The sequence below is a fragment of the Calliphora vicina genome, chromosome 2 (genome assembly GCF_958450345.1).
Source record: "Calliphora vicina chromosome 2, idCalVici1.1, whole genome shotgun sequence".
NCBI lineage: Eukaryota > Metazoa > Arthropoda > Insecta > Diptera > Calliphoridae > Calliphora > Calliphora vicina.
The window spans coordinates 112,911,071-113,487,786 of NC_088781.1; the positions used below are offsets into that span (position 1 = coordinate 112,911,071).

General features: G+C 31.1%; 4 protein-coding genes, 15 non-coding genes and 1 pseudogene across 24 annotated transcripts; 5 read left to right on the forward strand and 15 right to left on the reverse strand.

Annotated features, from left to right (window-relative positions):
• Positions 1-13,587: 13,587 nt before the first annotated feature.
• TRNAP-AGG (transfer RNA proline (anticodon AGG)) lies at positions 13,588-13,659 on the forward strand. The gene has a single exon. It is a non-coding gene; the product is annotated as a tRNA-Pro (tRNA).
• A 524-nt stretch (positions 13,660-14,183) lies between these two features.
• TRNAP-AGG (transfer RNA proline (anticodon AGG)) lies at positions 14,184-14,255 on the forward strand. The gene has a single exon. It is a non-coding gene; the product is annotated as a tRNA-Pro (tRNA).
• Positions 14,256-14,420: 165 nt separating this feature from the next.
• TRNAP-AGG (transfer RNA proline (anticodon AGG)) lies at positions 14,421-14,492 on the forward strand. Its single transcript has one exon. It is a non-coding gene; the product is annotated as a tRNA-Pro (tRNA).
• A 2,795-nt stretch (positions 14,493-17,287) lies between these two features.
• On the reverse strand, positions 17,288-17,359 carry TRNAP-AGG (transfer RNA proline (anticodon AGG)). The gene has a single exon. It is a non-coding gene; the product is annotated as a tRNA-Pro (tRNA).
• Positions 17,360-17,596: 237 nt separating this feature from the next.
• On the reverse strand, positions 17,597-17,668 carry TRNAP-AGG (transfer RNA proline (anticodon AGG)). Its single transcript has one exon. It is a non-coding gene; the product is annotated as a tRNA-Pro (tRNA).
• A 180-nt stretch (positions 17,669-17,848) lies between these two features.
• TRNAP-AGG (transfer RNA proline (anticodon AGG)) lies at positions 17,849-17,920 on the reverse strand. The gene has a single exon. It is a non-coding gene; the product is annotated as a tRNA-Pro (tRNA).
• A 197-nt stretch (positions 17,921-18,117) lies between these two features.
• Positions 18,118-18,189, reverse strand: TRNAP-AGG (transfer RNA proline (anticodon AGG)). The gene has a single exon. It is a non-coding gene; the product is annotated as a tRNA-Pro (tRNA).
• A 188-nt stretch (positions 18,190-18,377) lies between these two features.
• Positions 18,378-18,449, reverse strand: TRNAP-AGG (transfer RNA proline (anticodon AGG)). The gene has a single exon. It is a non-coding gene; the product is annotated as a tRNA-Pro (tRNA).
• Positions 18,450-19,039: 590 nt separating this feature from the next.
• On the reverse strand, positions 19,040-19,111 carry TRNAP-AGG (transfer RNA proline (anticodon AGG)). Its single transcript has one exon. It is a non-coding gene; the product is annotated as a tRNA-Pro (tRNA).
• A 497-nt stretch (positions 19,112-19,608) lies between these two features.
• Positions 19,609-19,680, reverse strand: TRNAP-AGG (transfer RNA proline (anticodon AGG)). Its single transcript has one exon. It is a non-coding gene; the product is annotated as a tRNA-Pro (tRNA).
• A 393-nt stretch (positions 19,681-20,073) lies between these two features.
• TRNAP-AGG (transfer RNA proline (anticodon AGG)) lies at positions 20,074-20,145 on the reverse strand. Its single transcript has one exon. It is a non-coding gene; the product is annotated as a tRNA-Pro (tRNA).
• A 311-nt stretch (positions 20,146-20,456) lies between these two features.
• Positions 20,457-20,528, reverse strand: TRNAP-AGG (transfer RNA proline (anticodon AGG)). Its single transcript has one exon. It is a non-coding gene; the product is annotated as a tRNA-Pro (tRNA).
• Positions 20,529-21,829: 1,301 nt separating this feature from the next.
• TRNAP-AGG (transfer RNA proline (anticodon AGG)) lies at positions 21,830-21,901 on the reverse strand. Its single transcript has one exon. It is a non-coding gene; the product is annotated as a tRNA-Pro (tRNA).
• Positions 21,902-23,828: 1,927 nt separating this feature from the next.
• On the reverse strand, positions 23,829-23,900 carry TRNAP-AGG (transfer RNA proline (anticodon AGG)). Its single transcript has one exon. It is a non-coding gene; the product is annotated as a tRNA-Pro (tRNA).
• An 8,048-nt stretch (positions 23,901-31,948) lies between these two features.
• On the reverse strand, positions 31,949-32,020 carry TRNAP-AGG (transfer RNA proline (anticodon AGG)). Its single transcript has one exon. It is a non-coding gene; the product is annotated as a tRNA-Pro (tRNA).
• A 23,216-nt stretch (positions 32,021-55,236) lies between these two features.
• On the reverse strand, positions 55,237-357,333 carry osp (outspread). Of its 6 annotated transcripts, none has more exons than XM_065499376.1 (12): positions 357,125-357,333; positions 350,514-351,735; positions 220,455-220,535; positions 130,541-130,606; positions 114,928-115,741; positions 72,862-77,918; positions 72,556-72,690; positions 72,090-72,229; positions 70,452-70,601; positions 64,624-64,741; positions 63,453-64,260; positions 55,237-57,678 (listed from the first exon to the last, which is right to left on the reverse strand). In XM_065499376.1, the coding sequence occupies exons 2-12, from the start codon at positions 350,679-350,681 to the stop codon at positions 56,627-56,629; spliced, it is 8,589 nt and encodes a 2,862-aa protein (XP_065355448.1). In that variant the 5' UTR covers positions 350,682-351,735; positions 357,125-357,333; the 3' UTR covers positions 55,237-56,626. The 6 variants fall into 6 exon arrangements, with proteins under 6 accessions (XP_065355448.1, XP_065355445.1, XP_065355447.1 ...); XM_065499373.1 differs by having other exon boundaries at positions 356,891-357,333; XM_065499375.1 differs by having other exon boundaries at positions 356,993-357,332.
• Positions 139,328-141,306, forward strand: LOC135951262 (alcohol dehydrogenase-related 31 kDa protein-like). Its single transcript, XM_065500880.1, has 3 exons — positions 139,328-139,468; positions 139,529-139,936; positions 140,988-141,306. The coding sequence occupies exons 1-3, from the start codon at positions 139,376-139,378 to the stop codon at positions 141,282-141,284; spliced, it is 798 nt and encodes a 265-aa protein (XP_065356952.1). The 5' UTR covers positions 139,328-139,375; the 3' UTR covers positions 141,285-141,306.
• A 52,364-nt stretch (positions 357,334-409,697) lies between the features above and the next one.
• Positions 409,698-409,798, forward strand: LOC135952773 (U6 spliceosomal RNA; annotated as a pseudogene).
• Positions 409,799-489,369: 79,571 nt separating this feature from the next.
• On the reverse strand, positions 489,370-494,706 carry LOC135950792 (uncharacterized). Its single transcript, XM_065500319.1, has one exon. It carries the CDS (start codon positions 494,704-494,706, stop codon positions 489,370-489,372), a length of 5,337 nt encoding a protein of 1,778 aa, XP_065356391.1.
• Positions 494,707-507,822: 13,116 nt separating this feature from the next.
• Positions 507,823-511,479, reverse strand: CPT2 (Carnitine palmitoyltransferase 2). Its single transcript, XM_065500676.1, has 5 exons — positions 511,348-511,479; positions 510,897-511,287; positions 510,080-510,808; positions 508,445-509,242; positions 507,823-508,336 (listed from the first exon to the last, which is right to left on the reverse strand). The coding sequence occupies exons 2-5, from the start codon at positions 511,268-511,270 to the stop codon at positions 508,204-508,206; spliced, it is 2,034 nt and encodes a 677-aa protein (XP_065356748.1). The 5' UTR covers positions 511,271-511,287; positions 511,348-511,479; the 3' UTR covers positions 507,823-508,203.
• Positions 511,480-576,716: the final 65,237 nt, after the last annotated feature.

Genomic DNA, 576,716 nt, shown 5'->3' on the forward strand with positions numbered 1-576,716 from the left:
CTCGTTTTTCGTTTCAGCTGTTATTTGAAGGTTTCATTAAAATCTCTTAAATGTCACATAAAATCAGTGAACAAACAAGACAATGGTAACAATGGCATGCGTGGTAAATACCCTTGGCGACATATTTAAGTTTATTAAGAGAAAAACTTTGGCAATTTTTTCTTTGTTTGGTTTTTTTCTTTTAGAGAAAACCAAAAAAATAATAAAAGACTAAGGTATAGGTATGAAATAAAATGTTGAAGAGGTATGAAAACAAATGTTTTAACATTTTCATAATTTGACTTACAGAAAAATCTGTATTTACAATATAAATTTGAAAAGTGTGCCCTAATTAGTGGAATATTAGAGTATTTCTTATATAAAGAGAATAAAATTGTTGAAAGTCGAATGTGAAATTATAAAATTTAACCCGCTAATCTTTAAATTGCCTAAATTTAGCGTATTTCAATAAGCCAAAAGTCGATAGATTCAGACGTTCCACTTTGAAGCAGTAGTCGGCAATTATAGCCTCCAGAGTTAGAATATGACCTGTTATTTACCAGTAATTTATTATTGATATATATTTAAAGTTTCTCCAAAAAATAGTTTTTTTCCTACAAAATGTTACATTTAGAAAACTGGAAGTTATTTAAGGTTATTAACAAATGAACATTGTTCAATTAAAACGAACCAATTCATTTAACGTTTGAAATTCACTGGAGGTTGCTGATGAGTTATCGAAAGTTTAAAATATATCCAACATCTCTAAAAAATATTTATTTTATATTTTATTAATTTTCATCTACAAATAATTAAGTAGTTTTCAAAATTTTAAATTTTATGGAAACTACATTTCATTACCTTTCCATTGATATATAAAACATTATATCTAATTCTTCATTATACTTTAAAATAATGCATGCAAATATCACACCTTGGGAAAAATCTGTATTATGTTATTCAAGTCAAAGACAGCTTACTATGCGCTTCTCATTTTTTCATGTACCATATATACATTGGTTTTTCTCACTTGCTCGTGATTTTTCGTTGCTTCTAGCATTTGCGAATGTTTAAAGTGAGCTTAAGTAAACTTTTATTAACCAAACATTACTAATTTGAATGACTTTGTGCGCGTTCACAAATTAGAAACTATTGCGTATTCAGAGTCCATGATAAAGATTTTTCATGACAAAAATTTATTTTGCAAAAAAAAATTAATAAAAAATAGGTTTTTAACAAGAAAATAGATTTTTTACCAAAAAATAGATTTTTTACTAAAAAAATAGATTTTTTACTAAAAAAATATATTGTTTACTAAAAAAATAGATTGTTTACTAAAAAATAGATTGTTAACTAAAAAATATATTTTTTACCAAATAGAAAAATAGATTTTTTACTAAAAAAAATTTTTTTTTTGTAAAAAATCTATTTTCTAAAGTCATTCAAATTAGTAATGTTTGGTTAATAACTTGAATAACATAATAGAGATTTTTTTACAAGATGTGTGATTTGCATGCATTATTTTAAAGTATAATAAATAATTATATATAATGTTTTATATATCAATAGAAAGGTATTGGATATATTTTAAACTTTCGATAAGTCATCAGCAACCTCCAGTGACTTTCAAACGTTAAATGAATTAGTTCGTTTTAATTGAACAATGTTCATTAGTGAATAACCTTAAATAACTTCCAGTTTTCTAAATGTAACAGTTTGTAGGAAAAAATATTAGCGATATACAATATCGGACAAAACATTTGCAACTAACATTGAAAATACTAGTTTTGTTTCGTAAAATTCAAATCTTTCCAGTATTTAAACTTGATTTTGTGATTTCAAGTTTCTTATTATGTCAGTAATAACTTAATACATTTTTTAGGTTCAGTATATAAGATATTTATGAGTATTTGAGTGATTTTCGGAAGAGAACTTAATATCGGGGCTATGGTCAAATAGTGCCCGATCCAAAAAAAAAAAATGGTCTAGCGAATTTTTCTTTGCACAAAACTTAGTTCTGCTGAATTAAGTATGGATATTGCAATTCTATGGGAATTTATATACCATAGCACGATATTTCGGGAGAAATTGTGGGCCGATTTCAACCTTTTTCAACAGAATTTGATCTTTTATCATATAACTAGTGAGTGAAAAATTTCATGTTATTATCTGCAATGAATTTACCCAAAGTCACATAAAACACGTGAAAATTATCAACATTTTTGGAGGTTGTCTTACATTTGGATCCATAACAATGGTTCTACCAATTAGATTTTGATGATTTTCAATAGCAAGCTGGGAAAAGAAAATTATAAACCTTTTGGTGTACCTTTTGTTAATTTCGCTTATGTATTTTGGACGTTAGAGTGTTTTATACAGACATAAAAAAATTGATTTTTTACTAAAAAATTTTATCAAAAAATAAAAATTTTCATTTCATGGTTAGTAAAGTGACCACTAAACCACAAAGATTTAAAGAATCATCGAAGCATTCAGACAATTAATTCTGATTATTTAAAAAAAAAGGAATTGAATTAAAATTTGATTTTGTTACTGACATTCACTGTAATTCACTTATCAGTTCATATACAAATGTCAAAATATAAACTCCGTTTCTCAAATAAAATGGTCCTTATCGCGATTCTAAGCTTATTCGAAATCAAGCTATTCAATTAATTTAAAGCTCTTTTTGGCAACTTTTTAAATCTTCCAAGAGTTTTACGATACAAAAAAGAAAGGTTTTTTTGACATCTTAATTCTGATTAAAAAATTTAATAGTCAAATTAATTATAACTAGGATCGCACGGTGGCCGAAATTCGACCACTTCTAAACGATTTTTACCACTTTTATGGAATGAATTTAAAAAAAAAAACTTTTAACCTTTTAAACCATATATATTTCATCAATATTGGTGGACAATAACATACTTAAAAGTGTACCACAAAAAAACGTGTGACCTATTTATATATAAGATTCCTTTCCTTTTAACGTCGATGAACACATTAAAATTTTAAGTCAATTCTTTTGGATTGAGCGAATGCATTCAATACTTTTAATTCATGATGAATTCATTAGAGGGATTAGTGTTATTTTTGATTTGAAATTAATAGGAAAGACTTCAGCAGGTAGCATATTCCACTTTGCGACGATGTTCCAGTGAGTCAATAGCTGGATATCCAACTGTGATCTTCGCCCTCTTCTGTTCGCTGTCCAGTAACTGCAAAATAGACTTCGAAGCGCCGCGGCCTATACATGAGAGTTGCATTGTCACAAGTACTTGGTTAAGTGTAACATTCATGTTTTGCCTCATTGCCCCAAACTCCGACAGGCTTGGTCTATCTATATATATAAAAATAAAATGGTCCATGTATGTAATGCCATCCGTGAGAACGGCTGGAGCGATTTGACTGATTTTTTTTTATTCGATTCGAAATTTTCAGGAGATGGTTTGTAAAGAAAAAAAATTAAACAATTACGGCTAAAGCCGGCTTTTTGAGTCCAGTCAACTGTAATAAAAAAGCCCCTAAAGTATGCGGTACAAATTTAGATATTTTATTTGAAAATAAATTAGAACAGGCATGGTTGGAGAAACTTGACGAACTAACATTTACCTACCGGGTCAACTAGTATTTAAATAAATATGAATGACAAATATTACTGTCATCTGCAAAAGAAGAGTTAGAGTTCAAAGTTTGACGTATAAGGTCGTTTAGAAAGATAAGAAATAGAGTAGGAGAATGGACGGATCCTTGATGTACCCCTGAATTGATCTTGAGCTCGTTTGATGATATTCCATCTACAACAACTCGTATAGTGCGAACTCTGACAAAGCTCGATATAAATCGGGGGAAGCTATTACCGATACCAAAAGCAATAAGTTTTCATAAAAGCGCACCATTCAACACCCTATTGAACGCTTTAGAAAAATCTAGAGCCACCATTTTACTTTCAGCAAAACGGTGAATGGAACGATAAAAACTTTTTCATAGGAATGCTAGCAAGTCTCCAGTAGAGCGTCCCCTACGAAAGTCATACTGCCAGTCGCTAAGCAAATTGTTGTACTCTAAATATTTAACAAGATTATATTTAACCATACTCCCCATAACTTTGGGTAGTGCAGAACAAATTGCTATCAGGGTTTTTAGCATCTCGCTTTTTAGGAATTGTCGTTACATTAGAAACCGTCCAACATGCAGGAAATTTTACGGCACGGTATAAAGTGCTGAAAAGTTTAGCTAATGGAAGAGATAGCGTCGAGGAACACTGTTTCAAGACCAGTACTTGTATACCATCAGACCCAGGAGATTTAAATTTTTAAACTCGATAACTCATCATTAGATTATATTAAAATCTAAATCTCTACAGCGTCGCTCCTGAGGAAGCTCTCAATTGGATCATCCGTTTTGAAATAGCAGACTAGAATTCTGCCCCATTATGAATTGGGACGTTCGAGATTAATTGCCTTACCACAGTGCAATAAACTATTTGACTTTGTTAGAAATTGTGGCACAAATGAACGTTCACTTATCATAGAACCCATCGTATATGAAATAAATCAAAATTATTTTCATCAAACTTAAAAAAAAAAAAAAAATTCTGCTTCAAATTATCATTGAACACAAAAATTCTCTATCGAAATCTCCATGGTATTAGTTCAAACTAACAACAAAGAAAAAAAACATATTTTAAAACAAAAACGTCCATCTTCATTATTTCCAATCAGGATTTCTAATTAAAAAAACAAACTCATTTTCATTTCATTCTTTCTATTTAAAAAAAAAATATTTTGTTGTTTCTCTGTTCAGCATTGCTGTCAGTCAGCCAGTCTCGTACCCATCCATTTCGTATAGAGTTGTTGCCATAATTGTTACAAATCTTTAGACGTTTAATTAGTCAAGGGTTTTTCTTGCAGATTTAATTATTGTCGTTGGTGTTTGTTTGCTGTTTTTTTTTTCTTATTCCTCAACATTTTTGAAGTTTCTGTTCATACATGGTGATAGGCTTACACATTTCCTTGTTCATTTTACAAGAAATATACGGACTCAAAAATACTAGATAAGTTGCTGGGTATATGAAAAAGCTAAACAATAACAGAAAAAACTTTCCCTAGCTGATATACAATCTTGCAGAAAAACTACTTCCCATCATTAAACGTCATTTAAACATGAAATTAATGTTAAACATTTTGGTTACGCATAACTTTTGCTACAGATGTCCGACTGACTGCTCGTACCATTTCAGTATGACAAACATTTCTACTTGTTGAAGACCATATATAAAATGTTCGTTCTTCTGTTCTGTTTGGCAAAAATGTGTGGTTTGGTGAAAAAGTAGGTACTAATACGTTTGAAAGATGTAAGATCGTAATAAAGGTAAAAGAGGGTGACCGTACTTTTTTGAAAACGTATAATTTTTACAATGAGGTTTAATATATCAGGCATACATAATTAATACATACATGTGTATTCTATTATTACATTTAGTTAAGTCTAGATCAGAGCTACTCTTCGAAAGAGGGGCGTTAGAACAATGTTTTCATACGACGAGGATCTGTTGTCGCTTTCTGTTTTCTTTAATTACAATGTTCCTTTTAGATCCATACAACAAATTAAGATTGTATGTGATACAATTAATTTAAAAATCCCGAATTAAAATATCTAATATTTCTTTTGAGAAAAACCTGGTCCCTCTTTTTTTACCATCTACTACATTATGAGTATGTGCCTTCAAACTCAACGCTTGACTTTATGGTATCAAACGCATTAAGCATACATAATGTTTTAACAAAATTAAATTGATATTATAGCGAAATATATAAAGTAAATAATAGAAAAAAATCTCTTTAACTGAAAACATGTTGTTTTTGTATTTGCCATTCTTGGAAAGACTATATCAATATATGCACTCGTACTTCATTTAACAATGACCAAGAGACAATAAATCGCTTGATGTTGATGTTATTGTCGTTCTTGTTGCCACAAAAAAAGAATTTAGAATATATGTAGTAGAAATTATTGTTATGACTACTGTGTTCGAGTGGTGGAGCGATTGTCTTTCATTTAAACCATAAAAATCATGACAGACATTATGGCGACTTGTAACAGATGATCAGATGAGCACACAGTGGTGACGGTCACAAACACAAAATGTCAATATTCCAAATTTCGGGACACAATTTTTTGAAGATTGCGAGCTTTGAAATATATAGGATATCAAGTGAACCAACCAACTTTAGTTCTATTGGATAGTAATTCAGACACAATTTTTCAAGAAGATCGGTAGAGAATTCTCTGAGTTAGAGGGGGTCAAAATTTTACAGTTTTGCCAAGCAGCTGTTTTTTCTCATCCATGTAACTTATTATTCTTAGCAAAATGTCTTCCAAATATTTTAAATAGCTATTTCTTCAATCTTTCGAAAAAAAAATAAAAAAATTTGACATTTTTTTCCGAAATTAAAACTTTTTTGACTTTTTTTTCAAAATGGGCCTTTTTTTCTCAAAAGAAAGCTTAGATATTTAGCTTGAAGACCTTTGTGGTTGCTTAGTGGGATGCGAGTTGGATATCTATCAAAATAAATGTTTTGTAACTCAAAACATTTTTATTTTTTTTTGCTAAAAGGAAAGCTTATTTGATTTCCTTTAAGTCCTATTTGGTGGCTTAGTGGGATACGAGTATATCAAAAATGTTTTGTAACTCAAGATATACAATTTTTGATTGTTTTTGGCAAAATCAAAAACTTATTTATTTTTTAAATGTGCCCTTTTTAAATTATGTTTTGCTCTAAAGAAAGCTTAGGTCGATTACTTTAAGATGTTTTTTGTCGCTTAGTGGGATGCGAGTGGGATATACAGTGGTTGACAAAACAATGGAAACTTTTCCAAACATTCCATATGTAGCCCAAAATTTAAAATATTTTTTTTTATTATTTTATTTGTATAGTTTTATTTATATAAATTAACTGAAAAACAAACAACATAACTAATTATATTCTGAAAAAAAAAAACGAACAAAATTAAAAATATTCACTATTTCGCTACTGACAAAACAATGGAAACTTTTAAACTTCTGCAAGAAAGAAGTGTAAATCGAAAATAATATTTAAAAGAACGATGTAAAAAGCATCCTGTTTACAGTTATTTTATTTTTAAATTCTGGCAATTTTTCACAATTTCTTTTTCTAAGTTTTTCGCATAATTGCTTTTTTTCAAAGTTAACGAAAATGGCTAAAGTTAAGATTTGTGAAGATTTAAAAAATAAAATAATTAACGATTTTAAAGCTGGTTTAAAACAAAAAAGTATCTGTGACAAATATTCAATAAATAAATCAGCAGTTTCAAAAATTATAAAGAAAGTTCGTGAGACCGGTTCTGTAAAAACTCAACATTTAGGTGGAAGACCTCGTAAGACTACTCCTAGACAAGATAATTTAATAGCGAGAGAGTTCAAGAAATTCCCAAAAATAACTCCTCGAGAGGTTAAAATTAGAAATAAGTACCCGAACAGTTAATCGCAGGTCAAATGAGGCTGGTCTTGGTTGCTATCGTCCTGTGAAAAAACCACCCATTTCTTAAAAGAACCGTTCTGCTCGTCTACAATTTGCTAGGGATCATTTAAACTGGTCGATACAGAAATGGAATACTGTCCTCTTTTCCGACGAATCCAAATACAATTTAAGAGGCAGTGATGGGAGAACATTTGTAAGACGACCAAAGGGAAAAAGATTAGATCCAAAGTACACAAATAAGACTGTAAAGTTTGGCGGAGGCAATATTATGGTATGTGGATGTTTTCCAGGGCAAGGTATAGGATACAGAACCATATTAAACAATGTTATATCCATGCGCTGAGGAAAATATGCCCCTAGCTTGGAGATTCCAACACGACAACGACCCGAAACACACCTCTAGGGTTGTAACCGAGTAGTTACAATCCAACGAGGTACGTGTTTTGAAGTGGCCTGCCCAATCGCCAGATCTCAATTCCATAGAAAATCTATGGGAAATTGTAGATCGTAAAATAAGGGATACCCAACAAAATATTGAGTTATTGCAAAGTTTACACCATATTTGTTAAAATAATACCTAAGTTTCCATTATTTTGTCAATGCCGTAATAAAGAAATCATTTAATTTTGTTTTCACATTTTTAGAATTTAATTAATTATGTCCTTTGTTTTTTGTTAAATTAAGTTAATAAAAGTATACAAATAAAATACTACAAAAATTTTAAAAATTTTTAAAAAATTATATTAGATTTTAGGCCACTAATGAAATATTTGGAAAAGTTTCCATTCTTTTGTCAACCACTGTATATCAAAATAAATGTTTTGTAACTCAAGACATACAAATTTAAAAAAATTCTTTTATTTTTTTAAATTAATTTAATACCAAAACAATTTTTGTTGCTGAAAAAAAAAATCCGGTTAAAAAATATTTTTTCCGATATTGATATATTTTAGGTCCAACTTACATGGCTTTATATTTACCCAGATATAGATAAAAAATATGCCGAAAATCGAGGTTGTCTTGGTTTTTTCGTGCCATTTGAAAGTCGATGTTCTCTATTTTAAATATTAAGCGAACCGGGTCTATGGGGGATATATTGATGTAGGAATCATGTATATTATTTATTTGGGAGCTACGAAAAGTTGATTTCAACATAAAGACGGGCGTGGCTATAACGATCCAGAATATATATACTTTGTGGGGTCACAAATGAAAAATGTAGAAATTACAAACGGAATGATAGGGTATATATAAGTTTGTCATTCCGTTTGTAATTTCTCATACTCATGGTGAAGGGTATACAAAATATAGAATAACCAAACAAATTATAACAGCGATATTTTACGACCAATATCTACTAAAAATAAACTTAATTGTCTAAGTGTATCATATATGTTTTATCAATTACATTTTTCGCTGCACCAAACCCAAATGTAAATTTTGTACCTGAGTGTTATTTAAATGATTCAAAGTGATAAAATAGCTTCTTGTAATTGAATGGAATTTTTTTCTTTATTAAAAATAATTCATGAATGTTTTACAAATTTTTAATTTCACCGAAGCTTTTAAAAAAGCACTAAAAAATCACCGAGGACTGACTCGATTTATGGGTTGACGTTTTCCGATTTTAGTAAAACTTTCAGACTATATTTAGAATTGCCTGGACTATAATATTCTGAATAGATTTAACTTAAAATTCATAACACTAAGGAAACTCGGCTCATTCGCCAAAATATTACCAATAAATTAGTTTTTCTCGAAAATCGCAAAATTTAAATCGCATTGTTATTCCCTATTATATTGTCAATAAATCCCAATGTGATGATCAATAAATTCAGAAATTTGTTCAACAAAATTTTTAAAAATTTTAAATTGGAGTTTTGAAACTGCCGTAAAAAAAAATTATTTTTTTTTTGTTATACCTGTGAATATGTTAACGGTATCCCACGAAGCTAAAAACTCATATACAAGTAAATATGGATATATTTTAAGTAAAAATATGTTAATTTTGTTCCTACATTTCATATTCTTGTGGTCTGAGACACGTTAATAGCCTTAGGTAATTTTAACAACTTTAAAATTTTTTAACCAATTTTTGTCTTTTATAGGGTGATCGGCCCGATTTTTAAATACCGATTAAAACCGGTTTTCAAGGTCACATTTCGAATGTGGAAGAAACCGGTTTTTTATTCCTCGAATAGCCGGTTTTTTTAAAAGTGTGTTTTTATAAGTTTAAGGCCGGGTAACTTACCAAAATTTTAAAAATAGTTAAGGCTAATCAATGTTTAAATATATTTTTTGTATGAAACAAAGTGTATTAAAAACTTTAACTTTATAAAATCGATATACTCAAAGCATTTAAACTGTTTTATTCCTAAGATATTATTCTAGCCTTCATAAGGGGTTCAAATTTTCTCACGTTAACGATCTTCGGTTCAAATTTGACCCAAATAGAAAATATATATTTTTTTTTGGAACTTTGACCCGAACAAATTTGACCCGAAGAACTTGTGAAGGTTAAAAAAGTAATCAAAATTTGAATTAAAGGCTTATTTTTAGTTATTAGAATAAATTCTTTATTATAATTATATGATCTATTTTTCTTTTATGTTTTTCCATGAACTGTTTTTGTTTTAATAAATACCACTTTTTTTCATTTATTTATATGCGTTTTAATAATTTGCCAAAAAAAACCGGTTAACCGGTTATTATTAAAAAATCGAAACCGAACCCAGTTTATATTAGATTTCAATTTTTCGAAGAAACCGAAAACCGGTTTCTAAAAAATGTCGAAGAATCGATTACCCTAGTACTAACTAATAGTTATACTGTCGTTTAAAATTATTTTTGTATGAAAACTGTCAGTATAACTATTAGTTAACACGTAACCAGACTTCGTGTTAATGGGGGTTAGAACGACAATTACGCAACATATTTCCATTCTTTTAAATTAAATGGCAAAAGAATTATTTAATGGAAAAATTTTTACAAAAACTGTAAATGTACCTCAAAACTCCGGCGTCGTTGCTGCACCAGTTAACGTTAGCCTATCATCCTAATATTTTACACAACGTCTTGCTACAATACATAGAAGAATTCTATAGGGTGGGATGGTAAAAATTCGCAATTTTATTTTGTCGGAGCACTCTACTGACCATAAACACCAGATTTTAGAATATTTATTTGTAAGTTCAATTCAAAAATTGAAGATATAAACTAGCTTAATCCGGTGCGCTTCGCTACCCCTATCATGGTAAAGTAATAAATATGACCGGATTTTATAAAAAAAAAAATAATATAACACGGCGCTACGGTGATATACAAAAATTGGAAAACGTCCTAGGGTGGGTTATAGGTTTTTTCAAAATAACTAAACATTTTGAGGGTGTTTCATAATCTTTGAGATCGGTTTTAGTATGTCCTCACAAATCAACGATTTGTGATTAAAAAATTAAGGTGAAGATAAAAAAATTTAAACTCGGGTGTCGTTTTATGCGATAGATGCGTTCCAAAAAAAATCGCATAAAACGATACTCTAGCTTCATATAAAAACTAATGATTCGTTCCAAAATTCTGAAAAACCGCATAAATTCAGATTTTAATTAAAAAATCAGAACAAAATCGCATAAAAAAAATCAACAAAAATATATTTATTTAATTTACTTAAACAATAAAAACAAAATACGTTAAATAAAATAAACAAAAATATGTATAATTACAGAAAAAGTGAAAATGATAAAAAAATGAGCTAACACATTTTTTAAGGAAATGAATAATTGTCTGCATCGATTTGGAATTGGTTCAACGTCACTTTCATCAGTAGATGATATAATCATATTGTCATCATATGGTAAAATATCATTTTCATCACTAGAATTAATCTAGGAGGAAGAATTTTTAGGAGCTTTAATTGCTTCTTTTCTTGCATAATAATTTGTCATTAACTTTTCGATTTTGAATTTTTAAGTGGCTTATGCAACTCTTGATATCCGGAAAACAGACCAGTCAGTCCGCGACGAATCTTTAATTTTCTTTCCGTATCCGAATCTATATTAAGAATTTGATTTTATAAAAAATAAACTATAACCATTATATCAGTGATGCAAAATTGCTTTAATTTATAAATGGTAAAAAGGGCTCGGTTATGTAAATGAAGAATTAAAAAAAAGCTTTAAAAACCATCTAAAATTTCAAAATCTTTTAAAATTCTAAAAAAAATATTTTAAAAAATCCCATAAATATGAATCAGCATAAAACGAGACCTGAGTATATTTCGATTACCTATAATGGAACAAACAAACATCACTTTAGTACAAAAACTTCCCATGCGCTTCGGTTTAAAGTTTTAGTATAAATAGCTGATGCACATATTTGGATTTGTTTTCAATAATAGAATTTTAGGTATTACTGCGCATGTCTGAAAATTTTGTTTAGTACAAAAATTCCCATACGCTTCGGTTTATAGTTTTAGTATAAATATCTGATGCACAAGCGTAAAATTTCTGCAAACAGATACACAAACTTGTGTTTCTTTTACATAATCGAATTTTGGTCATTACTGCGCATGCCTGAGCAAAAAAGAATTTAAATCAACATCAATTGTTTTGTATGTGCTTAAATACTGCTTTGTCAACGAAAAGTCGACTATTTTTTAGACATGCGCATTAATTTGTTAGGTTTATTGAAAATTTCGTTTATAGCTTTAATATAAATACAAGCTGTACGCAAACAGCAATATTTATATTGGTTTGGTGCACCAAACTGTCAACAGTACAAATGGAATTTGTTATTTAAAACAAAAAATTTACTGAAAACATAAAATATATGTTAAATGTAAAATTCTAGGTAGTATGCATGAAATTATATTTATGGAAAAATTAAATAATTGGATTTTTATAAAATGTCCAACTTCTTAACGATTTGTAAAAGTAGGGTCACACCATTGCCGCAATGCACCAATTTAATACAATTTTTATTGTGCTGAATTGTGGCCCAATAAAGAAATTGTCCCAATCAAATTCTCTGCGTCTGAAATGTTAAAAGATGTATGTGATCAGAGAGTGGCTCACAAAAAGAATATTTCATTTACAAAAATGAGTATTGGCGCTAATTGTCTTCTTTAATTGTTCCACTAGAAGACAATCAATATTGGTGTATTTTTACATTTTTTATTGGTGCATGTTGCCTATCAAGCATTCACATGAATGCTTGATAGGCAACATTGCAACCAAAGGCAACAATGCAACCCTGGTGCATTTGATTAGGCCAAATAAGCACAATATTGTTGTGGTTTAACATATGAGCTAATATGTTGTGAAATCACACGATTGACGTATAAAATAGACCAATAATAGGTGCATTGCGGCAATCGTGTGATCCTACCTTAAGTTGGCTCAAATTTTCAGCATTTGGTTTTTAGTTGACGGAGAACAATTAGAGAACAATTAGAAAATCCAAAAAAGTGCAAAATAATGAATACAAATGCCTAGTGTAGCTAACCTCCAAACCCCTAAAAACGATGAATTTCAAATAAAATGTTACGCAAATAAATATTGAATACATTGTATTTATTTTAACAAATTTATTAAACCAAATTTACCACATTTAGCAGTATAAATTTTGCGGAAAATTTATCAAAATTATCATTATTTTTCTTTAATGTGTTAAAAGTCTATTGTATAGTTTTTTCGAATTTCAATGACGATTTTGAAAATTTTATTTCCCATTTTTTTTTAATAAAACATAACACACCCACCAGTTGCTTTCCATTATTTAAAAATATTCTATATTCGAAATATAGCTTTATGTACGTTACGTACTATTACACAAAATTTCAATTTCATTATATGGTATCTATGCTGTATTTATCAAGTTCGTATTAATTTAATTTATTAGTTTTAACTAGTTTATTTTAATTTTAAAACCATATCAACATTGTTGATGGTCTTATCAACACTACAGCAACATGTTTAATAAGAGCAATATAAAAGCTTTAAGAAATGTTTATAAGCATCACACGTTGCAACATGACTAATATATTGGTATGTATATACACGGCAAAAGCTTTTGTATAAATATCGTGTTTGTCAACAATATTCCAACTGGCTCGTTGGTCTAGGGGTATGATTTCCGCTTAGGGTGCGGGAGGTCCCGGGTTCAAATCCCGGACGAGCCCAAGTGAAACAAATTTTTTTAAAATTTTTTTTCTAATAAATATTTTATTGATTGAAATAAATTATGAAAACATAATTTAATAAAAATAAATTGATTTAAATAACATAAATTCTTGAAAATATTAAGTAAAATATTGAAATACATGGTATTATTTTATAATGTTATATGTTTGTAATTCACCACTTTATTTGTTCATAATGAAGCTACAAACATAAAATTCAACGATACGATTTGAGATTGATTCAAAGTGGGCGACTTATCAAGCTTTTATGCCATTTCGAAGAAGTTGCTTTCACAGTTTTTGATTATAAAATTAGTGAGTGTCTTGATTATAAAATACAATTTCATTTAGAAGACTATTAGTTATGCTGCAGTCTTAGTTTTTGTTTAAACATTAGGTTATAAAATTAACTTTATTTGTTTTATATTTAACTTTTATTTTATTTTAAATATTTAATAAGTTTATTTTTAATGAAATTATTTATTACAAGGTGAAAAACCAAAATTGTCCAAAGTTTTCCAACTGGCTCGTTGGTCTAGGGGTATGATTTCCGCTTAGGGTGCGGGAGGTCCCGTGTTCAAATCCCGGACGAGCCCAAGTGCAGAAATATTTTTTGTTATTTTTTAATTATAATATTTAAATTAAAAAATATTCGGAATAAAACATTGGTAAAACCTACAATACAAATTTTTTATATCTCGAAAACTAATATGGATAAATATAGATTTTTTCAAAAAAAATATAGTTCGAAACCGCTACACGGCTCGTTGGTCTAGGGGTATGATTTCCGCTTAGGGTGCGGGAGGTCCCGGGTTCAAATCCCGGACGAGCCCAAGTTTAGAATATTTTTTGAGATTTTCCAATTAATGAATATTGAAAGTAAAATACACTCAGGCCTCTTTTATGCGGTAGATGCGTTCCTATAAAAACTAACGATTCGTTCCAAAATTCTGGAAAACCGCATAAATTAAAATATTAATTAAAAAATCAAAACAAAATCGCATAAAAAAATCAACAAAAATATGTTTATTTCATTTATATAAAAAATAACAAGTAAGAGTGCTATATTCGGCTGTGCCGAATCTTATATACCCTTCACCAAATTATACTTCAAAATTTTTAGGTAAACAAAATTTAATTTTTTTTCCAGTTGTTTTTTGAATTTTTTGGAAAAAAAATTTTTTCGATTGTTATTTTAAATTTAAAATTTTTTTTTTTTAAATTTAAAAATTTTTTTTTTTTAAATTTAAAAATTTTTTTTTTTAAATTTAAAAATTTTTTTTTGTTTTTTAATTTTTTTTTAAAAAAAAAAAAATTCGGGTTCAAAATTTTTTTCCCGATTTTGACCCATTGTAGGTCCAACTTACTATGGTCTTATATACGTCGTTGCAAATGTCTTTGAAATATCTATCATTAGATATCCATATTGTCTATATTAATGTCTTAGTAATCCAGATATAGGTAAAAAAATAGGTCAAAAATCGAGGTTGTCTTGGTTTTTTCCTCATATCTCAGCCATTTGTGGACCGATTTTGCTGATTTTAAATAGCAAAATTCTCGAAAGCATGTCTGACAGAATTATTGAAGATTTGGATCCCGAAGATATCTGGGGTCTTCAGAAAACTGATTTCAACAGACAGACAGACAGACAGACGGACAGACAGACAGACAGACAGACAGACAGACAGACAGACAGACAGACAGACAGACAGACAGACAGACAGACAGACAGACAGACAGACAGACAGACAGACAGACAGACAGACAGACAGACAGACAGACAGACAGACAGACAGACAGACAGACAGACAGACAGACAGACAGACAGACAGACAGACAGACAGACAGACAGACAGACAGACAGACAGACAGACAGACAGACAGACAGACAGACAGACAGACAGACAGACAGACAGACAGACAGACAGACAGACAGACAGACAGACAGACAGACAGACAGACAGACAGACAGACAGACAGACAGACAGACAGACAGACAGACAGACAGACAGACAGACAGACAGACAGACAGACAGACAGACAGACAGACAGACAGACAGACAGACAGACAGACAGACAGACAGACAGACAGACAGACAGACAGACAGACAGACAGACAGACAGACAGACAGACAGACAGACAGACAGACAGACAGACAGACAGACAGACAGACAGACAGACAGACAGACAGACAGACAGACAGACAGACAGACAGACAGACAGACAGACAGACAGACAGACAGACAGACAGACAGACAGACAGACAGACAGACAGACAGACAGACAGACAGACAGACAGACAGACAGACAGACAGACAGACAGACGGACATGGCTTAATCGACTCCGCTATCTATAAGGATCCAGAATATATATACTTTATAGGGTCGGAAATGAAAAATGTAGAAATTACAAACGGAATGACAAACTTATATATACCCTTCTCACGAAGGTGAAGGGTATAAAAACAAAAAATGTTTAAAAAAATAAACAAAAATATAATATTAATTCATTAATTTCAGAGAAAACTGAAAATTATCCAAAAAATAAACAAAAAAATAAGGAAATTTTGAAAATATATATGATTAATCTGAATCACTGAATAATTGTCTGCATAGTTTTGGAATTGGTTCAACGTCACTTTCATCACTAGATGATAAAATCATATTGTCATCATATGGTAAAATATAATTTTCATCACTAGAATTTAGCTAGTGAATAGGGAACGAGATCAAAGAATTTTTTTGACTTCAATTGTTACTTTTCTTGTAAAATAATTTGTCATCCAACTTTGCGATTTTGAATTTTTTAAGTTGCAGTCGGCGATGAATCTGTAATGCTCTTTCCGTATCTGGATCCAAATTAAGAATTGTGTAAAAAACAAATTATAATTATTTATATCAGTGATGCATGCTTGGTTTAATTTAAAAACGCCAATTAAGCTAAAAACATCTAAAATTTCAAAATCTTTTAAAATTCTAAAAAAAATCATTTAAAAATCGCATAAATATGAATCCGCATAAAACGAGACCTGAGTGTACCTTAATTTGTATTTTCGCTTTTTGATACTCCAAAAATCGATAATTGTTCTACATCATTTAAAAACCAATGATGAAAATTTAAGCGGATAACGTTTATAGTTTGCACATTTTATTTGTAGTTTGAGTAATTCCTAAATTTTTTTCGAACGAGATTTTTAAAAATTATTTTTTTTATTTTAAAAAAATTAATATTTAACAAATGGACCCATATCAGAGTTAAAATGAACAGATCGTAGTATGATTTGTGCGCATTAGGAAGGTACTTTTTTTTATTGAATCTTATTTAAATAAGATTACTAATAATTAGAAATCAGAACTTGTAAAAGATTTTTGCCTTTTAAAGTATTTTTCGTATTTATGACTTATCATTGCAAAAGCTTGAATGTAAGCAACGTATTTGTGTTGTATTTTATGTGGATACTAGCATCTAACGGAGTTCATTCAGAATTAAGTTCAAAGGGTTTTAGTAACTATCATAACAATTTTGAGCTTAATGAATAAACTAAACTCCGCTGATGATTTCGTTGTTAATGCCTGAAAAAACGTACAATTGTTCGATCAAGGTTCCAAAAAAAACTGCTTTCACTTGGGCTCGTCCGGGATTTGAACCCGGGACCTCCCGCACCCTAAGCGGAAATCATACCCCTAGACCAACGAGCCAGATATCGACATTGAAACAATAGTAGATCACATTTTTATGCAAACTAAAATTTAGTAAAATTTACGATGTACATATCTCGAAAACTATAAATTTTATTATTAGATGACAAGTTTATAAATTTCAAATACTTATATTGTTTAACTAATTAAACAGTATCAATTTAGAAAATTATAAACTATTCATTTCAGATTTGGAAATATAAATTGTAATAATTTTCAAAAAACTATTATTAACTTGGGCTCGTCCGGGATTTGAACCCGGGACCTCCCGCACCCTAAGCGGAAATCATACCCCTAGACCAACGAGCCGGATAACGGTTTGGAATTATTTTATTTTGAAAAATGTTTATTTAACCCAATATATTTAGTTTTCGAGATATCTTCATACAGAATTTCTTTTTAAACAATATTTTTATAAAAAAAATATTTATATGTTAAATAAATAAACATTTCAGTCATTAAAAAAATAACAAAAATTTAATCACACTTGGGCTCGTCCGGGATTTGAACCCGGGACCTCCCGCACCCTAAGCGGAAATCATACCCCTAGACCAACGAGCCATATAACGGTTTTAGTATTTTATAATTTGATTTTTTGCATTGTGGTTTCTATTCTAGTCTAGGTCTAGTTTTCGAGATATCAGCTCATTTCCAGATTTTTTGCCAAAAATATTTTAATATTCCTCAAAGTAACTTTTTTATTTTTAAAGTACAAATAAAAAAATAAAGAAAGATAAAATCAAAATATAAATTCACTTGGGCTCGTCCGGGATTTGAACCCGGGACCTCCCGCACCCTAAGCGGAAATCATACCCCTAGACCAACGAGCCGGTAACAGGATTTGCAACAATTCAAAATTATTTTTTTGACACAATAGTTTTCGAGATATCAGAGCAGAAAAACTGGTACTTTTTCCTTTAAGATGCTTATTTTGGAAGTTATACATAAATTACTAAATATGTAATTGAAAATTAGTTTGTTTTCATGTGTAAAAAATAACAAAAATATAATTTCACTTGGGCTCGTCCGGGATTTGAACCCGGGACCTCCCGCACCCTAAGCGGAAATCATACCCCTAGACCAACGAGCCAGTTATTTTTAGAAATTGCACTAGGGTCTCAAAAATAGTCCTCACAAGCTGCTTCTAAATTGTAATGCAGTTTAATATCGTAAAATATCGTCATTTGAGTTTGTTTTTGATGAAATATTCAGTAAATATATGTGCATTTAAAGGAAAAATTATCTGTTTTCAGTTAAAAAATATAAATTTGTTGGTTACTGCTATTAAATTTATTCGAAAGATTCACACATAGTCGTGATCTTCTAGATATTATTAACTGAATTTATCATCTATAGCAACGAACTTTTGCTTATATGATCATATCGAATTCGCAAAATTTGAACAAGGACCTTGTTTTTAAAAGTATTTAGTTCTTTGGTAGATTGACTTGAGATTAAAATATTTAAATAGTATTATTTCTATTATCCATCAATTGAAGTATGAAATGTTGACTAAATTTCGTCAGTAATTCTGACAGGCCAGTAAACCCCATTTCAGAAGATATTGTACTGCATTAAACTGCATCAGTGGGTGGATGTTTATAGGGTTTTTGTGTCCACCTTAGTATTAAATATCAATTTTCTTATGTGTATGCTCACAAAAAAACTCATTTCATACTTGGGCTCGTCCGGGATTTGAACCCGGGACCTCCCGCACCCTAAGCGGAAATCATACCCCTAGACCAACGAGCCAGATGGAGTCGAAGTTCCTAAAATGCTGTGAAATATCAATGATCAAACAAAAATAAAAAAATCTGAAATGCTAGCAAATGTATTGCAATTTAAAATAAAACTAATTTTCTGGTTGTATTTTTGATGCACAATAGAGATTTGTTTAACCTTTTTATCATTGTGTTTATCTGAACAGTGGATCGCAATTAGCTCTTGGTGGTATGAGTACTGAACTCTGCTCTATAATGCCATTTTCTAAGTGATGATTTCAAATTATCAATAATGAACTGAAGAATATGATGTTTTTCATGTCATTAGAAGTGCCCAAGTCCACCATTCTCTAGCAGCAAAATAAATTATGTTACACTTGGGCTCGTCCGGGATTTGAACCCGGGAGACCAACAAGCCAGTTAAATATAGATAAATTGAATCCATAAATTTTACTAACAACTATTAAAAACATAAATAAATATGCAGAAAAATGGCTGTATATAATAAAAAAAAATTGGAATGCACTTGGGCTCGTCCGGGATTTGAACCCGGGACCTCCCGCACCCTAAGCGGAAATCATACCCCTAGACCAACGAGCCAGTTAACGGTTTAAAACTTATTTAGTTCAAATTAAAATCTCCACACATTTTATACAAAAATATGTGGGTCAATCTAGTTTTAATTCAACCTCATAAAGCCACTATTTATAATCATGCATTTTCGCATTCCAAGTTTTAAACAAAAGCTGCGTGAGTGCGATCAACTAGTTTGAACTTATTTGCATATCTTTTATGACACAAACTACACTTGTGTACATTATAGGTATTATGTTTTTGTTAATGGGCGCAGTTTACAAGTTAAACATGTGTATGACTACGTGTTATGTTTTCAAATATGTGTTAACATATGTTAAGACATTAGTTTTGGCTTAAAACTGTACTCGTGTTAAAATTACAGTTTTTTTTTTTGCTAATAAAATATTACTATTACTTGGGCTCGTCCGGGATTTGAACCCGGGACCTCCCGCACCCTAAGCGGAAATCATACCCCTAGACCAACGAGCCGGGCGTTGTATGTGGTATTTTATTAATTTATTAGTTGTAGATTCAAAACTATTAATTCAAAACTATTAATTTTGAAATAACCTTGTTTTAAAAATAAAGTTTTGAAATTGATGTTTTGTTTTTAAACAAAATGTTTTTGATTAACATAAATATAAAGACAGATTAATGTTGTTTATTTAAATTTGGTGATCTGGATTTTAAAAACAAGTGGAGCTTTTGTTTTCATTTTAAATTTTTTGATCATTTGTAATTTTTGTATACATAGATATTTATTTTTATATTTTGTGATTTCCAAAATAATTAGTTCACTTGGGCTCGTCCGGGATTTGAACCCGGGACCTCCCGCACCCTAAGCGGAAATCATACCCCTAGACCAACGAGCCGATAATCCATATGCCAAATTATAATTATCGTTAATATTTCCATATTAAAAAGTATGTATTCAAAATAATTGTTGTGATCGAGTGATATGTATAATGTCAGGCCCACTCGGAAAATTCGTAAAACCGAATACAACTAGAGTACATATTTGCAATTTAATCCGTAAAACAATGCTTAGTAGGTGTGGGGTCTGATTTTCAAGCACACACAAAAATTGTGACCTTGCCTTTGAGTTTTTAATGCAGAATTAAACATTTAATCAATTATGTATGAGAACAATTTCGTATAATAACGAGACTCACACTTAAATAAAAATTGTAAAGGGTGTTTATATAAGCCCGATATAAAATAACACAAAAAGTAAATTTATACTGCCACGCCTTATTTTTAGCCAATTTTTCGAGTATTACTGGCTTTATATCACGAATAATATGAACAATGTTGGCCTCCAAAATGAAATACAAAAACTATTTTTTATTAGAATTTTTTCAACATTTATTTTTTTTTTTTTAATATATTGCTACCATAGAGAAGTACACATAGAGCGGAAACTAGAAAAAAAAACTCCAACAAAAAATTACTCAAAATAATCACACATACGAATGTTGTTTTTGTTTTCACAAAATTTTGTTTACTGACTTCTTTGGGCACTAAACGTTCACTATATATTGACCGCGATCCAGTATCGCGATATTTATTGAACGTATAGCATTCAGTATTGATGGATCGTGATCCAAATCGCAGAATAACATAATTTTTCGTGATCCATTACAATGGATCGCGATCCAAATATCACAATATATATTGAACGTGTAGCAGTACCCTTTTTAGTATTTTTTGTCAATTTAAGAATTGAGGTATATTAAATATTTTTTTTTATTAAAACAAATTGTTTGCTCGATATGTTTTCTGACTTCTATCTGTTAAAGTTTGCTAAGATTGGTTTGTTAATTTAAATATAACATTCTTGTATTAAAATTTGTTTAAAATTAAAAAATGGAATAGATAATTATTAAAAGTTATCGCATATAATCTTAAAATAAATTTTAAAAAATATTCGATTTTGTCGAATAATTCGATACAAAAAAACCGGTTTGTCGAATAACTCGAAAACCGTTCTTTTGTAAAAACCGGTTTAAAAAACCGGAAAATTGGAAATAAACCGGTTTTTTGAATAATTCGAAAACCGGTTTGACAGCTCAAATTTTGAAATAACTAAATTGTATTAGGGACCGACATTTTATCAATTGTGCAATTAATATGTACTTATTTTTTGAATGTCTTAAAAAAATGTTTATCACTTGGGCTCGTCCGGGATTTGAACCCGGGACCTCCCGCACCCTAAGCGGAAATCATACCCCTAGACCAACGAGCCGGTGCAAACTTCATTTTCAATTAATGGTTTTAACTCCAGTTTAAAAATTAAAATCCTTTTAATAATAATACAGTGAAGTTTGCTTATAACAAACACTTGTTATATAAAGTATATATTCGGTCCTAACAATTTAGTCAGTTCCGAGGTTTAAACATTTGACCATGAAACTACATAATAGATATTGAAAAAAATATTCATATTGTCTTATATAGAAATGAAAAATTGCAATTCAAAGAATTAAATTATATTAAGAAAACAAAATAATGCAAAAAAAAAAAAGAAAATATGCAACAAAAATATACAGTTATGATTTAAATATGCAAAAATATGCTATTAATAACAATATATGCTGTAAAGAGCAAAATATGTAAAATTTTGCACTTACAAATGGATGCCAAAATTCTTATAATTGTCTGAAACGGATAAATACCAGAATAAATAAATTGTTCAGAGAACAATTTATATTTTTGCAATTAAGAGTATGTTAAAAAAGTTATCTTTAAATATTCAACATCGAATATCTATGCTGTCTTGATGAAGTGTATCCATAACTTTTATTTGTTTAATATTGAAAATCGAATATACTTAAAAATAAAAAAAATTTTTGCCACAAACATATACTTAATTACTACAATGATATAGTATATGATTACCGCAATCATATATATAATTACAGTAACCATAATATTGTTAAAAAATTGGTAAAAATTATGAAATGGTTATGGTAAATATGTAAAACTATATTGTTTGTCTGAGTATAGTATTAGATGAATTTAATTGAGTTTTGTAATATAGGTAGCGGAAAAAATTATGCAAAACTAATTTTTCAGGGTCCTACTCAATGAAAACCAAAAATACCACTTTTCTTTATTGACTATGTTGTAGCTGGCGTTGAGCTTAACAACTTTACTGGACATAGCTTTGCGATATTCGGACATTTAGATGGCTAAAATGCATGAAAAAGGCAAAAAAAAATAAAATTTTTCATATGCGATACATACTAATTTCAAGTCGATATATCTCGATTCCTAGATCTGACCCAGCGAAACGCCGGGACACGTACAACATTTTTTACCGATCTAACATTTCACGGCGGTCAGAGCCGCCACCAATCACTGACCCTACTATTTGTCGCATAGTGTAATTAAATATATTTGAATATGAAACAAAAGTATAATTTTAAATGTTTTTTTTTATGAAATTCATCATCTATTTTTTTCGAAAGATTGCATAAATAGCTATCTAAACTATTTGGGACACATTTTGCTAAGAACAATAGGTAATAAGTTATATGGATAAAAAAAACTCCTGTTTGGCCAAAATGTCAAATTTTGACCTCCTATAACTCAGAGAGTTCTTGACCGATCTTGTTGGAAAATGGTGTCCGAATTACTATCCAATAGAACTAACATTGATGCAAATTTCGCGATCGGAAGACATCGATTTCAAAAGTTGGTTCACTTGACGTGAAATGCCCCATATATAAAAATGAAATGGTCCATGTATGTAATGTCATCACGTGAGAACGGCTAGATTGATTTGGCTGATTTTTTTTTTATTTAATTCGAAATTTTCAGGAGATGGTTTGAAGAAAAAATCAAAAATTTCGGATAAAACTCGGAATTTTTAATAGCGTCCAGTCAACTGTAATAAAAAGCTCCCTAAAGTATGCAGTACAAATTTAGATGTATGTATGTTCGTTGGAGAAACTTGAAGAACTAACATTAGTAAATAGCTACCGTGCGAAGCCGGGGCGGTCAACTAGCAATAGCATTTTTCAATTTTAATTGTGATGAATATTTATGTTTGAAATAATTGGTTTAGTTTTTTGAACAAATGAAAAAACATTAAGATATTTTTATATGAAAAGTTTTCCGGTGTCTGGTTTATTCTGTATTGAAGTTTTTTTTAAAAAAATCACTAACTTGGGCTCGTCCGGGATTTGAACCCGGGACCTCCCGCACCCTAAGCGGAAATCATACCCCTAGACCAACGAGCCGTTAATTTATCGTTGTTTAAGAAATTTTTACAAATTTTTTTAAAAAAATGTGAGAAAGAAATTTAAAATTAAGTTTGAGTTTTTTTGTTTCCTCTTCAAGAAGAAGAAATTATTTATATATTTTGAGCGATAGCTGTTTGACAACATCATTTTGAACACTGCTTATTATGGTTTGAGAATTCATCATGGAAAGACTAATACCGCAACAAAGTGTCCAAATTATTTAGCCGTATTACTAAAATCAGCTTTCGTTGAGAAATGCTTTTCGTGCACTTGCAGCAAATGACACAAAACTATGTTGGAGGTGTTTGTCAAATTTCAAAAAAGGATTATTGTTGTACTCGACAACACATACCAGAAAATAGTAACATTTTTCAGGATATTTTTGTTGCAGAGTGTTATCATTTTTACGCTGTTCTGATAAGCAGCAGAAACATATTTTAAATAATCCAGTGTAACTTTCAATAATATAGTTAGCAATTAAAGCATTTGCTGCATTGTATATCGTATAGACTTGCTAAAATTCTCAACCGATTGTATTAAGAAAATTGTCATGGATACTTGTGTGATTGTAATTGCAGTTAATACTTTACGAAAATATCTCATATCTCAGATAGCACCTGTTACTAAAGTTGCCTTTCGAACAGGCCTTTAAAAATTATATTTCTAGAGAAATTTCATTACAAACTTACCTATATAATGTTTCATAAAAATTGCAAAAGAGCATAACATGTTATTATAATCACTATTCCATATAATATTTATGGCGGCCACTGCACAGTGGTCGGTGCAGTATGGAGTCGGCGGCCAAAAATACTTCCAGTGTAGGTATCAACTTGTAATTTCGGTCACGGCTTTATAAATATGTCAGAACTATTTAATGATAAAATGGAAGTGGTTGATGACTCATACCCTCCCCCTACCATACCTTAGCATCCAAATTCACCCCAACGCGCAGTGCGAGGTTATGACATTCTAGTTAATCAAAATTCCATATCTCGGTAATAAATAATAGTACATTTATAATTTTTGGTACAATATATAATAAGGATATTACACAATTTTTTTTTTTCAAAAATGGGCGTAATTGGACAACTGCCACACCCACTCCCCATATAAGTGAAACTATAAACTTTTTAAAATTGATAAAAAATTAAAAATCAATAAGAAATCTTACTAAAAAAATTGCAAACTAAATCTAGGCGTGGTCCGCTCGCTCATGTGAGTTTAATAAAATCGACTCCTTTTAGGCAAGCCAATCAGAATATGTATTTTTGCCAAAATTTTGAAATTTTTTTGCAATTATAATTTAAGCGTGTTTCTAAATGAATGTATAGCCCTCATTTTTAATATAGTTTTTCACGACATCCTTCACTTTTCGAGCTTTTTCAGCATTCTAAGCACCAAATATCAAAAATATGTGAGCGCGAAAGTTTGCAATTATAAGATGTGACTATTGCAAATACAATTTATAATAAGGACCAAATTCATAAAGTAAAAATACTAAAAGTCCGTGGAAAAGAAAAAAAAACAGACACAATTCTTTACATGCATAACAATAACAAAGCAACGCGAACATAAACTAACAAAACACCTCACAAAAATTCAAAGTTGGACATCAAAAACAACGAGGCCGCTTTGGTGTATGGGAGATAAATCAAAGAGATGCAAAAGGATGCAGCTGAAATTTGCAATTTTAGAATCTTGGAATATTAACTAATAAACCAGAAAAAATCCCATTGGTGACATCAGGGGGAAACACAACTAAAACTCTAGTTGAAATTGAAATATATGGACTAACGAACACTAAAAATGACACTGGGCAAATATTAATTTTATAAAAAATACACAAGAAGCTAAACACATTAAGCTAATTCACTAATTTCAGAAGTACCAAAATAATAACATGAAAAAATACGACTGTTGTGAACAACCCCTCATAACTAAGTGTGCTATTTCAAATCTAAATCAGCTGATATAAAAGACCGATACAAAATAAAACAATTACAAAAATTTTCTGTTACAATGTCAAGTGAGAAAACTAAAATAATAATTATTTTCTATACTATATATAGAATCTATAGCGTCCATTAAATATTATTCTGCAATCACTTTTACGAAAACAAATAAAAATTTTGTTCAAAAAATAATTGTAAACAAAAACAGCTGATTATCAGAGACCTGTGTCGAACACTTTTATCGGCGGCGGAGGCTTGTGAAAAATGGTATGGAGGTTTTGCTTAATTTTTCGAGACTAGAACTTTTTGACTGCGATTCTTGGTGTCGGCTCCCGAATATTATCAGCGACTCGACGGCTCGGCGTATGCGACTAGTAGGGGTTCGGCGCAGGTCTCTGCTGGTTGGATACGACAGCACAATAAACATAGCTTACAGAGTAGTAATAGTTTAGGACATTTTTTGCTTGAATAGCAACAATAACAATTTTAAACCATTGTGAAATATTAGAACATTATGACAATATGACATGATAAGAGACCTTGTGAATTGACCAATTGTAATTATATTAAAATTAAGTTAATACCTTCCAAATCAATATTCATTTTGATTTTTTCAAAAAAACGTTTTTATATTAATTTAAAGTTGCGCTTAATTTTCCACTTTTTCACTCTGCAAAAACCAACTGTCAACATGCTCTCACTTTTGAAGCTATTCTTGAAGAGTATAGTTGGAATAAAACAAAAACAACTATAAATATTAAAACCTTGTTTTTATAAGAAATAGTGATGACACATTTGGTGACAAACTTTTCACTTTGTTTTATCGACCAGTGTGCACTGGTTTAAATAATTATTGCGACATTTTGCTAGAAGAGGCGGTAAATTATTAAAATTTAATTTTAAATAAAACCATTTTTATCTTATATATTTTTCTGTTTTATATTATTTATTTTTTTTTTAATATTAGCGATCAATTAAAAATAATTGATGTGTATATTTTAAATTCTATGCATTATCAACCAACCAGTAGCAAGCTTGATTCGTCATATTATGCTCAGCACTTAGTAGTGCTAATTTTTGTTCGATTTCGCATAATAGATTTTTGGAAACTTTATTTTGAAACATTGTGACATTACGAACCTCTCGTTTAAATATGTTCTGTTTCCAAATTACCTTCCACTGATATGATTTTAAACCCGAGCTATTCCAAAAAATTTCAGTTTGGTTTACTTTAATAGTTACTAAGTATTTAATATTCGAATGATTACTAGATTTAGCAAGTAACACTAAATCGTTCGATTGGACTTTCAGATATTAATATTTTGCCACTTCTGGAGAGGATTCATTTCCAGTGCGAAAAGATATTTCTCTTTGTAAAAAGAAGTAATATGATATGTCAACAATGGTAATAGAGTTTCAATTTTCGATGTATCCAGTAAACAGTTATTTAGAAGATTTTGAAAAGCAATAATTGGTAGTTTTTCCATTTTGAGCAAATTAATATCTTCAGAAGGCAACAGTTGATACACTTTATCTATTACTATCTTCCACATTTCATTATACATATTTTTGTCAATATTTTCTAATTCTCTTGCATGATCTTCCAGATCTTCCAGTTCTTCATTTGAGAATAGAATTTTCAATTTAAAAGCCTGTACCAGTTGTATGGATATAATATGTATTAACGTTTTTCGAACATGATACTTCAACACTAGAGTAAATTGATCTTCCTCTTCATCCATTAACTTCTTGTACACTTCCATAAGTTTTATTATTTCCATTTAATAATCCGCACTGACATCGTGCCAAAATGTCTGTATATTATTTATAATTATATGATTTTGCGTGTTATATATTAAATTATTTCCAGTCAGAAAATATTGTTGATAAGACAGTTGGAAAAACCCACCAATTATTAGAAGCGCGTAAATGCTGATGATATGTTTATGACCGAGCAACATCTTTGTTGCCTTAAGTCCCGGTCCACACTGTGAAACATTTGCTGCAAAACATTTGAGTTTGTTGATGAAAGCGGAAAGAGGAATGAAAAAGGGAACTTTGTTTCATGTATATGAAGTTTTTGTTGAGTATGTCATCCACATTTATTCGTTCGTATTCGTACTGTACAGAAATGTCAAAAACTGAAAAGCAAAAATTTCACTGTGTGGACACGAATGCAGTTTCAAAAGAGAATTTAAAATTGTTTTGCAGCAAATGTTTCACAGTGTGGACCGGGACTAAAGAATCGTGACTGATGTTATTTTATTAGAATACGAAGCATTTTAAATTGAAACTGGAAATTTTGGTGATTGTTTGAAGCAAATAATAAGCATGACTGATAAATTATATTCTCTTTGAGGTGAATTAAAAAGAAAGAAAACAGATTCATCGAGGCAACCGAATTGTTTGCCAATCGAATGATTAGAGTGTATACTATTACTGTGAATAGCTATCCCTGCAAAATCTGGGTAAGGACTTGCAATTACTGAACAAATTACTTATCAATGATTGCTTCATACCATCTTCATTACTTAGAAATAGTTTAGTAATGGCTGGCATATAGCTCATTTGCTGCAACATCGTCCTAACTCAACAAATTTAATTTTTCAGGAACTTTTTTTACCAAATTTTATTTTCTTGTTAAATAAATAACTTTGAAGTCTCATAACTTTTTAATGGTTAGTGATAGAAAGGAAATATTGGTGCCGTTTTCTAAGCTTAAAATGCCTTTGCATTGTGCATGTTTAAATTATTTTTTTATTTTTTATGAGATTTGCGCCCCCTGTTGTGGGTTTGTGGAACTATTTATAAGGATTCAAAAAACATCAATTCTATTAATTTTTTATGCAGAATCCATTGGTGAAATCAGATTTGCAATATATTCAACAGTTTTTGCTCTACAGAAAAATGTGCTCAAAATCCGCATCTTTAGGTGCGTTGAACCATCACAAGGAGTGAATATTTTCCAAATAAAAGGACGCCATTATTTTTTTTTACGCAAAAACCTTCATAAAAATGGTGATACCCGAAAAACAAATGAAGTGACCTGGTCACAAACGAACTCTAATGTATATGTATCAGATTATATGCCAGCCAATACTAAACTACTTATATGTAATGCAGGTGGTATGTAGTAGTGATTGAAAAGTAAGCTGTTCAGTAATTGCAAGTTTTTGCTGGGTATATTGCACATAATACCACACAATTTTACACCCATTATTTTTATGAATCGGTCCATGATTTTTCCTATCCACCATAGAAATATCTTCCCGAAATATGAAGCTATGGTTTATAAATGTCTATAAAATTCAGCAAAAATAGGTTTCGTGCTAAAAGATATCACAAGACTAAATTTTTCATGGATCAGCCCATATTTTACCATAGCCCAGATGCCCGTCCGTCTAGCTGGATGACTGGCCATACCAACTTTGTGCGCAAAGTACAGTTCGCAATTTTGAAGATATTTCTATCAAATTTAGTACATACATTTGTTTAAGTCCAAGCTCAATGCCTGTTGAAACTGGCTGAAATCGGTCTATTATTTCACCTAGCCCCCATACAAATGTCATCCCGAAATTGGACTTTATCGGTCATAATTGTTTAATTTATATAGGTATCTACACAAATTTCGTTCCAAATAAGTCTTATACATATATATCCATAATCGATCCATCGATCCATAATTACTCATAGCTCCCATATAAGGCCAACTTACGAAAATCATTCAGGAATATAAATGATTGAAATTAAAAAAATAAGTTTTTGCTTATTTACTCAGTGTAAGGTATTATATTGTCGAGCTGGACCGATTATACTTTCTTACTTTTTTGTTATTTTCCTTAGACAATTAAAAACAAAAATTGTTTAGACATTTTTTTTATTAGTTTGCCTTAGCAAAACATTTTTAAAGCCACATAACTTTTTAACGCGTTGTCATAGAAAGGAAATATTGGTACCGTTTTGATAAGCTTAAAATGTATTTTCATCATACCATTTTTTCATTTTTCATATGATATCAGCTATTATTTAAGAAAAAAAAGTCCAGACAATGCCCGGCCATTTTTTTTATTTTCATTTTTGTGTAAAAACTCTGGTTGTCATTTATTTCACAAGACCAGTAATTGATAACAACAATGAAGATAGTGATGATGATAATGATGAAGAAGATTATAATAATGATAATGCAGATCAAGATAATGATTTTAATGAAGCTTATGATAATTGGGATATTTGTGGTGAATTTGAGGATGCAGAATAATACAAATATTTTAATATATTTTTTATTAAGAAGGTAAAAGGAAACCAAAGAAAGATTCCCCCAAAACTTTTAATTTTTTTTATATTTTCAGATTAAATTTTACATATATTTGGATACAAATTTATACTAATAGGAATTTATTTTGTTTTTAGAGTTACAGCGAAAATTACATTTTTCCAAAAAACAAAAAACGCCTAACAGGTTAAAATTTTTTTTTCCATTTTTTTTAAAGCTGTGTTTTTATGTATTTATGATTATTCATTACAAAAATTTATAATATTGTCTTTTGTGACTTTTTTGAAAAAAAATTTACATTTATAAAATTTTGTGAAAAACAAAAATTAAAATTTTAATTAAATTGATACTAATATAAATACATATAATAAATTTATTATTTAATTTTTTAATAGCATATTAATTAAGCTTTAATTTCCAATTTTATTCATTAAATTATCGTTTTCGATTCCAAAGTTACAGCATATATTGTAAACTAAGGTTTTTTTTCAAAAAAAATAATATTGGACTTAACGGGTTAAACAATTTTTTTTCTAAAATGCTGTGTTTTTATGGATTTATAATTATTTATTACTAAAAAATTATAATATTCTGTTTTATGACTTTTTTGAAAAAATGTTATTTTTATAAAATTTTGTGTAAAACAAAATTTGGATTTTAAATTAAATTTATACTAATATAAATACATACAATAAATTTATAATTTGTATTTTTTAATAGCACATTAAGCATACTTAAATTTCCAATTCTATTCAATAATTTATCGCTTTCCAATCCAAAGTTACAGCAGAAATTGTGAACAAAGGTATTTTTTTCCAAAAAAACAATAATACGTTTTTTTTTTTTGTTTAACCTTTTTTTTCTAAAATGTTCTGTTTTTAAGTGCTTATAATAACTCATCAATAAAAAATATTATATTTTAATACTTCTATGAATTAATCGCCACTTTGGGTACCATCGAACCCACTGTGCGGCATAGGCAATTGGGACACTGTTTTACTTATTGCTTTAAGATTTTCCTCTTTATTATTTTTTAATAGTGCTATAATATATATAATATATATTTTCCGTTTTTTTAATGAAACTTCTTAAAACGACAGATTTACCTTATTTTTTCTTACGGGAATCTGGAACCATTGCTTATTTGTTTAATATTAAAAATCGATTACACATTCCTTTAAATAACACTCTGCTACAAAATGACACTTTTTATCAGAACTTGAAAAGCCATCTAATGGAGTTTGTAGGCCTAGGTGAGGATATACTAAAACCGTTTTCGAAGATTTTGAAACACGCTCAGAATATATATTGTTTTATTATAAGAGAAAATCTGTCACGTACGGTATGTCACGTACGGTATGTCACGTACGATATTCAATTTTATTTATTATAAAATCATCCACATATTGTTTTTATTTAAATATAACGGATTGTAAAGGAAAAATATTTCGTTTAGTGTAAGAAATTAAAAGAAAACATAACGCCTCTCACGATTCGAAAATTTTCGCATATTTCTACATGTACCTCAAAATGACTTCCGTTTTATGTCACGTACGATATACGATATTTGGACAAAAATGTTTCGAAGGAACTTTTTATTATTTTCAAATATAGTACCCTCTGAATGGAACATAAAGACCAAATTATTTTTCAGATACTCTTATTTTTGCAAAATCTATTCCACTCTATAGGCGTACAAATGTAACGCACGATAATATGGAATTGCCCATATGTATGAATTGAAAACAAAAAATAAAAAGTTTTCCGGTGTCTGCTTTATTCTGTATTGAAGTTTCTAAAAAAAATGTGACTAACTTGGGCTCGTCCGGGATTTGAACCCGGGACCTCCCGCACCCTAAGCGGAAATCATACCCCTAGACCAACGAGCCATTATTTTATAGATGTTTAAGAAATTTTTACAATTTTTTTAAAAAAAAAGGAAATTTTAATTCAGTATTAAATTGTGAGTTTTTTATTTGTTTCCTCCTAAAGAAGAAAAAAATATTTTTGATAAGAAATTATGTATATATTTTCAGTGATAGCTGTTTGACAACATCATTTTGAACACTGCTGTGATAAGCAGCAGATACATAGTTTAATTGTTTTTTTTACAGATCACGTGTGTCTGGTGCCATGATATCATCTTATTGCTATTAATTTTGGCAATTCAATTCAAGTCTCCAAATTATTTAGCCGTATTACGAAAATCAGCTTTCGTTGAGAAATGCATTTCGTGGACTTGCAGCAAGTGACACAAAACTATTAATGTGCGATTTGACTATAAATGGTCGAAAAACCAGTTTTTTCCCCGTAACTCAATATATTAAAGGTGTTTGGCAAATTTCAAAAAATATTCTCGTACTCGACAATACCTATCAGAAAAATAGTAACATTTCCCAGAATTTTTTTTGTCGCATAGTGTTATTATTTTTACGCTGTTCTGATAAGCAGCAGAAACATATTTTAAACAATTCAGTGTAACTTGAAATAATATGGTTTGCATTTAAATCATTTGCTGCATCATATACCGCATAGACTTGCTAAAATTTTCAACCGATTGCATTAAGTAGGTTATCATGGATAATTTTAATTAGAATGTCATGGATACTTGTATGATTGTAACTGAAGTTGATACTTTACGAAAATATCTCAGGTAGCACCTGTTACTAAAGTAGCCTCTCGAAACGCCTTTAAAAATTATATATCTAGAGAAATTTTATTACAAACTTACCTTTATAATGGTTCATAAAAATTTCGAAAGAGCATAACATCTTATTATAATCAATATTCCATATACTATTTATGGCGGCCACTGATTTAAATGCTTATTGCGACATTTAGCTAGAAGAGGTGGTAAATCATTAAATATTTAATTTTAAATAAAACAATTTTTTTCTTATATGTTTTTCTGTTTTATATTCTTTATTTTTTTTAAATATTAGCGATCAATTATGAAGAGTTGATGTGTATATTTTAAATTCTACGCATTATCAACTAACCAGTAACAAGCTTGATTCATCATATTATGCACAGCACTTAGTAGTGCTAATTTTTGTTCGATTTCGCATAATAGATTTTTGGAAACTTTATTTTGAAACATTGTGACATTACGAACCACTCGTTTAAATATGTTCTGTTTCCAAATAACCTGCCACTGATATGATTTTAAACGCGAGGCATCGAGAATAATACCAGTTTGGTTTTCTTGAACAGTTAAGTAAATATTAGTATAATAAGGATTATATAAACCAATTTCCACTAAACCTTTATCGTTCGATTGGACTTGCAGATTTTGAAATAGATAGGATTCATATTCAGTGCGAAAAGATAATGGTATTTCGGTGAAATCATACAACAAACGCAGCTCTCTGGGTAAACGGAAATACAAACAATCCAAGGGCGTATCATTCGAAGTCTTAGGTATTTCCTTTTTATAAAAGGAAGTAATATGATATGCCAACAATGGTAATAGTGTTTCAATTTTCGATGTATCCAGTAAACAGTTATTTAGAAGATTTTCAAAAGCAATAATTTGTATTTTTTCCACTTTGAGCGACTTAATTTGATTAATAATATCTTCAGGAGGCAACAATTGATACACCTTATCTATTACTATCTTCCAAATTGCATTAGACATATTTTTGCTCATCTTTTCTATTTCTCTTGCATGATCTTCTAGATCTTCCAGTTTTTCATTTGAGAATAGAATTTTCAATTTAAAAGCCTCTAATATTTGTGTGGACATAACATGTGTTAATGTTTTTCGAACATGATACTTTAGCAATGCAGAAAATTCATCTTCCTCTTCATCCATTAACTTCTTGTACACTTCTGTAAGTTGTTCTATTTCCATTTCACAATCCGCACTGACATCGTGCCAAAATGTCTGTATATTATTTCCAATTATATGATTTTGTGAATTATATATTAAATTATTACCAATAAGTACATATTGTTGATAAGACAGTTGGAAAAACCCACCAATTATTAGAAGCGCGTAAATGCTGATGATAAGTTTATGACCGAGCAACATCTTTGTTGTCTTAAAGAATCGTGACTGAGGTTATTTTTTTAGAATACGAAGCATTTTAAATTGAAACTGAAAATTTAGTTGAGAATATATTTAAATTCAGACTAAAAGAAGCATTTGGTGATTGTTTGAAGCAAATAATAAGCATAAATTATATTCTCTTTTAGGTGAATTAAAAAAAAGAAAACATATTCATCGAGGCAACCGAATTGTTTGCCAATCGAATGATTAGAGTGTATACTATTACTGTGAATAGCTATCCCTGCAAAATCTGGGTAAGGACTTGCAATTACTGAACAACTTACTTATAAATGATTGCTTCATACCATCTTCATTACTTAGAAATAGTTTAGTAATGAAATTCATGCCAGTTAAAGTGATTTACGGAATCGGGCCTTATATGGAATGATTATGTACCAATCATCATAAAATTACGTGACATGACTTCCGTATAAATAATACTTATTTGGAGTGAAATTTTTGTGTAGATACCTATATAATGTAAACAGTTATGACCGATAAAGTCCAATTTCGGAATGACATTTGTATGGGGGATAGGTGAAATAATGGACCGATTTCAGCCAGTTTCAATAGGTATTTTCCTTGGCCTCAAATGAATGTTTGTACCAAATTTTATCGAAATAGCTTCAAAACTGCGACCTGTACTCTGCGCAAAATGTTTGCATGACCAGCAAGCCATCCAGCCAGACGGACGGAAATCGTTTAATAGATCGGTAGAGTAACTTCGGGTATTGTGGACTATGCTTCTAATGTGGACCAGTGTCTTTTTTCAGAAACTATTGAAGGTACGATAAAACTGATTTGTCGTACATTTTACAATTTGTTTGAAACGACAATTGCACATTTGCTTTCATGAGTAATTGATATGTTGGCTTTTTATTCTTGTATTGAAATTGATGCTCGTGCTCAACATTTTTTTGGGCTCAAGTAAGAAACAAAATTTGGTACAGTTACTTGGTAGAATTTAATGTTTGGTTGTTTTATACAGTTAAAGTGGACACGTAGTTTTGCATATATTTGGTTAGAATTTAAGCATATTTACATTATTAGGTAAAAATAATTTTTTACCACTGTAACCTAAGTTCGTGTAATGTGGACCACTTAAATTACTTGATTATGTACTACTGGTCAATATTACCCGACAATAACTATGTACTTTGTAAGCAATCTATCTAAGCCAAGGACGCGAATTTTTAGTTTGTATTAATAAAAATATATTGAAATTAAATTTTTTAATCATTCATGATTAGCTGATTCATGAATTTTATGTATTAAATACTAGTCCACATTACCCTCATATAGTGGTCCATATTACCCTCCAATTTTTTTAATACTGGTTTTTGGAGGCCCGATATTTACAATATTTTCACATACATTTTTTATCCTTTGACGTAAAACATTTTCAACTGCAAAAACAATTAGAGAATACATTAGCTAATTTAATGCTTCACATCTTTTTTAATATCCATATATATATTGTGGCCAAAATTTAGAATAAACAAAACGGTAGTCCACATTACCCGAAGTTACTCTATTATGGTATTCCATTAATCGGGTTTCTTGTCGGCTTATCGAGCAAATAATTAATCGGGGTTTAGATTTAATCGGTTAATTTAAAATTATTCGATTAACGGTATAATTTCTATTCTAATTTTAGATTGAAAAGAAAAACATGAATTTTGTGTAGTTATATAAGCATTTTGTTAATAAAAAGAACAAAAACAAACAAAACAACAATTCAACGAAACAATAAATATATTTTTTAGATTTTGAATAATTTAACCCGCCAATGGTGACCTATATGTAGGGTTGCCAGCCGGGCTGGACTTGGCTGGATTATCCAGATTTGTTGATGCCTGTCCAGTTTCAAGCTAAAATTTAATTTGTCCAACTAAATAGAAATTTTCGACAATATCCATAAATGAAAATTTACTTACTACTAATTAGTACACAGTAATAACTTATGCAAAAAAGTGTATGTATTTTTTATTTATTTATTATTTTTTCAACAACCTGCTTATTGGCCATAATCGGTTATAAATTTCTACTTAATACTTTTTTGAAGAAATTAGCAAAATAAATGCCAAAAAGTTTTATGGGAATACTTGTCATATGAAATTTCTGATACTGATGCCAATTTATCAATCGACATTATGCCATCGATTTTTCGATAGCTTTTGGCATGAGGAAAAAAAATTCCAAGTAGGGGTTGTAGGCCTAGGTGAGGACGTACAAATACCGTTTTCAAAAATTTTGAAACAACTTCAAAATTTTTAGTTATTTTGAAACAACTGTTTTACGGTAGGTCGTAGTACCTCTAACTCACACATTTTTGGACCGATTTAAAAATTTTAACAGTTACGGAAAAGCAAATAATTATAATTATAAAATAATAAAATGTAAGCATATAATTTATAACTTACAAATGTATCAAACAATGCACGTCATTTTAAAGCGTAATCAGCTTTTTCTTTCTTAATCCGTTAAATAATTAAAATCAGACAAAAACTGTCAGAGTTACTGGTCGTTAAGTTGACGAACATCACTGAAAGCTGTTTTTTAGAATAACTTCTGAATTTGAGGGGGTTTCTGAAATTTGTTTTCACTGTAGAACCGTGTAATACATATACATTAGAGTTCGTTTGTGACCAGGTCACTTCATTTGTTTTTCGGGTATCACCATTTTTTTAAAGGTTTTTGCGTAAATAAAAATAATTATTTGGAAAATGTTCGCTCCTTGTGGTGGTTAACGCACCTAAAGACGCGGATTTTGAGCACATTTTTCTGTAGAGCAAAAGTGGTTGAATATATTACAAATCTGATATCACCAAAATCCGCGTCTTTAGGTGCGTTGGACCACCACAAGGAGATATACATTAGAGTGAAAATCAGTTGTATGGAAAAAAAATTTTGTTAAAATTTTGAAGAGTGCCGGGTGGAATATTGTGACACTAGGCCTAAATGTTAAGTGCTGAAAATTTGAGCCAAATCGGACAACGATTTCTGGACGCGCATCGAGGTCAAAGTTCAGATATATGCAAAATTTTACTGTTAATATGGAATAAATAGGTGAAACTCGTTAACTTTCTGCATTGTTTTCTAGAAATGTGTAGATTTATTTATATTAATGAATATTACATTAAAAAAATTTTTTTGGAAATTAACCCTGTATCTCCTTTGGTTCAAAATGACCCAAAAACTGTATTATCGCCAAAATTAGAGAAAAATGCAAATTTTTCAGTTTTTGAAAAAAATTTGCTACTAAATAAATACTTTTGCAATTGAATGCAAAAGAATCGAAATATGTACGTAATTATCGTTGTAATGAGATATAAATGACAAAATTTGACTAAAAAATTTTAAAGTTATTACAAATTCGCCAGACCATTAACGTGTTTCAGGCCACTTGAACAAAAAATTTAGGAACAAAATTAAGATATTTCGAGAAAAATTAAAATAAAAGCTCATTTTTACTTAAAATATGTCCATATTTACTTGTATATGAGTTTTTGTCTTCGTAGGATACCGTTAACCTATTCGCAGGTATGGCCAAAAAAAATAATTTTTTTTAACGGCTGTTTCAAAACTCCATTTTCAAATTTTTAAAAATTTTGTTAAACAAATTTCAGAATTTTTTGACCATCTCAGTGGGATTTATTGAGATCGAAATAGGGAATAAAAATATGAAAAAATTATGTCAATACCTCTTACAGTTTTTCCGTACCTGCGATTTAAATTTTGCGATTTTCAAGAAAAACTAATTTTTTGTCCATATTTAGGCGAATGAGCCCAATTTCCTTAATGTTATAAATTTTAAGTAAAACCTATTCATAATATTATAGTCCTTGCAATTTTAAATATGTTCTGAAAGTTTTACTAAAATCGGAAAACGATAACCTTTAAATCGTGAAGGTCAAAAGTCAAATTTTTCAATATTTGGAATTTCTAATGAAAAAGTAGCGAAATGTTATATATTTTTGCCCCGATTTTAATGCAACTTAAGGAAAATATAACATAAAGTCCAGAATTTAAAACAACAGCACAAAAATGGAAATTAACCCTTAGCAGCACTTGGGGTCCAAATTACCCTCAACTTTTAAAATCACGAAAAACACAACCATTTTGACCCCAAGTCCTCTTAAAAATTAAAATCCATTTTTGCACTGTTGTTGTAAATGCTAGACACCAATATATATTTTCCTCAAGTTTCATGAAAATCGGCCCAAAAATATATAACATTTCGCTATCTTTTCATTAGAAATTCGAAATATTGAAAAATTTGACTTTTGACCTTCACGATTTAAAGGTTATCGTTTTCCGATTTTAGTAAAACTTTCAGAACATATTTAAAGTTACAAGGACTATAATATTATGGATAGGTTTTACTTAAAATTTATAACAGTATGGAAATTGGACTCATTCGCCTAAATATGGACAAAAAATTAGTTTTTCTTGAAAAACGCAAAATTTAAATCGCAGGTACGGAAAAACTGTAAGAGGTATTGACATAATTTTTTCATATTTTTATTCCCTATTTTGATCTCAATAAACCCCAATGTGATGATCGAAAAAATCTGAAATTTGTTTAACAAAATTTTTAAAAATTTGAAAATGGAGTTTTGAAACAGCCGTTAAAAAAAATTATTTTTTTTGGCCATACCTGCGAATAGGTTAACGGTATCCTACGAAGACAAAAACTCATATACAAGTAAATATGGACATATTTTAAGTAAAAATGAGCTTTTATTTTAATTTTTCTCGAAATATCTTAATTTTGTTCCTAAATTTTTTGTTCAAGTGGCCTGAAACACGTTAATGGTCTGGCGAATTTGTAATAACTTTAAAATTTTTTAGTCAAATTTTGTCATTTATATCTCATTACAACGATAATTACGTACATATTTCGATTCTTTTGCATTCAATTGCAAAAGTATTTATTTAGTAGCAAATTTTTTTCAAAAACTGAAAAATTTGCATTTTTCTCTAATTTTGGCGATAATACAGTTTTTGGGTCATTTTGAACCAAAGGAGATACAGGGTTAATTTCCAAAAATTTTTTTAAATGTAATATTCATTAATATAAATAAATCTACACATTTCTAGAAAACAATGCAGAAAGTTAACGAGTTTCACCTATTTATTCCATATTAACAGTAAAATTTTGCATATATCTGAACTTTGACCTCGATGCGCGTCCAGAAATCGTTGCCCGATTTGACTCAAATTTTCAGCACTTAACATTTAGGCCTAGTGTCACAATATTCCACCCGGCACTCTTTGAAATCTAAAAAAAAAATCGGCTGTCACTCTAATATACATACATATATGTTGAATACAATGGATAAAAATTATAATTAAAAAAAATTATTTACACAAAACCAAAATTAACATTTTCTCAGTAATTTTTTTAATGTCCAGTTTGTTTTTGATTTGTCCAGCTTTTTAAAGCCTAATGTCCAGCTTTTTGCGTATCTGAATCTGGCATCCCCCCTACCTGTATGTCTGTGAGTCCGGGTGTGTTAAAAAATCGAATAAATTTATTCTCCGTTATTGCTTTTAAAAAATTTTATGAATTTTAAAATTGATGGAAACTATCTTAAATTGATTAAATATTTTTGTTTTATTGTCAAAAACGTAAATTTAAAAAAATTTAAGTATTAGTGCATTAGACCGGGGTCACCATTTATGAAATTAAAATTTGCGTCACCACTGGCGGGTTAATAGTTTCGTTAAGTTCTGATAAAAGACTAATTTTAGTAATGTCTTCAATTTCGTCTATTATCATGTCGTTCTCCGACTCATAAGGACAAAGTTTATGATAGAAAATTCTAGAAAAAAGGTCATTTCCAAGTTCCTTAGCTTCAGTTTTTGTACTATACTTTAAAAAACTATAGCTAGAAGGGAATATTAACGAGTTAAGTAATAAAATTTGTGTGTGTAAAACTATATTTCTATATAAAGTTAAAAAAAAGAAATTTCTGTTAATCGGTTAATTGACACAAATTAGTCGGTTTATTTGTTATTTAAACCGTTAACCGACCAAAATTAATCGGTTAACCGATTAAAGATTAATCGATTGAATATATTATATTTCAGAATTTTCAGAAGTTTCTATTTGTATTTCAGAATTTTTAATTTATACTTACAAATTTTCTAATTGTATTTCAGAATTTTCCAATTGTTATTCAGAAATTTCTATTTGTATTTCAGAATTTCCATTTTGTATTTCAGAAAATTCCCATTAGTATTGCTATTAGAGTTTTCTGAAATACAAATGGAAATTTCTGAAATTCAATTGGAAATTTCTGAAATACAAATAAAAACATCTAAAATACAATTTGGAAATTGTGTAGAATTATACCAGTTGAAAAAACTGTCAAGCGGGGCACCCGATGGGTTAAACTAATTCGGGTACGCTGAATTCCTTGATATACCGTTATATCGAAAATGGAGGAGGTTGCATAACATATATTCGCGTAACTCAAAAACGGTTTAGTTTATTGGATAAACTACAAAAACCGAAATTCCGCAATAGAATTGCCTTCAAGTAAGTCTAAAGCCTTTTTTAATCTGCGCAGTTGTTTTAGAAATATAAATTGTTTTTTTTGGCAAACAAAAATAATTTTTTAGGAAAATTACGAATTTTTTGTTTTCTAAAACGGCATAAAAAATTGGAAAATGCAGCCAAAAACAATTTATATTTCTAAAACGATTGCAAAGAATAAAAACTTGTTAAGCAGTTAATTAAAGGTTATTTTATTAAAGTTAATTAAAGGTAATTTTATTGCGGAATTTCGGTTTTTGCAGTTTATTCAATAAACTAAACCGTTTTTGAGTTACGCGAATATACAGTGAGCCTCAAAAGTTAGTAAACACCAAAAATTATTTGATTATTTTTAAGATAATTAGAATCCTAAAATCTATTTATCGATTCAAATTTAAAAGTTTGAGATTGAGTTGAATAATAGATTCGGTTCTCAAAAAAAAATTATTTAAGTCGGAATATAATGATTTTTATGATCTTGAAAAAATAAAAGAAGCACTGGTGTTACCCACTTCAGAGGCTGTGTGTATGTATGTTATGCAATCTCCTCCATTTTCGAAATAACGGTATATCTCGAAAATACGAGCTAACATAAAAAACGGTTGGCACCACTGACAGAAAAAAAGTGTCAATTTCATGCACAGTGTTATTAACCAGATTTTGAAAGGTATCAATTTGCAGTTCCTCATCTTTAAGCTGCTCCATTTCATAAATAATTCCTTCAGGCTCTTCGTTAATGTTTGATTTAAAATATTTCTTTTAAATGAATTTTTAATTTGTTTAGGCTGTATACGATCTGTCAGAAACTTTTTGTACAGTTCCATATGTACACTCTTGTTTATTTCGCAATCGTCATTGGCGTCATGCCAAAATTTATTTATAGTTGACAATGTGTTGTTTTGCGAATAATATCTTAAATCTTTACCAATAAATGCATATTGTTGATAAGATTTAGAAATAAATGTGCAAGTTATTAAAAACACGTAAATTGAGATGAAAAACTTTTGCTTGTGCATTATGATCGTTGAACAGAAGAACCGTGACTGAGATTGATATTTGTCTGAATTAAAAGAAATATTCTTATTCTCTTTATTTTTTCTGAAAAAAGTATTTTTTTAGTAATTTAAGGCAGATATTTTAATGCTCACTGGGAACTTAAAGAGTATGTTCAGGTCTAAGACCGGTTTCACATTAGGCATTTGCAACAAAACAACTTGCAAAATTTTGTTCTCCTTAACCCGACCTTATCGCTGACATATACAAAACACCAGAGATTTGCGCAACTGAATTGCTTAATATGAAACGGGTGTAAGAAGCAGTGCAGAATGGGGGAAATAAATGAAAAAAGTGGAAATAAATCTGTAGCTTCTAAATGAATGGTCCGATTTTAATAAAATTTTATAAAATCGGAAAGTTGAGGATGTGCTTTACAATTATCTTGCCGAAAGTATACAAAATTTCGGAACATTTCTAAAAAGTTGAAATCCTTTTGTATCCCTTATTAAAAAAAAATCAAACAAAATAAACATGTTTTTAAATAAATACTAAATATGTATATTATTTGTTTACTGTTACAAAATGGTCAACAAAACATTTGCAAACCTTGGGGTTTTGCTTACTTCGATATTTATTTCAACATTCCTGCATTCGTTCATCTTCAGTTGCATATGAAACCAACCAGTAGCAAGCTGGATTCAGCATATTCTCCACAGCACTTAGTTGTATCATTTTTTGTTCCTCAAGGCATAACAGTTTTCTGGTATTTTCATTTTGAAACAATATATAGCCAGGTGCATCCCGTCCATACGAATTATCAGGCCAAATAACCTGCCATAATTGATTTGATGTAATATCTGAAACATTCTCAAAAGATATTCGATTATTTTCACCAGCATATATATACATAACGGAACCGCCCAGTTGAATGCCAAACGCCACTAAGCCTTTATCATGAACAGCGACTAATGTGCATATAACTTGTTTGCCTTTCGGAAGACTGACAAGATTTGTTAAAATATATGGTTGTTTGAGGCCTTCATATAACAAACGCAGCTGCTGAGGTAAACGACAATATAAACGATCTAAACTAGTTTCAGGCGATATGCAAGTGGTTTTATTTTTAAACAAGGTAGTAATATGAAATGTCAAGATTGGTATTATGGTGTCAGTTTTAGCTTTATCTAGTAGACTATTATTTATCAGATTTTTAAAAGCATCTATTTGAAGTTCCTCATCTTTAAGCCTCACAATTTCATTGATAACCTCTTCAGGATCAACTTGCTTTATTGCCATGGACCATATTGATTTAACCGCTCTTTTATCGATTTCTTGCAGTTCTTGTAGATATTGTTGAAATATTTTGTTCGATTTAAAAGACTTTTGTTTAAGTGAGTTCTTCAGCTGAATAACCATACTTTGTATTAATTGTTTTCTCACATGATGTGTCAACAAGACTTCAAATTGATCTTCCTCTGCACACGATCTGTCCAGTAACTTTTTGTACTGTTCTATAAGAACTCTGCTGTTCATTTCACAGTTGACATTGCCATCATGCCAAAATGTTTGTATAGTAGACAATGTATTGTGTTTAATATATTTTGAACCATAATCAACAAGTTGATTTTGTTGATAAGACAGCCGCGCAAAAGCACAAATTATTAAAAGCGTAACAAAATTGTAGATAGATACTTGAGGCTTGAATTGACAAATCATGACTGAGGTTGATGTTTTTATTTTCAAAAAATTAGACTGTGAGATTATGAAATATTTTGAATTAAAGATAGAGAAGTTAAAGATACCAGTGAGAGTTAAAGAGTTTGCTAGAGAATACTCTCCGAAAACAATATGAATTGAACTGTTTTGATTTTCATATTCAAGAGGGTATTAAATATAGAGCCGACTTTGACGATTATTTGCATGCGATAATTAGTCTGAATAGATTAGACATGGACTTTTACATGTTAAAACAATTATGACAGTCAAGCCGGACCACATAATACCCTACAATGAGTATATGTTGGTCATAAGGCCACATTAATAGATGAAACTTACTTATTTTTTTCGAAAGATTGAAGAAATAAGTACCTAAACTAGTTGGGACACCTTTTGCTAAAAACAATTGCGCATATTCATAAACGATCACCATGTGTTGACTTTTTTAAGTACCTACCCAGGAAAAATTTTGTGAATTTTTGTGATGACCACTAGTTATTTCATGCATTCTTTTGTAAGGAGTGGTGGTTACCCAGCACATTATTTTATTTACTAGAATAAGTACTTATTTTTATGCAGGCTGGTAATGAACTTTTGCATTTAGCACAGCTATCTAGTGTGTTTGACTGGAAAACGGGAGGTTAGTGGTTCGCCACCTGTCAAAGCCATCAATTTTTTTGTTCATATCATATTCATTTATATGTTGATGTTAAAACTATTGTTAACTTACAATAAAATAACTCGTACATGGAGCAGTGAGTTAGCAGCTTGACTATCAAACACAAGCAAATAATGTGACTGTTCGATTCCCACACAAGGCAATATTTTTTGTGTTTTTTTTTTTAGCTACATATTCTTGTTGTGAATTTACTACTTATTTCTCAACTGATTGTAAGTACATTTGTAAGCTTGACCCCTGAATTTTTTAAAAATCTCGAACAACGGTAAGTAGTGTTTCAGTCAAATAATAAGTAGTTATCGCTTTGCTCCAATTATACTTGCTGGCTTACTAGGTAAGCAAAGTTTTTGCTGGGTATTTAAGTTATTCACAATTGGTTACTTTCAGCTCAATTAGTTAGCACTTAATCATGGGTAAAGTTGTAACTAAATGCCAACTACTAATACATTCAAAAAAACAGCTGATTGATTTCATTTTAATACATGTATACAAAAAGAAAATAATCTAATGATGTGTTTTTTTTTGTCAACAACATTCTATTCAAAAATTTCATTCTACATACCCTTATTTTAATTGATTTACATACAAACTATAACTATAAATTTCTTATGTACTTTTAGAGAACAAAAATAGTCTCCTAATAGCTTTATAAGCCTTTTAATTAATTATAGTATATATCGATCAAAATATTATCGATATTTTGTTTTCTCTATATGTCAAAGCAGTAACTAAGCTAGTTATGAATTGTGAATAAGATCTACAACTATCTATGAACTATTTTTTAGTTTCTGTTTTACTAGTTCCGACTTTAGTTACGATTTCTGAATATGCGCCAATAGGTAATAAGTTACATGGATGAGAAGAAAAACCTGTTTAGCCAATATGTCAAATTTTGACCTCCTCTAACTTAGAAAGTTCTTTACCAATCTTGTTGAAAATTGTGTCTTAATTACTATCCAATAGAACTAGGATACAAGTGAGAGTTGAAGAGTTTGCTAGAGAATAATCTCCGGAAACAATATGAATGGAACTGTTTTGATTTTGATATTCAAAATGATATTAAATATATAGCCGACTTTGACGATTATTTGTGTGCGATAATTAGCCTGAATCATACTTCAAATCTTCTATATAAATAAAAATCAATTGTCGTTTGTTGGTAATTGCATCAGTGGAGAACGGCCGGACCGATTTAGACAATTTTTTTTTTAAATGTTGGTCATGGTCCGACTTAGTTTAGTTTCATTAATTGACCACGCCCACTTTTACGCCCACTTTTTTCGATTTATCTAAAATCGGAAAACGGCTATTTGGCTAATTTGTTTTTAAATGTTCGTAGTAAAATTCTTAAGAAAAATTTACCACCCCCACTTTTTTGCGATATATCTGAAATCGCAGAACGCCTGGACCGATTTGATTATTTTTTTTTAAATGTTCACAATAGTCCACAAAAGTTTTTTATGCCCAATAATACGCCCACCTATCAAATGCTGTAAATATGTGACCACAGGTAGTGAGATGGCATCTATAAAATGGTTGATCGACCGCAATCTACAACATAGACCAGATTTTTATACCCTACACCACCATAGTGGGGAGGGTATAATGTGTTTGTGCAGATGTTTGTAACGCCCAAAAATATTAGTCTAGCACCCACCTTAAAATATACCGATCGACTTCGAATCACTTTCTGAGTCGATTAAACGATGTCCGTCTGTCTGTCTGGTCGGCTGTCCATGTAAACCTTGTGCGCAGAGTACAGTTCACAATTTTGAAGATATTTCGATGAAATTTGGTATATATTATTTTTTCGGCTCAAGGACTAAGCCTATTGAAACTGGCTGAAATCGGTCCATTATTTCACCTAGCCCCCATACAAATGTCCTCCCGAAATTGGACTTTATCGGTCATAAATGTTTAATTTATACATGTATCTCCACAAATTCCGGTCCAAATAAGTTTTATATACACAAAATTCATGTCACCAAATTTTGTTACGATCGGTCCATAATTAGTCATAGCTCCCATATAGACCCGCTTCCGAAAATCACTTTAACGTGCATAAATCGCTTAAAAATGTTGGTATACACACAAAATTCAACGTAGTTAACTTTAATATAGACATAAATCACACGACCTAATTTCATGGTGATCGGTCCATAATTTGTCATAGACCCCATATAAGGCCCACTTCCGAAAATCACTCAAAAATTTAAATTATTGAAATTTTAAAAGAAAAATGTTTTTGCTCTTTTACTTAGTATATGGTCGGGCTTGACCGACCATACTTCTTTACTTGTTTGATATGCGCCGGAATGATAAATTTGGGCGAACACTACTATACTCCGAAATGCCAAGATACTTGGAATCAATCGTCAAAGAAATTTCAACGGCGGAAACACGGCATTTAAATTTGCTAATAACTTGGCCAATAAGCGTTTAATCAAGAAAAGGAGCTCGATCTGTGATCACTCATATTTCTGGCCAAAAATCGATATTTTATATAAAAACACACAATATCTGAAACCGCTAATAACTTCGCCAATAAGCGTATAATCAAGAAAATGAGCTCGATCTGTGATCACTCATATTTCGGACCACAATTCGATTACTTACGTGTATAAAAACTTAAAATATGTACATTGATTTACATGTATTCTGTTGTTGCAAGACTTAGGTTTTTGACAACAGACTTATGTTCTTTGTCTCTCAGTAACGCTTTTATGTATATTTTATTCAATGTCCATAAGATTCATTGTACATCAAACATAACCCAAACCTATATGAATAAAAATTATCATTCAACAATACGTTTTTTTTTAACTACTTAAGGTATTTATAGACGGCAATACTGAGTATTAACACTTTTCAAATTTAAAATATTATTGAAATCATTCGGTATTTCAAAAAATCGTTTCGAAAAAACATTTATTGTTTACACGAGAGTATTACAAATATTTTATTTCTTTGTTGATTGATATTTTTCTAAAAATCTTATTTTTATTTTTTATTTTCTTGACATTTTTATTTGCCTTATTTGTATTTAAAAATACATACCCGATACATATGAAAATAAAAAGTTTTTCAATTGTTTTAAATAAATTTTGAATACCGACCGTAAATCAAAAAAATCATTCGTATTTTTGAAAATCTAATACAAATTTTGTTTAGACGATGAAATTGTATTATTATACTTGAATTTTTGACAAATATTAATATTCAGTATTGCCGTCTATAAATATCTTTATTTATACCCATTTCAAACCGCTTCACAGTGGTTTCCCCCTAGGCCAAAATCAAAAACAATAATGTTTATACCCTACACCACCATAGTGGGGAGGGTATAATGCGTTTGTGCAGATGTTTGTAACGTCCAAAAATATTAGTCTAGCACCCAGCTTATAGTATACCGATCGACTTAGAATCACTTTCTGAGTCGATTAAACGATGTCCGTCCGTCCGTCCGTCCGTCTGGTTGGCTGGCTGGCTGTCCATGTAAACCTTGTGCGCAAAGTACAGGTCGCAATTTTGAATATATTTCGATAAAATTTGGTACATATAATTTTTTCGGCCCAAGGACGAACCCTATTGAAACTGGCTGAAATCGGTCCATTATTTCATATAGCCCCCATACAAATGTCCTCCCGAAATTGGACTTTATCGGTCATAAATGTTTATTTATATATGTATCTACACAAATTTCGCTCCAAATAACTTTTATACATACGAAATTCATGTCACCAAATTTTATTACGATCGGTGCATAATTAGTCATAGCTCCCATATAAGACCCGCTTCCGAAAATCACTTTAACGTGCATAAATCGCTTAAAAATGTTGGTATATACACAAAATTCAACATAGTTAACTTTAATATAGACATAAATAACACGACCTAATTTTATGGTGATCGGTCCATAATTGGTCATAGCTCCCATATAAGGCCCACTTCCGAAAATCACTCAAAAATATAAATTATTGATATTTTAAAAGAAAAATATTTTTACTCATTTACTTGGTGTAGGGTATTATATGGTCGGGCTTGACCGACCATACTTTCTTACTTGTTTTTTTCTAAGCTTTATTGCACTAAATTTATTGACAACACTCTAAATTTTATGAATCTAACAAATTATGTTGTTTTTTCTGCGAGATTTAATTTTTGTGTCCGTAGAAAGTGGAGTTATGTTTATATTTTATATATTGTGCTTACATAGTTATAAAAGAAAACTTAAATTTATCTAAAAAGTTATTCGCGATATTGGGGCAGAAGTATCCAAAAACTCTACAAACATTAAATTTTAACTTATTTTCTACCAAATTAAATAATAAAAGCTGAGAAAATATAAGCCCATTAAAAAATCCATGAAGAATACTTTTTTGACATTTTCAAAACACACATTTTTTAGAAACTACTTTTTCACATAGACTTTTAGTTGTTTGGCTCTCATCTGCCCACAACATCTTTTACATCAAATTGTAGGTTTTTTACCCCTCTTTAATTAAAAAAATATTGTGGCCGCAGGTTTTTGCATATTTTCTCATATGGATGTGATTTACATAGACATCCGACGAAAAATAATGAAAAATCGCATTTTGCCAACATACCATTTTTTGAATACTTTGTTCACTTATCGTACAAATTAGAGCTAAAAAAATGGAACAAGAGTAAGAACGAAAAGTCAAGTGTTTTGAAGAGAAAACAGTATATTCAGCAACGATTTCGGGTCTAAATGGTACTTTTGGTAGATAGGCCAATAAATTCTGTATTTGAAACTGATGCTGTAAAGTTTGAGGAATATCCCTCCGTATCCCTCCCTCCGTCGGTACACAAAATTCAGATCCACGGAGCTGAGGTGAACAAGCATGCATTAGTGTCAATAGGTGAATTATTGGATAGAAAACAGTTTAGATTGCAACATACATGAAAAATATCGTGCCTTGCTACAAATATAGATCTTTTAAATATGATCTTTTTAACTTCAGATCCATTTATTTCTGGAGCTCGAAACTTACCAACACAGAATACAAGTAGTTAAAGTCAACGAGTTTTAAATTTGCTTAATACTTGATATATATTTATATGATATTTTACCTTATTTATTACCTTATATTACTTAATAACACAGTATGTAATCTTTTAAGTCATGGAAATATGTATAACCATATACGGACACCACTACGTGATAAAAGACCAAAAAAAAAACACTTTTGCCAAAATTCATGCACTTTTTTATGGAATTTGGATTTATTCTATGATGCATAAAGAACTCTTATCATAAAGAACAAAAATTGTGAACATATAAAATCAAAAATTATATAATACCTCATATTGCATTATATAACTTTGTATAACTTTTTAATTTAGTTTTTTTTTCAGTGTATATTTCAAATGAATTAAAATGGAATAAAAATTTACAAAAATTGTTTAAAAATAACCTTGGGCTGACAAATTTTGAATACCCTAGCTTTTTTTAGTTTTGGAGATATTGATTTTTGACCGCTGCTCCATATAAGGGAAACCACTGTGCGCTTCTCTCAAATTCACAAATCGAACACAAGCTGTTTTCTTAATTTGGACAGGACAACCAACGTCTGTCGGGTCAGCTAGACGACAACGATTCCGTTGAAGGAGTTACGAAATCAGTAGCACTGACAACAAAAAATACACAGTGCAACAGTGAAAAAAACACACGATCATGACTATATAGGTTCGACTCTACTACCAAGGGGTAGTAAAACCCTATACTCAGTTTGTCCATTTTGGTGACCGATTTTTTTTTATGGGCCCACAAAATTTCTGAAAATCAGTTGGGCCTCTAAAAATGGTGTCATCAGTTTTTGGTTAACAGCTAATTCAGACTTTGTGATACGGCTTAACTTTATATGGCAATAATATAACTAAGATTCCGCCAAATAAATTTTGTTACAATTTTCTTCCAAAAAATAGCTTTTTCGTGCACTTTTGTTGAAAAAATATAGGAAAAAAAATTTGTTTTTTTACTTTTTTTAGAATAACTTCCAGGGTCTCCTAATTTTTCACTAACAATATTTAGGAAAGTTGTAGCTACGGTAAAGTTGAACAACACTTGAGAACATATCAATGCATTCTGAACGTGTCTAGTCACTCTAAATAGCATATAAAGATCACTTTGTACCTTAACAATTTTCGTTTTTACTATTTTTTTACGCTAAAACAAAGATTATTTATTAAAATAGTATGATCAAGTCCACACTTCTATGTTGTGCTGTATTATTTTCTCGGCTGAGGTGTTCGGAATGGGGATCAGTGAGATCAATGTCACACATTTAAAAAAAAATCGCCAAAAAGCCATTTATGAACTGAATGAGCTGAAATTTAAAATGTAGATAGTCCTTGAGAAGATCTACAAAAATATGCATTTATCTGTAGGTATCTCTTTTAGTTCAAGAGATATTTAAGTTTAATTTTTTTTTAAATTTTGCTCGATCTTTTTTTTGTATTTTATATATGATGGGCCTACGAAAGGTCGAAATTTGTTTTTTATATACGACGTATATTTGCGATAAAATTCTAAAGAAAATAAAATCAACCTGATAACAATTATTTCGTCCCTATAAAAAGTTACACGCATCCAAAGTTGAAGCATCTTTTTATATATTTCAACTTTGTATGCGTGTGTTTTTTAAGTTTTTTCCCAAAAAAGTCCCCATATTTTTTCTTTTATAAAAAACTAATTTTCTTCGTGGCTATACAGATTTTTTTATGATGTGGAAAGAGAACTTAATGCAAAAACGTATAAAGTAAAATTTGACTAACTTAAGCGGACATTGTACAAAAAAACTCAGTTTTTGGAACACATTTCCCCGTTTTGGGAATTTCGATGTTTGAAAACAAAGAATGGCAACAGTAGTGATGCCATTGACTTAAGATCATTTAGATCTACATTACTTCCAAATTTTATTGTGATGTCTGTAACTGTTCAAATTTTACATTAATTCAAAGTTTTTATTTTTCTTGATGGAAAATCACCATTTTATAATATAGTTAGTTTTTAAGGTAAAATACGTCCGAAAAAACACAAACTTAATTCATTTTACTAAAATGTCAATCTCCAAGTCACAAGGTTTCCACCGATATCAAAAACTTATATAAAAAGCATACAATTACTCTTCAGAAGCTCCACAAACCTTGCCCACTTCAAGATTGGATAAAGTGATGCGCCCGAATCATACCGATAATGATTTGCCCATTCTTCGTTATTCCAGCACAATAGAGAAGTATACACTCTAACATACATTTTTAACAAAAAATTTTAGTTTTAGAGTCGAAAAATAGTAAAAAACTAAAATTTTTAAGCTACAAAGTGATTTTTGACAGCTATTTAGAATGCCTAGATATGTTCGGATTGCATTGATATGTTCACAAGAGTTATTCAGATTTACCAGAGCTACAACTTTGCAAAATATTGTTATTGAAAAATTAATAGTCCCTGGAAGTTATTCTAAAAAAAGTAAAAAAAAAATTTTTCTTCCTATATTTTTTCAACAAAAGTGCACGAAAAAGCTATTTTTTGGAAACAGATTTTAACAAAATTTATTTGGCGGACTCTTAGCTATATTATTGGCATATAAAGTTAAGCCGTAACACAAAGTCTGAATTAGCTGTTAACCCAAAACTGATGACACCTTTTTTAGAGGGCCCACTGATTTTCAGAAACTTTGGGGGCCCATAAAAAAAAATCGGTCACCAAAATGGACAAACTGAGTATAGGGTTTTACTACCCTTTGGTAGTAGAGTCGAACCTATACTATAATGATCTTGCGTTTTTCCAAAAGTCTTCATTTGTTGCATAGTGATATTAGTGAAGGGCTTGAATTAAGCTGAAAATTGGGAAACCGTTTTTTAAAGATAACCCAAATATTGAAAGAAACCTCGCATTCCAGTGATACAAATTATATTTCCAAATCTCTACGAACTGATGTTATCTCTAATTTATCAACTATCGAACCAGAAATCCTAGAAAAATTATCTAGTAAGGAAAGTGATATGTCGCCTTCTAAAAGATACGATCAGTTGTGGAAGACAGTGATAATAAATTGGCTAGAAGTTATGACTGATACATATTATAAATAATAGAAATATATTTTTAATTGCTTTTTTAATAAACTGACATGTTTTTATGAGTTCTATTAACTATTGTGTATACTTTACTTTAATATAAATGAATTTTCTAAACAAAATTTTTAATTTATTCGTATTTAGGTATTTTTCGATTTACACGAATTCTCATACAAAAATTTTTAATTTCGATTTACACGATTTTTTCAGGAACGCATCTATCGTGCAAATCGAGGGATAGGTGTACTTGGATGGGTATTAGACTAATATTTTTGGGCATTACAAACATCAGCACAAACGCATAATACCCTCTCCACTATGGTGGTGTAGGGTATACTATTATTTTAAAATCTTTAATTTAACTGTGTAATACTTACGTTTAGCATAAAATTAAAACCCCTTTTAACACTTTTTTTGTTTAACAATAACTTTATTTGAATCTTAATAAAAACTATTATTATATAATTAATAAAAATGTTTTAAATAATTTTATATTGTTTATTAATGTTTTTGTTTTAATATATAAATAATGCATTCATATGTATAGGGATTAATTCAATGGTTAACAAAACAAATATATTTTTAATTATTTAATAAAATACAATAAAAATAATAGAAGAAATAGAAGAAAAAAACATACAAATTGTTTATAAAAGTAAATAAAGATTAAAATATATGATATTTATATAAATAAAGCAACTAAATTTTTAATATATTTTTATTTCTTTTTTGCAAATATTAAGAAAAAACATAAAACGTTTTTATTTCATTTTTATTTTTTTTTTAGTTTTTGAATAACCAATTAATTAATTATATTTGTTTATAATTTTTGACCAATTTTTTTTATGTTTAAAACACAATTTTATGGGCACATTAAGAATTTCTAAATGTGTAATATAATTTTTGGTTTTGGTATAAATATAACACAAAATTTAAATTTAGAATTAGAATTTTTTTTCTTTATCAACTAACTTTAACAAAACTATAACAACAAATAATAATAATATTAAAAAAAATATATATTTATTTATAGAATAATTATTGCTTGTTTAACAACCTAAAGCAAAAAAAAAATAAAAAATAAGTGTGTATTTTTTATTAAATAAAAACAAAGAAAAACAATGATGACATGTTGGGAGATAAAAAGAATCTACACTCACAAAAATTATTAAATGAATTTAACATGATAATAATAAAAATTATATTTCTGCAATGAATTAATGATTAGAATTGTTATTTTGAATGATTAGTATAGTGCAAAATTAATATTGTTAAATTCACTAACAAATAAAGTCGACGTACATAGGTAAAACAAAGATGTTTGAGGGAGTGTTTTTTTAATTTTCTTGGGTTCAACTTTGTTAATAACAAATGATAACATTTTAAGAACTAAATGTAAAATTTTATTTTAAATCTCGGATATTTATATTGGAGCTTAAACAGAATTATATTTGTTCAAAGATTTTATAAATCTAATCTAATTTTGCCATAGAATTTACTACTAATTGAATATTTAATTAAAAGCCTTGCCATTTTCATTTGAGTTTAACTAACCTTGGAATTTTGTTAAGTTTAGCGATGTAAATAAAGATTCACTCGAATAATTTTTCCAGTCGATTCAAATGTAGAAAAGGTCTTATGAAAACTTAGCACTTCTTTAAACAATATTATAAAACCCTAAAATTTCGTTTAAATTTAACTAACCATGAGCTTTAGTAAAGTTTATCAGGTTATGTTGAAATTAGCTTCAAATACCTTTTTTATAGTTTTCCTCTAAAATTTTTAATTTGTTTCAACTTAATTGATATAAATTTGTTATACCTTTTCAATTTCCTTTGAGGTTTAGTGATTTTTCCAGTCGATTGAAATGTATAAAATGTCTTTATAATTGCATTGCAAAAAATTAGCAGTTCTTTAAACAATATTATTAAATCCAAAAATTTCGTTTAAATTTAACTAATCATGAGTAAAGTTTAGCAAAGTACAGTTATGTTGAAGTTAACTTCAAAGACTTTTTTGTAATTTTCCTCTAAAATTTAGCAATTTCTTTGATATTAATTGAATTTGTTAAACCTATCCAATATTCTTTGAGTTTAACTAACCTTCTGGTAATATAAGGTTTAGTGAACTAAACATTTTCTTGAAACATAACCCGATTTTTTTAAACCCATTAAATTTCTTTTGAGTTTAACTAAGCTTGAGTGTTTTTTAATGTTTAGTTAAGCAAACATTTCCTCGAAAACATGTTTTAGATGAATTAAAAACAAATACGTTTTTTTAAATTGTTAATTCTTAAACTTTTCCATAAAACCATTAGGTTAAACCGTTAAAAAATTCCTATGAGGTTTGCAGTTTGGTAAAGTTTAACTAAGTCTAAGCTAATTTCAATGATTTTTTCCAATTTTTTCCTATATTGTAGCTTTGGGACCAATTAAATGTCTTGATAGTTTAACTAACCATATCTTTTAAGTTAGTAAACATATAGTTAAACCAAAAATGTTTGTAAAGCAGATTTAATAGTATTTATTTATAGTTATATTAATCTAAAAGAAAGTTAAAAAAGTATAACATTTCGAAAAATCATTATTATTTGTTAAATCCTAGTTAAACTTAAGTTAAACTACCGTTAAAGCTAAGTTTAAAGAGGTCAAAATATGCCTACATGTGTTTAATAAAGTTTTCTCCTTTAAAAAGCCATACAAATAATAATTACAAAAAAATCAATTGTTAAGAGGTTAAGTTCAATTAAATTTGATACAAGTTTAGCTAAACTTTAGTTTTAATTTTTAAAGTATACATATAATGTTTAATTTCTTTCAAGTTTAACTCAATTGTTGTTAAAAAGTCTAACACAGATTTACAGTTTAATAAATCACTAGTTAAATAAAGTTTAGCTAACTAAAATTAATTTTATAGTTTTTTCTTCAAGTATTTTAAACCATCACAAATGAAAATAAAACTTTTCCGAGTTTAATTTAGCTAAACCTTTCGTTAAGCCAAATACAAATAAAAAAATTACAGTTTTTTTTTATATAAACTATCACAAACATGGTGGTTTGAAAGGAAGAAAAACTTGTTCGAATGTTCGAATTTAATGCAAAATTTCTAGTTTAATAAAACCTAGTTAAGGAGAGTTTAGCTAAACGTTTCGCCAAAACAAAAATAAGTAAAAATTTACTTTGACAACTATTACAATTTTGTATTGCTAAACTTTAGTTGTGTTTGTTAAAATGTTTGCTGAACTGTTCGTTAAACCAAGTATAAGTGAAAATTTACAGTTTTCCCAAGTATTTTAAATCATCAAAAACATGGTTTAAAAGAAAGTGATATTTTTTCGAGTTTAACTGAATAGCTTCTTTACAACGTAATGTGGACATCCAATTGAGTTTAATAAAACCAGTTAAGGAGTGTTTAGTTTCGCTGTAATATGTAAGTAGAAGTAAAAACTTAGTTTAATTTTAAAAGCAAATTGTAATTGTAGCATCAAAAGTAATCGTCTTTCAGTTAAACCAAGTTTAACTTAATCTCTGACTGTTATTGGTAATAGGTCAGTTAAATATTGTTTTACTTAAAATTTAAGTTTCCCAATAAATTTGACAACAAAAGTGATCGAACAATATTATTGGATAAACCACATATGTAAAGGTATACTGTATTTAACTGCAATTTGAATTTCTTTAGAGATTAACTATACAGTTGTTAAACATTTCAAGTTTGATTTAACATTTCAAGCTGTTTTACGTTTTTTTTATGAAATTTTAACATCAAAAGTTAAACCAAGTTTAATTTAATCTCTAGCTACTACTGATAAAAGTCCAGTTAATTATATTGAGTTTAGGTTAAAATAAAGTTCAATAAATATTTAAAAATTTAGGTCTAAGTTTTCCCAAGAAGTTTGTCATCAAAAGTCATCGATCAGTATAATATTATAAGTTTAAATAAGCTGCTATAAAACCGTAGTTAAATTTCAGTAAATCTAGACCTAAGTTTTCCCAGGAAGTTTTTAAAAACAATTTGTGAATCGATTTTGATTTATTAGTTATTGATTCAAACCTTAACTAAGCATAAAATTAAGCTGAGTTTAACAAACTAATAGACAGTAAATTGTTTGTTATTTGAAGGCTTTTTATGTAAATTTAGTTTCAAAGAGTTTGTAACTGCAAAACTTTATTTTTCACAACATTTAAAATAATGTAGTTTTGACTGAAGTTTTCCTTAATTTATTTCCAAATAATTCCAAAATTTTAGCAAAATACTTGTGTCTGTAACTCCCAAAAACACCTTTGTTTTAAGCTTACATTTTTTTTTCCAAAATATGTATTAATTTAAACTACGTATAAATATTTTGTTTTCATAATGATGTTGCTTCTACTGCGACTGCGACTGCTTCTGCTGCTGATGTTGTTTGATTATATTTCCAACTCAAAACGTTTTGAATGTGATGAATTTCGTAAAGATTTCGTGCTGTTTAGTGTTGGATTAATATTGTTGTTGCTGATGTTGTTGTTGTTAATGTTAGTGCTTGAAGTGCATGATGATGGAGTTGTAGTGTTTAATGTCAGCTCAACGTCCCTTCCATCTAAGGGAGGGGGTGAGCTAATGCGGGATCTTTTCGTTTTTAATGTCGTGTTGTCCATATCTTGATATAAAATATGGTGTTGTTGTTGCTGTTGCTGATGTGTTTGTTGTTGTTGCTGTTGCTGAGTTAATAAATTGTAACTGCTGCAAGTTGGTTTTGCTGTTGTCTCTACAAACATGGTGCTATCATTGTTGTTCTTGTGCTGGTTTAAATATTGAAATTTCTGTTGCTTGCTGTTATCATAGTCTTTAATATCATCATCACCAACATGTTTTACTGCTGTTGTTGTTGCTGTTGTGGTGGCTTTTTGTATGATGTCTGTAAAACTATTTAAATTAATTGCACTGCATCTTTCGGCAATGGGTAAAATATTTTTCTTATCATTGGCTGTTAAAGTAGTGTTTCTGTTGTTGTTGTTGCTGTTTGTATTAAATGTATAAGTTTTAGGGTTAATATTATCTAGTTGTTGTTGTTTTTTTTGATTTTTATTAATTAGTTGCTTTTCCATATTATAAAAACTATTTAAATTTATATTAATTGTATTATTAGCACTAAAATTCTTTGGTAAATCCACTGGGTTTAGTATAGATTTTATTGTTGTTTTTTCAGTTTGTGGTAAATTTTCACTATTCAATTGAAATGTGGATGTTGTTGTTGGGGTTTGATCATTATCTGGTATTTGAAATGTTTTAATTGATTTATAAATTTGTGGTTTTTGTTGATGTTGTTCGTTTTTGCTTATTTTGGTTGTTGCTGTTGTTGATGATGATGATGTTGTTTCATTTTTTATTGGTGTGGTATTTTTAGTATTGTTTAATTTATATTGATTTTTAAAGGTTTTCAAATTTTTACCAAATGTGGTTCTGGTTGACGTTTTCAAACCTGTTATTGGAAAAGGGTTGGAAAATAATTAAGTGAAAGATTAAATCATTAGTTAGAGGAAATATGTTTTTAATATTTTACATACAGTGTGGTTTTTTTAATGAGAAACATTTATAATAGTGTAAGTGTAAGTTTGTGTAAAAATAGTATTAAACATTAAAGTGTAATTAGTGTGTTATTATTAATAAATATGTAGTATAAATATATTAGAGTTAAATTTGTTGTATGTTGTAACTTCAACACTTGTGCTGACACCATATAGTATACATTAAGAATAAAACTTGTATAGATGTTGACATGTTGAAGACAAATACCTTTATTTAAGCAAATACGATGAAATTTTAAACCAACATCTTCATTTCTGTATGAAATGAATACAATCGTTTTGATTGTCACAACTACATACTTAATTTCATTAAGGAATTGTTCAAAAATTAGAGTTATGGTTAGAGATGCTAATCGGGACTGATTTTTAAAAATCCCGGGGTTCGGGATTTGGTAAAAAATCCCGAAATCCCGACACGGGGTTTCGGGATTTTCGGGAAATCTAAAATCCCGAAAATTATAAGAAAGAAACGTACATAATTATGCCTTTACAATTGAAAGTACATTTTTTATTTAGCAATTAATTTTTATTAGACACTAAAAAGCATAAAATACTTGCATGAGTACATTATATAAGAAGAAATAACAATAAAGTATGTACATTAGGCCAAAAAAAATATATATACTGAAATATCATTGGACGAAATGCGATAGGATTTGATTTTAGACTTCTGGTTTCTTCTTAGAATTTTCCGTAGAATGCGTTTCTGCATACGATTTTTCGTGAAAAAAATCGACATACTGGTGAAAAACCGTACTTTAGTATAAAAAAGTGTTTATTTTAAATAGCTTCTTAAGAATACTATTGCATCTATGGTTTCATCTGCCATTCTGGAACGAAGTTTGTTTTCGACATATGCTGCTGCCGAAAAACATCTTTCACATTGGCAAACCCGTTTGCAAATACTTATAACAAATCTGCAAGTATTTTCCTCTTGTTCCTTCAGAAATAAAATGATGTATTTATTTTGCAAGTTGAAAATCTACATTATAATTTGGTTTCGTTATTGTTATTTGGGGTTTTTACATTTATTAATAATATCTTTTAGCCTTTTAGCCATCGAAATATTTTCATTTTGTTCGAGCTCCTCAACTGAGATAAAATCAATTTCATTTGAAGAGGATTTAATTTGAGTTTTGTTAGATAACTTAAAAAAAAATGGTGAAAAATGGATTTTCTAGAGACCCACTCAAGGAAAACCAAAAATACCGTTTTCCTTTATTAACTATATTGTAGCAGGAGTTGAGCTTAACAACTTTGCTGAACATCACTTTGCGATATTCGGCCATGTCGAATGTCAAAATGAATGAAAAAGTCATACAAAAATGACAATTTCCCCTATTTATTTATGAAAAACGGGATTTGGAAAATCCCGAAAACCCCGGGATTTAAAATTAAAAAATCCCGGGCTTCGGGATTTAGAAAATCCCGAAAACCCCGGGATTTTCGGGAACGGGATTCCCCGTTTAGCATCTCTAGTTATGGTCGTGAAAGGGTAAACTATTAGTTTATTTATTTAATTTTTGCCAAAAGACCTAAATATTCCAAGAAAATTTGCAGAACTTATTCCTAAATCACCAGTTCTAGAACGACTATAACAAGAACTACTTCAGTCTTTTTTATTACAACCATAGAACTAGTGATTTCGAAACTAGTTCATTAAACAGTATTATAAAGACTTGAACATTGAAAGAAAATCTCGATCAGGATGAAAAAAAGGTCTAACAGATATTGTTAAGGCAAAATATGTCAAAGAGCTCTTTTGAAGAGCATAGAACACTTCTATCCGAAAAGCAGCTCGTATAGTTAAATGCTATGATTCTTTTGTGCGCAGAGCCAAAGCTATTGCTGGATTGAAGTCGTATAAAGTTCAGAAAGTTCCAAATCGCAATACGGCAAAGATCTTAAAAGCAAAAGAACGAGTGAAAAATTGAGGACAAATTTTATAAAAGAAATACACCTGTGGTGTGATGGATGATGAAACTTATATACTGCAGACCTTTTTCAACTTCCGGGTCAAGATTTGGATGTGGCTGATGGATGAACTAATGTTCAAGAACAAAACGAAAAAAAAAACAAATTAAATTCCTCAAAAACTTTCATGTGGGGAAAGCAATTTCAGTTGTGGCAAAAGAAGCCAATAATTTGTAACATCAGGCACGATAAACACAGAAATATACATATATTATGGTCCACCTGTGGAAAAGTATACACAGGAAAGTATCGTCCAAAAAATAACGAAAGCAACTATAAAATCTTTAATGAAAAGCTTTCCGGGAAATGTGGATAAAATTATAAATACCGAGTAATATACCAATCTATCTTATATATGAGGAGCCGCAGAACAAAAGGTACTTTTTCGCATTTTTTGAAAAATTGTTATTTTTATATTTTTACAATATTTGGGTTGAAATCTTCCAGAAATAATCAAGTTAGCAAAATTTTTTTTACTAAGGAAATGGGTTTTAAAAAAATTGGTGCTTAACAAAACGTAAAACACTAGTATAAAACGTACTTTTTTATCTTAATTTTTAATAAAAGGTTCTTTTTCAAAATAAAAATGGTTTTATTTCAAACATCCTTAACATTCAATGTGGTGACTTATGGCAGTTAGATGTACCTATTGATAAGTAAGAAACTTGTTACCATTCATGCATTTTTTTAAGGGGGCGAAATAAACAAAACTCAATTTCCCAAAAATTTTAAATGGCCAAAAAAGTACCTCTTATTCTGCGGCTCCTCATATATAAATGAGAGTGATGTTAGTTACTACGCTTATAGCGCCTGGACGGATTTCGATGATTCGCACCAATCTCAAACAAGAAGAATACCCAAGAAAATTCCCGAAATATTCCAGAAAAGATTTTTAATTCACAGTTTCACATTCATAAGCGAATGATTTGGTGTAAGCGAAAGGAATACATTCCAGCACATGTCCGCTACATACCAAATTTTCATATCGTTCGATAATACAAGTGGGCAGCCGTTAATAAGGTGCAATTTTAGATATTTTGCAATTTTCGTTATAAAAATAAAATTTTGGTGGGAAATATTTTCGCTCTAGGTCCTATATTTTACGAATTATTCGATATTTTAGATATTTTTGAATTTTTGTTATAAAAATCAAATTTTGGTGGGAAATACGAGTGATCACAGATTTACTTTCTTTTCGCTCTAGGTCGTTATAAAAATCAAATTTTTGTGGGAAATATGAGTGGCTACAGATTTTCATTTAGTTTTCGAATTATAAGCAATTTTGGATATATTGGAATTTTCGTTATAAAAATCAAATTTTGGTGGGAAATACGAGTGATCAGAGATTTTCTTTATTTTATAAAAAACAAATGTTGGTGGGAAATATGACAGATTTCCATTACTTTTGCTCTAGGCCCTTCAGTTTACGAATTACGTATAAACAATTTTAGATATTTTGGAATTGGTGGGAAATATTAGTTATCACAGACTATATTCATAAAATCTTTTCACATTTTTTTTATATCACAACAACTGGGTAGCGAAGAGCTCGGGTGAAGCTAGTATTTTAATATTTAATGAATTTGTACAATATTTGAATAAATTTACGTAGTTTTGAGAATTTTTATATGGAACAGTTTAAGTTTTATTTAACTTATAATACAAGTATAAGTTTTTGGTGGGAAATACGAGGCGAACAGTCAATCAGAGTCTAAAGGTCCGCGTTTTGACAAGACCGCACCACTTGTCAGATGTAGTGTGATTTACATCGAAATGTATGTTAAAATGTCAAAGTTATTAGACTCAATCTGTAGCCGTGAGAGCTGCCTGACCAAGGAATTTATGCCTTTTGACACTCAGTGCAGGGCATTCACAGACAAGGTGGAAAATCTTGTCTTCTTTTTCCATATCCTTATAGCTACGACAATGGTCATTAGAAGTTATGATACTAATCCAATTTTTCCTGATATCAGATATTTGTTAGGGATATCTTGGGAAATTTTCAAATTTATGCTGCATTGCCTTTTGAGAGCAGCATTACTGTCAACAATAAAGAACAAATGTTATGGAAATACTAAACATGTAGTTTTATTAAAAAATTCAAATTTCAGAAATATTTAAAACAAATTATTTTATAACGTTTTCTGTATCTCCTATAAAATTTATGAAAAGGGACTTATCATGTTTACACACTAAGTTATCGATATACATATATTCTAACATATTATGGTTGCCGCAATCATATATATGATTCCAGTGGTCATAATATTGTTGGATAACATGTAATCCTGTTAAAATAATTTCTCATCTGCTTTCGGGGATATGCAAAATTGTAAAGTATTATAAGCAATCATAAATAACAATTCCAATAATTCCAATTTTTTAGATTTTTTGAATGAATCCAATTCTACATATCGTTATCTTAATAAAGACAGGCCCAAACTCGTGTTTTTTTTTAATTCGAATTTTTTTTTGGCAGAATATTATTATGAGCGGACAGTGTATCAAAATAAACGAAACACAAGTTAGGGTCTTTCTATATTAAGGTAACGATATACATAAAAATCTATTGAACTATTGTTAAAAACACAATAAAAATGTTTTGGTTGTTCCGAACTGAAATCGAAGTATAATTCCCTTTGATATAAATATTTGTCCTGGGTCCGGTATTTGGTGGACTGGACCAAAGGATCTAAAGGTCGTTATTTATGGTTTTTATGAATTTTTTTCATATTTTTCGCAAAGGAAACATATGAAATGTTGCTCTCATGTGAAGGGTCTTTGAAAGGGACTTGAAATGCCATAACTAAAATTATCGTATAAGTACGAGGTTTTGTATGTTTTTTTTTTTAATTTTACCTGTAAATATTTAAATTAATACGTTATAAAACCCATATAATTTCAACGAAATGGTTTTATCCTTTTCTTAACAAAAAATAATAGACGAATTTCTCACAGTCGAATAATGCTCTGTAACTTGAAGTCAATTTAGTTTCATGCTGTACGCACATTAATTGGAATACGAGTGGTATGAGTAATATTAATAAGTTTTTTTGGGGTAATTCGTATACGATTAGAATAGTTCAGAATCGAAATATTTTGGAAATAAATCTGTAATTTTTAACCCGTCGTTAAAATTGACATGAAATTTCAAGTAGGCATAGCAAGGCATATGAGTTATGTTTGACGGCCTATCCCTTCAAACCCCTCTGTAGCGGCGTTTTGAGTCTGTTGAACAGTCAGTTAGAAATTGTAGATTTATTTCAAAACTATATTGATTCTGCTCCATTGTGCACTGTAGTGGACAAGAAATGTGTGAATGATAATGATTACAAATAAAATAAGCATTTGCAAAATAACAGTAGACAAAGTGTAGTGATGTAGTGAAGAGAATATTTTTTAGAGAAGAGACAAGTGACTTTACAAAAAGTACAAAGTGTATGAAATTATAATGAAAAAAAAAAAAAAAAAAACAGAAAACATACACAAACACCCATGTAAATATATTCCATAAGTAGAAAGAGTTGCATGTGAAAAGTGATCAATAACAGTGAGTGGTGGTGCATCATCAACAAAGACAAAGGATCAGAGAGTTATAAAGTAAGAGAGTGAGAAAACTTTATTTTCTTTTAATTTTGTATGTGTATGTTGTTGATTGTTTATTTCGATATTGTTGTGATTCAATTAGTTTTACCTTCAAAGTTTAACATCCTATTCTGATAGTTAAACAAATTGGTTTGTTTATAACATGGCTCATACGAATATCGAGAATTGGTTAAATAATCATTATCATCAAGACCTCCTCCTCCTCTACTGCCACTACCATACCTACAACTATTACTACTACTACTACTGATAGTATTTTTACAATGACTACTATTGCTAGTACTATTTAGTAAAGTTACATTGGTGTCATTATCATTATTATCGGCAGCAGCAGCAACAACCATAATATTGTTATTGTTGTTGGCTAAATTGATAATATCTTTGTTGTTGTTGTTTTTGTTGCTACGAATGGTAGTAGTGGTGGTAGTGTTGCAAGTGTTGTTGCTGTTAGTATTAATCTTCTGCTTAGTATCATGCATCTGAGTAGAAATTGCAGTATTGCTATTGCTACTAGTAGATGTTGCTGTTTGACTATCACTTGTTGATTTTGTATCAAACGAAGTAGGAGGTTGAGTTAAATTTGCTATCAATGTGGTTGCTGTTGTTGTTGTGCTTGTAATTTTACTACCATTATCGTCATCATTGTGAGAATTTAGATCATTAACTGAGCGTGTTTTTATTTGAGTAGTGGTACATAAGGGTTTAATCAACTTGGATTTGTTTTGTTTTGACTCTTGCTTCTGCTGCTGCTGATGTTGATGACGATCTTCTTCATTATCATTACTATGTCTTTGTTGTGGTTGTTGGTGTTGTTGTTGTTGTTGTTTTAATAGTTGTTCTTGTTTATATATTTTCGCATCATTATCATTGTGATTAGATTTTTTAGCATGCACATGCTGTTTATTTTTTTAATTTTGTTGTAGTTGTTATTATTATTTAATAATGTTTTTTTTTTATGTATGTTTGTAGTTGTTGTTTTGTAAAAATTAAAAAAAATCATGTATTTAAGTGTTTGTTAAGTGTATATATAAAGGTTATGTTGGTTATATGCAGTTGTGTAAGTAAATATGATGATAAAATTAGTTTTAGAATTTAATTTTTTGTTTTGTTTCAACGTAATCAAAAAAAAGTAATTTTTGTAATAACTGATTAGTTACAAATTTTTCTGTTTTCTTAGTTGTAATATTATTTCTATAATTGTGTAAATTTAGCTAGTGTTTTTAGAGAACTTGCATGCAAGTTATGTTATGTTAACTAACCTCACTATCTTGACAAACAGCATCGCCATTTGCGTCTTCGCCATCCTTGGGCCTGGTTACAAATTGTATATCTTTAGAGGGATCTTCGGATGCCAAATGAGCGCGGAACTGTTTGTTTCTGTCAAATGAGAGTGAAAAAAAATAAATGATTGAGTGGAAAATTGTTGTGGTGTGTTAATGAAGTAAGAAATATGAAGGTTTTTTTGTAGAAACAAGTTAGAAGGATGAGTTGTAGAGCTTTCAGCTGCAAAAATTATGTGTGAAGACGAATGTAAATAGTTCTAAACAAAACAAGATTTCATAATTTTAAGATTAATTTTGTCCCAATATTCTTGTTCTACGATTAACCTTTTGTTAAATGGATTAACCCATTTCGCTACGCTGTTTTTCGAACAGTAAAAATAAAATTTTTCCAAAAAATGTTTATATATGAAAAAGGTATCATTTACAAAATCTATTTTGTATAGAAAATATTGTGATACATAAAATTTTCAATAGAAAATTAAATATTCTATATAGAAAATACTGTTATACAGAAACTTTTCTATAGAAAACACTGTTATGCAAACATTCTCTATAGAAAATATTGTTATACACAAAATTTCCTATAGTAAATGTTAACTGTTAAATGTTATAGAAAGTACTGTTATATACAAAATTTTCTATGGAAAATACTGTTATACAGAATTTTCTCTATAGAAAATACTGTTATACACAAACTTACCTATAGAATATACTTTCATACATAAAAATTTCTATAGAAAATACTGTTATACAAAAATTTTTCTATAAAAAATATTGTTATACACAAAATTGTATAAGAAAAGAAATGATGTTCAATAAAATAAACAGCATTTTTATATTGGGTGTATGACTTAAAAATGTGGGATTTACAATAGGATTTTGGTTTTAATAATTTAGATGTCATTTTAAAGGGTTCATAATAGGGTGGCCCTTAATAAATCAAAGTTTGATTTTGGCCAGTCTCACCCCCAGTTTGTTGAACATTGGTAAAAAAAATAATCCTGAAAAATTCTAGGTAAATCGGTTGGAGTTAAGATGTGCCCTCTACATTTACAAGGGGAAAAATGCAATTTTTTCGTTTTTTGTAAAAATTTTGCCATTAAAAAAATAATTTTTCAATTTAATTTAAAAGAATAGAAATGTGTACGTAATTGTCGTTCCAATGAGATATAAAAACAAAAATTGGTTAAAAAATGTTAAAGTTATTAAAAATTTTCCAGGCCATTAACGTGTCTCAGGCCACTAGAATAAGAAATTTAGGAACAAAATTAACATATATGAGAAATATTAAAATAAAAGCTCATTTTTACTTAAAATATGTCCACATTTACTTGTATATGAGTTTTTGGCTTCGTAGGATACCGACACACAGTGCTTTGTTTTCATATAGGCAATGGACAAATATAGAAGGAGTTATTGCAGACGAATAAAAATTAGTGGAATATTACCTTTTGGTAAGATTAAGAAAAAATATAATTCTTGAAAAAATCCGTGAAAGGACACGGGTACCTCCCATATATCCTGAACATATAATTTTGAATAAAATTCACAGTTATACTCCTAACATTTTAAATTTTGGTTATAATCATTTTAATAAAGTTATTGTTGTTTGTGAAAATTTTTATTACAATCGCAGCACGGATTCGGGTGGCTGCCATACATCCTTTTCCTTAAAAAACCTTTAAACCTGTATAAAATTATTAATTTTCAGAAATTATTGTTCTCTTATAATATTAGATGCAAAGTTATGAAAATTTTATCGGAAGGATATTCATAATTCCAAGACATCATGATTTCAATATCCTGTATAACATCTAAATTTTTTTTAAAAAATTCGTAAAAATCGTATCTTATTTTGGAACCAATTTGGTTATAATCATTTTAATAAAGTTATTATTGTTTTTGAAAATCGCAGCAAGGATTCGGGTGGCTGCCATATATCCTTTTTCTTAAAAAACCTATAAACCTGAATAAAATTATATTTTCAGAAATTATTGTTCTCTTATAATATCAGATTAATTTAGTTATTAACATTTAAATTCTAGCAAGGATTTACATAACTGCCATATATCCTTTTTTTAAAAAAATACTGAAATATTGTATATATTTTCTAAATTCGGAAGGACGGATGGACGGACATTTTCAAATGTTGATAGCCTTATGGTTCAGCTGTAATATTAGAATCTGGATAATGGATTATACTTTAAGTGTTCCTAATATCAGCAGAAGCTCATATTAATATCTCAATCTGAGGATATGTAGGTTATATTCAATTATTGAGTTACTTACATTTACGGTAAAAATGTATTATTTATGGGTGCCATCAAAAACAATTTTTTTTTAAAGTTCTGGTCAAAACGGACAAATAATGATTTCACATTATAATAAATAAGAGATAAGCATTAGATAAAATTAAAGACAAATTAAAATTAATTAACATGTTTTTTTTCAAAATTAAATCAAACTTTGGATTTTTTTTTTGATTTCAGCAAAAAACATACAATATCAAGAACCAAATAAAGAAATATTAATACACTTTATGCCATTAAACTACTTTTATTAAATAACGCAATATTTCTTAGTTATTTAAAAGAAAAAACGGTATTATTTTATAAAAAACCGAAAATCTGGAGCTCTTTCCCCAAACCATCAAATTGAAAATTTACGAAATGGTAATTTATATATTTAAACAAAAACAAAATTTTAATAGTTTTCATACGAAAGGACAACTAATGATTACATTTTCTTATAGATAATACTTATGGCTATTCTATAGTAAAACATAATCAAAATAGATTAACACGTATTTTACTAATATTCCAACAAAGTTTTAGAATTTCAGGCTTACAATAAAAAAAATGTTGATTATTAAAAATTGCGCAGATTAAACTGTTAAACCTTTTTTTGACAAAGACAGTAATTTTCCATAATTCCACATTCATATTCTTTCATTTGCAGCCAATCGCGAGTTTATATCTTTTAAAACGAACTTTTAACAATAATTTTAGTTAAACTTAAAACAAATATATTTTTCTCTATAAAATTTATGTTGAAAATGTACTAACTTTAGCGACCTCTAGTGGCGACAATAAGAGATATTTATAAATAAGTCTTTTTTATACGAATGAGTTATTTAGTTGTCTATTGAAAAATATAAGTTTCATTAACATCAAAGACATGATCTTGTTTTTGATTTTTGTCCATTGAACAAAGCACTGTGCGACATCCCATTCGCAGGTATGACCAAAAAAAATATTTTTTTTAAACGGCAGTTTCAAAACCCCATTTAAAATTTTTAAAAATTTTGTTAAACAAATTTGAGAATTTTTGATCATCTCATTTCGGATTTATGGACAATATAATAGGGAATAAAAATATGAAAAAATTATGAAAATATCTAAATAGTTTTCCCTACCTGCGATTTAAATTTTGCAATTTTCGAGAAAAACTAATTATTTGGCCATATTTTGGCGAATGAGCTCAATTTCCTTACTTTTATGAATATTAAGTAGATCCTCTTCAGAATATTATAATCCAGATAATTCTAAATATACACTGAAAGTTTTTTTTCTAAAATTAGAAAATACTAAACATTAAATCGTGAGGTCAAAGTAAAATTTTTCAATATTTGAAATTTCTGATGGAATGATTGCGAAATATATATTTTTGGGCCGATTTTGATGAAACTTAAGAAAAATATAACATGAAGTCTAGTTTTAATAATAATAACACAAAAATGGAAATTAACCCTTAATGGCACTTGGGGTTAAAATGACATTAAACTTTTATTGTTGCTTCGAAAATGTCGAATTTTTGCCAACGAATCGTCATAAGCGGGAAGTTTTGCTTTTAATTTAAAAAATAGTCCACCGTAGAACATCGATTGCTCACCAAAGCTTATGATGAATGTGATTCAACTTGTGAGAGACAGTTTGTGCTCAACAAGAGTTATTTTTGGGAACTACTCAAGCAGCAATTTCAAAACATTTGAGAGCAGCAGGATTCATCCAAAAACTGGGATATTGGGTACCATACGAATTGAAGTCGACAGAGCTTCCCAGCAAAAAATGATGCTTCCTCGGAAGCAGGTTTGTAAGGCAGAGAGCACTTGTATACTGCTACCACTTCGCATGAAAATTTACATGATTTTTATATGGGATTCCTCGCGTAGAGGCTCTGCATAAGGAATCCAAAATAAGCATATTTCACAGCTTTAAAATTAACCTGATTTCATCGAATTAAATATGTGCAAACAATTGTGCACATAGATTTTAGAGCTGCTGAGAAGCAATAAAATCTTACAGACCCAGTGATTGCCTAACAAGAAGCGCTGATTTTTTCTAAGTACTTCACCACCTATACGAATAGCTTAATGTATGCCTTCCAAAATCATTTTTGTAAGGCAATAATTTTAGGAAGCAATTAATGTAGCAGTAGAAGATGCAGTAATCATATTTATTGCTTCCAAATCCGAAATATTTTTTGCTGGGTTGAAATCCGATTTTGCACTTCCAATGTGAATGAAAATCATTTTTGTACTGAGTCATTATTTGCGATGAAAAATGGATCCATTACGATAACCCGAAGCTTAAGAAAATGTGTGTGAAGCCCAGCTAACCAGCCGAATCGATACTAATACCAAATATCCACAGCGCTAAGGTAATGCTCTGTAGAGCAAAAGGCTCCTATTATGAGTTGCTGAAATCAGACCAGACCATCACAGGAAACCATTACCTTTGAAGCGAGCATTGACAAAAAAACATCCAGAATATGCAGGATGACACGAAACCGTAATATCGCATCATGACAACACTTGGCCATATGTTACAATACCTGTTAAAAAGTATTCAGAATGAAATAATTGGTAATTACTTCACCTGTGTTTGTTTCGAATGCTCTCTCTGGGATACGCTTCACTTTGGAACAGATTATCTGATTTTGGCTTGATTCGTTCTTTATCTCAGAAGATCAGCAGTTCTATTGGCACGGAATCCAAATCATGTCAGAAAGATGGGAAAAGGTCATAGCTAACAATGGCCAATATTTTGAATAAATTTATATTGTACAAATGTTTCAAAATAAAAGCTATCAAATTGAAAAATTCTCGCATAGACAAAACAGTTATACACATTACTTTAAATTCAACTCCAGAATTAACACAATTGGGTTCATTAACCATACTATGCGTCCTTGCGATAGGGCATCGTTACAAAACTCAAAATTACAAATAAGGGCGTATTGATAAACTGACACATTTTGTTTAAGAATATCTTTGCCATTATCCTTGAAATCATGCCCATAAGGAATATTTAACAAACATAGCGGGAACACAGCTTTTTTTATAACTTTACTCCACATTAAAAACGCCAATCTTAAGCCATTAAAATGTATCTTTACATTGCAGTTTTATAGCTTATTTAAGGCAAACTATGCTTACATTTATTTATGTTTTCTCAAACAATCCCTCAGTTATTATTAACACACAAGAATGAAAAAAAATTAAACAAGAATAGGATTGGTCTCATCTTAATGTTAAGAAAAAAAACTTAGTATGTAATTTATTACTGATTCTATATTGTCATATTCTCTGATGTAGCTTTCATAAACCATGATGAAAACGAAAGAAAAAAAAATATTTAAGCACGATTTCTGAATAAATTTCCCATTTCAACTGAATTCATTTTCAAATTGGTAATGTAAATAAGAGCAAACCAAAAACAAAAAAAAGATACGAAAGAAATATTTATGTATGAGCTGTAACAAATAAAAATATATGTATGGTTTTACACAAAACTGATGATTACCTTAATTCCAATTGTTGCATTTGTTGAAAATGTTTCAGTTTTTGATTGGCAACACGTAATTTCTCTTCTAAAGCAGCGTTTTCAACACATTTGATGGAATATTTTTCGGAGAATGATAGAATTTCTTGACGCAATTCTTCCAATTCTTCTCTGTAATTATATGGAGTACACAGAGCAAGACATAAAGAAAAGAAAAATTCAGTATTATTTAATGTATGACTTATAAATCATCTTTAGTTTTTTTGATTTTTTTTTTTTTAAATTTTACACATAATAAAGGGAATATAATAGTAGTATAAGAAATGCATACAGCTACAAGTACTAGAAGGTTTTATGTAAGTAATATTTCTTTACAAGCCTATAAACGGGGGTAGTGAGGTAAGTTTGGTTAAGTTTTTGTTTAAAGAAGTTTCCATTATATCCTAAAGTTTTTCAAATTACTAAAAATTAATTAAGATTTCTGCTAAAAGTTGCAGTTTAAATCCATCATTCGTTCCCGAATCCTCTAAAAATTTTCATTTAAGGTTCTGTTAGTTCTGAGGTCTATCTGCAGTTGTCCACTAACTTGAGACTTCAGAGTCTTTGGCACGCATTTGACTGTCAAGATATTTTGTCAAATCCCTTCTCTTTTATTACTGTACCTTTTATCAAATCTGTCGGAATCTCAGCACAAAAGACACTACATTTGTCGTCAAGTCTACATGACATTCGAATGTATATCTTCGCTATCAGCTCCCGAATCTGTACTCTCTTCTGTAGTAGGTGTAATTCATGTAAATTTAAGATCACTGATGTTAACATATGTTCAATCATCTTAAACGTATCTAAAGTTAAACAAATTTTAGTCCAGAACAATCTAATCTAATCATTAAATTACAACCCGGGTTTGGGGTATACCTGCTTTAAGTTTTGTATATCAATTTAAAGCAGTGACCTGCAAATACAATAATCCAACATTCGCGGTTTAAATACTCAAGCAAGCTTAATCCCCAGTTCAAGGGAAAGTCCTTCGATAAATCTATGTTTCCATATGCATTGACGGAGAGTATAGTTGACGAAAGAACCCGACATCTACTTCAACGTTTGACTGCAGCCCTGGTTTGGGGTATACCTAGTTTAGGTTTTGTATATCGATTTAAATTAGTGACCTGTAAACACAATATTCCAACACTCGCGGTATAAATACTCAAGCAATCCTAATCCCCTGTTCAAGGGGATAAATCTATGCTTCCATATGCTTGACGGAGAGTATAGCCGATGCATTGATGGAAAGAACCTGAGATCTACTCCGACGTGTTCATAGTGAGACGCAACAAATTCGCTGGCTGGGTGATGTTGAAAGAATGAGCGAGCATAATGAGAGAGAGGAAAGATTGTTAGCTCCAAGTTGAAGACCAAGACTCCATTGGAAATATAAAGTGGAAGAGGTCCTCAAAATCTATGGATAATCCTATTGGAAGCAATTCTCACAAGTTCGAAGAAAATGGAAAATGTTTCTTTATCATTCAAAGTACCATTAAGTTTTCCCATTTACCACACTTACCAAACAAACCTCGCTTACTCGTCTTAACAATATTGTAAAATGATAAGTAAAATTAAGAAAAACGCTAAACAAAAAATTGTTCACAAAATACATACTCCTTCGCCTTGGTTGAATCTAAAGTACGTTCGCCTCTTTGTTGAAATTGTTTAAGAAATTCTTGTTTAAAGCGTGCAACTTCACGTTGTACTTCACTTTGGTGTGCTTTACGCATGGCATCAAGAGCAGCTAATGTAGCCTAAAGGTGATGGTTAAACAAAAAAAAATATAAAATTAAAAAAAAGTACAAAATGTTAAAGAAAAATGTAAAAGTATCAAGGAAAAATCAAGGTTTAAATTTTGCTGTTGCAAGTTTAGCAGCAGCAGCAGCACCAGCAGAAAAAAGGAGTTACCAAATGAAAACAACAGTGTCTGAGTAGATGATTTCTGCCTCATAATTATATATGACATGGTTGTTATACTTATGTATGTTAGTCTTATACCAATGTATATAACTACAAGTACATACATAAATTCATATGTACATTGTACAGATACACAGAAAGTAGCCTTAAGTCAATTTACCTGGGTTTCTTCAGCCAAGGCTGTTTCCTTTTCGATTAGCAAACCTTCAATTTCTTGCTTATGCTTTTCCTCTAAATCATTTAGAGTGCGTCTATGCGACGATTCCATAGCTGACAAACCCTTTTCACAAAGTGTCTGAAAAAAAAACAAACCAGAGCAGAACAGAACAGAGACGAATGTTAATAAAAATATGATAAATGATCTTTAAGGAAAATTTGCATTTTGTTAAACAAAAAAATACCTAATCAAAACTAAAAATCAAGTTTTTTTTCAAGGACAATATTATAAAAACTAACAAAAACTCACCCTCAATTGTTCAATTTCCGACTGGTAACGTTGACGGAACGACTCCTCATCCACAACATTTGGCAATTCGGAACAGTGTGCCATCATTTGATCGCCATATGCCTGCTGCAGGCATTCCATTTGTTTGCCATGCTCCATTTCCAGCAGCTCTAAACGTTTCTCAAAACGTCTACTTCTCTCCTGTTCTTTGGCTAGCTGTGACTGTATGTAGTCGCGTTCCTGCAACAGCATTACATACTCATCATCTTGGCGTGCACATTTCATTGTTAATGCATCACTTTCCTCCTGATACGAACGCACTTTTTCCTCTTCCGCCTCGAGGCGTTTCAATAACTCACGCTGTTCACCTTGGGTGGCTTGCACTGTTAGCTCTTTTGCATTGAGCCTCTGTGTTGCTGCTTGCAGTTCACGTTCACGCTCCTCCATTAGCTCTTCGCTTTTGTTCAAGTCTTGGTTGATGGCATTCTTTTCGGCCTCCAGGCAACGTATGGCTGTACGTTGGTGTTCGACTTGTTGCATTAGAGCTGTTAAATCTTTGGCATGTGACTGTTGTAAACGTAAAATTTCACTTTCATGCTGTTCCTGGAGACTGTGCAACTTTTCGCGCACCTGCAAACAATGCTGACATGAGGCATTCAATTTGCGATGTACTTCTTGCAGAAGTTGATCGGCTCGTTTGCGTAATTCACAGCATTTGTGACAAACATCTTGTAGACTTTCAATGGATATTTCGGTACGTGGTATGTGTTCATTGGATGATGTGGTGGCCTCACATTGCAATGCGATTAGAGAGTCTTCCAATTGACTGAGGAAGGTCGAAATGTCACACAACACCTGGCGATCGCTAAGAAAATCAACCGCATGTTGCTTATACATAAATTCAAAATCTGCTTCCAGGAGTATATCATCTGAATTATTAATTTGCAGATCATTTGAAAGTTCCTCAAACAGATTTTCATATTTCTGTAATGCCGTAATACCCAATCGTTTTACCTCCTTCTCTTCATCCATCTTCGAGGCAGGATGTGAGGCATAATCTCCTCTCAAAACATCAATGCGCGCATCTACCAAGGCTTTGTGAGCTATGATATCGGCAAACTCTGATAGCAATTGTCGTCCCTCAGATGCCTTATGTTCGTGCTGCAAATGCATGCGCCATTGACCGCGTTTCATGTGCTGCATAGTCTCCTCATAGCACTGTGTCAGTTGTGTGACAGCCAATTCCATTTCTCTTCTTAAGGCATCGTGTACCGCATCAGCGAATTTCTCGAAAGACAAACGCTCCTCGGAAGTAAGAGTGTATCCAAAGGATGGAGCAATAGATGATTCTAGTCTTTCGGCGTTGCGCATCATAATATGAGCAATTTCAGATTGCACTAATTCAGCATTAACGGTTTCTTGAGCTTGACGCCAAGCTTCCTGAACAGCACCCTGCACTAAGTCATTGGTAGACATGTAGCTTAAAGTTTCAGCCGCCAAGCTGGTGGCCAAGTTTTCCATGGCATTGTTTTTATAGCGTTTGGCAATAACATTGATTTCATTCTGCTGACGCAAAAGATCATCTAACATATTTTGGTCTACTGGTTCCATAGCAATTTTGACATCTTGTTGAGCTTGAGTACCATGGCTCTTTTGATAAGAAGACAGTAAGAGACGACGCGCCAAAACTCCTGCCAATATATCTAGACTTCCGCTAGTTTTCACTGTGCATTTTCCTTGCAGCTTAGCCTTCAGCATAGACATAAGATGTGAAGTTTCCGCCACTTCAGCCCTAGTTTGCCGTTCGCAAAATAGTTCAGGATTTTCAGCTCTCTCTACAGAGTCTCTTAGCTTTCCAAAGCATACACTTTCAAATGCTATTCTTTCGGCTAATAGCTCCAGATCTTTACGTTTGGTCAACTCATTACGTTCTCTCAGCATACGTCTTTGCTTTAGCAGTTCTGCCAATTTACACCTCAGCTGAGATTCTAATTGGGTTAAAGCTTTCTTAACAGGACTAGAATCGGGTAACATATAGACACTGGGTTGTGGTAGTTCATGATGGGTGCTTTGCAAAACACAGGTCTCAGTGGATTCTCTTATTAACTTGACCACTTCGTGCAGACAACGCTCCACAAAACGATACGAATCCTTGCGTTCAGTTATGGGTGATACGGAACGTCTAGTGCGGGAAGATCTTAAATTTTGTAATTGACTTAGACTTTGCTCTAACCGATCTTTGCTGGTAACCAAAACACTTTCCAGGCATCTTAAACGTTCAATTAAATGCTCTGATAGTCTCATATTGCCAGCAGGTGAAGCCCTTGAAGGAGAATCTAAATTTGGTGTAGCCGAATTTGGTGTGGGTGTACATGAAGAACTTCTAGAGCTAGTTACTCCATCACAACGTTTCTCCAAATCATTAACTCTTACCAAAAACTGCAGGGAGTCAGAGCATCCCACAGCCGAGAGACTTGCATCCAATGATCGTCTTCTGGAGGATTTTTTAATGGAGCTTCTAGGTGCTTGTGGATTTTCCATAATTGGCTGCTTTATATCCAAGTGATGAGTTTTCTCCAGCTCATCTATTTTATTTTCCAATTCTCCCAGTTTGACTTCCAGTTCTTTGGATACGGTTAACTGTTCTTTGCCTTTAAGTGATAAGGATCTTCTACGTTCGGACTTTGCTAATTTCTGTTTCAAAGTTCTAACTTGCCTCTCTGACGAACTATATTTGAGGGTAAGATCCTGTATTCTGGCAGCCATCATTTGTGATTGAGATTGATCTTGTATCTCCTTGCGTTCCAGATCTTGTTTCAGGGAAGCGTAGGAAATTTCCAAAGAATCATATTGATTTTGTGACTCCTTCAGTTCCCGCTTCATGGCTCTTATTTCATTGACAGCCTTTTCAAAACGACCCTTTAGCTCACTATATTCCTCAGCCAAGGAATCACGCTCTAATCCATAGGGATCAATGTCATTGATTTGAGTTAGATCGCTTAGAGAATCCATGCGTTTCATTTTACTTTTCTGAAGATTTATAAAACTGGCTGGACTGTAGCTTTCCATTTCCCTTAAACGTTTATAGAGATTTTCATTCTCTTCAATGCCACGCGCCAGGCGATCTTCTAAATCTTTTATTTTTCTTTGGCCTTCCTCCAGTTCATCCGTTAGTCTCTCTATGATTTCAGAGGCATTTCTCTTGGCATCTTCTAGTTGTGTGCTAAGACTCTCTCTGACTTCTTCCATTTCATGTATGCGACTGTTAAGCTCTTGCTCAGTACGCTCTAGGGTATTGAGTAGTTCAGACATGCGGGTTTCTCGTTCTTTGGCTTCATCTCTTAACATATCGCGTTCCTTTTCCACTACACTCAAACGAAATTGCAGTTCCTTATCCACATTCAGATTGATTTCTTCGTGGACGGTGTGAATAATAGGCAGTTCATCGGAACCCACGCTATCCACCGTGCTACGTCTCGAAGAGGGTGGGGATGATCTTGAACGTTTGTGCATTCTGGGGCAGGGTGTGGTGGTACGTGGACGCATTCTATCTTTGGCTCTCATGACATTAAGGGGTGCAGGTGGTGAGGGTGACAAAGGAGAACCCCAATCTCCTATACTATCGCGACGGCCACCTTCAGAGGCCGTACGATACTCTTCATCCGAAGAGAAATGCATGGCAGTCTTTGGTGTTATGGGAGTCTGGGGACTTATTAACGAAGATTTGGGTGAAGTTGAACTACTGACATTGGTGATTATCACCTGGGGACTAGTTTCTGTGGTTAATTTTTTCACACTCTTGTTACTGCTGCTGTTGTTGTTGTTGATCCTTTGTGCCTTTATGAAATCCTTTTCAATTTCACTTTTCATATCATCACTTGTATTATCTTTGATTATAAGCTCTGTTGTAGTCATAGATTTATTGCTAACATTATGATTTTCATTCGTACCCACCAAGGTAGAAGAATGCTTCATCATGCTACAATTGCTTTGGCTGCTATTATTATTATTATTGCTATTGTTGCCGGTGCTGCTATTGCTGCTGCTGTTGTTGCTGGTTTGTATGACTACAGCAGGATTTTGTTGCAGACCTGCAGCGTTTCGTAGAATTGCTATCCAACTATTACGTGAGTTGGGCGATAGACTAGCCAGTATTAGGCGCCGCTTATCCCATGTTGTTAGTTGGAAAGCATAATTTCTATTCGCATTCACTTCGGCCACATTTGTAAGACTATTAACATCCAATACACCATCCAAGACACCACGTTCCTCTGAAACAGGATCACGATAATAGAACAGAGCAGCACCACTTAAAGTGAACCAATGCTTCGTCCAATCACCAGTACGATTATCTTGCTTCATTAGCCAACCTTTTTTGGCATTGAGTGATTCAACAACTGAGGCCGGAATGGTGTTGTTGGTTGCGGTTGTGCTGGTGGTGGGTGGTGTTGCAATATTTGCTGTCGGTGGTGGTGGATTCACACGCAATTCTACTGTTTTGGCCAAATAGTTAGAGGAGAGATCATCTAAATTACAACCACCATCGGGATCGCCACGCTCGAGAGCTTGTTGTTTTTGTTGGCGTCGGTTTAAATTTTGATTGCTTTGTAGTTGATGTTGTTGCATTTGATAACGTGGACTAGATTTGCTTCTGCTGTTAATGTTATTTGTGGCATTCGCCTGGTTGGAAGATGACACCATAACTGGTGGAATTTTCTTAACAATGGCGGATACTATGGCGGGTGTTGAATTTGAGGCCAATGGCAATGACTTTGGTCTTAAATGACTTTGTGTTTCTAATGCTGACGACGACGACGACGACGATGTATGTTTTGTGTTTGGCCTATAGAAATCGGTTTCATCTCTAGAATTTTTATCATCTTGTTGATGTTGCGTTTTGTTATTGTTGTTGTTGTTGCTGCTGTGCTGATGCAAATGTGTGTTGAGCACATTGTTAACAGCCGTTGTTGTCCAACGATTCTTTTGTTGTTGACTTAGATTGGTAATGGTATTGGCCAGATCCTTAATGGTCTTTTCATCTCGCCGTATATCTTCGATTAGCAGACAGGGTGGTGAAACTGCAATTAGAACAAGAAAGTACAAAAAAAAAAATAATTAATTTATATTTGTGAGATTTGATCTTAGAATAAAGGCGTTCCCTTTAAACTGAAAATGATTGCTAACTGGTAATTACTTTGTATATAAAAGTGTTTTTATACAAAAAAAAAAAAAATATATAAATTTAACAAAATGTTTTGAAGTAAAATTATTAAGTATTTTTAGTTGGTGTTCACTTAATAATTTATAGTTCATTTTATGCGCATAAAAATCATGATTAAAAGTCTGATATTTTTTTTGTTGTTGTTGTTGTGTTTTTTCTTGAGTGCCAAAGAAAGACAGCAGTGAATGAGTTTGAGTTTAAAAATAACGATTTTTTTTTGCTGCTGCTTCATTGTCTTTAGTTATATTAAAAGCATTCAAAACTTATGTTATGTATATTTATTATCGAGTTTATTATGAATATGAATCAGTTTTAGCCAAAATCAAAATCGATTTATAAGAAAACAAAAAAAAAAAAATCCCATCACTGTCTAAACAACATACTCATGTAGTGCGAACAAGTATTTAACTGAAGTGTTAAGGGGACCAGTTTATTTTCATAGTTCTAAGAGAAAATTTAAATATTATTAGTAATTCTAATTATGTTTTCACACTTTTTAGTTGGATGGGGGTCATTTGATGGTAAATTGTTAAAAAATAAAAGAAACAACCTAATAAACCTTTGTCTGTTAGTGTAAAACATGCTACTGTCCAATATGCCACATTAAATTTAAGGAGATCATGCTGTAATCTTTAATATATTCCTTGGCAGTGTGCTATCAAAAATAAGCAAAATCGGTTTTGGTGGAGAAAAAGTTATGAAGCAAAATGTGAGACAACCTTGTAAAACATTCTAATGCTGATATTCAAATTGGAGCTTACAAGTGAAAAAAGTTAAATACTGAAGAACTTTACTCTAGTTTTAAATACAGTGTATTCCTTATCGTTGAAATAAAAGAAAATAAAACAATCTAATAAACATCTGTTAGTGTAAAACACGGTGCTGTCCAATGTGCCGTACAATATTTAAAGAGATCGTGCCGTAATCTTCAGTATTGTTCTAGTGTGAAAAATCTGTTTGGTAGAAAATAAAATATGAAGCAAGATATGAGGCAACATTGTTCAACTTTGTAATCCAGATAAAAATAAAACTAAAGTCTTTTTTTCTAATTTTAAATACAATGTCTTTCAAGCGAAGAAGATATAACCAGGGCTTATATTCAAAAACGTCTAACTGCAGTATAAATAAGACTGCATATAGACCTTTTTGAATATTAGCACTCAATGTATTTATTCAGTATATTCATTATAAAAGATTATCCTGGAATCTGAATATTAAAAACAGGATTAACAAGACCTATGTGGTCAGCTACTCCTGCAATTGGTACTAACTAGAGAACTGGGCCGAAGGGTATCAATTGGATCTTGAAAGCAGTTGTTAAAACAATTTTGTTCAAGGCCACTGAACGGGTTCTAAGGACTATTGCAATACTGATAACAGGCGCTGTAAGGTCTACTTCTTCCAAGGAACTTTTTACTATTTTAAACTGGCTACTGGTGATACAAATGGCTCTCAACTCTTCTTTGAGACTGAGTGCTGGCTGCTCTTGTTCTGGTAAGGACCTTGAGCACACTCAGATACTGCACTACTGTGGAAACATCCATAGAAATGTCAATTATTGCATCGCAAACAATTTTTTTTTCCATGCAATTCCATAAAATTGATACCGAATAGGGATATATGGCTACCCGGACTCTAACTCCCTGATGATGTCATAAAGCTAAATGGAGTAATAGGTTGGGTGGTCATTTCTTTATCGAGAACTATGGAATAAAATTCTATTTCAGGCTTCCTAACTTCTGCACTTCTCTTTAGGCGGAAATTAAGTACTGCCACAAAACGTGCATTCAAACGGCTGAGGTACTATCGAATATCTGAAGATATACACTGAGAAAAAAGATTCGTAGTAGCAACCGAATTTGTTGCCAATCGAATGATTCTGCCTAGTGATCGAATTTTGCGGTTGTGGCTACGAAATCAAAGAAATGGTAGCAAAACTTAGGTTGCTTCAATCGAAATTCTTCTTTATCAACTGACTTTCAGTTACTAGAACCCAAAAACTCGATGAGTGCAACCGAATCATTCGATTGGCAACACATTCGGTTTCTACTACGAATCAGTTTTCTCTGTGTATGTATGTATGTATATTTACTGATAGCAAGGCTGCCGTTAACGAAAACATGGATGTCTTCACGACAGGCTAACCAAAGTATGCCTGGTATTCCTAAATGTGATTGCAAGACATTCTAGGATAACGTGTACATGGCTCCCTGGGCACGATGGAAATCAGGGCCAAAAAGGGATCGATGATTGCTGAGGAGGAGATTATCCCTTTGCAGGTATTTTCCTTGCAAAATTTTAGATGGTTGTACAGCAGAAACTATATGAAAATACACAGAACAGGTGTAGTAATGAAACCACATGTGTTATAGAGAGGCCGCCCTGGCCAGTATACGATGTCGGTAGGATGAATCGACATATAGAATTCCGTCGTGAGCAAATAAGGCTAACTGTTTATTTTATTAGAGGACACTGCATAATTGAAACATATTGTAGAAGAATAGGCCTACGGTTTAACCATTACTGTAGAAACTTCGAAACGAAAAGGAAGAAACTGTATCCAACATATACTGCCAATGCCCGGTTCTGACAAACTTGAGGAAACGTATTCTTGGAACACAATTCCTCTCCCGTTTAAATCAGTTATCAAAATGAATCTGAGACGAATCCATTTCTTCATCAGATAATCAGATTGGTTCACCTTGAAAACAACGGATGTAGTATAAATATCCTACTGTCTTCTTGGGTATCACAATGGGATCAGTTTTGAATCAACCCAAGTGAGCTACTTAATGAGTGGCTGCCGGTTTCAGATTTTCCGAAACTAAAACAGCAACTAAATATCCTAACATCGTCTGCAGAAAATCTGGTCCCTCTAACCACTTCACTGTTCCTTATGCATAACCATTGTGGGCATCATATTAGCCATTCACCGGACAAGAGAGCACGAAAAAAGAACAACGCAAAAACAAAACAAAAAAAAAACTTATAATCACAAGTGTATCATAACAATAAATAAAATGCAGCTAAATGATCCTTTTTTATGTGAATTAAAACCCAAAACACAAGCAAAAACCAAAACCAAAACTAAAAAAAATCCAACAACTACCTTAAACAACTAAGTATGTCTGACACTAGCTGCTCTTTCGGAGGATACTACTTATTCCATATGAAAAACAAAGCCAAATCAAAAACAACAATAAATACTTAAAACATTCAAGTATATAGTTAACCATTCATACTGTCAGTTAACCATCCAACCAAACAATTTCATCCATTCAAAACAAGGTTGAAACATCGACGACGTCGTCTTCGTCTTCGTCATCATCATCAGCAGCATTGTTGTCGTAACAGGAGCGCGAATACTATGTTTATCTTGATTGGGCTTCTTTTTGTTTTGTTTTTATTTTTTTTTTTGGCTGGTGTTCCTGTTAAAGTTATTATTGGACTGTTTTTTTTTTAGTTTTTGGGTTTTTTTCTTTTCTTGTATCACTTGTAAATGTGAAACAACACTTACGAAGAATTCAGTACTAGAAGATATACATGCAAACACTCTCAAGGAAAAGGAACAGGATTCCGTTGCAGCATATGTTTATATGATTATTATAGAGATTTTCGTGGTTGGGTTTTTTTTTTCATAACTATCCTTGGTATTGCTGGGTACCCTACCCAGATTGAGGGAGAAGTTATGTTGACAGCAGTTTTGAGAAAATGACATCTTAGTTTCAGTAGAAAAGTGAATTGTTTGTATTTAAATATTTGCCATTGTCTTATACGAAGCTGAGAGAAATTTTAAACAATCTGGGAGACTCTGTTTGAGATATCAGGAAATCTGAAAACCTTAAAATTTGACGACCACTCCCAGTAATTCATAGTTAACTATCTGTTTGATAACATCAGCAGTTTTAGTACAAAAGCCGGAATTATTATAAAGACTTGTGAATCTGTTATACTTTGTCTTATATTTATTTATAACTTCTGATGAATTAGTCCGAATCAATTCCAGACAAAGTGCTAGAATGTCATGAAGCCATATTGATTAAAATCTTTTATCTTAAATTATTTCTTTAATGTAGTAACTTCTATAGTCGTCCTTTACTTTATCTTTTATTTTATATGTGAATTTTTTCTTGTGATTTTTTTTTGTCTTCATATTTACTCTGGTATGCAATCTCAGTTGTTTTAACGATTAATTTAGTAAATATGCTGGACGTAATATAAGAAAAAAAATTAAATAATTCAAGGTCAAAATATTTTATTAAATAAAGACAAACAAAAAAAACATAATAATAACACAAAAATGGTTTTAAAAACAGTGCAAAATTGAGAAAATTATATAGTTTTGGAAAAGTTGAAGTATTTTCAAAATCCGAAAAAAGTATCTAGAATTATTAGTTTTATAAAATTCAATTATGACAGATCTTTATTAAATCAATCTTAATTTGAATTAATTTCCCTTCCCTTTTTTGCTGCTAGCCAAGCTTCAATATCTTTAAATAATTGTAAAGGAACTAATTTGTAATGGAACTTTTTAATTAAAAAATCTTTCTAAAACATCTAAATTAATTTCTGCACTATGTTCTAATTGAATTATTAGCAAACAATCTATAGTTAGATATATAAAAAAACCCCTTCTAACTGTTATTTGTATTCTTTTATAAACATTTTTTCCAATATCTCTTTGTAATCATAAAAAATACACTTATGATCTAAGCATACAACGGAAAACCCAACGTAGTAAATTCGCCACCCTACTAAAACTTGGCATTTTCTTTGGCAAATGCTAATAAAAAGAAGCAATAGATAAAGAAAACAGTTCCGCAATGTATAAAACGTGACAATGAATGTTAACATAATATAATACATACATTTAGCTACAAGACACAATCTTCAGAGCAAAAAAAAAAAAAAAAAACAGAAAAGCAGATAAAGTACCAATAGGTAAGTACAACAAGTACTTGTACTGGTACTTTATAGACAGACAAATGCAGACAAACAACCAACCATTGAATGCCGGACCTGACACTGACTAATTACATTTCATCAATAAGCACAAGTAGGGTGAAACATTTTAAATACAACATGTTCCCGGGCATTGCAAATTTGAAGAAAAGGCGACGACAACAACGGCAGCAGTAGATACAACTTGCTGAAAAAAACGTTGTCCATAGTCAGACGACAAAAGTTTATACTTGCCGTCCTCATAGTTTATACTTGCAAAAAGATGAAAAGAAAAAAATTAAAATTAAAAGCAAAACTGAAATTGAAGTGAACGAAAAAAAATACTCCTTGAAAATATTTCCGCCTAATAGCTTTAAGGCATATTAAAAACAGACTAAATGAATAGTGTATATAAAAGAGCAGGATGAAAAGTTCTTAGAAAAAAGAATAGAAAAATATAGCAATTGAATCACAATATTACATACAATTGAAAATATTGCTGCTGTGGCTGAAAATGTCCAAGAACATCCATGAACATCAACTCTTCATCGTTCTCAGGAACTGAACATTTCTTGAACTTCTTTGAGAAGAATTTTCCACAAAGTCCTCGATATGAAGGCTTCAATTGGTCTAACCACTGAAGTCTAATGACCATCCGATGCGTTTTTGCATTGCCCAATGGTCTGAAGATTGTTTGGCAGAAGATGAAGAATTTTACCGAAAAATCGTGATTTCGGATGAAGCTCATTTTCATCTCGGTGTCTATGTCAATAAGCAAAATTACCGCATATGGGGTTCAGCGAACCCATACGTGACTATTTAGAAGCCAATGCATCCACAATGATTCACTGTTTGGTGTGAATTTTGGGCTATTTTTCTTCAAAAATGAGCAAGGAGCCTCCGTTACCAAATTTTTGTTTTCAAACATTCAAGAGAATGTCATGGAGGACGGGCCACAGCCAACTCTACCATCGACATTTAACGCTCTGAGCTTCGGAGCTGTGATTTGTATTATTTTCTGTGGGGAGCCATTAAGGATAAATGCTACACAAACCGACATGAAATCGAAGTTGCCATTGAAAAATTGGGATGAGGTACTGCCGAGCCAGTCGTGGTAGTCTTATGAATGACTAACTGAACCCGGTCCGCGTTGCTGGCCTTTAAAAAACATCTGTTTTATATTGCATCTCGATCTCGATTTTAATATACAGTTTCGGACAAAGTCGTTGATCCAACCTTTAATGTTAATACATGTAGTGGCATTTCGGCTGGTTCCAATGAATTCATAAATTTAGTATGGGAATTTCTTATTCATGCACCTAATAAACAAGAGTAAACTAAATTGTTTATTACAGACCGAAAATCAAAAATCTGACTTTACACTGTTACCCGAAAGGCTTTTCTGAAGATTCTGTGAAAATTTCATCAAAATCGGTCCAGCCATTTTTGAGTCCATACGGAACATACATATACACATTTTTATGAAATATAGGACATTAGCGGTATAATGTAAAAATTGGATTTTGCCACACCCCTCCGCCCACAGACCGAAAATCAAAAATCTGACCATACAGTGTTACTCGCTAGACTATTCTGAAGATTGACGTCAAAATCGACAGACGTTTTTGAGTTCATTCGGAACATACATACGAACATCCATTTTTATATTTATAGATATTGTGCTCCATTCAACCTTTTCAATATAACAAGAAATTTTAAAAAATAATCAGTATGTTTTATAGCTTATTCAAATTTTAAATGGCCCTTCCTGTATTAAGTGCTCTTTGGACATCGTCCAATATTTTATTGGATTGCTGCTTCCAAATAAAATAATTTATTCGTAGTAGAACCGATCTTGTTGCCAATCGATTGATTCTACCTTACTGACTATATTTTAAAGTTATAAAAAATTTTAGAAGGGGTAGCAAAAATTCGGTTGCCCAAGTCTTTTTCGTTTCATATTAATTTAAAATCCCATTGTTATTCCTAAAAACTTTTCAAATCACCATCGCATATGCATGAATTTATATTAAAAGAGGTGTATGGTAGACATTTACCTCAGGTATTTTGGTTTTTTGTAATTTTTTTTGTTCGCTTATGCAGTTTTTGTCCCCTCTCCATCAACGTATAGAGGTTTGGGGTCTATTGGTTGGTACGTGTGTGCAAAGTGTAGGCTACAAAATAATTCAAATTCAACAGCACCACATTTTCTAAATGGTTTTGTAGTCACAAATAAGAGAGAGAAGAAAAAAAATTGTGTATAAATACAAAAGTGTCTCATGTTTATGGCTGCAAGTACACTCAGTGTACTCCTTAATAATAATAATACCAACAACTAACTATAGCAACAAATTTAGTTTAAGATAGTTAACGACATTTGGTGCCATGGAAGGTGGGTAACTTCATAAACATACCACAAGCTCATACATATGGCTAAATTGTTGAGATTTAAAGGAATTAATTGGAAAAGAACTGGAGAATTTTGAGAAACAGTACAGTAAAGGTGTAATTTTAGGATATTTTTATGAAATACTTTTGCTACAAGACCTTTTGCATTGGATGTCCAGTGATTCCTATTTCAAGTTTGTCTAACCATCAGTAGCGTCTCTTCTCTATGTTATGAGCTGTTACTGAGGTACTACGGCTCTACGTGTTTGCATATTCCTACTACTACTGATCTTACAACTATCCATTGTTTATTCCTTTGAGCGCCACTTCCATATTCGGCGTAGTTCTGTCTGGTTCCAAAATAGTGGTTAATCTAAATAAGGAATCCTAGTCTACCATTTAACAATGTCTGATTTCTTATCAATGATAGAGACACAAACCACCAATAAATGTTTCAAGACCGTTTTTCCTTCATATTTGTCCTTGTCAATCAAAATATATAAGGGTAATCGAAATGAACTCCGTATATACCGGATTAGCTTTGTCTGGCTAGACTTATATGTTTTTCATATGTGGGATCGGAGTTGACATGGATGATGACTCTAAACACCTCTCTGCCTACTGGTATTACATTTATCTTTCTCTCGGCTTTCTAAGAACGTTGGGCGCAGGAGATCCACTCTCCAGCACAGAACAATATCTATGTCTCATGCTACTTATGGACCGAAAATGATCAAATGTTCTACTATCGAATTCTTATACTGGTTACACAATCCTCTAGCCAAGTTTCTGCAATAATTGCAAAGGGCTCTGCACACAGACCGAGTAATACATGCTACCTAGACTCCTGAGCTAAGTAGAAGCAATTGATATTAGCCAACCTGAGGGGGAATAGCAAACAAGAGATGCCTCACAGAGCGGCCTGAAATGTCAATGCGGATATTTAAATTATTCACGTGCCCGTAATCCAAAGAGCATGTTTAATGGCCAGTAAAGTTTAATGGATCCAATCACGAATTATCGTATGTATTTATATACCATACTCAAAAAGTTAAAGTTAGATGCTGTGTTTTGGTCAGAAAAATGCCATCAATTCTTTTCATTTATCTAATTATAGTACATAAGGCTTAAAGATTGCCACCTGCCATACAAGAACCCATGATGTCGACCTGGAATCTCATGCCATCACACTCCTAGCATGCGATGATATCATCATGCCAATGAAATGTCGAATTTGGGTAGAAACTACTCACTGGAATATATTGGGAGAAACTAAACACCAAATGTACTTGACTACATGATCTTAAGAAGGATGTAAGCATCCATTCGATATCCAGATAATAAGTAGAAGCATCGTGCTTCAGCAAAAGTGATGTCCTAATCATCTATACAGGGAATACCTGAAGTAGTGCTGAGGCCTTAAAAGTGATTGTGGAAACTTGCTTTCCGGTGTGTAGGGATGTTAAAAATAAAAACTACGATGGAAAAGTGACAGGATTTATTAGAAGTAATTTGTCGGAAAAAAAGAGCAGGTTGTCTCTAAAGAGTACTAAGGAATCTAATAATCCAACTTAGTGAAGCATTTGAACCAAGTCTCTTTGTTAACGACGGTACCAGTATGTTTTCTCACTCTTGTCCTAGATAATAAGACTGTGTGGTTTAACTTAAATATAACTATGAGAAATAAAGGAAAGTACAATGATCACTTGAAAATAATTTGTTTAAATTCCCTCTATCTTCTAAGACCATCATAAATATTTGAATATTATCGCAGAGACTTATACCTTATGACAGCAATTCCAGATTTATTTTAACTGTATCGCAGAGACTTTAAAACTTTTGGAATATCCCTTTCCAGGGTATAACGACGATGAAATGAATATTTTCTTTCCAGATTTTAGTGGATGGAAAAATGGGTAGTTGTTATATTTTATCCTAGGCCGAACAATATAACCTAACAACAAAAGGCAATACCCAGTAAAAACTCTACTTACCTAAAAAAATATTATTATGGTGTTTTAAACCAGGGTAAACATTTTCCGAATATAATGAGTCTTTCTAGTTTATGCTTCACCATAATATGCCTGCTAATATTATTGTGACATGGGATTTTATGACACTCAACCAATTTAATAATTTCTTTTCATGAGACTTGACTTCATTTCTATAGAATTGCACGAAGCTTGACATCATATCTATAGAATAACATGAAGTTTGACCTCATGTCTTACAATATAACGAAATTTGTCATTGCATAGGAATAGCATGCAGTTTGAGTTAATTTGTTTACAATATCTTGAGATAATTTCTTTGGAATAGTTACATAAAGTCTGATTTCATATCTTTAGAATAAAATGCAGTTTTACTTCATTTCCGTAAAGGAACATGAAGTCTAATGTCATTTCTTTAGAATAACATAAAGTCAGACATCATTTCTTTAGAATGACATAAAGTCAGACTTAATGCTGAATGTGTACCAACGGTTTCGAGTGGTGAGTTTGACACGAAAAACAAAGATCGAGCAGGCCAGCCAAATAAGTTTTAAGACCATGAATTGGCGTCATTACCCCATGAAGATTGTTGTAAAACTTAACAAGAGCTTGCAAAATCATTGGTAGCTACTCAAGCAGAAATTTAAAAATGTTTTCGAGCAGCAGTATTTATCCTAAAGCAGGAAATTGAAGTCAAGATACCTTGAAACACGATTTCGCATGTCCGAAATGATGCTTGAACGTTATAAAAGAAAATCAATTTTTTACCGAATCATTACTTGCGATGAAAAATTAATCTATTACAATAACCCAACGCTTAAGAGACCGTATTTGGTGCCCAGCCAACTAGCTGAATCGACACCAAAGCCAAATGTTCATGGCGCTAATGCAATTATCTGCATTTTGTGGGAGAAAAAGGGTCTTATCTATTATGAGCTGCGGAAATCTGACCAAATCATCACAGGGAACCCGTACCGAATGCAACTGATTAGTCTAAAGCCAGCATTGGTCAAAAATGCACAGAATATACGCAGACATGAAACCGTAATATACCTGCAATACCTGTTGAAAAGTATTGAGAATAAAGTGGTGGACATGTTTAGCCTCACCCACTTTATAGTCCACACCGTGACCCGTCCGACTATTATTTTTTCGATCGATGCGGAACGCTCTCTCGTATTCGATATTGGCTTGATTCTTTGCCTCAAAATATGAGCAGTTCTTTTGGTTCGGAATTCTGTAGCCGGAAAGATGGGAAAAGGTCATAGCTAACAATGGTCAATACTTTGAATAAATTTATATTGTACAAATGTTTCAAAATAAATGTTAAAATTTTTAAAAGTTCAAGCATTGTTAATTCATACACTCAATAAATAAAATAATGTGCTGGGTAACGATCACTCATTACAAAATAAGGTATTTGGACTAGTTGCCATTGCCAAAATTCAAAAATTTTTTGCTGTAGAATAGTTAAGCCCGTTTTCTCAATGTATCGACAAACTGCCTGTTACTAAATGTCGACATAAATTTATTAGGCCGATAAACTGTCCATTAACAATTTTGGTTTTCTCAATATACCGACAAAAAACATTATTTTCAGATGGATATACCTCTCAAAATAGATGTGAAATTTGGGAACTCTGCCTTCAAGTAACAACATGCTGTTTAATGTGGCCATCGACAGCCGGATTCTATGGAAAAATTCATTATCCTGCATGTCTGCCAGGTAGTTAGGACTGGCATGATAAAGTCTTTCAGCATTCACTTGGAACTCATGTTATTCGAGTTCATCCTCCATCAAATTAATGTTAATTCCTCTATTAAACTTTTTGTTTTTTAAATTTATTTAATCTATATATATAAAAGAGTAACGTTACTGACTGACTGACTGACTGACTGATTCATCATCGCACAGCCCAAACGGCTGAAGCTAGAATCACGAAATTTTAACTGTGGGTTCCTCCCTCCCCAAAACGATCCGATAAGAAGGGATTTTTGGAAATTCGAACGTTTAGGGGGTAAAAAAGGGTAAAAACGGGTAAATTCGGTAACCTTATATCTTCAAAACTAATAAAGATATAAAAAAACTTAAAATAGCATGTTACTCCATTTAATAAATAAGCTGACAGGTGTTTCGTACTTTTTGGAAATTCGAAACTTTTACGGGAGAAAACGGGTAAAAACTGTATTTTGGTACTTTTTTGCACCCTACGTATCTTTTAAACCAATAAACATAGAAACAAATTTTAAATCGTATTCTTTAATTAACAAAAAATAAAAAATATAAGTTTGGTACTTTTTGGAAATTCGAACCTTTAAGGGATAAAAATTGTGTTAATTTTTGGTACTTTTTCATAAAATATGTTTTTCTATAATTTGACATAGACATACGAATATTTTATTATGAGCTCCCACCACGTTACAGAAATTTATTTCAATGAAATTGTACCACCTCAATGGGGATAAAAAAGGTACCAGAAAGGGGATAAAATCGGGAAAATACATTATATTTGAAATTATTAAGCCAATTTTGATAATTTTTTTTAACGTTGGTTCCTGGATTCATACAAAAATTAACTAACGGGGTGTTATTTGGAACTCGAGTACCAAGGTGTATATTGGGCCAAATCCGGGTAAACAGTTTGGTACTTTTTTTAAAACATATTTATTCTTGGGCACATTAACACAGATTTTAATATTTTGATACATGCCTGTAGCATAAACAATCTTGGCAAAATGGAATATTTTTAAATTTCAAACTTGAGGGGTGTTCAAGTAAGAAAAGGGAAATTGGTACTTTTCTCCTAATGGTACCTTTTTAAAATTTAAATTATTTCAGTTATCGACATTAAAGTTAGCTGATATGTATTTGAGTGAAGTTAGTGTTAGGAATAGGGGATAATATTTAGGTACCAAAATGTGTGAACTGTACTATAGGTACTTTTTTGTTCATCTAATGGTACTTTTTAAAATTTCTATAATAATGGACTTAGAAACATGAAATTAAACACATATGGTCCTAAGTGAGTGAGAATTCTAGGGGGAGACTTTTTGGTACTTTTTCTTTATTGGAATGGTACTTTTTGTAATTTCTTCACCAATGAACCTAGAAACATGAAATAAAGCTTATATATAAACCGAGTGAGTGGGAAACCACAAGTGTGGGTTTTTTGGTCCTTTTTCTATATTCTAATGGTACTTTTTTGAATTTTCTTTAACAATGGACTTAGAGACATGAAATTAAGCATATATGGTCCTAAGTGAGTGAGAATTCTAGGGGGAGACTTTTTGGTACTTTTTCTTTATTCGAATGGTACTTTTTGTAATTTCTTCACCAATGAACCTAAAAACATGAAATTAAGACCGGAGTGAGTGGGAATCTACAAGTGACTGCTTTTTGGTACTTTTTCTATATTCGAATGGTACTTTTTGAATTTTCTGTAATAATGGACATAGAAATATGAAGTTAAGCATATATGGTCCTAAGTGAGTGAGAATTCTAGGGGGAGACTTTTTGGTACTTTTTGTTTATTCTAATAGTACTTTTTTGAATTTTCTATAACAATGAACTTAGAAACATGAAATTAAGCATATATGGTCCTAAGTAAGTGAGAATTCTATGGGGAGACTTTGTGGTACTTTTTCTTTATTCGATTGGTACTTTTTGTAATTTCTTCACCAATGAACCTAGAAACATGAAATAAAGCTTATATGGAACCGAGTGAGTGGGAAACTACAAGTGGGTGCTTTTTGGTACTTTTTCTATATTCTAATGGTACTTTTTGAATTTTCTATAATATAATGGACCTAGAAATATGAAATTAAGCGTATATGGTCCTAAGTGATTGAAAATTCAAGCGGATACTTCATGGTACTTTTTGTTTATTCTAATGATACTTTTTTTAATTTTCTATAGCAATGGACTTAAAAACATGAAATTAAGCATACATGGTCCTAAGTGAGTTAGAATTCTAGGAGGCCACTTTTTGGTACTTTTTCTTTATTCGAATGGTAATTTCTTCACCAATGAACCTAGAATCATGAAATAAAGCTTATATGAACCCGAGTGACTGGAAAACCACAAGTGTATACTTTTTAGTACTTTTTCTATATTCTAATGGTACTTTTTGAATTTTCTATAATATAATGGACCTAGAAATATGAAATTAAGCGTATATGGTCCTAAGTGATTGAAAATTCAAGCGGATACCTCATGGTACCTTTTGTTTATTCTAATGGTACTTTTTTTTAATTTTCTATAGCAATGGACTTAAAAACATGAAATTAAGCATACATGGTCCTAAGTGAGTTAGAATTCTAGGGGGAGACTTTTTGGTACTTTTTCTTTATTCGAATGGTACTTTTTGTAATTTCTTCACCAATGAACCTTGAAATATGAAATAAAGGTTATATGGACCAGAGTGAGTGGGAATCCGCAAGTGGCTGCTTTTTGGTACTTTTTCTATATTCTAATGGTACTTTTTTGAATTTTCTATAACAATGGACTTAGAAACACGAAATTAAACATATATGGTCCTAAGTGAGTGAGAAGTCTAGGGGGAGACTTTTTGGTACTTATTCTTTATTCAAATGGTACTTTTTGTAATTTCTTCACCAATGAACCTAGAAACATTAAATAAAGGTTATACGGACCCGAGTGGGTGAGCAACTACAAGTGGGTGCTTTTTGGTACTTTTTCTATATTCTAATGTTACTTTTTGAATTTTCTATAACATAATGGACCTAGAAATATGAAATTGAGCGTATATGGTCCTAAGTGATTGAAAATTCAAGCGGATACCTCATGGTACCTTTTGTTTATTCTAATGGTACTTTTTTTAATTTTCTATAGCAATGGACTTAAAACATGAAATTAAGCATACAACATACTACCGGAGTGAGTGGGAAACCACAAGTGGGGGATTTTTGGTACTTTTTATATATTCTAATGGTACTTTTTTGAATTTCCTATAATAATGGACCTAGAGTTTCCAAAAAATCGAAGAATTTCAAAACCGCGGTTTCGGTTTTAAAAAATTAAAAACCGATCGGTTTCGGTTTTGTGATAATTTATTAAATCTTAAGTATTATAGAAACAAAATTAGTTGATAATATAGGAAATGATATACAAATCTAAAATTCAAACTTGACGGGTTATGGTTTAGTGAATGCGAATTTAAAAGTGATAATCAATGGTACTATTTCCTTATTGTAATGGTACTTTTTGAATATTTTATAATAATAAACATAAAAATTTTAAATTAGGAACACATTTTGCATTTTCTATAATAATGGACCCAGAAATATGAAATTAGACATTTACAATTAGATTCACAAACGGAGACTTAATAGTACTATTTCTTTCTTCTAATTGGGGTGGCGAAGCGCACCGGGTCTGCTAGTTTCGTTTATAAAAACACAAACACAAAAAAACTACGAACAGCAGTCAGCTGATTGAATTTATCTGTACGATAAATAAGTAATTGGCAGATGAGGTCGGGTTAGCTTTGCGACAGAATAAAAGCAAATGAGACATTGAGAAAACCAAATTTCTTTAATCTGCAGTTTTTCGTTGGGAAAAAAGATACTCAACTAATGAGGAAACGGCTCTTATTCTAGCTACCCAAACTTAATAATTTATGATTATTTCTAGAACTAACTCTTTTCAAACACTGACAAATACAAATGAACTTATTTAGCTGCATGTGTATGTATGTTTGAATGAAAATTACTGCAAAAATATGGAGAGAGAACACAACCTAAAGAAACGTCAGAAGAAAAAAAAAGAACCTTCAAAGACTGCCCACTGCACTTAAGAATAATTGCACACAAAATAAATCTTTTGTACAACATTGTGAATTTTTATAATCTTAGAGAATGAGAGCAACAAACAACAAAAAGTCTAATATACATTATGCAAGCGTTTAATGTTATAGTTTTTGTTTTTTTTTTATTCCATTAAGCAGGGTTGTCAAGAACTGGGAACTAATTACAGACATAATAATTCTGAAATTAAAAAATTATTTTCAGTTTTGTAAATTTTTAAAACTCAGCAGGTTAGATATGATCTAACTTAGTACTTGGACTTTTTTGATTCACAATTCCTTCCCTTGGCAACCCTGTTTTGTATCTACATTTTTCCCAACAAAGTTGCCCATGCTTAATCAACAAAATAAACCCAACGACATCAATGGCCATGATACAATCATTTACAAGTTTTCCTTAAGTCTTCTTCTGCTTGGGCCATACGAGTGAAATAATTTTGTACCAACCACTTAGTAAGTACTTTTTTTGTTGTTGTTAATATGTTCGGTACTCTAGCTAGGCTAGCATTCAAGGAAAACAACGAAATTTTCCAAAAAATCGTCTGACAATTTCGATTGGGGCAAATCATATTTCATAGAATTACCGGCAAACAAAAGAAAGAAAGAGTAAAAAAGCAAGAGCAACAAAATGATTTCGTAATAGCAATTGCTTTGGTTGTTAACAAACAAAAAAAAAGAAAAAAAACTTTTAAAAATAATGCCAGCAACGACGACCCTGACTACGTTTGTCGGTCGATTGTTAGTTGTTTGGTTTGGTTTCGCGGTAAGTACACAGTCAGTCAGTCGTATGTATGCATTTGTTGCATTGTAATGATTAAATAAGAATAATAGTTTACCAGCAAATGCCAGGTTAAATTATTTAAACCAACTTGGTGTTAATAGCAAATATTGCTCTTCCCCATGGTCTTCACCAACCAACAAACACTTCACATATGTTTGCCTATATGCAGATGTTTATGTTAAGACAGAAGCGGCGGCGGCGGCTTGGCTTTTGTAACACTTTTAATTTCAATGAAATAATGAAATGGAAATTATGCCTACATTGTTGCTTAAAAGGAAAACGTAAGCTATGAAAAGATTTTGTTTTGTTTTTGGACAAAAATATTTTGGAATTTTAAATGTTGCCATTTGTAGGGAGCTACATATTTTTGAACATGATATCTGCGAGTGTAAGTGTTATCTTTGATTATTTTAAATGTGATAGGGAATTTCTGATGAAGGTGTTTAGAATTTTAATTTAGTTAAGATTGAAAATAACTAACATGTTTTAAAATAGTCTATTATTGGGTATTTGTATTTACAATAGGTATGTATGATTAATGTAAAAGTTCACAATTAAAATAATTAATCTGCATGTTCTTAAGGTTTTTTTCACCATCCTCTCCTTAAACTATAAAACAAGCAGGACAGCATCATATTGAATATTTTTTTCAACAAATGTTTCAACAATGAAATTTTAGTATGGAGAAAAATAAATTGTATTTCAACAATAAGCTTCTTGAACAAATTAAAAATTCGTTTTTTAAAAGTTTCTTCAAGTTGTTTGTTCCTTCCAAATAATATGATATGTCGAGTTAATCAAAATATGTGATATGATTTCATCGTTGGAATCAAATCTCTTTCCGCTGAGACATTTCTTCAGGTTCGGAAACACGAGCTAAATCCGGAGAATAGGGTGGAATAGGGAGCATTTCGTAGCCTAATTCATGGATTTTAGCACCCTATTTTCAGAAAACCCGGCAGCCATGTCGAAAGCTTTCTCATACCCAAAATTGGAAGCACTGAGCAATGAGAGATGCCTATGGCTTCCACAATTTCTTGCACTTTCAATCTCCAATCGGCCAACACCATATCGCGATTTCTTGTAATTGTTTCTGGTTTAGAGACCTCAACTGGGCTTCCAGAACCGTCGAAATCTTCAGTGCTTGTACGGCCACAACGAAATTCAGTAAACCCCTTTTTACAATTGAAATTGATGGTGCAGAGTTTCCATAGAATTTATCAAGCTTAGACAGTATTTCCGTTTAAATTTAGAACCGGAAAATTCAAAAAGTCGCGGACTTGATCCACCCATGTACCATTCTCTCAGCCAAATAACTTCTGTAATATTGAGTGCAAAATCCTAATTCTTTTTCGAATTATCCACATACGATCGAGCATCTATGGCATACAAAAGTGTGTTTAATATTTCAAAAATTGATGGGTCTAAAATTTCACCATTCTAAAAAAAACTTACTCTCTAAAGTATTGGGTATATGACTTAAAAATGTGGGATTTGAAATAGATGGCGTATCTTTTGAACGTGGATTTGTTGTTAATATCTTATATGTCATTTTAAAGGGTATATATCTGTCATTTATTCTCAATTAGTTATTGAACATTATAGCGTAAAAAACGAAGTTTTTCTTTGCTTCAAAAATTTCGAATTTTGTGTCAATAAAGCGTCATATGCGGGAAGTTTAGCTTTACTTTTTTAATTTTAGAAATTGTGCCACTGAAGCTCAATCGGTGTGCTCACCAAAGCTTACAGTGAATGTGATCCATCAGTTTCAACGTGTGAGAGATGTTTTGTGCTGTTCAGAAATAGAGATTTTGACACGGAATACAAAGATCGTCCAGGACAGCCAATAAAGTTTGAATACCAAGAATTGAAGGCATTACTCCATGAATATTGTTGTAAAACTCAAGAAGAGCTTGCAAAATCATTGGGAGCTACTCAATCAGTAATTTCAAAATGTTTGCAAGTAGCAGGATTCATCCAAAAGCAGGGAAATTGGTTACCATCCGAATTGAAGACGAGAGACCTTGAAAGACTATTGTGCATGTCCAAAATTATGCTTGAACGCTACAAAAGAAAATCGTTTTTACACTGAATCATTACTTGCGCGAATAGTGGATCCATAATAACCCGAAGCGTAATAGATTGTATTTGAAGTCCAGTTAACCAGTCGAATAGACACCAAAGCCAGATATCCATGGAATATGTATGATATCTGTATTAGCTGGGACCAAAAGAGTCCTATCTATTATGAGCAACTGGATCTGGCCAGACCATCACAGAGAACCTATAGTGAATGCAACAGGTTCGTTTTAATCGATCATTGGCAGAAACCGTAATATTCCATCATGACAACGCTCGGCCAACTGTTAAAATGTACTGAGAATGAAGTGGTTGGGAAATTTTTCTTTACCCGCATTATAGTCCAAACCGTGCCACGTTTGACTACTATTTGTTTCGATGGATGCAATGCGCTCTCTCTGGGATACGCTTCACTTCAGAAAAGAGTATCCGAAATTGGCTTAATTTATTGTTGGCTTCAAGACTGAGCAGTTCTTTTGACTCGGAATCCATATGTTGCCAGAAAGATGGTTAAAGGTTATGGCTAACAATGGCAAATGTTTCAAAATAAAAGTAACAATTTTAAAAAATTCCACATTTTTAATTAAATAATAGACCTTTCGATATAGTGTTCCAATTTTGGCTACGATATCTTAATCCGTTTACTAATTCTAAATAAATCATGAAATTTCAGGTTTTTATTTGTGGTAAACGTTATTCTGAAAATGTATAGGAAAAGTGTCTCATTCTCTAAAATGACAAATGACTCTATGCTGTATTATCAGAGATATCCAATATACTTCTATTATATTAATAGTCAAATGATCTACAAATAAGCAAATTAAAATCAACTTGGCATTGTCACTATCAATATATAGGAGTATTTATATTGTTACGTTTTTACCTTTTAAAAACGGTGATTTATTTCCTTTAAATAAACCGTACTTTTTTAATTACAAATAAAAGCGATCAGTAGTTTAAAATTTACACAACAATTTAAACATTCACTCTCTTTTAATACATACTTATATTACAGACTTTAAAAACACATTGGTAATACGGTTGACGTTAACTCTAACAGCACTTACACTAAATGCTTAGCAACTCGCTGTTGTTATTTATATACACACTGCCATCTTCTAGTAGTTTCATGAATTATCTAACGGAAAAAACTAGGATTTTTATATTCACAATGATCACCTATAGCTTTTAGCAGCTTTAATGTTAATGTTAGCAGCTTTAACAGTTAATCTTGCCATACTTATAAACAATGTTAATAACAGATAGAAATGTTTGTAAACATGATGAATGTTGCAAGCAGCCGTTACATTCCTATAAATTCAAATTGAAATCGTAACAATATCAGCAATTTTTTTTTTTTTTCATTAACGAGAATCCAAATGGGAACTTTACACGTCACAGGTAATTTAGAGTAGAGTCACTACCCTAAGCATTTTGTAGTTAGCTGGGAAACATTTTGAAATATATTCTGTTAGATTTTTCCGATCTTAAAATTTTTCTATTCCAATTGTACAAATGTTATGCCTGCTGTAAGGTGTCATTTATTTTATTGCTTAAAACTACATAATCTTAAAAACAACATTTCATTTTATAACACTCTAGTTTCTAGCTGAATTAATTCATGTTTATTGATTAAGATTGATTACTGAAATGCATGTTCAGCTCTACATAAAACCAACTGCAAGCAAGTGCACGAAAGATACTTGTTTTTCAATTGCAAAAAATAAAAATAATAAAAAAACACAAATTAAAAGGAAATGCATCATTAAATTGTCATTTTGTTTGATCTTCAGTAAATTGTGGCAACGATTAAGTAATAGTGAATCATATAATCATACAATTGCACAAAACATTTGTAAGCAAAAAATAGTTAAGTTGATGCTTAATACAAGTTTCATTAACAACTAGAAATAGTAACAAAGTATTTATAAATTTTAAACTAGTTTTGAAAGTGTTTTCGTTTTTTTGCTATAAAAAATTTATAGCTAAAATTAAAATAACCCCTTATCAATAAATATTATGAGTGTAATAAAATTCTTTTAAACATGGCCATGTATTTAGTTTAGTCCTTGTAAGAATTGTTTATTATTACCAGGAAAATCTATATAAAAATGGATTGTTTTTATTTAAAAATAAAATCAATAAAAATCTATAAAAATTGCTAATAAAAACTCAATTAAACTAAAATATAAATTCATGTTTAATATTAAATTTTTTTTTGCATTTCAATGGTGCAACATTGTAAAATCATTAACTGAGTGTGGCATATATAAATATTTGTTGAATTCAGTTTAAAGAATGCTAAAATGAATTGACCAAACAAACTTTTAAGTCATGATAACTAGAAGGTATTAACGTTTTTTTTTATACTTCGTGGAAGTAAGGAAAATTCAAGAGAAATTTCAGCATCAATTTAAGTAGACTTTGTGATACCTTTCAACACTTAAGAAACAGAAATGTATATTGAAATCAATGCTGCATCTAATGAACAAGAAATTTACATTTATATATCGGGTATGGTCCCACTTAGTTGAAATTTTAAATCATAATTTCATTGTAGAATATGTCCAAAAAAAGTGTTTCATAAATGGCCAAGATATAAACAAAATCCTTAAAAATTAATTTTTTCAAAAAAAAAAACATATTTTCTACTAAAAAAACAGTTTTGTAACTTCTCCCCTGCCAAGTGTAGGGTAAAGAGTCCAAACTTCTTTTCAACTTAGTATCCAGCAGCTCTTGTTTGTTGTGTTTTGTAACTTCTCTCTTGCCAAGTGTAGGGTAAAAAGTCCAAACTTCTTTTCAACTTAGTATCCAGCAGCTCTTGTTTGTTGTGTTTTTAGTAGTAGTTGTGGAAATTTACGTTTGTTAGTGATTATGGCAAAGATCACACCTCTTTTGAACGCAATGTCTGGCCCTGACATTCATGTAATAAATTAACATTTTATTTACTTTTACACTCGCATCATCGTCATCATCACCATCATCCTCTGCGTCATACACACCACATATTTATGCTCAAATCGTGTATGTATGTTTATTGTTATCAAAGGTTCATAGTCAAAGGGTTTGCGATTTTTTTAACGTTTATACATATTATTACATTTTGTGGGTTCATGTGCCGCTGGGTCCATCAGACAGACCTAAAAACAGCTTAGTTCAGATGTTTTTTTTTTTTGTTGATCGGTTGTTGTAATAATTTCAAAATGCTCGATCAGTTTTTACATATTTTATTTGTTAATTTTTTTGCTCTTGTATTTATTTGCCATGTCCAAATGGTTCTTGGTTTTAATTCTTTTCGCTTTTCTTGCAAATGGGTGTTCTTTTTGTGCCCTAGTATGTTTAAGCATTTTCGTTCAAAGCTTATCGTCGACGCTGCTTTACCAATTTACTTGCAACATTGTATGGTGAACCTAATTTTTAAATTTAACATACATATCTATCCGTACATTCAATTCATTTATACATTTGTATTGAGGAGGTACCTATATATGTTTAAATACGAAAATATGCATATTCTCGTATGAGATTCATTTTATGACAGTTGGCGACAAAATTATTGGAATACAAATGCAGGATTTACAAAAGATGGCGTATCTTTTGAACTCGGTTTTGGTTTTTAATAACTCATATGTCATTTTGAATGCTTTTGTTTACCAAGAACTAGAGGCATTACACCATGAAGATTGTTGTCAAAATCCACAGAAAATTGTTTTGTCAAGAGATAGATTTTCTATAGAAAATTGTTCTCTTGTCAAGAGATAGATTTTCTATAGAAAATTGTTCTCTTGTCAAGAGATAGATTTTCTATAGAAAATTGTTCTCTTGTCAAGAGATAGATTTTCTATAGAAAATTGTTCTCTTGTCAAGAGATATATTTTCTATAGAAAATTGTTCTCTTGTCCAGAGATATATTTTCTATAGAAAATTGTTCTCTTGTCCAGAGATATATTTTCTATAGAAAATTGTTCTCTTGTCCAGAGATATATTTTCTATAGAAAATTGTTCTCTTTGTCAAGAGATATATTTTCTATAGAAAATTGTTCTCTTGTCAAGAGATATATTTTCTATAGAAAATTGTTCTCTTGTCCAGAGATATATTTTCTATAGAAAATTGTTCTCTTGTCCAGAGATATATTTTCTATAGAAAATTGTTCTGTTGTCAAGAGATATATTTTCTATAGAAAATTGTTCTGTTGTCAAGAGATAGATTTTCTATAGAAAATTGTTCTCTTTGTCAAGAGATATATTTTCTATAGAAAATTGTTCTCTTTGTCAAGTGATATATTTTCTATAGAAAATTGTTCTCTTTGTCAAGAGATATATTTTCTATAGAAAATTGTTCTCTTTGTCAAGAGATATATTTTCTATAGAAAATTGTTCTCTTTGTCAAGAGATATATTTTCTATAGAAAATTGTTCTCTTTGTCAAGAGATATATTTTCTATAGAAAATTGTTCTCTTTGTCAAGAGATATATTTTCTATAGAAAATTGTTCTCTTTGTCAAGAGATATATTTTCTATAGAAAATTGTTCTCTTTGTCAAGAGATATATTTTCTATAGAAAATTGTTCTCTTTGTCAAGAGATATATTTTCTATAGAAAATTGTTCTCTTTGTCAAGAGATATATTTTCTATAGAAAATTGTTCTCTTTGTCAAGAGATATATTTTCTATAGAAAATTGTTCTCTTTGTCAAGAGATATATTTTCTATAGAAAATTGTTCTCTTTGTCAAGAGATATATTTTCTATAGAAAATTGTTCTCTTTGTCAAGAGATATATTTTCTATAGAAAATTGTTCTCTTTGTCAAGAGATATATTTTCTATAGAAAATTGTTCTCTTTGTCAAGAGATATATTTTCTATAGAAAATTGTTCTCTTTGTCAAGAGATATATTTTCTATAGAAAATTGTTCTCTTTGTCAAGAGATATATTTTCTATAGAAAATTGTTCTCTTTGTCAAGAGATATATTTTCTATAGAAAATTGTTCTCTTTTCAAGAGATATATTTTCTATAGAAAATTGTTCTCTTTTCAAGAGTTATATTTTCTATAGAAAATTGTTCTCTTGTCAAGAGTTGTATTTTCTATAGAAAATTGTTCTCTTGTCAAGAGTTGTATTTTCTATAGAAAATTGTTCTCTTGTCAAGAGTTCTATTTTCTATAGAAAATTGTTCTCTTGTCAAGAGTTCTATTTTCTATAGAAAATTGTTCTCTTGTCAAGAGTTCTATTTTCTATAGAAAATTGTTCTCTTGTCAAGAGTTCTATTTTCTATAGAAAATTGTTCTCTTGTCAAGAGTTCTATTTTCTTGAGACCAATACGCATTGAAGCCGAGAGACTTAGAAATATGATTTTGCATGTCCGAAATGATGTTTGAACACTATGAAAGAAAATAATTTTTGCACCGAATCACTACATGCTATAAAATATGGAACTAAGTGTTAAGAGAGCATACGTAAAGCACGGCTAACCAGCTCAATTAACACCAGAGACAAATACCATTGCGATACGGTAATGCTCTGTATTTGGTGGTAGCAAAAGGTTCCTTGAATTATGTTTATAAAACGAACCGATTTTATTTATTTAAAGATGTCAGCACACTTTTGTCATCAACTGTTTTGAGTTATGTCCCATTAAATTATGTCTATGTATTTGACACTGAACTTAATGGACATTTTGAGTTTAACATTTGCTTTCATGTTGTCTTCCCAAAAGAAGAAAAACAACAAAAAAAGAAGCAGGCAACACGAGAAGTAAACAAAAAATCTACAAAATCATAATTTAAGTAAACAAAACACAAAAAATGTGGTTTATAAGGAAATACTTAATGCGAATTGAAAGGTAAATTAAAGGTAATAAAGTTAACAATAAATTAAAAAACGGGTCAAATTGTTTGAACAAAAACTGATGTTTTTTTTTTCAATTAAATAAACAATGTTATGGGTGGTCTAATAAAGAAAATATCAAAACAAATTAAATAAAAAACTAAATGTAATAAATCTTTTTTAAGAAAACTTAATAATAATAAAGAACTACCTACGTATTTTGAACATAGAAAAATACCAAAAAAATTTACCTTGAAAGTTCAAAGTTCTAATTGGCAAAAAATTGTTTTCATATAAAACTATAGAAAAAAACAATTAAATGTAATTGTTTTTTTTCAGATTTTTGTTTATTTTTATGTATAAAAATAATAAATAGCAATAAATTATTAAAATGCCATTAGCTAAATACCAGTAGCTTTCATAATACAAACATATATTAACTAACGACTTGTACAAATACTCTACTGAAAAAAGTATTATTTTTCCGTTTTTATCAATAATTTTATTAAATTTTTAGCAAATAATAATTTCTATTGTCTTTGCAATAAATGCAATTATTTTGTATTAAAAAATTATACCTTATACGTTGTTATAATTGAATTTCACAAGTGAATTTTATTGATAACTTAATGTTAATTTAATGCTCTATTAAATCATCTTATACCTTCCTAGAATCTATTGCAACTGTAGCCATGTGTTTGTATTGAAAAACAATTGTCAAAACTAATTGTAACTTGTCGTACGGATTTCGATAGTAGAAATGCAAGGCATGAGCCTCAAAAATAGTTGTTCGTTTGAATGACAGTTTAATGTTGCCGTTTGCTGCTTAAGCAGTTTAATGTTGCCACAGTAAAACCCAAAAAAAAAACTACTTACTATTTTGCACGACGATTTGTCAAAAAACAAGCTTTAGAAAAAATCGTTATTTAAATTGCTTTTTGTATTCGTGTACCCTACACTCTGGTATTAGAGTTAGGAATTGAAACACTTTATAATGAAAACATGCATTACCTGGTAATGGGTTACAATTCTAAGGTAATGATGTAGGTCTTTATGTAGGCTTGGTTTAGCTACAAGCGAATGTCTTTATATGAATCATAGGTCTTTATTTAGTCTTAGTAGAGTATTCCATTTGCCGTTATTAACACTCCTAAATTGAAATTAATTTCAGCTAATGATTTTTTTTCGATTTGGCTCAAATTGTGTTAGTTATTTTTTTTGCTGATTTGTGTGTTTTTTTTTTGTTTAAATCGCTATTTTGTTTTGTGACTTTAAATGCTCATGTTATTAGTGTGACAGTCTTTTTAACAGCCAACAATTTGATTTTCAATTCACGCCAACTAACCATAGCAAAAGCCAAAACAACATTTTGTTTGTTGATTATTTTATTTTTTTTTGTTGTCTACATGTTGTGGTTGTCTAATAACTACTATGAGTCTAATACAAAAAAAAAGAGCTAAAGGTATTTTTGAAAAAATTTTAGCTTTAAGCAAAATAAAGTAAAGTGCATTTTGTTGGCAGTTTGTTTAAAGAAATAGCCAACAAATATTTAAACATTTAAAGTAACAAATATTGCAGTTAAAGACATGTTCGAGATATAATTATTTTTCAATATGACTTTAAACAGGAGGTTGTTTTTTTTGGTGACAAAATATATTTGAACATTTAGCTCAGCCATAAATTTGTCAAATGTGTTTTCAAAAAAAAAAAAAAAATTATAAGTCTTTGAACTCTATATGAAATCTATATTGAGCAAGGTTATATAAATAAAAAGTAGCAAAAAATTTTGAAAAATTTTAAAAAATTTTAACATTTAATTTATCTTTATTATTATTATTTTTTTTACAAAAATTTCTTTAGAATTTATAATGAGTTTAGTTCATTTGAATCGCTTGTTTTTCTTATATTTATTTGAAAGTTATACAAAAAATAAATATTTATGTATGCGTTTCTTTAGTTTTCAGTTTTTTGCTTTTAGGTTTGTAACGATTTTGCTTATGAATTGCAATGATTCGTTAAATGTGTATTTGATAATGTCAAAAGATTATCTAATTCCTAATAATTATGGAATGTATGTGTTATTGCTTGGTAATGGGTTAGAGAAAATTCACTCTCATGAATAAATATATGGGATGGTCCACGATTGAAAGTAAAAAGAGTTTAAACACATTAGCATATGAACAGATATTTGTGAAGCTTCTTATATTTCTTTTTGAGAAAAACCTACGATTGAAACCAAACTAAGACCATATAAAATCTACGGTAGTAGCTAGAAATGAACCTAATCTAGGATTTCACAAAGATCTACGATTGAAGATAAACTAAGACTATACAAAAACCTCCAATTGAAACTAAACTTATACTTTATAAAGACCTACGATTGTAGCCCAACTAAGACTATATAAAGACCTCCGATAGAAGGTAAACTAAGACAACATAATGACATACGTCTGAAACTAAACTGAGACTTCATAGAGGCCTAAGATTGAAGCTAAACTAAGTCTTCATAATGATCTACGATTGAAGCCAAACTAGGACTATAACAATACCTACTAGTGAAGCTAAAATAAGATTTCACAAAGATCTACGATTAATGCTAAACTAGGACTATATAAAGACCTCCGTTAGAAGGTAAACTAAGACAACTAAGACGTAAGTCTGAAGCCAAACTCAGACTTCATAGAGGCCTAGGATTGAGGCTAAACTAAGTCTTCATAATGATCTACTAGTGAGCTAAACTAAGACTAAATAAAGAGCTACGATTGAAGCTAAACTAGGACTACACAAAGACCTACTAGAGAAGCTAAACATAGACTACACAAAGACCTACGAGTGAAGCTAAATTAAGTCTTCATAAAGACCAACGATTGAAGCCAAGTTAAGTCTTCATAATGATCTACGGTTGAAGCTAAATGAAGTCTTTATAATGATCTATGGTTGAAGCTAAACTAAGTCTTAATAATGAGCTATGATTGAAGCTAAACAAAGACTACACAAAGACCTACGAATGAAGCTAAATTAAGTCTTCATAAAGACCTACGATTGAAGCCAAGTTAAGTCTTCATAATGATCTACGGTTGAAGCTAAATTAAGTCTGCATAAAGACATATGATTGAAGCTAAACTAAGACTACCCGAAGACCTACGATTGAAGCTAAACTAATACAATATATAGACCTACGATTGAAGCTTCTCTATGTCTTCATAAAGATCTACGATTGAAGCTAAATGAAGTCTTTATAATGATCTATGGTTGAAGCTAAACTAAGTATTCATAATGAGCTATGATTGAAGCTAAACAAAGACCTACGAGTGAAGCTAAATTAAGCCTTCATATAGACCTACGATTGAAGCTAAGCTAAGTCTTTCTAATGATCTACGGTTGAAGCTAAACTCAGTCTACACAAATACCTATAATTGAAGCTAAACTAAGACTACATAAACCCCTACGATCGAAGCTAAACTAAGACTACACAAAGACCTACGACTGAAGCTAATCTCAGACTTCAAAAAGACCTACGATTAAGACTAAACAAAGACTTCGTGATGACTTACGATTAAATCTAAACTAAGATTTCATAAAGACATACAAGCTAAACTAACATATTTTAAAGACCTATGATTGAAGCTAAGCTGAGAATTCATAAATTCGTATGATTGAAGCTAAACTAAGCCTTCTTAAAGACCTAGGATTGAAGCTAAACTGAGACCACATAAAAACCTTGGATTAAAACTAAACTAAGACTTCATAAGGACCTAGCACTGAAGCTAAGCTAAGACTTCATAAAGACCTATTATTTAAGCTAAACTAGGACTTCACAAAGACCTAAGATTGAAGCTAAAATAAGATATCATTGAGACCTACGGATAAAGCTTAACTATGTCTTCATAAAGACCTTCGATTGAAGCTAATCTAAGTCTTCATAATGCTCTGCGTTTGAAGCTAAACTAAGACTACATATAACCTTGGAATAAAACTGAACTAAGACTTCATAAGGACCTTGCACTGAAGCTAAACTAAAACTTCCTAAAGACCTTCTATTTAAGCTAAACTAGAATTTCATAAAGCTATAAGATTGAAGCTAAACCGAGCTTAACCAAGACTTCATAAATTCCTACGATACCTAAGATTAAAGCTAAACTAAAACTTCATAAACCCCTTATTCTCAAATGTATTTCAAATGTGTCTTACAAACGAAATATAAGGGGTCTCCAATAACCGAACAAGTTCATTATCGTTCTGTATTTTTCGATTCCTCTTAACATTTCCAACACAATTGAATCCGTTTCTATTATTAGAACTGTAGGGTACGTAAATTATACATTTGACTACACATTATTTTTGTTTACCAATTTAAAATTTTCAAATTCATCCTTGACAGTCTCATCAGCATCTGTACAAAGAAAAAAACAAAATGTGTGCTCAAATTTTACGTTTCACAAAACAACAAACCAATAATCAGCTGAAAATAAAAGCTTTTTGGTGTCTGATTAAAAGGAATTTTAATAAGATGAATCAATCAATATGATGTATGTTTTTTAAAATCAAATTTAATTTCGCTGACCAACGAAAAACATTAAAAACGAAAATCAAACAAAGCGAACAAATTGAAGAATTTGTGTTATTTTTATTAAAAAAAAACAACATGAACAAATTGCAAATATAAGACACTTCAAAAATGTTTGAGTGAAAGAAACAGAATAAAGTATTGATGAACAAAATTCAGTATAGACCAGTGGTCGGCAAAAAGAGAACATGGATATTGAATTGAAGGAGTTTTTTGATGAACTTCGTTGGTATTCTTGTTGCTTAAAGGCTATTACGATTGCCGACCAGAGAACAAAACATGAAGCGAAGGTCGATCGTATGGTTTAGTTGTTTCAAGTGAATTTTTTGGCTGTCTCGAAAATAAATAATCTTTTTAACGAAAACCAAAAATGTTGGCCATGGAAATTATATCATTCTATTGGCTTCATAATCAGTTGTCAAAATTTTGTTGGTAAATTTTGTTTCTGAAGACATGAGGATATTAAACCGAATTTCTGTTCCCCTCTTCCTCATACTTAACAGTCAGAATATAAACTACATCTTTATCGTGCATAGAATGGTTCTAAAAAGGTAAGGTAACAAAATATAAGTACAAAACTGAATCACTTTTTTTTTTGTTTGTTAAATTGTAATACCATATTTGATATTATTACCACAATTTGTGGCCTAAAGGCAATCAATATTATCAACAATATAATGTGCGTGCAGCTAGTTTATGAATATCATCATCATAACAATCAACAACAGAAACGTCTACGGCAACAGTAACAGCAACAGTACCAGTACTAACAACATCACCATCCATACAGCTTAGTTGGCCAGTTAATATCAGTGCTCCAGTGGAGTGTTGCTCCAGTGTGTGGTACAGGTATGTACTTAAAATTAACCTTGAAAATATTTATATCAGCAACAATGTTTTAAAGGTAGAAAGGTGATTCTTTTCGTGAATCAACGTCGTCGTCGTCATCATCATCATTTTATTTTAAGCTGCCTTAATGGCATTTTCAATGATACATTGTAACAATTATTTATTACGAAAAAATTATAGCAAAAAACTAGATCTTTAAAGTAATAAAGAAAATTACTGTAGAAAATGTAAATAAATTCATAAGAATTTTGTACATATTTTAAGAATTTAGCTACATTTCTCACGAAATTTGAAATTGACGCAGATGTTGAGCTGGAGGAATATAATTTCATAGAAAATAAGTAAGAGAACTATATTCGGATGTGCCCACCACCATTATAATACTTACACCTATTGTTGTGCGTTTTGTATAAAAACATTTATCTCTTTACCGATTTGGTAAGTTTTATATTTTCTATAACTAGGGAATATCTGTGTTAATGTATTTTCCAGATGTGGGCCTTATATAGGAGCTACATATAATTAGGGGTCCATATTCACATCTGTATTTAAGTGTTTTTGGAAAGTGGTACTTATATAGGAGCTATGACCAATTATGGAGCTATAAATATAGCTCCGGCGATTTCTTTATATAATATAATTGTTTTTGTTGAATTTCAAAATGATATCGATATTTGTAAGAGATTTATGCGTATTTAAGTGATTTTAACGAGTGAGATATGTATATATGGAGGCTATGGTCAAATATGGACCGATCCGAAAAAAATTTCGTTTTGCAATTTGCTTTTACATGGAATTTATTTTTGATGAATTTTGTATGGCTACTGTATATGCATTTATGTACAATGGAGCCATATTCCGGGAACCATATGCGGAAGGGGTATGAGAGAATTCATGGACCTATTCTTATCGTTTTCAACAGATCATGTCTTTTAATCAAAACGAAAAAAGTGTGAAAAATTTCCTTATATTATTTGTAATATATTTAAGGAAAATAGCTAAGTATTTTCGAAAAATATCAACTATTTTGGAAGTTGTCTCAAATGTTGGTAAATAACTCTGGTTATACTTAACCGATTTTGCCATTTTTCAATACCAAATATATTTGGGAAAAATTGTATCCTCCTAGGTCCTTCCATCGAAGCCCTATCGTACCGTAAACAGACGGACGGACATAGCGAGGTCGCCTTAGAAATTTACCAGGACCCAGCATATATATACGTCATAGGTCTTTCTATAATCTCGGTTTATCTTCAATGGGAGGCCTTTATATAATCTAAGCTGAGCTTCAATCTTAGGCCTTAACGAAGTCTGTGTTTAGCTTTAACAGTGACTCTTTATGAAGCCTAATTTTATCTTCGATCATATCCATTTATAAGGTCTACGTTTAGCTTCAGTCGTAGGACTTTATAAGGTCTAAGTTTAGCTTCAATCATAGGTCTTTATAAGGTCTATATGTAGCTTCAATTGTAGGTCTTCATAAGGTCTAAGTTTAGCTTCAATCGTAGGTCTTTATAAAAATTCAAAAAAAAAAACAAGTAAGAAAGTATGGTCGGTCAAGCCCGACCATATAATACCCTACACTAAGTAAAAGAGCAAAAACATTTTTCTTTTAAAATTAAAATAATTTATATTTTTGAGTGATTTTCGGAAGTGAACCTTATATGGGGGCTATGGCCAATTAAGGACCGATCACCATGAAATTAGGTCGTGTGATTTCTGTCTATATGAAAGTTTACTATGTTGAATTTTGTGAGTATACCAACATTTTTAAGCGATTTATGCACGTTAAAGTGATTTTCGGAAGCGGGTCTATATGGGAGATATGACTAATTATGGACCGATCGTAACAAAATTTGGTGACATGAATTTTGTATATATAAAACTTATTTGGAATGCAATTTGTGGAGATATCTATGTGATTTAAATATTTATGACCGATAAAGTCCAATTTCGGAAGGACATTTGTATGGGGGCTAAGTGAAATAATAGACCGATTTCAGCCAGTTTCAATAGACTTGGTCCTTGGGCCGAAAAAATAATATGTACCAAATTTGATCGAAATATCTTTAAAATTGCGACCTGTACTCTGCGCACAAGGTTTATATGGACAGCCAGCCAGCCGACCAGACGGACGGACGGACATCGTTTAATCGACTCAGAAAGTGATTCTAAGTCGATCGGTATACTTTAAGGTGGGTGTTAGACTAATATTTTTGGGCGTTACAAACATCTGCACAAACGCATTATACCCTCCCCACTATGGTGGTGTAGGGTATAAAAATATACTTTTTGGTGCTATGACCAATATTTTGATATGTTCAAACGGAATGACAAACTCAATATACCCTCCATCTTTTTGGTGGTGGTTCAAAACATGAAAATATTCCTCCGATCAAACAGAATAACAAGTGCGGTGCTTTGATTCATTAGGTTCAAATTGTGTTAAATAATGTTTGAATATACACACAAATGTGAGCAAACTCCAGTTTTTGATTTTTTTAAGATAATGAAAATCACAAAATCAAATACATCGATTCAAATTTTAAAGTTTTGTTTTGTTGCAGATAATGTTAAATATTATGTTCGGTTCTAAAAAAACTTTAGGTCCGACCTAAATTTTTAATGATATTCATTGTCTTAAAAAAGGCAGATAATTCACAGGTGTGTAATCACTTTTGAGGCTGTGTGTCTGCAAATACATACTTGTGAATTTTTTACAAAATTAAAAAAAAATCTATTGTTGATAAACCATTTATTGAACCCGCTTTAAATTGATGTACATATTTTAATTAGCATAATCATCATCTTTATAAACTTTACTCTTATTTTTTGTTTGCCTAACAAAAAAGATCCCATATAATAAATTTTAGCCATTTACGAGTATCAATGTAAGTGCTTTTATTCAATATTTTTTTTTCTTCATATTTCAGTACTAAATGTTAATAAACTCATAATGATGATTTTGTGCCAATTAAACACATACCCTTAGCTGTCATCTTTGATCAATGTCAATTATTTTCAATGGGTTTGTCTCGCCATTCATGAGAAATTTGTTTTTTTTTCTTCTTCTTTTTTGCTACATTTAGTTCTATGAACGAAACAATCAACAATTTGCTTTTATAAAATTAAATTGACATTTAAAAAAAAATTAAATGAAGAATACCACCACCGTTCGTTCGTCCGTCCGTCTGTCCGTATTCATACAATTGATGACATTTTTAGTTCATTTTAATTTTTGCAAACATAGCAGTATATGAAGAGTACAATGGAATTGATAAATGATCACGAAATGTAGTCATGGTGTGGGTAAACAAACATATTTTATGATGGGAAGTGACAACTTGGGGTCGAAAAATAAATATGAGAACGATTTTCTTTCTGAATCAAATTGTGGAATAAACTCCCAGAATCTACTCAGCGAAATTCTAATGGGATATCATTTTGTCCAGCAGGTATGAGGTTTTACAAAACTATTAATCATAAACACGTTTAACCTCAACATAAAATACAAGCTTGATGGATTTTAAAATCTTGTCTTGATGTTTACGGTATCTTCATTGCTTCAACTCTCGAATCGATTTAATGAAGTAATGAACTAGTAGAAGACATAAACCAAGCTTATACTACTAATTTGAGAAATCTTGAAATTATGAATAGACTTATTGATGTTCTAAACTTAAACTGATAAAACAAGCTAATCTGTGGTATTTAAGCATACTGAATATTGAATCGACTTAATGATGCTGGAGGAAGTTGAAACTAAATATTAAATTTCAGCACATAGTCATGATAATTGGAGATATAATTATATTTTCAATTTAGGGACTTCTGAAACTCCTGAATCGACTTCGTGATGTATTTAAGATAAAATTACAAAACAAGCCGTTTTGTGGTGTGATGATACTCCTGAAACGACTATACTCTAAGGATGTTGAAAATATCGATTATATTCAATGATACCCTATAGATCTGAGGGTTTCTGTTCGATTCCCACCAGCAAAGCGCTGCGCAGTTTGTGTTTGTTTTTCTTAAAAAAAACATGATTTTTAATATTTATGAATTTTATCTTACTTAGATTCTTATGACTTGAATTCCTGCAGAAAATCTAAATAATTTTGAGGAGTGCTTAAACGACTGTTTAGTTTGAGTCTAATAAACCAAGCTAATTTGCGTGATTTTTATACCTTCACTATCCAAAAACACAACGTCCAAATCAAGTTTATTAGTGGTATGTATATTGAAACTACTCTAGGAATATTGAAATTCCGAAGCCAAAATAAAATTAAAATTTATTTGAGGTTTGCTGTAGCAATTAATAATCAAACTCCTGAATGACCTCTACTCTGAGGCTATTGAAAATTCCAAATCTACTCGTTAACATTCTAAAGTCAAATAGAAAAGTAAAACTGATTTAAGGGATGCTGCAGTAATTTAATCTATTAAACTAAACCTTGAAGTCCAGCAAATAATGAACTTTCGGATCCATTCAGTTAATATAAGTTCATTGGCTCATTGATGGCCTTGAGCCCAACTGACAAATCTAGCTAATGAAATTCTCTACTTTTGTGTAAATCGCAAATCGACGCATTGTTATCTCGAAGACATAATTTGAGGATAAATTGAATCTTTAAAGCAGAAGAACCATGTTGATTTGAGACATTGCGGAATACCTCAATTTACTATAAGATGTCTTGAAGCTTACATGATAAGACAACTTGTGCAATTCGATTCGAATAAAAAAAGTCTTCGAATTTCAATATATATAGCATACAAATTCGAATGATTTTCCTTTTGAATCGAATTACACCTGTGCAAAATTTTGGTTATTTTCGGATCAAAAATCTGTAACTTTTGAATGGATGAGTATTTCTTTAATATTTTTTCTCTGTTAAATAGGTGGGACCTTAGGCTTTAATTTGTATTTTCGAACATAAAAATCATTATCATTATAAAAAACGTTATAAACGCTTAAAAATATATTTTTTATTTTTTGTAGATGTAAAAGAAATGTTTTTATGTGTTTTCTCATTAAGTTTATAGGTCTTGCTGAGTACATTAGAAATTGTGTCAAAAAATTTCAGAAACACCCTCAAATTCAAAAGTTATTCTAAAAAACCGTTTTAAGTGATGTTCGTAAACTCAGTCAGTTTTTGTTTATTTTGATATGAAAGCTTATACAGATTTATATCAATGTATATAGAAAATTTAGTTTTTAACAAATCACGTTTTTAATTTCTGAAATCGGATGAAAATTGTAAAAGTTATTCAACTTTTCATTAACACCTCTTTTAGTATTTTCTTCCCCATTGCATATGAATACAACAACAAAAAACTATAAAAAAAGTAATAAAAATAAAATTGCCTTTAACACACTGTGCAAAAAAAATATCTTGTCCTAAACTCCAAATAGATTTAAAGATTTCCAGAACTTATGAAGCTTTATCCCTTTAATGCATATTGTTGCCAATTGTCTACATTCCAATTCCACTTCATTTTAGACGAATATAAGCTTGATACTAATTCAGATTCTAATTCCGAAAAGGGTTATAAAACACAACTGATTACAGAAATCCTAAGGATTCTCGAATCAGTTCAATGATGTCATGAAGTACGTGGAATGCCAAAGTATGCTGTAACTCCCAACTCGATTTTTTTAGAAAAGCCAAATTTATTTGATTAATTCTTAAACGTATGAGTCTGCTTTGACATATAATTAGAAAATAAATACCAAGACACATAAATCGACATAAATATCCACTAGGAAATCCAGCCGATCTGAAAGATGCTAAGACTTACTACTAGTTTCACTGAAGTCAAAATGGCAAACCAAAGTAATTTGTAAGATATTAAACCTCTCAAATGTTCTTCATAAGCCCTAAAGAAAGGCTAACAGATTCATGGGGTCATCATAGGTCTTAAATGTCAATTTATTTGAGAGATGCTGCAACTCCTAACACGACTATATGATGTCCTGAAGCATAATAGAGAAATCAATCTAATTTAGGTGAATACTAAAGCTCTTGAATTGGTTCTACGATGTAATGAAACCTAACAAAACGACTTCCGTAGTAAAGGATCTCTCGAATCAGTACTAAGACATCCTGAACATATAACTAAATAAGGGCTAATATGATAAACACGGTCATGATTTTATAAGTTTGTAGATAAGAGGAATGGAGTAAAAACTAATTCAAAAGAGAATTGCGAAAAAATCATAACTGAAAAGTCATATTGCGAATCCCGTGAAATATTGTAATTTCCGAAAGTGTTCAATATCCAAAAGCCCAACAGAATAACTAAACTTCATTAAGATGAAATGGGAAAAGCCAACTGAGTTCAGAAAGACTATTTGATTTGATTATTTGATTAAATACAGAAATGCCAATCTCAATAAAATCCAGGATGTCTTGTAAAGGATAATAAGTGAATGTAAATAAAATGAATGAACACAATTACCATGACTCTGCCAATAAATGTTATGTGTTGGCTTTGAGGACCAATAAAAAGTACCATGGGGTTAAATTTCACGATATCAGTGGCCTGTTCACATTATCTCCATGTGAGAGAAGCAATCGTCATGAGCTGTGCGTCACGTAGCGTCGTCTTGTTGAAACCAAATGTCGTTGGTATCCATATTATCCAATTCTGGCCAAAAGAAGTTTGACGCTCTTGGATCTCATGTGCCAAATTTAACAATTTTGTTTGTTGACGTAGCCATTCATCCAGAAATGGTCGTCACCGTTAAATGTTTTTTTCAGAATACTCATTTTGATAAATCAGTTTTATAACTGCAATGTTCGGAAGTCCCTATTGAAAGACCCTATATTACTGTTCCTTCAAATATTGATTTTTTTCTCATAGTTAAGTATTTTTTTTTGTATAAAACCCACCCAAAAAATCTTAACATTACCCTAAAACAACAGTTGTATATAAAACAAGATAAAAGTATTTATATGTCATGTCTTGTAAGATTTGTCAGATATTTTTTTATGTATTTTCTTTCATTTCGAACGTTTTAATGTCATGGCCAATATGTGGCATATACAAGTACATTCACACTCGTTTCTACAGTCGATGAAATAAAAAGTAAACGTTCACTATTGTAAGAAAAAAGGTGATTGATCTCTTAATAAATTTTATGCTTGTTATTTGGTTCTTTATACAATGGACGTGTGTTATGATTTTTTTCAGGTTTTTTTCACAAATATTAAAATATGTGCTTAAAAGATATTAAAAATTTGTGTTTTTTTTCATTTAAAATAAAAAAAAAAACTGTAATGTACGCGTCATAACAAATTAAAAGCAATATAATGATTGAATTTAATTGAGTTCATAAAATTCATATATAAATTGAATGAGAGCGCGTATAGATATATTTCATAGCACAGATTTAATTAAATTTAAAGTGTTTCTTTACATAATAAATCTTTGCAAAATGAATTGAAAGAACTCAGACAGAAACCATGACAAATTTATGATAAATTAAGTAATGTATTTTGAATAGATATACATTAAACACGCAGTTTTAATCTATCAGATAGAACAATAAATATTTGTATACAATTTTAAGCAGGGATAATATTGTTTAAGCGTTTAATAACTATACGATTTTAACTTACCTCTAGTTTTAATTTCATTAACAGCATTGCGATTATTTTCATCATGAACACTTGTTCCAGCCATTGAACTTTTCTTTTTGGTATTGCATTCCTCACCCGTTGAGTTACCACTTTCTTCCTCTTCATCACACTCATCCTCCTCGTCATCTTCACCAGTTTCCACACCATCATCTTCCTCGTCATCCTCTTCATCGTTTTCGTCATCATCATCATCTACGTCATTATTGACAGCAGCATTTCGTATGCCGGCATTATGATTATTTTTAATGCCTGCAGCATTTTTACTAGTCGCCGTTTTTGTTGTTACGACAACATCATTATGCGACCATAATTTTGAACTACCGTTGATGTTGTTGTTGTTGTTGCTGCTCTTCATGGCCGTTGACTTTTTCTCTTGTTTTGACGCCATGGCCGCTGTGTTGGCTGTCGCAGAAGATGATGTTGTTGATGAAACGGTAGTTGATGCTAAAACACCAGTTGATTGGGTGGACGTTAAAATATCCTTATGATAGGAATTATGACGATTACGTGCTGTTGCACTAACGGCAGCTGCATCTGAATTGGTTGATTGCAAAATCGTGGTAGCTTGGGCACCCGGAAATGTGGCATTACGCTTGTGACGTCCCTTCGATTTAGGAAACGCCACCAATATATTCAGCCACCATTTCGATTCTTCGGGACAGGTACCTTTAACGAATGTAACACGATCTGGTGCCGTTATGGCAATCGAATTTGTATGACCGGTTACATCTTCGGCGGTGGCAACCTCCAAAACTTTGGTCATATCAATACAGGCTTGGGGTACAGTCTCGGGCTAAAATAGATAAGAGAAAAGAAAGGATATTTAGTAAGTAAGTAGGTAGGTAACAGAAAATAATTATCAGATAAATAGATGTTTTATAACCAACAAATTTATTTACAATTCCTTTTTCGAAAACGAAATAAATTGTATCTCTAAACCATTCCGTTAATGAATTAGAGATTTGCGAATTCATTCTTTACAGAATTAATTCCTTATTGAATCATTCAAATTTTATTGAATTCAAATCCATTACAAAATAGCTTTAAGGATTTATTGAATGATTAAATTTTTCTTCAATTCAAATGAATCCTTGAATTAATTTAACATTAATTCTGTTATAAATTTTGAATTCAACGATGATTGAATTCTATTTAAATAAGAGCACTTGAATGAAGCTAAGGAATTAGATGTTAGAAATGAATTTATGAAATGAATGGATGACATTTTTTAATTCCGAATTAAGATTTTAGTGAATTAAGATCAATTTAAATTAATTAAGTCGAGACTCTGTATGAACTCAGTCCAGCTCACATGAGTCCATGAATTGGTCCCTTTATAAAGGATCATGTTCAGGTCCTTAAGAGCTCGTTTACACGAATAAACGAATCCAACTTCGTAACATCCACTCTCGATAGATGCATAAAAGGACTACCCATTTTCGTAGTCCGGTTCCTCGATAGAGCAGGGCAAAGACTAATGAGATGTTCAACCGTTTCCCCTAGTCTTCATCATCACAACTTCTACAGAAGTTATTGTAAAAAATGTTCAGTCTCCTAGCATGAGCACCAATTAAGCAGTGCCCTGCAAGCCGGCTATCAAAATTCGTAGCCGAGCTGGGAGTATCACGGGCCCGGACTATGAGGGACATTGACCTATCATCGTCTTAGATGGGCCATTTAAACCTCTATTAGTCAAACTAGACCATCTGAGCTGACCAGACTCAAAAAATTAGGGTTCATGAGTGATTTACAACAGTAGGGCGATAAACCGACAAAAATATCGATCTCGTCGACTTGCAGACTTGCAGTGCTTGTTTTGGCCAGTTCATCCGCGATAGTATTTTCGAGTACACCAGAGTGACCCGGTACCCAGAATAACTCCAGGTTAGAATGTCTCGCCATCTCGTTAAGAGACACCCGGCATTCATGTACCAATCTGGACGTCGAATAGACACCGGAGAGGGATTTGATAGCAGGTTTGCTGTCAGTACAAATTCAGATATTCATACCAAATAACTTATAGTGCTTCATCCAATAAAATCTCAGCTTAAATTAAACTACCTTGATCACGTGGATATGATTTTCCATAGCAAATCTTGTGTAAAACTGATTTTCTATAGAAAATGTTGTGTCTAACTCGATTTTCTATAGAAAAATTTGTGTCTAACATGATTTTCTATAGAAAATTTTGTGTCTAACATGATTTTCTATAGAAAATTTTGTGTCTAACATGATTTTCTATAGAAAATTTTGTGTCTAACATGATTTTCTATAGAAAATTTTGTGTCTAACATGATTTTCTATAGAAAATTTTGTGTCTAACATGATTTTCTATAGAAAATTTTGTGTCTAACATGATTTTCTATAGAAAATTTTGTGTCTAACATGATTTTCTATAGGAAATTTTGTGTCTAACATGATTTTCTATAGAAAATTTTGTGTCTAACATGATTTTCTATAGAAAATTTTATGTCTAACATGATTTTCTATAGAAAATTTTGTGTCTAACATGATTTTCTATAGAAAATTTTGTGTCTAACATGATTTTCTATAGAAAATTTTGTGTCTAACATGATTTTCTATAGAAAATTTTGTGTCTAACATGATTTTCTATAGAAAATTTTGTGTGTAACATGATTTTCTATAGAAAATTTTGTGTCTAACATGATTTTCTATAGAAAATTTTGTGTCTAACATTATTTTCTATAGAAAATTTTGTGTCTAACATGATTTTCTATAGAAAATTTTGTGTCTAACATGATTTTCTATAGAAAATTTTGTGTCTAACATGATTTTCTATAGAAAATTTTGTGTCTAACATGATTTTCTATAGAAAATTTTGTGTCTAACATGATTTTCTATAGAAAATTTTGTGTCTAACATGATTTTCTATAGAAAATTTTGTGTCTAACATGATTTTCTATAGAAAATTTTGTGTCTAACATGATTTTCTATAGAAAATTTTGTGTCTAACATGATTTTCTATAGAAAATTTTGTGTCTAACATGATTTTCTATAGAAAATTTTGTGTCTAACATGATTTTCTATAGAAAATTTTGTGTCTAACATGATTTTCTATAGAAAATTTTGTGTCTAACATGATTTTCTATAGAAAATTTTGTGTCTAACATGATTTTCTATAGAAAATTTTGTGTCTAACATGATTTTCTATAGAAAATTTTGTGTCTAACATGATTTTCTATAGAAAATTTTGTGTCTAACATGATTTTCTATAGAAAATTTTGTGTCTAACATGATTTTCTATAGAAAATTTTGTGTCTAACATGATTTTCTATAGAAAATTTTGTGTCTAACATGATTTTCTATAGAAAATTTTGTGTCTAACATGATTTTCTATAGAAAATTTTGTGTCTAACATGATTTTCTACAGAAAGTTTTGTGTCTAACATGATTTTCTACAGAAAGTTTTGTGTCTAACATGATTTTCTACAGAAAGTTTTGTGTCTAACATGATTTTCTACAGAAAGTTTTGTGTCTAACATGATTTTCTACAGAAAGTTTTGTGTCTAACATGATTTTCTACAGAAAGTTTTGTGTCTAACATGATTTTCTACAGAAAGTTTTGTGTCTAACATGATTTTCTACAGAAAGTTTTGTGTCTAACATGATTTTCTACAGAAAGTTTTGTGTCTAACAAGATTTTCTACAGAAAGTTTTGTGTCTAACATGATTTTCTATTTAAAGTTTTGTGTCTAACATGATTTTCTATTTAAAGTTTTGTGTCTAACATGATTTTCTATTGAACGTTTTGTGTCTAACATGATTTTCTATTGAAAGTTTTGTGTGTAACATGATTTTCTATTGAAAGTTTTGTGTGTAACATGATTTTCTACAGAAAGTTTTGTGTAAAAGATTTTTTTTAGAGAAATTATTTTGCATAACCTCATTTTTATAGAAAATGTTGTTGACAATCAACTATTAGGCTGGCTTAAGCCACATTTAACATTCAATTTATTTAGATTCTGTAAAATTTGTTTGAATTTAGTTTCACTTTAGTCAAATCCTAATTATTTTTATCATTTGACATTCCAGTGTATTACGAACCCAAAACCTTAAATTTTAGCAGCTTATTTTCTTATATTCAAACAAGTTATGACAGTTACAGTAGGGTGCCAATTAGTATTCAATTTCCTACTATTTTCGCTCAATGCTGCTGTGGCTATGCTGTGATTTAATGTTTATGATTTTGTCTAATCGTTTCACTGTCATACCTGCCACCAAAAGCAGTACATATTTACTTGAACAAGTATGCATGACCAAAAAAACTAAAGGAAAAATCCCATAATAAGTGTTACTTTCACAGAAGGGAGCACGTACCAATAGTTTATGTTTCCTCATTGTCTTTAAATCATGACTACGATCTTAAGGAAATGTTCTCGTAGTTATATACAAGTATTTTTCTCTTTCTCCCTGTCTCACCCCAACCAGGAAAGGAACCACAAACAAACGTTGAAATATTCCTAACAAGCTGTATAAGAAAAAACCTGCTGTTCACACGAATTATTTCATGGTCATATCATCATTGTAAGCTATATAGTATAGTTACTTTACCTAGGCCTTTACAACACCTATTACTTTATCATAATTTATATTTTGACCATATTCTTGCTTTTCTAACTACAGCTAAAGAATAAAAAATTAAAAAAAAAAATCTAAAACAAATCTTGATTTAACATTATTTTTCTACTTTTATCGTTGGTTGATTCTTTGAGTTTTTTGTTTTTAATTTACAAAAGAAACCTGTTCTAAGCTTAATCTTTAAGGAATAAAAATCATAATTTGAAACTGGAAACAAAAGTCCACTTTCATTTATTAGCCCAAAATGTCCCCCTCCATGAAGGTGAAAAGTAAGAAAGAAAGATGGGCAGGTACAAGAACATGATTGTTTAATGTTGTCTTGAAAATTAATTTCACTACAGCTAGATAGTACCTACTTTATTTAGGATGGTTTAGAGACATTAGTTAGAATTTATGGTCAGTTTTGTAATCATTATTTAGATTTTTAAAATATAGTACTTAAAATTGATATAAATACTTCCTGGAGTGGATTCATACAGGAGAAAATAATAAAACCCAATTAATAAGTTAACCATATCAAACGCTTAGCCATCAAATCTATATAAAGTGTCTTTCAATAGGCACTTCCGAACATGGCAGTGCACTTCAACAAACAAAATTGTCGAATTTGGGATGATAACATCCACACGAGATTCAAGGGCGTGCAATGCATCCCGAAAAAGTCAATGTTAGGTGTGGATTTTGAGCGGTCTGCATATTTTTGAGAACGACGTTGGCGATATAGGTCGATTATTACAACTTCTTTTGATCTGAATAAGATGATATGGACACCAACAAAATGTTGTTTCAACAAGACGGCGCTATGTCCACATATTGGACATTCTGCACGAGGGATTTGGGGGCATGGCCATCGTACGTGTAGGTGATGTGTACTAGCCACCGAGATCGAGCGATTTGACTCCGTTAGACTTTTTCTTGTAGGGGTGTTCATAAGTCGCAGATCTATGTCAGTAAGTTACACACCACATCGTACCTCAAATCCAACATAACCCATTTCATCGATCAAATTCAGCCTGATGTAAGGGCCAGAGTCATGGAAAAGTGTTCGGTCCGGATGCGCGACATTCAGCGATTGCCGACACGATGTTATATTCCATATAAACTTTCAAACTGATAAAAAATGTCTCACACCTACTTTGCGATTAATGAAAGACCCTTGATTAATCTAACTCAGAAATAGTCATTACTTTATCATCGAAAATGTAATATAAGAAGTAGCAACTTCTAATTACTAACAAATGTTTGTGTTCATCAAACAGAAATGTTCAACGAATGAAGGCAATTTGATTTTTGGTTTCTCTGTGTTTGAAGAGGAAGTTCCAACTTTTTATGTCTGTGCAGTTAGGGCCTACTAATTTTGCCTCAAGCACTACTTTACATCACTTAACAAACTCGGTCTGTCAACATAATTGGTTCAGATAGCTCTGGCGTCAATTACAAGAACCCCGCAAGTTTTCATTGGACGAGAACCTTTCTTTGGCATCTCCTGAGTTTATGCTGGAAAGAGGATTTATTCTGCGGTTGCATTGAAATTCGCTCGCAAATGGGGAGATTTATCTTGGCTTAGACAGCCGGAACGATTTATAACTCTGTCTGTGGTTAAATTCCAGAAGCTGTCATCGATTCAAAATAGCGATGCAGGACGTTGTGTTCAATTTGCTTTCGACAGTGTCAAAACAGTGAAGATTTTGCAAGATAACCGATCAGGCCATTGAACACGTACTTTGTGATTGTCCTATATTTGAGCCGTGTACAGAAGTGGATCTTCACGACTGTGATGGTCAATAACTCTCGTGTTTTGATGAGTTGTCAAGGATGAATCTGAGATAAGTCCATTCCTGAGTTGAATATAATGGGGACATGTTGGCGAAAATTAGAGGAACCTCGCAAGTTTTCATTTAATAGGAACCTTTCTTTGGCTTCTCCCGAGGTTATGCTAAAAAGCGGACTTATTCTTCGCTTGCATCGAAATTCACTTGGAAATGGGGAGATTTATCTTGGCTCAGACAGCCTGAACGATTTATAACTCCTTCTATGGGTAAATCTCAGAAGCTGTCATCGCTCCAAGATACCGATGTCGGAGTACTTCTGGAACTATTTACTTTCGGCAGAGTCAAAATAGTGACAATTTTTCAAGATACACGATGAGACGATGAGCACGTACTTTGTGATTGCCTATATTAGAGTAGTGTAGACTCCTGTTTTGATGAGTTATCAAGGATAAATCTGAGATAAACCCATTCCTTCATCAGATAATCTGGTTGGTTCAACTATCCTGCTGTTTACTTCTTGGGTATCACAGTGGGATTTGTTTTGGATGGATCCTAATGGTCCCCTTCGATATTTTTTATCTATGGCTCCATAAGAAGCCTGGACCTGTTGTGGTGAATCTAATAGCTTCACAAGGTTGCCAAGTTATTTAAAATCAGATTGAAAACTACCACATTTGAATCAGCTGATTACTGAATATATTATCTGAACGTAATCAAAACACCTGAACTAATGAAAATATCTGATCAAATGCTTAAGATTTTAAGAGCAAAAAGTTGCTTATTTGATGAATAATGCTAAAAATAAGGCATTTTAAAGTCTGTCTCAACCCTTTTCATTTTGATTTCAATTTAATTCTTATTACTTTCTATGATTTTCAAATAAATTCTTATCATGCAATTCATTTGTTACTCCTTTTTTACGATTTAATTTTTTTCTTTTAATATTGACAATATTATTTATGTTTTTTTCTTACGATCTTGTCTTGTTTTATAGCTCATGTGGTGTTTTAGGTTGGCTTTTTTTCTCTCTAACTCTCCACATTTTTATTCATTTAATGAATTGTGGCCAATAAGGAAAAGAAAGACAAATACGAGTATTTATGGGAAAACATGATTCAAATTAGCGATAACAAGATAATTTTTTTCATTAGAGAGGATAGAGGGATGAGCTGTATGATTTTTTTTATTAGCAATTTGTCGGTTTCTAGATAAATTCGTTAAAAAAAATCATTTAAATGTCACATAAAACACAAATTTTTGATTTGCAACACATAACAAAAAGTAGATAAAAAAAAAAAATAAGTTGGGAAGGGACATTTTTCAAACAGCAACTGTTTGAAGTAGTTATGTAGTAAAATTTAAACAATTTATGATTTATTTTGATTGTATGGACATTTCTATTTTGACATTCTTTCTGTTGGTGATACATTGCCAAACATTTTCTTTACACTTGTTGCAAAGTGATTTAGCCAAATTAGCTATGATACTTATTTGTGAAATTGACATGTATTTTCTTTTAAAACAAATTAAGTTTGGCTTTGCCTAAAGTTTGGAAATTTAAGGTTTTCAGACAATTGGTGAAAATGACAAAATATTTGGTTAAGCTTAATTAAAATCTAATTTGAAATAACTAACTATAGATAGTTTTGTTTAAGTAAAAGTATAAAAGTTAAAAAAAAAGTTTTGTAGAAAAAAAACTTGCAGGAATTTAAAGTCATGCAAAGGGTCTACAGCAAAGGTCATCACTCATAGCCACCACGGGCCGAAGGCGAACGACTATACAAATTTACACTATACGAATGATAGCGAAGCTTCTTAAAATTAACAAAAAGGAAACAATTTATTTATAAACATTCAAAATCTGCTTAATATAACAGAAATTCTCTCATAGTTTAGTGTAATTTGATTAATACGAGTCATATAGGTTGAAACCATAGAGAAATACACATAGAGTGGAAACCAGAAAAAAGCTTAACCCTTTAACCGGCAAGGCTGTCTTTAGGCGGGTATGTTAAATGTATGTAATGCTGCTTTATTTGGTTATTTTTCCCGTTATAACGGTAAATATGAGTAAAGAGACAAACACTTTTCTTATTGTGATAAACAAGAACGTGCACTTGTCTTTTGTTTGTTTTTATTCCAACGTATTTCTTTTTTTTTCAAACAATAACCAGGTATATTATTTTACCTCGAAATAAAATTGGCCGGTTAGAGGGTTAAACAGAAAAAATGCTCTAAATCATGGTAGGCGTTCATATTGTTCAGGTTACGATGATTTTCGTCAAACAACCCGAATGTGAACAAAAGGGCGTAATAGAGCGTAAAAATACACACATTTCATTCAGTTTCTTGATGTTGTTGTGGATATTTTATTTTTTACCCAAAAGAGCACACAAATTAAATGCCTCTTTTTGCCTACCAATGCACTATAGTTCAAAGTATCACTTTTTCCGTGCGAAATTAATAACTATTAAAGTATTCTACTGTTTGATACCAAAATTGGACCATAGGTAGAAATACTTATATTTTCAACAAATTTAAGAAAAAATTAACCCTTTGTCGACCATTAACCCATCAGGAGAAAAAGAAAGTAAATTCATTGCTTTTGATTAGAAAAAAATTATTTCATATTAGTTTTCAGTCAAATTAGTTGAATCAGTAATTCATTTTGTAAACACATTTGATTCAAAATATTAATTGAAGTATCAGATAAAACTTCGCACAGTGGTATAGAAAAAAAAGAGGGAAATAAATCTGTAATTTCTAAATCCTTAGTCCTTAGTTAGATTTGAATAAAATTTGACATGCGCAAAGAAGAAGTGTTGACAAGTTTAAATTTTTAATGCATGGGCTCAGCAGGGGTGGATGTCATTGGTAACCAAAGATACAAATCTGAAAGCATATATCACCATTAAGCCATATAGTATTTTCTTTTAGAAAATAATCTTCCTTTCTTCTGCATTTTTGACATTTTACTTTTAAGTAATTGTAGACAAAATGGCGGACTTTTTCATCCAATAATTTCTTACAGCCCTTAGGAATAAAAGGAGCACTAATTTTCTTCACAATATATTTAATAATAGCTTAATACTTTGTGTGGTTTGGGCGTTCTTTTAGCCAAATTTCAAAAAGTTCATTTTTTTTATAGCACAGTAACCTAGAAAAAATTAAATTACTCAAAAAGCGCAAAAATGCGCAGTATGAGATAAAGTGAAGTAAATTCACAGCATTTCAATATATTTATTTCCTTTTATTTCAAGTTTAACAAACATTAACATTTTTTTAAAAGCTTCTATAAAGTTGAAGTTTTGTAATCAAAAGAAATTACTTTAAGGTTATGTTTAAAAATTGTAATTTTTAATATAAGGGGAAATAGTTTCCAAATAATTAGGAGAGATAAATTAAGTACTTAGACGTCTCGTTGTTTTCCATTTTAAACGTTATTTAAATTATTCACACACTTTCCACAATTAACGGTTAAAAGTTACAATATAATATTGATACTATTCAAAAATTTTTAAAAATGTATCGAAACTTTGACTTTGAAGGCGTGCTGTCAGGCAGTATTTTGTATTTTACAAAAACCAATTGCGAATTTGATTGCATTGGAGTTTTAGTAACAGGTTGACAGCAAAAAATGAATAATAACAGCTTCGAAATTTGAATTTCGCACGAAAAAAGTGATACTATGAACTATAGTATTTTATTTTATTTTATTTATTTTATTTTTTTTTATTTTATTTATAGCATTGCAATGCTCTAAATAATCACTTCTGTGAGAGTTGTTTTTGTATTCACATAGTTTTTTTTACAATTGCATTATCACCACTTGGGTTTTCGACAACTGAGTTAGGTTTTTGGCAGGATCTATATGTATTTATGGGCAATGCCATGTACTCAGTTCTTTGACAACTGAGATAGGTCTTTGACCGGAGAGTTTCCGATCTATGTGTATTTTTCTCTGGTTGGAACATTCGAATATTGTACATTTTTAAAATATCACTTAAATGTATTAAATAGTAACTATTAACAAATAAATGCTATTTCACTTCTTCGCACCACTTTAAGTAATTTCTCAACCCATTTAAACTCAAATTTATTTTGACATTTTAATTAACTTCATTTCAGCCATATCAATTTGGGTCACATTTTAAGTATTGCCACATGTTGCCGACACGACGACATTCATTCATGTTTTCTTACGCCCAATTTTATCAGCAGCTATTTTCATTTTTCAACCACATTTTTCTTTTACTTTTAAAACTTATTTATTTATGTACATACATATTTCGTATTGCATTTGTCTACTTATTTTAAAAAACACATTTTTCTGTGTTTCTCACGCTGCGATTTTTAGCGATTTAAAGATTAAATTAATAAGCAGTTATTTACCTCCTTTTTGTACCAATTTTTGGTCATTTTAAAATACACCTTGCCAATATTTTTTTCTCAAGTTTTTTATTTTTTAACAAGTTTCACAGTAGTGATCTGTTGTTGCATGTAGTTATATATTTTAGTTTTTGGTACGTGTTTAAGTGTTAAGAGGGAATTGTATTTATTGGCTTGAATTATTTTTACAAATACTCGTTTGTAGTTTTAACGTTTTGAATGACATTATAAATTGATCGTTACAGGTTTAGTTAAAGTTAGTTAAAGTTAGTTGCTGTTTAAGGTGTTTTAATTGAGAGCTTGAGGTATAAATGAAATGAAATTCGAATAGGCTGAAAGGTGATTTAGCAGTGGTTTTAATTACTGTTAATTTGGTCGTAACTTTTTGGTTAGATTTATGTTTATTACTCATATTTTGAGATATCGCAATGTCGGCGTAAGTACATGATAACTGACTCAACATCGCCACTCGAGGTCTAACCATGATCGTTGATAGCTTCAGGACAGATTCAATAACGATCGTAAAATATTGCGTCAATTAACATCGATGATGTTGATGTCGATGATGGGATTGATATTTGATGATCGGTCAAAACAAATGTTGATAAAATTCTATCAAGAAATTTCTGGGAAGTCACCATGAATCTATCATTTATTAAATAGCACTGATCTCTGCTGGCCTTTCTAAAAGAACAATGAATAAAGCAATGAAAAACAAAATTTTGTCGGCTTCTTTAGAAAAACTAGACTCTGTCTACAACAGCCGTCTAACGATAAATTCGGAATATTATTCCTTTAGTTTTACCGAAATATTAAAAATAATAAAAGCCCTAGGGAATACCTAGGGCTTTGAAAACACCCGAAACATCTGAGGATCGTCTGCTATATAGCCCTGCGTTTTGAACTCAATGAATCAGCAATACAATCAGCCTTATCATGTAAGGCGTAGTCGCTTTACGACAACGACAGTTTCGTACTAGATTAATGAAACAGGTTGAATAATTTCATTAATCTAGTACGAAACTGTCGTTGTCGTAAAACGACTACGACTTACATGATGAATATCAATATTTTTTGACAACTAATCAACTAACCAGCATAACATTAACCATGTTGATAGTGAAAGACCAAATTCTAAACGTATGTCCTTATATTAAGGGCGGATATATGAAACTTGATCGTCATGTGGATTCTCTTGCATAGTCTAATGTCTGCCGGAGATTGAGCCCATATCATGCAGAGCGCATCAAAAAATTCAAATTGTATTATTGCCAGGGAAAGATGCTGTAGTTGATACGATATTTAAATCTAAGATAATTCTTACTTTTATTTTGTAGCAACGTGGTATGAATCTGGAAATTTATATTATATTTTCAAACATCAATTATTAAATAAGATTGTCCTATGTCATAGTTAACAGATTAATCATTAATCGAATGTCTATGAATATTAATGAGACTCCTGTTTGCTTTCAAATCGGTCATGGTCTAAGAACAAATAATCAAACAAATAATGCTGAGTGAGAGCTGATGGAATGGAAGAACTCTCTTATATCGTTAGATGCATGAGATCTAGCTTTCTTAACATCATGAGAAGATATGATAATACCTTTTCGGAATTAATAACTTTTTCTTAATACTGGTTTAGATGATGACAAATAAGACTTGTTCTAGCTATGCACCAATCTATCATGTACTAGGGCGAATTCTGCGATACTCAATAACCACTATCGACTTCTGAAGTGTAAAAGTAGACCTAAAAAAGGACATATCATTGGCGAATGATAGATGAAAACCAGGGTATAGTAGTACCTCTAAGAGTTATTAATGTCGTGGAATGTAGGTGAGCTAAATTTCTTATCGTCAAGAGAGGATTAATCTATTCTTAATACTGAACCAGAAAGATCAAGCTAACAGGACTAAAAATTTAATTGTTCCACTTTTGCGCAATCTATCATGTACTATGACGAATTTCCCAATCTTGTATCGACTTCTCAAATGTTCTCACTAGAACAAACTAAGACTAATCAAAAGGGTGAACTACTGTTGAGATCTCAACTCCATAAGTTAAAAAATAATGGACGAAACTTGAGATATCAATGACAGGAAAGGATAATCCAGTAATCTGAGGTATGAAGCAGTTTCGAAATCATTCAGATATTCATAGTACTGAACCAGATCTACCATGGGAACCTTACTAAAACCGTGGTTTATTCCAGTTTTGCAACAATCGATGGTTGGTTGGTTAACGTGGTAGTTAGTTACACGCAAACTGTCAAGTATAGTCTAAAGGACATCGGGTGAAACCAAACTACCCAGTCAGATTTAGGAAGGTACTTAGTCCAAGCTGTAGCTGTTATATATAAAGAGTCTTACAATAGGAACTGCCGAACTTTGACAGTTGATAGAGCCTATATTGCTGAAGCTTCACTTGCGGAATTTTCTTAATTCATAGGTCTATGCGAATAAGCCACAAACTACAGTGGCTCTCAATGCAAACATATCTGGCTCGTAAATCGGTGAAATTCAGTTAGATTTATGCGCCAAAGTAATGGAAAATTGGAAATTTCGGATATGAGCCATCAGCGAAGCCTCGGCAGATATATGCACTACGTTATATTCCATAGTGACATCGATTAACCTTTCAAACGAATAAACAATTTCAATGTAACACTTTGTTTTATTTAAATTTAAAGGTAGGAAGCGCCTAATGAAAGATCCTTTATATCACAGTGGGTCATTGAATCTATACTTAACTCTAGAAACTAACTCACCATCGTTAGTTATTATATAATTGCCTAGGAATCTATTTCTCTTGATATTAAGGGCCCGGTACTATGCGGTACTATTACGAATTCTGAAAATCGACTTATTAGGACAAGAAAGATTATGCCCGTAGCCACAAAATATTGCACAAAACAAATGCACAAATATATTCTTAACGCTCCTGAAGGAGTTCTTAAGCGAATCCAAATATGGGTAAAATTGTTCCATATTCCAGTTTTGGATCTATTACTGACACACTCAAGATTTCGCCGATACTTAATGATGGAATCAAATAGTAATAAAAGCTTTGAAGGAAATCCTGTTGGCAAAACATAGAAAAATGTGTAATAATCACTTTTCAGACAATCCGAGCCATAAACGCCTTAGATCATGTGCTATTATCCTCGATCTCGAATGTAAGTCAGTCACTCGTCTTCGATTGAAATTGGATACCCCTATGTTTTTATACCCTTCACCATCGTGAGAAGGGTTTATATAAGTTTGTCATTCCGTTTGTAATTTCTACATTTTTCATTTCCGACCCTATAAAGGATATATATTCTGGATCCTTATAGATAGCGGAGTCGATTAAGCCATGTCTGTCTGTCTGTCTGACATGCTTTTGAGAAGTTTGCTATTTAAAATCAGCAAAATCGGTCCATAAATAACGGAGATATGAGCAAAAAACCGGGACAACCGGAGATATGGATATCTAATGATAGATATTTCAAAGTCCATTGCAACGATGTAGATAAGGCTATATTAAGACCTACAATGGGTCAAAATCGGGAAAAATATTTTTTAACCCGAATTTTTTTTTCATCAAAAAATTTTTTTTGTCATATATTTTTTTTCCAAAAAAAAAAATTTTTAAAAAAAATTAAAAAACAATTAAAAAGAAAAAAAATTTAAAAAAAATTAAATTTTGTTTACCTAAAAATATTTAAAAAACTTTATTTTAAAGTATAATTTGCTGAAGGGTATATATATAGCTCTCTTACTTGTTAGTGTTTTAGTTTATCTGCGTTCGAAGAGTCGAAAATAGTTATTGTTCGCTTAGAACTAGAGGTACTGAAATCCAAATGAAATTTATTGAGCTTAGAAAGCAAATAAAAGCATTCGTTTGATATCGAAATTTTTTTTTGTTCTGGGACGATCGAAGTCGTAATCAAAGAGAGGAAAATATTTTCAAGTGAATCATGTTGGCAATACAACGAATAATGCGTAATTAGATACGCAGATATTTGAAACAAAAGAAATTATTGGTTTGATGTCAAACGAAAAGCAGAGTGAACGAAAGTTAGTCGCTCAAAAACGATTGATTTTGATTGTTAGCATAAAATTGGAGTTAATGAAATTTATTTTGCTTAGAAATGCTAGTGTTTTGTCATGTTGATATTTGATCACATTTATATGGCCTGACTTTCTTATAGATTTTAGCAGGTTGTCAATACTAACTACTTACAGATAAACATGTCGATACCATTTACAGCATTTCAATTTTTTCATGCTGACATTTAACTAAATGTATAATTAAAGTTAGAGTTGAATGCTAAAAATCAACGGAGACGACAAATATGAAATTTTCCATTGAAAAAAAGATTGTAAAGAAAGTGAAATAAGTATTTAATTAAATATAAGCAAATTATGTTAAGAATCGCTCAGGACTCATTTGTCATACGCTATTTAAGATTTGCCCAAAAATAACCACACAATAGTATTGCTATATAATATTTACAATATCTCCGACATTAATTTAATTTTTTCTTATTTTCCTCAAATAAATTGATCTCAACTATCACAATTTAATATGTCTAGACTTATAATATAATAAAATTTACGAATAAATGGAATCACAAATGGCGTAAAAGTATCAATTTATTTTCTAAAACTCAAGGCAGAAGTTCTTAAACTTTACAAAATTTCTGCAGCTTACCACACTTACATTTATAGAGCAATTTTAGTACTTTTTTTAAACATTAACAACCACTGCTTTATAATAAAAATACAAAAATTTATGGCTGCCTATATTATTATTCATCTATAATATAATAAAAAGAAACTTACATGCTCATCGACTGAATATGTGAGTTCACCATCATCATATAAAACGAACCATCTTCTTTGCCATCTCTGAAACGATATAAAAAATAAAACCATAAAATTGCATTAAAAATGGAAAATTAAAAATTAATAAAAATAATTATGATTATTTTACAAAAAAAAAAAAAATAAAAAAAAACGAAGAAAAGTTTTTAAGTATGTAAAAATAAATTTATAATTTATGGTGTTTGCATAAGAAACACCACACAAATTTACAACCCAAAATCCGCACATAAACTGGGTCAGTTTTAAGCAAATTTGTCTGCATTATTCATTAAATCAACAACGACGAAGAGCACTTTAGCAAAAAGTTTTTGTCATTAAAATAATGACAATAACAGCTGTAGTTTATAGGCCAAAATTAAAAAAAAACGAAATATGTTTGTAAACATATGCAAATGCATTTAAATCTTCTTAAATGCACTAAAAGTGTTTTTTTTATAAATTTTCATAAAATTTATTTTAAATTCTTTATAAACTATACAAAAAAAATATTTAGCATATAAATGACACTTTGAGTCATAAAGTTTTTGTATTTTAAAAAGATTAACACTAAAACTTGGTTGCTGTTTTGTTGACTTGCAGCACGTTGCATTCACTTCACTCTTGTCTGCTGGCCTTATTCTTTTTTGAGATAATAATTTTAACATACATTACACTATCTGCTGCATACATGCTAATATGTAGTTGATATTTATGTGGTAGAAAGCATTGTGGTTAATAAAAAGGAAATCATAATTTTAGTTTTTAATACATAAACGATTACTTAAGGCTTGAAGCATTCAGATAATTTGCATTTGCATACTCATAAATAGTCGTAATTGAAGTTATGAAGCCGGATATTTATATGCGGTTATTATGAATTATGCTAAATACTTGGGTGGCTTAGTTTTTTTCGTTGCAAATTGGGCTCAATTTTTATGATTTTATTAAGATATTCAAATGGAGTTTATTTGGAAGCATTTGGGTTAATTTGGTCAAGTTTCGAAGCTTTTACTAAAAATTGTGGTTTAGTATTGGAAATTGAGAGCCAATACTAAATTACAGTTCTAGCTCTCCATCATAGATATTTTATTCTATAAGAGTTCTACAATTCCCAAAGAATATTAATTATTAAGGATCGTTCAAACAATTCAATATCTTTCGCTCCATATCGCATCGTGTCTTCAGGTATCGAAAGCTATTTCGAAGTCGATAAAGACCATATACAAAGCTGACTGCCAATCGTTTGACTGTTCCAACAATCATCCGCAAGGTATTGATGTGATCATTGTAAATATTCTGTGGACGACATGCTCATATTGAAATTCAGGCAAAATAGCTTGGGATATTCCGTTATATGTGCGCTATTATCTTATTTACTGCGGTGAGAATAGTTATACCTCTCTAATTTTGACATTCCGTAAGGTCTCCTTTTATGGGAATGTTTACGACAATACCTTCTTTGAGTTGGGTTAGTAGACCAGAAGATTTGGGTCAGTGGTTGTAGGAAGGACGATGATGTTTGGCTGTTCGCTTTGAGCATTTCAGGTGTAATGCTATCTGACTTTCCGTAAGGTCTCCTTTTATGGGAATGTTTACCTTCTTTGAGCTGGGGATCCAATTCGTTAGTAGACCAGAAGGTTTGGATCAGTGGTTGTAGAAAAGACGCTATATGTCCGCTTTGAGCATTTCAGGTGTAATGTTATTTGCTTCAGGCAGACGCAGATTCAGGCCAACCATTTGGTGGGGGAAAAAATTAAAATTTGTTCAAATTTTTTTTTTTTTTACTTTTTTATATGAAAACATTTAGCTCTGGATCCGCGTCTGACTCCAGGGGCCTTATTTGCTTTTAAGGCTGAGGTACCGCTAACTATTTCCTTAAATTCAAGAACATCAATTGGAATATCTTGTCTAACGTAATGGCTAGTGCAAGAATGGCGTTGTCTCCATATTTCAAGATGTTCCGACCGGGATATTGTTCTTTAACATAAAGATGTGATAGCATAAAGATCTCTAGGTTTGTGCTCTTCTGCAGCTTTTTGGGCATCACATTCGAGTTTTGTGTAAAAGCGTCTTTTGTAGCTTCTATCACTTCGCTTTGGTTGTTTGTCTTGTCGGCTGTAGTCTTCCCTCAGCGCAAATTTCTTCGATTGAGTTCTGGCTGCATTATGTTTAAATTTAGCATCAGTTCTTGATTGTTTCAGATGGTAAGTGTCATCAGATTATTTACTACTTTTTCCGTGGTGTTCTGCAACCAATGTGCTTTCTGGTAGCGTCCTCAAAATGAGCTTGGATGCTTGGCATTCGATGTTAAGCTTTCCTTATGCTCTGTGATGTAGTTATGCTTCCTAGCAGGATTATATATCGTATTTCTTCACTGATGTTTCGGGTTCAAAGGACTGAATTTCCTTATATCGTATTTCTTCACAGATGTTTCGGGTTCAAAGGAAAGACGAAACGGGAACTAGAGCCGATTGAATTCAAATGTTCGAAGTCGATGGAAATCATTGGTACTCATGGAATCAGTACGTCTTCACCTTTATATCTGGCACCGATGATTGTTTCCTCAATTTAAGTTGCGGAGAAGCATTTCGGTGATCCAACCTTCAATGTTAATACATCTGGAGGCATTACGGCTGGTTCCAATGAATTCAAAAATTCAGTAGGACAAAAAATTCAGTAGGACTTATTCTTCGATCATTACTGTGTTCATCGATTTGTATTTCATTGTTTCGCCAGTCAGTTTCAATTGAATTTGCTAATTGAGCTTGTTAACGGGAGCAATTAAAAGAAGAGCTTGGAAAAAGTATGTTCATTCAATCAGTACATCCTTGTGATTACTGTAGTCATCATCCTTATTGTAATGAAATGCCGCCAACTTTAAATTAATTCTTTCTCTTGATCGAGCAATTCGCGAGCGATTGGTTTCTAGTCTTTCGAGATGCTTTTGGGGTTTTCGGATTGCAGCGACATTAAGACGGATCCTATTAAAAGGTGGTGATTGGAAAAGTAGTCCGCCTCTCATTTAGCTCGTACATCGTGAAGGATTCTGTGCCAAGTTTTGCTGATGGTCGATCTGTTTCGCCGTCGTGACATCTGAAGATATCCAAGTAACCTTGTGCTCTGCTCTGTGGGGGAATATAGTACTTCCGACCACAAGGTTGGCATTGCTGCACATTTCGACAAACAGCCGCCCATTCTCCGTCATTTTTTTTTCCAGTTGCGCATATACATTGCCCGTTCGTAGCACTATATTGCCTCGTGATATTATGGATAGAACTTGGTTCAGATGACTGTAAAAGTTGTCCTTTTCAGTAGTATCAGATGTCTCTGTAGGTGCACAGCACTGCACGCTTGTAAGGTTTCTTGCTTTTGTAGGGAAATTCGCAAGAATTATTCTATCTCCGCATGGTTTCCAGTTAAGGCAAGTCGGCCTTTTTTGGACAAATTTTGGTTGGGAAATAAGTTATATAATACATTTTTACTAGTGCCTGATTCTATAATATCTGAATTGTGATATACACTATCGCCCCTACTGGAGAACAACCAGTTTTTTGTATAGAATCCCTCGCACAGAATAATCAGCTTAAAGAACAATGAATATAGAAATAGAAGTTAGATGTGCCTACAGTCATATCCTTTTTGTGAAAAAAACTTGTTCAAACATTGTAATCCACCTGTTTCCAAAAAACCCTCAATGTCTATGGAACAGTTCAATAGAGAAGGCTTCCAAAATTATTAAAATTGACTAATGTGCTTTCTGATTGACCAACATCATGGACTATGCTGCATGTTAACTGTACTGTCAAACCTTGCTAATGTAGATAATATTTAGCTACGGTAGAATGTATATGAGATTGTGATTAACTAAGAAATTAGCAAGACTAAAACTCTGCTTACTAAATTGCAAGAACAAAACATCAGAATTATGCTGATATTTTAAAGCTAAATCTTCTACTGTCACTTTACTTACGACCTCTACTGTAGCATCAATTTTCCCGCCATTAACTTCACTTTTTCTTTTCACTCCAATATTTAGTTCAAAAAAATAAAGGCGTTGGTTGGCTTTCAACAAATCCATAGCCGTAGATGTTAAAATAGTTTTTATCTTTTGTAGTAATTTTATTAAATTACATCTACTCTAAATTCATAAATATGCATATTTTTTTATTATCATGTTTTTTTGTTGCTCTCATAAAAACTATACCTAAACATTAGACTTTCATATGATGGTGGCGTTGGTGATGATGGCAGTCAAATAAGAGATTTCCATGCATTATTTGCATGAAAATACTTGAACAATCAAAAAGGAATTTGCATAATTTACGTTACAGCCTTATGTTTTCAGAAAATTAAGTTGAAATTACTATACATAGTGCTAGAGTGCACTGCATTTATGAGTGGGAGCTTGGTATAAGGAAAATAATAATGAAAACAATTTTGCTCGATTTAAGAAAAAAAGAAAAACAATAATTTTCGAAGGAAAATGTAAGTTGTATGTTAATGTACATATGTATGTTTTGTAGGCCTGCGAAAGAAAATTTTATAGGAAAGCGAATAAAAAATTAGGGAAAACTAAACATAAATATTTTCCAGCAATTTAGAAGAAAAAGTATCTTAAAAAACCCAAGTTTGTAAGAAAACAAGCTTAGGGAAATTGGAGCACTATTTTTTTTTATTTTAAATTGTTGATAAAGTCTTAAATTAAATGTTTGTTGCCTTTACTGTGAAACCTTTTTAATATTATTTTGTTTCATGTATCATAAAATCAAACTAATTACTGTTAATTTAATTAAATTACATATTTTCTGTATAAAATCAATACAAATCACCTTTAAAACTTGCTTGTATTTACACTAGTTTTGTTTTCTGCTATTGTTTTTGCATTGTTTTTGTTTTTAATAATTGTCACTGAAATGTCAAATGTCAATGGCAAATAACAATCAATCAATCTGTCGGCTGTTTGTTTTAATGTTTAAGACAGTATATAAATTGTATATGTTATATAAATATTAGAAAAGTGTTTTTTTTAATTAATAACCACCATATAATAATTGATTGATACTTAAAAACATTGTATAATTACTCAAGTTACTAGGCATTTGATTGAGACTTAAATAAAATATGTTTCAGGCGCTTTCACACTAGAGCAGTAAACAAAGCTGCTTTAATTTACAATACGTCACTGAATAACAAAATCGAAAAATTAAACAGATGATTTAGAGAAATACTACATTCTATACTATACACCATGGAGTGAGAAAACATATGAAGTAATTTCTAGATCCTTATAGACATGCAATTTGATTTAGGGCAGGCAAATTAAATTCCACAAAACCGAAAAGTTTTAATATAAAAAAATAAAAATGTCAAATATTTTTTTTTTATTTATTTACACCCCTCGCCCAAAATGGTTGGATCAGCGCCTGATGAAGTGTTATACGTTGATTTTCCGACGTTTTTTGATATATCAACTTTTTCTCTTAGAATAGATTGGCCGAGATATTAGCTCAATTTGTTTGTGCAAAAAACTTTGATAAGTTTAAAACAAAAAATAAAGTTGTTTTGTTAAAATTATTTTTTCTAAGGTCCTTTAAATAAAACAATAAAAGCTTATTAAACAAGAGTGTTTCTTATTGCTAGAATGTTTTCTTCTCATTACTTTTTCATGAAATAAACTTATTTTTTAGATAAAGCTTCTTTAAGAAGAAAAGTTGATCACAACATTAATGCTATTTAAAAAAAAGGATCCTTGTTAATACGAAGCCCTGATTTATTCATAAAATAGAGCATTTTTATAATATAAAGCTTTTTTGGTGTTTCACAAATATAAAAAAATATGAAAAAATAATATATAATAAAAGCAAGCTTTTTCAGAAAGAAAAGCATTAAGAAAATGTTTTACTAAAAGTCAGAAGTTTCCATAAAATAAATAGTTTTTATTAAATAAAGCTTTTTCGAACCCATAATTTTTTATAAAATAAATCGTTTTCATTAAATAAAGCTTTTTTGATAATAGAGATCTTTTTTTGATAAAAGAAAGCCCCTATGGGAAATCCCCTATGTAATCAAACACCAAATCTGACAGATTTTAGTTTAACGTATTATGACTCTAACCGAAATTATAACGACGCTAAACGAACTAACTAAAATTAAAAAAAGCTACGTAAAACGGATGTAATCTATGCAATGATTTTTTCATAAACGAAAGCTTTCTTTATAACCGAAAGTTCACAAAAAAAAAGCTTTTTATTGACAAAACTATTGGGTTTATGACCTAAAAATGAAGTGATGAATTTTTTGAACGCGGGTTTTGTTTTTAATAACTTATATGTCATTTCGAAGGGTATATATTTTTCATTTATTCTTATATTGAACATTATTCTGTAAACAACAAAGTTTTTTTTGTTTCGAAAATGTCGAAAGTTTTGGCTTACATTTTTAACTTGAAAACAAATGCCTCTGAAGCACACCGATTGCTCACCGAAGCATATGGTGAATGTGTTCCATCGGTTTCAAAGTGCGAGAGATAGTTCGTTTGGTTCAGAAGTGGTAATCTTGACACGGAAGACAAAGATCGCATAGGTCAGCCAAAAAAGTTTGAAGACCAATTCATTCAATTCATGAATAATGTTGTCAAACTCAACAATGACTTGCAAAATTATTAGGAGCTACTCAAGCAGCAATTTAAAAATGTTTGTTTGGGTACAATATGAATTGAAACCTTGAAAGATGAAGAAAATCATTTTTGCACCGAATCATTACTTGCTATGAAAAATCTATTACGATAACCCGAAGCATAACAGATTGTACGTGAAGCCCGGCTAACCAGCCAAATCGACACCAAAACCAAATATCCATGCCGCTATGGCAATACTCTGTATTCGATGCGACCAAATGGTCCTATCTATTGGGCTGCTAAAATGTGGCCAGACATCACAGGGATCTTTTACCGAACACAACTGACTCGTTTGAAGGGTGTGTTGGTCGAAAAAAGCCCAGAAAATGTGGCCAGAGATTAAACTGTAATATTCCATCATGACAGCACTCGGCCAGATGTTCAAGTACCTATTAAAAATTATTTAGAATGGAGTGGTTGCGAAGTTTTGCCTCACCCGGCTTATAGTCCAGGCCTTGCCCCGTCCGTCTATTATTTGTTTCGATCGATGCAGAACTCTCTCTCTCTCTGGGATACGCTTCACTATCAGCAGTTCTTTTGGCTCGGAATCCGTATGTTGTCAGAAAAATGGAAAAAGGTCATAACTAACAATGGCCAATAATTTGAATAAATTTATATTGTAGAAATGGTTCAAAATAATAGCTAAAAATTAATTTTGCACAAATATAAATCGATTGGCAAAAATACCTATATTTTTTCTCCAAAAAACTTTGAGGTCATAACTATACTGTTTCAACAATTAATCAGGACCCCTGATCATAAGGACGAAACAAGCTGGCAGTATAGCAAATCTGATCACCAGACTTGGTAACCATAGACCAGGGATATACAATTCTTAAGAACATTATAAATTTATGTATGTAAAACTTCTAAGATTTAATTTATCAATTTTAAACAGAATCAAAATCCAATTCTTTGCTAGTGTGCATTAGTTATTAAGGAATTATTTATTTAATTTCAAATATAAATAATTTTAAAACTAAATAAAGTAAAAATGTATAGGGTCCGTTTGTATTGTTACCCACTACATGTAATAATGACAGCGTCTTAAATTACCAAAAGATACTAGAGCGCGTACAAGTGAGTGAGTGATGAAAAACAAACATTTGAAATTGTTATTAAAAGCAAAAAATAATAATAATAATGAAATAAATATAAAACCACAATTGCATTTCATAATATAGTATTAAGTAAAGCGGGAATTATATATTTTCTTTATAAATTTTATTTATAGAAAGTTTTTTTTTTCATGTATTTCAATGTACGTATTATTTATTAAAAGTATTTAGTTTGTGGTGTGATATGAGTACAAAAGTGTAGTAGAAATACTATAAAAATAAGTTGGGTAATAATAACTCAAATTGCATTTCCTTAAATGGTTTTGCTTTGTGTTCAAATATTAAGAAATGTGTGCAAGTTTTATAAAAAAAAACTCAGATATAATGGAGCAACGAAAAGTGTTAACGAAACTGAGATGAAACCTTTATGAAATAATTTAGAATGAAAGAATCAAGTTAGTAATTTCCGATAGTTTTAACAAAACAAACACAAACTGCGAAGCGTTTTGCTTGTCTGCAGAAACACCCACAGTCTCTGGCAGGAAGCGAACCCGCAACTTTTGATAGATTGATATTCCAGCACACTATCGTCTAGTCTATCAGGGCACACTTAAATAAATATCTCAAGCAATTGGTCAAATATCGGCAGATTGTCAATACAACTGAGAATCTAGAATAATTAGTTTAATACTACTAACATGCTGTCCATTTTATACTGCTGATATGTAACTAAATGTCTAAATAAGTAACAATATGTAATTTGCATTTGTGATTAGTTAGACAGATCGCCAGGGACTTAAACTGTCCAACTGTTTAAATAAAAATTTTAATGATTATTTGCATTTCAAAATAAATATATTCTATTTTTACAACCCTTCGTCACAGCTATCTAAATATATGCTTAAGATAAACACCATAATACGGCTTATCTTTTAGTAACTAATTTTTAATAAGATAATTAATTAAAATAAAATACTTTCAAGTTCATTTTAAAAAATAAATTGATTACAAAATTAGTTGAAATTGAGGCACAAAAGCGAACACAGCTAAAAAAAACTGAACTTTGCTAGAAATCAAAAAATGGATTTAGAGGGCAAAAATGTGGTTTACGTAGCCGATTGTGGAGGCTTGGCCTTTGAGACCTGTAAAGTATTAGTGACCCGCAATATAGCGGTAAGATAAAGCAAACATTTTCAAATAAAATTTTAGAAAATTCTCTACTTTTGTTCAAAGAAATTGGCCATTTTACACAGTGTGGATAATCCCCAGGCCATAGCCAAACTTCAAGCTTTAAATCCTCGCACTCGCATTTATTTTTGGAAATTCTCTTTTACCATGAGCCGTTCCGAAATGAAACGTTATTTTGAGGAGGTCATTGTACAAATGGACTGCATTGATGTTTTGATTAATGGTTCCACTTTGTGCAAGGAGCAAGATGTTGATGCTACCATTAATGTTAATCTAATTACGCCCATCAATATAGTCAGCATTGTTATGCCATTTATGGATAAGAGCAAGGATGGTGGTCGAGGTGGTATGATTGTCAATATTAATTCAGTAACGGGTTTGGATCCCTCGGCAGTGTTTTGTGTTTATAGTGCAGCCAAGTTTGGTTTGTTGGGTTTTACGAGGAGTTTGGCGGTGAGTATTAGAAATTGGAATGATTCTATTAGAAATCAATGTTATAGGACTTCAAAGGAATATTTACAAGCTAAAATAATATATGGACATCACTACGTGATAAAATACAAAAAAAAATACCCGTGTCTTCCAGTTTTCGCCAAAATCATGCACTTTTTATGGGCCCCCAAATATTTGGGGTCTAGTGATAATTTTCTCAGGCTCATATCTTGCAAACCAATCGGAATTTTGATTTACTCTCTGAGGCAAAGTTGTAGCTCTTGTCATGAAGAACTTATAAAATCAAATAAAACTTCATCTTCAAGATCAAAATCGCAAAAAAAAACTTTAAAAAATTTTAAATAAATTTAGAAATCAATTTTTTAAAGCTGCCTAAAAGTATGCTTTAGATTATAATAATTTAGTTCTTTCTTATTAACTTATATTGACCTATCTAAACTGTGTTAAGAATCATTCCTAGGAAGTTAATATGTTCCAGGAAGTCGTATATTGCGATCTTAAGTACATTTTTGTGGTTATTTGTTTCCTTGAATTTTGATAGGTAGCAATATGGACCTAAACAGTGGAAAAAAAGGTAAAAAAATCGAATTATTTAAAATTTTTTTCGATTTTTATCGTGAAGATGAAGATTTTCTGATTTTATATGTTCACAATGGCAAGGGCTACAACATTGTCTTAGAGAGTAAATCAAAATTTCGAACTGTTTGCAAGATATGAGGCTGAGAAAATGACTCCGAGGCCCCAAATCTTTGGCGGCCCATTAAAAAGTTCATGACTGGGCAAAACTGGGAGACACGGGTCTTTTTGTTTGGTCTTTTATCATGTAGTAGTGTCCGTATATGGTTATTTTTTTCGTATTGCACTGTGTTATTTTAATGTTTTTATTTATATTTTCAATAAGTTTTTTTTTTAATATATACAGTTTTTACACCATTTTTCTTATCACCTTTATTTCTTTCCTTTTATCTATTTTATTCTTAACTTATAAAAATATTTTTCTATTTGTTTTCTTTATTTTTTTATCTATAAAACTGTATCACCAACATTTTAGCACCCAATTTATTACGATAAAACTGGTGTTGCGGTAGTGGGCATTTGTTGTGGTCCCACAAAAACGTTTGTACGTCATACAATGAAAGCATTTCTTGAATATGGACAAGAGTATGTGGATAAATTAAAAGGGGCACCATGTCAAGAAACCGCAGTGTGTGCACGCAATATAGTACGAGCCATCGAAATGGGTTCAAATGGACAAATATGGATAGCTGACAATGAACGTTTGGACATTGTTAAACCACAACTCTATTGGAAAATGTCAAACGAACTGCAGGAGTATATGGAACATTAAAGAAATATATGAAAAATATAAGCAAGAGAAAAAAAAAATAAACTTCATTATGAGGATTTCCAAGAAAAGGGTCAATAAACTTTTTGTGTAAGAAAAATTTTATATTTTTCTTTAAAGTTGTATTGTTTTTTTTTCTAGTTTGTGGCCATTATGGTTTACAAGCATATTTGCTGTTTTTTATTAAATGTCTTACACACTATGTGTTTGAAAATATTACGGAATTCCCCTGAAAAAAAAAATATTGCCAGAACCACAAAAATAAGCAAATCACTTAAAATAAACTTTTGGCATACATTCAAGAAATGTTTTTTTTATTTGCGAATTTTTTCTTTAAGATTTTTTCTTTATGAATAGTTAGATATTTTGCCGGTATTTTTGTTTGTGTTGTGCCACACTCATATATTAGAAAATGCAATTAAGCTATTGTAAATTTTAGAAAATGCCACAAGAAAAATATTGTATAGTTTTCGTAAGTGTGGCGCAGCGCATAGAGAAAATATTTAACACTAGAGAAACCAGGCTGTCAATGGAGAGGAAAATTAAAGAAATTTTTAAATATAATAAAAAGTAATTGGACATGAAGAAAATGATTCAATGATTTTATCGTTCCATTTTTATTAATGTTTAAGATGTTTTGGCTTTATGTGTGTGTAAAACACGCTCACTTCGTGAGCAATTAAGGGAAATAATTAAGTTTTTGCCAGTAGGTTGGACAAACCTCTAGGCAGTTTGGTATTGAAATCTAACCAAATCGTTTGAATAGAAAAAAAGTTATACCCCAATATCGGAGACAATTTCGAAGGAAATTTTTTGTCTTATACATTTCATTATTAAAATCGTTTATATTCTGGATTGCTGTTGTTGAAAATTTTATGTCCTACACATTTCAACATTAGAATCGTTTATTTTCTGGCTTATTGTTGTAATGTGTATACAAATTTAATGTGTGTAAGTAACCATTTTGTTGAACAATGTGTTTATGTAAAACATAGTCACGTCATGAGACGTTAAGGAAAATACTCAATTTTTTCCCAGTATGTTTGCAATTCGTCTAGGCAGTTTGCTTTTGAAAATCTGCCAAATTGGTTGAATATGCAAAAAGTTATGCTCCAAAATCGGAGACAATTTTGAAGAATATTTTATGTCTTACACATTTCAATATTAAAATCGTTTATTTTCTGGCTTGTATAACAATTTAATGTGTGTAAGTAACCATTTTGTTGAAAATGTTTAAGATGTTTCAGCTATATATGTTTTTTGTAAAACACAGTCACTTCGTGAGACGATAAGGAATATAATTTCTTTTTTGCCAGTATGTTTGTCATTCGTCTAGGCAGTTTGGTATTGAACATCAATTTAATCGGTTAAATAGAAAAAAAGTTGTACCTCAATATCGGAGACAATTCCGACGGAACTTTTATGTTCTACACATTTCTACATTAAAATCGTTTATATTGTTGTTGTAGTGTGTAAGTAACCATTTCGTTTAATATGTGAATATTGTTGTATTTTTATAAATCATTAGGTATGTGTGAATAGGCATCAATGTTTGTCTATTTTTGTAATTATACCCTACACCAACATAGCGATGTCCGTCCGTCCGTCTGGCTGGCTGGTTGACCGGCTGTCCATGTAAATTTTGTTCGCAAAGTACATGTCGCAATTTTAGAGATATTTCGATCAAATTTAGTACATATAATTTTCACGGACCATCGAAGAATCCTGTTGAAACTGGATGAAATCGGTCCATTGTTTCACCTAGCCCCCATACAAATGTCCTTCCGAAATTGAACTTTATTGGTCATAAATGTTTAATTTATTTATGTATCTACAAAAAATTCGCTCCAAATAATTTTTATATATACAAAATTCATGTTACCAAATTTTGTTACGATTGGTCCATAATTACTCATAGCTCCCATATATACACGCTTCCGAAAATCACTTTAACGTGCATAAATCTCTTAAAAATGTTGTATACACAGAAAATTCAACATATAGACGTAAATCACATGACCTAATTTCATGGTGATCAGTCCATAATTGGTCATAGCTCCCATATAAGGCCCACTTCCGAAAATCACTCACGAATAAAAATTATTGATTGTGTAAAAGAAAAATATATCGGGCTTGACCGACCACAATTTCTTACTTGTTTTATTTGCATCGGCAGAGACGATGTCCAACTTGTATTACACTGTGTCTGATAGAATTGGCTTTAGGGGACCTATTTAACCCATTATCGGCCACTACCAGAATCCGACGGAGCTTATTAAATTCCTTCTAAAGGCATGGTTTAAAAGCTCCAATTAAGAAAAAAAAAAAAAATTTTTTGCCCCAGGGTTGCCATTTTCCTAGTATGGCTTGGTCGAAAAATCGACCATTGGCCGAAAACGATATAATTTAAGAAATATAAATATTTGCAATTAATAAAAGAAAATCTTTAGTTTGAAGGAAAATATTAAAGTAATGCGGTTTAATTTAAAATAATTATTATTTCTGAATACGTGACATTTAAAAAAATGTATGGTATTCATCAAAACATTTGATGTGTAGATAAATATTGCACTTCTTACATGTAAATAAAGTGTGCTTCTTAGCTTACACCGACTATGTTTATTCTATGCGCTTTTTGATACGGCGTGTACTTTCTCATTGATTCGAGGATTGTTCGTGGGATATTTCAGGTTCTCATTTTCAGACTCATTATCCTTTTCGTATGTCAATAGTTTACTTGTGACTTCAGAATGAAAATCAAGTTGCGATAATGGTTTGTTGTTTTGAAGTTTTTCTATTCATTTATCACTTTTGGCTATGGAATTGTTATGGTTTTCTTCTGCTTGCGACACTATCTTTTTGCATTGACCAGTGGTTCAACTGTGTAGTTATTGTTATAACATTACTGTTGACTATCAACTAAAGGAACAAATTCTCCTCGCAACCTTTCTTTAGATTTTGCAACGGAACATTTTCCATTCTGTTTTCACGTATAGTTCCAATTGCATAAAATTTTGGCTCAAAAAGACACATAAGCTGATAAGAAGAACACAAAATTGTCAAAGGAAACAGTATGAAACTCCGGATCAGGTACGTTAGCAAGCAAATTTAAAACTTTTTGGGCACCAGGACATATGCTCTTACTATAAGATGTGGCTGAACCACTGTATAAAATACTATAAAATAAATAGCCCTTTTCTGAACATAAGCAGCACGACTTAAAGCCGAATCGAATTGGCTTTTATTTTATAAACATCTTACATGAGTGCAACAAAACGATCTGATATATCCAAATTAGTATTATCGGCAAGATACAAATACATGTTTCAACATTGATAATGCCATGTCGGAGAAGACCAATAATGATCGATATGTGGTAAAGTATGATAACCAGACAAATATAAAATTCCAATGAACCGACGCAATTCTATTGGTAAAGGTTAGCAGTAGCATTATTTTCACTCTCATAGACATTTGTAAAAGCGACCATTTCCGCAATAATGGAATTATCCAAATATAGTGCATAAATATCAAAAGGAGATTTAGGTCTCACAAAACAAAATGATATGCATTTATCACATAAAAATTACCCAAGGGTAAAAGTAAAACATATGTTATGATTTTGAAGCATTTTAATATAATAAGAAAAGAAAATAATTAAATTAGTATGCATGACGCTATATGATGGGTTTCGGCCATTGGTCGAATTTTCGACCACTAAAAATTACGGCCTCTCAAAAATAAGAGTTTTATCATTTTGAATTTGATTTCTTTTTTTTCTTATAATTTGGTATCTTGTCTTCACGGAAAAGTAATAAAAATTAATTACTTTTTTATTTTTTTAATTTTTTTAACATTTTAGAAAAGTGACTAAAAATTGCATTTTTTGCTCCATCAAGAAAAAATTCTGGTTTTACTTAAAGACAAAAAATAAATATATCAAAGATGATAAAAAAATATAAAACTTAATTTCTGTTAAAACATATTTAAAAAAATATGGTCAGCTTCTTCGATATTCACTTACAAAGTTGCTGGTCGAAAATTCGACCACCAGCCGAAAATGGGTTAAAGGCCCAGGAAGTTTACCTTGTTTGAATTAAACTTTAGAACACATTGTATTCCTAATGACTGCATACGTTTCATTACATCATTCTCCCCCACATGTGACCCCCTTTAGGTAGTTAATTGTGTTAAAAATAAAAATGATTTAATTTCGCTTGCATTCTCTAACTAAATTTTTTTGTACACTTTTCGTGCCAGGTACTAATATTTATGGCTTCTTTGGTTTTCATTTCAAAACATTATACAAACTCACGTGCCACAAAACTCATTTACTCATACCGACAAACACATGAGTTGAAATAATAAAGTGTTTACTAGTGTGTAGTAAAAATACTAAAAAAAAACTGACTAAAAATCGATTAGTCACTGTTACCGAACCGTGCAATTGTCAAAGATTATTTTTCATTTAGAACGTTGTTTGTTTCATCCGTAAGAAAACGAAAACCAAAACCGAATGAAAATTTAACAAATTACTATCGTTTTAAAGCCGCTGCTGCTGTAGAAATAAAATCGTAGAAAAATATTTATGAATTTGATGCATTGCCAATACACAAATATTGCGAAAAGTAATAGAGAGAATTTATAGCGGATGAGGCATAATTTTTATTGCAAACACACAAACACATTTGGCTGGTTGCTGCATAAATAGTCAAACGTTGAATCATGTATGTGTAAGCAAATACTGCAGGCAACCACTGTTGGTTCTATTGCCAAGTCATTATTATTGTGTACCCTACACCATTTTAATGGGCAGGCAGGGCTTAAAGCGTTTGCGCTAATGTTTCTAGGGTCCAAAAATATTGGTTCAGTTTGATAATTTAATGGAAGTCCGTCCATAGTGTTCCCATGTAAACAGGCTGCAGTTTTAAAGATAATACAAAGAACTGATCTCGTATTAGGTCAAGGAGAAGACCTATTGCAACTAGTTGAATTTGGTCCCTTATTTCACCTAGCCTCCATAAAAGTGTCCTCCCGAAAGAGTACTTTTTAACCATAAATATATCGAATAACTTTTATGGTCACAATTTTATACTTTTGTAGTGACCAGTAACTGGATATACGAGCCCTGCTACCTGCTTACCTTATAATTATTGCTATCATTACAAAATTTACCCTAAATATTATCGTATATACGGAAATCATAAGGCCGGATTTTTCAGCGATCGGCCAATAATTAGCCAGAGCTGCCATATAAGTCCTAATGCTTCCATATAAGGCATACTCGTGGTAGGGTAACATATGTTCATCCTTAACCGACTCTACTTTCTTACTTCATTTTATGCTCATTTCTACATTCGCCTGAACTTTTGATTAATTAAACTTACGTCTAATTTTATTGAATGTTTATCTTTTTTTTTGTTACTTTTTTCGTCTGCATTCATAACAAGAAATACAATTTCATGGTTTAGGCAAATTTTAGTCAAATCAAGCGTAAAAATGCATGATTTCTTTTTGAGTTCAGCATGTGGCAATCGTTGAAAAATTGATGGCGTAGTTCCTCTACAACTTCCTTAAACTACATGCATGCAATTCAACATTTGCTTAAACTAATAAATAGCTTAAAAGATCTATGTTTAAATATAATTGGATTTAATCTTTTTGAGCAAGATTAATATCATGCTTTAGTTAATGCTTAATATTAATTACTCTCTTTAGTTTAGATGTAATGAGGAGATTTTCAATAATACTAAAGTTAGATAGATGCGAAGTACATCTTTGAATGATCATTAAAAAAGGTGTGTTTCATTAGATTATAATTTGTTTAAATTTAGGAGTTAATTTGTTTCATATTATGTGTGTATCCGTAGGTATGAATGTCATCGTCACAAATGAATTAATCTTGAATTTCTCACTAGAGAAAGCTTTCTTCAAGATGGGTGCCGCGTTTGCTCACAATCGAAAACAAACGCAATCGTATGACAACTTCCCTTCAACTGCAATATGGACGAGGTTTTTGGCCGTTTCTTAATCGTAGACGAAACGTGGAGCCACAACAACATACCAGAGACCAAACAGCAGTCAAAGCAGTGTTTTTTTCGGGATTATTAGGCGCCAAAAAAGGCCAAGTTGGGTATATCAGTAATTAAAATCCGATTTTTGGGACGCACGAGGTATAACCAACATTGCCTACCTTCGAAAACGTAAAACAATCAATGGCGAATATAAAGGCAACATATTGGTTAGATTTAATGAGGTTTTGAAACCCTCATTTGGCAAAGCAAAAAGTTCTTTTTAACCAGGTTAATGCAACGGAGAACAAACGTGCAGTTTCCATAGTACTTTTCAAAATTAAAATATTATTATAACCATTCGGTATGTTCGAAGAATACATTTCTTTCTATTTTATATTTTCTTCACATTTTTGTTTTCCGTATTTGTATTTATAAATACATACCCGATAAATATGAAAATAAAAAAATTGTTAAACAATTTTGTTTTAAACAATTTTGAATACTGTACTTAAATCGAAAAAAAATAATTTTTATTGTATTATTATATGTATTTAGTTTCTGAGAAATATTAATACTCAATATTGTCATATGAGAATACCTTAAATAATATTAATCATGCATAATTAAATAGGCATAGTAAATTAAGATATTTACAAATTCAATATTAATCATACGCATAGATGGTAAACAAATTAATGATATGGCTCCTAGCAATTGCTCAGATTTAATATGAAATTCACAGTGATTTCTTAAATTTAACACGTTGAGAACGATAAAAAGAAGATTTCATTCCCACATTGTTCCTAAATCATATTCTCAGATATATTTTGAATTTTGAGATTGCAATTTGCACATAAAATATAAGGAATACAAATTATATTTTTTGATTTTATTTTAAATTATTAAAGTTATAGAAATAATTGTATAAGTCAGACTTGTCTTAAGATTTGAGAAATAAGAAATCTCTATTTTTAAAACGTTTTTTAATAATTTATTTTAGGTTTGAGAGTACTAGATATTTGATTTCGAATTCAATTTTCAAATTAATTTCATATTGTATTCAAATGTTAAGATTGAGAAACCTTTGAGAATCATATTTGATATTAAATGATAGTAGCATAATTTCTCAAAATTATATTGAATTTGAATGTTAAGTTTTCATATCTATTTAGGATTGAGAAACCGTTGAGTATTTTAAATGTTTGAATTTGTGATAACTCTTACACAGAAGGAAGGGATCTCAATCACTAAATTTTAATAAGGCTTTTAGATGACTTCAGTGAATTTAAGGCATAGATTCTGAGAATATTATAAGTTTCCAATACATATCATCTGAACGACTGCCGCACAATTGTATAGAAAAAAAGAGGGAAACAAATCTGTAACTTCTAAACGCTTAGTCTGATTTACACATGCGCAAAGATGAAGTGTTGTCAAGTTTATGTTTTAAACTTGGACCTCAAGGGCTTACCAGGGCTGCGGTATGTTCAGTTTTTAAAATGATCCTTTTCTTCGTCTGTGTTCCGATTTCATCAAACTTACACACATAGAACCTCGTTGAGCACTACAAAACCTATCAATTATCTCTAACTTAGGAGATATTTGCATTTGAAAATTAAATTTTCAACTTTTTCACCAACCATACTCCAGTTTTTTGGACCCGCTGTTAGTCCAAATGTTTCCCAGTTGTCTCCATTATTCTTTCATTGGACTAACAACAAAAGTATATATCAAACCAAAAAAGAACTGTTTAAAAATCGTCACAGATTTCAATGTTATATGCATTTGAATTTAAAAATTATAAAAACGCGATTTTTCAATAGTTTTTGGGAAAAAAAGTATTTCTTTCTTTTTAAGTTATCTAAAAAATTTCTAAGAAGATGTATTAGAAATTTATACTTTTTGAAAAGATAACTTTACACTATTTGAAAATTATTAATATCGAGGGGACCAGGTCCATCCAAAAAACGTCTATTTTAATATTAAATTCAACTTTAGGGCAAAAATTCTCAAATCGCATAGTAACCGATTTTAGATGAACAAATATGTTTTTAATTATTTTGTAAAGGGTTTCGATAACCCCGACCCTGGTATAGATTTATAGCAAAACAAACTAAAATAAACTAAAAAACTATTTTGGGAATTGCTGGACTCCTAATAACAAATTTCGAAATTTCTTTTTATTTTCAATAGAAAAATCTATACAACTGTAAAATTTCAATTAAAAATATTCATAAATATAAATTTAATTTCAATTTGAAAAAATTTTGTCTTTGAAAAACTCAATAAAAAGCATTTTGCGTCATATTTTCTAAAAGAGTATTCCATGATTTTTTTTATTGTCAAAATTTATACACATTTTTGAAAAGTAGACAAAATCTTCTATCTTACCATAAAAACTAGATTGTCAAGGAAATATCAGGGAGGTCATCATCCCACAAAATTAAGACGATTTCTCTATCTACATTGTTTTATTCATATTATTAGGTCTTTATCATATGAAAAAAACATAATTTTTTAAGCGTTTTACACTGTTTATGGTTTTGAGATACTTGGAATTAAGAAGGTAACCAAATAGCGGGAATTGAATATCATCTACAAGACTGTCGTTAATATCTAGTCTGGCCGTCCTACTGCAGTTTTGGCTTTGGAATCCTCTTATAAAAAAACTAAATCATAGGTGCATGCAGTAAAATTTATGGGTGATCAATGTTCACTGATCATCGTCCCAGAGATCGATCGTCTCTTTAGCAAATGAAAATAGAATAATTTTCCAATTTTTAACTTTGTCCTTGTTGGGTTTATAATTTTGTTAGAACATTATTGCTTGTTTTAGGAAAATATCCAGATATTTTGAATTCTTCTTATGAAGATATATATCCAATTTCTCTTACATTTAATACACTTTTCATTCATCTAACTAATACTTAAAAAAATCAACAACATTTTTTTTTACGCAAAATATGCAATTGCAATAAAGCTATTATTCCTAATAACTCCATAGCCACTATAATAGGGAAACTGCAAAAAAAGTATTAAGTAAACAATTTTCAAGCCTACTCTATTTTCTTTTTTCAAAGAAAAAAAAAAAACTCATCATTTTTATTTACAATTTCATCAAAATATAATGAGATTTTTTTGTATGTACTCATATTTACATTCTGCGAAAATAAAGTAAATTTCAGGTACTCTATAGAATTATGATCGTGATAATCAACTTGATGATTGGGCTCCACACAAAAAAAGGGTTTTGTGTGCATGTTGCTTTGTATGATTATTAAGCCTACATGATAAAGGACCATAACAATGAACTTCTACTACTGAATTTAGAGGTGGAAATGGGGGAAAAAAACTAACAAAGATGAAAGTACGGTGGAATTAAAGTTAAACCATAATAACAATTTGATATACATACTGGCGCAAGTAACCCAGCAAAAGGTGTCAATGGTTGGGAAGTAGTTGAAATTATATAGCAAGGATTTAATAAAAAAATATTTAAGGATAATAACAATTAGGCATTTTTTATCTGATTTCTGGAACTTGGGACAAACAGCTTTCATATTTATTAAGATCCGATAAGATCGATAATCTATGTAATCTAGTTTCAGAAAAATTTGTGAAAAATTTCATCCAACTAGCTTCTTTTGTTTGGATCCTATCGTGTTTTCAATGGACAGACAGATGGAATGATATTGCAAGATGGTCTTAGAATTTCATAAGGACCTGGAGTAGAAATACTTTTGTGGGTCTGCGATGAATATTTCGTGTTACAGACGGAATGACAAAATCAATAAACCGCCTTCATATTTGATGGTGGGTAGTTAAACTTTGTTTAACCTGGTTAGTTAAACCTGGTTTAACCAAGTTTTATTTACACTGCTTTAGTGCTACTTGGAAGGACATTTGACTTCTGTCTTAAAATCCCTACATCTCATAAAGCTCTTTGTTTTGACCACTTCATGTCTTGCAAATCATCAAATTTTCTGTGCTGCTGGGTTATTGGTTGTTAACATTAACATTTTGAATCGTACTCTTAAGAAAATAATAAAAATCAATGCAATTCTTTTTGATCTATGAGTAAGTATGTTTATATATGTAACTTCTAATGCAGCACATACTACTATATTTAACCTTACAATCTATTGTATGCGTAAATCTTTAAGAAACTGCAACAGAGAAAAAAAAAAATCAAATAAAATAAAATGGTTACACAGATACTAAACTTAGATGTATGTTATACATGTTGTATGTGGTATGATGGTGTAGTACATCATCAAAAATTACTTCCTGATTCTGTGTAACATGTCTGTCTGTACGTCTGTCTTATTTCTATTTCATCTTCAGTTTGTTGTTATTTTTATTTCTATTTTATGTTTTATTTTTTGTTTGTTACATTTTGAACTTCTTACTGTTGGGCTGTCAGAAACTGGAGTTTTGTTTTGTATGATGTTAGTAGATGTTGTTATGCTTGCAATACAAGTAGTAGTTGCAGTTGTTTTTGTTGGTTTTTTTGCTGTAGTAGAAGTAGTAATAGTAGTAGCTTGTAGTATGTAGTTATAAACTGTTTTTAACATGACTTTACCATGTTTTTATGTCATACCCTACAATGCAATTATTGCAAATGACACGTTCAAGATGCTGTTGGTTGCAAAAAGTTTTAGGAGATAAAATAACTTGAACTTAGTCGAATAAGCTCTTTGATATGTTAATTAAATGCTCATTATATTCAAATTTAGAAAATGTTTGCTGTCCTCTTGGATCTTCATCTAAAGCTTTTAAAAACTTTTTTATTATAATTTTGATATTTGAATTCTCTATAACATTTCTAATCCATTGGCTCAGAAAAAATATTTGATCTAGAGTCCGTTGTTTTTTTTTAGAATTCTATAGTTTTTCTCATACGTAGTGGCAAACGAATTTGTAGCCAATCGAATTATTCGAATTTTTTGGTTCTAGCTATAGAAACTCAGTTACGAAAGAAGAATTTCAATTGATGCAACCGAACTTTGGTTCGGTTGGTCACCAAGCCAGAATCATTCGATTGGCAACAAATTCGGTTGTTACTACGAATCTGGTTTTTCTGTGTTGTTTATCTGTTCAAATAGTATGGGGAACATGTTGAGATTAAAACTGAATGTTATAGAATGCAACACAGACAATTGTTTTTTACTTCTGCAATAATGCCACTGGAAACAGTTGGGGCTTTAAAGATCGTTCACTAAATCAACTCCTAAACTGACTTTCATTGGATTTGGTAGGGAAGTTGATAACTATGAGTGTATCTTTTGTAAGATTCCGGATATAAAAAAATTCATCAAAAATTCGTAGTTTTTTAGATCAATTCAATAATATTTCTCTTACCACCCTGTAGAGCTTCCTAGTTTAACTGTTCAAATAGTATGGGGATCATGTTGAGATTAAAGCTAAATATTATGGAATGGAACAAAGAGAAACGTTCTTCACTTCTGCAATAGTGCCAATCGAAATAGTTGGAGCTTCAAAATTCGTTTACTGAATCATTGCATTTGGTAGGAAAGTTAATGACGGTGCTGCGGTCTTTGTAAGATACCAGCTATAAAAAAAATGTTCATCTAAAATCCGTAGATTAATATTTCTCATACCAGGGGAACATGTTGAGATTAAAACTGAATATTATGGAATGGAACAACGACTTCTGCAATAGTGCTACTCGAAAACGGATTTGCATTTGGTAGGGAAGTTTATAACGATAACTGCTTCTATTGTGGATTTAAAGGTTTTACACTGAATAGTGTATCATCAAATCCCCTGAAGTTATATCCTAATGTCTCCATAGATGGCCCTAAGTCGTCGTATGGTCGTGTGGTTTATGGTATATACTCCACGAATCTCAATCTCCATCTCTAAATATACCTGTCTTTTAAGGAAGAGATTTTCGGAGTTAAGGAAGTAGTCAACTGGAGGAAATCTACAAATGTGTTTAATATCAATTCTATTCCCTTTGCAGAGAACATACATGATTTCAGGAAGCTTATCCTTCCAGAAAATTAAGAAAATTTCTTTCCGTTAATGATTTTATTCATATTACAATTTAAGATTTTAGGAATCAACCAACAAAATTTAGGAAATTATCTGATATAATAAAGATTTTATATTGTTTACAATAAAAAAATCATTGTTTACATCATGTCAACAATTAAATGTTATAGGAATCCTAAATAAATTTTATGAAATTTGTGTATATCATAAATATTTTATATTGTTTACATTAAAAAATCAATGTATACAGCACGTCAACCATTAAAATTAATAAGAATTTAGAATTGTGCTCACAACACAACATTATTTACATCAAAAATACATTTGTATTTTAACTTGTATTTTACTTGTTTACCACTAAAAACCTTGTTTATAAGATTTTTTTTTAATTTGTCTACGTTATAAAGATTAATCAACAATTAAAATTATAAGAATAACTGAAGAAATTTGATAATTAACATAATTTACCTCTTAAATACATTGTTTACACCATGTCAACTATGGTAATTATTATTTAAACTATAAAAATATGTTCTAGTCCTATGAATTTATAACGTTCGAGTATTAATTACTACTAAAATACATCGTTTACATGATGTGTGGAGATTTTCATCAAAAATACAATGTTTACTTCATGTCAACAATTAAAATTTTAGTGAAGTTTCTGAATGTGACTTTATTAATCTTGGGTTTTGAGAAGATTTAGAGATTTTATGTTATTTACCCTGAAAGTACATTGTTTACATGATGTCAACAATTGCTATAGTTTACAAAATCAACGAAAGCCTTTGATGCTTTTTGAGTTTGTAGAGATTTTAGATTATTTATATCAAAAATACAATGTTTACGTCATGTCAACAATTTAAATTTTAGTAAAGTTTTGGTTTTGAGAAGATTTTGAGACTCTATGTCATCTAACTGAAAATACATTGTTTAAATGATGTCAACAATTGTAATATATTAAAAAATCTAAGAAAATATTTGGTACTTTTCGATATTATAAATATTTTAAATTATTTACATAAAATAACCTTGTTTACATGATGTTATGCATTGACATTTCAGTGAATGTGAAAAAATTTTGTAATTTTTTTTTTTGTTTAAAAAATGTTATTATTTACTTCAGGTCATTGATTATAAGAAAAGTTAAAGAAATATTATGAATTTCATTCTTTTTATAAAGATTTTATATTCTTTGTACCAAAAATACATTATGTCGACAATGGTAGTTTTTACTAAAATTTAAATAAACTAATTTAACCTTTTGAATTTGCAAAGATTTTATATTATTTACCTCTAAAATACATTGTTTACATGCTGTCAACAACAGTGAAATTAAAGGAACCTCATTTATTTCTTCCATGTTATTCAAATTTTATGTTGTTTACACCACAAATACATTATCTACAAAATATCAACAATTGCAAGTTTTACTAAAATTTAAGAAAACTTTCCTAACCATTTAAATTTATAAAGGATCTACATTATTTAACTTTAAAGATCATTGTTTACATTATGTCATAAATTGATATTTAAAGGAAGCAGAGAGAAAATATTTGCACCAAACATACATTGATTACATAATGTCAACAATTGAACGATTAAACGAATGATTTTCATGAGATCAGCTGTCTTCGGAATATTAGACATTCGATTGGAGAATATTTTTTGAGCTTTTATTGCAAGTTTAGGTTAATTAGATTGAATAGTATTCCCTGATATTATAATAGATCTATTTGTGTTTCAATACTTTTTACAAACGACTTATATAGAAAAAAGTTTCAACGTAAATCGAATTCAATTCATAATATTTATAAATAATTTCAGAAATTGTATGATTTTTAACATATTTTTTGTTTTCAGAAGCATAGATGACAACTGAGAGTCAAAGACCTTAGTCTGTTGTCAAAAAACGTATTCATGTGGAATAAGGTTTTTTGTTTGAAATTCCTCTCTCCTCACATTCTATGTATTTATTCTATATCTAGAATAATGATCTAAATTTTATAATATTAATGAACATGTTCTTATTCTGAATGAAATAACTTTGAGAAAGATTAATAAAAATTATTAAAAAATTATGAGTTTATTTTAAATACAAAAATTTTTGAAAATACAAAAAATAACAAAAATGTGTTTTCAATTAAGAAAATTATCTATTCAATATTTTTTGTATTTAAATTTCAACCAATAACGAAAATTCTATATTCAATTGTCAAAATTATCAAATTCAAAACTCAAACTTCAATAGAAAATATAAGAAAATTTTGTTTTTGAGCACATGAATACTTGATTCAATTATGAAATAATTAAAACCAGTTCAATATGTGATATATATTTGAATTGAAACTGTTTAATAAATAGTTTTTTCTGTGCAACCTAAGCAAATAATAAATTCAATATAAATGTAATTTGAAAACGCTTTATTTAATTCAAATTTTGTCTTTGAAAATAAATTTTTTAGAAAATTAAATTTTTATAATAAATCATTTTTATAAATAAATCAGCCTAACCACAAAAGCCTTAAATTCGATTTTAACTCCATAAAGTTGACTATTATTTTAAATTTCGTATCATAGAGAATAGAAATAGAGCGGAAACTCTCCTGACAAAGACATAACTCAGTTGTCAGAAACCTAAGTGGTGAGAATGTATTAGTAGAAAAAACTATGTGAAAACAAAAACAACACTCGTATGTGTGATTATTTTGAGTAATTTTTTTTTTGTTTGAGTTTTTTTTATAGTTTACGCCATTAAGCAAATTTCAAACATATGTATGTAATTTAAAATGTTGTTTTATTATTTAAAAAAAAGCTTTTTGTTTTGAACATAAGGTAACATAGAGACGAGACGTAATTGTCAAAAACCTAATTTTTGCAACAACAAAATACATGCTAGTCAATGTATTTTGTTGTTGCCTCAAACATATGATTTGTTGTATTTTTGTTTGACAAATCGGAGTGTCTCGTCTCTATGTATTATTCTCTATGGTTTTGAACTTTTATGTACATACATTTTGCTTTTTTAATTTTTTGAAATTTCTTTTTTATTTACATACATTCATTCATTGAAAAATATTTTCAATTATTTGAAAGCTTTTTTCAAGTAAAAACAAAAATTTCTTTCATAGTTAGGGTGAATGTCTTTTAATCTTCCATAAATAATATTAATCATACGCATGTAGGCGTATTCACAATATTAACATTAATCATACGCACTGATATTTCCAAAAATTAGAATAGATGGAAAAATTTCCTTAAAAACTTCATAACTTTCAAGATTTTGTTAAAATTATAATAATTTGTTTATAGGATGACATTGATCTGGAGGAGATGAGATTTCGACGCGATGGCGGGATAACTTGATTTCGATAAATGGACCTGTCAATTGGCCTCACACCACTCTATTATTTCCTGTGATGCCACGTAAAGACACTTGCAACACTTGACACCTTGGAGGCCAACATGGTTCGTGTTTTTTGTGACATATGGCCAGCAATGCCCGAAAAAGTGGAAATTGTTTTCAAATGTTAATGCCATGTAATTTTACCGTCTTTTCACAATGTAAAACATTTCCTTTCGACTAGAGTTAAAATAATTTTAAGAATTTTGTTTTACTGTAACGTATCTATAATTCGTTGTTTATTATTTACCTTTACCAAATAGCTACTTGTTATTCTTTTTTTTCTACTATTTTAATCTTGTGCTCTTTTAAGATTGATATGCTATTATTATAAAATGTGGTATAGTGTTTTCTCTAAGAATACATTTATAACAAGAAGAAAAAAAAAAGAATTGTTACATGTTGTAAGTTATTTGTTAAACTGGCTAGCAGCTCAAGGGGTTCATACGTTTAAGTGGGGAACTGTAAAAATAATTTGCAAATTCACATACACACCTTTGGTTTGGTCGTGTAATAGATAAATAAATACACAACTTAATATTCTGTTTTAAACATTTAAAAGTTGTTACAACTATTTACTATTAGTCATAATTTTTTTTAATATATTTATTAACACAAATTATGGCTTTTAATAAAAATATTTTTTCATTGATTTGTGTATGTTTTTTGTTTTAATATTTAGTTTCTAGATTTCTGTCTTTCACAAACAATTTTCGGCGCCATTTCAGTTCATAAAATTATCATTAAAATGTGCAACATTGTTGCACTTCATAGATTAGGTTTGTTTGTTTTTATTTTTTGGTTCGTTTGGTTTTGTGCAAACAACCTGCTTAAGTAACACAAATCATATTTGAACATGGTATCTGAAGAGAAAAATGTTGTATTTATTTATTATTTTATATAACTAGTACACAAATAAATACCTTAAGTGGAGAAACACTTACAGAAATTAAGGGAGACGCCAAACTTGAATGATGACGTGTATTAATACAATAATATTTGAAATAATTTTAAAAATCATTGTTTTTTATAAGGACCTCTTAATCCTCATTTAAAGAATTTTTCATTAATCCTATCGATGCCATTATCACATCGTGAAAATGTTCTCCGCGGCTTCACTGGGTGGCGCGCATCCGAAGTGTCCCATTTTCCATGACTCTGGCGCATAAATCAAGTTGAAATTGATCGATGGCATGAGTTATGTTGGCTTTAAGGACTGCTGTGGTTTGTGGCTTATTCGCATAGAACTGTTGCTTAAGAAAACCCTACAAGAAAAAGTCTAACGTTGTTAAATCGCACGATTTCGGTTGCCAGTTCACATCACATCCACGTGAGATGACCATGCCCTCAAATCACTCGAGTAGAATGTCCCATGTGAAACGACGTTCTCAAAGAAGATGCATTGTACGCTCTTGGATCTCATGTATTATCGTCCCAAATTCCAAATTTTGGTTTTCCACGTACACATTCATATAGAAATGGGACTCATCACTGAAGATGATTTCTTGATAAAAGTTGGGGTCAGTTTTCAACTGTTCTAGGGCTCATTCACCGAACACTCGTCTTTGTTTATCGTCGGTTACCTTCAGTTCATGAGTCAGTTGATTTTTGTACGATTGCATGCCCAAGTCACGACGCAAAATTCGCCAAGTTGTATTCTGCACAAGGCCGAGTTGTTGTGAGCGACGAAAAAACAACGGCAGATCTTGTGTTGCGTCATCGTATGGATTGTTTACTGAACCAGTGGACTCAAATTTATCCACCATACTGCGAGTAGTCCCCTCAGTATGATGACACCGTCAAATGGGAGAATAAATGACAGCCAATTCAATAAATAAATCTTCAACAATATGGCCGATGTCACGCTTTATTTAAATACGAAATTACTTTTGTACTGGTGACAGTGGATTTTAAGCAACATGGAGTTGTAATGTATTAAGGATTTCCTGATGCTTTCAGTAAATTTTTCTTTTATGGTAATTCAAAATTTAAATTTTATTTCAAACCAGAAAATATCCTTTGAAATTTCTTTTTATTTCTTTAAGTGTATGAATGTGGTCACTCACCATTCAAGTTTTTTCTTTATGGAAGTATTTTTTTCGTTCGTTTCATTTTTGGTGAGTGACTACTAAGGCAACAACTATTTTTTTTCTACTCACTACTGCAGCAACTGCTGTTGTTTCTTTAGATGCCTTAACCATAAAACTATATGTTTGACTGTATGTCCCTCCGTCCGTCTGTCTTGCTGTCTATGTTGCATGTGTTGCTAATGTCTGGTTGTTTGTTTGTTTTTGGCTCAAGTTGTTCTTTGCAGTTGCTGTTGTTGTTTTTGTTGCAACATCAACATTTACAACAACATAAAGTTCTATTTTTTGCACCTAGATTTTTTTTCTTAAGCAACCAGCCATCCAACAAAACAAACCATGCAACTGCCTCACCAACAATAGCAACAACAATTATAGCTAAACAACCACAATAGAGAACTAAACGACCTTAAAGCTTGTACATTTTCGAGGTTTGCAGTTTGTAAGAACAATATTTTGTTGTTATTGCTAATGTACAGAACTCCTTGCAACAACAAAAGCAGCAGCAGCAGCAACATCAGCAAATAGTAAGTACGTTAAGTATTTCCAATGTTCGAAACCAAGTGCGATTTTACAGCAAAAGTTTTAACACAAATAGTGCTGGTGTTGTTTGTTGGTGTTGTTCTTTTTGTTAAAGATTTCTGTTTTTAGATTTTTGCGGTTTTTGGGGTTTCTTCATGCTGTTATTGGAAGTTTAAGAAAAAAAAAATTATATATTTTCAGAAAAAAAAAAAAAAAATCATTGTTTCAAACTCTGGGAGTTTGTTTTGAGTGGAATATTTGAACTATGAGTTGGCTTCGTTGTTGTTTTGAAATTACTACAGTGTGTGGATGGAACGCATTGCAATTGTTGTTTGTTTGGCGTATATGTGTGTTTGCTGGTTTTTTAGTAAGCGAAGATATTGGAAGTTTTATTGAAATTCAATAGAATTAATGGTGTACACTGGGTCAAAAAAGTGAGAATTTGTAAGGTAAATTTAACTAATTTTATTTAAATTTTCCATTCAATGAATATTTTATATTCTTTACAGTAAAAATACATTGTTTACATCATGTCGACAATGGCAATTTTACTAAAATTAAAGAGACTTTAACTGTGAAGAAGCTTTAAAAGCCCTAGGTGATATTTGTGGAAATAGAACATTCTAGTTTTTCCGTTAGATTATTCATGAGACTTCTAGAAGATGGCGCCGTGCCTATAAATAGTAACACCGGATTATTTTTATTCAGTAGTATTCGCTGTTTGAGTTTTAAAGTATGTGTATTAAAAGAGAGTGATTTTTGTGTAAATTTAAATAAATTAGGTGTTGTTAATATTTTTACAATAATGATTGCTTTTATTTGCAATTAAAAGAACACTGTTTATTTAAAGGAAATAAATCATCGATTTTAAAAGGTTAAAACGTAACGTATGTCAGCCATTAGTTTTTGTAAATATATAGAGAAAATGTCTTTATATCGTCTCTCTTCGATTAACTGACTAACCTATACCACATTCAATTGGAGCAAATTGTAAACTTAAAAATTAGAACGGGTTATATAGCTCTTCCAGAGTAATGTTTCATTGTATCACTGTGGAGTACAAGGTCCAGATGTGTTGTTAGATACTTTGACAAAAGAACATCCTTACCTAACATACAAGCATAACTAGAAAATACTCTATAGAAATACATTTCACTCGAATTGTCTCTTTAAAACTAAATTTACAAGAAATATAAATAATATTAATCATACGCATCTATGCATATTATTTATTAGTTATTCTCAAAATTAAAATTAATCATACGCATAGGTGTTGCACACAATATGAAAAATTATGTACTTTGAAACTTCATGATGAAGTTTGGACATGTATTTACTAAGCGAAAACTATTTTTTTGGGGATTTATTTAATATTATTTATTGTATTTATTTCCAAAAAAAACATAAAATCTAAAAATTGCTTGGAAAATTTTAGAGTTATTTAAAATTTTGATGACCATTATGTGTCCAAGGCCATTATGTTTCTAAGATTTGCAACATCCCCGATATGAGCTTTTTACTAAAAGGAAATTTCTTCTATACCATCTTCAAAACTTCAATATCAAACTTGGCATTTTCGAGACAGTCTCTATTTTTATACCCTCCATTTAAGACGATTTAGCTAAGTCTGTCAGTCTGTCTGTTGAAAACCCGATAGCGCCTAGACGAAATGAAATGGCTGGAATATTGCACAAATTCTCTATGTTGATAAGGTTTGTTTGATATTGAAAATGGGTAATATCAGAAAAATAGGTATTTTGTTGTCACATATTGATGGTTGGTATTCTCCATTTTTTACAAACAGCGAGGCGCCAAATGGAATCCAATGGTACCTGAAGCAACGGCTACATGACCTTGACTATGCGGACGACATATGCCTTATGTCACACACATTGGACGGCATTCAACAAAAACTCGATAGGCTGCAAGAGTGTGGCATGAGGGTCGGGCTTAAGATCAATATCGCCAAAACCAAGTCGCTCAGAATCGCCACTGCAAACACTAACCCAATACTTTTAAACGGTACCGAGACAGAAAACGTAAATAAATTTACCTACCTTGGCAGCGTCATAAGTAAAGATGGAGGCGCAGATGAAGATGCAGCAACCAGAATAAATCGAGCTCGTAGTGCATATGCCTCTCTGAGTATAGTTTGGAATTCTTCACAAATTTCTAAGCGGCACAAAATCAAAATCTTCAATTCTAGCGTAAAGTCGGACCTTCGCTACGGATGTGAAACGTGGAAATAAATGTCTGCGCAAAATAAACAAAATATTTTGGCCAAACCGCATCGCAAACGCCGACCTACTGTCAATTAGCAACCAAACTCCCGTCGCGCACGAAATCCGCCATCGTAAATGGTCATGGATTGGCCACACGCAGCGAAAAGACATCTCCAACATAGCAAAGGCCAGTTTACAATGGAATCCGTAAGGGAGACGAAATGTTGGACGGCAACGAACAACATGCAGAAGATCTGCAGAAGCGGAACATCGACAACGTGGAATCACGTGCCCTCAAATCCGACATATGGCACAGATAGAAATCGCTGGAGAGCCTTCGTGAAGACGTTCCCACATATGAATATTAATTCCCTATTCGCTATTGTATGGTAGAACTTAAGTTTATCTGTTTTTCTGTTTATTCAATGTAAATATTTTGCTTTTACGATTGTATCGCTAGAAGCTCCTTCTTTGGAGTAGCACACCTCATCTGTGCTGACTACATAAAAAAAAAAATTCTCCATTTTTATACCCACCATCAAAAAAGATGTCATTAAGCTTGTAACACATCGAAAAATTCTGGGTCCTTATGAAATTCTAAGACGATTTAGCCCGTCTGCCTGCCTGTCCGTTCGTCTGTCTGTCTGTTGAAAACATAATAGGGCCAAAACGAAAGGGGCTAGATGGCTAGAATACTGTATGAAAAGTCATAAATATGTTGACCATGCGGCAATCCTTATAAAATTTTGCACAAATTAGTTCTTAGTACTCTGAAATTATACTGTAAAGTATGGCGGAAATCGGGAAATGTTTGTCCTTTGTACCCATTCAAGGTCTCACTCAAAAAATTACTTGAATATTCATACTCATCTTAAAACTTTCTACTAACTTTTGTGAATCATATATCAGAAAAATATTATATTGTCGGTGAGTATACAGGATTCGCCATAGCCGAGTATAACACTCTTACTTTTTTATCTAGATTTTTCATTAACTCGTTTCGAATATTATATGGTGAAGCTGCAGCCAGAGGCAAAATGCTTGAGTGGTTTTCAAAATCTGTACCAGAAAACGTTAATGATGCGACGGTACTAGATTATAAGCAACATAAAGTTGTAACGAAGGTATATTTGGACATTATATTCAATTACTAGCTACATGAACTTTTGGTCTTGGCAAACGTTCCATTGCGTTAGGTACAGGATTATTTGAACAGAAAAAATACTGATTCATGTGTCAATAAAAACCGGTAAAATATTGTCAGCCGAAAGATAAATTGAGAAAAAGTTCGAAATTAAATTATGGTTCAGCGTTAGTCTGAGTCATTTCTTTTTCCGTAATCAATAGTTATCATGGAACTTGGTGAGTCCTCCAAAATTTGTGCTAGAAAACATTGATGCTGTGTGGCAACTAACTAATACTGCACTTTTTTCAAGGAAGTAAAGTGAATAACTATTTAAACATTAATTCAAAACGTTTGGACTTAACACTCCAGTAATGTTGGGCCAACAAACTCTATTCATTGAGTTAGGTATGAATTAAGTTACAATTAGTTCCAAGAAATGTTGGAAAAATTCAATTAAGCAGCTTTAATAAATATAAACTGATGATACAATAATAAGGCTATTCGAAAACTGTTCTACCTATCAAATTAATATAAAATTAGATCTTCGAGGGTATATGGATCATTCCGGATTATGTAAGGAAGCACGTAGAGACTTTAATGTGGTATACAAAAATAAGGAATGACAACTTTATTAAGCAAAGCTGCTCAACGTCTATATGAATATTATTGAAATAGTGAAAATAAATTCATGGAGGAACTTCTTCAAATCCCTTGAGAATACCAGGGACCGCTCCATAGAGAAATGCTCTCTGAAATCTTAATGAATCATAATCTCTCATGACAAAATTTTGTAGGTGATTAATAGTTTTTCTGCTTGTAAATCAACTGAATCAGATTGAACCTTGAATCGGAGGTTGGAGAGTGCAAGATGATTCCAGTATCCTGTGGCTCTATAAAATAAACAAAATTATCCTCTCTTTTTCTTATTCCCAAAAAATAGCCATCTAAGTCAAATAAGTATTTCATCTTTCCTGTTGAAAACCATGAATGGCTCATGAGGCAGAAGTTGGCAGATTCTCGAGATGTGGCTCTACAAAATACGCAAAATTAGCCTCTCTCTTTTTCCTATTCCCAAAAAATGCCAAACTAAGTCAAATAGGTATTTAACATTTCCTGTTGCAAACTCTAAAAGGCTCCTAAGCAAGAATTTTGAGGGCACTTCACGATTCTGGAGATGTCATCATCATAGGGTCACTCAACGAGAGACAGCTGTTTTGCTTTGGACAACGTCTCTTCACTTATGTCCACCACTGTATGCCGCTAATATAATTGCAATGTTGTTGTTTTTATTTATTTTTTTTTGTTTAGCATTTTTCTGTCTGTTTATTTTTGTTTTGTATTTCGCTGTTTTTTTTTTGTTTGTTTGTTGTTATTGTTACTATTGCCGTTCGAAACCATAGCGTAATACCTACCAACCAACCAAACATAACGTTCTAAATGTTAAATGTATTACGTTATAGTATTTTACTACCACATACTATGTGTACTGGCTACCAATCGGTAAGTTTTTATTTTCCATTACAGTTGTTGTCTTTGAAATGTATTCTGTAACGTTTTTTTTTCGCTTTTTGTTTTTATTGCTTTTTTGGTTTTTTATGTTTTTTTTTTGTTTTTGTAGATTTTCCAGCGCCAAATCAACTCTTTGAAAAGTTGTTGTGTGAAATTAGGTCTCAATAGCTAAACTATGCTAGTGGTTCTGTAAATGTTTTGTGTTGTATTTTTTTTTTCTAGCTGTACAGCAGAGTTGGGGAAATAGTGATTGTTTAGGAATTTTGAAGGATCTAAATTGCTCTTAGTTAGTTTCCAATTTTGGATTTCTTTAGAAAGTAAAAAAATACAATAATTTTTTGTTATTACAACTTTCGGCAAAAGGCATTTTAAAGTTTACGAAACTTCGAAATTGCAAATAATTCTTAAACAAAGAAGTTCATAAAATTATCGAGAATTTTTAAGAATATCTACAAATTTCAATTGACAACTAAATTGGTAATGATTCGTTTTTGATGTAGTACTCAAACCTTATAAATTGATGGTTTTGCGGACACCAGCTAAGTGTCACGCAGAGCATTTTACCAGAAAACCTGTTCAAAATAATTAGAAATGTTTTTTGAGCTATAGGCTGGATTTTTTTTAATGTATAGTTTGGTAAAAATCGGACCACATTTGACCATTGCCTCCACATTAGACTTTAATATTCACAATTAAATTAAAAACATAATTTTATATAAATAATTTTGCCAAATTTTATTATGATCGGTCCATAAGTGCCCATTAAGAAAATCAGTGTAACGTTCATAATTGACGTTAGTACCGCGACATAAACGAGTCCTATATAAATCTTAATTATATTACCAAATTTTATTAAGATCGGTCCATAATTGAACCTAGCCTCCATATAACCCCTTCTTCAGAAAATCAGACATTCATCTCATATTGTTATAAGTCGATATACATTTTTTTAGCCCCTCAGCCTTTCGTACATAGTAGAAGCATTCGTTTTATTTAAATTTGTTCTATATTATTTAATATCACGGTCCAACAAATAAAGACTTTTTATTTGGAACAGAATAGGAGCCATATAATTCTGAAAGTGCATGTTGAGTAGATAATTTTTGTAGAATAAACTTATAGTGACATTTTAAGAGGATCCTCTCTTTAGGGGTGAATTTGACTCTTTTTTTGGAGAAAATCAAAAAAGTACAGTCAATAATTAAAATATTCTACGAACATTTTTGCCGAAAAATTTCAGTGTGGGTCACCAAAGATACCAAAGTTGTAAATAAGTACCCTTTTACAAGGCAGAAATTGAAAGGCAGACATTTTTCTCATTCTCTTTTGATAATGCCTAAACCTTTTATAACCGCAAAATTAATAAACACACAGAAATTTGTCGTTTCCCTTTTTCGTTTTTTTCGCTGTGTGAAAAATTAAAAAAGGGCGCATTTTGGAAAAAAAGTCAAAAAAATTTTTGATTTTGCCAAAAAAATCAAAATTTGTATATCTTGAGTTACAAAACAATTATTTTTATATATATCCCACTCGCATCTTACTGAGCCACTAAAACTCTTTTAAAGGAATGGACATAAGCTTTCTTTTGAGCAAAAAAAAAATTTAAACAAGGGCCCATTTTGGAAAAAAAGTTAATTTTTGGAAACAAATTTGAAAAATTCTATGTCTTGAGTTACCAAATATTTATTTTGATAGATATCCCACACGCATCCCACAAAGCGACCAAAAATGTCTTCAAGGAAAAAACCTAAGCTTTCTTTTGAGCAAACAAAATTAAAAAAGGGCCCATTTTGAAAAAAAATATTTTTGATTTTGCAAAAAAGCCAAAAATAGCTTGTTTTGAGTTACAAAACACTTATTTTGATAGATATCGAACTCGCATCCTACTAAGCGACCAAATAGGTATTCAAGGAAAATATCTAAGCTTTTTCTTAAGAAAAAAAAGGCCCATTTTGAAAATAAAAAAAAAAAAAAGTTTTTGATTTCGGAAAAAATTATTAAAATTTTTTTTTACTTTTTTTTCGAAGGATTGAAGAAATGGCTATATAAACTATTTGGGAAATATTTTGCTAAGAAAAATAGGTAATAAGTTACATGGATGAGAAAAAACACATGTTTGGACCAAATGTCATATTTTGACCGCCTATAACGCAGACAGTTCTTGACCGATCTTGTTGAAAAAATATGTATGAATTACTATCCAATAGGTCTAACTTTGGTGCAAATTTCATCTCGATCGGAAGGCATAGATTTTAAAAATTGGTCCACTTGACATGAATCCCCCACATATATAATTTTGGCATTTTCTTCACTTTCCTGAATTTGATAGAGTCTCAAAACTGTAAATCTCAACTTAAAGTCTTTAAAATTCACAATATAAAGCAGAATTTTGTTGTCTATCGAGATGATTTATTAATTTTTTAAATTTTGGCAAATTATTTTTTGCCACATGGCCAAGTTTTCTGGTTAAATATTCCTAGTGCGTCAGATGAAATTTTTTCGAATCTTCTGAAAAAAGTTCGGTGGTAATATAATTTTCGAATGCTCTGGCTAATTTTGTCTATGTTTAGCAAAGCACTGATGTAGCGTAGACAGACGACGTCTATAATTTGCATTAACATCACCTAGGTTTCCCTATAACACCACACGCTTCGCTTCTTTCCCTTGGAAATCTTAAATTGGGAAAAATAACTTCCGATTATAATATTTCTATTTGTTTGCTAAAAACAATTAACACAAGTAAGAAAATATGGTCGGTCAAGCCTGACCATATAATACCCTAAAATAAGTAAATGAGCAAAAACATTTTTCTTTTAAAATATCAACATTTTTATATTCGTGAGTGATTTTCGGAAGTAGGCCTTATATGGGAGCTATGATCAATTATGAACCGATCACCATGAAATTAGGTCGTGTGATTTATGTCTATATTAAAGTTATTTATGTTGAATTTTGTGTGTATACAAAATTTTTTAAGAGATTTATGCACGTTAAAGTCATTTTCGGAAGCGGGTCTATATGGGAGCTATGACTAATTATGGACCGATCGTAACAAAATTTGGTGGCTTAAATTTCGTATATATGAAACTTATTTGGAGATAAATTTGTGGAGATACATGTATAAGTTAAACATTTATGACCGATAAAGTCCAATTCGGTAGAACATTTGTTTGGAGGCTAGGTAGAAATAATGGATCGAATTCAGCCAGGCTTGGGCTGAAAAAATTATATGTACCAAATTTGATAGAAATATCTTTTTGCGAACAAGGTTTACATGGACAGCCAGTCAGCCAACCAGCCAGACGGACGGACATCATTTAATCGACTCAGAAAGTGATTCTAAGTCGATCGGTATATTTTAAGGTGTGTGTTAGACCAATGTTTTTGGGCATTACAAAGATCTGTACAAACGCATTATACCCTACCCACTATGGTGGTGTATGTACGTTTTCTGACTTTGAATCCATTTGAATTTTACAATAATCTTCTTCTTTTTCATTTAAAATAGTAAACAATTTGCCAACAGCTGATTGATTGTCGACGGTGTTACCATACTGAAATAGCTAAATTCAGTATAAAGTCACTCTGATTTTGTGCATTGAGATGGAGAAAATTCACAAGTTAATTTGAAATAAGATTGCTAATGTAAATAAACGCTGTCATGCTCAGTTATCGTAAAGTACTAAATGTTTCAAGTACAGAATTTGTCCAACCCTGCACTTTTAAAATATTGTGATATTATTGTTGTATTTGTTGTTATATGTTTTTAGTATGTACGTAGTGTTTTTATTGTGTAATAAGTAGATAACGGCATTTAATGGCTGAATGAGTGTAGAGTGCTGTAATGCAATAAAAACAAAAGAGCCAACAACGTATCCAACAAAACCAACAACAAGAAAACATAGAAAATAAAAATAAATAAATAAATTCAATTCGTAAAGTTGCGCATGCGCAAAACTACAACAGCCAACTATTACGAGTAGTAAGTAAGTATTACAGACATAATGCCAGGCTTGCTACTACTCTACTCTCAAACACCACTTGCAGCTCCAATATATTTATATGTATGTATAAATGTAGTTTTCTTCCATTATGAAGTCAATAGAATTTTTCATGGTTTCTTGCTTTGTTTGGCATACATTGTAAGTAAAACAACAAAACAGCTCTAGCACAACTACAAAAAAGAAAATTAAAATTGATTAAAGATCTTTGTTAAAATTCCTCTGCTATTTGAGGTTATGCAAGTTTTTGGTGGCTGTGCGCGCGCGCGCTCGTTGAGCTTGACTTTAATGAAATTTTAAAATTGTCATTATTTTTTTTTTAATGAATTTTCTTTTTATGAGCATTTTGTGGTAATTGGTATTTGTATAAAAGCCAAAGGCGGTAAACTTTTACGAACAAAATCAACAAAACTTAAAACTAATGATGAAAGTTAACAAAAATTAAACTTTTAACAAAATTAATTAGAATAAGCTAGTTAGATCAATATTTGGTAGAAACCTGCATGTGGCCTTAGCCAAACATGAATCTTGATTGGTTTCAGCCTTAAGTTGGTTGGCTGGCTGGCTTAAATTGAAAAGACTTAATTAACAATTGAGAAAGAGAATCGCCAAATTAACAAATTCCTTTTAAAGAGTTTTGTTTGCAAAGTAGCTTGGTTATTTTTATTTGATACTTACAGGTGGTTGTTAATTAATGTAAAGCATTTAATGAAATGAAATCTTACCTGAAATGAGAAAAAATAAAAAAACAAACACATTATATTTTAATTAATTTAATTAAAGTTACTAACATAAGACTAAATTTTATTATTTTAGTTAAGACAGAGTGGCACTATTTTTTTATCAAAAATTTTTACAGTTTTTGCCTTATTAGTAGGGTTTTTTAAGCTAATTTAGGCCTAGTGATGTTACTTTTACCTAAATTATTATTTCTTTTCATAGTAGAGCTTGTATAGGGTCTTCAAAATGGTACTTCCGTTCATGTTGAAGTTACATTTGACGAATTGGCTGTAATTTATTCAGTATATTTTACCAAATCACCATGAACAGATATAGTGTTTAACAACAAGTGCAAAAGATTAAATTGTTGTATAAAAATAGGTGTTCTGTTGGGCAACGTATCGCACGTTTCGCCCATTTTACGGTCAACTAACAAAATTGTCGAATTATGGACGATTCTAATCCACGTGAGATCCAAGAGCATATTGCTTTGAGAACGATGTTGGCCAGGCCAAATTTACCAACTTCTTTTAATCTGAATTGGATGATATGCTACGAGACACGAAGCTCATGCCATGCAAGACCGATTTGAGGGTATGGTCATCTCACGTGGAGATGATGTGAAGCGGCCACCAAGATCGTACGATTTCACTCCGTTAGGCTTTTGTGGAGTTTTTAAAATCACAATAAATCACAAACCTCGGCGGCTCTCAAAGCCAATATAACCCATCCCATCGGTGAAATTTAGCCTGATATCGTCCCCTTAATAAAACAAGTAAGAAAGTATGGTCGGTCAAGCCCGACCATATAATACCCTACACCAAGTAAATGAGTAAAAATATTTTTCTTTTAAAATATCAATAATTTATATTCGTGAGTGATTATCGGAAGTGGGCCTTATATGGGAGCTAGGACCAATTATTGTCCGATCACCATAAAATTAGGTCGTGTGATTTGTGTCTATATGAGAGTTTACTATGTTGAATTTTGTGAGTATACAAACATTTTTAAGCGATTTATGCACGTTAAAGTGATTTTCGGAAGCGGGTATATATGGGAGCTATGACTAATTATGGACGGATCGTACAAAATTTGGTGACATGAATTTTGTATATATAAATCTTATTTGGAGCTCAATTTGAGGAGATACATTTATAAATTAAACATTTATGACCGATAAAGTCCAATTTCGGAAGGACATTTGTATGGGGGCTAGGTGAAATAATGGACCGATTTCAGCCAGTTTCAATAGGCTTGGCCCTTGTGCCGAAAAAATAATATGTACCAAATTTTATCGAAATATCTTTAAAATTGCGACCTATACTCTGCGCACAAGGTTTACATGGACAGCCAGCCAGCCAACCAGACGGACGGACATCGTTTAATCGACTCAGAAAGTGATTATAAGTCGATCAGTACACTTTAAGGTGGGTGTTAGACTAATATTTTTGGGCGTTACAAACATCTGCACAAACGCATAATACTCTCCCCACTATGGTGGTGTAGGGTATAACAATAGTGTATAATTTTTTGCCATTTCGAAATAATTTAGTTTAAACATCTAGAACAAAAGTAATATTTAAATTGATCTTTTGACTCACTTTGTGGAAGTAGAATTTCACCAAATTTTTACCACATATGGAAGCAGTTACGTAGATTCTTATTATGCTAAAAAAAATATGCTTATACACTATTGTTTTATTGAGGGGCGATATATTTGCTAGACACATGAAAAGCTAGACATTTCAGAATGCACATATTTTGAAAATATGCAAAAATAAAGGCTGTCATACGACTGACAAATTTTTATCCGTATTTTTTCGCAATGTCAAAATGGTTTTATTATATTTTACGTTTAGTCTATTCCATATTGTGGGACAATGTAAACTGGGCTTTAGGAAACAATATTTTATAAATTATGAATTTCTTCTGGATTGTCTGTCAGTCTAATGTGGACAATTTTGAAATTTCAGGTATTACAAAGGGAATTTAGGCATTACGTAACAAGGTAATTGAATTTATTACAACATAATTGGCCAAATAAAGTTATTTTCAAATGATTTTTCCTAGAGCTTGTGCAAAAAACTCTTATTCATAGTTATGAATTTGTTCAATATAGACATTAACTAGAATCGTAGTTAGTGACAGTTTAGTGATTGTGCTTTTTCATCTTCATACGGCACAGTTACTTATTATGCTATGAAGTTTGCACAATTCAATTTATGTGAATTCTTTTAATCTGGAAGCAAATTCGTTTTTAAATGGCTAACATATTTCCAGCAACTTTTGCTAGACTTGACAAATTTATATCAAACAGTCTTCTGATGGAAAAATATACCTCATTCATATTCAGATGATCTGCAAACTCATACATTGGGACAAGCAGCGCCAGTTCTTAGTCGGGAGCCATCAGTACGGTTCGATTTCCCAAACTCACCAAGTCAATAAACAAGACTACACTGTACTGAAAATTAATTTTTTCTCCTTATCAATATAGTGTCCATCAATATGTTCTATAGCTGAGGCATAGTTTTTAGCCACAAATACTAAGTAATAGATTTAAAGAACAACTGTGAATACGACTTTTAACCAACCCTAAGATAAGCTTTATCGAAACAGTAGGCAGTAGCAGTTCAAATATAATGAAACCTAATGATTTTACATCTGTAAAATATCTCCTAAACAGATTTCCTGAGACAGAATTTATTGCTCGAATCAGCACAAAAGTATCTACAACTTAAAGCCTTGTCAAAATCTTGCAATCTGACTCGAAGATGATTATATCGATATCACCAGCGGACTTCTCGGCAGACTAACAACAAAGTGTATCAAAAAGTTCCTAAGAATTTCTTAAAATGGCCATTTAAAAAGAGCATGTACTACTAATTGTTATTTTATGTTATATCAGAAGTTATGCTTTAATAGTCTAGTTGTGATATCCACAGAAGACAAGCAATGTAAAATCTATTAAAAAATACAAAATCAATGCTGCTCTTTGACATCGTTTCAGTAACACCAATCGATATACAGGAAATATAAGGATATAAGTTGCATTTCCAAAATTGCTAATGGGGAAGCAGAGGGTGGACTTATTAACTAAACGCCCAATGCACTGATCTAGACCGACCGATTGAAAGTGGGGAACAGAACACACATTTTTATTTTTATGACGAAAGAACGAAATAGTTGAAATTAATGAAGACGTAGTTAAATGTATTAAGTGGAAAAAGATAATTAACCTTACTAAACATGGAATTCTGGATATGGCAGGTATTCGCATCAAGGGAATGGCATTTAAAAAAATTAAGGAATGAGCCACAGAGAAAATTGTTGATATAAACAATTAAACACTTTGATTCTTCTTGTGGATTATTTTTATTTGGTCTTTTAGTTTTTTTTACATCAAGTCGAGAATATGATGTCATGTAAATGGCCGCCGCCACAGTTGATTGTCATTAGAGCCCTTTTTATGTCATTTTCCATCACTTTGGCCAAAACTTCGGCGATGGGTCCTCACATTCTTGACGGATATTGTCTTTAAGAGCTGCAAGAGTCTGAGGCTTGTTGACATAAACCCGCGACTTCAAAAAGCACCACAAAAAGAAGTCTGAAGCGGTCAAATCAGGCGATCTTGCTGGCCAGTGCAAATCGCCAAAACGGGAGATTAGGCGCCCGGGAAATGCATCCTTCAGCATATCGTTTCTAACACGTGCAGTGTGTGCCGTTGGACCGTCCTGTTGGAACCACATGTTTTCCAATCCCAATTCATCAACTTGCGGCAAAAAGAACTCGTTGATCATTGCTCTGTAGCGCTCACCATTCACAGTAACCGTTTGGCCCGCGACGTCTTCGAAGAAAAAAGGTCCAATGACTCCTCCAGCAAAAACAGCACACCATACAGTGACTTTGAGCGGGTGTAATGGCTCTTCGTGGGTTACACACGGATTTCCAGTGCCCCAGAAGTGTAAATTTTGCTTATTTACGTACCCGCTAAGATGGAAATGGGCCTCATCACTCATGATTATTTTTGATGAAAAATCATCTTCGATTATTGGTCAAATAAATAGTCAGCAATATTCCGCGTTCTGGAGCAGTGTGGCGTAACATTGTTTATTAACGTGTATTCCGCATATGTTTACTACACAAATGTCAAAACAGAACTGACATTAGGGGCCAATCGCAAAATTTATAGCATTTTCTGATAGGAGTATAACTCTTGCGCCACCTTGTAGATGGGATATCATCAGATTGCAAGGTTAAATGGACTAATCACATTCAAGTGTGTCGGATTTTTAAAACGCTGTATTTCATACCATCTGATCTCCATACTATTTACAGAGAAAACAGATTCGTAGTAGCAACCGAATTTGATGCCATGAATGATTCGGTTGCAAACATAAAATTTTCGGTTCTATCAACAGATAATTAGCTGATAAAAAAGAATTTCAGTTGAAGAACCCAAACTTTTGTAGCCACAACTGTAAAATTCGGTCACTAAGGTAGAATCATTTGATTGGCAACAAATTCGGTTTCTATTACGAATCTTTTTTCTCTTTGAATGTATGTATATCCGACCGAAAATAGAATACAACTCTCATGTATTATTCGGTGATCTTTTAGAGTTTCTCAACCGCATAGAGTAGAGGGCTGAAGTGACTATCTACTGTATGACAATAGGGTACCCACCTCTTTAACTGTTTAACTGTCCCGCAGTTGTTTATGTAATACACGTTCTTCAACAAGAGCTCATTCATTAACAGTAACAAGTCATTTAAACATTGAATGTTAATACAAACAGAGAAAATGTTGAATAAAATTATGGCAGTAGTCTTTCGAATGTCCACAAACGCTAGTTTTACCTATTCACCTCTTTTTCTTTGACCTATGTTCCTAGTTCCAACACCAGCAGCGCTACTAAAAACAAAAATAAAGCTTTCTTTCGGTCCCTATTTTTTTTAATTACTTTAAAACAAATTGTAGTTAAATTACTATAATAAAATTATAATTCTTTTCATACAAATAACTTTCTAAATTTGTCACTTTAATATTCCGATAATTATCTATCTCTTTAAATATATCACCAATATTTGCATTTTATTGCTTTGTCTTCCACCCCAAAAACAACTTGTTCCTACATGATTTTTACATTAATTGCCATTTTAATGCCGTCAACAACATTTTGCCAATTATGTATATTTACGACAAATTTATTACAGTTTTTCTTGTTTAAATAAACCAATAAAATTCTATTAACATTAACAGCTTTTGAAAGGCACTCAGTTGATATGTTTATAGTTTTAATTTAAATTATTGTTTACATTAAATTAAGAGATAATAAAAGAAATATAAAATTTTATATTTAAACAAATATAGAGAAGCAGGCATATGGAATGGCAACATTAAAATAGAAATCGTTAATTTTATATAGAGTCGCCAGCAAGGTGATAGAGATATTGTGATATATAGCAATTTATTGTTCTATTTGCTAGGCGAAGGAGGGTAGTAAATTTTTAAATCGTTACTAAAAGTAATTTGAATTGAATAAAAAGAACAGATTTGGGTAGATAATTAAACAGTGGAGTTTTGAGTTGAAATTCAAATTAAATATGAGAGAAAAAGAGTTCCTTAAGGCCTGTTAACATAGTAGAAATATTTGTTGAAATAAGGGTGATCACAAATACTTTATTTGTTTTCAAAAAAGGTTTCATTTAACTAAAAATTAGCTGCATTTAGTGGGTACTCTTATTTGGTCAAATATTTAGGCAATGTGAACGTACAATTGGCATAACAACCCTCTTTAAACGGTTTGCAAGCAAGTTAGGGGATTCATATAGTTCGGCTTGACCTACTATAGTTTTATTACTTGTTTTCTATATGAATTGATGCCAAGAACACATTGCTATATATTCAAGTTTATCGTATTGAGAGAAACTTTTTACTTTTATAGCATATTAATTTGAAATTAATTTCCTTTTGCATAATTAAATTATAAACTCATCAATCAGTTTTTTATTTTGTTTTTATACAATATTTTGCCACTTAGATTTAGATTTATCAGTTAAATAGACGACAATTGCAATTATCGATAATTGTTGCTACGATCTACAATATAATAACGATAATAATTGTTACTGTAACTCGTTCCATATTAAAATAAAAATGTATCTACAACTCATACATTTTAAATGTGTTGTAGTGACGTTGTCGTCAGGAAATATATGTCGATTTGGAAAAAAAATACAATCCAAGTAAATTATAATTATAATAATTTTGAAAAAACTCAGCATTTATTTACTCATACACCACTAAAAATATTGTATATAAAATTATATATAACTGGGCAAATGTTTCAGTATGTCTGTAAAACACATGAATGAATGAATATAACTGCTACTCATAGTATTGAGCAAGAGAGATACAATCTGTCAACCAACGGAAATTGAAAAATGTTCATATGAAAATATTGAAGTAGTGCGCCTTTAATAAATATAAATTCATATGTGTGAGTCTGTCTATATAAGAAAATTGCTCTGTCTGGTTAAACAAAATTATAATTATTTTTAATATTCACAAATTGCCAATTATTTTTTTGATTTAAAACCATAAAGTGGTTGTATTCAATTAAATTTTATAGACAATTTTGTGTTATTGCTAATGTTTGGGTGAATGAATTATACATTTAAGGTTAGTTGGGCTGTGGAATTATTATTTATTAAAACAGATTTTTAGTTTATTGAATTAGTAATACTAATTTTTGTTAGAATTAATAAAAATATTCTCACAGTATAGTAAAAACAATGATGTATTCATGGGCACTTTTTAGAACATTCTCACTTGTTTGTTTAATTGAATTGAATTTAAATAAAACAGAGAAAAATGTTTAATACAAATAAAATTGGCTTTATTAGTTTGTTAATATTACGCTTCGACTAGGTCCAAAATCACACAACCTTCGCAGTAATCAGGCAGTGTTTCGGCAATAATGTGTCGAATATTCACTTCCAATTGCTCGATAGTTTCTGGTTTATCTTTATAAACCTGGAACTTTACATATACTTTGAAAAAAAAAATTCCAATCACATGAACGAGTTGGCCAGTTAACAGGGGGTCGATTCTGGTTTTGTGAAACGGTGAAATGAAAAAAACTTTTTATTTTCGTTTTCATAAGAACTTTTCATATTATAATTTGACAATTACACAAATTGCGATTCCCGTTCTTCAATTTGTTTTATTCAACTTTTTCTTTTCATATGAAAACATTTGAATTTATTTATCATTTTTTCACTTAAAGAGAATCAGAAACTCTATGAAAATATGAAAAAACTTTTCACAGAACCAGAATCGACCCCCATGTCAATTTCTTGAATAATTTCGACAAGTGTTTCTGTCAGTGAAAATTGGACCAACAGATTACGGCAACCGCGGTCATATGAAATCTAAAACTTTTAAATTAAACTATAATGTCGGAAATTTTGGCCCAGATCATCGAATACAATGAAATATTACAGCAATTACGAAATTGCCCAATTCCTTGCCATTGAAATGTATTCAAAAGCATTTTCCAAGCATTTAAAAAAAATTAGGTGGCGTATGATTACACTAGTTTACAATGTTTTTGCTCATGAATTGAAACATATGGGGATTTGTGTAATTAGGTATTCTAACTTCGGAAAAAATATTAAAAAAAATCCTGGACGTCAAACTTAAAAACGAAACATATAAAAATTTACATTAAATTAGTACAAAAAAATTAAAAGTGAATTGTTTAAGTCCTCTTTTTAAAATTATTTTCATTTGTCTCCCTCACGACACTCCCACAGTAGTCTCCTAACATATTCTGATCCCAAAAACCTTGATAATTCGTCTCGAAAATCTTCAAATCTTGATGGAAACGCTCTCCATGTTCGTCACTCATGTGTCCGAGGTTTTCCGGGAAAAAATCCACATGAGAATGTAAAAAGTGAATTTTGAGGGATATATTTACACCCATCAGTTCAAAATTATGTAATAAATTCGCAACAATATCTCTGTAATTTTGACTTTTCTTATTCCCCAAAAATTCTTGAACAACAAGTTTAAAAGAATTCCATGCTGCATTTTCAACGTCGGTTAATAGACACTCAAATTTGGTATCTACCAAAATGTTTCTTATTTGAGGACCCACAAATATCCCTTCTTTTAGTTTAGCCTCAGAAAGACTCGGGAACACGCTGCATAAATATTGAAATGCTGGTTTTGTCTTATCTAAAGCTTTTACGAAATTTGTTAATGTAAATAAGTATTTTTCAGTGTTTGTGTCATAGGAAAACCTTGATTTGACTGAATAATTTTTCCGCAAATAAAACAAAAATGGTTTGGGTTTATTTTACACTTTCTAGAAGACATTTTAAAATAGTTTTTACTTTAGAGTTTTGTATTTAATAGCGATTTATTAACGTTTATCTACAGGAAATATGTACTTTTAAACAGTATTTATTTTTTTCCCGTTAATTTTTTTTGGAATTTGTCAAAAGAATACAACTCTGAAAGTATCTAGTAGCTTCGCCAGAGTGTTATGTACCCAAAAACGATGTAAATACCTAATTACCACAATTCGGTACACTACAGTATGCATTAGTAGTACTCAGGTCAGGGGAAAAATAAAAACCCATATATCTCAAAATTTGGACGTATAGAAGGGAAACAAAAAATGGTCAATTAACTAGCGTCCCTAGCTCTTCTCGAAAATATAAGTTTCATTCCATGAGCAAACAAAAATGTTTGATTTGTAAACTAGTGTTATTATTAATTAGCCCTTAATATCCTGATTTTTTTGAGTTAAAAAAAATTAACATTGTAAAAATCCCATTTCTGAACAATTTTTGTTCATAGGTGTTATTTACCTGAGCTAGGTAAGAAAAACTTGATTGGTTATTTGCGGAAGCACTAGGAGATGAAAAATTTTAATAATAATTCCCAATGAAACAACTAACATCAAAAATTAAATAATTCCCAAACTTGAAAAATGAATAAACTGCCAAAGGGTAAAATGAAATTAATCCCAATAATCGGCGGTTTCATAATTTTAAAAATATTAGTTCTAAAAAAAGCAAAATAACTCCCAATGAAATAAATCCCAATAGAAATGAAATAATTCCTAATCCGAAGCAACTTATTTGTGTAAGCTAACTCCCAATGAAATAAAGAACTACAAAAGTGAAATTATTCTTCGCTTACCAACAAATTTTTTGCATTGCGGGCCTATGGCGTAGCGCAAAGTTGTCCTCCTCTGGGGTGTATCAAAAACTGGCTTCGCTCAGAAATTTTTTTGGCATTGACGGCCTTCGGCCGGCCACTAAGATTTTATCCTCTGGGATATATCAAAAACTGGCTTCGCTCAGAAAAGTTTTTTGCGCTAAGGTTTTCTACTCTGAGGTGTATCAAAATCTGGCTTCGCTCAGAAAAGATTTCTTTCATTGCAGAAAGGTTTTATAATATTTCAGACAGCCGATTTTCATTTCGCACCAGATTAAGATATCGTTACGACATGACAAAGGCCGACAATGTAAAAAGAATCTTTTCTGAGCGAAGCCGGTTTTTGAAACACCCCAGAGGAGAAAACCTTTGCGCCCGGCCAAAGGCCGGCAATGCAAAAACCTTTTCTGAGCGAAGCCAGTTTTTGATACACCCCAGAGGAGAAAACCTTAGCGCTCGGCCAAAGGCCGGCAATGCAAAACAAATTTTCTGAGCGAAGCCAGTTTTTAAGGTACCGTGAAATAGCTCCCAAATGAAATAACTCCCAGTGAAATAACTCCCAATGAAATAATTCCCTTCAAAAATGAAATAATTCGCAAACTTTAAATATGAAATAACTACCAAAGGGTAAAATGAAATTACTCCCAATAATCGGCGGTTTCATAATTTTAAAAATATTAGTCCCAAAAAAGCGAAATAACTCACAATGAAATAAATCCCAATAGAAATGAAATAATTCCCAATGTGAAGCTATTTATTTATGCAATCTAAAAAAAGGAACTACAAAAGTGAAATTATTCTTCGCCTACCAAACAATTTTTGCATTGCGGGCCTATAGCGTAGCACAAAGTTTTACTCCTCTGGGATGTGTCAAAAACTGGCTTCACTGAGAAAATTTGTTTTGCATTGTTCTGCAAAAGTTTTGTGCATTGCCGGCCTTCGGCCGTGCGCTAAGGTTTTCTCCTCCGGGGTGTATAAAAATCTGGCTTCGCTCAAAAAAGATTTCTTTCATTGCAGAAAGGTTTTATAATATTTCAGAAAACCGATTTTCATTTCGCACCAGATTAAGAAATCGTTGCAACCTGACAAAGGCCGACGATGTGTAAATAATCTTTTCTGAGCGAAGCAGGTTTTTGAAACACCCCAGAGGATAAAACCTTTGCGCCCGGCCGAAGGCCGTCAATGCAAAAAACTTTTCTGAGTGAAGCCAGTTTTTTTATATTTATGGGTTTTGCTATTGCAAAGTAGAACCCAACAAAAATTAAATAACTCCCAATACAGTGAAATAACTCCTAATTCCCAAAATAAAATGAAATAAAACCCAACAAAAATGTCATTGGGAGTTATTGCATTATGAAATAACTCCCAACAAAAAATTATGAAATAACTCCCTATGCGTTAGGAGTTGTTTCATAATGAAATAATTCCCAAGTTGCATGACAAATTTATTGGGTGTTATTTCATTTTTTCGTGGGGAGTTATTTCATTTTGGAGTTATTTCACGGTACCCCATATAACACATATGGTAGAACTAGCGATTTGTCCATTTGCGTGACTTTATGTGGATATGACTAAGTCCGAGTGAATAATCTGAAAGGTCAACACCGCCCATGTATTTGTTATATTCATGAACAATATTTGGACACGGAATACATTCCATTACCAGTACTTTTTGAAAATACCGCTTTAATGCGGTGATGATCGGGTGTATTTTGTACATACGAATGGAACCTGGATCGTATTGTGGTATTTATAATCAACAAACTGAAAATAACCTTTACAAAATTTAGCTATAATTTTATATTTGGTAAATTACGAACTCCCTGTGCCTGACAGTTCCGCAAGGACCAACCAAAAATTTTAAAAAATTCACTAAAATAAAATAAAAATTATTATTTTAAACACTCGCAAAAGCTTCTAGGCCCTATAGATTGTGACACTTTACTAAAAAGTTAAATAAAGTCGGTTTCAAGTGGCGATCGGCGCAAACTGTGGCGCTTGTATTAAGAAATATTCTTAAAGTCGCAGCGAGAAATCGTTGAACAAAGTTTTTAATTTTCGTTGGTTGGTTCCTGGCTATACCAGTGTGGTATTAAGGTTTAAGGAGTAGTTTTATAATTTGTTTAACAACTTTTTAAATATTTCATTAAAATGAACGATATTTGTAAAGAAAACTTTTTTAAGTTTGTAGTCAATTTAAAAATTTTTCGATTTATTGCCAAGTATTCTCAAAATATTTGTCTTAAAAAATATGTGAAGTTAAGCAATCACGCTAAATATGTCATTTCGCACTATAAAATTGAAGCAACATTACTGCAATCATTAATTTAACCAATCCCTTGCCATGAATTTGTTTTCAAAAGCATTTTTATTAAATATGACTTCTAGGCGTATGATTATTGTTAATTGACACTTTTTGCAATAAGTTTTTATTTCGTTAGAGGATTTTCTAAAAGTACAAAATATTTGTAAAGAAAACTTCTTAAAGTTTGTAGATTTGAAAGTAGATTTAAAAAATGGGTATACAATTTGTAGGTATGTAAGTGTTTCCAAAATTGAAAATTTCAATTAAAATTTAGACATTTTTTTTAAAACAAAATATTAGAAATTTTTAATTTTTTTTTAAAAATCGATTGAAAGTCAATGATTGTTTGTGAAGAAAATTTATTCACACTATTCCAGCCTAACTTATCCTTGGTCTAACAATGCTGATCTGAAGTCAGCAAGTTCCAGATCGCAATTCGATAAAGAACTTAGAAGCAAAATAACGAGCGAAAAAATTGAGGTATTTAATGCATGATTTGAATTTTCAGCCAATAGTGCAGTAAATTTTTGCCAACTTCAAACCCCTTTAAGGTATCATTGAAACATAGGCCCTAATTTTGTAAATCACGTCACCTAAGTGATATTTATTTGAAAAGCAAAAACAAAATTTCAAAAATTTTAAAAATTAGTTTTTGTTTTATATACGAAATTTTCAAAATAATGAAAGGCAAATCAACACTTGAATTTTGGTGCGTTTGTTCTGTTCAGAATTTGTTTTTTTCTTTCCACATAAATATCACTAAGGTGACGCGATTTATAAAATTAGGGCCATAGTTCTTCGAAAATGAGGCTGGTCAATAAGAGATTGTTACAGGTGCTCGATATGTTAGCAGAGATCTTCCTGCCTAAATTAGATGATATTGATGTGGACGACATGTGGTTTCAACAAGATGTTGCCAAATCAATACAGCCCGTGAAATAATTCAACTACTGCATGATGCAGTTCCGGGTCGTGTACTATCTCCGTTTTCGAGATCAGAATTGGACCCCTAGATCGTGCGATTTAACGCTAGTGGATTTCTTTTTATGAGGTTATTTGAAGTCAAATGTCTATGCCTTTATAAGCTGTAAAATCTAACAATTTAATATAGTGTTTAAAAATAAAATACTTTTCAATTGCTATTACTCTTAAAAGCTTTAAAACTACCAATTTAAACCAGCATAAATTTTCCATCCATTTGAAACTATATAAAGTACATAAAATACAATTTCCTCCTTAACAAACAGAAAAAAACAACTAAAACCCTATTTAAAAATCAATAAAATGCAACATTAAATTACCAAATATTAAAATCAAGTTTTCCTTAATTAACAAACCAACAATTTTGCAACAAAAAAGCACAGACCAATATGCCTGCTGCTTATTTTCATCATCCATTTTTACAAAATTGCCTTTAAAAGGCCAGGCAGCAGGCAAAATTAGAGTTTATGGCATTTTGGTATGCAGAGCATAATTATAAACGCCAACAAATAGAAAGCAACATTTAAATACTTCCTAGTTTATTAAATGAAATATCTAACTATCGATGAGGATGATGACGATGGCGATGATCGTCAGCAATATCACACAGGTGATGTTGTTGATGTTATATTGAGGAAGGCTGATGACGACGATGACAACAACTACAGGAATTGATAATAAACTTGACAGTATATGATGGTATGAGGCTGGCTAAAGTGTCTCTGCAGGAGTGTGTTTGTGTGATTGAGTGTAATTTTCGAAATATATGTAAATGCCTGAATGTGTCCATCTAAACAGGTCTCAAAACTATAACTGTCATTTTTTCTTTAGATAAAATACAGACTTTCTTGCCATTAAAAGTAATACAGCTAAAGTTGTTATTACTTGCAGGACGTTGTCTAAGTATTGGTAAAATAAATGTGTGTGTATCTATGTGATAGGCCTTTGTGTGTATGCAAAACTAAGTGTACCGAGTTTTCTTGTCAATCAACACTTGTTATTATGGCTTTTCTCAACTGATTATCAATTTCATTATCAACATATAAATCGGTTAAGGAGTTTTTATTTTTCCGCAAAAACCATAATTGAATAGTGAGTGGCGGCTGGCTTAAAGTTGATTGCCGCCGCCTCACCACCACTCACTCACTCTCTGACTTGTATAATAATTGGAAAATTTAGCTTTTGAATTTATGGCTGAATATGAAAAAAAAATAAAAGAAAACTACTGTTTGATAATGATTGCATAAAAATTCACTAAATGTTTGGCATACGAAATTAGATTGTGTTGAAAAATAACGTATGTAAGTACTATTGATTTGTGATTTGGCACTGAATTTGTGGCAAGTGGTGTATGATGTGTTTTTAACATTTGATGGGAAATAAAAATAAAACAAGTTTTTCTGCAAAGTTGTTTGATATTTCTGGATCATTAACAAAAAAAATGTTGTAATATAAAGAGCTTGATTTATAAAGGTACAATCAAAAAAACGGATTAGAGAAAAAGATAATATGGGAGGTTTTAGTTGAAACATATGGGCATTTCCATAGAAAGGCCCACCGTGATCGGAAATAGAAATGTTCGTAATCAAATAATTAAAAAACAGGGTAAAAAACAGTCAGTGCGATTTTCTCAATTTTAAATGTTAATCTATGTTGGATTATAGCGGATATATTGATGTATTAATATTTGGCTTCGGAAAGTAGATTTCAACCTACAGATAATAAAATTAACAAGTAAGAAAGTATGATCGGTCAAGCCCGACCATATAATACCCTGCACTAAGTAAAATAGCAAAAACATTTTTCTTTTAAAATTTCAATAATTTATATTTTAGAGAGATTTTCGGAAGTGGGCCTTATATGGGGCTATGACCAATTATGGACCGATGACCATGAAATTAGGTCGTGTGATTTATATCTATATTAAAGTTAACTATGGTGAATTTTGTGTGTATACCAAAATTTGTAAGCAATTTATGCACGTTAAAGTAATTCATGGGAGCTATGACTAATTATGGACCGATCGTAGCAAAATTTGGTGACATGAATTTTGTGTATATAAAACTTATTTGGAGCGGAATTTGTGGAGAGACATATATAAATTAAACATTTATGACCGATAAAGTCCAATTTCGGGAGGACATTTGTATGGGGGCTAGGTGAAATAATGGACCGATTTCAGCCAGTTTCAATAGGCTTGGTCCCTGAGCCGAAAAATATCTTCAAAATTGCGACCTGTACTCTGCGCACAAGGTTTACATGGACAGCCAGCCAGCCGACCAGACGGACGGACGGACGGACATCGCTTAATCGACTCAGAAAGTGATTCTAAGTCGATCGGTATACTTTAAGGTGGGTGTTAGACTAATATTTTTGGGTGTTATAAACATCTGCACAAACGCATTATACCCTCCCCACTATGGTGTTGTAGGGTATAAAAATGTGGAATGACAAACTTATACCCAAACAATGTCTCAATTTCTACATTTAATGACACTTGGTCAATTCACAAGTTCTCTTATCAGTCATATTGTCCTAATGTCTTAATATATCTCGACTCGGCAGCTCTGCTTAACAGACACTTAGGCATTCGGCGAAGGTCTCTACTTTTTGGTTACGATAACACAATAAACATAGCATACAGAGTACTATTATTTTAGGACATTTTTTACTTGAAAAACAATAAAATCCATTGTGAAATATTAGGACATTATGAGAATATGACATGATAAGAGACCTTGTGAATTGACCAATTATATCTATCAGATAAAATTTTTCTATCAACAACAAATTATTACAAACAAATTAAAAGAGTCCAAACAAAGCTCGATTAATGATAAAATTTTTATTTGATTTTGTTTATGTTCCAATGTCGCGTTCCGGTACCTACAGTAGCCCAATAAAGTCTACATACAGGAATTCAAATTAAATTTCTTTCGTTGTAATTTAAAAGTAATGAAATATATTTGTTAAAAAAATAAATTTACACTAAAAAAAATTAAAACAACATCACTTAAGTCGGGTTGAGCAGCATTTCCTATCACATCCAAAATTTCAACGTTATTAGAATTTTTGATTTTGAGTCAAATAACGAAATTTTTTTTTGGTTTTTTTAAAATATTATGAAACTTAATAGCCACGCCCACCCAGAATAAATAATTCGTCATTTTACTCAGAATTAATAACTCTAATAACGGTGAACTTTTGGGCGTTATTTGATTTTGTTTTACTAAAATCGACAAGACATTTATTATTATATATCTCATAAAAAAAACTAAAAAAATTGCTTTAAATTAAAGTAACATAATAATTTTTCCTGTATGTAGACTTTCTTGGGCTACTGTAATTCATCGTTTGCTATCAATACTCCGAGATTGTTCTAACACTCTGGATTTAAGCACAATGTTCGCAGCTGAGATGAATAAAATGGAACAGCCAACGAGAAACTTCTTGCTGATGTTAAAGCTGAAGTTCAAGGAACTTCTAAGGTCTCAACGAGATACTTCTTGCCGGCAACGAGAAAATTCGTGCTGAGGTTAAAGCTGTAGTTAAAGAAACTATTAAACACTAAGCTGAAATGGAAGCGAAACTTCAAGAATCTTCTAGAGCCACACATGAGAAAATTCAGGAAATGTTTGAGTTTATTAACAGCAGGGTGGATATCATTGATAAAAAGTTGGAAGTTATTGATAAAAAGTGAATAATGTTTAATGTCAAGAAGGCGCTGTTATTTACAGCAGAATGGATGACATTGACAAAAAGGTTCCGACTTGGTAGCAAAACTGAATAGGCCTTATATGGAAGCTATGGTCAATTATGGATTTATATCAAAATTATTTGTGGAGAAATGTGTGGTTAGATGAAATAATAATAATTTTGCTTTGAATTTACTTGACTAATCGGTATTACAAACGTGACGGCAAAATATTTCTCATTGCAAATGTCGCGTAGGAAATTATAATAATCATTATAACAAAAACTAATGCAAACATTTCAAAAGGATAACTTTTAATTCAAATTGTTAGCTACATTATTTCATTTAATATAAAAATATAATTAATAAATTAAGCTACAATTACTGATTTTTGCATATTTCTAGTGAACATGAGTTCGATTTTTTGTCTCGTTCGGGATAACTGATATATACAGTGACCGACAAAAGTCTACGTACGACCATTATTTTCGTAACTCGCGTACTTCTAAACCATAATAAGTAAAAGTAATGATGCGGTTTTATTCCAATGAATTTTTATTAATATAACAATATCGCTAAATTTATAATTAATTTAAACTGTTATTCACAAAAAATTAAAAAAATATGTGGACAAAAGTCTACATATGATCTGTACACTAAATAAATATTTTTTAGAGAATAAAAATTTTCATTAAATACAATATTTCGTTGGGCCACCACGGGCATATACAAGCGTCTGGGCACCGAAGTAACTAAATGTTCCAGTTCTGCGGACGTTATATTTTGCCATTCTTCCTTTAACAAATTTTTTTCTCAATTTTTTTTCCAAAATGGATTTGTACTGATAACGATCCATATTAGCCTGAATAAACACTAACTTTCCCACTCCAGAAGCAGCGACTTTACCCCGAACCATCACACTGCCACCACCATGCTTAACTGTAGCAAGTAAGTTTTTCGGATCCATTGCTGTATTTGTTTTGCGCCATACTTTATCTCTCTCCAACACTTCGAAATATTTTATACTTCAACTCATCAGTGAACAAAACTCGCTTCCAGAATTCCATGTCCTTTTCAAAGTGCTTTTGGGCGAATTCCAAACGAAGTTTTCGATTATTATTTAAGGTTATTTGAATGGTTTGTGAATAAACAATATCTTCTGATCTTGTTGCGAGTTCTTCGGCCAATTTTGTGGTATTTACTTTTGGGTTTTTGTTGACTTCTTTTAAAATGAAGATTACATATCTACAATGTATTTTCTTTGGGCGACCACTTCTTATCTTATCTGTTACTATTAAAAAAAAGGACATGCTGTGGTCGTATGTAGACTTTTGTCAATGTTTTTTTATGTTTTTTATGAATAATTTTGCAAGTTTTTTTTTTTGGTGCATAGCAATAAAAATAGATTTCAGACAAAACTGTATTATTATTTTTTTATTTACCGGGTTTTCTCTCATAAAGTGGCAAAAATTGTGGTCGTACGTAGACTTATATCGACCACTTTAAATGATACACCAAAATGGGAGAAAAAACGAATATTTTGGAAAAATAAAAACAGCTTCTTTTGAATATTTTCCAGCTTACGAACGGTTATTCTAAAACCAACCAGGATTTATATTAATCCTAATTTTTTTCTCTCTCTTTACGTAGTGAGTCGCTCTAAGATATGAACCTTTGTAACCAATTGAGACAAAATTAAAATTTCTCTACTAATTTCTATGTAACCGATTAACGTTTGTAAATTTCTATTATTATTTCTTAGAAATTTGACACAAGCCTCAAAACTCTTGGAATTATTGTCACGCTGCCATTAACCACCTCCCTTTTAAACAACCAAAACACTCCACTAAAAAACCTATACTGACAATAACTTTGCTTAAAAATAACTTAAAACAAAAACAAAAAAACTATTTAGCATAATTTCTGTTAATTTTCTTTGACAAGTTAATTGCAGCAATTTGCATCAAAAATATATCATAATTCATTTACCCGGCCATCATCATGCTCAATAACGCCAGCCATATCAAAACATCAACCTCATCACTGGCTCTGACTCTGGCTCCAACTGCCACCATTAACCAGCCATTCATATCATATCAATTCAAGGTACTCGTCCATAAATGTAAATTCAAACATACATATTTTGCTTGTGACATCCACCGTGATGGTGGTGATTGTAGCGACGGCGGTCTCACTATTTTACCCCATAAAAGCCGTATGTGTTAAAGTCAAAAAAACAGTATCAGCAGCAGTTAAACAATTTTTGTTTACCAATAAAGTTCGAAATAAAAATTATGCAGATTTTTATCACTTTTTTTCGTGTTAAACTATATGGAAAATACTTTGTAAGAAAAAAAAAACAAGAGACACACTGTAATATTAATTTTTATTTTCGTTGACGTTGTTGTCTTTGGAATATTGGGTAAGCTGTGTCAGTTAAGATAGAAAATGTTTATATGTTTCTTTTTGCGAAAAAAACAAACTATACAAAAAATCTATATATATAAGTGAGGAGTTTAGTTAGAGGAAAGACTGAAAGAAACAATATGATCAGCATCATCGTAGTCATCATCATGTGGCTTGTCATGAATTACGTTGCCTTTTAAGATAAAATATGTACATACTTTGAAGTAATATGTATATGAGAAGCATGGCAAATAAATATGGAAATAAAGTTTGTAGTAGAAGACATGAAAAGTACCCTAAAATGTAAATTTATAAAGTCTGATTTCTTAGCTTTACCTTCCAGAACATTTTTAGAATATCACCACTTCTAGAATTACTATAATTAGAACTACTTCAGGTTTGATAAGATCCTTGCAATATTTCAACAAAATCCACTAATCTATAGAATCTATAGAGTTTTGTAGAACTTCTTACACATTCGTTCTAAACTAGTTCAACAGTTTACAAATTATTCCCAAAAGAACTTCATGAACCGATTAAAAATAATATATGTTTAAATTGAAGAATGAAAATAAAACACAAACAAGAAAGATTTCTATAATAAAGTGTTTCCCAAAACTCAGTCAAGATTTCAAGCATTGCATGAGAGACCAACTCTATTACATTGTTGAACTAGATTTCAAAAATAATGAAACCCTTGATGGCTTTGAACGTAGGGTAGAAGGGGGACCATATGCCACTTTTTTTTAAGACGTTCTCAAATTAAAACCACAATACAAACTCTTAATTTTTTCTTTTTATCTAAGTAATGTTGGCTTTAGTTTTGATCATTTTAATCTTGAATATCTCATCTTAATATACATATTTTTTTTCTACATTTCTAGACTGACCAAAAACGGCGAAACCACCCCACCCATGGGGTAGATACGCTATAGAGATGGGGAGATTTGTCATTTGTAAAATAAGACAACAAATATCAAAAAATATAAACGTATTTTATTGTTTTATACCTTAATTCACAAAACAAAGTATAATAAACTAGATATTTATTGTTTATTTCACTTAACTTAGCATAAAACAAATTGTGACTGATTTTTTTTCTATATTTTATCAACATTTTGCTCTACATCAGAGGGATTCCTTGTATCTGGTGTATGTGCCCCAGGGGGAGTTTTTAGGTTTAATATAATTTTTTTTCATACTTCAAATTATATGACCGAAAAAAACTATTGTCCCTTATTGTTCACTACTATTGACATTCTATCACCAACCAATATATTTTTTGTATCAGAAAAACTAAGCAAAAAATTCGCATGCTAAAGTATTTTCACAGCTTGCTGAAAAACCATTAATTGCGTCTGGCTCACATCATATTTAAAATTAAACTTTCAGAGATGATAAATAATCGATAAATGAATATCGATCACAAACTTGATAACTTGATAATGTAACAAAATCGATTACTCGGTTTTTAAGTTATTCGGTGTTGGCAGATGTGCCCCTATGGCTAATGATCCCCCTTCTACCCTACTCCTTCGAAAATGAGGCTGATTAAACTGGAACTGCTATCGGTGATAGATATCAAGTCTTGAAAACAGAGCTATTTGTGCCTAAATTGGATGATATTGATGTGAAAGACATGTGGTTTCAACAAGACGCTGCCATATGCCATACAGTCTATGAAACTGTGAATTCAATTACTATATGAGACATTTCCTGGAAATGTACTCGTTTCAGTGATCTGAATTGGCCGCCTAGGTAGTGTAATTTAACATCACTTACTACTTTTTAGGTTGTTGGTTGCAGTCAAGCAACAAGAGCAGCGCAGCATCAAACAAAACGCACTTAAGTAAAATTGTCATGAAGAATTTTGACAAAAGAGTAAGTATATGACAGCAAAGCCGTGAAGGATATATACCCAAAGTTCTATTACATGCTTAACACTATTTTGGGTAGTGTATGATTCTGTTCAAAATTAAAAATCTCTTTGTGAGCTTCCATAGCCTAAGACTTGGCTTGTTTGTTTTCAAGTAACCACAAAAATTATCCTGAAACGCTTGATTAATAAGGAATATATTTACATTAAAGGTTAGCAATGAATATTGGAGGAATTTCAAATGCAGTGAAAGGTAGTCCATATCTTTATCAATATGTTTGAAAATTATTTGGAACTTTAACATATTTTCAATTACTTTTTGATAAAGACATCGGTCTGTGGAGCGTCATTGTCTATATATTTGCTTGATTGGCTTCTATATCTGAATCTTAATTGGACATTTAAGTTCTTTTTCACTACTTCTTTGTTAAAGTGGGCCCTCATTATTGAAGACCATTTGTGCACTGTGTACGTTATTTTCAATTGATTTGGCAAGGAGCGTTAAGTTCAATTTGATAGCTTATATAGATAATAACAAGTTTACATAGACCCGTACCTTCAAAAAACCACAATGAAAAAAATTCCAGATCACTTAAAATTGGCAAAAAAAAAAAATTGACAAAAAAAACTCTTTGAACTCGCGTAAGGTGGGAGTTCAATTTCACTCAGTTTCCTTATTTAACCGCATATCCACCTCCCCTAATTAGAAAAAGAGGTGGAAATAAAAACTAGTTCATCATGATTCTATATCGCTCACCAGTCTCAGTAACCCATAGCGTCCTTATTTAAAATGGCTAACACATCCAGTGTAAATGCCGCATCTTTCATTGACTGCAGTAGATGTAATTGCCCTTCGTTACTGATTACTGGAATCTCAGCCCTGGAGAAGAACAAATTTTCGTTTGTTTGTATATAAGTTCAAATGGGGCTCATCGTTCATTACAAACTGAGACAAAATCTCTGACGAATTATTCCCCAAATAAACATTCACGAGTATTCCCTGTTCCAGCAACAGGCTGCCCGCGAGAAGATATTACAAATCGCTTCAAAAAGGCAAATCAAGCATTCGGGGACTGCAAAAAGTATGGAAATCACCCCAAATTCATTTGAGGGCCAAGAGGGCCTCTCTTCATCTACCGTGTGTTTCATCATGTTGTATGGCTGTGAATCCTGGTACACCACAGCTAGCGACTTTCCATCATTGTAGGTATTCATTAATCGCTCGTTACAAAAACTGCTAACGATATTTAGGCCGAATGTTTTCTCAAATAGAGACATGTGGGAAAGAGAAAATGAAACACCAATGGAGTTAAAATGTCTATGTTCTCAGACGCACTAAATACAACGTAGCCAAGATAGCAATTGAATGGAACCCCCAAGCCAGTAGAAAAAGAGGCAGACCCGCTAATACCTGAAGGAGACAAATCGAGACTGAAACATACTCAATTGGAAAGTCTTGGATCCTTTGTCTCTTTAGATTCATTATGAAAGATTCGTGTTAGTTGGTGGTGGTGATTCATATCAGAGTATATTAGACGGTTTTATTTGTGAATCTTCATATTGTTAATCCGTATTGAAGGGCAACTATCTCTTCTTTAGCTGAACGTAAGGTGGACACATTTGGTAAAGGGTCATTCAGTAAGCACTTCCTATCACTTTTATTATGAATTGACAATCGAATGTTCGCCGCGACTCCGCGCATCCGAAATGTTTAATTATCTGAATTTGGCCGTTGGTTTCTAGTACCGCTGTGGTTTGTGAATTTATTCGCATATACCTGCGGCTTAAGAAAATCCCAGAAGAAAAAGCCTAGCGAGGTCAAATCGCACGATTTCGTTGGCCAGTTCACATCACCTCAACGTAAGATGACCATGCGCTAAAATCTCTCGTGCAGAATGTCTAATGTGGAATGAGCTGTGTGGCACGTAGCGCCGTCCTGTTGAAACAACATATCGTTGGTGTTCATATCATCCAATTAAAGCAAAAATCATCGACCTATAGCACTCCCGTTGCCGGTGAAGGCCTTGCCAAATTCATTATCAAAGACATATGGACCGATAACCCAAAGTGAACAACGGCTTGTTGAACGTTATATTCGTTCATGGAGATTTGGCAAAACAGGCTGAATAAATGACAGATGTAGAATCCACAGTATGGCCGCTATCAACTGTAAAACTTCGGAAGTCCCTACTGGAAGACACACAGAGAAAACAGATTCGTGATAGCAACCGAATTTGTTGCCAATCGAATGATTCTACCTTAGTGACCGAATTTTACAGTTGTAGCTACCAAATTTTAGAAGGAGTAACAAATGTTTGGTTGCATCAAGCGAAATTCTTCTTTGTCAACAGATTTTCTGTTGATAGAACAGAAAAATTCTATGTGTGCAACCGAATCGTTCGATTGGCAACAAATTTGGTTGCACTTTAGAATTGTACATTCCATTTGTTCAGACATTTCCATAACTCATTGATATAAGACCGTAGTTGTTCAGATGATACAGAGGAATGCAAAAGCCAATTAGGTCCATTGATGTTATGAAATATATATATCAATACTTTTTGATATAGTTTTCAGACGATGGAAGCCTTAGAACGAATCCAAAAGTGGTAACTACAGTGTAAGTTTTATTGTGTCTTAGCTTAAAAATTGTCGGTTTTCGTATGGACTCAGGGGTTTTAAACTCGGATGATTATCGAACAGTAGCTTTGCTAAATTTGAATTTTATTACATGCATTAACTACCAATTTTGCAATAAACCTGGACAATGACAATATTCAGATCTTCTTTATACCACATGTAGGGTATCCCAGAAAAAAGTGGTGTATTTCTTGTCCATTACCAATAACCCCACATCCCCGATATGCAAACGTATGTACTACAATAAGTAATTGCCAATGATGCTTGCATATGTTAAACAAAAAGAGCATTTTTTTTTTTGCATTTGTCTTCTTTGTTGTTTTATTTTGTAGCATGAAGGAGTGATAGATAGATTTAAAAAACATTGCCACAATGCGGACATTGGAACGTGTTTGCTTTGATACAATAATGACTTTGCTCTTTTTGTTCTCTTATACGTTTCAGATGAAAGCATAGTTTGTAGCGAAAACAAATGGAAAAACATTAGTATGCCATAAGTATGATGATGACGATGAGAATGATGATGATAATGATGAAAAAACAATACTAAAATCAGCTTTGATCTTATATTTAGTCAGTTACAGTACTTAAACCATTGAAAGGTGCAAAGATTAGATGTTGTCGCCTTTTATGAAATGAAAATGAAAGAACCAACTCCTTTTCTATGGTCTTATGAATAATGAAGTCTTTATAAAAGAAAAATTTTAAAGAAAAGTAGATTTTTTTCCATAACTACAACAAGTAGATAGACTTTGTATAACATTTTAATACTTTGATCATACAACACTAAGTGATCTTGAAAATATAAGTAACAGAGAATAAAAAAAAAATTCAAATTCATAAAATTGTTTATTAAGCTAAGAAGAACGAACGGGCGGTTTAAAATGAAAGTTAAAAAGAACTTAAAATGTTGTTTAACAAAACGGAAGTGTTTGAATTAGATTTTTTGTGTAGATAAAAATCTGCTTGATCATTGATAAAATTGTGAGGTTTTCTTTCTTTTTTTTGGGGGCTAAAGAAAATTGCATTCAAGTATTTTTTGTTGTAGCAAATGAAGTAATAAAAACTATAGTTAAGTGTTTGGTAAATTAAAAGATAGAGTGTATTGGCATCTTAAAAAATGGCAGATAAAAAGATTTGTTATCAAAAGGTGAGTATAATTGATAAGTATAGAGTAGTTGGGCTGTAGAGAAAATGCGCAGTAGAAAATAATCAGTTTGCAGTTTATTGAAAAATGGAGATAAGATCAATAAATAATGAGTGAATAAGGGAGATTAGAATTTTAACTTGGTTAGTTAAAGGTTTACAGAATAAGCTTTAGGTTTAGATATAGAGATAAAAAGGGAGGTCTTTACAAAATGATTTTTATGCAGGTGTAAAGAAGGCAAACTTAAGATTTAATTTACATTTAGAGTAAAAGTAAATGTTTGTTAAGGGGAAATTTATATTTCATTTTAGTATCCTCAGGTGGCCGAGCTTGTAAAGGATCTTAACTATGGTTTATTCTTTTAAACAATCATCCTAAGTTAAAATGCTTGTATTTTCTCTATTTAATATTCAAAACTACATATTTAAAATATTTATGCAGCTACTAAACAAGTTTAAAATTAATGAAACTAAGGACTTGTACTTCAAATAATATTCAACAAAATTCACTAAAACACTTTAAATTATTTTAACCTTAACACAAATACTCACTTTAGTTAATTTAACCTCATAAAATCAACGTTCATTGTTCTACTAAACAGCTAGCAAAAACAAATTCAACAACAACTAGCAACAAATCTTAATCTTTCAATAAAATTAATTCAAGTGTGCCAGACTTGCAATAAAAAAAAAACTAAAAAAAAAACGTATGAGTACTATGTATCTATCTACTTGTACGCAAATTGTAAATGTATCCATGAGTTTGTACAACCCGTACTCGTATTAGACTATGATATCATTGAAAATCATTAAAGCATAAATTTTAAAATGATAAACATTTAGTGGTTTGAACTGTCAATACGTAAATCCTTCAACATACAAGAGAGAGAGCGAAAAAAACCAAACGTCATCTAACGGTAAAAAGTCATAATACCTGTCAATGTTTTAACGTTTTGCATATTTTCATGAAAAAACTATATACACAATATTAAACCGCAGCATGCTAATGAAATACACGTAGAAAATTTTAAATTTAATAGCGTTGACATGACTAAAAAACAAAGATTGAACAATTGTTTAGATGTGTATGTTAAGATAACTAATTCTTTTTATATTCAATTTATGTCTAATAGTTATGTATGTATGAATAAAAAAAATCCATGTTTATATCTTAGAGTAGAATGTCAGTTATTATTTTAATTTTAACATGTATAGACAGTATAACAGAATATCAATAATACCGCGACAAACATGACATCTATATAGCACGCATGATTCTCTTTATATTCTCTTTTTAATATGTACTATGTAGAATATCGATTTAACTAACAATGTCTGGTCCAATGACGACGACAATGACTGTTTGGTATGAGAGCAGGCGGTATGTTATGGTATGAAATGTCTGAATAAAAACTGCAATAAATCTTTGCATATTATGTTAAAGTACAAATTGGGAAGAATTCTAGCAGGGACATACAAATATTAAAAATGTGCTAGAATTACGTAGTAAAATGTTGTCAACCTAAAAATAAAAACCTGACTGCTGAAAGTTAGAGTTAGTCAACAGAACAACACGTTTCCATTGTTGAAACGGCCACAGTTTTGAAGAAAACCATCCCAAGCGGGATGACGTGAACTGAATCTACACTGATGGTTCAAGGACAGAAAGAGGCTCTTCTGTTGTCTCTTCTATTACCCGGTACCTGCAAGACTCTTAACTAATCACTAGCACAACTGATGCAATATCACGTGCAGTTCCAGGACATGAGGGCATCCGGGGAAATGAAGTATCTGATGAATACACAACCAACGAATCGTCCCTGGTCGTATCTCTCGCGCAAAGGGATATTCACACTCCCTTGGTGACCCTATCGAAATTGATAGATGAATGGGCTTCGAACGAGACGGAAATCAGGTGGTCAAATTTCATAACTTGTAGAATATCCAGAATGCTCTGGGTCAATCTGACAGAGGATAGGACTAGGACTCTTTTGTCTCTTAGTAGGAATTAGATTAGGCTTCTTACGGGTATAATCACTAGGTACTGTATGATTGGACACATATCAGAACGTATATGCTACCCACGTTATAGCTATTGTAGAAGTTGTTTGGATGAAGAGGAGGAGGAATCGGTACAGCACCTTCTATGGGAATGCCCAGCCTTACAGAGCATAGACTACTACAACTTGGTAGAGCTCTTTTCCATGATCTGGACTGTCTTAAAGATGTGTCACTACTAAATATGATCAGATTTATTAGAAGTACCGCCTAGTTCTCACGGGGACCACAAGAATCACATAGTCAACGAAATTAGGGAGGGAAACTATTCTCCCCTTATGTATGAATTCTCAGCATAAGGGAATACTGTTTCTAAGGGTACCACAATGGGTCACAAGGCCTCCGAGTGAACACGCTTACTTGCGAGTAACCCACGTATCCCAACCTATTGCATCTTGATGTTAATCGTCAAAATTGTCTGGGCCGAATTAGCGCTTTCGATATCGAGTAAACCAGATCGCATTTGATATTCGATCAAGAAATTTAGTACATTTTATTATAATCAAGAATGTGGTAATTTGGTTCCTGGTTTTCGCATTCACAACGTGTCAATGTTTGGTACTAATTTTTGGCTAGAGGCCTCATTGGACGATATTTCTTCGAAAATAAGACTGATCAAGCTGACTTTTACTTTTACTGTTGCTCGATATCGCGGTTGATGGTATTGATAAGCATGACATATGGTATCAAAAAGATCTGAGAAACAATTCAATTACTGCATGAAATATTTAATGATCGTATACACTCTAGTTTCGAAATTGGACTCTTAGATCACATGATTTAACACTAATGTGTTCCTTTTTATGGGATTATTTGAAGTCAAAGGTAACAACTGTGTTTTCTATTTAATTCAAACTAGCTGAACCCGGTCCGCGTTGCTGGCCCTTAGAAAACATCTGCTTTATATTGCATCTCGATCTCGATTTTAATATACAGTGTCGGATAAAGTCGGTGATCCAACCTTCAATGTTAATACATGTAGAGTATTGTCATTTCAGCTGGTTCCAATGAATTCAAAAATTTAGTATGGTAATTTCTTATTCATGCACCTAATATGCAAGAGTAAACTAAATTGTTTATCATATACCGAAAATCAAAAATTTAATTTTACACTGCTACCCAAGATGCTTTTCTGAAGATTCCGTGAAAATTTCATCAAAATCGGTCCAGCCATTTTTGAGTCCATACGGAACATACATACACACATCCATTTTTATGAAATATAGGGCTTTAGCCGTATAATGGAAAAATTTGGTTTTTACACGCCCCTCCGTCCACAGAACGAATATTAAAAATCTGATTATACAGTGTTAGCCGTTGGGCAATTCTGAAGATTCCCTGAAAATTTCATCAAAATCGGTCCAGCGGTTTTATATATGGGGCATTTCACGTCAAGTGAACCAACTTTTGAAATCGATGTCTTCCGATCGCGATGAAATTTGCACCAATGTTAGTTCTATTGGATAGTAATTCGGACACCATTTTTCAACAAGATCGGTCAAGAACTCTCTGAGTTATAGAAGGTCAAAATTTGACATTTTGGCCAAACAGGTGTTTTTTTTTATCCATATAACTTATTACCTATTGTTCTTAGCAAAATGTGTCCCAAATAGTATAGATAGCTATATCTTCGATCTTTCGAAAAAAAATATTAAAAAAAAAAAATAAAAAATTTTTAATATTTTTTTTCCGAAATCAAAAACTTTTTTGACTTTTTTTTAAAATGGGTCCTTTTTTTTTTTTTTTTTTTTTTTCTTAAAATAAAGTTTAGATATTGTCCTTGAACACCTACTTGGTCGCTTAGTGGGATGCGAGTGGGATATCTATCAAAATAAATATTTTGTAACTCAAAACATAAAATTTTTGACTTTTTTTGCAAAATCAAAAACTTTGTTGACTTTTTTTTTCAAAATGGACCCTTTTTTAATCTTTTTTTTTAGGTCAAACAAAAGCTTAGATATTATCCTTGAAGACCCTTTTGGTCGCTTAGTGGGATGCGAGTGGGATATCTATCAAAATAAATATTTTTTAACTCACGACTTACAATTTTTGACTTTTTTTTTTCCAAATACGATTTTTTTTCCAAATGGGCCCTTTTTTTAAAATTTTTTTTGTAGTCAAAAGAAAGCTTAGGTCCATTCCTTTAAGATATTTTTAGTCCCTTAGTGGGATGCGAGTGGGATATCTATCAAAATAAATATTTTGTAACGCAAGACATACAATTTTTTAATTTTTTTTTGCAAAATCAAAATTTTTTTCCAATATGGGCCCTTTTTTAATTTTTTTTTTGCTCAAAAGAAAGCCTAGGTCCATTCCTTTAAGATATTTTTAGTCCCTTAGTGGGATGCGAGTGGGATATCTATCAAAATAAATGTTTTAACACAAAAATTGTATGTCTTGAGTTACAAAACATTTATTTTGATATATATCCCACTCGCATCCCACTAAGCGATCAAAACCATTTTTAAGGGAATAGGCCTAAGCTTTCTTTATAGCAAAAAAAAAAAATTACAAAAAGGGCCCATTTTAAAAAAAAGTCAAAAAAGTTTTTGATTTTGCCAAAAAAATCAAAAATTGTATATCTTGAGTTACAAAATATTTATTTTGATAGATATCCCACTCGTATCCCACTAAGGGACCTAAAATATCTTAAAGGAATGGACCTAAGCTTTCTTTTGACTAAAAAAAAATTTTTAAAAAAGGGCCCATTTTGAAAAAAAATTCGAATTTGCAAAAAAAAAGTCAATAATTGAATGTCTTGAGTTACAACATTTTTATTTTAATAGATATCCTACTCACATCTTCCTAAGTGACAAAATAGGTCTTAAAGGCAAAGACCTAAGCTTTCGATTTTGCAAAAAAAAATTAAAAAATTGTTACAAAATATTTATTTTGACCGATATCCCACTCGCATCCCACTAAGCGACCAAGTAGGTGTTCAAGGAAAATATCTAAACTTTATTTTAAGAAAAAAAAAAAAAAGGACCCATTTTAAAAAAAAGTCAAAAAAGTTTTTGATTTCGGGAAAAAAATATTAAAAATTTTTTATTTTTTTTTTTAAATATTTTTTTTCGAAAGATCGAAGAAATAGCTATCTATACTATTTGGGACACATTTTGCTAAGAACAATAGGTAATAAGTTACATGGATAAGAAAAAACCCCTGTTTGACCAAATTGTCAAAATTTTACCCCCTATAACTCAGAGAGTTCTCGACCGATGTTGTTGAAAAATTGTGTCTGAGTTACTATCCAATAGAGCTAACCTTGGTGCAAATTTCATCCCGATCGGAAGACATCGATTTCAAAAGTTGGTTCACTTGACATGAAATGTCCCATATAAGGAGTGAGATCGAAAAATTCTTAACATACATATATGTTTATAAAAAAGAAACCACTAAACTTACAGCTTTAATTTTTTTTTTATTTGATTGAAATTATTATTACAATTTACAAAAAAAATTATTTTTATAGTTTTAATCACTAGTGATGAAATTTTGAACCTTTTTCGGAAACCCTTCCATTAACGTTTTTATAGTGCTTTCTGTCACTTTGCTCGAATATGTAGTCCATCTCCGTTTAAAATCTACCACACTTTTGGACACCTTTTTTGTACTCTTCAATTCTCTTTTAACAAGAGCCCAATATCTCTCCACTGGCCTTAGCTCCGGGCAGTTTGGAGGATTTGCCTCTCTTGGTACAAATACCACATTATTGTTCTTGTACCACTCAAGGGCTTGTTTGCCATAGTGACAGGATGCCAAGTCAGGCCAAAAATAAGTGGACACATTATGAAGTCTTATGAATGGAAGCAGCCTTTTTTGTAAACATTCCTTGATGTAAATTTCGGTATTTATAGAGCCCGTTGTAACAAATGAGTGGCTTCTTTTGCCGCAACTGCATATTGCTTGCCATACCAAGAACTTTCTGGGAAATTTTGTCTGCTTTTGGGTCCTAAACTTTTCTTCAACATTCCCTCGAGCATCAGCAACATAAAATTTTTGACCTGGAAGTTGCGAAAAATCTGCCAGAACATACGTTTCGTCATCCATTATGCAGCAAGAATATTTTTTTATAAAACTTGACTTCAATTTCCGTGCTCTGTTTTTGGCCTCTAAATTTTTAGTAGCGTTCCTGTCAGGAACTTTTTGAGCCTTGTATGTTTTTAAACCTGCATTAGCTTTAACTTTTCGTACCAAATAGTCCGAGCACTGAGCTAACCGGGCTGCTTTCCTACCGGATGTGTTGGGAGCTCTTTTGAAAATGCGTTCTATTTTTTTGGCTTTAGAAACATCATGTGGACCATTCCTTCTACCTGAACCAGGTTTTCTATCAACTGACAAGTTCTCCCGGTACTGTTTAATAACATTGGAAACAGTTTGACGGCAGACCTTTGTATGCTTGGCCAACTTTTTGTAAGACCAAGTTGGGTTTTGTTGAAAATATTTAATAATTTCAGTACGCACTTTTTTCTGGTCACTCATTTTAATCAGATTAACAAAAAAATTAATATAATTGACATTACACATAATAACTGGCATGTTTTTCAAAGGTAACTTGATCAAAAAAAAATTCAAATAATACTTGGGTTAAAAAATGTAATGAAAAACGTGTGTTAAGAATTTTTCGATCTCACTCCTTATATAGATGGCCACACCCCTCCGCCCACAGACCGAAAATCAAAAATCTGACTTAAGAGTGTTACCCGCTAGGCTGATGATTCCCTGAGAATTTCATTAAAATCGGTCCAGCCGTTTTTAAATTCATTCGGAACATGTTTATTAGATGAAAAATATTTGTATTAGAAAATTCGAAAATCTTCTTTAAGAATGGACCTAATGTAGTATTTTAGGTGTCTAAAACCATATTTAGAAAATTTCCTTTACAATGGTACCAGTTTATAGCTAATCGGTTGGATGGTCTCAGAGTCTATAACGGACATAGGTAGAAACATTTTTTGTATTTTATATATATAGAAGAAGAAGATTTCAACATCACACAGCTGGAGCCTCCCTCGAGGCATGTTCGGAAGGATATTCGTGTAAACGTGGCTCCATTGGATCGCAATTCGTATACCATTGCCCATAAATGAATCGGAGAAAAACTTGCCAATTCTACTTCACTTAGCCCACATGGACCAACGCCGTTGAAGTAGCACAATTTCTTGGTTGGACACGGATCAGAACCCCCAAATTAGACAACTTTATAGTCCAAAATTATTCTTTAATATTATGAAAAATTCAGAAATGAAACATGTTCAATTGAATGAAGGTAAGATTTCAAATTGGTTTTAGAAAAACTGCAGTAAAAGATGTTGGATTTTCAAATTTGTCTGTAGAACAAGTGAGGTTCATGTGCCCCTAAGAAATACTGAATAAACCTGTTTTACAGGGAATTGCCTAACGATTTCAAGTATGCTACTCTTATTACAATCAGATTTTTGATTCAGAAGTTGACTGATTTTCAGTGTTCAAAAACACAGACCATTTATATTTTCAAAAATGGTTCCTTGATTATTCCTTTAGCAAATCCAAATTTCCAGTTAGCCGTCCTTGTTTCATTTTTTGCTAGAGGTAAAATTTTGAAAAAAAAATGGTTCCAAAAATGTTTTGAATGGTCAATTTATGGCATATAAACGAGCAATTTTACAAAGAATTTAATTAAATGAAGCGTGACATTCGTGAGTGCCAAACACTCCTCCGAAATTGTTACACGATTGCGTCTGTTGTGAAACGCGGCATCCATCTTGCGGAAAGCTTTCTCATACCCAAGATCATTCAAAATTTTAACCACTGAGCACTTAAGAACTACGATCGGCCAACACCATATCGTGAATTTTTTTGAAATACGTCGGGTATAGAGATCACAGTTGAGCGTCCCGAACGTTCGGCATCTTCCGTGCTTGTACGGCCACAACGAAATTCAGTAATCCACTTTTTTATACACTTCACCTTCGTGAGAAAGGTTTGTCATTCCGTTTTTAATTTCCACAATATAATTTTCAGACCCTATAAAGTATATATATTCTGGATCCTTATAGATAGTGGAGTCGATTAAGCCATGTCCGTCTGTTTGTCTGTTGAAATCAACTTTCCCAAATAACTTACATACATGATTCATACATTAATATCTCCGGAATTCTTCCGGCTCGTTAAAAATCGGTCCACAAATGACTGAGATATAAGGACAACCTCGATTTTTGACCTATTTCTGGATTACTAAGTCATTAATATAGACAAATACTTTTTAACCCGAATTTGTTTTTTTACCAAGTTTTTTTTTTAGCAAAATATTAAAAAAAAAAAATTTAATTTCCAAAAAAAAAATACAAAAAAAATTCGAAAATTTTTTTTTTCAAAAAAATTAAAAAAAAAAATTTTGTTTACCTAAAAATATTTACAATTTTTATTTTGATGCTGTCAAACACAAACTAGATGTGGCAGCTTGTTAAAATTTTGACAGTAGTCAACTGATGGGAAATTCAAAAAGTCATGTAGCACAGCTTATACGAATTGACATTATTTTTCAGTATTTTGACTAAATATCTTAAAATCAATTTTAATACATTTTCTATAGTTAGCACACCTTCCCTTGACTTAATCGAGTTATACAGCTATAATGTGTTTAAGCTTATATAATGTTCATATACTTACATACTCCTCTCAAGAAACAATAACAACAAAATATATTAAAACTAAGTATTAAATTACTTTTTGGTTTTAGCTGAAAGCTAAACAATAATAATAATAACAACAACAAAAAGCAGATTGTATATGACAATAATATAAGCATTTACGTCAAAAGTAAACCAAAATATTTCAACATGAGTGATTTATAAATTGTTATATACAAGATACTCATACGATTTTGCATATACATATATAGAAGATCATAAAGATGCAGAAGAAGCTGAATACATTAACAAGGAGGAAGAAGACGAAAACTATTATAAAATATTTATTTATTTTTTTACATATGAAAATTCAAACTTTATTTAACTAACGGAAACCTATTTTCTCAACATTAATACCAGAGTTATTGTTTTGAAAGGTAGTATGTAAATAGTTTTCATTTCATAAGGAAAACTAATACATTTATGACATAGGAAAGATAGTAAAGTATATTGAAAATGTGGGGAAAATCATATAATTGTGTATAATATATTTCACCTCAAATACAAAACCTTTGTAATACTCACTTAAATTGAGTAGGTTTGTTTTTTTGTGTATGATTTTGAGGAAGTGTCTATGGAACATGAATTTATGTTAAATAGTTGTTAGTTGTTATATGATCACGTGTATCATTTTCCGTAACACTGTTTAATTGTTAATAGTCGTATGTACATGAGTGTTAATATTTATTGCATGATGTTGTTGATGTTGAGACATTGTTATTGTTGTTGGCGTTTTGCGACATTTCTGTAAACACCTACTTTTTTTTGCGCTGATGTTGTTTTGTGTATTTTTACTTAAAACCTCCTTTACACAATGTCAACATTTTTACACCATAGAAGTTAACGTGTTGATTAGACAACATTGTTTTGACCTTATAAAGGGTGTTTGGTATAAATTAAAATAAAAATATTAAAATTATAGAAAATTTTAAATAATTTGTTTGTTAACTATTTCAGTTGGAAAAGAGTATTTATGGCAATTTTAGTAACAATTAAATAATGGAAAAATAAGTTGTTAGATCAACATTAACAAGTTTATTTAGCACTATAAATTAAAAAATCAATTTAATTCCCATTTATATAAAACTTGAGGTTAAAGATCAAACATTCACATGTAGTTCTCATACACATTGTTTGTGTCTTAGAATTAAAAATAAAAGGTGCCTTACTCAATGAGCCAATTGTACTCATTTTATCTTCAGCTACGAACATAAACCACAAAGTAACCTACTCAAAGTTGGAAAGCTAGGACTCTTGACTTACCAAGTTATACAATACTAAATATTTACTCAGTATGAAAAGTGCCACGCCCACTGTTGCGATCCTGCTACTTTTCAGCTTGACTATTCACAATAATAACAAAGTGACTTAGAGAAAGATGATGGACTTATTAATAGTTCCCCGGAAATGTGATAGTTAATACATATCTGTTTTAAATGGAGATAACATGATCACTGTTCCGATCTTTTCCATTACAGCGCAATAGCTCACAGAAAGTATGCGGGAAGTTTTGCGTTACTTCTATAATTTGAAAAATAGTGCCGCTGAAGTACACCGATTGCTCACCAAAGCTTATGGTGAATGTGATCCATAGGTTTCAACGTGCGAGAGATGGTTTTTGCGGTTCAGAAATGGTGATTTTGACACGGAAGATAAATATCACCCAGCCAAAAAGATTGATGACCAATAACTGAAGGCATTACTCCATGAATATTGTTGTAAAACTCAATAAGAGCTTGCAAAATCATTAGGAGCTACTCAAACAGCATATTTAAAATGTTTGCGAGCAGCAGGATTCATCCAAAAGCATCGAAATTGGTGACCATACTAATTGAAGCCGTGAGACCTTGGAAGACCATTTTGCATATCCGAAATGATGTTTGAACGCTGTAAAAGAAAATCAGTTTTGCACCGAATTATTGCATTCCATGAAAAATGGATCCATTACGATCACTCGAAGCATAAGAGATAGTATGTGAAGCCCGGCCAACCAGCCGAATCAACACCAAAGCCAAATATTCATGGCGCTAATATAGTTCTCTGCAAAAAGGTCATATCTATTATGAGCTGCTGAAATCTGACCAGAACATCACAGATTCGTTAGAAGCGAGCATTGTTAATATTAAATCATGGCAAGGCTCGGACACATGTTGCAACACCTGTTAAAAAGTATTAAGAATGAAGTGGTTGGGAAGTTTTGCCTCACCCACCTTATAGTCCAGACCATGTCACGTCCGGCTACTGTTTCCTTCAATCGATGCAGAACGCTCTCTCGGGGATACTCTTCACTTTGGAACAGATTATCCGATATTGACTTGATTCGTTCTTGGCCTCAAAAGTTTTTTTGGCTCTGAATCCATATGTTGCCAGAAAGATGTTTAAAGGTCTTAGCTGACCATTTTCATTGAATAAATTTATATTGTACAAATGTTTCAAAATAAAAGCTAACATTTTAAAAAATCCCGCATTTTTAAGTCATACACCCATTAAAATTGGACTGTGTGTGGACCTGCGATGAGGACTAATTGTTGGGATAGACCTACGATTAGGATAATTTGAAGACTTTTTGGTGAGGCCAAAATAGGACTATTTGTAGACATTTTATTGAAGGCCGATTAGGAAGACTTAGAGAGCTACGATTAGGTCCAGTTTCAATGTTCAGTTCTTTACATTATTTTTTTACGTTTATTATAACATTGTTTCTGCTTTTAATGTCTAGGCCTTATAATAAGTAAATAAATCTTATAACTAAACAAATATTGTTCTCTTAGTGGAAAATCATTTTTACTAAATTACACTCAAATTAGATGAGTGGTAAATCAGCTCTACGTAGCCTTGATCTATATTGAGTTACTGCAAGTATGCTTGCGAGGGGGTTCAGACGATGATGTAATTTTTCTAAATTCATTCTTGACCAAAGGCAAATTTAAGTCTCTGTGGATTTTCTCATTTCTTAAGTACCATGGAGCTCCCGTCATGGTTCTAAGAATTTTGGATTGTGCCCTCTATATGAGATCTAACTGGTATTGCTTGCTGTTCCCAATAATTGGATTTTGTATGTCCAAATTGGTTTTAAGACCAAATTGGTAATCCTGTATAGACTTTGCAGTTATGACTTAATTTCTATTAATGGTGGATTAGACAGTGTAAATTAGAAGCTTTTAGTTTCATGTGGAGCCGCTTGACTTCTATGAGCCAAATGCAAGTAAAGAATGTATCTAAATGAATGCCAAGGTATATAATATGATCAGACTGTGGGATGTTCACACTGTTTAATGTCACTGGTGGACAACTTCCCCTCCTAAGTGAAAACGTTATGTGGTTACTATTGATTTCATTTACTTGTATTATCCAATTTTTAAGCAACGCCTCCACACGTCTGAGATAATTATGTAGGGTTCTAGATGCTATATTTGAGTTTACATGAGAACTAAGAATTGCAGTGTCATCTGCAAAGATGGAAATGGTTAATTCTTCGGACTTGAGCAAAGCAGAGGTTTATAATATTTACTGGGTTGATCCTAGATCATATGATCACAAATTCGCTTGTCACACAATCGCCGCACTTTATCCAAAACAAACGATCCGATAGGTAAGACTCTAGTATTTGTACTAGAAGACAGTTGTCATTTTATCTTGTGTATTAGACCTTTATGCCAAACTTTGTCACATGAGAACTAAGAATTGCATAGTCATCTGCAAAGGTGGAAATGGTTAATTCTTCGGACTTAAGCAAAGGTATATAATAGGTATAGGGTTGGTCCTAGAACACTACCCTGAGGTACACCAGCATCATCTGGTAGGTTTCCAAACATGTAAGGTGTACTTAAATCATATACTGGAGATTTTCTTAGTTTAAGATGATCTTTTGTGATTTTCTGAACATCTTCTTGCTAACATTGATTAGTTCAGAGTCTGTTTCTATGCGAACAGGTAAATCTCCTAATACAAAATTATTTGTTGAGGGGTTTGCTTTACATAACCACTTTCATTTGAAAAGGGAGCAAAAATAAATGGTATTCAACATTCATAGCCACTTAACATTATTTTAAACTTATTTTGCATTTTCAATTACAGGGTACTAATGTGACCGACCTTGACCAACCACAAAACACCATAAAACTTCATGTTTTACAAGTAATTAATTGCAAATTATTTTTTTTTATTTCTCTCCAACAATTAGAATTTAACAAATAATTTAAATACTACTTGTCTTCATCTGTAGCCAGTCATATAAATCCGCTGCTTAAAACCACTGCATTCAGACAAAACAAAGCCATGGAAATAAATTGTTTAGGACGGGTTTTTTTCCTATTTGACATGCGATTTGATATGATTTTCGTGTTTATAATAAAATATAAACAAAAATGATTTAAAACTTGTTGCAAAATGCTTGTAAATCATTTAATCAACACCTACATTTTTCTCAAAATACACAAATTGGAATGGAATCAAGCAGTGAACGAGTATGAATGAGCGAGCGACCGAACAATGTGTCAATTTTACAATTTACATATTTGGGTGTAATGTTAAACTATTTAATTAAATTGAAATGAATTTATAAGAAATGAAAAAATAACAACAAAAAGATTATGTATTGAAAAAAAAAAATAACTCAATGAAATAAATTAATTGTAAGGAAATAAAATGTTTAAAAAGGCCAGCATAAAAAGAACTTACAAGGAAGTGAAATAGAACTGAATGGCAACTTATATGCTTCTTTGGAAGTTCAAGTGAGAAATAGCTTAAGCAAGAATGAGTTTAACACAGTTTTGTCGTATAACTTGTAAACGATACATAATACTGCAGCACTATACTGTGATTCTTTGTAGCGGTTTACTGCAGTCTCTGTAAACTTACATTTACTAATTTGCTGTCTGCCCAATTTAAAGGTGTGTTTTGTGTTTGTTTAACAAAATGTAACTATTATTAAATTTGTTATTATAAATCTCCAACAAACACCTTAAATGACTGCATGTTTTCGTATAAATGTGTTAGGGAATTATATGGGATTTCTTGTTGTTTTGTTTGCGAATAAATTTACAATAAAACTTGTGATTTGACAGTTTGAAAACAAACTGCAAACTTATAAAACTATACATCATTTAAAGAATAACAAACAGTGGGTGGTGATGGGTGTGTTTGATTTTCAAAGTCAAGTAAATCATTCAATTGTAAACAAATCTTAAGGTTTAGTCATAGTTAGGAGTAGGAAAAAAAATTGTGAATTAAATTGTTAAGATGAGTCAAAATAGGGCCAGATAAAATATGTATAACTAACTATTGATTTAATTCAACAATTATAAAATTGTGTTTTATTGATGGACATTTTCTTTGATAGTAATTGTATAAAAAAGGTTTATTTAGGAAATTTTTGTGCATTTAGTAACTAGATTGATAAAATCGTGATTATAACACGTTCCATTCATATAGAATTATTCACAAGGCAGCAGGGAAAAATTACTAACTTATATCTGTTCTTTAAAACTACTGAAATATTAGTGTTTGGTATCATCACAAACATAATTGGTATCATCACAAACGTAATTAAATATTCAATACTGTAAAATTATTCGATGTATGAAATGAGAGATTTACAATAGATCGCGTATATTTTGAACAAGGTATTTGTTTTTGTCATTTTGAAGAGTACATAACTAAGGTTTATTCGCAGTTAGTTGCTGTACATTATTAATGTTGTGTCAACAAAGCGTCACATGCGGGAAGTTATGCTTTACATCTTTAATTTGAAAAAAAAGTGGCGCTGAAGCACATGTTTGCTCACCAAAGATTATGGTGAATCGGTTTCAACATACGAGATATGGTTTCTGCGGTTCAGAAGTGGTGATTTTAACAAGGTAGACAAAGATCTCCCAGGCCAGACAAAAAGGTTTGTAGACCAAAAATTGGATACATTACTCCATGGAGATTGTTGTCAAACTTAACAAGTGCTTGTAAAATCATTGGGAGCTACTCAATCAGTACACAGAGAAAACAGATTCTTGGTAGCAACCGAATTTGTAGCCAATTGAATAATTTTGACTTAGTCAACGAATTTTACATTTGTGGGTACAAAATTTTCGTTGCTTCAACTGAAATTCTTTTTTATCAACTGACTATCTGTTGTAGAACAGAAAAATTCTGTGTTTTCTTTGTGCAGGATTCATCCAAAATTGGGTACCATACGAATTGAAATTGAGAGACCTTGTAAGACGATTTTGTATGTCTGAAAAGCTGCTTAAACGATATAAAAGAAAATAATTTTTTCACATAATCATTACATGCGATGACAAAGAGGAAACGCCCAGACATGATAACGCTCGGCCACATATTGCAATACCTGTTAAAAAGTATTTAGAATGAAGTGGTTTGGAAGTTTCCCTCACCCGAGTATACGATATTGGCTTGATTCGTTTTTGGCCTCAAACATGAGCAGTTCTTTTGGTATATGTAAAAATAACTAGTTATGTCGCTGATAAAGTCAGGTGCTAGTAAGATAACTGATGTTTGGTACACGCAGAAAAAAAATATAATTGGGCATGGTTGCTGTAACCATTTAAATAGTGTTGCAAGATTTTTAACTATATTATAGTCACAGTAACCATTTACATGTTTGTGGTAACCATAATATGGTTAATTTATGATTCACATGATTGTATCAACCATATATATGGTTACAGTAAACAAATATATGTTTGTGGCAACCATATTTATGATGAATAATTTTATCATAATATGTTGTTCTCAGATTATGATAAGCCTTAAGCCGAGAGCAACATAATATAAGTCCTTCATCATATGAATGGTTGTCACAAACATATATTTGTTTACTGTAACCATATATATGGTTGATACAATCATGTGAATCACAAATTAACCATATTATGGTTGACACAAACATGTAAATGGTTACTGTGACCATAATATAGTAAAAAACTTGTAACAATATTGAAATGGTTACAGTAACCATGCCCAACTATATTTTTTCTCTGCGTGTAACCGGTATTCGTGAGAAGGGTATATATAAGTTTGTCATTCCGTTTGTAATTTCCACAATATAATTTTCCGATCCTATAAATTATATATATTCTGGATTCTTATAGATAGCGGAATAGATATAGCCATATCCGTCTGTATGTCTGTTGAAATCAACTTTAAGAAGACCCCAAATAACTTACATACACGATTCATACATCAATATCTCCGGAATTCTTCCGGCTCGGTTGCTATTTAATATCGAGAAAATCGATCCACAAATGGCTGAGATATAAGGACCCATTTTTGACCTATATCTGGATTACTAAGTCATTAATATAGACGATATGGATATGTAATGATAGATATTTCAAAGACCTTTGCAACGACGTATATAAGACCATAGTAAGTTGGACCTACAATGTGTCAAAATCGGCAAAATATTTTTTAACTCGCATTTTTTTTCACCAAAAGTTTTTTTTACGCTAAGTATTAAAAAAAATATAAAAAAAAATTTTAAATTTAAAAAAAAAAATTTAAAAAACAATTCCAAAAAAAAATTTTCCCCAAAAACTAAATTTTGTTTACCTAAAAATATTTAAAATTTTTATTTTGAAGTATAATTTGGTGAAAGGTAATAAGATTCGGCACAGCCGAATATAGCTCTCTTACTAGTTCTATTAAAAATTTTCCCAAAATTCAGCCAATATTTGAACCACAATTTTCACTATGATTCATTTGTTAATTCTCATAATTTACTAATGTTGGTTAAGACCATAGAGCGGAAACTAGAAAAAAACTCAAACAAAAAAATTACTCAAAATAATCACACATACGAGTGTTGTTTTTGTTTTCACATAGTTTTTTCTACTAATACATTCTCACCACTTTGGTTTCTGACAACTGAGTTAGGTCTTTGACAGCAGAGTTTCCGCTATTCTCTATTGTTAAGACAATGTGTGAATGTTTGTTGAGAATTTTGGGCTGGAGAGAACATTGGACCATTCTTCTTCGAAAATGAGGCAGTGACTGTTACTGGTGATCTCGACATGATAACAAAGTTATTTGTGCATACATTGGATTTTATTGTTGTGGATTCTACATGACGTTGCAATGTCATGTATCCTGTGAAAACGTTAATTTCCTGGTTATGTAATCTCTCGTATGTGGCAAGGACATTATTATACTAGGATGTACAGAATTCAGTACTGCAAATACTTCAAGGGTTATCACCCGGTTTATGCATAAACTTAAGTTAGTATGATCATAAAATTTCCTAATAGCTATAAAAAATCTTCAACGAATTTATCTTTAACATGAAACTAATACGCATTTCCTTATAGAATAGCATTTTTTTCGAAAAAGAATATATGGAGTTTAAACAAATATATCACTCTTACTTCTTATCTTTCAACCAAAGTATTCTCTTTCTTCCTTGACTATTTACAAAGAAAGTTTCCTAACAAATAAACTATAAAGAAAATGAAAAAATTCTTTCAACATTTCTTAGTCAAAACTAATAAACAACCCACTATATGGTTAACTAACTCTTCTAACTATGCGACAATTATCAACTGCATGCATACAATATGCAAACAACATATGACCAATGATTTTTATCTTAACTCAAAGACAAACAAGCTACAAGACAAACGAATAAACATACTCGTACTATACCTAGAGTATAAAAAAAAAAGAATTTTATAAATAAATATTTTCCACCAAATGAAATTAAACAGCATGAACAAATATGTACATAAAATATAAAAAAATTAACCAGCCACTTCCTTGTTAACAATATGCCAAGAAAGTAAGAAAATAATAAAAAAAAAAACTAAAATAAAATAAAATTAGAAACCACATTCTCATAGATTTTAAAAATTTATCGTTTTGCCATTAGTCCATGGACGTGAGCTAAGAAATTGCTTATTTTTCCTAATTAACCAAGATAAGTGTAGACACAGTACAAAACAAAACAAAAAACATACGTAAGAGAATTAAGCTGAAAATAAGCAAATATTGTTGCTAATAAAATTTATATTTATAAATAAAAAGAAAATATATGAGAAAATTAATTTGTTAGCTACTGGCTTTTAAGCAGCAAAGCAATGAAGATATAAGATGCAAGACTTAAGACTTAAGACGTAGTTTGTAAATGTTATGAGCAAAAATCTATTAATTTTTGTGTGAAAATTTATGGAATATGCAAAGTGAAATTTAATATTAGTTTAATGTTTTTAAATATGTATAACGGCAACTTATTAAATTAATTAGATAAATGATTTAATATTTTGATTTTAAATAAAGTGCCATAAATAATAGAATATTTAGAGTGATTATTTATTCTAGCTACTTTAGTTTTATTAAAGTCAAATAAATATTTGCCATAATGTCATCAAAATTGCAGCGCATATGTTTATTAAGCATAAATTTTAAGTTATTTTCTAATTTAAACGGTATTTAACTTAGCACAGTTGGAAATTTTCATCCATGGTGTCTTATTTATCTTAACATATAAACTAATCTTGTCAATAGTCCAGACTTTATCATACATTCCTGATTTTATAAGTAAAATCAACAGGTTGTCAATAGTGTTAAGTAAAATGTAGTAATGACGGAAATGTCATACAGTTTTCGATGTTGTCCACCTGCTGGTATTTGATGCAATGTATTAAATAGAAAAAAAAATAGTCATCAAATTTTATATCTTATTATGGGGGGCTATGAGAACTTCAGGTGTAATGAAAAATTTCACACAGCTAATGGTACCACAAAAATCACATAGTCAATGACGATTTCTGTAACTTTTTAATGTTTTTATTAATGACTGCATTTGGCTTTTAAAGTTACATTTAAAGACGCATCATAAATGGACTATTTAGTCCCCGTTCCTTTCATTGTGTTGACGATTCCGAATCGATTTCTAGATATATGTCTATGAAAGTGATGAGTTGGAATTTCTACTGATCGTTTTATTTTCTCGGAGAAGTGATGATTTGAAGATGCTGTATGTCTGTAAGAATTGTGAGTTATTTGGAAGGTTTCTAGATCTACATATGTCAACGATCATATTGAATAGACAAATAAATGTAATTAGGGACGTTGAAATTTCTGCTGAACTTTTTATTTTCTCGGACTGTTTTCTTTTCGTGTGAAGATGCTGTATGTTTGTAAGAATTATGAGCTATTTAATGGTAGTTGAAGTTGTGTCGCTTATTAACGAAATCGTACATTTTAACGATTGAGACTCCAATGTAGTGCTGCTATTTCAAAACAGTGCATGTCGATTTTGAAATAGTTGAAGTTGATCTTCTTAATGTACTTTAGTTCAATATCAACTTGTTTCATGTGCTTTGTTTTAGCCGCCATTTTCTGAAGCGGAAATCCTCAAAAGATCAGGATTTTAATCATTCAGACGTCGAAAGTCAAAAGCCCTATCAACGGTGTAGCAGTTATGTTGAAACTGTAGGCAGCTGTTACGTTGAAAATGTAGAGATTGACAAAAACTAGAAAAAAGATACTGACGTTTTTTTTTAAATTCTACCGATAAAGAAAATTGGCGAATTTGTATGTTAAACTGGAAATTTTCAAACCGTTAGCATTCTGAAGTGTCGAAATACAAGACATGTCAACGGTGTAGTTAGATTTACGTGAAATGGTGACGAGTATATTGAAATTTCCTATAATTTCCTATAGTTTCCTATAATTGCTCCGCTTATCGAGAATGTGTATTTTAGAGGTCAAGACACTGCGTCAGTGTTGATAGTATTATATTGCTTATTATGATAATAATTAAGGTAATTACCTAATTTATTTCAAGATGAGCACTTTCTTCCACACAGTGTCTTATAATAAATCGATTCAATATTTTTTTGATGACTGAAATCTGACCTATTACTGATCCTGATTGATCAGGTGTAATTAGCTTGTTGATGCCTGAATGTATACTGCCAAATATCCAGCTCTCGAAATCTTCGGATCTCAATGTAAGTAAATAAGTCTAGTGGGCCAGATGACATACTAGCGCCGGTCTTGAAGCAGTGCTCTTCGATGTTAGCTTGTCCATTAGCAAACCTTTTCATACTGTGCCGGTGTAATTTTTAACGTCCCATAGCAATTTCATCTGCACTTCCCAAAGTTATGAAGAGTATGATAAACTAACATGTGGTTAACTATTTGGAATGCAACAATTTACTTAACGACCGTCAGTATGGCTTTCGTAGAAAACGTTTTACGGGAGACGTGCTAGCTTTCCTATTGGAAAAATTCCATTCACCATCATGGCTAAATTAAAATGGTGGCTCTACATATTTCCAAAGCATTCGATAGAGTGTGACATGGTGCTCTTTATCAAAACTTTTGGTGTCGTTAATAACTTCTTTTGATGTATATCGAGCTTTCTCAGATATCGCACTTAACGAATTCATGATAAATTCAGGGGAACGGCAAGGCTCGACAAACTTCCAACCCTATCTATTATTTTTCAGATAACAACAACATTTGCCATTCATGTTCATTCATTTATAGACCTGGTGGAGATTGTGACAATGAGGCAAAACATGAATGACCCACGCAATGTGGACTTCGTTTAAGTGTTCCGTCGATACTACAATGGAATGAGTTCTAATGAAATTAGGGAACTTATTCCTGATACTCGCAGATTTTTACATAATACACGTTTTTCATTAATAATATATCCCTTTGTGGTCGATTGGCCAGTGGACCGCACACCACACTACAGGAAAAAGTTCGTTCGTTAGCCGTACTTTCCGTATGTGAAACAAACTTCACGCTGAAGTTTAATGTAGGAAAGTTTAAATCGAGTATCCACAAATACTACTGTCTCTTTCCTCCCTTCCATAAACTATTTTCCTAGTTCCAACACATTGCTTTGCATGAGCAGGGATCATCCCCTGAGTGCTGGTCGAAGAAGAATAAAAAATTATTTTCAGGCGGATCCGGTCAACTCTTGCCCCCCCTACCTGGTTTGATTTTAAATTTCATTCTTAGAATGAATCGTTGGCGATATTTTATTTCGAATACAAAGAAAGATGGGAGTGACAACCAGAATAATCTAGCTCAATAAGGATTTGTAGAGGACACAACTTGCGATAAATCTAAATACATTCAATCTTAGAAACCTCATTGTAGTCATTACTGGATACTAGCATATATGTGTTCATTCTCAAGAGTTAAGAATTCCATACAACGACTTCTATAGAAGTTTAAATCACGAGGAAGAAAAGAAGACTACTGAATATCTTCTCTGTCACTGTCTGCCTTTTGGAGACATCAGACCAAGAATTGGTCAAGAAATACTTACTGACAAACCAAGATGTGATTTAACATCCACTCCTTCAATAGAACAACATGAAACATAGGATGAATAGGGTGATGGACACAAACTATCACAACGGGACCCAAGTGAGCTATGCATCGGGAGGCTGCCAATTAAACATAACCTATCATTGACTGCGGATGTTGTCAAATTCTACTATAAATACGTCAAATATGTGCAATAATATTCGAATATAATGAAGAAAATAAAAAGACTATGTGGATTTGGCTATCCTCACTTACAAATTAGGCTCCATGCTTTGGGAGTCGAATGCATTAACTTTATTTATGAAAGTCTACAGATTTAAGCAAAACTAGGTGTATTTGGCAATTCTTGTTTGCATAGTAAGCTCTCCATGCAATGTGATTAGAATGCTTGTCAAAATTTGTCTTGAACGATTGCGACTTTCTTGCTTCTCTTTATAAGTTAATCTGCGACCTAAGTCTTGTGAAACTCTTCATAGAACAGGTTGTCATTATCGATCCAGCTTAAAATATTTTCGCTTTGAAAGCCTCTTGGCGTGACCTTTTCGCCGTAGCTGGTAGTAGATCTATAAAATTACAAACGAGGAGGATCGTATATCAGTGCATTTCAGTATATCAGAGACCGTATTCGATATCGAGTAAAATTTATCGTAATTTTCTTATTTAAGATGGTCTTCGATATCGAGCAAGACATTTAAAACATTTTATATCGAAATTATTTTTCGATACGAATCATTTGATCACAATTCCGGTATTTCGGCTCCTGCTTTCATAAAATTCTGTCTAGGTTTTGAGGTAGACTTTGTTATGGCAACAACTACTACTTCCTGTTGAGTTTGTGGGAAATTGGAGTTTTTATGAATTATTTCGTAATATTTAATAAACATTAAACGACTGCACCAATTCACCAGTAATGGTTCATGCTTTATGATATGAATTCATGAAGTTTCTGAGATATTTTTACAAATCATTGCTACTTTCGTGCTCAGTTTAAAGTCTTTAAATGGACATATGCCTTTTAAGGAAGTGCCGATAGACTAGACGAAAGGGTACCCCGATATACTAGACGATATTATGCTAGGCTATCAATCTGGAGTTTGGGGTTCGATTACCGCCACATACTCTAGCTGTATATACAGACAAGAATAAGCTTCGCAGTATGTCTTTGTTAAAAAAAAAAATGTATTTTGATTGTTATGGAAATCTTCGTGGAAATCTTCTTTATTCTAGTTAGAAATGGCTCAAAGTAGGAGCCATGAAGCGGACGAAAGTTTCAGCATTCATAAAATTGTATCTAAATAAGCACTATGGATATTGTTAACCTGCAACTAGGTTAAGAGGGACTTGTTATGTAACTAGTTCCTAACCCCTAGAATGGTTTTAATAGCTTAACATTTTTAAATTTATCCCGTAATTAAACCAGCTAATTGATATGTTATTTTTTAAGTCATGGGACTAGTGTTCTTTTGTATCGAAATTTATTAGAAATCTGGGAAAGTAATTCACCATTTGCGTCATCGACATTAAATAATCTAGAGGCTCAATAGATTGCAGAATGAGGGTATGTTGGCAGATAGTTTTCAGGCATCGATCTCCATATACGTTCTCACTGCAATTTGATCTTCGGAAGGAGCCGTGTATTGGTCAAAGTATGTCAATTCAGCGATATCTATATCAATTGAAAGAACTCTCTCCAACAGTGGAACTATTACAACTACAAACTCACTATACCGAGAATGTTACAAGAGCGTACCGTACAGTTTTTTTACTCAAAAATGTATTAAATGCAGTTGCCAAATATTGATGCCCTCTACAAAATAGGAGATTGGTTGGATGTTTTATATAGAAGGTCATTTGAAAAAATTTAAATTGATACTAGAGCTACCACTGAATTAATCTTAAACTGTTTCATGAACATCCGGTATTGAAACAACTATTAAAAAAAATATGAAAAATCTTACATCACTTCTCTTAATAATCTAAAAATAATAAAAAAATCCAATAACCCAAAACTCCTCATCATAAACATTCCTAAGCTAAATCATATCCATAGGTATTTAACAATTTTGCTCCACAATTCTAAAATTCGCACTTTACATCCTTTACAGATCTAAAAGATAAACATAATTTCTAACGTCATTTGAAAATTTTTCAAATTGGCAGCAGTACGTACACTCATGCATACCAAGCAGCCAAAAACAAAAAAATGTACATAAATGCAACAAAAAAGAAAAAAACAAACAAAAAAGTATTATAAGCAATAAATGTTAAAAACAAATATGCATAAAAAACAAGTTTATAATTTATGTGTTTTTTAGTTATTCTCCTTTACGCAAACGCCAACTTGGCCAAGTCTCTAGTTTGCAATACACCTTAACAATTTTCATGTAGCCTGATCATCGTCATCATGAGCATGATCAGCAAACAAATATGACCATAAGCTTTAGACAATATGACAAGGAATTTAAAAGATATTTTAGGAATAGACAGTGATGGCGACAAACATAGTTTAACAAATTAAACAATGGAAAATTTAGTTATGGATATTTTTTAATGCGAGTGAATACACTCCACTCTTGTAGTTCCCTGCAATTGATTGAACTAGTTCTTCCTTTTTAGGCATATTATGGAAAATAACTAGTTCTCTATTTAAAGTCTCCTGTGCTATTTATTTCCTCTTATCTATTTACAAAAATAGATGTAGGAACAACAAAAAAGATCTTGAATGCAAACAAAAAAAACTATCATAATCGACAATAAAGATGGAGATGGCAAAAAACACGCTTGAAAATGAAGAATGAAGAAATTCATTTAAAAAATAAACACTTGTCATTTATGTAGAAGACGACGAACAAAAAAAAACTATCCTGCAGAAAAAGATGAATATGCAGCTAAAAGCTGAATCTGAATCTAAAGAAAATAAACTGGCTTTTTTCCTCTACAATTCTTAAGAAAGAAAAGAAACGACAAAAAAATTATACCATCATAATAATCATCATAATAACAATAAAACTGAACTGATGCTTATCTGGGGTACGTGCAAGACAAACAGACAAACAAATAAACATAAATTCTGTTTTAAATATGTTTGCAGTTAAACAACAAAAAAAAAACTTTCTTTAAAAATAAAAATTTTTTTCGAGAAAAAAAAATATGGGTTGACAGCTTATGTCAACACGCCTTTCATGTAAAAAAACAACACAATTTTTGTCAGACAAATGTAAATAAAAACAATTAACATTTCAAATAAATAATAATAAACAACCAAACCACAAAATATTAATAATATGTATAAAGAACTCGATTTCTGAACACGATCCACAACAACCAACAAAAAAACATGTGTTACGATTAAAATCTTTGAAATGTAGAGCACATAATTTCAGACAAAACGTTAAATGTGTTCAACATTTTAGGAGTTATTTTGATGAACAAAGTTGTAGGTTTGTTAATTTTAACTTAAATTACTTAATTTGTATTTATATGAACTAAAATTTAGGGCCTAACCTTGATATACATAAGTATTTAAATCCTATAAATAAAACTATAGGCCATAGAGAATAGACGTAGAGTGGAAACTCTCCTGTCAAAGACCTAACTCAGTTGTCAGAAACCTAAGTGGTGAGAAAACTATGTGAAAACAAAAACTACACTCGTATGTATGATTATTTTCTAGTTCCGCTCTAAGTTTCTCAATACTATAGGCTAGAGAGAGACAAATGGACCACAAATTCAGTGGTAGATCAGCTGTACGAATACTTGTTCGGGTTCTTGTAAGTAATCTGGCAAGCTGGGTTGGTTTGTGTTGCAATTTCGAGATGTTTATCTCACAAATTTTTCTAAACTTATTTTTTAACAGTGGTACTTCTAAGTCTCTATGAATTTTCTGATTTCTTACATACCACTGTGCTTCCTTTATGATCCTAACAATTGGCTAGGATCTTCTGTATAATATCAATACTGGTTTTAATAATTGGATTGCATATGTTCAAAATAGTATGTTCATAATTTCGATTGTTAGTTGATTAGCCAGGAAAGTTAAGAAGCCTCTAGTTTTATATAATGACTCTTGCCAAGTGAAGGTAATCAAAGTGTGAATGTTCATGTTCATAAGGTGGACAGATTTCTTTCCAAAGTGTAAACGTAAAGTGTTTACTTTTTAGTTTATTTACTTGTATTCTCTAGGTTTTCAACACGTCTTTAAAACATCTGAGGTAATTGTAAAATTTTCTAACTAAGATTAGCTGTGTCAGCTTTGATGTCATAGTCTCTTGTCCTTTAGGTTTGAATCTGTCAATATTAGGTATACGACCTTTATGCTAAACTTTGTGCGAGATCTTAATATATATAACCGAACAATATTATGTTCTCTCTATAATAATGTCTTGGTTTTTTTAAACATCTAGCTTTTAACATGGTTTTTCTATTACTATTATATACAAAGGTAATATGAATTGTAAGATCTCTTCCAATTCTCGTATATCCAGATGTTACGAATCATATATCCTTCCATTTGATTTATTTTTTATACCCACTATTGGTTTTTTCACATCAAAACATTTGTCGCAGATCCACATTAGTATATATATATTAGAATGTATATATATTCTCGGTCCTCATACGCTGTGTCCGTCCGTCTATATGTCTGTCTGAAGAAAATACGATAGCGTCCAAATTAAAGGAGCTAGCTGACTGAAATTACATTCTGTTCATAAGGCTTGTTTAGTATTGAAAATGGGAAATATCGGTCCCTGATTTCACCAAGCCGCCATAGAAATGTCCCCTCCCAGAAATACTGTTGCAGCAGTCATAATCCTAATCTATATTTTGATCACTCAATCCAACTTCCAAGAATTTTGATTTGAATTATGCCAACTCTACGTAGTTAATATAAAAATATTGGCATAATCGGGAAAAAGTTTTAGAATATAAAAAATACTATTCGAATATTTCCGATGCTGGTCGAGATGACGCAGCATTGACTTTGTTTGTTGAAATATTCCTTCACTGTGAAAGTGTCCTGAAAACGGAATTGTCATATGGGCGTTTATTGCGTACTAACAAAGCATTGGTTTTTTTGTTGCAAAAGTGCTTTTATCCGAACTCGCTTACCCACAGTTTAAATAGCTCAGGGAATTGGCATGCTTCGCTGACGACAAAATCTAGTATGGTCAACCACTTCACCAGTGTCTACAAACAATTTATCGGCACGATAAACAAAATTACGTGTAATGCATTAAACACATTCAAGACAGCAGGCTACCAACTTCAATCTGTCAAAAATAAAATGCACACGTTTATATGGAGACGATTATTTTAACGACAGCACAGCTACACGGCCACACGACTACTCATGCCGATGTAGCCGAATTAGGCTAATTTCTATTTTTATCAACTACAAAACAGAAATAGTGTTGCTAATATAATAAAAAAATGTAAATCAAATTAGTGCTTAAAAAAATATATTTTTTTTACTTAATTAAGAGAAGTTTCTGATAACCATATTGAAATAAATTAATAACAGGTACATAATTAATTATAACCATATATATATTTTTACTCAAAATAATTGTTTCAGTCTTAATTACTTTGGAATTTTCTACGGTTATTTTTTATTAAAGTGGCACCACTGAATTATTAATCAGCTGTTTACTTTGTAGCTGTCGTCTTTAAAATAATTCAGTAGCTGCCACACGACTACAACTGTAACCAGCAGAATTTGTGTTCGTGTAGTCGTGTAGCCTGTTGTCTTGAATGTGTTTAATGCATAACCCTTAGCGACAGCAATGATCGCAAAATATCGCCTGTTTTTATGATATATTTATTTAGACCAAAAACGTTGAATGCGTAAATGAAGCATAAATGTCACTTACCAAAATTTATAGAGAAGACTAGTGTAAGATCAGTATATTTCTTACAGTAGGAGCAATAATAATTGTACCAGAACTTATGACAGTCCTAGGTACTTTGGATCACTATTATTTTTTTATGATTGGGATTTACGTGTATCGTATTTGGGACACTCAAATTCATTTTATTTTGTATGCTTAGATTTTTTCGTGCATCATATTGTTAATTTTTCCACTAAATTTTATCATTAAGAACAAATTCAATATATATTTGAAACTTTTGAGTTCAATAAACCTGATTCGTTATTAAAACGTTATTTAAACAAGAAATGTTTGAGGAAGACGTCAATATGCCTAAAATAAATTTAACTATTTAAAAATATATATTTAAAACCTACCTTGGTTCTGTAGAGAGGATTGCTGAAGTCCCAATCTGGTGCAACGAATAAATAACCGCATTTTGAAACTTTGCGAGAAGCCTGAAAATTATGAAATAAAATATTTATTAGAATATTATATAAAGTTAAGTTTTTATGTCTAAATAATAAATAACAATCATCATACATATATTTAGGACAGTTAATTAATGTTCCTATGTGGAATCCCGAAAACCATAAAATAAATAAACTTCCTTTTAACCTTAAATCTGATAATCTGAATCGGCTGATGAGCAAATGTCGGGAAATGAGTACCAGTTTGAATTCATAGCATAGTTTAATGATCGCCACTAATATCCCCCAGAGACCGAACATGCTCTGTTATTTACCTGAGAACATTAGAAAGAAAATGCTTAGCAAGTTATTAAAATCAATGTTCTCTTTCTGACTAACACTGGTTTAGAGTAGAGGTAGCATAAGACAAAAATATTTCATTACAAAGTTGCTAATTCAATATTATAAGTATCATTGAATTCCTATATCCAATAACACTTGGACTATAAGATATCATTAAAATTGATATTTCGTTTAAATCTTGCTACAGCTGAACTAAGTACTTTAACATGTTAACTTTCCATTTTTTTTATAAATAGTTTTTAAATATTTTTAAATAATTATCTTAAATATAATTACTTTGTTTTTGTAAGCCCAAAGTATTTTTAAACTAATAAATCACTTTATAAAAATTGCATCAAACAGCTGCTGTTGCTGCTCATAGCACCAGTAGCATTTTCTCATTGTTAGCATTTTTTCAGCAGCTTCTGTTTTGCAGTTTGTTCGAAATTAATTTAAAATTCAAAGTAGCGTAAATTACACTTAATAGACCATTTTAAATGATTTTCACATCGTTTAAGCTGTAACAAACTTATTTTTTAAACTTCATATAACTAAAACAAAGTAATGGCAGTAGCTGTAGTAATAATTGTATAATAATTATAAGTGATTATATGTTAAAGAAGAAATAAAAAAAAAATATGCATGTAATTATCAATTTGTTTCACTTTGAACCCTTTGGGAAATCAATGACTACAATATGTTGGCAATGTTTAGCTGTCAGGGAACCAAGTTTTTGTTAAATGTTTAAGGGAAATTTTTTAGCTGTTTCATGGTAATATAATTAATCAGTCATTAGAAAGGTAAAATGTTGTTGCTTAGAAAGTTAGGATCACTTGTGTGAAAATTTACAAAATTGTCTGTATGGCTGGCTACTGTGTTTCAGTTAAAGGTTTTTAATGGTTAAGTAGCATAACATTTTAAATGTGATTAATTTACTATAGAAAAATTGTTTGCAATTTGAAAAGTAATTTAATAATGAACTCAAAATTTGAATACATCCTTGTATTTTTTAAAGGCATATCAATGATAAATCCATTTACTTGTGGCCTCAAAGGTAAAGTGTGTTTTAATGTTTGGTTATGAAAATATTCTATAAATCGACTTTCGACATCGACCTTTCGTTTACGTTAAAACCACGATTAAGTTGGAATAAAACCGCGAATAAGTTGGAATAAAACCACGATTAAGTTGGAATAAAACCACGATTAAGTTGGAAAAAAACCACGATTAAGTTGGGATAAAACCACGATTAAGTTGGAATAAAACCACGATTAAGTTGGAATAAAACCACTATTAAGTTGGAATAAATCCACGATTAAGTTGGAAAAAAAACCACGATTAAGTTGGAATAAAACCACGATTAAGTTGGAATAAAACCACGATTAAGGTGGAATAAAACCACGATTAAGTTGGAAAAAAACCACGATTAAGTTGGGATAAAACCACGATTAAGTTGGAATAAAACCATGATTAAGTTGGAATAAAACCACGATTAAGTTGGAATAAAACCACTATTAAGTTGGAATAAATCCACGATTAAGTTGGAAAAAAAACCACGATTAAGTTGGAATAAAACCACGATTAAGTTGGAATAAAACCACGATTAAGTTGGAATAAAGCCACGATTAAGTTCGAATAAAACCACGATTAAGTTGGAATAAAACCACGATTAAGAAATAATCGGGAACTAAACCACGATTAAGAAATAATCTGGAATTAAACCACGATTAAGAAATAATCTGGAATTAAACCACGATTAAGAAATAATCCGGAATAAAACCACGATTAAGAAATAATCTGGAACTAAACCACGATTAAGAAATAATCTGGAACTAAACCACGATTAAGAAATAATATGGAATTAAACCACGATCAAGAAATAATCTGGAATAAAACCACGATTAAGAAATAATCTGGAATAAAACCACGATTAAGGAATAATCTGGAATAAAATCACGATTAAGGAATAATCTGGAATAAAGCAAGATGAAAGAAAAAAAACACTTTTATTTGGACTTGTTGGAAAAATCAAATTTTTTTTCAACTATAGAACCCAGATTTATATATGAATGTTGATGAAATTTTAAGCTTTTATGAGTTTCCATATATTTTAAAGAGATTCCAGCTTTTAAAAAATATCTGCAAATACTCAAAGGAAGACAGACTTTCAATAAAATTTAACACAATGGGACCAAAAAGCTAGTCACCCTAAAATGTGAACAAAATTTAATTTTTTTAGGACAAATTATAGTTTTTTATTGTATTATTAATTATGTGTATGGTATTTACATTACTTTATTATTTATATTTTTAAAGCCAACAAAATATAGATTATCCTGAGAATTTCAATTAATTTTAAGTGGGCAGTTCAAAAAAAAAACAAAAATTCCCGCCAATATCTAAATCAATTTATCAATAATGAGTCATGGTACCATAAATCATGCACAGAATTATAAAAAATACAACAGTTATAAGTCAGTAAAATGTATTTTAATAATCTAACTTTAAATCACTATTAAAGTTCGTGTTTGAAATCTTTTTTGACATTTAATGGAGTATTTTTTTTTAAAAGCTTTCAGAAAACACTTCAACTAATGTTTAGCCAAAAAGTTGGAACACTAAAGACATTTTGGTGAGTTACCAGTTTTACGATTAAGTCATAAATTTTCTCTCATAAAAACTCCAGTAATTACATGCAATTTTGTTTTGGCAAGTATGTTTTTGCTTCTAAAAAATTGTAATTAATTTTAATATTTTTTTATCTTAATTAATAAATAAAGTTTATCAATTAATTAAGTTCACACTGTTAACTGGGTTAAGAAAAATAAATTAACAAAAAAAACCATTGAGACAATACATTGAGAATTAAAAGACCAAAAATATGAAACTAGAGTGGGTAACGTAGCAATAAACAATGGAAAATATAATTTAATCTCAATTCAAGTACATTAAACTTTTAATTTTAGATTTCTCTAAAGTTGACATAAGGCACGTGTAGTGCCAGTTTTTGTAAGAAATTCATTTTAATTATTAAAACCAAAAAACAGTAGCTGTTAGGAGTGTTCAAAGTTTAAACCAATTCTGTTCTTTTAATTCCAAAATTATCCACTGTCCACAATTTTTGTTTAAACGTGATTGTTTTGATAATAATAATGCAGAAATTACCAAAAAATTTAAAAAAATCACACACATTACTACCAAAAACAAAAATGTATCTATAGTTATTGACTCATGGTTGTGGTTTATTTGCCATAAACATTTTTAAACGTTTTGCCAAATAAATTATGGCAAAAAACACAAAAAAATTTAATTTAATGATTGCTAATAATGGGCGCCAAAAAAACTCACATATTTGTTGGTTTTATGGGTCATGAACAGTAGCAGTTGGTTTTTGTTTATTTGACAGTCTGTCTGTCTGTCCGTCCGTCCGTCTATGTTGTGGGAGAATTTCTTTGAAATCTTACAAATATGGTCTGAAGTGCAGAACAAGACATGAACAAATAATTTTTGTTAATAATTTATAACATGTGTTACCAGTATTTTTTGGACAATGGAAGTGCTTTTTGTAACGAAAATTTTATATTTAAAAATATTGATTTTTTCGTAGAATTTTGGCAACAGAATTAATATAATTTTTAAGAAGAAAAGTACTTGAAAAGTTTGTTCGAAGATTTAATTAAAAATATTTTGAATATAAATCAGTGGTTGGCACAAAGGGAAGCACTTTCTTTCTGTGATGTTACGGAACCAGCTATTGATTATGATTTTTGTTTAAATTATATCAAAATATTGGTCATAGAACCAATACCTTATATTTATTCTGAGTTCTCATACCATTTTAAGACGATATAGCTTTGTCCGTCTGTCTGTCTGTCTTTCTGTATTTCTGTCCGTCTGTCTGTCTATTGACATTAAAAATGGACAATATCGGTTCATGTTTTAACCAAGCCCTCAAATAAACAATATAATTTCAGAATAATTATTCCAGGGGGACTACTGCTTGAGAAGCCATAAATATATTGATTATGCGGAAATTCTAGTACAGTTTTTCACAACTTAGTTCTAAGTTCTTTGAAATTATAATGTAAAGTATAACGAATATCGGACATAATTTGTCTCTAGTCCCCTTACAAGGTCCCCTCAGAAAATGACTTGAAACTGACTCGTTTTTACCTAATATCCTAAATTTGTTCGGTTTTCTTTTAGGCTTATCAAAACTATTTGTTTTTTTTTATTCACTTGTAACTCTTAATACTAAAACAATTTATGCCAAATATTTAGAGAGTTGTGCCATATTTCCATTAGGTGTTGGCAATTTATTTCTAAAATTATTGCTTGTCTTTTATTTTGTATGTTTTTCTAGTTAAGTGCTTAACATGCTGAGTTTCGTTCGACCAACAAATAAAAAACCATAGATATGTTTCTATATCTTTACTTTTATCTCAAGAAAACACCAAAAAAAAAAAAATCGCAAATCACATAAAATAAAGTCTACATTAAAAATTTTTACTTACGGGTTTAATAATCACCGGCTGTTTTAAAGTTTTGTTTGAGTATTTTTTTTTTTGTGCATTTGTTTTATTAGTGAAAGCATGTAAAAAGTTTACAAAAGAAAATAAATTGTTAATTTAAAATTTTATAGGCGTTTCATTATATAATTTAGCTAGATACAAAGTAAACTTCAACAATTGAACTTTATATTTATAATCACTGTATTAAATTAATGACACGCAAATGTTACAATTTAATTAAAACTACTACTTGGCGGTTTTCAGCGCAAAAATTTCAAACAAAAAAACCTTACCACAACTGCAATAATAACTATTTTGATTTAAAGATGACATTTAGCTGACATTAATACGATGAGCGGGAAAAATAACAACCGCAGCCCCCAAATGGAAAAGCGCCAAAAAAACAAAAACAACTTTGGGCAACTAACTAGTTTTTTTTTATGGCAACTAATGTTTTGCTGTACAAGTTTACTTTGTGGTTTCGAAAACTAAAACTACAAAAAATGTTTAGTAATAATTGCAGAGATGTTGGTTGGATGAATGAACTTAAAGGAAAAATTTAAGCTACTTGCTTAAAACGTAAAACGAAGATGAAGTTAAGAAAGAAACCCCAAAACATTTGATAAATTGGAAAATGTCATAAAAGTCACGATTTGTTTTAGGTTGAGCAAAATACAAAACAAAGGAAAATATACCAAAAAAAACATCTAAATACAAGAATTAAATAACACTATATAGATGAGTTAACTACTGGTTTATGATGAAGTTGTTGTTATCTAATACTTGTAATATTACATTAACTATATAGTTGAGATTTAACAAAGAGCCTTAAGGGACCTACCATGTATTTCATAACGTTTATGAGAAGAAATATGTTTAATAAATTGTTCATGTTTTAGGGAAATGAGCTTAATATAATGTTAATGAAGAGGTTAAATATGTAAGATAAATTTACACAATTTTCGTTTTGTATTAAATATACATATGTACATAAATATATCAAATTTTTGTAATATTTCGTTCACAGGAGGGGATAAAGTTTGTCAATATTTCTTGTTAAAAGAATGCAAAATTTTCGAAATGTTACACTCATGACTTATCTTTGTTTTTACTGTAAAATATTTGGTATTAAGATGTCAAAAATATTGTTCGTAATGCTGAAATCCTAAAGATATTGCTACGAAATTGCATTATCAATATGAATTTGACGGCTACTTGCAATATTCATCATGTTTATAAACATTTCGATCAGCAGAATCTTCTACTGATCAACAATGTAGATAACGCGATGTTTATAAGTAAAACAGCATTAACTGTTAAAGCTGCTAATATTAACTAAAAGATCTAGGCGATCGTTGTGGAAATAGAACATTCTAGTTTTGTCCGTTAGATAATTCATGAAACTACTAGAAGATGGCAGTGTGTATATAAATAGTAACAGCGAGTTGCAGAGCATTTTGACTACTCTGCAACTCGTAGGTACATACTGTTAGATTTAATATCAACCGTATTACCAGTGTATTCGTGTAAATTATAAAGTGTGTTTATTAAAAGAGAGTAATTATATAAATTGTTGTGTTAAATTATGTAACTAAAGAGTTGTTACAATTTTGAAACTATTGATCGCTTTTATTTGCAATTAAAGTAATACAGTTTATTTAAAGGAAATACACCACCGTTTTGAAAGGCAAAAGCAAAAGCTCTTGTGTATAAGAAAGCTTTCTGCATTATTAAAGTTACGTTTTTTAAACTCCACTAGTTCTTTTTAGAACTTTTCAGTTTTATATAGTATTTGCAAGATATCCAGTCAACTATGACCGGATCTGAATGTAGGGTACACTCATTACTCTCATCACTTTCGATAACTATGAGGCACATATCTGTGCTGGTGTCATTGATAACTGGGCACTGTATTATTGGGCGGCACAGTGACTGGGTATCGAATATAATGAGAAGGAGGTTGTTAATCAATTATAGTACAATATTATCCGGAGGAAACTAATGATCTTCATACGATAAACTATGAACAATTACTACAACTTGACCGAATATTCGGTTCAGATTAAGCCAAAAAAAAACAATCGATCTATCCAATAAATTATGAAATATTAAGGGAGATACAAGAGTAAAATAGCATAAACTTCACCCGAGAACTCGAGAATTATTTTAAAATTTCTAAGGGCCATTATTACAGCTTGCCTTTATAGATAAAGGTAACTTTAAGCAATCGGAAAACGTAGCCTTAAAGTTACCTATAAAGGCAAGTTGTAATAATGGCCCTAAGACAATTAATAGATATTAAAAAAACAAGTGAAACAAATTGTTAAAATATTTCCAAAACTGCAAGTATGTACATTAAATTTTTTTGATTTTTATACCCTGCACCACCATAGTGGGGAGGGTATTATGCGTTTGTGCAGATGTTTGTAACGCCCAAAAATATTAGTCTAACACTAAAGTATACCGATCGACTTAGAATCACTTTCTGAGTCGATTAAACGATGTCCGTCCGTCCGTCTGGTCGGCTGGCTGGCTGGCTGTCCATGTAATCCTTGTGCGCAGAGTACAGGTCGCAATTTTGAAGATATTTGATAAAATTTGGTACATATTATTTTTTCAACCCAAGGACCAAGCCTATTGAAACTGGCTGAAATCGGTCCATTATTTCACCTAGCCCCCATACAAATGTCCTCCCGAAATTGGACTTTATCGGTCATAAATGTTTAATTTATATATGTATCTCCACAAATTGAGCTCCAAATAAGTTTTATATATACAAAATTCATTTCACCAAATTTTGTTACGATCGGTCCATAATTAGTCATAGCTCCCATATAGACCCGCTTCCGAAAATCACTTTAACGTGCATAAATCGCTTAAAAATTGTGGTATACTCACACAATTCAACATAGTAAACTTTCATATAGACAAAAATAACACGACCTAATTTCATGGTAATCGATCCATTATTGGTCATAGCCCCCATATAAGGCCCACTTCTGAAAATCACTCAAAAATACAAATTATGGAAATTTTAAAAGAAAAATGTTTTTGCTCTTTTACTTAGTGTAGGGTATTATATGGTCGGGCTTGACTCAACAAAAGCTTCCAAAATCATTGGGAGCTACTCAATCAGCAATTTTAAAACGTTTGCTAGCAGTAGGGTTCATCCAAAAGCAGGGTACCATTCGAAATGAGAGACGATTTTGTATGTCTGAAATGCTGCTTGAACGCTATAAAAGAAAATCATTTTTGTACCGAAGCATTACTTGCGATTAAATATGTACCCATTACGATAATCCGAAGCTGAATCGACACCAAACCCACACATTCAAGGCGCTAATTATGCGCCTTGAAATCTGGTCAGACCATCACAGTAAACTTGTATCAAACGCACAGGTACAGAAAAACACCCAGGCATGAAACCGTAATATTCCATCATGACAACTCTCGGCCATATTATGAAGTACTTGTTAAAAACTATTTAGAAATAAGTGGTTCTGAAGTTTCGCCTCACCTGCTTTATCGGCAAGAGCGTGCCCAGTCCGACTAATACTTGTTTCGATCGATGCAGAACGCTCTCTCTGGAATACACTTCATTTTGGAACAGAGTATCCGATACTGGCTTGATTCGTTCTTGGTTTCAAAAGATGACCAGTTCATTTGGCTAGGAATACATATGTTGCCAGATATAATAATTTGACAAAATTTGTATTGTACAAAAATTTCAAATAAAACCTAAATATTAAAAAAAAAATCCGCATTTTTAAGTTATACACCCAATAGTTTATTTCTAAAGTTGGATTGGAATGATTCCATTCTTTTTACTGATAAAGAACAATAATGATCAAGACAACTGAACAACTTCACACTGGTCATTTGAATGAGTTCTTCTTCTTTGAACTAGTTCGTTTATGAACCACCTCGCTACGTATCATCTATCTCTATCTCATTGCCAACAAAAGATGGTAGGACGTGACTGAAAGCCTATATTTGTCCAGATTCCATCAAAGAAACCCTATAGCGTTACTGGCGCCTGGGTACACATACTCAAAGTCAGACACCCTACAGTAAATTTTGTAGATGTTGCAACAACAAATAAGAAGAGTATACAACTAATCATCTTCTCTGGCATTGTCCGGCTTTTAGTAACTTAAGACGAAGAATGTTTGGTCAACAAATACTTACTGACAAGGGATTTGGATAGAATCCACAACTTAATTTTAAACCAACAGGATTTCTGGACCAAGAAACACATTACGAATTGTATGATAGTACAATGTATCCTATATTTGACCCCAAGTGAACTAAGTTTTTCATTACTAAACAATATTAATTTAACTTTGTCAGTTGTTGGGAGAGTAATTGTAGAAATTCAGGAAAAAACGAGACATGTAAATGTCAATATCGATGCATGAAAGTCAAGGAATATCAATTCAGCGCCAATAATAGCAAATATCATGAAGCTCTTTACATTTGACACAAGCCTTAATACACGAACCATGTACAGCGAAGAGAGTTCGTTAAATGAATTATTGAACACTAACAAGTGGATTATGATGTATCGAGAAAAATCATCATGAAGAAAATTTTTACCTTGATCGTCAAAATTGACACATTTTTGATTAAGAGAACTAATTGTCGAAAAACAAATGCATCCACAACATATTACGGTTTGGTGCGAGGTGGAGGCATAATTGGACAATGTTTTCTTCGAAAATAAGGCTTGTCAAGCAGTGATTTAGTTAGTGACAGTGTTCTTTGTGTTTAAATTAGATGAAACTGGTGTAGATGCCATGAAGTTTCAACATGACATTGCCATAGGTCACACAGTCCGCGCACCAATTAAATTAAATTCATGAGACATTTCTCGGTCATGTAATCTCTAGTTTCGGTAATAAAAATTGGTTAGGCTTGGTTTCTAAGATTGAAACTCCTCATTGCCAATAGACCATTAAGTGTGCTTTGACTCGGACAACCATATTTACTTCACCCAAATACTGTTTTACTTAACCTATAGTTAGAACTAATCACAGGTATAGAATTGTAAAATGTCCACTCAAAAATTTCTCATTGTTTTCTCTACCCCTAACTAGAAGTTAAATTGAACACAACATTTATTATGGATAAATTTTAAACTGAACATTTGTAAAATGTAGAATTGTAGTAAGAGCTAACTTCAAATTAAGTTTTAGTTGTTTTTTCGAATACCTTAAATATTAACCTTATACACTAAAATACTCTTCCACTTATTGTGTCTTATTGAAGTTGAAACATTTCTTATATAAAGCTTCCTAAAGCTCATTTTTAAAACCTACCAAAAAAAAGCTTCATCACAGCTGTTTCTCTTTATCAATCAATTATTTGCAAAATCATTTAACTTTTCCTAAGGGTGTTGCCAAAATCTTGTTTTATATAAGAAATAAATATTTTAAATTGATGGACGTTTATTAACGATGTCTTGCAAACATTTTGTTTTACACAAAATGTCTAAATATAAATTTCAATGAAATAAGCCCACAAATTATAAGTGATTATTGGTAATTTTAATATATCTTTCTTAATTTTCTGGATGTTTTTTTTTTGTTGCTGTTGTAGTTATTTAATAAGTAATTGAACCATCAACATATTGAACAACCAAAATACAACCTTTCAATTTCACTTAAACGAGAGTTTACAAAATATTAAATGTTGAACAAAATGTATTAACTACAAACATGGCTTGTCAATATTGAATGGTTGCCATAAGCACGAGTGGGTTTTTTTTTATTTTTGGGGTCTAAAGTTATTATATTTCTTTCTTTTTTGGCTGGCAACATAAATACCTACAACAGCTAATAAATCGTTTAACAAATGATTTGATTTTTTTCCTTCTTTCTCTTTGGGTCTTACGTGTCAATATATAACGAAAGAAAAAAAAACATAAAAATTGGTAACAAAATACTTGAAATAGTTGAAAGTAAATTTGGTTTATTACCTGAAATTTTGGGTTAAGAAATCTAATTTCTTTATATTTATGAGTATTTAAATAAAATAACATTCACGATTTATTTTTTATTATTTTTCTTGGTTTCCAAGCTAACACTTTATTATGGCTGCTCTAAAAAGAAAAGAATGTTAAATTTTGAAAATCGAGACTCACATGTAGAGCTGAGTTTTTTGGTTGTTTGGTTAGAGGGAAATTCCAAAGGTGTGTGGTTTATAGATTGATCACGCTATAATGATTATATTACTTTTGATTGGGTCGTTTTTTAAGAAGCTTTTTAATGACAGACTATTTAGCACTATAAGCGAGGGTGGTAAGAGAAATCTTAAATTGGAAAATATAGAAATTTTCAGCTCCAGAACAATTTACAGAAAATCTAGAAAAGAACTCATAAATAGTTTGCGAAATGATCACTCTTAGCAAAAGTAATTTCTCATATATTCCATTTTATTTGCCAAAAACTTCTCTTTATTCTCTCACCCCATAATCAAACTATTTTCACAAGTCATTTGAAAAAAAAACCGCTTATTTCATAGACATTATTTTAACAATTGAAAATTTGGAATAATGACCAATAACCATTTCTAACACTCACTCCCCGTTAGCCGCTTAACATATTCCTGCATCTTATTGAAATCTATATTAAGAAATTTCATATTTAAAGAAGTGAAAAACTTTCTTTAAATTACCACACCACTCCGGCTGATAACTGAATGAATTTTGGCCAATAATTGTGTTAAGTAGATGGAAAAGGCAAAATAAATATAAAATACAAAGACCAAAAAGTAATGGAATGAAGTTAAATAAAATGATCATAGCCAATAACCAGTGATGATCATATCCATTCATATGATGTTGGTGTTATTGTTGCTTGATAATTCTGCCCATTTCATATGGAGTGCATGGATCATTGGACCTCGTTTGGTATGGTTTGGCTTTTTTTTCATTTTGGAAGATGATGGTTATGATTATGATTGTGTCCGGTATGGTTTGTGTTTTTGTAGCAGTTGTCGATTTGTGCTATTGTTATTGTTGTGTTTTCTTTTGTGTGTCGTATTTAATGAAAAATGAAAGTGGATGTACAACTTGTTGCGGTGACCACCTTAAAAACGACACATATCATTTATATATGTTGTATTTATATTGTTGCAGTTGTCTTTTTTTTGTAATTTTTGTAAAAAGGAATTTTTATGATACAATTAAGATTTGGATATATCATTTAAAGATTAATCAGGGTGGGAATTAAAACTGGATATAAGAAAAGCTAGTTTGGCTTTGTTTAAAATTTATTTAAACAAAAGTTAAATTGTGTGCATTTAATTGCAGATGAAAAGGAGTTTAAGCGGTATTAAGGGTATTCGGAGTATAAAGCAAACATGGAAAAATGGAAAAATATGATTTAAGTAATTTTAGTCTTAAAAAAGTATAAAAAAATTGTGACACTTTCGAAACATAGGACTTTTCAGTTTCATTACCAACATCCTGGTTTTTCATGTTCCCATTCGACAAATATACGAGAAATTCAGGAGATATAAAAAAATAGGACTCAGATTTATTAAAAACCTGCTGTTCATATTCGACCAAATATAAGAGCAATTCAAGAGAAAGTGACATGAACCAGTGGCAGACATTCAAACTCCCAGAGGATTATGAAGTCGATCAACTATTAATAACAGTGGTCGGCATAAAGAGAAACATGTCTTATAATCTGACTAGCTTTTTATTTTGCTTATATTTCTTATTTGATAATTAATTAAAAACTTCGAAGACATCCTTGTCATATAAATTACCGATTCTGTTCGACCAGCGGTATATATGAGTGACATGAGTGCCGACATCTTATTTACATCCACACAACATAAAATTGAAGGAATCTCAATGTACATTTCTATACATATTCTTTCATGTTTTATGTTTTTGAAAAGTATGTACAATAAATAAAGAAAATATTGGTGTATGAAATAATTCGACCAGAATTTTTTTCAGTGCAATCACAGCTTATCTTTCTCCGCATACTTCCAAAACTACACAAAGAAAACAGATCTGTTGTGACAAACGAATTTGTTGCCAATGAATAATTCGATTGTATACATAGATTGTTGATAAAAATAATAGATGTATGACTTAAAAACTTTAACCTATCCAAGCTAAATGATCGAGAAGTTAGTGAACAAATGAAATTATTGTACACTCAAATAATAATCAATAACGAAGAGCAATCGTGGGAAAATACGTGCAAGATCATGAATCAAATAGCAGAGGAACAATTAGGTCCAAATCAAAGGGCCAATAGAAAACCGTGGATTACAGACGGAACGTGGCAACTAATCGAACAGCGAAACAAGTTAAAAATTCGAATGGCCAACAACCCACAAATCAAGCAGCAATATGCATATGTATCAAAAAAGGTGAAGAGAGCGGCAAGGTGCGACAAACGTTCGTATATGGAATCCTTGGCAGATGAAGCCGAAAAGGCAGCAGGTTCAAACAACACTAGGGAACTCCATCAGGCTCACAAACAAAAAACCAAAATTAAACCAACCAGTACGTGATCGCAACGGAATTCTACTTACAACCACTGAGGAACAAACAAAAAGGTGGATGGAACATTTCAGAGATTTAAGTAACAGCAATGAAACTGAACTCGGACTACCCTGCAGCGCACAAGAGCAAGACAGATCAATCGCATGTGACCCGCCTACTATCACAGAGGCAGCAATTGCAATAGGCAAACTTAAACGCAAAAAAGCTTACGGTGCAGACGGAATTCCACCAGAACTTTTCTTAATAGACACTAAAAATTGCAGCTAACATCATACAACCGTATATTGCACTAGCCTGGAGAACAGAAAACATAAATTGTTCGTGGACTAGAGGTAATGTAGTAAAACTACCTAAGAAAGATGACCTCAGAGATTGTGACAACTGGAGGGGTATTACGTTGCTCAATACAATATACAAGGTATTAGCTACAATAATTCTTAAAAGGTTGGAAACTGTAGAGGCTGGACTTAGAGACGAACAGGCTGGGTTTCGCCCACATCGTAGCTGTGTCGATCAGGTAAATACACTTCGAATAATTATTGAACAGTCGATCGAATGGAAGTCACCACTGTACATGGTTTTCATTGACTTTAAAAAAGTGTTCGATGCAGTCAATATAAACGCTATATGGTTAGCCCTAAATATGAAAGGAGTGCCAAATAAAATAATACAAATAATCAAGGCTATGTACACCAAAGCGGAACTGCAGGTTTTACACAATGGGACAATTAGTGATACGTTCACGACCAATATGGGCGTCCGACAGGGCTGTCCTCTATCGCCACTACTCTTTGCTGTGGTAATGGACTGTTTTATGGAGGAACTGTGCTAGAAGAAAATGGGTATTTCTTGGAGTTTTCAAAGACATCTGGAAGATTTAGAATATGCAGATGATATTTGCCTTCTTTCACATAAACTTTCAGACATGCAGGATAAAATAAACGATCTTGTGAAGTTAGCCATGCGCCATGCGAACTTATGCCATGCGCCTACATAACAGCAGCAACGCTCATATCACCATCAACAATCACCGAATAGAATACGTTGACTGCTTCTGCTACTTATGGACCAAAATGTCATCAAGCGGTGGCATTAACGAGGACATCACGAATAGGCTGAATAGAGCAAGAAGTTCATTTGGCAGACTAAAATATATATGGCGGGCACCACAAATCACGAGAACAACAAATATCCGTATTTTCAACGCATGTGTCAAGTCGACCCTTTTATACGGAAGTGAAACATGGCTGACCAGTGAATCGATCAGGCAGCGGCTACAAGTTTTTATAAATAAAAGCCTTCGCATTATATGTGGCATATACTGGCCCAACACTATAACAAACGAAAACCTCTGGATCTTGGCCAAAGAAGAGCCCATACACATAAAGATAAAACGCAGAAAGTGGAAATGGATTGGTCACACCTTAAGAAAGGTATATGCATAACATTTAATAACATTAAATCACGATCTTGTGACAATCTTTGATGTTGCTACATCTGAATTTGTTCTTGATTCAGATACTCTAAATGAGGTTAGCGAATGAAGTCGATTTTAATATACGTATTACATAATGTTGTATGTTGAAACAAACACACGATAGATCATGTTACTGCATTTGAATATACATTTGATGTTCTGATCACGAGAATTCAGGCACATTTCTCAGGTGTTGAAAGGAGTTTCGATTCCATCTGATCTGGTCGTTACTGTTTACACCACATATATGTGACCGAAAATGTAATACAATTCTCAAGTATGGGACAATGTTTTAGGAGAAGGCAAAGGCAAATGTCTGCAATTCGCGATCGAGTGGTACTTTGATCGCACAACATTTTACAGGAAAAATTCGTTATTTAGCCTTACCGGCCATATGTTGAATAAACTTCCGAAAAGGAATGTAGGAAAATTAAAATTGAATATCCACAAACATTACTCCTTCTATGCTTTCACACATGAAAATAATTGAACTAAAGAATGATAAATATGCAAACATATTATATTATGTACAACCATTTAAACTTACAAATAACCATTTAATGTTAAGTTTATTTATGTATACTCATAGCATGTTAAAAAAAATTATTTCTCACCATTTGTAGAATGATTTTGCATTAGTTTTTGTCTAAGCTATGGTGTTTGTACAAGTAAACTATGAGTGTCTGTAATTCTCATTCGCTCTATAGTTTTATTTGTATAATATATTTAGTTTTCCTAAAGCAAACAACAATAAAAATTACAGTGAATTTACCAATAATATTTTAATTAGTTCTGAGATTATGTTTACCAAAACCATGTTTTTATTTAATGTAATTATTCTCCTTATTTAAAAAGGTTTCTAATGGCAAAATATTCTCCGTTCATTTATTACGAGTACATTGTCATGATATCCAAATGATAACATGTGTTCATTCAATAATCATCAGAGGTTAAAATGTCTGATTACTGCCGAAGGTCGTATGTACAGGAAACCAGCCTATATCAGATTTATATCATGTTTAATAGTTAGGTTTTTATAAATATTCAAAGTCACTGTTAATATTGTGTGAAGATATTCTTTATATGTTTACACCTACCTTCATCAAGTTTTGAAGTAATAAAATTAAGACATAAAATCAGTTGTAGGACCCCTGTGGCTTATCATGTTTTTGCAGTAAACCTTATAATTATTGTTTACCCCAATTAACACGAAGTCTGGTTATATGTTAATTTATAGTTATACTATCGGTTAAAATAAGTTTTTAATTAAACTGAAAGTTTTAACTTTAGATTAAAAAATAACTATACATTGTGTAATGGGGGTTAGCCAAAAAATCGAATAAAATATCAGAAATTTAGGGAGGAATCTCTCAAATTTTAAAAGCGAAACTTAACCAATTAAATTATAATAGTACTTTTTATATGATCCCTAAGCATAAATCATATTAAATTATATAATAAACAAAATAATTTTAATAATACCTTACCACACACGTACATTTAAAAAACATTGTCACAAATTAACGATAATAACAATTTATCGCATTGTTAAAATTACTTGACGTAACTAATAAAATATACCTACTTACAAAAATTAACTAAAACAAATTTAAAAAAAAAACAAAAACAAAAGAATGAATTAAACATTACGAAACATAAAACAATGACAACCACTTTAAATACAGCACAAAAAAAAAAGTGACGAAAACTCAAAAAGTCTTTAACAAAAAAACTAACAAAACCCCCTACACTATCAACGGACTAAAACAACAAAACCCAAGACATTAAACTAAAGATTCTTGTTAAAAAAAACTGACAAAAATTTCGCTTTCAATTGTTGTGTGGCAGCAACAAAAACTACAACTTACAAAAAACGTTGAAGTTGAAAATCAAAAAAAAAAAAAAAGCGTAAAACCGTGAAAACCATGACCTACTATTTGGGTGGATGGATAATTTGCTAAAAAAAAAAACAACAACAAAATTGTAAATTTGTTGTTGGTGTTATTGTAATATTTTATGATGTTTAACAACGCTGTTTAACACACCAAATAAACAATGTATTATGGAGTAATAAAAGAAACACAACAACAAAATTATCATTTTTAAAACAACAATATCAATATATAACGCCCAGTTGCAACCAGGCTGTCATAACTCAAAATATACAATTTTTGAATTGAGTATCACAAAACATTCCTCAGACTAAATTCTGCAATATAATTAATTTTATTTATTAAAATTCCCGGTATTTTCGGTATAACAGAGATTTATTGACCTGAACTGCGAAATATTGGACTGATATTTTAGGTTTTATTTGTTTAAAGAGGAGATTTCGTTCAAATTTATTGAAAGAATAATGAAACTGCCAATTTTCCCAAAACTATGTTTTTTGAGTTATAACTTTCTTGTAACAAATGAGTCTTATGTACGTTTTGTATGCTGTGTTATGAGTTTTGTTAAGCTTGAGCTCATTTAAGTTTAAGTTTAAATAAGATTCACACGTTTATTATGAAGAAAGTTCAGTTTGAACTTAAGATTTTACAGATGATGAACTTAAAAATGTATATTGTCATTAAGTTTTAATGAGACTTTTGTGGGACTGATGTGTCACACCTTTTTTAAGAAGTGAAATAATAATGAACTTAGAATCTTGTGATTTTCTTAAATCTTTGCCAGAGTCTAGGACCAAATGGCTTTACAACGCGGAGCATAGCCGCTGATAAATCTTAAAAGCAGCAGAAATAGTTCTGCATAAGCCGCTTGAAAAGAGACTCAGTATAAGACGGTACTCTTTAGTATAAAGACTGTAAAGTCTTTAGTATTCTTTAGTATAAAGACTGTAAAGTCTTTAGTATAAAGACTGTAAAGTCTTTAGTATAAAGACTGTAAAGTCTTTAGTATAAAGACTGTAAAGTCTTTAGTATAAAGACTGTAAAGTCTTTAGTATAAAGACTGTAAAGTCTTTAGTATAAAGACTGTAAAGTCTTTAGTACAAAGACTGTAAAGTCTTTAGTATAAAGACTGTAAAGTCTTTAGTATAAAGACTGTAAAGTCTTTAGTATAAAGACTGTAAAGTCTTTAGTATAAAGACTGTAAAGTCTTTAGTATAAAGACTGTAAAGTCTTTAGTATAAAGACTGTAAAGTCTTTAGTATAAAGACTGTAATGTCTTTAGTATAAAGACTGTAAAGTCTTTAGTATAAAGACTGTAAAGTCTTTAGTATAAAGACTGTAAAGTCTTTAGTATAAAGACTGTAAAGTCTTTAGTATAAAGACTGTAAAGTCTTTAGTATAAAAACTGTAAAGTCTTTAGTATAAAGACTGTAAAGTCTTTAGTATAAAGACTGTAAAGTCTTTAGTGTAAAGACTGTAAAGTCTTTAGTATAAAGACTGTAAAGTCTTTAGTATAAAGACTGTAAAGTCTTTAGTATAAAGACTGTAAAGTCTTTAGTATAAAGACTGTAAAGTCTTTAGTATAAAGACTGTAAAGTCTTTAGTATAAAGACTGTAAAGTCTTTAGTATAAAGACTGTAAAGTCTTTAGTATAAAGACTGTAAAGTCTTTAGTATAAAGACTGTAAAGTCTTTAGTATAAAGACTGTAAAGTCTTTAGTATAAAGACTGTAAAGTCTTTAGTATAAAGACTGTAAAGTCTTTAGTATAAAGACTGTAAAGTCTTTAGTATAAAGACTGTAAAGTCTTTAGTATAAAGACTGTAAAGTCTTTAGTATAAAGACTGTAAAGTCTTTAGTATAAAGACTGTAAAGTCTTTAGTATAAAGACTGTAAAGTCTTTAGTATAAAACCTTTTTGAATAAACAGTACTACGGGCCTTAGGTGTTCCACCTTGGCTACTAATTAAACGACTGCCACTTGTAACTAATTTGTGACTACTAATGAAAGCAGTATACTACGTTTTTTTTTTGCTTTTTATTCGTTTCTTATGAAAAAGGGAACATTAATAAAACTCAATTTATATATTTTATTTTTTTTTTTGAGAAACTTTGAAAGCAAAACATTAATTAATCAGTTTTATTTGGAAATGCATGACAGACAAGTTACAATTCCGAAAACTTCCAAATAAGGAAATGAATTGAATATTTATTTTTTTTATTTAATTTTTGTTTTATTATTTTTAATGGGAACCCTGAAAAGAAAACGAAAGTGAATATCAAGTGCAACGTGCAACAAAGGAAACAAGTGCAACTTTTTTGTGCACCATAATGTTAACGATTGTTTTTTTTTGTTTTTTTTTTTTTTGTTCACAATGTTACAATATGATTTAAGAGTAAAACCACGAACGAGTCATATTAAAGCAGATGTAAACTTTAGCACAACAACCTTTTAGCAAACAACAGCACAGTAACAATCAGAGACAATCCGGCTCAGGAAACTGAAAACGTGAAACTTGGTGGTAACAAGTGAGTGACCAACATTGAACAACAAATAACGCCGTCAACACAGCAACCACAGACAACAACTACGTACATACATACAAATCATACAAAACAGCCGACACAAATGAAAGCGAATGTTACGACGATTGTCTGTCTGTATGTCGTTGCATTCAATTGTAAATACCCTAACATTCAATATGTTTTCGGGCCGCTCTTTAAGCCAAAAGCCCAGCATGACTTTAATATTAAACAACCGAAAAAAAGTACATGAGTAAAGTAAAGAAAACGCAAAAACAAAGAGCTGAAAAATCATACGAACTTCATTTAAAACAGAACACAGCGCGCTAATCATGTGGCAACTGGAGTCAATAGCAGCCAAAATGTGTTGTATGCCCCCAAATACGGGGTTACAACAATATGTTTGCATGTGTGTATGTATTTAGGTATAGCTGGCAAAGCAAGTGCATACATGAGCCATTAATTTGAAAGGAATGGAAAGGTATTAAATCGTTAATTATGTTGTTAAAGATACATAATTAGTTATTAATGAGCTAATACAGTTCAATTTCAGTTCACTCAACTGAATGAGGTATGATGAGTAATATTTGAAATGAAATAAAACACACTGATTTAAGACAATAATAGATATTAGAAGTGATAGAAATGTTTTTAAAGCAATTTAAAAAAAACTTATCTAAGACGAAAAAATAATTATTAACTGCTAATATAAGTTTCTAAATAAATAATTTATGTTTTTCTAGAAAATTTCATTAATTTAAAAATAAATATTGACCGAATAATTACATAATTATAATCAAATATTCGACAATATGATGATCTTGACATCTTTGATTATTTATTAAATTGAAGCAACATTATTATATTTGAGTTAACTGAATTTAAATGGCAAATCATTATCTTCCAATTGCTTTTTAAATCACCAAAATCCGATAACGGCTTAAAAAGTTATCACTGTTTAAAGTTACTCACATTATGCAATTTGTGTCCCCAAAACAAACCATTAACTACTATGCGATTCTCACTGTCATGATGTAAGACCAAATGGACCCGAATTTTCCGTCCGCCCGTTCGTCTGGCTCAAGGCGAATTCATACAAGGTGGTATCAGTTCTACAAAAACAACAATTGGTCTTAACAAATGTCAAAAAACCTAAATTAAAAAATTAAACAAATAAGTATTTAAACTTACTAAAGTGTAGATAATTGAATAGTGAGGGCTTTACTTATTTATGTAAACAATAAATATTTTGTTAAAAAGCTTAGAATAAGTAGATATTTAAATATAAAATCAAGCTTTGACAGTTGTTAGAACCAAAAAAGCGAAAAAAAAAATTATCAGCTGTTTGACTGACTCCAACTTGTACAAATTCGCCTTGGTCTGGCTGGATGTCCATATAAAATTTGTGCGCAGAGTACAGGTCACAATTTTGAAGATATTTTGATAAAATTTGCTACATATTGTTTTTTCGGCCCAAGGACCAAGCTTACTGAAACTGGCTGAAATCGGTGCATTATTTCACCTTGCCCCCATACAAATGTCCTTCCTAAATTGGACTTTATCGGTCATAAATGTTTAATTTATATATGTATCTTCACAAATTCCGCTCCAAATAAGTTTATTATATACAAAATTCATGTCACCAAATTTTGTTACGATCGGTCCATAATTAGTTATAGCTCCCATATAGACCCGCTCCCGAAAAACACTTTAACGTACATAAATCGCTTAAAAATGTTTGTATACTCACAAAATTCAACATAGTAAACTTTCATATAGACATAAATCGCACGACCTAATTTCATTGTGATCGGTAAATAATTGGTCATAGCTCCCATATAAGGCCCACTTCCGAAAATCTCTCAAAAATACAAATTATTGAAATTTTAAAAGAAAAATGTTTTTGCTCTTTTACTTAGTGTATGGTCGGGCTTGACCGACCTTTCTTTAAATTCGTATAACAATTTTATGTTTATCGGTAAGATATTTTTACAAAAAATATTTTGGTATAAAAAAAAATGTCCCATTATTGAAATTTTAAAAGAAAAATGTTTTTGCTCTTTTACTTAGTGTATGGTCGGGCTTGACCGACCTTTCTTTAAATTCGTATAACAATTTTATGTTTATCGGTAAGATATTTTTACAAAAAATATTTTGGTATAAAAAAAAATGTCCCATTTTTCTAGCATGTCACCGCTACACCTTCCCAACTTGACCAATTTTTTTTTCAAAATTTAAATTTTGGGCCACATGTTCTAAAATCTCCATGTTGTGATTAGAAAACGGAAAGCATTTTTGGAAACCTTGATGTGTTCTGTATTTATCCCCAAAGTATTTTCCAAGCCCCAAAGGAAATGTGAACCCTATAAGCAAAATTGTAAAAATACCATTTTTTTGCGATTTTCGCTCCAATTTTTAGGAATTGCGGGATTATCTTTGACCTTTTGACAAGTTTTATTTATTAACCCTTTGAATGAAAAATGCAATAAACGTTGAAAATTTCATTGAGTTTTGTTAACAAATAAAGATTTTATTACTATTATTAGGTTTCTAAAACTAAAATTTGTATCTAAGTAATAGAAATCCAAACAATTTAAAAAAAAAATAAATTCAATTCAATATCTCAATTAGATTCAAAAATATGCCAATTTAAAAATCCGTCGAAGGTACCCAACTTTGACCACCCATACCGCCGACCCTGGAGCATTTTAGTAATATAAACTCAAATAATCCTTGACTAGGCCTAAGTAAAATTTTATTTCGATCGGAATAGCCGTTTAGAAATGCCAGATTTATTTCCCACACTGTGCATTGTCCGAAAATCTCCCAGAATATGCGGCCGGACATGAATACTTAATATTCCATCATGACGACGATTGGGCACATATTGCAATATATGTTAAAATGTATTTAGAATGAAGTGGTTGGGAAGTTTTGCCTTACCCGCTATATATTCCAGACGGTGCCCGTCCGACTACGATTTGTTTCGATCGATGCAGAACGCTCTTTTTTGGATACGCTTCACTTTGTAACAAAGTATTTGATATTGGCTTGATTCGTTCTTGACTTCAAAATGTGAGCAGTTCTTTTGGCTCGGAATCCATACATTCCCAGAGTGTTGGGAAGAGTTCATAGCTAACAACAGCCAATAATTTGAATAAATTTATATTGTACAAATTTTTCAAAATAAAAACTAAAAACACATGATCCTGTATAATTATAAATCCACAAAGGAGAAATTATGATACTTATTTATTAATGTGTATGGTCCTTTTTTATTTTTTAAATTAATAAACCTAGAATCATGGAATTAAGAACACATATTGATTGAAGTGAGAACACAAAAAATATCTGAATGGCAATTTCTGTTTCAACATATAGTACTTTTTGGTTTGGAGAATAACCATAAAAAGACTAATTGGTACTTTACCAACTTTTCCAAAGGTACTTTTTGAATATTTTAATCTAATAAGTCTAATACGTGAGAACTCTCAAAGGGTACTTAACTTATTATTTCTTGTAATGCACAGTGGTTTCCCTTATATGAACATCGGTCAATAATCAATATCTCCAAAACTAAAAAAGTGAGGGTCTTCAAAATTTGTCGGCTCATAGCATGCCCGAAGAACTTAAAGTTTGCAAATTATTAAGAAAAAATATTAACAACTGTAACCACAGTAGCCCTTTGATCTTTCAAGGGTTAATTGGCTTTTAGATTTGTTTTATGAATTTTTGAAATAAAGTATTTCAGTACGAAAATTCTTTTGTTTTAAACAATTTAAGTAAATTTTTATTCCATTTTAATTCATTTGAATTATACACTGAAAAAAAACTAAATTAAAAAGTTATACAAAGTTATATAATGCAATATGAGGTATTACTAAGTAATATAAGGTAGTAAGGTAAAATAAGACATTAATATACATACAGTGGTGGCCAGGAATTTCAGACAAAAATTGTTTGCTAAATTCCACGTGATTGTCAATTATTTTTTTAAATATTTCCACAAATATGTATTCATGAGGACTGTTTTAACACACAAGTGTGTTTTATTCGACTGTGTCAATTCATACATATTCACCACGAACACATAAAATTTTTCTACAACTTGACCAAAATTTTTTTTTTTTATATAAATATATTTTCTCACATTTATATCATTATATTTTTATTATTATAAAATATGCGGACCAAATTTCGTATTTTTAGTTCCATTAGTTTCGGTCATATCATGTTATTAACAGCGGATGTTCGCTGAGGTGGGTCAACGTATTTCCACATATCTTTGTCCATATATGTTTTACCGATTTTACCAAACATTTTTCAGAAACTAGAAACATTAATAATAAATTTCATACCCTAGAGGTCCTTTTATTTTGGCTCTATCGCACTTAAAATTCAGTTGATGTAAAAAATTCAAGTATTTGTTATTAAATTGGTGGCCACCACTGTATATCAACTATTTGTTTTCTTTGTTGGTAATTTTGTCCTCCAGAAATAAATGGATCTGAACTTAAAACAGGCTATTTAAAAGTTCTGTATTTGTAGCATTGCACGAAATTTTTCGGGTATGTTGCAATCTAAACTGTTTTATATGCTTATTTTTCGCTTCAACTGCTTCCTCCCATAATTCTCCTATTGACACTACTACATGCTTACCTCAGCTCCATGGATCAGATTTTTATGTACCGATGCAAAAATAAGACGGTGCACAGACGGATTTTGGTGTCAAAAAGTCAATTAGATATGCACAGATCTATAAGACTCTAATTATTATTGTATTTTTGATTTTCCATGGAGAACAAAAAATGTAGCCCCACTTTCCCCCAAGATCTTTTTTTAATAAAATGAAAGGTGGGAGTGTCTTGTTTCGATTAAAAAAAATAATAGTTTTCGGAAAAGGATGCAAACTTAACATGGGCGTTGGGCGTGGTCGATTTTGATAAAATTTTATTTGTTTCTTAGTTTGGTCCATATAATTATCTGTGCCAAATTTCAGCGCTCTACAACCACTCCTTATAATTTTTGCAAAAAAATGTATGAAGCCATCCCTCTGTGGGCGGGTTAGTATATAACAGATTACACGCCCATCCGCAAATTTCCGCAACTAACTTCAGCACTTTTATTATCTTAAGAATCAGATTAATACAATGAAAAAGAAACCTATGAGGGAATCTTGGAGGAACACAACTAAAACTTTAAGTAAACATAATGAAGTTTTACAAAAAAGTAACAAACATATAGGTAGGTTAACTAAAACATTAATTTCACAAGAATTACAACACAAGTTAGTTTTTATTATTTTCTAAAGATAAAATAAATACCTTTAACTTCAAAATCCATTGAAAATAATTTAATTTTGTAGACTACAGCAATTGCAAGACCGTTTTGAAGTGCACTTTTGCTTTGAATGATTCTTCCAGGGTTCAGCTGCGCTTTGCAAATTAATATTTGCTCATGCTTTCAATTTTATTTTTAAAAAGTCCCGTTAGATTTCCAGTAAAAACCGGTTTGCCATTAAAAAGATTGGATATTTAATAGACAATTTTTTTTGCATTTTGCCTAAATATTTTGTGATCGTTTTATTTAGTTTTGGCCTATGGGCGGAACCACTGTGTAATGGTACTTTTTTAATTTTCTATATTGTAGAAAGAAGTTAGTACACAATGAAGAAGTATAATTAAGTAATTTCTGCTACAATAAATGATACTTTTCTCTAAAATTTATGTTTAAGGTTTTCAAAATATAAACTTTTAATAAATTCATTCTTTCAATTATCTGTGCGGCAAGTTGGTGTATTTAAAAATTCACCGTAGTTGTGCATGATAATGTTTTTATCGATTGTTTTTTCTTTCATTAAACATTTTTTTCTCTCCATTAAGTATTGTTTCATATAGAAAAAAACCACATGCCTGAGAATTTAAAACAAACAACAACAAAAACAACCAATTTAATATTTCAGGGAATAAAGCTAAAGTTGAATGAATGCAAGCATGCATGCATGCATGAATTAAGTAAAGTGAATGAAATGAACTAATACTGGTTGCTTACTCACCACTTGTAAATGTGGCTGTGACTGTGGCAGCAGCAGCAGTTAGGCAGCATTATTGTTATTATTTTGCTATTAATGCATTGAAATTTCACTGTATTGTATATTTTTTTTTTTCAATTTCAATGTAATTTTGAACCCTTTATGGTCCCCTTGAATACATTTAAAAGTGTAAACAGTGATCGGAGTATTGTTTTTTTTTTTGGTTTGCTGCTGCTGTGGTGTTGTTGAAATTTTCATGAAATGGAAAGTTGTTCGGTAAATTTTGTTTGTTGTTGTCTTAGGTCTGTGTTTTTTTTTTAAGAAAAAATTATATTTTTTTAAAGATTGTAATTCATTTTTCTTTTTTTTGTTTAATTTTCGTTTAAGTTTTTTTTTTTGGTTTGTCTCATTTGTTAGCTTATGGGCTGTTTAGTTGCTTACAGTTGCAGTCTTGCATATGTATGTTGTAAGCTGTGACTGCAACATTATGCTTAACAGTTTGTTGGGGTTTAACTTTTTTTTTTTGGGCAGTATGTTGTTTAGTTTCGGCTGCAGTTTTTTTGAGTTAAATGTAATTTTTTTTTACAGTTTTACCAGACAGTGTGGGTATATTAATTTATTTATTTATTCCATTTTAATATGAGCGGCTTTTTTTTTGCGATTTTCTTGGCTTTTTTAATAAAATGATGTGTCATGCCATATAACAGTTTTCCCTTTCATTAAAGGTGATAGTAGTTTTTTTTTAGCAAAAATGCTTTTTATCTTTGACGTATGATTAAGATTTTGTCTGTTTCGTTTTTGTGAAGCAATGAATGATATGGAAATTGTTTGTTTTGATATATTAATAATAACATCAACAACATATGGACCACCAAGGAAAATTAAGTAATTGTAGAGCTGTTGTCTTTGCATGTTTAAAAAATGCCAAGTAATTACCTTGGCAGTGGGATGAATGCAATTTCCTGTACTTGTATGAATATTAAAAAGGGCTAAATTTAATAAATTTAAATAAACTTCCTTAAACTGGCATAATACCACATTAATTCCAACTTATTTAATTATTTTTTTCAATTATATGCTCTTTCTGTTCTAAACTTCTTTAACATTTAATAATTTAACCCTCATCCTTGTGTGATAAACCACACAAAATTAACCCTTTTTATACATTTATAAAAGAATGAGTTCATAATACCACATTAATTCCAACTTATTTGAATAATTTTTTCAACTATTTGCTCGTTTTGTTCTAAACTGAATTGACATTTAATACTTTAACCCTGATCTCATCCTTGTGTGATAAACCACACAAAATTAAGCTTTTTTATACATTTTCAAAAGAATTAGTTCATAAAATAGCTTGACAGCATTAATTTATTTAAAAATATTGTTTGGTAACGAGATATTCAAAAAGTAACTTGATGTGTGGTTTTCCACACATAACTAATTTCTAGATGTTTTGCAGGAAACATCATTTTTGTAACCTTCACTATGTAAGGGTATATATATAAGTTTGGTATTCCCTTCACAATTTCTACATTCTTCATTTCTGGCCCCATTCTGTATCACAATTTTTTTTTTAAATTCAAAATTTTTTTTTCAGAAAAATTTAAAAAATAAAAATTTAAATAATATGTATGTTATTGATGGTCAATTATGATTTTAAATACAAAAAAAATATTATGCTATTGTAAAATACATAGATATACCATATGTGTGGAAAAGAACACATGAGGGTAAACAACGTAAGTTCTTTAGGGTTTAGGTGAAAAGAAGCAACATTTTAAGGAATGAGCTGTAGGCAATAGAAAGTGTTTACAAACCAATTCGGTCGTTGTAATGAATTCATTTTCTCTGATTAATTTGAAAGCTAAATGAACATAAAGAAATCTAGGTAAAGCTGATTATATCAACTTAAATGCTAATAAAATTAGCTAGTTTAAATTCATTATAAAGCAGTTAAAACCTCAGATTATATAAATTTACAAAACACGTGCTTCTAATTTGTCTCCATCATTAACATAGAGTTACAACTAAAGATGATGGCAGCTGTATTATTAAAAGCCTACTTAATCATCTTATCAACAATTTACATAAATATTAATAAAAAACAATAATTATTTATTGACAAACAACCAATTTTGTTTATAATTTATGTATAATTTGACAGACATTTCAAAGTAAATTAAAAACGAAAGCTGTCGATCTTATTGAAAAAGTGCTATTGTAATGTTTAAACAAAACGAAACTTTAATAAACAGCTTAACTGAAAAACTGTTTAAATTTAAGCAATATAAACATGACCTAAGGTCATATTAAAAATCTCTACAAAATAAATAAAAAATTCAAAAATAAATGTAAATTTCATTTCAAAAAAGGAAATAAATTATAAAAAAATATTAAATTACCACAAATGGAAGATAGACAAATAAACAAACGTTTAACAACCTTTTTTTACCCATGAAACAAATAAATTATATTTCAAAAATCTTACAAAAAACATCTAAAAAATTTTCTATTTGGCATTATAATCGCATAATACTGGTTGTTGTAACAAGATGCTGACTGACAATTTCATTGTTGCAATAACTGTGTTGAAGTTTAAAATATTGCTGCAGTTGTGTTATTATTGTGGCTGTTTTTTTGTACGTGTACTGTTTGCTGTCATGATGCCCTTGTGTGTCAAATCAATCATTAAATGTCAACGCTTTGGGACATAATTTTTGAACACAGTAATTCATCATAAAACCCACAAAATATGTACAAAATTTTAACCGTATCTCTCTCTCTAGATGTCTGTGAAATTTGGCAAAAACGTTTAACATTTTTTTTTGTTATTTTAGTGAATATTGTTAAGGAAACATTTTGCTGTAAAGCGAAACAAGAAGATAATTGCACGACTGCCAAGGAAAAAAGCTTATAAATCAGTTAAAATACACTTTCATTTTCAATACTGAAGACTTCAATCAATATGATTATTTTTGTTTGTGTTTTTGAGGAAAAAAGTAAATATTTTTTAATGTTTTAGATGTAACAGCAAACAAGTAATAAATGTTACGTTACACAGGTAAAAGAAAAATAAATTTGAGGATAGAAAATGTTAAGAAATCAAAAAGATCAGAAAGAGACGAATTTTGAAAACATATAACCCAGGGAAACGTATTGATGAAAGGTACTAAAATTCAGAAAGTTCGACATTTTAAAAATAAAATTTAATTTTTCAAAAAAGCATTTTCACAAATAAAATTTTTTACAAACAAATATTTCCACATAAAAGCTTATTTCTTAAATAATAAAGACCTTTAAATATTATACCATTTTAAAAAGGCTTATTCTGCAAAGAACTTTTTCAAAGCTGTTATACCGGATATATTTGTACACAAAATAGACCCTTTTTTGTTAAACAAAGTTGAACAACAATTAAACCTTTTCACAAATAGAGCTTTTCAAAATAAAGTATTTTCACAAAAAATTTATTTTCACAAATTTTTTTTATATAAAGGTTTGCAGCAAATATTTCTCCACCAAAAAAACGTTGTTTTTAGATTTTTCACAAATAGTGCTTTTTGAAAAAAAAATATATTTTCACAAATAAAGCATATTATTTGTGAAAAGTTTTTTAAAGCTATAAAAGCTTTTTAGGAAAAAAAATGTTTTAAACTTTTTTTTCGTAAATAAAGGTGTTCGACAATTAAAGCTGTTTCACAATTTGAGCACAAGCAGCAATATTTTTTACTAAAAAGCTTTTTTGTTCTTTAAAAGATATTCAACAGTTTCATAGTGTTCAAAAGCTTATTTTTCTTTCCAAAAAGCTTATTTTACAATGATCCTTTCTAAAACTCATTCGCTATTTTTCGACAATTAATGGTTTTTCACGAATTAAGCATCATTAACAAATATGCTCAGAAAAAAGTGTTTTTATAAAAAAGCTTTCATGAATAAAGTTTCTTCACAAATAGGTTTTTTGATGAAAATATTTTTTTTTGTTTTCATAAAATGTTGTTTTTGATTAGTAATGGTATTCAACACTTAAAGGCGTTTTTTAAATAGAGCTTTGTAAAAAATCGTTTTTATTAGCAAAGTGACTGTTTTACAAATTAAGATTTTTTAGCAAAACACCACATTTTTCATAAATAAATCTGATTTAAAAGTAAAACAAGACTTATATTTTTCACAAAAAAACTTTTTTATTAAATAAGGGCGTTAATAATAATCAAAAGCTTTCTCATAAGTAGAGCTTTTAAACAAATTGTTCTTACACATATACTTTTTACAAAAAAGCATTTTTTTTGTTAAAAAAAACTTTTTTCGTAAATAAAGCTGTTTTAGAAATAATATTTTTTCATAATTAAAGTTGTTTCAGAAATAAACATTTCTCACATATAGAGCTTCAGTGCAAAACTATTTGCTTTTAAAAAACTTTTTTCTTAAATAAAGGTATTTCACAAATCGAGCTTTTAAAAAGGCTTTATTAGAGCTTCGGTGCAAAAATATTTGTTTAAAAAAAGCTTTTTTTTCAAATAAAGGTGTTTCACAAATCGAGCTTTTAAAAAATGTTTTTCGTAAATAAAGCTCTTTCAAAATAAAGGTTGTTTACAAAATAAGATCTTCCCAAAAAATCTAAAATAAATTTTCTCCTACAAAAAGGCTTTTTTATAAAGAAAAAAAATTTTAAAAAACAAAGCACATAGAGTTTTTTTTACAAATATATCATAAATAGAGATTTTTCATAAAAAACTTTTTAGCAAATAAAGCTTTTTAATGAATAAAGAAGTAAAGTTTGTTCGCAACAAAATTTAAAACGTGAGGCGTTCCGACAATTGGAAACCTGTTGAATTTCTATAAATAGAGCTTTTTTATGTCACAACAAAATTTAAAACATGAGGCATTACGAAAATTGGAAACCTGTTGAATCTCTATAAATAGAGCTTTTTGCTACATAACTCTTTTTAAAAACTAATGTTTTTCCACAACAAAATGTAATACGTGATGCTTTTGGAAAATTGAAAGCATCTTGAATCCCTTTAAATGGAGATATTTTGGAAATAATGATTTTCACAATAAAATTTAAAACGCGAAGCTTCCTGAAAATTCTAAAACTTTTCATTCTAGGCGCCTGAAAAAATATTATATTACTTCTAATCGTTTTTGGCTTTTTCGTATATTTTTTCTTTATGTTACAAATGACATTAACAAATTTAGTATTCCAAACATTCCTCTATTCATCTGTAGAGTACTAAGGAGAAAAAACTAACAAAACAATTTCTATAATAGCTATAATGCCAATGAACCTTGAATGTCACAAAAATACCGCAAACAAAAAAAAAATACAACAACCTAACAGTTATAAAGTGGATATTGATTTTAAAATTGAAGTTTTTTTTTTGTTTTTCTGAAAACAAACATTAAAATCAGGCAATACCAACAAACAAACTAGATGGCTTAAATGAAAAAAAAAACATAGAAAACATTGTTGTTTTTGGTTTTTGGCAAAATCATAAGATAAATAGACATGCCAACACTGACAACAATTTAAGATGACGATCGATGATTGTCAAACAACTAGCATTTATTCCAATAAAATTCAATAAAAACAAAAACCAATAGCAACAATCCAAAAAAAAACATAACATACAACACAAAATGATGAAAAACTTTTAAAGCTGTCAATGTGACATTTAAGTGAAAGTAAAAACTTGAATTAGATTTATTATGCTTAAAAAGTATTACTGACATGAAAACAAAAATAAATAAATATTACAAAAACTTTGTTTACAAACGAATGATGTTTTAATGACGTTTATGATAATCATGACGTTTATCTCTACATCATTATGCCATATCTCTGGTGTATAGCAAACAATGTTGTCAAGCTATTAATTTTTGATGAATGTATGTATGAATAAATTACTTGTATGAGTTGGTTTTTATATGTTCAAAACTTTAAGGAAACTTTAAGTGACAATAACAAATTGTATAATTAAGTTTTGTTGTTGTTGTTGTTGTATGTAGATGTTGACAACAATAAAAACATACAACTTAATGTTAAATGAGTTCAAAAAGCTTACCACAAGTGTCAAATGGAAAAATTAGGCTTTAGAAAAATAGTGATGCTTACCTGTAAAGAGATAAAAAAAGAGAAATTTTTAGTATAAATTGTAAGAAATAAAAATAAATACTAAAAAGAGCAAAGAAAGAAATTCATATAAAATTTCCAGTAAAATTAATTATAATTTTTTAAATCAATAACCAATTGAACAACTCTAGTAAATTTACTTGCATACATTCATTATGACTCTCAAGCCGTGCTTTAAATGATAATTCTGCATCTTTTATAAAACGATCGTTGATATTTTAAACAACAATCGTTGATCTTCGAGACTATAATCATGGATATCATTTTAACAACAATCGTTGATCTTTGAAACAATATTCATGGATATCCTTTTAACAACAATCGTTGATCTTTTAATCAACCATCATGGAACTTTCAAGCAACAATTCGGAATATTTTCACAACAATCCTCGATATTTTCAAAAAAGATCATTGATCTTTTACACAGCGATCGTTGATATTTTATAAAACGATCGTTGATCTTTTAAACAACAATCGGGTATATTTTAAATATCCATCGGGTATGGTTTATACAACAATCGTAGATCTTTTAAAGAACGATTGTAGATCTTCTAAACAACGATCGTTGATCTTTTAAACAACTATCGTGGATCTTTTAAACAACAATCGAGGATCTTTTATACAATAATTGTTGATCATTACAACAACAATTGTTGATCATTGAAACAACTATCGTCGATATTTTAGACAACAATCATGGATCTTTAAAACAACAATCTTCGATATTTTAAACAAAAAGCTGGGATATTTTAAAAATTAATCGTGGATATTTTATACAACGATCGTTGATATTTTAAACAACAATCATGGATCTTTTATGCAACGATATTTGATATTTTAAACAACAATCGTGGAACAGCGATATTGGATCCTTTAAACAACAATCTTGGATATTTTAAACAATAATTGTGGATTTTTAAAACAACGATATTGGATCCTTTAAACAAAATTCGTGGATATTATAAACAAACAATCGTGGATCTTTAAAACAATAACCTTGGATTCTTTAAACAAAAGTCGTGGATATTTTAAAAATCAATCGTGATCTTTTAAACAACAATCTGTGATCCTTTAAACAAAAGTCGTGGATATTTTAAAAATGAATCGTGGATCTTTTAAACAACGATCGTTGATCTTTTAAACAACAATCATGGATCTCTTATACAACGATCGTTGATATTTAAACAACAATCTTGGATCCTTTAAACAACAATCGTGGATATTTTAAACAACAATCTTGGATACTTTAAACAACAATCGTCGATATTTTATACATCAATCGTGGATCTTTAAAACAACAATCGCGGAACTCAACAACAATCGTGGATATTTTAATAATCAATCGTGGGTATTTTATACAATGATCGTTGATATTTTAAACAACAATCGGGGAAATTTTGTATAACGGTCGTTGATCTTTTAAACATCAATCATGGATCTTTTAAACTCCGATCGGTGATGTTTTAAACAACAATCGTGGATATCCTTTAAAAAACAATCGTGGAATTTTTATACAACAATAGTGGATCTTTTAAACAACTCTTCGGAATATTTCCACAACAATCCTTGATAATTTCAAAAATCATCATTGATATTTTAAACAAAAATCCTGGATCTTTTAAACAACAATCGTAAATCTTTTAAACCAAGATCACTTACGGAATTCATAACCAAAAATTGTATCTTTACTACACCTTGGATCTTACATTGTTATAGGATAAAATTAAATTGTTATAATTTTATATCTCATTGCTTGCCTATTTTTTACACAATACTTTGTTTTTGCAGTTGCCATTTAAAACAAAGTAGAACACTTAATTTAATGTTTTATTGTAAATTATGGCATTTTGTCTAGAAGAAAGAGAAAAAATCAACAAACAAAATAAAATACAACCCAGCCAGTAAGCGTTTTCTGATATATTTGGTTTGTTATAAACCAACTTGTTGGTGTTGCTGTCATTTTTTTCTCGGACTTTTCGCATTAAAAACTATATGAAAAAGGTAAAAAATATAAATATATAGAAACTAGTAGAAATACAAACTTACAAAGTTTATTATGGTCATACGAAAATGTCTATTAATAAAAGACATTAAATGACTGAATGAATGTACAAACAAACCAACAAACGATTGAAAAAATGAATGAATGAATTGAAAATACATCATAGAGTCTCAGCATATTAGTGGCAATTTATGAATGAGTTTAACATTAGTACCGGTTTCGTTACTATTTCAAAAAAAAAAGTAGAATTACAAAAAAAATAAGGTAAAAAAGCACACAACTAGAGGTGGAAAATTAGTTGGAAAAACTATAAAGATTTATTTTTCAATTTTTTATGGCGTTTTATACCATAATAGTTATTAGAAATGTGTATCACATGAAGCAGAAAAAAATGGTAAAAAAAAACATTGCATAAGGATATGATTCATAAATTTGGAATCAATGTATTGTTAGAATATAGAAATTGTACTAAAAATAAGTGTATCATTGTATGTTATAAGAAGTTTGGTGGTATAGTACTAAACAATACTACTTAATAAAGAAATGACCTCATTATTAATTTTCTTTTTAGGTGGTCTTTAATAAGAATTTGTTAAAGGTCTTGGTAACGTTAATTTCCGATATATTGAGAGCAAATGTGAGTTAAAGTAATACAATGTAACATTTTCTTTCAATAAAAATCAATATAAATCCTGTGTATAGGAAAGCAGGTGAAAGTAAGTACATATTAATAATATGGCACGAAGACCATATATATATGCTGGATCTAATCATGGATCTTTTTCATCTAAACAACAATCGTGGATACTACAAACAACAATCGTGTGCATTCTACACAACAATCGTGGCTCTTCTAAACAATAATTATAAACAATAATTTTCAATCTTTCAGACAACACTTGTGGATTTTTCAAACAAGAATCTTCAAGACAACAATCGTGGATCGTCCATAAAACAACCGATCATTTTCAAAACTAAAATCCTGGATCTTCTATCCAACAATCGTGGATTTTCTAAGCAACAATCGTGGAACTTCCAAAGAACAGCCGTGCATCTTCGAAGCATTAATCGTTAATCTTATAATTAACAACCTTTGATTTTCCAAACAACAACCGTGAATTATCTAAACAACAATCGTGAATCTTCCAAACAACAATCGTGAATATTCTAGGCAACAATCGTAGATATTCTGAACAACAATCGTGGATATTCTAAACAACAATCCTGGATATTCTAAACAACAATCGTGGATATTCTAAATAGCAATCGTGGATATTCTAAACAACAATCCTGGATATTCCAAACAACAATCGTAGATATTCTAAACAACAATCGTGGATATTCTAAACAACAATCCTGGATATTCCAAACAACAATCGTGGATATTCTAAACAACAATCGTGGAAATTCCAAACAACAATCGTGGAAATTCCAAACAACAATCGTGGAAATTCCAACCAACAATCGTGGAAATTCCAAAAAAACAATCGTGGATATTCCAAACAACAATCGTGGATATTCTAAACAACAATTGTGGCAATTCCAAACAACAATCATGGATATTCCAAACACCAATCGTGGTTTTTCTAAATAGCAGTCGTGGAAATTCCAAACAACAATCGTGGAAATTCCAACCAACAATCGTGAAATTCCAAAAAAACAATCGTGGATATTCCAAACAACAATCGTGGAAATTCCAACCAACAATCGTGAAATTCCAAAAAAACAATCGTGGATATTCCAAACAACAATCGTGGACATTCTAAACAACAATTGTGGAAATTCCAAACACCAATCGTGGTTTTTCTAAACAGCAGTCGTGGAAATTCCAAACAACAATCGTGGAAATTACAAACAACAATCGTGGAAATTACAAACAACAATCGTGGAAATTCCAAGAAACAATCGTGGATATTCCAAACAAGAATCGTGGATATTCTAAACAACAATTGTGGAAATTCCAAACAACAATCGTGGATATTCCAAACACCAATAGTGGTTTTTCTAAACAGCAATCGTGGAAATTCCAAGCAACAATCGTGGAAATTCGAACCAACAATCGTGGAAATTCCAAAAAAACTATCGTGGATATTCCAAACAACAATCGTGGAAATTCCAAACAACAATCGTGGAAATTACAAACAACAATCGTGGAAATTCCAACCAACAATCGTGGATATTCCAAACAACAATCGTGGATATTCTAAACAACAATTGTGGAAATTCCAAACAACAATCGTGTATATTCCAAACACCAATCGTGGTTTTTCTAAATAGCAGTCGTGGAAATTCCAAACAACAATCGTGGTAATTCCAACCAACAATCGTGAAATTCCAAAAAACAATCGTGGATATTCCAAACAACAATCGTGGATATTCTAAACAACAATTGTGGAAATTCCAAACACCAATTGTGGATATTCCAAACACTATTCGTGGTTTTTCTAAACAGCAGTCGTGGAAATTCCAAACAACAATCGTTGATATTCCAAACACCAATCGTGGTTTTTCTAAACAACAATCGTGGAAATTCCAAACAACAATCGTGGACCTTGTAAGAAGCAATAGGTCATCTTCCAAGAAACAATCATGGATTTTCCAAACAACAATCGTGGATCTTCCAAGAAACAATCCTGGATTTTAAAAAGCAATAGTGAAATAATCATGGATTCCATGATTGAAACAATCATTTAGTTTCCAAACAACAATCGTGGTTTTTTTAGGAAACAATCGTGGATCTTTTAAAACAATCGAGTATTTCTAAAGAGCAATCGTGGATCTTTATACAACTATCGAGTATCTTCTAAAGAGCAATCGTAGATCTTTATACAACAATCGAGTATCTTCTAAAGAGCAATCGTGGATCTTTATACAACAATGAAGTAATTCTTTCAAATACAAAAGAATTTCTTACAGTTCCGTTTTTTAACAAGACCATGCAAAATCTGATAAAAAGCCCATAAAACATCTCAAATATTTATCAAATAACATGGTATATATGTTGGCGACATACTCTGTTTCCTCATATTACAGAACTATTACAGTTAAAATCTGCGAAGTGTCTTATAATGGTTTATTTCCTGAAGATGTTAGTTTTCTGCAATATTTCTCTTTCACAAAATGCTACAAACCTAATGTGACATCTTACATTGAAAAGCTTATAACACCCTTTTAAATTCAGCCATTATGTTAATCACTTAAACCTTAATGTTTAACAAATCACACTCGGTTCTTAAGAAATATTAAGCTTAAACCTGAAAATACACTCTGCTCCATATGTAACTCTTTCAATGAGTGTCAACCTTAAAAAAAGCATTTGTTTTGGTCATCCTTTTGTTTTGGAGTGTTGCCTTAAAAACATTGTTGGTACGATCGTCAGTATGATCTAATTTATGAGCGTTTTTGTTACCATAATGACACTTTAATTTTTTTTGATCCGCTTGTGTGTCGTATTTTTTTTTTTGGTTTGTTTAAAGCGGTTTTGTGTACTTAACCTGATTCATATCTGGCTAAAATATATAAGCCTTACTTGTAGGCACAAACCAAAAAACAAACAAAAAAAAAAGCTTTTTAGCCAAACGTGTAACAAAAGACCATAATGATTAACCTTAACATTTATCACCAAACAATAATCAGCTGGTTTATAATAAACAATACAACCCTGGAACATAATTTTCAAAATACACATTCTTTTGTAACAGATAAGCTGGAGGCTTATACTCCGTACACGGACACAAAATAAAGCGCTTTTTTGGAGGGGGGGATAAATCGTTGAAATCGTAAAGAAAGACAAAAACAAAACTCACCAAAATAAAAAAGAAAAAAAATGCATTGTACACACAAATTGGCCAGAAATGCTTCCGTCATTGACATACAACATGACAATTGATTTTTGTTTTTGATACGCGCCAAAATTTACTACTGTCATAGTTGTTGTTTAAACGAGTACTAGTACTCCATATGCTTTTTTATGCAATAAATGCTAAAACTAAGTTTACCTAAACTTAGTTTATAGGACAAACGCGTCAAGCTGTGCTTTTGGACTGTTTTTTTTTTGTTTGTTGTATACAGTCCTCAAACAGATGATACTGTAGTTTGTGTGACTGAAAAAAACCAAAGTATTTTATGGAGATTGAAGTTGAAATTCTATTTTGTTCTGTGTATCGTTTTTGTTTTCTAAAGGGTTTTTCATAAAGCGCTTCCTATCTTTTAATTCAAATAAAACAAAGTGTGTGAGAGATATCATCGACAATTTATATTCGATTGGACGGACTACTAATGCATTGAATATAACAACGTACTTCGGGCTCGCTTCCATAACTTGATAATGTTGGCTGTGGTTTATAGCTTATTCGCATAGATATGTGACTTAAGAAAAAACCCACTAGAAAAAGTCTTACGGGGTCAACTCGCACGATCTCGGTGCCCAGTTCTCGTCACCTCCACGTGAGATGAACATGCCCTCAAATCTCAAATTTTCCATTAGCTGTTGACACCACATGAGGTTAGTGTCGTCTAATTTAGGTCAAAATAAGTTTTTAATCATCGCACAGTGGTATGAGAAATAAAAAGTGTGAAATAAATCTGTAACTTCTAAATCCTTAGTCCAATTTGAATGAAATTTCACATGCAAATAGAGGAAGTGTAGTAGAGTTTAAGTTTTGGATTTGGAGCTCATGAGCCCACCAGGACTGGAACCAGGGGTCCCCAAAGTAGTACACCTCGGGTATGTTCAATTTTAAAAATGATCCTATTTCTTCGTCTGAGTTCTGATTTCAAAAAAGTTACACATATAGAATCCTCTCGACGAGCACTACATAAAAACTCGTCATAGCTATCAATTATCTCTTATAGATTAGGAGATATTCACATTTGAAAATTAAATTTTCAAAACTTTTACCCACCCTATTCCAGTTTTTGGATGACCGCGGTTAAAAATATTTCCCGATTTTCTCCATTTTTCTTTTATAGCATTAACACCAGATGTATATATCAAATAAAGAGAGAATTGTATAAAAATCTTGACTGAGTCCAAAGTTACATGCATTTGAATTTAAAAAAAGGCGATTTTTCGCTATTTTTTTGGGAAAAAAAGTACTTTTATTCTTTTTAAGTTATCTAAAAAATTGCTAAGAGGATGTATAATGAATTTGTACTTTTGACCAGCTCACTTTACATCAAATATTTTAAATGAAAAAAAATTTATAAATTTTGATACCTATTTTTTATGTAAAATTCAAATTTAGGACTAAAATTCTCAAATCGCATAGTCGATATCAAAATATAGTAACCTATTTTAGAATATAGTAACCTATTATTTCGTAAATGGTTCCAACAACCTCGCCCCTGGTATGGATATTATAGCCAAAAAACGAAAAAAAAAATTTTGGGGATTTTTCAACACTTTTTTGGGAATGTACCCGGCTACACTTCCTCTATTCGTATGTGAAATTTCATTCAAATCGGACTAAGGGCTTAGAAGTAACAGATTTATTTCCCTTTTTTGTCTCATACCACTGTGCATCGCCTTATAGCGCTCGCCGTTGACGGTAATGGCTTGGCCAACACCGTTCTCAAAGAAATATGATACCGATGATGTCGAAAAAAATCCACACCGAACAGTGCATTTTTCTTGGTTCTCATCTGGGTTGGTATCATCCCAAATTCGATAATTTTGTTTGCTGACGTACCCATCCATTTCCATTCCATTTTAATAAAACTATTTTACCATTTGCACGCAAGTATTGCTGAACGCTATAGCCGTCCACGGTGGTTTGGCAAAACAAACTGAATTAATGACAACCAATTCTACAGATGTAGCTTCAACAATATGGCCGCTATCATTTATCAAAGTTCGGAAGTCCCTATTGGTAGTCCCTATTGGAAGACCCTTTATAAGACACATGTGAGTCACAGTTATGTATACTGTATGGTTGAATAAAAACAAATACAAAATCATGTCTTCTGCTAAGAATAAACATTACTCTGGGGACTAGAAGGTAACAACAGTTAGGCAGAAGAAATCAAACCAATACCAAATTATACATTATTTCACAACAGAAGCAAAAAAAAAAAACTTAAAGAAAAATAACAAATTATACAATAAATTTTAAAAAACTGAAATAGCTAACATAGTTTAGGATTGCCAAAGTGTAATAATCTTTAGAGCTTTCATTCTAAAGATAGTAATATGAACACAATAGTATTGATTAACAGCTTAGAAGTTGAGTTAGGGTAAAGCTCTTTAGCTTTATGTTTATAGAATTATTTAGGTTTTTCATTAATTGAAAATAAAATTTTTCTGGCAACTCTTCTTAAGAAATTCTTTTTTAAAAAAAAGTCCACAAACACATTTTCTATATACATTTTTAGCGGTTTTAAAAAGTTGACAACTTTGTACAGTATTGTTGCTGAAGTTTTTTTCTCTTTCGTACTTTTTACTGCTGCTTTCATTGCAAGCATATGTTTTTATCTTTACGTTTGTTTATTTTGTACTTTTTTTTTGTCTGGCTGCGTCTTATAGAACATTTGAACAAACAGAGTATAAAATTCTATCTTTAGAACTTTTGAGGAAAAATAAAATAAAGTACGTAGTTTTTTAATTCAAAATGAAAAAAGAACAACAAATTTTACTTCATCCCCGGTTGACTGACTGTTTAGTTGAGCTGAAAAGGCAGGCTAAAGTTATAATAGTGCTAAAGCTTTATGAAAGAGAGTAATCGATTAAATAATAATGCTACAGTTTTCAATAAGCTTTAATATATTTAGCTATATTTAAAATTGCAGATGTTCTAAACGATTCAGCCAGGCTTTATTATGGAAGGCTTTAACCATAGAGAAATATACAAAGAGAGGGATCTAGAAAAAATACTCAAAATAATCACATAATAATCACTAATACATTATCACCACTTAGGTTTCTGACAACTTAGTTAGGTCTTTGATAGCAGAGTTTCCGATCTATGTGTATTTATCTAAGGCTTTAACTATTATTATCAACACCTGTAAGTTTTATTATATGTAGATTTGAGGATTATTTTAAAAATTAGTTTCGAAAACTTTAAGCTTTATTATCGAAAGCTTTTACTGTTACTATCAATATCTGTAAGTTTTACTGTGTAGAGCTTTGAGCTGTTCTACTGAAAGTTTTATAAGTTATTGTAAGATATTATTATTGTCTGAAAAGACATACTATAGGTCATATCTTCAGAAGTTTTAGGCTTTATGGCTTTAGCTTTACAATTTATTTTTATAGTTTATCTAAAACATTCAATATTCGATAATAACTTATAAACAAAGCTTTTAATTGTAAAAAAATTAAACTTTACAATGTAAACTTTAAAGTTTTTCTATTAGAAACTTCACGTTTTACAGTTCAAATATTTGGGTTGATTATGAAACGCTTTAAGGCTTATTATCGAGAGCTTTATTTATCTACATCATTGAGGTTTACTCTATACAGCATATTGTAGTAGTACAGCTTCATTACCCAAACTTTTAAAGTTTAGTACACTTGTACCTTGTTTATAAAATATTCTAAAATTAATTTTCGAAGCGAAGCAAGCTTCACAAGCTCTAAGCAATATTGGCTAATAATTGAAATCTTTAAGATTCATTAAGAACGGCTTTATGCTTTTTATTGAAAGTTTTAATGTTTCAGTTAATATTATTGAAAGTTTTGTAGTTTATTAGGGAAAATTTTAAGCTTCATAAAACAAAACCTTGAATCCTCAGAAGCTTTAATCATCAAAAGCTTTAAGCTTTCTTATCGAAAATCTCTAATTTAAAGCTTTATTACCCGAACTATTTAAACTTTGTATATCAAAAATTCTAAAATTTATATTTCGAAGCGTTGCAAGCTTTGAAAGCTCTAAGCAATATAGGTTCATAATTGAAATCTTTAAGCTTCATAAAGCACGGCTTTAAGTTTTTTATTGAAAGTTTTAAACTTAATTCGAAACTTTCAAACAATATTGAAGAAAACTGAATTTAGATTTTATTTTCGATTGCTTTATGTTTCAGTTTAGAATAGAAAGTTTTATAACTTATTAGGGAAGACCTAAAGCTTCATTACAAAAACCTTAAATCCTCAGAAGCTTTAATCGTCAAAAGCTTTAAGCTTTCTTATCGAAAATCTCTAAACTTCTATACAGCATCAGGCAGTAGTACAGCTTTATTTAACAAACTTTTAAAATTTAGTACCGAACTATTTAAACTTTGTTTATCAAAAAATTTCTTTTCGAAGCGAAGAAAGCTCTAAGCAATATAGGTTAAAATTTAAATCTTTAAGCTTCATTAAGAACGGCTTTAAGTTTTTTAGATTTTATTTTCGATTGCTTTATGTTTCAGTTTAGATTATAGAAAGTTTTATAGTTTATTAGGGAAGACTTAAAGCTTCATTATAAAAACCTTAAATCCTCAGAAGCTTTAGTCATCAAAAGCTTTAAGCTTTCTTATCGAAAATCTCTAAATTTTTAGCTATAAACGCCTTGAAATCTAAGATAAATTTAAATATCTGCAAAGATTTTCCAACAACATTGATATCCTTTTGCAAAATTCCACCCTAGAATCTTCGCCACAACCGATTACAAAAAATCAAGTTCTACATCTCTAAACTTCATGCTCTTTTTGTCATGATTGCATGTGTGCGATGTGTTGTTGTTTGCTTTTAAACACAAAAATTTCATTTTTGGCTTAATGCCAAAAGAAAACTGTTACTTGCAACAACGGCAGCAGGCGCAAGCAGCAGCAAATGTTGCGAATATAACAGCAACGGCAACAGACAACAACAACAACTACTGCAACAAATAACATCACCGTTAAATGGTACAATATTGAAATTTATTTTTATGTTGATGATCATTTGATGAAAATTTTACGATGTCGTATACAATGGTCAGAGCGAACGTAATGGAAAAAAACTTTTTATAGCGCAACTTTTGGTAAAATCAACAAAAAACATCCAGAAAGAATTTGAACTTTATATATTTTTTTTTGTTTGTTTTATACGCATTTAGTTTTGAACTTTTTTTGTTTGTTTGTTTGATTGTGGCATTAAACAACTTGTTTTTTTGTATTACAATGTTTCTAAAACAATTTTTGTTTTTCTAGTGAAAGAAAATAGTGTGAGTGTTTGAGTTGTTCTTATATTAGATTTTGTGATTTTCTAAGTAGTACGAGGACTTTAAAAGAATAGTATTGATTCTTTAGATTTGGGCTGGATTGGTTGTTTTGTTTTTTTTTTTTCTTAAACGAAACTCTCTAAAAGTAGAACGACATTTGTGGGCAATTTTAGCTGGATTTTAATTTATCGTATAATATCGTTAAAATTTTACAAAAGAAAAGGTTGTATTGGATGTTAGATTTTCAATTTAGTTTTTGTGGCCTGTATCTGTAATAAAAATCTTTAAAGTGGAGTTGTTTTTTTGTTTAGTTAACTTTTAATAATTGAGAAAAGCTTTAAGCTATTATACAATTTATGAGAGAATAGATGTGTAATCAATATTATTTATTAGATATATTAAAATGATTCATAGTTCACTTTCAAAAAGCTTAGGAAGTTAATAGTTTGTGTAATGCGAAAAGATCTAAGGAATTATAAGGTGTTGCGCTTTAATGTTTACCGTTAATAATGTACAGCTTTAGGGCTTTCAAATAATCAGAAGCTTTTTGTAGAATTTTTGTTTAAATATAAAAATTTTATTCATGTAGGTATTATTGCAAATAAATTGATGAATATTGAAGGATTATTGTTTTAAAATTGGAAATACAATTATAGAAAACAAACTTGGTTAGACGAATGATTATTCCTCAGTGGAAAGCGTATCTAATCTTAGTCTGATTCGCTATAGCAGAGGTATAGTTGAGTTAAAATTTCCTCCTGATCAGCAATTTATTGTATATTTAATTGGTTATTGCATAGTTTGTATGAACTTCGTTGCCATTCGTGTTATTTGCTTATAAAGTAAGCGATCGTGTTCGGTTCCTGGTAGCTATGATTGCCGAGCAATTTGTTATAGCTTTGAAATATAGCTATATAATTGCTTGTCCAAAAATCACAAACATTAAGTACTTTTATTAATTGTATGGCGCCTTCAATATTTTAAAGCTCTTATTATTTTATTTCTTTAACAAAATGAATTCAAACCAAATTTGGGATTTCTTCTTCCCCATACCTTTCCTTAGAACTTAATCTACGAACATTTATAATAACATGGCCCGCAGGCCAATAAATAAACCATATATCCACCAAATAAATTGATTATTTAAACATCATTGATCAAATAAAAGTAAAAGTCAGTAGTCAGCCATTTATTTATTGTATCTATATATTTCTTAAGCTAAAACCCCAACAAAATAAATCGACTACATAACAATTGTAACCACAGCAACTGCACAGAATGTCTTACAAACAATAAGGGCAATAAATGATTAAGATGGGTATAAATTAAAGTCCATTTGAACTTTTGAACCGCCCATGCAATGTTAACGCATAATAATTTTTAAGTCACACCAAAACATACAAACTCAGGCTGGCTTTCGCATAACGAAAAAGCCAGCCAACCAGCCAAGCCACCACCACATTGTGTTATCAACCCGAAAAAAAGATGGAAATGAAAAGATCTGTGGTATTTTTTTTTTCTAAAAAAAATTGTTTAAACTTTTAAACAGCCTGTTTACTTTATATACAAAACAACAACTGCAGCCAGCAAATAAAAAAAGGGTCAAATGTATAAAATTGTTGTTTATAGGATTTGGAAAAAGGAGACAAATACAATGGTTTTATTGTTTTGGGAGACGGTGTTTTAAGACGGTAGTATATGTATGTTTATAGTGTGTAGCCAAAAATTTATATTTTGTTGGCTTAAAGTATTTTTTGTTACGATATTTTGGCTTTTTGATTGGTACGCTACAATAAACTTTAAGTAAATAAAATCGGTTACAAAATAAAAACAGATTTTGTGGCCAATTTATGAAAATGTATTTAATCTTAAAGTTTCGAAATCTGAATATTAGAATGTTAGATGTATATCCTATATCAGGCTTTAATTAAAATAGTTAATTTTGGCTCATCATACAGTATCCCTTAGTCGCCTATAACTCTCAGTGATTTCCTATTAATTTTAGTGTTGTTATATAGTGTCGGTCGATCACCAATGATGATGGTGGCTACTTAAGTTATGGTTAGCATTTTTTTATTATTTTTTTTGTTTGTTTTTTATTTTGGGGCTTAGAGTGTTTTTTTCGTCTTTAAGCCCGGGTCATAAGGGTATCAGACATGTGTGTAAGAATAATAAAATGTTGTGTATGAAAGACAATAATGTGCAGCACAAACATGATCATAATGATCAACAATAGTATCATCATATTTTTCTTACTTTTCACTCTTTTTGGTAGTAATGAACTTTAACTTTTTTCCTTTCTTAAATATATTTTTGGGATTTTGAGTAAAAGCATTTTTGTTTTGATAACTAAAAATGATGGTAAAAAGTGAAGTTTTATAAAGATTTATGATATTTTTAATAAAAATTTTAAGTTTGAAATAATTTTTTTTTTCAAGTGCCTTAGTTTGTTGTGTACTGTTGTGTCAATACTAAACTTTTCAAATTTCAGATCAACCATAAACGTATTTATGTACATTTATACATACATATAATTTAATAAACAAACTCATTCACATCTCTCTTTTGGCCAATGTTAGAAACTCGAGTTACCAGTTTTGGTAAGTACTTACAAGCATGTTGATCCATACCAAATACCAACTTGTCAATCACATGAAAAAAATAAAAATAAATATATAAAACAAGCAAGTGGAAAAAATACAGAACTTAACAAATGCAAAATCTGATATAGTGATTTTCCCGCGGCTAACAACAGTTTTTTCCAGTATTTTTTTGCAGCCGTTTTTTTAATGTTACTGCTACTCTTTAGAGACTATTGCTAATGCATTACGTTGTTTTAAAAGCTTACCTATAAAACACCACCTTCTTACTCCCCCCGGAAACTTTAGGAGCATGTTATGGTCAACAAATGGTTGATACAAAAAAAATAAATAAAACGACAACAACAAGCAGACCAACCACCACCTTGTTTTATATTTTAACGGCCTTAAAATTTGTTGGAAAAATTTTTAAAAAAAACTAAGTTAAAGAAAAATTACCAATAGCCTGTTGTCCAGCCAGGTTCTATATGAAACAAGTAAAAGTTTTTTATCACTAATAAGGCGAATTGTAAGTACTCTATTTAAAAAAATAATTTTTTGAAAAAGTACTCTTGAAAAGGTTTTTGAAAGCTCTTCTTCAAATAATTGGTTTTAAAAGTACTTTTTAAATACACAATATTTTGAAAGTGTTCGTCTTTAGTTAACGTTTTAATATTAAATTTTAACTAAATTAAAAATGTACTTTTTTAAATTACTATACTAAAACAAAGTACTTTTAAATTATTTTAAAAAGGTACTTTTTTTAATTACATTAAAAAATTATATAAAAATATACTTTTTAAAACAAAGTAAAAAAGTACTTTTTTAAAACAAATTAAAAAAGTACTTTTTTAAATTAAATTAAAAATGTACTTTTTTAAATTATTATACTAAAACAAAGTACTTTTTAATTATTTTAAAAAGGTACTTTTTTAAATTAAATTAAAAAATTATATAAAAATATACTTTTTAAAACAAATTAAAAAAATACTTTTTTAAAACAAATTAAAAAAGTACTTTTTAAAACAAATTAAAAAAGTACTTTTTTAAAACAAATTAAATAGTACTTTTTTAAAACAAATTAAAAAAGTACTTTTTTAAAATTAAATTAGAAATAAAAAATTTTAAAAAAACATTTAAAATTAAATATTAAAATTTTGAAAAAGTCACTTTTTTAAAATGTAATTTTGAAAGTGGTACTTTTTTTAAAAATTTGATTTTGAAAAAGGAACGTTTCTACCATGTGATTTTGAAAAAGGTACTTTTTTAAAATGCAATTTGAAAAAGGTAGATTTTTTTTCAATACACACAGTTTGGAAAATGGAAAATTTTTTAAAATGCACCTTTTGAAAATATAATTTTGAACAATTTTTTAATAATAATGTAAAAGGTACTTTTTTAAAATTTAGTTTTGAGCAAGGTACTTTTAACTGGCCAAAAGGGGTGCGTTGATGAATGATGATGAGATCGACCACTTTTTTGGTATCTCCCTTGTTAAATGCAAGATGGCTGTTCAGCAGATACTTTATGAATCTGCACAAAGCAGGTGGACCAATGAGTCTTCCTGTGTTATAACGAGGTCTACTTGGCCTGTATATGATGCCATCAGGACGAATCTACTTATGGAATTTCGTCGTGAGCAAATAAGGCTAATTGTCTCCTTCATTACGGGACACTGTATAATTGGGACACATGCTAGGAGATTGGGCCTACGGTATAATGACTACTGTAGGAGCTGCCACAACGAAGAAGAGGATGAGACGGTGTCATACCTATTCTGCCAATGCCCGGCTCTGATAAACCTGAGGGAACGCATCCTTGGATTACCATTCCTTTCATGCTTAGATGAGCTATCCAGGATGAGTCTTAGAAGAATCTACTCTTTCATCAGAGAATCTGGTTGGTTTAGCCTGGAAACAACGGACGTATAATTAATACCAAGATGTTTACCCCTTGGGTAATACTACGGGATCAGTTTTGAATGGACCCATGTGAGCTGCTTGGAGAGTGGCTACCCATGGAACCTAACCTAACCTAAGGTACTTTTTTATATTTAATTTTGAGCAGGGTACTTTTTCTATTTTTTTTTTTTTTTGAAAAAGGTACTTTTCTTGTTTAATTTATTTTCGAAAAATATTACATTTTGAAAAAGGCACTTTTTTGAAAATTTTGTTTTAAAAAATGAAATTTTGAAAAAAGTACTTTTTTAAAAATGTAATTTTGAAAAAGGTACTTTTTAAAATGTAATTTTGAAAGATATGCGTTTTTAAAATATAATTTTGAAAAAGGTATATGCAAAAATATTATTTTTTCAATTACAAAAATGTGATTTTGAAAAAGGTTTATCTTTAGAAAGCAAACCTTATAAAATGTATTGAATTTCTTTAAAAGAAGGATACATTAAAAAAGGAAATGTTATAATCAAACTTTTTAAAAAAGGTACTTTTCTAAAAAAATTACTTTGATTTGACGTGATTTATAAACAGAGTTTAACTGTTAGTTGAAGAAATTTATAACTAAAGCTCTAATTTCTAACAAAGTAGTTCTCCCTTATTCCACATTGCCCATACACTCAACTCTAACACAATTTCCACTTATTACTATTTACTCCTACTTTGTCTCTACCACACTTTTATAACATATTTGTTGGCATTACTTGTTGCAGTTATTTGCTCAGTTCTGGATCAGGAGTCTAGTAAGGTAAAGAGGGTATAGGAAACGTTAAACATGATGACGATGAAGATGATGATGTTGATGATAGAAGACAAGAACAGCAGCAGCAGCAAGAAGAAAAAAAAACGAACAGTTTTCTGGCCAAATTTGGTAAACATGGAAATTCCGATTTTCAATATAAGTTAAGATATGACGTTACAAATATAGAATGTGCGTTATTTTTTTTATTTTCTACCAAGATCTATGTGTCTTTAAAAGAAAATAGAATTTCAAAAAGACATTGTTAAAATTGTATGTAGTAGAGTTAAGACCATAAGTGGTGGTGCTGGTAAGACTGCATGCAACGCTTAAGGCGTTCTCGGTTTTGTAAAATTAATGAAAACTTTAAGTTAGTTTTATTAAAGTAGAACTGTTTGGAAGTGGTAGTAAAAGAAATTATTAAATGGTTAGACAAATGTTAGGACCTGGAGTCAATCATTAGAAATTTAATAAGTGCAAAATTGTTGCAAAATTTTACCAAAAATTAAGTTCTTCTTCAAAAAAAATGGGATTCTAACAATAAAAATAGTAAGATACAAGAATGGGAGAGAAGAGGATTGAAGCAACTTGCGAATTGTTTATCAATCCAAAGATAGTTACATTTTTGACTGAGAACATTTAATAAAGTCCCATATTTAATACAGAATGATCCACTATTGATTTCTATTAAAACATTTTATTAATACTTAAGAAGTCCCTTCATTTAAGAGAGGAATACGTTTCTATAACTTTAGATCTCTGGTGGGCATAAAGAGAACGTCCCGTAATAACACTATCATTCTCTGTTATAATCTGACCAACTATTGATGGTGATTTTTGTTTCTTATTAAATAATTTTCATGAACTTCGTTCAATTTCGTACTGTTTACTAGCAAATAACCAATCATGTTTGTCTCCTAGTATTTATGAGTGCCGACCACTGCTTTAGATATAGCCAGAGGCTTTTACTAATTATAAGTCACATTTAAAAGAGTCTCCACTAAATGTCTTAAATCATTTCATAATGCTTCCAACACTCCTCCTCTGCAATGTTCCAATATAATCTATATTAAAGAAAACAAACTCTTTATTTCCAATAATTCATTAAAATCCCTCCTAATCTTTCCAGAATTTAAGCAGAAATTTCGCCTTAAGCTTTAGTAGAGTCATAAATAAAGACAAAGAATCTTTAAGAATAAATATTCGTAATAAATGAAATAAGCAAATTATTAATAATAAATAAAAGCAGCCTCAATTAGTTTTTGTTAAAAAACATAATTTGGTGGAATGAAAAACAAGAACTGTTCTTTTTTTTTGCTTAAAAGCCTTAAGGTTTTTTTCATCTTATTTTTGGTAAATTAGTGACCTGATGTTTTCTTGTGTTTATTTATAAACCATATTCTGAAGTGTTTTTGAAAAGTATATTTCTTCATTTTGTTGGGCTGTTACTTATTTGAGTGGTGTTGTCTGTAGATTATTCTGCAAGAATTTTTAAAAATAAATATTGTATTTTGAAGTTACCATAATCAACTGATAAAAGAAAGAGAGAGAGAGGGATGAAGGTAGAGTTAACATATAGCACTGAGTGTAATTGGTGCTTAATATGCAAACTGGGTTAAGTTCGCTTCCGATAGTTCAGAGATCTGCCCCAGTATGTGCAAAAGTAGTTACTTTCCCTCGTTTAGAACAATGATATATTAAAGTGATAGTTATTTTGTATGAAACATTAAAATTGTTAATTACAAATAAAATTTAAATTGTCTACTTTTTAACGTACTTGGCACCAGTTAAGTGATATATCCTTACAATACGGAAATTAAAAGCAGAGAAATTGTGATCTTGCTGAAGCTGTATGCTACAGGTAAATTAATTATTTAAAAAAATTTCTGCAAACAAGAAATTTTGGCTCCTTTTAACTCCCAATTCTGCCATTCTTATTTCTTTCTCCCTTGGCAACTCTTGTCTACCAATAATGAAGCTGCTGCCTTTTAATGCTACTTTTCTTCTTTATTTGCCTCTTAAATTATTGTTTACATTTAGAACCTTATTTTTCATAATCTTTTGTCAATTTTAATGGATTTTTTTTATGATTTTCGAGTAGAAAAAGTTCTCTGCCTTTATCAATTAAAACAAATTAATGATCTTACTTAATTTTAAATATACATATAAATTAAGTAAGATTAATTATACCCTTTTCTCTGTTAATATTTTCAACATTATTTAAACAAATGATTATTTAAAACAATCTGTTGAAATTTATCAAAAGAGGAGTTTGAGAAAAAGGTCAAAAACTTGTAAATTGAAAACAATAGTTTTTAAGAAAAAGTTAAATTGTTTAAGCAGATTTATGGAAGGAACCAAATATTACAAACTATTTATTAAAAAAAAATCAAAAGGCAACATCTTGAAATACATTCTATATTTTGAGGAAGCTGGATTTCGATCAGTGTTTGGCATAAAGAGTTCATGGAATACGGAATATAATAACCTCTTGTGCATCTTTTTTCTCCGATGTAATCTAACATGGGAGTTTCGTTGAAATTCGTGTTGTTTACATTTTAAAAAATATCATTTACGGGTAATCATGGAAGATGACTATTGATCTGGGAAAACATCAAAGGAATTTTTCCCAAACAACTTTTCTCTATAGAAAATATGTCCCAAACTACTTTCCCTATAGAAAATTTGTGACAATCTAATTTTCTCTATAGAAAAATGTCTCAAATACTTTCCATATAGAAAGTTAGTCGAAAAACAGTTTGCATTCTTTAAAAAATTTGTCTCTAACCAATTTTCTCTATAGACAATTTGTCCCAAACAGATTTTTTTCTGTAGAAAACTTGTCCCAAACTAATTTTCTCTATAGGAAATTAGTCTCCAACACTTCTTTCTATGGATAATTTGTCCCAAGCTAATCTTCTCTATAGAAAATAGATCCCAAACTAATTTTCTCAATAGAAAATTTGTCCCAAACTAATTTTCTCTGAAGAAAATTTGTTCCAAACTAATTTTTTCTATATAAAATTGGTTTCAAATTAATTTTCTTCATAGAAAATTTTTCCCAAATTAATTTCTCTATAGAAAATTTTTCCCAAACGAATTTTCTCTAAGCAAAGTTGTCAAAAATCAATTTGCTAATTTACTCTGTAGAAAAATTGGGTACCGTGAAATAGCTCCAAAATGAAATAACCCCCAATGAAATAACTCCCATCAAAAATGAAATAATTCTCAAACTTGAAAAATTAAATAACTACCAAAGGGTAAAATGAAATTACTTCCAATAACACTAGTTTACAAGGTTTTTGCTAATGAATTGAAACATATAGGGATTTGTGTATTTAGGTCTTCTAAATTCGGAAAAAATGTTAAAAAAAATCCTGGACGTCAAACTTTTGAGATATTTATTAAAAACGAAACATATAAAAATGTACTTTAAATTAGGACAAAAAAATTAAAAGTGAAGTGTTTTAGTCCTCTTTTTATAATTGTTTTCATTTGTCTCCCTCACGACACTCCAACAGTAGTCTCCTAGCATATTCTGATCTCAAAAACGCTCTCCATGTTCGTCACTCATGTGTCCGGGGTTTTCCGGGAAAAATCCAAATGAGAATGTTAAAGTAAATTTTGAGCGATATATTTACACCCATCAGTTCAAAATTATGTAATAAATTCGCAACAATATCTCTGTAATTTTGACTTTTCTTATTCCCCAAAAATTCTTAAACAAAAAGTTTAAAAGAATTCCATGCTGCATTTTCAACATCGATTAATAGACACTCAAATTTGGTATCAACCAAAATTTTTCATATTTGAGGACCCGCAAATATCCCTTCTTTTAGCTTAGCCTCAGAAAGACTCGGGAACACGCTGTATAAATATTGAAATGCTGGTTTTGTCTTATCTAAAGCTTTTACGAAATTTTTTAATATAAATAAGCATTTTGCAGTGTTAATGTTATAGGAAAACCTCGATTTGACTGAATAATTTTTCCGCAAATAAAACAAAAATAGTCTGGGTTTGTTTTACAGTTTCTAGAAGACATTTTAAAATAGTTTTTACTTTAGGGTTTTGTATTTAATAGCGATTTATTAACGTTTATCTACAGGAACGATGTACTTTTATGCAGTATTTATTTTTTCCGCGTTATTTTTTTTTGGAATGTGTCAAAAGAATACAACTCTGAAAGTATCTAGTAGCTTCGCCAGAGTATTGAGTACCCAACAACTATATAAATATTTAATTACTACAATTCGGTACACTACAGAATGCATTAGTAGTACTCAGGGCAGGTGAAAAATAAAAACCCATATATCTCAAAATGTTGACGTATAGGTGGGAAATAAAAAATGGTCAATTAACTAGCGTTCCTAGCTCTTCTCAAAAATACAAGTTTCATTCCATGAGCAAACAAAAATGTTTGATTTGTAAACTAGTATAATCGGCGGTTTCATAATTTTAAAAATATTAGTCCCAAAAGAAGCGAAATAACACCCAATGACATAAATCCCAATAGAAATGAAATAATTCCCAATCTGAAGCAATTTGTTATATAATCTAACTCCCCTCCTCTGGGGTGTATCAAAAACTGGCTTCGCTCAGAAAATTTGTTTTGCATTGACGGCATTCGGCCGGGAGCTAAAGTTTTCTCCTCTGAGATGTATCAAAAACCGGTTCTGCTTTTGCAAAGTTGAGCCCAAGAAAAATGAAATAACTCCCAATATTTCTCGATGAAATAAAACCCAACAAAAATTTCATTGGGAGTTATTGCATTATGAAATAACTCTCAACAAAAAATTATGAAATAACTCCCTATGCGTTAGGACTTGCTTCATAATGAAATAAGTCACAAGTTGTATGAAAAATTTGTTGGGTGTTATTTATTTGTTGGGAGTTTGGGAGTTATTTCACGGTACCGAAAATTGATCCTAAATTTGTCCTCAACACATTTTCTCTATAGAAAAATTGTCCGATCGGGAACCAAGGTTAGACCTATTGGATACTAATTCAGACATAATTTTTCAAAAAAGACCCGTCAAGAACTCTCTGAGTTAGAGGGGGTCAAAATTTTACATTTTGGCCAAACATGTGTTTTTTCTCATCCATGTAACTTTTTACCTATTGTTCTTACCCCCAGTAACACGAAGCCCGGTTATGTTTTAACTAATAGTTATACTGACAGTCTTCATACAAAAATAATTTTAACCGACAGTATAACTATTAGTTAACACCTAACCAGGCTTCGTGTTAATGGGGGTTAGCAACATGTGTATCAAATAGTTTAGATAGCAATTTCTTCAGACTTTCGAAAAAAATATTAAAAAAAAAAATAAAAACTTTATTGACTTTTTTCAAGATGGTAACTTTTTTATTAAAAGAAAGCTTACATATTTTCCTTGAAGACGTCTCCGCATCCCACTAAGCGAGTTTGATATCTATCAGAATGAATGTTTTGTAACTCAAAACATACAATTTATGTTTTTTTGCAAAATCAAAAACTTTGTTGACTTTTTTTCAAAGTGGGATCTTTTTAATTTTTTTTTTGCTCAAAAGAAGGCTTTTGTTCATTCCTCTAAGAGGTTTTTGGAGCTCTTAGTGAGATGCAAGTGAGATATATGTATATCAAAATAAATGTTTTGTAACTCAAGACATACAATTTTTCTTTTCCTTTAAGAGCTTTTTGGTCTCGTAGTGGGATGCGAATTGGATATATAATCAAAATAAATGTTTTCTAACTCAATATATAAAATTTTTGAGTCTTTTGAGATCGGAAGGCATCGATTTTAAAAGTTGGTTCACTTGAGATGAAATCCCCCATATATAAAAAAGTTATATCAAAAAAATGTTCTCCAAACTATTTTTCTATCCAAAATTAATTTTCTCTATAAAAATGTGATGAAAATTTCCTCCTAATCTAAACATCAATTATTTTTAGACTTATTTTCTTTCACACATTTCGCTAAAAACAAAAAAAATGGAAAGTGATGTTGACAATTTGTTAACAACAATAATAACAATTCCCTATAAATATAAATGGCCAACAACATACAATTCAAGAAGACAACAACAAAAAATTTGTTGCTCGTATTGAAAACAATAATATGAGAAAGTTTTGAAAGTTTCATTTCATTCATACCTTCAATATGTAGAAGAAAAAACTATTTTCTTCTTATTTTTTCTAATATTATTTCACTGCTTTTCTTATTTTGTTCACATTATCGTTGGCAAGAAGACAATAGAGCTAATTGTTGTAACAAAAAAACTAAAACTAAATAGTATATATTGTAAAATAAAAGCATTTACAAAAAAATTGCTGCTGAAAAAGTAAACAATTGTTTGTTCAACCAAATATGGTTACAAATTGTTATTGTTTGTAATAGTTTTAATTAGATAAAATAAAAAGTAAAATACTTAAAACTAGTTAAAACATTTGTAACATGTTACTAAATTTTGTTTTTTTTTTCTAAATTGTAAATTACTGCATTAAGGCCTGGAAAGTAAATGATTTTTGTTAAGAAACAATTGTTAGAGAAATGTCTTGTGTTTTGCTAATAGAAAAGAAATTGATGTTTGCGATGCCAACAAAAATGTTGTAAGAAGAGTTTTTATTACAAAATTGACCTGGTTGTTTTGGAGATGAAATGAAAGTAATAAGGAATTATTTGAATTGTAAGAATATAAAGATTTAGAGCTGATTTTAAAGTCAACAAATGGAAGAATGGGGCACAAAATTAGTTTTTAAAACACTAAGTAATCCATATTCAATCAGGGACTTATTGAAGCTTGCATTCAAATATTCGTATGTTTTTAACAGTGGTCAGCATATTGCATTATATTTTTATGTTATGCAGTTTCTTTCTCTGTTGCAATCTAACCAGCTATTGATTGTGGTTTTTGTGTCTTTTTTTTGATAATGTTTATGAACTTAGTTGAAATTAAATTTATTTAGAGGTAAATAACCCATCATGTTCAGCCCCTGGTGGCTATGACTAGCGATCAATGCTGTAGAATAGGAAAAAAGCAGATATCACGCTATTTTCGGGTAAAAAGAAAGTGGCTCCCTTATCTTGATGCTGACAAGTTATTGCCCTTAAGCCAAAACCTTTACATATGAATTAAACTTCACCGCAAACTAAACAATTCTGCTGCCTCTTACCTATTCTGTAAAATTCTTTTGTAATTTAAATAAGAAGCCTAAATCAATGTGATTTTGAAAATTACACAGTAAAAGATGTGTTAAATTAAACACGTGAACAAAAAACATCTCAAATAAATAGTAAAACTACTCGTGTATCTAGTAGTCCAGCAAAAAAAAAAAAAACACTGTATCTCACACATAAACACTATAATTACGGTAAACAAAGAGTACGCAACAGACAACAACAATTACACAAAAAAAAAGATACAAATACTAAACAAAAAAAAAACAAACACACTAACAAGTACCATAACTGACAGATAACAAATTAACAACAAAAACAAAGATACTGTATTTATTTCAGAAAATAAAAATAAGTATTCAATGGATACAAAACTACTAAACAGGGGTATGGATGTGAGATACACAGACGGATAGACAGACGGACAAATTATATTAGTACCTAAAAAAAAAACCACTAACAGCTAACAATACTAAATATCACGTAGATAGTGAACAGAAGAAAAAATATACAAACAGACAGAAAGACGGAAATTTGTTTAAAGATACAAACAAGTACTAAAATTAAGATGATCTTCAAAGTAGGGAGATGAGAGAGACTAACAGACGATCAGACTCACACACGAAGAAGTGTTATGAGAATTATACAAATTGAAAGTTGAATGAACTCATTATAAATATAAAAAAAATCTGTGAAATTAAATACAATACTCCAAAAATATAAAAAAAAATATTATAAACTAACTTTAAAATACATAAGTATCATAAAACTTAAGAAACTCTAAACAATTTTCTGTCTGTGTATCTTTTATTATTTCTCCCCAAAGTAGAAGTTTTAAAATGTTAATTTTTTGTTGTCTTCATGAAGATTATTTTCTTATTTGTTTTGATTTTCGTTTGAACCTCTTTGGAATTTATAAACATTGAATTAAAGAAACAATCAAGGGAATTTCGTTTTTTAAAAGACTTGTTTATCCATCGTCAAATGTGTAATATAATTAATTTGAAAAAAAGAAACAAGAAGACAAACAAATTTAAAATTTTAATTTTATCAATGTTATTCAACCAGTTATTTAATGAAATTGTATAGATTTATATTTTTTCTGTTTGTCACCCATTTTGTTGCTATGGGTTGTTGATTTTTGTTGGAGTGTAAACAAAAATTAAGCGCCAGATTCAGTAATAGTAATGAAAAAATATCTAGAGAAATTTGTTGAATTTCAGTACAAAATTATTTAACAAATAAGTGAAGTATTCGCTCAGAGGCATTTCAAATCATTTTATGTGGACATAGCATTTCAACGCTATAATTTTCAGGTGCAAATTATTTATTAGTTTCTTTAGAGTTCCTTTAGAATAAAAGGTAACTCAAGTCATCGTTCTTGACCCTTGAGAAGATGCGAACTTTTTTTGTTGTTGTGAAATTTCACATTTTCGCAAGGATGAAAAACGGTATAAATACAAAGAGTTTTTCATAAAAAGGTTAATTTAAATTATATTTGCAACCGCCTGAAGCTTAGATCACTTCGGATCTAAGCTTCAGAACGTGGGAACGTCTGTTCACTCTTGTGGTGAACAGACGCTCCCACAAGAGTTGTATTTGACTCTATCTTCAGCAGAACATGGCGCATGTATAGCGAACGTTCGAAAAAATACTGTAATTCCGGATACTATCCCCACGGTTTCTGTGGAATGAATGTCACGTAAATATGTCTAATCACCGTGGCTTGAAGGCAAGGGCATTATCCGAGTGTATTTGAGTCAATATACAGCAAGAGGCTCTGCTATATGATATTCTGTTTTTCCCCATTAATTTATAATATTTTCTTACAAATGAGCACCGGTATAAATAATAAATATACACTGTAAATTCACAACAAATCTACGGAACCCGTTACAAAATCTCGTGATCTTAACTCAAATTTTGAATAAATGGGTGATACATTAGTGTTGTGGAACTCATGTCCCCAAATTATGCCTACTGCACAACCCTCTTTTATTCGGCAATACCGATGCCATCCATCACCAGACTAAAAATGCAAACAATAGGTCGAAAAAATGCGAGGCTGCACGAAATTGTCTAAAGATTTATTTATATCAAGGCATGAATGTCGAAATGAACTGCGTGCGCTTAAAATCCCCAGAAAGAGATGACAGTCGGACAGATCCCAACGAGTAGCAAGTGCAAATCCTACGCTACAGACCAAATAGTGCAAGCTCATCAGACTTTCCAAAAACGACTAAAGATCTATTTGTAACAAGACATGAATGTGAAGAGGCAATATTACTGTACCTAAAACTGATGAAATGATTTCCAAACGAGATGCATGAACTTAAAATCCCTAATAAGAGAGGACAGTCAGATGGATCCGAACGAGTAGCAAGTGCATATGCTACTCTACTCTATATTCGTACAATGATATGGTGCAAGTGATGTGTCTTGGGCTAAGCTCACCAGACTTTCCGAAATCGACTAAATCTCTATTTTTAGCAAAGTATGAACGTCGAAGAGACAAGATTACTGTACCTCAAATCGATGAAGAAAGTTCGAAATGAGGTGACTGTCCTTAGACTACAGACCAAAAGAGAAACATATTATCTACATTCGCACAAGGATATGGTGCAAGTTGTGCATATTTGGTAATCTACCCAGATTTTCCGAAGACTATATGGTCCGATAGTAAGCAGTTCTTGGCAAAATTTGTAAGCTGAAAAAGGCTCGACAAATTAGCAGACTGTCCTTTCGAACATGTATGACTTGTATATAACTGTATAGCAAATGATACTGCACAGTGTATCAAGGTCAGAATGATGACCTAACAGCATAGGTAGCATTGCTGAACTTTCGCTTGCAATTGACTCAAAATCTACCTCCAAAATTTAGTGTCATCACATTGGTTATAGATATGAGAAAGTGTACATCAGACCCACTAATCGTCAGCATAGAGCAACCAATGATGTACCCGAAAAGGCAAATGTGAGTGATAGATCAAGACAGACAGTGTCTTGTTCTGGAACAATTACTAAGCCCAATACGCAAAAGAAAGATGGTCAAAATTCAGCAGGTGCGGCAAGTCGGGACAATATTGACCACTTAAAGTCTTCTCACAAGCCAACCAGTTCGAATAAATGTATAAATTCTGTAGCAAAAAATCCTATCTCCAAAAAAACAAAGGCAAACTTCAGACAACAGTCCACACGAAATATAAGAACTAATAGTACCCTTAGGTGAACCTAAGAAATATGCCCAGTCAGCTTCAGGTTTGCCATAGGATCACCAATTTCCTCCCCTGATCCTAGAGCCAAGAATAAACTCAAAAGTAATTAAATGATTCATGGCAATGTAATCATGGTAAGCTAATCTGCAACTCAAATGCCCTGATGCCAACAGCAGAACTTATTGCCAGGAAAGATTCAACATGTTTACGTATATCAGAATTACTACATGGAGATCTGGAGACCAATTTTCGCACTCGTATACGAGCGAATTACGGACATGCGGATTTTTCTTTTTGGGATTCCCTTATTTTATATAGAAGAATATGTATTAACATTTATAATGATGGCATTCGATATCGATCGAGATTTTACTCGTAAGATTACGAATGCGAGAATTCGACCACTAGTGTCGATGAAAGTACCCATCGATTGCTTATCTGGAAAATAGAAGTCGTTGTAATACTTAGTCTGATCTATCCGGTATATTCGCCTTAAATCCAAGGTTGAAAAAGTTTATATGTATTTCGTAATCAGCAGGATCGTACTATCGAATACGTATTGTAATAAGTTTTCTGATCAATTCAAATAAATTCACATCATTCAGTGATCCACCATAGATAAAGGACTTTATATGGGAAGTTCAGCAGCTTAGCATCAAAGCATTGTATTTACTACATCAGTTTTGGACTACCATGCGAAACAGATGGCATGGATTGCTCTAAATAGATAAGGATGTATCTGATATATTAAATGAATTAAATGGTTAAATCGATGAAAATAGTCAAATAGACATGATTTCTTGCTTTATATGTTTTTGTTATGGAACTTACATTCAAAGTTTCAGAAATTAAATTGTACATACCTGGAAAGAAAAAGAAAATTAAAAATTATTAGTGGATACATTCAAAACTTAATTTTTTTTTTTTTGATAATCATATTGGTTAAATCGAAAAATTCAACTTTGAGAAAGTAAGAAGGCTCAAGCTAAATAAGTTGACACAGAAATAACAGCGATTGGACATTTTTATTACACCTTGCAAATCATTCCATTTATTTCTTGCATAAAGAGCTTAGAGACAACGTCCCTTATCTACTTAGTAAATAATTCAACTATTTAAGTAATATTAGTTTAAGGTCTTATTAATAAACAATTTTTATATATAACAAAGCTAAACCACAATCAAATATTTTTTGTGATTACTTTATTTTTGTCTCAAATAAATTTCAAAAAAAACTGCTCTTCATAATTAAATAACAAACTTGAAAGATCAAACGAATTTCAGAGGTTTCAAATGAATTGGCTTCAACTTATGGATGAATTAAATGCATTCTTCAGCGGTGACATTTGTAAAAGGCTAGCATGATTTTCCGGCCGCTGAAGTCTAAGAAAAAGATTGACAGCTTTTTCGCAAGAACAAATCGATTGGCAATGAATTCGGTGCCCACAACAAAACTTTTTTCTTAAAAAGTGCTCTCAGAACTGAACAACAAACAACCTCCAATGAATTCAAAGACACGACTTAAAATGTTTGCAGAAGTTAAAAGTATATATAAGCGACGGCAATATAAATAAGTCAAAAAAGTATTTAACAGATTCATTGAGGCAACGTATTATTCAATTGTGTATACTCGTATATGTAGCTTTCTTTGGCTCTAGTAACAAAAAATTAGTGCGTCTTTAAATTTTAGTCGGTATAATGAAAAATTCGTCAAAAATACTGTAATATTAAGATCAAACATTAGAATTATTTTAAAACTTTAATTCCTATTTTATGCTCAAATCAGTGTGAAATTTGTGATAGCTTTGTAAACTAGAATAAATCCCACTTTCTTAACTTCTCATTGATATCAATTTCACTACAACGATCCAAAATACAAGAGAATTTTCATTAAGTCATTAAAAATCGATTTTTTTTGTTTGAGTTGATCATTAATTTAAAAAAAAATATATTAATTTAAAACCTTTTATGTGTTGTAAGTAACTAAACAAAATGGATATTTAGCAGTTTAGAAAAACAAAAATTCAATAAAAAACACTCTTAAGTAGTTTTTAATTCCCTCTATAAAGTACTTAAAAACCCCAAATAAGAAACATTTAATTTACAAACACTATTAAAGGCACGATTCGATCTTATGTGTTGGTTCCCATTGTAGATGCATAGTTGGGAGTGAGTTGTATTGTGAGTGTGTGGATAAAAAGGGTTTGATCTGTGCTGCTTGATAGTCGATCATAGACAACATCATTCAGAAATAGTTTTTAGGTTTTTTTTTGGTCTCTTTGTTGCTGTTCAATCCGTTCGATTGTTTGTTTGTTTGGTATGTATGCATTCATTCACCTGCATTTACAACCTTCGGTGTATTGCCTTTGAATTGTTATTTTCTGTTTTATGTGTATTTTTTTTATGTTTTTATGTAGATTTAATTTTTTTCTTTTGGTTTGATTTTTATTTTTAAAATTAAAATACCAACCAGTTTTTTTCACTTTTTAATGCGTCTGTCTGTTAATCGAAATGATTTTTGAGACGCCCTACAGGCGGTGGGAGAATTAGCGGTGGGTATAAAAAAGGAAAATTTGAGAAAACTATGATGATCGAGAGAAGATTTGATGAACTTTCAGTATATAATTCGAAAAAATATTGAAGTTTAAAGTTGGGGGCTTTTCAGTGGCGCAAAATTGGTCCCTTAGGCTGTCAAGAAACATTCAGCATTACGGCTGAAGATGTAAATCAATATCTTTAAAACGGTTCATATGGTTTTGTTTATGTTGTGTATTTGTGCTCACTAGAGATGATAAATTTTGACACTCTGCGGCGCCCACTGTATATATGTACGGCTTGACCTTAAACGAAATTTTAGAAGTTAAACTATGAATAAATTATGTTCTAATCTGAATAGTTTTGTGAAAGCCTCTGTGTAAGGCATCCCCCTAAACCATTAATACCCACCAATCACATTCTTAACTTAATTTTTTTTCTCATTTTTTATGGCACGTAATTTTTACGATTGAATAGAAATTATTGGAAAAAAAAATCAACAAAAATAAAGAAACAATTTTTTGTTTTCTGTTCAGAAAAAAGGTTTAAGCCAGCCAGTCAGCCTATTATTATTTTAATTTTATATAAGGTTGCTCTTAGTGTGGTTGTACTTTTGCCTAGAACTGTTGTTTTGAACAGTGGAATTGTCGATTGGTAGTTGTCGCGTCACATTGTTGTCTATTGGTATGTAGTGTTTAAAAAAATCTATAGACAATAACAACTAAAAGACACAAACAACAACAGAAAAACAAAAAAAAAATTTCATGTTATGCATATGTAATTAATTAATTCGTGTTAATTTGAATTTACACAGTCTATCAAATGCAGTAAGTAGTAGTTGTTCGGGAAGTGGTAGAGGAAAATTTACGAGGGTCGTGAGACTAACAATTAACAATAAAAGTTTTTCAAATCAGGAAATAAGTAAATAATGAAATATTAAGATAGGATAGCCCAAGACATCTTTCAAGACTTTAGGTTGATAGAAAGAGCTTTCAATCAAAAAATCTTTTCACCAATAAAATCATTTTATTCTAATAAAGTTCTTACAAAATAAAAGTTTCTTTTAACAAGGTCATTTTCACTAAAAAGATTGATTTTGATTGAACTGAAAACTTTTTTCAACCATAAGCCTTTTTCAAAATGAACTTTTTCACATATAAGTTATTTTTTTTAAATAAAAAGCATTAAAAAGCTCTTTTCCATAAAAACCTTCTTTAGATAATAACCATTAAAAAGCTGTTTTACATAAAAATATGTTTTACAAAAAAAAAAGCTTTTTCTACATAATTAAAACAGCTTTTTTATTCTAAAATATCATTAAAAAAGCTTTTCTAAAAACTTATAAAAAGTTATTTTCATCAAAAAAGCTTTTAAAAAAAGCTTTTTTAAACAGAATAACTATTTAAAAAATTAATTTCATCAAAAAAGCTTTTTTCAAAAAACGAGATTTTTCACAACTGACCTTTTCGCATAAAATCTTAACACAAGCTATGACTTTAATACGAAAACAGAGTCTCCTATAAAAAAATCAAACAATTTTTGATTAGGAAAGAGCTTTTACCAAAAATGTTTTTCTAAAACGAGCTTTTTAACTAATAACTTTGAACAAAAAGTCATATTCGGAAAAAACATTTTTAAAAATAGCTTTAACTAAAAATTAAGCTTTTTTAGAAATATTTTTTTTAAAACAATTTTTAAGAAAAACTGTTTTTCACCAAAAAAGCTTTATTTTATTCGAAATAAAGCTTTGTTAATAAAAACCTTATTTGTTCACAAATAAACTTATTTTTAACAAAAAACCTTTTATTTTAAAAAAATAAATTAGTAGTGATCGACTGAAAACTTTATTTAAACAAAATTTTTAATGGGAAATATATTTTATTGAAAAGTATTTTAGCTATAAATTAAAAAAATAGTTTTATAGATTTTTTAATAACAATTGAAAAAGTTTTTTTGCATAAAAAGCTTTATTATTCCAAAAACAAACTCATTTTTTACAATAATTTCTTTTAAAAAAAAGATTTTTCCAATTATAGATTTTTTAAAGCTTATATAAGGAATACAAAATTTATCAGTTTTTAATAATTTGAAAAATTTTAAGAAAATCTGAGGTCAACATATTAAGATTTTATATAAAGTTTAAAAAAGAATAATCAATTTTTTCCACCGTTAGCGCTATAAATTGTTTAAACAAGAATAATCAATGTTGTCCATCGTTACCGCTCAGCTTATTATCTAATTGTCATTTATTTTGGCCCAACCCTAGTATATGTCGAGTCAATTATGCTTTTTGCTCTATGTCAGTTTAAAAAAGTGTTGAGTTGCTCGATGGATCGATTGTTTGTAAGTTGGGTTGTAACCAACTATGATGTGATTTTTTTTTCATAAAATTTATACTGTAGGCTTTTTTCTTTTTGTTTTCTAGGCAAAACTTCTCTACAGCTATAGCGAATGAGTGGTAATGAGTGTAAAACATTAAAGAGACGTGATCATTTCATTTACTTTCAAACTTAAATATTACCATTTTTGGAAAGTCATAAAGGTTTTTCCTTTCATTTGTTTTTAATTAAAATATCTCAAGTCTGTTTTAATTTTTCATGGCTGTTTTTGTAGCTGCTGCTTTTTTTCAACTCACTTAAAAAATAATGCACGAGTACAACAATCTAATGGCAATAACAATCATTTCATTATCATTTTGTGGTCGTCAACATTAAAAAAAAAATTATAGACAAAATCGACAGAGAAATAAAATTTAAAAAAAAACACATGTGTAGGGAAATTAAAAATAAAACTTTAAATTCGTAATTGTATACAATTTTCAACTATAAATACACAACCAACTCAGTAGTATGATTTTTCTATTGTATATAGCTGTATAAAGTAGCTAAAACCATTTTATTTTATTGACATTTTTCAAATATTATTGTGTGATTTAAACATTTGTTTCAATTCAAACACAGAGATATTTTTTTATATTCAATGCACATGTGTTCATTCACCTGAACCTTCTCCTCTGGCGTCATCAATTGACTAACATCATAGAAACGTATTGTATAAAAAAATAAAAATCCACTTGTGTATAAAATTTAACATTTCAGTGAAAGTTGTTTCATAAATATTTCTTTTCTAAGAGTTTGGTTTGTTTGTTTTTGTTTAATGTTTAGTGAAGTTGTTAATTTTTTTATTTTATTTTAGTTATAAATTTTATCATTTCTTTGTGAAAAATAGTTTAAAAAATATATTTTATTGTTCATAAAAATAAACTCATAAAAATATTTGTTTAATTTAGTGTAATAAATGAAATATTTTTGGCGTTTAGATTGTTATAATAATTTACATTATACATATATTGCTAGTCATTATAAATTATAAATAAAATTATTTATCTGCAGTTGGTTGATTTTTAAATAAACAATAGATTTTTTGTTTAGACATGAAACATATGTATGCATGCTCCATTTCTCTTTTTTCCCCGAACAATTGTTTGTTAATAAATATTTTTACTTAATTATTTTTTCCGAAAATAAACACTTGAAACAAATAGTTTGTGTACTACTTACAGAGAACAATAATTTAATTAGTGGCACTTGTGGAAAACTTATAACAATATTATTTAATTACAATTGATAAATAATTATATCATCGAATAGTATTTGTAAACAATTTAGAAAAAACACTTGATTTTTGAACTCGTCAAGCTGCCGCCTAACTGAACCAATAGCAAGATCACTTAATTAGGTACATTTTAATTTAATTAGTTCCCATTGTGTCACTCGTGATAAAAATATCCAAACCAGATCATACAGCTTTTAGACGACCTGTCACAGAGTGCCTAGAAGCTGTCAATTTATCCCTTTTCATATAACGTATTAGGACCGCAATCGATCCTTATACCCGATCAACCAATTCCAGGATTAATTCTATGTCGCTTCCCTTTCCTCTAGAGAATTTAATGCTTTTTATTTTGGAAAAATTTCCCACAAAAGTAGCAGAGCAGCATTCGAGTTTAAGTTTTGATGACGGACACCACGGACCACTTAGAAGTCGCAGGAAGGCAGAATTTTTAAACGCATGTGAATTTTTTGTGGTTCTTCCATCAACTAAGATCTTACGGATTTTCTAGCCTGTAACAATATTCAACAATCAACTTTGGATGAAGGCAAAGCATAGCCTAGCTCCCATACAAATGTGCACTGGAAAACTGTATGAGCAGCGATAAATATGTTGATTATGCAGCAGTCCTAAGTCCAAAGTAGTTCTAAGTACTCTGAAATTTTACTGTAAAAAAAACAACAAAAACTTTTTTTTTTTGCTTCGAAAATGTCGAATCCTTTCAATTGGAAATGCGTAGGAAAGGAGTAGTCGAGTTGAAAGCTCCAAAGGCGGCGCTATGGAGACTCAAAGTAGGGTATCTTCGACATGTAAAATTTTGAAATACATTGGTCCGAATGAACTCAAATTTTTGTTAGTTAGACAACTAAACTACCAATAATATAAAAAAGATTTCAGAGCAATATTAATTATGGATCCAAAACTAATCAATTTTCAATTTAAAAAAATAGTCGATTTTTGCTGTTTTTTGACCGAAAATGTGACTTAACTTTTTTTCTTTCTGTAGAACGCATAACAATTTTCTGTTTTTCTGTAAGGTATTTTTATGGAGAAAATGTTGGTATTAAAAACAAGTCCTATGTTTCGAATATGTCGCCCCTACGCCCTTCCGAATTTGACCTATTTCTTATAAAAATTTCAACTTTGGATCACATGTTCCAAAATCCCAAAATTGGGTTCAGAAAACGGAAAGCAGAATTGGAAAGCTTGATGTGTTCTCTACTTATCCCGAAAGTATTTTCCCAGCCCTGAAGGAAATGTCGACCTTATGAGCAAAATTGTAAAAATACCATTTTAGGGATTTTTGCTCCAATTTTTAGGTATTGTGGAATTCCCTTTGACCTTTTGGCAAGTTTTTTACACTTTGTTATTTAGAATGACAAATTTAAAAAACGTTGCAAATTCCATTGAGTTTAGTAAATAAATAAAGATTTTATTAGATATTTATTGAGTTTCTAAACTCATGGTGAATTTGATTTTGACACGGAAGACAAAGATCGAATAGGCCAGCCAAAGCAGCAGGATTCAACCAAAAGCAGGGGAAGTGGGTACCATACGAATTGAAGCCGAGAGACCTTGAAAGAGAAATTTGTATGTCTGAAATGCTTCTTCAACGCTACACAGAGAAAACAGATTCGTAGTGGCAACCGAATTTATTACCAATTGAATGATTTGATTGCACACATAGAATTTTTCGGTTATAACAACTGAAAATATGTTAATAAGAAAAAATTTCGATTTAAGCAACCAAACGTTACCCCTTCTAAAATATTGTATCCACAACTGTAAAATTCGGTCACAAAGGAAGAATCATTCGATTGGCCACATATTCGTTTGCCACTACGAATCAATTCTCTCTGTGTATAAAAGAAATCATTTTTGCACTGAATCATTACTTGCCATGAAAAATTGATCCATTACGATAATCCGAAGCGTAAAAGATCGTATGTGAAGCCCGTCCAACCAAAGCCGAATCGACACCAAAGTCAAATATGCATGGCGCTAAGGCAATGCTAAGAATTTGGTGGGACATAGTCTAAACAAACCTATATCAGCTTTACCCAGATCGAACTGGATTCTGAGTCCAAATATCCAGTAAAATATTTCTGTAAAAATACTTATGAGAGCTGCTGAAATCTGGCCAGACCATCACAGGGAAACTGAAATAATAATCGGGGTTGTCATAGAATCCAATCATTAAATTCATAAGACAAATGACCTTTTGTCGTTCGATTCCGACAATGATTTGATTCTATGACAACCCCGAATATTCCATCATGACAACGCTCGGCCACATGTTGCAATACCTGTTAAAAAGTATTTCGAATGAAGTAGTTGGGAAATTTATTTTGATCTATACAGAATGCTCTCTCTGGGATACGCTTAACTTTGGAACAGAGTATCAGAAATTGGCTTGATTCATCCTTGGCCTCAAAATATGAGCAGTTCTTTTGGATCGGAATGCATATGTTGCCAGGAAGATGGGAAAAGATCATAGCTAACAGTGGCCAATACTCTGAATAAATTTGTATTGTTCACATGTTAGAAAATAAAAGTAAAAATTTTTAAAAACCCCGCATTAATTAGCTTTCCGACGATACCAAACACAAGTATTCCCAGTCAATAAATTTTTGATTTTGTAAGAACTCCAAAAAATTCGCTTGCGTTTTCAAATTATGATTGTCTGAGCAGCTTTACTTTGAGACAGCCATAGCGCCGCTCCTAAGTCATTCGCCCTTCTGACACACCTCTGCGAAATTTTAAATCAAAGCCAGTTAGAAATAAGTAAGAAATCATGGTCGGCCAAGCCGGACACTATGTAAATGAACAAAAATATTTTTCTTTTAAAATTTCAGTAATTTATTTTCGGAAGAGGGCCTTATATGGGAACTATGACTAACTATGGACCCATCGCCATGAAATTAGGTTGTGTGATTTATGGCTATATGAAAGCTATTTTTGTTGAATTTTATGTGTATACCAACAAGAGATTTATACTCGTTAAAGTGGTTATCGGAAGCTGGCCTTATATGGTAGCTATGACTAATTATGAACTGATCATAATAAAATTTGGTGACATGAAAAAATATCTTCTAAATTGCGACCTGTACTTTTCGCACAAGCTTTACATGGACAGACAGCCAGCCAGATGGATGGACGGATATCGTTTAATCCACCCAAAAAGTGATTCTGAGTCGATAGGTATAATTTAAGGTAAGTATTGGGACAATATTTTTGCACATTACCCACTATGGTGGTGTAGGGTATGACAGATTTATTTCCAAAATATTTTGATTCTGTACCATTAGTGGAATTTCGTTAAATTCTACCTTGTTTCTTTATCTGGAATAGAAAACTGTATTTTGAGAGAATCATTTTTTGAATGGTTTTTAAAGATCTGTGGTTTGTATTGTATTCTAATTGTATGTATTTCTTCTATAAATGTTTCGTTATCGCTATTTTGGCATAGTTTCAATTTTCTTATTAAACCAAATTTAATAGAATTTTCAATTTCCAATAGCACTTCAAATACTTTACTATTAGAAAGAAAACTTATATGAAATCTAACACAAATTCGTGAGTACCTTAAAGCCATACAAAAAAATTACTAACTGAAGGTATATTTATTTATAAATTTTTTTAAAGCTGGTGCGTTTTTTTTTATTTTGCTCATTTTACCATGGAAACCCTCTAACATGAATTTACTTAAGTGTGCACAGGTGAATTGAAGCATTTCAAATTTGTATCAAATTATAATTGAATGTTGTGATTGTAAAGTTGTTTAAGGTATCGATAAAATTGTTTAAAGCTTGGCTTACGAAAACTTTTGTATTAATTTTAAATAATTTTGTACTCATTTTAATGTGAATATGAAAGGCGAAAGCATTTGTTATGATTACAATCGATTTTTATTTAAGTTTTTTATTTTTTTTCTTTGTATTTAGATGACTTGTAACCATAATCTTACCTTCACTTTGGTTATTTTACATTTTTTTGTTTCCTTTTTAAGTACAACTTTTGATTATTGTTTTGATTTACATTTTTTTGTAGGCTTTTCTTAAAGCTCAAATTGTTTTTATGTTGTTTCTTTGGTTATTGTAAGTAGATTTGTAGGTTGTTAAACTCACGTTCGAGTGCGAAATAAAAACTTTTATTTCGGTAATTTAAAACACGTCTCGACTCTTTTTAAAATTTTTTTGCTCCAAAATTAGTTTTACTGTTTCAATTATAGGGTGTTGTTTAGTTTTTTTATTATTTATTTTTGTTTTTCTTTCCATCTTTAAGCTGAAATTGTAACATTCTCTGTGATTTCTTGCTGTTGGATTTCCTTTAAAATTACTAACAAAAAAATAAAAATATCAGAAAACATTGCAATTGTAATGAAACATTGTTGCCTTTATCTTGTAGTTACAAATGGTAAATCAACCATTAAATTAACGCCTATTTACGTCATAATAATACAAGCAAGTCTAACTGGGTATGCTCAAAGATTACAGACAAAAAATTAAATGAAACAAAAGGTAACTGTAAGATAAATATACAGGTCGATTTTCAATGAATAATGAACAATTGGTCAGTGTTTTGTTTTAATGAAACTAAAGCAAATTGTATGGAAAATAAAACTGTATAGGCCTTATTTCCTAGAAACTAAATAGCTACTAGGTTTTTGTCTAAACATTGCCAATTCAAGCTGTGTGCATCTGACATGCTTGGAACGACATAGGAAGTCATTGCCGAACAAAACTCAAGTAGCACCTTTTTAACAATGTCTTATTAAGCATGAGCGAGGAAAAATTTCATGCTGCTCATAGTTAATTATTTCCTAACTAAATGACAAACGTGACATATGTTCTATAATAGGAATTCATGTAATTTCTATTGTATATTAGGAAAATTTAGATCATGCAGCTCGTGCTACAATCAGGGAGATATATAAAGGGTATTTCAATCGGGACTTCTGAACTTTGACAGTTGATAACGGCCATATTGTAGTAGCTACCTCTGTCAAATTGGCTGTCCCTTAATCAGTTTGTTTTGCCAAATCATCATGGATGGATGGATATAGAGGTCAAAAACGTGCTAAAATTATAAAATTGTTTTATCAAAATGGGTGTTATGGTTTACAGTGAGGTCCATTCCTGGATGAATGGTTTCGTCAACAATCAAAATTTGCAAATTTTGGGACAATACGAATCCACATGAGATCCAAGAGTGTCCAATGCAACCTGAAAAAATCATTGTTTGACGTGGCTTTTGAGCTAGCGAAGTCATTGCTTTGAGAATAACGTTGCCCAGACCATCAGCGTCAACGGGGAGCGCTATAGGTCAATGAATACCAATTTATTTTGGCCTGAATTGGATGAAATGTGCTTTCAACAGGACAACGCTACGTGCCACACAGCTCATGCCACATTGCACATTCTGCACAAGCGATTTGAGGGCATAGTCATCTCACGTGGAGGTAATGTGAACTGGCCACCGAAAGCATGCGATTTCACCACGTTAGACTTTTTCTAAGTCGTGGGTTTTCCTAAGTCGCGGGTTTGTGTGAATAGCCACAAACAATATCGGCCCTCAACGCCAACATAAGCTATGCCATCGGTCAAATTCAATATGCTTTATGCACTAGAGTCATGAAAAATTGAAAATTAAGGATGCGATGTTATATTCCAGACATAATAGCATTGATAAGCCTTTCAAACGAATAAAAAATGTCGATGAAAGAAACCCTTCACTTAATGAAAGACCGTTTACATCGTGAGAAAACTCTCTAGCTAATTTTTATACCCTTTGTCATTCCGCTTGTAATTTATACATTTTTCCTTTCCGACCCTATAAAGTATATATATTCTGGATCCTTATAGATAGATAGCGGAGTCGATTAAGCCATGTCCGTCTGTTGAAGTTAACTTTCCGAAACACCCAAATAACATGCATACACGATTCATACATCAATATCTCCGGAATTCTTCCGGCTCGGTTGCTATTTAAAATCAAGAAAATCGGTCAACAAATGGCAGAGATATAAGGAACAAACCAGGACAATCTCGATTTTTTACCTATTCGTTGACCTATATTTTGATTACTAAGTCGTTAATATAGACAATATGGATATCTAATGATAGATATTTCAAAGAACTTTGCAATTGGACCTACAATAATGGGTCAAAATCGGAAAAAATATTTTTTAACCCGATTTTTTTTTCTAAATATTAAAAAAAAAAATTGAAAAAACAAAAAAAAAATTTTAAATTTTTAAAAAAAAAATAAAAAACAATCAGAAAAAATTTTTTTTCCAAAAAATTAAAAAACAACTTTGGAAAAAAAAATTAATTTGGATTACCTAAAAATATTTAAAATTTTTATTTTGAAGTATAATTTGGTGAAGGGTATATAAGATTCGGCATAGCCGAATATAGCTCTCTTACTTGTTTAAATATATTTTGATCCAAAACCGTTTACCGGTTGAAGATATTTTGTTAATTTTCGACACTTATGTAGTTAGCTATTGGGTACAATAACTATTCATAGTTTAGTGTTTTAACAGTTTTGGACAATATGGAAAACTATTCCAACATATGTGTGGAAAATCACACAAAGGGTAAGCAACGTCACTTTTTAAGTATCTCGATATCAAAACATATTTTTGAATAAATTAAAGCATTTTCTGTGATGAATTGATGCGGCACGAAAAATCAATTGATGAACATCGCTTTTAATGTATAATAATGTATAATGTATAAAAACGATTAATTTTGTGTGGTTTCCCACACAAGCGTTAGATGAGGGTTAAAATTAGAGGTAGTGGCTTTTTTCTTATATCTCAGCCATTTATGAATCCATTTTATTCATTTTCAATATAAAAATGGACATGGACAACATAAATAGTTTTCTAACATATGAGTTTAAAATCACACAAAGGGTAAGCAACGTGACTTTTTAAATATCTCTATATCGAAAAATATTTTTGAATAAATTAATGCATTTTCTGTGCTAAATTGATGAGGTAGGAAAATTCAAGAAATTTAATGAACATCGCTTAGCAAATTTGTTTTAAAAAACGATTAATTTTGTGTGGTTTCCCACACAAGCGTTAGATGAGGATTAAAATTAGAGTCGTGGCTTTTTTCTTATATCTCAGCCATATATGGATCCATTTTATTGATTTGATGAATGTGCAACGCAGGATATCAGAGTGCGTCGAGAAAGCTATCTCAACTAACACATGGACAGACAAATGTCCTTACATCGACTGCTCTTCATATAAGTTTGCATTAGAATATTATAGAAATTACAAACGGAATGATAAACTTATATATGATAATTATTTAAACAAAGTACTAAGGGAACTTTTCCAACATTAAGTAAACAATTAAATATTCCTATTGGCCAATACCCATTAATTTACAGAATTTCAAATAACTCACATATTATACACTTCTAAAGCACAATTTAAAAATTTCAAATATCTCAACCTCTTTAACATTTTTCCTAGAAACTACACCTTTTTTTAATTGCCTTCAGTGGAAAAACTTTTCCACTGGGTTTTTGTTTCTCCACTTCTAGTACTTACTATTCTTTGTTTAATTTAAACTTATAAATTTAATTTATTTCAACTATTTATAAACTTATGGCTGATTTATTGATTTTTACTTAAAGATAATGTGTGATTTTTCCCAGAGGTTTTTCCAGCTAGAAGTTGATCAGCAAAAAAACAAACTCACTCTATGGCCAATACAATTGATTTTTTTATTTTGTTTATTTTTTTCATTATTTACTGGCATTGTTTAAGTTGAGTGGAGAGTACAACAATTTGACGTAGTTGCAAATGCAACAAGTTGTATGGTATTATTATATAGTTTTTTTTTGTTTGTTTGAAAGAATTATGCAATCGATCTCTCTCCCCCCTTTTTTCAAGAAAATGTTAAATATTTTTTTACAAAACATGAATACTGTAAATAATAAATATGTATGGCTGTATATGGAATAAGGTATCTACATTTTTATTATTTTAAGTTTTTTTTTTGGTTTGTTTGGTTTTAGTCTATGAACTCCAGCCACATCAGTAAAGTCGTTTAGTAGGTAATCGTTATAAGACCTATATTTTCCTTTAGCAATTTTTTTCTGCTGTTGTGTTCATTTTGTTTTAATACTGTTTTTTTTAGTATCTGTTGCATTGTTTAAGAAGTTAACAACGCGGTGCAAAAAAAAAACAGACCTATTGTTATTTTTTGTATATTACTAGGTTGCTATTACTGTTTTTTGCGAACACTTTTGAGGTATCTTTTCAGGGAGGTATGTTATGTTGGGTGGTAAAGAATGAAGCAAGATGGTTTCCATTAGGGTTATATAGTTGACCAAAAAGTCGGCTTTTCGACCTTTCGACTTTTTTAAATTTTCAATAAGTCGACCTTTCGATTTTTTTAAATTTTCAAAAACTCGATCTTTAGATTTTTAAAAAGACGACTTTTTGAACATTCAACTTTTTAAAGTCCACGCATACTAAACGTTAAATTTTTCATGACTTTGGCGTATAAATTTGGATAAATTTGACAAATAGCTTGCACTATTATGTTGGCTTTGGGGGGCGCTCTGGATTGTGACTTATTCGCATAGACCTTCGACTTTAATAGCATGATCTCCTTTGGCCAGTTCAAATTGCCACCACATGACAAATCTGGGTGTACCCATTCATCCAGAAATGAGCTTCATTACAGAAGATTAATTCTTGATGACACACGTCATAGTCTACCGTCGTTTACCTTCGCCAAGTTGTCGATTGGGACAGATTCTCCTGCACACTCTCACGAAGAGCAGCGATGTTTTCGGCAGATATTGTGTTTTGTCATCGTACCACACTGCGAATAATCCTTTTGGTAGAATGATTATGGCGACCACAAAATGGGCGAAGCGCTCGGAATATTTCCCGACCATAACACTTATTTTAATAAAATAATTTTATCATTTGCACGTGATATTAAACGCTATATCCGTTCTTGGTAATTTGGCAATACAAACTGAACAAATCACAGCCATTTCTAAGTATGTATCTTCAACGATACGACCGCTATCAATTATCAAAGTAAGGAACTCCCTATTGGAAGACCCTTTAGAACCCTAGTCTCTATAAGTTCTATTTGTGTTGAAATTTAACCAAATTTACGACAAAGTCGGGGATTCAACCGCATGAAAAATACACTTCCATGAATATTATTTAATCTGACAGTTATTGTGGATAAAGTGTGTGGAACATTATTTCTGAATTTGGCCAAATATTTCAGGCTCAAGTCAAGACGCAAAATTCGTCAAGTTGTGGTCAGCAAAAGGTCGAGTTCTTGTGAGCGAAGTGAAATTGCCTTGTATTCTCCTGTACATTATTACGGACAGCGATGATGTTTTCGACAGATCTAAAGATTTGGCATCGTACGGAGTGTTGGTTCATTGTTTAATGAACCAGGCGTTCAGGCGATTAGCGTGACCGATCACTCATTTTGATAAACCAATTTTATCATTTACACGTGCTGTTGAACGCCATATCCATCTATGGTAATTTGGCAAAACAAACTGAATAAATGGCAGTCATTTTGACAGATGTAGCTTTTACAATATGATATCTATCAACTGTCAAACTTCGGAAGTCCCTATTGGAAGACGCTGTAGGATCCTACTTGTGTTGAAATTTAACAAAGTTTATGACTCAGCTAAGGTTAGCCAATCAAGACAAGAGCTGGAACGAGATAATAACAACTGGCTTCGGATAAATCAGAATGGAATAAATTTATTATGACCCTATGCTCATTATTGGAACTACGGGAACTTATACATATCTGCATGAAAAACACACTCACATGAAGGCTCTTTAATCTCACAGGTATTATGTGTAAAGTCTTTGGAATAACATTTCTCAATACTGACATTTCGATACAAATGGGGTGCCCCGATAGACTAAACAATAGTGTGCTGGACTATCAATCCAAGGGTTGCGGGTTCGATTCCTGCCAGAGACTCTGGGTGTTTCTGCAGACAAGCAAAACACTTCGCAGTTCGTGTTCGTTTTTTAAAAAAAAAAAAAAATACGGATTTTTGGCAATATGTTTCAGATAGTCTGGAATTCAAGTTATTATCTCGACGATGATAAAAAAGTAGATGGAGTCCAAATTTTCCATCCTGAACTGAGTGACCGACTGTGACAAGTCCTTAAATAATCACCTTATGAAATTTATATAGAATTTCCAATTCAATTTTTCCATCTTCTCTACCAAACTATCTTAGTGTAAACTTCTATCAAGTCGTCTATTACCTCCTACAAGACTCTCTCATTCAGTTGCCCCAACTTTTTTTATACATATTGCATTTTATTTTCATTATTTCTCTATATTATTTTCCAACATGTTTTCTAGATGTGTCTTCTATTATTATTATTATTATTAGTAGTTGTTGTAGTATTGTACTAAAAGTAACTATAATTTTAATGTTGTTGTAGGTTCAAGCTATTAACCTATTGATCTAATGAAATTTACTCTCCGTTTTTTTTTTGTTTTTGTTCGTTTCCTTTTGTCTCACAAATGGGGGGAAGTCATCAAACTTTTATAGTGTCACTTACATATATACGTACAGAAAAAAAATAAACAATACACATATACCTGCTTTACTGCAACTTACAACATTAAGCTCTTGCAGCCAGCCACACAATAAAGCAGCTATAAAACGAACTAAAGTGACCTCATGTAATGTTGCATGTAGGTCTTAAGTAAGTGAATACGTATAAAGTTTTTTTTTTTTTAAAAAATCTTAAAGTTACATAAAAATTTAAAAAAACAAAACATATTTTTTTTTTGGTAATTATGTGGTATTATAAAAATGTTGTAATTATTCAAAACAAAATAACTTGATTAGTTGTTGGGAAAAGCGAAAATGCCAGTAGTTGCAGTGTTGCAGTTTTAAAGTCAGAAGGGTGATTGTTTAAAAGCGAAATGCCAAGAAGATTTCAAAGTTTGCGAATGCATGTCTTGTTTTAATAAGGTTGAAAAGTTAAATAGAGTTTGTCTTATATTTCAATTGTAAATTTCAGTTATTAAAAAAGTTATTAAGAGGGTTATTAAAGTATCTCATATTGGAAGTCATTATATAGTCAGATGCCCTCAGTCACTTTCCAATGTTTATTTGGAACTGAAATCATAGTTAAATTTCTTTCCTCTGTTTCCTTACGATTAATGTTAGAGGGATAGATCACTGTGTGAATTCGCAATACTAATATTTAAACGATTTTATTCTTCCTTACTCATTTACGTTCGTTTTTAATTATTGAGGAAACTAGTTAAAAAATTCATTCATTCCATAAAAACATTCCCAATAAACTAATTACTTAGCTTCATTAAAAAGGTTTTTATCTTAGTTAAGCCAAATCTATGCCAAGTTGTATGAAAACATTTTTATACCCTACACCACCATAGTGGGGAGCGTATAATGCCTTTGTGCAGATGTTTGTAACGCCCAAAAATATTAGTCTAACATCCACCTTAAAGTATACCGATCGACTTAGAATCACTTTCGATTAGATGATGTCCGTCCGTCTGGCTGGTCGGCTGGCTGGCTGTCTATGTAAACCTTGTGCGCAGAGAACAGGTCGCAATTTTAAAGATATTTCGATCAAATTTGGTACATATTATTTTCGGCTCAAGGACCAAGCCTATTGAAACTGGCTGAAATCGGTCCATTATTTCACCTAGCCCCCATACAAATGTCCTTCCGATATTCTACTTTATCGGGATTTATGCATATTAATGAAATTATCGAGAGTGGCGCTTATATGGGAGCTATGGAACATTACGGACCGATCGGTAGAACAAGTTCAGTCAATATAAAACTTATTTTTGCTGAATTTGGTTTGGATATGTATATAATTAAGATATTCATGAGAGCTTAAATATTTTTAGATAGGGCATTTGTATGGGGGCTAGGCCAATATAAAAGGTGGTGTTAAATTTTGTCAAATTATCATTAAAATTCCGACCTGTAGTTTAATTACAAGGTTTATATGGACGGACGGACATCGCTTAATTTACTCAGAAAGTGATCCTGAGCAGATTGGTAAAAGTTAATGTGTATTTTTGCAAGTTACAAACATCTGCACAAATGCATTATACCTTTCGCTCTATTATGGTCTAGATTGCTCACCAAAGCTTATGGTGAAAGTGTTTCATTGGTTGCAACGTGCTACAGATGGTTTGTACGGTTCATAAGTGATGATTTTGACACGGAAGACAAAGAAAAGTTTGAAGAATTGGAGATATTACTCCATTGAGTCAAACTCAACAAGAGCTTGCAAAATCATTGGGATCAGCAGATTTCATCAAAAAGCTGGGAAATTGCATGTCCGAAATGATGATTGAACGCTATAAAAGAATCATTGCACCTAAACATTACTTACTTGGATCCATTACGATAACCCGAAGTGTAAGAGATCCTATGTGAAGCCCTGCCAACCAGCCGAATAGACATGAAAGCCAAATATCCATGGAACTAAGGCAGTTCTCTGTATTTGCTGAGAGCAAAAGGTGCATATCCATTATGAACTTCAGAAATCTGACCAGAGCATCACAGGGAACCTGTACCGAATGCAACTGATTCGTTCAAAGGGAGCTTTGCCCAAAAATACACAATATGCGGCCAGGCAAGAAAACGATCGGGCACATTTTGCAATGCCTGTTAAAAGGTATTTAGAATGAAGAGGTTGGGAAGTTTTGCCTCACCAGCTTTATAGTCCAGACCTGTTTGGCCACTATTTGCTTCAATTGAAGCAGAATGCTCTCTGTGGGATTCGCTTCATTTTGGAACAGAGTATCCGATATTGGCTTTTTGACCTCAAACGATGAGCAGTTCTTTTGGCTACTAATCCGTATGTTGCCAGGAAGGTGGAAAAAGGTTATAAAACAATTGCAATCCAATACTTTGGATAAATTTATATTGTACAAATGTTTCAAAATAAAAGCTAAAAATTTCAAAAAATGTTGACTAATTGTAATAGATTTTAACTGAAGAACATTTTAATCATTCAATAAATTTATTAAGCTACTTTGTAACGGATTTGATTCAAAATATAATTAAAAGTGAATTCAATTACAGTTTTTTTTTTTTTTTTTTTTTGATAAAAAAAAATTGGAAATATTCCGAAAAATTAAATTAAAACAAAAAATCTATTCAAGTCTCTTAAACCTTCTTAGCAGTGGAATAATCCATATTTTTATGTTTTCATACAAAAATTGTTTTTCTTCAGTTGGTTTTACTGTCGGATTTTTACAAAGATTAACCCGACAATATTAGCCGATTAAACTAGCAAATAAAACAAAATAATCGAAGAATCAAAAACATCATTTCGTCACCTGAATAATTTCAAAAATTAATGGATATTGGCACATGTTTTCACAAATGTTTGACTTTGTATTTTTAAAAATAACAACTTTTTTAAAGAAAGAAAATCATACTTGTAAATATCATTTTGTCTCTCCTGTCAAATTTTAAAAAGTGATGGTAGGACGTTTTGCATTTCAGACGACGATTTGTAGATTAAACTTAATTTAATATATAAAATAATGGACCTATTAAAGAATACGATCAGTTCGAAATTAATCCCACATTTGCGAGTGATATTTGTTTGTAAGGCTTCAAAAGGTCACTGAGTTCTTTTGTGTGAAGATTTATAAAATTGAAAAGCGAACAAACTGTATACATTTCCCTATATTTCATTCTTTTGTGAATCGATCAATAAAACATTAGAAGCCACATATATAAGTAAACCAATAAAAATAAATTCCAATAGTTTAGACTCCTTCCCAACCATAAACGTTTGCTGCTAGGGCATCGTTCCACATCTAAACTTTCAATTAATTATTCACAATAATAAAAAACATGAGCAGCAATTTTCCTAGTAATTTTATTATTGCATTAATCAAAACAACACACATTCAAATTTCATTATATTTTTCCTTATAATTTAATTTATGAGTTTTTTTTTTATTAAATATTAATTTCATTGTGCATATATTTTTCATACATTTAAAATTACAAATTATGTAGGAGTTGTATTGTGCTATGCCAATATGGTAGTGCATTAAACCCTTTTGGAGTTTCTTTGAGTTTCTTGAAATTTTTGCCAGCACCTCTAATTCATTCATGCTGTAGCAATCGGCACATACCTGCATCATGTACTCTTATGGATGAATGAATTAAGGAATGAAAATGTATTTATAAATACCAATATACATGGAGTTGGCAGAGGAAAGAAAAATATTAAATGGAAAAAATAAATAAAAGTTTATAAAAAATCGCATATATAGTGATTACGTGAAAAAAATCATGCATGCAAAAATTAAATTGATAGACAACTGAATTTAAGTACATACAAATAAACTGAAGTGGTTGTGGGGAAAATGGGAGGACATTGGGGACTAACAAAAATAAAGAAAATAAAGCGAATTGAAATAGAATTTCTTAAGTATCACTTTTAATGAAAAGTGGAAAACTTAACTAATCCTATAAGGATCATCTCTCCACCTTATTCCCCAAATAAACCATTTTTTTCCATTCCAATACAAAAAAATCTATGAAATGTGGAATTATAAAATTAATATTATGCAAACTCTAGCCAACCAACTAAGTATTTATAAGCACATGCAGTCATGATTTCAACAAAACCAACAACACAATATATTATTACAAAATCATACAAAAAAATTACAAAAAATTCAATAGAAAAAAAAATTACATTACAAAAATATTTACAAGAAATACAATCGTCTAAAAAAAAATTCCTATTACAACATAATTGACTACTTAGGTTTATTTTAAATGCAATTGACCATGTTAAGGCATCTAAAGAAACTACAAAAATTTTAAAAGCTTAACAGAAAAACAAAAAAAAAACTTAAAAAATCTCAATAAACGACAAAAATGACTTTGCTTATAAAACAACATAATTAAACGGTCTAACAGCATTTCTGGCCATAATTGATGCGTTTAAGTGCTTAAAAGCGTTTTACATTTTATACCTTCTTATAATGTGCCTCAAAAAATAACATAAATGCGGAAAATGTTTTAAAACTTATGAATGACTAGTCTAGACACATTTCATGTTGCAGCGTGTTAAAAAATTAAAAAAAATAATGTTGGAAAAACATTATCTAAAGCTACAAGTTACATATTTTGTTTGTTTGGTATCCTTTGAATGTGGAAATTTATGTATTTGAGTAAGTAAGTATATTATTATGTATATTATTGTTAACTGCTAAAGTTGTCTTGTTTAAGTTAGTTTGTCTTTTAGTTTTTTTTTTGTATTTATTTTTGTTTGTACGATCTTTCAAAAACACCTGAAAACCAGAAGCTGTCAATGTTAGAAAGAAAACTGTTTTTGAATGAAAAAAAAATAGTATTATTGGAAAGAGTAAGAAACTAGGGGGAAGTTATGCTTAGGAAATTTACTGAAAATTTAAAATATATTATGATGTAGAAGTTATCTCATTGTTTTAGCCTAGACACAAACCAAAGTTTTCTATTTTTTTAATAGCAAGTAATATAACTAGAGGAAAAGGTTTAATGACCTCTCCACGTCATTTTGAAGGGTACATATGTGTCATTTATTTTCACTTAGTTATGCAAAATTATAGTGTAAATAACAAAGATTGTTTTTTGCTTCGAAAATGCCAAATTTTGTACCAGAAAAGCTTCATATGCAAGAAGTTTTGCTTTACTTCCTTAATTTGAAAAAAGTGCAACTGAAGCACACATATTGAATACCAAATCTTATGGTGGATCTGTTCCATTGGGTATAACATGCGAGATATGGTTTGTTTGGAAGTGGTATTTTTTTTTGAATAACCAACACTTAGGGGATGCAGTCCATTGTGTTGATGTTAGGAAATAAAGTTGTGAGAAGGAGGAAAGAGGGAGTAGTTTTTGTTGACGTTTGACTTGAATTGATAAATATTATATTCCGCCGGATATACGTTGGCAGGTAGTAGATTCTATATACCTATGGTTGGACCAAAAAAAGGGTTTTCCCTATAATGTGTCGTGCGGTCGATACTCAAATTAATAGCAAAAGGGTGCGATCTGTGTGATAGTCGTGTTCTCCGAATGAAAGTGCGCGTGTAAGGTATGAGATTACTTATGTCTACTGAACAACACCCGTGATATCTGTAAAATAAGGATAAGCTGCCTACATTCCGACGATGTTCTAAAGTATCGATAAACCGGGTAATTTTTTCATCACCTATAAGATCAATCGCTCTTCTTTGAACCCGGTCCAGCAGCTCTAGACATGACCTTGCAGCTCCGGCCCATATGTGGGAATTGTATTCCATTTTTGGACGATTGAAGCTTGTATATATACGAAGAAGGTCGGAAGGGAAGAAATATATCCGACACCGTCTCAATAAACCCAAGCGCCTAAATATTCCTTCGCAACATAGAATATATGACGATTCCAACGGACGTCACACTGTATTCTCGCACCTAGAATCAACGGGTTATCTGAAACTCCAACAGTTGTGTTACCCATATGAAGAATTGATTCAGGTGAAATCTCAAGACGTTTATGTGTCAATAGGCAGCACTGACTTTTGAGTGCGTTGAAATTAACCCTCTAACCGGCCAATTTTATTTTGAGGGCAAGGATGCCTAAAGGCAGCCTTGCCGGTTAGAGGGTTAACTCGATTCAATTCACCCCACCTGAAGATTGTTGTAAGGTTACGATTTATCCAGTCGTCCGTATTCATTCTTGACAGTTTAATGTCAGAAAGAGTAGGCCTATGGTCGAGTGAATATGAGTGACAGATATAACTGTCATCCGCGAAAGTATAAATCGGATTTGAAGTGATTGTTAGTAAATCGCACGAAGAAAACTAGAAATAAAACGAGAAAATTCTACACCGACATCGAACGAGGTCAATTTCGAAACTAGTCCATCATGTCACACCCGGTCGAATGCTTTCGAAATGTCGAGTACGACTACTTTATTCTCTTCCATGCGGTGTATTTATTGAAACCACTCTTCTGAAAGAAACGCCATTAGGTTTCCAGTTGAACGATTACTACGGAAGACCTATTTTCTGTCATTTAGAAGTTTGTTCGATTATAAATATTTGACAAGGTGATAGTTTAACATGCTCTCCATAACCTTCGGGAGAGCCGAACAAATTGCGATTGGGCGATAATTTTCCGGATTGGTGGGGTCACCTTTTTTGGGGATTGGTTGGACATTGGCGACCTTCCAACAATTGGGGAAAATCCCAGATTGATATGAAAGGTAAAAAAGTTTCCTAAGTGGACGGGCCAGCGATGATAAAAAAACTTTAAGACCAAGAATTGGAGACATTACTCCATGAAGATTGTTGTCAAAATAAGCAAGGCTTTGAAAAATCATTTGGAGCTGCTCAAGCAGTAATTTCAAAATGCTTTCAAGCCACAGGACTCACTCAAAAGCAGGAAAATTGGGCACCATACGAATTGAAACCGATAGACCATGAAAGACGATTTTGCATGTCCTAGATGATGATAGAACGCTATAAAAGATGACATATGATAACCTGAAGCATGAGAGATCGTACGTGTAGCCCGGTCAACCAATGGAATCGACACCAAAGCCAAATATCCATGGCACTAAGGAAATGGCCTGTATTTGGTGGGAGCAAGAATATGAGCTGCTTAAATTGTGCCAGATCAACACAGGGCACCTGTACCGAACGCAACTGATTCGTTTGAGCCAGACATGAAACCGTAATATTTCATCATGACAACACTCGTTCAAAACTATTTATAATGAAGTGATTGGCAAGTTACGCCTCACTCGAATTATATATCAAGACCTTGCCCGGTCCGACTACTATTTGGTTCGATCGATACAGAACGCTCTCTCTGGGATGCGCTTCACTTTGGAGTAGAGTATCCGATATTGGCTTGATTCGTTCTTAGCCCCAAAAGATGAGACAGTTATTTTGGCTCGGTATCAATATGTTTGCCAGAATGAAAGGAAAAGGTCATAGCTCACAATGGGCAATACTTTCAACAAATTTAGATTGTATAAATTTTTCTAAATAAAAGCTAAAAATTTGAATGAAAAAAATCCTGCATTTTGAAGTCATATAACCAATAACTGAGAGGAAAAGGTATAGCTTTGAATATACCTTAATTTTTCAAAAGTGGCTGTCATTCATATAATTAGTGTAGGGTATTTTATGGTCGGACTTGACCGGCTATTAATTTTTAATTGTTTTTCTTTGTGACCAAAACCAAGTTTTTGCCTAATCCAAAACCGAATGTTCAATCCAATTCTATATGTTAAGTAGAATTCAACCGGGGAGTATGAATCATTTGTTTAGCCTTATTAAGATAGTCGATCATTAAGATCATTTTCATTACTTTATTGACACAAAGTCAATAATTATTTAATTTTCTTTACACCTTTGAAAATGAAATCATTAGCAGCTATTTATATATTTACTGCTAAGAACCAAGTGTTACAAGATTATATAAATATTTAACAAGCTGGTAGATGTCAAAGTAAATACTAATAAAAACTTATAAAATAAATATTGAAATGATATAAAGATTCTTAAGTAAATTTGTTAAGAGAATGACAAATGTAAAAACAAGAATCAACATTATTTAATAATAATTTGTAAAAAAAAAAAAATTCTAGATAAAAATCTAATGAAATGTTATTCTGTTTTTATTGTCTTTAGGCTACCTTCCCCTACTTTTGTGTTGTTGTGCCATTTCTAATATTATAAAATATATAGACTAGCAAACATTTAATTTATTCAATTTAATACATACATATATGTATGAGAGACCGACCACATTTGTTTATATGTCTGGCTTATAAGTGAAAATTCTACATTTAGTTTTATTTGTTTATTTCTTTTACTATTTTTTTATTTTATTTACTTTTTTTATTATTTACTATTCAGCATATTTATTTAAAACTTTTTTTATTTTATTTTTATTATAAAGTTTTTCATCTCTCAGTCGTATCTTTTTCAGTTTGTTTTTGTGCAATTTGTCAGCTATAAACAGTAGTAAAGATATAAATGCAAACAGTAAAAAATAAACAACAGCAACAACGATAATTTAAATATATTTTGACAAGTAACTCTCTGGTTTTAAAATAAACTTGAACATTTACTAGATTCAGCAGTTTTGTTTTTGTATAAATGTGTAAAGTTGTGAGTATTTATTATATAGCTTTACATATATATAAGAATTTCTGAAGTTCAGTTTACAGAAAATAAAATATTTAAAACATGAGTCTTGGTTTTTTGTGCCTAAGTCTGAGTTAAGTGTCATCATGCATTTTAACGTTTAAGATGCGTGATCAAGCTTGATAAATTGAGAAATACATATTTAAGCGACAGATTGAGTCTACCTTGCTAGGGGTAGCTTTAGTTTAAAAGAATTATTTCTTTATAACATTCAGAAATTTCAAGTCTGTAGAAAAAATTTATTTCCATAATGATTGTCAAAATCACAATCAAAAGCTGCTCATATTACAACAGAGAAATAAAGTTGATAACATGATGTTATAATACAAATTCCATGTTCATTCTATGCCGACCACTGCTCCAAAGTATTGATAAGCTCAGAGAGAGAATGCCATATTTATGAATTTACATTGAAGTACAAATTTTACCCGAATTTTTATTTACATTACGAATTTCAAGTCATACAATATATTTTTTTATAACAAGTACATTTCAATAATTTGGCCTAAACAGATATGTTATTGACTCCACCAAGGTTTTATAAATAAATAATAAACATAAATATTTTGCTTATTGATTAATCGTTAAGAAAAATTCCACAAAAAAATGCTCCATATTCTTTAACGTAATTCCAAGGGCAACTTGTAATAATAAAATAAAATTTGTCTATAGAATTTTTCAAAACTTTAACTAGAACTGTGTGTTTGGGATTTTTTTTTGTTTTGTTTGCAAAATGCTAGTTTCTAGACAAGAGAACAACAAATGTCATTTGAATTTGAAATACCATTTATAAATATAAAATGCATTCAAACGAACATATGACACTTTCCATTCCATTCATTGAAAATATTTATTATTAATTAAGTTTGACATACATCTGATTTATGTATGAAAAGAAAATCTTGAAGAAAAAAATATAATAAAACTTTTAATAATAATAATTTAAAGTCTATAGAAAATATTCAATAAATTTACACATTTATCAAATCTAGAACTCATATATATACAATTTAACGATTTCTTTTTTTTTTAAGATAAAGTCAGTTTGGCTGTGTGAATTTTATTGTGGTTGTGTTTTAAAACTTTAGATGTCAAAGTGTCAGAAATTAAGAAAAAAAATTCAATTGAAATTGAAAATATTTGTAATAAAAATTCTAATTTTTGTTTGTTTTATTTAGCTGTTTTTTTATCTTTTTTCTAAATGAATATTAATCTAGAGTTTTGTTTTTTGAATTTGTTTAACAACTATTTATTGTTGAAAATTTAAATATAGTTTTTTGTTAAGATTTTGTTCTATTATTACTTGTATGTTATTGTTTATTTATAGGTTTGCATTTGTTTAAATTTCAAATGAGAGCACGTAATACTTGTCGTTTTAACGATTTGTTTATATATTGTATACATTTTATACAGAAAAGAGATGTAAATATTTAATTCTATTATATATTATTCAAATCACTTGTGTGTTTTGTATTCTAATTAGGTGAAATGACCATTTCCTTTGTTATAAAAATGTCAAAGTTTTGATGGATAAACAAATTGTTGTGGCAATTAGTCACCGTTGGCGAAAGTCTAGAATATTTGCTTTGCTTGGTAGCGCGCATAAATCCGGCTGCATTTGACCAATAGTATAGCTTAGGTTGGCTAGTAGTGTCGCTGTGGTTTGAGGCTTATTCACATGAGGCTTATTATGAAAACCCTATAAGAAAAAGTCGAAGCAGTCAAATCGCACGATCTCGGTGACTAGTTTATATCACCTCTACGTGAGATGACCATGCCCTCAAATCCCTCGTGCAGACTGTCCAATGTAGTTTGAGCTGTGTGGCGCCTGTTGAAACCACACGACGTTGTTTTCCATATCATCTGATTCAGGCCAAAAGAAGTTGGTTATCATCGACCTGAAGCGGTCGTCGTTTATCGTGATGGCCTCGCCAACGTTGTTCTTAAAGAAATATGGACCAATGACGCCCAAAATCAATACCACACAGCAATTTTTCGGGATGATTTGAATTTTGTTTTGTGGATTTGTATCGTTCCACATTCGACAATTTTGTTTGTTCATTTGGCTAATTCGATAGATATAGCTTCAACAATATGGGCGCTATCAACTGTCAAAGTTCGGTAGAACATTTATTACCTTCATAAGAGTTAATTAATATGAATTTTTAATATTTTGTCAACTCCCTTGAACTTAACTTTCAATAACAACTTTAAAAGCTTTCAGATAATAGAAGTTAACTTCAGTTTTTTATATAAATTTGCAATTAATCAAGTACAAGTCAACAATCTGCTAAATACATCTTATATAAACTTGTCATATCCACATATGTACATAATCCCAAGTTTTTCGACTGCCATCTGTTTCTATTATTGTTAAATTAACTGATATTAAAAAAGCAAACATTAAACTATACTTGACAATATAGCATTTCCAATTATTTAGCTCAAAATGATGTTAAAAACATAAGTATTTAACTCCCACATTTCGGTATGAACCACAAACAAAGTAAAGAATAAATATAAATAAATATAATAAATAAATATGAGTCATAACGTCTAGACCATCTTAAGCTTTAAATTAATTAAAATTATATGAAAATTTGACAGTTTGCCAGCTACCACCAGTGGCCTCAAAAAAATCAAAAGCAAATACTAATAATGACAATGTAAAAATTGTGTATGTAGAAAAATAAATAATAAAAAAAATATATTGGCAATTACGTTTTTAAACATACATACGTATAATTTACACACATGTGCGAATTTATCAATTGTATTCAAAAAGTATGTAAAATACACTGAGAGAAAATTATCCAACAGGAATACTTCTGTTAAGTTGGAAAAATGCTTAGCTGTTAAAACTCTCTTATGATGACTTGTGTTTTATGATTAAAAATCATAAGTTTGAAGTTCTTTAGGACTTCAAAATTTATACAATTTGTAAGACTCACTTCAGATGTGTGAACGTAATTTAATATCAAACTTATTACAAATATTTATGAAATCAATTGTTGCCATTTCATCATTTCACCAGCGCTTAAGATGAAAGTATCCCGTATGCTGCCTAGTCTAAATGCAAATATTATATCTTTCAAACCCTCAACTGTATCAAATCAATCTCCAATTAAATATACCTTTGAGAATTTCCTTTGAACTCAAACTAATATAATAGAGGCCGAATTACTTTATTAGTGTTCGAATGAGCTTTCGTATCGAAGGAAATCTGTCGTAGACACTCGAACTGGTTTGGGGAAGATCACAGTCACAAAGATAATGACACTCGATGGTCAGAAAGAAAGTCACAATCAATTTTTAATATGACCTGTACGGTTATTAATATCAGCTGCCTATTGGACATAACTTCTGTCCAAAGTAGAAGCATGATTACATTTATAAACCATTAAAAAATTACACACTTTCAATAGAATAAAGACATCTAGAACCATTTCAAAGAAGGGGTGTGTGAGTGTAAAGCAGAGTCAGCCATAAGGAGAAAAGCTTCATTTTAGAATGTGCCGGGTTTAAATGTAAAGGAGAATTAGCTGAGAGAATCTTCAACACTTGTATTCTATATGTGTGAAAAACCGATTAGTCTTCGGGACCTTGGGACGTGTTTGACTATGTATGGTGTACAATTTCAGTAGGACTTGTATCGAAAGTTCTGATAAAATATTTCGATCCGAAAATATCTTTGATTCGTTTCAGATTATTTGGAAAAATTTAAATTGACTTAACTTCATATTTTACTCTAAAATTATAATCCATTTCGGTTCGAAGAATTTTATGAAGTATAAAATAATTTTTGGTAGTAAAGACTTATATGGAAGCTTTGAACATTTATGATCTGAATGCATTAAGATGGACCAATCCTCTAACAGTTTGGTAGTTTACAAAATTTTGACGGCCACAGTTTGACAATTTCCTATAATGGTTGCAATATATAAACACACTGATCGATCAAAAAACTGCCGATTGTAAAAGTCCAGGAACATCAATACATCGTCATGGCGAGAATTGAAATTTTCACTAAGGCCTCTACAGCTTATACTGACTGAAAATCTACGTTGGTAAAAGTCCAGGAACATCAAAATATCATCGTGGAGAGAATTACAAATTTCATGAAGGCCTCTCCATGCTTACGAAGTTCAATTAATATAACAACTGTCGCGGAGAAGAGAGTCCGTTGAATAAATTATTGAACATCAAGAAGTGGATTCTGGAAACATGTCATACAGACCGTGAAACAATTAAATTACTGCATAGACATTTACTAATCGTTGACTTTCTCATTTCGGTGGTAAAATTGTCCAATAGATCGTTTGATTTAATAGATTTGGATTTCTTTTTAAGAGATTATTTGAAATCGAAGGTCTATGCAGCCTTCCTGGATATAGATGGTGTATTAAATAATGTAACAAATATTGCAATTCAACAATCTCTAACTTATCTGAAGAATACATCAGCAACAGGTTAGTAACTATGTTCAGTCAAGAATAGTTACCGCAAATATTAATAACAACGCAGACCCCAGGGCGCCGTGATCTCTCCATTACTTTGGCTTATCATCGTTAACTTGATTCTTGTTGCTTATGCAGAAGATATAGTACTATTAGTATCAGGGTTGTTTCCGGATCGGATAAGTCATATCTCATCCAGTAATTAAAGGCTACTCAATATTTGGCCTACAGAAAGTGGTCTAGGAGTAAATTAGTCCTTTTCAAAACAAAGACCAAGATTCCAAGCTTCGCATCATACAATGCGAAATATCTATGTAGGTATTATCTTGGTAACGGTAGCCTATTACACATGTCGTAAGATGATCAGGTTAAAATGGGGACTTAGTGCTAACATAGTAAAATGGATGTATACAGCTATATTACGTTCAATTATTATATGTGAATCTCTACTATGGTGGACAGCAACTAGAAAGAACTATGTCGTAGGCCAACTATACAGAGTTAAGAGATTATCATGCATTGGTATAACAGGTGCATTAAGAACTAGTCCTTCAGAAGCACTGAACACCTTGTGCCTATTGACTTTTTTTTATTGTACGAATCTGGAGTTTTCTGTGACGAACTTGGGAAAGGTATCTCACTGAAATATTGCCTTGTAGGCTTATGGTAGCCATCATGGTACACCATTACTGCAATACTCATGGCAATATTGGATTTTTGTCTACATCCAGTGTAGGAATGAACTGTCAAGACTGGGTCGTTCATCTGACATTACTCTAGTCTGTGTCCCTGGGCATAGAGGCCACTATGGTAAAGCTCGTAGAGGCTTTACGAGCGGGACAGAATCGGATCTTCTTTAAATATCTCCAACTAAATTTCCGTTGCAATTCTGTTGGGGACTGAAAATAGGTGGCATAATGTGAGGTAAAGGAAAACACACTATGCAATTTATAAACCGAAATAGAAGGGATTTAGCAAGGTTACTGGCAGTATTAACTGGTCACTGGATGCTGGGGAGGCATGCATATCGACTAGGTCTCCCTTTCAACAAACATTATTGTGAATGCCAGATCCTAACTGTCAAAAGACACATATTTTTGAGCAATCACATACTAACCAACCTTGAGGAATTATCTAGGCCCAGACTTAACAACCAACTCCGATTCCTCGCGGCCACAGGTTGGATCTTCTACCCGCTTTATATAGGTACTCTGTTCAAAATTTTGTACGAAATGCTGTCAAACTACATATAAAATATTTGGAATGAAATATATGCGAAATAATTTCGCAAAAGCAGTACTCTGTTTTTATTGTGAAAAACATGTGAAATAAATCTGGCAACCTTATTTTACCACACGAAATAACATACGCAGCACTTTTTTTCACACGAAATTAAAACTGTCAAACAGCATGTAAAATTTTTCGCATGAAAAAACCATAATTTTTCGCAAATATGAACAGAGTACTAGGCTTTTATCAGCATATGTTATGATGTAAATGACACTACATCTGACGAATGGTGTGGTCTTGTCAAAACTGGGTCATTTTGACTCTACTTGATAGTTGACGCGTTGTGAACTATCACCATAACAAACCAACCAAAGTACACAACTACCCGGGTATTGATGAAAAGCTGCATCAACGAAATACAGCCACACTTTTTTACGGAATGGTCTTGGAAAGTTTCAACAAAAGAGTACTTATGTACTTTAAGATTCCAAAAACAAATAATAATCTAATGAAATAAAATGTGTATTCTATTGAATTATTGCGTAAATATTGATATACCCTGTAGAAACACAAAATGTGTGACTACAATATGTACTTAGCCCAGTTGGCCAAGTCTTCAAGACGTTTCGTGATAGGTGCACGACAATGTTTATTCGTCGACAACATATGAGGGATAGCCAGAACAAGTCGTCAAAGACTTTTTCGAACAAATGTCGCGAAAATCGTGAACGACTAAAAGAGAGACAATGTCGCTCAGTTTGTCGTTTGCGCAAGATCACATTCAAGACTATATCTCTCAATTTTCGTCAAAATTCAAGACATTATCGCTCATCTTGTCATCAATTGTCTTTGATATAAGACATGTCTTAATTAAATCATCAAAGACAATGTCGTCTACAATGATTTTTCGTACTGGGTAGTGTCTGCAGTGACTTTTCCGCATATATGTCATTATTGGCTGTATGACACAATGGATGCGAAAGTACATAGGATTTTTTGTACATTAGAAAATGAATTTGACATATCATTGAATACTCAAGCAAATTATGAGATATCCTTTTAATCAAAATACTTACTTCAGTTGCATATATTTATCAAAATTGTTTAAGATTTTAATACATAAAATTTGTTTCAGACTTTAAAAAAATTTGTAATTTTTCTAAGTGTATTATATCTGTATACACAGTAATTTATTTATTGTTGTTGGTTTTTGCTGTTAACTTGGCGTAACTGTGTCAAAATTGTTTACTTTTTTCATACGAATTCATCAACTTGCTGTTGCTTTTCATGATTTTTATTTTTTTAATATTTTTTTCTTCAACAACCATATAGCGGTTAAATTTGTTATTTTAAGCGGTTTTTGTTGTTTACTTTTTAAATGTTTTTTTCAGCTGTTTTTTTATTTAACCAGTATGTAGACAAATACACAATTTTTATTTAAACAATATTATATTGTTCATCAGTTTTTTTTACTTTAAAAATGGTTTTAGCGGTTTTTAAGTTAAATTTGTCTACTTAAATTTTATTTCATTATTTTTTAAAAATTTCTGATAAATGGTTTTCTTAGGGAAGAGAGTAATTAACCTACTTTTGTAAAAAAAAATTTTATAGAAAAAATATATAAAAATAGATGTTTTTTGTAAATAAAATAAATTTGTTTAACAAACTGTGGGAAATTTTTAAAAAATTAACAAATTTGTTTAAATGTTTTGTAAACTATTTTTTTATTGATTTATCCGTTTTTATATAAATAGTTATTTTTTCATATCATAAATAGCTTTTAAATACATTTTTAATTTACATATTGTGTCCAATATATGTATGTAGAGAGAGAGAAAAATATTGTATTCATAAATTAGAAAAAATGATTTGTATATCATTGATTGACATTCAACGTCAATCAATATTAATTTTATTATTATTTTGAAGTTTTTTTTTCCTCTACTTGTCAGTTCATTGATCATTTAGCAAAAAATAGTATTTTATAGAAATATTTTATTTAGCACTCTTTTATTTTTTGTTGGTTTCTTGACCATTTGATTTTTGCCTTTTAAATTTATTTGATTGTTTTTGTTTAAGTCATTCCACATGACAATATTTAATTTAATGTCACTTTTGTGTTATAAATTTATTTTCGTTTAACGATAACAACAATTTTTTTTTGGTTTGTATTTTTATCTTTTTAATTAATTTATTTATATACATACATTTGTCGTGCTCATTGTGTTTTGAGTAAAAATTTTAAAGATTTATTACGTACCTGCAATGAAAAAGTAAGATAAATATTAAAGAATTAATTATTTTGTTAATTTAAGTTAGAATTCAAATATTTATTTATTAAAAATCTATGCAGCAAAAACACTGTATGAAATAAGCTAAGCATACAAAATAAAAAGGAGATAAAATGAAGTACATAGTTTACTATTCAATATTTCTTCTATTTTGATGTCAAATCCGAAAATAGCAGTTTTCTGTCCGTTTTGATATGGATTCTCCCCATAGTAAAATGGATGTAAGTATAGTACGTTCAAATCTTGCATATGAATCTCTAATATTACGGACTGCAACTAAAAAGAACTTTGTCGTAGACTTGAAATTGAAACAACATTGGAGATATTTAAAGCAGATCCTTTTCTGAACAGCTCGTCTGCCTGTTCGTTACTATAGTGATGTCTATGCGCAGGAACACAGACTAGAGTAATGTCAGATAAACGACCCAGCCTTGATAGCTCATTCTTACACTGTCTGAGTTTAATGATAAGTAGACAAAAATACCACGATACCTATCCGAAGTTCGTCACAGAAAGCACCATATCCAACACCACAGCACATTTAGTTCATCTGCGTATATCCTGCTAACTTTAACTTTAAAAACCCTATCAGAATCGGAGCTAATAGGTTCAAAATTCCCGCGTGACCAATTGGGGCCTTCATAGCAAATGGGATAATGGCACACAGGATTTCTGTAGGTTGTGTGGGGTTGTAGAGGAGCTAGAGACAGTAGAACATATTATGTCAAACTTCCCTACACTACAGAGTCATACATTTAAATATCTAGGAAAAATATTTCAGTATATCTCGGTATTTTTGCTGGCTGTAAACTGTTGTATTGAACTAGGTTTTATCAGGGGAATAGCTTGGCTATTTAAGGGACGTTCTACAGCGAGTTCAAATCCGTAACAAAATGTTTCTTCTGTTTCTTTTCCCATGCAGATTTGGATTCTTATTCTCCATATTTAATTATTTACTACATAATTCTTGAAGGGAATCACAAGTAAACTTACGGTCTCCGAGTGGAAGTGCACATAGTATAAACCCCTTCCAAACTAAACTAAACTAGCTACGACTTCTTCCCATCTTTCTGACAACATATGGATTCAGAGCTAAAAGAACTGCTCATTTTTGGAGGCCAAGCCAATATCGGATACTCAGTTCCAAAGTGAAGCGTATCTCAGATAGAGCATTCTGCTTTGATCGAAACAAATAGTAGTCGGCCGGGGTAAGGTCTGGACTATAAAGTGGGTGAGGCAAAGCTTCCCAACCACTTCATTCTAAATACTTTTTAACAAGTATTGCAACATGTGGCCGAGCGTTGTCATGATGGACTATTATAGTCTGATGTGTGGCCGCATATTCTGGGCATTTTTCGGCCAATCCTCGCTTCAAGCGAGTCACTTTTGTTTGGTACAGGTTCCCTGTAATGGTCTGATCATACTTCAGGAGGACCCTTTTGCTCCCACTTTTTGGATTTGGTGTCGATTCGGCAGGTTGTCTGAGCTTAACATACAAATTTTGTATGTTAAATTTCGGATTATCGTAATGGATACATTTTTCATCGCATGTATAGATTCCGTGCAAAAATTATTTGCGTTGATAGCGTCCAAACATCATATCGGACATGCATGGTCTCTCGGCATCAATTCGTATGGTACCCAATTTTCCTGCTTTTCGATGAATCCTACTGCTCTCAAACATATTGAGAGTGCTGCTTGAGAAGCTCTCAATGATTCTGCACTCGGCTTTGGCGAGCACTCGGTAAGCTTCAACTGCACTTCTTTTTTAAATTAAAGAATTAAAGCAAAACTTCCCGCATATGACGCTTTGTTGGTATAAAAATTCGACATTTTCGAAGCAGAAAAAACTTAGCTGTTTACACTACAATGTTCAATAACTAAGTGAGGATAAATGACAAATATGTATACTTCAAAATGACATCTAAGTTATTAGAAATAAAAACCGAGTTCAAAGATGTGCCATCTATTGCAAATCCCGATTTTAAGTCATGCACGCAAAAAATTATTCATGAATTCAGAATGAGATAAGGTAAGCATATCCATTTTATTAAGACTTCAGTTATTGTTACAAACCATCTCGCTAGGCTTTATACGCCATGGAAATTAACAAACATTAAACATTAAAAAAAAGTATTATTTTTTTAAAGATTTTCTCTTGTATGCTTTGATTTGTTCATGCAGTTAGTGCTGAAGAATTTAAGCATTTCAATGATATGTATTTACATTTGCGAGATTTATTACTGGTTTCATTTCGGAATATTTATGCAAGAATCATAGAACGTTTCTAAAAGTCGTAAAAAATAAATTTTCTCTTATATGCTTAGGATTTTACGTGAAGAACTTAAGGCATGCTAATACAGTGTATTTACAACTGACTTATTTAGTCCTGCTGTCATTTGACAATATTTATGAAAGCATCAGGGGATTGTCATCAAGTTTTTAAAACTATTACAGGCAAACAAGTCAACAGGGATGATTATTTTCTTTCCTGGGCTCTTTATTTTAATATTCGTTTAATTGTTTAAAAAGCATTTCTAACAAATGTTTGAATTTTCTACAATATTATGTCAACATAAATGAATTATTTTATTTCCATCCATCTTTTGACAGCTTAAACAAAAAATCCTTCCTGTCACATCATCACTTCTGTCATCTGAACACATTTTCAATTATAGCAACTGCATTTGAATGCTGCTGCCGCAACTCTGCTCTCAAAAATTGAAAGCAAAACAATTTCAATTTTTTATGTGCCACATTCGTATAGACATACATATTTTTTTCCGCCTGGTTATTACAAAATAATTCTTTTTCAATTAAAATTTTAATTGAATCTTTTTGTTTGACATGCTGCTACACACAGTTGCTCCTCTTTTATGCAAATGCGATTGGTTTCATTTATTTTACAACAACTTAAAATTTAGCAATAACCCAAAACGCTTTTGAGGCATACAAAGAAAAAAACACAACGTTAAGAAAACAAATTTTTAAGTGGGTGGATATGAATGAATGGATAATTTGCTTGTATTCAATATTTCTTATTTTATTTTTTTTACATTTTGTATTTTTGTAAATTGTTTCGGCTTTTTGGCAGCATGGTATTTTGTAGTCGTATGTTTGAAAAAGCGTGCATGTTGTTCATTAATGTTATGTGCACACCTCGAAATGTTGTTTTATTTTTGTTGTTAACAATATTGCAGTTGTGTGTAGATATTTAGTAGGATGGCCCAAGAAAAGAATGATGCTAATGAAAACACTATAAGAGCCATGCTATTCAAATAATTTATTTTAATGTTAAATTCTACAGAAACACTTTTATAAATTGAAAAATCACATCTAACACATGAATTATTCGTTGTATTTTTACAAATCGGCTGATCTACCTACCTATGAAAACAAGATCAAACAATCGAAATTTTACGAAACTTCACACAAGCAAATAATTCTCAAACAAAAATGATCGGGAATTTTTTAAAATATTTTTCACAATATTGAATAATTCTCGATAATTTTCTCAAAGGCGTTCTCGAACCTTCGATAATGGTTTTGCTGCTGTAAAATTGTCAAAAGTTCTGGCCAATTGGGAAAATTTTGATTGAAATATCATTAAATTAATATTTATTTCCAAGTTTCAAGGTAGATTGAAATTTTACTATTATTTGCTTAATGTACTAAATCGTTTCAAATCTATTTGTTCTTATTTTAGACTCAATAATTTGAAATGCTCCCTTTCAAATGCCATTCCAAAAACCATAAACATTAGTCCTTCGACTCAAACAAGAGTAAGTTACTAAAAACTTGAAAAAATAAGCTTTGGAGAAACTTAAATATTTGACTCCATATAAGTGGGCCTTCCTAATGTATAATAAATTTTGGTACAATTTAGTGTTAGTATTCTTATATTTAAAGAAAAACTTTTTAAAAACTACTTTCAAAGGGGACGTATACATTGTTTAGTAATTTGTTTGTAACTTTAGATCTTCTATAATCTGAATACATGCTAACATTAACACAGATTTCTATTCCCCAACCCCCAAGAGAATTTGAAGTAAGGCCTAGATCTTTTGCACGTTCTCTTTGTTTGTTATGCTGCTCTACCCGGAGATATCATGTTGCGATGCTGACACTGTAAGGACCAAAAGAGGCCAAACTGACAGGTATGCCAAAGAGCTCTTGGGGAGCAAGAACTAATATTTACTCCCATATTTGAAAGTGTATGTATATCCCCTTATGTGCAGAGATCAAGTGATTCTTTAAAAAATGTGTCTTGTTTCATGCAAAACACGAATCTTGCTTATTTTTTAGTTCTTTCGGAGACTCCAACTGTATGATGTCGTATTTAAACAGACTCCTCCGAGGAGGAAATGTTTGGTCAACTCAACACTATGTTTCGTTTCCTTGTATGCGGGACCAGCAGTTAATAATCCTGGCGGTTATTTCCTGTGTGGCCTTCTTCCAAGTGCGGCATTGTATGAGTGTCGTTCATATCTTCCGTATACGTATTGCTGTTCTCCTCGTTCAAATAAATGTTCTTTCTGACTTGTTCTAGGGACTGCGCGGACTCCAACTGTAGGATGACTCCTCTGATGTCCCATAAATGAGAATCTTAATTTCCTCATACATATGGTATTAAGCCCGCACAAGACTTGTTTGGGGAGGAACAAGACTTTTTTGGGGAGGAAGACTCAAACTGTGTCAACATAAATAAGATTATTCATTTCCTCTTGTATGTATATGATATTCCAATGCTAGATAAGAGAAACCTATCATCTTGTAGGTAGCCAAGAAGTTATCTTTATTTATATCCGAAATACTAACGGCTAGCGCTTTGACAAATTTGCAAATTGTGCGTGAGTGACTTGAGCTGAGGTGATTAAGATGTTGTCAAAAGTGACGTCCAACAATTTTGGGAGATTTACAGTCGGAATTTGGATACCATCGACTACGACTCCAAGACTAAGCTCTGTCTCCTACTTTCTGGTGATTAAGAGTGTTGTCGGCGAATTCTTTGATGCTACTTGCAATGTTGCGGCAGAAAAGAAGTTGTGTATTTCACCGTAGTCCAAACTGCATCTATTATGAATCATTAACTCATGCGAGTTACTAAAGAGTTTTCATCCTCGATAGCAGGAAGTAGATTAAGGATACCTTAACTGGAGACCACATGCTTAATGGCGAGAGTTTGGATGTCAAGTATAAAAAGGGTCCTAGGATACTACCTTGAGGAAATCCAGCTTAAATGACTTTACGGGTAATATTGACTCAAATTGTATATTAAACCATTATGCCATACTTTATCAAACGCTTGATAAATATCGATGACAATAGCACAAACATATTTTTTCTCAAACGCTTTTTTTACAACATTTAAAAGTCCATGGGTTTATTCGATAGTACTGTGTTTTCTTCTAAATCCAGATTGATGATTCGGAATACAATTGTCTTCAATTAACAACGGATACAACTTGTTCATGAGTATCTTCCGAAATAGATTTGATATATGTGTGGGCTTATGGATCTGAATGATTCTACTTCTTCAATAGCAGGAAGCAGATGAGGGATACTGAACCGGAGACTACGTGCTTAATGGGGAGAGTTTTGAGGCCAAAATATGACAGTTAATATGATCTATGAAGTGATAATTTTAGGAACTCGATAGCGGTTATGTCTGACCAGTCTTTTAAATGATAATATAATGTGGCATTATTTATTTCAGGGCCAGTGACATTTCTTTAAGACGGTGAAATCATTACCAAAATTCATCATAAGTAATGCTCTTCTGGAGATATCGGAAGTCATTCCGAAGTAAAACGGTATTTTCCTATAATGGTAGATTGAAATTAAAAAGCAGTTTTCCTCTAATTGCGAACATTTTCTGTGGACTATTTTTGAATCTATTTAAGAAATGGCTGGTACTTTTAGAACTATAAATACTGAGTTATCAGGAATTTTTAACAAATTCTAATAAAATATATTCCTGAATACCTGAATATCTGTATACATTTTTTGGTTGACATTTATATCGTTAAATATTGGATCACTAATCTTTAAGCGCACCCAAAGAGTAATTTCAAGTCGTCTTTTACCGTTTAAGATCTTTTCTTATTTTCAAATTCATAGATGTAGGTAATCAGCCAGAGGTAATATACCAAACAAATATTTATGTATATATGTATGTATGTATCGTTTTTTCAAACGATTGCTTAATAGTCTCATTTGAATGTTATGGCTGCTGTTGTCTTAAAACTGACATATATAATTGTACAAATAATGTTAAAGAAAATAAAATATTAACAACCAACATTAAACATGTGTTATTAGAGTTAGAGCCAAAATGAGCTAAGAAACAACAGGCAACAATAAAACCAAAACAAATAAAATTCAGTTTAAATTTAAACAAATGTTTTGTTACTTCTTATATGTATTCAAGCTACGAATATGTTTGAATATGGACATTTTTTTTACAATAGCTAATGAAATTTCAACGTTTGTTTATAATTCTTTGTTTATTTAGCAGCAAATTTGCAACAAAACTAAACAAATATGTTTAAACAATAAACATTAAACATATGAGCACAAAATATAAACATTATTGGCAATTGTTTAATTTGCATTTTACAGAATAAAATTTTACAAAAGAAAAAAATAGAATGAAAAAAAATTGCAGTTGTAATATAAACAATGAAAAAATGTTATGTCAATGTGTGGTAAACAAAATAACTTAAAGAAACAAGACTGAAATTGGAATCCCAGAGTTCCCATATAATTAAGGCCGTAATAGTAATATGTTTCCATAAAATGTACTATTTTTCACATAAATGGCCATTTGTTATCAAAAGTGAATTATTAGAAATCTTAAAAGGTTATTTTTAACGTAGTTGTTTAAGTCCTTTTTTGGAAAAAAATTAATTTTTTCTCAAACAAATGTTTCCACCAAAGTACTATTTTTTACAATACAGGCGATTTTGCATGTCCGAAATGATGTTTGAAAGCTATAAAAGAAAACATTTTTCACCGAATTCATTTATCCATTACGATAAGCGCGAGCAACCAGCCGAATCGACACCAAAGCCAAATATCCATGACTCTAAGGTAATGCTCTGTGTTTCATGTTGCCAAAAGGGTTCTAAATATTATGAGCTACTGAAATCTGGCCAGATTATGACAGGGATCCAGTACCGAACGCAAATGATTCGTTCGAAGCTAGCATTGGGCAAAAAACGTCCAGCATATGCAGTCAGAAATGAAACCGTAATATTCCATTATGACAACGCTACGCCCGTTGCAATATCTGTTAAAACCTTTTTTTTTTTTTTTGTATAATAAATATTTTATTTATTTTTCTTCAATTTATATAACCAAGCCTTAGGGGCCATTAATGGCTAATAAAAGCTACTAAATAAAATAATTAAATATATTAACTTTTAACAAAAATAGTATAAATAAATATAGTTAAAAACAAGTAATTACAAATTTTTAACAGATCTTTTGGCACGGAATCCATATTTTTCCAGAAAGATGGGAAATGGTCATAGTTAACAATGGCCAATACTTTGAATAAATTTATGTATTACAATTGTTTAACCCTCGGAGGTATAAGGATTTTTTGGCGCTAAACGGTATAACCAGGTCTGTGCAGACCTATATGGGATTTGCATGGAAATACATATTCAGGCCTCCTAAAATTATGTGAAAATTTGTTTATTTGGCATTTAAGGCGCGAATAACTGGCATGTGAATGCTGTAAACTAAACGGCTTTTTGCAATAGATGCAATGAAACCAAAATTATGTACATGCATTATTAATGTGTGAAACCCCTTACATTATACATAGAAAGGAGCTTCTATATGTATAGTTTCGTTTTTTAATTTTTCTTGACGTACAAATTATTCATAGGTCTGCACAGACCTGGACGTTTGAACCAAAACATTTGAAAATCTGGATTATGCCGAACCCAGATTCACAATCTGTTTGATTGTTTGCTCATTGTGTGCGGAGAATGTTGCTCCAGGAAGTCATGAAAGGATTTGTCTCTAACACGAAAAGCAATAAAGTTATACACACTGAGGGTTTAAAATAAAAGCTAAACATTTTTTTAAAATCCAGCATTTTTATGTCAAAAACCAAATACTTCTTTCACCAAAGATAAATTTTTTCCGCATAAAGCTCTTCTTTCAACCAAGTCGGAATATTATCACTAAAAAATTTTTCACCGAAAAGGCACCTTTTCCACATTTTTCACCAAAAAAGTACCGTTTTTAACCAAAAAGGCACCTTTTCATCAAAAAGAACCATTTTCTCCTAAAAAGGTACCTTATTTACCTAAAAGGGTACCTTTTCCCGAAAAAAGGCACCTTTTTCATCAAAATGAAACCTTTTCCCCTGAAAAAGTACCTTATTCACCAAAAAAGGCAAATTTTTTCGACGAAAAGGCAACTAGTATCTTTTTCCACAAAAAAGCCACTTTTTCATTAAAAAGAAATCAGTTCCCCTAAAAAGGTACCTTTTTTACCTTAAAGGGTACCTTTTCCCCTATAAAGGAAAAGTTTTTCACCAAAAAGGCACCTTTGCCACAAACATTCATCATTTGTTTACCAAAAATGCATCTTTTTCATCAAAAAGATACCATTTCCCCTAAAAAAAAAGTATCTTGTTCACCAAAAAGGGCAACATTTTTCACAAAAGAAGTACTTTTTTCACCAAAAAGGCACCTTTTTCATCAAAAAGAAAACTTTTCTCCTAAAAAGGCAATTTTTTCTGAAAAACATTCAACCTTTTTCTCAAAAATGCTAATTTTTTCACAAAAAAAAATCCTTCTTTTCATCAAAAACACACCTTTACCCTTTAAAAAGGTAAATTTGTAACCCAGAATGGCATATATTCCACAAAAAGGTACCCTTTTCTACAAAAGGCAACTTTTGAAGGAAAATTTTTTATAAAAAATTAGTTTAAAAATATTTTTTTACAAAATTTTTATTAAAACTTCAATACATTAAATTTCTTTTGTCTTAACTATTTCAAAAAATTATACTTGTCAAATCTCTAGCATCTAGGGTGGGCGTTTAATGTCGCCATTAAGCACGATTAAGACATTTTCTAAAACACCTGAGTATTTTAAGGCAATACCTTATTGTCTAAGAACTTTTTTTTTATTAATAACATAAATAATTTAAATTAAAGGTGCTTAATCGCATACAACGGCTGTTTACAAATATAAAATTCATAATTTTGCTACGCCAATAATATTTATCAAATACGTCAGAATAATAATTTATGTATAAAATACTTCATTGGCTTAGAACAACATTCTTGTTAGGAAAAAACAGGCTATTTAATAATTCTATAATTAAGAACAAGATATGGATTAATGAAAATTAATTAAATAAATTTCAATTAAATAATATTGTCGACTCTAATGTTTGTAAAAACTTGATTAATAGGAAAAAATATTAAGGTTATTTTTACAGCCTATAATGAAACAAGGTTAGAGGCAGAAAAAAATATCATAAATAATATTAAAATGACTTTAATTGCTGTTGGAGGAAAATATTAAATAAATTTGTAGTAAATAAAAAAGTTTAAGGTTGGAATAATTAAGTTTTTTTAGGAAAAAACTTTTTACTTGGATACAATAGTACATATTTATTCACAAAATGTAAACATTATGTGAGAAATTTCTAAAGAGAGCTTTAAAAAATTGCTCTGGGTTAATCCTGTTCTCATATTCTTTAAATTTTGGGATGATAAATTACCAATATTTGTATTTGAACAAGGTTTTTCTTTCATAATTTGATTGGAACCTAGAATTTTTAATGTTTTTTTTTTCGAAAGTTTGTGTAGTTTATCTAGGGTTAAATATAGTTAAACTAGGTTTAACTGTAGTTAAACTAGGCTTAACTGTAGTTAAAATAGGTTTAACTGTAGTTTAACTAGGTTTAACTGTAAATTAACTTCGTTTAACTGTTATTAAGCTAGGTTTAACTGTGGTTTAACTAGGTCTAACTGTAGTTTAACTATATTTAACTGTAGTTTAACTAGGATTAACTTTGTTTAATTTCGCATTAAAAATTTGATTCTAACATCTGACTTTAAATACAAATCAGCTGATTACCATTATGACTTTAATCAAAGCAGCTTAATCAATTTGTGTCGCATTTATTCAGTTTCCAACCAAGAACATTTGGATTATTAAATAATGCTAATAATCACACTTACGTGCTAAAATGCCATAAAACTTGATCATTGCAGACAAACAAGATATAATTAACAAAAAATTATTAAAAAAAAAACAGCATAACATTTGCAAATCATTTTACATACAATTAAGCAAAATCTTAAAACGTGCTTAAACAGCAACCAAGTTAATACGATTTTGTTTTTTTTTTTTTTTTGACAGACTTTTTGAGGTGTTTTCATATTTTTGTTAAAATTGTTTTTGTTGGCAAATTTTTTGCATATTTTTCTGTTTATTTTGAAGTTAGCCTTGGTTTTGTGTAAATAATTGTAAACCACACACATTTGTAACAGCAAATATTTAAATGCAAATTTTTGTGCAAAAAGCCTACACTTAAAATACTGCAGCACCCACTAGTTTGAGACGTGTAGTGCAATAGCTATAAAAATATACAATATTTTGCAGTTTGTTTCAAAGTTGTGTATACAAACAATTAAATAATATAAACAAGCTTTAAAAATTTTAATAAATTTACAAGTATCTTGATAAATTTAAAACAAAAAAAACTTTAGATTTCTTTTATCACGTAGTTAAATATTGTGCCTAATTGCATTTTATCTGCCAGCTATAAAATATACACAGACAGAAAAAATTTCAAATTTTCATTTGCAGCTTTGATATATTGGTTAGGGTAACTAAGAATTTAACTAAATTTTGAAAAGTTTATAATAACATTAGTAAGGCTTTAATTTATTTTAAAAATATTTCTTCTAATATTTTCTATTCACTAGTTTTTCATTATACCTGTTAATAACAAAAACCCTCTAGTTTAGCTTTATTATTTCATATTGTTACTTAGCATTTAGTAGCTTAGCTCTTGCATTTTGTACATAACGAATTGCTATAAAAATAAATGATGTAATAAATTATTATCAATTAAAGCCCCCATTCTCTCGATGTCTCATGTACTGTTTCATTAACCTCAAGAATACTTATGAAAAAAAAATAACAAAACAGAATCTAAATACAAATCATTTATTCTCTTTAAACAAATCTTTGAACAATACAAGTATGTACACAATCAGATGTTTCTCAACACTTGTAATAATCTAAATATAGAAAATGTATACAAGAAAGTATAGTATAGATTAGTATATTGTGAAGTGTATATATTCTGCTGCAGTCAGTCAGCAGTCCATCCCTGTATGCATTTAGGTTGTACGTTGTGTTAACAAAGCAGAAGGGTTAAAGAGTTAACTCATTGAATTCAAATAACCTTGGAAAATATTATACATAGAAATTATAAAATTAGATTAAAATATATCAAAATATGTTAAACAGAATTAAATTGTTTGAACAAAAAAATGATCTAGACTATGGCAATCCTGATAACAGGATCCCTAAAAACGACTCCAACAAAGTTGCTCTTTGCATAATTAAACTGGGTCCCTGTCGATCTAATGGCCAGAAAAATGGGATTTACAACGGCCTTCAGGATTAACGGCAGCATGCAAACATGGATCATGCGGTCACGCCAGTATAATCGGAAGTATACACATTATTCCAGATAGTATTTATTATTGCACTCCCAGGCCATTCCTTTGGTTTCTCAATTCCATACAACATGCAATTAATGGCTGGAATTCCACTACAACAAGTCTCTATCTTCATACAAACGACTCTAGAAAGAGATATCGAGTTGGCGGAGGTGTCTGCATTCAAGAATATGGAATTAGATTATCTTTTAGAATTCCGGAGATTCGTGGTAGCAACCTACTTTGTTGCTAATCGAATGATTCCACCGTAGCGACAGAATTTTACAGTTGTGATTACAGAATTCTAGAAAGGATAACGAAGGTTCGGTTGCATTAACCAAAATTCTGCTTTATAAACTGACTTTATGTTGATAGAGCCGAAAAATTCTATGTGTGCAACCGAATCATTCGATGGCAACAAAATAAGGTGCTACTACGAATCTGTTTTCTCTGTGTAATATTATTCAATATTATGAAATATCGGGTATTAAAAGGGCGGCTAAAAGGCTCACTTTTAACAAGATATCGGGCAGGGTAATTTGTATATATAATCATAGTCATGCTGCAATAAAATCTCTGACAGGCGTGTACACAACATCCAACATAGTTCAGGAATGACGGGCATCCTTATATAGGATGGCGAGATATTCAACAGTCATACTCATATGGGTACGGAAATATTTGAGGAAACTTTGTTGCTGATGATCTGGCAAAATATGGGGCCATGATACCTAACTGAGAAGTAAATTTCCTATTGGGGATTCGCAAGCAGCGAATTAGTAAATCTTACTTTGATCTCGTTCAGTCAAGTTGGGGGTATGAATTACCAGAATAATATGAAATCAATTAAACCGAGGGTGGACAACTTATCTTCTTGGACTACAATGCTCACAACTAAGTAATGCAGTGGTAATAACCGCACACTGCAAATTTGGCAATCATGCAAGAAGGCTTGGTCTGCCCTGTAATGACTTCTGTAGAAGCTATCAGAAAGATGATTAGGGTCAGACAAATTTTTCATCTTCTTTGTCATTAAATTACTAGATCTAAACATTATATTTCTAGGATATCGTTCCTTCAATAGTCTTTCTGAACTCTCGGATATGAAGTTGGAATGCATCAACAAGGAATAACAATTAGTTACTCACGCCAAACACGGGAATCTCCTCGCGGTGACCTAGTATCCGTTAAATGACTTACACCTCATCTGATCTTTTTCTCTATATTTCTACTAAATATTCAACATTTGTCTGTCTTTCCTCCTCTCTTTTCATCTCTTCTGACCCTCTCTATTTTCAGGTAACACAAAAGGATATACTGAATGGACCCAAGGAAGCTGTTTTTTTTTGTGAAAAAGAGCTTTTTGGTGAAAAAAGAACTTAGTGAAATTTCATATAGTCAAAGTTAAGTTATTTTTGACCCTAATGAGCCAAGTTACTCAAAATTTGGTTAATTCAAATTTATTCCTTGAATATATCGGTGAAAAATAATCTTATCCCTTTTAGTTCAAGAGATATTTAGGTTGAAATTACAGAGTCGTCAAAGAAAAAGCCTTTCTCCTCCTTCTACCACCTTTTCTTCTCCTATCTATCCCCTTTCCAAAGAAATTAACATAATTAATATATAGGCTTTAACTGTTTAAAAGTTACTCAAAATTTGGTTAATTCAAATTTATTCCTTGAATATATCGGTGAAAAATAATCTTATCCCTTTTAGTTCAAGAGATATTTAGGTTGAAATTACAGAGTCGTCAAAGAAAAAGCCTTTCTCCTCCTTCTACCACCTTTTCTTCTCCTATCTATCCCCTTTCCAAAGAAATTAACATAATTAATATATAGGCTTTAACTGCTTGAGTGTCGCTACTCTTTTTAAAAAAAATAAACTTCAGCATATAATAGTAATAAATCGCTCTGAATATAGATTAATGTCATACCATGTCATGTCAAGTCATGCCGTGTTGTTAAAGTATGCTGGACATATCATGCAAAAACAATGACGAACTCAATTCAAGTAAATTGTTTAACTTTTTTAAATTTATGCTACCACTTTAAATCCTTAGACCCCTTTCACACTAGGCAATTTAGTTGCGCAAGTCTCTTGTGTTTGTAGATGGCAGAGGTAATGTCGGGTTAAGGAGAATAAAATTTTACATGCTGTTTTGTTGCTGGGAAAGAGAATTTTTTTTTCAAATACTTAATAACTTTTACCATTTTTTTCTGTGTACGTAGTTTTTTAATAATTTAACAGATTGTTTTAAATATCCAAAATTCAACATTTGTAAACTGCAATTCAATAGATGCTACTGAACTGGAGAATATCAACTCCAACAAATCTTGAGTTTTTCACGTCACATCTTAACAATGTTGTTGCAATGCAATGACATAACATGACAATGTTTTAGAGATGTCACAGCAATGCAAGACAACATATTGACACAATATAGCAGATCGTGAAATATTTGAGTATAGCAAATTGCCTTAAGCTACACAATTATTCTCACTAGAAATTTTTGAAATTATTCCCATAAATCATTATTTTTCAAACAAGCAATCAATTCCCTTAAATTTCTGCCCAACCTTATGAGTAAACTTATACACTCAGAGCGACACAACAACCAGCAACCAGGTCTACTGATTTACTTTTTTATTTAATATTTTATTTTGGTCACATTATACTCATGAGGATTCAGTCGAAAGAAATCAAAATATAAAAAAAAGATTCTATATTCTGGTTTTCTTGTTATTTTTATACACTTTTACTTTATTTATTTTCATATTTTCTTAATGCGTTGTATGTTAATTTTGTTTTACTTTTTTTTTAGGGTTTAGAACCGAACAGCCACCAGAGGACGGACGGACGGAATTACCAAGAATACTTTGGAAGCATCATACTTTATTTATATATCTATACACAAAACATACTTATGAAGAGAATTCTTATTGCAAGTCTCAAAACTGAGGGAAGTTGGTAAACTCAATATGAAAAAAAAAATTCTGCGTGTGCGGTAAATGTCTTATGATCATGTAGAAAATATGAAATATGAGTGTAATGATATGAGCATAGATGATATTTATATGAGTTTAGATGGGTTGTGATTTTAGGTCCTAACGAGAGAGAAAGAGAGAGAGGGAAGGATTTATAATAAAATTTATGTTGAATGTTTTTGAGTTGACAAACAATTTATTTATGTATGTAGTTTAACAAGGGTTTAGTTTAAAATGTAGCAATAAAACAAAATAATTTTAGAATCCTTTAAATATACTCAGCGGGAAATTTGTGTCAATTATTTTATACCCACTAGTCCTTATTACATGTGAAAACAAAACATATTACTTCACTTGTCCAAATGTGGCAAAATGTTGACAATTTATCAATTACTTTTAAACCACAGCTCACCCTTGTGTGGGGAACCATACAAAATTAATATTTCTATTCATTTATTTTAAAAAATAATTGATATGCGATGTTCATGCAGGAAAACCGCATTCATTTCGCACAGAAAATTCATTAATTTATTCAAAACAAATTTTTATGTCGAGATATTTAAAAAATTACGTTGCTTACCCTCTTGTGTGGTTTTCCACACATATGTTTTTTTCACTAGGAACAGCATTTTTGGTTTCTGCCTAAAATATGTATTATGTCAGCACACTCAAAACCAAAATGTTTGTGTAAAATATGTGAAAAATAAACTAATTTGATGACATACAGATACAAACATATAAAGATAAATATGTTATTGATGGTAAATCGTGATATAATCAGTTAATGTTGATAAATTTTTATGAATAGTATTATAAATAATATCCAAAATGCGATAATTGCTATTGGATAAGTTCCGTGATCGGTCACTAAGTGCCTAAAAGCTGCCAATTTACCCCTTCCAAAAACATCGTCATATTAAAGGAAACTGAGCTTTCTTATAAATTGGTAGAACTAGAACCGGCCCTCAATCCCGCCGAACCAATTATGGAACCAGTTCTTTTGCCGGTTCTTTAATTCTAGGTTGTACCTTTTGGAATACTTAAAATTTTATATTTATTTGAAAAAAAAAAATTCACAAAAATCCTATTCTGCTTGTTCATAAATCTTCAACTATAACCTGTTACAAAGAATTCATTTGGATTCTTATTCTTACATTTCTACATTGTAACTATTACAATTATACTAAGAATCAAAGAAAAAAAATATAGAAAAATGTTGTATTGAATATTTAATGATTGTATATTCTTGATAACCTTTATAGATCAAAGTTGTTGGCGGAATAAACCAACAATTTTTAAAAACACCATGAATAGCAGCAGTCGAGACTTAGAGAAACTTTTACACTGTGCTGTAATAGTAAGACCAAAAGCAGAAAAAAAAATATTTACAAATCTGGCCAAAATACCACAAATAACAATATAACACTATAACCCAAAATACTAAATAACGAATGAAAAAAAAACTTAATAAACAAATAGTATAAACAAAAAAAAAATAAAATGCATTGTTTGAGTTTTTAACCAAAAATTTTATAATGTTTTTCCATTTGCTGTTTATGAATGTCTGTTATGGGTAGACAACCAGTCTATCTAACTTTGGCTAAGACATTTGTCTATGATTTTTTTGGTTTGGTTGGGTTTGTTTTCTGTATAATTTCTGGCAGTTCATTGTGTAAATATGAGTTTAAGTAAGAAAAAATAAAGGAAAAACTACTTCCATGGTATGTGGTAACTTTATATTAGACAAGACAAGTTGGGAGTATTGGGACCAGCACGACTTAAAAGAACTATAACTAATTAATCGTAAATCGAAAAGTTTATTGAACTGAAAGAGATTATTTCTGAGAGATGTGGGCTTCTAAAATGCTCGAAAGCATAGCCGATAAAGAAATGTTTTTGAAATATTTTTAATTTAAGAAAGTTGATTTCAACAAAGAGACGAATGGAATCGTTAAGATCGCCTAAATTATTCTCTTTTTTAACTATTTTTTGAAATGATCTCATTTGATCTTTATTACATAGCAGAATGGGACAGAAGCAAAATATTTTGGAAATAAATCGACCAAATGTCCGATCATACGACATGAAATTTTATAAAGGCTTCACAGAGGATCACTTGAGTTCAAGTTTTATTGACGGACACAAAAAACACAGGAACGGGATGTTGAGTACCTAAGTAGGGAACCTCAGACATGGAATATTAAAAGCACGCGAATTCGGTTTTAATTTGAAAAAAAAGTGCCGCTGAAGCATACAGATTAATCACCAAAGCTTATGGTGAATGTGTTCTATCGGTATCAACATGCGAGACATGGTTGGTGATTTTGACACGGAAGACAAAGATCGCCCAGGTCAACCAAAAAAATTTGAAGACCAAGAATTGGAGACATTACTACATGAAGATTGCAAAAATTTGCAAAATCATTGCGGGATCCATCGAAAAGCAGGGAAATTGGGTACCATACGAATTGAAGCCGAGAGACCTTGAAAGACTATTTTGCATGACCGAAATGATGTTTGAACGCCATAAAAGAAAATAATTGCGATGAGAAATGGATCCATTACGATAACCCGAAGCGCAAGACATCGTATCCGAAGACCGGCCAACCAACCGAGTCGACATCAACGCCAAATATCCATGGCACTAAGGTAATTCTCTATATTTGGTGGTAGCAAAAGGAACCTATCTATTATAAGCTGCAGAAATCTGACCAGACCATCACAGGGAAACTGTACCGGACAGAACTGATGCGTTTAAAGCGAGCTTTGGGCCCCAAATGCCCAGAATATGCGGCCAGGCATGACATCGCAATATTCCATCATGAAAACGTTCAGCCACATATTGTAATACCTGTTAAATAGTATTTAAAAATAAGTGGTTGGGATGCTTTGCCTGACCCGCTTTATAGTCCAAACCACGTCCTGTCCGAATACAATTTGTTTCGCTATCTCTGGGATACGCTTCACTTTGGAACAGAGTATCCGATATTGGCTTGATTCGTTCTTGGCCTCAAAAGATGAGCAGTTCTTTTGGCGCCGAATCCATATGTTGCCAGAAATATTAGAAAAGGTCATAGCTAACAATGGCCAATACTTTGAATAAATTTATATTGTACAAATGTTTCAAAATAAAAGCTGAACATTTTAAAAAATCCCGCATTTTTAAGTCATACACCTAATATATAACTTATATTTAAAGTTTCCCCAAAAACTCAATTTTAAGCTAACAGTTCGTATCAAACAATTTACTCCCAGAGCATGATATTGGACTATTTTGTAATTACACAGTATTATACAACAAATTACCTTTCCAACGATATCAAACACAAGTATTCCCGGTCAATAAGTTTATTTTATGAAGACCTTTAATGTATTGAGTGATGTATATTATGTTTCTTCTATTATTGACTTGTGTCACACCATGCTGTGTCAAGTCATGCCATGCGCGACATGACATACCAAGGCAATGAAGAATGTAACTCAAATAAATTGTATCATATTTTTAAAAACTGGCATGTTATAAGTGATTCATGTCATAGAAAATTCACATCATGGTGTAGCCAACAAAATGTCACAGGTTTATATTTTTAAATTTTTGTCCATTTATTTCAATCCCTTAAGATTTTTCCGTTGCATAATATCAGTTATGATACTTTTCACAGACATTACAACCTGCCACCATTTCCTTAAATTCTGTAGGGTACTGCAAAAACAAAACTCCTATGACCCAACTTTAAATAAATATATACAACACCAAAAATATTGAAAAAAAAACCAAACTAGTGGTAAATAAAAAATTGTTGATTTGTTCATATTGTCAATTGTTATTTACTCATATAATAATTTTAGATTTTTCTTTGCTTTTCAGTCAGCATTTTGTCTTTATTTTTTAGATGTTTTCTTTATAATATTTTTTTCTTCTTTTCAGATTGCCACAGTGTTATGGAAGTTCATGACTTAACAGCCAGCTGAGGCTAAAAACTCAACCACCTCTAAGTTTTATTTTTGTTTGATTTTAAATATTTTTTCAATATTTCTTGTTTGTCTGTGTTGTTTTATATGAAAATGATTTTTTTGTCTTATTTTTTTGGTATTTTATTTGGTATTGTTTTTTGTTGTTAATGGTAAAATGCATTGCATTATCTGGTAAATATAGTTAAACAAAAAATAAACAATATAAATAGTTGTTAATACTAGTATTATGTAACATTATGAAGGTCAATTTATTGCGTTTGGGTTTAGATTAGTATTTGCTTTTAGTTAGAAATATTGGCTAAAAATTAAAGTTATGGTAATAGTGTTAACAGAGTGCAATTAAGAATGTTATTTGTTGAGTAATGTTTCCTCGAAGAACTGATGTAATTATTGATATTAAAATTAAGTGAAATTAAAGATTTTTCTTTAATAACTTGTATATATAATTGAGTCAAAAAAAGTCAAATCTTCAGCCCAATTGTCTTAAACACACAAACTATTATATACAAAATTATCTATAGAAAATACTGTTATACACAAAATGTTCAATAGAAAGTAGTTTTATACATAAAATTTTCTTTAGAAAAAACTGTTATATACAAAATTATATATAGAAAATTCTGTTATACACAAAATGTTCAATAGAAAAATCTGTTATACACAAAATTCTCGATAGAAAAAATGGTATTATACACAAAATTTTCTATAGAAAAAACTGTTATACACAAAATTCTCTATAGAAAAAACTGTTATACACACAATGTTCAATAGAAAATAGTGTTATACACAAAATTCTCTACAGAAAATATTGTTATACACAAAACTTTTTATAGACAATACTGTTATACACAAAATTCTTTATCGAAATGTTATAAACAAAATTCTCTATAGCAAATACTGTTATACACAAAATGTTCATGTTATACACAAAAAATCTCTATAGAAATTACTGTTATACACAAAATTCTCTACAGAAAATAGTATTATACACAAAATTCTCTACAGAAAATACTGTTATACACAAAATTCTTTATCGAAATGTTATACACATTCTATATAGTAAAAACTGTTATACAGAAAATTCTCTATAGAAAATACTGTTATACACAAAATGTTCAATAGAAAATAGTGTTATACACAAAATTCTCTATAGAAAAAACTACTGTTATACACAAAACTCTGTATTGAAAATACTGTTATACATAAAATGTTATATACAAAATTCGCCATAGCAAAGCTGTTATATGCAATATTGTCTATAAAAAACTGTTATACACAAAATCCTCTACCGAAAATAGTGAAATACACATAATTTTCTATAGAAAATGGTGTTATACAGAAATTTTTCGATAGAAAGTACTACTGAATTTTTATAAGGAAAATACTTTTTGCACTTTCATCTCTATTTCTATCCAATAGTTTAGGTTATTTGACAGCTTTAAGGATAAATTTTAATATAGAAAAATATATAATAATCACAAACTTGTGTTAATTTATATATTTCATTCCAAAACTATTGTAATTATAAAATAATTTTCAAATACAACTATTTTCACCACCATAAATACTTTATTCCATTTCATATAACAATAATAAATACAGTTAAATTATAAACTTCATAATTATATATTTATAAATCAATTTCTATTATCTATTTATCAAATAATTATCTGTTGAACTAAAAGTTCAGCAAAAACTGCAATGCATTGTTAAAATTCTTAGAAAACTTTTATAATGGTATTAAAAATAATAGAGAGGAAGAAAAATATTAAAAAAACTACACAAAAAAATGAGATTTAATTGCTAAGATGAAAGGGTATCCGTTTTCAAATGCTTCCAACAATTTATCTTTCATAAAGATTTTTTGTACGTTTTTAGTTTCTTTTTTTTTTTTTTTTTTTTATTTTGCCTCCAAAGATTCTAAGTACTCACGCTGATAATTATGGATGAAATGTGTAAGAGAACAAAAAAGTTGAAAAAAAAAAATAAAAATAAAATAAAAGAAGTACCTTTTGATGGATGGCATAGTTAGTGTTAGAAATAGTTTTGAGGGTTAACTAAGTTATGGCATCTTTGCACCTGCACATACAAACAGCTTTTTTTTAACTATTTCTCTACCAGCTGATGAGATATTTTTTCTTTATTTCATTATTTTGTTGTCTTAGAAAAGTAAGTTTTTTCAAAGTGTTAGTTTGTCCGTCCAGTCGTCGGTTTATGCGCTAAGTAGAAGAAATTCTTTAACTTGATGCGCTTTCCGTGATTAGAAGTATGAATTGTAAGGGATTTCTTTTTTTTATAATGTTTTGTGCTTTTCATAATGATCTATGTGATCTTGGGTAAGACGTAAGTAACGTCTGTTAAGATTTCTTTAATTTTTAACATAGTTTAATAATGATGTGTGTGAGTCAGTCAGTCAACAGAGAGTTAGCTAGCGAAGTGAGTATTTAAGTGATCGAGTTAGAGAAGTATTTGTGATATAGTATGAATATCATCTTTATCATGCCAAACATATTTATAATATGATGAAAGTTTGTAAAGCGAGAAAAAAAAGAAATATAATGTATTGTTGTTTAATTATATTAATTTAGAAATAATTACTTTATGTGTTCTCAAGTAAGGTGGGTAATAAAATCGGTTAGCTTTTTGAAATATAATTCTAAGTCTATAGAAAATCTTGCTATAAACAAAATTGTTTACAATATTTTCTTAGAAGAAACTGTTATATACAATACTTTTTAAAGTAAAAACTGTTATACGCAAAATTTTCTAAAGTAAAAACTTTTACGCACAACATTTTCTATAGAAGAAATAGTTATACACAAAATTTGCTATAGAAAAAACTGTTATACACAATATTTTCTATAGAATAGACTTTTATACACAAACTTTTCTTTAAAATAAACTGTTATACACAAAATTTTCTATAGAATAATCTGTTATATACAACATTTTCAATACAAAAAAACTGACAAAAACTAAATTTTCTATAGAAAAACTGTTACACACAATATTTTCTATTGGCGAAATTTTTATACACAACATTTTCCATAATAGAAGCAGTTCAACACAATATTTTGTGAAGAGGAATCTGTTATACTTAAAATTTTTCAGTAAAAACTGTTATCCACAAAAATTTCAATAGAATAATCTGTTATATACAACATTTTCAATAGTGTTACACGCTGGATTTTCTATTGAAGATATTGCTATACTCAACATTTTCAATAGTAGAAGCTGTTCTACATATTATTTCCTAAATAAACTGTTATACACAAAGTTTTCTATAGAAGAAACTGTTATACACAAAATTTTCTATATAAGAATCTGTTATATATAACATTTTCTATAGAAGAATATGTTATACACAACACTTTCTATAGAAAAAACTGTTATACACATGTTATACACAACACTTTCTATAGAAAAAACTGTTATACACAAAATTTGCTATAGAAAAAACTGTTATACACAACATTTGCTATAGAAAAACTGTTATACACAAAATTTGCTATAGAAGAAACTGTTATACACAACATTTTCTATAAAAAAACTGTTATACACAACATTTTCTATAAAAAAAACTGTTATACACAACATTTTCTATAGAAGAAACTGTTATTTACAACATTTTCTATAGATGAAACTGTTATACACATCATTTTATATTGAAGAAACTGTTATCGACAATATCCTCTGTTTAAAAAACTGTTATACACAAACTTGTCTAGAGAAAAATTAGTTATAAAGAAGACTATCTATAGAAAAAACCGTTATACACAAACTTTTTTATGTAAAATTCTGTTATACACAACTTTCTCTATAGATAGCTTAGATCGTTTAAAATTGTCCATCAGTGAAGAATGCTTAAACTTCAAACATAGTTTAAAGATCCAATTTTAAATGGTTAAATATGGTCCATCTCATTAAGGGTTAATAAACCAATGTTGCCTAACATTTCGAAACTGTTAAAAGGTAACGGTGTCGCTAATTTGGATAATTTCGGTAACTGCAGCTTAGCAGTAACAGTATTTTGGCTTATATCGGTTACAGTACTTTAGCAGTTACAGTATTTGTTGTTTTTTCGGTAAATGTAATTTCAATCTAACTTAAATAATTAATAAAGTTCACAAAAAGTCTTTAGATTTTACATAAACTGAATTATTGAAATAAAAAATTATATTTTCATAATTTAAAATTATTTAAAATTAACGGTATTGTATCGGTAACGGTAATTGCAGTTATTATGGTAACGATAGCTTAGAGGTAACGGTAGAAAACCTAGTTCAAGTATAAAGTTTTCTAAAATGGAAATGGTTTGTAAAGAAAAAAATTAAAAAAATCCGGGTAAAACCGGAAACTCGGAACAGGCTCGTGTGCTGGGTTGGAGAAACTTGAAGAACTAACGCTATTAAATGCTACCGGGCGAAACCGGGGCGATCAACTAGTTATTATAATAATTTTACTTTAAAAATGTAATAAAATTTTGAATTTATACCCATTTTTCTATCACTAAATTTACAATATATAAGCTTACCACCTTAATCAAATAAAAATAAATAATATCTAATTTTATTTAAAGATTTCTTTATATCTTTACTTCGATTGACCACAACTAACTTATTGTCTTTAAAAATATATTCAAAAAAAAATAATTAAATTTTACTATAAACAATAAAAAATTAACAAACGTTAATTCTTAAGTTTCCTGTTTCATGTTTTAATTAACTATTAATAAGCAAATTCTATTAAAAAAACAAACGTTTTCAAATCAACATGATTTATAGCAATATTTTATTGTTAAATTTTGTTAATTTTTCAAATATTTAAATAAAGAATCTCTTGGTTTTCCTCATAAACTTTATTAATTCTTTCTTTAAAAAAGCAAACTCGCCTTGTTAGTTGTTTTTTATTTAAATAAAATCTCAAGTTTTTTAAAAGCTTATTTACATACAAGTTAATATCTATAAACCAACAACAAAAATTGTAATAAAATATAAAATTATTTATGAGAAATTAACAATGTCTATGTTGGGTAGTTGACCGGTTAAATGTCCGTCTCTTGGTACTGTCGTCTATACATAAATTATAGCCACAATAAATACATGTTGCTTCAAAACAAATTTCAATTTTATTAGTTGTTGAATTTTATAAGGTTTTTTTTTGTTGAATACAGGTGAATTTTTGTGGTATTGAAAATGATTGAAAAAAAAAACAAGTTTGTTTTTCAACACAATGTTTAGTAAAATATGTTGTTAATGAGTTAAATAAATATTTTGTTTAACAAAATTGTACAATTATGAGCATTAAACAAAATCTGAAATATATTTAACAATATAATAAAAATTTGACATAATGTGAGAATTAAATTTTTGATATTGCAAACACTCAGGGATTTCAAGTAAGGTCGCGCATATTGTGTTTTACACACAAAAATTTTGTATAGAAAATTGTGTATTTACACACAAAAATTTTGTATAGAAAATTGTGTATTTACACACAAAAATTTTCTATAGAAAATTGTGTATTTACACACAAAAATTTTCTATAGAAAATTGTGTATTTACACACAAAAATTTTCTATAGAAAATTGTGTATTTACACACAAAAATTTTCTATAGAAAATTGTGTATTTGCACACAAAAATTTTCTATAGAAAATTGTGTATTTGCACACAAAAATTTTCTATAGAAAATTGTGTATTTACACACAAAAATTTTCTATAGAAAATTGTGTATTTACACACAAAAATTTTCTATAGAAAATTGTGTATTTACACACAAAAATTTTCTATAGAAAATTGTGTATTTATACATAAAAATGTTCTATAGAAAATTTTGTTTTTTTATACAAAAATTTTTATTTTCTTTAGAAAATTATTGTGTTTTATACAAAAATTTTCTAAATTTTTTATAGAAAATGTTTGTGTCAAAAACACAATTTTCTATAGAATTTTCTTTAGAAAATAATTGTGTTTTACACACAAAATTTTCTATATAGAAAATAAGTGTGTTTTACACACAAAATTTTCTATATAGAAAATAAGTGTGTTTTACACACAAAATTTTCTATATAGAAAATAAGTGTGTTTTACACACAAAATTTTCTATATAGAAAATAAGTGTGTTTTACACACAAAATTTTCTATATAGAAAATAAGTGTGTTTTACACACAAAATTTTCTATATAGAAAATAAGTGTGTTTTACACACAAAATTTTCTATATAGAAAATAAGTGTGTTTTACACACAAAATTTTCTATATAGAAAATAAGTGTGTTTTACACACAAAATTTTCTATATAGAAAATAAGTGTGTTTTACACACAAAATTTTCTATATAGAAAATAAGTGTGTTTTACACACAAAATTTTCTATATAGAAAATAAGTGTGTTTTACACACAAAATTTTCTATATAGAAAATAAGTGTTTTTTACACACAAAATTTTCTATATAGAAAATAAGTGTGTTTTACACACAAAATTTTCTATATAGAAAATAAGTGTGTTTTACACACAAAATTTTCTATATAGAAAATAAGTGTGTTTTACACACAAAATTTTCTATATAGAAAATAAGTGTGTTTTACACACAAAATTTTCTATATAGAAAATAAGTGTGTTTTACACACAAAATTTTCTATATAGAAAATAAGTGTGTTTTACACACAAAATTTTCTATATAGAAAATAAGTGTGTTTTACACACAAAATTTTCTATATAGAAAATAAGTGTGTTTTACACACAAAATTTTCTATATAGAAAATAAGTGTGTTTTACACACAAAATTTTCTATATAGAAAATAAGTGTGTTTTACACACAAAATTTTCTATATAGAAAATAAGTGTGTTTTACACACAAAATTTTCTATATAGAAAATAAGTGTGTTTTACACACAAAATTTTCTATATAGAAAATAAGTGTGTTTTACACACAAAATTTTCTATATAGAAAATAAGTGTGTTTTACACACAAAATTTTCTATATAGAAAATAAGTGTGTTTTACACACAAAATTTTCTATATAGAAAATAAGTGTGTTTTACACACAAAATTTTCTATATAGAAAATAAGTGTGTTTTACACACAAAATTTTCTATATAGAAAATAAGTGTGTTTTACACACAAAATTTTCTATATAGAAAATAAGTGTGTTTTACACACAAAATTTTCTATATAGAAAATAAGTGTGTTTTACACACAAAATTTTCTATATAGAAAATAAGTGTGTTTTACACACAAAATTTTCTATATAGAAAATAAGTGTGTTTTACACACAAAATTTTCTATATAGAAAATAAGTGTGTTTTACACACAAAATTTTCTATATAGAAAATAAGTGTGTTTTACACACAAAATTTTCTATATAGAAAATAAGTGTGTTTTACACACAAAATTTTCTATATAGAAAATAAGTGTGTTTTACACACAAAATTTTCTATATAGAAAATAAGTGTGTTTTACACACAAAATTTTCTATATAGAAAATAAGTGTGTTTTACACACAAAATTTTCTATATAGAAAATAAGTGTGTTTTACACACAAAATTTTCTATATAGAAAATAAGTGTGTTTTACACACAAAATTTTCTATATAGAAAATAAGTGTGTTTTACACACAAAATTTTCTATATAGAAAATAAGTGTGTTTTACACACAAAATTTTCTATATAGAAAATAAGTGTGTTTTACACACAAAATTTTCTATATAGAAAATAAGTGTGTTTTACACACAAAATTTTCTATATAGAAAATAAGTGTGTTTTACACACAAAATTTTCTATATAGAAAATAAGTGTGTTTTACACACAAAATTTTCTATATAGAAAATAAGTATGTTTTACACAAACTTTTCTATAGAAAATTGTTGACTTTTTGAAACTGTTTAACTCAAATTATGTTTTATGAAACTAAAAAAAATAAAAAACGGCTTATTACCAGATTGCATTAAGATAACTAAAGATGAATTATCATTAAGTAATCCCATCGTTACTGACCCACTTAATGGTCAAGCCAACAAAGTTCAAAAGCAAAGTTGTCAGGTTTTGCATAAACTATACAGCAAAACCTGTCAGCAGCCAGGCTATTGTTTCAGCTGAAATTTCGCAAAGTAATACAAGTACAAAGTATGTTTTATTTTATACAGTAGTAAAAATGTCTATTTGAAATTTTAATAATTTCTGTTTCCTACAATTAACACTCGTACTTGTACTAAAGACAACCTACATTCAGCATGTAAACACAATGAAATAAACAAAATAGCAAGAAATATACATATTAAAATTATTTTTTATTGTATATTGCTTATTTTTGTTTGCTTGTTTTAGCATAAATGACACATACAAGGCTAATTCCATAGAAGCAAAAATTGTCCGGACGTGCTGCTGTTAATTAACATAAACTCTTATACACTAATGAAGTTAAGATTTAAATTTTTTTACCTACATACAGCAAAAGATAGGTAGATACATATGTATGTAAGTAAATATATAGCGACAGACAGTTAGTCTAACAGACAGACTGAAGATATGTTTGTTTGTAAGTCCATCCGTTTAAATACAAGTACATCAAGATGTGTAAATGATACATCTATGCAAAATAATTTCACACAATTCATACAACTTCTAGTACTTGCAACAAAACAATTAAACATTATACAACAAACAGCAATAAAAAAACTGTAATGTGTTTTGTTTTTGCATTTTGTTTCTTACAAAAGAACATGTAAATTATCATGATGATGAGCTTAAACTATTATTTTTTTTTGTAGCTGCCTGCTGCTGCTTATTTTTTATTTTATATTCATACGTGTTTTAAAATAATAGAATTTATGCAACACAATAATAATGTATAGAACAAACAGAAAAAAACAACAAATGATTTAAAATTTCTAGATTTTTCTTTTAAATATAAAAAAAAAAACTTTAATAGTTTCTTATAATGCAAATTGTTAAGTATTTTTATAAGGTATAAATGAGCCCTTTTTATTATAAAATACAATGGACGAGGACGAAAATCAAGTACACTCTATTAATAATACAGTTGAGAATTTTAAAACCATGATTTTTTAACTGTTTCAATGAAAAAATGTATAATGATTCATAATGATTTCCCTACGTTTTGTCAAACATGAAAATTAGGTTGTTATTGTTACGACTGATCAAAATTTACATGATCGAATATCCCACTATAGACAAGATGGTGATTCTGAGACGACATAATTGAAGGTTAGTTAAATACAGGCGCGGTGTAATAAAGGAAATTATCCCCAAAAATCGGAAAGTTTTACTATAATTTCCCGCCCTCCCATATGGTTGACCTGGATCAGAGCCTGGTCTAATATAAAATGTTGGAACAAATTATCATATAAACCTAACTCGTACTCTATTCAAATGGAAAATAAATTGACTATAACTCGACAATGATTGAAAGATCAATGCAAAATAAGCATTTGAAAAATCAACTACTTTCTCGACTGTCCCCTCAACATCATTCATTATTGATATACGGTAACATTTACCACCTTATTAAGAATATAAATTCGTAGTTCAGTGCTTATTTTCATTTCACTGTCTTTTGTTCCGCATCTTAACCCTTATTTGAGTGAACCTCAAAGCTAGAGACATCGAATTTAAATCGCATGTTCCTCACCCTCCAAAAGGATTCAATAATAATGATTTTTTTAAATTATTTTTGGTTTAAAACGAGAAAATCTGCAACTTTATTTATTGTTATTGCTTCGAAAATGTCGAATTTTGTAACAACATAGCGTCATATGCGGGAAGTTTTGCTTTACTTCTTTAATTTGAAAACAAAAAATGCCGCTGAAGCGCACTGATTACTCACCAAAGCTTATGGTGAATGTGAGATGGTTTGTGGTTCAGAGTTATAGTTTTGATAGTGGAAACAAAGATCGTGCCAAAAAAAGTTTTAAGTCCAAGAATTGGAGGCGATTTGCATGTTCGAAATTATGCTTGAATGATATAAAAGAAAATCATTTTTGCACCGAATGATTACATGCGATGAAAGATGGATCCATTACGATAACCCGAAGCGTAAGAGATCGTACGTGATGCACGGCCAACCAGACGAATCGACACCAAATCCAAATATCCATGGCGCTAAGGTAATTCTCGGTATTTTGGAGCAAAAGGGTCCTATCTATTATCAGCTGCTGAAATCTTACCAAACCATGCAAGTGATATTTTTGAAGCGAAAATTTGCCGAAAAACAACGCCCGGACTTATTATGAAATACTTGTTAAAAAGTATTTAGAAAGAAGTCGTTTGCAAGTTTTTCCTTACCCTACTTTTAGTCTAGACCTTGCTCAGTCAGACCATTATTTGTTTCGATCGATGCATAACGCTCTCTCTGGAATACGCTTCACTTTGGAACAGAGTATACGATATTGGTTGATTCGTTCTTGACCTCAAAAGATGATCATTTCCTTTGGCTCGGAATCCATATATTGCCAGAAAGATGGAAAAGATTATTCCTAACAATGTTCAATACATTGAATAAATGTATATTGTACAAATGTTTTAAAATAAAAACTGAAAATTTAAAAAAATGCCGCATTTCCTTGTCATACTCTTAATATTAAATATAGTCATGATAATTTGGTATTCAAAATCAGCAAAGTTGACCTATATATGACTGAGATATAAGACAAAAATGTTTACATAAATACAAAATGAAAACAGATTAGGTATTTTTTATAAATTTGACTATTCGAAGAAATTTGATTTAATTTCATATTTTCTGCATAAAATGTTCCTTGAGTCACACAAATATTAATTGGAACTAGCAACCTGGATAGCTCAAATTTCGAAGGTGAAAAGGTGACTTCAACTTTGATGACTCTTATTTGTTTAACCTTTCTGGCTACTGTTATGGGGACATAAAAGGTACCAAAATGGGGAATATAGAAAAATTGTATTTTATTCTAAATTAATGAGCCAATAAAGATAAAATTTAAAACAAAATTCCTAAAATTACACATCATCCTGCTAGTTTAATTTTGTGTAATTCTAGGAATCTATGTTTAAATTTTTTTTAAGGTTTTTCTATATTCCCCACTTTGGTACCTTTTCTGTCTGATTAGTACTTTCTTGCGAAATTAATTTGTCTGTAAACTAGTAAACTTGAAACGTAGGCTACACAAACTGCAGCAAAAGTAATTCATAAATTAAATTGAAACTCGAACACAAAAGGATAGATTAGGGCAAATACCTCAAGACAGTTTGGAACTTTTTTAAACTTAATTTTTCTGAAGCCAATGAGCTTTCTAATCATACACCTGCATATACCAGTATATATACACTTTCACCACAATGACTTCAACAAATTCAAATGAAGTGGACCAAAAACCGGTACATTCTATTTCTTTTTTCATTAAAGCGGTACTTTTTTTATTTTTCCTAAATAGTGAGTAATATTGAAGTGATAACATATCAAAGTCCCAAAGTGTAAATAAGTGTAATTTTTTTTTTTCTAATAATATTTTTAGCTTTTTCTCAATCTATTAAACCTAAAAAAAAGAAGAGTAATGGTACCTATGGTACTTTTTGATTCTTTTGTATAAATGAACCAAGCAAAAGATAGCAGATACAAATTAAATGCACATTTCCTGGTTTCTTCTGATGGTACTTTTGGATTAATCTTAATCAATGAAAATAAAAGTACTAAATTTGATCAAAATATTGCTGAGTGGGTTAAGAAACTAGAAAGATACTTTAAAACATAATTTTTTGATGGTAATTTTTAATATTCTTTATCAATAGAAGAAGTACTAAATATGATAAAATGTTACTTTTTCAATCATTTATTTTACTTCAATGAGAGAAAATGTGGAGTAAGAAAAAAGAAAGGGCAATTAAAATATATATTTATACCCTATACCACCATAGTGGGGAGGGTATAATGCGTTTGTGCAGAAGTTTGTAACGCCCAAAAATATTAGTCTCACACCCACCTTACTTCGAATCACTTACACCGACTTAGTATCACTTTCTGAGTCGATTAAACGATGTCCGTCCGTCCGTCTGGATGGCTGGATAGCTGTTCATGTAAACTTTCTGAAATAAGTCCATTATTTCTCCTAGCCCCCATACAAATGTCCTTCCGAAATTGGGCTTTATCGGTAATAATTTTTAAATTTATATATGTATATCCACAAATTGCGCTCCAAATAAGTTTTATATCATGTCACCAAATTTTGTTACGATCGGTCCATAATTAGTCATAGCTCCCATATAGACCCGCTTCCGAAAATCACTTTAACGTGCATAAATCGCTTAAAAATTTTGGTATACACACAAAATTCAACATAGTTAACTTTCATATAGACATAAATCACACGACCTAATTTCATGGTGATCGGTTCATAATTGGTCATAGCTCCAATATAAGGCCCACTTCCGAAAATCACTCAAAAAGATAAATTATTGAAATTTTAAAAGAAAAATGTTTTTGTTCTTTTACTTAGTGTAGGGTATTATATGGTCGGGCTTGACCATAAGGGACTAGGACTAGCTCCAAAAGTCACCCAAATGTATTGAAAAAACTTGGTCTATTTAACATTACGATGTCATAGGACTGGACCATACAACCCAGCGGAGTAGTCTTAAAACTATTCCATGGACCTCCCCAGTGGATTAGTTTTGTGTTAATACGAAAATATTTGTAAAACCCAATGGAGTACTATTAAAACTAGTCCATGGGCTACAACAGTGGATTTGCTTTGCAATCGTATGTCGTTTAACTACAAACTCTTGTTTAACAATGACATAGTCCATGCTTGCATTACATTGGACCATGTTGTAATTAGTCCATTATTATTCCATTTCATTTAAAATGGATCACGTAGTCCAATATTATTTGCAGGGTATGTATGCTCCTCAGTATATTAAGATCCCTTTAAAACTTCTGTTGGTACTTTTGAAATTAAGCTTATGTATGTATGTTTCTGATTGAAGTACCAAAAACAGGGATTTATGGTACTTTGTTCTTGTAATAATTCTTTTTGGATTTCCCCAATAAAGAACGATAAAAAAATAAACGTTAATACTTCGCTTGTTGAGCTAAGAATCAGTCATGGAGAGATATAATGTTATTGAATTTCATTTCACCTCAAACACTAACAATCCCTACTGTAGGGTATCTACATCACATGCATTATCTTAAACATGACAAAAACAGCAACAACAATAATATTGTCAGTATAATTCTATAGCGACGTTTTGTAGATTTTTGCAATTACTCTAAAGTTTAGTACTCGCAATCGTTAATATACATGGAAAATAAGCAACAAAAAAAAAACTACATAAAACTTAAATTGTATGCCTCCACGAGTACTTATTATAATAATAATGGTAGTATTTTAAAAACGTAAGCAATTTTTTGTATTTCTGTATTTTTTTTTTTTTGCCAACATTTTAGCATCTAAATTGTTTTTTGTTTGCATTTATATACTTAGTTTTGTTAGTTGTATTTTTTTATTCTTCGGCTGCTTGAATATGCTGAAAAACAAATTGTTTGCATTTCAAAACGTTTTCATTTGTCTATTTATCTTCTGTTTACTGTACTTGTCGTCTTAGAAAGATAATTGTATTGTTGTCATTTAAGGTTTTTATAACGACTCAGTGTTTTTTTTTTTTGCCACAGAAAAAAATAATCATAATAAAAGTACTAAATAGGAGGTACGTTTTGAGAGCGTACCTGTTAGATATATCTTATAGATATATTTAGACATGATGTTAGAAGTTAAATAGGTGAAAATTATTTTATGGTGGCTCATAAAATTCTTAAAACTTTAAAGATATTATCTTTTTAGCTATATTTAGAAATTTGTGTTGTGTTATCAATATTATATATCTTGTTACTGTAAATTAAACAATATTATAAAATTAAATTAATTTAAATTTAAAACTAAAATCCAAGTTTTAAAAAACTTGTATTTAATCTATTTAACTATTCGAAATATCAGGCTTTTAATTTATATTTACCTTTGATTGGGTTTAAAAAAGTTGTACTATAAAATCTATATAAAGAATTTTCTTTTGTAATCGATATTCTTACTCTCAATTTTACTCATCATAAATTAAAATCTTGGTATGCTTTTGTTTGTTGTACCGCTAGTTGAAAAGAAATTTAGAAATTTTACATGATCTTAAATGGCGTTAGAATAAATTAGTAAAGATTTCTCTAGGGTAAATACAAAAACAATAGATTTTCAAATTCATTTGTGTTTAGACAATTTACATATTTATGTCAAGAACTAGTTTAAAATACAAAGGGCTATAAATAGTATATTTTTAGATTAAACTAAATAGAGCATTTGGAAATATTGTGTAATACTAGTATTTAGACTGTTCACTATAATGCTGTACTTATATTAGGGATTCAAAATTGAAGTTAATTCCAAATAATTATCTTTATTCTTTCTCGATTTTCTAAGCCAGTGGGAATTCAATAGCTTTTGGTTATTTAAGAAAGATATTCTTTATATCGCAGAACTGATCACAATTCAAAAAAATCAGAAAAATCGATCCATAATTGAGAAACCCATAATCTAATGAACAGTAATGAATCAGTAAGATTAATAAATTATAAATTACATGCATATTATTGAGATATATGTGCATTCGATTCAATTCGAAAATTACCAAAAAGTAATCTAGTGCAAGATCACAAATCCCATAAAGAATCTTAATTTAGTTCAATCTTTATAAAAACTATTTGAATAAAAATTGTTAAAAAGGAATCTAGTGCAAGATCACAAATCTTTTCAATAACGATCGAAGTTTGTATTATAAGAAAAGGCTTAAATTTTAATCAAGAATGACTTAAATGGAATCAAATGAATGATTGTTATTTGGTTATATCTTTCCAAAGGAGATTGTAAATCATTTCCATTATTTTATCACATGAAAATGTTTGACTCGATAATTTCATGCAACGGTTGTAACTGGCCTTGCAAATCTGATCAATGACTATTCACAGCCAACAATTCATCGTATTTATATAAGCGAATGTCAAACCAAAATCACAGTAATATTATTGACATATTAAATTCGTTCCCACGATAATTGGATCTTCACTCCGGAACGACCCGAATCTTAGTCGGCCAAAGATTATCAACTCAGCGACAATTGTATAAATAGGAAGTTTTTTTACAGGAATGATAACAGTAGAACTGTTACAACAACAATAACATATTAAAGTTTGTCTGGCCAAATTATTCTCTCGTGTCTTCTGTACAAGCACAAATACGAGGCTGTATTTAGTATAGCTAGCAAGGTTGCCAATTTAGCCATTTTCCGGCTAGTTCTAGCGATTTTATTTTCATTTAGCCATAAAAAAATGGCTAGATTTAATCTAGCCGGAAGATCTAGCCATTTTATTTTGTCTTAAGGCCTAGTTAGTTTGTACGTTCCGTTCCGTTCCGAATCAGCTGTTTTGTTTTTAGCATAGAGAAAGTTGTGTATGTCGTTAGTTTTTCTGTAACGTTGCCGTTCTATTGCGGATGAATCTGTTGAAAACAGAATTTTGTCCGCAACGTTAAGTGACAGCTAAAACAGCTGATATCATATATACACAAAAATGCCACCAATATGAAAGCAGTGGTGCCAACATTTGTGAAAGGGAAATATTTATTATTAACAAAAGAATAAAAAATATAATATTTTCAAAAAAACATGGAAATTTAATAAAATAAATATAAATTTCTAAATTTTAATGTATGTACTATGTATGTAAAAATATTAGTTTAAATTAAATCATTAACAAAAAATATATGTATGTATTTATAAAAATGTTCACAATAATATGTTGAAGGTCTAAATACAAAAAACACTAAAAATAGTAACAAAATCACCAAAATGGTTTTTTGGTTATTATTTTAAAAACAGCTGATACGATCTTACGGAAAAACTAACTACAATATAACAGCATTCAGAACGGCACAGAACAGAAACGTTACAGAACGCAAAGACTAATGGAGCCTTTAGCCATTTTTATTTTATAATTTTCTTAAACATTTTTGGAATTTTTTAAAAATAAAACAATATTTTTTATCAAATGACAAAGAAACTTTTTAAACAAATTCGTCTAGTAATGATTTGATGAGAATATTATTGATTTTATGAAAACAGGCTTCGAAATTGTTTCCAAAGCAAACATATCAGGTATATTAATCCTTATCCCCATTTTCTCAATCTCTGGTTATTTTTTATGGTGACGATATACTGACAGTTCTCATACAAAAATTCTATTAACTGGAAGTATGTCGTTACGAAAAACGATAACCGGAGATTGAGAAAATGGGGGTTAATATGCTAAACCCCATTAACACGAAGTCGGTAAAAATTATTTTTGAAAACTGTCAGTGTAAATGTAACACATAAGAAATGTAATATTTATGAATTTGTATTCAGTTATTTTTGGGTTTTAGCCATTTCTAGCCATTTTTAATTAAAAATGTAGCCATTTTCTGAGCTGAAGAGTTGGCAACCTTGATAGCTAGTGCCTGAAGAGGGTCTAATTTTGAGCCTTCTATAAATGAAAGGGAGAGCTTTAGCAACTAGAGATGACAAAGACACTTCAGGAACCTTTCTTGTGTACAAAAGTATTGTGATTCAAAAGAACTTATATGAAGCTTTCTAGGAACTAGTTATTTAGAAATAGATACAAATTACTTCTACATAAGTTCTCTAGATCAATTTTTATTAATCAAGTTTTATTAAATTCTAATTTATATTTTTAAGTATAGAAACTGTCTGTTTGAAAATGCATAAAGATTCCAATGATTGCACCAACTGGCAAGGTAAATTTTACAATTATATGCCCGCTACTGTTCGTGATTGTTGTTAATGTTGCTTTTACACAAGGCATATAGTGTGGAACCTTATCAGATAAAATATTCGACTAAAATCACCTGACTTTGAGTGAGAAAAATATATGAGACGACCACAGAATAAAGCAAAAATGGTCTAAAAATAAACATTTCCAAATCTAAAGAAATGCTCATCAATTCTAGATAATCCGGTGTATTGTGTGGAATACCCATTACATCAAATTTTCGCCTGGAATCACTTGAATATAGTAACTAGAGACGATAGAGACGATTTAAAGTCGACAAGAATCCAACTCCAATCCATTGGAATCACTCGACTTTGAATGAGAAAGATATAAAAAAATCCAGCAAAGATGGTCTCAAAATAAACGTTTCCAAAACTAAAGAAATTCTCATCAATTCTAGATAATCCGGTGTATTGTGTGGAATCTCATCAGACCATGCCACTGAAATATTGAAAATGCTAACATAGAAACCAGAAAAACAACATTTAATTGAATCGGTCTTTCCATTCGTAAACCTTCCTAAGTGTATCACCTTGTTTATAATCTACAAGATAGAGGTAGTTCTAGTAACACCAGGCGACGGATCGCATAGTATTGAAAAAATCTTTAGTAACATAATAATGTCGAGAAGGATTAAGATAACTTACAGGCGACATGTGTTTAGTAAAAAGGCAGCTTCCAATCATATGAAGAAGACTAGCAATATATGTAAATATCTGTCTATATTCATTAAAGATAAGTTTTTGTTTGTAATTGATAAATTCCAGAACTACTGCACCAAATGCGGCAAATAATTACACAAAGTTTTTACGGGTCGTGGGAAGGGGAGAAAAAAATGTTGAATCCTATGTACTATTAATAGGAATATTCCTGATTCTAGGAAATAATATGTGACAATTTCAAAAAAAAACAAGTAAGAAAGTATGGTCGGTCAAGCCTATATGGGTCTATGATATGGTGTCTATATGGGAGCTATGACTAATTATGGACCGATCGTAACAAAATTTGGTGACATGAATTTTGTATATATAAAACTTATTTGGAGCGAAATTTGTGTAGTAAATTAAACATTTATGACCGATAAAGTCCAATTTCGAGGGGACTTTGTATGGGGGCTAGGTGAAATAATGGACCGATTTCAGCCAGTTTCAATAGGCTTGGTCCTTGGGCCGAAAAAGTAATATATACCAAATTTGATCGAAATATCTTCAAAATTGCGACCTGTACTCTGCGCACAAGGTTTACATGGACAGCCAGCCAACCAGACGGACGGACGGACATCGTTTAATCGACTCAGAAAGTGATTCTAAGTCGATCGGTATACTTTAAGGTGGGTGTTAGACTAATATTTTTGGGCGTTACCCTCCCCACTATGGTGGTGTAGGGTATAAAAACATATGAGAGAAGAACTAGTTCAAGAACCGTTCTAAAAAAGGAATATTTGTTATTTAACGATTCTTCAAAGGTCCAACCAAATGGAACTAAGTGAGCTGTCATGGAATTAGTTCCGTTTGGTAATTTCAAGCAAAAATCATAGATAAAATAATTAACCAATATCTAGCAAACCACTATGATAGAAATACTAGTTCGGGAACTGTAATTTAGCACTTCCATAAAACTAGTTCCGAAAGTAAATATGACAAGAAAAAATCAATGATAATATATGTGGAAGTAATACTATCCTCTGAAACGCTTTGGTTAAACTTGTTGCGAGTATGGCAATTTCAAACAGGTATTTTAATAGAAAACTTGAGATTTTGATCACCAAGTTAGGAATTTTTAAGACTTTTGGGAAAAAAATTGGCATTTGTTTGAAAATAAAGTCGTCTTTTATTAAAGATGCATTATTTAGAAATATTTGATATTTTAAGCGTATTCCGAATACTGAATGAAGAAATTATATTGAAAGTACAAAAAAAAAAAAGAGATTCGTTGCATTCAACTTTCCTCAATTTTAAATTTTTCGACAGATTGTGATTAAGGTTCTATAAGTCGATTGTTCGAACAATCGTCTTTTTGCGGAAAATAGTCGAACAATAGATTATGTTATCTCAAATGTCGAACAAAGTCGAATAGTCGATAAAAGTCGAAAATAGTCGATAAATAATAAATAAATGTTTATTAATTAAAGCTGTTTTCTACACAACATTCTTGTAAAATAAATTTCATTTTTATTGTTAAATATTACAAAAGGCGCATCAATAAATGTAGAAACTATGTTTTTTTTACAAGAAATGGTAAAAAGTTGAAAAAAGTGAAAAATAGTCGGAAAGTCGAAAATAGTCTAAAAAAGTCGAAAAGTCGATTTAACTAAAAAGTCCACTTTTATAAATTACCAAAAGTCGAAAGTTCGAAAAGTCGACTTTTTAAAAAACGGAAAAAGTCGAAAAGTCGACTTTTTGTTTCAGCTATAGAACCCTAATTGTGATGAGATTATTGGAAAGTCTTTCATGTGCTAAAAATTGCTTTGTATTAGAATGTTAATTAGTAAGGATCTATTATGTTTATTTCTGTCAGCTTTTTTAAATATTATAAGAGTTAATACCTTGATTTTTTTTTATTAATTTTAAATTAGCGGTTTGAAATTTCTCATTCTTTACAGAAATTCTTCAAATTTAGGTCAAAATTCTTCAAGAATAACAACTGTTAAACAATTTTGAACACCAAACCAAAAATGAATTTTTCATAAAAAAGAACAAAAAACCCCATTAAGAATTCATAATTTATGCAGCCTACACTTTTTAATAACAAACAACAGCATTGTATGCGACAATGCACCCAAAAATTTAAAAAAAAAAATATTTAACATAAATCCAAATTCCAAAACTAACTAATAATAACAACAGCAACAACATCAATATGTATTTATGTAGTATAAGAAGAATAAGCAACAAATCTGAAAAAAAGTTTCACTTACCCTATTGCATTCCAAGGCAGCCGCACTGTGTTCTTCACGTTGACGAAAACAATGGCTGCATTTGCTTTTGTTGAAAATATTTGGTGAAAATTTACGACAATCCGAAGTGCGTGTTGTAGTAGATGTTGTTGTCGTTGGTGGTGATGTTGCGGCAGCAGTAGACGACATGTTGGAGGAAAGACCCACAGCAAAATTACAACAACCAGAAGAAGATAAGGAAAATAACAGCAGAAAAAATTAAACAACAAACTTAGACAACAACAACAGTAAATAACTTTATGCAGTTGTTTTTGTTTTTTTTTGTTTTTGGTGATTTTGATGGGGGAGAGCGTAAAGAAATGCGACACACACTCACTGACTCACTCAAACAAATTATTTGTATCTTTTTTGGAGGTTTTAGTTTAATTTTTCAAATATTTTTTGTTAAATATTTGAAATTTTGTTTCAAACTTGTTTTTATATTTTGTTTACATTTATTGTTTTTATGTGTTTTTTATAACATTAACAGACATGTTTGCTGTTTTTGTATGTTGATTTTATTGTTTTGGTTTTTGTTTTTTAGTTGTTTTTGTTTTTACTTTTGTTTTGCTTTGTTTTTTTGTATTTTCTGTTATTTTACGGCTTCTGCTTGTTCTTGTTGTTTGCTGGTTTCTGCTGATTTTGCAAATCTCAAGAATTTATACATTTTTCTTGTTATTGTTACAACTAGAGCTGACCACAATGGCGGCGTTGACGTAGTTGGCGTTGTTTGGTTTGAAAACCACACACATCAGTCCTCTATAAGCCACATTTTTTTTTATTTTTGGTTGCAAACACATGTGTAAGCAAAACTTAAATAAAACAAACAGCTATTTTTTATTGTTATTTTATTTTTTTTTAAATGTACTAATTGCTTTAAAGATACTAGCAGTATTATAAGCGGCGTTTTTTAGATTTTTATGTTTTGTTTTTTTTTGTTTGTAATATTTTTTTATATATTTTTGCTTTTAATATTTATTTTTTTTCCATAGATAAAGGTGTGTTAAGATTTCATTTTTTAAATACAAAAAAACTGTATGTTCTTTATATTTATTTTCTTTTTTTTTGTTGTTAAATTTCTGTAAACACCGACAGTTTTTATGAGTAAATCGTCATACATACACCTAGTTTTTGTTAAGTGTAAGTTTTTAATATTTTTTGTTTTGTTTTGGTTGACTTTAAACTGAGTCGTTAAACAATCAAACTAGAGAGAAAGAAGAAGAATAAATTTAAAATAAAAATTCCATAAAACAAGTGTTAAAATCAACAATATAAGTAAACAAATTTGTGTTTATAATATATTCGTTGGCAGCGAATATGTTTTACCCTCCACCATTCAGTAAACATAAAAATACAATTTTTTATAGAAAATCCATTTACGACACAAAATTTTCTTTAGAAAATCCATTTACGACAACAATATACACAAAATTTTCTATAGAAAATCCAGTTAGACACAAAATTTGCTATAGAAAATACAGTTATAATAAAATTTTCTAAAGAAAATCCAGTTAGATACAATATTTTCTATAGAAAATCGAGATAAACATTTGATCAGTAAATCATTCTGATTCTATAGCAATGTTTAGATTTGTCTTTTTACGTAAAATACATAAATGTTTTTTTTTTATAAGTGGAATCAGGCGTTCAAGAACCTCGATCAAATTTCTGTCAAAAATCTTATGCAAGACATTAGAAACCAGTTAACCAGTTAAATCAACCAAGAAATAGTGCTGAAATTTTTAAACAAAAGCCAATATATACTAGTATCAATCAAAGTATATCCGAATCGTAGATAAATACATATAGATCGGAAACTCTCCTGCCAAAGACCTAACTCAGTTGTCAAAAACCTAAGTGGCGAGAATGCATTAGTGCAAAAAACTATTTAAGTGAAAACAAAAACGACACTCGTATGTGTAATTATTTTGCGTAATTTTTTTTGTTTAAGTTTTTCTCTAGTTTCCACTTCCACAATTAGTATTGTAGAATTCTTGTGATCCACTACCATACGGTTTGACTAATGTCTTACAGAAGACATCTGTAGAAAGTTCATACATGCAATCAGCTGTTAACGATAGAATTGAAATATGTTGGCAACTTTAAAAACAAAATATGTACAACAAAAGTGGTTGGCACACGGAGCTATACTAAACTTTAGAATCTAAAGATAGACATAAATGTATAAAAGACTGAATATTTATAGATCTTAGAATACAATAAATAAAGATGCATTAAATAGAAATTTATTCTAGCATTTTTATTTTAAGCTGCTTGAAATTCACTAAAAAACAAGTAAGAAAGTATGGTCGGTCAAGCCCGACCATATAATACTATGACCAATTATGGACCGATCACCATGAAATTAGGTCGTGTGATTTATGTCTATATTAAAGTTAACTATGTTGAATTTTGTGTGTTTACCAACATTTTTAAGCGATTTATGCACGTTAAAGTGATTTTCGGAAGCGGGTCTATATGGGAGCTATGACTAATTATGGACCGATCGTAACAAAATTTGGTGACATGAATTTTGTGTATATAAAACTTATTTGGAGCGGAATTTGTGGAGATACATATATAAATTAAACATTTATGACCGATAAAGTCCAATTTCGGGAGGACATTTGTATGGGAGCTAGGTGAAATAGTGGACCGATTTCAGCCAGTTTCAATAGGCTTGGTCCATGAGCCGAAAAAAATAATATGTACCAAATTTGATCGAAATATCTTCAAAATTGCGACCTGTACTCTGCGCACAAGGTTTACATGGACAGCCAGCCAGCCAGCCAGCCGATCAGACGGACGGACGGACGGACGGACGGACATCGCTTAAACGACTCATCGAAAATCTGCACAAACGCATAATACCCTCCCCACTATGGTGGTGTAGGGTATAAATATACATTAACTTTAAAAATCTGCAACTGATTTTTGTTTTTTATACATGGTGGATTTCATGTCAAGTGAACCAACTTTTGAAATCGATGTCTTCCGATAAAAGAATTTCTAAATTCAGTTTTTGTGAGAAATATATGTATGTATGTTGCCTTTAAATATCATTAATGACAATATTTTTACATCGTTACCTCCATTAGTAATAAAACATCTTATAATATCAAATAAGCATTTGTCAAAAGCTAATTTCAATATTGCAGCTGATCGTATTCGCGATTTATTTGTCCGATCATGAACAATCCGTAATATAGAAAATTATTGGTTGAAGAAATGGTTCTGCAACGGATTTTGAATCAAGGTGTACAAATAGTGGATGAGAAAGGGAACCATTTTTCAATTAATATTTCAATTATTGTGTATTGGAGGCAACTGCCTACATGCATTGTTCATTGTTAGTTTGTATGTATAAGGAACCTGGTCGGTACAAATTCTGAAAAATCAGTTTAAAATAGGAACGCTACGAACACTTGTACTGGCTGGATCGGATTTCACGTTTCTTAAAAAACTCTTTTCTTAAATTGTCTTATTCCAAAGTTAAAGCAGATTTCAACAATTTCTGTAAATATAAACTGACTTTTGTAAAGCTTTGGAAGCATTGCTTGTGCCTAACGAAACTGTTATGATCAGGACGAAACAAATTTTCCATGTTAAAAACTAAAATATTGTCCATTTTTCTCAATTCAAGCACTGGAAGCAAGCTAGATCGGTTTCCTGTATTTAATAAGGCTCATAGCCAAAATCTTGCCAAGTCAAAATCCTAAAATATATTACACATAAAAAAAATTTAGAGGTTGTCAATCCAGAAGCAAAATCCATGTACCAAACATGATCCATGGCCTACTTTTCCCAGTACTAACACTTGAACACAACTGGAACCAGTTTTCCCTTTCGGTTAAAGTTATTTTAAAAAATTGCCATATTCCAAAACCTGTGAATTTTTCAATGAATTTCGAACAAGAAATAGTAAAATACACTTGTAATTCACCAAATAAAAACAAAAAAAAAAACAGTTTTATTTAACAAAAAACTCTTAAAGATTCTTCTAAAAGATTTCTTTCTAATTGTTTTTAATAACAAATTAAATTTACATGACCTTTCGTGTAAAAGGTACCAATTATAGGACTAATTCCAAGTCTGTTACCATCCCTCTAGGAATGTATTAATAAAAGAGAATTGTTGGAAATATTTTGGAGACTAATTCAAAATCGACGCTTCTATTGGAGATTAGCTTCGTAGTGATCCGAATCACACTCGGACAAGGCAAAGAAAACGAATACACCTAGAATTGCAGAAAATCGTCCCCACTGAACTTTATTTTTATACCCACCATAAAAAAAGAGGAAGGGGGTGTGCATATTGATTTTGTAATTCCGTTTGTATCATATCGAAATATTTGTCGTGGAACTAAAAACAGTGGTCCTAATAAGATTCTACGACGATCTAGCAATGTCCGCTCAAACGAAAATAGCTTGGGTTTGTTTGGAATTGAAAATGGGCAATATCGGTCTATGATTTCACCTAGCCCCCATACAAATGTATCACCGGAATGCTGTTTGATGATAAAATTTTGGACAAATTAGTTCAAAATTCTCAGAAATTATACTGTACAGCCGAATATAACAATCTTACTTGTTAATTTCTGATGTTTTTCCAAATAATGCAATAATTTTATGGTTTAAAAATGCTAAGTATGGTTCATAAATAATGAAAGAAACCTGAACTGATGGCAAAAATAAAGTCAGCGGCAATATCCATATTTAAGATCAGTTGTATCTAATATTTTCGACAAAATCGTTACAAATATGAAATTTAGGGCAAATTAGTATCATCACATTTGGCACAAATTTAGTTTGTCGTTATATTTATAACTTGTATGGTTTAATTATATATTTCTATTGTTTTTAAAACCATAAAATCTTTTGTTTAACATTAATTTATTCCTTAACAGCAAATAAAAGAATTTTATTTTAGTCTATTCTATTCATTAACAAATTTTGAACTAAATTTGAAATGTAGGTAGCAGAAAATTATGTGTTTAAACAAAAGGAAACAATTTGTTAAAAAAACGCTTTTTGGTAGAGCAGAACATGAGTCAAAAGAATTTATATAATATCAGTTATTCAGATATTTCGGAACAAAAGCAACACCATTTGTGAAAATTAATAGTTTCCAAAAATATACACACAGCCTCAAAAGTGAGTAAACACCCACAGATTTTTGGATTTTTTTAAGATCATGAAAATCATTATAGTCCGACTTAAATCTTTTTTTCACAACCGAATCTATTTTTCAATCCAATCTCCAACAACCCCAAAATTAAAAATTTTAATCGATGGATAAATTTTAGGATTTTCATTATCTTAAAAAAAATCAAATAATTTTTGGTGTATACTCACTTTTGAGGCTCGTTGTATGTAGTATATAACCACAGATAAATACACATAGATCGGAATCTTTCATGTTAAAAACCTAACTCCTTTGTGAAAAACATGGGTGGGGAGAATTATAAGTAAAAAACTATGTGGAAATAAAATCAACTCCAGGACGTGTAATTTGTTTGAGTAATTTTTGAATTGAATTTTTTCCAGGTTTCCACTCTATGTGCAATTGTGTATGTAGGATGTAACTATGAATAATCCTGATTTTGAAACAAAGTTCTCAATATGGTTGTAAATTCAAATTTAAAAATATTCGATGGTGTAGTTGAGAATATTTTAGAGGAGGGTCCATTTGTTCACTTTTCCCGTTAATTTGATAACTCAGACATTTAAAATTGTGTGTAAAGTCTTTTTATAAAATCATGACTAAATGGTAGAGGGTACTCAATTGTCTATATAAACAATATTTATCTAAACACAAATTTAAATATAATAATAATATAATTGCAAATTTAATAATTTCAATATAACTCCAATAACAGTCTTAAATTGTAATTTAATTTAATCACAAATTTCATCAACATTTATTCAAAAAAAACTATTAAATCACAAAGCAATAAATCCATTCCATTTAACAGTGGGGGGGCCAAGAAAACTAATATTTTTTTAAAGGTTGTTTGTAGATAAAGCTAAATCTTTAGCATATTTTAATATTGTTTGCTTGTTTTGTAAAAATTTATGATTTCTAAGACAAACTTTACAAATTTATTAACATTTTATGTAAATTTTTTTAAAAACTCATGATGATTTTATCATCAATTCTAATCAATTTGAATTGTGTTTTTGAAATTTTAACTTTTTATAAATATTTAAGATTTTTTTCCATTGTAGTCATTTAGCATAAAACAAACATTAACACTTATTTTTGTTAAATATTTATTCAACATTATAAATTCCTTAATTTCTTTTAAATTTAAAAACTTTACTTATTTTGCTGTGTTTTGTTAAATTTTTATAATTTACTTTATTTCTGGCTTTATTTTTTTTCTTTAATTTTTACTGTTATTATTTATCTTCTTTTGTTGTTATTAAAAAAATAATTAACTTTTTCACTAAATTTCACACCTTCTTCAGCTACTTTTTTTATTATTTTGTTGTTATTTTTTCTCTTTTTTTTTAAGGTTTTGCTTTATTTTGGTTTTCTATTTTAACAATTTTGTTTTATTTCATTATTTTTACAAAAACACTTTTACACACACCGTTTGTTTTGTTGTTTTTTTTTATATTGGTTTTTTTCTATATATAATTTTTTTTTTCTCTTTATAGAAAATAAACCCCACGTTATTTATTTTTCTGAAAAAATTTTATTCGTTGACACAACAACTCGTTTCGATTGCATTCACGTTACTGATTAACTGTTGTGGTCGTCGTTTGTTCCAAAGTCCCCAACACGTTAGTTTTGTTGGGGTTTGTTGTAGTTGTTGCTGCTGCTGCTGCTGCTGTTGTTGTTTTCTTTTTAGCTCCACATTTTTCGTTTTGTTTATGTTTTTCGTTCGAACATGTTCGTGATGCAACATGTTCGTAGCATGCTTGTAAGAATTTGTGTTTATACAGTACTTGTTGATATGTGTGGTAGAGTAGCCAAGTAGGGGAATATTTAGAATTAAATGGTATGTGTACAATACAATATGCCATTGAATTAATTACCTATTATTGTTTATATAAAATTCATTATCTCGGTAATAAAGTTTATTAAATTATATTAAAATGTGGGTTTTGGAGACACTTTTTATAAGTATATATGTTCTGGGTATTCATTCGAATTAATCGAATAATTTCTTACGAATAATTATTCGATCAACTTAAAAAAGGCCATTTTCGAATCAAGAATTTGAACAATTTTATGTAGAATAATCGAATAAAACGAATAAATGTGCATAAATAAGTAATGACTAGGAGACGGATTTTCATGCATTTATTATTGGAAAATATGCTTCAAAAAAACCAAAATATTACCTAAAAATTTAAAAAATACGCACTTATATTTTTGTGCAGAAACATAAAATAATTAACTATAGATCGCGTAATGTTCAAAAAATACACAACAGTCGTCCCAGCAGTTAGGACTTTTTACATTTAACCAGGAATTATATAGTTAAAGTTTTGAAATTATAATTGTTCTTCTGAGAAAACTATGGATATATTGGCCCATAATCATAGTCAAACACTAAAGTCGGTTCTTTTTAGAAACAACTTTAAAATAAAAATTATTTTGCAACTATAGTCAAAATTAAAGTATGTTTTAAATTGAACCGACTTTAAAAGGGGTGCCACCTCAAATGTAGAAAACGCTTTCATACAATATACAAAAAAATATAGGCAAGTGGCAGCGCTGAACAGCTGACATAGAAAATTAAAAAAAAATCAGAAAATAAAAGTAGCAGCGAAATCTAAAGAAAAATAGGAAATTGTGGTGGAAAAATGTGAAAAAATAAGATTAATATCATAATTAGGATATTTTGGTTCTAATTTTATTGATAACTGTCCAATAATTGCAAAATCTCTGCCAATATCTTGTAACATAAACATTTTTGACTTTTTGTCGAACTTTTTTACTTGGTGAAGAACAGCTGATGCTGTTGTTAAATGAGTTAAAACAGCTTCAGCTGGTTTTATATTTACAGTCGACTTTAACGTCAAAAGTATATTTTATCTTGTCTATGGTAGATCTAAAGTCCATTCTTAAGTAAAGACGACTTTATTTCTCTTAAAATATACTTTATTTCTGACTATGATTATGGGCCATTGATTATAAGATCTTGGTATGAATACTTGCTTAAAGCCATAATCTTTAGAGCATCCATCTTGTGACTTGCCTTCTAAAATCATGAATATTTTGATCATGCTGTAAAGTAGCATCCAATCTTAATTTTCATATCCTAATAACCCAGCAGTTAAGCAAGTAGTAAATGTATCCATTATAGACAATAAATATCTATAATGGCTAGTAACTTGGATGACTCCATATGACACGTATTTGCTATTTGTAGTGCAGAGAAAAGTCAATTGGTTACTATAAAGACAATTGACACATAAGTGTTTCTAAGTAATCTATAGTGTAGTCACTTTAAAAGTGAATTGTGTAGTGTAGTTGTCTCTAAGTAATCCAAAGGGTCTACTGATTCTCTGCTTAGGACTTGCACGTGTTAAAATAACTACTCATGTATCTTGTTATGTAACTAGTTGTCACCCTAAATGATACGTAAAATCATCAGTTCATGACAGTCTCCTGAAGCGGTAACTATGCATGTGAAGTTAAAAATCTTTCGATAAAGAAATTTCTTTAAATCGAAACTGAAATAAACACAAATATGAATGTTTTTGATATATTTAATTAATTTTTGATACATAAAAAATCTCTAAGCGTTTTTAAAGCTAAGTGATTTGAAATGATCATTTTCAATATCTGATTGAGAAATGAAGAAGACTTAATGCCAGTTTCTTGATGTCGAAAGATGTTAGTCGGTAACATATAATGCTATTTATATAACAAATTCGACAAAAAACTTTTTTTCCCGACAATATGTTGCCCATTAATGACATAAAATATTAAAAGTTTCGATAATATGCATATAAATATGCATTGTGAAGTTAAACATAACAAAATATGCATTATCAATAAAATATGCAAAAATATCCCCTAATAAATCGATGCCATTTTACTGAAAATTGTGTGATTCGGATATATAGTTAGTCTACATTTGTCTTTGAGAAAAAATATTTGCATATAAATCCGCCCCCTAGTAATGACTTACAAAAATTGTATTGTTTCTGAAATTCGACAAATAACTAAAGATAAAGGGAGTCTTTCGATTACTGCTCCGATAGCTCCTTCTATGAATATATATATAACTACAAAAAGTTACAGTTCTAAAAATTAGTCTTTAGAAATGTTTAATTAAGGACTAAAATTTAATATATGTGTTATTTACTAAAAAAAAGGCTGAATGATTTTGGAATTGATTTCGAAATATAAATTTTAGGGTCTAAACATGATGAGGCGGCCGTGGTGTAATATAAGCAAAATCGCAATTAATAATCAAAATATTAACTTAGATTAAAGTGGTGTTGAAAGCGATTTTGCAACGGTCATCGAAAGCGATATTGAAGATGACATTTATAATGATTACGTTGAAATACACGAGGGTCATGATCTTAAAATATGCTAAAATATGTTATTAATATGTTGTAAAATATCTAATAAATCTAATGATAAACACAAAACACCGGAAATTTAAGTTTATTGCAAGAAATACATGGAGTTTGATGTTAAACATTGTTGGACATCTTTATCTAAGATGGTAATACATTTTCTGTGTGTTTATAAATGCATCAATCATAAACTGTCTGAAATTAGCCACGTTCTCTGACAATGATATCAAACTTTTAACAGATTCCCTAAGACCACTTGATTAAGCAAAGATTCGGAAACGTTGATAGAACTTGCGAATATAATACGATTTGTTTCAAATAATTTAGAAAATATCGATAATTCATTTACTAAAGAATTAGTTACTCATTTTAAACCCCGAATTATTTAACGACATACATAAGTTCTTAATACGTTTATATTGTACTTGAATTCAGGATCATGTCCAACTAGATCAAATTTTTTAAAGCATAGCTCCAAAACAGAAACTACAGAGTTTTCTAGTCAATTGTTTTATAAATTGGTCGGAAGAGAATTTGATCAGAATATTTCTGATGAAAATTTAATGATGGACTTTGTTTTCGAGGTTATGTTACCAACGTTATTTTTTGTTTTTCTTTAACAATAAAATACTAAAAAACCTACATCAAAACTTCATGCTTTACTTTTTAAAAAAATTTAAATTATTCGAATAATTCGATTAATTTTAAACGTGCGATCGAATTATTTGAACAAGTTAAGAGATAAATCGAGATAAACATCCATTGTATTTATTCAAATATTTAAAAATAAAAATAACGTTTCCAAATTTTTTTTTTTTAATTTAATAAACCTTTTCATACAAATGTTAAAATGTTGAGGCTTACAAAGATTAATACAAAATGAAATAAATAATATAATATTTAAAACCACAGAGCATTAAAATCAATAGCAAACAGTTGAAACTCTAGAAGTTCTAAGAAATCATTTCTAGTTTTTTATATTTCTCAACATAGACACTATTAATTTACATAGTAGTGCCAAAAGACGAGAGAATTTGTTACCAAATTGCATATTTAAAGTTTAATTTCACCGCAGGTTTTGTATTCTAGCCTATATTCCATATAAAGTTAACTCAACGTGCATGTAAATAAAGGATATATACAAATATTACATATAATGCAGACCCAGCTCATAATAAAAAATTAAAAACATTTCATTCTACTAACAATCAATTTATAATATAATAAAATTTCTTATAAAATAATTACAATAATAAAATTAAACATGAGATTAATTAAAAGATAATTTTATTTATTTTTTTTCAGTTGTTATTAATTAAAATTTATAATTTATTATAACAAAATACTTACATTTTCAAAAATAACACTTCATTACCTATCCATTGATATATAATATGTTATATCTGACTATTTATTATAAGCTAAAATAAAACAAGTAATTCATACCTAGTGAAAAATTTCCTCTATAATTATTTATAACACTATTAATGCTTACTATGCACTTCTCATTTTTACATGTACCATTTGTTTTATGTTGTAGACTGCTTTGTTGTTGTTTTTTGTGAGTGCGCATGCGTTTTCGTTAATTTGTCTCATACGAATTTCTTGACTGAGCTTAAGTAAACTTTGATTGACGAAAGATTTAACATTTTTGATAAACGTTGAACAAGTAAATAGAATTGAGAACTGTTTGGTTCATAAAAATTTATGTTAGTAAATAATAGGAAAAAATTATTTTTCAGAAAAAACATTTTTTCACAAAAAATTTTATTTTTCTCGAAAAATTTAAGTTTTCACTAAAAATTTAAGTTTTCACTATAAATTTAATTTTTTTTTTTTGATTTTTCACTAAAATTTTGATTTTTTATTAAAAATTAGATTTTTTACTAAAAATTTAAGTTTTCACTAGAAATTTAATTTTTCACTAAAAATTTGATTTTTCACTAAAATTTTGATTTTTTATTAAAAATTTAGTTTTTCACCAAAAATAGATTTTTTAGCGAAAATCGAATTTTAAGTAAAATATTTTTTAGTGAAAAAATTAATTTCTAGTGAAGAGCCATATTCATGGTAACAAATCGAATTTTTAGTCAAATATCAAATTGTTTGTGAAAAATAGAATTTTTAGTAAAAAATCAAATTTTTAATAAAAAATCAAAATTTTAGTGAAAAATTAAATTTGTAGTGAAAAAATGGTATTTTAGTTCACAAACGGTATTTTAGTCAGCAAACGGTTTTTGTTAGTTAACAAACGGGTTTTAAGTTAATAAAAGTTTTTTTAATTAACAAACAATATTTTTAGTGAATAAAGTTTATTTAGTCAACAAAAGTTTTTAAGTTAACAAACGGAGAACAGTATTTAATCATCCAACGGTTGTTTAACCAAAAAACAGTTTTTAGTGTGAAAACGGTTTTTTTAGTGAGTAACAAACTGTTTTTGAGTCAACAATCGGTTTTATAGTCAACATTCGGATTTGTGTGAACAAATGATATTTTGACAACAAACGCATTTCTAGTGAACAAAAATCTTATTTTTAGTGAAAATTTAATTTTTAGAGATAATAAAAAAATAAATTTCTTGTGAAAAGACAAATTCATAGTAACAAATCGAATTTTTAGTGAAATATCAAAGTATTTATGAAAAATTGAATTTTAGTAAAAAATCTAATTTTTAATTAAAAATCAATATTTTAGTTAAAATCAAATTTTTAGTTAAAAATCAAATTTTTAGTGAAAAATTAAATTTTTGGTGAAAAATTTAATTTTTAGTGAAAAATTTAATTTTTAGTGAAAAATTTAATTTTTAGTGAAAAATTTAATTTTTAGTGAAAACTTAAATTTTTAGTAAAAAATCTAATTTTAGTAAAAAATTTAATTTTTAGTAAAAAATTTTATTTTCAGTAAAAAATTTAATTTTTAGTAAAAAATTTAATTTTTACAGAAAACTAAATTTTTTTTGTGAAAAATTTTTTTTACTGAAAAATAAATTTTTTCCTATTATTTACTAACATCAATTTTTATGAACCAAACAGTTCTCAAATCTATTGACTTGATCAACGTTTATGAAAAATGTTAAATCTTTCGTCAATCAAAGTTTACTTAAGCTCAGTTAAGAAATTCGTATGAGACAAATTTACGAAAACGCATGCGCTCACAAAAAAAACAACAACAAAGCAGTCTACAACTTAAAACAAATGGTACATGTAAAAATGAGAAGTGCATAGTAAGCATTAATATTGTTATAAATTAATATAGAGGAAATTTTTCACAAGGTGTGATTTACAAGTGTTATATTAGCTTATAATAAATAGTCAGATATAACATATTATACATCAATGGATAGGTAATGAAGTCTAATTTTTAAAAATTTAAGTAGTTTTTTATAATAAGTGATAAATTTTAATTAATAAGTAATAATAACTGGAAAAAAAATTAAATAAAATTATCTTTTAGTTAACCTCAAGTTTAATTTTATTATTGCAATTATTTTATAAGCAATTTTGTTATATTATAAATTGATTATTTGATTGTTAGTAGAAATAAACGTTTTTAATTTTTTATTATGACCCAGAGGTCAGCATTATATGTAAGATTTTTATATATCCTTTATTTAACTTACATGCACTTTGAATTAACTTTATAAGGAATCTAAGCAAGAATACAAAACCTGTGGTGAAATCAAACTTCAAATACGCAATTTGGTAATAAATTCTCTCGTATTTTGGCACTACTTTGTAAATTAATAGTGTTTATGTTGAGAAATGTAAAAATCTATAATTGAGTTCTTTGAACTTCTGGAGTTTCAAATGTTTGCTATTGCTTTGAAACCGCTGTGGCTTTAAATATTCTTTATTTAATTTTGTATTAATCTTCGTAAGCCTCAATATTTTAACATTTTTATGAAACGGTTTATTTATTCTCAAATATTTAAAAAAAAAACTTTGTTTACATTTTCAATTATTTTAATAAATCCACCCAGCAAAAACTTTACTTACTTAGTAAGCCAGCAAGTAATATTGGAGCAAAGGCATACCCTGCGGGAAATTTGTGTCAATTTTTCTTAAAGCACTTGTCCTGTGACAAGTGCATACAAAATTATTACAAAAATGAACGAATTATGATAGGTGAAAACAAAAGATATCACTTAACTAGTGTTAAAGTGTTTGAAGTGTAGTTACTACTGAGGAAAGGTAACTTACACAAAATTAGTCCTGTGACTGGGTTTTGTGGGTGTTATGTTCAATTTCTTTATATGGCATGATGTTGGTCTAGAAAGTGGTGAAATCACATCTTTTCGGCTCATTGTGATAGGTCACATAATGAACGCAAATGAACCGGATCGGTTTATTATGAAACTGGTCACCAAATAGGATTAAAATAGTTTGAACTTTTTTTTACCAAATATTATTAAAATATGTACGTTGAACCGACATTGAATAAGTGCGCTTAGGTTAGTTCAGCGACTTGTTCACTTGGGACAATATATGAGATAGGTCTTGTATTAACCGAAATTGAATACGTCCATTTAGGTAAGTTCAAAGACCTATCACAAAGTGTCAAAAAGGTGTCAATTAACCCCTACCTAGGACATCCCCATGTTAAAGTGGCAGGTCCCCTTCATATAAAATGTTAGAACTGGAACCGGTCCCTACCACTTTGGAACTGTCATGTGATAAGTTCGGTGTTAGTTCCTTTTCCCCTAGGGTAACTACTTATTATTTGACTGAAACACTACTTACCTTTGTTCGAGATTTTTAAAAAATTCATGGGTCAAGCTTACAAATGTACTTACAATCAGTCAAGAAATATGTAGTAAATTCACAACAAGAATATGTAGCTAAAAAAAAAAAACACAAAAAATATTGCCTTGTGTGGGAATCGAACAGTCACATTATGTGTTTGTGTTTGATAGTCAAGCTGCTAACTCACTGCTCCATGTACGAGTTATTTTATTGTAAGTTAACAATAGTTTTAACATCAACATATAAATGAATATGATATGAACAAAAAAATGAATGTCTTTGACCTCCCGTTTTCCAATCAAACACACTAGATAGCTGTGCTAAATGCAAAAGTTCATTACCAACCTATATAAAAATAAGTACTTATTCTAGTATATAAAATAATGTGCTGGGTAACCACCACTCATTACAAAAATTCACAAAAGTTTTGCTGGGCAATAAGGGACTTTATTTAAATGTTGTTCAACAAAATTTCATATTGGGTGTATGACATAAAAATGCAGGATTTTTTAAATTTTTAGCTTTTATTTGAAACATTTGCACAATATAAGTTTATTCACTGTATTGACCATTGTTAGCTACGACCTTTTCCAAACTTTTCCAACGAATCAAGCCGATATCGGATACTCTGTTCTAAAGTGAAGCGTAGCCAGAGACAGCGTACTGCATTGATCGAAATAAATAGTAGTCGGACGGATCACGGTCTGCACTAAAAAGTCGGAGAGGCAAAACCAACCATTTCATTATAAATACTTTTTAACAGGTATTGCAACATGTGGTCATGATAGTTTCATGTATGGCCGCATATTCTGGGCGTCTTTCGGCCAATGCTCGCTTCAAACGAATGAGTTGCATTCGGTAAAGGTTCCCTATGATGGTATGGTCAGATTTCAGCAGCTCATAAAAGATCGCAGAATTTTTATCCCACCAATTACAGATCATTTCCTTAGCGCCTTGAATATTGGCTTTGTTGTCGATTCGGCTGATTGGCCGAGCTACATATATGATCTTTTTCACATCGGGTTATCGTAATGGATCTAGTTTTCATCGCGAGTAATGATGTGGTGCACGTCTCTTTCAAGGTCTCTCTGCTTCAATTCGTATGGTACCCAATTTCCCTGATTTTCGATGAATCCTGCTGCTCGCAAACGTTTTGCAAATGCTGCTTGAGTAGCTCCCAATGATCTTGCAAGCTCTTGCTGAGTTTTACTTCACGGTGCAATGCCTTTAATTCTAGGTCTTAAAACTTTTTTGGCTGGCCTGGGCATCTCTTGAAATTATTATTTTTCCTTTTTTTAAAAAAAATAGTTTATTAGATATTAAAATTCATAATTTATATAGAACTAGCCATATTTTCCCTGTTTTTTCTAATGATTTATTCTTCGGAAAATTTCGTTTCAAGAATTATATATTAGACAATATGTTTATTCCAACTAATTTAACAAAATCCCACCATCAATATGTGGCAATAAAATATTTGTCTTATATAGGGGTTATATGATTATTATATAATTCTCACAAAAGTTGTTAGCAAAATTTAGATTCATATAAAACTTGTTTTGTCCAATTTCATTACGATATTAATTATTATAAGACAATTATGAATGTTCAAGTCATTTTCAGATTTCGCTTTCACTGATAACCATTACAGAAAACTTTAAAAAAAACCTGTATTCAAAAACTTCTAAATTACTTAAATTTAGAATGTTGTTTCGCCATTAGTAAAAACCTCAAAAAACTGCCCATCACATGTTTGTGCATTTATATTGTACATATAAGCAACCTCAAAATCCTGAGGCTTTTTAAATGTCGTTAAATTTAAATCTTCAATTACTTTAAGCCAAAAAAAATCTAATATTTTATTTATCTTTATATCTACGTTTTTTTTTTAATTTTTTTTTGGCAACAATGTTGTTGTTATTACCGCCAAATAATATTGGCACATCATTTTGTGCAACCATAACTAAAGTTGGAGGAACAACAAAGCACATAGGGTGAAGAAATGGAAAGTGTTAGTTAAAAGCATAAGAAAATATAGGTTGTTAAATTTTGATTCTAAATTACTTATATTCATATTAATAATGAAAACATTATTCTGAAAATGTTCTTAAGATTTTATTCAACATTTAGAAGTCTGACTTGCGTACATTTTATACTAAAATATGAAAAATATTTTTAAATATAATTGAGATATTGACTTAAATTTTTTTTTTGTGAGACCAAAAAATTAATTTATCTAAACAAAAAAAATTGGTTCGAAATAAATGTGGATCCAATTATTCCTAATATTTTGCAATCCTATTAAAATTTTGATGCAAATTTTAGTTTTAGAAATTCAACAAATATGTAATAAAATCTTTATTTATTAACAAAACTCAATTAAATTTGCAACGTTTTTTAAATTTGTAATTCTTTATAACAAAGTGTAAAAAAAACTTGTCAAAGGGTCAAAGGAAATTCCAAAAATGGTATTTTACAATTTTACCCATAATGTTCAGATTTAAAATATAAAATTGTTATATGTTCTTGCAGAAAGTTTTTTTTTAATAAAACAAAATTAAAGTCACTTTTTCGCCCAAAAAACAGCAATAATCTACTATGTTTTGAATTTGTAAATTGAAAATCGTTTATTAACTATTTAACTAACTAACAAACAAAAAAAAAACAGAGTCCATTCGGTCCAAAAGTATGACCAATATTTTGGTATGCCAAAATTTTTAAATGCCTATTACTCGCAAATTATAAGAGATAGATAGCACACGCAAGCATATATTTTCAAGAACTCGCCGAGCGCTTTCCAAAATTATAAAAATCTTTGAAATTGAAAAAAATGGCTCGTGTTTAATAATTTTACATATCGAAGGTACCCTAATTTGGGCCCCTATAGCGCCGCTGTAGGGTTCATTTTAATAACTTAAAGTTACGTACTCCTTGTCTATGCCTATAGTTAAATATATAGGCATAGACAACTATAGTTAAATATGAAACTATAGTTAAATATGAAATTTTGTCTTTCTATCATGATTGCAACTTGCGATTTAGTTTTGAGGTGCATTTACAAGGGGAAAAAATGCAGTTTTTTCAGATTTTTTTTTAAATTTTGCTATTAAGTAATCACTTTTGCAATTTAATTTAAGATCATCGAAATTGTCGTTATAATGAGATATAAAGGACAAAAATTGGTTTAAAAATGTACTTGGGGTTAAAATTACTAAAACCATTAAAAAATAGTCAATTTCAATAGTGCTAATGAAAATTAGATTTTTATAGGAAACAAACTTTAAAATATTGTGTTGTGTATTAGAAAATAGTATAACGAAGCCATTTTGAAAAATGTTCACAATTTTGTTAAATTTTTACCACACATTTTTCAAACGGCAAAATATTGTATTTATACCTGATTTTAGCTTTAATAACGTAATTAATATTTTATTGAGGATTTTTGAACAACAAAATTGATTTTAACCCTTTAGTGTACTTTTGATTTATTAAATTAAAAAACTAACTTGAATGATTGAGTTTATTTAACTCTGAAAAACATTAAATTTAGCACCATTCATATTGAATGTGTTTTTCGTGATTTTAAAAGTTGAGTGTCTTTTTAACCCCAAGTGCTATTAAGGGTTAATTTTAATTTTTTTGCTGTTATTATAAATACTAGACATCATGTTATATTTTTTCTTAAGTTTAATCAAAATCGGCCCAAAAATATATAACATTTCGCTATTTTTGCATTAGAAATTCCAAATATTAAAAAAATTGATTTTGACCTTCACGATTTAAGGGTTAGCGTTTTCCGATTTTAGTAAAATTTTCAGACTATGTTTAGAATTACCTGGACTATAATATTCTGAATAGCTTTTACTTAAAAATCATAACAGTAAGGAAATTCGGCTCATTCGCCAAAATATGGCCAAAAAAATAGTTTTTCTCGAAAATCGCAAAATTTAAATCGCAGGTACGGAAAATCTATAGGAGGTATTGACATACTTTTTTCACATTTTGATTCCCTATTATGTTGTCAATAAATCTCCATGTGATGATTAAAAAATTCTGAAATTTGTTTAACAAAATTTTTAAAAATTTTAAAATGGAGTTAAAAAAATATTTTTTTTGGTTATACCTTCGAATAGGTTAACGGTATCCAAGAAGACAAAAACTCATATAAAAGTAAATATGGATATATTTTAAGTAAAAATAGGCTTTTATTTTAATATTTCTCAAAATATGTTAATTTTGTTCCTACATTTCTTGTTCTATTGGCCTGAGACACGTTAATGGCCTGGCTATTTTTTAATAACTTTAACATTTTTTGACCGATTTCTGTTTTTTATGTCTCATTAGAATAATAATTACGTACACATTTCGATTCTTTTAAATTAATATACAAAAGTAATTTTTTAATGGCAAAATTTTTACAAAAACTGAAAAAAATGCATTTTTTCCCCTTGTAAATGCATCTCAAAACTTCAGAGGGCTTGCGGCACGTCTTATCCCCAACCGATTTACCTAAAATTTTTTCAGGATGATTTTTTTACTAATGTTCACCAAACTAGAGGGTGAGAATGACCAAAATCCAACTTTTGTTTATTAAGGGCCACCCTATTGTCATATATTACATTATTTACTAGAACCATGGTAATAAATACAAATATATCTTCTAAACTACTGTTCTAATAGCAAAATAATGTACGATGCAATAATAGCTGAGGTTTTAAGTTTTAAGAAAATTTAATTTTTATGAATCCAGTTATAATACAGGGTGAGCTGCGGGGTACCAAAGTTGACCACATTGGTAGATAAAAATATGTTATAGTTTGTAACTTTAACAAATGTGAACCGATTTAGCTAATATTTATCTTTTTGTAAAATACATAATGATGTAAATTGAATATATGAATACTTAAACACATATTTTGGCAATGGTTGAAATTACAGACATTAAAGTCTGAAAATAATCCAAGTTCCAAAAAATCTCTCTTACATAGACATACATAGTTGCAAATATTTTCCGCTAAATTGTTTTATCCTTCCCTGAAATGGTATGGTCAGGAGTTTAGATTTACTGAAAATATTAAAATTTTTATTAGGCTATTTCCAAAATGTAGACTCAATTTTCATCTTATTAAATGGTCAGAAAAATTTACTCCACATGGTCAAATTACTCCTTTAATGAAGACAGTCGTTTGTTTGGAGGTATGAATTGTTAAAAGAATAACGATTATTCTCTTAAATGAAGAGTTTTTTATATGACTCTACAAGGCCTTATAAGTACAGGGTGTTCTAATTGCAAGTGTCTTTTTAAAAATGAACAAAACTTAATTTTATTAGAAATAACAAATATTCACATTATTTATGGTACATGACTTCATTCAAGTGGCTGCCGCGGCTGACTTCGCAGTAGCTTATGCTTTCAGTCCAATTTTCCATGACACTGTTGATGATTACAGCTTCTATCTTACGAATGAGTCAGGCGATATTAGCCTTAAGGGTGTGGATCATTTCTGAATAATTCGCATAGCATCGGTCTTTATCAGCACACCATAAGAAATAATTTAAAGGGGTCAAATTGCAGCTTCTACATCACCAAGACGGCTGATAACAGGATTACCGAATTTAGTGCTCAAAAAATCGATTGTTTTATGAGATGTGTGACATCGTGCATCGTCCTGCTTAAACCAAAAATAATTCAAGTTCATATCTACCATTTCAGCATATAAAATGTCCGTAATCATGGCCCCAAATCGGTCCATATCCAGTAGTAAAACTCTTTCGACATATTTTGGTCGTCTGTTCGCCACAGTGACGGTGACCATAAGTGTTGTCAGTCTCACGAACTTTTTACACAAACTTTTTTCAACAAATGCAACGTTTGGGCAACAAACTTTGAAAATAAGTTTACAATATTTCCTAACATTGTTTAAGCGTAATGCGACTCAATTTAGTCCACTGAGGTATTTCGAATAGAAAAAAAAAATATTTAATTTCAATGTGTAATTTGTTTATACATTAGATCAGGATTAAAAACATTCATTTAAAATATTATCGTTAAAAAAATGCATAAAAAACATAATTTTTAATTTAGTTTTTAACAAAACGTACTTTTTTTTTCTTTATTTTTAACAAAAGGTTCTTTTTCCGATATTAAGAAGGTTTTATATCAAACATCCTTAACATTTAATGTGGTGACTTATGGCAGTTAGATGTATCGATAAGAATCTTGTTACCTTTTCCAGGTTCATGCAGTTTTTTTTAAGGCTGCGAAATAAATAAAACTCATTTTCCCAAAAATTTGAAATGTGCGAAAAAGTATCTTTTGTTCTGTGACTTCTCAAATATGTTTGTATAAACCCGTACGATTGATGCTAAAACTAGACTATATAAATTTCACCAATCGAAGCTAAAATATAACTTTGTAATGACCTACGACCTGTTCCAATGTGTTCCATCGATTTCAAGGTACGAGATATGGTTTGTTCGGCTCAGAAGTACACGGAAGACAAAGAAAAGTTAGAAGACAGAGAATTGAAGGCATTACTCCATGAAGCTAAATTCTGACTGTATAAACTGACTGAACATAAAATTTGACTGTATAAAGACATACGATTTAACCTATAATTTTACTGCGATTGAGCATAAAATTTGACTGTATAAAGACATATAATTTTACTGTGTAAAGACATACGATTTTACCTATAATTTTACTGTATAAAGACATACGATTTTACCTATAATTTTACTGTATAAAGACCTGCGATTGAGCATAAAATTTGACTGTATAAAGACATACAATTTTACTGTATAAAGACCTACGATTAAACCTAAAATGTTACTGTATAAAGACCTACGATTAAACCTAAAATGTTACTGTATAAAGACCTACGATTAAACCTAAAATGTTACTGTATAAAGACCTACGATTAAACCTAAAATGTTACTGTATAAAGACCTACGATTAAACCTAAAATGTTACTGTATAAAGACCTACGATTAAACCTAAAATGTTACTGTATAAAGACCTACGATTAAACCTAAAATGTTACTGTATAAAGACCTACGATTAAACCTAAAATGTTACTGTATAAAGACCTACGATTAAACCTAAAATGTTACTGTATAAAGACCTACGATTAAACCTAAAATGTTACTGTATAAAGACCTACGATTAAACCTAAAATGTTACTGTATAAAGACCTACGATTAAACCTAAAATGTTACTGTATAAAGACCTACGATTAAACCTAAAATGTTACTGTATAAAGACCTACGATTAAACCTAAAATGTTACTGTATAAAGACCTACGATTAAACCTAAAATGTTACTGTATAAAGACCTACGATTAAACCTAAAATGTTACTGTATAAAGACCTACGATTAAACCTAAAATGTTACTGTATAAAGACCTACGATTAAACCTAAAATGTTACTGTATAAAGACCTACGATTGAAATGGAAATATGACTATATGAAAAGCTTCTTGGTCAATTCACAAGGTCTCCTATCAGTCATATTTTCATAATGTCCTAATATTTCACTACTCGGCGGGTTGGCTTAACCGACTTTTAGACTTTAGGCGCAAGGCGCAGGTCTCTGCTTGTTGGTTACGATAACACAATAAACATAGCTTACAGAGTAGTATTATTTTATGACATTGTTAAATATTACGACATTATGACCTTGTCTATTGACCATCTATTAAAGCTAGAATATGACTGTAGAAAGACCATTTGCCTTCCTTTGCGAGGACTTTTAGAAGTTTTCTTTAGATTTATTATCTTTATTAAAGATTTGGATATATGATTTAAAAATGCATTACTCCATGAAGATTGTGGTCTCAAAATCATTGAGAGTTGCAGGATTCATTGAAAAGCAAGGAAATTGGATACCATACGAATTAAATCTGAGAGACCTTGAAAAACCAATTTGGATTTCCGAAATGATGTTCGAATAAAAGATTATAATTATTTCAACGAATCATTAATTGCAACTAAAAATGGATCTTTTACGATAAGACAAAGCGTAAGAAATCGTACGAAGAAGTAATTTTCTGTATTTGGAGAGACCAAAAAGGTCCCATCTATTATAAGCTGTAATCTGGCTTGACCATCACTGCGATCCTGTACCGAACACAGCATACATGAAACTGTAATATTCCATCATGGCAATACCCGGCCACATGTTGCAGTACCTGTTAAAAACTATTTAGAATGAAGTGGTTGGGAAGTTTTGCCTCACCCGCTTTATAGTCCAGACCTTGCCCCGTCCGACTACTATTTGTTTCGATCAAAGCAAAATGTTTCACTTTGGAACAGAGTATCCGATATTGGTTTGATTCGTTCTTGGCCCCAAAAAATGAGCATATCTTTTGGTTTAGAATCCATATGATGACAGAGCTAGCAAGTGCCAATACTTCCTTATCATTAGCAGTTATATAATTTCGCTATTTTACACAATTTTTAAAAAGTACCTATTTACTATGAGTATTTATATATAACTAAATGTGCATATGTATTCTATGTTCATTTACCATATGAAAAATATGTATGTTGTTTCCTTTATTTTCCTACAAACATGCGCAACTTTTTGGTTTTCGTTGTTTTGTTTTTGAAGTCGAGACTAAGTGGTATTTGTACTGGGTGCTATGGTGTGGCTAAATGTTATAGACAATAACCGATATCACCGACACCGTCAACTACCGCCACCAATAGCATCACCACCACAGCCACTATCAAAAATAACAACGATACATTAGACGAGTCTATAATGTTATCTCGTTTAGCAGATATGGTTGTTGCAGCAATTGCTGATGCTGCTGCAGATGCTGTAGTTTTTGTTGTTGTTGCAATTGCTGTTTAATATCGACAATAACTACGATGGTGATGTCGATGATGATGATGACGATGACGGTAAGTATGAAGACGGTTGGTTAGTGTCGGTGCATTTATCAAACTTGTTTAAGTTTAGTGGGGCTGTTTAAGCATAAAAACCAAAACATAAACAGAAAACAACAAACAAACAAACAAAAAAAATTTACTCAAAAAGTCTTAGAAATGCAGACAGACATGGAGACAACTAGCTAGCCAACCAGCCAAACAGTCATCCAGCCACCTGCATAGCCTTTGGGAAGCCCATGACAATATACCACCACTTGCACCAACACCGCCACTAATACTCCTAGCAAGACAATTGCATAAATACACAGATACTACTTACATACTTACTTGCTGCCCATACACAAACTTAATTTAAGGCAGTTGATGTCGTCGCTGTCGTCGTCTTGGGCTGGCTGCTGGCTGACTGGCTGACTGGCTGACTGGCTGGTACCAATTTAGTACTTTACAACTACCGCGCACAATTGTAGCGTGTTGCATGTTTGTTACATACGAATGTATGCAATAATGCAAAAAAAAACATAAACAAAATAACAGCAACTTGCAATTGCTGTTAGCTGTTATTGCTTTGTATTGTTGTTGTTGTCGTTGTTAGGTGCTGTTGCTGCTGCAAATAAGTACGTAGACCTTTTGTGAAAGTGAAACTTTTTTAACGGTTTTTTGGTTTATTATTGCTAATGTTTTGAATTTTTTTTTACTTTGCAGTCATCGTTTTTGTTGTTTAGGATATGGCTAGAGTCAGCTATTTTTTTTTTGTTTTTTTTTCTCTTCTATTTTTGTAATTGACTAATCCTCGTAAAGAATAATAACAACAACAACAAGAGTAACAGCTTTAGTTATGTGCAGCAGTAATAGCGACAATAATAAGAAAGCGTAAAATTCGTCAACTTAAGTATTTTATACATATTTTCAGTTTGAACAATTAAAATATATCCATTAAGGTCGAATTGATTACACCCGATAAATTTTGTTTATTTCAAGACTTTCATGGAATCATTTTAACCCTCGAATAATTTTTTTAGGGTAATTATGACCCAATAAACTCAGAACAGTAAACTCAATTTAAGAACCAGATGGAAAAAGGTGAAGAGTGCCTCAGGGCATTGTTGCCAGTTTAGGTGTAAAAAACAATAAATATTGTTGAATTATATTATTAAAAAACTAATGAAAAAGAACTAATAAAAAATATTTCGAATAGATCGGGAATCAAAAAATTAGTAAAACTTTGATTTAAAGAAATTACACACAAAATTTCACGTGCTAAAATTATGATATCACTCACAAAATAGCTGACAGAACAAAAACTAAAAGTCAGAATGCATTTCGTCCTTCGAGGGAAATGTTAACAAATCTGTAACTAAAGCCACAGTTAAATTAAAAAAATATATACAATTAATTTTTAAGATAATTGGTGTTTTTTAAAGCATGCCTTGAGTTAAATGACCATATTACCGATTTCAGTTTCATAAGCACAGTTACTGATGAAGTTTTTATATTTAAGATACATGAGCCTTGCTTTGACTGCGACTTCGGAGGGGTGTGTGAGATCAAAACTTAAAATCGAATACTTCTCCTTCAATTGGAAAAGCCAGTTAGAAATTTCCGATTTATTTCCAAAATATTTCGTGCTTTCCTAGCATCCATATTTTCAATCTGTTACTGAAATCATCATCACCAGGCATTTCGGTATTGTGCTAAAGCTAGTTTTTCCTGTACGTTCTCTGGAAAGCTACATAAGGTCCAGATTCGGCACAGAACAATAAAGTTTTTCTATTTTCTTACTTATTTTATTGAATCTTACTAAACACAGTTTTGTATATATAAAAAATCCCTATGGATACTTATAGCAATTGCCAATAGTGTGAAAAATGTTATTGTATGGCTTTTAATAATAACACTGTCCAACAAATTGAGACTTTCTGATAGGAACAGAATTGAGACCCTATAATTCTGAAAGCGCATGTTGAGTAGAGCATTTTTGTAGAATAAACTTATAGTCCAGCTGGTCTGAATTTTTTTTTACAGTGGGTCAAAGTTTTAATTATTTGGTCGAAGGGAGCATGATACTAAATGAAAAAAATGTTATCTGACAGAATTCTTATGGTCAGAGCTTTATTATGGAATTTTATGGGGAATTTTTGTGGAAGATCTTAACCCTCTAGCTCCTCTCCTTATTTGACCCTTTTTTCGAGAAAATTAAAAAAAGTCTTTTCAAAAAGGACATTTAAGGATTAAAATATTCGACGAAAATTTTTGCCGGAAAATTTTAGCGGGGGTCACCAAAGATACCAAAGATGTAGATAAAGCACTTTACGCTTAATTAGCAAAATTGCACGCCACCTTGGGTCTCACATTTTTTAAAAAGTCGCCAAAAATCCATTTATAATCCGAATGAGCTGATATTTAAAATATAAATAGCCCTAGAGAAGATCTACAAACATATATATACTTATGTAGATTATCGTTTTTAGGTCAAGAGTTATTTAGGTTTATTTATATACTTTTTTTTAATTTTGTTAGATCTTTTTTTAGTTTTTTAGACATGTCGGGCCTACGGTGGTCCGAAATTGTTTTTTAAAATATCAACTATATTTGCGATATTTCGAATGCTATAAAAACAACTTGCTAACAGTCTGGTGTTTATAAAAAACCGACTTTTTAAAAAACCGGTTTTTCGGTTAACCGACATCGAAAAAACTGGTTAAACCGGTTAACCGTCATATATGTGTAGAAAACATAAAATGTACAAAAAAGTATATACAGCTTTAAATTTTTTAATTTTTAGTAGTCAGGAATGGTTAATATTAAATAACTATAAATATATGAAATTTTTACAAAATAAAGTCCATTTATTTTGTAAAAATTTAAAAATTATTATCTTAGTCAAATGGAAATGATTATAAATATGTTACTAAATATAAAATACTTGTTTTAATTATTGGTTTATTCATTAAATTTCAATCAAAAAATGTAAATCACTTTTTTAATTTAATATTTGATAACTTTGAAATTTATTTTCACCTCTACTTTCTGATATGAAAGACAAAATGTTCCAAGTCCCAAAAAAGGACCTATAAGATGTAAACGCACTTCCACTTAGCTGTGATTATTTGTTATTATAAAAAACTCCATTATCAGATTTCATAAATATTTCAAATAATGAATTTTAGAACGTTTTTTGTCTCTCCTGTAATATTTCTGAAAAGCTAACGAAATGATTAATAAATTAAAATTTTAAGAACAAAATACACTAATGAAGTCAAATTTATTGAAGGAAGGTATGTACATCGAATTCAATTTAACGTTTGGTAAGATCATCACTAAGTTTTTAATGAATCATTAGTAAGATTTAGCCTAAACTTATAGAATTATGCGGAATTTAATTTTAATTTTTAATAGTTTCATTATGTGCAAAAAAGTTTTTAAGTAAACTCATCGTCCTCTATTATTTAGAATCATTGTAATTCTTAAAAATATTAATCTAAAGAGTTTTGTATTGTAAATCAGCAGTTTAGGTTTCAAATCAGACCAATAATGTGTATACAATGAATATTAAAAATGCACAAAAACGTGAGATTTATCAATTTTAGTCCCAAATTTTAAAAACCGGTTAACCGAGTGATATAAACCGGATAAACCGGTTAACCGAAAATCAACATTTTAAATTAACCGGTTCGCAAAAAACCGAGATTTGGAAGAAAAACCGGTTTTTCGGTTAACCAGTTAACCGGTTTATAAACACTATAACAGTCATGTCGTCCCTATAAAAAGTTACACTCATCCAAAGTTAGTATATGTAAAAATGGCCGTATTTTTACGTTTCTTCAAAAAAAAAGTCCCTATATATTTTCTTTTGTAGAAAAATGTTTTCTTCGGGACTATATAAAATTTGTACATGATTCGAAAAGAGAACCTAATACAAAAGCGAAGAAAGTAAAACTTGGCTCACTTAAGTGGACCTAGTCGCCTCCAGACTTTGCCAATTAAAAAAAAAATTTGGTTTGAGCAAAAATTCTAAAAAGGCAAAGCACCGATCCTCGAAAAAGCTCCATGCATGTATAGCCCTATATCTTATTTAAACACATACAAAGTTATTTTACTATCACACAGTAAATAACGTCGCCGTAGGATGTTTTCTAAAAAACTCAGTTTTTAGAACACATTTTCCCCGTATTAGGAATTTTGGTATTTGAAAATAAAAAGTGTTAAAGATTATAATTCCATTGCTTTAAGGACATTTGGATCTACACTATTTCCAAATTTTGTTATAATATCTTTAACCGTTAAAATTTTACATTAATTAAAATTTTATATTTTTGTTCATGGTAAGGTAAGTGAAGTCCGAAAAATTCATAAAATTATTTCATTTCACTAAACTGCTAATCTTCAAATCCTAAGGTTTTTGAAAGGATTTTATTTGATTTTCTCAAAAAAAGGTTCAAATTGACCCCTAAAGAGAGGAGCTAAAGGGTTAAGATCTTCCACAAAAATGATCCCCATAAAATTTCATAATATAACTCTGACAATAGGAATTCTCTTAGACATTAACTTATAACATTTTTTTCAGTTAGTATACTGCTCCCTTCGATTAGAAAATGAAAACTTTGACCCACTGTAAAAAAAATTCAGACCAGCTGGACTATAAGTTTATTTTACAAAAATGCACTTTCATGCCCTTTCAGAATTATAGGGTCGCTATTCTGTTCCAAAAATGCTGTTGGACAGTGTAATTGCTATTTTAATAATTTAACAAAAGAACAATAAATATCTGAATATTTAATTTAAATCATCCCTCTTAAAGTATAGATATTAAAAATTTTTTTCATTTGTACGGTAACAGAATCTTCTCTACTCAGGGAATATCACATTAAGAGTAATCGTAGATCAGTCTGTGGAATGGAAATCAGACGTATGTCATTCATTTATGATTTTCAAAAGAGTTATCGACATGATAAAAAGAAATTCAATCTGATACTATCTCTACAACATAGAAAAACGTTAAAAAAATCGCTTCAGTTGCGAATTCACAATAGACATTGAAAGAGTTTAGTTGTTGTCGAGTAGAATCGATATGATGCAGTTTTAATATGACTGTATTATTCCATAAGATGAAATGAGTATACATCCAAGCAGTCGTAGTCGGTTACGCATAATGTCGTTCAGAGATCTTAATATTAAGAAATGAAGATCCTAAGTGGTGAAGATCCTAAGAGGTGCCGAACCTTGAGGCTTCGACATTACCTGTTGAACAGAAGTGCAAGTCTTTGCATGCTTACTGATCGCCCGATATCCCGTTAACACTATTGTTAACTTCGAAATGTATTTCGGGTTCAAATATATGTAAGTGTTCTATAATATGTTTCTCATTGTATGAGGGCCAGTCTTGCAAGCTATCATTATGAGCCACCTATTGTCCGCATTCGGAAAATAGCGTATGAATATATTGCATCTGGTAAATTTAAAGCGGATTCTTATATAACCAGCTCGTCGGCCTTCTCATTACAGCAGCAGTTTCTATGCACGGTTGTCTGTGCAAACTAGGATTATGTCAGATAGACGTCCTAGCCCGGACAGTTCTTCCATACACTATCTGACCAAGGTAGATCTCGTAGTATAGGAATTTTGTGACATTAATGCCGCCTTGCTGTTTTTTCACGTGAAACCTTACATGCCTCCCTGATCGCCAATATCTCAGAAGTCATTTTTAGAACCTTAGTGATGGACGATATTCAACCAGAGGTTTGCGGTTGAACTATCCAAAGGCAGATAGACCAAATACATTTGCAGGTGAATTAGATGGAGGTCTATTGTAGTTAGTTGTAATATAAACTTTAGAGCATTTGAAGTATTAGTGCGAAATGCAGTCGTGATCCTGATACAAGCTGATCTATGAATTATGTACTGTTGGTCCACGATGTAATTTATTTTTCTTGCAGTCCACCTAAACTATAGATCTTTAATTCAGTATTGAACTTATTATTGCGGTATACAATCACTTAACCAAATTAGGGCTCAAGCGTGTTCGTCCAATGCTTGGCGGTATTTGTACTACTAGCCCACTTTCTGTGGTCCAGTTGCTAATCGTTTAAAAAGCATTGGTAAATATATTGTTAATCACATCCAAAAATATCGACCTTATTAGCAACATATTTCATACTCTTATTTTCCAAATCAACAAGTGATATCTCACCTTGACTTCTCAGTGTTCCCAATACATGGATTGAAAACTCTCCATTTGTTTATGTGCTTATATTTCAACACCTGAATATTTTGAATTGCAATAACTGATACATTGATGAAAGTACTGTTATCGTATTTGGTTTGAGTTGAAGTGATTTCTCAATGGTGCTTACAAACTCATAGTGTATTATCTCCATTGAACGAGCATTCAGGTAGGTATGTTGATATCTAGAGAATTGTGAAGAGCTTCTGTCTTATGTATGAATCTAAGAGTATATCCAAGGTTATCAACAGGAAATATCATTGTCAAAATTTATTTATTATGTAGAGCCAGGATATGATGGATTCAAGATTCCATCAGGTCCTGGTGATTTATATGGTGAAAAACTATCAATCTCCTATAAAATAATATTCCGTCAAAACCAGCTACGGCCGCGTAACCTGGGAAATGGGCTTTGTGTAGAATATCTATGCATGCATTTATTAAGGCTATATCTGCTTCAGTCATAAGTATCTTCGACTTCTGGCATTCCAATCAATTTGTGCACCAGCAGCTTCTTCTAGTCAGTTCTTCTTGGATTCCTTAAAGACACATCATACTCTCCATTTACTATATTGGGTTGGATGGGGCATCTTTTGAACGATGTTTTTGTTTGTAATAACTTATATGTCATTTTGAAGGGTCTGTCATTTATTCTCACTTAGTTATGGCGGCATGAAATAATAATAAGACCCCAACGAAATGAAATAATGAATTAACACCTAATTATTGGGGTCTTATTTCATATGAAATAGAACCCCAATTTTTAAAATGAAATAAGTCCCCAAACACAGTGAAGGTGATTAAAACAATTAGGGGTTTCAAACGATCTGCTATAAGGTCATATTTTCATAATGTCCGATAGTTTAAACACATTTTTGTTGTTTTTCAAATAAAAAAGTTTTAATCTAATAAGACCTTTATAACTATTTTTATTGTTTTATCATAAAATAACACTTTTTGTTTGAAGTACAACAACAATTTGTTTAAACTATCATAATATATTAGGATATTATGACAATATAACTTAATAGCAGACCGTTTGAATCCAACAAATGTGCTTGTAGTTTTCTCATTTTGTGTTGAAATCTCTTTTAAGACTTTTGGATGAAATAAAAACTATATCTATTTGAATACGAAATATATTTGGATTTAATGAGACTTAAAATATTGATTTGTAAATATATTTTCAATTAGTGTAATGTTTTGTAATCAAGCGACGCTGGCGAAAAATTGTTTTTACATTACAATACAACATTACAATAATTTACAAAACAATATTTCAACTCATCTTGTTTTAAGTTAAACCTTATAGCTCTTACTAAAAAGTTAGAGAAGACTAAATATAGAAATTTCCTATGAAAAAGTAGAACTTTTTTAAAATTAAAATCTATTTTTATTTATTTATATATGAGAAAATAAATTGAAGATCTTATTAAGCTCATTGCAGAGGTATCGCCTCATAATATTCCTGCAAGATCTTCGCATTCGTCCTTAATTATATTAAGAGCCTTTAACTCCTAATACAATTCTTCTTCGTTCTTGTGGTTGTGCTCAACATAATTCCTGGCAAGTAAGCAGTTACCAGCAGTTAGCACACTTACTCTTGTCTTGCAAGTTTTATTCCTGTATTTACTTGTACTATTGAATACCAACTTTTTGACATTCTGAACTAAAAAAAGTTATTCTGAACCAAGTTTCAATTTCAAAATAAATTTTTATTCTTTACAACTTTTTCGCACTGCGAAATTATCACGATCTTACCTCTGCGAAATTATCACTTCAACTGATATCACAATTTGTTTTTGTGAATGTTAAATACAAGTTGTTAATATATCTGGACATAATTTATACATAATTAAATAACACCCCAAAAATCGTTGTTGTTGCTCTCTGTACTAATTTTTGGGGGGTTATTTCATTTTATTTTGGGGGGATTATTTCGTGGGGGGTTATTTCATGCCGCCCTTAGTTATAGTGTAAACAACAAAGCTTTTTTCCGTCGTCATATGCAGGAAGTTTTGCATTACTTTCCTAATTTGAAAAAAAATTACGCTGCAACACACCGATTGCTCACCAAAGCTTATGGTGAATGTATTCCATAGTTTTCATCGTACGGGATATGGTTTGTGCGGTTCAGAAGTTGTGATTTTGAAATAGATGACAAAGATCACTCAAGCCAGCCAAAAAAGTTTGAAGACCAAGAATTGCAGGCATTACTCCATGGAGATTGTTGTAAAACTCAACAAGAGCTCGCAAAGTCATTGGGAGGACCTCAAGCAGCAATTTCAAAATTGGGTACCATACGCATTGAAGCCGAGAGACCTTGAAAGACGATTTTGCATGTCCGAAATGATGCTTGAACTCTATAAAAGTGAATCATTACTTGCGATGAAAAAGATATCCATTACGATAACCTGAAACGTAACTGATCGTATGTGAAGCCCGGCCTACCTGCCGAATCGACAACAAAGCCAAATATCCATGGCGCTAAGGTAATTATATGTATTTGGTGGGAGCAAAAAAGATCTTATATCTTAAGGGCTGCTGAAATCTGACCAGACAATCACTGGGAACGTGTGCTGTTTCAAAAGATGAGCTGCTCTTTTCGCTCTGAATTCATATTTTGCCAGAAAGATGTGAAAAGGAATTAGCTAACAATGGCCAATACTTTGAATAAATTTATATTGTACAAATGTTTCAAAATAAAAGATAAAAAAATTGAAAAAATTCCTCATTTTTAAGCTGTACTTAGATTTATCGTTCATAAGTGTAATGTCGTGAACATATTTCAATCAATGAACAATTTCCAAACTTTAAGAAAATGTTGATTTTAAACCGGAGTTATATATAGTCATATTATGAAGGTTAATAAGGGCATCACATTCTAGGATTATGTCATCATCTGATATAATTTGATAGAAGCCATGAGATCATTCATTTCTTCTGTTTGTTGGGTGGGTTTTTCATGAACCTTGCAGCTGGATGACCTTACTGTCGTATTTTGCGACAGTAAGATCAGCTGAACTAATATTTAGCAACGAGGCAAAATCCAGACATACACCTACGTCTTTCACTTATAGTATGTTGTGTGTGGTGGTCGGAAACCCTTTAACCTCCTAGTTTGCTACCTAGGGCTCCTAACCAAGTCCATAACATGTCCTCCTCAGCTAGAAGGACCTTTGGGATATATGTATCTCATTTAGAGATCAACAGATTAAGAACAAATTTATAACGCTTCGCGATTATGGTGAAATCCTTACCTAAGGGCTATAATAGCCCTCTCTGTATCGTTCCTCTTTTAATATTTATTATGCAGAAGCAAGAACTATTTTTTTACCTTTAGCAGGAAGCTTAAGTGGACAAAATATGTACTTTTTAACATTTTCTTGGCTGGGCATTGTTTTCAATACATGTCGCCGGTCATTGTCACCTTCTTAAAATGCTTTATCTGCTGGTATGTCATTATAGATTCGGTCTAAACCGACCATAGTTTCCTATCATTTTTTTATAGCGTTTTAAACTAAACAACCGGCCTTTACCAATTTGGTAAAGTTTGTGTGTCCGCGTCTGCATTGATTGTAACTGTTAGGAAGTTTACGAAAAATAAACCGCCAGTTCCGTAATGTTCATATGTATGAATGTTCGTTTTTTGAATTGCATTTGACTGCATTTTAATTTTTTTTGGATACGTTTATAACTATTTCGTTTCTGTTTGTTGTTGGTTTGTTTTTTTTTCGTTATTAATTTTTTTGTTAATGAAAGTGAATGTCTGTAAATGGTTTTGGTCTATTTGTTTTGCTGAAGAAAAAAATGGTATTTTAACGTAAAGCCAGTGGTTTTTTCATATTATTTGTGTGCTTTCATATGTAATCAAAATCAATTAAAATAATAACGAAAATTCGTTAAGTACCTATGTAGAAGTAGAGTTAAAGGATGGTGGCAACGAACTTTAAATACTCTATACAAAAATTTGTTTTCAGGAAAAACATCTTGAAAGAAATGACCTAGAAATCCTAGTTGATTCCTAAGGTAGCCTTTTTACTTGATCATTATGAGTCAAGTGAAAAACTTTAACTACTAGAGCGAAAAAAATTAGATCTCAAGTGATCCCCATTCATAAAGAAATATACTCCATTGCTCGAGAAAGTAAGTTTTCCTTAAATTTTAAACCAAATGAACTTATTTCAACAAAACTTTACTAAATATTTTATTCCCTTGTAATACATCCATCTACTTTGCATTGTAACTTAACCAAACAATTTACTGTACGGCAACCTCCTATAATACAACTTATCGCCTACAATTTGTGATATCTCTTTCGTTCTCCAATTATTCCTCAATTTTATTTAAAACAAATTTATAAATTGTAACATTTATAGTTCAATTCAATTCATTTTTAAGGTGTTGCCCTCTCTTACGATAATGATCACAATTAACAACTAATTTCACTTCACCAATTTTCGTTGTTTCTTGTTTTGCCCCTCCTCCAGCTGCTCCTGTTACTTCTGCTACTGCTGCAATTAAATGTTCAACATTAAATGAACGTTAGACGAATGAATACAAGAAAAATTAACTAAAGCACAAAAAAAAAACTATAAACAGAAACTCAAAGATCATGTTTATTGTAATTAAATGTTGTTCAAAAGAAATAGAGTGACTTTTCTTTGACATGATATGAAATGATTTGAAATTGCTTTAAATTGTCAAGGAAAATAATTGTCGTCAAATTAAGTTTAAAGAAAACTTAAATAAATCTTAAGAAAGGAAATGAGGTTGATGAACATTGTATAGCGAGTGACAATTTTAGAGGTTGAGTTTGTTTTGAAAAAAATAAATTGAAATAATTTAAAAAATTGTATAAAATTAAAGCTAGATAGTCTTTAAATTATTCAAAAATGGTTTTTTATAAATCTAGTGTTTGTGTTCAATAGGATCTTTGAAAGAGGTGAGTTCGCTTAGAATCAAAAATATCTTTTCCGTAATGGATTTTGGAACAAATGTTTTCCCAAATCATTCATAAAGAAATTAGTTTCTACTAGACAGCCTCTTCTTAAAGATAAAGATAATTGCATAATAAACAATAAGTGGAGATCATCGATTTGTTGGCATTTTATCAATATCGAGAAAGCATTCGATACGCTATCTCATGAAGTTATATTGGAAAGTATGAATGGATAATGTCCCGTTCTCAATTAGAGTTATGTTATCCAATTAGTTTGCATTAGGTCAGGAGTAAGATAGGTTGTGTGATTCCACACATATCTTTCAAGATTATTTTGGATGAAGTAATTAGATTAGCCCCACTTTAACAAAAGTTTTTTTTTCCTTTATTTATTCCACTTGGGAACATAGGGCTTCTACAATCAAATTCCAACTAATTCTATCATTACAGATTAATTTAATTTCATCAAAAGATTTGTTAACTTTCTTATGTTCATTAAAAATTCTACGCCATGTATTTCTTGGACGACCGGGGCGCCGACTTCCTTGGGGATTCCATTCTAAGGCGGCTCTCGTAACGCTGCCAATAGGTTTACAGAGAGTATTTCCTATCCATCTCCATTTTCTTCTTGTTATTTGACGAACTATTGGTTCTTCCTTTGTTAGCCTCCAGAGCTCTGTGTTTGTGGTTTTATGTGGCTAAAATATCCGACATATTATTCGTAGACACTTGTTTATAAATACTTGGAGTCTCTGTGCTATAGTGTTTGTCATCAGCCAAGTTTCGCTTCCATAAAGCAGTGTAGATTTTACGCAAGCATTGAATATGCGGATTTTCGTGTCCCGTGATAATTGAGGGGCCCTTCACGTTTTATTTAGGCGACCAAATGCTGACCTTGCCTTTTTTAGTCTAGTAGACACATCTTCTTCCACACAACCATCAATCAACATCATGCATCCCAGATAACAAAAGTGATTTACAAATTTAATTATCTGGTTTTGTATTCTGAAGTGGTTGTCGGTGACGTTATTAACTCGCATTGCATGTGTCTTTTCAATGTTTATTTCTAAACCAATGGCCCTTGCTAACTTGACTAAATCGTCTACTTTGCTTTGCATGTCGTTGAATTTGTGCGAAATGAGGCACATATCGTCTGCGAAATCCAAGTCTTCCTTTTGTCCATGTATTAGGAAACTGTTCATTTGCCCAAGCATCACGAATATAGGGTTGTAAAATGTCTGCTGATATTGCAGGGTTAGCTTGAAGGAGCTCTGGCGGAATGCCATCTTCCCCAGGTGAATTGTTTCTGTTAAGTTTTAAAATAGCGCATGTAATTTCATCGAAGCTGGGATCATCGTCAGATATTATGTGGTCAGCAATTATAGTTGCTACGAAATAAGATGAGGGGTTTTCTACACAGATGTCTTCAGCGATGTTACTAATGCCTTCGAAGTGTTGTTTCCATCGACGAGTTTGATCTTCTAGGTTGGTAAGTAGCTGACCATTTGTATCATTTACGGCATGGTTACGGCTCATATTTTGATTCGAAAGTCGGCCTATTAGTTGGTGGAGCTCTTTCATATTATTCGCTCCTGCTGCTGCTTCTGCTTCAATGGCTATGTTTTCGAAGTATTTTCTTTTGTCTCTTCGGGCTGATATCTTTACGGCCTTTGCTACGGTGTTGTATCGTGGTTTTAGATCTGGGTCCTCCAATTTCTATTGTTTCAAGCGATTTCTTTCCTGTATTAAATTCCAGGTTATGTCCGATATCCATATCTTTCTATTTCCTTTACAAAAGTAAAATGATATAAAAGAAAAGTTTAACACCATATAGACTACAATGGCCAAAAATTACCCGGATGATGTCACATTAGGGTTATGTTACCCAATTATTTTGCATTATTACTATAGGAGTAATATTGATAGTGTGATTCCACACATACCTTTCAAGATTAATTTGGATGAAGGAATTAGAAGAACCTCAGAAGTGATAATGCAATGATATGAAGCAATGTATAAATGCAAAGTTTAACACTATAAAGACTGCAATGGCTAAAATTTGAAAAACAATAATGAGTATAAATGCGTTAATAAAATATGAAGAATTTAAAATTTGAAACGTTTCGCTGTTTTCGAAACATCTTTATTCCAACAGACGATCACGTGATCATGTCAAATACCAAAAAAGCAGACAAAGAATCATTTCGTCCACTAAAACATAGAGAAGAACACAACTATGTATTTGTGTGTATAATCGACTCTTATATTTGTCTTCGAATCAATGGATGTAATGGATATGATCGATGTGATCTCCTAAAGCATAAACAGCGGCTTTAGGATAATACAATTAATGCAAGACTGTGGTTGAAAACCAGTCAAACTCATAGATCTTAGTTTGTTCATTTTAAATTCAGTTGAAAACCTCCATGTTGGGTGAAATCTACACACTTGGGGACCAGACTGACGGAATGGGTTCCTTAGAAATGTTTGCTATGTTATCCAAACGCAAGATATTACCAAACTGCTGCAACATGCGTTTCTGTTTTTAAACAAACCCAAACCGCGAAATGTTTTGCTTGTCAGCAGAGTCTCTGACGGGAATCGAACCCGCAACCCTCCGATTGATAGTCCAGCAGATTTTTCTACCTTGTACCACCAGATCAATATTTGAAATACTTCGTATCCAGAATATATGTACGTATTATTCTTCTAAATTATAACTAGAAAAAGATTTTCAGACTATAAATTATGGTTCCTGAAACTTTCTACGTTGTGTATCCATTCAGAGTTAACATATGCATAAAATATTTAAAACTTAGTGAAAAGTCTGGTATAAAGTGTGATCTTGCCTTCTTTTTCTGAACTTTCATCGGTATCAATTTCAAAATCAGAGTATCCGAAAAACGATTCAATGATCTAAAAAGAATATCTCTTGGAGATTGAACACCAAATGGTACCAAAATTCATACAAATAATGCCATATCAAAAATACCAATTTCACACCTTTAGATTTCAAGGTCCTGATGGTATTACTCCATCGAACTTACAGGAGAATACTGATACTTTAATGTGGCTCCAGATAATCTTCAAGGGCTCGTGACGCATATCTCATGTCCCATCATATTGGATTATAAGATTGTGTTCGTAAACAAATGGGTAAAAGCATCTCACTTCAGCTAAGGTATTTAGGCCCATCAGTCTCTACTCCTCTCTATGTAAAAAAAGTCAGCATGAAGGTTGAATGACATGAAAGCGTGGAAACATTTATACCTAAACACGTTTTCATCCAGGTTTTATAACAAATATACCGGAAAGTTCCAAAGGATGGGTGCCCCGATAGACTAGTCGATAGTGTGCAGGACTATTAATCTGAAGGTTACGGGTTCGATTCCCGCCAGAGACTCTGGGTGTATCTGCAGACAAGCAAAACGCTTCGCCGTGTATGTTTTTTGAAAAAATAATGACAATGACCTCCATCTTTCGAGGAATGTCAACTGACACACACGACAAGGTAGGATGTGGTATTTTTTTGGACCAGTTGAATCTGAGACTTCACTTAAATCTTAATTCAAAATTTCAGCAAATTATTCCGTATAATCATTCCCATCCTACAAAAGGGCAGGCCAATCATAGGGCAGGAAACGGACTACATAATACCTACACCGAATTTTGATAGAACTTTTAAGATCAGAATACCGACAAGGGATGATTGGGCCGCTAACTTTGTCTTAAGGGATGACGTGATCTCAATCTACATTGATGGTTCAAAGACAGAAAGAGGCACGGGCTCGGGAATTTTCGTAGATGAGCTGGATGAGCTTTTGATGTCTCTTCGATTACCCGATACCTGCACGGTTTTTCAGGCAGAGATTTATGCCATGGATACAGTCGCGAGAAGAATCCGGGAACTGAATCTCGAAAATTCGACCATACATATCTACTTGGACAGCCTTGCATCAATCAAGCCTCTTAACTCCAACGTGATTAGGTCGAAATATCTTCTCAATTGTATCAAATTACTGGCACAACTGACACAACATCACGTCGAGTTGATATGGGTTCCAGGACATGAGGGCATCCGGGGAAATGAAGTATCTGATGAGTGCGCAAACAACGGGTCGTCCCTGGATGTATCTCTTGCGCAAAGGGATATTCACACGCCCTTGGTGACAGTATCGAAATTGATAGAAGAATGGGCTTTGAGCGAGACGGAACTCAGGTGGTCAGATATCATCACTTGTAGAATATCCAGAATGCTCTGGCCCAATCTGACAGAGGATAGTACTAGCACTCTTTTGTCTCTTAGTATGAATTCGATTAGGCTTCTTACTGGTATAATTACTCGGCACTGTATGATTGGACATATGTCGGAACATATGGATTACCCACGTTATAGCTATTGTAGAAGTTGTTTAGATGAAGAGGAGGAGGAGTCGGTACAACACCTTCTATGTGAATGCCCAGCCTTACAAGAGCATAGACTACTACATCTTGTTAGAGCTCTTTTCCATGATCTGGACTGTTTCAGAGATGTGTCACTAGTAAATATGATCAGATTTATTAGAAGTACCGGCTGGTCCCCATAGGGATCACAGGAATCACATAGTCAACGAAATTAGGGAGGGAAACTATTCTAACTATTCTCACTTTTATGTATGAAATTTTCAGCATAAGGGAATAGCATTTCATAAGGGTACCACAATGGGCCACAAGGCCTCCGAGTGAACTCGCTAACTTGCGAGCAACCCACGTAACCTAACCTATTCATTGTTGAATTAATTCATAATCGAATTAACTCATAATAAAATTCGTTCAACTTTTGAATGACTAAATTTTTGTTATTTCAGATCAACTTAATACAAATTGAATAAACAAATATTGAATCAGTGAATACATTTTATTATGCAGTTTCATTAAAGAAAACTGGAATTATTCAATAGAGAATTAATTCTATAAAGAATGATTTCTAAAAGTAATGAATTCAATACGATTGAAGTAATAGGGAAGAATTCCTGGGAATTAATTCGTTATGAATTCTTTAAAGGAATGCTTAAGAGAAAAAAAATAATTCGATTTTGAAAATTGAATTAAGAATTAATGCTTTCGAACCTTTGAGGCAACCATATTAAGGTAGTATAATTCAAGCTGAAATGATGACAATAAAATTAGTAGCGAAATAAATTCAGTATCATGGGATACTAAACAGGGATATCCAAATATTTACTGATAGCAAAGCTGCCATTACATCCCCAGAGAGTGTTTACATCGAAACTGATCAAAAACTTAGAGTATCTCTAGAGTGAGACATTTATCAGTTACCCTCGAATGGTTTCCAGGACACGGGAACATATAAGGCAATAACAGAGCTGCTGATAGTAGCATTCCTCTTTTGAGGGGTAAACAACTGAGAGAGAGACCCAGGGGAGACCAACAAAAATGTAGACTCTATATACGATAAATCTGCCCAGAATCCATATAGTGATCACTACTGGACATTGGGCTCTATGTATGTTCATGTGATTAAAGGTTAATGCTTTACAACGACTATTGTAAAAGCTATAATGACGAGGAAGACTACTGAACATCTTATCTCTAACTGTCCATCATTTGGAATTCTGAAATGTAGAATTATTGGTCAACAATAACTTATTGACAAAATCTGTCTATAAGAGGTGATTTAGGTAAGATCCGCACCTTCATTAGAACAACAGGATGGCTGGAGAATGTCATCGGCCATGAAACATATGACGAATGATGCGATGGATACAAGGTATCACAACGGAACCTACATAAAATCCAAGTAGCTGCCTAAAACAAGAAAGAATATCTTATCTGTAAGTGGCTATCATTTGGAGACCTGAAACGTAGAATTATTGGTCAACAATTACACATTGACAAAACCTGTCTATCAACAGGTGATTTAGGTAAGATCCAGAATGGATGGAAAATTGTATCGACCATGAAACATAATACGAATGATGCGATGGATACAAGTTATCACAACGGAACCTGCGAAGGATCCAAGTAGCTGCTAAATTCATGAGTTTAAAGCTGCCTAAATCAAGAATGTATCAGGTTCTGCTAGTGTGAATTGATTGAATAGCGAATCATATTTAAAGCATATTACAAGAAGTCCAAAATAATTGCGTTTTTACTGTTATGAAGTAGGAATGAGCTTTAACAGCAGAATTATTGACTGATCGTTTATATTCAAAGTGTTTATGATATCTAGATCCCAGTAAACAGAGGAAACAGATTCGTGATAGCAACCGCATTTGTTGTCAATCGAATGATTCAGTTGCACATATAGAATTTTTCGGTTGTATCAACAGAAAGTCAGTTGCCAAAAAAGAATTTCGGTTAAAGCAACCAAAGTTTTGTTACCGCATTTAAAATGTTGTAGCCAGAACTGTAAAATTCGGTCAATAAGGCAGAATCATTCGATTGGCAACAAATTCGGTTGCTATCACGAATCTGTTGCCTCTGTGTACTGGGATCTAGATATCATAAACACTTTGAATATAAACGATCAGTCAATAATTCTGCTGTTAAAGCTCATTCCTACTTCATAACAGTAAGAAGGCCATTATTTTGGACTTCTTGTAATCACGAATCTGTTTTCTCTGTGTAGTTATAACAAAAGTGTTCCTAAATATTGATTGCACACAAAGAAAATGGATTCTAGTATCAACCGAATTTTTGCCGAAAAACTCTATGTGTGCAACCGAATCTTTCGATTGGCAACAAATTTGGTTACTACTAGGAATCTGTTTTCTCTGTGCAATTTCAAGACTTCAGGAAATTCTAAGATGATCTAGTTATGTCCTTCTGTTGAAATTACGATTGGACCTAGGGGGATACAATTTTAACAAGGCAATACTAATAAATTGATTGAAATAGTTAATAGAATTAGGTCTCTCTGTTGCAATTACTTTCCGTCTCAAAAAGTTTTCTCAAGCTCTTATAAATATGAGCCAGGCAAGACAACATTTCATATAACCATATTGTAATCATTTCCTACTAACTACAGCTCATTATAAATTTAAAACAAACATAATTAAAAACTTGCCGTAAAACTCACTTTTAATCATTAATCTAGTCATAACATTTTAATTTAATTTCATTGCATTGCATTTCCCCTTATAGGCGTTTTGCTTTCCGGAAACATAATATCCGCCTAATTTCAACAATAATTTCCCCACAGTATAACTAAAGAAACACCCAGTTGCTGCACAAACAAACCAAATAAAAAAACTCAAAACTAATTAATTTTAAAACAGCAACATTAAACGCCACTTGTTTTGCCAAAAACTATTAATAATCAATTTAAACTAAAACTTAATCAAAATTATTTAAATTTTCATGTTATGAGTGTTATTTTGAACACAATTAGTTGTTATGATTTCACATTTTGTTTATAACACGTTAAACTCGTACAACGCTGAATGAACATTGTAAAATGTGCATGTTTTTTGTTGGCCTTTATCTTTTTTCTTCTTTTTTTTGATTTTTTCATCTTATTTTAATATTTTCTTACGACAATTTTCTTCCTAACTAAACAACATGATGTTTCTTTGAGTTTTTTTTTTTTGTAATGTTTTTTAGTTTTGCTTTGCAAACAACAACTCTGGCGGTAATTTAATATTGAAATTGTACTTGATATGCACTTGAGATGAAGACCAAACTGCCACAAAAAGAAACAGGAGAAAAACATTGTAAAAGCCACTGTATGTTCAGCCACCACCTATGCCGGACTTGTAAAGGTATGAAGTCAATGTGGAATGGAATTTATTAAGAAGTGGTATGACGGTATATACATAAATAACTAGCTCTTTATTGTAGATGTTGAAATATTTAGGACCTCCGATGATCCTACATGGAGCTGCATGATCCATGTTCTTGTATGTAGCCTAACATTTTTTTCTAGATAAATATAACCCAAGCGTAATTTTCAAGGTGTTGCTTAAGATATTTAAAACTCACAAATCGACTGACTAGCTGAACTTAGTGTGTCAAAGCCTTTATACAAGTCCAGTACAAAAAAAGCTGATTCGCTTGTCTTTTTGGTAATATATACGAGATTTTGTTCAATTAGGTGCATTTTATAAAATGCAGGAGGTTGATAAGCGGTTGTGCAAAGTATTGTTTGTTTCCAATGGAAAGCTTAGTCTCCCGGGTGTCTTCTCTTCAAGTGATCGCAAAAATATTATCATGCACGGATATCTTTGATATTTCTTTAGTTTTGCAACCCACTTTAGCATCAGAGTATATTTTCCATCTGATTCAAAACACTTGGTTAAGTAAGAGTAAATAATGGAGTATATATAAAATGCCTATCTACCTTTCAATCTGCCTTCATCAGATTTTGAAGCTACCAATTTTTTACCCCTGTCTGAAGTTTCTGTTCTTTAAATCTTTTTCAACAATTGAATTATATTGTGAAACTAGCTTCTTCTGAAATTCGAAGGACTTGTTTAGAGTCGATAATGATTTGGTTTTGTGGGGTTAGACTGGCAACCAATTCGACCCATCAATCAAACTATTCCGTTGCACGAATGCAGCTCACCACCCTTCTTATGTCCGTCACCGATAGACTCGTCAGGTCATGCCTGAAAAAGTCGTCCAGCATTATCTATCGCTGGTCAGCCTGGGCCGTTTGGTGGCAGAGTAAGAGCCCATCGATACCTCCTTCACCTTAAAAACTCCACTTATTATATGGAAGATTCAGTCTTCATACCAGCCGCAAGGCTACAAGTGTTACAGATCGCTTAAAGACATTCAATATCCTAGAGTGCACACCAAACAGGCAGTAAGTAAGCAGTGATCACTATGATCAGTGTTGCAGATCATCATCGGACATCTTTGGCCATATGGTACTTGCCCTCGCACAGTTGATCTCAATAGTTCCTCCTGGATCCATTGTTTACACGATGACAGCAATATACCACTCAATCGCTTGAACTGATCATCCAAGAGTGACCAGTGAATCCGCAATACAGTTATCAGAGGGAACATGATTTCCCGCTCTTCCCATCCCTTTCGTAGAAAATCGGTTAAAGACAATATCCTAGCGTGCACACCGAACAGATGAGGACCCTCCTGGTTCCATTGTTTATACCATAAAAGCGATATACCACTCAATCGTTTGAACTGTTCATACAAGATCAAGGTTCCCCTTTAACCAGTGAATCCGCAATACAGTTTCCAGAGGGAACATGATTTCCCGCTCTTCCCATCTCTTTCGTAGAAGCTCCCTATTCCAGGTAAGAGATTTCATTTCAGGGCATCATAGTATCCAGTGTAACTCCGGATATTCTCCTCGTATAATCGGTAGAACCTCTGTCAGTTCGCAACGATATATCACTCAATCGTTTGAACTGATCATACAAGAGCGAGGTTCCCCTTTAACCAGTGAATCCGCAATACAGTTTCCAGAGGGAACATGGTTTCCTGCTTTTCGCATCTCTTTCGTATAAGCTCCGTATTTCAGGAAAGAGATCTCGGTCTGACACAGGCATACCTGTCCTCGCAATATAAAAATCCTTCACACCCACCTTTAAATTGGAGTCATCAGTTACGATCTTAATTGGGTTCCCTTGGAAACCCTATAACCTTCCAGTTCAACCATTCATGTTCGACATATTGAAGTCTCTGTCAAATAAAGGTCTGCGCAATAGTTCTTGTTTTCCGTAGGCCTCATTTGGTCGCATACTCCAGTAGTATCGAGTATCATGAAAGCGTTGAGAGCAACGTTAACTGTAGACAAGCATTTTATTGACCCTGTGATCCGTCTTCGTCATATTGCAAAATGACTTGTCGTTCGATCACAAATTGTCTAACCTTTAATTATGTAATAGTTTTCTAATAATCTCCTACCATCATTTATTTTCATTTCGCCAAACATATTTTCAGGTTTAAGATTTGCTTGAATGTAGATCACAACCTACCAACTACCACACTCTAAACACGGTTTAATGTGGATCCTGTGTTTGATTTTATGGGAATAGTTTCCCGAATGTTTCGACATTTTTGACATTGGCGAGGATCATTGAAGATTATGTGACGTTCGTATGACAAGAAGGTGGGGATCCAGGAAAATAGATGCATTTGAAGGCCGGATTTTCCAAAGACAAACATTATAGAGCTCTAACATAGTTTCTCCCGATCTGATCGCACAGATATTTGATTTAAATGTCAGAGTTAGAAGAACGTCATTTGGAATGCAATTGACTAGTGTATTTTGCTATTTCTTGAAATATGTGAAGACGCCATTCATTTTGGCACTGCGGTCAATAAAGCTCTCAGGCAATGCTCTCTTATTATTGCGTTCTGATAATTTCGTGAGATGTTATAAGTAAAGTATTTTAGTTGTGTTAGTCTGAGGGACAACTGGAGGAACACCAACATTATAGGAAGCTTTAACTATGTTTGACCCCTTTCACAATTTAGTTGCGAAAGTCTCTTTCCCAGCAACAAAACAACATGAAAAATTTTCTTCCCCTTAACCCGACATTACCCCTGGCATCTACAAACACAAGAGACTTGCGCAACTAAATTGCCTAGTGTGAAAGGGTTCTTTCTTTCGATCTAATTGAAATATTTTAAGATTTTGGATTCAATTGTCAGATTCTATACTGCAATTTGACCACTTTTTTAGCAGTAAGGATTAGGCGCTGTTATTTCGTTGTTTATTTTGACACTATGTGGATCACAGTTATATTTATATGATGCAGGCTAGAGTCGAACAAACTTCAAAATTTGATTGCGATTTTTTTCGACTTGGGTTTAATTAATCGGTGAGGGTTTTGGGGTATAACATACCATAATGAAACTTACTCAAACTTAATTTTCATAATTTTGACTTCTCCTCTTAGAATTAAGGAAACAATTCCTTTCAATATCTGTCTTTCAACTGCTGCTTCAAAATCATCAATGTTGATTTTCATACGATCATATAACATGAATGTATGAATGTTTTTCGCGATGTATTTATGCATATGAATGGCGACGTATGTACGAGTATGCATGGACATGTAATGAACATTAAGCTTTTCAAACATATGAAATTGTTATTTATTTTTTTTTTTGTTGCAGCATGCTTTTTTTAACAAATTTTCAATTTTAGTTTTGCTTCATAATGTAAGTAGCAAATTTACAGAAAACCACGGTTGTTTGGCTCAATGTACTTAAAAAGAAATTGAAAATTGAATTTTTGTTATGGTAGTTGGCTTTTAGCAGCGGCCGCGCCAGCAACACCGTTTTCACCACCGAAAAAAAGCAAAGCAAATGAAGAAAAAAAAATATATGAAAACTACAGAAAAATATATATTTTTTAATTGAAATTTGTATGTTAAATGAATTAGTTTTTTTTTTTTGCAAAGTTGCATTCAATCTACTCGCTTCATTCAGTATGTTGGTCTAATCCAGTATATTAAATTGGTAAAATATTTGTGTATGTTTGTGAAAATCTGTATTTATAAACAGTTGATTACAACAGACTTTTTTTTTCTACGGATTTAAAAGCTTAACAACATTTCTTAGTCTAAGCAAACGTACGTCGTATTTGTGAATATGATTTCGTTTTGTCGCAGTTGACTAAACATGTTGTTTGTTATGTTTTCTGTCAGTGTATTGTACACTTACTGGTAACTAGTGTACAGTTAAAGTTACATACTTAATAATATATATTTAAACATACATACATATTTACTAACGACAATGCTGGCGAGCGAGCAGGCAGGCAGGCACTCATTCGCATGTGCATTGAACACTTGCACTTTTTCTTTCATTGCCTAGGAATCTCTCTGGCAATGCAGCCAACCAGCCATCCGTACTTGTCTGTTTGTCTGTATGTTATACAGACATGCCTTGTAAAAACTTTCATGGGGATATTGGATTTTATATTGTGTGTTTTTTTTATTTTATTTTTTGTCTCTAGCTTTTCGTATGTAGTTTTGTTTAATAACATATAGTAGAAGAATAAGCAAAAAAAAAAAAAAAACTAGCAAGGTGGATTTGACTTTCACTTGACTAGTTAAAAAGGTTTTTCATGATTTGTATGCCACAAAAAACCAAACTGTGAAAATATAAATAATAATATTATTGGAAAATTTTAAATTTCCGATTTTGAATGTCAATAAACGGTTAGAGGAAATGTACATAGTTTTTGGGGTTATATAGTTATAAGGAAATTGTAACAGTTTTAATGGTGTAAGGATGTGTTATATATTAAAATTATAGTTTCTAGATGTAAATCATTTTACTAAGGTTTCTTGCATCTATTATTAAATTTATGAAATCAATTATCTCTTCAACAGTAATAGATAAATTATCAGAGAAATTTACAATAGCTTCAATCATGGGTATTAATGTAGTCCCATATTAGCTTCAAATGTTGACTTTAAATAGTCTCACATTAATTTCAATCGTAGATCTCCTACATTAGCTTTATTCATTGATCTTTATATAGTTCCACATTAGCGTCAATCGTTGGTGTTTATATAGTCTCACATTAGCTTCAATCGAATGTTTTATATAGTCCTAGATTAGCTTAAACCATTGCTATTTATATATAGTCTCATATTAGCTTCAATCGTAGGTCTTTATATAGTCCCACATGTGCTTCAATCGTAGGTCTTAATATAGTCACGAATAAGCTTTAATCAGTGATCTTTATATAGTCCAACTTTAGCTTCAATCATTGTCTTTATATAGTCCCACATTAGCTTCAATCATTGGTCGTTACATAGTTCCAAATTAGCTTCATTCATTAGTCAGCGTCAATCGTTGGTGTTTATACATATATTCCCAAATTAGCTTCAATCATTGGTCTTTATATAGTCCCAAATTAGCTTCAATCGTAGATCTTTATATAGTTCCACATTAGCTTCAATCGTTGGTCGTTATATAGTCCCACATTATCTTCATTCATTGGTATTTATATAGTCTCAAATTAGCTTCAATCATTGGTCTTTATATAGTCCCAAATTAGCATCAATCGTATGTCTTTATATAGTCCCACATCTTCTTCAATCGTAGGTCTATATATAGTCCCACATTAGCTTCAATCATTAGTCTTTATGTAGTCCCAAATTAGCTTCAATCATTGGTCCTTATATAGTCTCAAATTAGCTTTAATCGTAGGTCTTTATATAGCTTCATTCATTCGTCTATATATAGTCCTAAATTAGCATCAATCGTAGATCTTTAGTCCCACATTTGCTTCCATTATTGGTCTTTATGTAGCCCCAAAATAGCTTCAATCGTAGGTCTTTATATAGACCCACGTTAGCTTCATTCATTGGTCTTAATGTAGCCCCAAAATAGCTTCAATCGTAGATCTTTATATAGTCCCACATTTGCTTCAATCATTGGTCGTTATATAGTCCCACATTCACTTCATTCATTGGTCTTTATGTAGCCCCAAAATAGCATCAATCGTAGGTCTTCAAATAGCTTCATTCATTGGTGTTTATATAGTCCTACATTAGCATAAATCGTAGATCTTTATATAGTCCCACATTAGCTTCAATCATTGGTCGTTATATGGTCCCACATTAGCTTCATTCATTGGTCTTTATATAGTCCTAAATTAGCTCCAATCATTGGTCTTTATATAGTCCCAAATTGGCTTCAATCGTAAATCTTTATATAGCCCCAAATTAGCTTCAATCATTGGTCTTTATATAGTCTCAAATTAGCTTCAATCATAATTCTTTATATATTCCATATTATAGTCCCATATTAGCTTCATTCATTGGTCTTTATGTAGCCTCAAAATAGCTTCAATCGTAGGTCTTATATAGACCCACATTAGCTTCAATCATTGGTCAGTATATAGTCCCACATTAGATTCAATCATTGATCGTTATATAGTCCCACATTAGCTTCTATCGTAGGTCTTTATAAAGTCCCACATTAGCTTCAATCATTGGTAATTATATAGACCCACATTAGCTTCAATCGTATGTATTTATATAGTCCCACATCATCTTCAATCGTAGGTCTATATATAGTGCCACTTTAGCTTCAATCGTTGGACTTTATATAGTCCCAAAAAAGCTTTCTGCCGGATGAAGGCTGTGTAAATAGTAACCAACTAATAGAGATTGAAATGCCATCAATATCATTTAAAAAAAGCGAGGCACATGGTTCCAACGAATATAATCCGAGGTGCATATGCCTTTTAATGAAGCGACTACATTAATTTGTATCATTCTTGTTCTGTCTTCTGAACCTTACTTCCGACAGTCTTGTCATACATATAATGCAATGAAAACTAAGTTTTATATACATAGAAGATCATTTATAAAAATAAGAAATTTATAAGAACAAAATACAGATGGTGCTTATGAATAAATTTTATAATAGTTTGTTGGAATCCTTCTTAGATAAAGGCCATGTGGATAGCTTCCACTACTCCATGAAACGCTGAAAGTCTACCGTTGTTGCTTTCATCTGTGTGGAAGTCGAAGAGATTCTGAATCAAATTACATCCAATTTATTCCATACTTGGGGCAGAGTTCGTCAACTCTTTGGATGCAGTTTTTAATAAAGGCGATTATCTATATATCATTTAAACATTTGGTTCCATTGAACGCATTAAAGGAATCGTCATCACTGAGAGCGAGTTCGTCAACTATAGACTACAAGATTTTTTTTTTACTCAAAAATCTGAAATCGTTTTACCCTCAGATTTACTAAGACATATGTGACCTCACATTTACTAAAATCTCACGTGCTTTGTCGTTTGACATTATGTCGTTTTGCGGATTCTGTTGTAATTATTGCAGAATTTAAATCGCAAGCATTGATCATCTTACCCCCTTAGATGAATATCAAGAATCTCCGAGGTGGTGATCATGATAGGTTCAGTGTTGGCATGAGGAACGAATGTTTTTACTTGCCTGCTCTAGTTTTGATCAGTCATTGGCAGTCCTGACCACCACAACGTTAGTATTACTTTTTCGATGTGTTAGATTTGTTAGCAATTTTCTTTGGCAGCCTAGAATGTTGGATCTCGTCCGTCTAATGTTCTGATATACCAGTTAGAGTACTTGTATATCGATAGCCACATCGTTCTATATCTTATTTTCCTGCCAAAAGTCTCTATTTAATGAGTCACGGGTCGCATTCTCGGAGGCTACCAAAACAAAACCTGCTCATCAGTCTCATGAAGTTTATGTCGGAGAGGTTGTCGTCGGATTCAAAGTCCAAGTAAAAAAGATAATGCCGCTTCATTGGATTCAGAGGCAGACCAGTTTGCTGCTCAATATGAATCAGACTGTATATCGGACACACAGAATCGGAATATTTGGTCATCCTTTAAAAGAGTTGGAAATGAAGAACTAACATTATATTTTATTAATTTAATAAATGGTCACATAAGGCATTTATCATGATGACATAGCTTTTTATGTCTGAGGACTATGTTACATGAAGTTCCCCCCATGAAAATTAATTTGAAATTTGACAGTTAGAGCGTTTATAATGGAAAAAATATATTGATACAAAAATTATCTTAAGAAAATATTACAAAATTGGTTTAGTTTTTTAGATTCTCTATAATATTTTCCTCGAAAGCATATGAAAGTGTGATCTGTGCTGTTTATATATGTAAGTTTTATTTTCTTTTTCTCTAATTAAGTCTAACTTATGGTTTATTTCAACTATACACTGTTGATTCATACAGACTCAAGTAAATCACTGTTGGTTTCTTTTTTGTATGTTTTCTTGGTCGACTGGATTTCCACGTGCTCTTCATTTAAATGTGTTTAACCTTCTCTAATTAAAGTGTTTTTCTGTTGTCTATTTGTTAACATTTTTTTTTTTCATTTCTTCTACGTCGTTTTGTAAATCCAGCTTAAAGCCAAGCAAGCGCCATTGTTTTGTTAATTTTCATAAAAAAAAGAAACAAAACTTGTATGTAATTAACACCCATTAACTAGGCTTTACACCCAGAACAATCATGTTGATTGTTATAAATAAAAATACATTGTATATGTAAGATACTTTACATACGTTGAAAACGTAAAACTTTAACTCGAAGTTGCTTTTAATTCATATTTAGTTCTGTTTTTTCAACACAAATCTTGACCTTGTATTTCGAGCTGCAAATACACTTGTTCTTGGTCTATTGTCATTTAATGTACAGCGAAAAAAGCAAAGTGAATGAATATAACTACGTACAACATTTTAAGACTGACTACAGCAAACAGCAACAAATTCTCAAAGTGGTGCTAATTGTAGTTGTAGAGTTTTGTGTTAATGGTTTTTTTTTATATTTTTAATGTCGTTATTTGTTAGTTTGCCTCTGAAAAGTCATGACCTAAGCACCTATTACCACTTCTTAAAATGTTCTGTTTATGGTTTCCCTAAAAATATGATATATGACTTAGTTTTTTGTCTACTTGTTTCTTAATTTGTTTAACATACGCCTCATAATTGTTTAATAATTTGTATTGTTAAATTTAATTTGTTCCATTGACTAATAGGGAGGCTTGAACAAAAATCATTCATCAGAACCATATATGTAAGATTAATTTTCTGTTTCTAGCAACATTATTATATGAAAATTAAATTCCAGGTTCATTATAATAAAAAATTCAAAAACAAAAATTGGAATATCGTAAAAGTACCATTAAGTCCCCCTTGTGTATTGTCATATATTTCAGATCTTAGTTTTTTCCAGATTCATTGATTCCAAAAAATTCAAAAAGTACCAATATAAAAAATAAAGTATGACGGGGGATAGTACATAAGGGGGACTTATCGATTGTCCTCATTTCGGAACATATTTATCTAATTAGAGCTCCTAAATTAATTTATATATAAATACTAGCTTAACCAGTTGCGCTTCACTATCCCTACCGTAGTATAATACAAAAAAATGTAAACAGGATTCGGACAAAGATTGAAGGATCTTGCAATTATAGTTCTCAAGATATTTAGAAATAACTATTTTCTTTGTATGGTAGGTGAACACCCCCTGTTCTGACCCCTCCAATTTTTGGTTAAACATCATTTCGTGATATGAAATTGATTCATCTAAAGTTTGAAGTCTTTCACAATTATAGCTCTCCAGATATTCGAAAATAACTATTTACTTTGTATTGGAAGTGCCACGCCCACTTGAAATTTCAAAATAGAAAAAGTGCCAATTTTCCATTTTCCCCTTTAGATACCCAAAAAGCTGGAATTTTAAAAATACTCCATATTAGCTAACGTTTCTGTGTCACAGTTATTACTCAAACGATGCTAATATGACTTCATTTCCTCAAGAAAAATAATGTTTCGAAAAATTTCCCAACCGTTTACGCGAATTTGGCTCCCGTTTTCTTCATAAAAACTTTCTTATTTCATACAAATACCTAATATCTGTCTTCTTATACCCTTCACCATTAGCTGAAATAGTCTGTTTACAAGAATGATCACAGATTATGTAGTTCACAAGTTTCAGAACGAAACAATTCATATGTATATCAAGTCCAGAGCCAGAAGGCATATTCCCAGCGTTACTCCTTATTAGGAAACAGGAAATATTCCTAAGGAAGGGAGAGAGGTTATAGTGGTATTTATCACCAAAGCGGGAAAAGTAAACCATATTACCGCCAATTTTTATTGAAAACACTGGAAAGACAGGTCGATATCTATGTCAGGAATATCCTCTCCTCTGATAACTTCTGTAGGGCACAACACGCATACCTTCAGTGGAGGTTAGTGGTGGCAGCCTTTCACGACGTTGTGTTTATAAGTGGATAACGAACTGTACAAGAACAGGGCCATAAACTCAAATATGGGTTTTGGTAGTATAAGGAAAGTTGTGACAAGGGCCAAATTAAATCCCTTTCAGGCTCAGTAGGACAAGGGAAGTTCCCACAATAAGTGAATTCATGGAATCAGCTCTTAGCGTTTTACTATTATGGGCCAGGGAAAACGGTCAAGTGGTCAACTCTGCCAAACCCGAAGACATAAAATTCCGAAATTTCTCTAGTGGAAACGTAATGCTGAGAGTCGAATTATATAGCTGCAACGAAGATCTTGCGAATATATGGTAGATGGTACACTGTACACTGGATGTACACTGAATCTCAAAAATTCGAATCTGCTTGGACAGCCTTGCATCAATTAATGCTCTTAACTCAAACGTTATTAGGCCAAAATGTCTTCCCATTCAATGGCACAACTAACACAACATCACGTCGAGTTAATATTTGTGACCGTATCGAATTTAGTAGATAAATGGGCGTTGAGAGAGACGGAACTCAGGTGGTCAAATGTCATCCTTTGTAGAATATCCAGAATGACGAAGAACAATACCAGGACTATTTAGTATGTTTAATTGACTTCTTACGTGTATAATTACTGGACACTATATGATTGGACACATGTCGCAACGTATGGGTTACCCACATTATAGCTATTGTAGAATTAGTTTGGATGAGAATGACTGACCGGTCTTAAAATAGCACAGACTACTACATCTAGGTAAAGCTCTTTTTCATGATCTGGACGGTCTTGAAATAGCGCAGACTACTACATCTTGGTAGAGCTCTCTTTCATGATGTGGACTGTCTCAGAGATATTGGTCTAATAAATATGATAAAATTTACTAGAAGTACCGGTTGGTTCTCATGGAGTAGGGAAACCATACGAGGAAAAAGTTTTTCTAAGGTTGAAATGGCGAATATAGATAAGATTTAAAACTTATCAAAAATTACCTTTTGTTTATACTTTAGTTTTATGCCACCAATCCAGACTGGTAATATCATAGATGAGAAGCTGTTACTTGAAAATATATAAATACAATGCTGTATAGCCTTTAGCATTGGAATGATAACTAAAAGCTTTGCAATGATAACTCATTATTACATTAAGATTGAATGCTACAGCCGAATGGGTGGAAAACGTCCATACACCCAAAAATCTACTTATAAATCCATGACTTTTTGAATGAAACACAGGTTTTTGGATAAAAACTCATTTTATTTTTCAATGAGTCTCCTTTGAGCTCTATACACTTTGTCCAACGTTTCTCCAATTTTTCTTATCCGTTCTAAAAATTAGATTTGTCGAGGTCATCCAAATAGGTATTTTTTTGTGAGATGATTTCATCGTTGGAGTCAAATCTCTTTCGGCCGGGTCATTTCTGCAAGAAATAGTCACTCGGACTTAACTTCGGAGAATAGAGAGGATTAGAGAGGTGAAATTCGTAGCCTAATTCATGAAATTTTTTCCACGAAAACTGCAGATGTTTTCTCCCTTTTGTGTACTCGATTGTGAGCAAACGCGGCATCCATCTTACCTAGAGCTTTCTCATACTCAAGTGATCATTGTAAATTAAAACCACAGATCCAAGTGAGATGCCTATGACTTCCAGAATCTCTCGCACTTTCAATCTCCAATTGCAAAACACCATATCCAGATTCTTTCAATTGTTTCGGGTGTAGAGACCTCAAATGGGCTTCCAGACCATTCGGCACCATCCATGCTTGGCCACAATGAAATTCAGTACACCACTTAGCATTGATATTGATGTCCCAGAGTTCACATAGTATTTATAAGCTTAGGCTTAGTTTCAGTGCTGTTTTTTTCCGCAAAAAAAATATTGCTTAATGAGCAGACGGAAATCACTTTTTTCCAATTTCTCCTCTAGTCACTAGGTAGTCTGTTATCAATGATTGTCAAACACAAACTAAACTACGCAGCTTGTTCAAATTGTGACAGGAGTCAAATGACAGATACATGTTGACGGGGCAGTTTTGCTCTTTCAGTTACGAGGCGGGAAATTCAAAAAGTCACGGACTTATGGACCCACCCTTGTATATTGAACACATCATAACTGTGAAACGTTGTAATAGAAACGCGATAAGATCATTTATCATCAGAATTTCAGAAATTAATCAAAGGAAGGTAGAATTGCTCACAACACACAATGCAGGAACCAATATTTATACCGATGCCACAATTTCGAATGACGGATCTAGGGTTTCACATTTAATGCTTACGGAGGTTTTAAAGTGCTAAATTACATGAAACTGTAAAATCCAGAACAGTATTAGAATACGTTAACCAAGAGATAATTTGAGTCCTAAGTTACCATGGGATTATTGACAATGAAAATGCTGACGAGCTTTAAAAGTTTGATTTCACTATTGATAAAGTCAATCAGATTAAGCTAAGCATTTCTAGAAGTCTAAAGAATGAATGGCATGAATCTGCCGTTGGAGAGACGAAAAAAATACTAGAGGAGATCCAGATCAGCCTAAAACGGATGGCATCCAAAATTTGAGCGGATAAGTCACATTGAATTGAAGTAGTTTGAAAATGGGGGAAGATGATGACTCAACGAATTCTAATTATGCCAGTATGTTAGGGGATACAATAGCTAACTTGTAACATATGATTGGCTACGACTGGAAAATCCTGAGGTGTTACATAGAACAAACTTGATTAAAATATTGGATCATCGGTAAATATCTCTCTAGAGTGCAAAATGGTACGTATTTTTAACCTAAGTCTATACCCGACTTCAAGAGTATGGAACTTCTCCACCTAACCTTAGATTTATGGTTGGCACAATGTCTATGTATTCTAACATCAATTAATAAAGCCATTTGACATATGCCACATTTCGTTGCAGGAAAAGTGTTATGAACTTTCTCTAATTATAACTGTTTATTTCTTTTCATTGGCTACACCTACAGCCATAGGTGAACGAAAAACACACAACTTTAGAACATTTCAACTTTGTTTTCTAATTCCAAACATATCCACACAAATTCTCACAAAATCCATTGACAAGTCAAACTAATTGCTGGCCAACCAAATAACCTACCGGTCTTTTTTTTCTTCTCTTTTGTAAGTTGCCAAAGTAGTAAATTCTTAATTTCAATAATAAATTTTCCAAATTTGGCAGTGGTAACAATTCATTTAATGCCTTCAATAAAATGAAAAATTCTCAAGTATATTTTATTAACTTTTACTCGGGACGCACACAAAAATACCCATAAAACTTGGCCAAAACGAATTTAACACCTTTCTTTTTATTGTTACGAGTATTAAACAGGAAAAGCTAAATTCATATTAATAATAAACATTTATTTATTTAGTTTTTTTTATCACTCCAACATTTCAGTTGCGTTTGTGATTTTAGCACGTAATAAATATACCAAAAAAAAACTAAAGAGGAAAGAAACAATATAGGAAAAAACAAACTACAACGAATTTATAAGTGGAAATAAAATAAAAATCAGCAGGAATACCAAAATTGGTAAGTTAAGAGTTAATAGCTTTTGCACAGAAGAAAATCCAATAAATTTCTTAACGAATACCATTGAACATGCATCAATGAATGAGTGAATGAATGAATGAACGTTCATACGTACGTACTTATGTACAAATGAATGACCAGTCAAATAAATGTTGTATTTCAAATACGAATTTTCAAAAAAAAAAAATTCCAAATAAATAAAAACTAAGTTGCAAGAAGCAAAAAAGTAATAAAACTTTAACGGAATTATTGTGCTGACTGACCATATAGAAAAAAAAGAAGCATAATGTTCAAAGGAAGAAATACAAAAACAGTTTCACTTCACTAGCCGTACTAGGCGGTGTTCAGACGTGCAAAACTCTTTCCTACATAATGGAGCTTTTCAAAAGTGGAATAAGTGGATGTTTTTTTTTTTTTTTTTGCAAATGAACAAAACCCATAGAAGCTCAATAGAGGGTGCACACTAAAATATTGCTATCGAAAATAAAAGAACCATAACTCATGTGTAAATGCAGGAACATCTTCTTATGGTAGTTTATCATTTGATGACTTTTCCGCTTAAGTTTAAGCTGTAAATTCCAAACTAAATGCATTTTAAGAAATTATAATTATACCCTACACCACTATAGTGAGGAGGGTATTATGCGTTTGTATACTCATCTACTTAATTTCATCAAATAAGAAATTACTTTCTGGGTCTGGCTGGCTGTCATTGTAAACTTTGTGCGCAAAGTAAAGATCACAATTTTGAAGATATTTCTATCAAATTTGGCCCATGCATTTGCTTCGGCCCAAGGACGAAGCATATTGAAACTGGATGAAGTCGGTCCATTAAACAAATGTTCTCCCGAAATAGGACTTCGTCGGTCATACACAAATTTCGCTCTAAATATGTTTTATATATACGGAAGTCATGTCACCTAATTTTATGATGATCGGTCCATAATTAGTCATAGGGAAACTTCCAAAAATTATTTCAAAGAGCATAAATCTTTTAAAAATGTCGCTATCCACATATAATTCAACATAAATTAGACGACCTAATCTCATGCCGATCGCTTTTAAAAGAAAATTTTTTTTTGCTGACTTACTCAGTGAAGGGTATTATATGCTCGGGTTTGACCGACCATACTTTCCTACTTATTTTTATATACTTAATATATACACTGTTAAACTATAGCTTATTTCCTAATGCCTCTTTTCTAAAAAAAAGGTTTCCCCTGCCGTAATTTAAATGACACCTTCATCGTGTAAAACGGAAGAAACTGCAGACATATAATTTATAAATTTCTTCAACAATGGCCAACTAAATAAATAAACAAAATGATAGACAATAGACTGTTGGTGCACACAACAACTAAAAATAGCAAAACATACTAATAAATATTCATCAAATTATGCTTCAGGTCAGTAGTTTTTTAGGCTACCAAAAGGCAATGGTTACGCTATAGAAAAATGTTCAATATAAAATGTAAAGTTATCCATTATATTTTTTGAGATATGGAAACTTTACTGAATATACCTTATAACTGTCATCATTGTCATTAAGTTTGGTGATTTTAATGGTTCAACACATTTTGCCGTACGAGTAATAATTTTCAATGCACAAATCGTATTTATAAGTATAAGTTTGTACCAACTTCTACAGAATATTCTTTTCAGAATATAAAGGATTTTATCTCGAAATCACATACTATTAAAAACAATTTTTTCATATAATATTCAAGGTATCAGTTTTCAAGATAATGAACTTCACTGTGTATACAACGAAAGACTGTCGAACTATATCTCTAATTTCTAAATCCTTTATCTTCCCTCTTATCTCTAACCGAAATGTCGAGAACCTGAATGTATATTGAGTGGTTAAATGCAAAGAACTAAGTAGTCGGTAGTTGTAATCTGTTTCTGTCAATTCCTTAAAGGTAGAATTTCTCCGTTCCGGCTTCATAAGCCGAGCCAATAATGAGGTAGTAAAATATAATTTAGAGATCGAAGGACTTTCCAATCCCATTGCTATTTCGTCCACTTCTAACGCTATGATGATTGGAAGCAGTTTAGAGATTCAGAGTGGCTAATAAATAATTCAAAGCACTAGTTGTTAATATCACCCCTTCGGTGACTCATGATTGAAGGGCAAACAGAAGTAAAGTCAGACCTATATTCTGAAGTCCAAAACTCCAAAGCTACGTTTCCTCTTGACTTGCATCCATTATTTTCCCTTAACCCAATTCTAAGGTTAAAGTGATAGGTAGCAGTTCCGAGAACTAGAATGTATATGAATATATGGTTATTGATGAATAATTGTAAATAAACTAAACAAATAATCAGACCTTCAGAATGGAGGTCCAAATACTCTAAGAGCCGTTTTCTCATTAAGTGATTATCTCTTTTCCCAACGAAAAAACGAAAAACTCAAAGCTACCCCGACCTCATCTGCCAATTATTTATTTATCGTACAGATAAATTAAATCAGCTGACTGATGTTCATAGTTTTTATGTTTTTGTAAACGAAATTAAATACATTTTATAAAAAAGTTTAATAGAGGAATTAACATTAACTTGATGGAGGATGAACTCGAAGAACATGAGTTCCAAGTGAATGCTGAAAGAGTTTAACATGCCAGGCCTAACTACCTGGCAGACATGCAGAATAATGAATTTTTCAAAAGATTCCGGCTGTCGATGGCCACATTAAACAACTGATTTATGTAAACGTGTTGTCACTTGAAGGCAGGGTTCCCAACTTTCACATCTATTTTGAGAGGTATTGCCAACTGAAAATAATGTTTTTGGTCGGTATATTGAGAAAACCAAAATTGTTAACGGACAGTTTATCGGTCTAATAAATTTATGTCGACATTTAATTATAGGCAGTTTGTCGATACATTGAGAAAACGGGCCTAAAGCTTATGGTATCCGAAGTCTAACGGAAATTGCTGTCAGACAAAAGGAGGTTAAATCTCCAAAAGAGGTGGTAGTAAATACTCAAATGAATTTCTCGAACGAATCAAAATTGGCTGTGCACGTAATTGAACATCCAAAGACGACTCTTTTATGAGGTTGTAAAGACTCATATTCTAATGACTTTTACGAACGAATCCAAATTGGCTGATCATGTAATTGAATATATACTTAACGATAGGAACAGTCTGAAAATTTGTTTTGCCTCTGGTGGGATTCATTAGTAAAGCACCTTATTGAAATGAATGGGCGTATATTGTATCGCTAAGAAAGACGGACTTAGACACGCCGACGAGAAGATATTTCAGCCAAACGTCGCTGAAAATCGTACATAAAAATCCACAGTATTGAAAATATGATACAGATATTCTACCAAACATAGATGTACCCATTGGGGTAATACAAGAACCCAACAGCTATTCAAGATTCATGAATTATACTCGAAGGTGGAATGATCCGACATGGTCAAGTTCAATGTTATTCCTAAATATAAGCGTTAAGGTCAGCCTAATGTTTTTATACCTTTACTAAAGTCATTGTGCATTGGAAACAATTTCAAGATTTCCATGCGTCGCAGAATATACAAACTTTGCATCAGCAACGATATACAATTAGGTCGATACAGAGAAGATTGGCATAGTCCCTGCGCAAGGATGACACGCAAAATCATGAAGCATTACACATTTTTTTATTATTATGGGGACTATAGGCCATATGACATCTTCTGTTTCTTAAGGGTTTTATGGTGTATTTATGGTAATAATTATATTTGTTATAGGAGTGTAGTTATTTCGATTATTCTCTTGTAATTGTTGTAGGAGTTCGTCCCTGGAGAAGTTTGCAATATGTTATATAAATATTTATCTTACTTCTTGAAGATATCCTCAATGAATCCATAGGTCTCTAAGTGGAAGTGTGCTTTTGAAAAGATTAGAAAAATTTAACGACTTTCGATGAACAGAACCATTATAGATAAAATTAAACGTAAATTAATAACGTTCCCTTAATAATTAAATTAAAATGCTCCTCTATTAATTTATGAAAATTAAACAATTAACTAATAAATCCTTACATAAATTATAACCTAAATATCCAAATTGGAAATTTAGAATCCTCATATTTTACATCTTTTCACTGCAGAACTCATACCCAGCATTTCTAATACCAGTATAATCGTTGGAACGAGATAGAATTTACGACAATGGAAAATTCTAATATCTCAATATCTTATATTTTTTATAAATAAATTTTAATTTCCTTTGTATAAAGTAAACCTCTTACAAGTTCCATGGTATGAATCGCAATTGTTGCAAGTCAAATTTGTCTAATGACGGCATTCTTTGGGGTTGATAATCGGTATTTACCTTAACTTCGCCGACTAATTTTAAATCCAATCCAAATTGTTCACACAATTCAAAATCGTCATCTCATCATTGCATTCAATTCCTCTTCACAAAGATCATCTTCGAACCAACGCTCAAGTGGCGCAAAAGTAATCCTCCTATCAGAAAATGCTATAAATTTTCGATTGGCCCATAATGTCAGTTCTGTTTTGACATTTGTGTAGTGGAGCAGTGTAGCGTAACATTGTTTATTAACGTGTATTTCGCATGTGTTTACTATACAAATGTCAAAACAGAACTGACATTAGGGGCCAATCGCAAATTTATAGCATTATCTGATAGGAGGATTACTTTTGCGCCACTTGAGCGTTGGTTCGAATTGAGCGTTGGTTCGAAGATGATCTTAGTGAAGAGGAATTGAATGCAATGATGAGATGACGATTTTGAATTGTGTGAACAATTTGGATTGGATTTAGAATTAGTCGGCGAAGTTAAAGTAAATACCGATTATCAACCCCAAAGAATGCCGTCATTAGACAAATTTGACTTGCAAGAATTGAAATTCATACCATGGAACTTGTAAGACGTTTACTTTACACATAATGCCCGAAAGGAAATTAAAATTTATTTATAAAATATATAAGATCTTGTATTATGGCTGTCGCATTTGCTCACAATCGGGTGCACAAAAGGGTACACACATGTGCAGTTTTCATTTCAAAACTCCATGAATTAGGCTATGAAATTCTCCTTCCACCCTATTCTCGGAATTTTTCCCCGAGTGACTATTTTTTGGAAAGAGATTCGACTCTAACGATAAAATCATCTTCCAAAAAAACCTATTTTGATGACCTCGACAATTCTTATTTTATGGAAGAGCTACAAAAATTGGAGAAACGTTAGACAAAGTGCATAGAGATCAAAAATAAAATAATTTTATATCCAATATACTGTGTTTCCTTCAAAAAGGCACAGACATTTAGACCCACCCTCAAAATTCAAAAAGTCCGTGCCTTTTTGAAGTTTATAATTACGTTTGTAATTTTTCATTTGCGACCACATAAAGTATATCGACGGCATTTATCCAAAATGGTTTATCTGCAAAACCCAAATTGTTCAGGAGAAGCAAAAAACTGTTTAATTCCCTAACTAGTGAGTATTTAACAAATCGATCTTCTACAATATGATTGATAGGCTTCTACTAATTCCCTAAAATATAAATTATAAAATAAAACCCGTTATTCGCATTTTGTCTTACAAAATTTTCGATGTAAATATTAAACCATTTTGTTGGAAAAAAAAAGTTTAAATACTGTTGTTTTTCACTTTTAAATAATTTTAGGATTAAAAAAATTGTTCAGGTCCAAATAATTATCTGTATGGTTAATGTTAGGATTTTTATTAAATAAAGTACATTTACTTTGAATGAAGATTATCATAGAATGATATTCATTATTTATCACAGATTTTAATTCCTGTAGATGTTTCCATTTACTGGCGGAAGATGGATGATATTATTGATGACGTGATTGTGGATCTATATATCCTGGGTATTTTTTCATTCGTATTGGAAGATCTTTGTACTCATCATTAAAACTGACTTTGTATTTTACGTAGGACGAAAAAACGTATAATATTATCATCGATGACGTTTTTGAAAAAAATTTTATATTCGGTATCTAACGGTTTGCTTATTTTTGGCACCTACTATTACACTTTTCCGCGCTTCTTTCGTTATATTGATATAATCATGAGCATATATATGGATTGGTCCTTCAACTTTTTTCAATTTTTGCATGTACTCTGTCACATTCCAACTGAGTGTGTTCCAGATATTTTTTTTTCTCAATAAATTTTTTTGGTTTCTACTGAGAATAGTCAAAATGGTTCCGATTGACCCTTTAGGCTGTGCATCTTAAGACTAAATTTGAGGACAAAAATGTTGGCTTATAATATTTTTGGCTAAAGTAATAAACTCACATCTCAATTATCGAACTTTTTTTTCGTTAAACTGTGTGAAGATAGAAACATTTTGAAAACATATTTAAATCAGCGTTATATTCATTAGAAAACTTTAATTCGTTTGAAAATAATTACGTTCTTACAGATTTTTAATATACGACTGCTATGAAAATCTCGCAAATACATTGTAGATAAACCATTTTGCCTTCAAAAAAAGTCTATATGTAGATAAACCAAACAAAAAATGTGAATAAGTCGCAAACAAATCAACATTTTGATCAGAAATTCATACCATAGGAAAATTCCATCCCGGGGAATAAGATAAACCATTTAGGATAAATGCCGTCGATATATATTCTACATCGTTATAGATAGCTGAGTTGATAAAGCCATGTCCGCCTGTATATTGAAATCAACTTTCCGAAGCCCCCAAATTACACTTTGGTGTAACTTAAGCACAGCCGAATATAGCTCTCTTACTTGTTTTATATATATTCGATTTTATGATGTAAATAAATTTAATAAATGTTCAGACATTTTCTTTATTTTTGATTTAATCAGGTGCAAAATAAATTACTCTCAGAGTTTTGTAAGGTTTTACCCAAAATTAATTAATCATGGAAAAATACAACATATTATGTCTTTTAATTCTTAATGGCCATTGTAATGATCTCTTAATTAATATTAATTATAGCAAAACAACTTCTTAAGACAGAGAATACATTACTAAATATTTAGTTATAATAAGTCTTAAAAGCCAAAACATTGTAACTAATCGAATATAATAAAAGGCTACCGCCTGACAATGTGCTAAAAATATTCAATCGATTATAGAAATCACAACTCAAGCACTAATCGTAGCGTAAAGGTGTGAGTAATTTGAAATAAATATATTATTTTTATGTTATTTTACAAATCAATCAAATTAATCATTTATCAAAGTTAAGTTAAAAAGAAAAAAAATATTATTCTTTCATTTATACATTTTAAATGCTAGAATTATTTATTTATAATAGCAGAAATCAGTCAACTTTCATTGCCCTGCCTTATTGTGGCTAAATATATGAACTCATCACAATAAAATTTGACACAGATATTATTTAATGAGACCTCTATAACACCTAAAAAGACAACAAAAAAATCAAGAAATACAAAGACTGAATACGTTACTATAATAAATTATAAACAATATACAATTTTTTCTTAATATGATTTAAAAAAGCATTTAACAATTAGAAATTTTTTAGAAATTCAACAAGAAACTCATACACAAAACCAAAAAAAAAATTCTGATACCAGTGTAAAGACAAACCTTAAAAGCCAAAAAAGAAGACAGTTTAAAACAAAACTTAAAAAAAAGCCAACAAACCAAACGTGCTTTAAATCATAATTGATTTGTTGTAGTCTTTATAGCGACTAGGAAAAAAAAACAAGTTCCAGGGAAAAACAAAATTTAAAAAAAAAAATTTTGAAAATCTTTGTTAAAGAAAAACGCATGAAACGAACGCTGTTAGCAGTAGCCAAGCAAGTGACTTGAAAGTTCGTTGTTTTCAGTTTTGAGCTGCCTGGCTCTAATCATGCTTCTTGGCTTGATGGTTGTAGTTTGAGGCATTAAACGCACTGAGTACAGCGATTTCACCTACGTCTATGTTTAAATAATTTTTTGACGTTGTCGTCTCATGTTAAAGAGTTTACAGCAAAACGCACCCAGTTTTAATTTTACGTTTTTTTGTTTTTTTTTGTTTTATACTTTAGTTGTTGTTCAAGTCTATTTGTTGACAATTTTCCCCCATTTCTTCCTAGGTGCGTGAAACTTTTAACATTTACCTAGATTGACTTACAATTAACAGTGTTTGACAAACTGCTGTAAAGGCGAAAGGAAAATCTTTGAGGAATTTCCTTTCATAACTAAAGCATGATAAATAAATGAACATGATCGATGACGATCATTGCTCATCATTCTAAATGTTTTGCATTCATTAAAACTACTGCTTCAGGCAGGCCTATTGGATCATATCAATTTTTTTCTTGAATAAATGGTTGGTCGAAGTTCATTTTGGCATTTATATTTCTGAGTATATGATTTTTCTATTTAAACTGAATCTTCAATTCCTTGTAATTTTAAAAGTTTGAGTATCTCTTGTATATTTCTACTATATATATATACATTTTCACAATCTTCAAAAAAATAAAAACAACAACATTTTTGCATTGCAACACTTACGTTTACTCACCGCTTAGTGGATATTAAGCCAAAAAAATTACAACAGTTGGCTTATGACTTCAAAAAAACTGGCATACACACATGTGTGTTTACTAAAAATCTATCCAACATTTTAGTTGCTTTGAAGTTTTTTCTAGATATTTTCCTATTTTCATAATAACCAATCTCCCTCAATACACAATTTTTATACAGCAAAATGCAGGCATTAGAAACTTAAGCAACACCATCGTTAAAGCTGACGTGACATGGTCTAGGAAAAGGAAAAACTAAAAGTGCGTACAATTTGTTTTGGAGACATTATAGCCAAGCTAAACAAACGCAAGCGAGTAAATTGTATTTACAGGTTGACTGGTTGAATGTTTTGGTGTAAAGGTGTCAAACAACTTTAGCGCGTTTTGTTTATAGGAAAAACAAACTAATCTTTTTGCAAATAATAAACAATTCATGAACAATTTGTTTTGTATTATATGAGTTAGACACTCTACAATGGATGTTTATGTTCGTCACGAAGTTTGCTCATACTTATATGTTCGATCATAAAATACCAAGTCTATGTACCACTACTTAACACACAACAAAAGCGCATTTAGTGCTGGAGGCATCATTAAACCGTATTTTTTTTGCACACTTAGTAATGCTGGAGGTTTTGCTCGACAATTTGATTTAAGCCCTGAGCATATGGTGGGCATAATTTGAGGACGACACGATCTACTGCGATCAAATGGATTCTGTACTTGCCTTTGCACAGTATATGCCGCACCAGAAGGAATTAAGCCTGTTAATCTATCCTGACCTCAATTATGACAGAACGTCAGCTATCGGCGGTGGACAACCTCCAAGTACGACTGCTAAATTAATGGCGTCTCTATTAATGTCGTTCAATGTAGCTGCGATCAAATGGATCCTTCACATCGAATCAAATGGATCCTGCACCTCTGTATGCTCTCCTATTATATACCTAGTTTCTCTCTGATGTGTCTCTGGGGAGCCTCCAACTATGTATTGTCGAAGTTTGGATGACTTATCCGGTTACATTGCAGAAGGAACTGTTGCATCAACATGACGTAGTGGTCCTTGGACGATAGAACCTTAGGAAGCTAGTTAGAATCTACACCCCAAATACTGCCTTAAGGTGTCAAACTAAATTTTCGGATGGTTCACTGTTAGAATTTGTACACCACCGACTATGAGGTGGTGAAGGGTGATGCCAATGACTTCATTGGAGATAACTGCAGGTTACTTGCAATAAAGAAATTGTAGTTTTCGTAAAGCTAAACATTTACCATACAGCAAAGCTCAACAACTTTAGTCGCTATTATGCTGCAGTTGATCCCTAAGGACGTTGGCAATTTAGAAAGGCAGAAATTAGACACGATAGGCTACAGGATCTTACAGTATCTCTACACTCCGCTCCGATAATTCATTATCAGTCTCTTCTAATTGTTGAGCATTGTGAACTGCAGGATGTCCTAGAAGATTGTGGAAGATCTTCGACAGGTTAAATACAACTAGGATAATTTAATCACAGGCTATTGCTAGTTTAAGCTCTGTAATATTCAAGTGGTTTGGTTTACGTTAACTCTTATTACTTCATGCAGACCTTTCTCTGTAGAGCGACCCTTAAGCTAGACGTGCTGACTACTTGAGAGCCATGTTGTGCCCTCTAGTCGATGCCTTATGTGTTAGTCGATGAGTCATTACAACGTTTTAAGTTGGAAAGATCAAAGAATAAATCAACGAAATTCCTTCCTATTCCTATAACTTTTTTTTTCAATTTTGAGAATAAATTCTTATGACTCCATTGCAACATCCTTGCAGCCTAGGAAATGAGTATTCAGTAGGATATCAAGTGACTCTGCTGAGGATTCGAACCAGGAGTCGTCCTTCGAGCGATTATGGTGGATAATCCTGCGATGGTGGCTAGTGACTAGTTACTGGTAATCGACGGGTTAGCTAAGGAAATATAGGAATATAGTGCCTTAGCAGTAGGCGATAGGAGAAATATCTGCCTGTACGATTCTCCCTCATTTTCGATTTTTTCAGGCACTGGGTATGATTACGCTTCTTACTGACAGGTTAAACCCTATTGTCAGGCCTCATGCAGTTTAAGAACAAAACATCTTTTCGGCTTGTCTCACTCGAGTACTAAAATTGCGCGCACTCCATTAGATATAGAGCTATTTTCAATTCTCCATCGGGTTAGAGGGAGAGACCGAACTGTTTTGCTACACTTATCCTCATTTATCAACATGCTAATATTGCGGTTCAATTGGACACTCCTTGTGGTAGTCGAGGTTGGTACTTCAGATGTCATCGCGCATTTCTGATAGTATCGCTGCTTCATCATTTTGGAATGTAAGGAAATTTTACTCTGCCTCGGTTACGTAGACTATTGAAGATGTGGTCAGTAAATTTTTTGAATCTGCTTCTTTTAGTTGATCCAAATTTGTGATTCAGATTCGTTGGTGGATTCCTGACAACCAATTATTAATAAAAGGTCTGATACCAAAAAAATACCTACACATCAGGTTGTGCAATTAAGCAGACCATCTGATATCTGGCGAAGTAGCTAAATTACCCATAATCCGTGTAGAGGCATCATCAGTGTCTCTGGTCTTCCCCAAGACTTCATTGCCAGAGCTAATGGTGAGCGTTAATGTCTCCAAGGATCAAACGGTCATCACCATCCAATAAAGGGCTGATATTATAGACATTAGAGAGCTTTGCCTTCGTTTCCCGTGATCTGACTGCAATAACTTGAACCTCAATATATTGGTCTCTAGTATTCAGATCGAAATGGTATTGTATAGTATGAAAGAGATATTTCGACTGTTGCTTCTGCAACTTTGCATGCAGAAGTTACTTGTCGGTTCAGTTACTCGGAGACCGTAGTGACCACGATTTTTAATAGGAAACTATTGCAGTTAAACTGTGATATGGGTATCACCCCAGTTCTTCGGAATAAAATTGACGGTGAGATCGCCGATTTTTGTTTTGCTATTGCACATGTTGTAATTGCGGTTGGGAGGTTGGAGGTGTGGCGTCATATTTTTAATACCAAACCTAGGAGATAGTGTTTTTTATTTATATCTCAGCCACCATATCTTATATGTCTGCTTAACTATTTCCTCGATTTTAGTTAGCACTCCAATTTCGACTACATCGGATATATTGATGTATCAATCATGTATGTAAGTTATTTGGGGGTTTCGGAAAGTTGCTTTCAGAAGACAGACTCACATGGCTATAGAGACTCCGCTATCTACTATGATCCAGAAAACTTATATATACCCTTGCCACTCATTGTGAAGGGTATACAAATTGTTCTATTATTGTTGCTGGCTTCACACGCCTTAGCCGAAAAATATCATAACATTGGGGTACATAGAACCTGCTGTCGTGAGACATTTCCTGGTCGTTTACTCTCTCGTTTTAGTGATCAGAAATGCCTTCATAGATCGTGTGATTTAACACAATTGGATATGGATTTCACGGTATTATAAAAAGCCCACAACCAAACACGCATTGCAGGAGGAAACTCAACGACGAAAACAATCTAATAAAAAAAAATTTGTTTTCTATATAATTGAAATCAAAACCAGATATAAACTGAAATAACACTAAAGACTATTTTAAAAGTTAGTATATTGGAAATCATTGTAGTAGGAATCCAACTAACTCTAACATAGCTTTTCAAAACTTCTTTACTATTTTAATAACCATTTAATTTTAAACGATTTTATATTAATTCTTATAAAGATAATTAAATAAAAATATTTAATTACCTTTCGTTTAGGGCTATAACAAAAAGGGTATAAATATTTCGTAGCCACCAAAAGCATAATTTAAAAATATTTTATTACATGTAAAATTCTTTTTTAACATTTCTATATGCTCATATGTTATTCTATTATAAACCAAATATATACGTGTCTGCATATGTTACAAAGTATATTTAAATATGAATGATGTGTTTGGAATATATTAACTAAATATAAACAACCATAAAAACAACTCCGAGTGAGAACCTTAAACCCTAAACTACGATTTGCTACTTGTAATGTTCAACAAAAAAAAAACATTTATAAATAAACGACCAATATACGGTACAAGAATTTGTGGCTGGTGTATCGTATCATATCGATGTCATTCACCCAATAATATATACTATAGAGGAGTAAGTAATCATGTGCCATGTTGGAATCCAATCAGGTGAATTTTATTAAATTCCACATATTAGATTTACAAGTATAACAACAAATTAATAAAAAAAGAAAGAAAAAGTTTCACTTTATTTGTTAAATTCTACTTTCTTGATGATTCATTTTAATAACATTTTCCAAAAAAAAATAACAATCGTTAATTCTTGCAGCGTACAATTTATCATTCATTAAATAATTAATATTGACATTTTGATTGCATTCAAAAAAAAAAAAATACTGAAAAGCTCAAAAACGTTTTTCGTTTCGTTTTTTAATGAAAAAATATCATTTGTTTCTTCTTTTATGTTTGTTTTATTAACATTAATGCAACAATTAACAAATGACATATGAGAAGGTTATTTTTATTTTTATTATTGTTAGTTGTATGTTGTATTTGTCATACCATCGAGACAAACAGAAAGACAGACAGACATTCATAGTTAGTCGTCGTTGGAACTTATGATATTTTCATAAGTTTAGATTGTCAGTTTGTTAAGGTGTGTCTGTTACAATACCATACATTATTGTAGATTTCAATTATTATAAATAATAATTTAAAGATGTGCATTTTAGACAATTGCTGTCTAAAAGCATACACTTAAAGAAATCCAAGAAATTCAATGATTCTTTAAAGCTCTTTTACATGATCGCTCTTTATGCGACGAATATTTATTTCGTTAAAAGTTTTCAAAAACAATTGCAGAATTGTACAAGCAGATTGGATTAATTTTCCACAAATGAGCCTCACCGTAAATTAGGGAGGATACTGAATCACATGAGATCCAAGAGCGTCCAATACGTCCCGAAAAAGTCAATGTCTGTCATCACCATCAACGGCGAGTGCTATGGTCGATTTGGTTTCAACATTTGTGTTCAACAGGATGGTGCTACGTGCCACACAGCTCACATTCCACAGTGGTGCAGAATCAAAACTTTTTGGAAATAAATCTAGCATTTCTAGGCTGGTCCGGGATAAAATTTGAGTTGCTCGTGGACAAGGAGTATTCGAGCTTAATTTATTAAAACGGATCCTACAATTGCTCCAGGTGCGACGCTATGGGGTTCCGATATCTAGGTCTTGCAAAAACATGCTTGTGTGTGCTATTTATCTCTTATAATTTCCGAGTTATAGGCATCCCAAAATTGAAATTTTAAAATTTTAAAATTTTGGCATACCTTGGTCCGCTTTTTTAAAAATATATGTCGTACTTCTGGACCAAATGGACTCAGTCAGAATCATTGACTTGTTGTTGTATAAAATAGTATTAAGAAAATTTATACAAATTTTTTAGTATGAAAGAGTGCAATATTTTTGAAGGGCGGAATTTTAAAGTTGAGGTATTGAAATTTTTTTTGTAAGACCAAATATTAACATACATATCTAGACAAAAATATATTAATAATAATATTTGAAATATTATTAAAATTTTGATACAAATTTTAGTTTTTGAATATTAATAAATATATAATAAAATCTTTATTTATTAACAAAACTTAATGAAATTTTCAGCGTCATTTAAACTTGTCATTCTAAATGACAAAATGTAAAAAAAACTTGTCAAAAGATCAAAGGGAATCCCGCACTTCTTAAAAATTTCAGAGAAAATCCCATAAATGGTATATTTTACAATTTTGCTCATTTCCTTCGGGGCTAGAAAAATACTTTGGAGATAAATAGCGAACTCATCAAGGTTTCTCGATCCGCATTCCGTTTTCTAATCCCAGCTTTAAGATTTTAGAACATGTGGCTCAAATTTTAAATTTTGATAAAAAAATGGGTCACATTCCGAAGGGCCTAGTGGCGACATATTCGAAAAATAGAACACGTTTTTTATACCAAAATGTTCTCCGTAAATATACCTTACAGAAAAGCATAAAATTGTTATATATCCTTAAAGTAATTTTTTTTTAATAAAAAAAGAGTTAAGTCACCTTTTCGCCCAAAAAACCAAAAAATCTTTATTTCCAAAAAATTTTGATTCTGGCCCACTGTGCATTCTGGATTTTAAGCGATTTGAAGACATGTTCATTCCACGCGGATCGATGAGAACTAGCAACCGAGATCGTGCTTGTAGGATTTTCTTAGGGTCTATGCGAATAAACCACAAACCACAGCAGATTTCAAAGGCCGAATTTGAACATGTCATCGGTCAAATTATGCCTGACTTATGAGCCAGAGTCATGGAAAATTTGACATTTCGGATGCACGACACTCATCGAAATTTAAAGATAGGAAGCGCACGAAAGAAGCTTTAGTTAATAAAGATGAAAAGAGACAAAAAATATATCCAACGGGATGCACCAAAAGTGGATAATCTCTTCACACCCATCTCAAATGAAAAGGGGAAGAGGATTCGTTCTCTGGAATAACAGAACGTCGTTGAACAAACAAAATAGAAGAGCTCCCCACACCTAAGTAGTAATTTCTCTGGCAAGAGCGCGGATCCTGGTCAACAATTTTGGGGATCCTGGTCAATTCCTTTTTTATATTAAAACTTGTCTGTTTTTGGAGGAAATTGCCTGCTCTGTCAGTTCCAAAAACTCGTAAGATAACTATACGGAGAATGGGAAGTAACAGCAGTACTTACCGAAGGCATCTATCTCTAAGCAAGCGATGACATCGGTCTTAATTTGGTGATGAAGATTCCAAAAGAAAAACTACACTATCATTGAAGGGGAAGCCAGATGAAAATTCGGCCAAGGTTTCGACCCAGAATATTGCAAAGCAACAGCAGATTGGTGAAAAGTTAGGTTAGGTTTTCAGCACCGACTCGATAATCATTCAAAACCAAATAGAAGACTAGGAATGGTGGATTCTGAAGTGGAAATACCCGAGGGAAACAGCCTGGGGAGTTATTAAATCTGAGAAGAGATACTACTTAGAATGAGTATAACGTAACGTAATTCCGTAAGGCTTTTATACGAACCAATTGATAAGGTTAACGACGTTTCGACATGGAGAGATATTAGGAATATTAATGGTGGTATTATTTCTAACTGAAAGGATGTGTGCTACGGAAGAACACATCTCTGAGGAAAAAAATTCTCAGTTCTTCTGCAAAATGGTATTGACTTAACTAAAATATAAGCCTGGAGGAAAGCAAGGGTCGTCTTCAACCGAAACCGAAAAAAGATGACACACTGACCATAATCTGTACTATGACCGATTCTAACATATGCCTCGATAATATGGTGAACATCTTTAGATAAGACGGTGAAAATACTTTATCAATACTACTGATCGGAATACAGGTGAATTTTTAAGCAGCCCTTGCTGCAACTAGATTTTTGGTAATGGAAGTTTAGCTGATCGAGGAATCAGATTTTCAAATGATAATAAATATCCTACCACAGGATTTTATTACTACTGAAAGATGTGACAGAATTCGAACAGAATATATTAGAATTAACTTCATCTAATATCAGAAATAGTAACGAGAATAAGGAATTACCAAGGAACCAATCTTTATACAGTTCAAAGATATGTGGCCAACCGAGGATAGCCTTCTACGAACTAAACCGAAATATAAATAAGAACTAAAGGAGTGGATAATAAATTAACATGTTAGAGACTGGAACAACTCTAAAGTCGATTGAAATACTGAATCTTTCAGGAATACAGGAGAACGTAGGAGATCCTGAACCTGAATAGGCAAACAATCAGAAGAATAGTTTATGTGTTAATCGTACACAGAGAGTTGAAGGCTTACCTCGGTCTAGCTGATAATACGATCTGCAGAAGGTGTGGGGAAGGGGACAAATCACTGGAATATTACCTGCGACGCTGTACTGCTTTTAGTGGAATTAGAGATACCGTGTAGAACGTGGAACATCTTAGGATTGGGAATCTATAAAAAATGTCATTGAAGAAACTATGTTCTTAATATAGCCGACTATGGATTTTAGGCTTCTCGAAAAGCGGGGTAGAACATTTCCTCAAGAGCGCACAACATGCCGAGATGGGATATAGGCAATGAAATTGTCCCTCAGAATTAAAGTGCTTCTAAGTATGTTTGATAAGATTGAAATATTTATTCAGCAAATACCTTTATTTTCAAATATTCACATTCAACTAATAATTTCTCTCAGTGCACATATTTTACATAAACACACCTCTATATTTCTGCTGGTAGTAATCAATAAAATTGGAGGGGGCCTAATTTTAACTCTTTCATACAAATGCACAACAAAAACCCAAGAAAATCAAATATTCATAAGAAATATTCGTTACAAATGCAAATTGTTATTTCATCACCTTAAACTTTAGCTATTTTTAAACAGTTTTGCTTCATAAATACCTACTACACACAAGAAAATGTAGAACGCTTAGGGTGCAATTAGTCTGTCAAGCTGTGATGAGAAATTTGTAGGTGTAAGATTTAAAAAAAAAAACAATTAAATGAAATTACAAAATAAAACTGTAACGCAGCAATTAGGCATAAGTAAAAAATAATAATAAAAATTATGTAAATGTTAGCATACAAAGTTGTTAAATTAAAAAAAAAAACTTCAAAGTGATCATCATTATTTAATTAGATCAAGGATTATACATTCTCCTCTAAGTCATTTTACACTTGATAAGGAAATGTCAAAGAAATGCCGGCTTATCCTGTCAAAATACTTCAAACACCTTTAACACACAAACTAATCGACAGAAATCTAGACAACGACGAAACCAGCACATGAGAATATTTAACTTTCCTGCTGTTTCACATTCATGCATATTTGCCAGTCTCAGATTAAATTGATGATTTTAAGCCACTTGTCTTCACACTTATTTACAACATTGTTTTAATACACATTTCCATCAAAGAGTAGCAGTAAATAAAATTATTAACGCATTAACCTGGCGCCTTAATACGATCTTCTTAAACGTATCAACATATGTTATTATTTACGTACATTGTACGTAAATTTGTTTTCTTTTTAGCCATAGAACAATTGTAAATAATCTTTAAAAAAAAACAAAAAGAAAAACTTCAAAAAAGAAAAATAATAACGACGACAACCCAAACAGAAAATCCACATTCTCACACTGATGTGAACTCAATTGTAACACGTTTAAATTAACTACCGTATGACAGTGGGACTAATTTTAATAGTAATGATCATATGTATATTAAGAACATTTCGAGGGATATAAAACTATGAAATTAGTTTCAATAGAGATTGATCTATACACTCCATTTAGATCACTGAATGTTTATAACCAACATCATAACTTCCCCTATAGTGAGGAAGATATTGTGTGTTGGTGCTGATCTTTACAACACCCAAGAGTATTGGTCCAATACCCATCTTAAACTAAACCAATTAAATTAAAAACAACTTATTAGTGGTTTTAACGATGTTAATCAGTCCACGTAAATATTCCCTTCTCACTTGTCTAATAGTGGAAAAAAATTTAAAATTTTTTTATAACTTTATATTTATTTATTGAATCTGCATATATCATCTGGCCTTACAATAAGTTCTTAAATCTTATAACTAAAATTAAAACTAATTGCTCTCCGACGATAGCATTTAATGATAAATGGACCTCATCTTAGCGAGGTGGTAGATCTCCTCTACGAAGCCTTGATCTGGTTAGGGTCTGTGTGAGAAGCCGAGCAAGCGGATTGTAGTTTCAGTATATATTTATCACGTACTTTCTTAAACACCGTGGATGTTTCCATTTCTTATGTACCATGGTGCACCCGTCATGGTCCTAAGAATTTTCGATTGCGCCCTCTGTATAAGTTCAATACTGGAATTACTGGCCGTTCCCCACAATTGGATTCCATATGCCCAAATTTTTTTTAAAACACTTTTATACAGGATGACTTTATAGTCAAGGCTTAATTTTGATTGGTCATTGAATTACCAGTTAGGGCTAGAGGCTCATAACCTCTTGTGAAGTCTCTTGGCTTCTATATGATGATGTCAAGTAAGTCATAAGTAAATGTGATGTGTTTGCTCTCGAGTTCAGTTACTCGTATTCTCCAGTTGTTCAACCATATTTCCACGAGTACTAGGCCAATTTCATAGAAGCTACCAGTGGATCTGCGTGGGAGTTAAGTATTGCAGTATCATAAGCGAATGTTGATATGGTAAGTCTATCTTACACAGGCAAATCCGAAGTATATATCAAATAAAGTGTTGGTCCGAGAACACTTCTCTTTGGAACACCAGCTTTAATTTCATAATTTCCACTATAATATTTAATATTTCACTCTTAAAACTCGATCTGATAAGTATGATTCCAGCAATCCATGGGTACTTGGTGGCAGTAAACATTTAATTTTGTGTATTAACCCCTTATGTCATTTCTTGTCGAAGGCATGGGCGATGTCCAGAAAAGATAGCACAGCAGTATTTTTTGTTTTTCAAAAGATTTTCTTATCTCTCCAGTCAATTGATTTAGTTGTTCAATGGTTCCATGTTGTTCACGAAAACCAAATTGATGAACTGGGATATCATTTCGCTTATTTAGGTATGGTATAATTTTATATTGTAATACTTTCTCAAATAACTTTGATAAGCAGGGCAGTAGACTTATAGGTCTGTATGCAGATGGCATTGTTAAATCTTTTCCTGCCTTAGGTATCATTATAATCTGAGCAATTTTTCAATTTGTTGGGAAGACACCTAGTCTTATGATCGCAGAAAACAGTACAGATAGCACGATTATGGCTATATTAGGAAGATTTTTAATCACAGATGATGTAATTTTGTCATAACCTGGAGATTTTTGTATTTATGTTAAGCTTGATTACTTTTCGAACATCCTCGGGACTCATTCTGATTTGATCATACTCTGTCTCATAAACAGGAGGATCATCCAGTACAAAATCATTGTACAAAATCATACTCAGGTGCTCGGCAAAAATTAATGTTTTGTCCTCAGCATTTCTTGCCCAATTACCATCGGCTTTTCTCAACGGACTTTTCCATCTACCGGTGGATTGATGTTACTTGAGAAACATCGTAGTTCGATGAGAAAGTTCGTATATTTAGTATTCGTTAAACTCTCGATGTATCTTCTATTTCTGCGATCCTCCTCTAAACAAATGGCTCTCCTAAACAAATTAGTCTTCTAGTAGCGATGGACAGCCTCTGCTTTGCAGCAGGTGATCTATTTTTTTGCCACTCTCTTCTAAGCTTTCTCTTTTCGAGAAGTAATCGTTCAATATCAGAACTGGGAATAAGCATTTTTTGCTTTATAGGGATTTCGATCTTTGAATGATCCAGATCCAGAATGATATGGCTACTGATAGTTTGTTTTGGTAAACGGAGTATTTGCTGGAGATTTTGGAATATTTTTTCCATAATAGGTGACTATTTCGGGTGAATGATAGTACGATAAGTCAAAAGATATTTCCGTAGATATTGATTTTCGATCTACATTTCTGGATATGGGAAAGTCTATAAGGTCAGGAATTTTTCTATGATCAGTAGGCCAGTATATTTGTTGACCAGGGGATACGACATCCATACTATTTTTACTGCCAACTAGAGTCATCGAGAATCGTGGAGGACAATATATTGAACTCACTCTCATCTAGGGCATAATGTTTTAAACGGTTCTTAAATAAGATACCAGTACCACCATGAGCCTTACCGTCGGGATGATTTGTGTTGTGGAATGAAAATCATTGGTGTATCCAAGAAGGCTGGGGTTTATATGTTCCACAACGATATTAAATGGTCATATAGACTCTCTGAGCGATCTGGAAAGTCACAGAGTTGATAAGAGCACACATCACAGAGGGGTCTGTAGTGTCAATTTATGTAGACAGTCAGACGACACTTAAGGCTCTGAAATATCATTTAATACATTCTAGACTAGTGGGAGACTATAGGAGAGCTCTTGAACAGCTCTGGAATAGTAGCACGGATTGTCAAGTGTCCAAGGCATTTTGGCCAAAACTGGATGCCTGTCAGAATTCAAGTAGGAACGATAACCAGTCACTGCTCAATTACGGCCTTTTTAGCTAAATAGGGTGTTTGTTTATGTAAAAGAAATATTAAGAAAACTTACATTGGGAAATCGGTTAAATCGGGCTTCATAGCTTTACATTGGGAACAGAAATTGTCCTATAAATTTTGCACAAATTATACCTGTATTATAAATATTTTATTGCAAATTATTACCCAATCACATCACACTGTACATGTCGAAGAACAACAAACAGTGTAACAAGTGCAATCAACATATGTTAATCATCATGATACTAGTGCACTGATACACTTAAATTTTCACTAACACACAAACATATACATACATACATATATTATGTATATGTTTGTTAACAATAAATATATGAATAATTGTTAACATGCAATAGTTATTTTATTTTTAATTCTTTTTTTCTTTCTAACGTTAGAAAGAAACTAAATTTACTTATGCTATAGACAAAAATACAATATATTTGTAAAAATAGATCATTCCTCTTGACTTGATTACAAATAATTACTAGAAAATATATAAAAAATAACAACAACAGCAACAATTACTACTAACTACAAGATACTATAATACTACATATAGTTGTAGAAACATTCCTACTGACATAAGTATTCGATAGATACTTGTACAACATACTGACAATACCACTATTAAACTATTGCTAAAATACACTATGTGATGGTTGAGGCATTTTAGTTTGCACCAGATATTAACTAGCCGCAAGTAAAATTACACACCAATAGTTAGTTACTCAGTCAGTTAGGAATACATAGAATTTATGGCAGAGTTGTGATAGTTGAGGGTACCTGGAATAGTTGATATACAAATTTGGAAACAACTCAAGTGATTGAAAATATACATATATGTCAGTTTGTCTAATGTTATTTTGACTTTGAAACTGGAGATCTTATATCTCCAGATCGTGGCGGAAGATAGTATTCTTGAAAGTTTATGTAAACATCAAAAGACATTATTTCAATTACAATAGAAAGCTCTTCAATTTTCAGATATATTCCAAAATCTTGAATAGTAATGATATGACCTCTCAAACAATTACTTAAAAATGGATCAATCATGTCTTGTAAATTGAATCAAAAGTTGAAAATTAGCATATACCCAGTTTCCTCAAATATACACCCATCTCTGCAAATATTGCAGTGTATCCAACATACAAAAGCTTAAAAATTAGAAGCAGCAGAATATGTGTTTCGTTGTAATGACTACAAGTAATGGCCACTAGTTGTATTAGATAGATATAAATTGTATATAGTTAAGTCTTAAGTATGTTCAATACAATGCTGCAGCAACAACATACATACAACGTGCAACAGCAACAATTATGTATCGGATGGAGTATGACCAACGAAAAACTGAACGAAAATCATGCAAAGTAAAGGCGTTGTCCCGCAATAACTAAGCATGTGCGATGGCATAGTAATCCACTTGACCATTTGACCATAAAATCAACTTTATTTAAAAAGTTCTATTTTATGTCTAACATAAAAAGAATTCTTTAGAAATTGGACACTAGTTACGACTTGCATCTTAACAACGTTCATACAAAACTAATGCATATGCATGTTGTATGTAGTCTGTATGCCAGCCAACTCATTGTGTATTTATGTAGAAGAATTAGTTGAAGAAAAACAACAAGAACAAAAAATTATATCAAAATGAATTTTTATTATTATTTTTTTTTATTATTTTATTCTGTTCTTGCTGTTGTTTTCGTTGAGCAGAAGCTAAAACTCATCAACAAGTGCAACTAATGTGTTCGATAGGATAATAAAAGGTGACCAGATGTTATTTATACGAAATGTTCTGGATGGATTTTATATTCTAAAATAGGGGCATTATTCTTCCTGCTTTGTATATATCGAAATATCGAGCCCTTAGCACCAAATTATCGTAAGCGACATTTTCTAATTTTTTTTTTTTATTGCAGAAATTAAAATTTTATGGACCGACTGATGTTTTGGCGTTCTCAGAATATCTCAGAATTGTTAGTAACTTCCAAAATATAGGGGGTAAACGAATTTTATCGTAAGGAAGGGAATTAAATCTGTAAAATCTAAATGATTAGTTTCAATGAAATAACCTATGAGCAAAGAGAAAGTGCTGTCGAGTTTAAATTTGGAATACTGACCACATAGGCCAACCAGGGGCGCGGACAGTGGTCCCCAAATTAGCACACTTCAGGTACATATATTAAATTTTTAAAACGATCCTATTTTTTCGATTGTGTTCCGATTTTATATATTACATTTTTCGTAGTGTTCGCATCGAACACTACAAAAATTCTCTTATATCTTATAGCTTAGGAGATATTCGCATTTGAAAATTATATTTTAGTCTAGTTTTTTGAGAAAAATCAATTTTTTTTAAGCAGATGTAAGGAATTCATACTTTTAGGAAAGATAACATTACATCAAGTACATATTTCAAATGGAAAAAATGTTAAAATGTTTGAAACCGAGGTGATCAGATCCATCCAAAAATCTCCTATTCTTTACTTAAAATTAATATTTAGGGCAAAAATTCTAAAATCACATAGTGTATATCAAAATACAGTTACCCATTTTAGATGGCCAAATATGTTCTTAATTATTTTGTAAATGGTTCCCATAACTCCGACCACAAATGACTACTTTTTCTGTGCTAAATTGATAACGACTACAAAATCATGTTATTCAAACCAAAACCTGTAAGAATTTCATAAGTAAGAATAATTCTATTAAAAAAATGGAATTTAACCCACTAACGACCAAAAATCTACCCTTTTGCAACCATTAATGCAAACACAATACATTGTATTCATTCATTCATTCATTCATTTATTTTAATTATACTAAAACATTTAGTAATTGCTCTAATCTAATTCATTTTGTAAATTTAAATCAAAGAGGTCCTCTTCACTTTCATTAATTTCATCGTAATTTCATTTTGTAAGCGCAAATTTAAAAATGATATGGAAATTAATGGATCTGAAGTATCAACAGCTTTATGTTAAGTCGGAAAATTCGTCTTCTCCGCTTCCATTGTATTTCAACATTTCTTTCAGCAATGTGCAGTAAAATAGATTGCAACGAAACTTTGGCAAGGGTCTCATTTGCCTTTATCATTTTTCTTTTAAAATTTGAATAATTTATATTCTTGAGTGATTTTCGGAAATGGACTATGACCAATTATGGACAGATCGCTATGAAATTAGGTCGTATGATTAATTTCTATATGAAAGTTATTTCTATTGAATTTTGTATGTATACCAACATTTTTAAGAGATTTATGAACGTTAAAGTGATTTTCGGAAGCTGATCTTATATGGTAGCTATGATTAATTATGGACCGATCATTAGAAAATTAGGTGACATGAATTCCGTATATATAAAACTTATTTGGCATACGAAAAGTCAAAGTTTTCGATAAATTTTACCACTTTGAGGTTATGTAGGAAAATGAGTTATTTTGAGATATAGCGACATATATATAAAGCAGCTTTAATGAAAAACATTTATACTTACTTGTCTCTTTATTTTCCATTTTATACCAATGAATTATTACGAAAACAATTCGAGAAACACGCAAGAAAAAATTACATCTATTGACTTTGACGCATAGCTGTGTAACGGTGCTTGACATTTAACTCAAACAAAAAACAGGCGTCTAATTTTTAGTAAAAAATCTAATTTTTAGTAAAAAATCTAATTTTTAGTAAAAAATTTAATTTTCATTAAAATTTAATTTTTAGTAAAAAAAATTAATTAAAATTTAATTTTTAGTAAAAAATCTAATTTTTAGTAAAAAAATTAATTTTTAGTAAAAAAATTAATTTTTAGAGAAAAATAAAATTTTTTGTGAAAAAAATTGTTTTGCTATTATTTACTTACATAACTTTTTATGAACCAAACAGTTCTCAAATCTAATCACTTGATCAACGTTTATCAAAAATGTTAAATCTTTCGTCAAAGTTTACTTAAGCTCAGTTAAGAAATTCGTATGAGACAAATTAACGAAAACGCATGCGCAATCACAAAAAACAACAAAAAAGCAGTCTACAACATTAAAGAAATGGTACCTGTAAAAATGAGAAGTGCATAGTAAGCATTAATAGTATTATAAGTAAATATAGAGGAAATTTTTCACAAGGTGTGATTTACAAGTGTTATTTTAGTTTATACTAAATAGTCAGATATAACATATTATATATCAATGGATAGGAAATGAAGTCAAATTTTTGAAAATTTAAGTATTTTTTTATAATAATTGATAAATTTTAATTAATAAGTAATAACAACTGAAAAAAATTTAAATAAAATTATCTTTTAATTAAACCCAAGTTTAATTTTATTATTGCAATTATTTTATAAAAAATTTTATTATATTATAAACTGATTATTTGATTGTTACTAGAAATAAAAGTTTTTAATTTTTTATTATGCATTATATGTAAGATTTTTATATATGGGCAAATCCCAGAAACAGTCTACCAACAAACAAATTTTTAAATGAATCAAACTCGAAATTTTTAATTGTAATATTAGACTAGATATGTGTATTATATTTTAAATATAAACAAAATGTATTTCTATGGTCATTCATACAAAAATGACTACCAAATCCAATACTAGCGCAGATATCTTAATTTTATAGAAAAAAAAATAATTTTTTAATGTGTTTTTATCATTACTTAAATGTTAACAAGATGGTTCGATTGACAGCTATATTTTTGACCATTCAATTTAAATACAAATAAATTTTGAGTTATTTCACTTTGAAGGGAATTTTTCGCAACTTCTCACGGAAAAGGAGATACTTTTCAAGCATCTGGATAATTTGTAACGAGCGTCACGTAACGTGCGTCACTAAATGTTCTCGGATTTTTATAAAAACGGCAAATGTTTGTACATGCAAATAAGTTATATTAGAATTCTCTTTCATTCATATATCTTTTAGGAATAAGATTTTGTGTGCTTTATTATGCCAAATTCGCTAAAATTACGAATAAACACATCAACTTTTAATGTTACTTCCACTTTTTGTAACGTGCGTCACAAAACTTTGCGATCAATTATTTCGCAAGAAATGGCAATTAAAAGGTAATATCTTATGCCATTTGGAATTGCTCTTAAATCTTACTATAGCGTATAGTATATGTTGGAGGTATCTTATTTGAAAAACCAAAAAATTTTCATATTCAAGTACGTAAACGTGTACGAATGAAACGTTCGTCACGCAGGATTTGCCCATATCCTTTATTTAACTTACATGCACGTTGAGTTAACTTTATAGGGAATCTAGGCTAGAATACAAAACCTGTGGTGAAATCAAACTTCAAATATGCAATTTGGTAATAAATTCTCTCGTCGTTTGGCACTACTATGTAAATTAATAGTGTCTATGTTGAGAAATGTAAAAATCTATAATTGAGTTCTTTGAACTTCTGGAGTTTCAAATGTAAATATTCTTTATTTCATTTTGTATTAATCTTAACATTTTTAAAAAACTTTATTTACATTTTCAATTATTTTAATAAATCCAATAAAGTCCCCTTTATTTTTCCCATGAAATATTCAAATGAGGTTCAATTTTGGGTGTATGACTTAAAAATGCAGGATTTTTTAAATTTTTAGCTTTTATTTGTACAATATAAGTTTATTCATAGTATTGGCTATTGTCTGGCAATATATGGATTCCGAGCCAAAAGAACTGCTCATCTTTTGAGACCAAGAACGAATCAAGCCGATATCGGGTACTCTGTTCCAAAGTGAAGCGTACCCAGAGAGAGCGTTCTGCATTGATCGAAATAAATAATAGTCGGACGGAGCAATGTCTCATAAAATATCGGAACATTTTTATCCCACCAATTACAGATCATTACTTTAGCGCCTTGAATATTGGCTATAGTGTCGATTCGACAGATTGGCCAGGCTACATATGTATATGATCTCTTTCACATCGGGTTATCGTTAATCACTACTTCTGAACTATACAGACTATCTCTCGCACATTTAAACCGATAGAACACATTCACCATAAGTTTTGGTGGACAATTGATGTGCTTCGTCTTCACTTATTTTCAAACTAAAGAAGTATAGCTAAACTTCCCGCATATTGAAGCTTTTGTTGGCTAAAAATTCTACATTTTCGATGCAAAAAAAAGAACTTTGTTGTTTACACTTTAAATTTCAATAACTAAGTTAGAATAAATGACAGATATGTACCCTTCAAAATGACATACATATAAGTTATTAAAATCAAAAACCGCCTTCAAATGATATGTCATCTATTGTGAATTCTGCATTTTTAACTATATTTTATTATATCATCCAAATAATTTGAATGGTTTTGCACTTAAAAATCCATCATATTCATATCCCTCGATATTATTGACAAATGATACCTGATCATATTGAAGAACTTTTTGAAAAATTTCATAAAAGCCTCAGGTTGTCAGTAGTATGAAAAAATCGATTACATTTCCGTGCTATAAAATTTAGCTACTATGGACCTAAAATATCCAAATGTGATATGGAGCTTGCAAGCATGTCTCTATTATTTGCTCTCAATAAGTTTCTACTTAAAAGAATTTCAGTTACAATTAACCTGGTCACCTTTTTTTGCTCTAGAGGTAGTTTAGTATCATCAAGATTTTTCACAATTAATGTTAGCTTTTATACACACAAGTTTTGGCAGAAATAGAAAACTGTATTAGCCAAATGCCAAACCCAATCATAATTGTAGCGCCAAAATATTGCCAACATTAACAATTTGCTGCACCTGCTTGTAAAACACAGCATGTTGTACCACTACCAGACCATACAGAATCAGAAACAAACGAAAAAAAAATATCATCTCAGAAAAAACTTACCCAACAAGAGCTGTCATAGTGCTAAACGAGCTACGAGCATTGCAAGAAAAAAGTTGTCTAAGTGCAAAAAAAAATATAAAAAAAAACAAAACGAAATTTTCTTAAATTTTTGTTTTCCATTTTTGTGTTTTGTTTTTTTTTTTTGTGTTCGGTTTTTCATTATTAAAGAATGCAAGTAAGTTTAGAGTGTTAACTGGAGCATATTTAGTGTTTGTGTTATGGAGTTTTGGTGTGTATCGATGATGATGGTGGTGCTTCAGCAAAACTTACCAATCAACTGATATGAACGCTAATACAAATACTTTCATACTCGTACAAGTGCAAGCTGCTGCTGCTGCATGCATGCATGCATGTGTTTGAAATAAATTTCCATTTTTTATTATAATTGCTCGAGAAATCCATAAACACTTTATTAAAAAAGAATGTGAAATTTTCATTTTATTATGTTGCCTATATACTACATACTCTCCATTTAATAAAACGATAAAGAAAAGAAAAATTAAAAGTGCTTAATATCGGCAATGAATATTGAAATTTATAACTTTATTTCCATAAAGTTCATAAGCGATTTTTTGTTTGGGAAATTTGAAAAAAATAAAACGATTTTGAACATTATTAAAAAAAATGTAGTTAGAGAGAATTTGTCAACAGTTTTCCTTACAGAATATTAAAAGGTACCATTGAAGGGATAAAAAAAGTACAATTGAGTCGGCCTTTGTGAGTTCGCAGTTGAATCCGGATTGAACCATTGGAATAATGAAAAGTTCCTTGGGGATTCTCATTCCCTTAATTTATTTTCTCCAGGTTCATTATTACAGTCAATTCAAAAAGTACCACTAGATGAAAAACGTACTATAAAATTACATCTTGTGAATACTCAGTCACTCATGGTCATATTCGAAAACTCAAGTTTCTAGGTTAATTTGTATAGAAACTTCAAAAGGTATAATTAGAAGAAAAAAAATACCATTAAGACACCCTTTTGTAAATTCTAATTCATTCAGGATGATGTTCGTCTAATTTCATGATTATATCGAGCCCTTAGCGCCAAATTATCGTAAGCGACATATTCTAATTTTTTTTTTTTATTGCAAAAATTAAAATTTTATGGTCCGACTGATGTTTTAGCGTTCTCAGAATATCAAAACTGTTAATAACTTCAAAATTATAGGGGGTAAGATTTTATCGTAAGTCAATGTTTACATTTTACAGTAAACGAATTTTATCGTAAGCGACACATAGTGGTATAGGAAAAAAAGAAGTAAATTAATCTGTAACTTCTAAATGGTTAGATTGGTTTGAATGAAATTTCACATGCGCAAAGAAGAAGTGCTGTCGACTTTAAGTTCTGAAAGTGGAGCTCATGGGCCTGCCAGGGGCGCGACCAAGTGTGTTCAAAATAGGACACCTCGGGTATGTTACATTTTTAAAAGGATCCTATTTCTTCGTTTGTGTCCCGATTTCAAAAAAATATACATATAAAATCCTTTCATCGAGCGCTACAAAAAACCTAGTCGCAGCTATCAATTACCTCTTATAGCTTAGGAGATATTCACATTTGAAAATTAAATTTTCAATATTTTTACCCAACCTACTCCAGTGTTTTGATAACAGTGTATCCAAATATTTACCGATTTTCTCGAGTTTCCCTTTATTAGCCTAACAACATATGTATGTATCAAATAGAAAAAGAACTGTTTAAAAATAATGACTAAGTCCAAAGTTATATGCATTTGAATTTAAAAAATTTTGAAAAGCCGATTTTTCGCAAATTTTTTGGGAAAAAAGAACTTTTTTCTTTTTAAGTTATCGCAAAAAATTTCTAAGAGGATGTATAAGGAATTTTTACTTTCTGAAAGCTAAATTTTCATAAAATATTTTAAATGAAAAAAAAAAATTAAAAATTTTTGTTACCGAGGGGACCAGGTCCATTCAATAAACACCTATTTTTTATGTAAAATTAAACTTTAGGGCAAAAATTCTCAAATCGCGTATTCGATATCAAAATATAATAACCGATTTTAGATGGCTTAATATGCTTTTAATTATTATCCGATAACTCCGACCCTGGTGTGGATATTATAGCCAAAAAACTAAAAATTCACATTTTTGGGATTTTTCAAAACTTTTTTGGAAATTGCGGGATTGCTGATAATAAATTTCAAAATTCGTTTTTATTTTTCCATTTTTAATAGAAAATTTTACATAACTGTGAAATTTCATTAAAAACTATTCATAAATAACAATTTTATTTCAATTCGAAAAATTTGTATCTATGCAAAAATTCAATAAAAAATATTTTTTGTCATATTTTATAATAAAGTATTCCATGAACTTTTAATTGTCAAAAGTTATAAATATTTTTGAAAAGAGACAAATAGCTTGAACGAATCGCATCATAAAATTTTTAATTCTATGTATAAATTTCAAAATAATCAAAAAAACCTTCTCCTGTAAAATTTGTGTTCATTATTGTAAAATATTCAAAAAGTATCATTAGAACACAGTCTATCCTTGTGGATACTAAATCACTTAGAGCCTTATGTAGGTCCATTATTGTAGACGATTCAAAAAGTACCATTAGAATACAGTATATCCTTGTGGATTCTCACTTACTCAGGGCCATATGTAGGTCCATTATTTTACCTACAAAAGTTAAATTTATAAAAAAACTTTCCAAATAAATTAAGACAGAATTATTAAATATTTACCGCTTAAAGGTACGAATTTCCAAAAAGTACCGAATGCATCTTTGGATTGTTTTCGGTGAGTTAAGAAATGTTTATGTTTATTGACTTAAAAGGTACCAAATACAGTTTTTACTTGTATTCTTTTATAAGGTTGTTCGTATATATGGATACTAATTATATCCGTTTTATCTCTTAAATTTTTAAATTTTCAAGTCCTTTCTTAATTGATGTTATAGTGGAGAACCAACATCGTAATTTTAATATATCAAGGTTTTTTACTGTTGGATAATGAATCACTCAGTAAGTAACTTTACTAAATTCCATTTAACTTCTAATTTTAACTAAATAAAATTTATTTTCAAATTTGTTCAAAACTACTTTGATTTTTAAACAAATTACATCCAATTCTAGAATAAAAAAAAACTAGCAAAACTTTCGAAACTAATTTATAATTGTCTTAGTAGATTAAAATTACACATCTGTCTCTCATATGAAAAATTGTCATCTACATTTCACACAAATTTTTCTTTCTTGCATCCAAAGCCATTGACATAATTAGGAACTATTTTTTTTTAATATTTTATTTAGCTTTTGTCCAAGACGAAAGGTTTCACAAAATTTATTTTATTTTTTTATTCAAAAATTACCGCCAATGCTGCTGATTAGAAATTACTATTGACCTTAATCGATATAGATTTTTTATTTTGTTTCTTTGTTTTCGTTCAAAAGCAATTGTTTGGCTGACACAACAAAAATTGTATTTTCGATTGAAATGAATTCTAAGTATCCAGTCATCATAGAAACATTTACCGTAAGTCAGGTGCTGACTGCACACAAAATTTTGTTGGGAAATCAGCATTAAGGTTCCACCTGAAAAGGAGGTGAGAATATGTGAAAAACAAACGCATTGCAGCTGATGGGATTAGTAGGTAAATAAGAATTGAAAGGTTTTGGTCGACTTGTAGGTATTCTATGTAATAACATATACTTTACCACATAAAAATGGACACCTCAACAGCATATCGAAAGACTAGAAGCCAATCGCTCTCGAATGCCTCAATCAAAAGAAAGAATCGATTTAAAGTTGCCGGCATTTTATTATAATAAATATGACGACTACAGGAATTTTAGGGACCTACTGATTGGCGCAATGCTCAAATATTGCTTATATTGCAGCGTTTTGAAGATCCCTAAGGAATCCCCGGGAATATGCTGTTCGAACGGTAAAGTTATTCTGCCACCAATTATTGAGCCGTCTGAGCTGCTTCTAAGTTACATTTCCGGCGCCAATCCTATTTCCAAGTACTTCCTTCAAAATATCCAAAAGTGCAACTCATGCTTTCAAATGACATCAGCTTCATGCCCACCTTTCAAGTTCAATGCCAAATGTACCACAGAATTGGATCACTGCTCCCACTTCCCAATGATGATGCGAAGTTCCTTCAAATTTATTTCACTGGAAATGAAGCTACAGAAGCCGAACGCTATCGACGAACATGCGTGTGCATTTGCTGCCAGAGTCTTCGCCGAAACATTCTCAAAACAATTGTTGGATATGGGAAATGGAAAAATTCCAATTGATCCGGCCACAAATGAGATTTCGTTACCGAACTCTGACAAATCCATATGAATATTCAAGCCGTTGTCGACAAGGTATTCCCAAGTCTTACAACCAACTACAAAAATGTGGATTGGCTGTGAGAACATGCAAATTTGGCATCAAAATATTATGATGATAACAAGTTCAATGACCAAATACAATTGAAAGTGCCTGGCGAACAAATAAAATATAAATCAGTTGACACAGTAATGAACGAAGAACAAGCCGTCAATTATCCTACAGAATTTTGGAATTCATTGGAACCAGCCGGAATGCCACCATATGTATAAACATTGAATGTTGGATCACCGAATTTTTTCGACACTGTATATTAAGATCGAGATGCAATATAAAACAAATGTTTTCTAAGGGCCAGCAACGCGGACTGGGTTCAGATAGTACTATAATAATAATAATACAAAGAATTTAACTGTGTTCAGCACTTTTCTCCTTCAAAGTGCTGAATAAAGGGTAAGCACATAAAACAGGTCGATCTATTAGGAACGCTCTTCAGGAACATGCGACCTATTATCACACCTACAAAATCCTCAGCCAACATCTATCCAACACTTGTAACATTCTGGTTTCCATCGTATCCATTTTATGTATATGGCGTTTGGCACATTACAGCCTATTCTGCATTTTCAGGATAGTTTGACATCATTTGGTATTATCTTAGATATTAAAGTATTGTAATGACAGTCAAGTTCCGAACCTTAGTGCTCAAGTAACTCTCTTGTAGTCAGACAGACATCCGAGTATAAGTCTCCTCTATAAAATCAATATTTGATATCCATTTGTGAATTATTTTTTAAGCCTACCAAGATCTAAACCTGCAAGAATTTTAATTTGTCCTGCAGTTTATATGACATACGAGTATCACTCTCCTCTATTAAGAAGCCAGCTCCTGTTTCTATTTCGATTTTTGATCCTCCCTTTAAACAGTCTACGCAAACAAGCTAGTCGACTTTTTCGGAAAGCACTAGTGGAGTAAGTCCGTATACAAGACCCTTGATTGCATACAAAAATTACCTTCCTGCATTGGTTTCACTAAAACAGACTCATAGTCGCAATAAGATTATTTCCGTCACTCCAGCTAAATATACCTCAATAGGTATTAGGTATAGAATGATATCCAATGCCAAATGAGGGACATTATTGAATATTTTCATATAATTATCCAATATAATAGCCGCCCAAAAGACAGTGCATTCATACATAAAGTCTAGGTCCAGCAATACTATTATTTACTATCCAGGAAAATTCCCAAGTATATTGTCTCGTTCTCTAATGTTAGCTTCACATTTTATATAATCAACCTCTGCACCTCTGCACAAAATTTATTTTGAGCCCAGGAAAAAAGTTCGCCAAACCCTGCTTGCATGATGTCACGGTTAGTCAGAAGAAATGTTCCTTCAACTTGCCTTTCAGGATAACATTGATCTCTGTAGGCTTCAATATGGGTTATAACTACCTTCCTTGTGGTGATCCCCAGGTCACCTTTATCCTTAGACTGTCCTTCCTCTCTAGAGCAGAATTGATAATTATGCTGCAAAGTATGCTGTTTAATTCACCAGGAAATCCTGGATCCTAAGTATTCTAAAGAATCCCAAATTTCCTTATTGTTCTCTATAACCATGTGTTCTATGTAACCAATTACTGTAGTCACAAAAAAACACTCATGGTATTATCCTCTCAATGCTGATTCGCCACCTACTCCCAACTTTTCACCAGCATCGATTCCACGAGCACAACATTCATTAACTGAATTTCATAAGGCTTGAACTTAAATATTGTCTGCAATCCAAATGAAATATACAAAGGTGGGCAAATAAGCCTGCGAATTTATGAATTTTACGGCTCTTAACTGAAATGGCAACACTTCTTCTGTCAACAGGCATCTGTCAGTTGACTACTGTCAAAATTTGAACAAGATACCTCGTGTCTGGAGAAAAGTGAATTTCGTTTACTCATTAAGCATTATTTTTTGTGGAAAAAAAGCATCACCCAAGCCAAGACTAAGCTTGATAAATACTATGGGAACTCTGCACCATCAATTTCAATGGTAAATAATACCCTCCACTGTGGTGGTGTAGGGTATAAAAATTGGTTTACTGAATTTCGTTGTGGCCATACAAGCAAAGAAGATGCTGAACGTTCTGCAGTCCAATTGTGGTCTACATCCGAAACAATCGAAAAAAATCACAATATGGTGTTGGCCGATCGGAGATTGAAAGTGCGAGAGTCTGCGGAAGCCATAGGCACCCCACATAGCTCAGTGGTATGAGAAAGCTTTCCTCAAGATGATTCACAATCCGGAGCACAAAAAGGTACTCACATCTGCAGTTTTCATTGAACTAGGCATTGAAATGCTCCCTCTTCTGCTCTATTATCCGGATTTAGCCTCGAGTGACTTTTTCTTGTTTCCAAACCTAAAGAAATGTATCGGAGGAAGACATTTGACTCCAACAAAAAAAAACCTAGACATATCATATTTTTTAGAAAGGATAAATTTAAACTACCTGTAACATTGCAATATTTGTTGTAGGTCAAAGTAGGTCATACACCAACTGCCATTGGTCGCTTTTGAATTATAAGAACACATAACTCAGTTGTGTTAAACAGAGAAATGCTCACAATTGGACCAGTCTCTTTCATTTAAATTATATCACCCTAAACTTTCCGCATCTATACAACAAGTAGAAGTTCTCTCTTATGCGGATGAATGCTTGATTATTATAAACGTATTATTAAGATACTTAAAGATAGTCAAATTGAAAATCTGCGTAATCTCCTGTGAAATAAAAACACAACACTATTCACCATCTGGATAGAATATTGGGTTGTACCCATCCGTCAGTATACAATCAAATAGCTGTCTTACCACTATGTTGACTATACGGTCCAGTTTGTCTTGCAATTATCATACATTTAACAACTTTTTCTGCGATCCTTTCTAAAGAGTCCATGCTACCAAATCTGATCTGAGAAATTACTGAGAAGAGTCGTAAATACTGTATCTACCAAAATAAGTTAATACTAATTTGTTAAACATTTGTGCCTGTTAAAATGATTTCTGGAATTGACCTTATATGGGAGCTATGACTAATTGTGGAGCGATCGTCATAAAATTAGTTGATATGTCTACTGACAACCAACATTTTTAAGACAGCTCGTTAGTGTGATTTTCTGAGGTGGTCCTTATTTAGGAGCTATGACTAATTATGGACCGATTGCCACAAAATTAGAGAGGATATTTGAACCAATTTTTGCCAAATGCATGTACCAAATTTTGTTGAGATATCTTCAAAATCCCACATTCTTTAAATCGACTTATAAAGTGTTTCTGAATCTGGGTGTTAGACTAATATTTTTGGGCGTTACAAACACCAGCACAAACTCATAATATCCTCCCTCCTATGATGGTTTAGAGTACACAAATCTTACAATATTAAGCTTCTTGAAGGTATTAACTAGGGTTTTTAATTTTCCGATCTTTTTTTATTCCCGGGAATCGGGACATTTTTTCTACATTCCCGGGTACCCGGCTATTCCCGAAATATATAATGATACTATAAATTAGGAATATTATAGCCAAATTTCATATACAAACTTAGTGTTATAATTATTAAATATTAGAGCTTCGAATTAATTAATAAAATTTAAGCATAATTCACTAAAATCTTAATCCGTAATTAAAGAATGTCAGCCTTTCATTCCATAAATCCATTCCTAATATTTAATTTTTTAGATTCATTCCAAAGCCTTTGTTTAAACTGAATTAATTTTAAAGTTAATTAATAACAGAATTTATTCAAATATTGAATGATTAAATCTTTGTTAAATCCAATAATTTACAAAATTAATTGAAAAAATTGTCTTAGGGCCTCATTTTGTAAAACGAAGCGTTCAGAAACGTAAGCAATTTGTATGAAGAATACTGAAAAAGGGTTTGAAACTTGAATATTTTCCATACAAAATTTGTTTAACGTTTGTCGTTTCGTTTTATAAAATGAGGCCCTTAATGGATTTTTTTTATGGATTTGAAGAAGAAATTTAAGGAAATTAAAATAAGAAATATATTCTATAAATAATGAATTCACTTTTTAAATTTTCATACGAAAAACCCCAAATAAATAATAATAAGCGGCCTATTATTGCTGAGATATAAGCAAAAAACTGTAAAAAACTTTTCACTGTTTTTTGATGAAAAAAATAGAGTTCTAACTTGTTTTCTATGTATTTTCGTCAGTTTTTAATTCCCGGGATTCCCGACTAAAAATCCCGGGAATCGAGTAGTGAAAAATTGGCAAAATTCCCGTGAAATTTGTACCGGGAATTCCCGGGATAAAAACCCTAGGTATTAACATCAAAACATCAACCTAAGATCACGATCTGGACAATAGAATCAATAAAGATTAAATTCCAACTTAAAAATATTGGATATTAAACGTGGCTGTCTTTTTACATCCAGAAGATTCATTATCGGCAATATTAAACGAGTGTATGGTCCTAGTGTAAGAGGGCATCTGAAATCTATTATATTATAATGTTGTCCAATTACAAAACCATTAATTATTATGCTCCGGATGTTACGCTGATAACATAGGATCGTCGAAAGAATCCTCGTAACTTATATACTGAGATAACGATGTTATCATGACCAACATTTCGCTATGTCACCAATGGCATAAAAAACTGAACATATCAACTTTCTTTATAGTGTTAGATTTAAAAATAAATTAATGCCTACTTCCCAATATACACTGACACACATATAATCTATTTAGGTGATGACGACCGCGTTGTTGATGTTGATGGAGTTAGTGATGATGTCTAATGCGATGACGTCGTCTATATTGAATATCTAGTGTTAAGTAAAGTGACAGTTTTATTGTATATACGAAGCATACAAAGTACATTTTAACCGTTGGCTATTTCGAATTTATGCATTTCACCTCTGTCTCTCACTCTTTCAACTGCAGCTTTGCAATAAATGCATTTTACAACATTATTTTGATAAATGAGATTTTTAGTTTTGTGGCGCAGTAATAAACACAAAACATAAGGGCCTAAATACGTTGTTTTACGACTTGGCTGCATTTGTTTCTATCTATGTATCTGTTTGTGTCTTTAAGTACCAAGTGTTTCTTAGAACTTTCAAAGTATACTAAAGTGTCATAAGGCAGGGGAAAAAAATGCTTAAATACTTTTTACTTTTACTTTAAAATTGTCGAGTCACTGAGTATGTGAGTGACCTATATTTTATTTCTGTATTTTAACTGTATCTATGTAATCGTATTTGTTTGTACCCATAAAAATCTATATGTCTGTCTGCCTAAATGTTTTATGATGCATTAAGTATTTAAGAGTTCATACAAATAAATATTGTACTGTATTCGATTTCTAAATGCATTCTAAAGTTTTCTTTTACCGATGATTGATGTCTTTTGTATGTCATACGTTTGCATTTGTCAAGGTTTTTCCCTTTGTCTCTTTTTTATTAGTATTTTCCGTTTGGTGTAACAAACTGGAAAAGAAATATATCTTGAAGAAATTTGTTTGTTTCTTTGGAATTGTGACAAATCAATAAGAACATGTAACAGTTGTGTAAATACTGGTGGATTGTAAGACCTGGTAATGGGGTAATTGAAAGTGGAGTGACATAATTTTATACGTAAGCTTTGTTTAACTATTTGAGAATTATATGGATTTTTTGTTGACATGTTACAAACTTTGTTTTTTTCTTAGACCAGCACTTAGGGGAAAATATGTTATGGGAAGGTGGTTAGAAGAAGTAGTGTTTGTGGACATTGAATTTGAATTTTGCTATATTAAAAGTGACAGGATAGAATTCAGGTGGAAACTTATTCCACAAACGGACAGTACGGCTAAAGAACGAATTTTCCCTGTAATTGTGCAGTTCACTATCTAGTTGACAACGAATAGATGAGCCCTTGCCGAAGAACGTATGTTGCGTAAAAAACTAACAAGTTACCTAATTTCAGCAGAGCACTTCCCATTACAGTATCGGTAGAACAGTGAAACACAACCCACATTGCGACGATGTTTCAATGAATCATCAATTGAGCTGATTACCCTACTGTCACCGATAAGCACTTCGCCCTCTCCTGCATGCGGTCGAGTAACTCCAAAATAGATTACGAAGCACCGGCCCACACATGAGAATTGTATTTCATTTTATTTCGAATATAAATGGTGTAAATAGTAAATAGAACAAATGGAGTGAAGTATTTCCTATACCGTTTTAGAAAACCACGGCACTTGAAAAATGTGTTTTTTCATGCGGACATCGCACTGAATTCTCATGCCAAGAACATCAAGAGCTTCTGATTCTTTAATATTTACTCCACCCATAAAAACAGATGGAGCAACTTGATTTGTTGTGCGTTTGTGTGTTAACATGCAACATTGCGTCTTGCGTATATTAAAATCAACTCTGTTCGCAGAACACCATTCGGAGATTGTTACAAGATCTTGATTAAGCGTTTCATTCATGTTTTGCCTCTTTACCCCAATCTCCGGTTTCTTCTGGATACCAATATCTAAGTTAGGGAAAAAGCAGCCATTACATTACTAGTTCCTATTAATTCGAAAAGGCATGTTTCAAAGAGACAGAAGAACGTCAACACTTAAGGCTTCGACATGACAATAGAGTAGCTGAGGAGAATCTCTTCTTTTTTGTGAAAACAACAACTAAATTCATCATCGCTTCATAATCCAAATTCAGCAACTGATTACGTGGGATCTTCACTGATCTGTGCAGACTTTAAAACTTGCTCAAGCAGAAGTTTGTATATATCCAGCGATATGCTGGCTAGTTATATGATCAGTAATGTAACAATATCTTAAGATTTAATTAAAAATTTCCAAAATTTTCTCTAAGTAATCTCATATTTATTGCAATAAATATTGTATATATGAACTTGTTTCATGATTGATGCTAAACTTTTTTCAGCCATAAATTATTCTCACAAAAACACCTGTAATTTTCAACTGATTAAGAAAAGTAAAACATGCTCTTAATAAAACCAATACAAATATAATTCATTTCACTTTCGCTCATTAGAAGAAAAAAACAACAAACGATAAAAATAAATGTGTTTCATGTCATAATTGAAGCAACAACATGATTTGTAACATACTTAGATGCAACATACAACATGTTTTTATACTAACAGAAAATAAATTATCTGTAGATTTCATTGATGTTAGTTAATGTTATAAGAAAAATTAAAAAACCAGTTGGAATCTTACAAAAAGATATGCAAAACGAGAATAAATTTATATAAATTTATAGGTCCATAGATCCAGAATTTGATTTATAAATATAGAGTTTTGCACAGGTCTCACAACTGTGCATTGGCGTATTAGAGAATGATCAGTGTTTGGCGGTTACTTACACTTACACTTATATCTACATATATTCCGAATTAAGATCGTATAGCTCTGATATAGCTCGATCAGAGATTGTACAAGTAGAATTTAGGTTCGGTGTTACTATACAAAATCCCAAAGTTGGGATTCCAAAATGAGCCACCATTTTAAATGCTATGATGTATTCCAAGTTATTCACATTAATCTTTTACCATCCCTGAACCAAATGTGGACTTTATGGGTGAAATTCCAAACAATACGAAAATTTGAAATTTATCTGTAATTTTTTTTAAGAATTTTATGATTTTCTCTTTTACACTCTCTATCAAAACATTTACCTACTTATGTAAAATATTCCATTGCGATATGTTTACGAACAAGCCCTATATCTATATTTGCTGTACTTTTTACTCCGAATTAAACTAAAATTTGCTCTTCTGTTTAGAAAATGCACTTCTACATCACATGTAAAAAATATATTACTTTAAAGTTGAATATTGCTTTTATTTTGAATTTTAGTTATTTTTAAATGCAGATCTTAGCAACTGAAATTTATTTATAAAAAATTACAATATATCACAGGTCATTTGAAATTATTTTATATTAAAATTTCGGATTTAGCAAATTCTTTCTAAAATCCCAAAAAGTATACAGGTTTATATACCTTAGTATGTAATAAATATACTATATAATCATTTTACCTGACTCGGACCAAACGTGGTCCAATGGGCAAAAATCCTAAAATTCCTATTTGTAGAATTTTTTAAATATTTTTTCCACAAAATGTTTTATACTATATTCACATTTGCAGAGTTAATCATTCGGGGATGGTGTAAGGCTTATTGCTGTGATCCTTTTGGGATTCTCTGCTTTCGGATTTTAGAATCCAAAATTTAAATATAAAATTGGAAGGATCTGTAATGAACTCTTATTAAAAATAGAACACATTTTTAAATTGAAATAATCTCTATAGTAATAGCTTTAATAATATACTATCACGCCCGGTTCACTTCGCTACACCAATCGTAGTGAAAGTATGAACGAATTTTTATAAAATTGTTTTTTTCTTATTTAATACCGATTTTTCTTTAGTATCAAATAAAAATATCGTTCTGATCTTCCTTTTTAGACTATAGAGAAGAAAAAGTATTCCCATTCACTATTTAAAATTCAAAAAAGTACCATTTGAAAAACGAAATAGTACCATGAGTTCTCCCTCTATTTGATTCTAACTTCACTCTGATGCACATCATCTAACTTTTACGTCGATTTAGTTTAATAATTTAAAATATTAAAAAAGTACCATTAGGAGAAAAAGTACCAATTTCTCTTTGCACTCTTGAACAACCACCAAGTTTGGATTTTCAAAATATTCCATTTTGCGGACATTTCTTGTGATACAGATATTTTTCAAACGATTGCAAGCTATATTTATATTTAACAAGTAAGAAAGTATGGTCGGTCAAGCCCGACCATATAATACCCTATACTAAGTAAAAGGCTAAAAACATTTTTCTTTTAAAATTTCAATAATTTATATTTTTGAGTGATTTTTGGAAGTGGGACTTATATGGGAGCTATGACCAATTACGAACCGATCACCATGAAATTAGGTCGTGTGATTTATGTCTATATGAAAGTTAACTATGTTGAATTTTGTGTGTATACCAACATTTTTAAGCGATTTATGCAAGTTAAAGTGATTTTCGGAAGCGGGTCTATATAGGAGCTATGATTAAATATGAGCCGATCGTAACAAAATTTGGTAACATGAATTTCGTGTATATAAAACTTATTTGGAGTGAAATTTGTGTAAATACTTAAACATTTATGACCGATAAAGTCCAATTTTGAGAGGACTTTGTATGAGGGCTAGGTGAAATAATGGACCGATTTCAGCCAGTTTCAATAGGCATGGTTTTTGGGCCGAACTAATATTTTTGGGCGTAACAAACATCTGCACAAACACATTATACCCTCCCCATTACGGTGGTGTAGGGTATAAAAAAGTTCCGAACTATTCACTTGGATTTCTTTACATTTCTTTTTTTATAATAAAAATCGATTTTTGGTATAAAATATGAGTGATTACATATTAGGGTATTCAATCGATTATCCGTTAATCGGTTAACCGATTAATTTTGGACGGTTAACTGTTCGAATAATTTAAAATTGCCGATTTTCAAATAACAAATAAACCGATTAATTTGTGTTTTTCCGTTTCAATTCAAATACAAATTTCAAATTAAACTTAGATATAAACATGTTTAGTTAGTATAACAACTGAAATATTTAATTTACATGTATTTGAAACTTTTTTTTGTAGTTACATGTATAGACGAAACTTTTTTTGAAATGAGTCTTTTATCAGAACTAAATGAAACTATTAAAAGTATTCAAAATCTAAAACAATCCAAAAAGGACTCTAATGGTATAACTTAGGATTTTTATATGCTTAAAAAAAATTAAAAAAAGAACTGAGATATTGAATATTCTTTAAGGTACTTATAGACGGCAATACTGAGTATTAACACTTTTCAAATTTAAAATATTATTGAAATCATTCGGTATTTCAAAAAATCGTTTCGAAAAAAACATTTATTGTATACACGATAGTATTACAAATATTTTATTTCTTTGTTGATTGATATTTTTCTGAAAACTTTATTTTTATTTTATATTTTCTTAACATTTTTGTTTGCCTTATTTGTATTTAAAAATACCTGATACATATGAAAATAAAAAGTTTTTGAATTGTTTTAAACAAATTTTGAAAACCGACCGTAAATCAAAAAAATCATTAGTATTTTTTGAAAATCTAATACAAATTTTGTTTAGACGATGAAATTGTACTATGATACTTGAATTTTTGACAAATATTAATACTCAGTATTGCCGTCTATAAGTACCTTTATCATGCTTTTGCTTTCTTCAACATACACAATCAGCGAGAGAGATTTTTTCCAAGAAAAGATTTATTAAATCTAAAGAAAATAATAGTTTAAAAGGACAACATTGGAAATATAGTCTTTTTTTAAAAGATAATTTCAGAACATCTCTCTAAAACTCTAAAAAACTCACATATCGCTCATTTGCTGCAACAACGTAATAATTAAAAAAAGTCCTTCGAGAAAAACGTCTTTGAATGTTTTATGACATTTTACTATTTCTTAAATAAATTTTGAACAAATCATGCGACTTCAGAAATATAAATAATAGATGTTAATGTCTTTCTAATCTGTATTAACCCAAATTTTTACATGTTAAATATACGAGAAAGCATGAATTTTAATTTTGATGTTTACAACAAAAAAAAAACACTCTCACAGAAAAAATAATTGACTTTTTTGAAAACTGATATAACTATATGAAAGATTATAGATCGGCGCATATTTTGTATTACTCAGTTCCAAAAACACGGATTTTGAGTTATGACGTTGTTCAGAAAATGAGCGATATATATACAAAAATTTTCTCAAATACAATATTTGCTGTTTTGTTTGTTTTTGTAAACAAAATTCGTTGTTGTATTTTAAATTTAAAATTAAAATAGAAATTATTCGGTTAATCGAATAATTTTAAATTAACCGATTATTAACCGAATAAATCTAAACCCCGATTAATTATTTGCTCGATTAACCGATTAAACCAGAAACCCGATTAATTGAATACCCTATTACATATTGAGTTTATTTTCCTTAAAATCGCTGTATTTACGAATTTATTATCTACCCAGATTAAGCTTATTTAAGACAATAACTGATCACAGATTGTGCTTATTTTCCATAAAATCGCAGAATTTACAAAACGAAATATTAAAATTTTTTACAATAAAAATCAATTTATGTTTAAAATAAAATATGAATGACACAGATTGAGTTTATTTTATATTAAATCGCAGTATTTACGAAGTTATTAACGATTTATGTCATTTAATTTTTTTTTCACTAAAAATCGATTTTTGTTATAAAATATAAGTGATTGAACTTATTTTCCTCAAAATCGCTGTATAAGTTATTAACGATTTGAGAAAAATAATTTGAGACAGTTTGAGCTTATTTTCCTTAAAATCGCAGTATTTACGACGTTATTGACGATTTAAAGTTTTTTTTTGGTATAAAATATGAGTATTCACAGATTGAGCTTATTTTCCATAAAATCTCAGTATTTACAAAGTTATTAAAGATTTAAAATATTTGAGTGTTATGTACTAAAAACCGAATTTTGGTATAAAATATGAGTGATCACAGGTAGAGCTGCTTTTCATAGAATCGCAGTATTTGCGAATTTATTGACGATTTATAATATTTGATTTTTTTTATACAAAAAATCGATTTTTGGTATAAGATATGAGTCATCACAGCTTAAGATTATTTTCCCTATAAATATATTTTTGGTTTTATCAAAATTGGTTTAATAACTTCGAATAAAATATGTTTTCCCGTTTTTATGCCATTTTGGTACTTTTTTTGGTCTCACTGAATCGATACATATTTTATTCAAATAAATTTCAGTACCGTATTGGGAGATCATAATAAAATATTCATTCAATAGCAAAAAAGTACCAAAGTTACGATTTTACCCGCATTATTTCCATAAAAAATTCGAAATTCAATAAAGTACCAAACAACTATCTGCAATTTTTTCAGTAGATAAAGAAGCAATTTTGTTTGTATCTATAAAAGCAGGCATTCGGCCAAAAAAAATTAAAATTCTAAATTTTCCCAATTTTCAAATTCAAAATCGATTACATTCGGACTAGTAAATATAGCTTTGAATCTTATTTCATATGATTTTCTTATTTATTGTTAAACTAACAGATAAAATTTTAATAATTCGTATATAGTACTGATGGAGGCATTTAAGAATATATTAAAGCGATTTTTTTCTTAAATCTGCATTTTCATTATATCTCCTATGAAACAGTCAAACTACAACTTTCATTACACCTATACCCAGTACTTCCATATAATCATTAAGTAATTGTATAACTCATAAAAATTTCTTCCTAAAATGGTTATTAAAAACCAAAAAATAACTGAATCAAAATAATTGTTTTGCAGCACTAATTAAACGCATTTTTAAAGAGAAAATTTTTGTTTGGTTTAAAAACAAAACAAGAATTAAAGAAATAAATTGTACATACTCGTATAAATGATTTTAAATTTGCAGCGCGTTACTAATTGCAGTTGTTATGTTGGTGTAGTTGTTTTATACTCTATTAATTGCAAATTATAACCCTTTTAATTGTTACTTTTGGCAATAGTGCAGTTAATTTAATGTACGTGGTACTTTCTATTTGCACTCAATGAATATAACGTTTAATTGTTTGACAACTTAAAAAAAGAAACTACAATTGTCATTGCAGTTACTGTTTTTTTTTAACAAAACTGTATAATTTTAGTGCAATTATTGCTAAGTTAGAAAAATGATATGTTTATTAATTATAAGTGTGTTTATGGACAATACACTAATTTTTATCAAGAAAAGATTTCTAAAATTTGTAACGAACACAAAAAGCTGGAAGCGTTTCACATTTGTTTCTAAAGAAAAAGATTTAAAAAAAATAATAACGCATTCAAATTATACGGTTCTTTTAACCCTTGTGGAACGGAATAGGTACAATTGAACCTTTTTCGATTTTTAAACTAAATGATTTAGCTAATTATTTGTTATTTCATAATTTTTGTTAACAATAATTTAATTTATTAACCACGAATAGTCTCTGATTTATAATGATAAGTATATGAAGTTACCTTCATTCGACTAGGGTTAACTCAATCAGGAGAGAAGAAATAAAAGCTGGACAGGTCTTTGAAAATTAAATGTTTCCATGCACCTTATTACCATCGTTATTGTCGTTATTTCAGTGGTTTGGGACTAAAATACACTTAGTCGAGACACTATTTTACAATGTTAATAAATATTATATTATCGCTATTCTACAAACCATTAGATGGCGTTAACATTAAAGTTAAAATTTCATCCACCACCACAAAATTTAGTTAATGTAGTTATAAATAAATTTGTCATTCCGTGTGTAACATTGAGAAATATTCATCTAAGACCCAACCAAGTTTGTATATATTAGGGGTGTTTTTTTAGACTTATAGAACCTTCGATAGGGATAACTGTAAAACTGGCTGTTTTAATCTTGAAGTGTGTTCGACATTATTTCAGTATACTTTGGCAAATCACCAGAACGTTTACAAATCGTGTCGTTTTTGGAGAGAGCACAATTCGCATGAGACTCCATTACATCCCGAAAAAATCACTTACTTGCAGAAGGCTTTGTTTTTGAGAATTTTTGTATTAAACGGCTATTTAATTTAATACAAGTATAACTTTTTTTCCACACTCTTTATATCCCACTATCATTCGGCAGTGCCGAATCTTATATACCCTTCACCAAATTATAATTCAAAATACAAATATTAAATATTTTTAGGTAAGCAAAAAAATTTTTTTTACCAAAGTTGTTTTTTTCAATTTTTTTGGAAAATTATTTTTTTTCGAATTATTATTTGAAATTTTTTTAAATTTAAAAAAAAAATTAGTTTTTAAAATTTTTTTTTTGGTGAAAAAAAAATTCTGGTTAAAAAATATTTTTTCCGATTTTGACCTATTGTAAGTCCAACTTACTATGGTCGCGTCGTTGCAAAGGTCTTTGAAATATCTATTAGATATCCATATTGTCTATATTAAGGACTTAGTAATCCAGATGTAGGTCAAAAACGCCCAAAAGTTCACCGTTATTAGAGTTATTGATTCTGAGTAAAATAACGAAAAATTTATTCTCGGTCACACCTACTTTTGGGTGGGCGGGGCTATTAATTTTCATAATATTTTGAACATAAAAGCCCAAAAAACTAAAAAAAAATCGTTATTTGACTCAGAATCAAAAATTCTAATAACGGTGAAATTTTGGACGTGATAGGAAATGTTACTAAACCCGACTTAAGTGATGTTGTTTTAATTTTTTTTAGTGTGAATTTATTTTTTTAACAAATATATTTCATTACTTTTAACTTACAAATACAGCTTTCAACGAAAGAAATTTTATTTAAATTCCTGTATGTAGACTTTATTGGGCTACTGTACTTTATAGGGTCGGAAAATTATATTGTGGAAATTACAAATTGAATGACAAACTTATATAAATGTTGGTATCCGGGTCGATTTAAAAATCGTCCAAGTGACAAGGAAAATCGTACTCTAGGGATCAAAATAAGAAACTTTTTCCAAGGAACCATACCTCTAAAATTAATTCTGATGTTCCTTATTTTGACCAAAAAGTCAAATTTTGAAAAATCCCATTTAAAGTGCACCCATTCGAGTCTAAATGTATGACCGACCTCCACTAACTTTGGAGGCCGACCCACATGGCGTTCGTGTCATAATAAAAAAAATTGGAAAAATATACTTAGTCAAATCCTACAAATTTTTGAAAATTTGACCTTTGGGTCAAAATAAGGAACATCAGAATTTATTTTAGAGGTATGGTTCCTTGGGCAATGTTTCTTATTTTGATCCTTAGAGTACGATTTTCCTTGTCACTTGGGCAATTTTTTGCATCCCTATAAATCAACCCGATCTTATCATCTTCTTCTATATAAATAAAAATCAAATGTCGTTCGTTGGTAATTGCAACAGTTGAGACCGACTGAACCGATTTCGAAATTTTTTTTTAATATGTCCATCATCGCCCAACTTAGGTTTTTACGAAAAGAAAAATTGACCACGCCCACATTTTTCGATTTATCTGAAATCGGAAAATTGCTGCACCGATTTGGCAAATTTTTTTTTAAATGTCCGTCATCGCCCAACTTAGGTTTTTACTGAAGGAAAAATTGACCACGCTCACTTTTTTCGATTTATCAAACGTCAAAGAAATTTCAATGGCGGAAACAAGGAAATCCAGATCCAGGTTCCACCCAGTTATTTTCAAACTAAAAATTAGGTTGCATTTACTCAGTCCATCCAAGAAACTATGAGTTTTTTCTATTTGCGTTTGCTATTAGTCAACGTTCGTGGCCCAACATCATTCCAAGATTTGTGAACTATAAATGATGAATTTTGTGACACTTATACACGAACATTTCAACCGACTGATTTGTGATGGCTTAAGGGAATCAGTTCGAACAAACGTTCCACCTTTGAATCGAAAACAAATATGCGTACGACACTCTTATGAAAGTTGTGAAAGGTGGAACTGGAAGGATTTTTTTGACGCTCCAGGTTGAACTTTTTTGATCGCGCCGATTTTGGCGGTCGAACTGCTCATTCAGCACTCCAAGAACAGTGCGATGGCTAAAATTTTGCAGCAAGCAAACTGATCGTTTGGGATGAGTGTACAATGGTGCATCGATTTTAAACGCTTGAAGTTTTCAGTTCCTGTCAGTAAAGTCCATCGTCAATGTAATTTCATGTAAATTTGATCAGCTAGACTGATTAATATTCAAAATATTTTGATATTTTTGGCAGCAATCCATTGCGAAAATACCACAAACTAGATTTTAAAGCCCTGATAAATCCTAGGTCCAGTGAAAAATATGTAGATGGTTTTACTACTTTCTATACAATTAGAATAGTTCTAATACACATATACATTTCCTTTGTTATTTTAAAGCCCTGATAAATCCTAGGTCCAGTGAAAAATATGTAGATGGTTTTACTACTTTCTATACAATTAGAATAGTTCTAATACACATATACATTTCCTTTGTTATTTAAGTCCTTAAATATAAATTTCCTTTTTATTCCAAAGTAATTTTTTATGACCTCTTACTATTAAAATGCATATTTAACTATGTACTAATTTCTCGCCAACAAGGTGGATGCTTTTATTTAAATTATTGCAAAGAAATAATAATAATAAAATCCTAATTAAACATACTCACTGCAAGAAGAAGTATGTTGATAGCAAAAACAAATTACAACCACCTGCGTAAAAGTGTTAAAATACTTTATTTAACCCTTACAAACACTTGACTACAACAAATTTGTAACCCTCATTCTCACCTCACACCTTGAAAATTCTTGTGTTCTACTGCAAATATCATTAAATTATGCAGCCATTAACAGTAGAATTTCATTGTGTTTTTCCTTTTATGAACTTTTTTTATACATACATATTTTTCTAATGCAATGATGATGCCATACAAAAGCAAAGCGAAGATGAAAAACATTTTTAAGTTAAAAGCCTTTTAAACTAATGCCACAAACGCAGATGGCACAGTAAATGAACAGATTCGTACCTCTACCCAAGTATTGCAGCATAATCGAAAGAAGTGAAGGTATAATTGATTGAGTCTGAAGGAATGTGATTTTTCTTAGAGATGTTTTTTTCAGATGTAGGTAACTCATGTTGAAAGGGGTCAGATTATTATAAATTTGATCTTATTTAATTTTGCTTATGATCCTTAAAGTTTCTTAAACAAAATATTTCATTTATTATCGTTAGGTTAGGTTCCATGGGTAGCGACTATTGAAGCAGCTCGCTTGTGTCCATTCAAAAGTTGATTTCCTTGTGATACCCAAGAGTAAACAGCAGGTATTCTATTCATTCCAAATTAAACCAACCAGATTCTCTCATGAAGGAATGGATGAGTCTCAGCTTTATCATTGATAACTCTTCTAGAAACGAGAGGAAGGGGGTTGCAAATATGCGCTCTGCAGTAATCATTGACTCGCAGGCCCATTCTCCTAGTATGTGTTCCAATTATACGGTATCCTGTAATTGTAGAAACAAATAGCCTTATCCTGTCGGTATCAAATAGGGGTCAGGTCGACCTCGCAATAACACAGGTGGATTCATAGGTCTACCTGTTCTGTGCAGTATCATATAGTTTCATCATCGCATTAGGGGGTTACCCGCCTGATTACCACCATGACCAGGGACCCATATAAGCGTTATCCTAGAATGTCTCTCATTTATCCTAACTTGAGTTTGTCTTAAATTGTTCGTCTAGTGTATCTGTTAAGTCGCCTTTGACTAAGTTTTAACACTTTTGTTATATATGTATTTTTCTAATTTATGCTAAATTCTTTGTACTTTTTTTCGAATCTCCCCCAAAAAAAATGTAATGCTTTTATGCAATTTAAAGTGAAAAAAAAGGATTTTACTTTTTTTCAAGACAAAAAACAAAGACAACTGAAAAAATTAAATTACACCATTCGGACTTTTTTTCTGTATGACACAAACAAGCGTTGCTGGTTTGTTCCGAAAAAAACACAAACACTCGGAGAATTTTGCCAGTAAAAATATTTTTTTGGCAAGATGAGATATCGATGACAAGCTGTACCTTTATGGTACATATTGTAACGTTTTTAACTTTTTAAAAATTATGGTTTATTGCCTTTAAATTAAGTGGATTCTTCTAATTGCAAATAAAAACGATCGGCAGTTTAACAATTGTAACAAATCTTTTTTATTTAAATTAACACAACAATTTAAATAGTCACTCTTTTTTAATACACACACTTTATAATACAAGAATACACTGGCAATACAGTTGATGTTAACTCTAACAGCGCCCAACATACACTAACTGCTCAGCAACTCCCTGTTACTATTTATATACACAGTGCCATCTTCTAGTAGTTTCATGAATTATCTTACGGAAAAAATCGAATGTTCTATTTCCACAATGATCACCTAGAGCTTTTAAAGCTGCTTTACAGTTGATATTGTCATACATATGAACAATGTTAATAACAACATGTTATCTTAATGTTTATAAATAAGCAGCCTGTACAGACCGTTAAATTCATTCATTATGTATCTCAACTGCTTCACTATTATATATCTACGGATCGAAATGTTTTACTTATGACATTTTCATTTTCAAGAATGATAAAATTAATCATGAGAATACGAAATACCCCAATAATTGTACCTGATCCAAACCATTGAAAATGAGGTTTCCTCGCGTCTCTCCTTCAATGAACATTGTGATTATATTGAGGGTCGCTCAGCTGACACCTCAGATAGGACGTCCGGTATACAGGGAGCCTCAAAAGTGAGTAAACATCAGTGAATTTTTTGATGTTTTTAAGATCATGAAAATCATTATAGTCCGACTTAAATCTTTCCTTTTCAGAACCGAATCTATTACTCAGCCCAATCTCCAACATACTGAAACTTTTAAATTTTAATCGAGGTATAGATTTTAGAATTTTTATTATCTTAAAAAAATATAATTATTTGTGGTGTTTACTCACTTTGAGGCGTCATATTACCTGATAACATGAAAATCAGTTTTTTCACAGTTACACTGCAGTGCACTGCTTGTATGCTTATTGTCCCATTACCACTGGCATTACTCTTGATATGTTCTCTCGGCCACTATAATAGTATAGTGCGTTTCTCATTGTATTCAGGCCAGCATTTTCAAGAACTGATCGATGTGTTAATTTTATGTTCCAGTTTTAGTCTTCTGATGATAATGACTAAATATGTTACACTTTTAATATATCTGAGCATCTGAGATATTTAAAGCGGATCCCACTCGGGTCGTAATCTGCCAGTGATTTTTCAACAATCTCATGCAAAGCTGTTTCCATTGTATTTAGTAGTCATTTCACTAGCATCTAGTCTTGACCTAGTTCATCAATATGTTGTGTAGCCTTATCCTAAATTATGCGATTTTTGGAATTAAACTAAATATACGTTCACATTGTTGAAACATTTGACGAAAAAACACTAAAAACTCGATATTTTTCTTTCCATTAAACCAACATTTATTTAAATAAACAAGCTTCAATTTAGAAAATAACACAATTTATGGTCATTATAATTAAGGTAGGGTCACACATGCAAATATTTGACGAAAAAGACGTAACCACTAAATAAAATTCATTTGAATGCTTTTATTTATTTGAAAAACTTATTTTACTTAAGATGATTCAAAACAAAAAAATAAGTTTTATTGTATTTGATGCTGTTTGATCTTACAAAACACTTGTAAGAGTAAACACGTCAAACAAATTTGTGCTGAAAAAAGTGGTTACGCTTTTTTGTGTGTGACTCTACCTTTAGTTTGACGTTATTTGCTCTTTTAAAGTCATCTGATATCACAATATTGAATATATTGGTTACGTTTTTTTCGTCAAATATTTGATCAATGTTAACGTACAGTAAGAGCTCTGTTTGCAAACAGTTTGAGATACTGACTTGCCAGTATACAAAAACTCCGGAAAGAATATGTCATACAGAAACTAACAAGTTCATGGAAAATTGGGTTTAGAATGCGAGAGGGAATCAACAATTGTACCACAGAAGCGAATTGAAGTCAATGGTTGAACATTAACGGACGGACATAATTTGCTCGTTGTGGATTTAGTTGAGCACCCAGAAACACTATCAACTCTCTTATATGACAACTTTCTCAGACTATAGAAAAATCTACTAATAAATAAGAAATCATGTATGAAATTTACCCAAAAATGTAATTACGTATGAAATTGCCGACTGTTGTCATAATGGAATATTACGGTTTCATGTCTAGCAGCATATTCTCGATGTTTTTGGCCAATGTCGCAACAAACAAATCACTTACGTTCGATACAGGTTCGATGTGATGATCTAGCCTGATTTCAGCAGCTCATAATAGTCCCAACAAATACAGATCTATTCAGTCCCATTAATGCAGATCATAACTTTAGCGCCATGGATATTTGGCTTTGGTGTCGATTCGGTTGTTTGGCCGGGTTTCATATACAATCTCTTCGAGCATAATTTCGGTTATGCAAAATCGTCTTTCAAGGTCTCTCAGATCCAATTAGTATGGATCCTAGCTTTTGGATGAATTTTGCTGCTTGAAAACGTTTTGAAATTGATGATGATTTTGCAAGCCCTTGTTGAGTTTGACAACAATCTTCATGGAATAATGCCTCCAATTCTTGGTCTTTGGATGACTTGGGCGATCTTTGTCTTCCGTGTCAAGATCACCACTGCACGGACCATCTTTCGCACGTTGAAGCCGATGGAAAACATTCACCATAAGCTTCGATGTGCCTTTTTTAATTAAAGAAGTACAGCTAAGTTGGCACAAAGAACAAATGACAGATTGTACCCTTCAAAATTACATAAGTATAAGTTATTAAAGACATAAATAAACCGCATTCAAAAGATACATCATCTGTTGTGAACTCTTCATCACCATAATTATACCCTACACCACCATAGTAGGGAGGATATAATGCGTTTGTGCAGATGTTTGTAACGCGCAAAAATATTAGTCTAACACCCACCTTAAAGTATACCGATCGACTTAGAATCACTTTCTGAGTCGATTAAACGATGTCCGTCCGTCCGCCTGGTCGGCTGGCTGGCTGGCTGTCAATGTAAACCTTGTGCGCAGAGTACAGGTCGCAATTTTGAAGATATTTCAATGAAATTTGGTACATATTATTTTTTCGGCTCAAGGACCAAGCCTATTGAAACTGGCTGGAATCGGTCAATTATTTCACCTAGCCCCCATACAAATGTCCTCCCGAAATTGGACTTTATCGGTCATAAATGTTTAATTTATATATGTATCTCCACAAATTCCGCTCCAAATAAATTTTATATACACAAAATTCATGTCACCAAATTTTGTTACGATCCGTCCATAATTAGTCATAGCTCCCATATAGACCCGCTTCCGAAAATCACTTTAACGTGCATACATCGCTTAAAAATGTTGGTATACACACAAAATTCAACATAGTTAACTATAATATAGACATAAATCCCACGATCTAATTTCATGGTGATCGGTCCATAATTGGTCATAGCCCCCATATTAGGCCCTCTTCCGAAAATCACTCAAAAATATAAATATAATTATTGAAATTTTAAAAGAAAAATGTTTTTGCTCTTTTACTTAGTGTAGGGTATTATATGGTCGGGCTTTACCGACCATACTTTCTTACTTGTTTTTAAATTAAAGAAGTACGTATCTGACGCTTTGTAGGCACAAAATTCGACATTTTCGAATTAAATGTTCAATAAATAATAGATTATACACTTCAAAATGACATAAGTATAAGTTATTTAAGACATAAACCGAGTTCAAAAGATACGTCATCTACTATGAACTCTTCATCACCATCATTTTATTTTGAAAAATCTGCATCAATTAGTGATTATGAAACGAACTTGCTTACCGGAGTAGTAGGATGAAGGTGCAAGACGTTCGAGAATCTCTCAAAATGTTCAATTATTGACAACGGTATCGAATTGAAATTTCTCGACTACTACTAACATTTCCAACACCTAGGGTTTGTGTGAAATGATTTGTTGATATTTTAGACAAGAATCTTATAAAAAAATTTTATATTTTACAAACCAATTTTTCTGAGTGTGAAAAAGGAATTTGTATACAATTAAAGAGAAAGATTCCTAACCATTTAAATGTTTTTTTTGTTAAAAGATCCTAGGACCTCTGATTTAAAGCAACATCATATTATATAAAATAAACGTTAAAAATGCAGTTTAAAATTTAAACAAAAATTAATTTGGTATTGCTTACTTAGCCTATGAAAATACATACATATATAATAAATTCACCCATATTGTCCCTCGAGGACTCTATCTCTACTAATTTTTACCATTGCTGCCAACACTCGTTTAATTCTTGTTAAAACACCTTATATTAAATTCACTTTTTTTATGCCATTGAGCAAATTAAAATTTAATCCTAGTTAGAGTGTGGTACGAAAAAAATTTAATTTTTCCATATATTTTACGCAGGTCATGAAAACATTAATTTTAATATTTCTTTTTTTTCGGCTCTATTTTATTTTCTTCTGTATGTATTAACTTTTTAAACCATTTTGCTAAAACATTTTTTTTAAGAATTTTTGCGCTCTTTTTTAACATACATACATATATTTTGGATTTTTTTTTTGTGGGAACTATCGTTCTACAACCATAAATAGTTGTCATGAACCCCATATGCTGAGAATTGATGCTTAAAATATTTTTGTTCAGAGAAAGAAAAAAATTAAAATAAAATGAAAACAACAGCTAAATAAGTAACAAAATACATTCACATGCAGGACTTTTTCAATTTCTATTCAAACATGTGATTCAAACTCACATTCAAGGAAGTCAAGCATTAACTCCTGGAACTTTTCAGTGTGACAACGAACAGCGACGAGATGTCTGTGAAAGAAACTTTCCAGTAAATATGTTTGTATATAGGAAAGTGTGTGTGTTTTTAAGCAGACTTGTAAACAAATTTTGAATATTTGCTTTTTGTGTAAATTTAAGAAAGGAAGGATGTCAGTATCATTAAAAAAAAATTATTCCGTGAAATTTGTAAAGTTCCATCAATGTTGAAAAATATTCATAGAAATAATTTCGAAAAAAAATATGTGTAAATCTCGTGCTAGAAATTTGTAAGACACAACAAATTAAACATATCTTAACAATAGATGCAGTTAACACCAATGCAAATCACATCTTGATACAATATTTTCAAATAACTTCCGGTAACTTCATGAAGAACAGCCACGACTAATTTTACCAACTATGTACTTGATTTAATCGTCCTACTCTAACTTAGATATTTTTGTCCTCATCTTAGAACTATGTTTACGTAGTGTTCTTAGGATTTTATTATACAAAACCATTTTTCAACATAAAAAATCACAAATATTTTCCATAACTCCTGCAGTTTCTTGGAAGGGTGATTAAAAGTATAGTGGCTAAAAAACTGTGTACAAAACAATTTTTTTGCATTTTAATTGTTATTTAGAATAAATTAAATGCTTTAGATTTTTTTCTACATGAATGAAAAGGCATTTTAATTATAAAATAGCGATTGCTTGTGCGTAAAAACAAAAAGGATTTTGTTGTGAAAATTAAAACAAAAAAAAGTAATTTACAGGAATTTTGTCCATGTAAAAGTGAAAAAAGTTTACTTTTTTAGGATTATGAATTCTTTTTTAAGATAGTATATTTTAATTTTAATTTATATGATTTTTAATGTAGCACAATCTATTTAGATTATTATATCCTTGTTTTATTAGGTACTAATTTTGTAATTTAAAAATGATAATACTTTTGTAAACAAAGAAGTAAAAATAAGGACAATACTACAAACTTAAATTGGAAATAATAATAAAAAAACTTGTTCTATAGTTTCCTATACTTCTGTTATATTCTGTAAAAGAAAAATTCAACTTATCGTATTGTTACGAAATTGTACTTGAATTCAAATATAACGATTTTAACCGCTGATTTAAAGTTGCATAATGCTTTCAAATAGCAGTGTCCAAATTTTAACATATCTGTGGGCATTATTAACATTGAATAAAAGCTTTAAGTTGACCATTGATCGTATGACAACGCTGTTTGCGACCGTATATTCGAATATTCAGTTAAAGAACAAATTATAATTCAAATATTTTTAGATTTTTGTTCATTGAGTTGGCTTTGATTTTTGTCAATTTTAAATTCAAATTTTTTTTTCAAATAATATTATTTTTGTTTTAATTTAGTTACCTTTGATTTCTGGAAATTTATATTAAAATTTTTGCTTAGGTATACTGTTTAAAAATTTCATGTTGAATTTCATGTAACATTTGAATATTTAAATATTTTAAAATTTGTATCTAGTTAACTTTGCTTTTGGAAGATAATGTAGAAAATTTGTGTGTAGGTAAATTGTTATTTTGAAAATTTGAAATTTATAAGTGTTACTTGTTTAGTATTTTTTTTTTTGTATCACGTAGGCAATGATATTGGAAATTATTTTTGTTAGATTTTTTTAGGTTTATGAAAAATAGATTCAGATAGTTTTTGATTGCTGAATTGTTTGTTTGAAAAGTTTTGAAATATTTGTGAAATATATGGAATTGGTGTTTTAACAAGAAATTAAAGAAAAAGGATATTTAAAAGGAATATTAAAAATGGAAATTAGTCAAAAAAGGATAATATAGAATTTTGTGAAAAAAAAAGATATTATAAATGAATATAAAAGGATAATTTTGACAAAATTTATTAAAGAAAAATTAGTGAAGAAAAAGAAAATATTCTGAATATAAAAGGATAATTTAAAGAATAATTTGAACAAGATGAAACAAACTTAGTTAAAGAAAAAAGAAAATTTTTTCATATATTGTAATTCAAAAAAAAAAAATTAAATAATTAACAAAAGTTTTGAGAACGAGAATATTTTGAATATAGTTACATACAATCAGAAAGGATATGTAGCAGAAATGAAAATCTAATTATCCGAATAACGCTTAAATAGTAAAAAAAAGAAAAATTTATAAAAATATCAAAACTTAACAAACTAAATGTGGAAATAAAAAGTATCAAATATACAAATAAATAAAAAAAATGAACAACAATGAAAATTTAATACAATAGTTTTCAAATATAATAAAACTAAATTTGAAAGTGATATTGAAAGAACAACAATGATAATAACTAATATATAAACATCTGTGAACAACTATAATGATTTCAACATAAGCCAACATATTAAACAGAGAGATGTGTATTATTATTTGAGAATATTTTTTTTTGTGGATCAAGAATCGAGAATTTTTAATCAAATACTAAAAATTGGATGAACTTTAATTAAATTATTAAATTAGAATTTTTAACGATTAAAATAATTAATAATTTTTTTTCTTATAACTATTGGTTTTTATTAAATGTTTCTTTAAAATTAAATAATGTTAAGTTTTCTTTGAAATTTTAATTTGTTTTAATCTTCTTTGATTTCTTATATAATATAAAAATTATAATATAAACATAATAATGTTCTACGAGATGCTGATATGTACATATCATCGTTGGATTCAATGTATGTAAGTTTTAATTTTGTTTGTGATTATTTATAATTTTTAACTTTCATTTGTAGTAAATAAATTATTAATTTCTTAGTTGTTATAATTATAATATGGAAACAACTTTGAATCTTAATAAATTTTTGTAAAGTAATTTAAAATTTTTATTAAATAAATGATTTTTTTTGTTAATTTGGAATATTTAAAAACATATATGGTACACTAAATCTTTTTATTTTGAGTTGTGGAGGTATAGTGGGATAGATGGATTAAAATTGCAGCAAAGTAAGTGTATTGTTTAGGGATTATATTTTAAATTATTAAAATATAATCATGGTGGTATATTTTACCAATAAGGGAGGGCATTATCATGGGTATTAACATCTAAACCCTAGCAAGTATTCAGATAATTACAATAATAGTAACTCATTGATCAGAACCCAAAAATTCGTATAGCAATGACGTTACAGTTGTTGTACATCTTCCTCTATATATATAAAAATGAAATGGTCCATGTATGTAATGACATCACGTGAGAACGGCTGGAGCGATTTTTTTGTATTCGATTCGAAATTTTCAGGAGATGGTTGTAAAGAAAAAAAAATTCAAAAAACTCGGAATTTTTTTTTTTTTTTGATTCCAGTCAACTGTAATAAAAAAAGCTCCCTAAAGTATGCAGTACAAATTTAGATATTTTATTTGCAAATAAATAAGAACAGACAGGTGTACGTGGGTTGGCGAAACTTGAAGAACTAACATTAGTAAATGCTACCGGGCGAAGCCGTGCTGTCAACTAGTTTTAAATAAATAAAGAGTTGTTACAATTTTTAAACTACTAAACGGCTTTTATTTGCAATCAAAAGTATCCGGTTTATTTAAAGGAAATAAATCAACGTTTTGAAAAGGTCAAAACGTAACAATATGTATATCTTAAGGTCGCCAAATTAGAATTAATACACAATAATATACCATTGTTTTTTTTTTAATAAAAACAAACACAAACTGTGGAACGTTTTGCTTGTATCTGCAAACAAGGCAGTTTCTGGCGGAAATCGAACCCGCAACCATCAGATTAATAGTCCAGCACACTATCGACTGGTTTATCAAGGCACCCAAAACTGACAATAAATATTTTCAATACCTAGATGTGTCGTTTATGATAACGGGTGCACGTAGGACTACTCTATCTAAGGTACCTTTTACTATCTTTAACTAGTCAACACCCGACAGACATCTTGACAAAACAAATAGCCAAGAACACTACAATGAGACTAAATTCCGGAGCTATGGTAATTTCAGCAGTACCAGCCTATTGTAAAATGTTTGTTGAATCTTGAGGAGAGATTGACGGAATATTTTCCCACAAGGTCTCAAACTTTTGTATTCAATTTTAGCTAATTTGGATCAACATCCATTGGGACTAGTATTTTTCTCTGTAATTCCCGGAACAGGGAATCCCAGGAATTGCGCAAAATTTTCAATCCCAAAATCCAGGAAAATTAAGCAAGAATTTCCAGAAATTGTTTTCCTCAGTTTAATGTGATGTTTTTTAAACATGACCTTCTGTAAAAGAAGCTTAGTGTTCCAAAACAATTGCAGAAGATTCATACAACAAAAAGATTTAACCCAAATAGACCAATAACAAGTTCATTATTCAAATTATTCTAAAAACTCGTGAAGAATTCTATTCCGATCGAAAGTGGAATTATTTTAGAATTTAGCTTTTCACAAAGAGTTAAACGAAAATTTTTGGATTAAAATCAAATTCATGTTTTAATTAACATCTTTACTTAATTTTTGATTTAATAAGCAAAACATTGCCAATACAAAATTAAAAAAAAAAATATTTATTTTTTGCGATTTAACAGAATTAATTTGAATCTAACGAAGGTAGAACAAAATCTAATGGAAATTGAAGTCATTCCGATACTAATGGCAAATGGTGAGAGGTTTGTATATAACCAAAATTAGAAATCGCGTCAGTTTATCTCTTTATATAAAATTTGTAATGGATGTTTTTATTTGTATTCAATTACATTTTAAAACCAAAGACATTTTTTAGCTTTTTAACGAGGTCTACATTCTTAAAATTGAATAATTTTTTCTAGGCGGGAATATTCGAGGTACCGGGAAATTTAAAAATTTTCCGGGAATTGAAAAAGTGCGGGAAAAGAAAAACTGTAATCGGGACCCACATAAATATTCTGACTCACATAATTTGTATAGATTTGACTATGACAATGGCATCCATCTTCCGAAGAACGTCATACAAATATTCATTGAAGGCTTAGTCTCACATGGAAAGGTAGGATATGGTATCTACTCGGACCAGTTGTGCCTGAAAATGTAAGAAAACTTCGGAGCTGATGCCAATCAGTTAAATAACTAATTTTAAACAAACTTCATCTTATGGACAAAGAAAAATGGGAAGGTTGACCCTCTTGCAATAATACCAGAAAAATATGGTCATGCAAAGGAACGACGTGTGATTAACCTGCCTATATTTTATCCTTTATTAGAACAATAGGACGACTGGAGAACGACGACTTATGGCTGCCAATTAAACCAAAAACTCTATAGCGTCAGAACGCAAATCTATTGAAATTCTATCAGTCTGTAATAGAGAGCTCTTAATAATCATAAAATAAACGATTGACAACAATAATTAATCTAGGATCAATGATCTAGAAATCATATCATATCCCAATCAGATATCACAGTCACAGAACACATCAACATAATAATAGCGACGATAACTGACAAGTAAAGCGATAAAGTAAAGGCAACTCTAACTAACAAACCAATGTTTTACTTGTTTGAGATTTGAGTCCTATCCAAAACAGTTACTTTATTATATTCATCTGCGTAAAGGTAGGTTAGCTGAGACATGTTACATCCTTCGTTGCGATGTAAAATCCAAGCATTATATTTAAAAACAACAAGAAGACAGATTTGTATTATTTTATATTTTTATCCATTCTCTGCACAACAACACACCATTCTCATTATACGTTCGAATACGTTTTGGAGATTTTGCTTCTCCTGGATTGTGTATGCCAATTTAGTGTATGATCTAATATCGACATTAATAATTCTTTGCAAAGTTTTAAGTAGAAACGAGGAGACGCTGATTGGCCTGAAGTCTTTAGCCTTAATATGAGATGATTTCCCTATTTGGTGATAATGACTTGTAAGTTTTCCATTCTGATGGGACATGACCCAATCGAAAACAGGCTCTGAAGATCATCAGGTATCATCATCATATTCTTTGAAAATTATCTTTACTGTTCTTTTGTCAGCTACACTCCAAATCGCCCTATATAAAGAAAAATTATGGAACTTAAATCGAATAATATTGAGGCATTACTGCTGCAATAACCTCAAGTAAATTTTAATTTAAGCAAATATTTCGAAAACTTAAATGCTTTTATATTGATATTCCAAGTGTCGAACAAATCCCACCAATAGTTTTGAGTTTTCAGCGATTTAAGTTGCTCTATATTTAGGTTCTTTAAAATTACATATACATCTGCAAGATTTTTATAAAGCTGAAATTTATGTTTTATTTTATTAACATCATATCGCAAAATTGTTAATAAATTTCATTAATAAATACAATAAATTCGATAATAGTCAAGAGGTAGTCATGTTGGCAACCCAACAATCAAATTGGAATTGCAAACAAATCTTTGTAAATATTCTGTTAAACTTAAACTGTTTAACATATTTAGTATAAAATATTGTAAAAACGATGATCCTGCATTGGCTATTAAAGGCCTGCACAAGACAACATTTTGTAGAAAAATGTCTTACTTCAAAATTTGATGCTTTGTTTTGTTGTGTCGACGCGCACATCATGTTGTTCAATGTCATCGCGCCGCAAAAACCATGTTGTACCATGTCTTAGCGCCGCGAAAACCGTGTTGTGCCATGTCATGTCTATAGCTATTGATGATGCTGTTATTATGTGTGGTAGCTTGAGTTGAATTGATGTTAACAAGTGTCGCATTGTTAGGCAGAATAAAATTGCATAGCAGAATGAAATTGTACACAACTGCTGAACTGTGAAAATCTGAGAACTATTATTATTTAGCATTATATATTTTTTTTAAATATTTAGAGCAAATAATATAAGGATTTTAAAAAATATAAATAATAAAGTGTAACACTGGAAAAAGAAATTCATAATTGGAATGAATTTTTTAATAAATATTATTAATCGAATATGAATTTTTTCCAAACTTTTTTCATTCAGAATAAGAACATCTTCATAAATATTATAAAATTTTACATGAAGGAAATTTTTGCTTTTTTTTACACAAATTTGTTGCTATTTTATAATATATTGCATTATGTAGTTCAAATATTTGTGTATAATATCCCAATATTGGCCAATATTTCTAAATGTATCGAAAAGTCTGAAACATAAATAATATAATTAAATTTCAAAAATGCAGTAAATTTAGCCCATATTTTCTCATTGTATAGCTGAAAATCATAAAAAATTAAATATTTTCCAAGAAAAATTTCAAACATTTTTGAATAACATAAAAATATACTAGAAAATTTAAATAATTTTGTTCAAGCCTCCTAGATTTTATTTGAAAACAAAAAATAGGAAAAAAAATTTCTGTGAAGTTACGCAATAAATGCCCTACACTTTTTCTTCAAATCGTTGGGCAGTTGCATTTGTTCCATTGGAACATTTTCGTAGATTTATATTTTTGTAGCAATTATGCCGCGAAAGATTCAGAGACATTTCATTAAATTTAAACACGTTTTTACAACGAGTATAATAAACACGTTTGTCTTTAATATCATTAAATATATTATAAACTTCACCGTTAAGGATTTATACATTAATTTAATTTTCTTTAATTAAACACCGTCTAATAGGCCAATTGGCTTTGTTCATGGAGTTTTATTTTATTTTGCAATGTAATTATTAAATGTCCCGTTAATAATATTCGAGCGGTTGTACCTAATTCAGGTAGTATTTAAAATATATATGTGAAAAACATTAAATTTTTAATTCCATGAAAATTATTGGCATTTTATGGCTTATATTCCACGCATTCCTTTTTAAGTAATAATATAACAGGTAATATTACTAAATATTGTAAAATTTTCCAAAACAACATTGAAAAACCCATTGGTGTACTTTCGTATTTTTATTTTGACCTACTATATAATATAAATATAAATTTCAGTTGTATTTTTATAGTCAATTTTTTCTTATTGCACACAATAAATACTACAAATGAATTGAAATTATCTCATACAAAAAATGCCTCATACATGATTTAAATGACTTGAAATTATTTTCCATGTCATCCATGCATCTGTTAATTTTTTTAATGTTGTGTGTGTTATGATGTTGTTAAAATGATGCTGAATTTGTTTTTTGTTTTGATATACATTGCCTTTGCGTGTTGCTGTTAAGTAGGTAAAAGAACATAACATGACATGACAAAAGCATCATGTGGCAATTGTCTTCATGTTAAACAATGCAGCTTGTGCAGGTCTTTATTGGCTATCTCAATAATAAAATACATAAATAGAAAAATTGTGAAAAATGTTTGTGACCTTTGACCTTCAATATCTAGAGTAACAGGTAAATGATTTTAGATGAATAGTTTAGAATGTTCAGTATACTATCTTATATTAAGTTTAATTCCTAGAAATCAAACATATTTGGACATAATTCTTTTGCAATATTTTTGAAATATTGTTCGCTGGTTTTCACTGATAAAAGGAGAAACAATGGTAGTATATTTTTATATAAGGCACTTGTAAAATCTAAAACAATAAATTTAATTATACCTGAGAATGCATAAAAATTGTATTTTAAGTTAAATGAACCATAAAAATGTTCAAATGTATAAATTTTATACATATCGATACCAGCATTTATGTACGAGTCTGCATGTGCGATACATACATATTATCTTAAAACTTAAATGGCTGAATGAATGTGCTATGTAAATAAATTTAATAATGGATATAGGAATATAAAATGGAAATTCATTACTAATAACGATGCTCTACTTATACATTGAACTACAAAAAAAAAAATAATTATGATTACGATGAAGGTAAAATTAAAAAAAAGGAATACAGCTGTGATTCCGGGTGAATTAAATGAGATTTTCAAAAATATTCCTTCACTACCAAAAACATACGATGTGAGCTTGATTCTGAAAAACTAAAATTTCTAATACTATAGGATCACTTTTTTCCTCGCCCGCTTTATAGTTCAGATCTTGCCCCGTCCGACTAGTATTTGTTTCGATAGCAGCAGAAACTTAGTACTGTGAAGTAGTTTGAAATTATACTGTAATGTATCGCGAAAATCGCTCAATATTTGTCCCTTGTCACCATAAAAAGTCCCCTCAGAAAATGACTGGATTATTCATAATTGTCTTATAATAACACTCTCCAACAAATTGAGACTATTTGATTGGAAGAGAACAGCGACCCTATAATTCTGAAAGGGCATGTTGAGTAGATCATTTTTGTAGAATAAACTTATAGTACAGCTGGTCTGAATTTTTTTTTACAGTGTGTCCAAAGCTAATTTTTTTTATCGAAGGTAGCATTATACTAACTGAAAAAAATGTTGTAAGTTAATATCTGAGAGAATTCTTATTGTCAGAGTTATATTGTGGAATTTTATGGGGATCATTTTTGTGGAAGATCTTAACCCCCTATCTCCTATCTTTAGGGGTCAAATTGAACCCTTTTTCGAGAAAATCGAAAAAAGTCCTTTCAAAAAGGACATTTAAGGATTAAAATATTCTACGAGACTTTTTGCCGTAAAATTTCATTGGGGGTCACCAAAGACACAAAAGTAGTAAATAGAGCCCTTTATGCTTAATTAGCAAAATTACACGCCATATCGGGTCTCACATTTTTTTAAAAATATCTCCAAAAATCCAAGTATGATCCGAATGCGCTGAAATTTTAAATGTAAATAGTCTATAAGAAGGTCTACAAAAAATATGTAAATATATGTAAGTTATCTCTTTTAGTTCAAGAGATATTTAGGTTTATTTATTTATTTGTTTTAATTCTGCCTACTGTAAAAAAATTCAGACCAGGGGGGTTACTCTCTATTGCGATGCGAAAGAAAAATGGTACAATTGGTATCCTTATTACGTTTTCGCATCGCACAAAAAATTAGTTTAAAATGTTTTTATTTACAAGTTTTGACATTTCATTTTGTCATTCTTCGCTATTGTTTATTTTGTGGTGCCAGTATTGCTTCTTTTTGCGAAAGCGTTTGAGTAGACGATACAAATTACAAAATTGTATTCTTAACGCATTTACCTTTCGCATCGAAATTGCTTTCGCATCACAATAGAGAGTAACCCCCCAGCTGGACTATAACTTTATTCTACAAAAATGATCTACTCAACATGCCCTTTCAGAATTATAGGGTCGCTCGTCTGTTCCAAAAATGCTCTTGGACAGTGTAATAATTAATAAAGTGATGAAATTGGACATAAACTTTTTTTAATGAACCTCAATCTTTTTAACAACTTTTGTGAGGATCGGTCCATAATTTACCCTACCAACATATAACCCTATATCAGAAAAATATTTTATTATCACATATTGATGGTGGATATAGAAGATTCGGCACAACAGAATATAAGGATTAAGCCATTTCCGTCTGTCTGTCCGTCTGTCTGTTGAAATCAACTTTCCGAAGCCCCCAAATAACTTACATACACGATTCATACATGAATATCTCCGGAATTCTTCCCGCTCGGTTGCTACTTAAAATGTTTTACCTATTTTTGACCTATATCTGGATTACTAAGTCATTAATATAGACAATATGGATATCTAATGATAGATATTTCAAAGACGTATATAAGACCATAGTAAGTTAGACTTACAATGGGTCAAAATCGGAAAAAAATATTTTTTAACCCGAATTTTTTCACCAAGAGTTTTTTTTCGCAAAATTTAAAAAAATTAAAATTTAAAAAAAAATTCGAAATTTTTTTTTTAAACAAAATTATCGTTAAATGGTTATTCGGGAATACAAAATTAGGATTTTAGTAAAATTGTTCTATGCTAAATTCCCAATTTTTAATTTGATAAATTCACTGAAATTTATTGTTGGGGGAATTTTAAATTTTTATTTTGAAGTATAATTTGGTGAAGGGTATATAAGATTCAGCACAGACGAATATAGCTCTCTTACTTGTTTAAATGTATTTGCTCCATTAATTTCGCATAGTATCTAGAATTCCCTAAAATTCCCACCAATTTCCCAAAATTTTACATATGTTTATTCTCTAAATATATATATTTCAACTTTTCACACATATGTAGGTGCATGCAGATATTCAAACTCATTAGAAAACTATACCAAACTGCAAAACAACAACAATAACAACAACGTGTATTTGAAAACATTTTTTTTATTTAGTTTTTGGTTTTGACCTCTAATTAAAATTGAACTTTACTACAGCAGTTTCATAAATATAATTTGAATTTGAACAGTTTTAGCCACATACACCACGACCAACACAGAATAAACTAATTGAAAATGAAACGTTCGAGGTTTTTATTCTACAATAGTGATAAATTATAATTTATCACTATTGTGCAATTACAAAATAATGCTTAAATATACAAATTTAGCTTTAAATTTAAAAAGATTTTTGTTGTTGTTATTGTTGTCTGCTCGATATTAAATTAATAGAAAATTGCAATTAAGAGTATTTTACACCTACACTGTTTATATGGATATATTTACTACAATTTCAATGTAGGTTGTTAACTGTTGAACAGGAAAAAAAACCTTCAAATTGTATAAACTAGAAACTACAAGGAGAAGAGACAATAATATTGTCGTAATCATTACACCCAGTTACATGTATTTGCTATTTGGATCAATGATGCTTGAATAAGAAAATAAAAACCAATTAAATGTAAAAAAATGTTGCGGAAAAAAACATTTAGAGTAGATAAAAATAGATAAAATGAAGGGATGAAGATAAAGTATATAGTTTAATTAATTTTTAATGCAATAAATAAGTAGTTCAACTGGAACATGTTTAAAAATTTAAATGGAAAAACTTTTAATATACATTTGAACTATTATATATTTAGTGGAATAAGGTGACACCACGAATTGTCTCCATTCTATACTTTTTGAGGTAATATATTCAATTTCTATATATTTTACACCGCTTTTGAGATTGACATTTGAGTCTTCAGAGGAGCAAGATGCGAATTCTATGTATTTTGCAGTATTTTTAGTCACCTGGTTTTCTGAATTTAGATGTGGATCGTGTGTTGTTGTGTTAGCTGCAATAGATGCATATTTGAAAAGGAGGTCTGTCAAAATATTTCAAAGATCTTTAATGATTAATATCCGGATCTCGTTGAAACCATATTCCAAGATTCGGAGATTAGTACTAATTTCAAACAGAATTCGAATATGATAACCTTATTCTGCTTCGATATGTCTGTGGACTTATTTACAGGTCCAATCAAAGCTAACTTTGAAATTCGTAAGGCTATATCACCAATGCAGCCACCAACGTTTGGTATGTTTGGACCTGTAGCAAAGTCTATCGGTATATCGAAGCAGACTAAGATTATCATATTCGATTTCAGCTTAAAATTAGTTCTTTTTATTTACGCGCAAAAGTAAACTTCCAATGTTTTTTGGCTGTAATTAAAAAAAAAATGAATAACTTTGATTTCTTGTGGATTATTTTTATTTGGTCTTTTAATTTTTTTACATCAAGTTGAGAATATGATGTCATGTAAATGGCCGCCGCCACAGTTGATTGTCATTTGAGCCCTTTTTATGGCATTTTCCATCACTTTGGCCAAAACTTCCGGCGATAGGTCCTCACATTCTTGACGGGTATTGTCTTTAAGAGCTGCAAGAGTCTGAGGCTTGTTGACATAAACCCGCGACTTCAAAAAGCCCCACAAAAAGAAGTTTGGAGCGGTCAAATCAGGCGATCTTGCTGGCCAGTGCAAATCGCCAAAACTGGAGATTAGGCACCCGGAAAATGCATCCTTCAGCATATCGGTTGTGGCAAGTGCAGTGTGTGCCGTTGCACCGTCCTGTTGGAACCACATGTTTTCCAATCCCAATTCATCAAGTTGCGGCAAAAAGAACTCGTTGATCATTACTCTGTAGCGCTCACCATTCACAGTAACCGTTTGGTCCGCGACGTCTTCGAAGAAAAAAGGTCCGATGACTTCTCCAGCGAAAACAGCACACCATACAGTGACTTTGGTGAGTAATGGCTCTTCGAGAGTAATGGCTGTTTGTGGGTTACACGCGGATTTTCAATGCCCCAGAAGCGTAAATTTTGCTTATTTACGTATCCGCTAAGATGGAAATGGGCCTCATCACTCATGATTATTTTTGATGAAAAATCATCTTCCTCTTGGTGGTGATTAAGGATGGCTTGAGCGTATGTTAGACGCGGTTGGCGGTCAGCAGCTAACAGCTGCTGTACGGAAACATCTTCAAATCTAGTACCAAAATTCGCTGTAAAGACCGTCGACTGATACCCATTTGCGTGGCACGTCGTCTGGTCGATGTCGACGGCGCTTCCATGACATCCTCGGCTACAGCAGCAATATTCTCTGCAGAACGGCTACTCCGGAGTCTGCCACGTCTGGCAGCATCTCGTGTTGTGCCAGTCTCTTCGAGGCGAGCGGCTAAACGTCGCAGTATTTCACCAGTAGGCATTGGACGGCCAGGAAATATGCGACGAAATTCACGTTGTGCCAAAGTCACCGACCGATTATTAGTCAAATAAATAGTCAGCAATATTCCGCGTTCTGGAGCAGTGTAGCGTAACATTGTTTATTAACGTGTATTTCGCATGTGTTTACTACACAAATGTCAAAACAGAACTGACATTAGGGGCCAATCGAAAAATTTATAGCAGTTTCTGATAGGAGGATTACTTTTGAGCCACCTTGTATTTCAAAGCAATACTAATATTCATCTCTTGGTTTATTTAGAATTCAAATTGATTTGTATGAGATTTGAGTTTTGCTGACATGTGACGATGACTGTCTGATAAAAGGCAGATACATCAGCGTATTTATATCCTACACCACCAATACGTTCGTCAGACAGATTTTCTTTGTTTTTTGCATCCCAAAATAGATGGTTGAAAGTGGATTAGAAGATATAGTAATTTTGGACGTTGGATTTAAGTTTTCCTACTTTGTAGATGTCAGATATTCCCTGCTACAGTTGAAGACCAAGACTTCAACTCGGTAGCGTCTGTCCCTACCATGGCGACTAATGAGTCTCTGTCTCCATTTTAAATTCGTCCGGGACTGTGGTTTGGGCCTCATAAGCAACAAAGCCGAACCCTCAAGCATCTGTTCCTTATGTTCTCGTCCGAATTATAGTGGTAATTTCCAAATCTAGGATGTATATTACTCATCCTGGTACTGCGTCGAAGTCCAGAGGCGCAGCAGTGTCTTTTCTTCTTATGGCAGATGCGATCTCGAAAACGGATCAGGTAATTTCTCTGATGTACTTGGCTCTTGGTCTTTTTCAGACTGTCCTAAACCTTCACCGTATTTCAGGCTGAGGTATATGCTATCGGTACTGTATCGAGAAGAATCCGGGAATCTCGGAACTTCAACTATGAATATATACTTGAAGAGCCTTGCATCAATCAGTGCTCTAAACTCCGTAATTAGGTTAAAATGTGTTCTCGACTGTATTCTTTTACTGGCCTAATTTGGACAATACCTTGTTGAGCTAATATGAATTTCAGGACGTGAAGGCATACGGGGAAATAAAATCGCTGATGAGTGCGCAACTTACGAGCCATTCACACATTGGTAGTCAATTATCACTTGTACAATATCCAGATTTCCTCTGGATAAATGCATGTCCAAACGTATGGGTTACCCACGTTAACTACTGCACAAGTTTGTGATATGATTAAGAGGATGAATTGGTACAACACCTTCTATGTGACTTCCCTGCTTTACAAAAGCATATAATAAGACATCTTAGAGCATGCGTTCATAATCTGAACTATCCGTGAGATGTGTCACTGATGAATCTCATCAAATTTGTCAGAAGTACCGGTTGGTTCTCACTTCCAGGAGTCACAAGGTCGTCCGAAGAAACTCCAAAATATACAAGGAAGCTCTGGATATAAGAGGTGTTATAGATCAGATAGAGTGAATTATAGATCAAACAATTTTTACAAACCAAGACACTAGAAAGCTTCCAAAGCATCTGTTTGTGTTTTAATTCACTTAGGTGAATTAAATTCAACCCTATTCGCCAGACTCCATTTCGATTAAGAATATCATTAATATTTTGTCTCATGATCCCAATTGCTACCAATGTCTTTGGAAGTTTGACACACAAGTCACTAAAATATAACAAATAGAGTAGGAGAAAGCTCGGAGCTTTGCGCTACCCATGAATTAATATTGAACTCGTTTGATGACGATGCCTAAGAATCCGGGAAATAAATGTACAGAAGTTATTACAGACACAAAAGTATATAGTTTTGATAAAAGTATACCATTCTAAACTTCATCGAATGCATAGGAAATATCCCCAACTACCACTTTAATTTCGACAAAACGGTGAATGTAATAAAACCATTTCGGTGTCTGTTACGGAAGCGGACTATAGTTAGCTCGATGAGAGCTTGATGATTATACACAGACTGCCTTTTGTAGGCAGCATTCAACCTGTGTTAAGATCAAGGATTAGATCATATTTCGCCAAAACGCCGAATGGAATGACATTAGTTTTCTGTTTGAAAGGCTAGTAAGTCCCCCAAAAACAAGCTTTGAGTGGGCAGAAGCCAGCCTGTTCTATGATCAAGGATTAGAGCATCAGATACTACTCTCCTGTTTATAATGTATGAAATTGCCCTTTGAATTGTACTAAATATTGTGATGAAACTACAGTTTAGACAAACGTTATGTTAACATATTGTTACGTTTTAACCTTTTCAAAACGCTAGTTTATTTCCTTTAAATAAACCGGATACTTTTGATTGCAAATAAAAGCCGTTTAGTAGTTTGAAAATGGTACAACTCTTTATTTATTTAAAAATGTACAACAACAGAATTAAATAGTCACTCAATGTTTTTTATACACGTTTATAAATTCGCAGAAATAAAGACACACTTTATAATATACACGAATTTACTTGAAAAACACAACACACTTTAAGGCACTCAGTTGATGTTTATTCGAAAAGTGTCTCTGATAAACTCACTAACGACTGCAACCTCTGCCACTATTTATAACACTGCCATCTGCACTGTAGATTGCTCTTTAACTGTCAAAGTTCGAATATTCTAGATATTACTAATACATACGCCATTTGTGGTGTACTTTCTACAATGTTCTTTAACTGAATATTCGAATTCGAATACAGCGTTGCCAATTTACGATCAAATCAACTGAAAGCTTTTATTTAATAATGCCCACAGATATGTTACAGTTTGCTATTACAGCACTGTTATTTGAAAGCATTATGCTACTTTTAAATCAGCCCTTAAAATCGTAATATTTGAATTCAAGTACAATTTTGTAACAATATTTAAGGCGTGACTTTAACTCTGGCGATAATACAATAACAGATACATATTTATGATGATAGTTATTAGTTAATATAGACACTTAATTATATAATGTTATGAAATTGTATATACCACAACCGTAAACCAAAGTTTCTTTGCCAAAGAAAAGACAAAAAAAATATATTCGAAGGATTATATTCAATACCCTCTATCTTAGATTTTCATGAAAATGATTTTATAACCGTCAAAAGAACTGTCATACTCCGCTCACTTTTGGATATTTATGATCAGTAGACTCTGGCAAATCACCATGAATATATTGACGTTTGAAGAACGCTACCAAATTAACCAAATTTACTTTGAAAACTTACTGGAAAATTGTGATCAGCGATGAGGCTCATTTTTGGCTTAACGGGTTTCTTAATACGCTAAATTGACTCAAATGGAGTGGGACCAATCCACAACAGACTCTACAGACTACAGTACATCCAGAAAAAAATGCATCGTTTGGTTAACATGGTTGTCGCATCATCAGACGTTATTTCTTCAAAAATGAAGCCGGTGTCATACGGCGGCCGCAACCATCGATTTATGGAAAATAAAATTTGGCGATAATTTGATTTCGAGAAATTGACTTGTCAATTTATATCCAAGGTCCTGCGATTTGACACCTCTTCATTATTTCATGTGTGGCTAAGTGAAGTCACTGAAATATGCTGATAAGCCAGCAACAATTGACGTCTTGGAGGTCAACATTGTTCGAGTTATTCGTGACATACAGCCAGCAATGCTCGAAAAAGTTCGTCCAGAAAGCGCTTAACATTTATTACTGGCCTTAAAAATATGTATATTGTAGAAGAAAGAATTCAATATTGCTCATAAATAAGCTAACTAAACTGTTTGTTTGCTTTCCTGAAAACCTAAATTTTCTAAGATAGACGATTTTGAATATTGTCCCTCGATATTTTTTTATTGTGAATTAGCCAATTGTTTTCATTACACCTTGGAAGCAAACATTACTTGGGAAAACTTTATTTAAATTCGCACAATACTATAAGGATAAACCACCTAAACACAAAACTTAATAACATTTATCCATGTTACATTTCAAACACTGAATATTGAATAAGTTTCTCATATATATTTTCTAAAATTTCATTATATCCTTTTTCATTAGGAACAAAAAAAAAAACGAACAAAAAACATAATAACCCATAAAAAGTGCCTTCATATCAAAGAGATAAACTAACATCCTGTTAAAACTAACAATGAGTATAAAGTATGATTTAACTAAGTAAAAAAAAAACACAAATAAACTTTTGTAACTTAGAATCCTTAAAGGATTCAAAAGTTGAACTCATACATATAGTCCTGCTATGCAGTCTACTGTATAGTATAATATACATTCGTGTTGGAGTATTTATGTTTTTAACACTCACACAGACACCAAACAGGACCGACAAATGAAAGAAAAGTTTAGTTTTTGTTCTTACATTGTCTTTGTTAGATGTTTTTTTGTTTTTTTTTTGTAGCAGTGCTATGAAAAACATTGTCATTTTATAACCCAAAATATATAAAAACAAAAGTATAAATTCTCGGTAATTTTCAACATGAAAAACTAAGTGTGTGGTAAATACAGAGACACATACTGGTACAAACTCATATGTATTTAGGAATATGTATTACATAGATACATAATGATAATATATCGTAATGTTCAGGTGTAATGTTGAAAATAGGCTCACTAAAAATCCTATTTAAGAAACAACAGGAATTTATATAGAAAAAAAGCTAATACTGCAGTACTTACTTGGCAATACAAGTACAATTTTGTAGGTATGATTACTTTAAAACAAAGAGTCTTGTATTAATAATAATTGTAAAGAATTTGTATACCCTACACTGAATACTGACAAAAGTGTCTGATGCGGTGCGATAGAATTGTTATCAGAGCTACGAATTAATTAATTCTATTTGAGATGATACACTAATATCTTAATTCAGAATTTAAAACAAAAAAAATCAGCAATTAATTCTATAAATATATGCCCAAAAAAAACAAACACTATGAGACAAATGGTAGGGATCAGTGATTGGCGGGTCAAAAAGAAATTATATAGTTACAGAGTTTCGCTGAGTCAGGTTCAAGACATTGTCTATAAAGAAAAGCGGTATTTTTGGTGTTGTAGGGGTCTGAAAAATACTTAATTAAAATCAACACCAAAGTGTTCAATTAAAAGTACCAGATCACATCTGTTTCTCTATTGTGTTTACTTTCTTGCTTGATGGTGAGCCTTCTTCTTCGGGGTCTTTGTCGGATGAGGATCTGTCTTCATCTGAAAAAGAAACAGTTGTTTTTAATTAGTTAGTTAACTTCAATTTTGTGACATACCCTCGGACGAAACTCCCATTGTATTTTCTTATTGATTTTTAAACAATTCGTTTTTATTTGACATATACATTTGTTGGTAGTCCAATAAAAGAAAAATGGAGAAAATCGGGAAATATTTATAACCGCTGTTATCAACAAATTGGATTAAAGTAGATAAAAATGTTGAAAATTTAATTTTCAAATGCGAATATCCCCAAGCTATAAGAGATAATTGCTAGTGCACGACGAGGAGATACTATATATGTAATTTGTTGAAATCAGAACACAAACGAAGAAATAGGATAATTTTAAAAATTTAACATGCCCGAGTAGTCATACTTTGGGGACCCCTGGCCTCAAATTCTTTTTGCGTCCCTCTTTTTATTCCCTTCATCTTCGTTAGAAGGGTATATATAAGTTTGTCATTCCGTTTGTAATTTCTACATTTTTCATTTCCGACCCTATAAAGTATATATATTCTAGATCCTTATAGATAGCGAAGTCGATTAAGCCATGTGCGTCTGTAGGTCCGTCTGTCTGTTGAAATCAATTTTCTGAATACCCCAGATATCATCTGGATCCAAATCTGCAATAATTCTGTAAGACATGCTTTCGAGAAGTTTACTATTTAAAATCAGCAAAATCGGTCCACAAATGGCTGAGATATGAGGAAAAACCCAGGACAACCTCGATTTTTTACTTATTTTTGACCTATGTATAGCGGGATTACTAAGTCTTTAATATAGACAATATGGATATCTAGTGACAGATATTTCAAAGACCTTTGCAACGACGTATATAAGACCATAGTAAGTTGGACCTACAATGGGTCAAAATTGGAAAAAATATATTTTAACCCGATTTTTTTTTTCAAAAATTTTTTTTTTAAATTAAAAAAAAAAAAAATTAAATTCAAAAAATTTAAAATAACAATTCAAAAAACATTTTTAACAAAAAATTAAAAAACAACTTTGGAAAAAAAAATAAATTTTGTTTACCTAAAAAATTGTATTTTAAAGTATAAGTTAGTGAAGGGTATATAAGATTCGGCACAGCCGAATATAGCTCTCTTACTTGTTTGTCTATATCATTGTGCACCGTTTTGTGCTCTTGAAAGCTTACGTTTTGTACGAGTTGAAAAGGTTAGCTAATGGACGAGCTACCATCGAAGAACACTGCTTCTGGTATACCATCAGACCCTGGAGACTTGTTTATGTTGAGAACCGCTAAAACTTGTTAAACTGCTCTAGCGCGAAAGAATATGTATATTATTCATAGTAACTGATAGTCTTTCTATCTCGGGTAGTGTCTGATCTTGCTTTCCGGTAAGATCGAATTACACAGTACAACACATGATTTTGGGACTCAATTCTGACAATTGCACGTGAAAGTAGCCCCAAAAATAAGAGGTTAGGTTAGGTTTTCCAGGCAGCCACGAAATGAGGAAGAGAGAAAGAGCAGCTCACATGGGTCCAGCAATGGTTTTTTTGTGTTACCTGAAAGTAGAAGAAAGAAGAAGAAAGAGGGACAGATATAAGTGAAAAAGGGAGAAGAAGAAGATTGAAGATTGAAGAAGTTAAGAAGGAGATGTAAGAAGAAAAAGAGAGGGAGGAGATCTTGAAGAATTTACGTGCCAATGAGTCGGCGATCATTGGGTCACTCTAAAGTGATCCCCGTGTCTGGTCTTTTCAACCAATTACTTCTACCTATAAAGGCACTAATGCCCTCAAGCCTCATATTCGAGAGCTCAGAAAGACTATCTAGGGAACGATGCCCCAGAAACCTTAGGCGTAGATCTCCTAATGCCGGACAATGACAAAGAAGATGAAAAATAGTTTCATCCTCCTCCTCGTTTTGACAACTTCTGCAGAAGTCGTGGTACGGCAAACCAAGTCTCCTAGCGTGGTTACCAAAGGTGCAGTGTCCAGTTATGACCGCCACTACACCACTCAATTGTGAGAGTGTAAAGCCAAGAAGATGAATTGTCCGTCCCCGATTTAGTCGGGGCCATATCGTTCTGGTCATAGTGCATGTGGGTTCACAGTCCCATCTTGCCTGAGCGTGCTCATAGTAGAAGTTACTAATTTGTAGCTTGCATTTGGATAACGGAATCCCACATAGGAAATCTATGTCTCCGTCAGGTAACATGGCGCCTCTTTTCGCCAGATCATCGGCAACACAGTGGCCCGTTATAGTAATATCCCCGTGTCCCCGTACCCACTTGAGTACGACTGTTGAATGTCTCGCCATCCTGTTTAAGGATGCCCGGCATTCCTGGACTAAGTTAGATGTTGTGTATACACCTGTCAGGGATTTTATAGCTGCCTGACTATCAGTATATATACAAATATCCCTGTCAGATATCTTGTTATAACTAAGCCAGTTAGCCGCCCTTTTGATGGCCGATAATTCAGCCTGAATAATGCTACATTCGTTCCGAAGTCTGAAAGATAACCTAATATCGAGTTCCCGAATATAGACACCTACGCCAACTCGATCTCCCTTCACAGAACCGTCCGTATAGACTGAGAGACCCGTTGTGTCATGTAAGGGCCCGTTCATTGCTTCCGTACCGTACGGAATTGAGAAATCGAAATTCCTCGCTATGAAGGGCCTAGAAATGCAGTAATCGATATTCTCCGGAAGAGTCTGAATACTACCTATTATGCTGGCGTGACCATATGGAGCGTGTTTCCACGCACCAATCGCGTTTGGCCTAAAGGCAGAAGTAAATGCCATTTTTCTTGCCATAAGATCCACAGGGATCCAGTTCAATATAGTAAAGAGCGACTTTGTTGCGGTCGTTCTTGAAGCTCCTGTTATCAGGATTGCCATTCTCCTTAACACTCTCTCGAATAGCATACACGTCGAGCCACTGTCTAATGCCTTCCACCAGACAGAAACTCCATAAAATAGTGTCGGCTTAATGACCGCATCACATAGCCAGTTGACAAACTGGGGTCTAATACCCCATTGCGTACCTATCGCCTTCTTACAGACATACATAGCCGTCAAGGCTTTTGACGTCCTTGAAAAGGTATTGGGTTTCCAGGATAGTTTACTATCCAGAATAACTCCTAAGTATTTTGCATTGTCCGATAGTGTTAGTTCAACACCATTTAATCGGGGAAGCGAGAAATGAGGAATCTTGTACCTCATTGTGAACAGTACAAGTTCAGTTTTGCCTGGGTTTACGCTCAATCCACTGTCCGTACTCCACCGACTCAGTATACTGAGTGCATGTTCCAGGCGTTGTGATATCGTGTCCAAGTGGATCCCAGAGACTGCCACCGCGACGTCATCCGCGTAGGCGACAGTTTTATAACCTAAGAGATCCAATGCCAGAATCTCCTCAGGTTCATGTGGTTCCGCCGGAATAACTGTGACTGATCTCGGTCTGCGAGGTATCTCGTTTACCGGGATCACGTCCAGTTTCGCGCCAGGCCACAATTCCCCTAGGGACGCAATTGCTAATTTTAGCAGTAGAGCTGAGCGGTCATTGGTACACGCTAGCAGTTTTACATGGCCTTGATACCAGCCAGCATCATCGTTTTGCAGGGATGGACCGGGATTCTCCTTGAGAATCTTCCAGTATACCCCCAGCATACCCTGACGGATTTTCAGCCATTTCTCCTGGGAGATAGCTCCGTCATCAACACTCCTGTCGATAATAGCCCTTACCAGTGGATTGCGAGCAACTTCACTGTAACGCCTTCTTATCACACGAGCCTCTTGCTTCGGACGTTTAGTCCTCGGCTGTGGGTTTTGCTGCTGGAGCAGCTCCTCCTCTGAGCGTTGCCGTTTGGGCCCAGAAGATGCGCCTTGGTTCGCTGCATCTGCGCTTGGAGGAGGGTTTGAGCTGTCCAGCTCAGCCACTTAGTTTCGACAATTCGTCGATGTTAAGCGCATCGGCCGACTTGGATCCAAGCCGGTCGATAATGGATGGTTCTTTGCGAATGGGGGCGTTCGGTTCTGCCGTAGTGGCGGGTGGGGCTACGGTGGTTGGACCCGACTTCTGGTTCGACGATCCAACCTGTAGCATTTTCGCAGGGACAACTGTCTTCTCGACAGTGTCCAATGCAGGGGCTGTTGCTGGTATATTACCAGCGAGGGCTAATGCAGCTTTTGAGGTGCTCGGCTTAAAGTCCAAGGCTACCTCGCTGCTTTTAGTCAAACTGTCACCAGAATGTTGGACAGTTGACTGTTTGCAATCAGCCAGCATAGGTTTCCCCTGCTGGCCTTTTGCTGTTATTTGTTTTTTGTTATTATTGTGTGTTAGATTATTCATTTTTGTTCCCACGAGTGAGCGCGTAAGGGGATGGACACTCCATGCAGGGACGGCGTACATGGATTAGGCAGAAACTGTATTACAACCGACCCGTGCCCTGGCGTCGGAGGGGAGCTGTTAGCGACTAGTTATCTTTAACCACTTACTAGCCATTCAGGTCTTCGGCACTGCTACCATCACCTTGACCTTACAAGTGGGGGGGGAAAGAAAGAGTAGAGAGAGAAAGAACAGTTTTGGTCCGCGGGTAGTAACACTAAGAAGAGAGAAAGAATGTGTTAGCACTAGGTAACCATTTGTCAAAAATGTATCACCAGTAATAACATTATCCTAACACCAATTACATCCTACTGTGACCATTTGTTATAAAATGCATCACAGTATTATGATAGTCGGCTGACGCAGTTCCGTTTACTGACCTAGCTATGTCAAGAAGTTCAGACCATTTGTTAAAAATGCATCTTAAGATATTGACATCGCTTGAGCATTTGTCAAGGCTAGTGACCTGTTGTCAAAACAGTATCACTAGACTAGGCAGTTGCTCCCCCTATCCGCCACCTGGGACGCGTCCGATGGGAGACTGAGAACTCCACACGAATAAGAACTCCAAAAATAAGAACTTCCGCATCATTAGTTTTGTCAAGTTGGCTGCCGTATTAATTTAATGGCCATACGAATTTTTTTTCCTCAAGGTGGATTTTTATCACTTTTTCTATATTTTAGCACGGTTATATCTCGTATACCGTACGGAATATCTCTTTTGTGGCTGAAGCAAAGTTGTAGATATTGAATAATAGAAAAAAAGTACGGAACATACCTACCCGAAAAGGATGCATCCAGTACCTTAAAAATCGCCAAAATGCCCATTTTTTTAATTTTTTAACCAATTTTTCACCTTTTTTGCTCAATAACTGGATTACAAATCCAGTTATGGACCGATCACCATGAAATTAGGTCTTGTGATTTGTGTCTATATAAAAGTTATTTATCATGAATTTTGTATGTATACCATAATTTTTTACAGATTTATGCACTTTAAAGTGATTTTCGGAAGCGTGTCTTATATGTGAGCTATGACTAATTATGGACCGATCATAAACAAATTCGGTACATATAATTTGGCTGAAATCGGTTCATTATTTCACCTAGACCCCATACAAATGTCCTCCCGAAATTGGACTTTATCGGTCATAAATGTTTAATTTATATATGTATATACACAAATTTCGCTCCAAATAAGTTTTATATATACAAAATTCATGTCAAAAAATTTTATTATGATCGGTCCATAATTATTCATAGCTCCCATATAAGACCAGCTTCCGAAAATCACTTTAAAGTGAATAAATCTGTTAAAAATTATGGTATACATACAAAATTCATGATAAATAACTTTTATATAGACACAAATCACACGACCTTATTTCATGGTGATCAGTCCATAATTGGATTTGTAATCCAGTTATTGAGCAAAAAAGGTGAAAAATTGGTAAACAATTTAAAAAAAATGGCATTTTTGCGATTTTTAAGGCACTGGATGCACCTTTTTCGGGTAGGTATGTTCCGTACTTTTTTCCTACTTTTCAATATCTACAACTTTGCTTCAGTCACAATAGAGATATTCCGTACGGTATACGAGATATAACCGTGCTAAAATATAGAAAAAGTGATAAAACTTGACAAAACTAATGATGCAGAAGTTCTTATTTTTGGGGCTACTTTCACGTGCAATTGTCAGAATTGAGTCCCAAAGCAATGAACTGAAAAATGTAGTACAGTGTTATTTACAAATAATTTAGAAGGTTGGCTTTATCATCCGGGTCAGTGAATGATTGGTCATCCCTTAAAATAGTAGGAATTGAGGAACCAGCAATATCCTTTATCCTTTTAACGATTGACCAAATGCTTTTACTGCCCCGGGGAGCAATAAGAACTTTGGCTAGAAGGCGCTACTTGTGTAGAGATTTTTCACACAGCAGTTTGGCACACGAAAATCGCGCTCTTTTGCGCAGCAAATCAGTTTAAGCATTTTTGTTATCACGCCAAAACTAAATTGTGCAAACTTTTATAAAAATTATAAATTCTCTGTATATGAGTCTTGGCAACCAACTATAAATATAACTTGAAAACCTACTGTCATTATTAGTATATGAACAATGGAAGCTTTCTAGAAGGGAAGATTTGGAAAATGAAAGATCTCAATATCTCTGAATGCTGAGAATATATCAATATTGGACTTTGGAGAAAATGACATAATAACTAACAACAAATTCCATCCACTCTGCACTTAAATTATAGGATTTGGACTTTCCCTGTAATTATGCTCGAATGTTTATATTATAGACAACTTTAATTTGAAAGTTAATTTATAGATTGATATTGATCTCTACAATTTTTTTAGGTAGAGATTCTGATAATTGACAAAGTATCCACAACTATGTATATACATATGTAGCACTAACTTAATTTCTAAAAATACTCTGTCGTGAAAACTAAGAATCGAATATCAAATTAATGGATGATATTTACTGAATCTGGATTAACTTCCTGTCTCTACTTTATGGATTTAAAAATTACTAAAAAGCTAACAAATCACAGAGAGAGGAACGTTTTCAGTAAGGATGTCATGATTTAAATTTACTAGTGCACTTTGGGCATTATGAATTAGAGCCTTGTCAGAAAGAAGGCGATTAAACTTCCTATGACCTAGATGAATAAATTTCAATCTTCACCTCTATTTTTCAAGATATATTTAAGCTATAGAGTACTCAAGTTTCACCACAACCCAATAAGTATATTCCTTTTTTATTGTTTTATTTTCATTCTAAACTGTGTACTATGTATTTCATTTTTAAGGAAGCCAACATCAAATGTCGTCTATACATGCATCCTTGTTAAAATAACACACATATTAGTGTTTTGTTTCTTCTTTTTTATGATTTTAAATTTTTAAACAACATATGTTACCAAAACTATATAAAGAATCATATAAAGACTCCATCCATATACATAAATATACTTACAAACTGTATGTATAATGCAGATCAAATGTTTCTTGCTTTCTTTTCCTTTTTACAGACAGTTTATCTCCCTGAGCAATGTACTCCTCTATACACAACTTTCATGTATAAATAATGAATGTAAATCCTTTTTAGTTTTGCAAACGAAAAACAATTTTACCATGAGTTGCACTTGCACTTTGTTTTTGTATTTTTAGAACAATATTTTGTTTCATGTTGCACAGAACTACAGACAGACAGAAGACCACTTTAAATTGCAGCCAATCACAAGCTTCATTGAGTTTCTTGTCATCACTGTTTGCATAGTGAAATTGTCATTTATTGTTTGTTGATTATTTTCGAAAATTGTTTCAATTGTCAAACATGTCATCAGGTGAATTTTGTTAAGTTGATGATAAGTACTATAATGGAAAATAAATCAGAAGTGTGCATCTTACAAAATATAATACATGCATCAAGGATTTTTATTGGAAAATACAATTTTTGGATATGAGACGGTTATTTCAGCAAAAACTTTAATTCAAATGTTAATGTCTGTAATAATAACAATATTCGAAATTATAAAAATTTGGTTGTTGCTGAGTTCACAATCATTGACCGATTGGGAATCGGGCGTAAATCCAATTGTCGTGGGAACGAAAATTTGGAGTAATACATAGTTATCACTTTAACAGAAACCTTATTATATGTGGAAGACAACATTTAAAAAAATGCATTTTTCAGTTTTTGTAAAAATTTTGCCATTAAATAATTACTTTTGCAATTTAATTTTAAAAAATCGAAATGTGTACCTAATTGTTGTTGTAATAAGATACAAAAGACAAAAATTGGTTAAAAAATGTTAAAGTTATTAAAAAATCGCCAGGCCATTAACGTGTCTCAGGCCACTAGAACAAGAAATGTTGAAACAAAATTAACATATTTTGAGAAATATCAAAATAAAAGCTTATTTTTACTTAAAATATGTCCATATATACTTGAGTTTTTGTCTTCGTAGGATACCGTTAATCTATTCTTAGGTATGAACAAAAAAATAAAATTTTTTTAACGGCAGTTTCAAAACTCCATTTTCAAATTTTTAAAAATTTTGTTAAACAAATTTCAGAATTTTTTGATCATCACATTCGGATTTATTGAGAACATAATGGGGAATAAAAATATGCAAAAATTATGGAAATATCTCCCATAGTTTTTCCGTACCTGCGATTTAAATTTTGCGAGAAAAACTAATTTTTTTGGCCATATCTTGGTGAATGAGTCGAATTTTCTTACTGTTGTGATTTTTAAATAAACGCTATTCAGGATATTATAGTCCAGATAATTCTAAATATAGTCTTAAATCGTAAAGGTCAAATGTCAATTTTTTCCATATTTGGAATTTCTCATGGAAAGATACCGAAATGCTATATGTTATATGATGAAACTTAAGAAAAATATAACACAAAGTCTAGTAATCGGCCCAAAAATATATACCATTTCGCTATTTTTCCATGAGAAATTCCAAATATTGAAAAATATGACCTTTGACCTTCTTGATTTAAGACTAGTCAATTGCATGGACTATAATATTCTGAATAGGTTTTACTTAAAGTTTATAACAGTAAGGAAATACGACACATTCACCAAAATATGTTCAAAAAATTAGTTTTTCTCTAATTTTTCCCCTTGTAAATGCACCTCAAAACAAAATCGCAAGTCGGCACGGGTTGCAATCATGATAGAAAGACAAAATTTCATATTTAACTATAGTTTTATATATATAAAAAAAATAGAGGGTATGCGTTCCAAAATTCCAAAAAAAAAAGTTTGGCTTATAAGGGACACACTAGTATATATGCTTTCTTATTATATAAAACCACACAATTTCTTAAGCTACATTTACACTTTTTGTGTAATAATTTGAGTTGTATATTTCTATTATTCAGTGTATCTGTTCGTCAGCCAAGTGAGAACTATTTTCATGATGTAAAGCAGCGAGCTGCAGTGAGCTCTCTTGTTTTTGTTTTCACATATACGCAAGCACACACATTGTATAAAAACAGTCAGTCTCGCATGATCATCAGTGTTGCCAGAAAATGAATTTCAAAATATGCTAAAACTTGAAAATCTAAGTGCTAAAATGTTCTACAGAAGAAAAAAAAAGTGCTAAATTTTTTCAATGTAACAATACAATTTTTATTTCAAATGTTACAAATATAAATTAAAGTTTTTTCTAATTTTGTTCATAACAATTGTTGACTTGTTTTAATAGATTACATTTCATATCGCTACCTTAATATAGAAAGGCCCTAACTAACATTTTCATTACTGTACAGGAGAAGAAAACAACTCAATAAAACTTAAATTTCTGTAGTTGTGATTTTTTTTAACACAAAATTTTATGAAGGTTGTACGAGATTTTAACTTTTCTTAAGTTAAAATTACTTTAATTTTAGTTTAAACGGAATGAAACACCTTATTTTCATATGTAGGGTATTTATTCAACCGTTATTTTATTTATTAAAGACTAAATTAAAGTATAACAAGACAATTTGTTCTTAAATTCTTCTGCTAGCAGCGAGGCAGTAAACGCAAGTGAAGTTCAATAATACTTTAATATAAAAAAGAACCCCAAAAAAGTGCGTAATGATATTTAAATATAGCTTACGCATATTACATATTAACATACGTACATACATACATGCATACATAATATAAAAGTGCGTGAGCAAAAAACCAGTATTTTTCTTATTTCTTTTAATGCATTTACTTTGATGAGAGCAAATAAATTCTCATGTAAGTAGATTTAAATAGAACTACCAACATTTAATAAATAACTGCGTATGCTTTAATGTGCATTGTTCACACTAGCCATGGAATTAAAAATAAGAAAAATAACTTAATTATTTAAAAGAAGAAAAATAATAAATGTATGAAATAAAATTACTAAAGATTATAATTAAAGTTGTTCACCAACATTCTCCCCCACTAAGGACGACAGTGCTTAAACCGAGGAAGAATCATCATCAGCAATATTTTTAGGATTGTAACCGTTCTCTAAGGCATCAAAACAATCATTTGTGGGCAAAAGGGCAATTTTAGAAATTGGCCGTTTAAACATTTTTCTGTTTGAAAATAGAGTCACCACCCTTACACAACCGTCCTTGCCGGGATGGATGTCTTGGATACGAGCAAGCGGCCATTCTCCAGGAGCACCTCTTTCATCAAATACGACCACTAAATCACCAATTTTAGGGTTTTGTGTTATTTTGAGCCACTTGGGCCTAGCTTGAAGTCGACACAACCATTCGTTAGACCAACGTCGCCAAAAATTCTGCTTCAGCTTTTCAACGGTTTTCCATCTATTTAATCGGTCAATGTTGACATCCAATAAATCTTCTTCAGGTACGCAAAGAGTAGGTTCTCCAATCAGGAAATGAGCTGGAGTGAGCGCATTACAGTCAGATGGTTCTGAGTTTAGAGGGCACAAGGGTCTGGAATTTAAACAGCTCTCAATCTGAGCTAAAAGCGTGGTAAGCTCCTCAAATGTTAAAATACGATTTTGCATCACTCTCTTTAAATGGTGTTTCGTAGACTTCACGCCGGCCTCCCAAAGACCACCAAAGTTTGGAGAGGCTGGAGGTATAAAATGCCATTTTGTACCATTTTTGGCAAGACGGTCGCTTATTTCATCTGGGATCGATGATTTGCTGCGATTGTAAAGAATTTGTAGCTCCTTATTAGCTCCAACAAAGTTTGTGCCACAGTCTGAATACAGGTCAGTACAAGGACCACGACGGGACACGAAACGCCTAAAAGCTGCCAAAAATGCATCGGTTGACAAGTTAGTAACTGCTTCCAAATGTAGCGCTTTTGTAGCCATGCATATGAACAAACAAATGTAGCCCTTTGTAGTTACCGAGTTTCTTGCAGTAGATTGTTTTATAACTATCGGGCCCGCATAATCGACACCACTGTGCTTAAACGGGCGCGCAGGCTTAAGACGAACACTAGGTAGGTTTCCCATCATCTGCTGTGCTGCTTTTGAGTTATATTTGAAACATGTTATACATTTTCTCAAGATGCGTTTAGCTACACTTCTACTTGATATTATCCAATATTCTCGTACGACATAAGCTTGCATTTGGATCAAACCGCCATGCAACGTTTTGATGTGGGCATCTAGAAATAAGAGATTATTCAAAGGATTTTGCTTCTTAAGTAAAATTGGGTGTTTGGAACAATAATCAAGGTCAGAGTTTTGAATTCTACCACCAACTCTAAGTATTTGAGAAGAATCAAAAAATGGGCACAGTTGTGCTAAAGCGCTGTTTTTTATAATTTGACCTTTCTTTTGAAGTTCAGAAATTTCTTGTGGAAAATCCACTTCTTGCGAAAGTTTAACAAGTCTTAAACGAGCAAATTTTAGCTCTTCGGTTGAGAGAAACCCTGTCATCTTACCGTTACCATTAATTTGTGATTTTTTATTGTTTTGAGTATTGTTTTTAAAACGAAAAATGTATGCAGTAACGCGTATTAATTTGCAAAGGGAAGAAAATCTTGTTAATAATTCTGGATATTGTTTTACGTCTGCTACAATCGAGTGCATATTTAAAGTTGGGTCAGTAGAAATATCATCGGTTTCATTCAGATTTAGTTTAGGTTGTTTTGGCCAATTTTCTGAAGGTTCAGTTAGCCATTTAGGGCCATGCCACCATAGTTCATGTTCAACCAATTCATTCGACGATATGCCACGGGAAGCGCAGTCAGCAGGATTTTCACGTGTAGATATGTATCGCCATTGAGAAGTATGAGATCTGCGTTGGATTTCTGCAACTCTGTTTCCAACATATACGGGCCACCTAGACGATTGACCGCGAATCCAAGAAAGTACTGTTGTGCTATCAGTCCAATAAAAAACATTTGAAATTTCTTGATCAAGCGAAGAGGTTATTCGATCTACTAATTTAGCCAATAAAGTTGCACCACATAATTCCATTCGAGGTATAGTTAATCGCTTTATAGGACCCACTTTAGTTTTCGCTTGGATTAAATACACTTTTGTACCAAAATCAGAAATTGTCTTAGCATAAACAGCAGCCGCGTATGCCAACTTAGATGAATCGGAAAAGCCGTGAATTTCAACCGTAGCCCCTCTATATGTTCCGATCCAACGAGGAATTTTAATTTGTTCAAGAAATTTTAAGTTTTTACGATATATTAACCATTTTTTCTCCAAAGCTTCAGGCAAGCGATCATTCCATTCAATGCCAAGCAACCACAAATTTTGAAATTCAATTTTTGCAAGAATTGTAGTAGGGACAAGCCAGCCTATAGGATCATAAAGTTTTGCTGCATCTGAGAGCAAACTTCTTTTCGTAACTACCGATGTATTTTCGAAATTAATTTTAAATGAAAAGCAGTCGTCTACCGTGTTCCATTCAAGTCCAAGAGCTTTCACCGTATTAGGTTGATTTAGTTCAAATATATCTGATTTTTCTCTGTAGTCCACAGGAATCAATTCTAGCAATTCTTTTGAGTTTGTTGTCCATTTGCGCAAATTAAACTTGCCTTCATTAAGCAGACTGCATAATTGAGTATGCAAATGGTAAGCTTCTGATAGACTATCAGCTCCAGAAATTACGTCATCGACATAAGTATCTGAATTGAGCACGCTACAGGCCAATGGGTATTTTTCCTTTTCATCCAACGCTAATTGTTGTAAAACCCTTATCGAAAGAAATGGAGCGGGTGTTGTACCATAAGTAACCGTTGCGAGCTTGTAAATTGATATCTCTTCAGAGCCACTATTTCTCCACAAAATTTGTTGAAACCTTTGTTGTTCCTGTACCACAAGTATTTGTCGAAACATTTTTTCCAAATCTGCCCGAAATCCAATTTTAAATCGTCTCCACCGATTTATAATTGTTGGTAAATCATTTTGTAATGCAGGACCAGCTACCAGTTCCTCATTCAACGAAGATTGAGCAGACCTCTTACAGCTACCATCGAAAACAACCCTTAATTTAGTAGTAGAACTACTTTCTCTTAACACACCATGATGAGGCAAAAAGAACCCATTTCTATTCAAATCACGTGGATAAATTCCGACTTTTTCCATATGTCCAAGACGTTCGTACTCTTCCATAAACTCTGTATAAAGTTTTCCAAAGTTCTTATTTAATTTACATTTCGTTTCAACATTCTTCAAACGAGAAAGTGCTGCATAGTCTGTATGTGCAAAGACTGGAAGTGGGAGGCCCTTAAGCAGTGATTTAAATGGTAGTGATACGGTATAACGTCCAGAAGAATTACGGGACGTAGTATTTTTGAAATGTTGTTCACAGAGGATTTCTTCTTCCGTTAAAACCTTTTTCTCCAACAATTCTTCCTGTTCCCAAAAGGACTGCAATTGTTTATCTAGTGAACAAACATTTACTGTGATAGTGTGCTGATATGAGTTATCAGGGGAAGGGCCAGAAACTATCCACCCAAAATGTGTAAATTGCAAGAACAAACCATCGTTAAATTTATGTTGCTGAGGTAATACGATATCTCCGTATACATCACCTCCGAGTAAAAGGTCAACTTCACCAGGTTTCGAAAAAGAAGGATCAGCTAAAGAAAATTTCTTCAAATCAGGTAATAATTTTTCGTTTATAGCCATAGGTTGATATGCCGTTATTTTCGATAAAACCAAAGCCTCACAATCGATTTTAAAATTGGTTTCAATTCTTGAGAAAATAGAAAAATTAACATAATTCTTTGAAATCGTGGGTTGACTTCCACCAACTCCGCAGATTTCAACAAAGTTTCTTTTGTAAGATAAGTTTAAGGCATCAGCAGCCTTTTTAGTGATAAATGTAGCCTGAGCACATTGATCAAGAAGAGCACGCAAAACAAAATCACCTTGAGCGGTTTTCAGTACTACACGCATCGTAGCTAGAAGAACTTGGGGCCTTTTTCTCCTACTAAATGTTTCACTATTGTCAACGACATGAGCGGTAACGTTTTCAATCACTTGAGAAGACGAGGGTGTATGAGAAGGTGTAGCAGGTTCAGAAGGTGGAGTTTCAGAAGCACGGTTTATGAAATACTCATTATGAACAGTGGTATGGTGGTTTTGTTGACAGACTTGACAACGAGAGTCTACGTGGCATTTGTTACTAAAGTGGCCTGGGGCTAAGCAATTCCGACATATTCGCTTTGAATTCAAAAAATCTCTTTTTTCAGTAGAAGCTAAAGCAGCAAACTTAAAACATTTAAACAAAAGGTGACGCTTATTGCAGCAGGGGCAGTTGGAGTCGGTATTTGTAGAAACAGCATTTACATAACGTCGAAAATTGTTTTTACCTTTATTTTGTTGTTGTGGATTTTTGGGTTTCGAAAAAGATGCATTAGGATTTGATTCAGTCTGATCAGAAATAGTTTCTAATGTTCGAAAGGTTGCTTCCAAAAATTTAAACAAATCTTCAATTGGAGGGATTTGAGTTGAGGCATTAAGCGATTGCTCCCATTCCTTACGTGTCTGAATATCTAGCTTATTAACAGTCATATAAATAAGCATAGCATGTTCGCCTTCGGTGTTTACTTCTAAAGTACGCAGTAGGGCAATACTAGTTCGGGTTGTATCTAAAATCGTCTGAATACTTTTCGAAGAGCCATCCGAAGCAGATATTGAAAATAATTTTTTAAAAATAGTATCAACTATTTTTCTTTTATTGTGATATCTATTCTGTAGAGCGGTCCATGCTAAATTGTAGCTTGAATCCGTTGCTGGATATTCGTTCACGATGTCCAAAGGAGTTCCTTTACAAGAATTTTTTAAAAAACAAAATTTTTGAACATCAGTTAGGCCAGAATTATTATGCACTAACGAAACGAACATGTCCTGATAAGACATCCAAGTTAGATAATCACCACTAAAAACTGGTAAATCAATTTTCGGTAAACGAGCCTGAAGAGCAAATGTTTCATTTCTAGAATGAGAGGGACCAGCAAACGTACTGGACTGAATTCCAGGAGAACGAGAATGAGAACCAGAAGATTCCATGAAATCAAGCAATTGGCTTTTAAGGGTAAAAAATTCGTCTTGAAATTTATAATAAACATCATCTTTGAAGTACGGAATATTTTCTGTATTAATAGTATTATCACGGACTACGGCGCATAATTGTGTATTCCCGTCTTTAAATTGCAAAAAGTTCGATTCTATTTCATCTAAAACAGATTGTGCTAAACCATGAGTTTTATTCTGTCTCGAATTATATAACCTAGCAGTACGCTGTAAGTTCGAAAATAAATCTTTTTGATCCTCAACAAGATGGTGAATATCCGCCATTTTGTTCAAAACACCTTTGCAATTCTACACGTATTTTATAACATAAAATTTCATGAATACATACAGTTTTCCAGGAACCACAAATAACCACTGATTTCGGTAACAGTAACGCAGAGTTCCAAACCTTATTTAATTAATTTGTTGCAGCAAGTTCCACTTCTCAAAATATCTTCTAAGACCACAAGCAATTGTATCAAAAAGTTCCAGAGCCAAGTTCAAACTTCAAGCGAACAGTTCCAAGGCAATGCGATTCCAAGTCGTTACTCCAATTTACAATCAATTATTCACCAGTCCCGGGTTTCGGCACCAAATAATGTACGAGATTTTAACTTTTCTTAAGTTAAAATTACTTTAATTTTAGTTTAAACGGAATGAAACACCTTATTTTCATATGTAGGGTATTTATTCAACCGTTATTTTATTTATTAAAGACTAAATTAAAGTATAACAAGACAATTTGTTCTTAAATTCTTCTGCTAGCAGCGAGGCAGTAAACGCAAGTGAAGTTCAATAATACTTTAATATAAAAAAGAACCCCAAAAAAGTGCGTAATGATATTTAAATATAGCTTACGCATATTACATATTAACATACGTACATACATACATGCATACATAATATAAAAGTGCGTGAGCAAAAAACCAGTATTTTTCTTATTTCTTTTAATGCATTTACTTTGATGAGAGCAAATAAATTCTCATGTAAGTAGATTTAAATAGAACTACCAACATTTAATAAATAACTGCGTATGCTTTAATGTGCATTGTTCACACTAGCCATGGAATTAAAAATAAGAAAAATAACTTAATTATTTAAAAGAAGAAAAATAATAAATGTATGAAATAAAATTACTAAAGATTATAATTAAAGTTGTTCACCAACAAAGGTCTTCATCCAATTTAATGTTGACACATTTTATTTTATTAATGGTGTATTACGGGATTATCTATCGAAGTATGCAAAAAACTAAATTTTGGAAAAAACGAGTTACGGCGTTTCTATATTAAGGTAACGAATTATTAATTCAAAATTTTTTCTGAAAATAAATTGGGAATAAGAAATTGTAGGTTATTTTATAAAATGTAGTACAAAAATATTTAAATAAATATTTTAATTTTTAAAAATTATATTATATTCAGAATTGAATATTCTTTTATATATGTATTTTACATTAAATATACATATATAGTTTTTTTAAATATACTTTTATATTGAATTTCTGTTTTTGTTTTAAAGAATAAAATAACAAATATTTTTTATAACTTCCATGTTTTAATGAAATAAGATTTTTAATTTATTAATTCATTTACCAATATTATTCGATACAAAAGCTATTAGAATACCTACTGATTATACAAAATAATTAATTGAATGATGATCTTATTTTATTTGCAATATCATTAGTTATATTGTAAGTGTAACAACATGTATTTTCGAATTTCAATCCTTCTCGAATTTGTATTATTGAACTTAACAATTCTGGTTTAATTCGATTACGAATTTTATTTTTAATTAAAGCCATTAAACTAAAAAGTCTTTCAACTTCGGCATTATAAAATGGTGAAATGAGTAATGACAATAGAAAAATATACAATTCTTTAAATAAATTTTCACCGACAGAATTTTTAAAATTATATACTTTGATATATAAGAACACTGATTTTGAATAATATTTATATCAGTTAAACTATACTTGAACTCTTCTAAAATGTTTGTAATTGGGCTCTTTACATGATTTAGGGTATTTGGTATAGAAAACATGGAAATATTTTTTAATATTTTTAGGCAAAAGATTTCTTAGTTGATTAACAAGTTCTTTTAAAAATAAAATGCAAATATTTCGAATTTTCTTCTCATATTCAGTTGATTTTTTTTTAGCTAATACGGAGATGGAATAAAAATTTATCAAAAGAATCTTACAATGTTTAAAAAAAATAACTGTTATTGTTTTCCCTTTTGTTTTTAATTTCTTTAAACAACTGATATAGTTATATATAGTTATACATAGTTATAAAAAAAGGAAGTAAATTTGTGCGTTGTGTTCATTTACTTACCACACCGAAAGAAATTTAGTTGAAATATTAATAAAAGTTAATTTTTATTTCTCCAAAAGCATTTTATGGAGTAAAATATTTTTTGGAAGTAAAAATTTTTACGAGAAAAAAATTTTTTTTATCAAGCAAACAAATTATGCTAAAAAGCATTTAGCATAATTTTTAAAAATTTCAATGCATTTTCAAGAAACAAAATGCTAAATATAGCACTGAAAGTGCTAAAATGGCAACACTGATGAGCATTGATAGAAGCTGGTTGTGTTACGCTTTTATTACTTTGTGCTTTTATGCTTGTTTATTTCCAGCGTTGCCACTCATAAAATATTTTTCCTACCAAATTTCTAATTAAAAACTACCAAAGCCTACCAAATTTAAAATATTTGAGAAATGCTATATGAATTCGTTTGAAAATTAATAGTTAACTTAAAATTATATTATTGCTGCTATAAAATTATCCAGAGGATGAATGGTATTGAAGCAGAGTTTAACACATATTATTATAAAATAAAAGTTTTGAGAGCCCTTTGGCATTTTTCAGCACTACTAAATAAATACACATTTACCTGACTAAACTAAATATTTTAGAAAATGCTATCTTCATATTTTGCAAACATGTAGTTTTATTATTTTGGCTTAACATAAGTAGTTTTTTCGTTATTATTTTAATTATTTTGTTCTTAAAAATACTTCTGTATTCAGAAATATCGTAGCCTACCAAAATACGACAAATATCGGAACAAACCAACCAAACTACCAAAAGTCAATTTGTTAACTTCAAACTACCAATTTTGGTCCAATTGGACCAAAGCGGCAACGCTGTTTATTTCATTATTTCAGCTATTTGTTTTTGTTTTTGCCAGAGAATAATACTCAACTCATACAACTACAATATCTAAAAACTGTAGTGGTGTGAGTTTGCATTTCGCTGATGTAAACTTTACATTTACATTGTAAAGTGAAGTTGGCTCTGAAAATCTAATGTTTTTAGAGACTCAGAAGATTTTAAAATGTATGCTGCTTTTCGATGAGAACTCAGATAGTGTAAAGACAGCTTTATAAATATGTGAACTCCACATTTTAAGTAGAAACGATTTTTGCATATACATAATTTAAGAAATGGAGTTTACAGTGAACGTGCATGTTTCTAATATTTTTTCTTTATGTATCCATCAATGTACATATTTATTTAAAATATTTACAATTTGTATATACGTGGTATTAGGGTACAGTGAAATAACTCCCAATTGAAATAACTCCCAATAAAAATTAAATAATTCACAATCTTAATAAATTAAATAACTCTCAAAAACTTAAATGAAATTACTCCCAATAATTGGAAGTATAATAATAGATAGATTAGTCCCAAAAAATGTAAAATAAATCCCAAAAGAAGTGAAATAATTTCCAATTACGATACAAAAACGGTACTTTGATCTTTTCCCGCTTCTCGACCTTATATACTTGGGAAGAGGGGGAAGAAAATTACAGAATATAAACCTGAACATATTGTAAACACCATGAAAAAGCGACTAGATGGCGTAATTAAACAGAATAGATGACCAACAAAATATTAACTTTTTATTTTCGGTTTTTGGTAATATAAAATATATCGTTATCCGTCAACAGTATACTAATTTTTGACTGTTGTTCCCTTAAATTTTCGACGAAATCAATTTTAATTTTCAAAGTTTTTAAAATAATAAAAGATTAAACTCTAAATTTAATTTTAAGTTTATTTAAACTTATATATTTCTTTCTATGGAAATATGATATTTCACACGTATACGACTTACCAAATAGAATCGAACAAGAGACGCCTACATCTTGGAACTGTAAGAGTGACAATATCCATTATTTTGAAGTTATGAAAGTTCCTATATACATTGAACGACTGCGTTATAAAAGTTTAATACCATTATAATTCGTTATTGTCAACATACATATATAGGCGACAATATCCTCTATTTGTTTAAAAATAATTCCTCTTGTCACCAAGTGTGTTAGAACATGAACCGGTCCATACACCCGATAACATAAACTCATTAACTTTGCTGTCACTTTTTTATTTTTACCATCACTAATTTCCATTACTATTAATTTAATACTAATTGTAATTGACATTTTATTCTATTATTGACAAGGTTAAACTTCCGAGGACATGTTATGTCCAAAATAAGTTAATATTTATACCCTATACCACCATAGTGGGGAGGGTATTATGCGTTTGTGCAGATGTTAGTAAATCCCAAAAATATTAGTCTAACTCCCACCTTAAAGTATACCGATCGACTTAGAATCACTTTCTGAGTCGATTAAACGATGTCCGTCCGTCTGATTGGCTGGCTGGCTGTCCATGTAAACCTTGTGCGCAGAGTACAGGTCGCAATTTTGAAGATATTTCGATCAAATTTGGTACATATTATTTTTTCGACCAAGCCTATTGAAACTGGCTGAAATCGGTCCATTATTTCGCCTAGCCCCCATACAAATGTCCTTCCGAAATTTGACTTTATCGGTCATAAATGTTTAAATAAGTTTTATATATACAAAATTCATGTCACCAAATTCTGTTACGATCGGTTCATAATTAGTCATAGCTCCCATATAGACCCTCTTCCGAAAATCACTTAAACGTGCATAAATCTTCTAAAAATGTTGGTATATACACAAAATTTAACATAAATAAATGTCAGATACATATATAAATTAAACATTTATGACCGATAAAGTCCAATTTCGATAGGACATTTGTATGGGGGCTAGGTGAAATAATGGACCTAGGTGAAATAATGGACCTGGGCCGAAGAAATTATAGTTACCAAATTTGATCGAAATATCTTCAAAATTGCGACCTGTACTCTGCGCACAAGGTTTACATGGACAGCCACTCAGAAAGTGATTCTAAGTCGATGGGTATACTTTAAGGTTGGTGTTAGACCAATATTTTTGGGCGTTACAAACATCTGCACAAACGCATTATACCCTCCCCACTATGGTGGTGTAGGGTATAAAGACCATCAAGAAAAACTTGTTAGTGTGGCTGAAGAGTAAGATCCAAAGTAACTTAAGCGATTTCTGTAATGTTATGGCACAACAATTTGATGGACTGTTATATCTTTTGAGGCTTACTGTTCTATCTTTTGAAGAATAAATTCAATATACTTTGCATTAAGCTTCTCGTTTTGAGAAGATATCAGTACACACGATATTTCCATTACAAAATTTCTGATTTCCGTATAAAGTAAAAATTCAGAATACATATCTAACTAAGCCAGACTTTTTAACTTCTAGTTGGATGCGAAGAGTCTCTCTCTCTGGGCATGGTAGAGACGCTTGCAATCTAACTTAAACAGGTCTTGGAACACCCTTATTGCTTATACAAATAGCAGCTTAAAGTGAATTGTATGATATTCATATTGAATATAAATATTAACTTGCGGTATACAAATTGTGCTCAAAAAACGTACCACCACTCAATGCATTCTAGAAAAACATACAAAGATGATTGCAATTTGCCATATGAAGTCATGCAAAAAATTAAGTATACATATCAAAAGTTATGGAGAAATCTTACAAAAGTTTGTTACTTCAAAAAACGCGGTTTATAAGAAATGTTCTTCTTATTTGGTTTTTAATGTGAACTCAGTTTTGCTTTTCAATTATATGAGATAATGGATATTTTCTTTAAATATAAAACCGTTTTCTCAAGAAGATGCGAAATAGTTGAAAACATTTTAAATAACTAAATTATTAGCTGCAGACAATGTTATTATATTAAAGACATTTTAATGGTTTTTGTGATTTTGATTCGTACAGAAAGTTCTTTCATTTGTTTAGTCTACTTCATTTACTACTCATCCAAGTACTACATTTACTTCTGATTTCATTTGTAATTTACGTCCTTTATATTAATTCTACTTGCCAACCCTTTAGCATTGAATTTAAGCTCAATTTACAATTTAACTGCTGATTTAAATATTTTGCTGTTTCTTTTTCTGTCTGTATAAATCTATTGTTAAACAAGTAAGAAAGTCAAGTCCGACCATATAATACTCTACACTGAGTATATGAGCAAATCATTTTTCTATTAAATTTTCTATTATTTTTTCTCATGAGCAGGACAAGTTTTGTCAATCAAAAAGCTTGAAAAGTAAGCTGGTGATACTCCCTAAATAAAAACGTTCTATTTAGGGAAGACATTTGTTTGGAGGCTGGTAAAATAAAGGACTGATTTCAACCAGTTTCAATAGGCTTCGTCCTTAGGCCAAAAAAGGCCTTTTATAACAAATTTTATCGTTATATCTTCAAAATTGCGACCTGTACTTTGAGACAGACGAACATCGTTAAATTGACTCAGAACGTGAGTCGATCGGCATATTTAAGGTTGGACTAATCATTTTGGGTGTTATAAACATCAGTACAATCACAATATGTCCTCCCCACTATGGTGGTGTAGGGTATAAATATATAGACGCAGCAACATAAAAGAAATTGAATGAGATTTTGTCAAGTGGAATTTATAACTCCATTACAACATTATCAACAGAAATAAATAAAATGAAATCAAATAAAAATTTTAATTGCTAAAATAAATCTCTAGAGTAAATAGAAGAGACCCTTTTTTTATCGAATTTTAAATAACATAAATAACACTCTTATAAAGGTGTAATAAAGACAAACTCTTTTACATTGAACACATCCAGCAGAGCAGAGTGAGATGAGATTCATATACAGCAATCATTGTTAATAAAAAAGTAATAAAATTTTACATAATTTTTTTCTTATATTAATGTTATAAATATCACTTTAAACTATACTTATAGCCATGATTTAGTGCATGTTCTCAAGTATTATACATAGAATAGTATACATTTTATGTTTATTAAACAAACTCTTACAGAATAGAGGTTAAATATCACACGTTTTAAATAAAGGTTTTTATAGAAAATATGTTAAATGAAAAATAATTTAAATTCAATGTTAAAATTTCCCTTTTATGATTAGAAATTCCGAATAAAGTGTAATGTACCGAAATATTCTATTTTTATATCATTTAACTCAATATTGGTGTGAGTATGTTTTCGAAATACATACATTGATTTAACCAACATGTAGAAAAAATTTACAAACTTACAAAAAAAGGAAACAACAATCCTTCATTAAATATGCAAAATAAAAATGAAAATACTCGATTTAGCCATTAAATACTCACACATCAAATGTGCTATACACTGACACATAGCCATCATTCCCAGCTGGAAAAAATTATAGGACTTCCGTTAGTAGGCCTTATAAAAGCCATACTTACACATTCTAATAGATCCGATACTCATTCTACTCTGCCTGCTCTTAGAAGGTGTTCAAGAAGGCCTATGAATCCCCTTCTAATAACAAGTGGTTAAATAAAAATAGTCTACATCAAAAAATAAAAAACTCTGCATCTCTTTGATTAACTCTCTTTACAAAATTTACAACAATAAATTGCTTAATGTGGTTTCTTATTTATTTTTGTTGTTTTTTTAAGTATGTAATCAGAAATTATTATGTTTCAAAAAATTAAACAAACAACTTCATTTTAATTTTTATTTTCATTTTAGATCTTCTAATGAGACTTTAAATAGGTTTTCCATGGTAGACGTTCTATAAAACTTGAAAATGCACGATTTTTCATAGGCCGTCCTTTGATGCCTTATTCTAATGCTTTTTTTCTCTTTTAGGCACTTTATTAGGCCTTCTCATGTAGCCCTATCATAAGACTTTGCAGGCTTTGCAGTAGTCCTACCTTTCTAGGCATTCCATATGACAGTCCTCTACAGGCCTTTCATTAGATCAGTAATATAAGGTTTTGTGCAGGCATAATTAGCCCTTCGAATAGCCCTTCCAAAGTAGACCTTCTAATAGCTCTTCCCAATTAGGCCTTCTAGAAGCCCTTGCAAAGTAGGCCTTCTAGTAGCACTTCTTAAGTAGGCCTTCTCTCAGCCCTCTAACAGCAGCGATTATGCAAGGCCTTGGCTCCCAATGACACGCCGTGTAAAATTTAAATGATTTTGCAATGCGGCTAGAAGTCCTTGTGTCTGCAAAAAAAAGCCTTTAGGAAGGCCTCTTTATTGTATCTTTTTCCCGCTGGGTTTACTTGCACTGATACATTTTCATTAGGACGGCCCTAAATTTATTTTTCATCATCTTAAAAAGAAATTCAGAAAATTTTAACAAAATTGGATAACGTTGCTCATTTTATTTAAAGTTACGAGTTTTGGGTAAAAGTACCCATATTCGGCTGTGCCGAATCTTATATACCCTTCACCAAATTATACTTCAAAATAAAAATTTTAAATATTTTTAGGTAAACAAAATTTATTTTTTTTCATTTTTTGTAAACAATTTTTTTTCGAATTGTTATTTTAAATTTATTTTTTTTTTTTAAATTTAAATATTTTTTTTAATATTTATAAAAAAAAAATGTTGGTGAAAAAGTTGCAAAAGTCTTTGAAATATCTATCATTAGATATCCATATTGTCTATATTAATGACTTAGTAATCCAGATATCCTGGTTTTTTCCTTATATCTCAGCCATTTGTGGACCGATTTTCTCGATTTTAAATAGCAACCGAGCCGGAAGAATTTCGGAGATATTGATGTATGAATCGTGTATGTAAGTTATTTGGAAGTTGATTTCAACAGACAGACGGACATGGATTAATCTACTCCGCTATCTATAAGGATCCAAAATATATATACTTTATAGGGTCGGCAAATTATATTGTGGAAATTACAAACGGAATGACAAACTTATATATACATATGTATACTTTTCTCACGAGGGTGATGGGTATAAAAATACTTATTGAAAAAAATTCAAATTTAAACAAGCAAGAGTGTTATATTCGCTTGTGCCAAATCATGTATACCCACCATCAATATGTGTCAATAAAATATTATTCTGATATAGGGGTTATATGGGGAGTAGGGTCAATTATGGACCGATCCTCACAAAAGTTGGTAGAAAGATTTATGTTTATACAAAATTGTTTATGTCCAATTTTCCATGATATTAATTATTATAAGACAATTATAAATGTTCAATTCATTTTCTGAGGGGACCTTATATAGGGACTATTGACAAAAATTTCCCGATTTACGCCATAATAATTTGTGTAAAATTTTATCAGCATTACCACATAATCAAAATATTCATGGCTGGTCAAATAGTATTCCGGGGACATTTGTATGGGAACTAGATTAAATCAACAGCAAATAAACCTTCTCAACAGAAAGTATTTGTGGAAAATTTCGTCAGCTATATATTTTTGTTTGGGCCATCCTAATATACAAACATACATTCATACACAGTAACAGAGCTATATTCGGCTGTGCCGAATCTTATATACCCTTCACCAAAGTATATCTTAATAAAGGTTTGTGTATTGAAAAAAAACAACAACAAACAAATGTATTTATAAATATATATGTCTTTACTCATGCAAAACACTTCATATACCAACAACATGAAGAAAATCATAAAACCGGGCAATCATACGTATTTACACTACGACTGATCAGTCAAAACCACAAATTGCTTATACATATCTCAGCCATTTATGGACCGATTTTCTCGATTTTAAATAGCAACCGAGCCGGGAGAATTTATTTATTTATTTTTATTTACATAATTATTATTTTCAACAACCTAGCTTATTAGCCATAATCGGTTATAAATTTCTACTTAATAATTAAAAGAATTCCGCAGATATTGATATATGAATCTTGCATGTATGTTATTTGGGGGCTTCGGAAAGTTGATTTCAACACACAGACGGACATGGCTATATCGATTCCGCTATCTATAACGATCCAGAATATATATACTTTATGGGGTCGCAAATGAAAAATGTGGAAATTACAAACGGAATGACAAACTTATATATACCCTTGCCACTCATGGTGAAGAGTATAAAAATAATTAAGAGTAGGCCTAATGCCTTAGTACTTCAATAGTATGTCGTATAATTTCATTGCTTTGAGAATCCACCCTTTACAGAATTAATTCCTTATTTAATAATTCAAGATTTTATTTTTTATACTTTGTAAAAAGACATCCACTCATGAGAAAAAAAATTGCCAAAATGGAGCAGAATTTTTTCTACATACATACAGTGGTGGCCACGAATTTAAGACAAAAATTGTTTGCTAAATTCCACGTGATTTTCAATTATTTTTTCAAATATTTCCACAAATATGTATGCATGAGGACTGTTTTAACACACAAGTGTGTTTTATTCGACTGTGTCAATTCATACATATTCACCACGAACACATACAATTTTTCTACAACTTGACCAAAAAATTGTTTTTTAAATAAACATATTTTCTCACATTTATATCATTATATTTTTATTATAATAAAATATTAGGACCAAATTTCGTATTTTTAGTTCCATTAGTATCGGTCATATCATGTTATTAACAGCGGATGTTCGCTGAGGTGGGTCAACGTATTTCCACATATCTTTGTCCATATATGTTTTACCGATTTTTCCAAACATTTTTCAGAAACTAGAAACATTAATAATAAATTTCATACCCTTAGAGGTCCTTTTATTTTGGCTCTATCGTACTTAAAATTCAGTTGATGAAAAAAATTCAAGTATTTGTCTTAAATTGGTGGCCACCACTGTATATCATTAAATAGTTACATATCACAACGTTTTCATTGTATGTATAGAAAATTCGAGTTTAGAAAAGTTTTGTACATAAATACGTTCGTGAATATATGCATTTATTTGAGTACATATATACATGATTTGTATATAATGTTGTACATTAGACTGACTCATTGAAAAATAATGTTTTGTTATCCCCATAGTAGAAAAATAGAAGGTAGTTTCATTCTCTCTTTATTTTTTCAAATTCTATATCTGACATGCTTAAGGATTTTGAAGTTTTCGTAAAAATAGTAATGCCATATCAATTTCAAATTTTCCCTTTGGGAATACATAATTTTCATTAATTTGAAAATTATTAAAAAAATAGAAAAAATATTTACCCAACAACAACAACAGTTTATGGATATATGTAAAGCTTGCGATGAAGATTTGCCAAAACAGTCAATGGTGTGCTCCGACCATTTAGTTAAAAGTAATATTTCAGTTAAAACAAAGCGTGCGAATTTGGATATGAATGCTGTCCCAATGAACACAACGTAACTTCAAAATACTACTTATTATGTAAACATATTTTGGGATATATATCACCGATTATTACCGATCATAATCCATTAACTATGCACACTGGAGTAGAATCGAAATTATTTGAAAATAAATCTTGTATTTCTAAACGGCGTACCCAAGGAATATTCGAGTTTAAGATTTGAAATGAAGGGCACCTTCGACATGTAAATTTGTTAAACGCGTGCCATTTTTTGTTTTCCATCCGATTTCAAAGACTTTTTATATTTTCTGACAGTGCTCAGCTAGATCTTGAAAATACATTCTTCCGTGTGCTACTTGTCTCTTATAATTAAACCTCCATTTAAATGATATAAAATATTTACATAGTAATAAAAAAAATTAAGAAAATGCAAACATATAAAAATAGTCAACGTGTTTTAATAAGTAATCGAACGTTAGGAATTGAATCAATAACTCCCAACACAACATAATACATTTTTTTTAAATAATAAATTATATTACACATTTTTTGTAAAAAAAATTCTCGAAAATCATAATCATTTTTTTGAATGTGGCAACGCTTTTTATAATGCTCACAAAAAAAGGAAACTTCAAAAAACTTTATTTAAAAAAAAAAAATTTGATTGAAACTACCTTCTATATTTTTATCATGGTTATCCCCAAATATTATGATTATAATGATAACAGTTCGTAACCATTTCCAAAAAAAAAAAAATTTCGTTGGTATTTTTAAAATATTTGTATTTTCTCGCAAAGCATACAACGCTATTTTTGTCATGTCAAAGCTAGTTGTTACCCAGATAATTGGAAAAATTGGAATTACATAGTTCAAAGTGTATTCAATTTTCATTCTAAATGTCTTCCAAAATTTAAACAAATTCCACACATGGTCTCCAATGAGACTATAAAGTAAACCTAATTCCAAGCACTTCGTCATCACTTAAACCCCTGCCTAAACTTCTTATTTGTCATGTAATTTCGGGTAATATCGGTGTATACAAAGTTGCCTCCAGAATACTGTTTCATAAATATGTTGAAGTAGTGCGGAATAAGATTGGAAAGTTGCAAAATTTATGCATTTTAATGCAGTTCAAAATATTTACTAGGGATCTGTAGTTGAATCAACAAGTCGACATTTAAACTTATTTAGATTTTTAAAAAGTCGAAAATTTTCGACTAATCGAATAACGTAATCGATTACTTGACTTTTTCCGACCAAAAGTTCGATTTCGACACTTATTTCATCTCCATACGAAGTGCGTCGCTCTATTGTACATATATAAAGGATTCTTTTTTTACTCTATTGTTATTTACGATGCAATTTAGTGAATACAACAAGGTTTAATACGAGATTGTATTTTTCCCTCCCATTTAGTTTTCCTCAATGATATTCACATACTTTTAGTATATTTTTTTTTATCTACGTTTGCTGAAATGTACTTGAATGTATTCAAATCGATTTTCACATCAATCAACACAACTATTTCGTTTTTATTCTTATTGCTTAATTTTTTTCCGGGTATTTAAAAGAAATTCCTTTTATACATTTTTTTTTGCAGTTGTGGTAGAAATTTTGTGTGAATATTTTCAATTCTACATACGTTGTTTTCACCGATTTTTTTTTTGGTAAGGAGTGTTGTTGGAAATGTATAAAATGTTTATATGCCATACAATGAATTGGCCTTCAACAAAACAGAAAAGTAGGGATATTAGACAATGTGAGTTTTGGAAATAAGTAGAATACTATGAATTTAAAAGAGATTTCGAGGAAACTCTTTCAACTTTTATTATTAAAATATTTATTGAGATCCTATTAATCTTATTTTTACAAACTATTAAACAAAATAGCAGTAATCCTTTTAATAAAAATAACTTTACTTGGTTTAATTAACATTTTAACTAGTTTTCATTTTATTTTTCATATTTTCATAATTGATTTTATAACTTAATCCTGATACACTTTAAAAATATATAAAATAAAAATATAATTAGAAATTTAATCTCTTTAGTAGTGAGCAAAATGCAACCATTAAAATTATAAAAATAAAAGAGCGAGAAAAAAGGATAATGGAATTTTAGAATAAACATGATGTTTTTGAACTTAAGCAAGAACATTTTAGTCTTAAAAGCCGTTTTGTAAACATACATCAACAATACATAAAATCGAAAAAGGTAATGAATGAAATTAATTGCTCAAAAACGCATCAAATGCTTTGGCAAAACAGCAAAACAATTCAAATACAATTACGCACAATTATTTGCTTTCAACAATGACTTTCCGTATAGCATTAAAGGCTTGTTCTAAACTGTTTATAAATTCCTGGCCATTACAACCATTCTCATAGGAGGTAACAATAGCGCCACATTCTTCATTCTGTATGGAATAACTGCAATTAGAAGCAAAGAAATCGGAAATGAAAAGGGAATTATTCACTAAAGGAAAACAATTTCAATTTGAAAAAAAAAAATAAAGGAAAGTTGTTGAAATAACCTACCCAATGCCCAAGCCATCACGTACTACTGGACCAAATGAACCGGCTAACAAAGCATCCGACGATAATGTGGAAGTACTTATAATATTGTAATTAATACGTTTAAAGGCCTCGCTGTTGTAGAACTCCGGCAAAGGTTTATTGTTAATAGCTGCCGTATGCTTTAAGGCAAACAAATGACGATCAAAACCTTGACCCATAGCAGCATCTTTAGTCAACTGGCCATGATATGTAGAACATTGATCGATTAGAGAACGCAAATATTTGGCATCGGAGCCAGTCTTTGAATCTAAAAGACTTTCACAGAACTGTTTGGTGGCATTGGTACAGGGGCGCATAGTTTCAGTGCGTCCATGTTTAAAGGCTGCTGTACTGCAGGACTCATAAGTGCCTACATATTTGTTAAACGCTTGTCTATAGGCCAATTGGAATGACAGCTGCATTATGGAGTCCGGGCTTAAACGATCACGTTTACAGGCATTTTTACTAAGATGAGGATAACGTAACATGTGCATGTTTAAGGGCCTAATGTTTTGTTGATTTCTATTATTGGATTGCTTTACCAATTCTTTAAGTTTATCGTCGATTTCGAAAGTGATTGGGCGTACCATTGAGGTGTCTACTGGATGATTAGTTAAAGAATCAAGATCGTTGGTGCTTAAAAATGGTTTGTTAAGGGTCTCTTTGTAGATCTCATTGAAGTAGCGCAAAACAGCTACACCATCACCCCAGGCATGTTCAAAATTAACAGCAGCCGTACCATCAGCACTTAACAAAATGGAAACGGATTTATCAAACCATCTGGAAAACAAAATTGTATGTATATTATTAGCATAAGAAGTAAGTATTTTCAAAGAAATAAAAAAAACAATAGAATAATACATAAAATAAAATGTATAAGAAAACCATAGAGAATTATACATAGAGCGGAAACTCTCCTGTCAAAATTTAGAAGCTTGTCACGATATTTTGCTGATGCTGGGTTTGTCGCATAAGTTAAGATATCATTTAAATTGTAATAGTTTAATTTGAACGAACGTTTATTTTCTTCTTTTTAGATCTCCTTAAATATTTCGAATATAAATTCGAATTTTCGAACATATTATAAAAAGCCTATATTCGGATACTTTCTTCTTTTTAGAGCTTCTTGAATATTTCTAATACAAATTCGAATTTTCGAACATATTATAAAAATCTTATATTCTGATACTAAGTTGAAATATTTTAAAATTCATGAATTCTTTAAATTTTTTTTAAAAATGTTTAAAATCGACAATGGAAAATGGATGAAATTGACCTGAAATAAAACTATTTTTTAAGAATCCTTATGATTTAGAGATTTTTTTAACAGCTTAAATGAATTTTCGAATATAAATTCAAATTTTCGAACATAAATAAAATTCCGTTGTCATCTGAATTATGAATCATCTAGAGATTACTTTAACAGTGTTAAAAATTTTTCGAACATAACTTCGAACTTTCGAATACAATAATGTTGCGTTCAGTTACAAAGTTAGGCCTAAACTTAAAGCTTTTAAAAGCAGGTCGATTTCATATGAATTTATTTTTCCACCAGATTAGAGATAGACAAAATAAACATGGACTCGGCATAGTCTAGACATCAAAATTATAAATTACCTATTTGTACCCTTTCCGGCCAACAAGTGTTTCAAAACGGGCACTGGGTTATTTTCCTCATACACTGGATCTTCATTTGTATCCAAGCACACACAAAATAGTGCTGAATCCACTTGCTCCGTTAACAAAGAATTATTTAAACCATTCTTAACAATATGCTGCCTTATAGCAGCCCATTCATTACGTTCATCTGCAGTTAGAACTCCCAAAGGAACCTCAGCTGCCGTTTTGGTTTCATCTAGTTTTATCACAGCATTTAAACGAGCCAATATTTCTTTAGCTGGTTCTATGTTACCATTTGCATCGAGCACATCCACCGTATAAATATTACCGCGACGCATAACCATTATATGTTTCGAATGGGGTGACTGCACCAAACGATCCTTTTCCAATTCTGGTATGCGGGAAGTACCAAACAAACGCTCATACTGACTCATATCGAGTGGAAAAGCTTTAAAAGCATATGAGGCATAGGTGGCAATAATTTGTGGTGCTATGCGCATCCAACGGCGGTATTTTTCATTATCAGTCTTTTTGGGATTTAAATGGAAGACCTCAGGTTCGAGAACTCCATCTTGTAGGGAACGCCAAAAGCGCAAAGAACTTATGATGAGATTGGCAGCCCTAACCGTTTGATGTTGATACTGAGGGCGGGTGTCATTTTTCATCACCAACAAGGGGTTGTAGTTTAGGGGCAGGGGTACGCGATCACGCAAATACATATTGAACCTAATGGGAAATAAATTTTTCAATTAATATTAGTTGTATTTAAAATGTTAAAACTGTTGTAAGTTAAATTAATTGTTGATTTATTTACCATGGTTCCGATATATAACTGGTATGTTTATTAGCCTCATCTTTTATCTTCAACATTGCATTCAAATCAGCCGCTTCATTCATGCGAAACTTCTCCACAACTTGTTGCGTTTCTATGAATTCATCCGCACTCGTTATGGGTTGTACGGCCGCCAAAAAACGTTCACAACTCTTGTCCACCAAAGGTATTGGCAGGCGAGGTAAAGATTTCTGGAAATACAGTGTTGGTAATTTGGAACGTTGCAAGTATTGATAAGAATCCGATTGGCTAGATGATTCAGTAGCCATAGATCTCAACAAAACTGGCAATTGTCTATTATTTCCCCGGGTAATGCCCAGCATTTGTGTGGAGGCATACAGTTGACCACGTACCATTATGAGGTTTTTTATTACTGAAATGAAATTCACATTAAATTTGTAATAATAATTCTTAAAAATTCATTTTAAATTACCTTATTTTAACTTTGTAACTTAAAAAGAAATGACTGCAACTGTGGCAGCTTAAAAAGAAAATAGCAACTAACAAATAAAATAATACAAAGTCCAATTTGTTTGTTGAAAAATAAGCAAAAACAAAAAACAGGTCACACAAAAAATAAATATAAACAACAACAAATACAAGAGATAGCAAACATCTGTTGGTTTTTTGTTTTGTTTAGTCATTCGCTTTGTTTTACTCTCTCCCTTTTTGTGAGCTCATTCTCCATACAGCTGTGTGTAAATGTTGCCATACTACAGACATATGTATACGTTGAACATTGATCGATTTTTCCATTCTATTACAATTTTAAAGAAATAATTACAACAAATAAACCGTATTATTAAAATTAACATGAAAATTATTATAATTTTTGTAATGAATTCTTAAGAATTATATTTAGCTTGTTGTTATTTATTTTTATGATGCATTTTTTTTAAATAGAAATGTTTTGAAAGCAAGAAATGTTTATAAAAATATGTAAAATTTTGAAAAATTAGTTTTATAAGATTTAAATAGTTTTATAAAAATAAATAAAATGAATTAGTTAAAATACAACATTTTAATCATTCTTATAAGAAATATTAATTAATGTTTTTAACATTTGTTTTGAAGAATAGTTAACAAAGGTGATATGTTTAGTGAGATATTTGAGACATAAATTTGCTTAATTTGTTTTAATTAAACAATAGAATTTATCAAGGTCTATTAATAGACCTTGGAATTTATTGATTTTATACCGATTAAAACTACGACAATCAAATGTCAGTATTAAATTCATTAAATGAAATGAATTCAATTATTTTTTTTATAGATTTCAAGTCAAATAGAAAAAAAATATGCAGAAAAATAAAATTTCTACATAAAATAAATCATTTAGATAATGAAATAATGATTTTTCAATAATGATTTTATAAAGATGACGTATTCAAACATTTTTGGAGGTTTAAAGAATTTTCATAACTGGTAAGTCATACTTAGACCTAATTATTTTGATCTCAACTTCTCCGATGATTCCTATATCTACATTTCCGTTACTGGACTATTGCTGGAAGCCGAAAGGAGCTGAATTTTAATCCAAAACGAGGCCAACTTGGAATATATTCCAATATCTTTTGAGTGGAGAATTATCTATGTTTATTTCACAAAATCCTAATTATTTTTGTTTTTAAAATCTTAAAATCGTTCAAATCAATTTTTATATAAAGCATTACTGTTTGGATCTATTAATATGTATACCTTTATATACAATTTATTTATTTACATTTATAATCAATCATAAAAGTGATTGATTTGATTAAAATTTAGTTTGAAATGGAATTTGTTGAAACTTTCTATTTAATAAAATTGAAAATTAGTTCAATAAAATGTATTAATTTTAATGAAATTAATATTTTGATGATTCAAATAAATTTTGAATTTGCTTCAATCAATTAAATTAAATAAACTTCCTTTTTTTCAATGACATTTTTTTTTTAAAAAAATTTCAAATTTAATTTTTACTGTTGACAGTTTGGTGCACCAAGCCAATATAAATATCGCTGTATGCATACAGCTTGTATTTATATTAAAACTGTAGACGAAATTTGCAACAAAAGTTGAAAATTAATGCGCATGTCCAAAAAATAGTAGACTTTTTTGTTGACAAAGCAGTACTTAAGCATATGTTTCAAGTTTCAAGTTTCATATTTATTGTCCCATTTTAATTCTTTACATAAATTCAGTTCATCTTACTAAACTAAAACATTCAATTCAATCATATTCCTTACATACTAATGGTATTAAACAGGAACTTTAATATTGTATATATATATATAGCATTGCCATGTCCCTCATTCAACATTCCTATTCAATCTCATAAATTCCCCAAAAAAGGGATTAAAAAGGGGATACATTCAAGTTCTTATAAGCTAAATTAACATAAAAACTTACAGCTAAAAATACTTACAAACTACATAACTAAGGCTAGGAATATATTGAAAATATTTACAAAAGATTAAAGATATAAGGAAGATATTTACAAAAGATTAGAGATAGAATATTTACAAAATGCCACTTTATTGGGCAGTATTATATACTGTATTACTAATATCTAGAGTGTGAATCCTCCTGTGGTAAAATAGGAGGTCTGCACTCTCATAGAGGAGACCAGCTCCCCTTAGGGTCAATAAGTCCACTGGGGAAAGATATCTACACATCTGAACGGTCTCCAGATTACCCGCCCTAGCAAAACAATCCCTAACAAGCCCGTTGTCCAAGGAACGAGCACCCTCCAAAAATTTCATAGACATCTCCACCATGAAAATATCTATCCTACCAAATTCCACCGCCCTGTAGACAGACCTACACGATGGCCTGCGAATCACCCCATCAGGTCCAAATCGGGGCCTCATACCCAGACATGCGACCAGCACACTGCGCTCCCATCTCCTAAGCCTTTCCATCTGGGATGAGGAAATCGCAAACCAGGCTGGAAAGGCATACGAGACAAGAGGACGAATTATCTGCCTATACAGTACGAGACGAATCCTTCGGTCAAGACCACCCTTGCGCCTCAATATACACTGATAAGCAGAGTATATCCTCTTCGCCCTTTCCAGAATATTGTCAATATGGCGATAAAACTCAAAATTAGCATGGAAAGTGACTCCGAGGTATCTCATCCTATCAGAAACGCCAATCAACTGACCACCTATCCTCAAACATGGTACGTATGATCTACAGTTAGGATAGATATACTTCCGCCTTCCCTTAAACATCACGGCCACAGTCTTCCGAATGTTCAAAATCAGTCCCCATTTGGAAAAATAGTCCCCAAGTACCCCCAAATAATCATTAAGACGCCTGTTGACAGTCCCAGCCCTTGCCCCTGAAGACGCGACAAGAATATCATCGGCATAGATCAGCAATAAGTGACCCTCAGGTGGCTGAGGTATGTCCGACATAAAGATGTTAAAAAGGACTGGACCAAGCAACGAGCCCTGAGGCACCCCAGCCGAGATGACACCCTCACTCGATAGAGCCTCCCCCACTCTCACCCTATAAGTACGGTCCTTCAAAAAACTGGCCACCATGCGGCAAATATCGGAACCAAATCCCATACCCATCATCTTGTAGATTATCCCATCCTGCCAAACCGTGTCAAAGGCCTTGGCAAAATCCAGACTCACAGCCATCGTAGGGCACCTACTGTTCAAACCCTTCACAACGTAATCAGAGAATACCATCAGGGCATGGGAAGTGGAGTGACCTTTCCTGAAGCCAAATTGAAAGTCCCTGAGGACGTCACCGTCAGAAATCCTATCATTCATCCTAGCAAGTAGAAAATACTCCAGTAGTTTCCCAAATGCCGACAGCAGGGAGATTGGTCTATAGTTGCCACCCTGACCAGGGTCCGTCCCAGGCTTCAAAACTGGAACAACTAAAGCCGCTCTCCATGCCCTCGGAAAGTACCCAATATTGAGGCAATGATTGAACTAAACTGAGAGAAATCTCCACGCCACAATGTCCGTCTTCCTCAGCACAAAATCAGGCACACCATCCACACCACTCGATCTCTTGTTCGATCTCCTCCTAAGTGCAGAACCAATTGACGCAGCGTCAATAAATCCAAGATCGTTAAAGGTCCTACCAGAGTCAATAGTCTGTCCATCCGCAGTAAATGTCGCATTAAATGTGGTCAATGGCGACGTTCCATCCAGGCCAGAGACTGCATCTTTCACTGTCGCAACAAACGGGTCCACTTGACTAGCCTGTTGAGTCCGGAAAAAGCAATCCGCCAGAACGTTGGCCTTCCCAGAATCATCCGATATGATCCCACCCTGAGCATCCACCAAACTCCTAACATTAGGGCGAACATTGAAACCCGCAGCATTCCTAACGTTCCTGTAGGTCCTGTTATTGAGGCGAATCCTGCTCAAGAAATCCGTCCAATAATCACGCTCAAAAACAGCAATAGAGCCCTGAATTATTCTGTCCAAATTGCGTATCTCCGCCCGAAGGGTATTGTGTCTCCCCGGATCAGATCTCCGGAGTGTCCGTCTCAACCTCTTCTTACAGCGGATAAAGTACAATATATTCGGCGGAAGCTTCAGCATCCCCCTACCCCGAGTGGATACTTTCGGTATCGATTGGTCCATGGCGTCCAGAAACGCACTATTCATCGCATCAACACACCTGTCAACATCACCCTCAGAGACATTACAGTCAACTGGCAACCTACAGTCGATAAGATCCACGGACAGCACACTCCTAAATTCCCGTACGTCCATTCGATCATAGTCGTATCTCATAGAGCATTCACGTGTCACACAATCATCAGTAAATAAGGTCATCTCCACAGCCCTATGGTCCGACTCATAATCCAAAGTCCTAAGTTTACCTCCAGCCACCGTCACCATATCCACAGATGTCATAAAAAAATCAATGTAGGAAGATAAAACCGGATTAATCCTCGATGGTCCGTCTGTCCCTTGTATGTCAATTTCCGGGCATGTCAGTAAAAAATCGCGAAGGTTACGGCCGCTCGCGTTCATATACAGGTCCCCCCAATATGGATGCCTCGCATTCAGATCACAACCAATCACCACACTGCCATCCCGTGCAAGATCATGTACCGTGTCAAGATCCTCAGTATCCAGAGTACTATCTGGCCGAAGATACATCGACAAAACGGTAATATAATTACCGTTCACCTTCCGTATCCTGACTGCAGTACTCTCCACAGAACCCGTATCAATAACAATACCCTCAGCCCGTAGAGTATCCCTCACAAGAACAGCCGTACCACGGTTACCCCCAATCCGTCGTTCACTCACAAATGCATTGTACCCTCTTATGTCAAGTCTATGGCGAGAACTCAAACAGTGCTCCGCCAATAAAATCACGTCAGGTTCATGTTCCAATAGGAACAAATTCAAATAGTGTCTTCGATGTCTAGAGACTATCGAATTAATATTAATAAAAATAAATTTCATCGTTCTAGCCATCATGCCGTAATGTCATCAACATACCAAACAAAGCGCGAGTCCTGTCACCATCATTGTCAAGTGTCTGATATTCCCCTGAAAATCGACCTATCCTCTCCAAACATTGCAAAAAACCTCCTCCAAAAAGACGAGAACAGTCCTTGTCAATGACATCATACCGGGCCATAGCGCCCTCCATGGAGAGCCCTGCTCCAACAGAAGCCGCAAGTCCAGATGACCGTGACACCCCCTTACGTCCCTCTCCGTTCGAAGAAGACATTGCCGCCGCCGCATATGAGACCCCCTTCGAAATCACACTCCTATTTACCGGCACGCCCCGGGTACGTGAATCGCCCCCACCTACCTTCCTCGCCTCCAACTTACGGAGAAGTTCCGCCCTGCGTGGACAATCACTCGAACTGGCCGCATGCCCTTCCACCCCACAATTGGCACATTTAACCGGCAAACCAACCGCCTTCGTGACCTGTCCAGTAACAGGATCAGTAACCAAAGTCTCCTGTATATTATCCCTCTTACGAGGAACAAGACACTTACCAGGACCATGAGACCCAGCACACTTCACGCATCTATATGGCATGCGGCAGTTCGATGATACATGTCCATAGCGTTGACAATTAAAGCATTGGGTGATCCCCCTTCTCTCAAACTTCCGAATATTCACCCTGCATCGCAAAATAAAGCGCACCTCGTAGAATTTCCTAACATCAGAATCCCTAGACATCTTCAAGACCCACTTGTCACTCCCCAATCTCACGACACTAATAACCCTTATGTTAATCTGGAGACCGTTCAGATACTCAACTATCTCATCCGGCTCAAATGTGCACGGGAGTCCCTCAATTACTACCGAATACGGACGAAGGCCCTTTGGGGTGTATGTGTAAAACTCCACCTTCTGGTCCTCAAGTAAGCTTCTAACCTCATTGTAGTCACTAAGAGTGCAGACCCCTATATTAGCAACATTCTTTCCCAAAACCTTCACACTATAATTCCTATGACCTAATCTACCATCAATAGAACATATCATATCCTTAACATTAATATTATAAGTTGTCAATACAGGTACAGACTTACTTTCCCTTTTACTTTGGACCTCCTTCTCAGATGAGTCATCCTTGGCTTTCTGCTTCACAGTCACCGCTTTAGTACCGGCCGACGTTACCTTCTTATCTGCTTTCTTCAAATCAGCTACTCTCTTCAATTTGGAAGTACTAGGCTTAATCACTGGCATTTCTGTCATCTCTTCAGCCTCCATTTCTTCGTCAGTAGAACTTGCCCCCTCAATGTTCTCAACAGCATTCACCTTCTTCTTATAGGCTTCAATGAGCCCATCCAATTTCTCCTTCAAGGCGTCATTTTCCTTAATTAAAAATTCGATTTTAAAATCCGATTGGGTCTTTACATCGTTCAATGTTTTGACAAGTTCCTCATTCGCTTTCAAAGCCTTGTCAAGTCTCTCTCTTAACACATCATCCTCAGTAGTTTTCTTCCTCTTTTTAGAGGCGTTCAAATCACTCTTATCATCCATTTTAGATGATTCATTCATTTTAGCCCCATGCCCTATAGGGCCTTAAAATTCAAATGTTCTTATAATTTCACTGACTACTATACTAGCCAGGCTTCTCACTTTCCCAAGCACTGTCTATAATGCCTACTATACCAGTTAGGCTTCTCACTTTTTCAAGTATCGTCTATATTGCCTACTATATTAGTTAGGCTTCTCACACTTTCAAATACCGTTTCAATATGTTCGATGCCTACTATTTTAGTAAGGCTTCTCATATAATCAATGATCGAACAAAATTTTACACTGCCTACTATCTTGGTCAGGCTTCTCACTTTTTCACTTAATCACTATTTAAAAATGTATTTCTCCGGTCACAGTACCACACACTTTGAGTGATCACACAAGACTTGTATTACTTAAGCATATGCATGGCAGTTGTCTTAAATTCATTTTTGCTTAGACCAGTGTTGCCACTTTATGTGTAATTACACATATTGTGTGTAATTTTATCTTGGATGTGTAGCACATGTGTAATTGAATGAATGTGTAATTCATGTGTAATTTTAAATTCCAATTATATCCAAAATAAGTATATATGTCAATGTATGTCTTCAATCATTTTTGGTATTAAAGCCTAGTACTCTGTTCATATTTGCGAAAAATTATGGTTTTTTCATGCGAAAAATTTTACATGCTGTTTGACAGCTAGCTGTTGGTTTTAATTTCGTGCGAAAGAAGTGCTGCATAAGTTATTTCGTGTGGAAAAATAAGGTTGCCAGATTTATTTCACATGTTTTCTACAATAAAAACAGAGTACTACTTTTGCGAAATAATTTCGCATATATTTCATTCCAAATATTTTATATGTAGTTTGACAGCATTTCGCACGAAATTTTGAACAGAGTACCTAGCTTAAGATTTCAAAACCGACTGAAAATAAATATGTACGTTTATATGAAGGAAAGTAGCTATATCCTCTATTTTAGTTGATAAATACCAAATCCAGTATCTCTAAATGTATTCATATTTATTATATTGTACTCGTTTGTTACTCAATATAATGGAATTATATGTATGAAGATATGAATCAAGTTTGAACTAAATTAACATTAAGATTTGCAGAAAACTACGATAAGTAATTTGGAGATTATTGCTATGTTGTTCGCAATATTTTAAAAATATAAACGTTACAAAAATTATACATTTATTTACTTGCACGATTTTACTGGTAAAGTGTTTATTTACTTTTTCCTATTTTTCTCTCTCGCTATAATTTTTAAACAAACAGTAAAAAATATTTAACTTTGTCTAAATTAAGCCTATTTGAAACTGAAAACAAAACTGATTTCATAGCACTTAGGCCCTAATTTTATAAATCACGTCACCAAAATTTTAAAAATTTGGTTTAGTTTTGTATATAGCAAATTCTGAACAAATTTTGTATATAAAACAAAACCAAATTTTTAAAATTTTTGAAATTTTGTTTATGCTATCCATATAAATATCACTTAGGTCCTTAACCCATTCCTGTCTAATGGGTATTTAAATACCCAAAAAAGAGACGACAGTAAAAAAATTCTTGCGAGTGCCATATTATAGATTAAGACTTCAACTTGCGTTTTTATTTAGAAGAAGAGATTGATTAGCCCAGAAAAAATTTAAAAAAAGTATAATTTTTTTGCTTTTTGACTTTATCTTCCGTATACACTTTGCTTTACTAAGATAAATATTTTTAAAATATTCCAAAAAAATATCTCTTTAAAGCCTGTTGGGTATTTAAATACCCATGTCCTATCACGGGTAAGTAACGATTTTTTCACTCGAAACAACTTCTACGGGCCACCAGGCACATTCATAAAAATTTAGTTAAAATCGTACGAGCGGATCTATGGTCAGGCATTAATGGGTTAACATAAATGAGGAAAAAATTCAAATTCGAAGTGTGCTATTTTTTTAAATATGTATTGTTAAATTTTTAATAGAAATGTAACAATTTCCAATGGAATTATCTTCGAATGAACATTGATTAATATTTGTTAAAATCGTATTTGGGATTCACATATTTGACTGATCTCAAGAATTCATTAAATCAGAAAATTTCACTAAAAAAGAGATTGCTGAGATCCTGGATAAATTAAAATCTGCGCAAGTGAAAATTGTCCATCATTTTGTCCACTGACACTAAAGTGATCGTATTTGGTCCAAACATCCCACAGTCCACTGTGACAAACTGTTTGTCTTCATGTACGTTTTAAAAATCTTGAATTCGCAATAGGATCACCGTTAGACAATTTCTCCTATTGCGATCACGAAAATTACATGTGTAATTTTTTCTCGTATGTGTAATTTAGGAATGAGGCATGTGTAGTTTATAATTTTCTTGGTGGCAACACTGGCTTAGACATGCGCAGTAATGACTGAAATTCTATAATTTAAAAAAAAAAACGCAAATGTGTATCTGTTTTCAGAAATGTTACGCTTGTGCATCAGCTATTTATACTAAAACTATAAACCGAAGCGTATGGGAATTTTTCTATCAAAGTGATGAACGATGTTGATTTAAATTCATTTTTGCTTAAGCATGCGCAGTAATGACTGAAATTCTATAATTTAAAAAAACTCATGTGTGTTTCTGTTTTCAGAAATTTTACGCTTGTGCATCAGCTATTTATACTAAAACTATAAACCGAAGCGTATGGGAATTTTTGTACCAAAGTGACGAACAAAAATATGTATCTTCAAGGTTATTCAGTTGTAAAATCTATTAAATATTGCATAGTGTTTACAGAACTTTTTATTTTTGTAAGTTTTGTAACTTGCGACTCTTTTGAGGTATCTTAATGAAACTTCCCATTTTTAGAGTTGAGGTGTTTTCGAGTTGACGTGAGCCTTGAGAGTTTTAAATAGTACATCTGGGAGGTTGTGGGTGGATCACCAAAGTGGTTTACACATCTAAAATAAAAGTTTAATACATGCTAAGAAACTGTGTCTTAGAAAAGAAAGAAAATATGTACAGGGAGGCCTCGATTATCCGTTATTCGATTAACTGGCAACATCAATTAACCGGGAAAGAAAATTTAAATATTTTTGGATCGATTTAATTTGTTTGCATCGATTAACCGTAATTACCTCTATTATCCGGGATTATAAGCATAATTTTTTTCGATTATCTTTGAACAATCAATTTGAACACGATGATTCGAAATCATATACGAAAGTAGATTTTGCTGTTTATGAATAGTTCCGGAAGGAAAGATTTAAAGGAACACCAATTTCTGGATTAACAGCGAAGAAAAGGCTAAAATATTTTAAAAAGGGGGAAAACTCCCGGGGAATTTTTATTCACAATTGGGCTGTATATGTATGTCATTTTGAAGGGTACATATCTGACATTATATGGGAGCTATGATTAATTTTGGACCGATCGCCATGAAATTTGGTTGTGTTATTTATGTTTATATGGAAGTTATTTATGTTGAATTTTATGTGTAGTCCAACATTTTTAACAGATTTCTGATCTTAAAAATATTTTCGGAAGTGGGCCTTATATGGGAGCTATGACTAATTATGGACCTATCGCCATGAAATTTGGTTGTGTAATTTATGTCTATATGAAAGTTATTTATGTTGAATTTTATGTGTATATCTACATTTTTAAGAGATTTATGATCGTTAAAGTGATTTTCGGAAGCGGGTCGTATATGGGAGCTACGACTAATTATGGAGCGATCATAATAAAATTTGGGAACATGAATTAAGTAAATATAAAACTTATTTGGAGTAAAATTTGTCATGATACCTATATAAATTAAACATTTATGACTGATAAAGTTCAATTTCGGGAGGCCATTTGTATGGGGCCTAGGTGAAATAATGGACCGATTTCAGCCAGTTTCAATAGGCTCCTTCAATATACATAATTTTTCTATTATAATGTATATTATTGAATTAATATGACTTGTTCTGTAAAAAGGCGTCTCCTGAAAAATTAAATTTTTGAGTTATGACGTGGTTGCTGCAAATGAGCGATATACATACATAAATCATACTACTGGATTTTGTGCGGATCAGTCCCTAATTGCTGTTAGATCCTATTAAGGATCCACTCCCGAGAATAACTATAACAACAATAAAACTATTGTAAATAACGTTATTGAGCCGAAATTGAACCAAAATAAGCATCAAATGCATATTTTATGACGAAGGTTGCTGAAGGCACGATATAGGCTAGAGGGAAGGACTTAGGGGGGTGAAAATGTTCTTTGTAATCAGAAATGTATGATGTTGAAAATAGGCAAAATCGGTGCAATAAAAAAAATGCTTGTATTGCAAATAGCCAAAGGTTTAGTAGAATTAATTTTTAATCCATTTTCGAAATTAAAATAAATTTTATCTCTTAACCATTCCTTATGAATTAATTCGTAGGTTTAATTCCTTTGCAAGGGTGTATATAAGTTTGTAATTTCTAAATTTTTCATTTGCGACCCACACAAAGTATACATATGTATATGTATATTCTGGATCGTTATAGTTAGCGGTGTCGATATAGCCATGTCCGTCCACCAAACAAAATTTTTTTCATTTAAAAAAAAAAATTTTAAATTAGAAAAAAATTAAAAAAATAATAATTTTGTTTACCTAAAGATATATGAAGGGTATATAGGATTCGGCACAGCCGAATATAGCTCTCCTACTTGATTAAATTAATTTTATAAATTATTAAATAATTTAATTCAATTTGTATTAGATTTGAATTAACAAAACTTAAATCAAAACTTGAATAAATAATTTGATGTTGGGAATGGATTTCTGGAATAAATGGCTGACATTTTTTAATTTCGAATTCAGATTTTAGTGAATTAATCTAAAATTTAATTATTTAATTCGAAACTCTGCTAATAGCTAACTTATGTATCAAAAATAGGTTGAACCAGTTAAAAGTTTTGGGTTAAAATATATGAAAATCTTTGTTCGGACTTGCCACTATACATAACATTTAAATGCATGAATCTAGCAATATGAAATTTACCACTGATATTTTCTAGTAAGAGAAAATATAATAATAAGAAAATCGTGTGAGATAAGAGTTTTTTTTGAACAAACACGAGCTGCGAAACTTTTTGCTTGCCTGCAGATACAACCAAAATCTCTAGCGCGAATCGAACCCTCAGATTGATAGCCCAGCAAATTGGGGATGGGTATATAAGATTCCCAGCCAAATATAACACTCTTACTTGTTTGTTTTGATTTTCGAGTTAACAACAACTATGGCTATTGCACATAATTTATATACTAAACCCATTAAGTACATTCTTTTATAAATTATAAATTACTTTACTAATGCAATTTAATTACCCTCAAAAGTTACTCCCTCAAATCCCCAAAAATTTACCTTATTTAATCCTTATTTAATATTGTTCAAATGCATTTAAACTTTTATGAAACGTAATGGTTCTCGTACTATAGAATTTTATCACCACATTACTTTTTCTTTATAAAGTTTAACAAAATCGTTAAAAGTCCATCAAAAAAAATGTAGACCATTAAATTTTATTACAAACGTTACCTTCAAAATTGTAATGCTTTCAACTGGCATCATTCATATATCAAATGTTTTATACATTTCGGCTAATCTTTAACAATTTTGTTAACCTTATAGGAGGTGGTTAAGGAAAGTATGTTAGATTTGTTATAAAGTATGTTTAATGAAATTCTCAGTATTTAATACTTAAAATATTGTTATGAAATTGCATTATCAATTTGTATTTAAAGGTCTGTAACTGCTGCTTGAAACATTCATCATCATTTCCATCAGAAACTTCTACTTATAAACAATGTAGATAACACGCTGTTAATAACATTGTTTATAAGTATGACAACTTTAACTGTGAATAAGCTTTAAAAAAGCTCTGGGTAATCATTTTGTAAATAGAACATTTGAGTTTTTTCGTTAGATTATTCATGCGACTTATAGAAGATGGCGCTGTGAATATAAATAGAGTTGTGAGGCGCTGTTATAGTTAACATCAACCGTATTGTCAGTGTGTTTTTAAAGTGTGTATATAAAAAGAAGGAGAACTGTGTAGATTTTAATAAATAAAGAGTTGTTACAATTTTAATACAACTTGGCGCTCCTGTATGCAATTAAAATAATCCGATTTATTTAAAGGAAATAAACCACCGTTTTTAAAAGGTAAAAATGTAACACTATGATTTAAAATAAAAATGTTTTACATTTTATAGTTGAAAAGAAACATTTAATAGGGACTTTACTTTAGTGTTCAATGCTGTAGGGTACATTGTGTTCCTATTTGCCTCATTATAACATTTTAACTGGCTTTTATCAACATTCTTTCACTTCTTAGAGTATGATCTTAATTTAACACAAAAAATGCCAAATAGTTTTATTGTTATTACAATATTAATGGAGTTTCTATTTTTTTATAGCATCCAACTCCACCATCAAACCAACATCACCTAAACCATTATCCTAACAACAAGGAGTCACTCAGTGCTACCGCAAAAGCTTTTTCTAACATTATGTACTAATGGTTTTCCATCGATTGCAATTGGATGCCAAATGTAAATTTAATATGTTTCCAAGTTGGTACAACCAACAAAAAAAAAGAGGTAAATATTCAAATACCAAGGATGAACTAACAAAAACGAAATCATCCTTGGCTGGGAGAAGAAAAAAAATTAGTAAAACGCTAGCACACACAAACTCGCACTCGAACTGAAAAGAAACCCACGAAACGGAAATCGTCTGATTTTATGATTACAGACCAATAAAAACATTAGCGCTGAAATACGAGTTGAAGAAGTTTACAATGGTAGAAAAATGCAAATGTCAGTTGGTAGAAAATAAGATACGCACCAGTTTGGAGGAAAAGGAAATCCACGAATATGCGGATGGATGGCTGGTGTAGCAGCAGTGGCAGCAAATAGGAAAGTAGCATTAGCAGCATCTTATGCCATTAAAAATGCAAATTTATCATTTTTCTTACATTAGACATATCGAAAATGGAAAAAAGTCATAAGTCTAATTTAATACACACTATCTTAACTAAAGTAATATTAAGAGTCCAAAAAATTCAGTTATAATTTCCAAAACGAGATACAAATTAATAATATTTACAAATAAATCGAAATAGCAACTAGTATCAAACAAGATTGTTAGATATAGCTACAGAAATTCGTCTTAAATAGGACAACCAAAGTATGATTAAAACAACCCAGATTTTAAATTGCTTACAATACAAATTTGTTAATTTAAAACTTTGGTAGTCATGATTTGTATGATAATCTTCCCAAATTTCTTTTAAAAACAATTTCTAATCCGCCTAACATAGGGTATAATCGATTATACAATAATGGCAAAGAAATTGAAAGCAATTTCATGATGTATGAGCGCGTAGTTAGTTGTAACAGGCAAAACAAAAGAGATGAAAGAATTTTAAATAAATGTTTATTAAAGCAGCTAGAGTTGGAAAAAAACAAAAAACGGAAAATTGATGACAAACATTTCTGCAGTTATGGCTGCTGCAAATAGTTTATTGTAATATTCGTATTCGATTTTTTTTTTTATTTTTTTTTAGCACAATTGTTAAATCGTACAAACAGAAAAAGTGGGAGTAGAATCGTTTTTATTTTAGCTAATTTCTTTTAACTACATCATATTATGTATTTTGCAAGAGGTCACAATGGTAAAACGATTGGTAGCAGTATGAATTTCTAGTTTTTTTAAAAAATTATATTAGCCAGTAGTAATATACGTCATATGAAGGAGTATTTCTGAGTGCCAAAAGTGAATCAAAAGCATCCGAAAGAATTTTCCATGATTCTAGCTTTTAGGGCCGCTATGGTTTGTGGCCCAGAAAAATGTCTAACGGTGTCAAATGTGGCATGAGCTGTGTGTCACGAAGCACCGCACAATAGTATAAAAGAAGTGGGAAATAAATCTGTTACTTCTAAACGCTTAATCCAATGAAATTTGACATGCAATAGAGAAAGTGTTGGCTAGTTTATCTTTTGAATTTGGACCTCATGCGCCCACCAGGGGGCATGGTCAGGATTCCGCAAAGTAGGACGCCTCGGGTATGTTCAATTTTTAAAACGGTTATATTTCATCGTTTGTGTTCGAATTTAAGAAAAACAAGTAAGAGAGCTATATTCGGCTGTGCCGAATCTTATATACCCTTCACCAAATTATACTTTAAAATAAATTTTTTTAAATATTTTTAGGTAAACAAAATTTAATTTTTTTTAATTGTTTTTCAAAATTTTTTTTTGAAATTGTTTTTAAATTTTTTTTTAATTTTTTTTTTTTTGGAAAAAAAAATTCGGATTAAAAAATATTTTTCCCGATTTTGACCCATTGTAGGTCCAACTTATTATAGCCTTATCTACATCGTTGCAATGGACTTTGAAATATCTATCATTAGATATCCATACTGTCTATATTAATGACTTAGTAATCCAGATATAGATCAAAAATAGGTCAAAAATCGAGGTTGTCCCGGTTTTTTGCTCATATGTATATACCCTTCTCACGAAGGTGAAGGGTATAAAAACATGGGGTTCAAATATATCCCGATTTTCTTTATTGTATTAATAACAAATGTATCAAATAAAAACATGGAAAAAAGTATTTTTTTTCTTTTTAAGTTATCTAAAAAAGATTATAATTAATACTTTTTGAAAAACTTACTTTATATCAAATATTTTAAACTAGCTGAACCCGGTCCGCGCTTCTGGCCGTTAATTTTTTTTATCGATAAATTTGCTTTGTTAAGAAAAACATTTTTTTGTTCAAAATTATTTTTTTGGAATTTTTTTGCCAATTTTTTTTACCTTGAAAGCCTGTATATGGGAAACTAAATAAACTATCTATAAGAATTGAAGAAAATGTCGATCAACAATTATACAATAATCTTTTTTTTATGACCACAGACCGAAAATCAAAAAGCTGATTTTACAGTGTTACCCGCTAGGCTTTTCTGAAGATTCCATGAAAATTTCATCAAAATCGGTCCTATGGAGGATTTCATGGAAAGTTATATTGAATAGTAATTCAGACACATTTTGGAAAAAGTTCGATTTTGCAAAAAAAAAAGTCAAAAATTTTATGTCTTGAGTTGCAAAATATTTATATTGACAGATATCCCACTCGCATCCCACTAATCGACCAAAAACCTCTTAAAGGAATGGATTTATGCTTTCTTTTGAGCAAAAAATGAAAAAATGTTCTATTTTGCCAAAAAAAAAGTCTTGAGTTACAAAATATTTATTTTGATAGATATCATATTCGCATCCCACTGAGCGATTAAAAGGGTCTTCAAGGAAAATATCTAAGCTTTCTTTTGAACAAAAAAAATATTAAAACAATTAAGAAAATATGGTCTGTCAAGCCCGACCATATAATACCCTACACCAAGTAAATATGGAAAAAAATTTATCTATTAAAATATAAATAATTTATATTCGTGACTGATTTTCGGAAGTGGGCATTATATGGGAACTATGATCAGTTATGGACCGATCACCATGAAATTAGGTCGTGTGATTTATGTCTATATGAAAGTTATTTATGTTGAATTTTGTGTGTATACCAACATTTTTAAGAGATTTATGGACGTTAAAGGGATTTTCGGAAGCGGGTCTATATGGGAGCTATGACTAATTATGGACCGATCGTAACAAAATTTGGTGATATGAATTTTGTATATATAAAACTTATTTGGAGAGAAATTTGTGTAGATACCTATATAAATTAAACATTTATGACCTATAAAGTCCAATTTGTTAGGGCATTTGTATGGGGGCTAGGTGAAATTCAGCCAGTTTCAATAGGCTTCGTCCTTAGGCCGAAATAATTGTATGTACTAATTTTTATCGAAATAACTTCAAAATTGCGACCTGTACTTTGCGCACAAGGTTTACATGGACAGACAACCAACCAGACGGACATAATTTAATCGACTCACAAAATGATTACAAGTCTGTCGGTATACTTTAAGGTGGGTGTTAGATTAATATTTTTGGGCGTTACAAACATCTGCACAAACGCATTATACCCTCCCCACCATTTTGAAAAAAAAATCAACAAAGTTTTTGATTTTGCAAAAAAAAGTCAAAAATTTTATGATTTGATTTACAAAACATTTATTTATATCTATTCCAGATATTGCATTCCACTAAGCGACCAAATAGGACTTCAAGGAAAAAAGGGCCCATTTTGAAAAAAAAACTCAAAAAAATTTTATTTTTAATTTTTGGAGGAAAAAGCTATCTAAACTATTTGGGACACATTTTGCTAAGAACAATAGGTAATAAGTTACATGATCAGAAAAAACACCTGCCTGGCCAAAATGTCAAATTTTAACCCCTTCTAACTCAGAGAGTTCTCGACGGATCTTGTTGAAAAATTGTGTCTGAATTACTATCCATTATAACTAACCATCCCGATTGGAAGACATCGATTTCAAAAGTTGGTTCACTTGACATGAAATCCCCCATATATAGATGGCATTAGTGGTATAATATAAAAAATAGATTTTTACACGCCCCTCCGTCCACAGACCTGTGCTATTATGAAGATTCCCTGAAAATTTCATCAAAAACGTTTCAGGCGTTTTTGAGTTCATTCGGAACATTTATACATTGGACATTTTTTTATACCTCTTTGCATGCCAAATTTCATTCAAATCGGACTAACCGTTAGAACATTGCTAGGCGTTAATATTGTTCAGGTTACGAAGATTTTCGTCAATTTACACGTACACAACCCGAATGTAAACAATAGAGAGTAAAAATACAAATATTTCGTTCAGTTGCTTGTTGTTGCGGATATTTTATGTTTTACCCATACATGCACACAAATTAAATGCCTCTATTTGCCTACCAAGGGTTAAGAAGTTACAGATTTTTACATGGCTGTCCATGTAAACCTTGTGCGCAGAGTACAGGTCGCAATTTTGAAGATATTTCGATGAAATTTGGTACATATTATTTTTTCGGCTCAAGGACCAAGCTTATAGAAACTGGCTGAAATCGGTCCATTATTTCACCTAGCCCCCATACAAATGTCCTCCCGAAATTGGACTTTATCGGTCATAAATGTTTAATTTATATATGTATCTCCACAAATTCCACTCCAAATAAGTTTTATATACACAAAATTCATGTCACCAAATTTTGTTACGATCGGTTCATAATTAGTCATAGCTTCCATATAGACCCGCTTCCGAAAATCACTTTAATGTGCATATATCGCTTATAAATGTTGGTATACACACAAAATTCAACATAATTAACTTTCATATAGACATAAATTACACGGCCTAATTTCATGGTGATCGGTCCATAATTGGTCATAGCTCCCATATAAGGCCCACTTCCGAAAATCACTCAATAATATAAATTATTGAAATTTTAAAAGAAAAATGTTTTTGCTCTTTTACTTAGTGTAGGGTATTATATGGTCGGGCTTGACCGACCATACTTTCTTACTTGTTTTTTCTATACCATTGTGCGCCTTCACGTTTGAAAATCATGTAGTTGATGTCTATATCATTCAATTCAGGCCAAAAGATGTTGGTAAACATCGACTTTAACGATCGCCGATGACGGTGATGACGTGGACAACTTCGAACGCCATATGATTTGTCAAAAAATAAAACTCAATAAATGACAGCAAATTCAACAATATGACCGCTATCAACTGTCAAAGTTCGTAAATCCCTATTGGAAGACCCTTCAGTTCTAAAAGTTTTCAAATAAATGACGGATGATAGGAAATAATTAAATCGTTAGAGCGTCATAAAGTCCGATGTCACAAAAACATTAACGGTCGTAATATGGTGAAACAAAAACTGGAAAGACTGATCATATTCAGAAAAAGAAAATGAACAGTCTGCAGAGATACTTATTAGGAATTACTATTTCTCTTCAAGCGACAAAAATTTCTCAGCTCAATCGACACGTCCTACAGTAACTATTCTCAGTCCTAATCTCCTTGGAGCAACTAAATTAACAGGCTCAGTAAAAGGAGAATATGCATTTTTATAAATATTTGACTTTAAATGACAACTATTTCTAGTCAAATTAGCTTTTTTTTGTTATTTAAGCTCGGGTTTAAATAACAGTTCTAAGAAAAATTTTATTTTATCATTCCTACTAAAAACATTTTGTAATTAACATATCAAAGATCACAGTAAAATATTATTTTCGCTGTAGCAATTATAGTTTTCAAGATGTCAGATGAATGTAATGTACATAGATACATAAAAGTAATTTAGAATTTCCACTGAAATCATGACACTTTACAAATAATACTGTCAACTTTATTCCAACATAAAAAGTAGGACCAGTCACTTGTTGTCTCCATTTGTTGTTTGTCCTCTCAAATTTCATTAAATTAAGTGAAAATTTAGTTTTTTTTTGTTAGCATTTTGTTTTTATTTGCAAATTCTATCATTTGTTTTTATATCAACAACTTCGCAGCAAAATAGTACGTCAAAGTGGGGCACTTTAGTAAATTGATACAATATTCTTTTCAAGAGTCGTTGTTGTCGCCGCACATCCGCCAAACAATGATAATTACTTACAATGAGATAAATTGTGCAGTATAATGACCTGTGATGATGATGACGTTCAGACAATGATGCTGTTGACATGAGCCGGCATTCTGTGCCTTTGTTATGTTGTTGGTTGTTGCAAGAACTATTGTTGCTACTTGTTGTTAGTTGCCAGGAGTAACAAATGATAGTGGTGTGGAGTAAGTTGCGGCAGTCTCTGGAGCTTTATTTGTTTTGCTGTTTGGCACAACTGGTGTGATTTTTCAATTTCTGAACAAATGGGTTGGGTTTTTTGTTGTTGTTGCTATTTGTAATAAATTAATTAAATATGAATATTGAACTATGTTTAAATATGTTCCGGAATCAGAATATTTTGAAAATAAATCTTCTTTTTCTAATAGATGTAGCACAAGAGTATTCGAGTTTCTCAGCCTTGAGAACCCCAACTCCACTCCTTGAGCAAGTGTGGGCTTCGTCTTCAAAACTCAAACTCGAAATCCTCTGCAAGAAATAAACTCTGCCCCACTGTGCATTGGCTTAAGGTTCATAAATTTATTTTTTAATTATAGAAGAAGTAAAACAATTTACAATCGAGATCATGAAAATATAAATAAATGGGCTTTTCTTGTAGCATTCATTCTTCCACAAAACATCTATGTTTATCCAAGTTAAGTTACATGTTCCATAGAATGACAGTTAAGTCTATGAAAATATATGGTCTGCTGATTTCAAAGAATTAATGAAAGATGAATTGCATTTTTTTTAACAACAAGGACATGAACTCTTGTATAGTCTCTGTATTGTTAAAATTAAACATTCCTTTTCTATCAAAAGAAGGCGTAGATTTATTTTGCTTAGATTTGCAGGGACATTTTTCAGTTTGTATTTGTGCCAAATTTAAATGTCAGACATTTTTCAGTTTTTGTTTGTGCCGAATTTAAAAGTCAATTAGTAACTAATGTTTTAATCAAAAAGGTTCAAATATTCATTGTCTTTTTTTATACCCACCAACAAAAAGATGGGCAGTATATTGATTTTGTCATTCCTATTGTAACACATCAAAATATTCGTTGTAGACCATAATTGTATGTATATATTCGGGGTTGTGGTAAAATTGTAAGACGTCTAGGTATGTTCGCCCGTCTGTCCGTTTGTTAAAGGAAAGATAGGGCCTCGAGGGACGAAATTTCCGAAATATTCTTTATTGAATACAAATGTTTGGTATTGAAAAAGTTATGGAAGTTATGAAAAAGTTTATATTTTTCAAAACTAGCAATTTTCTCTAAATGTATTGCAAATATCATGAAATTTTACGCATGTTGTTCCTAAGTCAAAATGACAAATTTCGTTAAATATAGTAAAAATCGGTCCATAAAATTTATGGAGAATATGGCTCTATCATGCCAACACTCTACGCATTATAATAGAACAATCTCTAGAATGGCGTACTCCCATCAGACGGACTGCCATATGGAAAGCATTGAGAAGAAAAGGAGTACCCCAGAAAATAACTCGAATCATCAGAGCTATGTACGAGGATGCAGAACTATCAGTTCTTTACAACGGAAATATAAGTCAACCGTTTCACACAAACGCTGGAGTAAAACAAGGATGCCCCCTATCACCTCTGCTATTCACTATAGTGCTGGATGACAACATGAGCGAAGTCTGTTCAGAGAGAAGAGGAATAACATGGAGCCTCACACGCCAACTCGAATATTTGGACTATGCGGATGATATTTGTCTACTCTCGCATAAGATCTCCAACATGCAAGCAAAGATAGATGATTTGGAAAGATTAGCACGCAATGTTTGACTTGAGATAAATATCAAGAAAACCAAAGCTATGAGAATCAACAACGTTAGCACCGATAACATCATGCTACAAGGCCAACCAGTTGAATACGTAGAAAGCTTCTGCTATCTAGGCAGTACAGTATCAACAAATGGCGGTGCTGAAACAGACGTAAATAACAGCCTCAATAAAGCCAGATCGGCATTAGTTAGACTACAACCAGTATGGAGAAACTCACAGATATCCAGACGTAGCAAGCTTAGAATATTCAACGCATGTGTAAAGTATCGAACACCATCACGGAAAAACTACAGGTATTCATTAACAAGCCTCAGAATCATATGCAGAATATTCTGGCCAAACAACATCAGCAATACGGATCTCTGGAACCTCATCAACGAGGAAATCATACTAACACAAATTAAACGTTTGAAATAGAGTTGGATCGGCCATACTATCAGAAAGAATCATGACAGTATAACAAGGATGGCGCTAGAGTGGAACCCTCAAGGTTCAGGAAGCCGTGGTCGTCCAAAAAATACATGGAGACGCACTATACTCCAAGATCTAGGACAGTGCAATCTTACATGGGAAGATGCGAAAACAACTGCAACAAATCGTGTAAGGTGGAAGCCATATCCTCCCAAGAGGAGTAATGAAAAAAAGAAAAAAAAAATGGCTCTATTATACAAAAATGCCAAGAAAATAGCAGCATCCATACAAAATTCAGCAAAACCAAATACTTTTTTGGATCGGCCCATATTTGAAATCTAATATCTTTATCGGATTAAAATTCGACACAAATAATTCTCATATATACAAAAATCTCCGTACAGAAATGTTCAATACCGCACCACGAGTTTAAGTTTTGAATTTGGACCTCATGAGTCCACCAGTGACGGGGCCAGGTTTCCCAAAAATAGGAGACCTCCTATTTCTTCTTTTGTATTCCTATTTAAAAAAAATTACATAGAATCTATATAGAATCTTCTTGTAGATTATAAAACATAGCTATCAATTAGGAGATATTGTATAAAAATTATGACTGAGCACAAAGTTACATGCATTTGAATTTAAAAAATTTTAAAAAAGCGATTTTTCGCTACTTTTTTGGAAAACTGTTTAGTTTCTGTTTTGGAGCTATGCTTTAAAAAATGTGAGCTAGTTGGACATGATCCTGAATTCAAGTACAATATAAACTTTTTAATGTTAATTCTGGTTTTAAAAAGGAGTAACTAATTCTTTAGGAAATGAATTTTTCACTTTTTCTAAATTATTTATAACAAATTGTATTATACTGTCGCTTTTTAATTTTTTGAAAAAGAACAGGGTTTGATGCATTTGGTAGCTTTCTCGGCAAATCTATTGTGGTACCAGATGCAATCTTTATTTCGAGATTTGCTTCGATTTCTTGACTTACCAGATGCTGAAGAGTGTCTATTTTGTCGTACTACGAGTAAAGTTATTAACTTTCTTCTCTAATGCATCGATCTTTTGACATAACATGGAAATATCACCATTTTCAGGGGTTGATTTCATCTCAAAAAGTTGTGGTGAACGTAAACTCAAAATTGTATCGGCTTGATGTGCCAATGCACTAACATCACTTACTTGACTAATAACGAGAATCGATCTGACATCTTACGGTAATTGTTCCAAAAATAAGGTTTTGAGTAATGAATCTTTAAGTTGACCATAAGCAAGATTTCTCATAATTTCAATCTACTCAATTCTAAACCATTCAGTAAATAACAAATATTTTATTCCGTACCTTTTATTTTCATTGGTTCAAGTCCTAAATTAAACATTTTGAAGGTCTTGTTTTTGGAATTGTAACTTCTTGCAGTAATATTTATATATTTATAGAAAGAGCTATCGGACCACTCATCAACAGTGATCGATGTTTTATCTTTAGTTATTTGTTGAATTTCAGAAACAATACAATTTTTGTTAGTCATTATTACTTATTTAAATTTGGAATTCGAAAAATTTTAAGCAATTTAATAAATTTAAATATATATGAACATTTATTCGTTTTATTCGATTATTCTACATAAAATTGTTCGAATTATTCGTTATTCGAAAATGGCCATTTTTAAATTGTTCGAATAATTATTCGTAAGAAATTATTCGATTAATCGAACGATCATTAGTCGAATGAATAATGAAAAATGTTCATAAATAAAAATTTTATTTCAAATTGAAATATTTGTATCTCAAAAACTCAAAGCATTTTTTTGTCATATTTTTCAAAAAATTATAACATGTTTTTTTAGTTGTCTAAAGTTATACATATTATTGAAAAATAGACAATGCCCTATCCATTGATATATAACATGTCTACTTTATGTTTTTTACGTGGTAAATTAATTAGGGAAAACTTACCAACTCTCAGAGAAATTACAAAACTTAAACTCGACAACACTTCCTCTTTGTGCATGTCAAATTTCATTCACAGTGGACTAACCGTTTAGGAGTTACAGATTTTTTCCCCTCTTTTTTATACCCTTCACCATGAGTGGCAAGGGTATATATAAGTTTGTCATTCCGTTTGTAATTTCTACATTTTTCATTTGCGACCCCACAAAGTATATATATTCTGAATCGTTATAGATAGCGGAGTCGATATAGCCGTGTCTGTCTGTCCGTCTGTGTGTTGAAATCAACTTTCTGAAGCCCCAAATAACTTACATACACGAATGATACATCAATATCTCATTATCTATTTAAAATCGAGAAAATCGGTCCACAAATGGCTGAGATATAAGGAAAAAACCAGGACAACCTCGATTTTTGACCTATTTTTGACACATATCTGGATTACTAAATCATTAATATAGACAATATGGATATCTAATGATAGATAATTCAAAGACCTGTGCAACGTCGTATATAAGACCATAGTAAGTTGGACCTACAATGGGTCAAAATCGGAAAAAATATTTTTTAACCCGAATTTTTTTTTCCACCAAAATTTTTTTTCACTAAATATTAAAAAAAAATTTAAAAACTAAAAAAAAAATTTAGAAAACAATTTTACCTAAAACTATTTAAAATTTTTATTTTAAAGTATAATTTGCTGAAGGGTATATAAGATTCGGCACAGCCGAATGTAGGTTTCTTACTTGTTTTTCTATACCACTGTGCGCCCCTAATCTGTCATAGCAACTATATAAGGACGACTTCCGAAAAACACAGTTACCAATTTTATATAATGGATACATAAGATTCGGCGTAGCCGAATATAACTTTCTTACTTGTTCAATTTTTGTTTGTGCCAAATTTCAAAGTCAATTAGTAACTAATGTTTTAATCAAAAGGTGCATGTAGGTTCAAATCTTGGTTCACTTTTTTTTCGTTCATCAACAATCCTATAGTTTATTTTCTTTCTTTAGAAACATAATCTAGTATTTACAAAACAAGTACATACAGTGTTTGTGCATTTGTTTGTTATGTTATCATGGTATTGTATTGTAGTAAATAAAATCTCATATTCCAATACAACGTTTGGGAGTTTTATTTAGTGTTTTTTGTGTACTCCATACCGAGTACCACTTTGAGTTTTTAAGTGTAAATTTACATAAACTGTTATAAAAAAAAATAATACATTTACAGAATGTAGAAATTGTATTTGTGTCATGCATACACGTTACAGTAAATTCATATAAAGATGCATAATATGAATAAATTGTTATCAAGTAGCACTGAATGTGTGCAGGTGAAATTATATTGCCATTTTTTCTACCTACACCTAGACAATATACATACATTTATGCGTGTAAACACTTATACAAACACATAAACTCATATAAACGGAAATACAAAGTAACCATAGAATTCAACTGTATTCCAGGATGTAAAAAAAAGTATTGCCATTGTTAAAGGAATACAAAACATTAATAAATATGTGAAACAGTTTGTGGGAAAATAATAATTTGTATATCAAACCATTTCAATATAGTTTTGCCATGAACTTTGGGGTTGAATCAAACCATTCAAAAGCGGCACTGTGGGGTATCAAAATAGGACATTGCAGACTTGCTAAATTTTTTAACACTTTTTTTAAAAGTTCGTAGAAACGAAAGTCAGTAGATAAAGAAGCAACCAAACTTTTGTTACCCCTTCTAAAATTTTGTAGCCACAGCTGTAAAATTCGATCACTAAGGAATAATCATTCTATTGGCAACAAATTTGGTTGCTATCACGAATCTGTTTTCTCTGTGTGCTTTTGAGGCCAAGAACGAATCAACCCAATTTCGGATACTCTGTTATAGAGAGAGCGTTCTACATCGATCGAAACAATAAGTATTCGGATGAGGCAAGGTCTGGACTATAAGGCGGGTAAGACAAAACTTCCCAACCACTTCATACTAAATAGTTTTTAACAGGTATTGCATAATGTGACCGAGCGTTTTTTTCGACAAATGCTCGCATCAAACGTATCAGTTACATACGGTACAGTTTCCATGTCCAGATTTCAGCAGCTCATAATAGATAGGACACTTTTGCTCCTATCAAATAGAGAGCATTACTTTAGTTCCATGGATATTTGGCTATGGTGTCGATTCGTCTGGTTGGCTCGGCTTTGAAGACCAAGAAATGGAGGCATTACTTTATGAAGATTGTTGTCAAACTTAACAAGAGCTTGCTAAATCAATGGCAGCAATTTTAATATGTATGCGAGCAGCAGGGTTCATTCAAAAGCAGTGAAATTGGGTACCATGTGATTTCAAGCCATGAATGACGAAAATAATTTTTGCACCGAATCATTATTTGCGATGAAAAATGAATCCAGCACGATAGCCCGAAGAGTAAGATATCGCACGTGTAGTCCTGCCAACCAACCGAATATGAACCAAATCCGACTACTATATATACTTGTATTTATTAATTTGAGTTTTTCGAAAAAAAAAACAAATATATTTAGAAATAGGACTATACTGAATGTATTGATTTTCTGGTATTGGATATATAAGAAACACATAGGTAATTCAAAATTGTATGCCTTTGACAACTATTATGCCTAGCCATATGAAAACAGTTCTACGTACATACAAACAAATCTAATATACCAACATAGATGTATTAGGATGGCTTCAAATCTCCAAAAAAAAAACTATTATTGTTGTTGTAATAGTTAAAACTATACAATTTTTTAATCTGGGTGATCTGAATCGAGGTCTAGTACTAAAAATAATGCTACTTCAACTGGGTTGGTCCATAAATCCATTGGACTAAATTAAGTTGCGTTCACAAGGCAGTTGAATGTGTGGGGGTATCATTGGGATCCTGGCACAAACTAGGCAAAATTTGGGACTATTAAGTGGGACCAGTAGTCATTAAGTATGTTTTGTTCCATCCCGACCTCAGAAAAACTATTTTTTTCAGGGCAACGATTGATAACAATTTTGGTTGGAAATTTTTCTTCATGGATTTCTACGATGCCAAGGTTGAGCTTCACCTCTTTCGCCCATGTAGTGAATAGTATTGCTGAATGCATTCGTTGGTGATACTTGAAGTTTAGACGCAGTAAAGAAGTTTGCACCATGCACTCGTTCGCATATGTTATTATTGTTGTGGAAGTTTGCCATAATGCTGCAGTTGTCCTCATATGATGTCACTTCCATTCCCTGTGGAGGGGCTACAGAAAACCGCACTGAAAAACTCCTAGTTTAATTCTATGGAGTAGTAAGTGATTGTATATAAACACTACGAATGACTGGCGACCACTTAGATAATTTACACCCCATCTCTTTATGTTGTTGGGCATTTAGCGTGATTGACGGTGCTCAGTGGTTTAGAAACTTTTTTTTTTGGGAGCCACGCACTGGCTCCCATTAGCGCTACAAAGCTAAACAAACGTAGATCAACTCGAAAACACCTCAGCTCCAACATGTGGAATTTTGTAATAATATATCAAATAGTTCCCGAGAAACCGAATTATTTATAAAAAAAGCGGTGTCGAAAGTCTTCGATATGTATAATGAGGATCGTCCTTTCATAAGTGGTTAATGTTGAGGTGGTGTTCTGCATTTAACGGTGATGGGTCAGCTTGAGAAGGAGAAGAGCCTCAGAAGTGAGAAAAGGGAAGTCGGTCTGTTCCTCAGCTGCGACTTTCCCAATCTTAATGACACTACCATTGTCAGGAGCTCGAATCTCAGCACGCCATGTTGTTCCAACATTAACATGGATAGACCGTCTGTCCTAATCGCCTTCGATGGTTTGACTGCATTGATGGCCTCTGCAGTTACCGTAAAAAGCTGCGGAGACTGGAAGGTTGTGTAGTTTGCGAAAAATACTTCATTTCAACTCAATATAAAGCCGGCACGGATATTCTGGTAGAGAATGGTGTAATTTACGGTGTCGAGGTCTTCGACATGTATAGCGCCACGAGGATTATCCTTTCATAAGCCATTTGCTGATTTAAGTAATGCGATATCTGAATTGCAATGGTTATTAATGCTGTGGTGGTGTTCTGCATTTTATAGTGACGAGCTGCTGGTAGGTGATAGGTCAGCTGGGCAAGGAGCGAGCCTCAAAAGTGAGGCTAATTTTAATGACTCTACAATTTTCCCAGGCACTGGGTATAACCAGACTCCTCACTGACATTGTCGGGTACTTGAATCTACGCATACCAAGGTGTATCCACATCAGCATTGATATTTCGGTTAGCGTAAAAAGCTGTGGAGACTGGAAGGTTGTGTAGTTTGCCAACAACTCTTCATTTTACCTTGCCTCTTTCAGAGTGCACAATAAAAGGCCGTCAGTATACACACGACCACCGTTCAGTGTCGGATATGGTGGTATCTGGAAATTTAATTACAAGCTCTTTATCTATCTATGTCGGATTATAGAGAAACCGAACCGAACTGTAGATCACAATTTGTCAACTCCTGAACTCATATTGCAGATTTAGCTCTGCGATCCTTAGGTCTTCCGGGATGGTATTTCGGAAACTATCACGCTCATCTGCGAGTCCCACTGTTTCTGCTGGTAAGTGTGGCTACACTGCAGATAATGGGACTGCTTGAGTGAAGCGTGCGGTTGCTGTTGTGAATGTTTCGCGTAATTTTCTCACTGCCTGGCGTACTTTGAAGGGTTTTAAAAGAAGCGATAGTTCAATTATACGGCGCTACAGTGAAAAAAACAAGTTCTGACAAAATATCTTATTTTGTAGAAGTATGTTATCTATGGCGTATGATGTTGACGATAGGTGACAAAACTTTCCTATGAAATCCTGATGAGAAACCAGCCGAACCAGTGCCAACTAGCATAGATCCAAAGTCCGGAATTTAATTCAATTCCGCAACAGACCAAAAGAAGTTATGCCGGAAGATGTTGCTCCGGAAGATGTTGCTTCGGTGGTAAAAATAGTAAATTTGTTGCTAGGTATGACAGCCATTGGCCAAGTATATTACCAGCTACCGTGGTAATGAAGTATTCTAGTGTTAGCCATTTGTGACATGGATCGAATTGCAAATTGATTTTTGCAAAAAAAATAAGAGAAACATCAGAGACAGGACCATAAAACTTAGATTTTTTTACAAAAGGAGACACCTTTATGTAAATGTATGATAAATATATACAGTGGTTGACAAAATAATGAAAACTTTTCCAAATATTCCATATGTAGCCCAAAATATTATTAATATTATATTTTTTTAAAATAAAATTTTTTTTTTTAGTATTTTACTTGTATAGTTTTATTTATATAAATTAACTGAAAAACAAACAACATAATTATTTATATTCCGAAAAAAGGGAACAAAATTAAAAATATTCACTATTTCGCTACTGACAAAACAATGGAAACTTTTAAATTTCTGCAAGAAAGAAGTGTAAAACGAAAATAATATTAAAAAAAACGATGTAAAAAGCATCCTGTTTACGTTAATTTATTTTATTTTTAAATTCTGGTAATTTTTCACAATTTCTTTTTCTAAGTTTTTCGCATAATTGTTTTTTTTTCAAAGTTAACGAAAATGGATAAAGTTAAGATTTGTGAAGACTTAAAAAATAAAATAATTAACGATTTTAAAGCTGGTTTAAAACAAAAAAGTATCTGTGACAAATATTCAATAAATAAATCAGCAGTTTCAAAAATTATAAAGAAATTTCGTGAGACCGGTTCTGTAAAAACTCAACATTTAGGTGGAAGACCTCGTAAGACTACTCCTAGACAAGATAATTGAATAGCGAGAAGAAATTCCCAAAAATTACTCCTCGAGAGGTTGTTAATAGCCTAAAATTAGAAATAAGTACCCGAACAGATAGTCGCAGGGCAAATGATGCTGGTCTTGGTTGCTATCGTCCTGTGAAAAAACCACTCATTTCTAAAAAGAACCGTTCTGCTCGTCTACAATTTGCCAGTGATCATTTAAACTGGTCGATACATAAATGGAATACTGTCCTCTTTTCCGACGAATCCAAATAAAATTTAAGAGGCAGTGATGGGAGAACATTTGTAAGACGACCAAAGGGAAAAAGATTAGATCCAAAGTACACAAATAAGACTGTAAAGTTTGGCGGTGTCAATATTATGGTATGGGGATGTTTTTTGGCAAAGTATGGGCCCAATTCATGTTATAAAAGATACCATGACAGGTATAGGATACAGAACCATATTAAACGATGTTATGTATCCATACGCTGAGGAAAATATGCCCCTAGTTTGGAGATTCCAACACGACAACGACCCGAAACACACCTCTAGGGTTGTAACCGAGTGGTTATAATCCAACGAGGTACGTGTTTTGAAGTGGCCTGTCCAATCGCCAGATCTCAATCCCATAGAAAATCTGTGGGAAATTGTAGATCGTGAAATAAGGACCCAAAATTACACCAGGAAGGAAGATTTATCGGAGGCGGTTATAAGGGAATGGCAAAATATTTCAAAGGAGACCATTGACTCTTTAATTGGTTCAATGCATCGTCAATGTGTAGCAGTTATAAAAAATAGGGGATACCCAACAAAATATTGAGTTATTGCAAAGTTTAGACCATATTTGTTAAAATAATTCCCAAGTTTCCATTGTTTTGTCAATGCCGTAATAAAGATATCTTTTAATTTTGTTTTCTCATTTTTAGAATTTAATTAATTATGTCCTTTGTCTTTTGTTAAATTAACTTAATAAGAGTATACAAATAAAATAGTACAAAAATGTTAAAATTTTTTAAAAAAATTATTTCAGATTTTAGATCGCTAATGAAATATTTGGAAAAGTTTCCATTGTTTTGTCAATCACTGTATATGTCTATAAGGAAGAAAAATAATGATTCGTATAGTATGTGTGTATGTAAATTTATATGTATTGCATATATGTGTGCTTGTTTGTGTCTGTGTTTTAAAACAAATGTAAACAATTGGCAATATGGGCACTTTGAAAAATCTATTTAAGTGCTCTCTGGAGTGTTTGTAAGTCTGATTTTTTCCCATTGTTTTTGTTATTCTTGCTCTTGTTATATTTATTTTCTTTGACACAACAACAACAAATATACAGAATTGCACAAACAACATTATATAAAATGCTAAATAAGAGGAGTGGTAGCAGGAGTTTTACTAGTACTTAATTTACTCTTAGTACAGAAGTATTTAAAGAGATTTTACTGATCAAAATGAGGTAGTTCTTAATTGACTAAATACTAGGTAATTTAATTCAGCATAATGATGAAAGACAACTTCATTTGTTTTTGGAAAATATTTTCAAAATTCAGCAACAATTTGTTTTGTTTTTTAATTCAATTTTATACATTGGAAAATTTGGTATTAGACACAAATTTTTAAGTGTAAACTAGGATCATAGAGAATTACATATACATATATACGAGATACTCTGTTTTGTCGAACAAAAATAAAACAAATCATATGATTGATACAACAACAAAATACATTGTCTAGTATGTATTTTGTTGTTGAAAGAGTTAGGTTTTTGACACAGACTATGATTTTTGACAATTACGTTTCATCTCTATATTAACCTATACTATTTAAAAAGGAAATGACTCAAAATTTATTGCATATTATGGAAAATTTTCAAATTTTTTTAAATTACATATATATTTTGTACTTTTTATACAAATGTCTTTTGTTAATAGTTTAAGCCATTCCTATCATTATATTTAAGTACATGGAATAATTTCTTTACCATTTATATTCCTTTTACTGATTTTAAATTTCATATAGTTTCTCATCCTATTGTCTATTTTGTCATAAGTAATGTAGTCTCTATTATAGATAAATTTTTTCCTATTAAAAGTATTTATTCCTAAAGTAGTTCAATTCTTAACAATAAACATTTCCTTATTACTACACTTAACTTCGACTATTATTGTAAATTTTTATATCCTTGTTATACCATTTACTTATATTTCTATATATGATCATATTTTCCTCTTTTTATCCTTTCAATATTCTGTGTGCTCTAAGTGGTCTTTGCCAGCATATATTTATATTTTTTATAAAGATGTTGTGTTTCGTTTTTTTTTCTTCTTAGATTTGGTTGCTTTATTGTTAAACAGAAAAAAATCTTTGAAGTCTATGCATTGTTAAGCGAATCAAGTATGTTTTTAAGGAAATAAAATTCAGATACATAAATTGATAAAAATGCAATGAAAATAACAAAAGTTTGTGGTTGGTACTTTTTTTGTTTGTTCTTTTATGTGCTGATACAATAACCTTATAAGGTTCTTGAGTAGTAGATTCTGGGAAAGCAATGCTTCCTGTAAATAAGTCAAGTGTATTTGTTGGTCAATGACCTTTGCTTTAGCAGTCTATCGAGTTATATTTAAGAAAAATATATTTTTATCTTTTGAATGCGGTTTTTTTTCTGTCATTTATTCTCACTTGGTTGGTTGGTTTACGTGGTAGTTCACTACGTGCGAACAATCAAGTAGAGTCGAAGGGACCCCGTTTTGATGAGACCACACCACTCGTCCGATGTATTGTCGTTTACATCGCAATGTAACTAAAAAGTGCTAGCTAGACCCAACCTGTAGCTGTGAGATATCTTAATAGGTCATTAAGTTTAGACCTGGCTACCTCACCAAGGTTGGTCAATGTATAGTTGCCCATGAATTTATGTCTCTTGACCCTCAGAGCTGGGCATTCCCTATCCTTACAACTGCGACAATGGTCGTTAAAGGGGAGTCCCAGGCGATTTGCGTGCTTGCCTAATGCCCAGTGTCCCGTTAATACTGCCATCAATCTTGATATATCCCTTCTATTCCGGGTTATCAATTGCATAGTGCGTTTTTCGTTAAAAGATGGCCACATCAACTTGGCTACCCTACATGTGTCTAAATTACGCCATCTATTCACAGCCTTTGTAAGAAAATGTCTGAAGATGATACCTTTAATAGTCCCCAGAGGAATTGCTACTGAGACCGCATTGGAGATATCTAAGGCAGATCCCATTCTGGCTAGTTCGTCTGCCTGTTCATTACCGTAGTGGTCCCTGTGCGCAGGTACCCAAACCAAAGTAATATCAGATAGACGACCTAGCCTTGACAGAGATTTCTTACATTGCCTAACTAGTGAAGATGAATTTGTGTAGGCATTCAGTGAGAGAAGGGCCGCCTGACTGTCGACAAAAATACCTATATTGCCGCGGGTATTATAATCATGTAGTGTATTGCAAGCTGCCATGATTGCAAAAATTTCCGCCTGGAAAACACTACACTCATTCGGAAGACGATACGAAATACCTATCTCGGGTTCGTCACAGAAGACTCCATAACCAACACCACAGCTCATTTTCGAACCGTCTGTATATATCCTAGTGTCATATTTGTACACGAGATTACCCATACCCCACTCACTCCTGGAGGGGATTGAGACCTTGAATACCCTATTAAAATCTGTGTATGGAGTAATATAGTCAGATGGTTGGAGAACAATCGAAGGCAACTGGCTCAAAATCCCCGCGTGCCCATATGTTCTCGATCTCCAACAGCCAGATGCTCGAAGCCTCGCTGCGCTACAGGCAGAGGTGGCCATTATGTGAAGGTCTATTGGCACAAGGTGCAATATAGTGTTCAGTGCCTCTGAAGGACTAGTTCTTAGTGCGCCGGTTATACCAATTTTATTCTCACTTAGTTCTTTAATTTGAAAAAAGTGCCGTTGAAGCACAACGATTGCTCATCAAAGCTTATGGGGAATTTCACACGGATGACAAATATCGCACAGGCCAGTAAACTTCAAAATGTTTGCAAGAAGCTGGATTCATCCAAAAGCAGGGAAATTGGGTACCATACGAATTGAAGCTGCAATACCTTAAAAGACGATTTTGCCTGTCCGAAATGATGTTTGAACGATATAAAAGAAAATTATTTTTGCACCAAATCATTAATTGCGATGAAAATTGGATGCACTATGATAATCCGAAGCGTAAGAGACCGTATGTGAAGCCCGGTCGACCCACTGTGGATTATATAAGGTGTATGCATCTCATAAATGATTTTTGCAAATGATTGAAATTAACCATAAAACAACTTGTATCGTAAAGTTAAGATTTTGCAGAAATTATAATTATTATGTCAACAGAAGTATTCGAAAATGGCGACAGAATACACTACTTTCCACTTTAAAGATTTGGGGAGTTAAAATTATACCATACTCAAGGGCCTATTTTTAATATTTATAATTATTTTTTTCAGAATTGTTATACCTTGTTGGAAGGGGTATCTTGTCCAGATTCTATATTTGCAAATAGTTTAGTATATATTGTTAGCAGATATGATGGATTCTATACCGAAAGCAAGTGATTCGTTTAAAGCGAACATTTTCTGAAAAACCAGATATGAAACCGTAATATTCCATCATGAAAACACTTGGCCACTTTATGTAATATCTGTTAAAAAGTATTTAGAATGAAGTGGTTGGGAAGTTTTACCACGTTATAATGCCGACCTTGACCTGTTTGTTTCGATCTCAGAAGGAAGCTATATTTGGGACACATTTCACTGTGGAACAGAGTATCCGATGTTGGCTTGATTTGTTCTTGGCCTCAAATGAGCAGCTCTTTTGGCTCGGAATCTATTTTCCAGAAATAAGGGAAAAGGTCATAGCTAACAACGACCAATACTTTGAATAAATTTATATTGTACAATCCATCCTATCCATTTCTAAACTTTAAAATCGATTTTTTCGGACCTATAAACTAAATTGCTTTGAGTTAGTTAATTTGATTATATTATAGCTTGTTTAAATAACCGGACAAATCTGATAAATTGTGTCCGAAGAAGCACTGAATTTTATGAAACATCTTATAATACGATTCCATTTTTAAGTACCTTAATTAAATTTATCGCAGCTGAATTACTACAAAATTATCTAATTTATCATTAGTTTTATTATCTAAGTTAAACGATTTCAACTTTGTGCTCGAGATTCCTTTTTCTTTTAAGTATAACGAGAAAAAAATACTTTTAATTCCATTTCACAGTATTTTATAATTTGCTACAAACCATTTGTGTGTGTATGTTTGGTATAAAAAACTAAAGTTTTTCAAAAGATTTCCTTTTCTATAAGATGAATACTACAATATTTCGTATTATAATCATCTTGTTCTATTCCATAATTTTGTTTTTGTATCAAGTTCTCTTGAATTTTGTAGAAGAAAAGGATCATGTTTTGTAAAAGGCGACTAGTTTGCTATTTGGAAATTTATTCATAATAAAAGACATGCCTGGTATAATAGAGCCATTGAAAAAATAAGAATGAACAAACCAAAAAAAAAAAAAAAATATAAATTATGATGATGTGATGAATTTTTATGAATTTTTTAAAGTATACAAAAAAAAAGAAATACAACTAAAAGCTAATTATATTTAGGTATTATTATAAACTACAATACATTGTTGTATTAAGGTAAGAGATAGAATATCCAACAATAAAATTGTAACCAAGGAACATATTTTTGGCTATTACATATCTACAAGTAGAACAAGGTTAAGATTAAGTAACTAAATTCCTTAATACATTTTGCTGGGTTCTTTAGCTGAATTCATTGTTATTTATTATTTACTATAAGGTCTATAGTGCTGCTAAAAATGGTTGAAAAGCTTGAAAGGAATTGTGTTTTATGGATACTAGGATTTAACTGATAATTTGGTGTAACATTCCCTTAAAAGGAGCACATATAAAATTTTAATTATAAATTTGTAAATGAAAGTAAAGGCTTTTTAAATGGAAACTTCCAAACTTTGACAGTTGATAGCGATCATATTGTTGAAGCTATATCTGTCGAATTGGCTTTCATTTACTAAGTTTGATTTGACAACGTTCCGCGCGCTTCACCAATTTTACGCGATGAGAATTAACAAAATCGTAAAATATTGGACGATACCAATCCACATGAGATCCAAGAAAGTCCATGCCAAACCGAAAAAGTCACAGGTTGGTGCGGATATTGGGTTGGCGGTCTCAACGGCCAATATTTATTTCAGAACGGCGATCGCTATAGGTCGATGATTACCCACTTCTTTTGACCTGAATTGGATGGCAATCGGTGAACATGACACTGATGCCTGGACCGCGGAACGGAGGAAATAGTTTTACACTTATTCTATGAATGGCCGCCTCAAGCAGCCCCATCCTGAAACACGCTTCTCGATAAGTTTGTCATTCGTTTCCATTGATCGTTCTTAAGTCGGCGAATGATGTTGGACCTTTGATCCTATGCAATAATAATCGCAAATAATAACATTCAGCATTATTTGGATAAACGGTGTAGACACCTCCCAAGGCATAAAAGAATACCTCAGAATACAACATATTCTGAGACAATCGCCCCACGCTTTCTTCTCATGAATTTCTTTAACGACATGTTCCATGTGTAATATTTGGGAACTTCAGAATTTAATAAAGTCTCGGTGAAATTGTCAGTTGAACACTAATTGAAGAAAGCAGTGAGAGTGGTGTGTGGCGGCTGCTCTACTCTATTTTCAGCATTTTGCTCGGTGAAATAAACACGCTGGACAGTTTCCAAATAAATTGCTAGATGTTGAACTGTAGGATATCGCTAGTGGATATTGAATGAATGTAGCGCCCCATCTGGAGCTGGGTGATTTCGTCAGTTGTATTGGCCAGCCCGCATACTGCCATATCACTGCATTTGTTGATGTATTTGCAAATGTATTTGATTGACTTTATTGAATTGCAGTACTCAACTTTGATGCGGTGAGTAGGACACGATCCATCTTTCAACTGCTTCATTGCGCATTTTGATTGTCGTTGTATTTCCACCGTCATCGCCTTTAGTTTGAGTTTCTCGGAGCAGCTTTCGTGCATGGTGAGTTTGTGCTCAGTTCACCGCAAGGTCCGTGGATCATGTGTTTTCGTATTGATTCAAATAGAATCGGATCTTCTGTGGGATTCGGGAGTTCTGCGGAAATCACATCATCGATTTGAGTTGGCATGATTTATTTGTTTAAGCCAGACTAAAATATGGGAGTGTGTCAGGCCTCGCTTATGCTCGTCAGCCGAGTACATCCAGCATTGAGTTTCGCCAAATATATGATTTTTGGTGAAATTTTTGGAGATTTGCGCTCCCTGTTGTGGGTTTGTGGAACTATTTATAAGGATTCAAAAAACATCAATTGTATTAATTTTTGATGCAGAATCCATTGGTGAAATCAGATTTGCAATATATTCAACAGTTTTTGCTCTACAGAAAAATGTGGTCAAAATCCGCGTCTTTAGGGGGCGTTCTTTTTTTCCAAAAAAAAAAGAACGCCATTATTTTTATTTACGCAAAAACCTTCAGAAAAAATTTTGAGACCCGAAAAATAAATGAAATGACCTGGTCACAAACGAACTCTAATGGACGTATTCCTCGACGCGTAGCATTTTTTTATTCAACCGAAAATAAGGGTAGGCTTTCACTTTCAATTTTCGCGTATAAGTCGACGATGAATTGATGGAAGAGTTCGCGACATTTCAACAAATAATTACATTCATTTGGCCTGACCATAAGATGATATTCATAAAGTTAAGATTCATTTGCATTATGCTAAAATGATACCCATCCTCATCCCGTGGAAAAAGCTCTGGATATTGTAGGGCATCATATGACCGATGAGTTTCGGCAACGCGTTGAACACTTGCATTCCGGCAATGGATGATTATATATCGCCGCTCGAAGCCTGTGACAACCATAACAACTGCGACATCGTCTATCACAGGTGCATTGAAGCGCCGTTCATGCTCACCAGTCGGTGTCTTGTCAGCTCTTATCACAACCGCATAATCATCAGTCGGCATCTGGTCTAGGGCTGTTTTGAATAGTCGAATAAGGCTGTTGTGTTCGTTTAACATTGCTTGAAGACCCGAAACAATTTCCCGTATGACTTCAGTACTGATTGTGCAACGATGTTCGGCTTCTGTAGCTTAATTTCCAGTGAAATAAATTTGAAGGAACTTCGCATAATTATAGGGAAGGGGGAGCAACGCACATTGGAAAATTTTGGTCATTTTCGGATCAAAAATCTGTAACTTTTTAATGAGTATTTCTGTAATATTTTTTCTCTATTGAATAGGTGGGACTTTAAGCTTTAATTTGTATTTTCAAACATACAAATTTAATCATTAAGGGTCCTCATGTAAACGCTTAAATGTCTCGCAAACTGTGCAATCTGTGCATTTTTACACTCTCGCAAATGAACTGTCAAAAAATGTATGGAAATTCGTTTGCACAACTCCGATAAGTTTGCGCGACAATTTAGACTCGCAAACTTGAATTTATTGTGCATTTGATGAATCAGCTGCTTTTGTTTACTTTTATTTATAAGAAATAAAAATCAAATAAAATATAAAAATTTTTTTGCATGTGAAAATTGTGTAACTTTGGAACAGAATGGACAGAATTGGATTAAATGGCATTGTGTATGAAAAAATTAACCAACAGCTGGAACATAAACAGAATCTGCCACATTATGTATACCATTATTTGTTCCAAAGATTTAACTTTCATTCAACATTTTTAAAATTTAAATTTATACAATTTGAAAAAAAATGTTGTTGAATTTATTTTTATTTGACATTTTTCAAATACAAATAAATTTTCTGTATAAACTTGCACAAAATTGTAAAGGTGGGTTCATGAAACACGTCGCGCAAATTTGCACACTTGCACAAATGGGAAACTTAAGCGTTTAAATGAGTACCCTTATTATAAAAAAAATTATGAACGTTTAAAAATACATTTTTTATTTTTTGTATAAAAGTAATAGTACTATAGTACCTATAGTAATATGTGAGTTATATTTTTAGACCGATTTCAAAATTTTAAACAATTATGGAGAGGCGTCGAATTAATCTTTCCTAATTATCTGAATATTTCATGAAATTATGTAAGTTTTAATAAAAGTTTCGCATTTTTTTTATATTTTTTTAAATTCACCAATAGTTATTTTAATTTATTTCTATGAAAACCAATTTTTTTGCACAGTGTTTTAAACATAATTTTATATAGACAAAAATGAGACAGTACTTGTTAAAATCGGTTTACATTTGCAAAAGTTATTAAACTTTTTCGAAAAAATTTACCTTGCAAATTAAAAATTGTACTAACATTTTTTTTATACTTAATTTTTTGTTTTTCAAATATGTTAATGAAAAGTTGAATAACTTTTACAACTTTCATTCGGTTAAAAAAGATAAAACACTGTTTTGTTAAGGACTAAATTTACTTTACATATAGTTATAAATTTTTATAGCAAAATAAGCTATAAAAGCAACTAAAATCAAAAAAAGTTGATAATTTTTTTTCTTAAATTTCTGAGTTTCTCAACATTTTTGCATGCCATTTGTTTATAGGCACCAAAAGGCAGCTAATTGTGATATATCTTTTAGACAATAGGTTAAACTTTAATTCTATTTTAAAACTAGATCGTCGGCGAACGGCGCCAATAGCTAAAATCCTAGTCAAAGTTGCGTAGGTAAGCCAAAAATCATTATGTGCATATTTAAATGAATAAATTTCAAATCTGCTAACAATATATACAAAATTCATTACCTAATTTTATGATTATCGGTCCATAATTAGTCATAGCTCAAATATAATGCCCACTTCCAAAAATTTATTTAACGAGCATAAATCTCTTAAAACTACATCATATGGACATAGATCACACAGCCTAGTTTCATTGCGATCGTTCCATAATAAGTCATAGATCCCATATAAGGCCCGCTTCCGAAAATCACTTTAACGAGCATAATCTCTTAAAAATGTTGGTATAAACATAAAATTCAACAGAAATAACATTCATATAGACATAAATCATACGACCTAATTTCATGGCGATAGGTCCATAATTAGTCATAGCTCCCATATAATACCATCAACCGAAAATCATTCACGAAAATAAATTATAGTGTAGGGTATTACATGGTAGAGCTTGACAGAACATACTTCCTTACTTGTTTTTATCTGTTTACAACTTTTTTATAAAAGTTGTAAGAAATTAAAACTGGAGAAAAATTTAAGGAGATATCTGTCCACAAAAAAAATTCTAAAATATCTCTATCGGTTCAAAAGTTACAGAGTTTTGGCCGATGAAAAACGAAAATGAGCCACTGTGCGGCGGCAAACGGCGTCGATAGTTAAAAACCTAGTCAAAGTTGCGTAGGTAAGCCAAAAAACATTATATATTTTAAATGAATAAATTTCAAATCTGCTAACAATATATTATAAACTCTTTACAAATATTGAATCTGGACAAGATACTCTTTGCAGCAAGAGTATGAATATGGTATAATTTTAACTCCCCAATTCTTTAAAGTCGAAAGTAGTGTGTTCTGTCACCATTTTCGAATACTTCTGTTGACATAATAACTATAATTTCTGCAAATAATAAATTTTGCTTTCAATTAACAATCAATTAACAAGAAAAGGGGAATTAATAGCATAACAAAAACATAAAATTTGACTCGAATGATTCTAAGTGAAATAGGAATTACTCATAAGGGAATTTAATTTGTTCTAATGGAATTTTTTTTAAATTTAAAGAACAAAGCAACATATGTATATAACTTGAAATTAATTGATGCTATATTGCTATAGTAATGTGAAGGTTAGGTAAAGATTACAAATTTAGATTTTTGAAACTATTGATGTAATAAAAACAGTGATAGATTTATATTAACTAAAGTTATTAACAATAATTTAATGCAAGTACATACATTAGGGTGGCCCTTAATAAACGAAAGTTGGATTTTGGCCATTCTCACCCTCCAGTTTGGTGAACATTAGCAAAAAAATCATCCTGAAAAAATTTTAGGTAAATCGGTTGGGGTTAAGACGTGCCGCAAGCCCTCTGAAGTTTTGAGATGCATTTACAAGGGGAAAAAATGCATTTTTTTCAGTTTTTGTAAAAATTTTGCCATTAAAAAATTACTTTTGTAATTTAATTTAAAAGAATCGAAATGTGTACGTAATTGTCGTTCTAATGAGACATACAAAACAGAAATCGGTCAAAAAATGTTAAAGTTATTAAAAATTCGCCAGGCCATTAACGTGTCTCAGGCCACTAGAACATGAAATGTAGGAACAAAATTAACATATTTTGAGAAATATTAAAATAAAAGCTCATTTTTACTTAAAATATGTCCATATTTACTTGTATATGAGTTTTTGTCTTCGTAGGATACCGTTAACCTATTCTTAGGTATGAACAAAAAAATTTAATTTTTTTAACGGCAGTTTCAAAACTCCATTTTCAAATTTTTAAAAATTTTGTTAAACAAATTTCAGAATTTTTTGATCATCTCATTGGGATTTATTAAGAGTGGGAATAAAAATGTGAAAAAATTATGAAAATATCTCTTATAGTTTTTCCGTACCTGCGATTTAAATTTTGAAATTTTCGAGAAAAACCAATTATTTGGCAATTTTTAGGCCAATGAGCTCTATTTCCTTACTCTTATGAATTTTAAGTAAAACCTATTCAGAATATTATAGTCCAGATAATTCAAAATATACTCTGAAACTTCTACTAAAATCGGAAGACGTTAACCCTTAAATCGTGAAGGTCAAAGGTAAAATTTTTCAATATTTGGAATTTCTCTTGGAAAGATTTCGAAATGATCGAAATGTTGTATATTTTTGGGCCGATTTTGATGAAATTTAACAAAAATATAACATAAACTCTAGGGTTTATAATAACAGCACAAGAATGGAAATTAACGCTTAATGGCACTTGGGGTTAAAATGACACCAAACTTTTAAAATCATAATTTTTTATGGTTTTAGAAGTTTGGGGTCATTTTAACACCAAGTGCTATTTGTAAATACTAGGCTTTGTGTTATATTTTTGTTAAATTTCATCAAAATCGGCCCAAAAATATACAACATTTCGAACATTTCAAAATCTTTCCAAGAGAAATTCCAAATATTGAAAAATTTGACCTTTGACCTTCACGATTTAAGGGTTAACGTCTTCCGATTTTAGTAGAAGTTTCAGAGTATATTTTGAATTATCTGGACTATAATATTCTGAATAGGTTTTACTTAAAATTCATAAGAGTAAGGAAATAGAGCTCATTGGCCTAAAAATTGCCAAATAATTGGTTTTTCTCGAAAATTTCAAAATTTAAATCGCAGGTACGGAAAAACTATAAGAGATATTTTCATAATTTTTTCACATTTTTATTCCCACTCTTAATAAATCCCAATGAGATGATCAAAAAATTCTGAAATTTGTTTAACAAAATTTTTAAAAATTTGAAAATGGAGTTTTGAAACTGCCGTTAAAAAAATTAAATTTTTTTGTTCATACCTAAGAATAGGTTAACGGTATCCTACGAAGACAAAAACTCATATACAAGTAAATATGGACATATTTTAAGTAAAAATGAGCTTTTATTTTAATATTTCTCAAAATATGTTAATTTTGTTCCAACATTTCTTGTTCTAGTGGCCTGAGACACGTTAATGGCCTGGCGAATTTTTAATAACTTTAAAATTTTTTAACCGATTTCTGTTTTTTATGTCTCATTAGAACGACAATTACGTACACATTTCGATTCTTTTAAATTGAATTACAAAAGTAATTTTTTAATGGCAAAATTTTTACAAAAACTGAAAAAAATGAATTTTTTCCCCTTGTAAATGCATCTCAAAACTTCAGAGGGCTTGCGGCACGTCTTAACCCCAACAGATTTACCTAAAATTTTTTCAGGATGATTTTTTTACTAATGTTCACCAAACTGGGGGGTGAGAATGGCCAAAATCCAACTTTCGTTTATTAAGGGCCACCCTAACATACATACATCATATACAAATTTGAGGTGTATATATTTCAGCACAAACTACTATCCAAACAAAAGGACTTTGCGATAACAAACACTGATAACAAAATACCTTTTCAAACTAAAAAAAATCATATTACAAAAAATCTTGTAAAATTACTTTACAGAACAATTTAATAATTTTGTCTTTAAACAGCAAGAAAACGTTTATTAAGATGACCATTAAATGATAATGATATTTGCCCGTGGTTAAAATGGTTAAATTCTTGCTATTTTCTTTAAATTTTACCTATTCACTTTGTATTAATTTCATAATCTGTAGTTAAATCTAAAATTTACAAAAATATGAATAGATATTTGAAAGTTTCACAACGTTGTTAAGAATTGTTGTACTGTTGGTGGGTGGCAACGGAGACATTTTCTTTAATAAAGGTAAGTCTCTGAAGAGGGAATCATTTAAGCCACTGGCAAACTTAATTTAACTTAATGTATTTAGTTTTCACATTGTATTGTATCTATCTATGTAAGTATTTGAGGAGTATATTCATGTGTATTATGAATTGTTCGAAGATGGAATGGTTAGGTGTTTGGTTAGATTGGAAAAACGAGCTCGTAAAAAATTAAGGTTGTAGAAAGACTTTTATTTTAGTTGTTTTATATTAATAATAAAAACATGTGAAATATTTAGAAACAATTAATATTTCAGATTAGTTTGGTGTATTTTTATAGAATTTGTTGAAATTATTGCAAAATGTTTCAAGACTTTTTTTTAAAACTGTTAACAAATTAAGGGTTTTTCATATTTTAGTTTTTCATCTAGTGTATATGAATTCGTTCATATTTATTGCTATTCTGTATGAACTCGTTAATATTTCATGCTATTTTAAATGAACTCGTTCATATTTCATGCTATTCTATATGAACTTGATCGAAATTCATTCTACTCTACATAAATCGGTTCATATTTCATTTGATTATATTTGAACTGGTACATATTTCATTCGATTCTATATAAATGGGTTCACATTTCATGCTATTTTATCGGAACTATCTTATTTTTCAAGTTGTTACATCTGCTTTTGGACAGTAGCCAAACAAATCTACTTACTTGAAAAACGCGTTTTGTTCTTCAGCCTTAATTTTTCTTATTCCAATAATTATTTAAAAAAATAGCTATTGACTACAATAATTTTGGTAGTGCCTATGTTTTTTTTATATCTTTACTGCTCTTACTTTTCTGGCATAACGTTTCAGTCATACTTTTTTTTCATTGAAGCAACAAAATAAATTTAAACTTTTGAGCAAAGTTGTAAAACTTTGCCAACACAAGTCCTTAATATGTTTATGTTAATAAAAATCTGTGCATTTTGTGTTTTTTTAATGGTGTAAAATTTATTTACACTGATTTCGTTATTAGCATTAGCCACCGCAGCAATTGGCGTCAATTTGAATTTTATGAGACCAACATTAAAACACATTAAATTAATATTTTTTATGATTTGGAAGTTTTTTATATCAATTTACATAATGTGGTCACAGCGAATTCATTATACGTTACTAAAGATATGTTCAAATTGTTGACTTCATGCTAGGTTATATGGGATGTCAGTATACTTAAGCAAAAATAAAATAAACTGTATGAGAATTATATCAACACAATTTGTATAAAAAGTGCAGTGCAAAATATACGTTTAAAGTGATTACACTCTACATTACTTAGAGACATTTAAGTGACAATTGTCTTCACACTAGATTATAGGGAATGTATAAAATAATAAATTGACTTCTCTCTGAACTACAAAGAGCACATAAGTGTCAAGTTACCCAAAATATACAAATTTGAGTCAGACATTAGTTGACTACTTACTAGCTTAACTGCTGAGAAGTTTGACAATGTTGTTATAGGTGAATTTTTCATCTAAATTTTCAATGATGAACTTTGGAGAGTAATCTAGAGCTTCGCCAGGAGTTCTCGAATTAGTGCTGTAAATACATAACAATATTTTTGAAGAACTTTCTCTGAGCAAATCAAACTCAAAGGAATATCCAGATCATTTTATAGAAAATTTTTCTCATATATGTATAGACAAACGTAGAATGTCACCTACCAATCTCTTAAACTCAATATGCTAATAAAAAATGTACCTCCCTTTACAAGTCCAAACAGCCGTTGTCATGTTAATTATTTAAATAAGGTAATAAAAGTATGTACAAATTAACTAACACGAAAGCTGTTTTCAATGAAGTTAAACGTAAAAAAAATTATAATTTTAAATTTGAAACATATTTCACGATGATTTCTCAAACAACATTAATGGTGGTTGAACTTTTTTAATTTATTATACATACATTTTCTCGCAGATTGGTTTGGTGGTGGGATATGATGGTTGTTAAATTTGTAACAGCCTGATGTACTAAATATATATACATCAAGGATAATAATGCTTTTTTTTGTGTTTAGCATTTAAATAGGCAACGGTGATTTCAACAATAATCTAGTAAATAAATGTAGGAGATGGCTGATTTCTAGATGGATTGTTACTCTAATTCGTACCAAATGAAGTTAGAACCTAATGAAAGCCACCTATAGATGTATCTAAACATGTTAGTTCGAGTCGAAGTACTCATCAAATGAAACAGACTCAATAAAGTATATGAATCATTAAAACATACACAAGGAAATGGATTATAACCAACATATGTATTCGGTATAGTTGTGGCAAAGACGAAAAGGAATTTGTTTCTTACTTTATACTACAAAACCTCATAACTTTTTAGCCACGAAACGTTCAATATACAATAGATTTTTTACGCTAGTTTTACGATGTCAAAGCCATGGTTTAAAGCCAAAGTTTTCATTACAATGAACAATGGGTCATAATCAAAATATTCTGTATTTGGTTGTTTGGTTCGAAATCGGTATTTGTGAGATTTCTATTAAAACTATAGAAAAATTCTGGTTTAATCAGAAGTACAAAATTGCAATCAGATCTAGAGAGGAAGCATTCGGAATCTGTCATGATAATAAAAATTTCGAAACTGATTCGCTGCGCAAAAGACTCCTGGGTCTGATGGTAAACCAGCAGTGGTCTTGAAGCAGTATTCTTCGAATTTAGTTCGTCCATTAGCAAATATTTTCAGCACTTTATACTGTGCCTTCCTGTATGTTGGAAGATTGCTAATGTAATGCCAAAAGGAAGAGGCTAACAACCCTTAAAATTATCGCCCAATAGCAATTTGTTCTGCACTTGCCAAAGTTATGGAGAGTATTGTTAAATATTTAGAGTCCAACAATTTACTCAGCGACTGGCAGTATGGCTTTCATAGAGGATGCTCTAAATGGTGTCATACACCGTTTTGGCGAAAGTAAAGTGATGTTTCTAGATATTTCTAAGGCGTTCGATAGAGTGTGGCATGGTGCACTTTTATCAAAACTTTTTGGTTTTGGTGTCGGTAATAACTTCTTTCGATTTATATGGAGCTTTCTCAGAGATAACACTATACGAGTTGTTATAGATGGAATCTCATCAAACGAGTTCAAAATGAATTCAGGGGTACCGCAATGCTCCGTCCTTTCTAAACGACCTTCTACGTCTAATTTTCAACCCTATCTACTCTTTTGCCATTCAGCAACATTTGCCATTCATATTCATTCAATTATAGACCAAGACTGTCGGAGATTGGGACAAAATCTTATAACAATCTCTGAATGGAGTTGCGCAAATAGAGGAAATTTTAATGCACGCAAGACTCAATGTTGCATATTAACACACAAACGCGCAACTGATCATGTTGCTCCATCTGTTTTTATTGGCGGTGTAAATATTAAGGAATTAGAAGCTCTTGATTTTCTAGTCATTAGTATTCAGTGCGATGTCCGCTGGAGAAATGTGTCGAAAAAAGTGCCTTGGTTTTCGAAAACGATGTAGGAAATACTCCACTCCATCTGATCTCCTTACTATTTACACCACTTATATCTGACCCAAAATGGAATATAACTCTCATGTGTGCTTCAAAGTCTAGGGCGAAGGTGCTTATCGGTGGCAATAGGGTATCCAACTATATTGTCTCCCGCTCTACTAAAAATAAATTTCAACTTTTTTGGAGGTTGTCCATAACTCTTGTTCTACTTGACTGATGTTGCCCATTCCTGATTCCTGATCAACAAGGAATAATTTGGGGAAAATAGCATAGTCCTTTCCGTGCCAACAATAGCCAGATTGACGAATATAGCTGGATCGTCTTAGTATTTTAGAAGGATCAAATATATACAGTAGAGAGCATAAAAAATGCAACGCCATGCAATGTGATTTTTAACAGCACTGATTTTGCTCAAAAAATATCCAATTGCCCACATCTGCTGTTTTTTTTTATGACATTTTGTCCAATATTTTTTTACTTAAGGATTATTATAAAATTTTTAGTAAAAACAGTGGTCAAATTGTGCGAGCAAAAAAATGCAACTTTACGGAAATTTACTTAATTTTTAAAATTTTGAAAAAAATAATTACAAAAAATTGCTAAAAACTGTAACAGTGTTGCATTACCATCATTTACTATTAATACAAACAAATTTAAGGACATTAAAATTCAAAAGGATAAACATTTTATCCAAAAAACGCCATGCTCTTATTCCATTATAAAAATTTAGATATAATTAAGAATTGTGTTATGATTAGAGTGCCGAAATAATTTTAATTGCTAGTTTTGAAATGGATTTTATTAAAATAAAACTAAACTGTTAGACATTGAAGTAATCAAGGCTGTGACATCATATCTTTGATGCTACCCAAACGAACACATGTGGACATTTATGACTATTTCAATCTCCAAAAGATAATTTAATGATGTAAATATAATAAGGAGCAAAAAATGCAATAAACCATATATTATTTACAAAAATAAATTAAGCGCCTATGCTTTTCGGAGCAGGTCCTTTATGCTTAAAATGGTGCAGCAGTATGATATGGAAGGTCAATTAATGTAATTTTAATTTAATCGAGTCTGATAGTTTCGATCTGTTACTTAGGCCGTCTGGTCACAGATATTCCCTTAAATATTAAATTAAAATAGTAAAAAAATGCGATAGCTTAGTAATCACGTAAGCTAAACATAGGATTCTATGAAATATGAATAGTGTCAAATTTAATATTATTTACAATTAACTTCCGCTGTTTTGGAATTCGTTTACTTACCCCCATTAACACGAAGTCTGGTTATGCCTTAACTAATAGTTATACAGTCGGTTAAATTTATTTTTGTATGAAAACTGTCAGTATAACTATTAGTTAAAATATAACCAGACTTCGTGTTACTGGGGGTTACTAAAATAAATGGATATTTGAATATGATTTCATTATTTGTAATTTTTAAAGACCACATGATGTCATATGATTGTGAAAATATTATTTTCGCATTAAATTTCAGCACCCTTCTAACATTAACTAGTCATATCCTTTTGATCTTGTGCTCTTATACACTTAGTTTTAGGCACACCACCACAATTATTTGATTTGCTTTTCAAGATTTTAAATTGGTAAAGAAATAAGTAAAAATTCTTAAAATTTTCTTGGTTTTCTTAAAATTCACCATATTGAACAGAAAATGCATCATTCGTTAATTCTGTTATCCTTTGTAGAATTAATATCCTTGAGTTTATTATTAGTATTAACAGTAAATTACTGTATTGTAACAGTATTATAGTTTTTAGGAATTTTTTATAATAATTTTTTTCAAAATTTTTAAAAATTAAGTAAATTTCTGTAAAGTTGCATATTTTTTGCTCGAACAATTTTACCACAGTGTTTACTAAAAATTTTATAATTATCCTTACGTAAAAAAATATTGGACAAAATTTCATAAAATAATTGCCTATGATCAATAAGAATATAAAACAAGTAAGAAAGTATGGTCGGTCAAGCCCGACCATATAATTCCCTACACTAAGTAAAAGAGCAAAAACATTTTTCTTTTAAAATTTCAATAATTTATATTTTTGAGTGATTTTCGGAAGTGGGCCTTATATGGGGGCTATGACCAATTATGGACCGATCACCATGAAATTAGGTCGTGTGATTTATGTCTATATTAAAGTTAACTATGTTGAATTTTGTGAGTATACCAACATTTTTAAGCAATTTATGCACGTTAAAGTGATTTTCGGAAGCGGGTCTATATGGGAGCTATGACTAATTATTGACCGATCGTAACAAAATTTTGTGACATGAATTTTTTATATATAAAACTTATTTGGAGCGAATTTTGTGTAGATACATGTATTAATTAAACATTTATGACCGATAAAGTCCAATTTCGGCAGGACATTTCAGCCAGTTTCAATAGGCTTCGTCCTTGGGCCGAAAAAATTATATGTACCAAATTTTATAAAAATATCTGCAAAATTGCGACCTTACTCTGCGCACAAAGTTTACATTGACAGCCAGCCAGACGGACGGACGGACGGACGGACATCGTTTAATCGACTCAGAAAATGATTCTAAGTCGATCGGTATACTTTAAGGTGGGTGTTAAACTATATTTTGCACAAACGCATAATACCCTCCCCACTATGATGCACAGAGGGATTTTGGTGTCAAAAAGTAAATTTTTCAAACACTCAATTTTAAAAATCAAATGATGCAGTTTTGTAGAGAAATGTTTAAAGATGAAATGTACACTTATAGTTTTAAGAAAAAATTTATTTTATTTTTAAAAAAATTTAAGTAAAGTCCACGCAAGGGTGTTAAGCAAAAATTTACCTATATTTTCACGCAATTCAGTGGTTTATATATGTATAATTTTCGTAATAATACCATTTACCTTTAACATATTTGAAAAATATAACATTTCTCCATAAATAAAATAAAAATTATGGGGATATCATAAACCGTTAAGAAGATATGATCAAATCTATAAGTCTCTAAAAATTATTTAATTTTGGATTTTCCATGGAGAAAAAAATGTAGCCCCACTTTCCCCCAAGATTGGGGATTGTTTCGATTAAAAGAAAAAATAGTTTTCGGAACAGGATGAAAACTTAAAATTTTTTGTCGAATAATAAACGAAATATCCAAAAAATTCTTATCTATGTATGGGTTTTGTGGGCGGTGGGCTTGGCCGATTTTATTGAAACTCTGCATGCGTTCTTCTTTTGTTTCAAAAAATATATGTACCAAATTTCTAGACTTTTACTTGGAAATTTTATGCTAAAAAATCTATTTGGATTGTATAGTCAGTGGGCGTTGGGCGTGGTCGATTTTGATAACATATTATTTTTTTTTAGTTTAGTCCATATAATTCTCGGTGCCAAATTTCAATGCTCTACGACCATTCCTTATAATTTTTATACAAAAATGTATTGCATTTGATTGCATGGGCGGTATGCGGTGGGCATGTCCGATTTTATCCGTTCTTCTTTTGTTTCAGGAAATATATGTACCAAATTTCTAGACTTTTACTTGGATAGGAACAATTTTATGCGAAAAAATCCATTTGGATTGTATGGGCAGGGTGCGTTGGGCGTGGTCGATTTTGATAAAGTATTATTTTTTTCTTAGTTTGGTCCATATAATTCTCTGTGCCAAATTTCAGCGCTCTACGACCACTCCTTATAATTTTTGCCAAAAAATGTATGAAGCCATCCCTCTGTGTGGTGGTGTAGGGTATAAACAGCAGATATGGACAACTGGATGCCTTTTTGAGAAAAATCAGTGCTGTTGAAAATCACATTGCATAGCGTTGCATTTTTTATGCTCGCTACTGTATATACTTTATGATTCTACGACCAATTTTCCATATGTTACAAATGGAAAGACAAACTCAATATACCCCTATCTATTTAGTGGTGGTATAAAAAAATTAAGTAGTGACTTTGAAAATCCTAAAAAAAAAATTAGTAGCGTTTAAAACTTGTTGGTACATATGTGTACCATCCATGCCGAAAGGATGAAGATTGTATGATGAGGTTCAGAAAGTCTTTATTACATTTTGAGAATGTGATTTGTAACCACTTATATTCATTTTACAATAAAACTAATTTAACTTTATATTTTCTTATATTTATATCTCATATATTAATTAACACATCAATTTAATTTCAAATTTAAAAACCTTCCACTTAGATTAACAATTTCATAAGTTCATTGACTATCATGTCCCCTAATTAAACTTTATATTTTTAAATCTTTAAGGTCCTTTATGAGCCATTAAAATTTACTTTGATTTTCTCATTGCTCCTAGTTACGCATACTCCCAATTGTACGGACGTATATATTCCTTGTTATGTACATATTAAAAAGGAAAGTTATGCAAATATTAAAACATTTGGGTAAAATGATTTTCAAATACATGTGTATATTAAACGATAAAAAATAAAGCTAATTGCTGTAAAATTACTATTGAGACTTTCTATTCCCTTAATAAATATGCTTTGTCATGTTCCCCAAAGAGTTTTGCAAATAAATTTTATGTAAATATCCGTTTTCGTTTTCATACTCGTAAATACTTTATTACTTTTAGGTTTGTTATTTATTAACGTTTAAAGGAATAAATTATAAATGGAACATATCTTTAGGACGGCAGTTGAAATGAAATTAAAGAAATAGTACTTCATTAATATTAATATCTTTGGATTGGGGATTTTGTTTTTGAAAGTGGTGGTTAGTTAAATGGAGATTTGTCTTGTTTTGAACATTACACATTTTTTTCACACATCTTTCCATTTGTACTCATATCTTTTTACCAGGCCTTGATTATTGTTTTTATAGCTTGTATTTCTCCTTTCATAGTTAATGCTGAAAAAGGTTAATTATCCATGATATACTTATTTCTTAAATTTGTTTATAAAGTATGCTGTTGACATGACATACATAAATAAATAAGTACCAGTAATTTATATGCATATTCTAGTCATTTTCATAAATATTTTATATGATAAAATGATAAAATATTTAAAAAAAATTATGTATTCATGTGAAAAAAAGGAAAAACTATAAAAAATGTCAGTAGCACTTGCTGGTTATTGTGGTTTTCAATTCATAGTCATGATAAATTATCTGCAAGTTAAATAAGCTAGAAAATTACAGTAAATTAGTGATAAACGACTAGTTTGTACTTTAAGAGCTGTTACACTTCATGTTCTTAAAAGGGGATTTTTTCTCCTGACAGCGATTTGCGGGACAGTTATTCAAAAAATATTTCCTTGAAAGAATAACCTTACACAGTAATAACAGATTCTTTGTGCCAACAAAATATTAGATGTTGGGACCAAAATTTGGTTCAATCGTAATGGTTATGAACTGAACTATGAATCTCTATATATAACTTATTCTTTCAATTGTTAACAAATTCGTTTATCACAATGGATGTGTTTTCTCTGTGTAAACAGAAATTTGTTTAATGATGTTATTTGTGTGTTCACATGCTACCCTGCATAGTGTAGGGTAACTAAATATAAGTAATTAATTAAGAAGAAATTTCAACAACAAAAATAAAATTTAAAAACTCTGTAATTAATGACTATAACGCATAAATAATATTATGAACATATTTAATGGCAACGTAGCTTAAAATAAAATATGAAATTAAATTAATTATATTTTAGTAAAGACTTCCCTGAAAACTGCAATCAATGCCTCATGTTGTTAAGGCAAGTATTTTCAAAATTTCCCATCATATTTATTTAATGTTCAAAAAAAAATCCAAAAAGTTATAACTTTGTCATGAGTGGCAAGGATATATATAATTTTTTCATTCCGTTTGTAATTTCTTAATTTTTCATTTGCTTCCCCATAATATACTTTATTCTGGATCGTTATAGATAGCAGAGTCGATATAGCCATGTCCGTCTCTATCTTGAAATCAACTTTCTCTAGACTCCAATAAAATTCATACATCAATCGAGAAAATCGGCCCACGAATGGTACAAAATAGTTAAAAATAAAAGCTAAACAACGAAATTTAATTTCAGTAATTCGAAATTATTAAAAAATTTAACAAAAAGTAAAAATAGGCAGAACATATTGGATAATCTAACATTTTTTTTGTTCAGAAATACGAGTGATCACAGATCGAGCTGCTTTTCTTGATTTAGCGAACTTATTAGCGAATTTAGATATTTTGAGTTTTTATATAAAAAATCGAGTTGTGTTCACAAATCGAGCTCCTTTTCTTGATTAAACGCTTATTGGCCAAGTTATTAGAGAATTTAGATATTTTGAGTTTTTATATAAAAAATCGATTTTTTGTCAGAAATGTGAGTGATCACATATCGAGCTCCTATTCTTGATTAAACGCTTATTGGTCAAGTTTTTAACGTATTTAGATATTTTGAGTGATCACAAGTCGAGCTCCTTTTCTTGATTAAACGCTTATTACGCCAATTTATATAAAAAATCTATTTTTTTGAGAAATATGGTTGATCACAGATGGAGCTCCTTTTCTTGATTAAACGCTTATTGGCCAAGTTATTAGAGAATTTAGATATTTTGAGTTTTTATATTAAAAATCGATTTTTGGTCAGAAATATGAGTGATCACAGATCGAGCTCCTTTTATTGATTAAACGCTTATTGTCCAAGTTATTAGAGAATTTAGATATTTTGAGTTTTTATATAAAAAATTGATTTTTGTTCAGAAATTTGAGTGATCACAGATCGAGGTCCTTTTCTTGATTAAACGCTTATTGGCCAAGTTATTAGCGTATTTAGATATTTTGGGGTTTTATATAAAAAATCTATTTTTTTGAGAAATATGAGTGATCACAGATCGAGCTCCTTTTCTTGATTAAACGCTTATTACGCCAATTTATATAAAAAATCTATTTTTTTAAGAAATATGAGTGATCACAGGTCGAGCTGCTTTTCTTGATTAAACGCTTATTGGCCAATTATTTATGATTTAAGTTATTTTGGTGTGAAATATGAGTGATCACAGATCGATGTATTTTGCAAATGTACAATGGACGTGGACAATTTTTTTTTTCTGTAAAAAAATTTTAGGACAATTGCGAACATTAAAAAAAATTAGCCAAATCGCTCCAGGTGTCGTTCGGTTTTAAATATATCGAAAAAAATTGCTGTGGTCAATTCATTAAAAACTTAAACAATTCAGTAAAAACTTAAATTGGATTACTATGAACATTGAAACAAAAAATTAGCCAAATCGGTGCAGCAGTTTTCATATTTCGGATAAATCGTAAAAAGTGGGCGTGGTCTCTTCTCAACTGATGCAATTACGAACGAACGACATTTTATTTTTATTTATATAGAAGATAGATAAGAAGATAATATAGAATAAGATGTATCAAAACCCACATATCGCTGGCTTAACATGCAAAGGCTCTAAGTCCATATTTTAAAATTTTACAGGAGTTTGTTTCTCCTTTTTGAATTCTGTAAATGCAATTTTTTTTTGTATTTTTCTTTGTTTTCGATGTGCGTAAAAGCAAAATGATAACATAAGTATTTGCCGAGATAAAAGGTTTTTTGCTTAGTTTGTATTTTTTCTGTGGACTTAGGTCTTTTTCTTATAGGTCTTTCATTTCTTATATACTAGATTTTATATCTGGATTACTATGTCGGTAATATAGACAATATGGGTATCTAATGATAGAAATTTCAAAGTCCATTGCAACGATTTATATAAGGCTATAGAAAGTTGCACCTACAATGGGTCAAAATCAGGAAAAATATATTTTAACCCGAATTTTTTTTTTCATCAAAAAACTCTTTTTGCCATAATTCTTTTTTTTTAATTTTAAAAAATTTAAAAAAAATTTTCAAAAATTTTAAAAAATTTAAAAAAAAAATTTAAAAATTTTAAAAAAAAAAATGGAAAAAACTTTTTTAAGAAGGATATATAAGATTCGGAACAGCCAAATATAGCTCTCCTACTTGTTTATCACTAATAATTTTAAAAAAATTTAAAAAACTTTTTTTCAAGTTTTTTAAATTTTTTTATTTAAAAAACTTGAACAATTTAGAAAGAATTTTTTTTTTTAAATTTTAAGAAACAATTTTGAATCTTTTTTTTAAATTTTGTATACCTAAAAATATTTAAAATTTGTATTTTAAAGTACAATTTGGTGAAGGATATAAGATTCGGCACAGCCGAATATACATATCTATAATACGTTTGTGTAGATAATTGTAACGCCCAAAAATATTAGTCTAACACCCATCTTAAATTATACCGATAGACTCAGAATCACTTTATGAGTCGATTAATTTTGAAGACATTTCGATAAAATGTGGTATATACACTTTTTTAGGCCCATAGCTGAAATCGGTCCATTATTTCCCCTAGCTCCCATACAAATGTCCTCCCGAAATACTTTATACTATGGAAATCGTGTCACCTAACTTCAGGGCGATCGGTATATAATTAGTCATAGCTCCCATATAGGGCCCGCTTACAAAAATCACTTTACGACATAAATCTCTTAAAAATGTTGGTATACACATAAAATTCAACGCAAATAACTTTATGGCGATCGGTCCATAATTAGTCATAGATCCCAAATAAGACCCTCTTCCGAAAATTACTTTTTAAAATTTAAAAGAAAAAATGGTTGGGCATGACCGACCATTTTTTCTTACTTGTTTTAATACATGTTATTGAACAATTTGACAGAAATGGATAAACTGTACTTTTTATAGGGACTTAGAGCTTTTTCTTGTGATAGTGTTAAATTGGATTAAGCGCTTTTGCTCATCACTACAAAACAACAACAAAATGCGAGATAGCTCCAATTTTTTTCCTTGTAATCAATGTATTTTTATTTATTGTACATTACTGCATTAAAATCTCAATTTCTAAAAAAAAAATGGACTTAGAGCCTTTGCATGTTAAGCCAGCGATATGTTAGCCCTCAAATCGAGAAGGTCAAAGGTCAAGTTTTTCAATATTTGGAATTTCTCATGGAAAAATAGCGAAATGTTATATATTTTTGGTCCGATTTTGATGAAACTCATGAAAAGTATAACATGATGTCTAGTATTTATAATAACAGCACAAAAATTAAAATTAACCCTTAATAGCACTTGGGGTTAAAAAGACACTCAACTTTTAAAATCACGAAAAACACATTCGATATGTATGGTGCTAACTTTAATGTTTTTCAGAGTTAAGTAAACTCAATCATTCAAATTATTTTTTAAATTTAATAAATCAAAAGTACACTAAAGTGTTAAAATCAATTTTATTATTCAAAAATCCTCAATAAAATATTAATTACTTTATTAAAGCAAAAATCAGGTATAAATACAATATTTTGCCGTTTGAAAAATGTGTTGTCAAAATTGAACAAAATTGTGAACATTTTTCAAAATGGCTTCGTAATACTATTTTCTAATACACAACACAATATTTTAAAGTTTGTTTCCTATAAAAATCAAATTGTCATCAGCACTATTGAAATTGACTATTTTTTAATGGTTTTAGAAGTTTGGGGTAATTTTGACCCCAAGTGCTATTAAGGGTTAATTTTAATTTTTGTGCTGTTATTATAAATACTAGACTTCATGTTATATTTTTCTTAAGTTTCATCAAAATCGGCCCAAAAATATATAACATTTCGCTATTTTTCCATGAGAAATTCCATATATTGAAAAATTTGACTTTTCACCTTCAAGATTTAAGGGTTGACGTTTTCCAATTTTAGTAAAACTTTCAGACTATATTTAAAATTACATGGAATATAACATTCTGAAAATTTTTTTCTTAAAAATCATAACAGTAAGGAAATTCGGCTCATTCGCCAAAATATGGCCAAAAAATTAGTTTTTCTCGAAAATCGCAAAATTTAAATCGCACGGAAAAACTATAGGAGGTATTGACATAACTTTTTCACATTTTTATTCCATATTATGTTGGCAATAAATCCCCAAGTGATGATCAACAAATTCTGAAATTTGTTTAACAAAATTTTTAAAAATTTGAAATTGGAGTTTTGAAACTGCCGTTAAAAAATAATTTTTTTTTGGTCATACCTGCGAATAGGTTAACGGTATCCTACGAAGACAAAAACTCATACACAAGTAAATATATATATATTTTAAGTAAAAATAAGCTCTTATTTTAATATTTCTCAAAATATGTTAATTTTGTTCCTACGTTTCTTGTTCTAGTGGCCTGAGACACGTTAATGGCCTGGCGATTTTTTAATAACTTTAACATTTTTTAACCAATTTTTGTGTTTTATGTCTTATTAGAAGGACAATTACACAATTACACAGTACACTAATCGATTCTTTTAAATTAAATTGCAAAGGTAATTATTTAATGGCAAAATTTTTATAAAAACTGAAAAAATTGCATTTTTTCCCCTTGTAAATGCACCACAAAACCAAATCGCAAGTCGGCACAGGTTGCAATCATGATAGAAAGACAAAATTACATATTTAACTATATTTTTATATATATAAAAAAATTAGAGGGTATGCGTTCCGAAATTCCAAAAAAAATAAAAAATTTTGGGACACTCTACTATACATACACTGTTTTATAATTTATGTATAAAGAAATTTCCAAATCTCTTATGCAATAATGCTGTTATTATGTCACTTTTAATACCAAACTCTATTTCAGCTATTGTCTTGGATTATATTTTTGAAAATTTAAGAAACCTAGAAAACTAACCCTACACAAATTGTAACATAAAAACGTATTAAGTTGTTTATTTGTTAGTTGGTTGTTTAAGGAATAGAGACAATAGCAAGCAAATATTTGTATCCCCTTTAGTAATATATTCCAATAAAAACCTAAGACAATATACTAACCGAACAACCGACCCAGCAATAAAGGACAAAGAATATAAAATTATTTAAAAGAAATAGAAATAATAAGAAGCTGTAGGTGAGGTACAGACCGCATAAGAATAAATACTACATATACGAAATTGAAACCATAAAGTGTAAGTATTTTTACTATAGTCTTAAATTAATCGATAAAATGAAGTTATATGTAGTACTAACTGATTTGAAAATCAAGTAAAACAATCAATTCTAACAATAGGTTAAGTTTATAAATGATTTTACTTCTGACTTTGATGTGATATTCTAAAGTTACTGCCACTTCTTGACTGCCAAATAAGGTTCTACACAATAGAAGAAACAATAAAGAAACCAAATTTATTTCAATATTTAAATAAACTACATTTATTCTTTAATGCAAACTGTAGGGTATGCATAAATCCCAAGAAATATTACAAATTTAAATAAAATACATAGTTTCTTATACCAGGTGCTATTCACAACTTCTACAAGTAGTCATTAAACACTGCCCTGCCACTATGTCCACAATAAATATAAGGAGAAAAAGTAGTTTTAAAATGAAAATCCATAAATGCAGTTTCCTTTTGTTTGGTAAATAACGAAAATTGAAATTTGTTATTAAAAACAGAACAAAACAAATGGCACCCACCGCACCATCCACACAAAAATATGTATTCAAAATATATTTTCTTTTTTTACACACAATAATAATGGAAAAATAAAAAAATCCGTAGAATTTGGTTTAAGGTGTCATCTATGAAGATGAAGGAACACTACAGGTGGACAAGAGCGAATTATTTTTGTGTTAGGAAATCTATTTGCTCAAGCAGTATAAACAAAAATATGTACAATCACATAAATACCTTTAAATCTATATAACTGAGGCTCAAAACATCGGTTTGAAATGAAGTATTCAAAAAGTTTCACATTAGATTGTACTTGGTTCTGTGTATAGACTTTTGTTAAATTGTTTGGTAACTCAGAAGAACTAAGTTTCATAGCCTTTCTTTCTAAACTAAATTATTTTTACTTAATGTTTAACGAACACATAACATCATCTGATTTAATATAGGGCACATTTGTATTTATGACTGGCATATGGCCAAAAGGAAAATAAATGGAATAAAAACTGGAAGTAAAACCTAAAAAACTAGTTTTGACCAATAAATCTTGAATGTTTGAAATTAATTTTACCTTGTTCTATATTTTGTATAAATATTCTTTAAGGTAGAATTCTCCTTTAATTTAGGTACACAAAGATCACTGCACATTTAACTGTATACTCAACATGTTTGATTTGTCATATCCCTAAAGGAAAAGCGAACTTCTTTCTTTCATTTTCTTGTTTTTCCTGAATTTGTTTTTTCGAAATCTTAACCTCAATTATAAAAAACGTAGTTATTGCCACTGCAATATCCAAACAAAAAGCATTCATCAATAAGATTATCTGGCAAGTTCCAAAGTTTCCATTATTCTAAGCAGTATGTGACCCTCAAAGAATAGCAATTCCCTTTCAAGGGTTTTGGATGATCCAGTAATATTTTCTTCGAGATGCCTATGGATGTTACAAGTAATAACGTACCAAGGAATAACTGTTATTATTCTTAAGAGTCTCGACTGTCTTCTTTGTATATTTTCGACATTAGAAAAAAATGCTGTTTCCCATTGCTGGATTCTATACGACCAATTTGGATTTATAGCCGCCTTAAAAAATAGAACCTCGTAGTCCAAATCTGCGGCTGATCGAGGACCAAGGATCAGTTTTATATGTGTCTCTTTTGATTCAATATGATGGGTCCATGCTAGACGGCAGTCGATATGGATACCAAGGTACCTTACATGGTATTGTTGATCTGCCTGATCTTAAAGTGAACGAAGACAGAACACATTTTGTAGCATTAACTTTTATTTTCTATTTGTGGAGCCATTTCTCCAACTTATTTATACATGCACATTATGATGTGAGATTGAATGAAGCTGCTCAGACGCTCATGGGAATATCTGCTGTGTATAATATATATAAGAGCTGCTCTGGAATACTACTCTGGGGTACACCAGCGGAAATTTGTCGACGTGAAGACATAACATCTTTTGCACATTTTGAGGTAGGACTTATCATATTATGTTGCTCTCGGCTTATGGATGTAATAATCTGAGAACAACATATTATGATAAAATTACTCATCATATAAATGGATGAGTAAAATAACTCATCATATAAATGGTAAAATCAAATGTTTACACCCAAAAATTTTTTTTTTTAGAATTTTGCAACACATATCTTCTATTTTTTTTATATCTTATATATAAAAAGAAGTATACATTTAGATGTCACCACTAACTGCGAAAACGGGTCGACCGATTTCAACCAAAATTTCAGGGTACGTTGGGGATGGTCTGTAGATGGTTTATGTGAAGTTTGCACGAAATCGGCATAGTGGTTCCGAAGATATGACTGGACCGATTTTTATCAAATTTTCAGTGAATCTTCAGATTTTTGATTTTCGGATTGGCTGTGGGAACGTGCAATTTTGGTACCAAAAAATGATGATGCCAACAAGCTCAATGAGTCAATTAATTGAAACTGACTGGCGAAACAATGAAATACAAAACGATTGACACAGTAATGAACGAAGAACCAGCCTCAATTATGCTACTGAAACATTGAAGGTTGGATCACATATAATGTTTTTCCGCAACATAAACGCGCCAAAATTATGCAACGGAACACGATTGACCATCAAAAAATGTTCACCAAATTTAATTGAGGCAACAATCATCGGTGGCAGTTTAAAATGCGAAAACGTAATGATTTCACGCATACCAAAGTTTTCAAATGACAAAGCATAAGGCCAATCGTTGGCTATTGCTAACTTACATTTGGAAAATTCATGTTTTGTAGCTGGTTTGCTCCTTAGTAAATAAAAAAAAAGAAACGTATATCCCCTGTCCTTAAGATGAATTCATAAATATAATATCCCATTTGCTTTAAATACATCCGTTTCTTATTTTAAGGGCATATCGTGCCACTGTACTTATAAATATCTGCTACAACTTTGTCAGGATACCGTTAACCTATTCGCAGGTACAACAAAAAAAAATATTTTTTTTAACGGCAGTTTCAAAACTCCATTTTTAAATTTTCAAAAAAGTATGACAATACCTCCTACAGTTTTTCCTTACCTGCGATTTAAATTTTGCGATTTTCGAGAAAAACTATTCGGCCATGTTTTGGCGAATGATCCGAATTTCCTTACTGTTATGATTTTAAAGTAAAAGCTATTCAGAATATTATAGTCCAGGTAATTTTAAATATAGACTGATAGTTTTACTAAAATCAGAAAACGTTAACCCTTAAATCGTGAAGGTCAAAGGTCAGTTTGGAATTTCCAATGGAAAGATAGCGAAATGGATATATTTTAAGTAAAAATAAGTTTTTTTTTAATATATCTCAAAATTTTTGCAAAAACTGAAAAAATTGCATTTTTCCCCCTTGTAAATGTACCTCAAAACTAAATGGCAACCATGATAGAAAGACAAAAATATTATTGGGCCAATTTTGATGAAACTTAGAAAAATATAACATGATGTGTAGTATTTATAATAACAGCACAAAAATTAAAATTAACTCTTCATAGCACTTGGGGTTAAAAAGACACTCAACTATTAAAATCATGAAAAACACATTCAATTTGAATGGTGCTAACTTTAATGATTTTCAGAGTTAAATAAACTCAATCATACAAGTTATTTTTTAAATTTAATAAATCAAAAGTACACTAAAGGGTTAAAATCAATTTTATTATTCAAAAATCCTCAATAAAATATTAATTACGTTATTAGAGCAAAAATCAGGTATAAATACAATATTTTTCCCTTTGAAAAATGTGTGGTCAAAATTGAACAAAAATGTGAAAATGTTTCAAAATAGCTTAGTAATACTATTTTCCAATACACAACACAATATTTTAAAGTTTGTTTCCTATAAAAATCAAATTTTCATCAGCACTATTGGAATTGACTAATTGTTAACGGTTTTAGAAGTTTGGGGTCATTTTAAACCCAAGTGCTATTATGAGTTAATTTAAATTTTTCTACTGTTTTTATAAATACAAGACCTTGTGTTATATTTTTCTTAAGTTTTATCAAAATTCGCTATTTTTCCTTGAGAAATTCCAAATATTGAAAAATTTGACCTTTGACCTTCTCGATTCAAGGGTTTGCGTTTTCCGATTTTAGTAAAACTTTCAGACTATATTTAAAATTGCATGGATTATAATATTCTGAATAGGTTTTACTTAAGGTTTATAACAGTAAGGAAATTCGGCTCATTCGCTAAAATATGTCCAAAAAAATTAGTTTTTCTTGAAAATCGCAAAATTTAAATCGCAGGTACGAAAAAACAATAGGAGGTAGTGTCATACTTTTTTCATATTTTTATTCTTATTATGTTCTCAATAAATCCCAATGTGATAATCAAAAAATTTTGAAATTTGTTTAACAAAATTTTTCAAAATTTTAAAATGGAGTTTTAAAACTGCCGTTAATAAAAATAATTTTTTTTGGTCATACCTGCGAATAGGTTAACGGTATCCTACGAAGACAAAATCTCATATAGAAGTAAATATAATATTTTAATATTTCTTAAAATATGTTAATTTTGTTCCTACATTTCATGTTCTAGTGGCCTGAGGCACGTTAATGGCCTGGCGATTTTTTAATAACTTTAAAATTTTTAACCAATTTTTATCTTTTATAACTTATTAGAACGACAATTACGTACACATTTCGATTCTTTTAAATTAAATTGCAAAAGTAATTACTTAATGGCAAAATTTTTACAAAAACTGAAAAACTGTATTTTTTCCCCTTGTAAATCACCTCAAAACTAAATCGCTAAGTCGGCAGGGGTTGAACTTCTTAGAACAAGCTAGACATTTTTTGGTGGTATTTTAGGTCACTACGAAAGTTTTCAGCGGGTACCGTCTCAACATTTCAAAAAATTTAATTCTAAGGGACGCTCTAATATACATGTTTACTATAACCATATGTATGGTTGATACAATAATGTGAATCGTAAATTAACCATATTATGATTACCAAAATCATGTAAATAGTTACTTTGAGTATAATATTGTTAAAAAAATTGTAACAATGTTGTAATGGTTACAGTAGGGTGGCCCTTAATAAACGAAAGTTGGATTTTGGCCATTCTCACCCCTCAGTTTGGTGAACATTAGTAAAAAAATCATCCTGAAAAAATTTTAGGTAAATCGGTTGGGGTTAAGACGTGCCGCAAGCCCTTTGAAGTTTTGAGATGCATTTACAAGGGGAAAAAATGCATTTTTTTCAGTTTTTGCAAAAATTTTGCCATTAAAAAATTACTTTTGTAATTTAATTTAAAAGAATCGAAATGTGTACGTAATTGTCGTTCTAATGAGACATAAAAACCAGAAATCGGTCAAAAAATTTTAAAGTTATTAAAAATTCGCCAGGCCATTAACGTATCTCAGGCCACTAGAACAAGATATGTAGGAACAAAATTAACATATTTTGATAAATATTAAAATAAAAGCTCATTTTTACTTAAAATATGTCCATATATACTTGGTTATGAGTTTTTGTCTTCGTAGGATACCGTTAACCTATTCTTAGGTATGATCAAAAAAATTAAATTTTTTTAACGGCAGTTTCAAAACTCCATTTTCAAATTTTTAAAAATTTTGTTAAACAAATTTCAGAATTTTTTGATCATCTCATTGGGATTTATTAAGAGTATAATAGGGAATAAAAATGTGAAAAAATTATGAAAATATCTCTTATAGTTTTTCCGTACCTGCGATTTAAATTTTGAAATTTTCGAGAAAAACCAATTATTTGGCAATTTTTAGGTCAATGAGCTCTATTTCCTTACTCTTATGAATTTTAAGCAAAACTTATACAGAATATTATAGTCGATATAATTTTAAATATACTCTGAAACTTTTACTAAAATCGGAAAACGTTAACCCTTAAATCGTGAAGGTCAAAGGTAAAATTTTTCAATATTTGGAATTTTTCATAGAGAGATAGCGAAATGTTCGAAATTTTGTATATTTTTGGGCCGATTTTGATGAAATTTAACAAAAATATAACACAAAGCCTAGTATTTACAAAAACAGCAGAAAAATTAAAATTAACCCTATATAGCTCTTGGTGTTAAAATGACCCCAAACTTCTAAAACCATAAAAAATTATGATTTTAAAAGTTTGGTGTCATTTTAACCCCAAGTGCCACTAAGCGTTAATTTCCATTCTTGTGCTGTTACTATAAACCCCAGAGTTTATGTTATAGTTTTGTTAAATTTCATCAAAATCGGCCCAAAAATATACAAACTTTCGAACATTTCGCTATCTCTCTATGAAAAATTCCAAATATTGAAAAATTTTACCTTTGACCTTCACGATTTAAGGGTTAACGTTTTCCGATTTTAGTAAAAGTTTCAGAGTATATTTAAAATTATATCGACTATAATATTCTGTATAAGTTTTGCTTAAAATTCATAAGAGTAAGGAAATAGAGCTCATTGACCTAAAAATTGCCAAATAATTGGTTTTTCTCGAAAATTTCAAAATTTAAATCGCAGGTACGGAAAAACTATAAGAGATATTTTCATCATTTTTTCACATTTTTATTCCCTATTATACTCTTAATAAATCCCAATGAGATGATCAAAAAATTCTGAAATTTGTTTAACAAAATTTTTAAAAATTTGAAAATGGAGTTTTGAAACTGCCGTTAAAAAATTTTTATTTTTTTGATCAAACCTAAGAATAGGTTAACGGTATCCTACGAAGACAAAAACTCATATACAAGTATATATGGACATATTTTAAGTAAAAATTAGCTTTTATTTTAATATTTATCAAAATATGTTAATTTTGTTCCTACATTTCTTGTTCTAGTGGCCTGAGACACGTTAAAGGCCTGGCCAATTTTTAATAACTTTAACATTTATCGACCGATTTCTGTTTTTTATATCTCATTAGAACGACAATTACGTACACATTTCGATTCTTTTAAATTAAATTACAAAAGTAATTTTTTAATGGCAAAATTTTTGCAAAAACTGAAAAAAATGCATTTTTTCCCCTTGTAAATGCATCTCAAAACTTCAGAGGGCTTGCGGCACGTCTTAACCCCAACCGATTTACCTAAAAATTTTTCAGGATGATTTTTTTACTAATGTTCACCAAACTGGAGGGTGAGAATGGCCAAAATCCAACTTTCGTTTATTAAGGGCCACCCTAGGTTACAGTAAACATGCACAACTATATTTTTTCTCTGAGTGTAGACTAGCAAATAGTGTGCTGTATTATCAATCTAAGGATTGCGAGTTTGATTCCCACCAGAGACTCTGGGTGAATATGTGGGTAAGCCAAAACGCTTCTCAATTTGTGTTTGTCTCTTTTTTGAAGTTATCCTGTCGATCTTCTCAACGAAATAATAACTGACTTCGCTATCCATCCCCTCTTATCATAATGTAATGTGTATGGTTCTAATCCATACTTTGAAGATTAATTGTACCAAATGAGTCGTTGGTGTACCAATGTACTTTTCTGGATCGAATTGTATCAAAAAAGTATAATTGTACTAACTTTGTCATTCTTGTTTTAAACTTATGATAAAAGATGTATCATTGTATTTTCAAAGAGCAAATTACGTGTATTTATCCATGAAATGCTAAATATTTTTCTTTTTCGGATTAGCTACAATGAACATGAAATTGAATTACTTTCTTCACACTCACGATGAAGATGTCAAAGTTTAATTTTGTTCAAATGGTACTCTACAAGCACTGGATTTAAGTAAGAATTTGTTTTAAGTCATTAAAATTCAGACAGTAGTATGTTGACTTAAGTCTCATTTGCCAGAATTATTACAGATATGCAACAATTGACAGTTGTCAAAAAAGTAAAAAAGTAACGTTTTGCAATATATACAGTTGTCCAAACCGCAACCACTTTTACATTCTATTTTTTTTTATTTCTATTGCCATATTACTGAAACCAATAGTATTTATTAAATATTTAATATTTTCTCATCTTTACATATTTTTAGATTACCCTTCATTTTGCAATAATAACTTCTTTATTTCGTTCTTTTGAAATAGTTTACCCTCAACCCAAGTGTTGTAACAACAAGTTGAATTCCAAAATTATGAGTTCTATTTCAATTTGCCCGAAAGTATGTGTTGTTTACATTTGTTTAGGTGCTGCAAGGAAACGGAAACTTTGCTAAATTTTCAATGGGGCCAAATAGAAACGCATACAAACAGACAAATTAGTTTATGGATTTTTTGCACTTGCTGCTGCAACTTTGTTGCAAACACACAATATTAATCTTGTTGTTCATGACGCCCAAAATGCAGAAAAAAGGGAAATAAATTTGTAGTACATTTGAAATTGAATGGATGGA

Excerpts from the sequence above, each read along its gene's own strand:
- osp (XM_065499376.1), bottom strand. The coding sequence starts at position 350,681 with ATGTCGTCTACTGCTGCCGCAACATCACCACCAACGACAACAACATCT. Across the intron at positions 130,607-220,454 it reads ATCCTCTCTACAGAACCAAG|AGATGGCAAAGAAGATGGTT; the intron begins GTAGGTTTTAAA and ends ATATCGTTTCAG. Across the intron at positions 115,742-130,540 it reads CATATTCAGTCGATGAGCAT|CCCGAGACTGTACCCCAAGC; the intron begins GTAAGTTTCTTT and ends TATCTATTTTAG.
- LOC135951262 (XM_065500880.1), top strand. The coding sequence starts at position 139,376 with ATGGATTTAGAGGGCAAAAATGTGGTTTACGTAGCCGATTGTGGAGGC. Across the intron at positions 139,469-139,528 it reads TAGTGACCCGCAATATAGCG|AAATTGGCCATTTTACACAG; the intron begins GTAAGATAAAGC and ends TTTTGTTCAAAG. Across the intron at positions 139,937-140,987 it reads GTTTTACGAGGAGTTTGGCG|CACCCAATTTATTACGATAA; the intron begins GTGAGTATTAGA and ends CCAACATTTTAG.
- CPT2 (XM_065500676.1), bottom strand. The coding sequence starts at position 511,270 with ATGGTACGTGGTCAACTGTATGCCTCCACACAAATGCTGGGCATTACC. Across the intron at positions 510,809-510,896 it reads AGTTATATATCGGAACCATG|GTTCAATATGTATTTGCGTG; the intron begins GTAAATAAATCA and ends ATTTCCCATTAG. Across the intron at positions 509,243-510,079 it reads GCCGGAAAGGGTACAAATAG|ATGGTTTGATAAATCCGTTT; the intron begins GTAATTTATAAT and ends TTTGTTTTCCAG.
- LOC135950792 (XM_065500319.1), bottom strand. The coding sequence starts at position 494,706 with ATGGCGGATATTCACCATCTTGTTGAGGATCAAAAAGATTTATTTTCG.